Source organism: Lepidochelys kempii, chromosome 3 (assembly GCF_965140285.1).
Source record: "Lepidochelys kempii isolate rLepKem1 chromosome 3, rLepKem1.hap1, whole genome shotgun sequence".
NCBI classification, from domain to species: domain Eukaryota; kingdom Metazoa; phylum Chordata; order Testudines; family Cheloniidae; genus Lepidochelys; species Lepidochelys kempii.
The window spans coordinates 68,210,740-68,787,455 of NC_136382.1; the positions used below are offsets into that span (position 1 = coordinate 68,210,740).

Here is a 576,716-nt window from a genome sequence, read left to right on the forward strand (position 1 = left end):
CTGGCCTGTGAAAGAAATGCCTGGAGTTTTAAGCTGCAAGCAAGAGCAGCTTGTCTTCAGAAACCTCTGAAATCTGTCTAAAACATTTAGGGTGAGAAATTACTATTTGTAACAGTTTCTTTAGTATTTTAAGATTATATTGTGTTTTTGTTTTATTTGCTGGGTAATGTGCTTTGATCTGTTTGCTATCCCTTATAATCGTTTAAACTCTATCTTTTGTAGTGAATAAACTTGTTTTTGTTTTCTCTAAAACCAGTTTGTGGAATTCATAAATGGGGGTGTATGTGGCAAAAAGCTGTGCATATCTTCCTCCACATTGAGGGAAGGGGCGAATTTCAATGAGTTTACGCTGTACAGTTCTCTATGCAGCGCAAGATGATACAATTTGGGGTTTGCAGCCCAGAGAGGGTGTGCTGGGCAACTCCATAGCTGAAGCCTTCCCGTGCAGTGCTGATTTCAGTCTGTGTCTTTCTGCAGCTGGGTGTGTCCCTATCTGTGTGTGTGCTGGAGGAGGATTAAGGGCCTGGCTCAGCAGGACAGTGTAAGGGAGGCCAGGCTGGTGGAACAGGCAGCCTCAGTGGTACCCCAGTACATCATATGGCACCCCAGCGGTGGGGTCAACCTATCACAAGGGGGTCTTCAGAGAAAACTGCCTTTACAACACCTTTCAGCCTGTACCATTTCAAGATTATGCCCTTCCTTTCGGCCTTCATGAGGCTACAGTGACCTTCCAAAGATTAATTGACACAGTCCTGCGATCACATGGTCAGTATGCAATTGTCTACGTACAGGATATAGTCATTTACAGTGGTAATTGGGAGAAGCACCCTGAACATATAGTGATAGTTCTAAAGGCTCTTGAGGATGCTGGCCTCAGTGAACACAGCCAAGTGCCAGTTGAAGTTTCATGAGGTGTCATATCTGAAATACAATGTCAGAAGGGGCAAACTTAGGCTTTTAATCAGGAAGGTCTTCATGGACTACCTTATCCCATTGACAAAGAGGCAAGTTAGTTGATTTTTGGGTCTATCTGACTACTACAGATGGTTCATACCCAGCTTCACTATAATAACCATACCTCTCACAGACCAAGTCAAGAACTCTAGCCTCAAGAAGTTTGCCTGGTCCAAAGCCTGCAACCAAGACTTCAGGACCTTGAAAGACCTCCTGAGCAGTGACTCAGTCCTCTTCCACCTGATCATCACATAATGGTTCATACTCCACACCAATGCTTCAGACATAGGATTTGGGGCAGTACTGTTCCAGGACTTTGAAGAGGAAGAACATCTGATACATCTGAACATCAGCCAAAATCTATTTCTCCAGGAGAAGGGATACTTGACTATAGAAAAAGAGGCCTTGGTGGTGAAATGAGCCATAGAAGCGTTACAATAATACCTACTGGGAAACCTGGTTCTCTTAATAAAGGATCGCACACCCTCTGCTGGCTCAGTTCCATGAAGGACACGAACCCCTGGATTATGAGGTGGTATTTGGCCTTCCAGCCTTATGCCTTCTAGGTAGACCACAGGCCAGGGAACTACCACTAGAGTACAGACATCTTTTCCTACGATGGAGGACTGCCAGGCTTGGACATGGACACACCAGCACCAGACTTAAGGGGTGGAGGAGTGATGGGGTGGATAAACCCCACACTGGAGAGTTAAGAGTGCAAGAACAACTCTTGGCCTGGGTAGCCCCACCCTGACAGGCCTGTTGGGCATACCCCAGTTGGACTTAAAAGGGAGTCTCTTCATCACAGCAGGGTGGTAGGCAGAGAGAGGCAGACCTGCACTTGCCACTGTAAAGATACTAGGACAGAAGGGCATTCCCAGGACAAGGTCTGCTGTACAGAGCCAAGATTCCCTACCCTGCTGAGACCCATGGACCAGGTCACCAGGGACAACTGCCAGACACAACATGCTCCAATGGGAGGGCCAGACTGGTAGGAAGAGGCCCAGGGAGAGCATTAACCGGACCACAGGTAGCATTCTCCTGCATTATAGCGAGGACCCCAGGTCAGAACCCAGTGGACTGGGAAGGCCCAGGTTCCCCTACCTTATAATTGCTAGGCGGGGCTGCTGCCACAGACTGCAACCTCTGGGCAGGAGGCTCATCCCTGCTCACAGTGTGCTAGTCACCTTCCATGCCGGATAAATGGGGAAACAATTAAATGCCCTTTTACTTAATGATAGCTGAAACAATGGAAGCCACACAAAGCCACCACACAAAGACTGATGCCTGTGCTCTCAGAACTCAAACACAGTTCCCCTGCGGGGGAAGGACTCTGGCAGTCCCAACAGGCTTAGATGTTGCAGGTAGTCCAATCTTTCCCTTCTGTGTTCTCACATGACCTGGATGAATGTGGCTAATTTGTCACCATATCATACAGCCCAGACAGAAGGTTGAGGAAAGCCACTGTCCCCTGCCCAGGAAGATGTGAGACACTATACATCAGGAGCCACAGGCAATGTTGGACCTTGGAGTGGTAGAGGAATCTCACAGCAGGTGGAGAAGCCACATTGTCCAGCTGCCCAAGACAGATGGAATAGTTTTGTATCAACTATACATATAAAATGTTGGGGTCTAAATTAGCTGTTACCACTCAAGAAAGAGATCTTGGAGTCACTGTGGATAGTTCTCTGAAAACATCCATTCAGTGTGAAGCGGCAGTCAAAAAAGCGAACAGAATGTTGGGAATAATTAAGAAAGGGATAAATAATAAGATAGAAAATATCATGTTGTCTCTATATAAATCCATAGTACACCCACATCTTGAATACTGCATGCAGATGTGGTCGCCCATCTCAAAAAAGATATATTGAAATTGGAAAAGGTTCATCAATGGCTATTAGCCAGGATGGACAGGAATGGTGTCCCTAGCCTCTGTTTGCCAGAAGCTGGGGATGAGCAACAGGGAATGGATCACTTGATGATTACCTGTTCTGTTCATTCCCTCTGGGCCACCTGGCACTGGTTACTGTCGGAAGACAGGATACGGGGCTAGATGGACCTTTGGTCTGACCCAGTAGGGCCATTCTTATGTTCTTAACTTTAGGAAGGTAAATGGGATGTCCACATTTAAAACATATCCCGTGCCCCAAGTTGATGAGTTTTTAGAACTGCATTACCTTTCCACTGTACTCCCATCTCCCCATTTGTTGGAGATGGAGGAGGAATAATGTGTAACCTCCCCAGCCTAATTCCTGCCCCAACACTCCTGTTTCTGCAGGCCCAACATCCTCCTCCTGCACAGATCCCTGGACCAGATAAAAATTCTTCATGTAGTCCAAAATGTGGGGAGAGGATACAGATCCCCTCTTCTGCACAGTAGGGGTGATTTGCACATGGAGGAGACAACATGAGGATCTGAGGGAATGATATCACTACATACAGCTCTTTTTCTTTAAGGGATATTTTCATAGACTTAACTACAGAAAAAGATTTTGGACAGAGACAAAAATGATGGGACCTTGATTTGGATTAGGGTGACTAGATGATACCATAATACAAATAAATAATAAATTAATAAAAAGCTCTAAATAAATAGTTTTCAGAGTAGTAGCCGTGTTAGTTTGTATCTGCAAAAAGAACATGAGTACTTGTGGCACCTTAGAGACTAACAAATTTATTTGCGCATAAGCTTTCATGGGCTACAGCCCACTTCATCAGATGCATAGAATAGAACATATAGTAAGAAGAGATACAGAGAACATGAAAAGGTGGAAGTAGCCATACCAACAGTAAGAGGCTAATTAATTAAGATGAGCGATTATCAGCAGGAGAAAAAAACTTTTGTAGTGATAATCAAGATGGCCCATTTAGACAGTTGACAAGAAGGTGTGAGGATATTTAACATGGGGAAATAGATTCAATATGTGTAATGACCCAGCCACTCCCAGTCTCTATTCAAACCCAAGTTAATGGTATCTAGTTTGCATATTAATTCAAGCTCAGCAGTTTCTCGTTGGAGTCTGTTTTTTAAGCTTTTCTGTTGCAAAATTGCCACCCTTAAATCTTTTACTGAGTGGCCAGAGAGGTTGAAGTGTTCTCCTACTGGTTTTTGAATGTTATGATTCCTGATGTCAGATTTGTGTCCATTTATTCTTTTGCATAGAGACTGTCCAGTTTGGCCAATGTACATGGTAGAGGGGCATTGCTGGCACATGATGGCATATATCACATTGGTAGACGTGCAGGTGAACGAGCCCCTGATAGTGTGGCTAATGTGATTAGGTCCTATGATGGTGTTCCTTGAATAAATATGATTTCAACAATTTCCATCCACCATCAACCTCAGCCTAGACCAATCCACACAAGCAGTCCATTTCCTGGACACTACTGTGCTAATAAGCGATGGTCACATAAACACCACCCTATACTGGAAACCTACCGACCGCTATACTTACCTACATGCCTCCAGCTTTCATTCAGGAAACACCACACGATCCATTGTCTATAGCCAAGCTCTGAGATACAACCACATTTGCTCCAATCCCTCAGACAGAGACAAACACCTACCAGATCTCTATCAAGCATTCTTAAAACTACAATACCCACCTGCTGAAGTGAAAAAACAGATTGACAGAGCCAGAAGAGTGCCCAGAAGTCACCTACTACAGGACAGGCCCAACAAAGAAAATAACAGAACACCACTAGCTGTCACCTTCAGCCCCCAACTAAAACCTCTCCAGCGCATCATCAAAGATCTACAACCTATCCTGAAAAATGATCCCTCACTCTCACAGATCTTGGGAGACAGGCCAGTCCTCGCTTACAGACAGCCCCCCAACCTGAAGCAAATACTCTCCAGCAACCACACAACACACAACAAAAACACTAACCCAGGAACCTATCCTTGCACCAGAGCCCGATGCCAACTCTGTCCACATATTTATTCAAGTGACACCATCATAGGACCTCATCACATTAGCCATGCCATCAGGGGCTTGTTCACCTGCACATCTACTAATGTGATATATGCCATCATGTGCCACCAATGCCCCTCTGCCATGTACATTGGCCAAACTGGACAGTCTCTACGTAAAAGAATAAATGGACACAAATCTGACATCAAGAATCATAACATTCAAAAACTAGTAGGAGAACACTTCAACCTCTCTGGTCACTCAGTAGTAGACTTAAAGGTGGCAATTTTGCAACATAAAAGCTTAAAAAACAGACTCCAGCAAGAAACTGCTGAGCTTAAATTAATATGCAAACTAGATACCATTAACTTAGGTTTGAATAGAGACTGGGAGTGGCTAGGTCATTACACATATTACACGAAAGCTCATGCTCAAATAAATTTGTTAGTCCCTAAGGTGCCACAAGTACTCCTGTTCTTTTTGTGGATACAGACTAACAGGGCTGCTACTCTGAAACCTACACATATTGAATCTATTTCCCCATGTTATGTATCCTCACACCTTCTTGTCAACTGTCTAAATGGACCATCTTGACCGTTGGTATGGCTACTTCCACCTTTTCATGTTCTCTGTATGTATATATATCTATATATATTCTTACTATATGTTCTATTCTATGCATCCGATTAAATGGGCTGTAGCCCACGAAAGCTTATGCACAAATAAATTTGTTAGTCTTTAAGGTGCCACAAGTACTCCTTGTTAATAGTTCCATTGAACTCAGCTACTCATGTGTGTAAAGTTAACCATGTGCATAAATGAAGGATTAGGGTCTAAAAGCCAGTGAGACTGAAATAATTGCACAGGAGATGGGAAATTGCTCCTCTTTCTAAGTTCACTGTGGAGTGAGAAAAAAAAAATCCTGCTGGGAATCGCACCTTCATCTTTTTTGAAAGAAAAAATGGATTTGTGTTTACAAGCTGGGAGAAACAGAAATATTAACTGAAAGCCACAGTCTGAACAGAACATTTAAAATACAAAGAAAATTAGTTCTACTTTGTCTGCAATTTTTTCTTCTGTATCTTTTATTATTCAGTGCTTAGACAATTATATGTGGTTTTCTGTTTCTGGCACGTAGTATATATAATGCTGTAATATAAAGGTAGAGCATTCTGTAAAATAAAGTGCCCCTCAATTTATATTACACTTGACAAAATCAACAATTTTCACATAACAACATAACATATCTGACAGAAATATGACCATCACTCAGTTCCGGTCCATAGAAAATTTAAAAATTGGTGGATGTGGCATGTACGTGTGTTTGCATGAGAGAGACAGACAGAGAATTCTGTAACTGGTGAGAAACAGCGACTAGTGAGTATGTAGATGACGATAGTGTAACAGGACACTGCCTAACCCTAAGGGTTGGGATCACTGTCTTTTGGAACCTGGCTGAAAGGAGCAATGTTCCAGCTTTCTGCAGCCTTGCACAAATAGAAATAAAACAATCTCAGGACAGGCTTCCCTCAGCCTGATCTAAATGAGAACAAAACAAACTCAACTCTAAAGTCTCTGAGAAACAACAACGTTATTTTGTAAAAGCAAGACAGTAGATTTTCCAGTTTCTCCTTGCTCCTTGGGCTGGGCTCAACTCAGAAAAGCCCTGAAAAAGGAGGAAGCAAGACAGCAACACAGAACAACGATGGGCTAAGAATATGAAATTGGCTTACATGGTTCCATCCCTAAGTGAAAATAATTATAAATAGCAAAATAAATAATTGCAGAGAATTATCCAGTGAAGCACTCCAGGGGAAAATATTTGGACTAATACTGATGCATGAATAACTTAGTAGAAATACCAAATGTCACACTGTGTAGGCAGATGTTTCCAGTGTTTGCTTCTTTCTGTTAATATTGATGTTGTGGGTGGTGGGTAGTCACTTTCCGTTGTGAAGACGTATCCGTGTGCCTGATTCCCAGGGAGTTGCACAACTGTTTGATTTTTCTGGTACAGTGTTGAGGCTGAGATGTGCAAAGATGGAACTGGAGAAGTGTGCTCCTGAATATGGCAGAAGACAGTGAGAAGTGGGTTTTTCATTTAGAAATAAAATAAATAGAGAAATGGAAGACTTAAAAGGAATCAGGCCCTAGAGTGGTGGACAGGGTGTTTGCCTGTTCTGTGAAGCTGGAGACATACCTGTCTAACCTGAATCGTTTGGCCAGAGACTGAGGCTATCATGGAATTTTCTAGGCTCTTGGGTCTATCTCCACAATCTCGCCTTTTCAGTGCTGCCACTGTGAAAGTCTCCACCTCCACCCATCATTTGTGCAATCCTACAAGCATCAATTTTCTTACTGATCCTATTCAACATGTACATGCAGCCACTAAGGAGAATTGGTAAGACAGACTCAAATGCCAACCATGTGCAAAGGACACATACTGTAGCTCTATTTTTCATGATAACACAACTGTTGCCAAACTGGTGCAGTGCTTGGCCAAGATCAGCCCATGAGTGAAAAACAGCTTGGTGAGCATAGGGAAACACTTTGAGGAGCTTGTAGATACAGAGCAGAGCAGTCTCCTTGAGTTGAAAATATATACCCGTAATTGGTTAAATCAATCCACAGTTTAGGTGTGTTCCTGAATTTCTTGCTGACAAACAGCAGAACCTGTAAGTAACACCATCACTACCATCTCTGGTTGGATAGTAGGTTTCATCACTTCCTGACAGATGGTGACCAGACTTCAGTAATACACACCTTCATCAACTCCTGGATGAACTACTGCAATGCAACATCCACAGACACAAAGCCATCAGCTCATAGGAAACTCCAACACAGCAGCACATCTTCTCTGCAGCATGGATTACTAGGAGAAAATTGACCCTGCCCTTGCTTCTTTATACTTGCTTCCCATAGGATATCAAGTCAAATTCAAGGTCTCAGTCCTCATCTTCAAGGTCCTCTATGGTCTGGAGCCAGGATACCAAAAATATCTCCTGAGATGAGAACTGTGGTCAACAATTCCACTTCTAAGACACACTGTAGCTGACCGCTGTAATGGTAATGCTCTTTGATGCAGGAGATGGTGCTTTTTTGGGAGCTGACCCAAGGCTGTGGAATGAATTTCCACAGGATACAAGAACCAATTCATGGGGCTGTTCTAAGCACGACGTGTGTTTTTTGCCACCAATAATAAACACATATAGTACAGCTGTGATAAACTAGATAAATACAACATATTTTAAATAAACCCACAAAATTCTCCTCTGTGGACAGAAAAGAGACAGTCTCACATAATAAAAGTTAGTCATGTCATGCAGGGCAGTTTGGAGGGTGCCCAATTGCCACACTGGTGAAGACAGCATAAGTACCAGACTAGAACAGAAAGACCATGACGAAGCCTGTTTACGGAGACGGCAAAGAAATCGATTATTGAGCACCCTAGAACAAAGGAAGACTAGACAGATGGGGGCTGTCTCGATAGGCTGCAAAGAAATCTTATCAGCCTCCCATACCCTGCCCTTCACAGTGGAGACTGGGGGAAGGTGGCAGATCAGACCCAGGAAGCCCATGAGTTCAGCTTCATTTGTTTTATGCCTCCCACATGGCAGTGGTGCAAGGAATGACACTGAGGTTTCCTGGCCCCTGGCCTCTAGACCAAGCTGCTCTGAGACGGGAGGGAGGCTCCACAGCTGCCTAGATCAGCGCCAGGCTCCTACCCCGCCTACCCCCCAGCACGTCTCGTGACCCAGGGCACCGCAAAGGCAACCAGACGGGAATTGAGCTTCGCCTTCTCTATTTGCCGCCAAAAAAACATCGGGGAAGGACCACGTGACGGCGACGCAGCTCCTGTCCCATGGGCGCGCGCCATCGCGTCATGTGACACAATGGCCACTCCTTCCAACCAAAGCCTTCGGCAGTGGGCGAGGGAGCGCGCGCTCCTGCCTCTCCTCCGCACGTGACCCCTCCCCGGAACGTGGCATTGTGTAATCACGTGACCTGAGCGGCGAAGGACGGGGGCGAGAGAGGGGGGTTGCGTACGCGACGGAGCGGGGTGTGAAGATGGCGGATGAGGAGGCCGAGCAGGAGAGCGGTAGCCTCGGCGGCGGCCTCCTAGAGCTGCAGCGCCTGCGGGAGCGGCTGCTGGAGCTGGAGAGCGGGCTCCGGGAGAGCGCGGAGCCGGCCGTGGAGGCGGCCACCGAGTACTGTCAGCAGCTGTGCCAGGTCAGGCCGCCTCCCGCCCTCTTCCCCCTCACCCCCCCCCAGGTCCGTGTGTGTGTGTGTGTGTGTGAGCGGGGGGCGGGAGCGGCGCCGCCCCCGCCGCGCGCGCGGGAGGAGGCAGCAGCTCGGCGGCGGTTAGCTCCGCTCGGAGTTGGCCCCGGCGGGCGCGGGCCGGGGCAGTGGTGCGGCGGGGAGGCTGCCGCTCATTGTAGGCTCGGATTAGGCGGCCCGCCCCCCACCCTGGGAGCTGCTCGCGGCCCGTAATCCCTCCCCTCGCCCGCTCGCGGTCTCTGGGCCCCTTTGTTGTGCTTTGCGGGCTGGTGTCGCCTCGGCTCTGAAGGGCCTTTGTTCCTGGCGGCGGCGCTAGCGGTCCTGGGAGCAGGGCGGTGAGGGCCTCCCTTCCCCCCCCCGCCCCGGGAGGGCTCGCGAGCCTGGGGGAGGAGCTGAGACTCCGTTCCGCGGCCCTGTTTACACTCCGCGCGCGCTCCGGAGTGCGGGGCGGCCGTGCGGAGAGTCCGGCACCGCCCCGGGCCTTCCGTTATTGTCCGCCGCCGCCGCTGGGCCTGCCCCGCCGTGGGGAGAAGGGTGCGCTCGGCCTCCTGTGAGGCTGGGGGGCTGCGCTGCTCCCCTCCTTCCTCACGCCCAACGGAATCACATTGTAGTGACGGGCTGGGGGACTGTCGGAGCCCCGTTGTCAGTATCACCATCGCTATCTAATTGGGGCAGGGAAAAGCGTTTCCCGTGGCATAACTCTACAGTTATAATTGTCTTACAGGAGATAAGGGACTATGTGTAAATCATATTGAATATTTTGCTTACCTTCTGTCCCATCTCAACTAAAGAGTGGAAATGATTATTCAGCTAAACAATAAAATGTTCCTAAACTGTTAGGCACCAGAAACGTACAAAAAATGCTTGTCTGCAGAATTCTTGCAGGATAAAGAACTTCCAGTTCCAGTGAGAGCTTTTTACATGCACAACCCCATCCACCATAGTGTGTGTGTAAATTCCTAACCTAGGTCTCTTCTGTCCTGCAAAAATTCCACACGTTTTCTTTGCTTTTTTCCTACTCTTTTTAACATCTTAGTATCAGGTATCACTGGAAGAGACAGAGAGAGAAAGATTTTAAAGTTAACTGTCCTGCTACTAAAAGGTTGTATCAGTTGTGATGGCCCTACAGAGGGCATGGATCAGATTCATAATGCCAGTGGGTGAAAAGCACGATGATTCAATGTTACTTTAAACAACTGAATTTGAAGATACTGGTCTTTACAAGTGCCAAAGAAACACATATTTTAAAAAAAAAATCTGTAACATAGTTTTTCACCAGCTAAACAACAAATTTTCCATCTCTTTATCTACTGTTGAACTCTAAACATATAATACCTACAGTTCTGCTGATGTCTAAATGTGTAGTGCTCTCTGTTGTGGAGTTACTTCATATTAATGGTTATGGTTCAAATAGTAAGATTGGCTGTTTGCATTGGGTGACAGTGGCTGTTGGTGGTGGTGTAGAAAATCTACATCACTGGAAGTCTACCCATGGAATCCATATTTTTAGTGATACTTCAAAGACAACTTCTACCTTGATTTTTAAAGTCAGTTGGTTATTTGGATATGCGAAAACATTAGAAAATTTGACTGCGTATTCAAAACTTGCAACCTTAATTCTATGCAAAGTCTGAAAAGCAGTGCTGAAAAAATGTTTTGACTATCACAGTACAATTTACTATGCATGGAAAATGCAAGAGAATGTCAAGATTAAAAACTACAATATCAAAACTTTTGTTCTGTTAGATGGCAACAGTTGAATTTGAACAAACAGGTAAAGTTGAACAGATGCGTAGATAATGTCAGTATTTAATTAATTTGTATAAAATGAGGTGGGTAGCATTAATTGTGATGGGGAACTATGACAAACTTAAGAAATTGTAGGTGTTGGAACACCACTTGAGAAATAAATGTACCTTTACACTTCTTAAAGTATAGCTATAAAATGTGCATTAATTCATCAGTAGATTCTGAGGTTCCAAGCTGAATAAGGGATTTAGCCACTCAAGTAGTGTTAACTTCCTAGAAGTTGTACAGCTAATCCCTTAGTTGATTTGAAAGTTCCATTCTGAAACAGTTCATCTATTGTAAGTCTTAAAAATACGTTTGCTTGTACCCGGAAAAAATAGGATAGCTTTATTCCAGAGTTGTTTACTTATCCTGTAAGAGTGAAACAAAGTGTAAATTCCGTTTTATTGTAGTTTCATACAGTTTTCATTATACACGTAAGGTAAACGTGTGTGTATTCAATTTTCATTGTTGCATAGACTTTACATGTTTTAATCATTCTTAGAAAAAAAAATACATGGGATATTAGGCAGTACCTTATTATTCTGCATAGTTCCCAGAAAAGTCCAGTTACTTTATACTCTCACTGTACAGCTGGTATAACAGGATTCTGTTTTACTCTCATTGATTCCATATCAACATTTGTTCAGATTGTATGTATAGTGACTTTCTTAATTGCAACTCAGTGTCTAAAAGACATGCTGTATTTCTTTGGCTTCTGAATAATCACCTGTAAAACAGATATTGCAATTAAGGTTTAGTAATGAACTTGAAAGACAGACTAGGTACTTGCTTTCTAAGAACTAAACCTAATAGCCAGAGGCCTAGTCTCAACAGACTGTTACATGTGGAAGTCCAACTGTAACCACAGTTTCTGAGAAGAGGTGGGTCTACTGGAGTACTTACCAAGCTGCTGCCTCTGCCTATTGCTTCCGGGCTCCATCTTTCATGTCTGTCTCTGGCTAGTAGTTGTTTAAATTTGAAGCCCCTCAAGCATCTCTCTCTAAGCCTGTGGGTTGGTGGATAGGAAAACTGTTTATACTTCTGTGGCTTTTCTTTTTAGGAACATAGGAATTGCCATATCACATCAGGCCAGTGGTCCTTCTCGTCTAATATCATGTGTCTGGCAGTAGCCAGTGCCAGGTGATTTAGAGGAAGGTGTAAGAAAACTTATAGAACAACCAGGCTACAGGGAAGATTTTTTTTTCTAATCTTTGACAATTAGAGGCTGATTTATGCTCTTTTTATGAAACAAAACTGTAGATGTATTCATCCATATAAATATACTTATTTTATCCTCTAGTTGTATCTACTTCCAGCTACTTCCGGCATGCTTCTGTTGCTGGTCATACACTTCACAAGCACCAGGAAAGTTATACTGACAAGATTTTGTCATCTCACTGCTGCCTGCAGAGTCTGAATATTAGTGGTGAAAGTGACTAGTCCCTTGTCACTTACACTAAGCAAACTACTCAAGCTGTTTGGTAAAGCTATGACCAGTAGCAGAGGCACTAGAGTGATCTGTATCCAGACTCAGGAAGACAGATCTGTGTTGGTTCACTTTTTTGAAGGTTCTCTTCAATGAAAAGAACCTTAATTTTTTAATGAAAACAAAGATTCTACAGTAACTGATGGTTTAGAATGGATAACTGTCCAGAGAAACTGTCTTCCTTGCCACTGATTAATATTTTCAAACTTTGATTTGAATGATAATTTTGATAATATTTAATTTTAAAAAATTCAACTCACTGTTCTGGAACAGTGTAGAGCCAGTACAGCACTGACCAGACTTCCAGAGCTCTAAGCCAGGCCCTTAACATATTGCATATTAACTACTATAATCTCCTCTTCTTGGGCCTTGACTACTGTAACTTTGCATCCATTAAGTCAGTTGAAAATAGGGCTGCCATATCCTTTCTTCCAACTGTTTGCTTTGTGACACCTTCCTCCCCTCATCCATCTACTGTTTCCTTTCTACTGCATCATATATAGATGTCTTGTCCTTACTTTTAATGTCCTTCACTGTTTAGCTCCAGTCTACCGATCAGGCTTTTGATTGCCTTCACTCCACTAATATCCAGCCTTAAACTCACCAACTAGTCCACTTCCCCCACACCTTATTTCTCCTATGTTGCCCCTTTTGTGTGGTATAAAGCTCCTTCTATTCTCTTGTAAGAGTCTCTTCTGCTGCACTGCCTACAGAACATTGCCAGCTGTTAACAGCTAAGCAAATAGGGAGCTAAATTGTGTATAGTCAGTCTCCGAAAATTTGCTGCATACCAACATGGTTTTTATCCTGTCTACCTGTTGTTTCTTGTCACAGTGGCTTTGTTTATACTGGGAAAATGCATATAGGTATTAAAAATGCTAAACGTGATTTTCTCTTTAGTGTGGACAAGAACAATCTTTTTTTTTTTTAAAGTTAGCTAGTTGTGATTAACCTTGGAGGCTCCCTAGCATTGATAGAATAGTTGCAAAATCATTAAAGTAGGATTAGAAGAGCCAGTGAATGAGGTTTTTTAAATATAGTTAGTCAGAAAAACACCTGTTACTATAAAATGCTTTTCCAACATATCTGCTCCCTCTGTGTATTTTGAGTCATATCTGCTTGCTTTAAAAATAATAACTTTAGATATTAGTAGACTACAATTGTGCCTAGAGGTCTCAGTCAGGGACTGGAAACTCACTGTGCTAGGTACTGTATAAACCCATAACAAAGAGCATCCCTGTCCCAAGGATTTACAAATCTAGGTTAGATCTTGATTATACTGGGGAAATGCATCATGTTAGGAAAAACATGTTAGCTGGTCAGGGTTAACCACAGTCACACTAACAATCGTGTTTAACATGCTCTTTTGGAAATGGTCCCTGTTTAGGACCACTAGGCAGTACTACAGTATTATTAATAATGAAGACTTTAATAATTAAAGTAAGCAAATGTGACTTGGAATAAATACACAAGGAGCAAGATTTGTTAAGTAAGAACATGCTGCTGATCATAATTTAAAAAGATCCCCATTAAGTTGCTATTCTAATCATACTTTAATGTCTTTCCATTATGCCATCAAATCTATTTCTGCCCTTCATGGCAATTTGTTATTCAGATGTATATATGTCAGCATTCACAAAAAGTATCCTCAAGTTTTGCTGTACCGAATAGTTTATCCAAACATACCTTACATAAGCTATACTTTACTCTGAATATGCTATGCCATACTAAGGCAAGACTTGGAATTGACCTCCATCTGTTCTTCCTTTTGCCAGGTAGATTTTCTGTGGCTTACTGGCATTGTTTTCCAGTTATTTGCAAACTTATCCACTGGGAACAGACTAAAATAGCATTTCACATCTGGGCCAGAACAATCCAAATAACCTTTTTGGCTGGTGCCCAGTGCCTAACTGATAGCATTCTGTTCTCTTCTTCCTCAGTATTCTGCCTCTCTGTACAAACAAAAGTTCAGTTCTGCTCTTTCTTGGGGGGGCGGGAATCAAGAGCTCCAATTCTACATGAAACGTCCAAGCATTGCTTCTGTGAAACTGGGATCACCTATAGGAGTCCATATGTTGTAACATCACGATTCCTCAGACTGGCATCAGTGGTGTGAACATTCATGGATGCCTGTGTGACAGACTGGGGAGCACACATAACCCACACAAACCTATCTGCCCCAGAAAGGAGGATGAAAATGACCTGTTTGAAATTCAGAGCTATCTGGGAAAACAATATCTTCGGTTAAACTAATTGAAAACTCAAGAAGGTGAGACAGTTGGACAACAATAGTCTACATAAATTGGGGTTGAGGGTAGGATACTCGAAACATAGATCTTTAAACAAAAACTGTCTCTCCGAAAATGGGCTGAACAATGAAAGTTCTTGGTAAACTGTAAATTCTTTGGGTAAAGACCTGTTTTTTGTACAGTGTCTAGCACACTAGGGCCCTGATTTTGATTGGAACCTCTGAGCACCATTGTAATACAAATAAATAGCCGCTTACATATAGGGCAAACTCAACATTTTAGTCTGGTGGCAGTCACTGTGCATTTTCCCTCAAGAGTGGGAATAGCAAATGAGCACAGATCAGTTTCCCTCAATCAGCAATAAATAACCAGATTTTTACATGTCAGATTATGGGAAAAGAAAGCATGGAAAACATACATTATTTAAATGTTCTGACCACCTAGTGCATTCCTTCCCCCTCCCTGATCAGGTAGCCTAAAAGATCAAGCTGGATGGGATCAGAATATTTCTGTGATAATGCCTTGTAAGCTTTTTATTCGTCTGACTCTTAAAGATGTCAGCTTGCTTCCTTGGATTCTACGTTCTTGTCAGTATTCTGACTCAAGATCCAATCAGATGCCGGAATCCTATGAAATTCAGACTAGAATCAAAGATCCTTAACTTTCCAAAATTCAGATACTCAATTTGTAGACTTCTCATTCCATAAGAATATGGCGTACCTTCAGAAATGGTGCTGCAAGCATGGGCTAATTTCTCAAACCATGCTGCAACTTCTCTGACTGTTTTTTATTAAAGACTTCTGTATAAGCTCCTTGCATGGTTACAGAACAGCTCATGGGACTCTTAAGCTTTCTGGAAAGAAGGGTGCCCTAGCATCACATCCTCATGTCATCAGCTTCACATAAGCTATGTCTATACTAGCTCTTTTGTTAGTAAAACTTTTGTCGGTCAGAGGTGTGGGGGGGGCAAAAAAACACTGTCCCGCCAGCGTAGCTACCAGTGCTCATTAGGGGTGGTTTAATTATGCTGATGAGAGAGCTCTCTCCCGTCATCATAGAGCGGCTACATGGGAGACCTTTCAGCGGCATAGCTGTGTTGCTCTAAGATCTCTAATGTAGACATAGCCTAAAGCAGTGGTCAAACTCCATCTGCAGACTGAAGTCCCAGTTAGCAGCTAGAACTTGACTTTTAGTGTAGGTCATATGCAATCAACCTTTGAACCAGTGTCTACCATTTCCCTGTTATGTTTTTGGCCTTCATATGTTGAGTAGTTGATGTTAATACACTGTCCATCAAAACCATTATGTGGCTTTTTGTTTCCTCATGAAGTGGTCAGGCTATATCAGAACTCCTCTTTAAGTTTTCTTCCCTTATCACATTCATAAAGACCTCTCCTTAACACCTTTATTTCTGAAACGCTCTGACCCTAAGTGTTCAAAATACATTGCCTGGATGAGAAAGGAGTTATCAGTAGGGCTGTCAAACAAAAAAAAAATTAATCGTGATTGCATACTTAAAAAAATTAATCCTGCTTAATTGTACTGTTAATAATAGAATATCAATATTTAAATATTTTTGGATGTTTTCTACATTTTTCAAATATATTGATTTCAATTACAACACAGAATACAAAGTGTACAGTGCTCACTTTATATTTATTTTTGATAAGTATTTGCACTGTAAAAAAACAAAAGAAATAGTATTTTTCAATTCACCTAATACAAGTACTGTAGTGCAATCTCTTTATTATGAAAGTTGACCTTACAAATGTAGAATTTTGTTTTAAAAAAACAAACCTGCATTCAAAAATAAAACCATCTAAAATTTTAGAGCCTACAAGTCCACTCAGTCCTATTTCTTGTTCAGCTAGTTGCTCAGGCAAACAAGTTTGTTTACTTTTATGGGAGATAATGCTGCCCACTTATTTACAATGTCACCTGGAAGTGAGCACAGGCGTTCTCATGGCACTGTTGTAGCCAGCATTGCAAGATATTTACGTGCCAGATGCGCTAAAGATTCATATGTCCCTTCTTGCTTCAGCCACTGTTCTAGGGGACAGGCATCCATGCTGATGATGGGTTCTACTCGATAACAATCCAAAGTAGTGCAGACCGACGAATGAAATATCTGGCAGAATGTGGGTAAAACAGCAAGGAGACATGGAGTTCAGTCACTAATTTAAAAAAAAAAAAAAAAAGCATTAATTAAACGAGCATCATCAACATGGATGCATGTCCTCTGGAATGGTGGCCGAAGCACGAAGGGGCATAGGAATGTTTAGCGTGTCTGGCAAGTAAATACCTTGCAATGCCGGCTACAAAAGTGCCATGCGAATGCCTGTTCTCACTTTCAGGGGACATTGTAAATAAGTGGGCAGCATTATCTCCTGTAAATGTAAACAAACTTGTTTTTCTGAGCGATTGGCTGAACAAGAAGTAGGACTGAGTGGATTTGTAGATGCTGAAGTTTTATATTGTTTTGGGGTTTTTTTGAGTACAGTTATGTAACCAAAAAAATCCACATTCGTAAGTTGCACTTTCACGAAAAAGAGATTGCACTATAGCATTTGTATGAGGTGAATTGAAAAATACTATTTATCGTTTGTATAGTGCAAATATTTGTAATAAAAAATACACACTTTGATTTCAATTACAACACAGAATACAATAGATATGAAAATGTTGAAAAACATCAAAAATATTTAATAAATTTCAATTTGTATTCTATTGTTTAACATTGTGATTAAAACTGCGATTAATCGCGATTAATTTTTTTGAGTTAATCATGTGAGTTAACTGCAATTAACAGTCCTAATTATCAGATATTACTTGGTAGAACAAAAGCATTTAGAAACATATTTGCAGCATATGCAGAAAAGTAAAAAGACGACACAAAATGCTATCCTATTAAGATTGGTCTGAGCCATTGTTACTGGAGCATACAGGAAATCAGGTAAAATTTGCTACTGAAGGCTTACTTAAGATCAATTTCAGCTTCATGGCCAAAGAAAATAGAGCTCTCTGTGGTAAATGGTCAGAGAATTTGGGCAATTACCTTGTTTGTTTTCACGAAAAAGGTTAATAGTAATTAGATGTCTAGCATAGTGAATGCCAGTGAAAATGAGGTGTAGGATCAGAGGCTAAAATAGGGAAAGAACAAGTTAAAAATTACTTAGACAAGTTAGATGTCTTCAGGTAACTAGAACCTGATGAAATACATCCTAGAATGCTCAAAGAGTTGACTGAGGAGATAGCCGAGCCATTAGCGATTATCTCTGAAAAGTCACGGAAGAGATTCCAGAGGACTAGAAAAGGGCAAATATAGTGCCAGTCTATTAAAGGAAATAAGAACAACCTGGGGGAAATACTAACCAGTCAGCTTAACTTCAGTACCTGGAAAGATAATGGAGCAAATAATTAAGCAATCAGTTTGCAAACAGAGAAGATAATAAGGTGGTAAGTCCCAGTCAGCATGGATTTGTCAAGAACAAATCATGTCAAATCAACCTAATGGGTTTCTTTGACAGGGTAACAAGCTTTATGGATGGGGGCAAGTGGTAGATGTGGTATACCTTTACTTTAGTAAGGCTTTTGATACTGTCTCATATGACCTTCTCATAAACAAACTAGGGAAGTACAACCTAGATGGAGTTACTGTAAGCTAGGTGCATAACTGGTTGGGAAAATGTTTCCAGAGAGTAGTTATCAGTGGTTCTCAGTCAAGCTGGAAGGGCATATTGACTGCGGTCCCACAGAGATCAGTTCTGGGTCTGGTTCTTTTCAGTATCTTTATGCCATTATCTAAATCATTGATGAGAGTACACTTTTATAAAGTTTGCGGGCGATATCAAGCTGGGAGGGGTTGCAAGTGCTTTGGAGGATAGAATTAAAATTCAAAATGATCTGGACAAACTGGAGAAATGGTTTCAGGTATATAGGATGAAATTCAATAAGGACAAATGCAAAGTACTCCACTTAGGAAGGAAGAATCACTTGCACACATACAAAATGGGAAATGACTGCCTTAGAAGGAGTACTGCAGAAAGATGATCCACTATGACCTTCAGATACAAGCTAAATATGAAATCAAGAGTAACACTGTTGCGCAAAAAAAAAAAAAAAAATCCTTCTGGTATGTATTAGCAGGAGTGTTGTAAGCAAGACATAAAAAGTAGTTCTTCGCTCTACTTTGCCCTGATTAGGCTTCAGCTGAAGCATAGTGTCTATTTACAGGCACCACATTTCAGGAAAGATGTGGACAATTGCAGAAAGTCGAGAGGAGAGTAACCAAACATGATTAAAGGTCTAGAAAACATGACCTATGAAGGAAGATTGAAAATAATGGTTCAATCTGGAGAAAAGAAGATTGTGGGGGTGGGCATGATGACAGTTTTCAAGTACATAGAAGGTTGATACAAGGAGAAAGGAAACTTCGTTCTCGTTAACCTCTGGGGATAGGACAAGAAGCAATGGGCTTAAATTGCAGCAAGAGTGGTTTACGTGGGACATTAGGAAAAACTTCCTAACTATCAGGGTGGTTAAACATGGCCATAAATTGCCTAAGGAGGTTGTGGAATCTCCATCATTGGAGATTTTTAAGAGCAGGTTAGACAACCAATGATCAGGGATGATCTAGATAATACTTAGTCCTGCCTTGAGTGCAGGGGACTGAACGAGATGATTTCTCGAGGTCCCTTCTAGTCCTACAATTCTATGATTCCTCCACTTCTTTTCTAAGACATTTTTAACTCTGGATCTTGTTTGCGGATGTAGGTTCTGCCGTCTCTTCATTTCTTCTCATTCTATTCTCTCTGTCCCCCCAACTCTGTGTCCTAGAAGCTATATTTCTGGTTTGATGCATTCCCTGTGTGTGAGAATGACAAATGTATTATAGTAAAGAATTGTCAGTCGGGCAAACTATTTCACTGTTAGCATTAATGGTTAGTCTTGCTTGATTATTTAAGTCGGTCAGTCTGGGCTTGGCACAGTCTCTTGCCCTCATAGGAAGATTCATTTAATGCCAAAAGCGTCTGGCAGAGTTACTTCAATGACTGCTAGTAGGTGTGGCTGCATGAAGTCGTCCTTCTGATTGTTGGTCTAATGGATTTACTATTATGAAAACTTTAATTTACTGGAACAAAATTATCTGTGTGAGATGTTTCAGCTACATGCAGCACTCCACATTAATTCAACCTTTCAGAAACCCACCCCTGTGCTCTGTAGCACTGTTCTGTCCTCTCTGTTGCAGGCAGCTGTTGTATTCTTGTAAAATTCACTTTGTAATACTTATAGTACCAAAAGAATGATACGGATTTGAGGGGAAAGTGTCTCCTAAGAATGGAATCTCATAGGATTCTCTTGACCTGTTATGCTTCAAAGTGATGGAGAGAATCAAGAGAGCATGATAAATAGATAAACCTTAAAACAAGTATACTACCTCCCAAAAGTGTTTTGACAAATTCAAAAATATATTTAGAGTGCCTAATGATTAAGTAAATTAAAATAGGTGATATGGGCTTCTCAGTTCTTGTGGTCACTATCTGATCACAGTGCTGTGTGAAGACACAGCTTTGTGTTATCTGGTGATGACAGGGTGCAGCATCAGGAAGGGGAGAGAAGAAATATATCACGATTCAAGCTTATAGGCCAGCCAAGTAGAAGTGTGTGCGCGCGCATAAGTGCAGGGTTGAGCTGATGAGAAGCAAAAGAATCTTGGCCGGAGGGGTGGGGGGTGGAATGTTCCATGGAAAATTTTGAAATGCCCTATGTAACTTCCCGTATTCCAGAGATTTTAAAATATGTTATCCTGAAAAGTGACCCCTTTTTTACAAATATTAAAAATAAAGTGGTTCCATAGTCATTCTTATTGATTAAAATCTTGCAAGTGAAATTGTCATCTTCTCACTGTCAATACTGTAGCATGAAGCTGGGCTCTTTCCATCTTGTACATCACCAACCATAATAAAGGTTTGCAGGCTCAATTATGTCCTTTAGTGACACGTTACAACCTCACTGTCTTCAGATTATACCTTTTTTTGTGATGCTTTCCATGCAACCATCATACTATAACTACTGATAGAATGTTGCATATAAAATAATAATAATATCCCTGTGTCACATATGTTTGCTTTTTAAAGGGAGGAACTGAGACACAGAGAAAGTGATTTGCCTAAGCTACATAGTGAGTGAGTCAGTGACAGAGGGCTACTGGATCCCAAGAGATCAAGGTTCTATTACCTATTGTATGTGTTAATAAATGGACCATGTTTATTACTAACACTTGTGTGAATCATTTGCTGATGGAAGAGGTTGCTGACAAGGAAGAACCTTGCTGACAAGGTTGGGGGAGATTATTTAAATTTAGGTTTTGGGGAAGCTGATAGGTTATAGTTCATAGTTAGACAAGGACCACTTCTCAATGTCTAATACAAAGAGTCTTTTCCTCTAGTAAAGGATAGAGGAGAAATTACAACTGAACTAGATGGGAAGGTTCAGATCATGAGAGAGCTCCAGAAAAATAACATGGTTTTAGAGTAGACTTAAACAAAAATCGGAACACCTCCAAGAAAACTGGTTAAACCAATTCAAGATGCTTAAACAAAAATAGGTGAAATAGATTGGCAGTGGAGGAGTTTAACATAGTAGGTATTTCTGAAACATGGTAGAATTTAAAAAAATCAATGAGATACTGTAACAGCTGGCTACAAACTACACAGAAGGGAAGATTTAAGAAAGAAGACTATTGAGATGAAAACTTGAATCGAGAGATACCTACAGTCGGAGTGGTATGGATTCAAATTCCAAAGCAGAAAGATGCAAAGATACCAATACGTTAACACTACTGAACTGATCAGGAAAAAAGATACTGAAAGTTGAAGGAGATAAGCACCTAAGTCTAACAATGCATGATTTCAGCTACTCCTTTCTAAACAGAGAGAATGTCGCAACAGGGTGAGGTTTAGGGAAGCAGGTTCTCAATGCTTTAAAAAATTGCTTCTTAGAACAGTTAATTCTTGGGGATGCAGAAAAATGTCTTTGTCCTACTTCATGCAAGATTAGGTTCAAGAAGTAATTCTAATTGGATCACCTAAGTAGTAATAGAGAGTGCAACATCTGAGATAAATGGTGCAAAAAACAAGTGCTGTGACACTCAAGTTCAGAAAGGGAGATTTAACCAAAATTCCTGCCCTGTATTCCTGACCATCCTCAACCTAGATGCTAGAAATCCTCTTAAATCCACCAACCTTCTGTATCGTACATTTCTAGTAAGTGCTGTAAACTCACAAACCACCCCCCATGTTTAGCTCAAAGACCAGTCCCCCAGTTCACTTTCCCATAAATGGGAAGATTTGACATCTTGCCTCTTCCCTTCTATGTACAGACCAAGAGACTCAATCCTCCCTTTCCTCATCTTTGTCTTTTACCATCATTCCCTCCAGTCCACATGCCTTGCTCTGGGAATGACAGCAGCCCCAATGCCAAAATTGTTTTCTTCCACTTCTGTTTCCAAACCATTTGAAATTCCCTTTCATAACCCTAGTTCCTTGCTCTTCCACAGATTCCATGAGACTATGAGCAAGTTTTTTAGGGTATGTTTTCACTGCAGACTAAATTGTAATTGTAATGCAGATAGGCATACCTATGCTTGCTTTAATCTAGCTAGTGTGGATAACAGTAGTAGTGAAATTTTGGCAGCATGGACATCAGCGTGGGCCAGCAACCAGCATCATAGCCAGTCATATCCTGGTAGGCTTGTACCATAGCATCAGCTCATGCTGGTGTATCTTTAATGCTATTTTTACGCATGCTGGCTATGTTAAAACTAGCGCAGTGAGCCACCTGTGCTACTGTTGCACCTTAATTTGAGGGGTAGACATAGCTTTAGTCTCCCTCTGCCTTAGTTCCCCATCTGAAAAATGGGGATAATAGTACCACCATAAAGGGATGATGTGAGGATAAACATTTTAATGGTTGTGGGATGCTCTCATACAGAAAAAGAGATTGTATAACTATATAAGACACATGAACATGAATGGGACACTTCCCATTGCTTCATGTTGAGCTGGGTATAAGCATTTGCAGGATCAGAGCCTTAGTGTTTCCAGTGTAGTCATTTGTATGGAATTTAAAACTTTAGCTGTGAATTGATGCTCATGATGGTTATTAAACAATTTAATCTTTTTTGGGGGAGGGAGGAGGGAAGCTAGACCTGCCATGTTATCTTCTGGAACTATTGAAATGAAAATCTAGCTAGTGAATATGCACAGTAAGTAGGGCCGGTGGACAGATTTTATGAGGATTATCATCAAACAGAGCTAGATAACTGCTATTCTTTTGTTTCTAGAATGAGCCAGGAGAGAGGAGTTAATGATTACTCTCATTGACTTTGCTTCCCTGTCTTTACCTGTAGTTTCTTCCACAAATCTTAAGTGTTCTGTGAGTTTTATGAAAGACACAATGAAAAATAAAGCTGTCATGGCTCCTACCATGAAATTGACAAGATCCAACAGCCATTGTAGGTAACGCAGTGTCTACACGTACAGGACGTGGCCTTAATTACACCAACATAATCTTTATGCCTCTCATGGAGTTGGAGTTGTTGGTGTAGTAGGGTACTACCATTGGCAAGAGGAAGGCTGTAGTGTAGACAGTGACATAATTAGGTTGACGTAAGCTGCCTGTGGTGTGGACCAGCCCTGAGAAAACAAATTGTATTGGTTGCAAAATGCTGAAGCCCTTTTTTATTGGAGTTAAAGGATATGTTTATTCAAGAGTGAGTAAATAAGCTGTACTGTTTCTTTTTAGTGTTAAAAGACCTAATAGTTTCATCTATTTGAAACTGCATCAGCAGGTGTGTTTGTTTTTGTTTTTTAATACTGTATGAGTTAAAGGTGGAGCGTCAGCTTTTTTGTTATAGCTTGTGGTTTTTATCAGTTTCCATTTTTTATTTACTTTCGGGGGAAGGGTTTTTCTGGGATTGTTCCTTGTTTACCACTAGCACTTTTAAAACCTTTATCATGGCAGACATCTCTGCAGCTAAAAGGGTAACTTTCTCCAAAGATCACAGTGCTGCCAGTCAATCAAATTACGAGGTGTTCTTCCCAATATCAGGCTTCTTTTGTTCCTTCCACAAAACCTCTTCCTGCTGGACAGTGAGAGTATAAGTATAAAATCTGGTTTCTTCTTGCCCAGTCCTTTGTATTTTTGCCACCAGACATTGTAACAGATTTTAGTTAAAGCGGTGCTGTTTTTGTGTCGACCAGGCCTAATTAGCCTTGTGCAGCCTATCCCTAGCAAGGATTGCAGGAGCAGCGGATTCATGAGTGCTGTCTTCCTCCATTTAATGGAGGTTGTTGTGGCAGGAGGGAGAGAGAATTAGAATTTTAAATATCTTTGCTTCTCCTTTCTTCCTTCTACTTTTCATCTATGCCAGGCATCAAATGATTACCACCGCACATAGTGTGGCTGAAGTAGAAATAACAGAATGGAACTGGTCCGTTTCACATTCGGGCTAGAGTATGGTACTGTGGGAGATGAGGGCAAAAAGGGAAATAAAATTATAGGGGTTTCAATTGAAGTGGTAGAAAGAAGCATGCTGTTCAAGTGTAAGGTTGAGATGTGTACCCCAGAAAGAGAAGTAGAAATACACCTCCTTTGCATGCTCTTTAAAGTGTACTGGGTGCACTGATAGTGGAGAGGTAGCAACATTGTAGTTAAGGTTGAGATTAAATTACTGTTTCACAGCCAATTTTTCTAAGTGCTCTAAAGTTCACATGCTAACGTGGATTGCTTTGAATATTGCTGTACCTCAAGGGGATCTGGGTCCAAATTAGTGGTCCAAATTTGAGGTCATTTGAGCAAGAGGTTCCCAAGATACAACCCTATTTTAAAAAAAAAAAAAAAACTGATGTCAAAATTTTATAGTTCTGTAATTTGGGGGTTTTTTTGCACAGGTCTGAGGTTTGATCTATTGCTCTTATCCTCCTCAAATTATCTGGACTGGGGGTCTCTGCTAATGTCTGTCATCCACTGCCTTCGGGGAAGCAATATTTTAAAAGTTGTCCAGGGTAAAAGTTGCGTTGACAGTGTGGGTCCAGCCAAATTGATAAGCCAGAATGTCATTTATTTTTGTATGTGCAACATGACTGGGGCCTTGTTGTGTGCCAGAATGTTTGCAGGCAACCTTACATCAAGATGAGTGGTTCAAGATAACATGCTGTGGCTATTGAAACCAAGCAGCACCAACGTACTGTGAGCTTGAGTCCTTTCCTTGGCAGCTTTCTGAGAATGTGTATTATATACATTAGTTCCTGTCTGCTGCATTCTGAGGGAGCTTCTTCTGAAAGTTTTACCCTGAGAGAGCTTCTGGTTTTAACAGCTGATATTTCAGAGCACTCTAAAATCCACATACATATTCAGATTTTTACCTTAAAACTGTTATCAAGGACAATAACATTAATTAATAGAAGGAAGATTAAAGGCAGCATTTGGGTATTGTAATCATGCTCATCTTGAATAATGGTACTGAGTGTGATCAAAGAAAAACAAGTTGTCGTGACTCTCAGGAAGTTGAAGGGATTGCTGAGCATCAGTAAACATACCAATAAAGAGGTGTATTGTAAGGACTGGCATAAGTTTGACATTGGTAAGTGTGGTTCCAGGGTAATGTCATCAGTCAAAACAGTAACTTATGTTTATCGATGAAAAATAAGCACAGAAAACAAATTACAACTTCCTACAGTAATTCCAGTCTACACAAACCAAGGGTTCACACCTCTCACTTGCACCTTTTGAAGTGCTGTAATTTCTGGGGGGCGGAAGGGTGTGAAGAAAATGTCAGATTTAGAACAATTTTAGTTACATGGTTGACAGTACTTCTGAAGTAAATATCTCACTGCTATTTTGGAGATAGCTTACACTTGCTCCAAAGATGTTGTCTCTTCCTCTATGGTGCAAGCACATTACCAGTACTAATATTTCTCCAAGTCAGCCTTCTTTACAGATAGCATTGACAGTGCATTTTATGTTGCTTAGTCGCAGTGCTCAGCCGTGGTGTTTGACTAATTTGAACACTTTCTACAGTGACAGGAACAATAATTACTTTCATACTGTCATGGCTTTTGTGTTTATTTCAGGTCTAGTTCACATTATAGCGTATTAGTGCATGTGTTTGCAATATAAAGAATTGCACAGTGATCCCCATTGTAGCCTCAGACACAAAATTAAAAGTGGATGTGTGCTGAAACCAAAACTCCAGAGAAGGAGAATCAGACTCATGGGCCTTGTGTGCAAGGGGCAATGCTTAGTCCTCTAAGCCAGAGTCTGAGTGCATTACTCACCAAGAAGTTCCTGAGGAAACAGTAACTCTTACCATTGCAAGTTGTCTATAAGTAGAGCTCCTAAAGCTTTTAGAGTGCAATAACTTTTGAAATACTTCTAAACTGATCCTTGACACTATTCAGTAGCTGATCATGGGGACAGTCCATACTTTACATTTATTTCATCAGGGTCAGTGTCTTAGATTTTCCCTAGCTTTGCACCAAAAAAGTTATATCAATCTGATAGTTATAAGCAGCTTACTTTAAATGGCTGTATATCTGGGAACCCCTTGACCAAATGATCCCAAATTTTCACCACAAACTAGCTTCTCTTGTGGCATACCAGTTTTCAAGACTATTTCTCTATACAGGTGGATATTAGAGCACTTTGATCATCAAAATGAGCTCCTCATTAGGGAAGCTGTGTCAGAGGGAGCCTTTGACCAAATAACCCCTATTTACACCACTAACTCTACCCTTGGCCCTGATGTGATACAGTGAGGCAAAAGCACCACCACAGTTAAGGTTACATCAGGATTTCCATTTAACAGGGGTGAAAAGGTCTACAAAACCATTGTGAGTTAGTTTTTAAATGTTTGCTGAAGCTTGTACACTGCTTCAATTTTTTAATTTTATTTTATTTATTTTTCTTTATAGCAGTTGGGGAATGGGGAATATCACTTGAGGTTTGCTGTGGCTTCTGAAAAGGTTCATTTGAAATTTTCTGTAGTCTCTGCTGTAGAAAACTCATACTTCTATAGAATTTTGACAAATAATGGTTCTTTAAACAGTTTTTGTTAGAGTAGAAAAACATGGAGAGATTTTAGTTGTGTTTACATTAATTTATAACATTTTAAAGCTGACTATTCCAAAAAAAAGTCTTATCCAAAAGCCTGAGGCATATAAGAGTGACTCCTTGTTCTTTAAGAGTTAGTCCCCAGAAGCCTATGAGGAAATCTTCAATATGCTATCCTTAAGCATAAATTTAGCAAAGGGTAATAGGTATACCACGTTTTTCTGCTGACCATTTTTATCTCCATTCCCTAGATCCTGCACTTTTGAAAATAATCAGTTATGGACCAGTTCCACCTGTCACTTCCCCTGCCTACAGAGCTTCCCTAGAACAGTGGTTCTCAACCTTTCCAGACTACTGTACCCCTTTCAGGAGTCTGATATGTCTTGCATACCACCAGTTTCACCTCACTTAAAAACTACTTTCTTAGACAATCAGACATAAAAGTACAAAAGTGTCACAGCACATTATTACTGAAAAATTGCTTTCTCATTTTTGCCATATAATTATAAAATCGATTGGCATATATTGTGCTTACATTTCAGTGTGATACTTGAACCTGTTTTTCACTTGCAAGCTTTGTGTGAAGCCCGAGCCTTATCACCGAGGACTGAAGCATGTAACTTAGTGTCGCGGGGGGGTCTTGTAGCATGGGGCCTGGGCAGTTGCCAGACTTGCTATCTCCTAATGCCAGTCCTGTGCTTGTGACCATCTAAATCCGTCCTGCGGCCTCTGTGGGAGACACAACCCCCATCTACACTGATTTAGATGAATTGCTTTCTGCTCTCTGGATCTTCTGTCTCCAATCACTGGCATGGCCATCTACAGGTTCGAGCTCTGAATCGTCTTCTCCTCTGCATAGTCCGCAACGCCGCTGTCGTATCTCCGGGGCTTCTCAGTTGGCCAGCCCCGTCCGTGCCGCCCCCGGCCCCATTCGGCTCCAGCTGCATGTCCCCCTCTGTCAAGTATCCCTGGAAGACCTCTGCATGGTCCCAGGGGTATACATGCCCCTAGTTGAGAACCACTGCCCCAGAAGAAGTAGGGTGAAAGTTATATTTTTTATATATTTCAGTTTGCTTGGGCAGCAGTAGCAATACAAGAGTTTATACAGAGAGTGGAGAAATAGTGAGGGAGCAGAGATACAGAAAAGAGTACAAATGGAAAGGGTGTTTTTTGGTCTAGTGCTGCAATGGTATCATCGCAGAGTTCAGCACCAAGTGCCAGCGGTGCCTGGAGGAGTTGTTGAGGCAGTACACACATCGTCCCTGGGAGGAGAAGCAGCAACCTGTTTTCCTTAGCCAGAGATCGGGAATCAGAAACCAAGACATTAGAGCAGTGGTCCCCAAACTTTTTCTGTCGTGTCCCCCCATACCATCATGGAACCTGTCTGTGCCCCCCCCACCACCCCTCAGGAGCCAGGGCCAGAGCACGATCTGGGGGCAGGGGCCCGGGAGTGGAGCAAGGTTAGGTGGTGCTCCCTCCCTGTCCCCTGGGGGGAGCCTGGCCTGGGTCCCGCCACACATCCCTAGAGTGGCACATGCTCCACAGTTTGGCAACCACTGCCTTAGAGAAGGGCAGGAGTGAAGAGAAAGTGACATCTCAGAAGACCCTTGGAAAAAGAAAGGAAGGGAAAGAGAATTAATTTAGGATGCATGAAACTGTTTCTGATTTTCATCTACGATCAAGTTTTGATTCATAAATAGCTATAAATGATGTGTAATGTGTATGGACGATACTTCATTTTTGTTATTGTTTTGGAACAAACACCAAGTGCTGATCTCCAGATATGTATTAAATACAGATGGCTTTGGAGATCCACACAGTGCATGTTGAAGAAGAAAAATTGTTTTTTCTGCATAGCCAGTATATAGATTTCAATAATTTGTAACAGTATGAATTAAAATTGTTTCAAGCCTTTTGAAGGCATTATTCCTCAATGAATATTCTCTTATATTTGTGTATTGAGAAATGGTAAAGAACAAAAATTACAAAAATAGAAAAGCTGAGAAGGAAAATATAAATAAAGCTAATAGCCACCTCTCTGAATTTCAACTTCTAAGCTTAAAAAGCTAACCAGTCCCATAAACTTGAAACAAAGTGGGGGTGGAGAGTGGGAGATAACTTTGAACTCAGTCGGAGCTTTTATTCAGACTCATCCCTCACCAAGGAAGAAGAATCATTCTCCAAAGCTGTCACAACTCAACAGGATGTTATAAATCAAAAGAGAAGCCTCTACCAGTATCTTCTTCAGGTTCCTAACTGGAAACACCAGAAAAATCATGTACTAAAAAATTCAAAAACAAAGAGTTATTTCATTACCAGAAGAAGGGGAACTGTATCACCTGGACAAAGGAGAGGAGAAGAAAGAGACTGGATAGACTGTTCCTTCTGCATTTGTTTGAACTGTGATTAAGTATTTCTGTATTAGAAATACATGTGGGACAGATGGAAGAATATAGTGAAGGATAAGAACTGGGGGCATAAGTACTTCCATTTCAAAATCCAGAAAGGTTTTGTGCATGTTCCTCCATCTAACATTCAAGGACTTTATAAAGAGAAAATAGGAAGAAAACACAAGTAGAACAAGAAGTCCAAATGGAGAGCTTAAAAATTTGTATTCAAACCCAAGGACAAAAAGGACCCTTTCACCTTGCAAAATGTGGATGCAGCTAATCCTTTCATTACTAACATCAGAAGCATTATGTTCTTTCATAATGATCTGGTGGTGCAAAGTGTCTTTGTACCAAAATTGGTAATTATACACCTTTTCTACACCACCATATGTGTAGGATGTTTTTGATCAGTGCATCCAGGCTTTTGTTTTACATTACTATAGTATTTGAATTACCCACTGTTACTTTGCTATAGAAAACTCCTTCAAGGTCATGGACAAGCTGTGGAAGTGGAAAAAGACTTTAAAAATCTCTTTAACAAGAGATCACATTTAAGACAGTCATTTTTGGATAATTTTCCAAAGTATATGGGGTTTAAATTTGTCAAAGTGCTCTGATGGTGTGAAGATGGATTAAGGTTTATTATTATTTGTGCTACTGTAATGTCTAGGAGCCCTAGTCATGGACTAGGACAATATTGTGCTTAGGTGCTTCACAGAACAAAAAAAAAAATGTCTACTCCAGAGAGTTTACAATCTAAGAAAAGACACAACGGATAGAGAGAGATGGAGTGCAGTGAAACAATGAGACAGTGTTGTTCAGTATGATGGGCAATAATCTCAACAGCCTAACCATTGTCAACCCCCATACAGATTATGACACCAGGCCCTGTGTGTCTCCACCTCTGCCCCTGTATCATGCCTTGTCCCTAGTGTAGAAGTGGCAAAGAGTCGGGGGCAGTTGCATGGGTCTGCTTTCTCCACTCTAGAATGCTGGCATGGTGTCTGTCATGTCTAGTAGTAGACACCACTACTACTACTACTAAATAGTAGACTACTACTACTACTAAATAGTAGACACCACTGCATGATTTAGATGTGGATCATGGTTTTGAGTTTTGCTTTGCAGCCATGAGGGATAGACACTTTTTAAATGAAAGCTGAGATTCCAAAGTCACGTGACTTAAGACCTGGTGATCTAGGCACAGTCATATCATGCCTATATCTTAATGTGGCCCTGCATACTATTAGTAGCTATATGTGTATGACCCTCTTAAGGACTGGATCAAAAATAGTAGCTTTTACACAGCAGCAAAGGGTGGTAAATTGTGTGCATGTGAAAAATATAACCAAATGCTTGTTTCATGTAGTTACTTGACTCCACAGGCAACAAAGGCAAATAAAGTGAATTTAGCCAAAGGCTGCCAACTTCTTAAAGTCCTTATAAAAACATATCTATCTTAAACACAGATAAGAGGCAGGTAGATGATGTGAGAATTTGGGAATGCATTGGAACACAGTTATGGTTTGCGGTGTGACCTTAATTGTTCATTTTTATACTTTCTAATTTTAAGTGTATAATAGATATAGAAATATAAAATAAAGAAAATTCAACCTTAACCTTAAATTTCCAAGCACGGGTGTGTGGGTGGGTGAGGTATTGTTGTTTTCTTAAGAACTACTGTACTAACCAGGAGTTTTTAAAGCTGTAGAGTCATATTTTGAAATCTAGTCCATGTTTAAGCATGAGCTAAATATTCTTTCAGGTACTACATGTCTCCTGCCAATTTGTGACTTTTACAACTGCATTGTTGTCTTGAAAATGTTTTCTTTCCTCTTTTGCTTTGTGAAAGACCCGTGCAAGGAGGGGAAACTAACTGACCTCTACAGCAGAAACAGTTTACACAAAGTAGATGAAATAAAAATAATAAGAGGAGAGAGAGAGAGCTCAGATTTAGCACTAACTTTCTCTTCGGTATTACTGAATAACAGATTTATGCTTTAAGTTTGGGATTTTAAAGAGACATTAGTTATCTCTTTTAGCGTTTCTGGTCTTGTCTGTTGTAATTGGCTCTCCCTTCAGTATTATTATCTAAAAGATTTGAAATACAAAGATTAGCAATTACATTTGTATTCTAACTTATTTGGGGGTTTCCTATAACTTGCCTTACAAAATCTTTCAATAAACTGACCTGTCCTAGGATTTGCAAAGGAGAACAAACCAATCACTTGCGTTATGTGGTGTGGAAAGTCATGGATTTGGCTTCTGCTCTAGGTTAACATATCTGCAAGAAACTGTCGGGTCCCATATCAAAGAGTGTGCTTTTGTAACCTGAATTTGACTACCCTGTTCTTGGGGTGTTGAATTGCCAGCCAAGTACTTCTACACAGCTACCAAAAACCCTCTCAACTATTTCCTCTCTTCCCCCCCCCCCCCCCCCCATTTTAGGTCTGCCCTGAAGTGCAGAGCCATACTGGTATCCACATAGTGTTGTATATTCCTAGCATGACACTCAGTTATGTCCACCAGCAGAAAGGAGTCCCAGCACCTCCCTAAAATATTGCTGTTGAAGGAAGCCTAGAGTGTGAGCTATAATCTGCTACAGGGTATATGCAGAAGATTGTTATAAAATAGCATTTCAGTGAAGGATACAGAGCTCTACATATAGAAAATCCAGTGAATCATGACATACATGGCAGATCCTCAGCTGGTATAAGTTGTCTGACTTCAGAGGATCTATGAAGTGAGACATCTTGTATCCACTCAAGATCTACTCCCATATCAAAGTTCTTGCTCTCTTTGGAAGGCAAATAGAACAATATGTGCCCTGCAGAAAACTAAATTATGGCTGAATAACTGCACAGAAATCAGATAAGAAAACTGAAATTTCCTGAACTGATTCAGCCATGTTGTGCGTACACCTAGTACTATTAACTGTTAGATGCTCAATACAGATTTCACAAAAGTTTTGTCATTGCAGGAGACCAGGGCAGCCCTTTCTCCCTTCATTGGTCAATCTTTGATATCAACCTGAACTTAGCTGTTTTCATCCTGCCTTGAAAATTGTTGATTTGTATGGTCAAATACACCTAGCAGACCTCTAAAGATGGTATGGCTCTAAAGGATTTATTCTTATGGGAGGGATGTTAGGCTGAAGATTTTGAGAGAGGAAGACACTGCAGTTACCCTTCTGAGACCAGTGGGACAAGTGGACTCGGGAGGGTTTGTCCACAGTGGCGTGGATGTTTGAATATGTGACAATTGCTTCCATGTTCAAATAAAACTTTAGTATGCAATAGAGGTCTTGCCACTTTTGCAGTGCACCATTCAGAGCACACCAAGCTTGAAAATGTCCAAAGAGACCTCCCAGACTTTATCCAATGCCACTTTAAATATGGTGATGGTGGGGAAAACAATAATGCTGATCACCAGCCCAACCCTGTCCTTTTTATATATACCTCTTTAGATGATACATAAGTCTCCCCAGTTGGTTTGGCTGCCATTCTGCATTACTCCAATACCTGCACGTTCAAATTTCTTGAACTCTGTAGTGTGCTGTATATTATGAAAGTGTACCATCTCAAAGCATGTGAAACTGTAATCGCCTGGGATTAGCCAAAAAAAATGAGCACCAGATTTTTTTTTGATGACTGACTTCATAGAATCATATAGAGATACAGGGCTGGAAGAGGCCTTGAAGTCAAGTTGTGCACCTGTGGAGAGGCAAGAATAAGTAAACCTAGACTGCCCTGACAGATGTTTTGTCCAGCCTGTTCTTTACCTCCAGTGATGGGGATTCCACAACCTCCTTTGGAAGCCTATTCCAGTACTTATAAATTTAGCTCTAAGGTTAGTTAACGTAAGAGTGCATTACAAGACTTAGAACATAAGAGCAGTCATACTGGGTCAGACCAAAGGTCCATCTAGGCCAGTATGCTGTCTTCTGACAGTGGCTAATGCCAGGTTCCCCAGAGGGAATGAACAGAACAGGTAATCAAGTGATCTGTCCCATGTTACCCATTCCCAGCTTCTGGCAAACAGAGGCTAGGGACACCATCCCTCCCTATCTTGGCTAATAGCCATTGATGGACCTCTATCCTCCATGAACATATCTAGTTCTTTTTTGAACCTTGTTACAATCTTGGCCTTCACAACATCCTTTGGCAAACAGTTCCACAGACTGATTGCGGTTGTGTGGAAAAAATACTTCCTTTTGTTTGTTTTAAACCTGCTGCCTATTAATTTCATTTGGTGACCCCTAGTTCTTGTGCTGTCTATTCCTTCTCATAACACTTCCTTATTTACTTTAACCACACCAGTCATGATTTTATAGACCTTAATCATATCCCTCCTTAGTCCTCTCTTTTCGAAGCTGAATAGTCGCAGTTTTATTAATCTCTCCTCATACGGAAGCCATTCCATACCCCTTATAATTTTTGTTGCCCTTTTCTGAACCTTTTCCAATTCCAATATATCTTATTTGAGATGGGGCGACCACATCTGCACACAGTATTCAAGATGTGGGTGTAGCATGGATTTATATAGAGGCAATATGATATTTTCTGTCTTATTATCTATCTCTTTCTTAATGATTCCCAACATTGTTTGCTTTTTTTGACTGCTGCTGCACATTGCGTGGATGTTTTCAGAGAACTATCCACAATGACTCCAAAATCATTTTGAGTGGTAACAGCTAATTTAGACCCCAATCAGTTTATATGTATAGTTGGGATTATGTTTTCCAATGTGCATTACTTTGCATTTATCAACATTGACTCAATTTGTGATCCCTATAACCTTTTCAGTAGTACTACTTTCTAACCAGTTACTCCCCATTTTGTAGTTGTACATTTGATTTTTTTTTCTCCTAACTAAGTAAAGTACTTTGCACTTATCTTTATTGAATTTTATGTTGTTGAATTCAGCCCAATTCTCCAATTTGCCAAGGTTGTTTTGGATCTAATCCTGTCTTCCAGAGTGCTAGCACCCCTCCCAGCTTGGTGTCATCTGCAAATTTTATATGCATACTCGCCACTCTATTGTCCAAGTCATTAATGAAACTATTGAATAGTACTGAACCCAACACTGACCCTGCAGGATCCACTAGATACACCTTCCTGGTTTGCCACTTGGTAATCTGATTTCCATGTACAAAAGGGCAGGAAAGGCTGATGGATATGGAGGATCTCTGCTTGAATTGTTGCAGGAAATTAGATACTGCATATTCAGTTCATTTTCTGATTTTCACATCTGAAAAGTATAGCGATTATATTTCTAAAATAGAACATTATATATATAATACACCACTTTTATAGTTACAAAACAAAACCATTTTGTCTGAATTCACAAAAGGCATTAACTATTAAAGTATAATACATGTTTGTGGTTTCTTTGTAGTTTATTAACTCAAGTGGCCAAATTAATCTGTTTTGTTTTTGCAGCCAAAAATAATCTTCACATCATCTGGACTGAGGCAAAGCATAAGACATTTCAGCCCCAAAGGAGGGGAAAAAAGTAACCGAAAAGAGGGTTTTAGTATGGAGTGGTGCTTTTGACTTTAACTACAGCTTCAGTACTGCAGCATTGTAATTTTGAGCAAAGAATGTTGATCTGTATTCTGTGCTTTCTAATAAACAATTTTGAAAGTGGAAAAGCACTATAGATCTCATGAGCCTAATCATCTTCCATATCCGTTCAAGCCTTCATATGAACATTGTGATTTACTCAAAGCCTGCAATAGAAAAATACAGAGAATGTTCAGGCATATCTGTTTAAAGATGTATTTTCTGTAGTTAAGTTCATACATGCAACACTTGTCAGTTTACACAATGTAAATCTACTTCCTATATCTTAGTATTTTTCCTTTCACAGGTTGTATAGCTGAAATAAAATGCTGTTTTAATCCCACATTTAGTAAAATTCATTGTACCTGTACTCTGTCCACGATACCTTGGCTGGTGAAAAGCCTATCCTTACAGAGATGAGGGTATCTGCATGGGGCTTGATGGGTGGAGACAAAAGCCCATCTCTTCATAGTCGTACATGCAAGGTGGACATCAGTGTTTTAGATGGGCTTTACCAAGCATATCTAGATTTCAAAAGTGTGGCTGTAAGGTCAAAGAAATATTGCTAATACATTTGGCATGCGGTATTTGATAGGTTGAGCCTGATATATGGAAAGTATTGCAGTGTGTTAACTTGGGCAGTACCAGACATAAATAATGCTGGACGCTTTCAGCAGGGTGGTAAATGTGATGATAGTTTCACAGTGAGTGAGGGAGAAGAGAGAAATGTGATTCACTGAGCAAATCACAGTGAATTTACCAGATCATTCTGCTCTCATACTTACTTTGAGAATTAGGGAAACTTAGGTCTTGTTGTCTTGTACAGTGCTACAGCAGCGAAGCTGCACCATTGTAGCACTTCAATGAAAATGCTACTAAGTCGATGGGATAGTTTCTACCGTCAACATAGCTAGCGCCTCAAGCAGTTTCTGCTTGCTTTTATTAATCAGTGATGATACATCATTGTCAATACTGTTAGATGTTTGGTTTTTTTTATTTGTTTGTTTTTACAAAAGATATGCAGGCATTTTCATTAACAGCCCCGCCGCCGCCCCATTTCCCAACATTTATAATAATATTGTAAAACCTCACACTCAATTGAAACTTCACGTGTTTTTTAAAATTTGAATAAAAATAAACTTTAGCCTTGACCTTTCTCAGTTTTTTGAATCTGTATAATTTTTTCATTTGTGTTTTCACTTGTGTGTCCCAAATGGATTAGATATTAAAAGGGGGTGGGGAATGAATTACGTCTATAAAATAGTATGGTTTGAAAAACTAATTCAAATTAAAGGTCCAGGATAAATGTCAGGTCTAGATTTAAATGTCAGCTACGCTATATGAGTAACTTTATCCATGAAGTTTCATAGGTGTCTTTAATGAATATGGTATGCTTCCTAAATATGTAATGACATGCCTGAGAAAATCAGTTGAGGAAATTATTTAATTTATAAATACATCAGAGCTTTCCCAACATATAAATCAAAACATGTCTAAATATCACCTTGCCTGAGTGGCCAGAGAGGTAGAAGTGTTCTCCTACCGGTTTTTGAATGTTATGATTCCTGATGTCAGATTTGTGTCCATTTATTCTTTTGTGTAGAGACTGTCCGGTTTGGCCAATGCACATGGCAGAGGGGCATTGCTGGCACATGAGGGCAGGATCACATTGGTAGATGTGCAGGTGAAAGAGCCCCTGATGGTGTGGCTAATGTGATGAGGTCCTATGATGGTGTCACTTGAATAAATATGAGGATAGAGTTGGCATCGGGCTCTGTTGCAAGGATAGGTTCCTGGGTCAGTGTTTTTGTTGTGTGGTGTGTGGTTGCTGGAGAGTATTTGCTTCAGGTTGGGGGGCTGTCTGTAAGCGAGGACTGGTCTGTCTCCCAAGATCTGTGAGAGTGAGGGATCATTTTTCAGGATAGGTTGTAGATCTTTGATGATGCGCTGGAGAGGTTTTAGTTGGGGGCTGAAGGTGACAGCTAGTGGTGTTCTGTTATTTTCTTTGTTGGGCCTGTCCTGTAGTAGGTGACTTCTGGGTACTCTTCTGGCTCTGTCAATCTGTTTTTTCACTTCAGCAGGTGGGTATTGTAGTTGTAAGAAAGCTTGATAGAGATCTTGTAGGTGTTTTGTCTCTGAGGGGTTGGAGCAAATGTATGTGCATGTGTAGCATATAGTTCTTAAAAATCAATTTAAGAGAATGTGCAAAATTAACTGTGTTGAATTTAAACACCATTTTGTCCCCTTCTACCTCATAAAGTCATCAGTCCCTTGCTCCACCATTCATAACTTTAAAAATAGTCTTGCCTGTCTGAGGATTATTGCTTCATTCAAGAGATGATAAAACAAGCAAAACGGTGTTGTTAACTTGGGACTGAAAGGTATACTGTTGCTCAGCATATGTTGGTTAGTTCCAGTGCAAAAGAATAAAAGAGAAGGCATATTAGAGTAAATATTTTTCCTTCAGTGACATTTTCAAGAATAAAAAGCATAGTTACAATTTTTAAGAAAAAATGTTTTCATAAGAACCTAGTTTGCTGTGCAAGGTGCCACAATGACAAAACCTGTATTCACAGACAGGAACAGTAATGCTGCTACCTTGGACAAGTATCTCATAGCATCTCGTTGTGCTTCACCGTTAACTTGGAGAGACCAACATATCTAGTAAAAAGAATGTAGTTAATTCTGCAAGACTTGTCAGTTCTCAGAGGCCAGTATGGCAGTATCCTATTTTTAGAGGAATGCTAGAGGTTAAACTCCCCTTATACTGTAGTCTATTAATACTACTCCTGTTTCCAGGTAGAGAGTGAAAAACTCCACTGGTGGTTCCCTTTCTCCCTTTCCTCCAAACACTGCTGTCTGTTGGCTCAAAGAGTGAGGGACATAGGGTTTGCATTTCCAGACCATTTGTCCTTATGAGCTGATATCTTACCTCTAGAAAATGTTTAAGCAGATCAGTTATAGCAAAGCTGATCAAAAACCATAGTGCATCTGACCATTTGTTTTTGTTTACATGAGGGTGGTTGGGAAGAGAATTCTTTCCTGAATTCTGCCTCTTTCAATATGTTGAAGCGTGAGCTTTTGTTATTCCAATATTAGTAGACATAGCCATGTTGGTCATAAAACTATCCAAGCACTAAATTCAGACCCCAAAATGGATGTTCATTACAATTGTATCATCTTGCCTGTCTCCTCCCTCCTGCTTAGTTAGCCTTTCTCTCTTCCCTTCCTCATTGTGCCTATCCTACTGCATCCAGTAGTGCTTCCACAACAGTACAACTCTCCAAAGTAGCAGCTGTAGAGTGAAACAGATGCAATCCAAATCAGTTTCACTCTTCTAGTGGGGAAATGCCACCTCCTAGAGCAATGAATCTCTACTACTGCAGGCAGAGTAGAAATTACATTTTTCATTCCCTTTTAAATAAAGGTCTTGTCCTAATACAAATTGCAACCATATTGTCACTGGATGAGGAGAGCTGTGTTGAAAATAGTTTCCTGGTTCTATTTGTAGTGTGGATGAGCCCTTAGTTGAAAAACAAGATTTTCACATTAGCAGAGACAGAGCTTAATAGGTTGTCCAAACTAGAATGTAACCGTATATTGCTAGAACATGTTAGCTAGCTAACGCCTTCTAAAAGTCTAATGTAGACAAGGTAGTGTAGATTTTAACTAACTAGTTGAAATCAAGCTTGGGAGGAGCTTAGGTTTTCACTTGTCTGCTTTGTGTACACTAGATTTTTAAAAGTTAACATGTTGTAACACACCTTTTAAATCCTAGTCTAGACAAAGCCAGAGAGGATGAAGTCTTTAGGTTGTAGGTCCCAGTATGTCCCAAGCATAAAACTTCATTAAGATGGTCATTACTTACGAAAAATGATTTGTATGTTAGATTTATTTTAAAACACACAGTACACCCACTCTCTCGCAAATATAAACAAGCAAATAAAACTAAAAACCTTAAACGATAAATCTATCAACCTATGTCTCCTCCAGGTTGGCAAGGAAGAGTCATATTTCTATTTTTCAATAGGCAGGAGATGCTCTGGTATAATGGTGGTATGATCCAGTTAGCCTGCATAGAGCTTGCATTCTCAGATAATAAACTCCTAGATAAGGCCCTGATCCTGCAGATGCTTACACATGTGCCTAACTTTACTATTATGAATAGTCCCACTGTAATCAATGGAACTACTCATGGTGTGAGTGAATAATTTGCAAACTAACCTATGGTTGTGGCAGTTAGTACTCTCAGACTCCAACTAGCTTTAAAATGTGTAAAGGTATTTTGTTTCTCATACACTGGTCACAGAAAACTATTCTGCACAGCTAGTATACTTTCACAGACGAGGCTAAATATCAAGGAATCTTTAAAATGGGACTTGTTATATTGTGTAATAGTGTTCCAGGGTAGTGGTAGAAATTTTTTTTTTTAACATTTAAGTCTTGACATTTACACTGCACGCTACTGGCAGCAGCAATGAAAAGCAAGCTGCATCCATACTACAATGTGTAGCTACGTGTGTCTGTGAAAGCCTCTGGTAGGGGAGGCAGCTTGGAAAGGCTCTGGCAGCTCCCCACCACAGGAGCCTTTCCTTGCTACCTCAAGACTGCCAGTCTTTCAGTTTGGTGAGGAAAGGCAGGAGGACTAAAGAGGCACTCATTTAGCACAAAATCAAGATGTCAGGAGTAAAATTTAATCAAGGCACTTGAAAAGAAGAAATTCTGTATTTGCCTATACACCAATGTCAAGAGCCTGGATACTAAACACGGAAATGGAATTGCTCATTTATGAGCACAAATTCAACGTAGTTGGTATTATTGAAACCTGATGGGAAGATGCACGTGATCGGAATGTTAAAAATCACTGGTTATAACTTAGGAAAGATGGAGTGACATTCTATCAAAAATGGTATTGTTTGTTTGAGTCACTGATAACTCAGAAGAAAATGATCTTGTATTCTTATGGATTAATGTTCTGCACATAACATGGGGTACTAGTTGATGTCTGCTGCGCACCTCTAAATCACACTATACAGCAGGATGGACAGCTCCCTGAACATCTATCTTTATGTGTAAGAAAACAATCTGTTATAATGGAGGACTTCAGTCTGAATGATAGATATATACACTGGAGGTTTCATGCTGCAAGTACTCAAACATCCTTGGAATTTCTAGAAATTGCAGATGACTTTTGTATCTTCATCATCCAGCACCACAAGTCTATATCAGACCAAACATTGACAAATACAGACTAATTGATCTCTAAACTAAAAATCAGGTTAGATTTAATTTATTTGCAAATGAAATAAAGTCAAAACAGTAACATACATACTTGGTGCTTTAAAAGGGTTAATTGCACAAAGTTGAAAATAATTATGAGCTGAATCAGATGGGAGAAAGATTTTAAATAGTAAACTGCGAATGATAATTAGGAGCTCTTTAAAAACATTTTACTAGATGCCCAAAAAGCCAGTAAAGAAAGAAAAAAGGCTACACTAGTTTAAAATAACATCATGATATAAAGGGGGAGATGAAAGCGTGTGTGTGTAAATATAAAACAAATGGGGAAAAGGGGACTTGATAGTATAGGTTATATACTAGGAAGCATAGAAAATAGGTAAGGGAAGCAAAAGGACTAAAAGGGAAATATGTGGCCAGCAGAGTTGAAGACAATAAAAAGGAGTTTTTAAAAGAGTATTCCTTTCATTTTTTTATACAAACAATGGAATTGGCCCATTACTACATGGACATTGTATAATTATTAACAATGCTGAAAAAGCAGAAGTGTTTATTAACTATTTCTATTCTGTATGGGGGTGGGGGAGGAAGCAGATGATGTTTTCATATCATATAATTATGATAACATATTCCCCACACCAACAGAACTAAGGATGATGATGATAGACATTTTTAAATATCCGGTCCAGGTCACTTGCATTTAGGAGTTTTAAAAGAGCTGACCTTGAGGGGTCTTGCAGCTAGTAATGTTGATTTTCAATAAGTCCCGAAACATGGGAGAAGTTCCAGAGCACTGGAAGAGAGCTAATGTTGTGCCAGTATTTTTAAAAGGGTAAATGGGATGACCTAGATAATTATAAGCCTGTCAGCCTGACTTTAATCATAGGCAAAATAATGGAATGGCTGATATGAGACCTGACTGATAAATAATTAAAGGAGGGTAATAGAATTAATGCCAGTTAACATGGGTTTACAGAAATAAGTCTGGTCAAACTAATTTGATCTATTTTAGTGACCCTACTTTAGTGACACTACATAGTTGATTGATGATGTAATAGTGTTGATGTAATATATTTAAATTTCTATAAGGCCTTTGACTTGTTCTTGCATGACATTTTAATCAATAAACTAGAAAAATACAAAATCAACATGGTTAAATTATAGGTCTTGGAATGTAATTATAAATGCAGAATCATTGTTGAGTGGCTGAGTTTCTAATGGGGTCCCCCAGGGACAGGTTTTTGGCCCTGTGCTATTCAATATTTTTATCATTTGACTTGGAGAAACACAAAATCATTTGAGAGAAAGTTCTCAGATGACACAAAGATAGGTAGAATAGTAAGTAGTGTAGAGAAGTCACAGATGCAGAGCAATCTGGACTGATTGATAAGATTGGCACTGGCAAACTGTTTCAGTAAAGCCAAATGTGTAAGGACAGGAAGGGGGAGTCTATCCTGAGAAGAAGTGATGCTGAAGAAAACTTGGGGGTCTTGGTGGATAATCTGCTGGCAAGGAGCTTCCAGTGCAACACTGTAACCAAAATGGCCAATGCAATCCTTGGATATATATAAACAGGAAAATACTGAGTAGAAGTAGAGAAGTTATATTACCTCTTTTTTGCCACTGCTGCAACCACTACTGGAATATTGTGTCCAGTTCTGGTGTCTGCAGTTCAAGAAGGATGTTGAAAAATTGGAGAGGGTTCAGAGAGCTAAAAAAATGACTAATGGGTTGGAAAATGCACCTTATAGTGAGAGACTGATTTCCCAGAGTCTATTTAGCTTATCCAAGAGAAGATGAAGAGATGACTTGATCACAGTCTAGAAGTACCTCCTTAGGGAACAGAAATCTAATATAGAGGGCTCTTCAGTCTAGTACACCCGTAACAAGAACCAATGGCTGGCAGTAGAAGCTAGATAAATTGACTAGAAATAAGGTGCAATATTTTAACAGTGAGAGTAAGTCATCATTAGAAGGATTTGCCAGTGGTTGTGGAGAAGAAACTTTGAATCAAGATTCAAGCACAGTTAATGGACTTGAAGCAGGCATTAATTCAGGGAAGTAACCCATGACCTGTGTTGTACAGGTCAGACTAGACCAGTGGTTCTCAAACTTTTGTACTGGTGACCACCCCTTTCACATAGCAAGTCTCTGAGTGCAACCACCCCCCCCCCCAAAATTAAAAACACTTTTTTATATGCCCCGGACCCTCTCTAGAACACGGGATTTGGGATCCATGTGCGGTACTGCGTTAAAGCGGGGAGCGTGTTAAAATTAATTCCAATTAAAGTAATTACATTTGGGATTCATGGCTGCGACCATGTTATATGTGAATTTGCGCTATATAGATACGTGTTCTAGCGAGGGTCCAGTGTATTTAACAGAATTATAAATGTGGGAGGCAAAGTGGGGTTTGTTGTGGAGGCTGACAGCTCGCAATCTCCCATATAACCCCCAGTTTGAGAACCCCTGGACTAGACAATCACAACAGTCCCTTCTAGCATTAAACTCTGAATCTAATGTTAATGAAATTCTGGTGGTTTCATTAAAAATGTTTGGTTGATTAGACAAATTTTTAAATGTTCAAATGGTAATTGCTGTTAAGCTTTTGCCATCTCAGAAACACTCAGTGGATATAGGGAGCCACTAAATCACATGTAAATAAGCTTTAAAATAAAAATCTGTGTGCTAAAACTACTCAAGCTTTCTTCTGAATCCTTTAATTATAGAGGGAGACGGTAGCAGCCCCTATGTTTTAGTTGCCTACATTTTCCATTATAAGGATTTTTGTGTACTTTTGTTTGAGAAGCTCTATCACTTGTGTACAGCAGACCTTTAATATTCTGCAGGGTGAATCCGCTGATGCTATAGAAGTGCCTTTTCTTTGTCCCGTGAAATTCCATTGAGGTTAGGTTTAGTTGGAGAGTGTTTAAAAATATCACCATTTCCCTTCTCTGTGTCAGGAAACTTCTAGCAGCTTGCCCAAATTACAGGGCACACTTAGGCTAGGCTAATGCTGCACAACTCCCAAAGCATCAGCTTCAACACTGAGAACACCTAGAAAGCTGCCAGAGCATTTGTAACAGTATGGGAGTGAGACAGCGCGAAGTTTGGTTCCCCCTGAACTTAGAGCCCAGTTCCCTGCCACCACCTCCAGCCTCTGGTGGGCACCAGATGGGGCAGGAGCTCCTCCAAATCCGGGGGTTGAAAAGAGATACACAAATCTGACTCCACCCATAAATCCCCCCAGATTCAGCACAGGACCCCCAGCAGCCTATTTTTGCACCTGTAGGGGGCCATGTGGGGCAGGAGTGAGTGAGTGAGGAGTTGAGCTCCCCTCCGCAACCACCCTGCAGAACTAGCACATGGTGCTAGCAACCCATCTCCTCTCTGGAATAACAGCCTTCTCTTGCTGCGAGCTAATGTGGTTAGTCCTCTAGTTCAAGTGGTAGCAGTCTGTGCTGCAGTGCTAAAGGCTCAGGTTTCAAACCCTGTTGATGGTCCATGTGGTTCCAACTGTATATAATAAAAATACTTTTACCTTTGTCCTTTAAAAATAAAAACATGTTAAAATGTTGTTTAGGATATAAAGTCAGGCACATGGAACTTAGGAAAGCCAGATTTACAATTGCCCATGCAATCATAATTTGATCCCCTGGTGCAAATGCATTATGATTCAGTCTTTATTTACAAGATCATATACTATTTTTTCCAGAGCCATTGCACAGATTGGATGCCATGGGGTAACCGTGCATTATAATTCAATAAATTTCTCCCTTCTGTGGAAAGCCAGAGAGCCACAGGCAGCTGTAGGTAGGTCTTGGCAGGATACAGAGTTATAAAACAGAAGTTTGGGTGCCCAGCTGCAGCAAAATGGCAAATTCAGCTACAAAAGTTCTGAATTCCATATATCTTGGGAAAATGCCAAATGCTGCAGCTGTAGAATTGCAGAGGCCACAAGACCCTAACTGATATGAAAGGGGCAGTTATGCCTCTTCTGTTGTTTCACCCTCTCTTCACACTTGGGTGGGCATCACTGCAGTAGATCCTGTTTAGAGAGTATTGTGAGTATTCCTGTGTCAAATAGGAAAGTGAATTTGAATCCTGGTTGGCTAATGTCATGGGATTCATGCATTATATTTTTAGAATCCATGTTGTCAAGTCAGCTTTCCTTCTAGAACAGACAGTGTTTCCATTAAATGGTACAAGTAAATGGGCAGAAGAGAGGATGCAGACTCCTGAGAAATAGCTCCCTCAGGGTAGGGAAAGTAAGGAAACGGCTAAAATTTCCAGACTTAGTTGCCTTAAATAGTTGAGGCCACACCATCAACTTAGTTGCCACACCATCATCCAGGCTTCTGAATAAGTGAACTTTCAGACCCATAGTTCTTCACACTCACTCTCTCTCCCTGAAAATCTGGCTGCCCGTGTACATTCCCAAATATGGATTTGCCTTTTAGCTTTAGACATCTGCATCTTAAAATGTTGGCCTTGCATATTAAAGTTTTTTAAAATGTTGCCAAACTGTAGTATATGGATTGGGGAGGATGAGGAGATGGAGAAGGTCAAAGTTGAGTCAATTTTTATTTCTTCAGATAAGCATAATTTTGAGTTCCAGATAAGTTTTCATAAAAACCTCTTTTGCTGAAGGCCTAAAGAAAGTATTATTTAATTGGGAAATTTTGAGAAGTCATACCTTATCATACTAAGAACATACAGATGGACTAGCTAAGGAGGAAGAAGGTATAAATCTGGGAATCACTGTTGTTGAATATATTTTGTGATCGCTTTATGTTCTTCCATCTAAACAGACACTCCTAGAATATGCAGAAAAGTGGAAGACGTCAGAAGATCCCTTGCCATTGTTGCAGGTATACACAGTGGCAATCCGAAGCTACGTGAAAGCACGACCTTACCTTACCGCTGAGTGTGAAAAAGTAGCCTTTGTGCTTGAACGCTTAGCACTGTGAGTATATTTTCAATTATTTGGATACTGTGTGTAGAATCTTCTGTAGATCACTTATTTTTAAGCCATTTGCACTGGCTACCTGATAATTTCTGGTCTGAATTTAAGAGTTGGGTTTGATCCATAGGATTTGGGACCTTGCTAGTTAGGAGACTGCTTCTCTCCCAACGCTACTCTCTCTCAGTTGTGATTGACAGAAGAACCCATTCTTAATTTGAAATAGGGAGAGTCTGTTGACCTCTAGGGCACACTGCAAGGCACATCTATTTACCCGCACTGGTGCGGGGTTGGACTTTTGAGGGAAATCTGATTTGTATATAGATGGGGAGTTTGATGTTCTGCAGATAGTTATTTGTTATAATTTCTGACAAAGCACCTGCACCCTTGAATAGATGCCCCTTTTTATTTTTTGTATACATTTAATAAATAAGTTTGGTGGGGTTTTTTTGTGGATTTTAAGCAGAATAATAGATAATGACTCTTTGTTAGACACTTGAATGACAAGTTGGGTTTAGTGGTTTTTTAATGCATTCTTAAAGCCACGTGAATTAATACTCTTATTTGACTTTCAGAAGCTGTGTTGAACTTTTACTTTGTCTGCCTCTTGAATTACCAGAAAATCAATGGGAAGAGTTTCAAGCCTTTGTACAGGTGAGAGTTTGTTTCTTCTATAAAGAAAAATACTAAGAAAAGATGGGATCCCCAGCTTCTAAAAAACAGCCTGGGAACATTGAGTCACAAGAGTTAAGATTAACTCTATGCTTGTTTCCTGTGGGAGAAAGTCATTCAGCTGGAAGTTCTTTGTGCTTTTAGGTAATTAAGTTGCCAATCACATCCTTCTGTATTAAATAGTTGATATGCCAGCTTTGTAGACAAAGTTTGTTAGGGTGAAAACAAAATGAACCTCTGCTCCCATCTTTGGAGAAATACTACAAGGGATGCTCAGAGAAGGATGTGTGTTCCTCTTAATGAGCACAGTGTTCTGTGACCTGCTGAAATGGCTATCCTTTTCTAATTGAATTTTTATAAATATTTAACCATGTTACAAGACTGCAACCTGTGAACATGTATTTTTACCAATGAATTTAAGAGTATTTTGTTATTCAAAAGGGTTACTTCATGGCGGTATGATAATGATCTTGATTATTTTAAAGGCCGCATCCTAGTTATTCAATAGGTATAGTAGTGCTAAAATCCCAATACCAAAAAAAAAAATCTTCTTTTGAAACCTATCAAAATTATACTAATGTACAAGGTGGATATTATAACATTTACTGTAATTAAACTGAAACTTTAAATAGTCTGCGTATAGGGATTAGAAATTACTTATTGTATTAAGTCTTAGAATTGACCTTTTACAAAAAGGGATACCTTTTACTTTTGAAGTTTTCTTCTTATGTTTAAAAAAAAAAAAAATCTGAGTGCGTATGGTTTTATGTAGTTTGTCATTGCCATACTCGTGAAATATCTAACACTTTTCTTTAGGTGGCTCATGAAAAGTTGATGGAGAATGGTAGCTGTGAATTGCATTTTTTAGCTACGCTTACTCAAGAGAAGGGGGTGTGGAAGAATCCAGTGCTGTGCAGTATTCTTTCCCAGGAACCACTGGATGAGGATAAAGGTAAATTTGCAATGGCTTAAGAAAAAATAAGCCTCTACAATTATTTAATGAATTCACTTTCTTAGCAAATATACAAATAGTGCTACAACATTACTGCTTTGTATAGTGTTGCTATAGTTGAAGATCTTTTGTCATTTCCTTTATAAACTCTGTTGTGTGGGATTTGTAACCAGGCTTTTTTCCAATAGGGTAAAAGCAGGTACTCAGGTGGCCAAGCTGGATGTACTTACGTAAATTGTCCATATGTAAGTAAACCAAAGACACAACTATAATTTTTTACTGCCATATGTTTAATAGAAAACTGAAACAGTTACCTCTATCTATGCTTAAGAAACCACATTTAAGAAACCACTACTAACACACTACAGATTTAAGTGATTGCAGTGATTTGAATCTTTCTTGAGAACTGGGACTCATTTGAAATACAAATGTATTTTTAAATAAACCAAAAACCTAAGCATTAGTTTGGCATTTCAGAACCCTGAACAGTTTTAAGGTAAATGGATTTTCTGGCTGCTTCTTCAGTATCTATTTTAGCTATGGTTATGCAGTAAAGTCGTCCTTTTTGCAGTTCAGACACTGGGGTAGAAAAACTCCGCTTGTTATCTGAAAATATGTGCTGTAGCTCCATTAGCTTTTGGATTTCACATTTATTGGTACAGTAATAGGTTACAGCTGTGTTATAGGTAGCACTGTGAATCCGATTTATTGAAAAGTGAATTTTATACTAATTTTTCATCTTCTTTTAAATGTTAAATGACCTGTATAACATTGGAAACGTCCACTGATGGATTCACTTGGTCTCTTTAAAATTAGACACGCTTTGTGGCAGGGATTCGAATTTTGTTCACATGGTACACCTGCTAATAACACATAGTGTTTGTATTGTTTGCGTGTTCTCTCTGACTCTCTCTTCCCCTCCCCACTCCATTATAACGTTAAAACCAGTCTATTATGTTCTCTTGTAGCCAAGACTGAGGTTCACTTTCCATTTAAGTAATTTTGTCTCCCATTCTAAAATCCTCAGAGGTTCTTTACATTTCAGATTTGCATGTGTGCTCCATGGCATTAGGAGAATTGTTGCTAAATTTGAGAATATTCATGGACGTTCTTGAGAGATTTGAACTGTTGGGGGAAAACAAATGGGATTATTGTATTTTGAAAATTCTTCTAATACTTTTTTGCCACGTGTCTCACGAATCATTTGTCTTAGAAATTTCATATGAAAGATCTTGATTAAATTTGATGCTCATACCAATTTTGAGATTGAGAGGCACGGTTGCCAGATGACTTAGATATGACAGAATGGTGAGCCTGGCTCCAGTTAATTTTTAAAAGGCTGGAGTCCTGAGCTTACTTTAAAGAAAGCCACTTGCCTTGTTTCTTCAAATGTGCAAAGCAAGTTGTAGCGAAGTTTACCGTATTGATTTATTTTTCACAAAATAAAATAACATTAAACAGTTCTCACCATGAGGTGTGGTGGCTAAGTGGTTATGGTGCCCAACTACAAACCTGAAGGCTGTGGGTTCAAGTCTCATTTGATCTCCTACTGAAATGCCACATCTAGTTCACCCAGTTGCAAAATGTAGGTATCTGATCCATCAGATTAGGACAGTCAAAGATGGTCAGATGTGATGTTGGCCACATCATTCTCTTAGGTACTGTTGGCCATGAAACTGATGTGCCTTAACAATGCAGTGTAGTTGTTTCCCAGATCTGAAGAAGAACTCTGTGTGGCTTGAAAGCTTCTCTCTCACCAACGGAAGTTGGTCCAATAAAAGATATGACTTCATCCACCTTTTCTCTCGTGTCTTAACCATGTCAGCCTGATGAGCCCTTGGCTCAAGGGGACTTTGACTACTCTCAGCAGCTGTGCTCTGACCTGATATTTGTAGTAGATTGGGGGTAATAATGCAAAAAACTAATGCAAATAAATCAGACTTCTACATTTTCTTTGGCTTTGTTTGCAACCTTTTCTTCACATGATCAAATATTACCAAGTATTTGCAGAAAGCAAATTTCAAAGTCATATATGCAGACACATAAGGAAATAGACGTTTGTGTTTTATCTGGATGTATTTCCTATGTTCATCTAGTCAGGAAACAGAAATACCCATGTACATCTTACCTGACTAATCAAAACTAATGAACACAGCTCAAATACTGGATATGAACTAAATGAAGAAACTGCTTATCAGTCCACAGAGTTGAGTGCAAAAATATTGATTCAGTCATTTAATAACAGACCTGCTATGAGCTTGTGCATACTCAGCAAGCAGTAAAATGCTAAATTAGCAAAATAAATTACTTACGATTATGAATTATTCACTTAGCTCAGTCACTCCCTCAGCTACCAGTAGCAAGATCTGCGATACTTGCTTCTAGGTTGCTCTTTTTCCACTAAAGGGCATCTGTCAGTGCAGTATTTACTCCCCTCGTATATCTGCTCTTGGCTTCAGGAGAAGCTATCACTAGAGCTATCACTATTTCTCTTACACGTGGCATAGAGGGTTATATGTGGCAACGTTTTTCTCCATGGCAGTAGCACAGCTTTGATGTCAGGAAGAAGTTATGGGGATCAAGGAAAAATGAGTATTGAATCCATTACTTCTGTAAGCAACACTACAGAATTACCTTATTGAAAGGAAACTACAGAGCTTTGGTATTTACAGTCTTCTACCATATTTTACAAATGAACAGTGGGGAGGTGACGGCCCAGTGCTTCATCAGAATGCAGCATAGTTAGCTGGGCTACAACACAAGCTCCCATAGCCCACCGGAAATCTGCTTCTTCATCCGGGCATTAGTGTCTACAAAATTCTCAAGCCCACAGCCTTCATCCTGGCCATTGTTGAATTCTGCAGCCTTTTTGACTTCTCAGATGGCTTCTCCAAGTCACCTGACACACACTCTCCAGCTTCATTGGCTTTCATAGGTTTCATACATTGATTTCTGTTACTAATCCAAGATTTGCCTTGTGGCATTTTTTTAAATCCACTGGTGCTGCTGTGGACCCTAGTAAAAGTTCACTTTGGCTCTTGCTGACTTACTACCATCTCCATTAGGTCCAGTGATCTGATCAGCAGGAGGGAGCAAAGGGAGGCTGACTTTGGAAGCCTGCTGAATAAGGGATTATGTAAAACTCCTAAATTCTGTAAAAAGAAAAGGAGGACTTGTGGCACCTTAGAGACTAACCAATTTATTTGAGCATGAGCTTTCGTGAGCTACAGCTCACTTCATCGGATGCATGCCGTGGAAACTGCAGCAGACTTTATTTATACACAGAGAATATGAAAAAATACCTCCTCCCACCCCACTGTCCTGCTGGTAATAGCTTATCTAAAGTGATTTGTGCTGGAAATGGCCCACCTGATGATCACTTTAGATAAGCTATTACCAGCAGGACAGTGGGGTGGGAGGAGGTATTTTTTCATATTCTCTGTGTATAAATAAAGTCTGCTGCAGTTTCCACGGCCTGCGTCCGATGAAGTGAGCTGTAGCTCACGAAAGCTCATGCTCAAATAAATTGGTTAGTCTCTAAGGTGCCACAAGTACTCCTTTTCTTTTTGCGAATACAGACTAACACGGCTGTTACTCTGAAACCTAAATTCTGTAAGGTTCCATAGGTTTCCCTGTCTCCCAGTACCCCACAGAATTCCTTGGTCCCTGTGACCTTGGATAGTCCACATCAGACCCATGGCTTCTGCTCACTTCTCCTTGCCCCCCATGTAAATGTTATAGTTTCATGATCTGGACTTTGTATGCTAGACTTTTTGTGTACAGTGTTATAGCCATGTTGGTCCCAGGATATTAGAGACACAAGGTTGGTGAGGTAATCTTTTATTGGAGCAACTTCTGTTGGTAAGAGAGACAAGCTTTCAAGCTTACTCAGAACTCTTCAGGTCTGGGTCAGGTCTTCAGGCTTTGGTAGTTTGTGAACCTTAATGAACAGTGGAGAGTAATTATACTTAATATTTTTCAATAAATCAAGATGTTGGTAAGCTATTTCTCTTTCTGCTAAGGCATACTAGTTTTTGTGAATGAAGAGATGAACCTGTTGGCGTTGAAATTGTGCATTCAAGATTTTTGTAGCTTGTCTTGAGGCATTGGTCCTGGAGCAGAGTTAAGATTGTTATGGTACCTTAGCTAATAACTTCGGTGCATTCATTTTTATTATTATTATTATTTTAACCTCTGAATTTAATAGGTCTGTGATGTTTGGGTTTTTTGATGACTACTGTGCTCTTTTAAGATCACCCCCGCCCCTTTAAATTACTGATTGTACTCTTACCTTTAACTCCATCTTTACTGAGTTTTGTCTTGGAATATACTAATTTAATACAGGTTCAGATCTTGATCACAGAATAAGCAAAATTGAAATGCAAAATAAAGCTTAACATTATTAATTGTAGTAATATCAATATCACTTGAGTTTGAAGTGTAGTCTTAAATTTGAGACCTTCCTATATCTTCTTTCAGAGATAACAGAAAATATTCCAATATTTATGCTTGGCAGACTAGTTGAAACAGTAAACACTGCAGTTTAAAGGATTATTGGGGCCTGTAAATGGAAGAGCAAGGCCAAAAACTTGGCATTAAAATATTAAATATAGTAATTTTAATAACATATGGATTAGAGGGAAGACTCATGAGTTAGAAGGATAGTTTTAAGTCCGAGGTCATCTTGTATTGTATTTCAGAGATAACCTAACATGTTCTAATGTTTATGCAAGGCGGACTAGCTGAAACAGTAAACGTGGCAGTTTAAAGGATTATTGGGGACCTGTGGGTGGAAAAGCAAGGATAAAAAAGAACAAATGTAATTAGTCACTGGGTCATTTGTGGGTTAGGAAGAACATGAATGTCTTTGATAAGGTACTTGAAAAATGGACATTGAAGGAGCATTTCTTCTGTTTTAAAAAGGAAATGTCCCACTGTAAGATCTAATATAAATCTTTGAATGTATATTATATATTCAGTTCTAGGTTATCATCTACAAGACATCATTCAATGCACTTTTTGATTTGATTCTACATAAAGTAAGATTGGCTTCACCCTTAAATGAGAAAATTGTATCTATTTAACTAAATTGGTTTAGAAACTAATTTAGTGAAATTGATACAACCCCCTTATGTGGACACACTTTAAACTGTAGACTGTGAATTGAAGGCTAGCAAATATTGTATCTATATTTAATGAAGGCTCTTGGGAGAGATCCGGGGAATTATAGACCAGTAAGCTTTATTTATTTATTTGTTTGTTTGTATTACTGTAGTTCCTAGGAGCCGTAGGTAGATAGCTTATCTAAAGTGATCACCAGCAGGAGAATGGGGTGGGAGGAGGTATTGTTTCATGGTCTCTGTGTATATAATGTCTTCTGCAGTTTCCACAGTATGCATCCGATGAAGTGAGCTGTAGCTCACGAAAGCTTATGCTCAAATAAATTGGTTAGTCTCTAAGGTGCCACAAGTACTCCTTTCCTCTCTCTGTAATCCCAGAAGACTTTGATAATGTTCCAGAATTTTAGAACAATAGGTAGCTGTCAAGACCATTCCTGTGAAACTGGCTTGTCAACCTTGAACCCTTCCTATTCTTAAATAACTTGCTGCAGTATGCCTGTAAACTAAAACTAAATGCTTAAAGAACTGCATCTCTGAAATGTGGTATTGTGAAAACTTACTATTGCCAAGAACATTTGCGCCAAAAAGTTACAAGACTGGGTAAAATATAATTTTGTTTATTTAAGGAGCATATGCATATGATTAATGCTACACTTTCCTAATTGTCAACTTCATACTTTAAAATACACATCCCATTTTGGAAATAAAGTGGACTGATTAAAAATTAGAGATGGGTAGAAAATAGAATATATAGATTCATTCTTAATTATGAACACTCAACCAACATTTTCATTTCCTTGAACAAGTCATTAGAGGACGTTTTAGCTAGATGACGAAGTATGTTATTGGTGGCAGAATGCTAATAGAAAATACAAGCTTTTAGTTCCAAATGCATTTCAGTTTATTAATTTTGAGAAATTCTTTAACCTCTTTGAGAATGTTTTAGATTTCCTGCCTGAAATGTAGTGAGATCAGTGACTGGTTAAATGAACAGTACAAAAGCAAGGTATTAGAAAAAATGTTTTTTCCAGTGCTCCCTATCTTTTGTGCCCTTTTACTGTTTAAATGTTACATATGAATATGATTAAATTCCATCTGTTAACTGCATAACACTTCATGAAATATTTATATGTAACGTTTTGTCTTGTTTTTCTTTAAGTGAATGAATTTTTAGTGTTTGAAGGCCCCATTCTGCTGGATATGCGTATTAAGCATCTAATGAAAGCAAAGCAACTGACTCAAGCAACTTCCCTGGCAAAGCTGTGCTCTGACCACCCAGAAATCAGCACCAAAGGCAATTTTAAGCAAACCTACCTGGTCTGTCTTTGTTCAGGATCACCAAATGAAAAGCTAATGGAGGAGGTGAGTAAACATTACTTTTAGTTTGTGATTTTTTTTTCTAAGGGAATGGCAGAATTTATGATTGCATTGGCTTTCCTATAGAAAAGAAGTCCCTTGCTTAAAAACAGTATATAAAACGTAGTATGCAACTTGGTATTTTTTTTTATTTTTTTTTAATAGAAAGAAATATGGTCGTAAGGCTAGCATACAGATTCAGTTCCAGGCTCTGCCACAGCTTTCCTGTGTGTGAATGCACAAGATACTCGAACTCTCTGTTCTTCAGTTCCCATCTGTAAAATGGGGAAAATGATAATCACTTTTTTCCATCCTTTTTCTTGTATGTTTTAATTGTAAGCTCTTCAGAGATGAGACTGTTTCTTATTGTGTTTCTGTATAATACTTAGTACAGCAGGGCTTCGATCTCAGTTAGGCCCCTCTGTTTCTCATTTATAAATTATGATAATGAAGAGGCCATGTTCGTTTTTGTAATGTATGACAGGAATATATACTTTACTCATTAGAATACCTGCAGTTACTTAATTTTTAAACTTGTATTTTCCATCCTGCTGGCCAATTTTGGTAATGGTTCTGCAGTTGTGAGTATATGTATTTTAGTAGTGTTCACTAGGCTTTAACTCACTTGAGTGAAGTGACTATTCACAAGTAAAGTCACTTGTGGAACAGTTTTACCTGGTACTTACAAGGATTACAGTAAAATGATTACATCTGGCCCCTTTTTTAAATATTATTTGTTTCAATTATCTTTGATTATATGTCATGTTAGTCTTCTGTTTCAAAATCTTTACAATTTTCTTGCATCTCTTCCTTCACATTTTCTTCTAGTCGCTTACTATTGGTTTTAAATTCCCTTTTTAAAAAAACAAAACAAAAACCGTACAAATTTATGCAAAATTCATTATAACTAGAATAATAAGTTGTAAATCTTCAGAGAAACAATTTGTATTATGACTTACTGTAAACGTCTGTCAGATAAATATTTCACAGTCGTGTTCCTTTAAAACCTTATTCCAAGTTTAACACTGGGTTATTTACAAGTTATCAAAAGTTCTTTCAGTGACCTGTCCTTTATTATAGGCATGGCTGGTTGCACCACCTATTATTAAGGTTGTCTGTGAGACCTGCTGTCTGTTACTTATATGCCAAATCTTAACCATTTGGGCTGAAATTTTCTATGCTGGGTGTCTGTCTCAGGCTGACATTTTTTGGAAGATGTTAGCCAAAACTATTCAACCATTTTCATAGGAGGTAAACATTATTAGTCTATAACCGCCAGCTTTAAATAATAAAAATACCAAAAAGAATGTAACAAATCTGCTAGGAAAACATTCAGTTGATCTACCGTCAGTAAACAGGTTATTTTGTCCCTTTTATCTTTGATTTTATGGAAGATATAGTGATACTCCTATATTAACCTTCACGTCCTTTCATGATCGATGCTCCTGTTTAAAGCAGCAATAACATCGCTGATTTTAGTAAGTTGAGTGGGATGGGGAATTTGAGTTAATAGTAAATAAATCTTTTTGTATAGCAGTCAGGCTGTAATATAAAGTTTATTAAAACAACTCATTAATTATACTATATGTATGGAAAGAGAGAGACACATTATTGTTAGTATATGTGTAGTTTTATATATAATATGAATAATGTGCTTTAAGATCTTTGGATGAATGGTACTATAGACACGTAAACATTAAGTCTTACAGTATCTTTCAGGTACATGCTTATAACCATTTTACTGGTGTACAACTTTCCTTTTACTTGTGGCAGATCCAGTATTTGACAAGCTTGTTCTATCCAGAAGCTCTTGAATTGCTTTAAGTAATTAATTGAAAAATAAAAAGTTTGAAAATGTTAAGGAAATTCCTTATTCCTACTTTCCCACAGCACCATATTATCACATGCTTGAAAAGAAAACCATTTAGTCAGTCTTCAGTGATCTTGTATTTTTCCTCTCCAGATCACAGCAGTAGATTGCAAAGATGCCCTGGAAATGATCTGTAACCTAGAGTCTGATGGAGATGAAAAAAGTGCTCTAATTTTATGTGCAGCATTTTTATCTCGTCAGCTACAGCAAGGAGAGATGTACTGTGCCTGGTGAGTTAGGATTTCTTCTTCTTTGTTTCTAAGAGTAAAACTGGATCATTTAGCACTTTAAAAATCTATTGGAAGGAGTAGGGCTTGTCAGCCTTTTCTGAAAAAGCAAAAGAAAAAGCTTAATATAAAATTAATGCTTTTCTAATAACCCATAATAATTAACATCATTACCTTACAATTCTTTGTTTCAAAAGCCATATTGTGGATCAGGCATCAGCAGATGATGTGAGTGCTGAGTCACTTCACTTGACAATAAATTAACTGTGTTACATTGTGGAAACAAATAATTTTGCATCTGTTAGGCAGGTCGTCGACGCTGTAATGAAAACTGTCTCAATTTTAGACAACAATTCTGTTGTCTGGAAGAGCACTTTTCACATAAGTCACCTACTTCTTTCTGCCTATATTAAAAAATGCAGTATTCATTTCATGTGAAAACCTTCCAGCAAGATCTCTCCACAGTCGGATTGAAGCCACATGCTAGTTTAGCAGCATTTGGTAGTTAAAACAAGTTTTCACTGGGCATCCAGGGCAACGGGCAGGTCTCATTGGGAGGCAGCTGACCCTCTAGAACTTTAACTTTAGTCTGGTAAAATTGGTAATTTTTCTGGTTTGGTCCCAGTCCTCCTCCGGGATTTGCTAGTGCTGACTCCTATATCTATGTGACGTATCATTTGAAAATAATGGGACATGGAAGAGCGCAGGGCTTTGCAGTAACGGATCCTGCTGTAGGCTTGGGGCCAATCTTTGTATATCATTCCACTGGTTATCTAAAACACTCTTGCCATTTACACCTTCAGATTTGATGTTTTCTACTTTATTTTGTTATGAAGAAGCAGTCTGGCCTCCATATTTTTACTTAGATTGTTACGCTTACACTTTTAATTAACTTTATAATGCTAGCTTTCAGAGTAATTGAATATAATAAAGAAATAATGTGTACATAAAGTCTATGCATTAACATAGAATCATGAATATGTAGGGCTGGAAGGGACCGCAAGAGGTCATCTAGTCCATCCACCCATGCCGAGGCAGGATTAGATATACCTAAACCATCCCGACAGGTATTTGTCTAACTTGTTCTTAAAAACCTCCTTTGGCAACCTGTTCCATTACTTAACTACCATTATAGTTAGAAAGTTTTTCCTAATATCTAACCAAAATCTCCCTTGCTGCAGATTAGGCCCATTATTTCTTGTCCGACGTTCAGTGGACATGGAGAGCAATTGATCACACTTTTCTTTATAACAGCCGTTAACATATTTGAAGACTTAACCAGGTTCCCTCTGTCATCTTTTCTCAAGACTAAACATAGGTTAAAAAACCAGGGTTTCTTCATAGTTCAGGTTTTCTAAACCTTTTATCATTTTGGTTGTTCTCCTCTGGACTCTCTCCAGTTTGTCAACATCTTTCTTCAAATGTGGCACCCAAAACTGGACACAGTTTTCCTGCTGAGGCCTCACCAGTGTTAAGTAGAGCAGAGCAATTACCTCCTGTGTCTTACATCTGATACTCCTATTAATACACCCCAGAACAGATGAACCATGATCTTCTATAAAAGAAAGTATGAATTGTTAGGTTTTTTTAGAGAGGCAGCATAAATCCTGTTTCCATCCTTCATAGTTTTTTAAAAGAACTCCAAATTGATCAAATATAGTGGTTGTGTTAGTGCTGCCATTTATATTTTATTCTGTCTTTTAAAACTCTCTATTTCCAGGGAATTGACTCTCTTCTGGAGCAAACTGCAGCAAAGGGTAGAGCCTTCTGTACAAGTGTATCTAGAGAGGTGTCGTCAACTTTCGGTGTTAACTAAGACGGTTTATCATATATTCTTCCTGATTAAAGTAATTAATTCAGAGGTAAGGATACTCTAGAAGATGAATTTTCATGGCCTTTTGAATGGAACATCAGATCAGGATTTGAAAATTTTCTGGATATCTGTTCGGAAGTACATTAAACCTTCGAGACCTAAGCCTTGCCTACTTATGCAAGTTGTGCTGATTTAAGTAAATCGGTTTATAAACTGATGCAATTACATCACTGCATCCCCCTTTTGGTAGACTTTCTTAAATCATTTGGTAAGGAATTCACTTAAGATGAAGCAATGTAAGACACTCTTAAATTTACTTAAGAATGTCCACACAAAGGGTTGCAGTAACTAAACTGATTAAATTTATTACAACTTTTCATTGGAGACATGAGGGGGAATAGATGTTGCAACTCAGCAGCTGGGAGACAGGAGAGCTATAGCTGAGGGATAGTCTCCTGTAACATTATTCTACGCTCCAAATAGCTTGACAGGTTACTTTAGTGAAGAGAGGAATGTAATGACCTGATATTCTTTATGCTTCAAATATTAATGAAAATAAAATGGGAAAGAAAAAGATTTGAGGAGGAAAATTTGAGACTTTCTCTTAATGTTTTAAACAAGCTGGAAAAGGCAAAAAACAACTTTGTTGTTGCTTTATGATTCACCATTAAGGGTATGATTTTTGCTTTGAGGGGTAAGTTATGACTTGACTTTGAAGTATTTTACTTTTTATGGATTTAGAACTGATTCTGTATCCTAAACTCAATCTGTGTATCTCAGTTAATCTTGTATGTAGGGTCACCCATTGCTCCAAGTCTCCCCAACATCTTGCTTGTATTATTTAATGTTAATCACTTTAAGTCTTGTCTTCCCTTGAGTTGTTTGTTCTGTAGGCTTTGGATCCATAGATAATTGTTTTAAGAGGAAAAACAAGTTGTTTTCGGTTAGTATATCCGGTGGGACTATACTCACTTGTCCTCCACTTCTTCCTTCATTTGAGTTAATTTACTTTTTAAATTTGGATTGAGTAGAAACAACTGGTTGCATGAAGAGTTGTGGTCCAGACCTTGAGCCATGTGCATTATATGCCTAATGGTTTTCTTAAAAACAGGAAGTCTTCACTGAAGGAGCTATGAATCATTCTCCCTGATAGTAGAAATTTAAGACTTAGGAATAGGACTGTTTATTCATAAATACTATAGCTTTTCTTCTCATTTACACTCTTTGGCAGTGTAGAGGGACCTTAAAGTGAATATAAATGTAACAGAATTATACAAATGTGGGGCTGGAAGAGACCTTGAGAAATCATCAAGTCCAGCCCCTGTGCTGAGGAAGGAGTAAGTAAACCTAAACCATCCCTGACAAGTGTTTATCCAGCCTGTTCTTAAAAACCTCAAATGCTGGGGATTCCACAGCATCTCTTGGAAGCCTATTCCAGAGCTTAATTAGCCTGATGGTTAGAAAGTTTCTAATAGCTAACCTAAATCTCCCTTGCTGCAAATTAAGCCTATTACTATTACTTGTCCTACCTTCAGTGGATATGGAGAACAATTGATCATCATCCTCTTTATCACAGCCCTTAACATATTTGAAGACTGTTATCAGGTCCCTCCTGAGTCTTCTTTTCTCAAGACTAAACATGCCGAGTTTTTTTTAAACATTTCCTCGTAAGTCAGATTTTCTAAATCTTTTGTCATTTTTGTTGCTCTCCTTTGGACCCTCTCTAGTTTGTCCACATCTTTCCTAAAGTTTGGCTCCCAGAACTGGACACAGTACTCCAGCTAAGGCCTCACCAGTGCCAAGTTGAGCAGGACAATTACCTCTTGTCTTGCATATAACACTCCTATTAATACACCCTAGAACGATATTAGCCTTTTTTGCAATTACATCATATTGTTGACTCATATTCAATTTGTGATCCACTATAACCTCCAGATCCTTCTCAGCAGTATAACTACCTAGTCAGTTATTCCCCGTTTTGTGGTTGTGCATGGGATTTTTCGTTCAAGTGAAGTACTTTGCCCCAGGCTATTGAATTTCTTGTTGAACTCAGACCAATTCTTCAATTTGTCAGTTTTGTTTTTAATTCTAATCCTTTCCTCCAAAGTACTAGCACGCCTCCCCAGGTTGGTGTCATCTACAAATTTCCACTCCATTATCCAAGTCATTAATGTAAATATTGGATAGTACTGGACCCAAAACTGATGCCTGCAGGGCCCCACTACATATGCCCTTCCATATTTCATAAGTTCTCAAAGATAATTGCTAATGGTTCAGATTGTTTCAGCTATTTTCTTAAGTTCCCTAGGATGAATTTCATGACTTGAATACCTCTAACTTACCTAAATATTCTGTAACTTGTTCTTTCCCACTTTTGGCTTGCATTCCTTTTCCCTTGTTGTTCATATTAATTGTGTTGAGAATTTGGTCAACATTAACCTTTTCAGTGAAGATTGAAGAAAATAGGCCTTAAACACCTCAGCTTTCCTGATGTTATCAGTTATTAGCTCTCCTTCCTTGCGAAGTAGAAGACTTACACTTTCCTTCGTCTTTCTTTTCCTCCTAATGTATTTGAAGAACCTCTTCTAATTGCCTTTTATGTCCCTTGCTAGGTGTAACTCATTTTGGTCCTTCACTTTTTTGATTTTGTCCCTACATGCTTGTTCCTTTCTTTGGCACTCCTCCTTAGCAATTTGTCCATGTTTTATAGGATTCCTTTTTGATTCAGCAGTCACTAAAGAGATCCTGATGGAGCCATGTTGGCCTCTTACTGTTTTTCCTTTGCATTAAGATAGTTTGCAGTTGTGCCTTTAATAATATCTCCTTGAGAAACACCCAGCTCTCCTGAACTCCTTTATCCCTTAGATTTTCTTCCCATGGGACCTTATGTACCAGTTCTCTTAGTTTGTCTGTTTTTTTTTGTTTTTGTTTTTTTGCCATTGTGCTCTCCACTCCTTCCTTTCCTTAGAACCATGGTCACTTTCACCCAGATTACCTTCCACCTTCACAACAGGTTTTTCTGTGTTGGTCAGAATCAAGTATAAAATGACTGTCCTCCAGTTAAATCCTCCACTTTCTGAAACATAAAGTTGCCCCCAATACTTTGCAATAACTTTTATTGGAAATGTTGTGTTTGCTGTATTACTTTTCCAGCAGTTGTCCAGGTAGTTAAAATCCCCCATTACTACCCAGTCTTGTGCTTTGGATATTTGTGGTCTTTGTTCAAGAAATGCCTCATCCACTTTCTCTTTCTAATTTGGTAGTTTATAGTAGATCCCTACCAGGATGTCAGCCTTAATTTTTACCCATTTTATCTTTAGCCAGAGACTTTCAACTGGTCTGCCACTCACCTGATTCTCTCTCTCTCTCTCTCTCCCCCAACAAGTGTATACATTCTTGATATATAATGCAGCACCTCTTCCCTTTTTACCCTGCCTGTCCTTGAATAAGCTATACCCCTCTATACCAATAGTCTAGTCATGAGACTTATCCCACCAAATATCTGCCAGGGTGGTGTAAAGTGGCCTTAGTGTAAATGAGAATCAGGGTCCACTTTTCTAGAAAAAATTACCCACAGATGACCTTTTAGACACTTAGGTGAAACACTTAACTAATATATTAAATATATATATGAAAAATATATTAGTAATCAGAATGAAACCTTGTGTTCTCAGTTTAAGATCAAGGTGGCTTTATAACTGTTATGGTAGTCCCTTCAAAAGTTTTATATCTTAAATAAAAGATTTAACTATTTTGGTGCTGTGTGTACTGCTATAACTAGTGTAAGTAGGAAGGCTAGAAGAATTACTGATTACCACACTTACCTTCTGCTTCTGTGACCCCAGAGTTCAAGTCCTAAGTTGAAGATCCTAAGTGAAATGAATCTGATATCAACTGAGTCCCTCTCAAAACTATAACATATAATTTGTCATAATTAGACACTTTTATTTGGGAAAGGCCCAGTAGTTCATTAGTACAAAGGCTGAACTACTGTACTGTACTACTGAACACACTCCTAAAATAAGTGATCCTAACAGGGCAACATGGGGGAGCCTTCTGCATCTTTCACTTGTGTGTGAATTTTAAAAAGGCTGGTGTTCAAGTTCCTTCTCCAGGCTGGAGACCAAGTAGCCCAAGCAAAGCACAATGCTCAGGGCTTTATTTCATTGTGGTGCACAGTTCTACAGTGTGAGCTATTAAGCTATCATTTTTTTTAAACTTAAAATGTGAATAATAAACACCTTATTGTGATTTGTCTTTTTACAATTTCTTGAAATTCAGGATTGAACAATGAAAATTATGTTGTATTAACAAATGCAGAAACAGGTCTAGTAAAATGACTTTTAAAATTTGTCTTTGTACATTGCAGATTGAAGCTGCTGGACTTGCAACCTGCATTGAACTATGTGTGAAAGCACTGCGCTTGGAATCCAGTGAAAACACAGATGTCAAGATATCCATTTGCAAGACTATCTCCTGTTTGTTGCCAGATGATTTGGAGGTTAAACGTGCTTGTCAATTGAGTGAATTTCTTCTTGAGCCAACTGTGGATGCATACTATGCTGTTGAAATGCTGTATAATCAGCCTGACCAGAAATATGATGAAGAGAATCTTCCAATACCAAATTCATTGCGCTGTGAGCTCTTGCTTGTATTGAAAACTCAGTGGCCTTTTGATCCAGAATTCTGGGACTGGAAAACTCTGAAACGTCAGTGTCTTGCATTGATGGGAGAGGAGGCATCCATTGTATCTTCGATAGATGAGTTGAATGACAGTGAAGTATATGAGAAGGTCGAAGACTGCCAAGAGGAGAATAAAGAAACTTCTCTGAATGGTCTTGCTGGCAATTTTGATGAAGCTACAAGCCTGCTTAAAGGCATAAGAGATGAAAAGCAGAAAAAGAGAGAAATTAAAAAACTGAGAGAGAGGGGATTCATATCCGCTAGGTTTAGGAACTGGCAAGCCTACATGCAGTATTGCGTGTTATGTGACAAAGAATTCCTTGGTCATAGAATAGTTAGGCATGCACAGAAACACTATAAAGATGGAATTTACAGTTGCCCTATATGTGCACACAATTTTAATTCTAAAGAAACCTTTGTTCCTCATGTAACTCTACATGTTAAGAAGTCTAGTAAAGAGAGACTGGCTGCTATGAAACCACTGAGAAGATTGGGAAGACCTCCTAAAATAGCAACCGCCAGTGAAAATCAGAAGGCTGATGCCATATCCAAGCAGGAACAACGACCCATTAAAAAGAATAGTCTTTACTCAGCAGACTTCATAGTGTTCAATGATAACGATGGTTCAGATGATGAAAATGATGACAAAGATAAACCTTATGTACCAGAGATACTACCGGTTCAAAAACCATTGCCTGTTAATGAATTCACTTGTCCGGTAACGTTTTGTAAAAAAGGTTTTAAATACTTTAAAAATTTGATTGCACATGCAAAGGGGCATAAAGATAATGAAGAAGCAAAACGTTTTCTTGAAATGCAAAGCAAAAAAGTGATTTGCCAGTACTGTAGACGACATTTTGTAAGTGTTACTCACCTCAATGATCACTTACAAATGCACTGTGGCAGCAAGCCCTACATCTGCATACAGATGAAATGTAAGGCAGGTTTTAACAGTTATGCTGAGCTGTTAACTCATAGAAAAGAACATCAAGTCTTTAGAGCAAAGTGTATGTTTCCTAAATGTGGCAGAGTGTTTTCAGAAGCATATTTGCTCTATGATCATGAAGCACAACACTATAATACCTATACCTGCAAATTCACAGGCTGTGGAAAAGTTTACCGTTCTCAGAATGAACTAGAAAAACACGGTGAAGATCATAATAAGCAACCTGAAAAAGTGTTAGAGATTGAAGGCCAGACTAATCAAACTGATCTCATTCAGTCTTCAAAAGCTAATGAAAACCCTGAAGGGGTCACTGTAAAAAAGGAATTGGTCTCTCCTCTAGACAATAACACAAGTAATTTTACTGAAGCAGAAAATAATGTGTGGGATCAAATCAAAGTAGAATCAGTTGGGACAGAGAGAGCAAATAAATCAGCCAGCATACTGAGGCAAGCTGATTCCCTATCTGTTGATGGTTTGGAGCACTCTGTCACTGGTCTGGTAAAGAAGGAAGCAACAATTAGAATCAGCAATATCAGGATGCCTGTTCTTAGCCAGAAGGTCCGGGATAACTTTGTAAGAAGAGGAAAGTTAGCTTCTGCAGGCAGTAAAATAGATACCAGTAAACCTGTAGTCCGTCAGTTGTGTTCAGCAGCAGAAGATTCTTGCAGTGATCCTTGTCTTCCAGTCCTCCAGGGAAGAAAGGAGGACGATTGTTTCGGTCAGTCCCAGAATATTCAAAACATTTCTGTAAATTCAGACACACCAAAAACAGAAGCTCTTGCATCAAAAAGCCTAGAAAGACAAGTAAGTAATATGACGCCCTTCAGCATGCAGAATCAGACAGGTTATCGAAACAACTTACCCATTTCCAAACTTGAACTTCAAGACAGTATTAAGAGTGCAACTAATCCGTTTAATTTGCCCCTGAAGACATTAGAGAGTATTATATTTCTTCCATCACAGTCCAGCCTAAGCAGTTCTTTAGTTCCAGCTGTACCACCAGCAGCACCAGTTCAAAAATTTAACTGTCAAGTTGAGGGGTGTACTCGAACCTACAACTCCTCACAAAGTATTGGCAAACATATGAAGGCAGCACACCCTGATCAATACGCTGCTTTTAAAATGCAACGTAAGAATAAGAAAACCAGAAAACCCAGCAATTTGCAAAATATGCCTACTGATGGAAAGATTGTGTATTTTTTGCCATCGCAAGTGGACAACACCAATAATGCTGCTTTTACATCACAAAACAAAACCAGTGTAAATGCTACTTGCTCAAGTCAGTTGCAACATGTCTCAAATACACTTTTCCCAACCCACTTAGAAACTTTGTCTAATCCAATGATTCCTACAGTGGAAAGTGTCATAAATCCAGTCTGTATTAAAAGTGAACCTGAGAGTGTTTTATGTTCCCAAATAGAAAATCTATCCAATACGACTTTACCTTCACAATTAGAAGATCTGGCAAAAACAGTTATGCCTTTGAATATTGACAGTGGTTCAGATCCCTTTCTTCCTTTACCTGCCGAAAGCAATTCCATTTCTCTCTTTCCTTCACCAGCAGACAATGTCCCAAATTCAGTCTTCTCGCAGCTGGAAAACAATACAAATCATTTTTCATCACAACTAGAAGGAAACACTAGTTCTGTTTTTCCAAAGGAGGAAAGTGTTGATGAACCAATCTTTTCTTCTCGAGCAAATAGTGAAAATAACTTCAGTGAAACCACCTCCCAAGTTCCAGCTTCAGAAAAGATGAAAAAAGATCGTGGACGGGGTTCAAATGGAAAAGAAAGGAAGCCAAAACATAACAAGCGAGCAAAATGGCCAGCAATAATTAGAGATGGCAAATTTATCTGTAGTAGGTGTTTCAGAGTTTTTACTAATCCCAGGTCACTTGGTGGTCACTTGTCTAAACGGTCTGTTTGTAAACCCGTTGAGGGGTCAGAAATTTCTCAAGAAGCCCTGCAGACTAATGGACAATCTTCTCTACTAGCTAGTATGATTCTTTCCTCAAATGTAGGAAACTTGCAGCAACCCCAGGAGTCTACGTTCAATCCAGAAGCATGTTTTAAAGATCCATCATTCCTACAGTTGCTTGCAGCTGAAAACCGTTCAGCTGCTTTTTTGCAGACCATGTTTCCACGGGCTAGTGTAGCTAACTTTAATACTAGTGTGAATGAGGAAGGAAATGAAATTATTAAACAAGCCTTGGAAACTGCAGGCATTCCAAGTACATTTGATAACACTGAAATGCTTCCACATATAGTTACAACTAGCTGTGTCACTGGTACGACTCAGATGAATGCAGCAGTTCTCTCCAATACAACTGTATCCCCTCTCTTGCAGACAGTATGCAACCCAAGTACCCTACTAACAAACCAAAACCGGGCCCTAAACAACAAAATTCCTTCATCGGATGACTGCAACAATTTGTCTGTTTTTGCAACCGATGATTTAATGCTAAAGACTATTGAAAATGGCTTGTGCTCTGGCTCATTTTCTAATTCTGTTGCAGCAACACAGAATTTTGCAAGTAATAGTTCACGAGTTTCAGTTATAAATAGTCCCAAGAATTCAGGATCAAGTACCTTGAATAAGAAGGGGAGCAGTGCTTCAAAGAGAAAGAAAAAAGCAGCTACTCCATTGCTTTCACCTAACTCTTCACAAAAATTAGTAGTAAATGATTTAACAGCAATGGGACTTCTAGCCAAAAGCATTGAAGGGAGTGTGCAAGTACCAACAGATAATTGTCAGTCAAACTTACTGGCAAACTGTGAGTCTCAGGTTTTGGTAGAAAATCTTACACAAAAACTAAATAATGTTGACAATCAGTTGTTCGTGCCCAGTGTCAAAGAGAACTTAAAAACTAATCTCGAGTCTCATGCGGCATTAGCTCCTTTAACAATAAAAACTGAAAATGGTGACTCCCAAATGATGACTCTGAATGCCTGTGCTCAAGGAAATTCTGATTTACAGATTTCAGAAGACAATGTTATTCAAAACTTTGAGAAAACCCTTGAAATAATTAAGACTGCTATGAATTCCCAAATATTTGAGGTAAAAAATGAAATCCAGGATGCTGTGATTGGGTCAACCAAGAATACACAAGTAAATACTACAGAAGTCCCTCCAGCAAACTGTTCACAAAATATTAAATTACCCAACCACACCCAGTTTGCAGTACGCACTAGGGATGTCATCACTGCAAAGAGTAACTCTTCTCAACCTGAAACTTCTCAAAAGGATGATGTTCAAGTGTTGGAAATTTTAGAGGGTTTGCAGAAACTGAGATTAGAAAATGATACATCCAGTCAGGTGTCTGATAGTGTGTCTCCGTGTCCTCCAGCAGATACACTAGCACCGCTGACTGTTGTTGCTGCTGTTTCAACTGAGAGTACGTCCCTGGCCCAGCCATCTTCAGAGACAAGTAATATTCAATTTAGTGACAAAGTCCACAAGCCTTTTGTGTGCCAGGACCAAGGCTGTGATTATAGTGCTATGACAAAGGATGCATTATTTAAACACTATGGCAAGGTACATCAATACACTGCAGAAATGATACTGGAAATCAAGAAGCATCAATTGAAGTATGCTCCATTTAAATGTGTTGTAACTACCTGTCCAAAAACATTTACAAGAAATTCGAATCTCCGAGCACATTGTCAGCTGGTGCATCACTTCACAACAGAAGAAATGGTAAAATTAAAAATAAAAAGACCTTATGGAAAACGATCTCATAATGAAGCTGTAAACATAACCCAACGACCTGCTGAAATAAAAAATCTGCAGACTCTAATAATGAAAAGTAAAAACGAACCTCGGTTGGTTAAAGGAATTGAAGTAAAGAAGGAGGCTGTCATACAACCTGTGAAAATCCCAGAAAAGCTAATCCCAGAAAAAAAAAATCCTGAAAAACTGGAAAAACCTCCACAGGTACTTACTGTTCCTCCAGAGCAATATAATGCAGTGTCTTTCAGTAATGTACAGATACAGCCAAAAGTACGCAAAATTAGGAGGCATCGGAAAGAGAAAGAAGAAAGAAAACGCAGGAAACCAGTAACCAAATCTCTTGAGTTTCCTACTAGATATAGTCCTTACAGACCATACCGATGTGTCCATCAAGGCTGTTTTGCAGCCTTTACAATACAGCAAAACCTGATTCTTCATTACCAGGCTGTTCACAAATCAGATTTGCCTGCCTTCCCTGTGGAGGTTGAAGAAGAAAGTGAGCCAAGTAAAGAAGAATGTGATGAAACTGAAACCAAACAGACTGTGAAAGAATTCAGGTGTGAAGTGAGTGACTGCTCGAGAATATTTCAAGAGGTTACTAGTCTGATACAGCATTATATGAAGCTTCATGACATGACTCCTGAGGAAATCGGAAGCATGAAATCAGCCCTGGATATTGGAAGATTTCCATGTGATCAATCTCAGTGTAAATCTTCATTTACAGCCTATTTTAATTATATTCTACATCTTGAGACAGATCATGGGATTAAGATAAGGCCAAACAAAGTAGAAGAAGATGGCATATACAAGTGTGATTGTGAGGGTTGTGATCGTATGTATGCAACTAGATCAAACCTTCTAAGACACATTTTTAATAAACATAATGATAAGCATAAAGATCACTTAATAAGACCCAGGCGATTAACACCAGGTCAGGAAAATATTTCCAGCAAGGCAAACCAAGAGAAGCCAATAAAGTCTAAACATAGAGGACTGAAACACAATAGGTCAGGAAAGGAAGGAAACAGATTGTCGATAAAGACCAAACGAAAGAAAAATGTTAATTTGGAAAGCAAGAATACAAAAGGTGGGCAGATTCAAGAAAACAAGGATTATTCCCTGAAACGTGGAAAACATGTGTATTCGATAAAGGCTATAAATGATGCCTTATCTGAATGTACAAGCAGATTTGTAACACAGTATCCTTGTATGATAAAAGGATGTTCCTCAGTTGTTACAAGTGAGAGTAATATAATTAGACATTATAAATGTCATAAGTTATCTAAGGCATTTACTTCACAACACAGAAATCTTCTTATTGTCTCAAAAAAACACTCTGTCTCGCAAGTAAAGGAAGCATCCTCTGAACAAGAGGAAGCTAATAAAAAAAGTGATGTGAAAGAGTCTGATCCATGTTTGCCAGAGAGCAGTGATGATTTGAGTAGCTCTGCGTTACCACAGAGTGAAATTGAAAAAGGCGAAAAAGATGAAGTAGATGAACTGACAGAACTCTTCATTACTAAACTGATTAATGAGGATTGCACATGTGCTGAAAATCCAGCTAAGACCTCTTCCTGTGTAGATAGTAACTTTCAAGAATCTGTCTCCTGCCACTCAGAAAAGCAAAAATCTAATAATTTAAAGAGAGCAAATAAAGAAAAAAACCTCTCTCAGAATAAAAAGAGAAGACTTGAGAAACCTGAAGAAGTACTGGCAGTTGAATTAAGTGGCATGCGTAGAGAGGAAGAGACTGCTGTTGCTATTCAGACTGCTGAAGAGCAGCCCACAACTTTCGATTGGAGCTCATTTAAGCCTATGGGATTTGAAGTATCATTCCTCAAGTTCCTCGAAGAGTCTGCTGTGAAGCAAAAGAAAAATGCTGAGAGAGACTACCATAGCAGTGGAACCAAAAAAGGGTCTAATTCAAACTCAAAAAAATCCAATGAAAAGACCTCGTTGGCAAGTAGCAATGTTACATGGTCCTGTTCTGAAAGTGAAACCCTTGTACAGTTTGCCAACCCATCACAACTTCAGTGTAGTGATAAAGTAAAAATAGTTTTAGACAAGACTCTTAAAGACTGCACTGAGCTTGTGTTGAAGCAACTTCAGGAAATGAAACCTACTGTCAGTCTCAAAAAACTTGAAGGACATTGGGAGGATGATCCAGCAGCTACAGTTGCAAAAGAAATTCTTGTGGGTAATGAGGAAGGGGAATCACATTACTGATAACTGTGTTTTAAACATGACCTGTAATACATTTTTATTTTGAATAGGAAGCCATCAAGCATGCTAGTAATTGTGAAGCTTTTTTATTTTGTTGAAGTGATTTAACCTAGCAGAAACATGACATTAGTCATGTAAATTTCTTATTTGTTTTTATCCCTATGGGACTTGAGGAACAGAATCATTGCTTCAGTTTTGTAAATAGTTATCAGAACTTCAACTTTCTATCAAATTGTCCTTTCCATTAACTAAATCTTTGTGAATTGTCTGTGATTGGTATCTTTCACCAGGTCACTTCCCATGTATAACAGTACTCTTTATTTGTAGATACATTTTTTGTATATATTTATTATTGTAAATCATTTGCTGCCACCAGCAGTCTGTAAGTCTAAACTATTAAATGACACATTTATATTCGGAATTTTAATTTGTAACTGAGCGATCAAGTTTTTAAAATTGTCCGTTAATCGTTTTAAATTAAGAACTTTTTGAACTAAACCTAGATAAGTATGCCATATCCAGTTTATTTTGCTTAAAGCATTTATTTACAGGAAAGGAGCTGGATAAGATCACATTTCATATGTTCAACACATACTGACAGTTCTCATTTTTTGTAAATTTTAACATCCATTATCTTTGGATGGTATTCATATGTAGTTAAGTCATAAATTTAAATAGTTTTCCTATAACTACATTTTTCATTGCTTTTAATTGGATACAAAGCTATTATGATTCCATAATACAATGGAAATGTGAATAAAAATAGTTTGCTACATTGGAGATTTTAAACAGCATTTGGTATTGAAGAACCTGTTGTGAATGTGATAGAAAATTAGTAGTGTGGAGCAGTGTATATATTTGAGGTGGTGATTTGTGAAGTAGCCCAGTATTGCCTTAAATAAAATCACATTTCATTTCTTGTTTTATACATGTGATCTTATGAAGGTTATTTTTGTTTCTATAACTTAGATTGATGTATAGTTTAATTTTTTTGTTTAAAAAAATGCTACTTCAGAAACAGTGGGATTTGGGGGAGGTTTGGTTTTTTTTTTTAAATAATGGCTTTATAAACAGGTTTATTTTGACCATACCAGTGTGGTATCTATCTATAAATGAGTCCTCATGCCATGACATTTAAAACTGAATAAGTGGAGCACTTTCTAAAAAGAAAGGTGGAGATTGTAAACTTAGAGACAAAATATCTGTACTCTATAGATGGCATTGGTTCCCTCTGTACTCGCCTTTCCTCTTGCTGACTGTTTTTGGCAACTGTTTTGCCTACTCCATATTTCCACACTGGAATGAGCCTTGGAAGCAGTGCCACTTGTCATAACTGGGATTTGTGAGATCGCTCTTTATGCTGCTAACTGCAGTAACAAGTATCTAATTTATTTAGTAACCAAAACAGTAAATACATTAGTGGGAGCTGTCACTATCCAAGAAAACGTAAAATGTTTTAAAACAATATATAATGTGGTAAACCCAGGACAAACAGCTACGGGGGGACGGAGTAATTAGTCCTAGGGGATTAAAAGGCCCCTCCCTATCCACTGAGGAGAGAGAACCGGGGGGGCAATAAGGTTCAGCTGGAAAAGGAGTTGCTAGGGAACCAGTTAGGTTCACCTGACTCCAACTACTTGAGACCTTTTCAAACCCTCCCCTGCGTGGAAGGAGGGGGGGAGTGAGGGAGTGAGAAGAGCAGGGAAGCTGCCAGTAGGCTGTTTGCAGCAAGTCACCAAACCTTCCCAGTAGGGAGGCTGCACTCCCTCCCCAGGGAGGAAAACAAGTACAAGGAACTGACTGAGGAGAGGAGTAGCAAGACCCTGTGTCACCTATAAGGATTTGTCTTGCCCCAAACCTGAGTCTCCAAGGCTAAAAAGGACTGAGCCTGCTGAGGCGAACAAGGTATTTTGCCACACTTGGTGTCAGGGGTGGCATGCGGTGAGTGAGTAAGGCTCTGTGGCAACCCATCTCAGGGCAGGGTAAATCACCCCCCCCCGCCCGCCCCCCCAAATGGAGGCCGTAGTGAAGGCATTGATAAAGGCCACTGTGGCTCAACAAGAGGTTACCAGGGTACAGATGGCTGCTCAGCAAGAGTCAGTACACGTCCAACAGGAGACGAACCAGTTAGTGATGAACCAGGCGGCCCAAGATCAAACCACCCTGAATGAAGTAGTGAACCAGTTAAAAGCCCTGACCATGCTGATGCACGGGCCCGGCTGCTGCGGGCAAGTAACTATTTACAGAAGATGACTAACGGACGACAATATAGAGCCATATCTCCTCGCCTTCAAGAGGACGGCACTGTGGGAGGCCTGGCTCCAAGACCAGTGGGCAGGTATTCTGGCTCCATTTCTATGTGGGGAGACCCAGAAGGCCTATTTCAACATGACCACAGAGACGGCTATGGATTACCCCCAGCTGACGGCGAAAATCCTCTCAAGGTCAGGTGTGACGCCAGCCATACGGCCCCAGCGCTTCCATGAGCGGAAATACCGGGACATCAAACCGCTGAGGTCCCAGCTATTTGATTTAATTCACTTCGCCCGGAAGTGGTTCCGCCCCGAGACCCATGGACCAGAGAAGATAGTGGAAATCCTCGTGTTGGACAGGTACACAAGGGGTTGCCGCTGGACATATGAGGGTGGGTTGGCCAAAATCATCCTTCCTCTTATGATGAACTAGTTGCTCTCATAGAGAGACACCTAGCAGCCGTAGAACTTTCTCGGACCACCGGGGAAGGAAGGTGCCAGAATCAGAGACAAGTCTTTGCACTGAGGCCCTGGTTTTCCCTTGCGCCAGGCCAGACTATGGAGGGGAGGAAGGAGGTGGAAGAGCAGCCAGAGGTCCCGGAGAGACTTGAGGACTGGGGGAGAAAGCCCAGTAGCCCGAAAAATTGGGGGCTGCCCCGAGTAGGGTACCGATGTTATGCATGTGGCGAATTGGGGCATATCGCTGTCCAATGCTCAAATCTAGACGAGCCCGTGCAATGCGAACTAGGAGATATATGGGGACCATGTGATCTAATAAGTCTAGAGTAGGGGTAGCAATGGTCCCTCATAGATACTAGACCCCATTAAGATAAATGATATAGAGACCACCGCGTTAGTAGACTCGGGAAGTGCAATCACGCTGGTCTCAGGAAAGGTGGTCGGGCAGGACCAACTAGCCCGGGCCAAACACTCAGGAATATCCTGTGTGCATGGGGATGTCCGTTACTACCCAACCATCCCCGTAAAAATAGAAGTTCTCAGAAACGCCACTATGTCCACTAAGGTTACGGTGGGAGTAGTTCCAAAACTCCCCTACCCAGTCCTTATCAGACGAGACTTCCCAGGATTTGAGAGCCTATTCTCTGGGGAGAAGGTGGAAGAAAATAATGAACCTGGGACCCAGGGGGTGGCCCAGATAGATAACCCCGCTCAGCCCCCAGCCTTCCATGAATTTGGCCAGGATTTGTTCTCCCCACCGGGAAAGCCCCAGAAGGCTTGGAGGGAACAGAGGGCAGATAAAAGGAGGGGAACAAGGCTCTTGACTCAGTATAGAAATCTATGCTTGTAGGGGAAAGAGGTGGCTCAATGGACAGCGGGGCGGGGCAGGCAATCAACAACCCAATCGCCGGACCTAGTTCCCTGGGGGTTTTCCCTGAGGGGGAGACAGAGGTAGATCCCCCTGAGTTTGGACAAATGGGGACCTCGGGAATTTTGGTCAGGATCAGGCCAATGATCCAATATACAGCAACATTCATAAAGAAGTAGTCGAGGTAAATGGGGTCCCCGTGGAGGGGAGAGTTAAGGGCCCAGGGCCATATTATGTGATTACAGGTGATCTGCTATACAGAGTAGTCTGGATCCAAGAGCAACTTGTAGAACAACTCTTGGTCCCACAGAAGCGGCGTGATGGATCTGGCCCACAGCCATCTGTTCGGGGGCCATCTAGGGGTAGATAAGACCCTTGATCAGATTCTGCAGAGGTTTTTTTTGGCCCAGCATTTATGCGGTGGTCTGGCAGTATTGTACCTCCTGTCCAGAATGTCAGATACATGGATCCCGACCACACCTAAGGGCCCCTTTGGTACCTGTACCAATTTTTGAAATCCCATTTGAGCAAATAGCTATGGACCTAGTAGGGCCATTGGAGAAGTCAGCCCAGGGTCATCGGTACATTCTGGTAGTACTAAATTATGCCACCCGATATCCCGAGGCCGTACCCCTACGGAACACTATGTCCAAGACCAGAGCCAAAGATTTAGTCCGGATTTTTTCCAGAGTAGGGATACCTAAAGAGATCCTGACGGACCAAGGGACTCCCTTTGTGTCTAAGTTAAAGAAGGACTTATGTACAATGCTCCATACACGGACTCTCAGGACATCAGTCTATTATCCCCAGACCGATGGTCTTGTCGAATGCTTCAATAGAACATTGAAGAACATGCTACGGAAAGTGGTTAGTCACGACAGGAAAGACTGGTTTCAGAGTAGCAGCAGTGTTAGTCTGTATGCGCAAAAAGAAAAGGAGTACTTTTGCACCTTAGAGACTAACAAATTTATTTGAGCATAGGTTTTTGTGAGCTACAGCTCACTTCATCGGATGCACGTAGTGGAAAATAAAATCTCCCCGCTGTATTTTCCACTACATGCATCCGATGAAGTGAGCTGTAGCTCACAAAAGCTTATGCTCAAATAAATTTGTTAGTCTCTAAGGTGCCACAGGTACTCCTTTTTGGGAAAGACTGGGTCGCTCTGCTGCCTTACTTGCTGTTTGGAGGTTCCCCAAGCTTCCACTGGATTCTCCCCATTCGAGCTGTTAATGGTCGCCACCCCAGGGGCGTATTGGACATGGCCAAAGAGGGCTGGGAAGAACAGCCAAACCCCTGGAGAAACGTCGTTGAACAAGTGTTGCAAATGAAAGGATAGCCCAAGTTGCCCCCCTTGTGTGTGAACACCTGGAGAAGGCCCAAGGAGCCCAACCATCATACTACAATTGCCAAGCAATGACCCAGAAGTTCCAGGTGGGAGAACCAGGTCATATTATCTCATAATGGTGCTCATACCCATGGCAGAGAGCAAGCTCCTGGTCAGGTGGCAGGGGCCGTATGAGATGATAGAAGCCATAGGAGAGGTGGACTATAATGTTTGACAGCCGGATCACTGGAAGCTGGAGCAGATCTGCCATATAAATCTGCTGAAACCATGGCAGGATAGAGAAGTGAATGTGGTTGGTTGCACTAGGGCCACCATCCCCTAAAAGCAACCTGCTCGACCAAGTGGAAGTATCCCCGGAGTTGACTCCGGAGCAACAATCTGAAGTGATCAGCCTTATTAAATGCAACCAGGATGTGTTCTTGGAAAAGCCAGGGAGGACTACTGAGGTTCACCATCACATCCTCATAGAGCCTGGAGTGAAGGTGAACGTCAAGCCGTACCAGAACCCGGAGGCCAAAAGAGAGGAGATCAGGACAGAGGTCAAGAAAATGCTGGCCTTAGAAGTCATTGAAGAATCTCATAGCCAATGGTCAAGTCCAGTGGTTTTAGTGCCTAAGCCGGATTGCAGCGTGAGGTTCTGCAACGACTTCCGAAAACTGAGTGAGGTGTCCCAGTTTGAGGCATACCCTATACCCTGAGCTAATTGGCAGATTGGGAAAAGCATGGTTTATGTCTGCCCTTGACCTGACCAAGGGCTATTGGCAGATCCGCCTGGCCAAAGCCGACGAAGAGAAGACAGTCTTTGCAACTCCAGAGGGACTATATCAGTACACCATCCTCCCCTTTGGGTTGCATGGGGCTCCTGCTTCTTTCCAAAGGCTCATGGACAAACTGTTGCGACCACATGGCAAGTACACGGCAGCCTACCTCGACAATGTCATCATATGTAGCCCCTACTGGGGGACACACTTGGAGAAGGTGGAGGCAGTGCTGGATACCCTGAGGAAGGCGGGGTTGACGGCAAACCCCTCCAAATATTCGCTCAGGCTAGCGGAAGACACATACCTCGGGTATATAGTGGCGAGGGGCATGGGGAGGCCAGAACTCAACAAGTTAGAAGCTATACAGAAGTGGCCCTGACCACGCTGAAAAAAACAGGTCAGAGCATTCCTGGGACTAGTGGGGTACTATAGATGGTTCATTCCCCACTTTGCCACCAGGGCATGCCCATTAACAGACCTAACGAAAGCTCGGGCCCAGACATAGTAAGATGGACGACCACGGCTGAAGACGCTTTTTCAGATCTATGGACAACCCTCTGCACAGACGCCATACTCGTGGCCCCAGATTTGGGGAAGGAGTTTATCCTACAAACCGACGCCTCTGATGTAGGGATGGGGGCAGTACTTTCACAAATGGTCGGGAATGATGAACACCCCATCCGCTTCCTCAGTAGGAAGCTCCTGCCTAGGGAACGGAAATACACCATTGTCGAAAAAGAATGCCTGGCGGTAAAATGGGCTGTAGAAAGCCTCTGCTACTATCTACTGGGATGGAGGTTTACCCTTGTCACGGACCATGCCCCTCTGCAGTGGATGCACCAAAACAAAGACAAAAATGTGAGTGTGACGAGATGGTTCCTGTTGCTTCAACCCTTCCATTTCAGAGTACAACTTAGGTTTGGAATCCAACATGGCAATGCGGATGGCCTGTCGATAGTGCACTGTTTGCCGACCCAAGTAGCCCAATGCCTTAGTGTTGAGTGGGGGGGGGGAGAGAGATGTGGTAAACCCAGAACAAACAGCTACAAAGGGGGACGGGGGTAGCAATTAGTCCCAGGGGATTAAAAGGCCCCTCCCTATCCACTTAAAGAGAACCAGGGGGCAATAAAGTTCAGCTGGAAAAGGGGTTGCTAGGGAACCAGTTAGGTTCACCTGACTCCAACTACTTAAGACCTTTTTAAACCCTCCCCTGCGTGGAAGGGGCGGGGGGAGGAGTGAGAAGAGCAGGGAAGCTGCCAGTAGGCTGTTTGCAGCAAGACACCAAGGCTGCACTCCCTCCCCAGAAGGGAAGGAAAACAAGCACAAGGGACTGACTGAGGAGAGGAGTAGCAGGACCCTGTGTCACCTATAAGGATTTGACTTACCCCAAACCTGAGTCTCCAAGGCTAAAAAGGACTGAGTCTGCTGAGATGAACAAGTTATTTTGCCACAATAAGATTATCCTTAACTTACATGGAACCAGCCAGCTATATTGTTTGGTACCAAAAATCGTTTTCCTAGGATTCTCTGTTCTTGGACAAAACCTACCTTCAGTGGTATAAAATGGTCTTTATCTTGACTGCTGTTTGCTTGATTTTTCTACAAACTTGCCTCACTCCCATGTAATCCTCTTTGCATTAAATACTACATTTGATTGCTTTAAACTTCTCACCTATAATCTTTGACAGCTGACTTGAATATTGGTGTAAAAGACATTTTTATTCAGAGCAAAATGAAATCTATTTTGAGGATGCAGATAATGTAAAAAAATGTCGGAGGAGAGAGAATAGTAATTAAATCTTGTGAACAATCTGTCACTATCTGGTCTTAAAGTGACTACCATTTAACACAAAAACAAACGCTCTTGTGTGAAGTTAGCCCCATTAGCTGTCAGTAGTAACGTTCATCTGCTTTTGAGCCACTAAACCATTGCTGCCTCCAAATCAAGAAAGCAACCATGCCTACTAAACGTAAAATCAAAACATTCTTAGATTTTAAGGTCATAAGGGGCCATTGTGATAGTCTACTTTGACCTGCAGAACACAGTCCATAGGACTTCCTTGAATTAATTCCTGCTTCAGCTCCAGTTATATGGTTGAACTAGATCCTATCTTTTTAGAAAAACATCCAGTCTTGTAAAAAGGCCTAAAATTCTTATTGGGCCATTGGGCACTTTCAGGTGAATGATTATGTGATAATCAAAGGTACGCGGTCAGCAGACTTCACTTTTTTATAAAATTCCATACTCTCATTAGCACCTTTCCTTATATAAGAACTAAACATGATAACTTTACACACACACACAGAGTTTATGATTGCATTTCAGACTTAGCAGTGAATCCATACTGTCCATAATCACTTGTGTTTGTAATTAGTTTTTGTCAATGGTTAGTACCTAGGGACCAGATCCACAAAGGGACTTAGGCTTTGTGGATTTCAGTATTAGTCCTGTGATTTTTGTAGGCACTGTGTTGCTGAGCACTACAACACCTAAGTTAGGTGTCTAGGTTCCCTATACAATGAATGGGGAGAATTAGCTGCCTTACAATGAGATCCACAAAAGCCAGCATGTTAGATGCTGTGGGGGATGCTAACCGGAGGGGATGGTGCTAAGCCCAGCCTTGTTCTCAGAGAGCTGCCTCCTTGCAGACCAGGCTTTGGTGATTATCTTCTGCTTAGCGATCCATGAATGGGAACTCGTTTCCTGGTCTTGTGCAGCTTAGATACCTCTGGTGTTTCTTGTGAGAATGAGTTAGGAGCTTGCCTTGCTCCTCTTTCCACACAAAATGTCAAGAGGAGGTGGCACCTGCATTATACCTTTTGTCCCAGGGGATAGAGCACTCACCTAAGATGTGGGCGACCCAAGTTCAGTTCCCCTCTCCACCAGAGGGTGGGGAGAAAGGGTCTGAAGAGGGATCTCCTACTTCTCAGGAGAGTGCTCTAACCACTGATCGGGGTGGGAGGGTTCCCTTAGTCTCTCCTATTGAAGCTGTGAATAGATAATGAAAGAGTGATTTGAGCAAGGGGACTGGACCTTGGGTCTCCCACTTCCTGAAAGGGGAGGGGTTGCCCTAACTTCTGAACTGCAGAGTCATTCTCCCTCTCACCCAATGACTAAGTATTTATCCATGGTCATTGGGTCAGAGAGAGAGAGTGGGAAGGAAGCTGTAGTCCAGTGGTTAGGGCAGCTCCTTGCAAGGAGAGAGACCTGGTCCAGTCCTCCCTGCTCCAATCACTTTGTTATTTTATACACAGTGGACCAACTTCAACAGGAGAGACTGTGGGAACCCCACATCAGAATATCCCATAGCTCAGTGGTTAAAGCACTCTCCTGAGAGATAGTTGAACAGGAGTCTCCCATCTCCCCCTCTGGCAGAGAAGGGGGAACAGATGGCTGGGATGTGGGAGACAAGTGTTCTAACCACGGTCTTGAGACTTATAAGACTGATACCAACACCACTACTGGATGGATATTGAATGGGACCCAATTTGATAGGTGTTCTGCAGGTGTGGCAGGGGAATAGGCATCCAGGTGCCTAGAGGGAGGCAGCAGTGTATGTGCCCAGAGGCTGAAACTTAGGCATCAAGGGAACTTTTACCCTGTAAACTTAGGCGCTGAATGAGCTTACGTAATTACAGAATTTGATTATAGTTTTGTGGTTTGTAATGGAGCCAAAACTGGGACTTAAGTACCTAACTAACTTTGTGGATCTGGGCCTAGGTTTTCATGCCTTCCTATGGAATGAAAATTCCATGAGAATATTGTGGTGCAGTATTTGGTCTTATGTTTGCATTCACAGGTACTACATTGACATGTTCTAAAATCCAAAAAAATTACCATTGATATCAATATTCAGGAAATCATTTCTGTTCATAGTCTGTTTAATAATATGGAGCCTAACACCAGTTGACAGTATCTCTGAGAAATTATTATTCTCCATCTTCCGTCCTTCCCCACATTCAGAAACAAAGTCAGACATTTGGGGACAATACCAAAACAAAGTGGTCATTTAATCCTCACTGGACAACTTGTTAACTGGATATTGGGTGCCTGATTAAAGAGTAGTCTAGTGCCACAGTGCAGTATCTTTCCTTATAAATAAAACATTTGAAAAGCTGGTTTTGTATTTTTAAAGTAGTTTTGATTGAAAATATTATGAAGTGCAAAGGATCCTGAGATTTGGCAAAAGTGTGTTTCTTCTAGGAAAAGTGAGTGCAAAAAGAGTACCTAATTATTTAATAGATCTGTTCCTTATGTGTATTCAGTCCTATCTGTTCCCTTTAGTGACAAAAACTGTGTTTGTAATGTTTCTCACTTTTGATAACTTGTGTTGGCTCAATGGTGCTGAGAATCAGCTGAAATATTTTCCTTTGTGCATTATCAGTAGAATGGCTTCCTACGTTCCATTCAGGTACACTAAAAGAAACTGCATTGTACATATCTGATGGCCTTTTTAATAACTTTTTCAAATGTATTCCATTTACAAGTGTAAATATGTTTGATTCTGTCAGCCCTACAAACTTAACCCGTGAACTGAGTCAAGCTGGGCTTTTTTTCCCCCATATACCACTGACAGTTGAGACAATAGTCATGGATAATGCCATTTTAAAACCAGGTCTGCACTTCACACTTTATTATCCAATTTTCTTTAATTTTGCTACAGTCTTGCAGAAAACATTTTATAGACATTATTGACCTCTGAACTTTCGAAGTATGCAGCTGAAAATATAAACTCACTGAAGTAAACAAGTAGATCCCAAATCTAGAATTGTATACCCAAATCCAGAATAGCAGAGTGAAAATGTAAGATGCTTTGAGTGATTGATTCTGATGTTAGATTTATTTTTAAAACACAAGTTGACATCTTTAAGACATGGAATCAGAGTTCATAAGATCCTGCCCCATAGATGAGGACTGATTATTTCAATTTTGTATAAAGGAGAATAGTGGGTTTGCAGGAAGTTCTACTGCACAGCTCATTTTATTTCTGGGTAGTCTTTCCCTTGTTGCTCTCCTCTGTAAGTGCTCTCCTCTGTGGTAAGTGAAATTTGCTTGGGATTAATAGATGTCAGTGCCAGAAGGGACCATTGTGATAATCTGACCTGCATAACACAGGCCATAGAACTTCCCCAAAATAATTCCTAGAGGATATATTTTAGAAAAACATCTGATCTTGATTTAAAAATCATCAGAGATGGAGAATCCACCGCAACCCTTTGTATATTGTTCCAATGGTTAGTTACTCTCATTGAGATGAGAAATAAGATGTAAATACTCAACAATTTGTCTAGCTTCAACTTCCAGCCATTGGATAGTGTTATACCTTTCTCTGCTAGATTGAAGAGCCTATTATTAAGTATTTGTTCCCCTTCTTGCTACTTAAAGTATGATCAAGTCATCCCTTAACCTTCTTTCTAAGCTAAATAGATTGAGTTCCTTGAATCTATCACTTTAAGGCAGTGGTGCTCAAACTTATTTGATTGTGCCCCCTTTCTTTGTGTCTGTATCAGTTTATGCCCCCACCACACACACACACACACACACACACACACACATACATACATACATAGCAATTAAACAAATCAACATGAAACTCTCACTAAATATTAAGAACAGTAAGGCATTGATTCAAACTGAGCCAACAATCCATTGTAATAAGAGCAAAAGCAAAACTGACTGTGATCAATGCATACAATTAATTGCACACTGTGTTGTAGCAAACGGATTAACATACAGATAGATGGCAATGACTTTGTATAATGCTATGCAAGCTTAATAGAAATCGGTCAAAATGCACAGCACTGTCTGAGGACCTGATGTGTCTGAAGGAATCAGCTTTGCTTGTTGTTCATTGCTGTGGATAAAATGTGCACAGTAAGTTTGGTAGTTCCCCCTCTCTCCCCCCCCAAAGCTTCTCATGCTCTTCCCCAGTACATACTCTGTCTCCCACCCCCATCCCTCCAGTTTGAGAACCTCTGCGAGTATAAGGCATGGTTTCTATTTTATCATTCCCCATGCTCTTCTCTGAACCCTCTCTAATTTATCAACATTCTTCTTCAATTGTGGACTCCAGAACCAGACATAGTATTTCAGCATCAGTCACACGAGTCACTGCTTCCCAGGATAGAGTCCCCCATCTTGTAAGGTTGATGTAGATTCTTGGTTCCTAGATGTATATGTGACCAACTGGGAGTTCTGTCTGTACCACTTCTGAACTTTGGATGATTTTATGAAATTACTGCGTCATGGAAAGCATATATGTATGTTGATCCATGAATTAGCAGAATTGTAACATCTCTGCCAGGCAAGAGAGGCATTGGTGAATGAGCAGCAATTTACAATCATTCAAAGTAAAGCACCTTGGGACAATAAGTTTGATCTACCTGGGAGAAGACACTTCCTCCTTTTGACTGAAGGGCGGGGGAGAGGCTTGGGAATAATGGAAAATTACCAAAAGGCAAAACAAAAGAGGCAGGTTACCCCAGCAGGAATCTATAAAGGGACTCTCAGGAGTGAACTGGAGGCAAGCGCTGTCTTGCACCAGAATCAGGTGAGGGGGGCTGCTGCTGGGGCAATGAGATGAAAGATCCTGCCTGATGGAGCACAGATCTCCCAAGGGAAGGGTGAGCTAGTGAGGGACACTTGTGTTTAGGATGTTGTATTGTTTTGTGTGATCTGTACTTTCGTGTGCTTTATACATAAGTATAAAGAACATAAAGTTGTTAGATTAAACAAAGTGTGTGCATGGGTACGTACATACGTAAGTACTGATGCACAACTACTGTTTGCCCCTCAGAGAGTAAAACTGTAAACCAGAAGCTTCACACATGTTGGATGAAGTTCTGGGGGAGGGGTGTGTTTTAAGTATTGGGAAGTCAGAGGGATCAGTGCTTGGAGCCGGTGGGCGATTGGACAGTGGGTTCCAACACTCGGAGGGGGTGCCAAATAGAAGAATTGCATGCTGAGCATGTGCCTGACAACACCAAGATCAGGGCAGTGGCTGGACTCCATTCAAGCTAACACACCCCAGGGCATCCAAAGCACAGAGGGTTGGCTTCCCCTCTCAGCAGTCCTAGAGGATGGCCAGGAAGGGGCACTCACTAGCATCGGTGACAGGATAGTGACAAAAAAAACAGGAGTACTTGTGGCACCTTAGAGACTAACAAATTTATTTGTGCATAAGCTTTTGTGAGCTACAGCTCACTTGTGCTCAAATAAATTTGTTAGTCTCTATGGTGCCACTAGTCCTCCTTTTCTTTTTGCGGATACAGACTAACACAGCTGCTACTCTGAAATCTGTCGTCATGCAAGGATAGTGACAGTGTTTGGGATCTACATGGTAGGCTGTGAAGATTTTTAAAAACTGTTGCAAGGGTATACTTTGCTCTTAAGCTGAGAGTTGGTAACAGGTCTTTTAATTTGTCTCAAGTAGAAGCTAGTTACAAGTCTGAATCACAAACAGCTCATGAAAGAGCAGCTCCTGAGCCTGCGTGCACACTGAGGTCTGTCTGCTGCTGCTGTTTAGAAGAAATTGGAGCTGATGGCCATGCTGCGCTCATATGCCATGAGGCAGGATGGGACACCTGCTTCAAACCAGGGGCTAGAAGACATCCCTTTTTCTCTTACAGGCCATGCGGTGACTGAGCAGATGGAGCCAGAGAGGTCCAGAGCTGTGGAGGCTGGAGTGGAAAAGGTTGCTCAGGGAGGAGAGAGAGAGTGAGCTAGGGACGTCAGAGTGGAGGCAGAACCGGAGTGACAAAAGCTTGCTGACCAGGACAAACGTAGCTGGCTTGAACAGGAGAAGAGGGTCAAGTCATGCTAATGGGACCCCAGAGGAAGGATGTAGGTCTGCCTGACCAGGGGCTAGCAGACAAACAGATATGAGTATGATGCCTGTGGCCTGCATTACTGGACGCCAAAGAAAGTTCTGGAATTCCAGGTGTGGGAAAGTGGGAAGTGATTTTTCTTATTTTCTATAGTGATGTCCAGAGGGTCAGGTGCAAACCCACCAAGGCCAAACTCTGTGGTCAATGGGGCAAGCTTGCTATCTACCCTGACTGGGGAGAAATGAATCAGTGCTGAGGGAGTCTGTGACCAAGAATCCTGTTGGGAGCAGCCACTGGTACAGCAAGGAAACACTGTGGGCCAGAACACCGCTGGGAGCAAGGAAACTGAGACACAACTACAAGGTGCTGTGGTCCAGAACTCAGCTGAGCAGGGAAACTAGGCACAGCTAACCAGGTGCAATGATTCAAAACTCTGCAAAGAAAGTGAAACCGAGGCATGTCCAAAAAGTGGTGTGTGTGTCAGGTCCCCTGGAATGAGGGAGGCTGGGTAATAGTGTGCTGCCAATCTGATACTCAGCACAGGGTGGGAAAAGCCTCACAGGAGTGTGAAGCTACTGCTGGGTGGAATGTAGATGTTAAGGAGAGGGAAAGGTGTCCCTTAATCTATGGGTTAGGGTGGTCAGTTGAGATATAACTAAACCTGAGGGGATCTGGGGAAGGAAACACATCTCACTTCTCCCCAAGGGGCTGTGAACATGGGAAATGGCCTATAATGTTGTTATGCAACTGTATGTTGGTATAATCATTGTAATTGTTTTCTGACTGGGTGTATGAAGGCACATTAATAAGTGGTAGAGCAGATGCTCTGACCAGAAGGGTGCCAGAACATCCCTGGAGTACTTGTCATGTACCCCTGTTTCTATTTTTTGAAAGGGTGCAGAAATGCGACAAATTAGGGGTTCTATCTGTACCACTCCTGAATTCTGGATGATGATATGAAAGTGGTATCATGAAATTACCGTACCATGGCAAGCCTAGATGTATGTGGATCTCCCATGAATTACCAGGGTCATGTCATGTTTCTGCCAGGCCACAGACAATTGTGAATGATCGGCGCTCAACAATCGTCTATTCAAAGTAAAGCACCTGGGGACAATAAATTGGCTGTACCTGGGAGAAGATACTTCCTCTTCTTGTCTGAAGGCAGGGGGGGCTTGGGAATTATGGAAAATTACCAAAAGGCAGAACAAAAGAAGCAGGTGGCCCCATCAGGAGTTTGTAAGGGGATACAGTGGGGGGAACTAGGGCCCAGAGCCATTGTGCACCAGAATAAAATGAGGGGGGCTGCTGCTGGGTTAGGATAGGCAATGAGGTAAAAGACCGTGACTGACTGATAGAACATAGGTAATCCGAGGGGAAGGGTGAGCATAAAGTTTTTAGATTGAAGTGTGTGTGTGTGCGCCCACATGTGTGTCGACTGCTTCACAATTACTGCATGCCCCTGAGAGAGTTAAATGGTAAACCAGAAGCTTCACATCTGTTCGGTGCAGTCCTGGGAGAGGAGCACATGTTTAAATATTGGAGGATCAGGGCTGTGCTTAGAGGGGCTAGGTGGTTGGACAGTGGGTTCCCACACTTGGAAGGGGGGTACCAGATAGCAGATCAGTGCCCTGAGAGTGTGCTTAGGGACCCAGAGATTGGAGCAGTGTCTGAATTCCATTCTGGCTCTAAAAACTTCACATATCCCAGGGGATCCTGAGCACAGAGGCTTGAATTCCCCTCTCACTAGTCTTAGAGGATGGCCAGGAATGGGCTCTCACTAGGATCTGAGACAGTATGTTTATTTTTAGCCACGTTAAAACAAATATTGTTCGCTTACTCCCAGCTTGCCATGCCCTCCAGATTGTTTCGTATTAGTGACCTGTTCTCTTCATTATTTACCACTCCCCAATGTTTGTGTCATCTGCAAACTTTATCCGTGATTGTATGTTTTCCTCCAGGTCATTAACAAAGATGTTAAATAGCACATGGCCAAGAATAGTTCCCTGCAAGACCCCACTAACACCACCCCCCATTCAATGGTGATTCCCTATTTACAGTTACATTTTGAGACATACATATCTGACCTCTCAGTCCTCATCCTCAAAGGAAACCTGCACAACACCTTTAAAGCTGAGCCTTAGAGCCTAAATTCATAACTTTGCTACATACTAAAAATCATGGACTCAGTGGAGACTTGTTTTATGTTTTGTTACATCAATCTGTAACATACTAACCCTTCGGTGTCCTCTGACTCTTAATTCCCCACTTCACCTTCAATGGTCTCTTGCAACATATGTTAACTCTTTATGCATAATAATGTGTTCCACCTTCCCTTAAGCTATAATACTCTGATCACCTTTCCCAGACCTAAAGAAGAGCTCCATGTAGCTCAAAAGCTTCTTTCTTTCCCCAAAAGAAGTTGGTCCAATTAAAGATACTACTTCATCCATCTTGGGTCTCGTATCCTGGGACCATCACAGCTGCAACTACACTGCAAACAACATTTGGAGACTTAAAACCAGCTTTTAATCCATTTAATGTATGCTGTGTTAATTTTATGTCTTTCAAAATGTCATGTGGTACCATGTCAAATGCCTTACAGAAGTCTAAGTATATTACATCAACACTTTTTCCTTTGTCAACCTAACTTGTAGTCTCATCCAAAATAATCAAGATAGTTTGATAGGATCTATTTTCCATAACCCATGTTGACTGGCGTTAATTACATCACTTTTCTTTAATTCCTTATTAATCAAGTCTCATAGCAGCCATTCCATTATCTTCCCTGGGATCAATGTCAGACTGATAGGTCTATAATTATCTGGGTCATCCTATTTACCCTTTTAAAATATTGGCACAACATTAGCTGTCTTCCAGTCTTCTGGAACTTTCCTGGTGTTCCAAGACTTATTGAAAATCAGCACCAATGGTCTAGTGAGCTTCTTAGTCAGGTCTTTTAAAACTCTTGAATGCAAGTTACCTAGACCTGATTTTAAAATGTTTCACTTTAGTAGCTGGTGTTTAACATCCTGAGGTACTTCTGGAATGGACAGAGTTATATGATATATCATCTGTTCCCCCTCCCGACCCCCCAAATACTGAACAGAATACTGTTGAATACACCTTGACTACCGTGTCCATTTCTGGTTGTCACATCTCAAAAAGGATATAGTGGAACGGAAAAAAGTTCAGAGAAAGGCAACAAAGATCAATGATATGGAACAGCTTCCATACAAAAGAAAAACTAAAGAGATTAGGGCTGTTCATTCATGATTTTATAGACCTTTATCATATACCCTTCCCCATGCCTTTAGTTGACTATTTTATAAGATGGTGTGGAAAATGTGAATAGAGAAATATTATTTATCCTTTGCCACAACTCAAACAGGGGTCACATAATGAAAATAATAGCAGATTTAATGTAAACAAGAGGAAGTATTTTTTCACACAATGCACAATTAACCTGTGGAACTTATTGCCATGTGATATTGTGATGGCTAGAAGTATAACTGGGTTTCAAAAAATAACTAGATAAGTTCATGGAGGATAGGTCCACTGATGGTTATTAGCCAAGATGGTCAGGGATGCAACCTTATGCTCAGGGTGACCCTAAACCTCTGACTGCCAGAAGCTGGGAGGGAAAGCCCGGTTCTGTACACTTTCCATGAGACTATGATACTGACCACTGGAGAGACAGGTTACTGTCCTAGATGGGTCATTGGTCTGACCCAGTATGGCAGTTCCTGTGTTTTTTGTTCAGAAATATTTATTGAGCTCTCCTGCCTTTGCTGCATTATTATTGATGATTCTACCTTTTCCCTCTAGTGTGACAGGGTCAGGCCAGATGGCTATAGGAGAGTGATAGAAGGCAGATATATCAGCCCCAGCTTAAGTAGGTCCCTTTTCCCTGGGTAAGGAAACAGGGAGGGTTCCAGAACAATCAGGAACTTTCTGGAAACGATTAAGTCAGGCTGATTAGAACACTTGAAGCCAATCAAGAACCTGCCAAAATCAGTTAAGGCAGGCTAATCAGGGCACCTGGGTTTAAAAAGGAGCTCACTTCAGTTTGTGGTGTGCGTGCGAGGAGCTGGAAGCAAGAGGCGCAAAAAGCTGAGACTGAGAAGGTGTACTACTGGAAAACTAAGTAGTACAAGCATTATCAGTCATCAGGAGGAAGGTCTTGTGGTGAGAATAAAGAAGGTGTTGGGAGGAGGCCATGGGGAAGTAGCTCAGGGAGTGGTAGCTGTCACACAGCTGTTACAGGAGCCACTGTAGACAGCTGCAATCCACAAGGCCCTGGGCTGGAGCCCAGAGTAGAGGGCAGGCCCGGATTCCCTCCATCCCCTGCAACTCCCTTCTTGATACCAGAAGAGTTGACCTGGACTGTGGGTTCATGAAAATGGCCAAACTGAAGGCTGCCGTGAATCTCTGAGGCGAGCAAATCCTCCAATAAGTGCAAGACCAACCAAGGTAAAGTAGGAACTTTGTCACACTAGTAATTGATCAATACCATTGTTAGGATTCTTTTTTGTTCCTAATATACTTTTAAAGTTTCTCCTTATTTTCTTTAATTCTGCTGATCATAGATTTCTCCTTGTGTCCCTTTTTCTTCCTTTATCAGTTTTCTACAATTTCTAGCTTATGATTTATATTCATTGCTATCAACTTCTCCTTTCTTCCATTTCTGTGTGTACACACAAATATATGTATCTTTCTTCACTTCCCCACTAAACCAGGTATGTTTATGAACCAATGTAGCCTTCTTCCATGATTGTGGCTTTTTGGACCGCAACTGAAGTGTTATTAAATAATTCCCAATTATCATTCACAGTCTTCTAACTAGATTCATAGATATTTAGGTCAGAAGGGACCATTATGATCATCTAGTCTGACCTCCTGCACAACGCAGGCCACAGAATTTCACCCACCACTCCTGCAAAAAACCTCTCACCTATGTCTGTGCTATTGAAGTCCTCAAATCGTGGTTTAAAGACTTCAAGGAGCAGAGAATCCTCCAGCAAGTGACCCGTGCCCCATGCTACAGAGGAAGGCGAAAAACCTCCAGGGCCTCTTCCAATCTGCCCTGTAGGAAAATTCCTTCCTGACCCCAAATATGGCAATCAGCTAAACCCTGGGCATATGGGCAAGATTAATCAGCCAGATACTACAGAAAATTCTTTCCTGGGTAACTCAGATCCCACCCCATCTAATATGCCATCACAGGTAATTGGGCCTATTTACTATGAATATTTTATTACCAAAACCCTGTTATCCCATCATACCATCTCCTCCATAAACTTATCGAGTTTAATGTTAAAGCCAGATAGATCTTTTTGCCCCCACTGCTTCCCTTGGAAGGCTGTTCCAAAACTTCACTCCTCTGATGGTTAGAAACCTTCGTCTAATTTGTAGTCTAAATTTCCTGGTGGCCAGTTTATATCCATTTGTTCTTGTGTCCAGATTGGTACTAAGCTTAAATAATTCCTCTCCCTCTCCGGTATTTATCCCTCTGATATATTTATAGAGAGCAATCATATGTCCCCTCAACCTTCTTTAGTTAAGCTAAACAAGCCAAGCTCCCTGAGTCTCCTTTCATAAGACAAGTTTTCCATTCCCCCGATCATCCTAGTAGCCCTTCTCTGTACCTGTTCCGGTTTGAATTCATCCTTCTTAAACATGGGAGACCAGAACTGCACACAGTATTCCAGGTGAGGTCTCACCAGTGCCTTGTATAATGGTACTAAAACCTCCTTATCCCTACTGGAAATACCTCTCCTGATGCATCCCAAGACTGCATTAGCTTTTTTCACGGCCATATCACATTGGCGGCTCATAGTCATCCTATGATCAACCAATACTCCAAGGTCCTTCTCCTCCTCCGTTACTTCTAATTGATGCGTCCCCAGCTTATAACTAAAATTCTTGTTATTAATCCCTAAATGCATGACCTTTCACTTCTCACTATTAAATTTCATCCTATTACTATTACTCCAGTTTACAAGGTCATCCAGATCCTCCTGTAGGATATCCCTGTCCTTCTCTAAATTGGCAATACCTCCCAGCTTTGTATCATCCGCAAACTTTATTAGCACACTCCCACTTTTTGTGCCGAGGTCAGTAATAAAAAGATTAAATAAGATTGGTCCCAAAACCGATCCTTGAGGAACTCCACTGGTAACCTCCCTCCAGCCTGACAGTTCACCTTTCAGTAGGACCCGTTCTAGTCTCCCCTTTAACCAATTCCTTATCCACCTTTCAATTTTCCTATTGATCCCCATCTTATCCAATTTAACTAATAATTCCCCTTGTGGCACGGTATCAAATGCCTTACTGAAATCTAGGTAAATTAGATCCACTGCATTTCCTTTGTCTAAAAAATCTGTTACTTTCTCAAAGAAGGAGATCAGGTTGGTTTGGCATGATCTACCTTTTGTAAAACCATGTTGTATTTTGTCCCATTTACCATTGACTTCAATGTCCTTAACTACCTTCTCCTTCAAAATTTTTTCCAAGACCTTGCATACTACAGATGTCAAACTAACAGACCTATAGTTACCCAGATCACTTTTTTTCCCTTTCTTAAAAATAGGAACTATGTTAGCAATTCTCCAATCATACGGTACAACCCCTAAGTTTACAGATTCATTAAAAATTCTTGCTAATGGGCTTGCAATTTCATGTGCCAATTCCTTTAATATTCTTGGATGAAGATTATCTAGGCCCCCCGATTTAGTCCCATGAAGCTGTTTGAGTTTCTCATCTACCTCAGATATGGTAATATCTACCTCCATATCCTCATTCCCATTTGTCATGCTACCATTATCCCTAAGATCCTCTTCAGTCTTATTAAAGACTGAGGCAAAGCATTTGTTTAGATATTGGGCCATGCCTAGATTATCCTTGACCTCCACTCCATCCTCAGTGTTTAGTGGTCCCACTTCTTCTTTCTTTGTTTTCTTCTTATTTATACGGCTATAGAACCTTTTACTGTTGGTTTTAATTCCCTTTGCAAGGTCCAACTCTACTTGACTTTTAGCCTGTCTCACTTTATCCCTACATGTTCTGACCTCAATAAGGTAGCTTTCCTTGCTGATCCCTCCCTTCTTCCACTCCCTGTATGCTTTCTGCTTTTTCTTAATCACCTCTCTGAGATGCTTGCTCATCCAGCTTGGTCTACAACTCCTACCTATGAATTTTTTCCCCTTTCTTGGGATGCAGGCATCTGATAGCTTCTGCAGCTTTGATTTAAAGTAATCCCAGGCTGCCTCTACCTTTAGATCCATAAATTCTTCAATCCAATCCACTTCCCTAACTAATTTCCTTAATTTTTGAAAGTCAGCCCTTTTGAAATCAAAAACCCTAGTTGCAGATTTATTTTTGTTAATTCTTCCATTCAGTTTGAACTGAATTAGCTCATGATCACTTGAGCCAAGATTATCCCCTACAACCATTTCTTCTATGAGGTCCTCACTACTCACCAAAACCAAATCTAAAATGGCATCTCCTCTAGTCAGTTCAGCAACTACTTGATGAAGGAATCCATCAGCTATCGCATCTAGGAAAATCTGAGCCCTATTATTATTACTAGCACTTGTCCTCCAATCTGTATCTGGGAAGTTAAAGTCTCCCATGATCACACAATTACCATTATATTTACTTGATTAAAAACATTAAAGAGGTCTCTATGCATATCCAGATCGGATCCCGGCGGTCTATAGCACACCCCAAGCACTATCCCAGGGGAGGCTCGAATAGTTTTCTTCCCCAATGTAATTTTTGCCCAGACGGACTCTGTCTTATCCATTCCATCGCTTCTTATTTCTTTACATTCTATCTCATCATTGATATACAGTGCTACTCAACCACCTTTACCTTTATTTCGGTCTTTCCTAAACAGCACAGACCCTTCGATACCTGTAGCCCAGTCATGACGACTATTCCACCAGGTCTCTGTTACCCCTAGAATATCTGGTTTCACTTCCTGCACCAGTAGCTCTAGTTCCTCCATTTTGTTCCCTAGGCTCCTCGCATTGGTGCACAAACATCTTAATTTTTGCTGTTTGGCCTCGCTCACATTCTGTACCCGATTAGGCCCGGTCATTCTACAGCCAGTACAACCTATTAGACTGGTATCCACACTGCCCTTCCTCCTACCCACGGCTGTATCCTCCTTACTTCGTTTTCTTTCCTCTCAATGCTAAAATCCAGCGTGGAGATTACCTGGACATCTCCCAACCATCTCCCCCAAATTCCTAGTTTAAAGCTCTCTAAGTCAGTTGTGCCAGCCTCCATCCTAGAAGTCTATTTCCTTCCCTACTCAAATGAAGTCCATCCCGAGAGAACTGTCCTCTGTCCATGAATGCCTCCCAGTGGCCATATATCCCAAAGCCCTCCTTAGAGCACCACTGCCTAAGCCATCTTTTGATGGTCATAATCTTGTCACACCTTTGTTGCCCTTCTCTAGGAACAGGCAGAATCCCACTAAAGATCACCTGAGCCTCGATTTCGTTAAGCGTCTTCCCCAGCCTAGCATAATCTCCCTTAATACTTTCCAGCGAGAATCTAGCCGTATCATTTGTTCCCACATGAAGGATAATTAGGGGATTCTTTCCTGCTCCCTTTAAAATCCTTTTCAACCTCAGGTCTACATCCCGTATCTTAGCACCTGGAAGACAGCACACCCTCCTATTCTCTGGATCAGCTCTGGTTACAGGCCTGTCTAGTCTTCTCAGTAAAGAGTCCCCGATCACATAGACCTGCCTTTTCCTGGTGACGGTGCTATTCTCCAGTCTATCCCCTGTTCCCTCTGGCTGCAAGTTCTTTCCATTCCTATTCTCCCTTGTAATCCTCTTCAACCCATCCTGTATCCTCCTGGGGCTCATATTTGGTGTAGTCTCCATTAACTCTTCCCCTTTTCCTATAGGACTAGCTGCTCTTCTCTTCTTCCTTGCCCTTCCACTTTCAGTGATTACCTGCTGAGCCCCTTCTTCATTTTCCAACTCTGCAAACCTATTCTTGAGCTCTTTCTCCTTCACTAGCCCGTCTTTTCCTCTGCCTGGTTCTTTTAGTCACATGCTTCCACTGACCACTTTCCTCACCCAGTCTCCCCCCAGAATTCCCCAGTCCTGCTTCCATCTGCAAGTCTGAGCTTTTCCCTTCAGATACCTCATGTTTTTGCTCCATAATCTGCTCAAACCCCTTCCTAAACTCAACCAGACTTTCCACCTGCATCTCCAAACCTCGGACCTTTTCCTCCATCAGCTCTATCAGACGGCATTTCATACAGACAAAACTCTTACCAGGTACCCCCTCCAGGATCATGTACAATTGTGAAATTTGCTTTTTTTTTTTTTTTTTTTTTTTTTTTTAAGTACCAAGTATATCAATCACTGGTCAGGACTTTATTCTGTTTGCATATTATAAATGTGCTCAAGTCATGATCACTTGTGCCTAAGTTACCATTAGTTTTTTAGTTCTTTATTTGTCACGATGTGGTATAATATAGAATTCCCCCATGCAACACTTTTTGAGTTAAGAAGTTGTCATCTATAAATGTTTAGGTTTCAGAGTAGCAGCCGTGTTAGCCTGTATTCTCAAAAAGAAAAGGAGGACTTGTGGCACCTTAGAGACTAACAAATTTATTTGAGCATGAGCTTTCGTGAGCTACAGCAGTGAGTTTATGCTCAAATAAATTGGTTAGTCTCTAAGGTGCCACAAGTCCTCCTTTTCTATAATTAGAAATTCCAGGGATGTTTTAGTACTGGCAGCATGAGACCTCCAGCATATGTCACTCAGACTGAAGTCCTCCATGATCACGCAGCTTTTGTCTTACACATTGTAGATATGTGTGCTAAGGAGCTTGTCGTCCTGTTTCCTACTGTAATTTGGTGGTCTAGCAGACAATAGCTAATGCACCATCTTGTGCTTTATTTGTTAAGACATTGACCCAAGTAGGGCCCTGCCAAATTCATGGTCCATTTTGATCAATTTCAGTCATAGGATTTAAAAAATCATAAATTTCATGGTTTCAGATATTTAAATCTGAAATTTCCTGGTGGTGTAACTGGGGGGGTCCTGACCCAAAGGAGAGCCGGGGCCGGGGGGTGTCACAAGGCTAGTGTTGGGGGATCGTGGTTTTGCCACCCTTACTTCTGCACCGGTGCTGGTGGCAGAGCTGCCTTCAGAGCTGGGCAGCCAGAGAGCAGCAGCTGCTGGCTGAGTGCCTAGCTCTAAAGGCAGTGCCACCCCCAGCAGCGGAAGCACAGAAGTAAAACTAGCATGGTATGGTACTGCCACCCTCCCTTCTGCATTGTGACTGGTGGGGGGTTATTTTTGATTACAAATATTTGCACTGTAAAAATGATAGGCAAAAGAAATAGTAATTTTTTTAATTGCAATTAATTTTTTTTTAGTTAATTGCATGAGTTAACTGCAATTAATCAACAGCCCTATTAGTTTTCTCTCCTGTTTCAGTCTGGATGAGTTGCAGAGACAGAGGAACATGTTTCCTAATATTACTATTCTATGTAAGCAAATTACATAGATGCCTCATGGCTGTTATGTTGCAAATGGGTGGGGAGGTATTCACAAGATATCCTCTCCGAGGCAGTCCACCCCACAAACAAAGTGTGAGCCCTGTCCTAGAATGTTTTACCCACTGAAAAGTAGCGAAAGCACAAATTTAATTGAAAGTCTATGTTGGTGTTTCAGTACGTGCTTCTCTCTCTGACTCTCAAGTAAACACTGTTTAAAAGTCCTCTTTCATTATTGTAATGCTTTTAGAAAATCCCACTCACCTCCAAGATAAAGTATTTACCTTTTTTCTTGAAGGAAGAGGATGTGTAGTGCATAAAATGGACAGATGTCAAGATAGGACTGAGTTTCCTTTCCTAGAGTTAATCATTCTGACAATTCAAATGGTAAAAGTAAACAATGAATAGACTTGTTATGGAATACAAAATTGTTTCATTCAGTACTTGGTGCTTTTTGTGCAACAGCTAGCTCAACTCATGCATTTGAAAGCAGTTTGGACACTACGGTTTGTATAGATAATGCATGGGAAATGTTTGCTGAAATTTTGTAAGACATAGGAAAATACAGTATAGATGAAACTACTATAAAGTGGGTTCACAACTGGCTGGAAAATGATTCTCAAGGAGTAGCTATCAATGGTTTTCTGACAGACCTGGGGGGAGGCGTACCTAATTGGGTCCCACAGGGATCTGTTTAGGTTTCAGTACTTATCAACATTTTCACTGACTGGATAATGGAGTGGAGAGTATGATTTCAAACTCTGCAGATGACACCAAGCTGGGAGGGGTTTCTAGCTCTTTGGAGGACAGGATTAGAAAATCAAAATAATCTTGACAAATTAGAAAATTGATCTGAATTCAACAAGATGAAACTCAGTAAAGACAAATGCAAAGTTCGGCACTTAGAAAGGAACAACAAAATGGGGATTAACTGGCTGGGCAGTAGCACTTCAGAAAAGGATCTGGAGGTTATAGTGGATCACAAATTGAATGTGAGCCAACAACATGATGCAGTTGCGAAAAAGATTAATATTATTCCAGGGTGTATTAACAGGAGTGTCATATGTAAGACGCTGGAGCTAATTGTTGGCACTGATGAGGCCTCAGCTGAAGTATTGTGTTCAGTTTGGGGCACCACACTTTCTAAGAAAGATGTGGACAAACTGAAGAAAGTCTAGAGAAGAGCAACAAAAATGATCAAAGGTTTAGAAAACCTGGCCTATCAGGAAATATTAAAGAACCTTGGCCTGTTTAAGTCTTGAGGGAAAAAAAGGACTGAGATGGGAGCCGATAAGTCTTCAAATAAGTTAAGGGTTGTTAGAAAGAGGAGAATTCAGTTGTTCTCCATGTTCACTGAAGGACAAGAAGTAATGGGCTTAATCTGCAGTAAAAGAGATTTAGATTAGCTATTAGGAAAAACTTTCTAACTATAAGGGTAGTTAGGTACCGGAACAGATTATCAAGGGAGGCTGGGAAATCCCCATAATCTGAGTTTTTTAAGAACAGATTAGACAAACACCTGTCAGGGATGGCCTAGATACATTTAGTCTTGCTTCACCATGGGGGAGGATGGATTAGCTGACCTCTCGAGGTCCTTTTCAGCCTTACATTTGTATGATTCTATGATTCTGGCAACAACGGATAAGTATGATCAGTCAAGCAGTGTCCGCTCTTTACTATCCAACATAGATGCGATGGTGCAGTTTTAAGAGTAACAGCCGTGTTAGTCTGTATTCGCAAAAAGAAAAGGAGTACTGGTGGCACCTTAGAGACTAACCAATTTATTTGAGCATAAGCTTTCATGAGCTACAGCTCACTTCATCGGATGCATACTGTGGAAAGTGTAGAAGATCTTATTATATACACACAAAGCATGAAAAAATACCTCCTCCCACCCCACTCTCCTGCTGGTAATAGCTTATCTAAAGTGACCACCCTCCTTACAATGTGTATGATGATCAAGGTGGGCCATTTCCAACACAAATCCAGGTTTTCTCACCCCCCACCCCCCCACACACAAACTCACTCTCCTGCTGGTAATAGCTTATCCAAAGTGACCGCTCTCCTTACATTGTGTATGATAATCAAGGTGGGCCATTTCCCACTGGATTTGTGCTAGAAATGGCCCACCTTGATTATCATACACATTGTAAGGAGGGTGGTCACTTTAGATAAGCTATTACCAGCAGGAGAGTGGGGTGGGAGGAGGTATTGTTTCATGGTCTCTGTGTATATAATATCTGCTGCAGTTTCCACGGTATGCATCCGATGAAGTGAGCTGTAGCTCACGAAAGCTCATGCTCAAATAAATTGGTTAGTCTCTAAGGTGCCACAAGTCCTCCTTTTCTTCTTGGTGCAGTTTTGTTAAAGATGCAAATCTGAAACTGGCCACTAGCTGGCAGGCTGACATCTAAAATTCAGTTAAATTCTGCTGCCCTTGTAAACAGGAAAGCAACAGAAATATAGCTTTCATATACTTTAAGAGGCTTCCTTTTAGCAACACACAATGAGAATGCGCGCACAAGCTTCAAAAACATGATAGTATCTTAGTTTATTATGTACATTGATTTTTAGCAAAGCTAGCACTATCATGGAAATAACACAATTTGCTTTTATACCAATAGGCTTGAATGTCTTTCAAAGAAGTAAGGCTTTAATTAGTTGTTCCTTAAACTAGCTGCTGTCCTGCAGGAAAGGTTATTTAAATGATCAGCTAACATTTACTCTTTTTTTTTTTTTCCCCCCGGATATTTTTTTTTTAATCGGAGGGACATAAACCATAGTCTGTGTTAGCCAGTGATAACACAGGCAAGGTCCACTATATTCTCTTTTACAGAGTATCGCCAGAGGCTACCTTCCTTTTTTAGGGAACAGTCTTTTCCTTTGTAGAAGAGAATAGAGTTGTCATGAATGGTTTTCCTAATGTAAGTGCCTTAACATGGGAATGCTTGGCGGATCCCAAGCTGGAAAACACAAACATTTTACATTGAAATCAATGTTTATTTCAAAAGCCAATTCAAAACAAATATTTTTACTATAAATTTTCCAGCTGAAACTTTTGTTAAAATCCACATTTTCCCATGGAAAATTTCTTTTTCAGCGCAAATACATTTTTCAGTGGGAAAATTTTTCAAACAATTTCAACCAGTTCTAATCCCTAGCAGGTTGGACAGATGGATGGACACATGCATCCACTTCTTAAAACATGCAGTTTGATATCTACCGTTGAATATTGCTTAGAATAATTTGCATTTTAATCTGTTATAGCAAGGAAGGCTTAGTAAATCAGGAGTAGTTATCTTACTGCAGTGAAGTGTATATATACTGTGTTAAATCTCTTGAATTCAATGACGATTGAAATAAATCAGAAATTGGAACAGTTGAACCTAGGCAAAACCATAAATGCTTACCATAGAAATTAAAGTTGGAAAAACTGATTGTCATCTTTTCCCATTGATTTCAATAGAGAATGAATTTCTTCCTGTCCTAATTTCTCTTGCTTTCTACCTGTTAGCAGGAAAATAATAGGCTTCGTGCAATAATAATCTCCCCTCTAGTTTAACTATATAATCTTAATTTTAAAAGACCATAATTCTGAAGCACATTCTGAAATTTTGAAAAAAAACTTGGAGTTTTCATTTATGAACATTCTTCCTGACTTTGCTTCCACTTGAAACTAAAATACCTTTTAAAATACTGAGGCCCAGTCCTCTAAGCTCTCTGGGCTCAGAACGTCCATTGGCGTCTGTGAGAATTCCACACAAGGATCAGGTTCTTAATGGGACTGAATTTACTGTTAGCAAAAGGGGCCGGACTCCAGGCAGTCACAGAGATCAGAACCCTCTCACCACCGCCCCTGGTGCCCAGCTAGTGTGCCTCAACCCAAACCTGAGAAGCAGGACTTTGATAGATGACAGTTATTCAATTTCTAGAGCTGTAGAGAGGAAGGAAGGTCCAGTGGTTACGGAGATAGTCTGGGACACGGGAAGCCTGGGATCAATACTGTGCTGCAGGCTCCTGTGTGATCTTCGGTAAGCCATTTAGTATCCCTATGTCTGTTTCTGCTGCCTATAAAAATGGCAATAATACCCTCACAGGGTGTAAATACATTATAAATCATAAATGCATTAAACATGGTGAGGTGCTCAATTACTACAGCAATAAGTGCGTTTAAGTAGCTAAAATAGACAGCTACCTAGGTCAGTCCTTGGTATCAGTCTGCTAGCAGGTGTGTTTAGTTGTTGTTGTTGTAAAATAGTACAATTAGTATCTAAACAGACCTAGGCTCAGCCCATCACTCACACAGGACAAAAAAAAACAAGGAGTACTTGTGGCACTTAGAGACTAACAAATTTCTTTGGGCATAAGCTTTCGTGGGCTAAAACCCACTTCACTGCATGCATCGGGTGGGAAATACAGTAGGAAGATATATATTTTTTCATGTTCTCTGTGTGTGTGTGTGTCTTTCTATTGTATTTTCCACTGCATGCATCCAATGTATGGGTTTTAGCCCACGAAAGCTTATGCCCAAAGACATGTGTTAGTCTCTAAGGTGCCACAAGTACTCGTTTTTGTTTTTTGTTTTTGTTTTTTTTTTGCTGCTACAGACTAATGGCTACCGCTCTGAAACCTGTCGTATAGGACAGTTAGCAGCCATAAGTTGCCAACCCTTTTCAGTCACTCCTGTTGTCCTGGCCTGGATTCGAATTGGCAGAGTGACCTAATCCATACAGCTTTATATCCCCTTTTCACTCCTCTGGCTCTGGTTAGAATAGAGTCTTTAAGCTAGACATAAAGATCCTCTTCAAAAGAAAGGAAAAAAAACTGAACCAAAAGCAGCCACATAAAATATGCAAAACACAATTGTTTGAGCAACTGTCCTTTCAAGATGACTTATCAGAAGCTTCAGTATTTATGTCTCCGTGGAAATGTCAACCTTTTATATTGCCTTGATTTAGCCTGAACAAACCTGAATAATACGTAATACAGGTGAATGGGAAGGCAAAAACCCAATAGCAGGGATCTGACAATTTTTTAAGAGAAAAAGAGAATATGCTATTTTCTAGATAAAAATAAAGTTTCCTCATCCACTCATGGATTTCTTTGAACTCATGTAAGAGGAATAATTCAGACAGTTTATTTAACATCATGCAATATCATTTTTATCCTTCTCTCAAATCAGTAGGTAAGTTACTTTCAGGTTTATCTGGTATATGGACGAGCACTGGTGAAGCATTGCTGTGGAACAGAGTTGTACTTGCTATTCCATCGGGCTCAACGTATTTCAGCTTCTGGCACTCACTTTTCATGGTCTGAACTTTCTTGTCATATATCTCAAGGCAACATTTTATGCTGTATTTGAAAATCAGATAGCTCAGTTCACTTACATTTAATACAATGCACAAGCACGAAGTCACCACCACAAAATAGAGGAAGACTTTCTTCTCTGTGGGCTTGGAGATATAGCAATCTACTGTATTAGGACATGGCCTCATGTCACATTTCACAAGGCGTGGCATATTGAATCCACCGTACAACTTGTAAAACAAAACTAGGAAACCAATTTCAAATCCTGTTTTGAAAATGAGGCTGATGAGATAAGTGCACAACAGTCCACCATTCATGCTTCCTGGGCTCTTGTAAAGTTTCTTTTTGTGTCGCTTTTCCCTGCTCTCTCGATAGGCAACATGGAGAACAACCAAAAGAGAAGGGGTGGAGACCATGATCAGTTGCAAGGCCCAAAGCCTGATCTGGGAAATAGGGAAGAAGTGGTCGAAGCAGACATTTTCACAACCCGGTTGCCTGATGTTGCACTCGAATTCCTTCAGTTCATTCTTCCAGACATTTTCTGCTGCCACAACATAGACAAGCAAGCGGAATATAAACACAATAGCCAACCAGATCCTGCCAATTCCTGTTGAATATTTATTCACTCCACTTAGGATGTCTCGCAGGAAGCCCCAGCTCATGTTTTTTTCTGAAGGAAGGACAAAATGCTGTAACAAACAAACATACGTTAGTGATTTTTGTTCTTTATCCAGATGATGGGAAAACAAATGCATCCAAGCTGAATCGTATTAATATAACTAGTATGTAAACCAGCCTAAAATAATTAGGGTCAAAGTGCTGTTCCTAGATTCACATGGCAGATTTTAGAACTGATCTTTGGTACCTCCTATGGTTGCTAATACTGAGAACAGTTTGACAGCAAGTGTAGGCGGGACCAAATCATGTTGGGCACCATATCAGACACCAAGGTTCAGCCTTGCTCTAAACATGCTATAAATACAAAGCAGGACTGTTCTTATTAACGTTAAGAGAAATCATAAAAATGTCCCAGGAAAGAATAGTTTGACTATTTAGGACCCAATGAGCTCCCAGGAATCAAGGCTAAAGCTACCATGTGCTCACCATATGATATAAATTGGGTGGGGGGGAAGGAGTATGGTGTCCATAATAGCATCCTCCACTCAGGCTGCAGGGGTGAATCTGTTCTAAGAGAAGCAGCTGCAATGACTATCATTAAAAAGTAATAATTTTGCTAACGGATCTCAGTTAGTAGAACAATAAATAATAGAACAAATCTTAATAGAAGGAAAAGCAGATCTCTTGGGTGTGTCTTGAATAATAGCAGTTGCAGACATTTTGATGGTGACCATTGCATATGAAAAAATTATGGGCCAAGAACATCCCAGGTAGTGGATGCATTTGGCTCCACAATTTGAAGCACCATGCTAAAGATAAGATCATTGTAATCTCTCTCCAATATAAATGGATGGAAAATCCTATTTATAAAAGTTTTGGTTATTTTTGTTTTGGTTTCATTTTTTCCCTCCTTCTCACTGTTCCATTTACAGGCTAATATGGATTGGGAGTTACTTCATTGTCCTTCATTACTCTTAGCTAAGCACGTTTGTATGCAAGAAAACGTGTCTGAAATCCTCCTCAAAGGTTAATGTCTATGTGAATGATTGAAATGAAATACTGCTCTGTAAAACAAGGATTAGGTTTCACCATAGGGAGTGTCACCTGGCCCATCTGTCAATATTTGCCAACAGCAAATCCATATAACGTCACCCAACAGCCTTTGTGACCCCTTTAAGCAAAGCCAAAATAAGTTGCATCTGGTAGGCAAAATGTATTGTCAAGCAAGCAAGCAAGCCTATAAAACCATCAACATAAGAGATGTTCCAAGCCCCAGGCTTCTTTTTGTCCTTTAAAAATGGTAGATTTAGTGCCAACATTCATCTTCTCTGCATTTGTGTTTAATTTATGTTCTGTTACATTCAGCCCCAGCCCCTATGCTTTATAGGGGTGCAAAATTTGTCATGCAGTTCAGCTGCTGTAAAAGGACTATATTTGTCTGCTTTTTATGGATCATTTGCATAAAATTAACAGGTTAATAGATTATAAGGCCAAACAGGACCACTGTGATCATCTAGTCTGATTTCCTATATAACACGTAGGACTTCCCTAAATTCCTACATGAACTGGGGCATATGTTTTAGAAAAACATCCACTCTGGATTTTAAAATGTTCAGTGACAGAGAATCCAGCACAACCCTTGGTAAATTGTTCCAAAGTACTTGGGGTTGGGGGAGTGGCACTATATGTGAAAGAAAGCACAGAGTCAAATGAAGTAAAAATCTGAAATGAACCAAACCATATCATAGAATCTCTAAGGATAGTAAGTCCATGCTTGAATAATAAGAATCTAGCACTAGGGATATACTACCAGCCACCAGCCCAGGATGGTGATTGTGACTGTGAAATGCTCAGGGAGATTAGAGAGGCTATAAAAATAAAAAAAAATAAAAATGGGGGCTTTCAACTACCCCCATACTGACTGGGTACATGTCGGCTCAGGACATGATGCAGAGATAAAGTTTCTTGACACCTTAAATGACAGCTTCTTGGAGCAGCTAATCCTGGAACACACAAGAGGAGAGGCAATTCTTGATTTAGTCCTAAGTGGAGCAGAAGATCTGGGCCATGAGGTGAATATAGCTGAACCGTGTGGTAATAGTGATCATAACATAAAATTTAATATCCCGGGTGGGGGAGGGGGACACCAAAGCAGGCCACTATGGTAGAATTTAAACTTCAGAAAGGGAAACTACTCAAAAATGAGGAAGTTAATTAAACAGAAATTAAAAGGTACAGTGTCAAAGGTGAAATCCGTGCAAGCTGCATGGAAACTTTTTAAAGACACCACAATAGAGGCTCCATTTAAATGTATACCCCAAATTAAGAAACATAGTAAAAGAACCAAAGAAGTGCCACTGTGGCTAAACAACAAAGTAAAAGAAGAAATGAGAGGCAAAAAGGCATCCTTTAAAAAGTGGAAGTTAAATCCTAGCAAGGGAAATGGAAAGGAGCATAAACTCTGGCAAGTGAAATGTAAAAATATAATTACGAAGGCCAAAAAAGAATTTGAAGAACAGCTAGCCAAAGACTCAAAAAGTAACAGCAAAATTTTTAAGTACATCAGAAGCAGGAAGCCTGCTAAACAACTATTGAGATGCTAAAGAAGCAGTCAAGGAAGATAAGGTAATTGCGGAGAAACTAAATTAATTATTTGCATCAGTCTTCAGGGCTGAAGAGGTGAGGGAGAGTTCCAAACCTGAGCCATTCTTTTTAGGTGACAAATCTGAGGAACTGTCCCAGATTGAGGTGTCATTAGAGGAGGTTTTGGAACAAATTGATAAATTAAACAGTAATAAGTCACCTGGACGAGATGGTCTTCACCCAAGAGTTCTGAAGGAACTCAAATGTCGAAATTGCAGAACTACTAACTGTAGTTTGTAACCTACCATTTAAATCAGCTTCTGTACCAGATGACTGGAGGATAGCTAATGTGATGCCAATCTTTGAAAAGGTCTCCACAGGCAATCCCAGCAATTACAAGCTGGTAAGCCTAATTTCAGTATCAGGCAAACTGGTTGAAACTATAGTAAAGAACAGAATTATCAGACACATAGATGAAAATGATTTGTTGGGGAAGAGTTAACATGGTTTTTGTAAAGGGAAACCATGCCTCACCAATCTACTAGAGTTCTTTTGAGTGGGTAGGCAAACATGTGGACAAGGATGATCCAGTGGACAGAGTGTACTTAGATTTTCAGAAAGGCTTTGACAAGATCCCTCACCAAAGGCTCTTAAGCAAAGTAAGCTGTCATGGGGTAAGAGGAAAGGTCCTTTCATGGATCAGTAACTGGTTAAAGGATAGGAAACAAAGGGTAGGAATAAATGGTCAGTTTTCAGAATGAAGAGAAGTAAATAGTGGTGTCCCCCAGGGGGTCTATACTGGGACCATAACTGTTCAACATATTCATAAATTATCTGGGAAAAGAGGTGGCAAAATTTGCAGATGATACAAGACTACTCAAGACAGTTAAGTCCAAAGCAGACTGTGAAGAGCTAGAAAAGGATCTCACAAAACTGGGTGACTAAGCAACAAAATGGCAGATGAAATTCAATGTTGATAAATGCAAAGTAATACACGTTAGAAAACATAATCCCAGCTATACATATAAAATGATGGTTTAAATTAGCTGTTACCACTCAAGAAAGATCTTGGAGTCATTGTGGATAGTTCTCTGAAAACATTCACTTATTGTGCAGTGATGGTCAAAAAAACTAACAGAATGTTGGGAATCATTAGGAAAGGGATAGCTAATAAGATAGAAGATATTATATTGCCTCTATGTAAATCTACTGTATGCCACATCTTGAATACTGCATGCAGATCTGGTCGCCCCTTCTCAAAAAAGATATATTGGAGTTGGAAAAGGTTGAAAAAACGGCAACAAAAATTATTAGGGGTATGGAACGGCTTCCGTATGAGGAGAGCTTAATAAGATTGGGATTTTCAGCTTGGAAAAGAGACGACTAAGCGGAGATATGATAGAGGTCTCCCTATTTACTACCACCACCTGGGTGTATGCTCAGTTCAGCATATGTTCCTCTACAAAGTTGGAGAACTGATTCAGAATCTCTGACTCAGGTAATGCAGGGGGGGCTCTTCATTATGCTTCGATGGGGCCTTGTCTTGCTAGGTTGGCTCAGATGCATGGGATGTCCCCTCACCGGGATTGGGGATCTCCCCTATTACTCCGATTAAGTATGGTGTCAGTACCACAATGTATTGGGCTTGGGGCCAGAGGTCTACTGCAGCCACCTGCTTAAAGTTTCAAGGAAGGCCTCAGGATCATCACTGGGCCACATCTTGTTTTGTAAGTCTGATGGGGTGGCAGCATGGGTGGTGCGTGAGTCTTCTGTTTGGGGAGGCTTACACGCGAGTGCTGGAAGCTCCCTAAAAATGGAGGGGTCCATTGGTGCCCGGGCTGTGGCCCCACCTCTCCAAGGCCCTTCCCCCACTCTGCCTCTTCCCCCAAGGTGCCCCCTGCCCACTTGCCTCTCACTCCTCCTCCCTGTCTCTTCCCCCAAGGCCTGCCGACCTGCCGCTCACTCCTTCCCCACACCTCTTCCTCTAAGGGCACGCCTGCCCACCCACCACGCGCTTCCCTCCGCAGCAGAGAGGAGTGAGTGGGGGTCTCAGGGAACGAGGCAGAGCAAAGGCGGAACCTCGGTCCAGGTGCCAGTGGCTCCCTCGCTTCTAGGGAGCTTCACTTCCAGGACCCCAAAGGTGACCCAGCACGCCTCCAAAGGAAGGTGACCCATGCCACAACTGCAGCATTTGCCCTTCTGCATGGCCAGCCTTTTCTGGGGAGACTTAGCCCCCGTAAGCCTCTTACACGTGCTGTTCATGGGTGGCAGTTGCAGCTAGGGCAGGGTTTGCTGGCTCTGTGGGAGCGGGTGGCCATAATATCATGACCACCTGCTGGACGAACTCTTGCTGCTGTTGTTGCTGCTGGGCCACTAGCGCATGGATCAACTGCTGCTGCTCATTGGCCATTTGCAGAAGCAGTTGTTGCTGCTTATGATGGTGGGTGTTTTGTTTGGCCATCGGTTTTAGTAGCTATTCCATTTCTATTTAGCAAGAGTGCGGGTTGCTTGAGGGTTTCTTTCTTTCTCTTTTTTTCTTCAATTCCCTTATGCCGGGACTAGGGCATCTACACGCATTCTTCACCAATCTGTAACAGGTGGATTGAAGAGCTGGACTGCCTAGTGGTTACAGCGCATGGCTCTCAGCCCCATGCTTGGTTGAGGAGCCTCAGTTTTTAAGTCCAGCGGGGCTAGGGGGACCTGGGCCCTCCCTCTCCACTAGGTCGCAGCCCAGGACCTGTGTACTTCAGCCCCTAAACAGGGGAGGCCCTCCCAGAAGAGACTCTAAATCCACTGCACTGAGTTACTTCCGACCAGTCTGTTTAGTATGGAGCATGGACCCTCTAGTCTAATTTGCTAGGCGGCTTGCTTCCTGTAGGGACCTCTCTTGTGTTGTGGATTGTGCCTTACCTCAGTCCCAAACTTCTTTGGGCGGGGCAGCTGCAAGCTGGGTGAAGGCAAGCCCCCCAATGTCTATGGGGTTCGCTCACTCAGTTACCTCAGATGCTGGAGACTCCTAGGTCCCCTTCTCAGTCTCCCTTTCCTGGAGAGACAGTGCTTACTCCCAGGTGGCTCCCTTAGCTGGCAGGCTAGTGACCCTTCCCCTCAGGCAGGAGGTAGCTAGCTCCTGCCTCTTCAACAATCAGCCCCAAACTAAGCCGGGACCCCTTTTTTTCTCCCCTCTACAGACCTGGCATTGACTGTTGGTATAACAGGCTGGGTCTTGCTTTAACCCTGCTGTGCTGGTGGCCAGTTTCTCTGCTTCATCACAGTTAGCATGCGGTGTGACAGGGCAGGATTTTTTAACTTCCTCTTCTGGGGAGAATGGGGTAGGATATATATATTACAAATGGAGTTTGAATTTATGGATCTTGTATATATTAATATTTAAATGAGCATATTGTATACAAATGAATAGTCTGTTAGCATACTTAGCCCAGATAAATTAAAGTGTCCAAATATAAAAAAATTATAATTACGAACATGTCTGAAATAATTAAAACAAACAGTAAAACAATAACTGCTATTGTCTAACATGCAACTAAGTCACTATAACTGTAAAACTATATCTCCCCGTGTGTCCAAGTAAATATTTTCTAAAGCAGCCTACACATTTTAGATATAATTCCCTTTGTCAGATGTAAACATTCTAACAGAAGGATTACAATGTAATGGTGTTTTCTGATGAATTTTACAGTTTTACTAAGTGCTATTAAGACACTAACATAAGTTAATATGAATGTAATCAGAGGATGAGATCGTGTGAGATTTCAAGCATGTGGAGTGAGGTTGTCCCCAAGTTCAAGTGTTCAGGAACAGGTTGCCCAAAATTGTGGAAGCCTATTACAGAAAGAGGTGAAATTGCATATGACACTTTTTCTGCTAGCCATGGATATTCCCAGTAACAACTAACATTGCACTTCCAATAACAATACAAATCAACCTTAAAATACGTCTTTTTATCCACTCTAAAGCTTGCCATGGGTTGGTAAAATACTCAGAACTAAGTAGTGCTGTGAGATTTGGTTTGACCTGATTTATATAAGTGCCAACCATAGTTATTTTTATTATTAAGTACACAATCAAAGGAGCAGCACCAGACTTCTTCTCTGACGTTAACCTTCTGGACATTATCTCAGCGAGACGTAACTGGGTATTTGTTTTCATTGTTCTTCGATAAAAATGATTTCTTCTCTCACTAAATGGTGTAACGCTTTCTTTGTACCGGTCTCCATACACATAATCTTGCGGCTGATTCCAGAGGAAGCCATAAGAAGCATGTAAATGTTTAGCTGTACGCCAAAACCTGGGCAGTGTGTGATAGCACACTCCAGTTTATGCAAATACTTGCTACATGCTGTCTAAGCAAATTCCATTTAACATTCAGACTTCTGTGTAGAAGCCAACTATCCCACGATATTAGACTGAATTATTTTCCCAAAATTATAGACATTTGCTGGGATGTTCTTTTACCTGTAGATCAATGTTGCATTTTAAATCCTCCACTTGTGTACTGGGTATACGTCATTTCATAGTTTAACACATGCCCTAATCTTTATCAGAGAAACCTGCCCATGTTTCCTATGTGTTTCCCCACCATTCTTGCTATAGATGTCTTCTTTTGTGCATGTCCAGCATCACCAGCTGGAAGGGGAGCCCCTGGCAGTGCAATTCCCATCAAAGCTAGAAGGGGGCTATAGGACAGACAACAAGGGCAGACACAGGGCCTCTATCTAGCTAGGCCAGGCCTTCATGTTCTACATGGATCTTGGAGTATCTGCTGGTAGGCCCAAAATCCCTTGTTCTGCAAGAGGAGGAGCAAATCTGCCCTCACAGGAAATGATTCCAGGGAAACAATGTGAGGGGGACTTGCAGCGTTTCCAGTCCCCTGTCCCTTTAATTTTTCTCCCTACTTTTTACTCGTTAGCTGTAGAGTCAATACAACTGTGGGAGAGTGAGCTGGAGTCTTCTTTGTCCCCTGCATCTTCAGTAGGATTGTTTGTTCAATTCCAGTCCAGAGTCTTAGTTGCTTAGATTCATTCTGGCTCTGACAACATGTAGAAGCGTGTGCTCAGCATAAACTGCTTAGGGCATATCTTAGGGCATATCTACCCTGCCCCTCCATTTGGACTATGGGAGTGTGAATAGCAGAGTGTTTGCAACCAAAGTGTTGCACTGTATCTCTCCCATGTGGGGGGATGAGGGCCCGAACTAAAAGATTCCTACTTCACATTAATGTAATCCTGTTTGACAAGGGAAGCAAGCTGACTAACAAAAAAATAAATATGGTCCCACTTAATAAAACACAGACAAGAAGATTAGAGATGTGCCAAGTAGGTTTTCCTTTTATAACATGAGGTAAATTACTCTCAGTCTCAGCCCTGGTCTACACTACAAGTTTAGGTCGAATTTAGCAGCATTAGATCAATTTAACCCTGCACCCATCCACACGACGAGGCCATTTTTGTCTACTTAATGGGCTCTTAAAATAGATTTCTGTACTCCTCCCCGACAGGGGCTTAGCACTGAAATCGACATCGCCCAGTCAAATTTGGGTTAGTGTGGACGCAATTCAACGGTATTGGCCTCCGGGAGCTATCCCACAGTGCTCCATTGTGACCGCTCTGGACAGCATTCTCAACTCGGATGTACTGGCCAGGTAGACAGGAAAAGCCCCGTGAACTTTTGAATTTCATTTCCTGTTTGCCCAGCATGGCAAGCTGATCAGCACAGGTGACTGTGCAGATCTCATCAGCAGAGGTGACCATGGAGTCCCAGAATTGCAAAAGAGCTCCAGCATGGACTGAACAGGAGGTACGGGATCTGATCGCTGTATCGGGAGACGAATCTGTGCTATCAGAACTCGATGCCAAAAGACGAAATGCCAGAATATTTGAAAAAAATCTCTAAGGGCATGAAGGACAGAGGCTATAACAGAGACCCACAGCAGTGCTGCATGAAACTTAAGGAGCTCAGGCAAGCCTACCAAAAAACCCAAGAGGCAAATGCCCGCTCGGGGTCAGAGCCCCAGACATGCCGCTTCTATGATGAGCTGCATGCAATTCTAGGGGGTGCCCCTACAACTACCCCACACCTGTACGTGGACTCCTGCAAAGGAGTCTCACGCAATAGGGATGAGGATTTTGGGGATGAGGAAGATGAGGAGGAGGGGGAGGTTGAAGATGGTGCACACCAGGGAAGTGGAGAAACCATTCTCCCCAACAGCCAGGAACTGTTTATCACCCTGGACCCAATACCCTCCCAACCTGGGCTCCCAGACCTTGAAGGCGGAGATGGCACCTCTGGTCAGTGTACCTTTGTAAATATAATACACGGTTTAAAAGCAAGCATGTTTAATGGTTAATTTGCCCTGAAGACTTGGGGTGCATTCATGGCCAGTACAGCTACTGGAAAAGTCTGTTAACATGTCTGGGGATGGAGTGGAAATCCTCCAGGGACATCTCCATGAAGCTGTCCTGCAGGTACTCCCAAAGCCTTTGCTAAAGGTTTCTGGGGAAGGCAGCCTTATTGCATCCTCCATGGTAGGACACTTTACCACAGCAGGCCAGTAGCACGTAGTCTGGAATCATTGCATAAGCAAGCATGGCAGCATGTGGTCCTGGTGTTTGCTGGCATTCAAGCAACATCCATTCTTTATCTCTCTGTGTTATCCTCAGGAGAGTGATGTCATTCATGGTCACCTGGTTGAAATAGGGGAATTTAATGAAGAGGACATTCAGGGGTGGCCATTCCTGCTGGGCTGATTGCCTGTGGCTGAAAAGAAATCATCCCCGCTGTTAGCCACACGGTGGGGGGAGGGTGAAGCAATCATCCCAGAGAATTGGGTGTGGGGGGATTTAGTTGGGTTTGTGCTGCACGTTAACCCAAAAACATCAGCCCCTCCTTTTAAATGGCCAATGTGTCTTTTTCGATTTTAATCTCCCTTTTTTCCTCCTGCAGCTGCAAATGTTTCAATTCTGCGACTAGCATATCCATCCCAGAGGCTAGTGCAGATAAGAAGGCGAAAAAAACATGCTCACGATGAAACGTTCTCTGAGCTCATGCAGTCCACCCAAACTGAAAGAGCCTAGCAAAATGCGTGGAAGCAGATAATGGCAGAGTCCAGAAAAGCACAAAATGAACGTGAGCACAAGTAGCAGGAGCAACAGGAGAGTAGGCAGGATCAAAAGGAAAAGTGGCGGCAGCATGATGAAAGGAGGCAGGATGCAATGCTGAGGCTACTGGAGGATCAAACTGATATGCTCTGGCATATAGTTGAGGTGCAGGAAAGCCACAGACTACCACTGCAGCCCCCGTGTAACAAACCGCCCTCCTCCCCAAGTTCCATAGCCTCCTCACCCAGATGCCCAAGAACACTGGTGGGGAGGCTCTGGGCACCCAACCACTCCACCCCAGAGGACTGCCCAAGCAACAGAAGGCTGGCATTCAATAAATTTTGAAGTGCAGTGTGGCCTTGTCCTTCCCTCCTCTCCCATCCGACCCGGTGCTTCCCTCTGCCCCCACCCCTCCTGAGCTACCTTGGCAGTTATCCCCCTATTTGTGTGACAAATTAATAAAGAATGCATGAATTTGAAACAACAATGACTTTATTGCCTCTGCAAGCGGTGATCGAAGGGGGAGGGGAGCTGGCTTACAGTGAAGTAGAGTGAACCAAGGGGGCGGGTTTTCATCAAGGAGAAACAAACAGAAGTGTCACACCGTAGCCTGATCAGCCATGAAACTGGTTTTTCAAAACTTCTCTGATGTGCAGCGCACCCTGCTGTGCTCTTCTAACCACCCTGGTGTCTGGCTGCACGTAATCAGTGGCCAGGCAATTTGCCTCAACTTCCCACCCCACCATAAACGTCTCCCCCTTACTCTCACAGATATTGTGGAGCACACAGCAAGCAGTAATAACAATGGGAATATTGGTTTCGCTGAGGTCTAACTGAGACAGTAAACTGCACCAGTGCACTTTTAAACGTCCAAATGCACATTCTACCACCATTCTGCACTTGCTCAGCCTATAGTTGAACAGCTCCTAACTACTTTTCCAGGGTGCCTGTGTATGGCTTCATGAGCCATAGCATTAAGGGGTAGGCTGGGTCCCCAAGGATAACTATAGGCATTTCAACATCCCCAGCGGTTATTTTCTGGTCTGGAAAGTAAATCCCTTGCTGCAGCTGTTCATACAGGCCAGAGTTCCTGAAGATGTGAGTGATATGAACCTTTCCCAGCCATCCCACGCTGATGTTGGTGAAACATCCCTTGTGATCCACCAGTGCTTGCAGCACCATTGAAAAGTACCTCTTTCGGTTTATGTACTGGCCGCCTTGGTGATCCGGTGCCAAGATAGGGATATGGGTTCCGACTATTGCCCCACCACAGTTAGGGAATCCCATTGCAGCAAAGCCAGCCACTATTACCTGCACATTTCCCGAGTCATTACCTTTGATAGCAGCAGCTCAGTGATTGCGTTGGCTACTTGGATCACAGCAGCCCCCACAGTAGATTTGTCCACTCCAAATTGATTCCCGACTGACCGGTAGCTGTCTGGCATTGCAAGCTTCCAGAGGGCTATTGCCACTCACTTGTGAACTGTGAGGGCTGCTCTCATCTTGGTATTCTTGCGCTTCAGGGCAGGGGAAAGCAAGTCACAAAGTTCCAGGGAAGTGCCCTTACGCATGCGAAAGTTTCACAGCCACTGAGACTCATCCCAGACCTTCAACACTATGTGGTCCCAACACTCTGTGCTTCTTTCCTGGGCCCAGAATTGGCGTTCCATGGCATGAGCCTGCCCCATTGCCACCAGGATGGCCAAATTGCCAGGGCCAGTGCTTTGAGAGAAGTCTGTGTCCATGTCCTCATCACTCTCGTCACTACGCTGCCGTCACCTCCTCGCCTGCTTTTGCAGGTTCTGGTTCTGCATATACTGCATGATAATGTGCAGGGTGTTTACAATGCTCAAAACTGCCGCGGTGATCTGAGCGGGCTCCATGCTTGCCGTGGTATGACGTCTGCAGGAGAGCAGAGTTGCAGGGAAAGAGGTGGTTGGATGACCAGTTTTGCAGACCTACTGCACCGTCTGCTGCCAGGACACAACAGCTGAGCAGGCTGCATGCTTGCCGTGGTATGAGACAAGAGCAGCCGAGCACAGTTGCAGCAGAAGCAGCCCAGCAAGACCACCAGGAGAGCAGAGTGGCAGCAGAAGCGATGGATGACGACGGTCATATAGAGCAGAGTGGCAGCTGAAGCGGCCATTTGATGATGACGGTTTGCAGTCCTACTGCAGCGTCTGCTGAAAGCAGTATGGCGCCCGCACGGAAAAAAGGAGTGAAACAATTGCTTGTCGTTGCTTTCACGGAGGGTGCGGCGACTGATGACATGTACCCAAAACCAACTGCAACAATGTTTTTGCCCCAACAGGCATTGGGAGCTTAACCCAGAATTCCAATGGGCGGTGGAGACTGCCGGAACTGTGGGATAGCTACCCACAGTGCAACGCTCCAAAAGTTAACGCTAGCCTCGGTACTGTGGACTCACTCCGCCGACTTACTGTGCTTAGTGGGGACACACACAATCGACTGTATGAAATCGCTTTCTAAAAAATCAACTTCTATCAATTAGACCTAATTTTGTAATGTAGACATACCCTCAGAAAACCAGGTTCTGCATTAACTGCTGTGAAAACGGCTCATAGGTCAAGTCATCATTCCTACAAAGTAACTTAAGGAATCCTCCCAAAGGCAGTGCAGGAATTTTAGGAGGTGTATTGGAACAGAGTAAAGAAAGCCTACATTTCTTGTCCTATGAATATCTATGCTGCAGCTCTTTGCTGGAGGTGGGAGTAGCTGGGGAATCAGCACTTTTGAAAATCAGGCCACTTATGGATTTAGGAATCTATCTTTAGGCCCTTGCTTTCGAAAATCTCTGCCAGTGTTTCCATATCAGGGAGTGCCTACATACAAACTGGGACTAGAAAAAATGTTTCTTACACCCTGCCCCACCAATCCTACACTGAGAACAGGCTGAAGAAAAGCACAATGGAAAGACCTGTCCAGGGAGAAGTGGGGATAAGAGCTTGGAGGGAACTCTCAGACACCCCTTAGGCAATGTATAGGCCCCAATCTACTGAAAGAGCAAAGAGGAGGAAGAGTTTAAATCATGTAGCGCTGATATAGAATAGATACTGAAAAGGGTTTTAGTTAATGAAGACTTACTTACATAGTTACTTGATTAAATGCTCCTTTGGCTGAAATGAGACTTTTAAATAAAGTGACTGTGGAACACACAGCTATACTTTCTGGAGCCATTAATTCCCAATCAACAAGCTCTAGGCAACAAAATGTCAGTGTTTTTACATCTGTAGTCTTCCCTGTGACACTGGCTGAGTGTCCATGGGACAAACTTCAGCTGAGCAGGTCTATAGAGTGACAGAGCTTGTTTTGTGGCATTTCTTGGGGTGACAGGCAACATTTCTGCCCAAAGGAGACGGAAATGTGTCCTTAAAAGGAAAAAACATGTTTCTTTTATGCACGATTGCTGCTATATGGCAATGTAGCTTTTAACTGTTGCTCAGGTTGATACTGTACAATGCCATTCATTCTTCAAAGGCTTAGACTTTGAGATTCAGTAGATGAGACAGACAGAGATTCAGTAGATGAGAGGGAGACAGTAGACTTCCTGATGGAGCAGTACATGTGAGAATGACAAGCAGCTATAGGGAGAGGGGTTGGGAAGGCCAAGCATGGTGAACAGATGGACCTGCAACTAGAGAAGATGAAGCCATTGTGTGAGGAGTCAAATCCAGAACAGTCTAGGGATTCAGAAAGACCATAGAAGAGGAACTGAAATAGTCAAGTTGGGGTGTGATTGTGACAAGAGGGAGATCACAATAAGGGGGAGTTTTGGCAATGTTCCAGAAGAGGGGAGATAAATGAGCAGAGCAAGTTAGAGATGACTTCTAGTCTTAGCAAAATTATATTCTGCATTAAGCAAAGGGAAAGTCTAAAATGGATTTATACCCGGAAGGACGATTTCACTCTCTAGAGCATCCAAGAGTAGAATGATTAGTGCAGCATTAAATGAGCAGAAGGAAGAAAGACAGTTGAATGAGGAAGCAGAGGGATCAGAGAGTAAGTTGAGGGACATGTAAGATTGGTATCATCTGTATCGAGGTGATGTCCAGCACCGAAGCTAGCAATGAGAAGTCACAAAGGGCGTCAGGAAAAGAGAACAAGAAGAGGGCCAAAGATGGAGCCTCCAGAGTGGAAGGGATGAAGGAAAGATATCATCTCTATCAGAAATGAAAAGGGAGTCATTACAGAGAGTTCAAATCAGCAGAGGAGAGGGGGCTGAAAAGGAAAGAGTTTCTTGTTCAAAATACTCTAGAAAAGACAGGCTGAACAAAAAGCTATGGAAAGCTGCACCATTAATTGCTAAGCTGGCTGAATATCATTTATTGAAAAATGTATTTGAATAATGCTATGGTTGAATGAATTATTCACTGAACAATTGTATAATTCAGTCAGGTCTACAGCAGCTTGAATAATATGCATTGAATAATGCATCCAATGAATAGCTTATTATTTGATTAATAATTTCCCCCAGATTTTGACCATCTTTGCTAACTATGTTAGCAGTAGAAAAAGTACTTTTGTACAGAGGAGAATGGGGAATTAGGAAAATGTGAGGGGGAAATGAGCCAATGGCAAATGGAGCTAATCCATCAGGAATTTGGGGGGGAGGGGGGAGAAATGGGGATACTTTCAGGAGATACTGGTGAGGGAAGGACACTGGGAGTCACCAGGGGAGCACACAGAGAAAGAGTGGGGAGTATTGTGTTGCTGTACAATAAAAACAGTGGAATGCAGAGGTGGAGCAGAGAGGGCAGATTGTCAGCCTGGGAAGTGAGGGTGAGGCCCACAAGTTGTGTGTACAGGCTTGGAACTGGCCTAGCAAGCTGTGCAATGGTGACATTTTTTTCTGTGTAACCACTGTTGATTTAAAATATCAATTCTGTTCACTATAAGACATAGTCTTTCTTTATGGGTGGCTTAATGACAGAGGAGGGAAGGTGATGGAAACCATTGGGAAAGATGCTAAGGGAATGGGGTGGGTGCTGAGAGTCAATGAGGAGGGCACAGGAAAACAAAAGGTGGAAAATAAGTTGAGACATCAACTTCCATGTGGGGACAGTGTAGTCTAGTGAATAGAGCAAGTTACAAGATGCCAGACCTGATTCTATTCAGAGTCACCCTGATCAAGTCACTTATGGATTGACTTTCAGAGGTGCTAAGCACGCACAAATCCCATTGAAGTCAATGGGAGGTGCAGGTGCTCATCACTTTTGAAAATCAAGCCACAACCCTCAGTGCCTTAGTTTCTTTACTAGTAAAATGGGGGTTATAATACCAACTTTGAAAATTGATTTCAGATGCTTGGGTGAAAGGTGCTATGGAAATGCCAAGTGTAATAATTTAACACTGGGAAATTATTTGTGTCTAGGGTCTTTCATTGTTCAGATACCCCCTTGTCTGTCCTAAAATGAGTCAAACTGAAATAAAAATGTAAATTTCAATACTCATTGTTTTTTGAAGCCTACAAGAAACTAGCCAGCTAAGCTATTTACTTCTTATATTCCATTAACAAACAAACCTACCTTCACTAAACTGCGTACTAGCCCTAGTTGATTATTATTTATAATATGGCAGTGTCTAGCAGTGCCATTGAAAGAGGGACCCCCATTGTTGTAGACATGTCACAAACACAGAGTAAGAGACAAAGTCCCTGCTCTGAAGAGTTTACAGTCTAAACAGACAGACAAAAGGTAGGAGGGAAAACAGAGGCAATGTGATTTACCAAAGGTCATGCAGTAGATCAATGGTAGAGTTAGGACGAGAACACAGTCTCTGTATCCCAGTCCAGTATCTGAGCCACTGTAGCATGCTGAGTTATTATTCTGCCTTCTTAATATTAACCTCTCATTACATCAGGTCTAGCATTAGCTTGTAAGCTCATCAGAGCATAACTCATGTCCTTTTATCTCTCAGGAGGAGGCACCTAGCACTCTTTTGGGTGCCATAATAAGTAATATTTTAAGCAGAATTTCCATACTTCCCATGCCAGTATAATAGTGGTTAAAATGTGTATGTATAATGTGTAAAAACACTAGCCTGGATATGTACTTGCTAAATATGTACAGGAATGGTAGTGGACAGAAGTAAATGGAGGAAGGCTGGTCATTTGGTTGTGGCCCTGGACTGGAACTCAGTAGAGTTTTGGTTTTATTCTTTGCTCTGCTATTGGCTTCCGGTGTAACCCTGGGGAAATCAAATAATCTCTCAGGGCCTCTGTTCTTTGTCTTTAAAATAGGGGTAATACTTCCTTTTTCCACTCTGTCTTGTCTATTTAGAGTGTGAGCTCATCAGGGCAGGAACTTTCTTAGTTAGTTTGCTTGTGTACACTCCCTGCCACAATGGGATCCTGTTCTAGGTTGGGACATCAAGGAGCTACTTTAATAAAATAATTAATAATGATAATAAACCATTTGGGTATAATTCTCTGCTCTGCTACAGACTCCCTGGGTGACTGGGGCTAGTCACTTAATCCCTCTATGCCTTAGTTCCTCATCTCCAAAGTGGGATAAATATTTTTTCTCTACCTCTTTGGGGGAGCGTGAGGGTCAATTCATTGATACAGTGTTGCCCAAATTCTTGAAAACTTTCATCAGGAAAATTAAACTAATCATCTACCTCCACTCCTCAACAGCCCAGCCTTGTGCTGCTAAATATTGAGGCACTCAGCCATGATGGTGATGAGTACCATACTAGAATCTAGACATGTTACTCAACAGCCTGATTCAGATCTAAATAAGGCACATTTTTAAGATCAGCTGACAATTTCTTCTTTAAATCAATACACCTGCCCTCCTTCCCCACCCACCCCCAGAGAATGTGTGGAAAGATCAAAATAGTTTGCATGTAGGGGAGAATATCATCCACAAACTACCTCCTCGGTGTTTGTCAGACGCTTAACTCTGATGAGCTCTTTTTTTATAGCTTGTAGTTGCATTGCTTCATCTCACTAACATTTTATATTTGCATTTGAGAAATTAAAAGCATCATTTAACAACTCAGCAGTTATCAAGTATGATGTTCTGCCAGAGTATGGTGTTTTTAATTATTTTCCACTTCATAGGACTGATTCTGGGGGAAACAGTTACTATCAGCCATCGCCTTTTCTGTGAATCTTAGTAAATTAGGTAATCAAGTAAAAATGATACTTGAAATGTCCAGGATGACATAAAATGCCAAAGTAGTTGTGTCTGCTCCATATCTGCACAATAAATATTGCAGTTCTCGTAAGCACAGAGAAAAATCCATAACCAGTCTACCTCACGCTCTCATATTACAAAGAAAAGCTACTTCTATGGTATCCACAGCAATGATCCCAGGAATTAACAAGTGTTGTTACATGGCTTGAGTCATTCCTGTAAGGGTGGTCAGAGGACAAAAGTATTACAATCACAAGGCAAGGGATTTCAACTTTGGAACTTACTGAAAAAAAATTAAATTAAAACATACGGACTGTGGGTCATAGATGGCTACTTTCCAGTTTGTAACAATTAAATTGTTTAAAAGTTAGATCAACAGTGCACGGGAAAACTTACTGCCATTTTACAAGGCTTACACTTAATTAGAATTGCATATACATTTGACACTTTCTGGAAGAACACTTTCTTAAACCTATTATCCTGATTGTTGATACACACACACACAACCTCCCCCTAACCTGTTTCTTATTGAATAAAGACACATTTTATCAGAACAAGAAAATCTTACTTACCTGAACAGCAACAGGTGATGATTAAAATTGAACCAGCAGTTTTCTAGTACCATTAACAATTAATTACTCATGTCCCAGAAAGGGAGTAACTGCTTTAAAGCTGTGAAAATGGAGTCCAGTTGTTTCCTAGGTAGCATAATCTAAACAGGTGTAACCTGATCACTTGTTCTGGCATATTATTCAAATGAGTATTACAGTGTGTCTAGTGCTGCCAGGAAGATGTACAATGAGTAACTTGAGACAAGAAACATTTATTTAATGCTGCCCATGTAATTTTTCTCTTTTACCCATCCACAAATATTAACTCTAATGAAGAGCAGCAGTTCTTTGCTTCTTTTCTTATACTATCACGGGTAGAGCCTCAACAGTGAACGAGCATTTGACATGCTATGGCAGAGGGAAATGATTCTCAAGCTGACTGCTGATCACGGAGGGTCTATGGAGGACATTTAGTCTTCTGACTCACAAAGTGTTTCAGTAAAGTCCAGCTGGCACCCCAAAACAATATCAAACCTTGTTTACAAAGAATTAGAACTTATGTGGACTGTTCTCAGTGGTAGCTGATGACAGAACAAGGAGTAATGGTCTCAAGTTGCAGTGGGGGAGGTTTAGGTTGGATATTAGGAAAAACTTTTTCACTAGGAGGGTGGTGAAACACTGCAATGTGTTACCTAGGGAGGTGGTGGAATCTCCTTCCTCAGATATTTTTAAGATCAGGCTTGACAAAGCCCTGGCTGGGATGATTTAGTTGGGGATTGGTCCTGCTTTGAGCAGGGGGTTGGACTAGATGACCTCCTGAGGTCCCTTCCAACCCTGATATTCTATGATTCTATGTATAAAAATTCTAGAAAGAAATAGTTAAGGGATCCAGTCTGTTCCCTTTTTCCAGATATTTTATCACTTATTGTAATCCCACCTGATTTACACTGTCCACCCACCATTAACTGTCTCCTGAAATTTGCAAAGATGTGTGCAAAGATTGGTATAACAAGGACTGGCTTTCACCGAAACACACTTTCAATCTGAACACTTTTTAAACAAAGCTTTTTGTTTGTGAATTGGGCTGTGTTCTCCACTCCTCACCCCACCATGCACTCCAAAACTTTAAATTGGGTTGGACTATACAACCCCTAGGAAGCAGGGGCGGCTCTACCAATTTTGCTGCCCCAAGCAGTCACCACCGAATTGCCGCCATGCCTGGAAGAGCTGCCACAGCGGGAAGAGCAGAGGAGCTGCCGCCGAATTGTCACCGTGGGACACGGACTGTCGCCCCATTCTGAATGCCGTCCCAAGCACCTGCTTGGAAAGCTGGTGCCTGGAGCCGGCCCTGCCAGGAAGAGAGCACTGCAAGACCCATCAAAGCTGGGATCCCCTCTTGCAGACCTTAACAAGGCCAGAGGAGCAGGTGTGAGTTACATCTGGGTGGGATAAAGAAATACTGAACAGTGGAGGGGAGAAGGGGAACCTTTTATCCACATGGAATACTTTAACCATGTCATGTTTTATACCTAGGACACATTGAGCATTTAGGATAATTTTTTCAGAGAAGCCCCTAAATAATGTAGGAACATAAGTACCAATGACTTTCAATGAGACTTAGGCTCCTGAGTCATTTAGATGCTTTTGAATAGTTTACCCTTACAGCTTTTAATGTTGATAAAAGATTCTGTCTTTCCCTGACCATCTTTGTGCTTCCCTGGTCCTCTGTACACACCCAACTTTGTGCCTTATATCATCGCCCTACCTCCCTCCCATCTGCCCCAGCCTGGACCCCCGCTGCGGAGAACATAGCATGCAGTACACCCGCACTCATAGAATACGTTTATACTGCCCCATATCAGCTGCAATTGATGCTGTTGTTCATCTTTATTCTATGTCATGATTATTGTTGTTACCTCTTTTGACCCAAGCAGTTAGCCAATACTTGCGGTCTTGCAAGTTGGTTCCATTAGAAGGAGAAAATTATGATAGTAAATTATTTCTTTGATGCAATCCTGTTTATTTACAAAGAACGTACACAAAATTCTGTTTCCCTGAACACAGTAAGAATCAAACAGCAAAAGACTTTCTTTGCTCACAGTTCCAAGCGTCTTTCCAGCCAGCATTCTGCCCAAAAGTGCTCTCTCTTTCTCTTAGGACCACACTACAGGTACTTCTCTGGTTGTCATGGGGGCTTCCTTGCTGCTTTCTCTATGTGCTTCTGTGCTGTTTCTATTTTTTCTCTCATACACACACAGCTGTGTGAAACAATATCCAGCCTCTTGCGTTTGCATTTAGACCCCAGAGAATATCCTTCAGACTGCATAGTTTAACTCCTATTCTAGCCCTTATGTTTTGGGCAGTGGCTCCTGTTGTTTCAGCTATCTATTTGAATGTACTTTGGTTACTGTACTAAATTGATTATTTTAATGAGATTCTTATGGCCAACTATGTGTTGAAATGATTTCTAATGAATGAGCAATGTAGCAAACATACATAGCCTATTCTAACATATCTTACCATGTGTTAGAGTCTCAATCTTCCTATATTTCCTAAACTTATTTTGATTTTTAGGCAGATTTTCTATAGGATTTGATTGTGCTGGTAAATAACAGAGAATAAATTGACAGCCTGAATTTATTCCCGGGTTAAGGTTTCTTAACAGTAGAACGTACTGATACACTATGTATATAACTGCTGGACACACACACACACACACACACATATATATATATATAATTCCCAGAATAAAAACTATATTAAACTTAAGACAAAGTTGAGCACTTATCAATAATTTAAAGGTGAAAATATTACAGGGATATTGTGATTATCCCCAAAACAAGCATTGCTAACCCAGGAAATTCAGAGTTGAGGCTAACCTTAAAAGAAATCCAAACATATCAAGAACATAAGACTATGTAATGGCAACAAGAGGAAAATAAAAATGAAAAATCATGAATTTGCCTTTTAAAAATCAATGGAATCTACTACCAAAACCATTTTGCATTAATCACAATTGTATGGTTGTTGCGTGGTGACACCATAGGATAGAGATAAGATGGTCCTGGTGCCTTAGCTGTGCAGAACACCCATCTTTACATCTCCATCTCATCTCATGCACAAATACTAAACTGTCTCTTTGTAAATGTTGTCACCAACCCTGTCTGCTTGAATAAATAAATTAATTACTGAATGATAGTCCTTTCCTGTAGGTCTCTCCCACTTTGTCTAGAATGTCTGTCCATTTAGATACCCACACGGACTACCAAGCTTACAGAGTGTATAAACTGCACAGGGCCCAAGAGTGACTTGGCTCCAGTGTCTCTATCAAGTCCTGTGGAATTTGTAATCTCTGCAAACTCCACAGAACAGGGGGTCTCCATCACTAGCTTCTGTTATGGATACTGTAGTAAGGGGTTGTTCTTGAGACACCTGGATACAGGACTAGTTTTACTTGTGGCTTGGGGAACAATAATGAGAAGTCAGCAGTGCGAATCTTTCTCTCCTCTCTTTTCAATAGAAACCTGATTTTCCACTCCACAGGGACATTTTTTTGTTTTGGTAGCATCCTGTTGCCAATTCCATTATTGAACGTCACAAACCAAACAGGTGCCATGAAAGTGAAACTGAACAAAACGTTGTTTGTCTTCCAAGTTAAATCCACTTCAAATGATTAATAAGCTTCTTTGGAATTTGAAAAACAATTTGTTTAATCTTTGTTGACAAGCAAGGCTGGACGGTATAGTCCACCCATTTCCCACTGATGACGCTGGCTAATAACAATCATCAACATCAGAAATATATAAGGCTTTGTGTAAAACAGAGGCCTTCACGTCTGACAGAATCATTTGTTTATAACATCATTATTTTCTTAAAACTGCTTCGGCTCATCAGTGACCGGATCCATAAACGTATAGCCTGGAGCCTGGATTCCTTGTGCACACACAACTCTCAGTGATTTCAGTGGGAGTTGCACAGATGTACGGTAATGGCTGAAAAATCAGGGTAAAGGATGTGTGAACTAAGTAACACATGCATAAAAATTCACAATGGTACCTCGGTCTAGCTAGACCCACTTTGTTTTCTGCATTTATATTTTTTTAATAAGGCAGCATTTTCTTGTATATGCTTTAGTGAAATAATTACATTTTTTCCCCTTACCTGTGAAAAGGGAGGGGATGTTATAATAATTTCATTTAACTTCCTCGGCTGCTCCACACAGAGTTGCTCAAGGCTGTTTTGGGGGAAAAAATCGCCAAATAGTAAACACTAATTCAAAAAGTGTAAAATAAGTACATAGTGTAAAAACACCATTATAAAAATCAAAGTAAAACATTGTAACATCCCTTCATGGGAGAAGAAAGATTGAAGCCTGTATCAAGATCACGAATCGAGATGTCTCCCACACAGCAACCCTCTCTATTGCAAGCAAGCTGGTGTTGGGGAGGGAAACATTTGTGTTCTGGGTCTATGACAGATCTGTAACTAGGTGTCCATCCATGTATTTTAATATCACGGCTATTTATTTACTGGAACTTTGAGTTGTAGCATCTATAGTTCAAGGACCATCCTCACCTTTCATCTTGTATGGTCTTTGACGTAATAAGGGCCTATGTGATGAGTGAGCGAGGGTGCTGAGTCACAATTAAACTGGCTACTGTGTACTGTTGCTGTCATAAACTGGCTATTGTGTTCTGTGTTGACGTCAGCCGGAGGTCAGAACTGCGCAAATGTATCATAGTGCTAATAGTGATTTTCTTGTGCCTCAAGTGATAGGGGTCTGAGCTGTTAGAACAGGGGGATCTGTTATGAAGTTGTGAGTGGCCATGGTGTGCAGCACAATATCAACAGTGAATTCCCAAGTGTCTTTATTTAAAAGAAAAAATAAACAAGCAAGCAAGCCCCTTAATGCTAACTCTAGGTTTGTTCCTGCCAGCAGGGCTGAAAGAGAGAGGCGGTTTTGTGTTTCCTTCTCATGGATGGTATTCAGATACCAAGGGGATGGGCAACCTTAAAACACTTAGCTAGCTAGCCATAGATATGTTACAATTCTAGTATTTACATAGCAACTTCCACAAAAAGATCTCAGACCACTTTGTGAACATTAATTAATTAATGTCCAACATCCCATTAAGAAGATAAATATCATTATATTCATAGGGAGGAAAACTAGGTGACTTTCCCAAGATCACAAAGCAAGTCAATGGCAAAGCCAGCAATAAAATCCAGGAGTCTTGACACTCAGGCCCAAACCCTAAAAGGTATTTAAGCACCTAATTCCCATTTATTTCAGTGGAAGTTAGATGCCTAAATACCTTTGAGGATCTGGTGTGTGTACTCTAAACACAGGGCTGGCCTTACCATGAGGTGAACTGAGGCGGCTGCCTCAGGTGACAGACTGGGGGGGGGGGGGGGGGCACTAGGACCCAGAGTGTAGAAAATTGTGTCTGCTGCTGGTGCATATGTATTCTCTCTGCTCTAGATGCACAGAGATGGTGGAGAGCTGTGCTGGAGGAAGGAGGGCACAAGAGACATAACAGGCAGGCAGGAGAAAAGGTCAGAGGGAATAAAAGAAAGCAGCAGGAGCTGCAGGGAGAGAGAGGAGGAGGCTCTTATGTACCTCTCTAGCATGCCCAGGAGCCTGGACTGATTAACACCAGCTTCTCAGTGAGTTCCTGTTTCCTGCTGCTTCCCTGAACCCACTTGAGGAGAACAGGCAGTCAACTGAAGTAGCAGGAGCCAGTTAGGCCCTTAAGACGCTGATGTCTTCTCTCACTCAGGCCCTGCTACCAGCTTGCTACTCCCCTTTAACTGAGTGTTGAGAGCCACTATAGCTGGCACAGAGCAGCAGTCATGAGTGAAAGAAGAAAACGCCCCTCTGGGGAAGCATTCAGAAAAAGAAAGAAAGCAAAGGAAGCTTTTCTATCTAAGCAGGAAGGAGCTCTCCTCAGATACATAGACACAAATGTTCACGGTGAGCCTTCCAGCCCCAGTGAGGATGTGAGTGGTGAGGAGATGCCTGATCTTCCAGTTAGTCAGAGTGCAGGTGACCTGGCAGCTGCTGCAGCACCCATATCTCCATCTCAAATGGATGTAACCATGCACATTCCTGAAGAAAAGTGTAGATCAGAGAAAAGTGTGGTGGAGGCGCAAGAAACAGCTGCTGCTGAGTTTAGTTCCTTAAGTCTAGATGATCCAGGACTGTGGACCCTCTTGAGCAGTAGCCTGAGGGACTTCCTTGTATTGCGTAGGCCACAGCAAGTGAAAAACTTCATGTTCCCCAAAGACAATGAAAATAGAAGTTTCCATCCAACACATTACTGGCGTGAAATCCCCAATGGTGACAAAGTGGAGAGGCCATGGCTTATGTACTCAAAAACCCAGAATGCTGCTTACTGTTTTTGTTGCAAACTCTTCCAGTCTAACGTTCCAGCCATATTGGGTTCTACAGGAACAGAGGACTGGAAAAGTTTGGCTAGAAATCTGGCATGCCATGAGAAGGCAGCAAATCACCAAAGAGCATTCCATAGGTAGAAAGAGCTTGAGAAGAGACTAAGGTTAAAGGCCACCATAGATGATCAGCATCAAGAGAAGATTGCATCAGAGTCTCTTTACTGGCAAAATGTTCTGAAAAGGCTTATTGCCATTGTGAGAATGCTTGCTACCCAAAACCTAGCACTGCGTGGCACTTCAGATCATCTGTATGTGCCAAACATTGGAAACGTCCTTAAAATTGTGGAGCTGATGGCTAAGTTTGATGCTGTACTCCAGGAGCAACTAAGAATAGTCACCACCCAAGAAATGTACACACTTGGAAAAACATTTCAAAATGAGATCATACAGTTACTGGCAACAAAAGTCAAATGGAAGACTGTGGCAGATCTGAAGTCAGCAAGATATTACTTTGTTATTCTGGACTGCACACCTGACATCAGCCATACGGAACAAATGACTTTAATGGTTCATTTTGTAACAACAACAGAACCTAGTGAAAACGTCCCTGCAATGCAGAAGGGGTGAATATCAACAAATGTGAAAATTACTTTTTTGTAGTGCTAACGAGGCCAATTCAATCAGGGTGGATGTAGTCTGAATAAAGACTGGGAGTGGCTGGGTCACTACAAAAAATAATTTTCCCTCTGTTGATACTCACACCATCTTGTCAACTGCTGGGAATGGGCTTCATCCACCCTAATTGAATTGGCCTCATTAGCACTGACCCCCGACTTGGTAAAGCAACTCCCATCTTTTCATGTGCTGTATATTTATACCTGCCCACTGTATTTTTCACTCCATGCTTCTGATGAAGTGAGTTATAGCCCACGAAAGCTCATGCCCAGATAAATTTGTTAGTTTCTAAGGTGCCACAAGGACTCCTCATTGTTTTTGCTGATACAGACTAACAAGGCTACCCATCTGAAACCTCTCAAAAATACCACGGTTTGTGCAAGTATTTTGCAGAAGCTTTCTTCATTAGTTATATAAAGAGACAAAAATTAAGTGCAATAATAGTAGTAACCTTCATTCAATACTGATTCTTTCTTTACTGCTCTGTGGATTCAACACAAAACCAGCTGCCCAGCCCATGCTGCCAAAACAAGCTACCAGCTTAACAGATGGTATATTGTGAGTTAAATATTGACACAAACCACAGATGTACCACTGAGCTCTTTCCCTTTATTTTCCTCACTCTGTGATATTTGCAAATAGCAATGGATAACTCAATTTGTATGGACAAAATTTACACGTAGGTTTCACAGTGAACAAGCTGACCAATGGTATCACACATACTGACATTTAGAAGAAAGCAGACGTTTGAGCATTGTTATTATACAAAAGTAAAGGACAAGAAAAAAATAAAGATAGTGATTTTACACAATGTTATTAATCATTTGCCCCATTTACAAATAGGACAGAGAAAACCAAAGAATAATGTGACTGTGATTTAAACACATCCATTGGTTTTAGAGATGGGCCCAAGAACCAGAATTCAGATCCAAATGCCAGAAATATGGCGGTTTAATCCAAACTTAATAAAACTGAATTTCTTGGGCCTAACTGTGCTTGCAGATGTGTGTGTGTGTGCGATCACTGTTGATGTTGTAGGGATGTTCAGACCCCAGGAATCTGCACACTTGGGCACCTTTGTGTTTTTCTTTACATTCTTTTTAGAATTCAAAGATAACTGCCACTAATCCATGTAGCCTCAAGTATACTTACACACCCGCTGGAAAAATCTGGAATGTTTTTCATTTGGTTTTCTATGTTTGAATAAACAAGTAGCCCATTGTTCAAAACTCTCGCGTCATCCAGTTTCCTAATGCCTTGAGGCCTGGTTATTGCAAATGGAAAACAGTGTACAAAAAAAGAAAGAACAACAGAATAAAAAAGAAAGAGAAAGTCAAAATCAAAGTATTGCGGGGAGGAGGCAGGTGTGTGTGAGAAAGAGAGCGCACCAGGGAGACTTCCTTATTCCTGCATAAGTCTCAAATGTTTTACATTTCCTTTTGGGGTGCAGGAGAGACAGGGAAGGGTCTTGTGAGGGTTGTGTTTGTACCAGTGCTTTATTATGTTTCATGAATTAATATATATTTCACTTCTCTCACAGTTTTTCATCTCCAAGGAAAAAAGATTTTTCAAGGTGCCTACTCCTCCCAAATATTTTCATCTAATTTTGAAAGTGGAATGCCAAGCACAGGTTCTCAAGGTGCATATCACTGTAGCTGGGCTTTATACTGTCTCGGTTTTTGATTTGGCTCGAATCCACGAGTGTCTATGATTAGCAGTATTAATTGAATCTAAACCTCAACCCTCTGGGATGTCAGGTTTGTCTGTTCATAGAATCATAGAATCATAGAATATCAGGGTTGGAAGGGACCTCAGGAGGTCATCTAGTCCAACCCCCTGCTCAAAGCAGGACCAATCCCCAATTAAATTATCCCAGCCAGGGCTTTGTCAAGCCTGACCTTAAAAACTTCTAAGGAAGGAGATTCCACCACCTCCCTAGGTAACGCATTCCAGTGTTTCACCACCCTCCTAGTGAAAAAGTTTTTCCTAATATCTAACCTAAACCTCCCGCACTGCAACTTGAGACCATTACTCCTTGTCCTGTCCTCTTCTACCACTGAAAATAGTCTAGAACCACCCTGTCTGGAACCACCTCTCAGGTAGTTGAAAGCAGCTATCAAATCCCCCCTCATTCTTCTCTTCTGCAGACTAAACAATCCCAGTTCCCTCAGCCTCTCCTCATAAGTCATGTGTTCCAGACCCCTAATCATTTCTGTTGCCCTTCGCTGGACTCTCTCCAATTTATCCACATCCTTCTTGTAGTGTGGGGCCCAAAACTGGACACAGTACTCCAGATGAGGCCTCACCAATGTCAAAGAGAGGGGGACGATCACGTCCCTCGATCTGCTCGCTATGCCCCTACTTATACATCCCAAAATGCCATTGGCCTTCTTGGCAACAAGGGCACACTGCTGACTCATATCCAGTTTCTTGTCCATTGTCACCCCTAGGTCCTTTTCTGCAGAACTGCTGCCTAGCCATTAGGTCCCTAGTCTGTAGCTGTGCATTGGGTTCTTCCGTCCTAAGTGCAGGACCCTGCACTTATCCTTATTGAACCTCATCAGATTTCTTTTGGCCCAATCCTCCAATTTGTCTAGGTCCCTCTGTATCCTATCCCTGCCCTCCAGCGTATCTACCACTCCTCCTAGTTTAGTATCATCCGCAAATTTGCTGAGAGTGCAATCCACACCATCCTCCAGATCATTTATGAAGATATTGAACAAAACCGGCCCCAGGACCGACCCCTGGGGCTAGGGCTTCCCCTCAGGGCTTCGATTCTCATCAGAAATTTCAACCAACAGAAGGATTAATTGACAAAAGACTGGATATATATAAAATACCTTTCTATTTAAAAAACACAAAATGTCAATGCAGCCTCTTAATTTTCCATAATGGGAATATTCCATACTCCTTCAATTCTTGGGGGCTGCGTTAAAAATAACATGTAAAAGGTGACCTAAAGGGTGTTAAAGTGGCTTATGAAAACCAGGAAGCAGGTTGAATTTTGTGATCGGACTAGAGGGAATTGGGAGAGAATTTTTCAGGAGGGAGTTGGCTCTGGGGTTTGACTGCGTATTCCACAGAGGTCAGGGACAGTGATAATTCCTGTGTTCAGAGATTATCTGAATTTTATTTGGGTCTGACAGAGTGATCACCACGGTCGGTGCTGTGAAACAGAAACCTAAGGAGCCCCCTACAGAATGACTTTTTTTGCTTATTCTCCAATCACTAATAATCCATGGATTCTCTTTTGTGTAATGAGGTGTAATGAGGAACTGGAGGAGGAGGTGCAGAGTCTTCAGGAGATGACCTCAGAAACCGGGAGTGGTTTGCTGGCTAGAACTGCTTCCTCCTTCCCCCACTATGGATACCGAGCCTCCTTCTACTCACCAGGATTCTTACCCACATTACTTTGGATGAGTGGGGGTGCCCTAATGTGTCCTCAGTTATTGAAGGCATTTGTAAGCAAGTTTTGCTTGATAATGGGGTGTCTAGTTCTTTAACACCTAGAATATAGGCAGAAGACATCACACACCAGTGTTTCAAAGTAGCAGCCGTGTTAGTCTGTATTCGCAAAAATACAAGGGGGGAAATACCTAGTAAGTTCAATAAGAAAATATGACTAATACAGCAGCTAATGTTTCCTGTCAGAAGAACAGTTTCGGTATAACAGCAGAGATACTGATATCTAAGTCGGCTGAGACTCAGAAAAGAATAAAGAAAGCAAAGCAGAAGTAAAACAAAATGTTGCTAAAATGCAGCAGTTAACAGAGCCCAGGAAAAAAAAAAGTTCTCACCTGTGAAAAACATATTCAAATCTGAAATAGAAAGCTAAAACGTGAGCTGCTTAATTTAGGGGAAGCCTAAAGAAAAATGAAAAGATATTTTGATAGCCAAGCTTCTGGCAAGGAGAATGAAATGAGAGACCAGGTACTTGTGCAGGATGTTTCAGCTGAAAAGCCCTTTCCAAAAGCCAGTTCTGAGGATCACTGCCATATAATGGGCAAGGCTAGTCCATCAGTATACCTGGTTCATGAAAAAGGAGTGATGATTCAAGGGTTGCTGAACCCATACAGAAGGAAGCACAGAAGTGAATCTGCTAATGTAAAAAGAGGGAAGCGAGAATATTTGTTTTCTCTTTCATGTGCTGATCAGGATCCGTGGAATTCGGGATACAACAAAGGAACACGGCAGTGACAGTGCATGAGGGGGAGAATGCCACCCTATCCGTATGGTTCTTGGGTAATCATGCAAGAAAACCTAGTGTCCTGGTACAGACTGGAATGCAGTCAAGGTGAGGGGGAATACAAGCAACTCTCAGGAGCAGGGACTGGGACTGGGGACCTAGAGGTGTTGGTGTGTTTAAATGGGATGGGAATGGCTAACCTAACCATTTATAGCATGCCAGTTAAGAAATGAGAGAAATATTACAGTGACTTTAGCAGATCATCAAACTACCGCCCTTGAGTCCATCTACCATTCCAGGAAAGTGACTGAGACTTTGACCTTCTCTCCAAATGTGATTAAGGACTGGCAGATTACCATCACCACTCCTGAACATATTAGAGTAACAATACCTCCTACTCCAGAATTAAAGCAAGATGATGAACCATGCTCAGAAACCAAAGAGAGACTTGATAATGGACTAGTGATAAATTGAGAACATCAGATTATGTATAATGTACAGTACCAAATGATACCTGTAGTATTGAATTTAACCAATTTTACATTACCACAGCAGCTTTGTCCTGCAAAATATGTACACTTCTATATGCAAATGATAGCAAAAGTGGTGCAGAATTTTGGATAGTCAATGTACAGGGTGGAATTGGAGGAAATTTGGTGGCCTGAGAAGGGAAAGAGTGAGAAGAGATATATGAACAGTATTAGGAGTTGGGGCACTGGGAACTTCAGCAAGGAATCATACGGATATCACAATGCTGTGGGAGGAAAACCAGAAAAGAAGAGTTCAGAAACCTGTTAACAAAGTTAAACAAACAACAGAATGAGGACTTACAGGAGGATTTAAAGGATGTTCAGGATGCTAGGATAATAGGACAGCTGTTTAGGGACGTGGAAGCAGCAATCAATGAAATCATGAACCAGCCTAATGCATCAAAGACAATTACCTGTTCATGGTATGGCAGCTTCCTAATAGAGGAGCTACAAGTAGGGCTAAAGGAAATTCAAGGTGGGAAAGTGCCTGGGTCCATAACAAATAAGATGCTAGAACAATGGACAAAAATAAAAGGAGTGGATTGGTGCAGGGTTAGGTGCTACTCACGGGTCTATTATGCTGAGAAAAGGTGCTTTCTATGGTACTAGCAGTACCAGTGATCACGGGACGAAGTGAGGCATTGAGTGTGTAGTGTCCAGTCCATAGGTACATTGGAACTTACCATGGCAAATTACATCTTAAAGGAATATGTCACTCATCCTCACATACTGATAAGGAAGGGTTGGGGAGTCTGGAAAGCCCTAGATACCTCATGTTGTTCCAAGAGACATGGTACCTGGTTATGTCATTGTGCAAAGTGCATTGCCAGCATGTGGGTTCACCTTGGATGAAGAAACCCAAAATTGCACAGTATGGCTGAGGCAATGGGGACAAGGTCAAGCCAAGGTTGCAAAGGCTGGAGAAGGCAAATATTGTGTAACCTCTTGGGTTGGACGCTTCTAATATGGGACAAACATGTTGTTATGACGGGACAACGTTCTGCTTAGTTCCAAGAAAGGTTATCCGAATAGGGGACAAGGTAATTTTTCTAATTCCCCAGCATGAGATCCACAGTGTATCAGCTGATGTCCGTCTGATTGGTGCTGCCCTAGACTCTGTGGTACAGTTAAGCTGAGTCAGACAACCATTGCATTTAAATGTGCAGACCTGAATGAGTAGATGACCAGAGCATTTGTTGACCTTAAGTCAGGAGAGTCGAAATATTCAAAGCAACATAGATACACTGGGAAATGGCCAATGGCAGGAGATAATATATAATATTGGGGACCATCCATGGATATGCATGATATCAATGGACTTTGTAATTGTGCAAGCCATACCAGTAGTGGTGTTAATTGCATTGATTTGGAAGGTTAGGAGCTTGGTTAGGCAATTGGGAAAGAGAAGGGATGTATATGAAATACAGGCTGTGATGAAGCCTTAGAAAGGATTCTATGGCTTCAAGGTGGGGAAGCATAGTTAGGCCTGACAGAAGCCTGCTGTGGATTTAGAGTCTGTTCTGATAACATTTAACAGTGTAAAACTGTGTATCTGTAACAAATTGCAGAGTATTCATATTTAGTGTTGCACACATGTACGAAACTGTAGAGTAATCATGTTTGTGAGAACAAGAAAAGATAAAGTAATCAGAAAACTAGAGAAGACCGGTTTAAATTAACATTAAGCTTGTACTGATGGGGTAGGTGCATTAATATGGAAATGAGAGGCTAATACATATGTATAAAAAAAGATAACAAAGTTATAAATAAGTTTGTTTAACAAAGGGAGGTTGAAGCCCTACTGTCTGGTGCTGGAGGCAACTGTGATGAGATCATCCTGGTAAGTTTCCCACTTGTGAATAATTGATCACTGCTCTGAGTGTTTTGCCTTAATATTTATTAGATCCATCTGCTGAGTAAGTGAACCTCAGTCCAGCAACAGGGGGACTCCTGTCTGAAGGAGGGAGACTGGAGGGGCCCTAGCCATCTTGCTGGTCAGGGTGGGAAAAGTTTTTGCCCTCTCTGTTGCTGGCCAACTGGAAGAGAAAAAAATGTGTCTGGCATGGTGGTACAGCACCTCGTGGGCACTGGCATCCAGGACAACTGCCCTGCTCGCCCAGCCCTGGAGGGAGAGACTGACTGCCTTAAGGTGAGAGACAGAGAGACTGTTTGAGTAGGGCTGGAAGTGGCTTTGAGGAAGCAACTCCATAGCTGGCTCAGAAGAAGCCTCAATGAGGTCGGGGCACCTGGGCAAACATGGGAGTGACTCAGCCAGGTCATTACCCTTTGAAGTTTCATCTCATGGCGATTAAGTCCTGCTGCACCGTCTTTTAATGAGCAGCCAGGACACGACGATGGCCAGCAGTCATACTACACCGTCTTCTGCTGAGCACCCAGGAGATGACGATGGCCAGCAGTCGTACTGAACAGTCTGCTGCCAGCAAGATGTATAAAGATAGATGAAGTGGATCAAAACAAGAAATAGACCAGATTTGTTTTGTATTCATTTTCTCCTCCCTCCGTCCGTGAAATCAACAGCCTGCTAAACCCAGGGTTCTGAGTTCTATCCTTGAGGGGGCCATTCTGTTTCTCCTTGATGCAAAGCCACCCCCTTTATTGATTTTAATTCCTTGGAAGCCAACCCTGTAAGCCATGTTGTCAGTTGCCCCTCCCTCCGTCAGAGCAACGACAGACAATCATTTCACACCCTTTTCCCTGGATTGCCCGAGCAGATGCCATAGCACAGCAAGCATGGAGCCCATTCAGCTCACTGCAGCAGTAATGACCATTATAAACACCTCTCGCATTGTCGTGCAGTTTATGCAGAACCAGCACCTGAGAAATCAGGCAAGGAGGCGACGGTAGCGCGGTGATGAGGACATGAACACAGGTTTCTCTAAAACCGCGGTTCCCCAGCAATTTGGAGATCATGGTGTTACTGGGGCAGACTCATGACGTGGGACACCGATTTTGGGCCCGGGAAACAAGCACAGAGTGGTGGGACCACATAGTGTTGCAGGTTTGGGATGATTCCCAGTGGCTCCGAAACTTTCGCATGCGTAAGGGCACTTTCATGGAACTTTGTGACTTGCTTTCCCCTGCCTAAAGCGCAAGAATACCAAGATGAGAGCAGCTCTCACAGTTCACAAGTCAGTGGCGATAGCCCTCTGGAAGCTTGCAATGTCAGACAGCTACCGGTCAGTCGGTAATCAATTTGGAGTGGGCAAATCTACTGTGGGGGTTGCTGTGATGCAAGTAGCCAACACAATCATTGAGCTGCTGCTATCAAAGGTAGTGACTCTGGGAAATGTGCAGGTCATAGTGGATGGCTTTTCTGCAATGGGATTCCCTAACTGTGGTGGGGCTATAGACGGAATGCATATCCCTATCTTGGGACCGGAGCACCAGGGCAGCCAGTACATAAACCGCAAGGGGTAATTTTCAATGGTGCTGCAAGCACTGGTGGATCACAAGGGACGTTTCACCAACGTCAGTGTGGGATGGCCAGGAAAGGTTCATGACGCTCGCTTCTTCAGGAACTCTGGTCTGTTTAAATGGCTGCAGGAAGGGATTTACTTCCCAGACCAGAAAATAACTGTTGGGGATGTTGAAATGCCAATAGTTATCCTTGGGGACCCAGCCTACCCCTTAATGCCCTGGCTCATGAAGCCGTACACAGGCATCCTGGACAGTAGTCAGGAGCTGTTCAACTATAGGCTGAGTAAGTACAGAATGGTGGTAGGGTGTGCATTTGGACGTTTAAAGGGTTGCTGACACAGTTTACTGACTCGGTCAGACCTCAGCAAAACCAATATTCCCATTGTTATTGCTGCTTGCTGTGTGCTCCACAATATCTGTGAGAGTAAGGGGGAGATGTTTATGGCGGGGTGGGAGGTTGAGGCAAATCACCTGGCCACTGAATACACGCAGCCAGACACCAGGGCAGTTAGAAGAGCACAGTAGGAAGTGCTGCGCATCAGAGAAGCTTTGAAAACCAGTTTCATGACTGGCCAGGGTACTGTGTGACACTTCTGTTTGTTTCTCCTTGATGAAAACCCACCCCCTTGGTTGCCTCTAAATTCCCTGTAAGCCTCCTGTGCTCCCCCCTTCAATCACAGCTTGCTTGCAAAGGAAATAAAGTCACTATCGTTTAAAAAACATGTATTCTTTATTAATTGATTATAAAAATAGGGAGATAACTCACAAGGTAGCCCAGGTGGGGTGTGGGAGAAGGGTATAAGGGAAGGAAAAGGCCACTTTAAAACTTCTTGAATGACAGCCTTCTGTTGCTTGGGCTGTCCACTGGGGTGGAGTGGTTGGGTGCCCGGAGCCTCCACACCCGTTTTCTTCAGTGTCTGAGTGAGGAGGCTATGGAACTTAGGGACGAAGAAGGGCGGTTAAACAGGGGCTGCAGCGGCAGTCTGTGATCCTGCTGCCATTCATGAACCTCCACCAGATGCCAGAGCATGTCCGTTTGATCCCACAGTAGCCCCAGCATTGCCTCATGCCTCCTCTGATCTTCCTGCCGCCACCTCTCCTCACGTTCATTGGCCACTTTCCTCCACTTTCCTGCTATTGTGTCCCTCCACACAGCTCTGTCAGTGCCGGACGACTACATGAGCTCAGAGAACATTTCATCGCGCATGCATTTTTTTCGCCGCCTTATCTGAGATAGCCTTTGGGATGGAGGGGGGAGGCTTGAAACATTTGCAGCTGCTGGAGGAAAAAAAAGGGAGTGAAGTATTTAAAAAGATACATTTTACAGAACAATGGCTACACTCTTTCACGGTGAACAGCACTATTCACATTACATAGCACATGTGATTTTGGTACAAGGTCGCATTTTGCATCCTATATTGAGTGCCTGCGGCTTTGGTTTTAGAGATCACACACACAGTGCCGGGCAACAGAATTCGGCTTGCAGGTGGCCATGGTAAGCCATAGTCTTTCGGCTTCTGCAACCTTCATAACAGCAGCGCCTGTCTCTCCCATACCAAGCAAAGCACATTGAGTTGGCCATTTAGTGCTGCAGTTTTCCTGTGAACGTGCAGCAGCAGAAACCAAACTAACCCCCCCTCCCCAATTCTCTGGGATGATTGCTTTACCCCTCCCCCCACCACGTGGCTGGTATCAGGGAAGATCCCTGCTAGCCAAACGCGATCAGCTCAGTGCCAATGCCGCCCTCCCTCGTCCCACCGCGTGGCTAACTGCGGGGAGGATTTCTTTTCAGCCACAGGCAAACAGACCAGCAGGAACGGCCACCTCTGAATGTCCTCTTCATTAAATTCCCCTATTTCAACCAGGTTACCGTGAACAATATCACTCTCCTGAGGATAACACAGAGAGATAAAGAACGGCTGTTGCTTGAAAACATAAAGCAACGGATGATGCTGCCAGGCTTTGTCATGCAGTGATACCAGATTACTTGCTACTAGCATGGCGTGGTAAAGTGTCCTACCATGGAGGATGGAATAAGGCTGCTCTCCCCAGAAACCTTCTGCAAAGGCTTTTAGAGTACCTCCAGGAGAGCTTCACGGAGATGTCCCTGGAGGATTTCTTCTCCATTCCCAGACCCGGTAACAGACTTTTCCAGTAGCTGTACTGGCCACGAATGCATCCCAAGTCCTCAGGGCTACTTAATCATTAAAAAACGCTTGCTTTTATAGTGTGTATTATATTTTAAAAAGGTACACTCACCAGAGGTCCCTTCTCTGGCTTGGTTGGGTTGGGAGGGTATTTCAGTCAGGGTGATAAAAAGATCCTGGCTGTCGGGGAGAACGGTGTGCTGTGTGCTCTCCTCAAGCTCGTCCTCCTCCTCCTCCTCATCTTCCTCATCCGCAAAATCCTCAGTCATGGTGGAGAGTACCCCATCATCGGAGTCCATGGACGGGGGGGGTAGTGGTGGCGGCCCCCCCTAGAATTACATGCAGCTCAGCGTAGAAGCGGCATGTCTGGGGCTGTGTCCCGGAGCATCTGTTTGATTCTTTGGTTTTCTGGTATGGTTGTCTGAGCTCCTTAAGTTTCACATGGCACTGTGCTGCATCCCTGCTGCAGCCTCTGTCCCTCATGGCCTCGGAGATTTTTTGAAATGTTTTGGCATTTCATCTTTTGGAAAGTAGTTCTGATAGCACTGATTCCTCTCCCCATACAGCGATCAGATTCAGTACCTCCCGTTTGGTCCATGCTGGAGCTCTTTTTCGATTCTGGGACTGCATGGTTACCTGCACTGATGAGCTCGCCTGGCCAAACAGGAAATGAGATTCAAAAGTTCCCGGGGCTTTTCCTGTACACCTGGCCAATGCATCCGAGTTCAGAGTGCTGTCCAGAGTGGTCACAATGTGCACTGTGGGATAGCTCCAGGAGGCCAATACCTTCGAATTGCGTCCACACTAACCTCGATTCGAAACGGCGATGTCAATTTCAGCGCTAATCCCCTCGTTGGGGAGGAGTACAGAAATCGGTTTTAAGAGCCCTTTGTGTCAAAAAAAATGGCTTCGTTATATGGACGGGTGCAGGGTTAATTCAATGTAACGCTGCTAAATCCGACATAAACTCATAGTGTAGACCAGGCCTAATGGTCCTGACACACATATGGAATTAATAATTTTTAAGAATTGCCCGGAGCTCTGATAAACATGCTGGGGGGTTCCTTGTAGGAATGAGTTGGAAAGACACAGTATTCGGGCCCAAATGACACCGATCAGGTTTTCCCAAGATTGTCACTTTTTTGAGGTAGCTATACTGGGAAATCTGTAATGGTGTTCAGTACACACTGCCAGCCGTTATGGGCTCAGGACCAACCCAGACGTCCTGGATTGTTTTTTGGTACCTCAGAGGTTGTAGGCCTAAATGAGAACAAGATAATGTAGCATTCAGTGGGGGAAGGGAGAGCAGAGTCAGTTCACATCCAACTCTTCACACACATCATCGTGCCATACAGCGTCCAGCCCAGTTCCTTCTGGTGCATCAGTCTAGTCCGGACAGATTTGGTACTTCAGAAAAGAAACATGTTCAGTGCATTTATGGTTTGGCCAGGAGCTGAAGAGAGCTGGATGCCATCGTTGTAATGGGGGGTAAAACAGTGAGGGGTGAAGAAGGTTTTTCCTATATGTGATCAGAGAACAAGAAACTAGAATATACTACATTAAAAACATCTGCCACATGATGCAACAAACCTCCACCAATGAGCCCTGGAAAAGGAACCAAGGCACGAGGTTTCCCTGCCTGGGAAAAGAAACCAGGCCACAGCTGTGAAAGTGCCAAATACTCATCACTAGACCATCAGGAAGGAGCCATGTGCTTCGCTTGGGTGGCTGCTCAGACATGTGGGCCCTTGTGAGGTGAAACGCAAAAAGAAGAACGTCTGCAGTATTCCCAGCATCAAGAGATCAAAAATCATGAGATTGGCCCCCAAAATCATGAGATTTCTAAAAAAGATTGTACTGTGTTTTTTAGGTCAGTCTCTTGATTTTTGAAAAATCCTCCCCCCGCCGCCCACCCCCCAGTGTGTGTGCATATGACAATTAGTGTTGTCTACTCTCCCACATGTACTGGGTAAGGAGATTTTGTCCCCTGCTGCAGGAGCTCTCACCCCCACATCTGCCCATCTCCTACCCAGCAATTAATCCTGTCCCCGAGTCTCCCATCAGTACTGTCCCCACCCAATTCCCCTCAGTTTAGCCCCTCCCTCTGTTCAGTCCCTAACCCCCATCATCACCACCCCATCAGTTCAGCCCCCTTACCCCATTGTCCCCCACTGTCCTCAGTTCACCCTCCCAGCACTCACCCCATCTGCTCAGAACCCACTACCAAAAAGTCCCCCACCCCATCAGCCCCCACCATCCTCACTTCAGCCCCCCTGCAGCCCAGAGGCCATAGTTCAACCCTCCCAGCCTCTGCTCCACTTAGGGTTCTTCACCCTCCCCAGGCTTGGGGGGCTGCAGTAGGGTCCCCTCTCCCACTTCCCAGGCTGGCAGGAGAGCAGCTGCCTGGGGCTGATAGTGGGAGCTGAGACACACAGGGGTGACAGCAGGAGTCCCAGCTGTCCAGGGTGACAGTGAGAGCCTCTCCTCACAGGGCTGATAGCGATTTCTAAGTGAAATTAAGCTTCACTCATAATCTCAGGATAGAACTCCCAAATGTGAGTATGTTTTTTTTCAGATGCAGCTGAAAACCACCCCATGACATTCGAGAGCTTTATCATGAGTTCATGAGTGAGGCTTAATTTTACTTAGAAATTGTGTCTCTCGTGGTAAATTCGTGAGAGTTGGCACTTCTGAGCCTGCAGTCCAGCTACCACAGGGGACAGGGTGCCAGAAGAAGTATGGTGAAAGGCTAGGGAGGCCACTTGTCTGGTTTTATACCGGCACAGAAACTAGGGGGGCAGCGGCAGCACCCCCAGGTTTCACTGTGAAAAGTTTGATGGTGCTGTCGGAACGAAGCTAGCATTATTTCTAAGCTGACCATATATCCCAGTTCTTGATCAGTTGGCAAGAGCAAATGGGACAAATGCCCACTTTTGGCAAAAAGGTGAGGTGCAGAGGAACATGGGGGGAGGAGCAGCAATGCCAGCCCCACGCAGGAGGGGAGGCAGAGCTCGGGCACGAGGCAGGCAGGACTTGGGCGAGCAGCAATGCCAGCCCCAAGCAGGGACAGGGGGCTCGGATGAGTGGCTTGGGCCAGCCTAGCTCCACGCGGTTTTTCCTTTGGGAAATATGGTCACTCTAACTATTTCAGAGTAACAGCCGTGTTAGTCTGTATCCGCAAAAAGAGAAGGAGTACTTGTAGCACCTTAGAGACTAACAAATTTATTTGAGCATAAGCTTTCGTGAGCTACAGCTCACTTCATCGGATGCATGCTGTGGAAAATACAGTGGGGAGATTTATATACACAGAGAACATGAAACAATGGGTGTTACCATACAGACTGTAAGGAGAGTGATCAGGTAAGGTGAGCTATTACCAGCAGGAGAGCGGGGGGGTGGAGGGGCGGGGGAACCTTTTGTAGTGATAATCAAGGTGGGCCATTTCCAGCAGTTGACAAGAACGTGTGAGGAACAGAAGCCCTCTACACCAACATTCCACACAAAGATGGACTACAAGCCATCAGGAACAGTATCCCCGATAATGTCACGGCAAACCTGGTGGCTGAACTTTGTGACTTTGTCCTCACCCATAACTATTTCACATTTGGGGACAATGTATACCTTCAAATGATTCTATGATTCTATGATCAGCGGCACTGCTATGGGTACCCGCATGGCCCCAGAGTATGCCAACATTTTTATGGCTGACTTAGAACAACGCTTCCTCAGCTCTCGTCCCCTAATGACCCATCTCTACTTGCGCTACATTGATGACATCTTCATCATCTGGACCCATGGAAAAGAAGCCCTTGAGGAATTCCACCATGATTTCAACAATTTCCATCCCACCATCAACCTCAGCCTGGACCAGACCACACAAGAGATCCACTTCCTGGACACTACGGTGCTAATAAGCGATGGTCACATAAACACCACCCTATACCGGAAACCTACTGACCGCTATTCCTACCTTCATGCCTCCTGCTTTCATCCAGACCACACCACACGATCCATTGTCTACAGTCAAGCTCTATGATACAACCACATTTGCTCCAACCCCTCAGACAGAGACAAACACCTACAAGGTCTCTATTAAGCATTCTTACAACTACAATACCCACCTGCTGAAGTGAAGAAACAGACTGACAGAGCCAGAAGAGTACCCAGAAGTCACCTACAAGAGTACCCAGAAGTCACCTGTTGGACAGGCCCAACAAAGAAAATAACAGAACACCACTAGCCATCACCTTCAAAGTCCCCAACTAAAACCTCTCCAACGCATCATCAAGGATCTACAACTTATCCTGAAGGACGACCCATCACTCTCACAGATCTTGGGAGACAGGCCAGTCCTCGCTTACAGACAGCCCCCCAACTTGAAGCAAATACTCACCAGCAACCACACACCACACAACAGAACCACTAACCCAGGAACCTACCCTTGCAACAAAGCCTGTTGCCAACTGTGTCCACATATCTATTCAGGGGACACCATCTTAGGGCCTAATCACATCAGCCACACTATCAGAGGCTCGTTCACCTGCACATCTACCAATATGATATATGCCATCATGTGCCAGCAATGCCCCTCGGCCATGTACATTGGCCAAACTGGACAGTCTCTACGTAAAAGAATAAATGGACACAAATCAGACGTCAAGAATTATAACATTCAAAAACCAGACGGAGAACACTTCAGTCTCTTTGGTCACTGGATTACAGACCTAAAAGTGGCAATTCTTCAACAAAAAAACTTAAAAAACAGACTCCAACGAGAGACTACTGAATTGGAATTGATTTGCAAACTGTATACAATTAACTTAGGCTTGAATAAAGACTGGGAGTGGATGTGTCATTACACAAAGTAAAACTATTCCCTCCCCCCCACTGTTCCTCACATGTGCTTGTCAACTGCTGGAAATGGCCCATCTTGATTATCACTACAAAAGGTTTTTTTCCCCCACTCTCCTGCTGGTAATAGCTCACCTTACCTGATCACTCTCCTTATAGTGTGTATGGTAACACCCATTGTTTCATGTTCTCTATGTATATAAATCTCCCCACTGTATTTTCCACGGCATGCATCTGATGAAGTGAGCTGTAGCTCACGAAAGCTTATGCTCAAATAAATTTGTTAGTCTCTAAGGTGCCACAAGTCCTCCTTTTCTTTTTGCCTATTTCGTGATTCTTGAGAATCCCGGAGCTGTGCTGCATCCGTGTGATATGAGTGGGAATTGCACTTTTCCACATTGCTTTTGAACACACATGGTTACAGTTTTGTTAGCTGGCTTCCAGCACTCCCACTATAAAAAGTGTTCCAAAACGCCTCTGTACTGGACAGTCCTCTTTTTGGCTGGTTTGTCCCCCATCCGATAGCGGGACAAAACCAGATGTTTCTTTGTCTGGTATCAGATACGACAGCCATGGTTCTCAAACTGTGGGTCGGGATCCCAAAGGGGGTGGTGACCCCATTTTAATGGGGTTGCCAGGGCTGGCTTCAGACTTTCTGGGACCCAGAGCTGAAGCTGAAGCCTGAGCCCCAGCACCCAGGGCATAGCCTGAGGCCTTCAGCCCTGGTGGCAGGGTTCAGATTACAGTCCCCCTGCCGGGGGGAGGCAGGAGAGGAGGCTTGGCCCCCACAGCTGGGACAGCAGGGCACAGGCAGGTTCAGGCTTTGTCTCCCCCTCCTGGGGTTGTGTCGTAATTTTTGTTGTCAGACGGGGGTCGTGGTGCCATGAAGTTTGAGAACCCTTGCCATAGGAGATGCCATTTTGAACAGTGCACTGCTCTGCTCCCCACCCACATGACCTCAGACACGCTGCATGTCTGCAGCGTCAGAACAGTGCGGGCAAGGTCAGAACAGTGCGGGCAAGGCAGTGCACTCTTGAAAATGATGTCCCGTGTGGCATGATCTCACACACACCGTACATCTCAGGTCACGCTGGCAGGGAATGGGTCACGCTGGCAGGCGCAGGCCCTGCCATTCCCAGAGGTGCCGGAATGTGCAGGATTCCAGAACATGGGAGTGGTCACCCTCCAAAACAGCCACTGCACGTTCTCTGAGGGTCAAGCTCAGGACTGTTAGAGGGGGAGACTGCTGTGCTACCAACTGCACTACGGTGGCTGGCTAAGATAATGCTAGACACTGCCAGCTCGAGGGTCACTGGCACCTGACAGCACAGCACCCTGCAGTCCAGGGCAAAACAAAAGAGAAGCGAGTGACATAACCCTCCTGGAGGCAGACCCAGCCCACCTGGCTACCCCTGGAGCTGCCCACTTATCCCCGGTGTTGCTGCACAGAACCGTCCCTACGCTTCCTCCAGAGGGGGTGGCAAAGGGAAAGTCTTCGCTGACCAGGAATTGAGCCCAGACCCCAGCAGGGAGTAGAGTGACCAGATAGCAAGTGTGAACAATCAGGACGGGGTGGGTAATAGGTGTCTATATAAGAAAAAAGCCCCAATATCGGCACTGTCCCTATCAAATCGGGACAGCTGGTCACCCTAGCCGGGAGAGCCCCGAACCACTCGAGCACCAGGGTCCGGACAGGCTGCTGCCTCTCTGCCCTGCACAAAGCGGACACACCAGCAGACGGAAGGGCTGTGTGCGATGGCTGGAGCGGAGGCCGGCCGGAGTTCACCAGGCCAAACGCCCTGTGAGCTGATGGAGGATGGAGTCTGAAAAGGGAGGCTGACCAAGGCAGGCGCGACACCCTTGCCCGGCAAAGGAGCAGGGAACGGCCTAAGGGGTGAGTCCCTGCGGCCCCGGGCAGGCGGCTCGGGTTGATCGCTCCCGCGGGAGGCTGAGCGCAGGGCGGGACCCCGCAGCCCCGGGCAGGGCGGGCGGGCTGGCTGGTGTAATGGAGGCGGAAGGAAGACACGTGACGTGACCGCCGCCGGGGCAGGGTACGGGCCGCGCGACCCGCCGGGGCCGGGGCCCTGGTCTCCTGGCTCCGGCCGGGCTGGGCCCCCGAGCCGAGGGGCGGGGGAAAGGCGGGACCCCAGCGGCGCCGGCTGGGCAGCGCTGCCCGAGGCCGAGGGGCGGCGCCAGGCTCTGAGTGGCCGGAGGCTCCTCGGCTGCGGCGGCCTCTGCGGGGCCGGGCCGGGCTCTGCCTCTGGGGCGGCGCCGAGGTGAGAGCGGGGCGGGCGGCCGCGCTGCGGGGAGCCAAGGGTGGGACCCGCCGCCCCGGGCGCCCCTCTCCCCCCTCACCCGGCCAACTGCGCTGCGGGGATCGGCCGGGCCTGCAACAGCCACCGCCCCGACCCCTGAACCCGCCGCCTCTGTGCCAGTGTTTAGCGCATTCACCGCCTTTGCCCCCGCTCCCCCAGCACTTACCTCAGGTGCCCCCCCCCCAATTAAGAGCCACGCTTTCTAGTAGTGCGGGACTCTGCTCGGACCTGTTGGGGCATCCGAGACGCACCAGCAGGGCGGACACCGGCTGCCCCGCGCCGCAGGGCCCAGCCCCGCGCCGCAGGGCCCAGCCCCGCGCCGCAGGGCCCAGCCCCGCGCCGCAGGGCCCAGCCCCGGGGCGAGTATTTTCAAAAGTCCAGTGGATGTTTGCAAAATTCTCCCGGGCCCGGCCGGCTCGCTCTCAGGGGGGCTGGAACAATTTGTAGAGTGGGGGGTGCTGAGAGCCATTGAACCAGACTGTAAAGCCTGTGTATAATGGCAACCACTTCAAGTCAGGGGGTGCTGCAGCACTCCCCGCACCCCTCGTCCCAGTACCTGTGCCCGCTCTCCTCTGGGGCAGGGGCCAAGGGAAATGACTTGTCTGTGCAATTTATTAAAGGCCTTCCCTAGTGTGGGTGTTTCCATCCCCTTCCTCAAATTAGCGAGGTTTGGGGCAGTTCTGAATCTTGTCGTTCATGATCCTGTTCAGAAATTGCTACAAGGGTTCTCAATTCAATTGGTTTTAAAATATTCGAGCTGGGTTTAAAACAAAACACAACCCTGTGCCTCAAAGTGATGAAGAATTACCCGTTATGGGTGTGATCATACCCATCCTTACATTTGTGGTTTTGACATGGCACTAGTACCATGTGGGGTACTAAATACCTTTAGATGTCATTGAAGTCTATGGGAGCTGAGGATGTCACTCACCACCTTGCCGGATCAGGCCCATTTAAATTAATGGGACTATTCATGGTCCAAAGCTGCAAGGTCCTGAACCACAGTCAGCTCTGAGAGAGGCCAGGGACTGGCTTACACACAAAATTTAGTTCAACCTAGGTACATCACTTGGGTGTGAAAAAATTCATACCCATGAGCACCTCAGTTAAGCTAGCCTAATCCCTTCTGTACATGCGGCTCTGTTGACAAAATAATTTTTCCATTAACCTCGTTACTGCTGCTCCAAGAGGTGGATTACCTACATTTATAGAAAAACCCTTTCTCTCAGGGTAGGAAGCCTCTACACTATGGTGCTATAGCAGGATAGCTACAGTGCCACGGCTGTGCTGCTGTGGCACCTGTGGTGTAGACATGGCCTAAAATGGAGTTGCTTGCTGAGGATTCTGGGACCTGTGAGAACTATTTAAGCAAAATTAACTGACTTGTTTTGATCATATTTAGTGATCTCTTAGGAGTTCGAGGTGTGACATGCACTTTCAGTATGAAAACGAGACAAGGGTTTGAAACAGCCCAGGGTGGGCCCATTTGAGAGTACAGTATCCACACCGAATAAGATGATGAGTAGCATCCCATTAGGGATCAAAAACTCAATGGCCCTCAAATGAAACTCTTACAGTTTGCGGGGTAGTGTTGGGAATCACCACATGAAGGCACACCAGCGTTGGGATCGATAACAACCAGTTATCCAAGTATGAGTGGCATAATTGTGAAGTACCAGAGGCAGTACTTGGCATGAGCAAAGGAGAACATAATGCTGGGAAAACGTTGGTCTATGAAACATGAACTATAATTCATTTTATTCAAAAATAAGTATTTAAAAATGTCATTTATTTTTTTATTTTATCTTTAGGTAACAATTCATCATTAATCAAGATGTCCTCAGCACCTGAGCCCCCAAACATTAAAAAAGAAGCACCCAAAGAGAAAGACAGTCGAATTCCAGGACTCAGGGGTGTCCGTACAACCACCCTGTTCCGAGCTGTGAATCCAGAGCTTTTCATTAAACCTGTAAGAGGCTCCTTCAGAGACAATATGTTTAAAGATGCATTTTTGAGATATATTTTTTTAAAAAACACATTTAAGCCACTAGTGTGATAAGTACCACCTAAGAATATTATAACTGAAAAATAGTTTTCACATTTTCCCAGTTTGATTACTTTGCATATTTGACATCACTTTGTGTGTAGTCAGTTTCTGTTTTCCCCCATCTATTGGTAGACTGTTCTGGCATCTAATACTCCTGGGGGAATTCTGCACCAAAAAATCCAAAATTCTGCACCAAAAAAAAAAAATCCAAAATTCTGCACCAGAAATTCCAAAATTCTGCATATTTTATTTGTCCAAATAATGCAATACAATCACACCAGTTTCACTTATTTTGGTAATTTGTTTAAACTACCATAGAGGAAAAAAATCACAAAAACTGTTCAGCATTTCCTAAACACATGAAAGTTAAGTTACAAATACTTGGTAACCAAGACCCTGCATTCCAGTTATAATCCTAGATTTTCATTTAAATTACATTACTTTTATTTTGGTGTTTGGTGTTCTGTAAAGTAGGCTGTCACTTTAAATTGCCCAGACTTTCACACGTGATAGTCATACAGTTTTGCTAATCATTGTCCTGCATTTTTTTTTAAATGGATAGGTAAAATAGATCCTGAGCTGTAATCTAACCCCATTGTGCCTCTCTGGCACAGGAAAAAAAGCGAGAAAGTCCATAAACCTTCCTAGCTGAGCATCCCGTTACTGTCATTTACAAAAAGGCTCCTTTATACCACTCTGGCAAGGTAAAGGAGCCTTAATTGCCTAAGCGTTTGTCTATACTGGCACTTTACAGCGCTGCAACTTTCTCGCTCAGTGGTGTGAAGAAATCCCCTGAGTGCTGGAAGTTTCAGTGCTGTAAAGTGGGAGTGTTGGCAGTGCACTAGCCCTGGGAGCCATTCCCCTCCTGGAGGTGGGTTTTTTTCAGCACTGGGAGAGCTCTCTCCCAGCACTGGTGCCGGGGCAGCTCTTTAATGTTGCCAGTGAAGATATGCCCTAGGAATGGGAACAATTAACTAACAATGGGAACATTAGCAGCCTGCCTATTTAGTTGTTACATTTCTGCTCTGCCTCAGGGACAGAGCCTGCTTCACACAGCCTTACGCCTCTAAGCCCAGGATGCAACAAGAGGCACAGAGTGAGTTTCTCTCACTCATTTGCAATCAGGCAGGCATCGAGTCCTTCCCCCCCCCCCCCAACATCTCTCCATGGAGGCACACAAGCCCAGCCTCCCTCCTCACCCTGGGGTGATCTGCTCTCTGCTGCTGGCTGCTTCCAGCAGACACGCCTGGGCTGCTGTAGAAGAGGCGTGTGTTCCCCACAGATTTCTTTGCTCCGCCATTTTTCTGCAGGGGTGCCAAGAAATCTGCAAACAGTATGAATTCTGCACCCCACACAGGGCGCAGAATTCCCCCAGGAGTAATCTAATGAGAGGAAAGGAGTACTTGTGGCATCTTAGAGACTAACCAATTTATTTGAGCATAAGCTTTCGTGAGCTACAGCTCACTTCATCGGATGCAAGGGACTCCCATGAGTCTGCAGAGTTTTATGATTTCATGCATTAGTTACAGGGAGCCTCTCTTCATATTTAAAAGGGTAAAAAAGAGGATTTAAATATTTTTTAAAGTTTTTAAGATGAAAGGACAAATGTTTGTTTTTAAAAAGTAAGGGTTTTTTCCATTTAAGTGCCACGAACTTGAGGGACCTTTTAGCTTTTAAGATCTGCTGTGCTCGCCTACTTCACCACTCTCTGCAGAATGTTGAAACCAGTTACCACTTTTTATGGATGATTTTTAACTTAATAATTGTTTAATTATAAATAATTGCAAAGTAAATTGAAAAACTAACTATGGTGGGAAAAATAGCCCAGAGATGTTTGCTTACTATTTTTAATGCCGTTTTATTAAATGATCTGATGTGGGAGGGTAATGTGGCAAATTACTTTAAACATTCTTTTACATATGATACTAACTTGGGTGCGGTGCTAATACTGCGGAGTGTTGATAATGCTGCTCGTGCGGCTGATCTTGGAGCTCCAGTGTTAGCTGCACGTGCAGAGAGTGCAGCATGCTAATTCAGCAGACCTCGATGTTATTCATAAAGAAAGACCACAGGCTCAGTTTGGTGGCGAAGGTACTCTGCCGGGTTTTTGGTCAGCAAAACACAGTACTGGTGCTTTGTCCAATGGCTCATAGGGACACTAAGACGTGTGCCCGTGACAACGTACAGGCTCAGTCAGCATAACAGGATACTGTCCCCTCGGCTGATACAAAGATGCCCCTCCTATGACTTCTCCTTTTATACATTGATACAGACAAGTTACATATTACACTCCAGATATTGTTAATTCCCATCCTTACACCTTGTATCTGCTAGTTCAAACAAAACATCCTCATCCATTATCCTGCCATCCCATCCTTATTTTATAAGGGGTCCGTGTGTTCCTGTATAATCTCTTGGGGATTTGTTTACGTTCTTATTTGAGAACTCTGTGTGTTTTTGTACAATCCTCTCTGGTCAGGAACTAACTTACTTGGTCAGCCAATACATGGTGTGTTACTATTACTGCCAAGGCCTACTTTGGGTCACAGCCTTCCGTTCACACTGCTAGTTATGCCTAGGGCTCCAGCAAAGCCTACAGGTTGAATATGCCAACTAATATTTTTGTTACAATATCCATTTTTGTAACTAAGTAGGTGAAATTCTGTTTTACATCTGCATAACCCAGAGACATTAGTAAGACTGCACAAAATTAAAAGGCAGAATTTGACCCATTTAATAAAAGTAGGTTTTGTGACAATAATTTGTAAATCCATTTTAGGAGAAATAAAATTATTTTGACAGGAGCACAGTGTATTGCCCCAGTAGTAAATCTAGATTGAATGTGTTGCAGAAAACTCTTATCACCTTTAGGAACTCTGCTTCTGGCCAATCCGTGAAACAATATTATGACCTGTGGAGGCTCAGAACATTGGATGTTGCCACACATGGTCTCTAAAAAGGGGAGAGGGTAGCTTTTTTTTTAACTTCATGATTGTTTCATAGAAAATATTTTTATCCTTGAAGAACATTATCCTCTTCCTCCTTTCTGAAAGCAAATGGCCTAGATGGTAGTCACCAATATTGTGTCAATTTGTGTCAACTGCTTGCATAGGTCTCAAAAGTGGCAGTGGTGTTATGTCATAAAGAGATGTCAGAGAGGGCCCCTGGTCACTTGGCATGCCAAGAGTAAAGAGCCTGATGTACATGATGGATCAAAAAACCAAAATAGCTGACTAAAAGTGCAAATTAATTTCTTTTGACAGAACAAACCTGTTATGGCTTTTGGACTCATAACAATTACCCTGTGTGTGGCCTACATTGGTTATTTACATGCAACACAAGAGAATAAAAAGGACCTCTATGAAGCTGTTGACAGTGAAGGAGCCAGGTATATGAGGAGGAAGACTTCCAAGTGGGATTAAAGAAGCTGCTTAATAACAGAGAAAGAGAGAGGAGTAATTGGCAATGTAGGCATCTGAATTGTTAATGTTAAATTAGGTATCTGCTAACTTTTCTATGCAATTCTTGGAATGATGTTTGTAAAATTTAATCCAATTTCCATTCCATTTTACAATGCCATGCCTGTACCTATAAACTTTACAGAAGAGATACAAAGTAATAAAGTGTTAAGAACAGTTGTCTGAGTTGATCATTACAGTGTATAGATAAAAGAAATAATTGTGAGCTGGAGACTATAGTGATAAGTGACTTCAGAAATCTTCGTGATAGTTTAATTCATCTTTTTATGGTCTGCTTTGGCAAGAAGGAAAGCAGTTTTAAAATTCAAGGCACATTGTCTGTGGGAAATGGTAGTTTGAGCTGCAAAATCTGCATTTTTAATATTGCATTTGCAACTAAAGATATTTTTTAAAAAGACAAAACATCTAATAATTTTTTTTAAAGTCCAGAAGTCTGTAAATACTGATCTAAAACAACCATTCAAAATGCTAATTTACTCTCTTATATAAATCCTTTGTTAAGACATCCTTTTCTGTTCATTTGAGTGATTGGTTTTATTTCTAAATTTGGTTTAAAAACTACATATACCTTCATTGGAAAATATGTGCCATCAATTTCTTGTTAGTCACTGGAATCAGGGTAGTCTAAAACACAGGAGATTCTAAAATGGTGAGGGTATTTTCTGTATTTAAAATGTAGTTAATCTATTTTTATATTAATAAAATTTACAAGTTCTACAGTTTCTGAAATAATTACACACACACAAAACAAGTTTACAAGAATATTAAGGTAAAAAAGTCAAGCATTCACAAGTTAGGAAATGCTAGAGTTAAGGTTGCCTGTTGAACCTTAATTCAGCCTCCTTGTGTATCTGTATTATAATCCAATCTTTAATTAGGTGATCATGTACTATTTTTTCTATAGAACACCTATCTCTTTCCACTTCCTAACTTTTGAGTGCTTGACTTTGCAACCTTAATAATTTTCTTTTAACATAGTTTTTTTGTCTCATTTCCTATGTTTTTAACTAAGCCAACTGATAAAACTCTATAGAAATTCTATCATGTGGTGTCATATTGACACCCGTATGAGTCATCAGCAGGGTTGGAAACTTTATAGCCACTTCACATGACTCTGTCATGTGAGCTAATGGTAGGTTGTCATCCTCTGAATAGACTCGCACTAGAGGGGAATGGTGTACATACTTTTCTAGTGGGTTTCACTGATACTTGTTGACAGAAAAGGAATTGTGAAACACAAGAATTTTGTGTTTCATTCCAAGCTCTAGTGATCACACAGTCTTCTGCTCATTCCCTTAAGAATGACCCTTTATGCCCCATCCACTTCAACCTGTCCCAGTCCTGTCTCTTCCCCTCCCCTGGCTCCTTGTCCCAGTCCCATTCTCACCTAGCCAGTCCCAGTTTCCACTCCTAAAACATTTTGTCCTGGTCTTGCCCCTCCAGAATCCTGTCCCAACCCCTCCCACTCCCAGTTCTCCCCCTGCACTCTGGCTCCTCACTAGATCTGGCTCCTCTACCATCTCAGCTCCTTTTCCCTGTCCCTTGCCCTACTAGTTATCAGTTCCAGTCTCCTTGCCTAGCCAGTCCCAGTCTCCTCTGGCTCCTCATCTGATCTCAGTCTCTCCCTCCTAGCTCCCAGTCCTCACCTATTTCCCTCCCTGTCTCCCAAGCTCCTTGCCATCCAGTCACAGTCCCCCTTCTCAGTCTTCTTGCCCAGCCAGTCAGTCATCTCCCACATCGCAGTGCCTAGTTGTCCTATCTTCTGCCAGCCTCCAGTTCAAGTATCCCCTCTACCTCTCCATGCAGGCTCCTTATCCCAGTCTACTCCCCTTACCTGTCTTCCCCGCTCTGGATATGGTCCCCTCTGCATTTGAATCAGTAGCTTGTTCCTTCACCCTGCGTGGACCCAGCAAAAGGGTCAGCGAGAGCAAATGAATGACAAGCTGTCTGCTGTCAGTCCAGCTGCCCTGACCTGGACCTGTCACAGCCCAGAGCTGTCACAGCTGGAAAAGCCCTGCTCAGCCCTGGGTTGAAGCATGCACAGTGCAGAGAGAATCTTCGGGATATTTAGTTATGAAAATCTAAGAAGTCTCTACTGAGCATGTGGAAACTGATTTCTCAAAGACTCATATAACTTGGCCAAATGTGGGTGGATTTTCAGTGACAGCAAAAAGCATGTTCCCAACACAAAGACCATCCTCTTCCAATTTTCAAGTCCCTGCTCCAAGGCCTGGGGGCACTACTAAAAGGTGGCTAGAATTTTTTAACATGGGCAAAACAAGATATATTTTTTCCTAGCCTTTTGTTTTATAGGACAGGATAAGAAAGAGCCTTGAGACTAACTCTTTCATTTAATAACTATTATGTGGAATTTTAACCAGATGATTCTTTCATTCATTGAAATATATTAAGCCTACATTGTTTCAATGGGCTTCAATCCTAGTGAGCAAGAACTACTCTGAAGGGGCTTGTGATATATGGGAATAATGCAAGAGTGGGTCCTTACTTATTTTGTGGTGTGATGGTGGCCTTAGAAGTGAGCGGTAGTAACAGTGAAAGAAGGGGAGGGGAAGGGTTTAGAACTGAGTCAAGGAGAAGGGTGTGGTGAATGCAGCTATGAGACTATGCAGTGGAAGGTCTGGCTGCAAGGGCAGGTGTGGTGTTTGTTGTTGGAGTGGGGACTAATTAGTCAAACTGATCCAAACCTATATGGATTGAAGGAGGAATGTTCAGCCTCGTTTTTCATTTTTTCAGCTCTCGGTCTTACTTACCTCCTTGTAGCAATTACTTTTTAAACAACTCTTAATAATACATAGATGATATACATAAAGTGCAGAAAACAGTTTGAGTGCAAAGATGCATACAGTACATTAATGGACAGTACAGAAACATGGCTGACATTCATCAGTGTAAATATCTGATTCCTGCAAATACAGCATACGGTTACAGCAGTGATCAAAAGGGTGAACTCAAATCTCTAAAGCACAGCTTCACTTATGAGAACTGGGGATACACAAACAGCACCAATAATGTTTAGTTTTGTCCTATTTCTGTAGATTTCCTTTTCAGCAGTGGTACTGAAGTTTACAAGAAAATTCCTACCTTGACAAAAATAAGCCACAATGGTTTTTTGAGTGGAGACTCTTTGCTACCCCATGGCACCCACGAGTCATTCACCTCTTTAACAGAAAATACTATGATCCAAATATTTGAAACAGTAGCCATTGCTAAATACTTTTAAAATCCCTTTAAACTGCTTGGATTTGAGAGGAATTGTTGCCATGCCTTAAGTAATAAAAAATGTGATGAGATGCTGCTTAACACTACAACTGCTTTTGTGAGCAAATCTTGTCCTGCCTAGTAACAGTTGCTAGGTATGAGGTTGGTTTAAGGCTGTAAGAGGTCAGTTAATAAATCCTCTCCCATCATCAGTCCGCATTATGTTATTGAGCTCCTCACCACATGTGCTTCTTAACCTGCAGGCAAATGTTTTAGACATCATCCTAATAGTGAATGATTTTATCTTTTAACTGGACTGCATGTTTTCTGTAGTAACAGTAAGCATTTTGTCTGCAAGGATTAGGGCAGTTTGGACATTTTAGTAACAACCTTGAATATTTTATACAACCATGATTAGAAATCCGGATTTGAGCTCCTTTGTTTGTTGTGCTGTATGCTCAAAAATAATACCACCACCACCTACACCTGCTACTTTTGAACGGATTCGGGAGTATAAGCCTTACAAAACACGGTATTACACTCATCGGGATATATTAGGTAAGTTGATTTCCTGAATGCTTCATTTGTAATTCTCCAATTGGGGATATCCAAAACGCTTATATATGCCTTTATTTTTGACATTCACATCTTCTTGCAATGGCCTTTCCTGGTTGATCAGAGATGGATACATGTACTTATTCATGAATATGTACAAATACTCCAGATCAAATAATTACTCTTCTCAAGGTATTAAAGATTTGCTCACACTGGAGCAAAAAAAAGAAAGCTATGTATGAGCATGTTTGAAAATAGTTGTAAGTAAGGCTTAAAAGGATTGAGAAGAACCATGCTTGACAAAGATTTTTTAAAAACTCTTTAGTAAGGCAAAGTTACAATACAAAACTGAAGTCTGCTTTTACATTTCCTGTTTCAGGATCTGGGCCTTAGTTAGTCACTCTATAAGGGTTCAGTGCAAAGTCCACAGGAGTTTCTCCCTTGACATCAATGGACTTTAGATCAAGCCCTAAACAGATGAGAGAGAAATAGAAATCATGCTAGAGACTACTGTGTAATGACTGTGGCCACAACTACACTTCTACCCCGATATAACACGACCCAATATAACACGAATTTGGCTAGAACATGGTAAAGCAGCGCTCTGGGGGCTGGGGCTGTGTGCTCCAGCGGATCAGCACATCAGTGTGTCTGGCTCCAACATGCTGCTCTAAGCGGCGTGTTAAGGGTGCCGGGCCGGGACCGAGGGGTTGGATAAGGGGCAGAGGGTCTCAGGGGGTGGTCAGTGGCAGGGCCTTCCCCCACCCCCTCTGGGTCTGGGAGGCAGGAGCTGTGGGGGGGCACTTTTGGGGGCTCCGCAGGCCCAGAGTGGCCTGGGTGATTAGCGGGGGGCCGGGAGAAGCCCTCTCCACTTCCCTTGCCCTAGCCCCAGCCATGTCGCTCAAGGAAGGGGGCTTGGGGGAAGGGATCCCGGCATTTACCGGCAGCAGCGGAAGTGGAGCAGCCCAGCCCCAGCCCGCTCCACTCCACCAGCTCCCAGCTGTGACGCTCCGCTTCCCGCTGCCAGTGGGTGTGGGGCCTTTCCCCAACCCTCCACCCCCAGTGACACGGCTGGGGCCGTGGGCAAGGAAAGCGGGTAGAGGTGTATGTTATAACTTTGCTGGGTATAACTCTTCAAAAAACAGTTAAACTCTTTACTACCAGAACTGTGTACAGGGCCTAAACAAGCCCCTGAAACAACAGTTCCTGACAGGACTCTGGCATACTTATACAGTAAAAGCTGTGTTATCCAGCACTTTACCAACCAGAAAGCTCTAGAAACTAGCATTTCTGATATCTTCCAATACAAGTCTTCAATCTAGTAAACGGGACCAATGCAGAAGCTAAGTAGAATCGATGCCAAAGTTATTCTGGACCCGAGTATTTCCGGGAGCAGTCGGACTATGCTCGAGTTAGCCGAGAAGAGCCAAATGCTGTTCTTTCTGTTTGTATCCGCCATTGTGATCTGTTGGTTTATTACTCTGTGTATAGTCCTGTGTTTATCATAAAATATCAACACCACCCTACCATTATGGCATCCAAAATACCAATGAAAAGCAAAGGAGAGAAGCACAAGAGAGTTGTGTTGACATTAAAACAGAAAATAGATATTTGTACATGTTTTGAAAAGGGCAAGAAAGGAATGTTTTGATGCAAGAGTACAATGTTGGCTTGTCCATGATATACAACATCAAGGTTCAGAAAGGACAATTGCTCAAATTTTTGCTAGTTGTAAGTCAAATAAAGCTGTTGAACATCGCTATACTCTGCATACACCTAAATTAGACCAGATAGACAGTGTTTTATACGAATGGTTTTCATTGAAACAATGGGAGTGTGCCCCTATCTCTGGCCCAATGCTCATTGAAAAGGCAAAAGATTTTTATAAGCAAATGGAATCGACTGAGCCATGTGCATTTTCTGAACGATGGCTTTTGTGTTTCAAACTTCGTCACGATATTAGAAAGCTAGATGTATCCAGTGAACAAAAATTGGCTGACCATGAAGTGAAATAAATATTGTGAATTTTTTAGAAATTTAGAAATTTTAGAAATTTAATCACTGAACATGATCTATCCCCTGAACAAATGTATAATGCTGATGAAACTGGCCTCTTTCGGTGATGTTTGCCAAATTCTACCCTAGCAGGTGCAAGCGAATTTAACGCTGCTGGTTTTAAGCACAATAAAGACAGACTAATTGTTCTTACGTGTGCTAATGCCGCAGGCTCGCATAGAATAAAACTTTTGGTGACTGGAAAATATAATCATCCTAGAGCTTTCAAAGGTATTGCACATTTACCTATTGTTTACAAAGCACAAGGTAATTCATGGATGGACAAAGAATTTTTTTATGATTGGTTTCATCATGTTTTTGTACCTGCAGTGAAAGAATATTTTAGAAAAATAAGCTTACCCGAAGATAGCAAAGTTATTCTATTGCTAGGCAATTGTAGAGCTCACTCTCAAGAAACAGAGTTAGTGTCTGGTAGTATTTTTACCATCTTCCTGCCTGCCAACGTTACTTCATTGATTCAACCTATGGACCAGGGTCAAATGAAATGTTATTACAGAACAGATTTCCTAAGAAAGCTGATCAATCATGAAGGCACTATCCAGGACTTTCAATCTCGTTATAACATAAAAGATGCAATTTTTAATGTTGCTTGTGCCTGAAATTCTGTTAAAGTGAAACATTAAAGAGCTTAGATAAAATTGTAGCCTAATGTTATCTTTGCAGACGTCTCTTCTGATGAAGATGAATTTAAAGGCTTTAAAGTAAGAGTTAGAAAAAATACATTAGCACAAATTCTTGAAATGGTGACGGATAGTCCTTCTTCACACCCAATCAACAAACTTCATGAAAGTGAGATAGGAGAGTGGGTTGAAACTGACAAGGAGGTTGAAGTGACACATACTGTTACTGATACAGAAATAACAGAGAATGTTTTGAATCCTGAAAAGTCAAAGGACACTGATAAAGACAGTGAAGAAGATTTTAGTGAAGAGGACAAAACAACTTGGGGAAAGGCTTCTTCAGCTTTTGTTACAATAATTAAATTTGCAGAAAGGCAGCCATGTTATACTGCCCGGGAGGTTATGCAATCACACATTCTGCACTCTACTTTTATGCAAAAGAGGCAGAAGAAAATTAAGCAAGCTGATGTCAGGGATTTATTCAAAAAAAGCAGCTTCAAGGGTGTGTCATAGGGTCCGTACAGATTCAGCCCAATCTCCTACATCTTCTACATCTACAATGATAATTGATGTTGATAAGGATGACCCTGAGGCACTGCAACATCCTGAAGTGCCTTCTGAATCATCAAAGAAAAATTAAATTATGTTCAGTATAGTTTTAGTGTTAAGTGTATTTTTAGTGATCTGGGTGTATGCCATGCGCTGCCCACAGTGATATGCAGTGTCATAAGATAACCTACTGTATAGAAAACTTTCCCTGTATATACTTAAGTGCTTCAAGAAACCAAACACTCTGCAGTGCAGCACTACTATTAGATTGGTGAGTACCTGTTTACTATTTTATACTTTATTCATTTTATTGTATTATAATTCTTTGAAAATTGGTAGTCCATTGGTAAGTATAACTCTTAGTTAACCAGAATTTTTGACTAACCAGCACCCCCCATTTTCCCAACATGCCGGATAACAAAGCTTTTACCGTATAAACTATCTCTAAGGTCGTAAGTGGATTTTCTATTGCAGTGCAATTATAGTTTAAAAATTGAAAGAAAATGTATGGTAGTATTAGTATGTTAATAGCAAGAGTCCGAGGAAAATCAATAAAGTAAGAATTTCTATACCTAACTATTGCAGGGATCTTTGATCAGTGATATTAGTATTGTGAGTCACACTGCCTATGTTCGATAATGTGGGTTACTAAACAGGCTTAAGTCATTATTCAATAGCTCTTAGAGCTTGGGATAGTTGCTTTTCAAAATACATTTGAAGTATCAACAGTGTGCTCAGGACTGTAGAAGACCTAGAAATCAAGGTCTTTGACCTGAGGAGCTTATAGTTGACATAGACAACATAAAACACACTGGGAGCCTCTTAAAAATGTCCTGTTTTAGAGTATTTTCCCCTTTTACTTTGTAAAATATTGTATGGGTGGACACCATGATCAGCTTCAACAATGAACCCTACAGACAATTATATACAAGAAACTCACAAATCACCACACCTACCTTCATATATCCAGTAACCAACCCAAACACCGAAAAAATCTGCTATCTACAGCAAGGCACTCAGATACCACAGAATATAGTCCAAGGAGAAAGTCCAAGTTATACATCTTAACACACCCAAAACTGCCTTCACCAGACAAGGACACACCACCAGAGAAGATCATGTCATGGAATAGGCCACCAAAATACCCAAAGCGAACCTGTTTCAATATAGAAATGAAACCCCCTCTGACTGCCCTAAAACACCCCTAGTTGTCACCTCACACTGGAACCCATATGGAGTACCATCAAATAACTACAACCCATACTCTATGGGGACCCCATCCTGAAATAAATCTTTCCAGAACTTGCCTCTTCTGGCCTTCAAAAAACTCTCCAACCTGTCCACGCTCACCATCAGAAGCAAGCTCCCCACAGACCAGCACACACCAACTCAAAGTGGCATCAGACCCTACCAGAACAACAGATGCAAAACTTGCAGACATAATTCCACTGCTGTAATGATCACAACGCACCATTCAAGATCCATGGGTCCTACACATGCCTATGACAACATGTGCTGTACCTCATCCAGCAGAGTAAATCTCCCAATAACAGCTATATGGGTGAAACCAGAAAATCACTACTCTCTCAAATGAAGTCACACAGAAAAATGATAAAAGCCTAAAACACCATATTACCTGTGGGTGAACACTTTTCACAAAGCCATCATTCTATATCTGACCTCTCATCGTCATCCTCAAAGGAAACATGCACAATATTTTCAAAAGATGAGCCTGGGAGTTTAAATTAATAACTTTGCTAGATACTAACAATCATGGACTGAACAGAGACATTGGATTTTTTGGCTTATTACAACAATCTGTAACCCACTAACAACTCCCCTCCCAACTGCCTCCGCCCACTTCCTTCCCCAGCCCCTCCCCCAGCCAATGGCTGACGGTGTGTTAACGGGCCACTTCACCTTGAATAGTCCCTTGAAATATGTGTTAACTACTTACGCTAAACCATCTGTTCCACCTTGTGTTTAGCTGTGACAGTATGTTTCACAGACCTGAAGAAGAGTGTGTAAGCTTGAAAGCTTGTCTCTCTCACCAAGAGAGGCTGATCCAATAAAAGATATTACCTCACCCACCTTATCTCTCGCTGAAGGCACATCTACACTGGCAAAGTTACACCACTGGCAGTTACAGTAGGGTGACCACATGTCCCGATTTTATAGGGACAGTCCCGATTTTTGGGGCTTTTTCTTATATAGGCTCCTGTTACCCCCCACCCCCTGTCCCAATTTTTCACACTTGCTGTCTGGTCACCCTTAGTTACAGCACTGCTCAGAGAGCACAGAAGGAAAACCGCTGTTGTGTGTTCACACTGACAGCTGCCTGTGCAATAGCAAGTTCACACTTGCGGCACTTGCAGCGTTATTTGGGGCGGTGCTCTCTGGGCAGCTGTCCCACAGAGCATCTCTTTCGCCACTAAGACTTGTGGGAAGGTGAGGGGATTGTGGGGCATCCTGGGTCCAGTCCCTGTGCCCCGTGATGCATTGCTTCGCATCCCAGCAAACCCTGTGCTTCCGTCCACATTTGGCGCCATCTTTCAACGGTTTGTGTAGTGCGCACCCTGCCTCTTTCAGGCTGCAGGAATGGATCCTGAACTGCTGACCAGTCTGCTGCTCGCTCTGACCCACACGTCACGAGTGGCCGTGGAGTTATTCCTTAAACTACAAAGGCAAGAGGAGTGCAACATTGATCTTGCCACGTGCAGTAGCTATGACACATGATTGCTTGTGGCTTTCACGGAGGTGCTGACCACAGTGGAACGCAGCTTTTGGACTCAGGAAATAAGCATTGAGTGGTGGGATCACATCGTGATGCACATCTGGGATAACGAGCAGTGGCTGCAGAACTTTCGCATGCGGAAAGCTACATTCATGGGACTGTGTGATGAGCTCATCCCAGGCCTGTGGCGCTAGGACATAAGAATGAGAGCTGCCCTGTTGTTGGAGAAGTGCGTGGCAATTGCACTGTGGAAGCGGGCTACTCCAGACTGCTATCGATCAGTCGCTAACCAGTTTGGAGAGGGAAAGTCAACCGTTGTACTCATGTTGACGGAAGTGTGCAGGGCCATTAATTACATTCTGCTCTGAAAGACTGTGACTCTGGGCAACATGTGTGACATTGTGGATGGCTTTGCACAAATGGGCTTCCCTAACTGCAGAGGGGTGCTAGATGGCACACACATTCCAATTCTGGCACCAGACCACCTAGCCACCAAGTACATTCATCGCAAGGGGTATTTCTCAATGGTTCTCCTGGCGCTTGTGGATCACCGTGGACGTTTCACGGACATTAATGCAGGCTGGTCCGGAAAGGTGCCAGATGCAAATATCTTTCAGAACACTGGCCTGTTCAAGAAGCTGCAAGCAGGAACTTTCTTCCAGAAAATCCCAGTAGGGGAAGTCAAAATCCCCATTGTGATCCTTGGAGACCCTGCCTACCCCTTAATGCCATGGCTTTTGAAGCCGTACGTGGGGCAACTTGACAGCAGCCAGAAGCAGTTCAACAACAAGCTGAGCAAGTGCAGAATGACTGTGGAGTGTGCATTTGGCCATTTAAAAGCCCGCTGGCGATGCCTGTATGGGAAGCTGGTCATGGCTGATGACAATATTCTTATGCTTATAGCCACGTTCTGTATGCTCCATAATATTTGTGAAGGGAGGGGTGAAAGCTTCACTCAGGGCTGGACCGCAGAGGCTCAATGTCTGGAGGCTGAGTTTGAACAGCCAGAGACAAAGGCTATCAGAGGGGCACAGTGTGGGGCCATAAGGATCAGGGATGCCATGAGGCAGCAATTTGAGGCTGAAAGCCACTAATATTGGTTACTATGCTTGGGATTGCAGTGCTTGTAATGCTAGGAGGTGATTGGTGCACATGATGCAAGAAGAGGCTTTAACAAAATTGTATGTGTTTTGCAGTGCTCTTTTTGCTTTCACTTAATAAAATAAAGATTGCTTCCAAACAAACACAATTCTTTTATTAAAAGACAACAACCAGAGAAGGGAGTCAAATGAAAAAAATTATCAGCAGGGAGGGGATGGGGGAAGGGAAGGCATCAAAAGGAGGAGGGGTCCTGGGATGGCTACAGATTTTTGTATGTCCAGGGATCATACCCAACCTTCTCCTTTGGAGAACAATGCAGCGGGTGCTGTACTTCAGCAGGGCCAAACTGCAGATGGATAGGTGTTGAGTGCAGTGGGTATTGGGAGTCCACACTGCTGGACTGTGAGGAGGGAGGAGTGGAATGCTGTGGGTAGAAAGTGGAATCAGGAGGTTGATAATAGTGTGTTGGTGGTGTGAGGGGGGTGCATGGGAAAGAGTTTTGTGACAACGGCTGCAGGGGAGGGCGGGAGCGGAGCTGCTTGGTCTGAAGAGCTAGTATCGCCTGGAGCGTGTCCACTTGGTGCTCCAGAATGTTTAAGAGCCACTCCATGGCTTCTTTCTGGTGTCCCACATTCTCCTTTTGGTCCCTCTTCTTGCTGTCCCACCACTCCTTCAATTCCTGTTTCTCAGAGGCAGACTGCATCATAACCCTCACAGAGAAAGTCCTCCTTATTTCTTCGTGGCGCTTTCTAATTCTGCACAGCCGTTCTGCTGCTGATAAGGGAGGCTGGCCTCCCAAGGTCATCTCTGTGAAGTTTAAATGCAACATTTTACAGAAGCAGTATTGTGTTTGCAACACAGACAACACTGATTCAGTGCTTTAAAACACAGCCAGTACTCTCACACCTGTCACTAACTGACTCCAGGCAAGCACACAAGAGCCACAAGACCCCTAAAATGGTGAGTAGCCGCAGCGGCAGGGTGAATCACTCTTCCCAGACCCTGCTGTATACTGGGCACAGTGGCGTGGGACAGTTACTGTTAATGGGGCAAGAAACGAAGCAGCTCTGCCTAGGAACCTGCGGCAGCGGATTGCCCAGTATCTCCACGAGAGTTTCCTGGAGATCTTTGAGGGAGATTCCCGTGAAGTGAGGGAGTCAATCAACAACCTGTTCTGCCGCTCAGACTAGGCATGCGGTTGGAGACAAGCCTGATTTCTGCAACCCTCCTGCCCCCAAAACAAATCGCTTCAGCAATTCCCAAAATCAGATCCATTCACCAGGGGCCTCCTCTCCTGTTTGCGCTTTGCCAAGTTCCGACTGCTGTGACTGGCTAGGCTCCTCCAGGGTAGAAAAGAGCTCCTGACTGCATGCATCTCAGGTGTCTGAGCCATCCTCTGCCTCTGGGTCCCCCTCCCACTCTTCATCCAAGATTTTCTCCTCCTGGCTTGGTCCACTTGCGACTGGCACATGAGCCAACAAAGTATCCACAGGGGCCTTTGCAGTGGAGGTGGGGTCGCCACCGAGTATCACATCCAGCTCTTTGTAGAACCAGCAGCTTGTGGGCGCTGCACCGGAGCAGCAGTTTGCCTCCCCCGCCTAGTGGTAGGCGTTCCGCAGCTCCTTCACTTTGACCCTACACTGCAGAGTGTCCCGGTCATGGCCCCTTTCTATCCTGCATCATGAAATCTGTCCTTAGTTATCATAATTCCTACAGCTGCAGTGCAGCTGGGACTGCACAGCTTCCTTGCCCCAAATGCCGATGAGGTCCAGCAGCTCGGCATTGCTCCAAGCGGCTGATTATCTGGTGCGTGGAGCAGGCCTGGCCACCTGGAAAGATGCACTGAGACCACTGCACACATCACTGAGCAAACAGTAGGGGGACTTTCTAATTTGCAAAGGAATGTATGGGGTGGGGATGATGGTTGGTCACCTGAGAGCAGGGCAGTAGAGTTCAAACCGATGACCAGAGAGGTGAGAACAGGCATTGTGGGACACCTCCCAGAGGTGAATCACAGCGCTGTAACCACCACGGTGTCCATAGCCATGGCACAGGAAGCTCTACGCCTCTCGTCGGGGTGGTTTTTTTAGAGCGCTACAACTGTGCAGTTTCTGCGCACTAAGTAGCTTGGCAGTGTGTACACCTCGGGAGTTACAGCGCAGAAAGCTGCTTTACTGTGCAGAAACTTGCCAGTGTAGACGGGGCCTAAGATAGTTACTTGTCATTCACTCATGTTCTTTGTATATACTGCCTTCATAGATTCACACTCATATTTATGTGAAGCTTATTAACAGAATTATTGCAGCTAGCCTAGCGCAATTATATGCCTAATGTATGTGCCAGTCATGGAAATGTGCCTTCTTGTAGCAAGTTTCAGTACACTATACTATTCTTTGTAGCCTAGTACATCAGCCATATAGCCCCTTTTGCGCTTTTCCCCACATAGGCCAGAAAAAGATGAGATAATTTTCAAAACTCAGTATTCTCAGTATAAAAAATGATATCTTGTGTGAAATTCCATTCATGGAGAATAGTCACACCTAAGTAGTCAGAAACTACAAATTACATAATATAGTATGATTTCTTATTAACTATATGTTACTAAACTATGTACTCACATACTACTTCTTTTAAGATATCAACAGTCCCAGGTTTGATGATAGGCAGGAAAAAAAAAACTAAGGTCTGATCTACATTTAAAATTTAGGTCAACATAGCTGTACTGCTCAGGAATGTGAAAAATCAACCCCCATCCCCCACCCGAGCACCGTAGCTATGCCAACCTAATCCCCGGTGGAGACGCAGCTAGGTCAATGGAAGAATGCTTTTGTCGATCTATCCACTGTTGCTTGGTGAGGTGGCATTTCTACAATGACAGAATCACCGGCCCCTCGCTGTAGGCTGTGTCTATACTGTGGGGTTACGCCGGCATAGCTACAGCACCATAGCTATGTCCCTATAATCCCCATAGTGTAGATGTGGCCTGAGTGGATTTGGCCTATATATGTCCTTCTGGTAGAGTGGTTGTTACCCTTGGTGCACATATTGATACACATGGTTCTAAAACTCGCATGGCTATAGTGAACTTGATGCTGTTGAAAGATACTGAGCTAGACAACCCTGGAGTCTGGCAACCTCTATTATCCACAAAATGGATACAGTATTAGTAGTGACAGTGTCGACTCTCCAGACTGCCCCATCAATGTGCCTTAATTCTCTTTTGGAGGGATTAATTTCTGGATTGAGATGGCAGTTGAGTCCAAATGCCTACTCAGCACTTATTTCTACTGTGTGGGCTGACAATGGAGAGAATTAGCGCAAGCCGTTGTGGTAGACTGGGTGAGGTCAACATTTGTTGGCTAGGAAATAGACTAAGACCACCAAATTTATTTCATATAGGTCACCAAATAGCCATCAATCAGTGGGAATTGTGGGTCCACAGCACCTCATAAGATCAAGTTCCTAGACTGTATGCTCCTTGAGCAGAGTCCTTGTTTTTAAAGCAGTGCATACACTTAAGACACTGTATTAATATTTACATTATAAATACTGTCTGCAGCGAGGATTCACATTGTGTATCTTTTTAATTTTTTTTAACTATCAAATCAAGCAAACGGGCAGGAGACAGTTTACAGTTTCTTTATACTTGTAACATGTTGCACATGATCCATTTCTGTTGAATATATATAGATCTTGGGGCAGATCTTCAACAAGAACAATGTGAAAAAAAGGAATTAGAAGTAAAAGAACGGATTGAAAAAATTAAAGCCGAACTATGGTCTCAGGTAAATTAAGTTATATTACTATAATTGAAATTAACCTTTATAATTCCTTTAAACTCTTTGGAATCTGTGTTGTAGCATGCAAATTGTGGATAAATTCCTTTGAGCTCATGGGTGGCAGGTATAAGAGGCTTGGAGAAGGTAAGCCTCCCAAAATAGGGCAAGAAATGCCCGATGAGGCGCAGCTCCCTTAGGAGGCATGCCAGCCCGCCGCCTTTGGAGCGCTGCCCCTGGAAGCTCCCAAGAAGTGGAGAGCCACCAGTGCCTAGACCGTGGCCCCGCCTGTGCTCTGCCCTGAGGCCGTGCCCCCACTTGGCCTCTTTCCCCATAGCCCCGCCCTTGCGCCATCTCCTCCCGCCTCCGCTCCACCTCTTCCCCTGAGGCCCCACCCTCTGCTTGCTCCTCTACACCCCCTCACACCCCATCGCTCGCCCTTAAGGCAGGAGGAGGCATAAAAAAAAGAGCAAGCAGTGGGCAGAGGGAGCATCAGGAGCAGAGAGAAACGAGCGATGGGCAGGTGTGGGGACTCGGGAGAGGGAGCAGAGAGGAGCAAGCAGCAGGCAGGGGACCTCAAGGGACGGGGTGCAGAGGAATAAGTGGCGGGCAGGCAGGAGGTTTCAGGGGAGGGGGCAGAGGGTAGTGGGCAGGGGGGGCCTTAGGGGAAGAGGTGGAGCAGAGGTGGGAAGAGGCAGAGTCGGGGCAGAACCTCAGGGGAAGAAGCCAAGCAAGAGCGGGGCCTCAGGGCAGAGCAGAGGTGGCATGTAGGCCATAGGTGCTGGAACTCAGGGTGTGGGGGGTGCTGCCGCACTCCATGGCTTGAAATGGTTTCCATTATATGACGGGTTTGCAGTTTGGTTCAATGGCTCTCAGCACCCCCACTATACAAATTGTTCCAGCACCCCTGGTGCAGGAGCAGCTTTGTGGGGAGGAGACTGAGCAGGGGCGGGACCTCGAGGCAGAGAAGGTGGTGGGGCCACAATCCGAGCACCAGTGGCCCCCTCCTACTTCTCAGAGCTTCTGGCGCTCACTCCCAGCCACGCCCAGTCAGCTGCCATCTATGTTTAAACTGATAGTTAATATCAGTTCACCTTCATCTGCCAGTTCATTTTCTACTTTAAATCTAGAAATACTGGAAAGAACACACAGTCTACAGGTTAAATTTTTTAATACAACATTTATTTTTAACCAATTATCAATTCTTGTTTATATGACAGACAATAACTCTACAGTTGTTGCTGCATAAGTACCAAATCCAGTACACAATGAATAGCAGAACTCCCACTGACTGCAATGTGACCAAAAGCAGGTTCTGTATGCACAAATTTGCACACAAATATGATCCTCTAGCTATCAAGCTCAACTAGCTTGGGCATTTGACCATCCAAAAATAACCAGTCAACTTTTGTCAAATAATGTCAAAAATGGTAAAATATTTTAAAGCATTAATTTAATACAGCAGTAACAAAAAAAAGTAAGCCTTTATAGTCTCCAATAAGCTTAGCCTTAGACATTTATGCCTACTTACAAAAAAAAAAATTACTTAACTGAGTTATTTTAATTCAGAAAAAATGCAAAACACAATGAAGTTCAGCGATGTTAGGTTAGCACTTAAATGTGAATGGTATTCAAGACTGAACAGTTACAAAAGAAAATAAAAATGAAATTAAACAAATAAAACAAACACACAGCAACCATACAAGAAAAAAGTCATTTTTAAAAGCACTTATGCTAAGGAAGCAGCAGGCCAATTCTTCAGGCAACTTAATGGCTGTCCATCTCTTCTCTTTGTGTCAGCAGAGGAGGTGTAAACCCTCCTCTTCCACCCCTACTCCCTTCTGAGTTAATTTCCATATGTTTGTCTAGTCAGTTTAGATTGCAAGCTCTTTGGCGCAGGGACTGTGTCTTTTAACTTGTTTAACGTGCTTTGTAAGCCACCATGTACATTGATGGCCTGGTATACAACTAAAGCTATGCATACAAACAATATTTGTTCTAGAAGATACCAGCCAATCAAGATGCTCATCTTTCAATTAGTTCATCGTTTCCCCAACAGGTGGCATTAGCATGTAGTAAAATGAGTGATTAAGACCTTTAAAAAGAAAAGGAGGACTTGTGGCAGCTTAGAGACTAACAAATTTATTTGAGCATTTTTGCAAATTTGCAAAACAGACTCCAAGAGAGACTGCTGAATTGGAATTAATTTGCAAACTGGATACAATTAACTTAGCCTTGAATAAAGAGTGGGAGTGGTTGGGTCATTACACAAAGTAAAACTATTTCCCCATGTTTATCCCCACCCCCACCCCCCACGCTGTTCCTCAGACGTTCTTGTCAACTGCTGGAAATGGCCCACCTTGATTATCACTACAAAAGGCCCGTCCCCCGTTCTCCCCCATCCCCGCTCTCCTGCTGGTAATAGCTCACCTTAAGTGATCACTCTTGTTACAGTGTGTATTGTAACACCCACTGTTTCATGTTCTCTGTGTATATAAAATCTCCCCACTGTATTTTCCACTGAATGCATCCGATGAAGTGAGCTGTAGCTCACAAAAGCTTATGCTCAAATAAATCTGTTAGTCTCTAAGGTGCCACAAGTCCTCCTTTTCTTTTTGCGGATACAGACTAACACGGCTGCTACTCTAAGACCTTTAAGTAAATTTGCTAACAGATGGCATCATGATGCAATCAAAAAGGTCAGCCTCCGCCTATATCAGGGCATTCTTGCTGGAATATTTGATCATTGTCAGTCAATAAGCAGTGAACTGACCAGTCAACTGACATTATTTTATCAGTCTATTGTCTTGCCAAATCTACTCTCAGCAAGGCACATTTTTAACATTATCAAGAATTTAAACAAATTTTACATCACAATTTTTTCTCTGAAACGAACTGTGATCACTACTAAAATATCAACATTTGCCAATCCTTTTCCACACAGTGCTATGTGAGATCCAGAGTTGCCCACTATGCTTATAATAGGCAACAAAGCTGTGGTATCTCAATGCCATTGTGTGGTACCGTGTTAGCAAATGCTTACTTTTTAATATTGATCACTGTACCGGCAATTTTCCAAAGATCAATGTAACAATTTTGTCAAATAGCCCAAAACAACACATGTTATCATTTCTATATAGATTTATCTGGCTCTAAGTTTTTAATGAAAAACAATCAAGCTTTTGATTCCAATAATCTCTGATCCAAGTCAGAATACCATGTTCACAGATCTTTAGCTAACTGCATTTGGGCTATGATTTTTATTTTTATTTGAAGGCTAAAGAGGAAAAAGAAGATGCAGTGGAACAAGCCCTTGATCAGGCAACTGCTGAACACAACAGTTTCTTAGAAGGCCTAAAAAAAAAGCATGAAAAGGAACTAAAGGTTTGGAGTCATTTGCTTCCATTTCTAATAGACCAAATATTTTCCTGTAGAAATGTCCAACTATGGAATTGAATCACCTTATCAACAAAATACATTGTCATACTATATGTTTAAAGATGTTCTGTTTGTGCTTATCCACTGCTATCATTTTGTATCAGCTGGGAACTGAGTCCTGTTGTCTGATAGGGTAGCTTGCCTTGAGGATCATTGTATTTTTCCTTATGCCAGATTATTTGGTTCTGTCTGGTCAGATACTTGGGTTAGCTAGTTCTTTCTGATTGGTTTTTAGCATTCTATACTTTAATTTTTGTTATATGAAACTTAGTTGTTTTGTGACAGATGCCCTGTAAGATCCCAATTCAGCAAACTGCTTGAGCACATGCTTAACTTTAAGCACCTGCTTACGTCGATTTCTATTCAGCACAGCAGTTAAAGATGGGATTAACTTTCAGCACATTCTTAAATTCCACTGATACCACAGCTAAGCAGATGTTTAAATGGTTTGCTGAACTGCAGCCTAAATGGCCTAAATTTCTAAAATAAAAATAGACGTATACTACTGTATGTGTATATATATATATATATATATATATACATACACACACCCCCCTCTAAACTGAGCATGCAAATTATAATGTTTTATTGTATATAGACTCAACAATGTGCTTAATTTGCATGCTGGGATATCTGATAAAAGATACAAACACAAATATAAATACAAAGGAATACAACTACAAACAGCAATTAAGCTTCTACAGCATTCTATTCTTCTATTCTATTCTATAGGTTTTTATATCACTGAAGTATCTGAGGGCTTTCCAATAGTGCATTAAGCAATGGACCATCATCTGTCTCACATTCATTCTCACATTCTCTCCCCAGTGGGAAAAATGTGTGCAGTGGAGTGTTTTGTTGTGTGTTTATGTTAGAGAAGGCAAGGTCAAAAGAATGTGTCTTGCACTGAGTGGAACGTGGTGAGGTCTGTGATGGTCTTTCGTTCCTGTTGGAGTTCATTCCAGTCTTGCCCCCAAGAAAGCTCTGTATCCAGATCTTATAGCCTCCACTATAGGTTGCAGACTCTCAGAATTCCTGATGTATCACAATTCACTCACTAGCTGTGACGAAGTGGGATTGTTCTTAATGTTTTCTCTGAATATTGTGGGGGTGCCTCAGTTTCCCCTATGCAGTTCTTAAGTATACAGGTGGTGGGATAAGGGTGTATGATCGTTGCAGAGCCCTAGAGGGCAGGTGTGTGCAGGAGTCTGGACACAAAGAATGGCCAACACCCTGTTTCCTGGCAACTGGTGGCCTGGCCCTTCCCCCCTGCAAGGTGAGAGCTAAAGGGTTGGAGAACAAAGGAATCAGGTGATCTCCTGACCCAGGAAAGGGACAAAGCCCAGAGGAGGAGGGGCTGGAGAGAGTTTCAGTTTCGGGCTGGGTGGTCAAACCCAGGGAACCCCAAGGCTGGGGTCTAAGCTCCCTGCCCCCCAGAAGGACTTGACTGAGGGGTCCTGGTTGTACCCATAAGCTCTGTTTTAGACTGTGTTGCTATTGTCCAATAAACCTTCCATTTCACTGGCTGGCTGAGAGTCACGGTGAATCCTAGGAAGAGGGGTGCAGGGCCCGGACTCCCCCACACTTCATGACACTAGCCACAAGTTTTATTAAGGATTTTTTGTGGGTATATAAGGACATTAATATGTGCTGTTTGCACCAACAAAATGGATACAAATACAAAAATCATAACAAACCCTGGACACAAGACATGCCACTCAGCATATAAACCACAAGAAAGGAGATAAACTATAACAAAGGGAAGATATATTCAATGTGGTTATAAAGTATTTTAAGTTTGGTAATTTGTTTGCTCTTTTTGTGGTTAACCTAACAGTGGTTTAACAATAACCTCTGGGTCTTGAACCAGATGGGCAGTAAATTGGAGAGGAGAGTATATGACCGGGGATTCATTTAAGCCCTGTTTAAGCAAACTGACTGATGGCAATGGCTGACAGCAGCAGGTCCCACTGAATGGGTGCTGAAAATACTTTAACAGTTAGTGTAGTGTCTCTGAGACAGACCACATTCAATTCCATCCCCTGCCCATCCAAGCTGCTTAGTACTGCCATGCCTTTACTTACCAGAATTATCAATGTCTGGCTTTGTGAGGGAAGGGTGTTGAATATTCTGAAGCATACAGTGCTCTGCCCCCTTGTCCACCTCTCAAAAAAACCCTGTCATTAAGCAAGACCCTGCCCTGGCCCTTGTGAGGAGGGGGAGTAGTCTTGATCTGCAGTGGGAGTTTAGGAGGCACTGGAGGACATTCTTGTGTCTTAGGCAGAAAAGCAGAAAAGGCATGGAGTAATGGCATTGGAAAAGATAGAGACGGACCAAAGATTGAAAACCCTAATATGCTGGAGAGTGGAGGCATGGAACAAGGTCTGGGTTTTAGTGGGAGGTTAAGAACCACCAAAGTTTTTTGCTTTGTGTTGTTGAGAGAGAGGCCTACAGGAGGATCTAGATGTATAATGGGGGCTCTTAGGAGCTGGAATAGGGTTGAGTGCTATTGCAAGTGAGAGGGAGGTCTGAATTAGGGGCTTGGGGAATATGGAGGAGGGTCCATTACTACATTCTTTTGAGGACAAAGACATGAAATGAGTGTTTGGGGAGCTATGGGAGGAGTTTAGTGCAAGATCGGTGTTTGCATATGTGGCAATACATATGGAAGGGAAAATGTGTGTGGTGAGGTACTGATTGTCTTTCATTGGATAAACCTGAATTCCAGCATCAGCTAATAAACATAAAAGCATTATAGCTATTTAACTACTGTTAGCATAAGCACAAATTTGACTTTACAATAAGTCTGAAACTCTCCTACCTTTTGTTATGATTTCTATGATGAACTTTGTTCCTATACTCTGAGCCCAATCATCCCTCGGAAATCTGTGCACAGAGAATGCAAAAAATGCAGCTGTACCACTGTCACCCTTTGAACATGGGGAGGAGATGGATATGAATCAATCAGAGACATCTCATTTTCCCCCTCCTCCCCTTTCATTGAATCTTAAGAAGACCTCTCCGCAGGGTTGAGGGTCCATGTCTATGAAGGGGATGGTCCAACTCATTATACTACATTCTATACATATAGTAGTATGTTGTAGTAAAATGGCACCTCTCACTGGGAGACACCAACACCATTCACAATCAGAGAGATACTGAAATATTTACAATTTTCTAAAACTAGCTCTGACATTTTCTTTTTAATATATAGATTCTTACCTGTAATTATTTAAGTAATTACAAGTAAGAGGCAAGAACACCCAAACTTTGACCAACAAAAGGCTATACTGGCAACAAGGGCCAGGCCTGATTTCATTCATGTTGTAGTAGCCAGGCAAGGTACTAACAAACTTCAACAGGACTTTATTTTTTAAAGGGGAAACCTCTTTTCCAAGCCGCTGCTGCACCCTCAGTAGCTTTCCCTCAGCCTCTTCAACTCCTCCCCCGTCTTTCCTGTTTCCTGTCCTTTCAGACTCCCAACAGCCAGTGCTCCCAATTCTAATAATTACAAACAACATCTAAACACCACATTCCCTTCTCTCTTAAGAAACTCTCCCAATTACAACAAACATTGTTGTTCTAACCACAGGAACAAATAGGAAATGAGGCACTATACTGTTGACAGAAATATTACACTAAAAACACTATAGATACTACATAACATAGTCTCTAGTCCAGACAGGTGGTCGTCTGGGTCTGACAGGCCGTCTCTCAAGCCCCGGTTCCAGTGCAATGTCTTGTTGTGTTGATACTACAGTGAAATTATCCAATGCAGACTGGGTATTGGCATAATCTCCTCTTGGTGCATAGGCATGGGCAAGATAAGAAGCATTCCATACCCGCCCATCAGAAAGTCGATAGGTGTAAGGTCCCTTCTTCTCTATGATTTTAAGAGGAACTGTGAATTTATGGTCCCCTTTGCGTAAAAGTCCAGGTTTTCGTATTCTAACGAAGGAACCACACTGAAACTTTGGTTCCTTAGCACTCCGCCGCTTGTCTGTGAAAGCCTTATACTTTGCTTGGCTCTGTTCAACTGTTTTTCTCACAACATCCTCGGCTGGGGGGCCTCAGGTCGAGCCTTTAACAATCCAGCAATGTTCAGTTTAGCATTCATCTGTTTCCCATGCAGTAACTCCGCGGGTGATCTTTGCATTGTGGCATGTCGTGTAGCCCGGTATGCTTGCAAGAAATCAGTAGTGAAGGTTATCCACAATCGCCCCTTCCAGTTTAGCCATTTGCAAACTCTCTTTCAAACTTCTGTTAAACAGTTCGATTTCCCCATTGGCTTGAGGGTAGTATAGGGATGACCTTCTGTGTAAAATGTTCCTCTCTGCTAGAAAAGTTTCAAACTCCAGGGAAGTAAACTGACTACCATTATCTGAAACCAGTTCTTTGGGGTTTCCTTCCCTGCTAAAAACTGAAGAGAGGAACTTAATTACTATAGCAGAGGAGATTTGCGATGTAAACGCTACCTCAGGCCATTTACTGAAATAGTCTATTAAGGTGATGGCATAATGACAGTCAATTGGAGCAGTATCAAAGGGTCCTACAATGTCAATCACCACTTTTTCCCATGCAGATTCAGGAAGAGGAACAGGCTGTAATGGAGGGGTACATGTCACTGCTGTCTTATCATGCATTTGGCAAGTGACACAGGATTTTATGAGTGCTTCAGTTTAAGAGTCCATCCCTGGCCACCAATACAGATCCCGTAGTCATTGTTTGGTTCTGACAATTCCTTGATGAGTATCGTGTGCTAGGTATATGAGTTTTGATTGTAATTCTTCTGGCACAAGTAGCTGGGGTGTACCTCATAGCACCCAGCCATCGAGCAAAGAAAGTTCATCCCGAACTCTAAAATAAGGCAGCAAAACTGGGTCAAGGTTTTTAGGGTTACTGGGCCATCTCTTTGTCAGAAATTCCCATAGTTTTTGTTGAATTGGACATGCTAAACAAGCAGCTTGAAATTGTTCTCTCGTAACTGCAGTAAGAGTGCTTGTGATAAGCGCAACTACTACATCCTCATCCTCCAGTGGACCATCTGGTGAAGGCAAAGGCAGGCGAGAAAGGCAATCAGCTATCACATTTTGGTTTCCAGGCTTATATTCCAGTTCATAATTGAAAGAGAGTAGTCTTGCAGACCATCTAGCAATACGATATCCTGCTCTTCCCAGTCCTTTTGTGGTGAGCAACGTCGTCAAAGGGCTGTGGTCTGTGTGCAACTTGAACGTGTGGCCCCACAGGTAAGTTCTGCATTTTTCAGTAGCCCAGACACAAGCAAGTGCTTCTTTTCCGACTGTAGAATATTTTCTCTCAGCATTACTTAGTGTCCTTGAAGCAAATGCAACAGTCCTCTCTGTGTTGTCCTCATGAAGTTGTGTGAGGACAGCCCTGAGTTCATAATCAGAAGCATCAGTAGTTACAATTGTGGGCAATGTAGGACTGAATAGTGCAAGTACTGGATTATGTACAATCAAGTCTTTCACCATTTCGAAACTAGCTTGTGCATCCATTGTCCACACTAAGGTTGAACTTCCCCATAGTAATTCTTGTAACGGTTCAATGACAGAAGCATAATTGGGAATGAATTTTGCATACCAGGCGGTAGGAACCAAGCAGGAACGTAAGGTTTGCAAATCTGTTGGAGGAGAAGCATTTGAAATTGCCACGATATGAGCCGAATCAGGTTTTAGTCCAGCCTGTGAAATTGTATGTCCCAGAAAGGAGAGTTCAGTTTGTCTAAATTTGCAATTGGACCTATTGAGCTTGAGGCCTGTTTTGCTGATGCAGTTTAATACAGACTGCAGGTTATTGTCATGCTCCTCCGAAGTATTTCCAAACATGATAATATCGTCCAAATAGCACTGAACTCCATGTTGATTCTTCAAAATCAATGACATCATTTTTTGGAAGGCACTTGGGGCTGATGCGAGACCCTATGGAAAAAATTTAAAATGGAATAGTCCCTCATGTGTAATAAATGCTGTGAGGTCTCTGCTATCTTCATACAACATAACCTGGTGGTATGCGCTCTGCAAATCAAGAGTAGAAAACATCTTTGCTCCACGGAGTTCTGCAAATACTTCTTCTATGTGAGGAAGAGGATGGCTGTCAATCACAATACCTTTATTTGGCTCCCTTAAGTCCACACAAAGGCGAGTGCCTCCACCCTTCTTCTGCATCACTACTATAGGTGAAACCCATTCTGAGAAGTTAATCTCCTCAATAATGTCCTATTGAACAAGTTTTCTAAGTTCCTCTGAAACAGCTTCCCTGACTGAAAATGGTACGCGCCGTAATTTCTGTCGTACAGGCATCACATTATTCCCCATTTTAGCTTTATGCAGAAACCCATAAGCACAGCCGAGTTTCTCCTCAACCTGGTGTTAGGTCCCAGCTGAAACTGGTGTGTGTACCGCAAGAGTGCTTTGCTGAGGAAGATCAATTCGTCCATTAACTACCCTGAGATTTAAAGCAGCCAATAAATCTCTGCCAAGGATAGGAGTGCCTTTGTGGACAATGTAGAACTCTGCAGTTACACAGCAATCACCAAAAGTAAATATTGCTGGCAGGCAGCCATGTACTGGAATATGGTTTTTCAAATAGCACACCAAGTGAAGCTTGGGTTCAGTAAGAGGCACATCTTTAAAGTAATGCAAATAGATGGAATCAGGTAGATTAGATACTGCTGAGCCAGTGTCCAACATTAGCTGAATAGAGTGTGATTTGCCTGAGGGTATGGTGGAAACATTTACCGTGTACTTTATTTGTTCTGGAATATGTGTAGTAGTGATTTCGTCCATGCTCAGCACAGTAACATCTGGTATTGTAACTGCATGCACCTGTTGATTGAACTGGCTGCTGCGACATACTTTAGCAAAATGCCCAATCTTTTTCCAATGATTGCACTGAGCTACTTTTGCCGGACATCCTGTGTAGCTTGCAAGGTGTTGTGGGGATCCACAGTGAAAGCATGCTTTTACTGTATTTTGAATTTGCTGATTTGGTGGTTTTTCATTAGTTTTCCTCTTGTAATTGTTTGTCTGCGATGATAGTGAACTTTTCTGCAAAGGAGTCACAGCCTGGACTGTGCCTCTTGTATCCATGCTCATTATTTTGGGTTCAGCTGTAGCTGACTCAATCTGGGTAGCAGTGGTTATTGAATCATAGAATATCAGGGTTGGAAGGGACCTCAGGAGGTCATCTAGTCCAACCCCCTGCTCAAAGCAGGACCAATCCCCAATTGTTGCTTTTTCTTGTGTAAGTTGTGGTTCTAGAAGTAAACGTTCTCTTACACGAAGCATGGTTGTTTTCTCAATGAGCTGGTCTCTAATCATCTCATCTGCCATATTCCCAAAGTCACAAGTTACAATCAGACTCCTCAGGGAAGCCTATACTGCATTATAGTCTCCCCTGGTTTCTGCTCACACTGGCGAAATCTGTAGCGATTAGGTACTACATTCACTTTTGGTACAAAAACATTCTTTAATGCAGTGAGTGTAGTCTCATATTTATCGTCTGCAAGGGGAAAAGTGTAAACTATACACTGCCCTTCTGCTCTAAGGCAGTGGATTAGCAGAGCACGCTTTCTTACTTCAGAAATCTCTGTAGCACTGATTGGAAGCAGATAAGTCTCAAACTTATGGATCCAGGCAGTAAAAGCAATTGGAGGCTCACCTGGACTTTGCAGAAAGGGTGCAGGTGGGTTCAGAGGCAGAAGATCCATCTTTGTCGCCAGAATGTTGTAGTAGCCAGGCCAAGGTACTAACAAACTTCAACAGGACTTTATTTTTTAAAGTGGAAACCTCTTTTCCAAGCTGCTGCTGCACCCTCAGTAGCTCTCCCTCAGCCTCTTCAGCTCTTCCCCAGGACCTGCTCTAGGCACCAGCAAAGCAAGCACGTGCTTGGGGCGGCACATTTCCAGGAGCGGCGTTCCAGCCATCCTTTTTTTTCGGGGCAGTTGCGCTCTCGGAGCTGCACCACTTAGACAGGGCGAGGGTGCCGCGCCCCCAGCCACAGCGGGAAGGGGAAGCCCTGGCCCCGGGATGCTGAGCTGCCAGGGCCCAGCCGCCACCTGGGGAGGAGAGGGCGCGTCCTGTCAGGGAGCCAGGGCTGCGCTGCCTCATCTGCACACTGGCTGCTGCGCTGCCTTGTGCCACCCCTTATATCGGGGCTTCTCTGCGCGGCCGGGTGGGGGAGGGGGGAAAGCCCCTGCAGGCGCTGGGAGAAGGTGACATCACTGCCTCCACTTCCAGTGCCGCCTGCGAGCCCCAGCCCCACCTGAGCTTGGGGCGGCAAATTTTTTGCTTGGGGCGGCAAAAACCTAGAGCCCGCCCTGCTCCTCCCCCTCCTTCCCGTTTCCTGTCCTTTCACACTCCCAGCAGCCAGTGCTCCCAATTCTAATAATTACAAGCAACATCTAAACACCACAATTCATCACAGATTTCAGCTGTCCTTATCTTCATTATGAAGATTTGGCTAGTAGACCTGCAGTTTACACCTTTGTACTAAACTAAGGGTGACCAAAGGCTGATTTTGACCTCTGACCAAACTGTGACCAGTGACCACCCCTAATCGAGGGCATAACAAGTCATGGAATTTTCCTTTAATGATCTATTGAAATGCTGTTCTTCCTCTGACTTTGTTTTTTTCTTTAAAAACGGGGATTGAACAATAAATTTTTATTCACTATTTTAAATCTACTTTAACTGTTTCTTAAGGAAGCGGTGATAAAAAAGGAGAGAGAGATGCAGCGGCACCTGGAAGATGAGCTGAAGAGGGAATCTGAAGCTGCAGAGCAGCGCATGGCTCACAAACTTCAGCGCATCCTGATGGAGTGTGCTTTGGAAAAGATGCATGCTGTAGCTGATGCCAGAAAACAGGAGAGGCAGACAGCATCCCAAGCAATGGCCACGCAGAAAAAGTATTCTTGCCATTTGCTAAAGTTTAACTGTTCATCCATTTTTATAATAAGCAAAAATGCATATACCAACAGTAAGCAAAGTATCCTAAGGGCTTTCTATGGCACCCATCTTCATCTTCTAAGCACTGATATCCTAACTAGACTTCTACCTATGGAATTCATACAAAGTATATTGAAACATGTAACTAAAGAAACAAGACTTGACAACATCAACCTTGCTCATTCCCAGACTTTCAAGAAACAGATCAATATCTTTTAAAAATATTTCATACCGGAAATTCAAAAGGTGACTTTACTCTGAAAAGTGAGTGAAATTAGCATTGTGGGCTTTCAGGCTTATTGTATCTCACAATTTCACATCACATTTACTTAGGTTAGAAGCAACATTTTTTTTTTTTTTTTACTAATTGCCGGCACCACAAACTTAACCTGAGATCTGAAAGTCAAGCTTTGTTCTTTATGTGTCATCACCAGAAATAAAGATTTAGCAGGTCAAATTTAGCAGGTCTTCATTTGAAAGCAATGGGATTTTACAGGTTAAACTGAGGGCAACAGCTGGCCCTACAACTGGAATTTAGTTAATTATGTTAACAGTGTTGATACTTAATAATATCCTGCTCCCCTCTTCCATAAGATTAGAGAGTAGTAAGATTTACTTTTCTCACTAATGTCAGAAGTAATTCTAAAAACTCACAGAGAACAGATTTTTTGATAAGAATGTTCCCTTTTTAAAAGGTTTCAGAGTAGCAGCCATGTTACTCTGTATTCGCAAAAAGAAAAGGAGTACTTGTGGCACCTTAGAGACTAACCAATTTATTTGAGCATAAGCTTTCGTGAGCGCTCACGAAAGCTTATGCTCAAACAAACTGGTTGGTCTCTAAGGTGCCACAAGTACACCTTTCCCTTTTTAAAAGCCATTTTTCAGAATAAATCCATACTATAGTTGACATATTATGTAATATTTTCATTCTCACAATGAAAACAGGGCCCAGTCCTGCAGTCCTTATTTTCCACAGATAGACTACTACATCATCTTAGCTGGTATCTTCTGATTCTCCTGTCAGCTGAGTTCCTATGGGACCTGATGAAAATTAAAACTCCTCCGCAAAGTGGAACAGCTAGGAGAATTTCCCCTTTGGCACAATGAACTTGACTGGCGCTGAGCTCACCATGGGGATACCCTTTGTAGTTTGTACTGAGCCAGCTTTGCTGAATTGCATCCACTGTGTTTGGGCAATGTTATACATTTTATACATTTTCTTGCCTTTATTTTCTTGCCTTATTGTACTGAACACAGATGTGTCTGATAAAACTTAAACAAAAATTAGGACATTTCCAGGCTACAAATCAATGTTTAGCCCCAATTCAGGAAAACATTCCTATTTGGGACAGCACTATAAAAAATTATTTGAAGTTAAAATGCAGAATTAAAATTGATTCTTCATGTTCTTCCCCCCCCCCCCTCCATACACACACCTTATTTGTTTAATTTTACATTTATTTGGAGTATTATAACACTTTTCACCTTGACACATGCACCATCAAAATAATACCATCTGGTATACATATTGGAACTGATCTTCCATTGGTGTAAATCAGTATAGCTCCATTTAAGCATGCTGATTTCCAGTATCAGAGGATCTGACCAGAGGATCTGGTCTTTCTGTTATCCTGTTTTAGTCCTGTCATCATTTTATTTCATGTTATAACTTCATTTATAATTTTAACAAAATCAGAAACTTTATAACTGTATAGTGAATAAACTTTAAGGAATCTTTAATAATCATTCATAATGTATTAAACCTATCCTAAAGTTACTTTACAAATCAATTAACTTTTTAACAGAAAGCACACAGAGCAACTCCTGGAAGCTGGGGTATTGGCTAACAAAATACATCAGAAGAACCTGGATCAATTAAAAAAAGAAAAACATTATGAAATGAGTGTTGCCTTGGACATCAATCAAAAAGAGAAACAAGAGGAGGCTGAAAAACAGCTCAAAGAAGCAGAGATAACACATCAGGCCATATATGGAGAAATGACGACCAGCCTGAGAGAGACGGAAGCTCAAGTACAGACTCTTACCCAACAGCTAGAAAGCATGACAGCTTGGAAAGACAACCTGGAAGCTGAAATAGAAGAAACAAGACAATCTTTTCAAAACTACATTGATATTACGTTTCCTAAGCTGACCCCAGGACAAGCAGATTTTATCCTGCCATTCAGAAAGAACACAGGGATATAAAAAATGAAGCAACAGATAATGACAAGGAACATAAAGACAGGATCGATGTGAGATTTACTGCTAGTGCAGATCAGCACTTCCAATAGGTAATGCTGAAAAATAAATCAATTTCTGTTCACTGCATTAAACATGAGTCACTATAGGTAAAGGAAAAATAATCATTCCCATATTAATTAATGCACCAAGTTTAGGCAGGATATATTCATATTCTCTCCTACAAATGTAAAGTTAAGACTGCACTTCAACTTCCATTATAATAACCTCCTGTCTCAAAAATCTTTGAGCTGCAGTTTCACATGCTTGATATTAATCCAAAGACATTTTTTGAAGTGTGAGGAAAATCCATTCAGCCACTTTCCAGCGAACAAGAAAAAATACACTTTTTCTCAGTTAAAAAAAAAGATTAAAGGCAATATTTGAAGTAGTGAAAGCGAAGTGAATCTTGGGCAGGGGTTACTGAAGAGAGAAGTGCCAGATCTGCTATATGCTCCTCCTATCCCAGGAACTGTGCAGAATTCTCCTCTGGTTGAGCTCCACTGGGTCATTGGTTTGGGGGGGATTTTAGGGCTAGGCCCAGAACTGCTGCTCTTTGTTATATTCTTCCTGCAGACCCTGAGGATGTCCAACGGAGAGTTCACACTTCTTAAAGCAGTTTTTATCATCTAGGCTCCCCTTCCTTATGACACATCTGTGAGACAGTCCGTCTGTGGCAGCACTGCACCAGCAGAGTGGCTTTGAGGGATTCCATGGATCATCTAAAGAGCTATCTGGATCTTAGGAAATCCACTGGGTTTGATAGCTTAAACCTCTGCCCTTTCATCTCTTGACAAAATGATAAGCAGGAAATTCTGGCAGTCAAAACTCAGTTTCCTGTCTCCTAAACCAGATACACCTATATATGGCTCTAGGTCAGTGGTTCTCAAACTTTTGTATTGGTGACCCCTTTCACATAGCAAGCCTCTGAGCACAACCCCCCCATATAAATTAAAAACATTTTAAAATATATTTAACACCATTATAACTGCTGGAGGCAAAGCGGGGTTTGGGGTGGAGGCTGGCAGCTTGCGACCCCCCATGTAATAACCTCGCGACCGCCTGAGGCGTCCTGACCCCCAGTTTGAGAACCCCTGCTCTAGTGCAACCTGCACCCATAACTTAAAAGTAGCTTAATTTAAAAATTTCAGCTTTCACAGAAGTCTTGTTCTTAATGAGGAATAATCACTTGGGTAAATTTGATTTTTTTTTCTATCTATCTAAATACCTAGATGGTCCCAACAGTAAAGTAACTGACCACCATTATGTTGTAAACTAATCAAGATTTGCTTAAACATAAACATGATACAAAATTTCTATTGGACTATTGGTAGCATAAAACGTCTACAACACTCTGGAGCAGGGGTGGGCAACCTACGGCCCACTTCCAGCCCATCAGACATTTTTATCTGGCCCTCGAGTTCCCACCGGGAAGCGGGGTTGGGGGCTTGACCCACTCTGCCCACCCAGTGCTCCCTAGCCCCTGACTCACAATTCCCTTGATGAGAGCCATCTTCCGGCACACAGAGCCACACTGCACAGGTGTGACTTCACCGCGTTGTTTCCAGGTTTGGAACCCCACCCTTACACAGCAGCCCCTCCCCAACGCAACAGTGCGCCCAATCCCCTCCTGGTCTCCTACAGCTCTAGCCTCGAGAGCCTTGAGATCCCAGGGGCCGCACCCATCCCAGCTAGGTGCCTCCGTGGCAGTACCTTATGTGGCCACCTTGGTGTCACTGTCGGCAGGGCCCCTAGAAGTCCCCGGTACCGCCCATGTAAAGCCCTCCCCACACCACACCCCATGAGTCTCCCCTCCCCCCACCTCGGTAATATCCCATATAGAGCACCCCCGCCATGCTACACCCCATAGAGTTCCCCTCCCCCACCGGGCATACAATTTCCATACCCAGATGCGACCCTGGGGCCAAAAAGTTTGTCCACCCCTGCTCTGGAGGAGTGTAAAACCCAATTACACAACTCCTAAGTGCCATAGTCAGGGGTTTTCTTTCTTTTAAAAAATGGAAATAAGGGAAACATTTGAAAAAAATAAGTTAATGCAACATTAATGTTTCAAGTTAATATGAAAAAAGTCAGGGATGGAAAAATTTCTTCTTGCATTCTTAATCATTTGTTTTCGCTGACTACTCATAACTGACAATCATCACACTAGCCTTTTCCTCCTCTCAACCACGGGGGGAGGGAGGCAAGTCCAGAGCAGTTCTACTGTAGTTGGGGTACAGCTGCCATCTTGGAACACTCTTCCCCGAATCAGAAAGCTTAAACATGCTACTTTTTATATTAACAATCCAAAAATTAATTATCCATCTGACCAGATTTTTACTGAGCCAGTTTCTAAGAAAAGTATGGTTATGGCTGTCAACACATGATTAATTAGAGAAAGGAAATTAGTAGGTAAGAACAAATTGTCCATTTTCCTTTCTATTTGTGCTTGACAATTCTCATAGTGGGATGTAACAAGCAGTAATTATTAACTCAGATCAGCCTACATGAGTTCACCAAAATACCAAAGAGAAAAAAACCGCACAATTTTGTATAACATTTTTGCATAAAAATCTACAGTGGGTGCCCCCAAAATAACATCCCATCCTATAAATCCCAGACTCCAAGCCCAACATTTTCAAAATGTGGTTGTCTGAAGTTACACAGCTAAATCCAGAGGCACTGAGGGATGTAGGTGTTTTGATGTTGAGTGGTGCAATACCAAACTTTTAGGAACTTCAAAAATCACTGGAATCCACAAAGCTTGAGTTAGGTGCCTGGTCTCCCTATAGACCAGGGGTTGTCAAACTGTGGCTCATGAGCCACACATGGCTCTTTTACAGTTAAAGTGCAGTTCGCAGGGTCCACACCCCCATTCTCACCTACCAGACTGGGGGTGGGGGAAGGCTTGGGGCTTCTGCCCTGCAGCAGGATGGTGGGGCCAGGGGCTTCTCCCAGAGACAACTGGTGCCTGCTGAGAGTAGGGGGGAAAATGTAAAGGTACATCCCTCCAAGCTTGAGTCATGCCCCCTCAGGTACACGCACCCTCTTACCCTCAGCAGCCCTCCCTTCAGCTCCTAGGTGTTAGCTTCCTGTGGAGAGACAAAAAGAAAAGGAGTACTTGTGGCACCTTAGAGACTAACCAATTTATTTGAGCATTCTTGTTAAACCCTGGATTTGTGCTGGAAATGGCCCATCTTGATTATCATACACATTTTAAGGAGAGTGGTCACTTTAGATAAGCTGTTACCAGCAGGAGAGTGGGTTTGTGTGTGTGGTGGTGAGAAAACCAAATGGCCCAACTTGATTATCATACACATTGTAAGGAGAGGTTTCAGAGTAACAGCCGTGTTAGTCTGTATTCGCAAAAAGAAAAGGAGTACTTGTGGCACCTTAGAGACTAACCAATTTATTTGAGCATGAGCTTTCGTGAGCTACAGCTGGATTTGTGCTGGAAATGCACATTGTAGGGAGAATGGTCACTTTGGATGAGCTATTACCAGCAGGATAGTGAGTTTGTGTGTGTGGTTTTTGGGAGGGGGGTGAGGGGGTGAGAGAACCTGGATTTGTGCAGGAAATGGCCCAACTTTATTATCACGCACATTGTGTAAAGAGTTGTCACTTTGGATGGGCTATCACCAGCAGGAGAGTGAATTTGTGTGGGGGGGTGGAGGGTGAGAAAACCTGGATTTGTGCTGGAAATGGCCCACCTGATGATCACTTTAGATAAGCTATTACCAGCAGGACAGTGGGGTGGGAGGAGGTATTTTTTCATATTCTCTGTGTATAAATAAAGTCTGCTGCAGTTTCCACGGCATGCATCCGATGAAGTGAGCTGTAGCTCACGAAAGCTCATGCTCAAATAAATTGGTTAGTCTCTAAGGTGCCACAAGTACTCCTTTTCTTATTGTAAGGAGAGTGATCACTTTAGATAAGCTATTACCAGCAGGAGAGTGGGGTGGGGGGAGGTATTTTTTCATGCTTTGTGTGTATAAAAATATCTTCTACACTTTCCACAGTATACATCCGATGAAGTGAGCTGTAGCTCACGAAAGCTTATGCTCAAATAAATTCGTTAGTCTCTAAGGTGCCACAAGTACTCCTTTTCTTTTTGCGAATACAGACTAACATGGCTGTTACTCTGAAATCTGTGGAGAGACAGTGGCAAACAGCTGGGAGCTGCAGGAAAGGGCCGCTCCTTTAGCTCCACAGGGACAGGCAGCAAAAACAGCGGCTCTCCCTGCAGCTCCCAGCTGTTTGCTGCTGCCTCTCCCGCAGCTACAGCTCCCAGAATGCCTGCTCCAGCTGCTGCAGTGCAGTGAGGGGGCCTGGTGGCACCATGTGACCAAGCAGGGCCAGCAAACCCTGGCATAAATCTGAGGTGGGGCACCTGGCCCCACGTGCTCGCCCCCCTCCATGTGTCACCTCTGGTTCTGCCCAGCAGGGAGGGGAGTCTTGGAGCTTCAGTCCTGCAGGACATGCCTGCTGGGGCTCGGGGCTTCAGGCATGCGGGGTGTGCCTGCCGAGACTCCAGCAGGAGAGGGTCTGAAGTCCCAAGGCCTGGAAGGTGCCTCCAGTGGGGCTGAAGCCCGAAGACCCTCCTTCCCGTGTGGCTGAAGCCCTGAGCACCAGCAGGTGCACCCTGGCTCTCAAACATCTGAAGATTGTCATATGCGGCTCACACGGTCAGTCAGTTTAGACACCCCTGGGCTAGTCCCTTCATCACAAGACTTTCTCTCCGCTGTAATATGTGTATTGTCCATTCCACCTCTACATCCAGTTGTTTGGATATGGAGATACTCTAAACATTATTTAAGGTAATTTGTAGAGTTGCAGAGGAGCCAACACTCTTCCATTGTGCCCTTATATCCCATTTATCTCAAATGTTGGTGTGTATGTTGCTTTTCTATGAATATGTTTGACTACTGTGCCCTGCTCTTACAATAAAATGGTCTATATAATGCATGGAAACCCTTTAAAAACTGAAGTATTTATTGAATTGAAAGTTACAATATTTGTAAGTAGGGATGTAAATACCATTTTAAAAGTCAACCGTTTAAAAGATTAAAAAATGTCATTTAAATGGTTAACCGTTTAAACAGCTGGGCCTGCTCTAGCCAGACAGTGCAGCTGGGCCCACTCCGGCTGAGCGGTGCTGCTCTGGTTAGGCACCGGGGCTGGGCCTGCACTGGCTGGCAGACAGGTTAACCGTTAGGGTGGTTAACCGGTAAGACTGTGCTTACTGGTTAACCTTTCACATCCCTAATTTGTAACTGTATGCACTCAGTGTAGTGTGGGGGAAGTTCTGTGGCCTTCCAACCTCTGGATTTGTAAGCCCCTTTGTTTTCAGCTGAAATGGATTTTTACTGAAAAAATCCTGGGTTTTATAAAAAAGTATTATTTGGTTTTTGTCCTGATTTTATATATCATTCACACACACATTATATATATAAACTTGCTTTATGAGGAACATACAATACATTGCATGATATATATATATATATATATATATATATATATATATAATTTTAATACATACTCGCCTGTGTGTATGTGCAAAGCTGCCTGTTGACGTAAGGCTACGCATTCCCCCAGAAGACACACACAGCAGGCAGGCAGGCAGGCACGGAGGCTCTGAGCACTGGAACGTACGTTGATGAATCTCACGCCCACCTTTCAAGCTGTCAGACAGCAGGTTAAAGATCTGACACACTAAAGCGGATACATTCCCCGGGAGAAAATAACTCAAAGGTAAACAGAACACACAGGGCCCGACGGATACGGGACAAACCCGCTCCATCGTTCAAAGGAGGCCAGCAAGGGGCCAGAGGGGCCACGCTGCAGCACTCTGGCCCTGCCGGCAGCGCCTGTAGGCAGAGGGCCCCGCGTGCCCGCGGGTCTCTCTGCCCCACCAGCCTCGGCTTTGTACAAGGCGGGCTCTGAAATGGCCCTCGCGCGGCGGCGGCGGCAGCAGCAGCAGGGTGGGCGGCAGGCGCGGGGTCCGGCCGGCTCCAGCCTGCAGACCAGGGCCAGTGGGGTTGGCTGCGGGGCGCGAGGCCAGCCGAGCACTCTGTGACGGCAGCACCGCAGGGGCCACGCGTTAGCCGCCCTTTCCCTCGAGCGCCCGTGTCCTGGCCACAACCAATGGGGCAGCAGTTACCTCTCGCCAGCCAATCACCGCGCGGTAGGGCCGCCCCGCCCCGCCCCTGCTCGCTCAGCCTGGCTCGGAGAGAAGCCCCGCCCGCTGGGGAGGCGCGTTCTGTCTCCATGGAAACGCGGCCGGCCGGCTGGGGACGACGCTCCGCTGTCTAGCCCGGCTGGGGCAGGAGACTCAGTTGTTGGACCGGGTAGAGGTGGGGCCCCGGCCGTGGCGGGGCGGGAGCCGGGCCAGGGGAGCCGGGGTGGCGCGGCAGCAGAGGCTGGGAATCTCTCATGGGGTCGGGTAGAGGGCTCCCCGGGGTGGGGGAGGGACAGGGAGCTAACGCCGCGCCGGCTGCCGGGGGAGGGACTCAGCCGCTTCCCTGGTGCAGAAAGACGCCCCCCCCTCTCGCGCGTGCGCATTGTACGTGAAGTGAGGGCGCGCAAAATGCGCGGGGAAGGAGCAAGTTGCGCGCGCGCTTCCCCGCGGAGTATCCCCGTCCAACCGGCTTGTGTCGGGCAGGAGGCAGCCAGCGTAACGGAATTGAGCGTCGCCCGCGCCATGCCCCCATCCGGAGCCTCTCCGCGCTCCCCTCTGCCTGGGTGGCCTGAGGGGGAGGGGAAGAGGCGAGCGGTTGTTCTGGAGCTGGACCCCTTGTAGCTTCTTGTTTATCACAGGTGGGGGGGGGGGTCATCAACAGGCATGCCCCGTTGATATAATTTTGCAGAAGCATACACATATTTTTTAAAAAAATTGTTTTACTTCTCAGGTGAGTTCTGTGCTTGTGAAAAGTGCCTGATTGATGGCCCCTGGAGTCCTGTGTTTACTCTTGGAAGAGGTGCAGCATGGGTAGCAGTCAGGGCCAGATTAAGGCTCCTGTGCACCTGGGGCTATTAGATTTTGTGGGGCCCCTGTATACAAGACTTTTTCCTAATTGAAAACAAAATGATCACAATTTGGCGTTGATGCTATTAACGCTATACTAAACTTGCCTTTTAATTAACATAAAGCCATTCTGTGATTACGTTTCAGTCTTAAAACATGTAGAATCACAGCGCTGGAGGGGACCGTGAGAGGTCATCTAGTCCAGTCCCGTGGTCTCAAGGCAGAACTAAGTATTATCTAGACCATCCCTTACATGTGGTTGTCCAACCTGCTCTTAAAAATCCCCAATGAGGGAGATTCCACAACCTCTCTAGGCAATTTATTCCAGTGCTTAATCACTCTGACTGGAAATTTTTCCTAATGTCCATCCTAAACTGCCCTTGCTGGTTTAAGCCCATTTAAGCCTGTTGCTTCTTGTCCCATCCTCAGAGGTTAAGAAGAACAATTTTTCTCACTCCTCCTTGTAATAACCTTTTATGTATTTGAAAACTGTATCATATTCCCTCTCAGTCTTCTCTTCTCCAGACTAAACAAACCCAATTTTTCCAATCTTTAATAATTTTTGTTGCTCTTCTCTGGACTTTCTCCAATTTGTCCACATCTTTCCTGAAATGTGGCACCCAGAACTGGACACAATACTCCAGTTGAGGCCTAATCAGCATGGAGTACAGCAGAAGAATTAGTTCTCATGTCTTGCTTACAATACTCCTACTAATACATCCCAGAATGATGTTTGCTTTTTTTGCAACAGTGCTACACTGTTGACTCATATTTAGCTTGTGATCCACTATGACCCCAGATCCCTTTCCGCAGTACACCTTCCTAGGCAGTCATTTTCCATTTTGTATGTGTGCAGCTGATTGTTCCTTCCTGAGTGGAGTACTTTGTATTTGTCCTTATTGAATTTCATCCTATTTACTTCAGACCATTTGTCCAGTTTGTCCAGATCATTTTGAATTTTAATCCTATCCTCCAAAGCACTTGCAGCCCCTCCCAGCTTGGTGTTGTCTGCAAACTTTATAAGTATACTTTGTATGCCATTATCAAAATCATTGATGAAGGTATTGAACAGAACTAGACCCAGAACCAATCCCTGTAGGACCCCACTCGTTATGCCCTTCCAGCATGACTGTGACCCACTGATAACTACTCTCTGAGAACAATTTTCCAACCAGTGTCATGCAAGACAGTATCAGAAGCCTTACTAAAGTCAAGATATACCACATCTACTGCTTCCCCTCGTTCACAAGCCTTGTTACCCTGTCAAAGAAAGCTATCAGGTTGGTTTGATATGATTTGTTCTTGACAAATACATGCTGACTTATTTATCACCTTATTGTCTTTTAGGTGTTTTCAAATTGATTACTTAATTATTTGCTCCATTATCTTTCTGAGTACAGAAGTTTAAGCTGACTGGTCTGTAATTCCCCAGGTTGTCCTTATTTGCCTTTTTATAGATGGACACTATATTTGCCCTTTTCCTCTTCTGGAATGTCTCTGTCTTCCATGACTTTTCAAAGATAATTGCTAATGGCTTAGATATCTCCTCAGTCAGCTCCTTGCATATTCTAGGATGTATTTGATCAGGCCCTGGTGATTTGAAGACGTCTAACTTGTCTAAGTAATTTTTGACTTGTTTTTCCCCTATTTTAGACTCTGATCCTACCTCATTTTCACTGGCATTCACTATGTTAGATGTCCACTTGCCACTAACCTTCTTATTGAAAACTGAAACAAAGTAATCATTAAGCACCTCTGCCATTTCCACATTTTCTGTTCTTGTCTTTCCCCCTTCATTCAGTAACGGGCCTACTCTGTCCTTGGTCTTCTCCTTCTAATGTATTTGTAGAATGTAGTTAAGTTAATTCAAAATATCCTACTTCTTACCTTAGAACAGCTGTTATATTATTTTCTTTCTGAGAGAGAATTTGGGTGCTGGAGGGGGTTCAGGGCTGGCGCAGGGGACTGGAGTGTGGGAGAGAGGGAGGGGTGCAGGCTCTGGGAGGGAGTTTGGTGCAGGAGGGGATTCTGACCTGGGGCAGGGAGTTGGGGTGCAGGAGGATGTGCGAGGTGCAGGCTCCAGCAGGGAGGCGCTTAGCACAGGTAGCTCCCAGCCGGCGGCGCAGCAGGGCTCAGGCAGGCTGCATGCCATGGCCCCATGCTGCTCCCGGAAGCTGCCGGCTGCTGGCATGTCTCTGTGCGCCCCTGGGGAGAGGGGGAGAGCGTTTCTCCATACGCTGCCCGTGCCCGCAAGCGCACATGGGAGCTACGGGGATGGTGCTGGGGGCGGGGGCAGTGCGCGGAGCTGCCTCCCCCCCACCCAGGGGCCGCAGAGATGTGCCAGCAGCTGGGCGCTTCCAAGAGCAGCATGGGGCCACAGCATTCAGGCATCCTGCCTGAGCCCTGCTGCGCCACTGGACTTTTAGCGGCCTGTAGATCGCAATTGACTGGCAGAGGCTCCAGGATCGACCAGTCGATTGCAATCAATGGGTTGGTGAACACTGAATTGTATATAATTATGGATTTATTTTTGGAGGGCTCCCCCTAGTCTGAGGCCCTGGGCTGCAGCCCCTAAAGCCCCTGAGTTAATCCGGCCCTGGCAGCAGTAGTATAAGCTCCCCCACACTACCAGTATGCCCCAACCTCATTCTGGAGTTACCTCCATAGCAGGGGTGGCCAACCTGTGGCTCCGGAGCCACATGCGGCTCTTCAGAAGTTAATATGCGGCTTCTTGTATAGGCACCGACTCCGGGGCTGGAGCTACAGGCACCAACTTTCCAATGTGCCAGGGGGTGCTCACTGCTTATCTCCTGGCTCTGTGACAGGCCCTGCCCCCACTCCACCTTTCCCAACCCCATGCACTGAGCCTGCTGTGCCCTCGCTCCTCCTCCCCCCCGAGCCTCCTGCATGCCACAAAACAGCTGATCGGGAGGGAGGGGGAGGTGCTGATTGGCAGGGCTGCCGGTGGGTGGGAGGCGCTAGAAGTGGGGGGAGCTACTGACATATTACTGTGGCTCTTTGGCAATCTACATTGGTAAATTCTGGCTCCTTCTCAGGCTCAGCTTGGCAACCCCTGCCCTATAGGGTATGAGTGTAGTTACATTTCCATGACCTTTTCTGAGACTTCTAAGAAAGATGTGATTTGGTGCCAACCATAGGGTATTGTGGGAAGACTTGATTGGAAAAAAAATTGGAATTTTTGTAGGAAAAATTTTTCATAAAAATATGTCGAAAAAAATTCCTATTCAACAAAGCTCTAATTGAAGGCTCCTGATAACTAGGAACTGAACTGAGACCAACACTCACTTCACACTGAATATGCGTCAGAGGATAACAATATTCAGTCACCAAGTTAAAGCTGAATTTAGGATGTAGAAGGCTCAACATCCTCTTGCCAGTCCCGGATCCAAATAATTGGAATTCCTAATAATCTCTCAAATTAAGTAATACTTTTATTTCATATCTTAAACACATGAAAAACTAGAAGTTCTCAGAACTGTCATTGGAGTCCTGGAGTTCATAATCTGTAATTCAATAATTTGCCATTAATCTACAAACAAAAGGTATTTACTTGGCCTGGTCAGAATTCTGCCTCACGTGTCAGACTAAGTTCCCTCTAAGCTGCGTGGCCGCGCAACAGGCTATCAAGGGCCTTTTATGCAGGGAGAGGCGCCCCAGCCCCACCCAGCCGGAGCTGCTGCGGCCAGGGAAGGGTGCCCCTCTCCCGGCCCAGCTGGAGCTGCTGCAGCCAGAGAGAGGCGTCCCAATGCACTGAAGCTACCACAGCTGGGGAGAGGTGCCCCAGAGCTGCCATGGACGAGAAGAGGCACCTTTCCACCAGCCCAGCTTGGCCTCACCAGAGCTGCCATGGCCGGGGAGAGGCGCCTCTTCACCGGCCCAGCACGGCCCCACCGGAACTGCGGGAGCCAGGGAGAGGTGCCTCTCCTCTGGCCCCAAGCTTCAGCAGCGAGAAAGGGCTGGGGGGAGTCCTCTCTCTCTCCCTGCCTCAGCCCTGGGGCAGCCTATATGCCAAACCCCTCATCCTGGCCCCACCCCAGAGCCCGCACCCCCAGCCAAAGCCCTCATCCCACCGCACTCCAACCCTCTGCCCCAGCCCTGAGCCCCCTCCTGCACCTGGAAGCCTTCATCCCCAACCCCACCCCAGAGCTTTCACCCTGAGCCAGAGCCCTCAACACTCCCCCCCCGCCCCGTCCCCGCATCCCAACCCTCTGCCCCAGCCCTTAGTTCCCTCCCACACTGTGAACCCCTCAGCCTCATCCCTGCCATACATCACCTCCATATTGGTGCACATGACAAAATTCATTCTGCACATGGATGTAAAAAATTAGAGGGAACACTGGTATCAGAGGTACGGTTAATGACTGTAGTGAGTTTTTTGTTCCCTCAGCTTCCCAAGAAATGTCTGCTGATGTGAAAAATATTTTTGTTCTGTTAAAGCTGATGCATTTTTACCTGCTTTTGTGTTGATTGCTGAGTTAGCACTGTTCAGCTAATAAGAAATATTTCATCTGTCAGACAAAAGCTATCTGGGTTAAACCTTTATAATCAGCTTTTGTATTTTTCCTTCAAATCTTGTTTTGTGTTAGTTTCTTATTGTTTGGAAATATTCTTGTCACTTGTGGTCCAGTGAACCATAAATCATCTCTGCTACCTAGTCAAGTTGTTATTGAAAATTTAAGAGGCTAAAGGTGCTAGAAGAGAATATGTAATCTCACTACTTCAGCAAATGTTGCAATGGGGAAAACAGAGGATGAAAGACAAATGTATGATGCATTGTAATAAACATCAAACCTGTTAATATATTGTTGGTACAGAATGTCCCACTCTCAGGCTGAAAGTGTCATAAAGAATATCATTCGTGAAATAGGACAAGAATGTGCCATGAAAGGACAAACTGTGTCTGAAATCTTGGTGGCTTTCATGGTAAGAACAAAATTAATATTTTAGCCATTGATTATTTTATTTAAATGCCTTCAGGTCATGTTAATATCCCCCTAAGATTAATAATACAATTTTCACTAAACAGACAAGTATAAAGATTTAGCAGTTGCGCACATTGGCCACAATTTTCAGACTCTGTTCTTAGGCTCTAGCCTTGCTAGGATTTAATTTTACTCACTGTGAGTAGTCCCCCAATAAGATCTTTTGCTAATCTGCAGGTGAAAGCTGTCGTTTTGGATCCAAGGAATGAGTTTAATGTAGATAGAACCCTCACAAAAAATGATGTGCAAAAACTTATTAAGGTAATTCTGAAAATTCTCCAAAAGTTCAGAAACTTTACATACTTATGTAGAAATAAAATTTAAACATCTGCTCTGTATTTATAGTAACAAAACATACCTGCCATTGCCTTCCACAGGCTAACATATACAATTATGCAAAGCCACCTGTATTGCTGTATATGCATTGGGAAATCTAAACAATCTAACTACTGGTGAAAGTGACCTTATGATAAATTACTGAGATCTCAGCATAATTATTAGAGGGTAGATGAAGATGAGATGAATGAACTATTTTTTGCCTCCTGGAGCTACAATATAACCAGATATTGGAGGGAGGTAGAGAGAGACTGAGAATAGCAGATAGAAATATTGGAAGCATCTTTAATTGCTTTAATCAGTCTTAGGGCTAGTCTACACTTGCAACGCTAAAGCGCTGCCGCTTGTGTGGACGCTCTCCTAGCACTGTAAAAAACCCACCTCTATGAGGGGTATAGCTCCCAGCACTCACATGTCAGACTAAGTTCCCTCTATGCTGTGCTGAAACTTGCTGCTCTCAGGGGTGTGTTTTTTTCACACCCCTGAGCGAGAAAGTTGCTCTGTAAATTGCCAGTGTAGACAAGTCCTGAGTAGGAGATTTGTCTATACATCACCGAACAAAAAAAATTTGTCTATACAGCACCGAACATTAGCACTTAACAAATACTAAATAATACCAGTTTGTAAGTTGGTGATTTTTAGCTACCTGATCAATTTCTAAGATTCCTTTAAAGCATTTTGAAAACTAGCATCATACTTCATTCTCATGGTTCTGTAGTCAAGAGTGGATTCTGCATTTCCTAGGGTGGTATATACCTATTCATCATGTTCTGTCTGGAGAATGGGGAGAGGATGGCTCCCTTCCTGCTGTCAAAATAGTAACATTGTTATTGATGTTTCAGAAAATTCTAAGTGGTTAAAAAGTATTAACTTTTACAACTCTCTTCTTAGCTCTGTGTTGGTAGACTTCTTGACACAGCAAATCCATCCCTGGACACTATTAAGATGCAAGTTTACTTTGATATGAATTATACAGACCGAGGTAATTTTAATATGTACAAATATTAAATATGAGTGTCAGATAATAAAACTTGTATCTAACTATATTGTTTCATCTGTATTTTAATATTAATCTTTATTAGCGTACTATATGCACGTGATAGCAAAGCAAAATAAGATAATAAAATGAACTTGAAAGTGTAGGCAAAACTATATGGCTGTAAATTAAATTACTACTTAAAAAAGAATTATCACAATATGCCTTGAGATAGGTATTACTTTCCCTGTTTTAGAGGTGGGAAAACTGAGGCAAAAGTGTTGCCCAAGGCCACAGAATAAGTAAGGAGCAGAGCTGGAATAAGAACTCAGGAGAATTTGGCTCCCAGGCCTGTGTTCAGTCCACTAGGCTATGCAGCATCTCAACTCATTTGACTTGCCTTTTTTTTTTTAAATTGGTGAAATTCTGAGCTCCAGTATAATCATTTCAGTTGTCTTTGAACACTGTACTGGATTCTCAGGGGTGGATGCAGTAAGAACCTGGGTAGATAATAGGATAGGTCTGTGACACGCTCCCTGGGGTAAAACCTGAACTGGGATACCACTGTACCCCCTTAACTCTCCAGCCTGGGCACCCTCTCACAATGTTTTGCTAGTGACAAGCACCAAACCCTTCCTGGCACTGTTTTCATAGTACAACAGCATGTGGAGCCCCACAAGCAGCTAAACTGCATGGATGCTCCCTGAGCCACTCATGGAATCACACAGAGAAAGGAACCAGCACACCTTCCAAGCCCCCAGCCTTGCACTGCAGAACTGTACTATATTGCCCTGGTCGGAAGCCTGACCAGTGTAAGTTCATTATCCGGTCTGCCTCTCCCTCAGTGTGGAGAGGATACACACTTGCCTTTGTAATCTGAGCTGAGATTTCCCAAGCACTTTAACCAAAACACACTGTTCTAGGTAAAATATAAAACAGATTTATTAACTTCAGAAAGATCGATTTTAAGTGATTATAAGTGGTAGGCACTAAAGGTCAGAGATAGTTACCAAGAAAAATGAAAGGTAAGCATGCAGTCTAAATCCTGAACCTTATTAGACTGAACAATATTTGGATCAAACAGTTTTCTCACCCCACTGGATGTTACAGGTTGCTTACAGTCCTTAATACACAGGCTTTCCCTTTAAGTCTGAGACCAGTTTCCTCAGTTCAAGACTTTGTCTTCCCAGTGTTCTTGTTGCTTCCAGTGTAGGTGTGGGAGGAGAATGGTAAAAGCACAATGCCACTGTCCTTTATTTTATATCCTTAGGCTATGTCTACACTTTGTACCTTACAGTGGCACAACTATGCTGCTATAGCCAGGCTGCTGTAATGTACAGTGTGTAGCTGCTCTTTGCTGGCAAGAGAGAGCTCTCCCGCTAGCAAAATAAAACCACCCCCAACGAGGGGCAGTAGCTTTCCCACAGACAAAGTGCTGTCCACACTGGCACTTTTTGTCATTAAAACTTTTGTCGCTCAGGGGTCTGTTTTTTTATCACACCCCTGACCGACAAAAGTTTTACCAATGAAAGTGCAGTGTAGGCATAGCTTTAGTCCGTGTCCCTGCAAAGAAACTAGCCCAGGCATGCCTGATGGGCCTTGCTGAGTCACAGGGTTGAACAATCCCCATTGTAAAAAGAAAAGGAATACTTGTGGCACCTTAGAGTCTAACCAATTTATTTGAGCATAAGCTTTCGTGAGCTACAGCTCATTTCATCGGATGCATACTCACGAAAGCTTATGCTCAAATAAATTGGTTAATCTCTAAGGTGCCACAAGTACTCCTTTTCTTTTTGCGAATACAGACTAACACGGCTGTTACTCTGAATCCCCATTGTGTGGTGCTTTGTTACAGAATTGTAAATCCCTTGTCTACAACTCCCCTGCTGATTAATGGTCATTTAACGCCCGCCTGGGTGTGGATCACCTCCTTTGTTGTCACTGAAGAACTAGCAAGAGACAACTCCCAAATTTACAACTTATTTCAATAACAACCGTACGGCAAAATCTCATACCTTCATATACACTAATAATATACTTATTTTGATGGAACAGAGGGTTTCAGCAGATCATGACCTTTCCTATGTATCTTGCATGGCATACTTTGTACGAAACATATCATAATTACATGACAATGGTGAATATGGGGGTTCCAAGGTTCTGGTTTGAGGTAAAGAGTGCCACAAGGTCTATCATGGGAAGAACAGTGTTACAGCATGGATATAACACAGAAGGAATGTGTAATGGACTTGGAAGCCAAAACATATTCGCTTTTTTTTTTTTATGCGAAAGAGAGATTTACCTTTATAGAAAGGCAACGTTCTAGGTTCTTTGAACCAAATTCTCCTCTCAGTTACACTGGTCTATTGACTTCAGTGCAGTTACTCTAGACTTGTGTGACCTGAGAGCAGAATTTGTCCATTTGTTGATTTTCACAATTGAGAATGATCCGCATTATTGGACCGTCTTTTTAAATGTATTGAGTTTGCATAGTCCAGAGATTATTTCATAAAATACAAATATTACAATCCCAGTAAATTAGGCAGATACAATATTTATATATAATAGCCAAAGACAAGTATGTTGTCTCTGATCAGTGCCCACTCCCAGTGACTTAAAATGGCAGAGAAGGTATGGGTGGAAAACAGGAAAAGAGAAGGGGGAGAATGAGAGTCAGAGTGACATGCAATATTCTTGGGATAGGGAGAGCTGAGAGGCATGGGACATTCATAGGGCATCAGGATAAACTGTGAAAATTATTTGAAAGATTTTGCTGCCTAGCACTGGCTTTCATAGTGGATTTTTAAAATTAGCAAAACTAAGGGCCTGATCGAAAGCCACTGAGATTTGGAGCAGGCCCAAAATACACAAACAGCATGTTCAGTACAATGAAAATTATGTTACTCTACGTACGTTAGACCAAAAATGAGAATAATATTTGGCTGTAACGTAGCACTTCTCAAATATCTTTCCTTCCCAGTTGAGTTACTTAATGAGCAGCATCGCATTCTAGAGGCCAGGCTGGCCCCTGTGAGCAGAGAAATCACAGATAATCGTGCTCGTACACGAGAAGAGCTGGAGAGCATTTATCGAAAGATTGTTAGCTATGTTCTGCTACGATCTGGCCTCGGATCCCCTACAGACATCAAGGTTGTTAGGGAGGCAACAGGTCAGTAATCAGTCAAAGTATCTGATACTGGGCATCCCTTGTGGGAAAAAAAAGTCTGGGTGTGATGCTGCTCTGACACTATGTAAAAATCTGGAATAATTCTGTTGACTTCAGTTGAGTTTCCTGGTGTGAAACTGGTGTAAGTTAGGAATCAGGCTGTCTAACTCTTTCATTAAAATGTCCATTGCCCAGATACTAGTAAATATTGTAAATTGTGGCAGTTTTAAAAATTTTTGCTACTAAAAGTCTGAATTTCAGTTAAATCATTTCTATGGCATAAAATAGCTTGATAGCATATCAGCCTGTCTGTTTTGTTATTTGCTAGTCTCCAACAAAAGGTGTGGTAAAATTATTAATTTGTGAATGCCTAAGCATCTCTCCAAATCTAGAATACACTTTTCTGTTTTCACAACTACCCATAAAGAGGAGTTAGTTTTGCTTCCCTAGTATTTTCAGTTTCATTCTTATACATGCTGTTATTTTTTAACTCTTTTCAGCTGCCCTGCAGAGTGTGTTTCCCCAGACAGAGCTGGGTGTTTTTCTCTCTCTCAGCAAGAAGGACAAAGAGCGACAACTGAAAGAACTTACCATGATTGTCACAGGAATTCGGTTATTCAACAAGGACTGTGGGAAAGGAGGAGAAGGCATTGATGACTGTAGGTATATTACTAAATTAAAATTATGAGCCCTAAGAAAGACTTTTGTTGCCTCTAGCTCCATGACTTCATGCTACTCAAGATAAGCAGGATTGGCCCAGTGTCAGTAAGCCTGAAGGGAAAACAAACCATTAGATGAATGAATTGTGTAATGCTTAAGGCCAATCAATGCAAATGTCAAAATGGTACTGTCAAAATATTTACAGTAGAGCATACCTTTAATATTGCGTGACATGTTAGAAATCCATGAGGCAGAAAATACATAAATTCTGATAATTTAGGGTAATTTCTCCCGATTCTTCTTGAATACTCAAAAATCTCTTAAATCTTGAGCCCTTCTAGTTGTTTAGATAACTATAATGATGTAAACTGATGGACTGGAATCTTTTTGAGTGTGCAGCCAGATAGCCCAAAATAGTAAGTCCAAAGAGATGGCTAAACTTCCTTGTTGCTCTTATTTTTGACTCCCTCCTTAAAATATAGAGTCATAGAGTTTAAAGCCAGAAGGGACCACTAGATCATCTAGTATGACCTCCTGTATATCACTGGTCACCAACACCACCCAGCACCTGCACACTAAATCCAACAACAGAAATGACACCAAACTAAATGAGAGCCACTGGAGACTAAACTATTATGTGCCACACACAGAAAATAGGAAGGACCAAGGTGCACCAGTGCAGGAGGCCCCTGCAGGGGCAGGGAAATGATTAAATGATAGAGACCCAGATAATTCTGGCAAGTAAGTGACCAACATCCACATGCTGCAGAGAAGGCAAAAATACCCCAAGGTCACTGCCAATCTGATGTTGGAAAATTTCTTTCCTGGCTCCATGTATATAGGAATCAGTTAGACCCTGAGCATATGAGCAAGAACCAGCCAGCCAAGCATCTGAGAGAGAGAATGTTCAAATGCCGCCTCATAGCCCTGGCCTACCCAGTGCTCTGTCTCCAGTTGTTGCTATCCCTGATGCTTCAGAAGAAGGAAATTTTTTTAAAAAAAACCTCTCAAAATGCAGGGGCAATGGGGAGGAATCCCTTCTTGACCCCTGCTGGTGGCCAACTGAAACCCTGAAGTATGAGCTTTAGGGACATAAGCCAGAAGTGAGCCCCACGTCTGTTGAGCCCTGCACCCTGCAAGCAACCAACGTTATTAAATATTTCATTGCTAAACGTATCAGAATTATTATTTAAATGGCTGTTCAATAGAAATAAAATTGCAATATATATGATATATTGTAATCTACGTAGTTTAATTGTATTTTCATGTAGAGGCTAAGACACTATATGTAAAATGTTCTAATACCTCTGAGTGAACGATGTTATACAAAAATAAATAATAACATGTACTGTGAGTTGTGAACATGCAAATAATCAACTATGCTACTGATTATTTCGATAATCGAGATAATACTTTGCACTTAGAGCACCTTTAATTCAAGGTTCTTAGTGCTCTTCACAAAGGTATATACAGCATTATTACCCCTCTTTACAGATTGAAAAATAGAGATTAATTGAAGAGTTTTATGTGATTTTTCTAAAGATCATACAGGAAATTGTGGGCCGAGCTGACTGGATAGAAATCAACAGTTTTGCCACTCAGATCGTCTCTCTGAGTCTAACCACTACAACACACTGCTTCTGCTGCTTTTCTATGTTTTAGTGTTAAGTCACATATAAAGAGGAATGCATAATAAAACCCCACATGACACAACTGTCTGCTCTGAGTGTGCACACTTATCTCTTTTGCATGCGCAGATGTCTATTTGCACATCCAAATGTAGAATGTAGTGGATGCACGCCTGTTTACACCCTCCTTTGATAATGAGGCTCTAAGGAAGAAGAGTTAATTATAAAACCATCAGCTCAAAGATTTTGGACTCCCGTTGGGCAGTTTATGGAATTTTGTGGGTTTTTTGTAATGTGCCATGTCCAGTAAGAGCAAAAATAGTTCATTTTAATCAGCAATATTATATTTTTATCTTTTTCTGGGCTTATATAGACCCATTACCGTACTATGTGAGCATCTCATAAATGTGAATTCATTCCCATAACACCTTTAATTATTATTATCCCAGTTTCACAGATGGGGAAACAGAGGCACATAAGTGATTTACCCAGAGTCACGCACACAATTTTGGAAGAGCCCAATATTGAACCAAGACCTTCTGAAAAGCTAATTTTCCATAATCCTAGACCGGGGCGGGCAAACTTTTTGGCCTGAGGGTCATATCAGGTTTCCAAAATTGTATGAAGGGCCGGTTAGGGGAGGCTGTGTCTCCCCAAACAGCCAGGCATGGCCTGGCCGTCACCTCCAATCTGACCCCCCTCCCACCCTGCTTCTTTCCCCCTGAGGGCTCCCCCGGGACTCCTGCCCCATCCAACCCCCCTGTTCCCCGCCCTCTGACCGCTCCGACCCCTATCCACACCCCTGACCACACCCCCAAACTCCCCTGCCCTCAATCCACCCCCAGCTCTTGCCCCCTTACCACGCTGCTTGGAGCATCGGTGGCTGGGTCAGGCCGCGGCTCTGCAACTGTGCTGCCCGGCCGCCCAGAGCATTGCAGTGGCAGTGCGGTGTGCTGAGGCTGCGGGGTAGCGGGAGCTGCGGAGAAGGGCCAGGGCCTAGCCTCCCGGGCCAGCAGCTCAGGGGCCGGGCAGGAGGGTCCCACGGGCCAGATGTGGCCCACCTCTGTCATAGACTATACTGTAGTATTTTCCTCACAGTATAGTTGTCATTGGTAAAAACCATTTGACCAGCAATGTATGTAATGGTTGGGTCTTGTGAACAAATTCTGGAAATGTGTGATGTCTCAGAATAAGAGCTTACACTCAGAAATCTGTTGGAGGATTCCTCTGATCAAAGTATTGAACTGAAAATATTAACTATCAAGCATGATTACCATGATGTGTTTCTATATCTGTTACCTTCCTATGTATCTCATACTAAATCTGCATAAATAGTGCCAGCTATTCTGAATGAAGCCATCCCAGCAGCCACGCAGCCTATTGATGCAGAGCTTCGTGCCTCCCAAGATCTGGCATACCGCTACACAGCTGTCTTGGAAATGAAGCATGAGAGCCCACACAGAAATATAGAATCTAGATTATCTATGTTAAAGGAAGCACTTTTCAATGTGAGACAACATGAAGCCTTCCTCTGCATCATTCTGGTGAGATATCACATTATATCTTATGGATTCTTTAGGATATCTTAATATGAAATTTCAGAGTAAACTGCATTTTACAAAGTAAAACAGGGGTATATGTTTGAGGAAAGAAATCCTGGTGCTGTGTTTGAGCTGTGCAGCTAGAATGATATGTTAAAAGTTCATGCTTCAGGGATTCAGCCGGCCACCTGCAGGGGTCAGGAAGGGATTTTACACATCCCCAATGTTATCTCTTTCCTCTGAAGCATCAGGGATGGACACTGCTGGAGATGGGACATTGGAGGGGGAAGGCCAGGGCTATGAGTTGACACCAAGAATTCTCTCTCTCAGGCACTTGACTGGCTGGTTCTTGCTCACATGCTCACGGTCTAGCTGTTTGCCATGTGTGAGGTCAAGAAGGAATTTTCCCTCATGTCAGATTAGCAGTGACCTTTGGGGGGTTTCGCCTTCCTCTGCAGCATGTGGGTATGGGTCACTTTCCAGGAGTATTTGAGTATATCTCATTTAATGATTTTCCTGCCATTGTGGGGGCCTCCTGTTCTCTGCATGTGGCACATACTGGTCTAGTCTCCTGTGGGTTGTAATACATTGCTCTGATTTCAGTTGTTGGGTTTAGTATGCGGGTGGGTGCTGGATGGTGTTGGGGACCTGTGATCTACAGGAGGTCAGACTAGATGATCTAGTGGTCCCTTCTGGCTGTAAAATTCTGACTCTATTTAGAAGTTAGGTTGCATGCCACCCCTTAAAATATAACTGCCCAAAAAGAGGCAGAATGCAAATACACAAATAGTTTCTGATAGCTATTTATATTTCTGTGACTGTACCCTTACCTGAGGTATGTTCTCTTTCCAGTCTGATGTGATCACGTGTGCACGAGAAGTTGAAATGATGGACAAGCAGTTTGCAGCACAAATAGAGCAGTTAAAAAACACTGTTAAAGCAAAGACTGCTGTACCTACGTCACAAGTTTTCGTAAGCATTTGAAATGCAAAAGTATTATTTTCTGAACAAAAGCAAATGAGAAAAATCACTTTTATTGTCTACAATACTAACATAATATTTATGTTGCAGTATCATGTGACATGGTTCACATAAATTTCATGTTGAATTAGGAAAAAAGATCTTATTTTCTGTATCTGTCTAATAGTGTTCCACAGACACAGCTACCTTGACATCTATTCATTTGCTTTAAAAAAGTTAAAAGGATTTGTTATTACACCTGCTTTGAGTTGATAATTGTGGTTTTACAAACATATTTTCCTATTTTTTTTAATATTTCTTTTTCTTTCCTGTTGCTTTGCGAAAGACATAAAAACAGGGAAAACTAACTCTAGGTGAATAGAGAAAATGATTATGCCAAAAGTGATGTTAAATGCATAGAATAGCACTAAAAATAGATTTTCTCTATTCCTTTTCTTTAAAGTAGCCTTAAATATTACTTGTAACAATAGTAGGTAGAAATATTCAGAGATGAGAGTTTTAAGTTAATGATGCTTCACTATTGTATTATGTTGGAATAGCCTTGGCTCAGAGTCTTCTATCCATATTATTTTGAAACTAGGGCTGTGCAAACCTACACATGGTCAGTTCTTATTTGGGTTCTTATTTTTAGCTGGGAAGATATGTAATAAAGTAGTCACTATCTTGTCCACTTTCTGTCATAATTAGTTATAATAAACATTTTGGAAGGGATCTTAAACCTCATGCTTCATGGCTTAAGTAAATCTCTAACTGTTAGAGAGCCTCATGAGACCTAATGTGGGGGGACAGATTATCCCACATCTACCTTCTTTAGGGTTCTTATACCTTCCTGGGAAGCATCTGGTGCTGCCCACTGTCAAAGAGAGGATACTGGACTAGATGCCTCTTGGGTCTGATCCAGTGTAGTTGTTTCTATATGCCCGTTGATCTTACAAATCCTGTCCTTTTAGCAGACACCCCTTTCTTCTATCCTGCTACCCAGAGCAATTCTTTCTCTTTGTCTTCTCTCTCCCTATACTGTTCATTTTTATTATGAGGGCCAAAAACATACTTGTCACTTTACAAGCAAACAAGAAGGCACATCATCCCTGTCCTAAGGAGTTTACCATAGATTTCCTTTCTTGAATAGCTTCTATGTACCAGGTTATTTGCCTGTTTTCTTCACTTCTGTTAGCAACAGAATATGTACAAGATACTTGATTCCATCTGTGCTCTTGCAGGTAGAACTTTCCCCATCACAAGACCACTTAATCCTACTTGTCTTCAAATTGCTGCAGAGAAGTTGTATTGTGTAAGAGCATCAGGAGATTTTTTAATTCAGCATTTGTAGCACAGGGCCTGGATTGAGAATGTAGCAGACAAGCATTTTAGAGTATAGAGTAGGCTCACTCATTTTCCAACAATTGAGTTACAGAAGGTTATGATACTATTTGCAGTAAAAATTATTTTGCTGTCATTCCTCTGTTTTCATTTCTTGTGTCCATAGCATTTCATGATAGTGATGCTGATGAACAACAGAGCTAACTCCCATAACAATTCTTATCATGGCTCCATTAACATGAATGCTAATGTGCTAGGATGAATTTTAAGTTCATTGAATGTATTCCTGATGTCGAGGGAGCCCTTTTCTACTGTGCTAAGATCTGAAAACTTGAAGATGCCTGTGTTAACATTCAAAATTTATTCGGCATAGTCAAGAATGTAATTATTTTCTACTGGCCATTTCCTCAGTGATTTCAAATATGTTACAACAGGTCCATTTTCTCCCATTGTCTTTGAAATCTGTATCTGTACTAAACTGTTTTGGGACTGAGGGAAAATGAGAGGAACAAAGGCTGAAATTTGTCTATGCCTAGGTCTGTTTGTGTTTCTTTTTATAGTTAACCTGAATACAGGAATTTCTTCTTTATTGCCTTCCTCTGCCTATCTTTTCATTTTGCATTTATATTATTATATTTGTGGGGAGGAGGAGAGACTCTTTTCCAATATAATTCAGAAAACTGCCTCCAATGTTTCCCCAAAATGTTTTTATTACTTTTAAAGTAAATTTAAATGGTTTCTAGGATTTGGGCCTGATCTTGCAAGCCCTCCACTGGGATTTCTGAGTGCAGAGGGCATGCAGGATTGGGCCCCTTGTGTTTAACAGTTGTATTTGTGACTATTGTTTACAGTATTTGTTTAATTATACAGACAAAGCAAATGTAGATTTCAGGTCTTTCTTATTATTTTCTAGCCTATCTTTCTTGCACTATCTAACCTCTGGACGAGCTTTCAGGATGAGATATTGCTGCTGAGTTTCCTGACTAATTTGACAGTCAGTCTACAGCAGTTCTTGGGAATCCATGCACAACTCTTTCCTGATGATGTGATGGAGTCGCTTCTCGAAGGAGTGACTGTGAAGAATGATGAGCAAAGGATAAAGGAAACCATGGGTACTGAAAGTTATCACATTTCCTTTTTCCTGTTTGAGTCCTTGTATGATTTTGTGACTTAAATCCTGTTTCTAAAAAGAGCAACATTCCTATCTAAAGCAGGACCTGACCCTGAAAATCTTTATTGACATAGGGGTCCTTACCCAATAGTCCTGTTGAGGGCAACAGAATTTTTGGGTGCTCAGGACCACATATGAGCACTTAATGCTTTACAGAACTGGACTCTTACTTTCTTGATGAAAACATGGTTTACATATAATTGGTACACATCTTCTGAAAACTGAGAGGAAAACAGTGCTCGGACACCAATACCTGGCCCCTGGGATAGTGCTACTATTTATTCTACATTATCAGTGTGCTGCTATACCTGGGACTGCTGCTGTTCCCCGTGAAGTCAATGGACACTTTGCCACTAATTTCTGTAGGTGTGAGATCAGACCTTTTTCATCTAAGGCCCTGTCACTGCTGTAGTTGAAATTTTGCTAGTAATACTCTTGGGAAGAGCATGTGAGATGGAATTCAGATGCAATTTTTAAAGTTACTCCTATGACATAAGCTACTAAATTGTTCTTTATGTTAAACTTGTAAGCACCTTGAGATATCTTCATATATTTTCCCATAATACTTACCAAAATGGGACCCTGATTCCTATTGGAGCAACTGGGTGCTATGTTAAACAAACTAGGGAAATACAACCTAGATGGAGCTGCTATAAGGTGGGTGCATAACTAATTGGAAAAACATTCCTAGAGGTACTTATCAGTGGTTCACAGTCAAGCCAGAAGTGCATATTGAGTGGGGTGCTGCAGGGATCAGTTCTGGGTCCAGTTCTGTTCAGTATCTTCATTAATGATTTAGATAATGGTATAGAGAATACATTTCTAAAGTTTGCAGACGATACCAAGCTGGGAGGGGTTGCTTTGGAGGATAGAATTAAAATCAAAATAATCTGGATGAACTGGAGAGATGGTCTGAAGTAAATAGGATGAAATTCCATAAGGACATATGCCAAGTACTCCACTCAGGAAGGAACAATCAGTTGCACACATACAAAATGGGAAATGACTGCCAGCGAAGGAGTACTGCAAAAAGGGATCTGGGAGTCATAGTGGATCACAAGCTAAATATGAGTCAACAGTGTAACGCTGTTGTAAAAAAACCAAATATCATTCTGGAATGTATTAGCAGGAGTCTTGTAAGTAAGACACGAGAAGTAATTCTTCTGCTCTACTCCATGCTGATTAGGCCTCAACTGGAGTATTGTGTCCAGTTCTGGGAGCCATATTTCAGGAAAGATAGGGACAAATTGGAGAAAGTCCAGGGAAGAGCAACAAAAATGATTGAAGCTCTAAAAAGCATGACTTATGAGGGAAGATTGAAAAAATTGAGTTTATTTAGTCTGGAGAAGAGAAGACTGCGAGGGAACATGATAACATTTTCAAGTACATAAAAGGTTGTTACAAAGAGCAGTGAGAAAAATTGTTCTTGTTAACCTCTGAGGAAAGGGTAAGAAGCAATGGTCTTAAATTACAGCAAGAGTGGCTTAGGTTGGACATTAGGAAAAACTTCCTGTCAGAGTGGTTAAGCACTGGAATAAATTGCCTAGGGAGGTTGTGGAATATCTGTCATTGGAGATTTTTAAGAGCAGGCTAGACAAACGCCTGTCAGGGGTGGTCTAGATAATACTTAATCCTGCCATGAGTGCAAGATGACCTCTTGAGGTCTCTTCCAGTCCTACAATTCTATGATAATATAAACAATAAATACTAAAAAGAGTCTTCAGTATAGGCGGAGCCAATCAGAGGTGGGGCCAGGAGGGCCATTTGGCCTGTGCCTCAAGCTCAAAGGGGGCCTCAAATTTAGACACTTGTTAAGTTTTTGGCATTTGATAAGTTTCACAACTTGTTGTTATGCGCATTCCAATCAGACCAAAATGTGACACGCTCTCTCAGCTTAGAGCTGCAAATTTAAGCAAATAAAAGATGTGATTTGGTAAAAGACATAATTTTTTTGTTAACTGATATAGATTTTGTCATATTAAAGAGTTAAAAATGTTAATAAATATTAATAAAAATATATCCATTTGGCCCAAGATTAGACTGTGATGAACGTGTCCTCTAGATCAGCTGATTATATAAACAAACCACTACTAGTGGCTGGTGCTGGATCAAGTGCATGTTGAAAGGAAGAGAATTGTTACATTTTAGTGTCTTTATAGTTTTACGTCTAGTTGACTAAGGAATTATTTATGTGTGAGAATTCCTCATTATTATCTTCATATGGTAGCTAAAAGAGGTGACTGGTTGGTTGGTTGAGCCCTAGCTTGGTAGCTTGGCCATTATCCTAGGCTTTCGTAGTCTATAGGCCCAGATTCAAGGTGAAAATGTGTGAGGATAATCGTGTACAGTGAGTTTTGTGAGGACACACATTTTAAATTTGTGGACATTATCCTTCTGTCTGTATCCGTGTCTGTGTTTACTATATATATGTCATCCCTTTGTCTTCAGTTCAGCCTGTTACATTATACCTTGCATGCTCCAGTGTTGATTCCATGATAAGGATAATAACCTGTCTGACTGTTTCATTTTGTGTTCTTAATTAGTATTCCTTCATTTTAAGTCTTTTCAGCATTTGTGTACCATTCAGCATTTGTGTACATGTTTACAGTAGAAGATTTCAAATGTAGATAAGCTACTTATTTACAGCAGAATATTTCAAGTGTGGATAGGCTACATATTGACCAAATAGATTACTATGAAGAGGAGATTTGAAAGTGGTGCAAGCAAGAGACGGCAAAAACAGCTGAGTGAAGCAGCAGCTACGAGCTCAAAGCCAATATCTTCATTTCTCAAACCACTAGAAAACACACCTTATCCAACAAACAATGCTACAGATAATGAAAACTCTGCAACTGCAACAGGTGATAATTCATTGCCAATATCTGAACATGAGGACAGTAGTCAAGAAGGAGATGTGCCAACAGTAACAGATGCAGCAGAAGATCCTGTGTACGATCAAGAAACTCAACAGCAACAGGAAGATGTAGATTTTATGCAGCAAGAGCAATTCATGAGTACTACAGGTTTGACTGTGACTGACATTGGAATTATGACAAGAGCAATACTGCCCAAATGCAATCTTTTCTTTAAATTAGTTGTTTTGAAATTCCAAATAACATTCCACGAGATGCTGATAATCATGCTTTCTCTACTCGTCTGCTGACAAAAACTCTTCCAAATGGTGAGACCTGCACAAAGAGACTGGTTATGCTGGAGTGAGGAAAAACAATCTCTGTACTGTTCACCCTGCTTCATTTTGAACAAAAGTGCTGCAAATGCATCAGTTCTCTCTGATCAGTCAGGATGGAGAATCAACAGAGGTTGGAGAAAATTGAAAGACCGAATACCATCACATGAGAGTTCAGCGTCACACAAAGAAAACTATGTTACATGGAAATCATCCAGTAGGGCAGCATCAGCTGAAAGTTCAGTTGAGAATTTACTCTTGATTGAACTCTCTACAAAAACTAATAACTGGAAAAAACTTCTTGACCGCATCCTGAATGTCATCCTTTTTCTTTCTGAGCGGGGATTGGCTTTCTTTGGTTCCAGTCAATGTTTTGGTAATCGTGCAAATGGAAACTTTCTAGACATAGTTGAGCTCCTCAGCAAATATGACCTACTTTTATCAGAGCATGTTAAACATGTTCGAGAATCGCAAGAGAGTCAAAAGAGTATGCGAGTCCATTATCTCTCCACACGCATACAAAATGAGTTTATTGAGCGATGTGTGTCATTCGTACAAACACTTTTTGATGAGATTTGAAATGTCAAGTATTTTTCAATCATTGTTGATGCCACTCCAGATTGTTCTCACAAGGAACAGACTACTATGCTTATTCGATATGTTAAGATTGTAGATAGCTCAAAATTTTCATTTGAAGAAAGGTTTATTTTGTTTGATAATTTCACGAGAAAAACTGGAAAAGAAATTGCTGCTCAAGTACTAGCAATTCTAGAAGGTTTTAAGTTAGATTTTCAAGTCTGCATTGGTCAAGCCTATGACAATGGATCTAATATGGTGGGGAAGTACAAAGGTGTACAAGCAGTTCTGCCTGAGCATAATTCAAACTGTATTTTCTCCAGCTGTAGAAACCACACACTAAACCTTTTAGGTGTTGACTGTGCAAGGAGGCAATTACTCCTTGTGCAATCGTGCAAGGAGGCAATTACTTACTTTGGAACTTTTCAGGAAATGTACAATATCTTCAGTAGCAGTCCACAAAGGTGAGAAATTCTGAAGCAATATCTTCCTGTTTCACTGCATGCGATGTTCAAAACTAGATGGTCTGCACGGATTGATGGTGTTCAACCAGTTGCGCAGCATTTGAATTCCGTGACAAAGGCTTTAAATGAGCTTGAATCTCTCAATCTCTCAATCTCACTGCACAGGCTCAAACTGAACTTCAGTCTATTCAGAAGCACATGTCCAAATTTGAATGCATTCTGATATCATCTTTGTGGATGAAGCTACTTACAATGATCCACCAAACTAATCTGGTAATTGAAGCACACAGTGCCACACTTGATGTTGAGAGGGATAATGTTGAAAGTCTTATCAATGACATTCAACAGATTTGTGAACAATGGCATGCGATCCTGACTGAGTCCAAATTAGTAGGACAGAATATTGGCATTTCATCTGAGATCCTCACCAATCGCAACTTACCTACTGAATCTGATGCCAAGCAGCATTATAGGGTCAATGTCTTCCTTGTCTTCATTGACTCTATTCAATCAGGTCTTACATGTCGATTTGAGTCACTGTGACTAATTCGTACCCTTTTGGGATTTCTTTGGCAGTTCAACAGACAGAGTAATGAAGATCTACTTTCTGCAGCTGAACGATTTCAGCAACAGTACAACAAAGAAATCTCAAAAGATCTCAGTGTTGAGGTCATCTTCCTCAAACGAATATATTCCACGAACTTTAAATTGGATTTCAAGCCAAAGGAATTGCTTCAAGAAATACTCGAACTTGGACTCTCTGGGGTGTTTCCTAATATCATAATTGCATTGCGTATTTTTGTGTTTGCCTACATCAGTGGCTCAGGTGAACACACCTTCAACATGTTGAAGCAGGTAAAGAACTATCACCATTCAACTATGGGACAAGAGCGTTTGAATGGGCTCGCCATGCTTAATATCAACTGTGACATTGCACGAAAGCTAGATTTTTCATCAATAATTAGTGCATTTGCACAGAAAAAGGCTAGAAAAGCATTTGTTAAATAAAAAAAATATTCAAATTATGTCTCACTCTTTTCTTTGGTGCCGTATTTTGTTTTCATGTGTCATCATTTTTTATTTTTATTATGGCTAGGGACCTCAAAAGCTGGAAGTAGCCCAGGCCTCTCTGGACCTCTGAGAGGGCCTGAGTATAGGTATGAATTTATATCATAAAGTACAGCTTTACCTATTATTAAAGTATGTATATAAATACATCCAGTTAAAATGCCACATTGATTTTAGAAAAAAGAAAAGGAGTACTTGTGGCACCTTAGAGACTAGCAAATTTATTTGAGCATAAGCTTTCGTGAGCTACAGCTCACTTCATCGTTGTAGCTCACGAAAACTTATGCTCAAATAAATTGGTTAGTCTCTAAGGTGCCACAAGTACTCCTTTTCTTTTTGCGAATACAAACTAACACGGCTACTACTCTGAAACCATTGATTTTAGAAATGCCCTGCACTTTAATAATTCAGGATTCCTTATGTTTTGCTTTGTCTGTTTATGCCTTCTGAAACCTCTGAGATGGAAAAAAAGAACAGTTTAATTCATTAGGGATATTAGGTTATCAGAAATATTTGTTCAGGGAGTTGTCGCTACCAATTAACCAAGTTCTGCTGTAGTGGATTTGAAACAAATGGGTGAGTTTAAAACAATGGCTGAAATTATTAGATTTTACCTTCTGTTTGTGGCCATGTGCTTCCAAGGAAAACCTACACTACTAGAATGCCTGGAGGCAGTCTACCACCAAAAAATAAGTAGGCCATGGTAAACCGGGGCCTGATTTTCAAAAGTGCTAAGTGTTCCCGCTCCTGTGGAAACCAGTGGAGCTGTGGGCGTTCAGCACTTCAGGCCACAATGTGTTAAAGCATGATTTAACTCCCTTTGAGATTCCCATTAAATCACATTTTAGGCATCATGTATTTTATTGTCATCTTTCCTTTGCCAAATTCTCTTTCAGGAATCAAAGTAAATGTTTCTGATTTCAAGGAACAAGAGTGGCTTTTTCCAGAAACCACGTCTAATTTTGATCAGTTGTTAATCCAGTACCGTGGGTTTTGTGCTCACACACTTGCTGAAAAAGATGGCCTCCTCCTCCCAGGTGTGTTCTGTATTATTATTAATATTATTATTTGTATTATTGGTGCCTAGAGTTAGAAGAATTTGTTCTTACTGTAAATATGCATACATTAGCAAAAAAGTACATTTAAAGACATATACTCGTGTGTTTCCTTCTGTGCAAACATGCAAACTAGAATAATTCATTGAACACTTTTGCACTTTATACCTAATGTGTAGTTCTAATAATCTTCTGTGTTTTTGAGTGTGTGTGAAATTATAATTAGTGTTCATATAACCATATGTTCTGGACTTGGCTATGATGTTCATACCTTTCGTCCCAGCAACCTTTCCAGCTCAAATATGTCTCTACCTAAGTTCCCTCTAAGCTGGGCAGCTGTGCGGCCGCACAGCTGGCTATTAAGCACTGTGTAGGCACTCAGGGCTGTGGCAGAGAGAGATGCCTCTCCCTGGACCTGCTGTGGTGCTGCTCCTCTGACCCAGCCCAGCCTTGGACCTGCCGCAGGCAGGGGACAGGTGCCCTTCCCCCAGCCCTGACCCAGCCCAGCCTGGACCTGCTGTGGCTAGGGGACAGGTGCCCCGGCCCCAACCCAGCCCGGCCTGGATCTGCTGCAGCCGGGGGAGAGGTGCCTCTCCCCCCACAAACCCAGGTGCTGCTGTGGGGAGAGAGAACTGGGGGGAGGAGTCCTCTCTCCCCACTGTAACCCCGGGGAGTTCCACTGCACCCCAAACCCCTCATCCCCAGCCCTACCCCAGATCCCACACCACCAGCCGGAGCCCTCACCCCCCCGCATCCCAGCCCTCTGCCGCAGCCCTGAGCCCCTCCCACACTCTGAACCCCTCAGCCCCACCCCACCACATGAATTTTGTTATGTGTATCAATATGGAGGTGATATGTCACACATCACTTCCATATTGGTGGACATAATAAAATTCGTTCCGCACTTGGATGGGAAAAATTAGAGGGAACACAGGTCTCTACCTGCTCATCTTTTTTGGTGATACTTTTTAGTAATCCTGTCATTTCTTTCGGTATAACTGATGGTTTGGTTTTGGTTTTTTTGAGGGCATGGGGGCAAAATACCACTGTTTGTAACAGTAAAAACAAGACTTCTTTAATGGTAGTTCAATTTCCTGACCTACTTAGTATTGTCCTTTGGCATAAAAGAGTAATTAAATTACAATCAATCTTACACAGGAAATTTGCAGGACAGACATTTGCCTATATGTGCAACATAAATGGAAGGGAACATATTTTATATTAACTTGATAGATATGGATGATAAAGTCTGAGTAGTCTTTCTAGTTGTAATTTAAGCATGATCCAGACTATAATAATATCTAGCACTTTTCACCAGTACATTTCAAAGTGCTTTACAAAGGAGATAGATATCCCTCCTGGGGAACTGAGTGTGAGATGGTCATCATCAGTTCTGATGGTTTGTAGAAGCTGACTTTCACTGTATCTGATTCTACTATGTAATGGAGAGGATTTCTTAATTTTGAAAAAGGTTTAGATTGTAGGTTCTGTTACAATTCCAAAAGTGATGGAGTTAGAGCTGGTTGAGGGAAATGTATACTCATAATTATAGGAGCCCTGTGTGTTGAATGATTTATTGGTTCACTCTTGTTTTTGCTTTATTTGTTAGGAAATCCTGCTGTTGGAATTTTGAAACATAAGGAGAAATATTATGCTTTCAGTTCCAAGGAATCAGCATATGTTTTTGCCCAAAACCCAGATACATTCATTCAGTTGATTGGAGAAAAAGCAAAAGAATGTGCTGAACTTATTCAGCTGCTTGAGCTTCATCATCAGTTTGAATCCCTTGCTCCTTATTCACAGGTATTTACCGCTTACATCCCCTGTTGAATAGGTGATGTGACACTGACCTATCTGTCCTTTTGATTCACTGAAGGGTGCTGGGACCTGGTCAAACTGGAATTAGTGGGACATAGAAAAATGTGTTTTATGGAGACAATACTTTGTTTGAGGACATAGGTAATCCCCTACCCAGCAAAGAGAGTATGTGGAGATTCAGCAGATCCTACTCTTTGGTGTATAGATGAGGGGCATCACCTCAGGGAAATTGTTCACCCTTAAATTCTACATGTGGGAGTGGCAGGGCCATGGAAATTCAGTGGTGGCAGCATTCTACCATCTTTGGCCCAGAGAAATTCTGTGGATGATGTTTCCTGTTCTCCCTTTGTAGGAGTAGTTTGTGTAAGGGAGGAGAGGGCCCTGTGTAATTAAGCATTGTAGATAAATATGAGAAGCTTGACTTTATCAGCACAAGTTGGAGACTATTTGTCCATCCCTATATATTGTAATAGGGAAAAAATGTCATTTCGGGAGAGAAATCATAGATTATATTTTTTTAAATTTTAGTGTATGGGTGTTAACATTGGTGTTTTGGACAAATTCCAATTTGGACAACTGTGTTCTGCTTTTTAAATTCCCCCTGCAGTTTCAGTTAGATATTGTATTCTTCATTTAATTGTCCTGTGTATTGTTAAACAGGTGTTAGGATTTATCCCAGAGGTAGCTACTTTTCAGCACCCCCTGCATAAATTTTGTACAGTAACTCCTCACTTAAAGTCGTCCCAGTTAACCTTGTTTCATTGTTATGTTGCTGATCAATTAGAGAACATGCCCTCTGCCTTGGAGCTGCTCCGTGGAGCCTCCTACTTGCTGTGCAGAGGTGGGGGAAAGAGGGGTGCTAATGTCAAGGTGTCCCCTCCCTCTGCTCCTGCCCCACGCTTCTGTCCCCCATCTCCACAGAGCAGTGGGGGGACATGACAGGGCTCAGGACTGAGGGAGCGTGCTGGCAGCAGCTGCTGTCTCAACATGCTGATCTACTTAAAAAGGCAATGTACTTAGAGTTAGGTCAGTATACTTAAAGGGGCAATGCACGTTTCTCTCTTACACACATGGTATGTGTCTCTGCCTCTGTCTGCCATGCTGTCTTCCCTCCCTCTGCCTTGTAGAGTGTGAGGCTACATTAACAATGTGTTAACACTTGAGGGCTCAGCTGAGTGCTAGTTCATCATTTAGCAGTAAGGCATTCTCTGGGAAATATCCCACCCTCTTCCACCCTCTGACTTTGTCACCTCAACCAAGCTTCACAATCATCATTGCTGTGTACAGTATTAAATTGTTTGTTTAAAACTTATACTGTGTATATATATGTGTGTGTGTGTATATATATATATATAGTCTTTTGTGTGGTGAAAAATATTTGCCTGGAACCTACCCCCACCCCCCCATTTACATTAATTCTTATTGGGAAATTGGATTCGCTTAACATCGTTTCACTTAAAGTAGCATTTTTCAGGAACGTAACTACAACATTAAGCGAGGAGTCACTGTATCTTAGTTTAAATCTGTAAAGTATTTTAGTATCCTCTGGAATGACAGATACTATATGAACATAAGATGATTATTAACCACTAATTACTAATAGACTTTTATATTTTGTATTCAAGTCTTTAAAACTTTCAGTATTCTTAGATTCCTGTTCGTTTAAAAAAATACGGTGCTGTGTCTACATGTCATTTTTTCCCCTGTGACTTATGGATTCTCCTACTAAATACCTATATCTTCATCCAGGTCAGAAGTGGAGACAAACGTTCAATAAAACCAATTACCAAATGTGACAGCAGTACTCAGACTGACACCCATATATTGCCTCCAACTATTGTGAAGTCGTATGAGTGGAATGAATGGGAACTGAGGAGAAAAGCCATAAAATTGGTTTGTATCAGTATTATCTGGAAAATTAAGCCTTTCAAAATTTGGCATGTTTGGCAGGAGGTCAAACTAGATTATCATAATTATTATCCCTTCTGGCTTTAAAATCTGTGAAGAGACAAGTTCCTGTAATCATTTTCTATCTGAGCTTATTTCACCATATTTCATATTCCTGTTTCAAAAGCTTTCCCCCACACCAAACTTTTGTTTGTTTTTGATTTGAGCAATATTTTCCTCGCTAGATCCATTGGTTCTAAAATCTCAGGCACTCTTTTAGGTTGTAAGAGCCTTTCAAATAAAAGTGAATTTTTAGGGTGCTACTCTGTACTAAATAGGGTGACCAGACGTCCCGATATTTAGTTCTTGTCCCGCGTCCCAACTGACGCCATTTGTCCCGATATTTTGCTTTGACGGCACTCTGGCTTTTTTTTTTTTTTTTTTGCTTGGGGCGGCAAAAAACCTAGAGCTGGCCCTGGCGGGGGGTGAGCCTGGGCTGCCCCCCCATGTGTCCCAATATTTTGTTGTTGTCATTTGGTCACCCTACTACTAAAACAGCTTAACTAATATAAATAGCGTAACCATTTGGAAGTAATGTGCTATATCTTATTTTTGTAGTACAATGATACAAAAAGGGCTAAGATGATTTTAAAAAAAGTTACAGCAAATGAAGCTGTATACATTAATAAATATAATACCACCAAGTCACAAGAAAAAAAAGTTGGGGTAACTGTAGTAAAGTGTGGGTAAAAACGCCACTAAGAGATTATAAAACTACAGAGAGTGAGTTGAAGAAAATATCGTGCATGGTTGTATAGATGAGAGAATCTGTAATAACGGTCTCTTGTATATGAAAATGTGTATTGAGCTTTTTCTTGCCTTTTGAAGTCTGATTTCAGACATCCAATGAAATGTGTATATTTTATAACACCGAGTTGATATTCTGGCCAATAACAAATTAGCTGACTGCCAGGTTTGCTCACAGCAACATTAACTTACTATCAATTAGGGGGCCTGATCCTGAAATGAGTTTTGCTTGTGTAGACCTATGTGGAAGTCACTGAAGGATTGGGGCCTTAATTTGTTTCATAGTAAATTATTTTTCACTTTGTCCCAACTTCTTCCATGTTGACTCACATCATCCAGTTTGCAATTTTTTTGTGCATATTTTGCAGAGGACCAATTCTGAGATGTAAACTAGCACAGCAACAAAATAAATGCATTTTTTGTTGTATGTAGAATGTTGAGGCAGGTTTTTGAGGTATCGTCACTTAATCTGTAGAAGTATATGGCCTGCTGTTAGAAATTGCAGGTATGTCCTCAATATTTTGGCTGTAAATTAAAAAAAAAAACACCCCGAACAATAAGTACCTTTCAAATAAGATTATTTTTTCTTACAATGTGCACTGCATGCTATGGTTTCAATTGTTATACGATGGTCATACAATGTTGGGGTAATATTTTCATCTTAAATCTGCACAGAAGAGCTCATCTCTGCTATTCTGCTCATTCTACCTACCATGAACTCTGCACATGTCATGTAGGGAGAGCAGACTATCAGAGTAAAGATCCACTTTGCGGAACTGAAAATGGAATTTTATCAATCTTGATTATCCATCAGTTTGTGTAATTGGTTACTGTTCTCCCTCATAGCATTATCCTTGATGGCAACTATAAGACCTTTGTTTCCCAAATTGTATTTTGGGACCTTGGTTTTAAATTGTATTTTAAAATATAGAAAGATCAACTCAAATCCATTAGAGCAGTAGACACAGACACTACCTCCTCATTATATGTTACCCTGTTACCGAGGGTTTTTAGGACCCAAAGCAGTGGTAACTTAATTGTTTTATTTTAGGCAGTGTTAGGAATAAATTATTGGGAACACAGCTGAAAGATTGATCTAAGTAAGCATGCTTTTATTTAAAACCACTATTTATTAGTTTTAAGCACATATAAACATAAGCAATAGGTTTAGAACATTTAAAAAAATTATTTAAAATTCGAGATGGTGTTGAGTAATTAGTAGCAGGTCAGCGATGGCTGGTTGCTTTTTTGCCAAGAGTAAGGTGTTAGGAAAAAGTTTTTCAGGATAGCTTTAGAGAACAGTTTTAAAGTACATTTTTCATTTAATTTTCTTATCATTAATTGTTATCAAATATATAGCTTATTATGACTTTTATTGGGTTGGTTTTTAAAATTTAATAAATTATTAATAAAATATTTTAATACTTTTAGTTATAAAAAGTTTTTGTATTAAACACACTTAAACTTATGGTTTTTAATTAGTTATTTATTTTTAGTTTTATAATTGGTTGGGGTTTTTTTAATTTTGATTAGCAGAAACTGCAAGTCTGCAGCTAGTATTTGATTTTGCCTTCAAAAGTCCTGCTTGTTCAAAATAACCCTTAACTATGTGGTGTTTTATTTTATTAATTTGTGGTGGCTGAGTGCACACAATATGGCTAGTTAGTTTGATCAAATTCTGGAGTAACATACCCTTTAATTCAAGGGTAATACTCCCCTCCTTAAAGGTTGTATATTTTTAATATTAAGACATATACATATGTGTAATAAGTTTAGTGGGTTACTCGTGAAGGCTGAGCATTAGGCTCAAGGCTTTTAACTGAGACTGAGCAAGAATTTTCTCGCTGGCACTTTTAGATTTTATCCCTGATTTTGTCTTGTTAAAGACCATGAACTTATTTTTGGGGAGTATCTGTGGTCTACAGAACCACTGGCTTTGCAATCAATTGATTTTTTTTTTTTTAATTCAGCACATCAGTGCTAGGAATATAACAACCAAAGCCACCTGAAACATTAGAATTACCACAATTGGATGTAAGGCCAGATTAAGAATCCCGGTTGCCAATTAAATTTATTTTAATGGGTACAGGCATTGCATTAGAGTATAAGGTATATTTTTTATTTAATTGTCTGTATTTTAATTTATGCATTTGAAATTTAAAATTACATTTTAATAGCCACAATTTGATAAAAACATTTATTTTTATGGTAATTATAGATTATATTGTGCACATAATTAATTGTGAGCACAGGACATTAACTTTTAAGACATATATAACTAGTACCCACATAAACAATTACAGATTTATGTGCAAAGGGATTTATGGCAAAATGGCATTTTCTGTGTTATTTTTAAATATATATGTTGTTGCCATAAAGCATTTTTGGTACATTTATATTTAATTTTAGGTTTTTTAAACAGGTTTTTAATTTTATTGTTTTTTATATGGGGGCTTTTTATGGCCCATATTTTATAATTTATGGGTTTTATTAATATTGAAGCCTACAGCCATAATAGGAAAATTTTATTTTATATTTGACATTAATAAAATAAATGTAGTAATTTTTAAAAAATGTTTGATTAGAAGTAAAATGTATCATTATTATTTTATTGACATTAATAAAATAAATGTAGTAATTTTTTAAAAAATGTTTGATTATAAGTAAAATGTATCATTATTTTATTTATTTATTTATTTATTAGGATTGCAAATTATTTTTAGTTTGGGTGGAACTTTTTAAAATAATACTTTTAATTTTTAATGGGAGTATATCATACCATTTCACATTTATTTTTTACCATTTTGATCATTTACATTTGCATACATGCCAGAGCCAAGGAAACATTACTTGAGGGCACCAACAGCCTGCAGGAGGTGGAGGTGGTCCTTTTGGGGGGATTGCTTAATTCCAAAATAACAACCCATGTTATGGTTTGTTTCATACAGTCCAACAATAACAAATTTATGCCATGTGATTTATATTCTTTTACATCAATACTAATATTAAAAGTTCATTGGAAGGAGGAACAAACTGACAGTTGATTTTAAATACCTGGCTCTACAGTATGAAGAACTCACAAAAAGCTTTTTAGTAGCCTTTTCCACAAAGGTTGCCACAGGAGATTGGTGCTAAAATGACATATTCCACAGTTATGGATTTGTAAAACTTGGGGGCCATACATGTAAAAGAGAAAAATATGCATCATTGTAATCTATAATACTTCCATTTCAGAGAAAAATTATATTTAAGAATAAAATCTCATAGACATTAAGGTCAGAAGGGACCATTATGATCATCTAGTCTGACCTCCTGCACAATGCAGGCCACAGAATCTCACCCACCCACTCCTGTAATAAACCTCTCACCTATGTCTGAGCGATTGAAGTCCTCAAATCATGGTTTATTCTGATTTTGTTTTCATATTTAGGCTAATTTGCGTAGGAAATTAACTCACTCAGTGCAGACTAATCTCAGTCATATGAGAAGAGATAACTCCACCCAAGTGTATCTGCTAAAGGATTTTGGCACACAGACTAGACTTGACAATTCTAGCAACGTACCCAGGCCACAGATTTTCCTGGCAGGTCTCCGAGGAGGATCAACCCCAACTACATGTATGGTCAAAGTGAACTTAACCAGAGCAGTTGATGAAACCTAAATGAAGTTTAAAAGGAGATATACTAAAGTGTAGTACATGTTTTTTTTAAAAATCCAAATAGATTTCTGAAGTAATGTATAGTAAGCTGAATTCTATGTCCATTGATTCAAAGAGCTGTTGTTATACTTCATGGTTTCTGTTAGGAGCAGCTAAATGGCATTAAGTGATAATGATTATAAAAAGCCTGAAACATCCAATTTAAAAAAAGTAGAATCCAGGCTTGGCTGTAAATTCTGAATTAAACTGGCATTTCTATGGAAGTGTGCGTTTTTGGAATCCTTTAATGTTTTAATACCCTGAGTGCACATCATAACACTACCCTTAAGAGCCTGGTCTTTGAACTTTGATTATATTGTAAGAAGAATACCTGTTATGAGTTAGAGAGATCAAGAGCTAGATTCACAAAGGGACTTAGGTGTTGCAACATTATGCCTGGGTGCTTTGTTGCCGAGTGGAATTCTCAGCTCTGAGTTAGATGTCTGCCTGATGTCAGGTGTTGTATGGGGAGAGTTAGGTGCCAAAGGAAGAGATTTTCAGAAGCCAGCAAGCTGAGCCATCTAAATTAGCCAGAAGTGAAATGCAGAAGGAAGAGAGAGGGTGTAGGTCCAGATTCTCAGAGGTATTTAGTCCCTTATTAACTCCCATTGATAAGGGCCTTAGGTTCTGGACTGAAGTACCTCCCTCTACCCTGGATTCTCAGCCATGATCTTTGGAATTGGGCAACTAAGCCAGATCAGTCCTTTTTCACGAAAAATGAAAGAGAGAGATGCCGCTGTTCCATGATAGTCCAGTGGTTAGGGCACTGATCTGGGAGACTCAGATTCAAATCCTTCCTTTGCCTGATTTGGAGCAGGAATTTGAATCAAGCTGGCCCAGGTGAGTGCCCTAACTACCAGGCTATTGGGTATTCTGGGCTGAGCCGCTCTTCAGCTCTTCTGATGAAGCTTTTTCACTTTGTATAAATAATTCGGTATTCACTGGGCTAGAGCGAGAGACTGACTCTATCACCCAGTTGTTAGGGCACTCACCTGGGATGTCAGAGAATGAAATTCAAATCTGTGCTCCAAATTGGGCAGAGTGGGGATTTAAACCTGCATCTTCCACATCCCTGGTGAGTGCCCTCACCATTGGGCTATTGGGTATTCTGGGAGACACTTTCTCTCTTGCTGGCTTTTTTGTATGTGCTGGGCCCACACCTACAGGATTGGGGAACATGGGCAGAGGAAGGTCTAGTTTGAGAATCTTGCTTTGGGCCACCAAAGCTTTCTCTTGCACTAGGGTTCCAAGATGCTCAATAGCAGTGAGGTGGTGTCAGGACATAGGTGGTTTTGTGCATGCCCACTGTCATAAATTTAGGTGCCATAGAGATTTAGGTGCCTGTCGGATTAGGTGGCAGTTGAGCAGTGGTATTGAGAATGTCAGTGGTGTCTAAATGGTAGATTTAGGTGACTAAAGAGGCAGATAGTGCCTCAGAGCCTTTGTGAATCTGACCCCAATCCTCTAATTTTTGTTCAAACAAAACTCTCATTGACATGAAGTAATATTAACTAGAGGAAAATCTCCTGAACCGTTTTTCTATAATCTTCCCTTTCTTGGTAGAATCACTGAGAATGAAATGATAAATTGGCTCCAGCAGTACCAGATCAGCCAGTGTGCTTGACTCTTCCTAATCAAACTTTCTCCTCGGCATTTTCCCACTAGAATAATCCACAGAACCATAGTTAACAGAGACTCAGATGTGGTGGTGTTCTCCCTGACAGCTATTACACCAGTTTTATAGGAATTCTAGCTTTCTAAGAGTTTTCTGTATTCAGTGACTAAATAGTAGTGAGCACACTAAAAATGACAAGTAGATAGTTGTAGACTTCATTGTAGCCTTGCAAAATTCTACTTTCCTGGTAACTTTTTGTTTTTTTACATCCAAGTAAAATATCTGTTGGGTTTTTTTTTTTTTCCCATCATGGTTAGGGCAGGCTAGTAAAGTATGTGCCTGGCAAATCAAATGCTCCTCATAATTTTACAATTGAATGAAAGTTTGTCTTTAATGTATGAGTCAAGATGCAACAACATCTTAACAATATATAAGGATGAAGAAACAGAAAAACACTTTTCAAGAATGTTGGGGCTGATCGATGTTTAACTCTTGTAAAATGTGTTGGGGTATTTGATTGTACAAAACCATGCTAAGTTTTTCTCTATCCTTTTGTTCATGTGCTGCATTCAGCTCCATCTTCAATGCTGGGCCATATAGGGAATAATCTTTTTAGAAATGTGTGATGCTGGCAGACCAGGTGCCAGCTCATGCCAAGGCCCCTAGGTCTCAAATGAACACTGACAAATGTATAGACTTTACGAAATGCTTGTAGGATGCTGCATGTATTAATCTCACTTATAATATTTGTATTCCATTTTATAACGTTATATTGAGTGCTTGCATTGTAACCCACTGTAACTGTGTAACTCACCAAACAGGAAAGAAGCATTAATTAATGTAAAATGCTGGCTTTCTACAGAAGGTGTTAGGTCCTGCCCACCAAATAAGCCAGTGCTTCTCAAACTTTTGTACTGGTGACCCCTTTCACATAGCAAGCCTCTCAGGGCGACCCCTCCAATAAATTAAAAACCCTTTTTTATATATTTAACACAACTATAAATGCTGGAGGCAAAGTGGGGTTTGGGGTGGAGGCTGACAGCTCGTGACCCCACAGGTATGACCTCGTGACCCTCTGAGGGGTCCCGACCTCCAATTTGAGAACCCCTGAAGTAAGCCATTGTGAAACATCAAAGAACAAAGACTTTGCATTCTTGTACCTCCCCATCCCCACCCCCATGAAGAGGAGACCTGCATACGAACTCATGCCATGAGTTTGAACTCTGGGAGCATAGGGGTCAACTAAAAAATTAGTGGGTGCTTAGCACTCACCAGCAGCCACCTTCCCCCTCCTGCCCACTGGTGGCTCCACCGATCAACACTTCCCCCTCCCTCCCAGCGCCTCCCGCCCACCACGATCAGCTGTTCCATAGTGTGCAGGAGAAGCTGGGGAGGGACAGGGAGGAGTGGGGAAGGGGCACGCTCGGGGGAGGGGCAGAACTGGGCAGGAAGGGACGGGGGTGGGGGCTTGGGGCGGGAAGAGGCAGGGTGGGGGTGGGACTTGGGGAAAGGGGTCAGGTGGAGGTGGGGCCTGGGGTTTAGTGGGGAGTTGAGCACCCCGTGGGCCTGGAAGAAGCCTGTGCCTTTGTCTGGAAGGAAGGGCATAAAAATCCCTGATAAGAAGAAACTGGATCTCTATGCTGCTTGGACTTTGGGAGGGCAAGATTTCTAAGCATAAGGAAGGGATCCCCATCTGCTTTGCCTGGGTTAGCCATAGCAAACAGAGCTTGTATATTACAGCAGCTTCTATTATCTTTTGGAGCCAAAGACAATAACTCATTTGTGTGTGTATGTTAATTGTTTTATCTTTGCAAATAGCTATAATTTTTTGGTCTTATTTAACAATTCTTTAGTCAGTTTATTATAAGATTGCCTGCAAGTGTTGTCTTTAGTATAAGATCTACAGTGCAACTGACCTGTGGTAAGTAGGCTGACCATCCGTCCCCGTTTTGGCCAGGACAGTCCTTTTTTTAACTCCTGTCCTGGCCGTCCCGACTTTTTTTGGCAAAAATGGGCATTTGTCCCATTTGCTTTTGCCAACTTGATCAGTTGAGAGGAGCAAAGAAGACAAATGCCCACTTTTATCAAAAAAGTGGGGTGCGGAGGAATGTGTGGGGAGTGAGCAGTAATGTCAGCCCCACAGAGCAGGGGAGGCAGTGCTCGGGTGGGGAGCAGGCAAGGCATGGGTAAGCAGTGACGCCAACCTTAGCCTTGCACGGGCAGGGTCAGGCAGGCCTTGGGCAAGCAGCGTAGCCAGCCCTGCGCGGAGGGCAAGACTCGGACAAGCGGCTAGGGCCAGCCCCACATGGGGAGGGTGGAAGGGCTCAGGTTAGTCCCACGCAGTGTCACGTTTTCCCTTTGGGAAATATGGTCACCCTCGGGGTAAATGACTGGTCTTTTGGGATTGGGAGTAACCTGAATATTGTGATTTTTGGCGTAAGGGACCGTCTATCAGAAAGGCAAGCTAAGGGGACTGTCTGTGACTCCACAGTTAGGCTGCTGTAGTGCCTGAAGAGTTTACATTTAATACTTGGTTGGTGAAGTCTAAGTATAGAACTCACAACCAGTTTGGGGTGCGTGCCCTGCTTCTTGACAGTCTGCCCTGAGGATGGCACTCATGCTCTTGAGCCAGTCCAGAAAGCTTGACATAATGACTTGGAGGGACTCAAATAGCAGGGCCTAAGAGGGCTCCTTAGTGTCCTTAAGATACAAGGTAATTAACTAGGCTGTTGCCACACAGACAATGGTTGCACTTAAAACTCATATTAACTCTCTTTCCACTTAACTAGGTTGAAAGTTAGATTAAAGATACCTTGCCTACATTTTTAAAGAAGAATGGGGCAAATCCATGTGAGGCACTTCCAAAAAAAAAAGAAAACGAAAAAACTGCCTGAGGGTGGAATAGTTTATGAATATATTCTCTCCTCCCTATAGAGGAGGTAACCTCTTTTCTTGCAGCCCCAAACCTCTTTTAGCCAGCACCATAGTGTGCTTGTCTAGGGCAGCCTGTGTGTGTTGCTTCTTTCTCTGTATGTTCCCAGGTGTGCTTCTCCTTCTCCCCCACAAATTTAGCCAAAACAATACCCAGTGAAGCCCTCCGCCCAGTTAGCTCAAATCCTGTGTGGACTTGCATATGCCTTTGTTTTAAGTAGGGACTGCCATAAAGGAGATTAACGGTTTCTATTTTAAATGAAAGACGGCGGTTCCACCCACCAGCATCAATAATGTTTTTCCCAACTCACAACACTATATAGTTTATTTTTCTTTCATCTGCACAATGGTAAATTATCTGGGTCCTAATTTTCAGGGTGCTGAGCACCTGCAGCTCTCATTAACTTTAATTGATGTTCAGCATCTCTGAAAACCAGCCACCTAATGCCTACATAGTCTGCAATTTTTATTTTAGTACTCAGTAACACTGCAGTAAAGAGACAGTAGCAAATGAACAGGCACAAGAAGGGCCAAGGCTAGAAGAACATGGTAAATAAGTAGATTATAACGGTCAGGTTTACCTCAGGTGGTGTTTATGTATTAAAATGTCAGCCTCCAATTAACTCTCCTCTCACCTCCACAGCTGATAGAGGTGTAGCGATTTCTGACTTCTTAGTCCAACAGTCCCCAAACTTCTGAGGGTCGTGCCCCCACCCTTACTCCTGTTCGCGTCCTGCAGCCCACCCGCCGCCCCTCCCCAGGAGATGGTGCTGCAGGGATGGTGCACTGGGGCGGGGGGCAGACAGGGTAAGGGGGATGAGGCTTTGGGTGGGTCTGGGGCCAGGGGCCGAGGCTGGGGATGGGAGTGGGGCCTGGAGCAGAGCCGTGCCGAGGCTGGGGACAGAGCCAGGACCCGGGGACACAGCTTGGGGGCATGACTGGAGCAGAGCTGGGGGTGGGGAGGCGCTCCCTCCCCACCCCCATGGGGGCTGGCCTGGGTCCCGCCATGCCTCCCCCTGGATGTTTCTCCATGCCCCTCTGAGGGGCACACCCCACACTTTGGGGACCCCTGTCTTAGTACATCTATCATGTCAGAGTGCTTTGATCTTCTCTTCCCCTGGCACAACTCTTTTTAAAAATTATAATAATTCTTTATTTTTTGTGGCTTATTCTGATGCCATTCCTAATTTAAGAACTGAAACTGTGAATGCAGTAAGTAATATCAGATTGTAAAGTAATAATAGGGCACTTTCAAATCCTTTTACACCAAGAAAAAATCAGTATATCTTTAATTTACCAATTCTGACAAGAAATGGTTGGCCTTCATTATAACCTGCAACAAAAATCTATAGCTATTTTTCTTTCCCTTCTACGGCTTCTTCTTTTAGAGAGGGTAGGAGTGGCAGTTATGATGTTGTTTACTATGTTGGTGCTGAAACTTTACACAGACTAAGGTGGGTTTTGTGATACTTAACTATTTAGAAATCACTTTGAAATCTTCAAAGAAAATACTCTGTGTAACATTGACCCAGCTTCCATCTTTACTGAGGCTGTCCAACTTCCGCTGAAGTCAACCGAAAGTGTAAATTATCACAATTGCCATGAGCTCAGAACATGAGATCAGAAGTTGCAGTTCTGCTGTGATGCATTTTGGGACATCTTCAGTGACGTTGGCATGGCCAGGTCTTTCTGTGCATTGCCACTTGCTAATAAATTATACCAGTTGGCATCCATTCTGAAAACTGGCCAAGCCATAATTGGCCTAGCAAATCTGAACATGTGACAACTGAATAATAAACATTAAAAATGAATTCAAAATACAGTTTATTTGCTATTTCATTTATTCCTGAATATCAGTTAGGAATAGGAGTTGCACACTTCAGCTGTGTACAGTTTGTGTTCAAGCATTTGTACTTATTTGGAGACCAGCAAAAATTAATTTAAATTCAAATGTTTATGGTTGAGGAAACACCCAAAGGGCAGTTTCACAACCAAATTCCTGTGATGCTCATAAAAACAGGTGTTGAATTCCAAAAGCTCAAATAAGGATTTTTAATCAAGAAACTGTCTTGGATAAAAATCGTGTTTATTTATACATATATAATAGCCTTTAGAACCATTAAACAGGAATGTCTTTACATAGGCCCCAATCCTCCTCTCAAAGAAGTAAATGGCAAAGCTCTTCTTGACTTTAATTGGAGTATGATCATGTACCCAATTAACTTTTTTTTTTAACATCCAGTATGCTCACATCTTTGTTATTGTAGGGCTGGTCATCATGGCTGGGAATATGGATTAATTTAATCTTTTCACTTATATTCATGTAAGTACAACCCTGAAATACAGGATTGTACTAAGTATGTGGGACAGAACTAGTGGTATGTTCGAACTGTGTGTCAAAGGTATGCTTCCAAGCTCATTCCACCTGAGATGGTGCTCTCAGTGTATAGTACAGATGTTCAGAATATGATCATGCAGTCTTTGCTGGATTCTTTGGCCTGGACTCCCTTTCAGTCATGTTCATATATACCCCTAGGCTCTAAGGAGATCCTTGGTGGGGCTCAGATGCCACGCAGGGCTGCTTAGGCTTGTGTGATGAATTGGGGCTATATCTGTGCAATTTATAAATTCTGAATGATACTGTGAAGATACATTACGAAAAACTGCTGTATTTTGAGTGCCTATATGTTTATAGATCCAGGGCCTGAAACATGTACACCCCAGACAGATGCAAAGGGAAATAAGGTTAATGATAGTGCTTAGACTTCGCAAAGGTTATACAAAAAAAGCAGCTGCATCCTTATAAAAATAGTTTAGCTGTTTCTTCTGGAGGAGCAATGGAAAGTTACCAGGAGGAAAACAAAACAGGCCAGATGACCAGGAGTGGCTAAAAATAAACACATAGGAGCCAGACAGGAAGAGGGAGTGTGTGGGGAAAGAGAGAGCAAGATCACAGAACCTGGGTAAGAGGGATCCAGAAGAGAGAGACCATCCAACATGTAGTAGCCTCAGGGCATCCCTGTCTACTTTTGTGAAACTAGATGTCCCTAAGGATTTTGGACAACCCAAGGGACTTGGACCCCTGCTCCAGAGGTGTAGCTAAAATTGTGCAAGTGATGTAGTTGCACCCAGGGTTCATGGCTATGGAGGCCCTACCAGACAGTGCAGCATTCCAGTGTAGTGGGGTTGTTACACCACTCATTCAAATTGGACCTGGCTGGAAGTTCTCAGGGCAGTGGGTGAGGGACTGGGGGGCAAGTTGTAGGTGAACTATTGGGTGAATGGGGAGTGTTTGGGAAACTGTGAGGTGAGGCATTAGGGGTGCGTGAGACACAGTGGGGTGGTAGGTTGGGGATAAGCAAAAGTTTAGATTTTGGAATCAGGAAGGGGGCCCCTAACCTGTTCTTGCATTAATTAGAGCCCTAGGGCCTTGTTACACCACTGCCCTGTCCAGAGAATGTGCTGGAGTGATGAGGAAACTGAGGCAGAGACATTGCATTTAGTGCTTATCTTGTATGAACTGTACTCTCCTGTGCTTTACATGATTAAATATAAAAGAGCATAAAGGTATTAGACTGTACAAAGTGTGTATGTGTGTGAGAGGGAGTTTTTTCACAACTGCTGTATGCTCCTGAGAAAGTTAAACTATGAATGGAAGCGCCACACCTTTTGGGTGGAGTCCTGTGAAAGGGGTTTGTTTAACTGGGGTATCTATAGGGAGGGAGTGCTGGACTTAAGGCAGGTGGATTAAGGAGCCCCATTTCTGAAAAGGGAGAGCAGACTGAGAGACTGTGCCCAGGAAAGGTGATAGAGAAGACCAGTGGAGGAACCAGTGCAGCAGCCTGCTGAGGCTTCAGAAACTTCATAGGAGATGTAGAGCACTCAGGGGATGCAAAGCACAGACTCTTGCATTCCCCTCACAGCAGGTGAAGTGCATGAGCAGGAGGGAATGATCACTAGGATCTTTGACATCTTGGTATCTTTTTGACTGTGGTAGTGATGGGGAATAAATGTTGGTACCCATTAAAAATAATCCCCCAAGCCCACCCTTGTGTGATGCCAAAATGAGCTGTCACTCAAAGTAAATTGTATAGATTGATTATATTTACCTCCTTTCTTTGATAAGTAATAAACTAGTTAACATTGATCAAGTATAATAATTGATAGCCCCAATTAAAATTAATGGGGAAGTTAATATCTCCCAGAGCTGTTATTCTAGGCTCTCTGCAAACTCAAGCAGATGTGACTGTGTCAGTTACTCAATTCACATTTTCAGGTTTTCCTAGAGACCACAAAATGAAAACTGAGATTCTAGGGGACCAGAAAGAGTTTGAGAGATGTGTTGGTAGGTTGTACCACTACATATTGCCTAGATTGATCCCTGATTCCAACTATCAGGCACTGGGAACAGAATTTTTGTGCAACTTCTTGCTTTAAAAAAAAAAAAATTCAAATTGAGCCCAAACCTAGAAGCATTCAGATAATAGACTTCAAACATGTCTTTTCAGTAGGGCTGTCGATTAATCGCAGTTAACTCATGCTATTAACTCAAAAAAATTAATCGTAACTAAAAAAATTAATCACAATTAATTTCACTTTTAATCGCATTGTTAAACATTAGAATACCAGTTGAAATGTATTAAAGTCTTTAAACTATGATTTGAGGACTTCAATAGCTCAGACATAGATTAGGGGGTTATTACAGGACTGGGTGGGTGAGATTCTGTGGCCTGCATTGTGCAGGTCAGACTAGATGATCATGATGGTCCCTTCTGACCTTAAAGTCTATGAGTTTCTAAATATTTGTGGATGTTTTTCTACATTTTCAAATGTATTGATTTCAATTACATCACAGAATACAAAGTATATTATTATTTTAAATACAAATATTTGCACTGTAAAAATTATAAAGAAATGGTATTTTTCAAGTCACCTCATACAAATACTGTAGTCATTCTCTTTTTCGTGAAAGTGCAATTTACAAATGTAGATTTTTTTTTGTTACATAACTACACTCAAAAAACAAAACAATGTAAAACCTTAGAGCCTACAAGTCCACTCACTCCTACTTCTTGTTCATCCAAAAGCTAAGACAAACAAGTCTGTTTACATTTACAGGACATAATGCTGCCTGCTTCTTATTTACAATGTCACCTGAAAGTGAGAACAGGCATTTGCATGGCACTTTTGTAGCTGGCATTGCAAGGTATTTACGTGCCACATATGCTAAACATGCGTATGCCCCTTCATACTTCGGCCACCATTCCAGAGGACATGCTTCCATGCTGATGGTGCTCTTTAAAAAAAATAAAGCATTAATTAGATTTGTGACTGAACTCCTTCGGGGAGAATTGTATGTATGTCTCCTGCTCTGTTTTACCTGCATTCTGCCATATATTTCATGTTATAGCAGTCTCGGATGATGACCCAGTACATGTTGTTCATTTTAAGAACACTTACACTGCGGATTTGACAAAATGCAAAGAAGGTACCAATGTGAGATTTCTAAAGATAGCTACAGCATTCGACCCAAAGTTTAAGAATCTGAAGTGCCTTCCAAAATCTGAGAGGGATGAGGTGTGGAGCATGCTTTCAGAAGTCTTAAAAGAGACTTCAGAACTGGAAACTACAGAACCTGAATCACCAAAAAAGAAAATCAACCTTCTGCTGATGCCATCTGATTCAGATGATGAAAATGAACATGTGTCAGTCTGCACTGCTTTGGATCGCTATCTAGCAGAACCCATCATCGGTATGGAAGCATGTCCTCCAGAGGGGTGGTTGAAGCATGAAGGGACATATGAATCTGTAGTGCATCTGGCATGTAAATATCTTGTGACGCTGGCTACAACAGTGCCATGCAAACATCTGTTGTCACTTTCAAGTGACATTGTAAACAAGAAGGGACAGCATTATCTCCTGAAAATGTAAACAAAACTTGTTTGTCTGAGCAATTGGCTGAACAAGCAGTAGGACTGAGTGGACTTGTAGGCTCTAAAGTTTTACATTGTTTTATGTTTGAGTGCAATTATTTTTTGTACATAATTCTACATTTGTAAGTTCAACTTTCATGATAAAGAGATTGCACTACATTATTTGTATTAGGTGAATTGAAAAATACTATTTCTTTTGTTTTTTACTGTGCAAAGGGAAGCTGCAAGAGCAGTCACCACCACTCTCTAGTTGCGCAGGTACATCGTTTCAGGCAGCTGGCAGAGAGGTAAATCACCACAGGGCTTGGGACACCCCAGCCAGTGGCCTCTACCCTGAGCTGGGATCAGCCGCTAATCCTGGCTGGGCTGGAGACAAAAGAGGACAGGACTTCCTCTTCCCCTGCAAGGAGTGGCTGGAGCTGTGTCAGACTTACCCCCAGAAACCTCCCCCAGCTGCAGGAAGCTCAGCATCCTCCGCTGTGCAGGGGGAGGGGTCACTGTACAGGGAGCTGCTCCCCCATCCGCCCAACCCCCATGCATCCAGACCTCCCATACCCAGACACCCCGCCAAGTCTCACCCCATACACCCAGAGCCCCCTAGCCCTGTATACGCAAACCCCACCCCATTGAACCTCAACCCCTGCACCCAGATCACCCCCCACTGAGCTTCCTGCACTCAACCCCCCCCACTCTGATGATTCCCAACCCCCTGCACTCCGAGCCCCCAAATGCAGACCCCCATGCCACTGACCCCCCATTAGCTGCACCCAGGCCCCCACCCCACCCCACCAAGCCCCACTCCCCCAGCACCCAGACCCCCCTGCTGAGACCTCCACACTCAGACCCCTCTGCTGAGCCCCAACCACTTTTCACGTGGAAGCCCCTGCAGAGTCCCATTGCCCCGCTCCCACAAGCCTCTGTGCATCCAGATCCCCCCACACCTAGACCCCCTCACTGAGCTGCCTGCACCCAGATTGTCCCACACAGAATCCTCTCACCCCACACCTAGATCCCCCCACACTGAGCCCCTCCACACTTGGATCCTGCCTGGTTGAGTCTGCCTGCCCCACACCTAGTATGTTATACTTATAAGCAGCACACGGGATCTTTATAAGGAAGAAGGCAGCTCGCTGCATTTATTGAGAATACAACAGTTAGCATATGCTTTTCAATCTCTCTCTCTCACACACACACACCATGCACACAGTCCTGCCAGTTGATGTTTATGGTTACCAGTCCAGAGTCTGGATCAATCTAGTGGCCAGCCAGATTGGTCACAGAGGGGAGCAGGGCTCTGTCAGTCGGGATCCGATGCTCCTGGATTGTAGCAAGACGAACCCAAAGTCTCATAGTCAAGCACCCTGTTCTTATAGTCTTTTTTCTCTGTTGAAGTCTATGGATTTTGCTGTGTCAGTGTGTGACTGGTTACATCTTAATTGGTGTATTGTTTGATGTAAACATTCCAATGCACCTCCAAGAGGGTTATCCTGTCCTGGTTCTGATTTAATCAATTGTCTTTAGGGGTACCTGCCTTCACCTCAGGGTCGTCAATTTGCCCTTTGCCAACTGTGCTCACATATCTATTCAGGGGACACCATCACAGGGCCTAATAACATCAGCCACACTATCAGAGGCTCGTTCACCTGCACATCCACCAATGTGATATATGCCATCATGTGCCAGCAATGCCCCTCTGCCATGTACATTGGTCAAACTGGACAGTCTCTACGTAAAAGAATAAATGGACACAAATCAGATGTCAAGAATTGTAACATTCATAAACCAGTCGGAGAACACTTCAATCTCTCTGGTCACGCAATTACAGACATGAAGGTCGCTATCTTAAAACAAAAAAACTTCAAATCCAGACTCCAGCGAAAACCTGCTGAATTGGAATTCATTTGCAAATTGGATACTATTAATTTAGGCTTAAATAGAGACTGGGAGTGGCTAAGTTATTATGCAAGGTAGCCTATTTCCCCTTGTTTTTTCCTACCCCCCCCCCCCAGACGTTCTGGTTAAACTTGGATTTATGCTGAAAATGGCCCACCTTGATTATCATACACATTGTAAGGAGAGCGGTCAGTTTGGATGAGCTATTACCAGCAGGAGAGTGAGTTTGTGTGTGTGTGGGGGTGGGGAAACCTGGATTTGTGCTGGAAATGGCCCACCTTGATTATCATGCACATTGTAGGGAGAGTGGTCACTTTGGATGAACTATTACCAGCCGGAGAGCGAATGTGTGTGTGTGTATGGGGGTGGGGGGGTGAGAAAACCTGGATTTGTGCTGGAAATGGCCCACCTTGATTTTCATACACATTGTAAGGAGAGTGGTCACTTTGGATAAGCTATTACCAGCAGGAGAGTGGGGTGGGAGGAGGTATTGTTTCATGGTCTCTGTGTATATAATGTCTTCTGCAGTTTCCACAGTATGCATCCGATGAAGTGAGCTGTAGCTCACGAAAGCTTATGCTCAAATAAATTGGTTAGTCTCTAAGGTGCTACAAGTACTCCTTTTCTTTTTGCGAATACAGACTAACACGGCTGTTACTCTGAAACCAGTGTAGACAGTGGCAGTCTGTCAGATGCATTCCTACCAATGTCCCAGAGGGTCACAGATTCATAGATACTAAGGTCAGAAGGGACCATTATGATCATCTAGTTTGACCTCCTGCACAATGCAGGCCACAGAATTTCACCCACCCACTCCTATGAAAAACCTCTCACCTATGTCTGAGCTATTGAAGTCCTCAAATGGTGGTTTAAAGACTTCAAGGAGCAAACCATCTCCTCTATAAACTTAACGAGATTAATCTTAAAGCCAGATAGATCTTTTGCCCCCTGCTGATTGCCTTGGAAGGCTATTCCAAAACTTCACTCCTCTGATGGTTAGAAATTATGGTAAAATGAAATCGAGACATACATTAGTACCTCTAGACTTATAGTACAATTATAAAATCCTGCTCCTACAAGTGCGCCTGGTGCAGAGGGTCAGGGCCCCAGGGTGTTTCTGGGGCAGGCCCAGGTCTTGTGCTGTGTCACGGTCAGGTGCAGCCTGACCAGAGTCCTTGTCCCCGAGATGGCGGGTGGGGAGGCTGCTGGGTGATCTTCCACCTTCCTGCACTGGAGCCTCTGCATTTATTTGCAGAATTTTGCAATACTGTGCACAGCATTTTCCGGTGCAGAATCCCCTCAGGAGTATGCAGCTTTGAGGGCATTGCTGAAGCAGTAAGACAACGACCTGAGCAGTAGGCTGATGTTCTGTGGAAGCGAAGGACAGCAGCGGACGCGATGTTGTGAACTTTGCCAGCCTGCTACCCCTGAGCAGAATGCACCTGTCACCATCTCCCAGGCCAGCTGTGCTGCTGCGGCGGATAGGCCAATGGCCCAGCAAAAGAGGCCTGGGGTGACCGAGGCCTTGTCTGCAGGAGAAGCTGCATCGGTTGAACGTCAGTCAGCGTTAATCTGGTTTAGTGAACTGCTGCAAAAGGCTGTGTGGACGCCCTCGCTGAGGTCTGAGCCTGCCTGGGTTTTGTTTCGCAGACATCCAGTTCAGCCAGACCGGAGTAAGAGTGGCCACAGCCGCAGGGGTCTGCACCGGTTGGGACGCGGACCTGACACTACCGGACCGTAACTTTCTCGTGTAGACAAGACCCCCCGCCCCGCCCCGCCCCGCCCCGCTCCGCTCTGTTCTGCCGCCTCTCACGCCACGTGACGCGGCCCCGACCCTCGGCGAGCGGAATCCCTCGGGGGCGGGGCGGGGCGGGGCGGGGCGAGGCGAACTGACGGGCGCCGAGAGCCTCCGCCCTGCAAACCAATGGGGAATGGGGACACTGAGCGCAGACAGGCCTCAGACTCTATGGTGGCGCAGCTGAACCGGCCGCTCTAGGCGACCCTCGCCGTTCTTTATGGTACCTGGGAGGAGCGGAGGGGGCGGTGCCCGGTTGCCGGCTCGGGCCCCCGCAATCTCGCCAATTTAAGCTGCGGACACCATGGCGCCTCCGAGAGGTGAGAGACGCGGTGCCGGGGGAAGAGGCTGGGTCAGCCCCCTTCCCCGCGCGAGACAGATCCGGGGCGCCGTCCGCCCCCCCTTGCCCCCCTCGCAGTGGGAGCTGCTTGTCCCGGGCTAATTATTGGGGCGGGGGGTTATGGGGCGGGCAGTGGGGCGGAGGGGAGGGGGGCTATGGGGCTGTTGGGGTGGGCAATGGGGCGGAGGGGAGGGGGCAATGGGGGGTGTTGGGGCGGGCAGTCGGGGGGAGGGGAGGGGGGCTATGGGGCGGGCAATGGGGCGGAGGGGGCTATGGGGCGGTTGGGGTGGGCAATGGGACGGAGGGGAGGGGGGCTATGGGGCTGTTGGGGTGGGCAATGGGGCGGAGGGGGCAATGGGGGGTGTTGGGGCGGGCAGTCGGGGGGAGGGGAGGGGAGGGGGGCTATGGGGCGGGCAATGGGGCGGAGGGGGCTATGGGGCGGTTGGGGTGGGCAATGGGGCGGAGGGGAGGGGGCTATGGGGCGGTTGGGGTGGGCAACTAAATGTTTTCAAATGTACTTTTCATACGTGGGTCGTTGTATGTGTTTTGCATTTTTCAGTGTAGACAATAAAACTTTAATGTCATGAAAACTTTCTGTTTGTATTTTCCCTCTGGTTGGACCTTGTAAATCATCTGGTTGTTGCAAAATCTAAATGTTGGTCCTAAAGCCAATTGATATTCCCCTTTGAATTTGCATACGGAAGTATATAAGATTTTATCTATCCAAGGATGTAGTTAATTTACATGATTGCAGCAGTGGGATATGTGAGTGTACCTTGTAGAAATATGTTCTACAATAAAAGGCAGCACTCCCTTAAAATGAGCAAACTACAGGATTTGATTAATCCTGTACAGGAGGTACAGGATTAATCAAATCATACCCAAATGATTATTATGATCAGCTCACCTGCAGTGAACATAGAACAGTCATTCAGTAATTAACAGAGAACAATAAATTTGAATAGATCAAACTACATTTTTTCGAAATAGTGGAAGCAAATTAAAATCTAGAAGCTGTAGAGTGCACAATGCAATTTCACTGAAGTTTGTCAGCTAGGGTACCTACATATATGCCCTGTGTCCTCCATTACAACATATTACGTTTCAGAAACCTGCAGAGAGTTATTAGAGAGGGTTTTATTTATTAGTAATAATATGTAACTCTTTTATAGTGCATTTCATCAGTAGATCTCAAAGCACTTTACAGAAGAGGTCAGTATCATTATGCTATGGGCCAGATTCAGCCATGCTTGTGTTGAACAGTATCTTAATGCAATAAACAGGACTACTTGCAGAATAAGATATCGCTCAACCTGAACAAATGTGGTGAATCTAGTTGTAAAATATTACTAGGTGATGTTTTAATGCAATGGCTAAGAGTTCTAGAGCGATTTCTGAACCACTGGAAAGTTTTAGATTCTGGACTTTTCAAAGGTACCATGCAAAATATGGCATTAAAATGGTACTTGAGAAATTCTTTTAACTAAACATAGATTTGACTCAGTGTTTCTAACATTGTAACATTGCTTCTTTTTGTTTTGTGCACCTCACCCCTGCTGTTGCTTCAGAGAGGCACTGTCTTTTTTATTTTTTTTTTTACTACAACTCTCATCTGCTGTTTTGTTACAAAAACAAACAAACAAACAAAAAGAATCCAAAAAATTTTTTTTTATATTCTCCTGATTTTGACTGCCCTGCTGCAGCCACAACTTAAAAACATTTTAAATTTTGTAAATTACCTTTTAAGGGTTAAATGCCAAATCCCAAAGCCAAACAACACTAATTACCTGTGTCTAGCAAAAAGGTCTGTCAGTTTTGCAACTTTGAATAAAAGAGTCAAATGGATTTTTAGTGGCATTATTTAAAACAAAAACAAAAGCAACTGGTCCTTAGAACTTTACATATTTACACACACACAGATAGATACATACTCATTTTCTTTTCCTTAACATCCCTTCCACACTGCTCTGTTTTTTTTTTACATCTTACATTCCCTTTATACATTTGAGGCAGCTAAGTTCCAATAGAACCCCCTTATGTTCTTTTAGCAAATTTGACTAAATTGTCCAGTCAAATGATTTTAATCAGATAGTTTATTTTTGCCTGACTAATTTACAGACATTCCTTTGGAAAAGGGCCCATTTTTCTTTCAGAATGGCTGCAAAGAAACCAAGAATGCTCTTTCTCTAACACTTTTCCTTTTTAACATTTTCACAAAGTTTAGCTGCTTAATTCTCTCCAGCCTCAGCAGAGTTAACTTTTTTTTTACTCTCTTTTCTCTTTGTAATTATGCCTGGGGGTACCGTACATAGGGCCTTCTCCCCCTTTACCTGCGTCCCTTGAGCCTCTGCAGAGTTAACTTTTTCACTCTTTTTGTATTCCTGGAGTGCCTCTTTCACTATTTTCAGCTGGCTTTGGGTATTTGTAGCCAGCACCTTCCAATTGTCTGCTCCCTTTTCCATTTGTGCCTTTTCCTCTTTACATGAAGACAAGCAGAGGGAAGAATCCTAACATGCCTCCCACAACAACCAAATTGTTGCTGCATCTCTTTTGGCAGCACTAGAAGGTTTGTTTATGAGGATATACTGAGCCAATCTATCCTCCAGGTCCGAAATAGTGCAGACATCAGCTAGGGCTTGTTTAGTCCAAGGACTGTGCCCAAATTTTGAAGGATTTGTTTAAAAGGTGTAATTTCTTTAACAAAAGGTGAGGTTGGTGTTCCTTCTGACTCCATTCCTCCCTCTGGTACTGGCTTACCCTGTTTTCTTTTAAACATCTTAACATGGATATTTCAATCTCTTTGTCACTGCTGGTATTACTTAGCAAATGACACAGCCTAGATTCTGAAATCATAGCTTAATCTATGCGTTTTCCCCCTGCTACCTTCCCGGAGGCCAGCAGGTCCCCTGCTACCTTCCCGGAGGCTAGCAGGTCTGGTTAACCTAATAGAAATGCTTAGCTCACTAGAGCTGGTGGTGTGCACACCAATATTTACAATAACTGAGGTTTTTTACCAATATTCCCCCTTTCGCAATTCTCCACCAAAATGTTATACCAATAAAATAAAAACCAGCAGGATCTTATTAAAGGGAAAAAGGCAAAATACCACATTTATTGTGAATACAGAAAGAATCATAGTAAGCAGTTAGTTATAGTTATAACATTCCATTCAATCTCATATTTATTCACACATTCATTCATACAAACTCACACACACACAGGTTCTGCAAGGTTGTTATCATAGTTACCAGCCTTAGAGTTGCTCATGCCAAGCCACTGGCCAGGTGGCCTGGACATGAGGAGGGAGCAGGGCCTTGTCAGATGCTCATCTGATGCTCCTGGAAGTTGGTTTGCAGAATCAGACCCCAAAGTTCTCACTTTTTAGAGTCTATTTTTATAGAAATTTCTTCCTATGCCAGTCTATGGGAATTGCTTCATCATGCTGTTGCTGAATCAATCAGCAGATAGCACATTCCTGACGGCTCCCTGCTGCTAGATGTTATCTTGTTCTTTGGTTCTCCCATTCTTGAAGCTGTTGGGTGGATTCCAGTCTGCCCTCCGGGGGGGGGGGGGGCGGGTCCTCTGGTTATTTCCAATTGACGCCTTCTTCAGCCGATGGACACTGGATTCTTAGGCTGGCACCTCCCTGATCATTCAGTTATTATCCACACCAAGCATCCATCCACATACATCCTCTATCTCTATTTTAATCACAATTGTTAATACAACAAAAGGGCGGGGAGTCTCTGGGTGCTGTTTCTGTTGTTACAGAGTATTGCTTTGAGTCTCTCTCTGTGAATTGCTTTGAGAACAGACTCTGTCTTAGAATGTACTAACACAATTAGCAGCTTGCAAGTTTCACACATAGAGGGAGAGAAACAGTACCAAAAACCAAGAGACCTCTTAATTAGTAATACCCTGGAATTTAAACTCTGGGGAATCAAACTCATTTGTGATTTTAATACAGAACTTCTTTAATATGATCCAACATTCTTAGTTTAGAATGAGGAGCATACTGAGTTGCTGTAAGTATACTAGCAAGTTGCTCTTTGACTGTTTCATGTTCCTTACTGAGCTATATTTTTTCTTTCAGAGAATGTCAGTTTGCTGTTTAAATTGTACTGCTTGACGGTGATGACCCTGGTGGCTGCAACGTACACTGTAGCTCTACGATACACGAGAATAGCAGAAACAGAACTCTACTTTGCAACCACAGCTGTGTGCATTACAGAAGTTATCAAGTTATTCCTAAGTGTGGGTATTTTGGCCAAGTAAGTATGAGTGCTAACCACTGCTGGAATTGCATGCTCATTCTTCTTCTCACACACATGCAGATATATGTACATAAACGCATATGGACATGAGGGTCTCAGCTAGACCCTCTCTTTTTATATGCCGTACTTGTGAAGCTGGGCAGGAGCGGCATTGAAAAATAATGCTGTGAAAGAATCAATTTAAAGCATGTCAGAGCTTGTGAACTTTTTTCTGAATCACTTCTGTAAACCTCACAATATGCAGGTGTGTCCGTTTGCATTTTTCTCACCCCTGGATTTGTGCTGGAAATGGTCCACCTTGATTATCATGCACATTGTAGGGAGAGTGGTCACTTTAGATAAGCTATTACCAGCAGGAGAGTGAGTTTGTGTGTGTGGTTCTTGGAGGGGGGTGAGGGAGTGAGAGAACCTGGATTTGTGCAGGAAATGGCCCACCTTGATTATCATACACATTGTGAAGAGAGTGGTCACTTTGGATGGGCTGTTACCAGCAGGAGAGTGAGTTTGTGTGTGTGTGTGTGTGGGGGGGGGCGGAGGGTGAGAAAACCTGGATTTGTGATGGAAATGACCCAACTTGATGATCACTTTAGATAAGCTATTACCAGCAGGACAGTGGGGTGGGAGGAGGTATTGTTTCATGGTCTCTGTGTGTATATAATGTCTTCTGCAGTCTTCTGCAGTTTCCACGGTATGCATCCGATGAAGTGAGCTGTAGCTCACGAAAGCTCATGCTCAAATAAATTGGTTAGTCTCTAAGGTGCCACAAGTACTCCTTTTCTTTTTGCGAATACAGACTAACACGGCTGTTACTCTGAAAACTATAAAGCATGTGTTCTAATCCTTTAATCATTCTTGTGGCTCTTCTCTGAACCCTCTCCAATTTATCAATATTGTTCTTGATTTGTGGGCACCGGAACCGGGTACAATATTCAAACAGCAGTCGCACCAGGGCCAAATACAGAGATAAAATAACCCCTCTACTCCTTGAGATTCCTGTTAATGCATCCCAGGATCGCATTAGCTCTTTTTGCCACAGTGTCACATTGAGGGCTCATGTTCAGCTGATTATCTACCACAACCCCCAAATCTTTGCAACCTCTTTAGTATGCAAAAGAAATGCAGCTGGTATATAAATTCAGTGTTATCGCAAGATAACTGAGATATTTGCTTACATTTCAGTTTTTGTTAATTTAAAAGATCCAGCAAAAGTTTTTTTTAATTAATATGCATAGTATCTGCAGTAATATTAGCTTGAATTAAAATTTATAATATTTATTAATGTTGATGCTTCAGTGTATCAACTGATCACCCAATGGATTCAGAAAGCAGTCTGCTCCCTTGGTGTGCATTTTGTGTCTTTGTCTGAAGCAGCCAGTGCTGATCACTGTTAAAGTACAGGACACCAAATAAGATAAACCAGGGTTCTGTTCCAATATAGAATTTATGTAATTAAGTACACTTGCTGTAGTTCTCTACTGTTTGCATTTTTGGCGTTGTATGTTCAAGTATGAAATGTTACTTTAAGCTTTGAATAAATGACAAATGACTGCCTTTTGAAATGGAGACGACTTACAGTTCAAGCTGTGTAATTATTTATTTTGCCTATAATTATGGGAATAAAATGAACCTGGCTTACTCCTGGCCACCTAAACTCTGAATTAGTAATTTGTTCAGATTCCCACATGATTTATAGCTTCTTAGAGTTGGGACTCGAAAAGCCAAACTGACTTGCATTCTAATTTTATTTGGGATTACACATTTTGAACAAATACATACATACATACATATTACAAGCTTGATTATCATTTATATCTCTCTCATATCCAGTCCCATGAAAAACACAGAATAAGTTTCCAAGATGAATGTACAGAAGCATCAAGGATGTTGAATTAGAGCCAAAGCACTTTATTTACTTTCTCATATGTGCCTTGGTTTTGCAGTATGTGTGATTAAGATCTGTTGTGAGATCTTTGTACTCCTTGTGCCAGTGTTGTGAGTGAAGGATGAAGTTTCTTTATTAACTTTTAATTTTTACACTTTTTGTGGGTTTAAGTCTATCTAGGTGTGCTCACAGTGTCTAATTTAACTTTAAATTACAATGTCTAATTCAGAATATTTTTGTTTTTTTATTTTCTCCCGCCCAACTCAGATAAGAGGTCTCACAGAAGGACTGCATATCTGAACCCGTAATATTCAAATATAATCAAATATTGAGTGTGAATAATGAAAACAATTGCTCCTGTTCTCAGAAACGAGAGTGTTTAAAGGGGCATCATTTATTTTTCATTACTGAAATTCCATGCCAAATGTCAAAAGTACACGAAAACTCTGTTGTTTAATCACCAGGCCCCTGCTACCATGCCCCCCCATCACGAAAAATTTCTTAGGCACCTCACACTAAGATTTAGAGAAGTTCCTACTCTTCAATACAATCTGGATGGAACAGATGGAGGAAAGGGGAAACATAACAAGCAAAATGACAGTTTGGCATGTGTCTTGTTAAGTTGTTAATTACGTTTCAGTAGTCTGTCCATTACACTTACCCAGTATTTCAGCTGAGTTTATTTTTTTCTGTGTATAAATAGTAACTATTTCAGCCTCTGGCTACATGTATATAAACTAGAAAACACCTATCCAATGAAACAGAACTAAATCGAAACAATGTAAGCTCAAGAAAACTCAACTGTCTTCTAACTAAGAAAGAAAGTATGGTCAGCTGTAATAAGTATGTTGTGCTCCCTTCCTCTTAACACAAAATCCTGGCATGTGAGGTCATTTTTGTGTGTGTGTGTGTGTGGGGGGGGGGAGTGGGTGTAAAGATTTCTCCTAAATTGTAAAACAAACTGCAGGTTTTTTTTCTGTAGTGAAGTGGTTGGTACTCACAAGAGATCCTTCCTTTAAGTGGTATGATTTGTTTAATCATTTACATCAGTAACTTTGCTGGAATACAACCACTGTCTAATTTTGGTTCATCGTATTACTGCTATAATTTAACTTTGAGTGATCAGCCAAGCAATATACTATCCTTTGGACCTGATCATTCATGCTTAAGTACATTATTTTGTAATAGTACAGTACTGTATTAGAATTGAACAAAGGGAGGTGCAATTCTATCCTTTTTTTTCTTATTTAACAGCCTGCTTTTCACAAACAAAATGTGTGATATATTGTGGGATACCATCGTATAAAAGGTCAGGCTTTTGTGGTATTTTTCCACATTTATTCTAACAGTTAAACGTTACTGTAAACAGAGCATAGTTAATGTAGATAATTCTTTAGAAACAGAAATCTTCTTCCTGGTCTGGATCGTACAGTGCCAGGCAATGTGATGTGCTGTTTGAGGAATAATACCAAGAAACCTCATATTACATTAGATCCTTGTGTAATGTTTTGTTCCACAGTATAAACTTACCGTGTGGTGCTGAGCTGCAGCATCTCTTCCTGTGCCTTTGGCACCATAGCTCTGCCTAGAACACTGCTTGCCCATAGCAGTATTTGGAGAGGCAGAGTACAGGTACAGGAGGGAAGAGGTGCTCTCTAGGTCTGATTAAGGGCTTGTCTAGGAAGGTTAATCTGAATTAATTTAAATGTAAATTTAAAGCGGATTAATTAAACAGCACTAAACCCCTTGTGGACACTTTTATTCAGAATTAAAATGGCCTTAATTTGGTTTATCTTAATTCACTTTGTAAATTACACCAGAGGTGGGACAACTCAGAATCAGAAGAGTGCAAGGGTAGGTTAAAGCCACAGTAGCCCCTCCTTCCCTGGGGTTGAGAGTTCTGTGCTGAACCACTTAAAGGCACAGCCCAGAATCTCACCCAGAGGCTGCAGGAGATTTGGAAAATCACAAAAGAAATTTGAGACGAATCCAATATTAGTAGCAAGAAAGAGCAACTCTGTGTGTATACTTAGCGTGTATACTTAGGGCTGAGCAACTAATGTTATTGAAACTCTCTGTAGGGCCAACCTGTTGCTGAGAATTCATGTGTTAATGCGACTGACCTTTATCATTCCAAAATCTGCTCCTGGCCCCTAATGGTTTGTACTTGCTGGGAACCAAATTGATTTTCGTGTACTTTTTTTAATTAATTGAAGATTCCAAAAGCATGTTTTTAAAGACCTTCCAAAGAACTCTGTCCATGCATCTCACTGTAAATGAGTCATCAAATATGGTTGTGCTAAAACCTTTTATTTTGCAGAGAAACTGGAAGCCTGGGTAGGTTGATGACATCTTTAAGAGAAAATATATTAGGCAGCCCGAAGGAATTGCTAAAATTAAGTGTTCCATCTGTGGTGTATGCGGTCCAAAACAACATGGCTTTCTTGGCTCTTAGCAATTTGGATGCAGCAGTCTACCAGGTAACTGGCATTATTATGGTTAGGAACCAAAACACAGAATCCCGATTTTTACTCATTTTCAGGTTGTAGGTTTGTCTGCTTTAATGAGTTGTAACACCTTAGAATTTAATTATTATTATTATTCAAGCACTGAAAAGTGCTCATTAAAAGACACACATCAGGACAGACACTGAAAGACAAGATGTACTGGGAGGCCCAGAGGCAGGAGATGCTGTATTTATTTTTCATCAGGAAATCTATTTTTTCTCTTATGATTGAGTGTCTTGAAGAAAAGACAAATTTTTAGGAGGTATTTAAATAAGAGGATGGGGGGGCCTGGTATGTAATGCAAGAAAATGCAATGACAGGAATCTTTGTAAGTTTGTATGAACTGAGATTTACACATTTGTGTGAAAATTGGTGGTTGCATTAGTAATGGGGGAAAATCCCATCTCTTGTAAACAGTGATTTATTATTGGCATCATGTGGCATTGTGTGTAGCTACACTTTAAAAAGCTGATTACCACACACTTGCCAAATTCAAGAAAGAAGTAAAACCTGGAGCACATCAAGTGATACAATCTGTAATTTACTGTGCATATGAATAAGGCATGAATTTTGGTAAATCCCTAAAACAGCCTTGCCATCTTCTATGTTTTTGTGTTCAGTTAGAACCAAGTTTTGTTCAGTGTTTTATCATGTTATTTATGTTGCTTAGCACACTTCTGGAAGGTGCTTAAATATTGTGATGATGTGGGTGGTATAAGAACCTTTATAGAAGGGAATAATTCATGTGTGGTTTAAGTTGAAAAGTAGAACCCTAATTATGTTTGTTACTGTTAAACTTTGAAACCATGTATTTAGATTTAATAGTGGAAGGAATTGCGATTAAACCTTTGTTGTAAGTAAATTCCCCCCCCACAAACCTGTCTTATTGTTAAAGTAACTCAATTTGTTAATATAACCCTTATGCAAACTACATAAGAAAAGAAATAACCCCCCATCCGAAAACTTAAAAATTAAAATATTTTGAAATAATGAGGTAAGGTACTTGTATAAAATATTCTACTATCCTTACCGTGTGTTAATCACAATATTGATATTTAAAAATTCACCATATGCACTTCATAATCAACCAATTTAATCAGCCAATAAAATGTAAACCCATTAACTGCGATGGAGTCATTCCAGATTCACATGTTTGTAATTGCAAATGACATTTAGCCTGTAATGAGGCACGGAATTAATATATCTGAGTATGAAATACTATATGCTGATGTCAGTGTATAGCTGAGTTCAGTATTCTATCTGTTGTGGTTTGGATGGAGTTCATGTAACCATATGCTATTTGCCGTTTTCCCTTTTTTAGGTGACATATCAGTTGAAGATCCCATGCACAGCCTTATGTACGGTCTTAATGTTAAACCGTTCCCTAAGTAAATTGCAGTGGTTCTCTGTCTTTATGTTGTGCGGTGGAGTCACACTTGTTCAGTGGAAACCTGCTCAGGTTACAAAAGTACAGGTAAGCCTTATCACTTGGATACCTTCTCTGGACATTTCATCAGAAATAGCAGGCTGCCTTGAGCCACTCCACCTATCTATTTCACTCACTGTATGGTGGCTGTGGAGTATTTGTAATAATGTGTGCCAGGTGCATCACAATTGTGTATCCATTTTCTTTTTGCAGCCACGCTGTTTCACAATGTAAAATGTTAGTTTGATCATCTGTTCAAATTCAGTGGTCCCCAAACTGTGGAGTGCACCCCCGTAGGCGGGTGCGGAGGAACGTTTTGGGGAGGGGCGTGGTAGCCTTCAGCCCTGGTCTGCCCCCAGCTCTGCTCCGTCCCCAGCTCCTGCTCCATACCCAGCTCCTGGCTGCAGCTATGCTCTGCGGCCCCAGCATTGGCCCTAGCTCCCAGCTGGCCATGGCCCCAGACCCACTCCTGTCCCAGCCTCAGCCCCTGTCCCTGACCATGGCCCTGTTCCCAGCCCTGGCTCCCAGCTGTGACCTGTGGGGAGGAGTGGGGGACGGACAAGGGTAAGGGGGAGCACGAGAGAAAGTTTGGGGACCACCGCTTGCTTCTTTGAGAGATGTCCCTGTGGGTGCTCCACTCCAGGTGATGGTGCGTCTCTGCGCCTTTGCTCTGAGAGTTTTATAGCAGTGCCCGCATGGGTCACGCACACGCGGTGCCTGGCTTGCAATGACGTTGGCGCTTCATCTAGCTCACGCGCGATCCGGACTCCTCAGTTCCTTCTCAACTGTCCCCGGCCTGTGACGGAGCTCAGCAATCCCGTTAAAAACCTTCGTTTCAAATAGATAAGTCTAGATAAATTAGTTAGTTAGGATAGTTTAGACAAGTTAAGTTTCAGTTATTAGAGTTACGTCCCCTATTTAAAAAAAAAAGGTTTATTTTTCCATCCCTTAGTACAGTTAGTATTAGGTTAGGAAAATGCATGATTCACCAGGATTTAAAAGACGCACAACGTGCACAGTGGCGATGCCTGTGTCAGATGGACACACTTAATGTGTCCGTTGCCTGGGGGAAAGCTCACATTCCTCCGAAATGTGCCCACTGTAACAAATTGAAGGCTAGGGCCCGAAGGGATAGAGACCTGAGACTTAAACTCATCCTGATGGAGAAATCCTTAAAACCAGCCTCCGACCTGGGGCAGGAACCCTCTTCCTAGCATAAGTCACCGGTCTCCTCACCGCCAAGGCCAAACAACCCACAAAAAAACCCCGGCCATCCTCTTCACCCCATAGAGAGCAGAGAAACACAAAACAGTCACCGACCAAGTCGCTCTCATTGGTGCCTCCTGCACCGCACGGCACTGTCTGCGCGGCGGCTGCCAGCGGAAGCCAGGGCTCTGGTGCCGAGGCTAAAGCTCTAAGCTGCCCGCCTCCACCACGGCACTGTTGGCAGCTCCAAAGGAGATGGCACAAACAGCCACTCCTATCTCCGTGCCACAGCCCAGTGCTGCTACCGCAATGGTGCTGACACAAACTGCACCAGATCAGCACACTGTACCCTCCGATGCAATCGACACCGAGGCTCTTGGCACCACGCCATTTGCAGCACCCCGAGGATTTGTTGGTCTCCTCGACTCTGGAGTCCCCTCTCTTATGCACCGATGTCTCACGGGGGGCCAGCGGTACCAGACCAACATTTATCTTCAGTAGCATCCCATTTTTTCGAGCGCTGAAGATGAGGAGGAGCTGAAGATGAAAACCAGTCCCCCTGCTCCAGTGCTGATATTGTAGTTGTTAAGGTGACCATCTTAAACTGCTGCTTTCTCCCAAACTTGTTGAGTTGCCTGAGATCGAGGATAGGTCACCAGCCGCCATTTTTCTTTTGTGTTAAAAAGTAGTGGGATTAAAGTCCCTTCCCCCGTGTTGTGCAGGAACAGTCTCCACTGCCCCTAATTGGAGGAAATGATCTACCTCCTGGTGTAGCAAATGTTCGCGAGAGGGGTCCTGAAGAGGGACCGGGAGGGGAGATGGGAGGGGAAGTATAGATAGGAAAAGAATGGTATAAGCCTGTCTGGATGACTTCTGGGGCCCATTTGTCCGTGGTGATGGCGGACCATTTCAGGTAGAATGGGAGCAAACTGTCTCCAAGCAGATGGGTGGATGGTGTAAGTGCTGGAATGTGGGGGAGGTCTTCTAGATCCTCGACCAAGCCTTCAAATTTGTGTATTAGAGGTTGAGATGCCACTGGTTGTGGAGGGCATCGTCGTTATGGTCTTTGTCTGTTGGTGGTGTTCATAAGGCCTCTGGTGTTGCTGTGTGTATGTTGGGTATCTATTCCTCTGATATGGTTGATACCTGTATTGTCTCCTTCTTATAGCAGGTGTATGAATGCTGAGGGTCCGGAGAATGGCCTGCAAGTCCTTTATAGTGTGCAGTACCTCAGTGATTTTGGCTGCAACAATTTTTCTCCATTGAAGGGGAGATCTTCGACTGTATTTTCTATCTCCCATGGGAATGCTGAAGAGTTAAACCACCAGGCTCATTGCATGACCAAGGTTGTAGCAATGGACCTGGCGGCCATATCAGCAGCCATGCGTGTAATCATCTGTCCTTCAGAGACCAGAGATTTAAATTGTTGCCTCTTTTCCTCTAGGATCTCGTTAATAAAGCCTATAAATTTGCCATAGTTACTGTGGTCGTATTTGGCATGTAGTGCCGTGTAATTTGCCACTCTGACCGGAAGCGTGGATGAAGAGTATACTTTGCGGCCAAATAGGTCCAACCTCTTATTCTCTTTATTGAAGGGGGTGGATCGAAAGTGCTATTGTTTGCCCCTTCGATTGGCCACTTCCATTACCAGCGAGTTGAGTGCTGGGTGTAGGAATAGAAATTCCAATCTCTTTGAGGAAACATAATATTTTCAGTCTGCCCTTTTGCAGGTAGGAAGTATGGTGGATGGAGTTTGCCACACAGTCTTGGCAGGTTCCATGATAACCCCACTGATTGGCAATGCTGTCTTGGAGAAGGAAGATGTCTGTAAAATATCCATTAGCTCATGTTGAGTTTCCAGCACTTCCTCCAGAGCAATTTTAAGCTCATTGGCCACTCTTTTGAATAAGTCTTGGATGTGGGTAAAGTCATCTGCTGTGGTTGGAGGCATAGTAGCCTTGTCCAGTGAGGAGGATGGTTTGTTGTTGGTTGGTGAGGTGTCGGAGCAGTGTCCTCTTCCTGCTCTGCCAAGGGTTCACCCCCTGTCTCAGTGACTATAGTCTCTGAAGGTGGAGGTGGGGATCTGGCATCTTCCCTACATGGGCTGTGGCACCTGCTGTAGGTCTTCTGTAAGATCCCCAGGGATTCCAGTCTGGCCGGTGACCAGCATAGGGCCTGAGTGGTGCCATCTATGGGTGGCCATACCCCGGTGGCATGTCGTGAGCATATGAGGGTTGTGGCCGTAGGGTCCAGTAAGCCGTCGGTGCCCCGACTGGGGAGGAATGGAGGAGTTTGAAGCAGACTCCGCAGTAGAGAAGGAACTGAGGAGCCTGGGTCGGGTGTGCGCTAGATGAACCGCCAACATCATGCGAGGCAGGCACCACGCATGCATGACCCATATGGGCAGCTGCAAAACTCTCCGAACAAAGGCGCAGGGACCCAACATCACCTCGAGTGGGGCACCTACAGGGGGACACATCTTGAAGAACCTCAGTTACTGCACAAGGTGAGTAACCTCGTACTGATTGAAACAGGCTTGTTGCTCTGCCATATCCTATGGTTTTTGGAAGAGAAGTGATTGCCACAAGTAGCATAAATTACCACTATTGTAAATTCAATAGCATAGAAAATATTGCAGCAATTCACTTTTTTCAGTAATTGGTGTTGAGTGTACTCTAGTAGTTGGAGCAAAGAGCTGGGAATCAGTAGTAATAATAATATCTGGCTTTTACATAGCACTTTACAAATGGAGGTAAGTGTCATCCCCATTTTACAGATGGGGAAACTGAGGCACAGAGTGGTGAAGTGTCTTGTCCAGTCACCTAGTGGCAGAGCTGGGAATAGAACACAAGTCTCTTTAGTCCCAGTCCAATGCTCTATCCACCAGGCTAAACTGCTTCCAGAGAGCTGCATTTCATTCCTAGTTCTACTGGTGTCTTGTCTTGTGTGACCATGAGCAAGTCACTTAGGCCAGCATCTTTAAAGTTGTGTGCTTAATGTTAGGTACCTAAATCCATACTTTAGGCAGATGAAGTGCCTTCCTTTACCGTGATCATTGTAGGTGCTCAGTCCCCCTGAAAAGGTCACTTAAGTGCCTTCCTGTAGGTGTGCAAATTAAAAGAGTAGCTATAACCATTGTAGTAAACTGAAATATAATGACAATCTGCATACTACTAGTGCGTCCTCACATGGGAGTTAAGGGTTAATCTATAAAATACTTTAAAATCTGCAGGTGAACCGTGTGAGTGTAAAAAGTTACTACAAGATTAGAGGAAATAAAGAAACCTCATGTGTCTGAAAAGCTGAGAGATAGGGTTGGTGGTTTGCCTTTGTAATTTGACTTGTGTGTCTCAGTACTTCTAAGGTTAGTAAACTATACTTGGCAAACCAAACTCCATAGTGAAGCATCGGTGAATAGAGCTAGCTAAGCTGTAGGGCAGCTGTGGCTAAGAAACGGTTATTTACTGTAGCTATAACCTAACACATTTTCATGTTGTAATACAATGCTAATATGTGGTGCTCTTAACAAATTGGCTTCTGGAAATAATGACTGTAAATTACTCTAGTTATACAACTAACCTCCTACCTGTTTTGTTTATGATTCATGTTGCAGCTGGAGCAGAATCCCTGGTTAGGGTTCGGCGCTATAGCGATTGCTGTATTATGTTCAGGATTTGCAGGTAAAACATTTCTGTATGCAGTTTGTTTTAAAAGAACAGGCCAGGACCTTTCCTCATGGGAAAAACTAAAACATTTCACATCTCTTATATTAACTATACTTATTGATTTACAAGACTGTTTGAGAGTTAAGCAAGGACTTCATCCCCTTCTGCACACAGTTTCCTTCTATTTCCTGTGGTTGTTACACTGGATTTGTGACATCACAATATTTAAATTGCAAAATATAGTGATGTTACGAACCCATGGTTTTGAGTTCAAGGCTGGCTTAAGCAGGAGAGGCGGGCCTGTGAGAGGAAGAGCCTTTCTTCATATATAAATATCTACAGTTATGCAAAAGGAAAATGAGAAAGTGACTTGCTCAGTACAGTTTTTTAAATAAAAACTCCTTTTCCAAGTTTGCTTTGGTGTGAAAGCTCCCTTAAGATTTAGAACAGAAGACCCACATTCTTCCAGGTGTGGAATGGAGTTCATTTCAATTTTAGGGCTGGTTCCGCCTCTGGAATAAGCCCTTCCCTAGTCCTGTGGGTGCAGCTGAAAATCAATGAGAGGCAGCAGGATCAGGTGTAATTTTAGATGGTGAGAGGAGAAGCAGGAAACATAGAAGAAATTCTATAAAAATAGAGTCTTTCCTTGCTGCCTTTTATCCTTTCACCACTACAGGAGCCAGGGAACTGGGAACAAGTGAACTGCCGTTAAAGGATAATTGCAGTTGTGTTTTCTACTGGATAAGTTTACAGGGTTCAGAAGGAATGCTTTCCTGGCTGTAAACTTAGAACTGGTGGAGTCAGTTGCTGCAAATCATACTGGGTTTTTTTTTCAGTTGAATAATTGGTCATGAACCAAGAATTATCACTTCCAACCACTTCTAGTTCTCACCACATGAAGCTTCCCGTGAGGCTCCTCTGGTTGTCACATGTTGTCAAGGCTGAATCCCCACTCTGTCACTCCAAGTGCAGAAGTAGGGCCCGCAACTATTTTAAAAATTAATACTTGCCACTCCAGGCCTGTATTAAACTCCTAAGGTTACAGCTTTTCTCTGGCCTTGGCTTGGTAAACGCTGCCACCACCCAAATGCAAAAAAACCCCCTTGGACCCAGGAAGGAGCACTTGGGAATTCCTCCCTGTGGAGTACCCTCAAGCCCTTCCCCCCCCGCCGCTCTCCAGAGAAGAGCTGAGAAAGAAAACAAAGGAAATTAGCTGTTGCTACCATCTAATCAAACAACATGCACAAACCTCTTAGGATACCAAAAATCCAATCCTGTTCTTTAAAAAGGTTAATTTTATTAAAAACAAAAAGAAGAAAATACATCTGGAACTTAGGCTTTTGCTAGATTTTAAAAGAGCAATTCCAAAAATCAAGCACCCAAAATAGCTTTCTTGGGGGTTTAGCTTAAAGGTTACCAGCAAACAGAAGCATCTGGGATTAGCACAGAGGAGTCCACAAGCCAATCAGAAATAAAAGAAATAACCCTAATCGCATCTAGCTAAACATTCTGATTTACTTATGCATTTGGAGTTCAGATAAGTAGTTCTAGGCATGATCTGATGATTTATGATCATACCTGGCTTAAGTTGCTTATAGCATGGCTGCTCTCCCTCCAGACCAGAGAACAACAGACAAAGGGAAAGTTTCTTTCCCAGTTTTAAAAGTTCTACCTTCCCATTGGCTTTTTTGGTCAGCTGCCCACTTTTTTTTGTTTTTTATGTGGGGGACTTTTTAACTCTTTACAGGTAAAACAAGTGGAGAACACCTACCAAGAGGGATTTTACAGCTAACTGGCTGGCTGTCCATCAAAGGGAGCTATCCTCCCAACTTTATTTATCACACATGTGCTGATTGCTATATTAGTAGAAAATTAATTCCTTTTGAAAAAAGATCTTCGCAAAACCAGCCTCATTCATAATACAGACCCCCAAAGTGCCTATCTAGGGCTCTAGCAGCCTTCTCCAAAGGGTTAAAAATACAAATAAAAAATTAATTCAGCAGCTATTCCTCAGCCTGAAACCAAAATGCCTTAATCAAGCCAGCATCACCTTCCCCACCTACCTCAGCCATTACCATGTCATGCCGTTCCCTCCCCAGCAGCCTGTGTAAATAGGTGGGCCTTGGCAGCCTACCCTGAAGATCAACAAATTCAAACCATTTAGGACCAGAGTGGGGGAGATTCAGAGTTGAGGGACACCTCTCTTCTATAGCGAGAGGGCATCAGGACTAGGTACCTCCCTGACAACAATTGTTGCAGTGTAGCATAGGGAAAGATATGGGTAGATCTAAAGCCATTTTGGGCTTTAAAGGTTCAAAACAACACCAAGTTCCACTCAGAAACCATTATGCAGTCACTGTAGAGCCCAGTGCATTGGTATCATGTACTGCCAGTGAAAATAACCACTTAATGAGCTAGCTGATACATTTTGCATTAGCTTCAGTTTCAGGGCTGACCAGGTAGAGTGTGTTGCGCTTGTCTAGCAAAGTCCACATCTGAAAAACAGTTGGAATCTCCTAGCCATACGAAAGTGGAAAAAAAGCTTTCTTTGAAACTATTGCTATTGTGATGATAATAGCAGCTGGGGATCCAGTGGACCTATAAAAATGGTTTTGTCCAATGTAAACTGACAGAATACCTTTTAATAATTCCAGTCTATATCAAGAATAGCTTCTCCTGAGTGCTGTCCACTCCATCACCCCCAGTAATATTGCCCAGTTGATTTGTGCTTTTTGTGTGCATTCAGATGTTTTGTACTAAATCTCAAGTATTATATCATTGGTCTGGAAAGCAGCCTCAGACAGTTGTGTTCTTCCGAGATGGTAACATTTATGGGTCATGTTGACATCAAAAGCAGCTTATTGAGCAGTTGATTAAAAAATAATTCAGACTTAGTTTTCCAACTGGCTGCAATGAATTATGTCTCAGTGGGCGGAAAGCAGAACAATGAGACCACTGTGAATTTAACAACTACTGTATCAATCACAGACTTTGGTTTTTTTGCTCTGCTCTTACAGTATATATCTCTGCAATGATGTCCAATTTTCCTGTTTAATTTTTGTATTTACACATGTGCAGTTATAAATCTGCTCTGTAGCCTCTGTATGTCTCATACATACTTGCTATGTTTTTTGTATTTTTTTAAATTCTGATGGTCTTAAACACTAATTCTATTCTTCATCAGTAAACTAGTAGCGTGGCCCTGATTTTTCAAAGAAGCTAAACATCTCTAGCTCCCTTTGACTTCAGGTGGTGTGGTGGGTGTCTAGCGCTGGTGAAAGTTATGCCCCTAATTTCTGTTATACAAGCACTTCCTCCTCTTCCCATTTCTCTTCATTTACCCATCCCATCCTGGTTCAGTGGTGATGTGAGGGCAGCAACTAGGAATAAATACAATAATTAACAAATGGAAAAGGGAAAGAGAGAACAGTCAGGATGAATTAGAAATTATGAAGCAAGAAAATTGATATGGGAAGCTAAAGACAGAAAAATCCATGGTTGTAAGGACAATAACAAATTTTCTCCACTATATCATGAGTAAAAGAAATCTTAACAATGGTATAGCCCAGGGGTGGACAAACTTTTTGGCCCAAGGGCCATATCTGGATGGGGAAATTGCATGCAGGGCCATGAATGTAGGGCTGGGGCAGGAGTTGGGGTTTGGGAGGGGGTGCGGTGTGCAGGAAGGGGCTCAGGGCAAGGGGTTGGGATGCATGAGGGGTGCGGGGTGCAGGAGATGGCTCAGGGCAGGGGGTTGGAGTGCAGGAAGGGTGTGGTGTGCGGCAGGGGGCTCAGGGAAGGGGTTGGGGTGCAGGAGGGGCACGGAGTGCGGGAGAGGGCTCAGGGCAGGGGGTTGGGGTGCGGCAGGGGGTTCAGAGCAGGGGATGGGGTGCAGGGTGTGGCAGGGGGCTCAGGGCATGGGGTTGGGGGGTGCAGGAAGGGTGTGGCATGCGGCAGGAGGCATTCCTTTTGAAAAAAGATCTTCGCAAAACCAGCCTCATTCATAATACAGACCCCCAAAGTGCCTATTCAAGGAAGGGGCTTGGGGTGTGGGGTGCAGGAGGGGTTCGGGTTGTGGGCTCTGGCCCGGTGCCACTTACCTGCAGCGGCTCTGGGGTGGCAACAGCGTGCTGTGGGGCTAAGGCAGGCTTCCTGCCTGCCCTGGCCCTGTGCCGCTCCCGGAAGCGGCCGGCACGATGTCCCTGCAGCCCCCGGTAGGGAGCGGGGGTGGCAGAGGGCCTCGTGCACTGCCCTCGCCTGCCTTAGCCCCACTGCGCCACGGGGGTGGCAATCCCGCAGGTCAGATCCAAAGCCCTGATGGGCCAGATCCGGCCCGTGGGCAGTAGTTTGCCCACTCCTGGTATAGCCCATTACTAGGTGAAGATGCTAAAATTGGTAATGCAGCAAAAGCACAAGTGTTCAATAAATATTTCTGTTCTGTATTTGGAAAGCAGTAGGATAATGTATTTGTGTCATGGATGATGAAATACTTTCCAAACTATTAGTAATTAAGAAGCATGTTAGACAACATCTACTAGGGATAAACATTTTAAAACGAGCAGACCTGGATAACTTGCACCCAAGAGTCTTGAACGAGCTGGTTGAGGAGCTCTCCAGCCCACTGATGTTAATTATCAATAAATCTCGGAATACAAAGGAAATTCCGAAGACTGGATGAGTTCTGTTGTGCCAGTATTCAAAAAAGGGCAAGTGTGGTGAACTGGGTAACCATAGGCTGGTTAGCCTGCCATCAACCCCAGTCATAATTATGGAAAACCTGATAGGGGATTCAGTTAATAAAGAATTAAAGGATGCCAGCTGACATGGTTTATGGAAAACTGAACTTGTCAAACGGGTTTAATTTGTTGATGAGGTTACAAGTTTGGTGGAATAAAGATAACTGCATAGATGTAATACTAAGTCAAACACCTTACAAAATTGTTAGAACCACTCAAGCTTCTCATTCAAAAAGAAGCATTATACAATATCAAAGCACAAGTTAAAGGGGTTAAGACCTGGCTAACTAACATACCTCAGAGTATTTGTCAATGGGGCTCATCATTGAATTGGGGTGTTTCTAGGGGCATTCTGCAAGGATCGGTACTAGGCTGATGCTATTCAACATTGTCGTCAGTGGTTTGGAAGTGGGGGGGTGTTAGGGGGCTTATTCCTTCACCCACTCACTTCCCTGGTCCTTCTCGCATGAACAGAGAGCAACAATACCCGAAGTCCGAAGGTGCAAACAATTCAATGTTTATTAGGGTGAACTTCCAGCAAGCATGATTCCAGTTTCCTTCCTTAGTGTCCCCCTTCCCAGCTCTGACACCACAGAGCATTACCTGTGTCCCTATTCCCGTTCCCCACCTTAGCAAAACATGATTCCAATTCCCCACCCCCATTCCCTGTTCCCATTTCCCCCCTTAGCAAAACATGATTCCAATTCCCCACCCCCATTCCCTGTTCCCATTTCCCACCCCCACACACTTCCTGATTGACTGCAGACTATATAGTAAAACTTGAGTTCTGCTTAACTCTACCTTAACCAATCATTTTCCTGAAATTTAACTAACCAATCCTAACATATTGTAACATGATTATGTAACCAATTATATCCCACCACCTTAATTAGTTTACACCCAGCAAAATTAATTATACAGCAGACAGAAACAATCACAGAACCAGACAGAGATCATGCAAATAAACAATAGCAAAGTGGGAACTAGAATGACAAAACAATACAGAAGTGAGGATTTCACATCCCTACTATTGATAAGTGAGTTCTTGCCAGACAGGATGCTATCAAACTAAGTTTCCTTTTACATCTTCTAGGCACTTCCCTTTCTCTGGAGGCAATAGGCATTATCAGGACAGGATTGTATTCCTAACAGCCCAATAGCACCTTCTTTCAATGTGACTAGTTTGGAACGTGAGGATATGACCGTTGGCTTCCCAGCTTATGGCTGCCTCTGCTGCTTAGCCAAAGGCCTTAGCCTAAGAACAGGGCCTCAGACTGTCACAGTAAGAGAAGGCCCTTACACTGGCAGACAGTGATTTTGATTCTTTCTTTTATACCTCTAGAACTAGCTAAGTGATAAGAATACACCTAAATTCTTAGAGTATAGGCCTTTACAGACATGCCTGAATATCTGTATCCTAACAAAAAGAAAAGAAGGACTTGTGGCACCTTAAGAGACGAACACATTTATTTGAGCATAAGCTTTCGTGAGCTACAGCTCACTTCATCAGATGCATTCAGTGGAAAATATAGTGGGGAGATTTATATACATAGAGAACATGAAACAATGGATGTTACCATACACACTGTAACAAGAGTGATCAGATAAGGTGAGCTATTACCAGCAGGAGAGCGGCGGGGAACCTTTTGTAGTGATAATCAAGGTGGGTCATTTGCAGCAGTTGACAAGAACCTGTGAGGAACAGTGGAGGGGATAAACATGGGGAAATAGTTTTACTTTGTGTAATGACACATCCACTCCCAGTCTTTATTCAAGCCTAAATTAATGGTGTCCAGTTTGCAAATTAATTCCAATTCAGCAGTCTCTCGTTGGAGTCTGTTTTTGAAGCTTTTTTGTTGAAGAATTGCCACTTTTAGGTCTGTAATCCAGTGACCAAAGAGATTGAAGTGTTCTCCGACTGTTTTTTTAATGTTATAATTCTTGACATCTGATTTGTGTCCATTTATTCTTTTACGTAGAGACTGTCCAGTTTGACCAATGTACATGGCAGAGGGGCATTGCTGGCACATGATGGCATATATCACATTGGTAGATGTGTGGGTGAACGAGCCTCTGATAGTGTGGGCTGATGTGATTAGGCCCTATGATGGTGTCCCCCTGAATAAATATGTGGACACAGTTGGCAACGGGCTTTGTTGCAAGGATAGGTTCCTGGGTTAGTGATTCTGTTGTGTGATGTGTGGTTGCTGGTGAGTATTTGCTTCAGGTTGGGGGGCTGTCTGTAAGCAAGGACTGGCCTGTCTCCCAAGATCTGTGAGAGTAATGGGTCGTTCTTCAGGATAGGTTGTAGATCCTTGATGATGCGCTGGAGAGGTTTTAGTTGGGGGCTGAAGGTGATGGCTAGTGGTGTTCTGTTATTTTCTTCATTGGGCCTGTCCTGCTGTAGGTGACTTCTGGGTACTCTTCTGGCTCTATCAATCTGTTTCTTCGCTTCAGCAGGTGCGTATTGTAGTTGTAAGAACGCTTGATAGAGATCTTGTAGGTGTTTGTCTCTGTCTGAGGGGTTGGAGCAAATGCAGTTGTATCGTAGAGCTGGGCTGTAGACAATGGATCGTGTGGTGTGGTCTGGATGATAGCTGGAGGCATGTAGGTAAGCATAGTGTTCAGTAGGTTTCCGGCATAGGGTGGTGTTTATGTGACCATCGCTTATTAGCACCGTAGTGTCCCGGAAGTGAACAGGGTGTGGTAAATGATGATGAGGACTGGGCAGTCACACAGAGTGATCTGGATTGCTTGGTAAGCTGGGCCCACTAAAACAAAATGCACTTGAATACAGCCAAATGCAAATTATACGTCTAGGATCGAGGAATGCAGGCCAGACCTGGAGAATAGGGGACTGTATGCTGGAAAGCAGTGGCACTGAAAAAGATTTAGGGGTCATAGTGGACAGGTAACTCAACACAAGCTCCCAGTGTGATAGTTGTATCCACTACAAACAGGTGCTGCTGTACAGTTGTGGGGTCTACATTTTAAAAAGGATGTTCAGAAATGGAGAGGGTGCAGAAGAGAGCCACAAAAATTATTCAGGTGCTGGAGTAAACGCTTTATGGTGAGCTCTTTAAGTGTCTCAATCTGTTTACCTTAGCTAAAAGAAGATTGAGGTGACTTGATTCCAGTGTGTAAGTAGCTTCACGGGGAGACAATAATGGGTGCTAAAGGGCTGTTAGATCAAGCAGGGAAAGGCAGAACAAGAACCAATGGCTAGAAGCTAAGGCTCAACAAATTCAAATTAGAATTGGGACATGATTTTTTTTCAGTAAGGGTGATTAGCCATTGAAACAAAGAACCAAGGGAAGTGGTAGATTCTCCATTTCATCATATCAAGACTGAATGCCTTTCTGGAATGGGTTACCTAGGGAGGTGGTGAAATCTCCTTCCTTTGAGGTTTTTAAGATCAGGCTTGACAAAGCCCTGGCTGGGATGATTTAGTTGGGGATTGGTCCTGCTTTGAGCAGGGGTTTGGACTAGATGACCTCCTGAGGTCCCTTCCAACCCTGATATTCTATGATTCTAAGATGTGCTTTAGCCAAACAAGTTACTGGGCTAAATATACTGATAATAGATTAAATGTAATGGTTTGTGATAGACAGGTGGTCAACTAGAAGATGATATAATGATCCCTTCAGTCCTTAAACCTCTGTATATCTACAAACCTTTAAGAGTGATTTTTGCATTTACCTTTATTGAATTCTCTCTTTTCAGGAGTCTATTTTGAGAAGGTATTAAAGAGTTCAGATACTTCCCTGTGGGTGAGGAACATTCAGATGTACTTGTCTGGGATTGTGGTGACTTTAGTTGGTGTTTACATGTCAGAAGGAGCTCAAGTTCTTGAGAAAGGATTTTTCTATGGCTACACATATTATGTCGGGTTTGTCATCTGTAAGTATCTTTCAGTTCTGGTCCCCTGTGATGTTGCTTCCGACCGATTGATGCAAAACATTCAAATTCAGTAAACACCCTTTAGGGAGTGAGTTTGGAGAGGAAACATTTAGATTTCCTTATAAAAATTAAATAACTGCTTTTTCAGCACATTAACTAATGAATAGAACATCTATAATAATTCTAGTCATGTCCTTTCTGCTAGATGCCATTTAGACGATCTATTTTGCTGTGTGTGGTTTTTAAAATTACAGGTTAGCAAGATCAGATCATAGTACAAACAATCTATACACCATTACTGGGCTAAACAAATCATTTTTACACCAAAACTTTAATAATAAGAATGTCTTATTTGCTTCCCAGTGCTTGCCAGTGTTGGAGGCCTCTACACTTCGGTTGTTGTTAAATACACAGACAACATTATGAAAGGGTTTTCTGCAGCAGCAGCCATTGTCCTTTCTACTGTTGCATCGGTGATGCTGTTTGGTTTACAGATCAGTAAGTTGTTTTTGGCTAATATTTGAAGTGACCTCATATCCTTGTTTCATCCTCCCGAGTAGGCTGGTTACAGTGCATGTTATAATACTTTACAGTCTACTGTGGGGTGGTTGGTTTTTTTTAACCTTGGCATGTAATTTTTAGGACTGATGTTGGCTAGCGCTCAAGCTGTGTTGAAGCATATTTCCTGGGTATTGTCGTCCTATGTGTTCTAGTAATAGTATGCTTCGTGTTCGTGGGGGGGGGGTTCAGATTTGCCCCTCCTTCCCCCAACATCCCTCACTTGCTACTGAGAAAGGCTGAATATCAAAACCTTTCATTTTCATGTTCACCAGAGGCTGGAACTCTTTCATGTTAAGTCGCTCCGTTCTGTCAGTTTCTGATCCTGTGGCTAATGCAAAAATTAGTATTACCGTATCTCTGGCAGATGTTGAGTTGCTGAGAGTAGCTAATAAAGGAACTGCTACAATATTTTCATGCAGCATTCACTAACTCTGAGCCAGTCCTAAGTTAACTTCTCAATTATTCCTGAAATAGGAATTCCCAGTCCACAGTAGTTGTTCTATAGAGTGCTGTAATGACTGTTACTGTCCTGTTTACACTGTGCCATGACTAGCCTGTGTGCATCAGGCAAACCCCAGCGTAGTGGTTTAAGGACAGATCTTACATCCTTCACTGCAGAGAAAAGGTAATATCTTTTATTGGACGAGTTTCTGTTGGTGAGAGAGACAAGCTTTCAAGCCACATAGAGCTCTTCAGGTCAGCTCTGTGTGGCTCGAAAACTTCTCTCTCTTACAAACAGAAGCGGGTCCAGTTAAAGATATTACCTCACCCACCTTCTCTCTCTAATGTCCTGCGACCAATGCGGCTACAACTACACTGCGGTCAGAATTCTGTCTGAGGTGACATTTGCCCAGCAGGAAGAGGCAGAGGGCAGTGGTGCAAGAACTTAAGAATGTGAGGGGTGGTATGACTTAATGAGGTGAAACTTGCAAGGGAATTTTGCATAAAGTGAAAAGCTTCCCAAGAGTTAGATCTGATGGGCTGTGGAACAGTGCCCCAGGGTGAGTGGTAGAAGCTTGACTGTCATTTTTAAAACTAGACTGGACAAAACACTAGAAAATGCACTGGAGGGAACTTCCTGGAGTGGCTGATCTAACTTCTGTGACAGAACCTCAGTTTTACTAATAGTACTCAAAAGTCAGACTAGATTTGGAAAAGCAAACTGTATCTAGATTACAATTCCAGTTACGGAATATTTTTTGATTAGAGGCCAATCATGGGTTTGTTTTGACCACATTGAATGAGCAGAATCCAGCAGTCACTAAGGAAGAACAAATACAGAATGGTAGGATGTCTGTTTCAGACTTGCTCCTCTGACCTTCACCATATGACTTACAAATTATTAGGATGACAGCTCACATGTCTGTTAGAGTTGTATAAATTAAGGAGGATGTTGGAATAGTAGACTGTAACTTTCTCAGTTAAGTCTCCCTTGAAAGTTTTATTTTTTTGTTGTCATTTGGAGCTGAGTGTTTAAACAATGTTTTGTTTCCTTCCAGCTATAAGCTTTGCTCTTGGTGCTTTCCTTGTTTGTATTTCTATATACCTGTATGGATTACCTCGACAAGACACCACAAAAATCCAGCCATCATTAGAGACAGTGAGTTTGAAAGAGAAACTTATTAATATGTGATGTATGCCATAACAAAGGACAAGAGACACTGCAAAGGAAAGACGCGGGGGAAAAAACCCCTGTTTTTAATTAGCCTTAAACTAGTCATGGAAAGACTTAACTTGGACAGAATAAAAGCAGCAGTTAATTCTGGAAGAAACTGAAGGGTTTTCTTTGGATGCTACAGACTCTCCATTATTGCCAAGCTCCTGAAGAAGCTTGTTCATGTAAGGCATGTTCCTTTCATGTTGGACTGTGAGGAGCCCACCTACCAGCAATGCAGAATGAAGGAATTGAACCTTCTGTTGTATATAAAAGAGGGACATTCTCTCCGACTGTATATTTGAATGACTATATTGTGCCATTTATGGGCAGAAATACTCAAAGGCTTCAGAAGCTCTATTAAAGGAGATCTCATTACCAAAGCTGCTCCTTGCACTCATTTGGCTCCTGAATTCTGAAAATGTTGGTCTGATTTTCCAAATGTAGGGAAAGAAGAACCTTTCCTTTGACTAACAGGTGTATCGCAGGGGTGGGCAAACTTTTTGGCCTGAGGGCCACATTGGGGTTGCACAACTGTGTGGAGGGCTGGGTAGGGAAGGCTGTGCCTCTGCAAACAGCCTGGTCCCTGCCCCCTATCTGCCCCCCTCAGAATCCCCGACCCATCCAATCTGCCCTGTTCTTTGTCCCCTGATTGCCCCCTCCTGGGACCCCACCGCCTTTTCACTGTGACCTTTTCCTATTCTTTAAAATTCTTCTTATGGTAAAGAAAACCCCCAACAAACAAAATAAGATAAATTTAACTTGACTATAGAGGGGCAATAGCAAAACTGAATGTACACAAAAGACCTTATTTGGGTTTATTATGCACTGTGACCCTCAGCAGGCCTGGAAAATCCCCTACTGCTAAGTGTTGTCACTGCTATTAGGGAAGACTAGGAAACCCAGCCAGGGGCATCTAAAGGCTAGAAGCCAGTATCTGGGCTCTGAGGCATAGGTGGGGTGGCCTGCAATGGTGGCAGCTGGATGGTGGAGGCGGCAGCAGGGGGGATTGTCCTGGGCCCTGCAACCCTGAGGGACAGCTCTGCAGGCAGGTGCCCAACCCCACCTCCTTAATGTCTCTGCAGGCACGCCCAGCCTCCCTGTTCCCCACCTCAGTGATCTGCTGCTGGCCGCTCCCAACAGATGTTCCCCGGGCTGCTGCAGAAGGGGCGTGTTCCCCACAGATTTTTGCTCCCCTATTTTTCTGTGGGGGGGGGGGGGAGCCAAGAAATCAGCAGAAGGTAGGAATTCTGCACCCCCCCACAGGGCATAGACTTCCCCCAGGAGTATACACATTAAGGGACTGATTAGCAGGGGAGCCCTAGGCTTGGTTAAGATAACATGCTCAATGGAGGATAGAAACGTAAATATTAGCTCATGTGTTCCTCTTCCTCATTCTCTGTGGTGCTTGTCTTTCAACACGAGGAAATGTAGTGACAACTGAGCTGATTCATAAAATGAACTTTCTCCTTTACCCCTCCCTCTGAGGCGAATTGAGCAGCTGTGCAGCTCCATCCATTTTAAGTAGCGGATAAAGAGCTAATCTGGCAGGGGTGGGGGCTGTACTTAGAACCAGTCTTCCAAGTACACAGACGCTTCGATTTTATTCAGGAAACACAGACAAATTCTGCCAGGGCCTTCTATTGCTCGTCATGAAATAGCAATAGGGTAATATGCTAGGCTCCCCTCCTTTCCACTATCATATTGTTTTACGGCACATCTGCTCCAAGGTCGCAACTTGTGCTCGGTGGTTTTATCCTTAGATTAGGATGTGGTTCTCATGTTGCGGTTTCTTCATCTCAAAAAAAAAAAAAAAAAATCAAAACCACTTCTCAGAGCCATCTTTTCTATTGAAACTGGGGAGAAGTCTCCTGGGGGGCAAAAGGAGGTTTGGCAGCTGGTCTAGGCCATATAGTTGAAGTGGGAACGATCCTAAAGGCAAGGGGAAATCCAGAACAGCCCGTAACAAATCATAGTTTGTATGAACTGCATTGCAGCAGTAGATGAAGCATCTACTGCCATTACACTATTAGGTTTAGATAAATTTTGATTTAATCACTAACAAGGGCTCAAGGTGGGTGGGTGGGAGAGTAAGTAATATTGAACTGGTTTCAGAGTAGCAGCCGTGTTAGTCTGTATTCGCAAAAAGAAAAGGAGGACTTGTGGCACCTTAGAGACTAAAAACATGAGTGAAATAAACTGAAGGGAGGACGCTTTTAGTGAGAGCAAGTGCAAGAGTAGGGACTCAAATGCTTGTGGACATGTGAGGGTGAAACACTGAATCTGTCTCCAAGCAAAGGCACCCTGCCCCAGCAAAAGAACCAAAACCCTCCCTGATACCTTGCATACCATCCACTAACAGAATCACTGGATATAAATGAGAACTTGGGAGTTACAGAAGATGCCAACAAGGCCAGATGTAAATGGATCGCCATGCTGACCCAGGTGTATGAAAAGAAAAGGGGAGACATCTATCCAATAACTGAAAGCTCTTTTACATGTAGAGAGGAAACGGAAGTACTAGGATTGTAGATCTCAAGTGGAGGAGAGCCTTTGTTCAATGGGGTATACAGTTCAATGGCAATTCTCTTAGGAAAAGGGCAAATTAAGTGCTCCAAGCTGTTGTAACTGGGCAAACATATGACCCTCCCTCATCGATAACAGGGATTACAGCCAACATTTCCAAATGGCTTGAAGCACTATCAAGGGTACAACGTTATGAGTGGCAGTGAGACAGGGAAATGGACAACAGGGTTCTGCCCCATGAGCAGCTGTTAGTACACTTGCCAGAGGCACAGGAGAACACCAAAGACCAGACAAGAAGAGAGTCTGCAGGACTCTGAGGGTCATAACAGTGGCTGGATTCTCATTAAGAACTTTTACTAAGAAGCTTAAATTTACATTGCAGGAGGCCTTTTCGTTACATCTGGCTTACAGGCGTGATTCCAAGAAGTTTCATTCCATTAGCTAGAACAGAACGTGCAGCCTGGAAGAGGCGGAGTCTTGCCTGCAAAATAAAAGTAACAATCAACTTATGCAGTCACATCATCTGAACAGCAGTTTATACTTCTGTGACCAAGGAGCATAGTCTCAAGGAAAGGGCTAGGAGGAAACCTGTTAAAAATGAAGACCGCTATCTGTGTGTCATCTTTATTTAAAAGGAGTCTGAGGATTAGGGTTTGTTCAACATTATGAAGATACAAAGTGCTGAATACTAGTAGCAGCTCAAGGACTAGAGGAAGCCACTTTCATCCTCCGCCACAATAGCACTGAACAACTGATCTAAGGGTGAAAGTGGCGGAATTTATTCTCAATGTTGTGGAGACCATTCAAGCCAAAGTCACAAACAGGTCTCTAGCCACATCCAGCCTGGCTTCCCTGACCGAGGGAACAAGACCCTGCTGCATAAAGCCTAGCATAGGAGCAAGCAGAGTGGAGAGCTGCCATGGTGGAACACGAGACAATTGGTCTGGATCCACAAAGGGACTCAGCTGTTGCAATGCCTATCTTTTAGACACCTCTGGAACAATAATGGGATCCATAAAACCTGAGTTAGGTCCCTTGGCTCCTTGTACAAGAAGGGTGGGGACGTAGTATTGCCTCCCTTGTGATTAGAGCACTCACCCAGGGTGTGGGAGACCCAGGTTTGGTTCCCCCCTCTGCCTGCAGGGGAGAAGGGATCTCCAACCTCTAAAGAGTGTGCCCAAACCATCAGGATAGTCTAATATCTCCTGTTGAAGCCATTCCACTTGGTATAATTACTGAAAGAGTCACTGGGCCACAGAGACTGACTCCACAGACCGGTGGTTAGGGCACCCAGCTGGGAGGTGGGAGCTGCAGGGGCCAGTCCCCCTTGCTTCAAATCACTCTTATGCCAGGTGGAATAGCTTCAGCAGAAGAGACTGAGCAAGGACCCCCCTTTCCCAATCAGAATATCCACTAGACCAGTGGGAGGGCACTCAGAGGTGGGAGACCCCTATTTAAATCCCTTCTCCCCATCATGCAAAGGGGCGAAGTGAACCTGATCTCCCACATCCCCGGTGAGCGCTCTAACCGCTGGGGTAAGCGTTAGGGAGGCAGGCGGCACCTCCTCCACTGGTCAGATTTGGAACGTGCAGCTAACATGCCCACCACATTAGAGCCCATAAGAAGCCAGGCAGAGGAGTGCTTGTCTTCCCTGCTTCATGGATTGCACTGACGCGTAGGCATAAAAAGGCTGTGGATGCCCAGAGTGAGGCAGTAACTTCGGTGCCTGGAGGATTAGGCAGCAATTGAGTGAGGATTGTGTGGCTAGCAGTGGTACCTAATTCTGGGGCTTCGATGCCTAAGTCCTTAAGTGGATCTGAGCCACAGCAACGGTCAGAAAAACAAGGAGTTCCAAGCAGCACACAGGTAAGACACAGACACCTTGTGGCCACACTGGACCTCTGAGAAGCTGAGTATAGACATGTCCTCTCACCTTCGGCTGACAGCCTAGCATATTCCGGTTTGGTTGCACTGTTGCCGTAGCTGTGTTGGTCCCAGGATATTAGAGAGACAAGGTGGGCGAAGTAATATTTTTTATTGCACCGACTTTTGTTGGAGAGACAGCTCTTGAGCTACACTGAGCTCTTCTTCAGGTCTGGGAAAGGTACTCACAAGGCCTGTCTACGGTAAAAATATAAGTGGGGGGCTTTCAGCCTCCCACACTGCCCCTCTGAAGTCAGTGGAAATGCTCCTGGTGACGACACGCACCACTTACAGAAGAAGGATAGCCTGGACATGAACTGCTGCAGTAATTACTGCAATAGTTGTAAGATGACTTAACATAGGATCAGCAGGGAGCCGGGCCGGGCTGCTGCCTGGAGGCTCAGTGCTCCCCACGGGGAGCCCTGGTATTGCCTGGAGGCTCCCGGCTCCCCACCACCAGGAGCCCACCTGCTTTCCTGGGCTTTCCACTCCCCACCGCAGCCGGGCTCCTGGGGGAGAGCTCTGCACTCAGAGTCTGGGCAGCTCCTGGAGGGGAGCCGGAAGTCTTGGGGCAGTCACCAGGCTCCCCGCAGGGAGCCGACTGGCTGGGAGCTGGGGGGCACATCCTGGCTCCCTGTGGGGAGTCTAGCAGCTGCATTGAAGCTCAGAGCGGGGAGCATGGACAGCAGCTGTGTTGGGAGCAGGTACCTGGGGGCAGCCGAGCTCTAGCTGGAGCCCCCCACCTGCCCGATTGACAGTGCAGCTTTCTTGTCAATTTCACGGCTCCCAGCATGGAGCTGTGAAATTGTCAAGAATGACAGCCAACAGCTGATGTAAGTAACACAGTGTCTGCAGGGACACTGTGTCGCCCTAACGACACTGGCATAAGCCCTACGCCTCATGGAGGTGGAGTTATTACGTCCGTGTAGTAGAGCACTTACATCTGCGGAAGCCAGGCTGTAGTGTGTTCATTGACATAATTAAATTGATGTAAGCTGCCTTATGTTGACCTAACTGTAGTGTAGACCAAGCCCGAGTGTCACCGCAAAATACAAGGTGGAACAGATTTTTTAGCCTAAGTAATTAACACATATTCTAAGGGACCGGCAAGTTGAAGTGGCCTGTTAACATGCCTGCAGTCATAGGCCAAAACAGGGGTACAGTGAGTTATAGATTGTTGTAATAAACCATAAATCCTGTGACTTCATACAGTCTTTGACTTGTAGTGTCTAGCAAAGTTATGAATTTAAGCTCCCAGGCTTGTCTTTTGAAAGTGTTGTGCAGGTTTTCTTTGAGGATGGGGACAGGCAGGTCAGATATAGAGCGATCGCTTTGTGAAAAGTGTTCACCCACAGGTGAGAGGGTATTTTTGGTTGGAGGTTAAATTCAAACTTTGCTGTGCCACTCCTGAGTACCCTTCCCAGACCTGAATAAGAGCTCAATGTAGCTCAAAAGATAGGAGACAAGGGGGAGGACCTAACTCTCACCACTCTTCAGAATTACAGGGAATCTGACCTCACGTCTATCAAAAAAGTTGTGCTTACTAAAAGGTGCATTAAAGTCAATGGAGCTTTAAGATCAACCATATGGAATATCTTCTTTGTAATCTTCTCACTTATTTTTCACAACAGAACATTGCAAAGCTCAATCCTGAAGGAAGAGTCATCATCAAAGGCAGATACGCAATTACTTTTCAAATCAGTATGAGGCAGAACAAAAGATGGTGTAATTAGGGTAGCATTTACTCAATAGTTAAGGGATCAGATCTCTCGCCCAAAGATTCACAGCCTTCTAATTTGCATCTAGGTGGAACTGCACATAGGAGTAGACAGCCTATGTTGGCAGACTAGCAGTATAGACAATTTGTATTGTGTAGGTGGAATTACGGAGTGGGGGTTCAGTCACCTCACATAGCTCTGTCCTCCCACTTAAGCTGAGGAAACCATCAGAATGTCGGTTTGGAATGTCCCAGAATGTTTAACACTCTCCGGAATATTAGGGAGAAGAAAATGAGAGAGAAAGGGAACAACTGCTCTGAAGCAATTCCCTCTAAGTGGTGCTCAGAGTCACATTGAAGAGGTCCAGAGAGAGCCCTTGGCAGTCAGGGTGGGCTTGCAGCCATGAGTTCCTGCTCCTTCATTGGAAAAAAGGGCAATTCTGCAGCTCAGAACCAGCCTCATGCCATTCCTACAGTTAGTGCTTCCAAGAGCGCCTCTTAGTTTCAACTGTTTGGAGTGTGAATAGGTGTGGTCCTCGTAAGCAGTCGTTTGCCGGATAGGCAGTGTTTCTCTTTGGCTACACAGCTCAAGTACACTGAATTACAGTCACACAGCAATAATGCACAATACCTGGGCTTGTTCAGGGGCACTGCCTTTCACAGGGAGCGTTTTATGAGCCACAGCGGCAAGATGGCTGAAACAGAAAAGTGGATTAGAACCAGCAATTCCCTTAAGAAGAGCAGTTACATGGGCTGCAGAAAGCAGCAGAACTAGAAGATCCACCCCCAATCACCAGACTAAGATCAGTTTATAAGGGCCTTTGGGCAAACGGTCCCTTTCAGGACTGGATTCTGAGTTTTATGTCTCACAGCTGCCTCATAAAAGAAGAAATTACTAGTTTTGCTTGCTGGTACAGATACGATTTTAGAAGAACATACTGGAAATATGAGATAGGGACCAAAGCGTTATTTGGTCTGGGGCACTGTAACATTTCCGAAGGGACACCCACTCCTGCGTCAGTGATTACAAGTTTGATTTGTATTATCAACTTATTCTGCTTCAGTTATCCTCCTTTGTTTCTCCCTCTCCCCGCCTCCAAGAGAAGAGCCTGAGCCACCACATTTAGATCTAGATCCAACCCTGTCCCATGTGCAAAGGGATGCAGATTTGGGGTTTTAGGTCTGCCCACAAGGCCTAGCTGCGGAGTTCAGATTGGGAACAGTGCACCCGGACGCCTGGAGGGTCTACGCTTGCTTGTACTGACTTGTCTGTGTTGCTGGAGTTTGATTCTAGTGAAACTGAGAATTAAAGCTGTTCAGCAATAGCAAATATTTCTTTCCTTACCTGAGCGTTAGGAGGTAGCTGACAATGTGCTTGGGCTGAAGATCTTCAGAAGATTTATACAGTACCTCATCGTAGCTGGGGAGAAAGTAAGGGACAGTTCAGAGCTCAGTTTGCAATCACAAGAAAACTAACTAAAGTTCTTAGAACAGGAATAAAGAAAGGGAATAGCATCATCATAATACGGAAGTACATTTAAAACTTGCTGAATACATACTGTAGATTTCAGAGCTCACAACAGGTGGTCAAAAGCAAAGATAATAAACAGTTGCTCCTGGAATATTATGTTCTGCTTTAAATCTTATCACTCACTGTGGGTCCTTATTAGAAGAAAAATCTACATTAAAATGACCACTTGAGGCACTGTCATAAAGCAGTACCTTAAAGGATGTGGCCTTTTAATAAAGGGGACTCAGAATTTTCAACAGCTTAAAGGGACTCTCATAAAATTACAATTAGTAGATACAAACAAAAAAGTTGGTTCTCAAAATATGGAAATATAGTCAGCTGAGATGAATAACAGTATTAAAACTCAAACATGTACAGATCTGCAGAGAGAAAATTTTCCCGAACAGTTCTGTTGCATGCTCTCTCTGGCAGGCTAGTAGGAATAATCCTGCACCTGACAGCTCTGGCCTTCAGAGCAGGGTCCCCTCCAAAGCAGAACTATGAAAGAGGATCTTCTGCCACTCCGCTCTGCTCTTCGATAGATTTCCACGTCCTCCCATCCCAATGTGCGTTCTTACAAAAGCAGAGCTTCCCTGGTAGTGTTATCTCTTGTGGTCAAGTTACAGCAAAACTGGGGAGTGGACACAGCAGGGCAGGCAGGGTGGGGGAGGACTCAGCAACCAGGAGACGATCTTAGAGGAACTGCACTTCTATGATTGCTCCACATTAACCTCCCTTGCATGCAAACCAAAATTGACTTATTTATTTTTGTACTGCTGTAGCGCTAAGAGCCCCAGTCATGGCTGAAGACTTCATTGTGCCAGGTGCTGTCTAAACACATGATGAAAAACGTTTCCTGCCCCGAAGAGCTCACAGCCTCATGCACGTGTGCTGCATCAGTGGCCATGTGTAGGGTCTTGGGGGAAATGTAGCAGCTGCTAGCCAAAGGTGAGTTGTGTTGCCACAAGATGTGATTTTATTTTAAAAACAATAACAGTTGCTGGTCTCATGAGTGAAGTGGTCAGTATTACACACTGGTTTCCATTTAAAAGGTACTTAAGAACACCATGAGCTGTGTGGCAAGACATCTCCTTCATCTCGCCCGCTCTAGCAATGGCGGGCCTGGGGTAAATCAGCCCCACTCTGGGCAGTGTTTGCCTTCCCCCTTCTGTGTTCCTTTGGCCGTGTTTCCAGGGTAGGCCCCAAGGTCGGTCTAAGAGGTGATCCTTCACCAAACAAAAGGGAAAACGTCTCAAACACAAAACCAAAAGGGGGATACTTCCCCTGCCTCCTCGCTGGGGCAGGCATCATCCCGTTGCTTGCCCCATAGCAGGTGCTCAGGTTTGGCTGTTCCCCTATGAGAAGGAGCTCAACCCCTTAGCCTGGAGAAGCTTATTTCCCTGCTACCAATAGCCTGGCAGTAGTTTCTCCCTCTCCTGCCTTTTCTCTCCCCAGAGGTTTTTTTTTTTAAAGGCCTCAGGCAGCCCTTAATTGGGTTCAGGTGTCCCTAATTGACCTGAGGTAACCCCTCATCAGCTTTACTCCTGGGGGATTTCTGCACTAACGTGGGGGCGCAGAATTGATATGGCCCGCATTTTTCTGTGCCCCCCTCCCCACGCAGAAAAAGGCCAAACAAAATCCGCTGGGGGACATGTGCCTCGTCCCCGGTAGCCCAGTCAGCGCGTCCGTTCCAGCGTGCTTGGAGCAGCCTCAGAGACAGGGCATGCGTGCCTGCGTGATCACCTGGGGGGCTGCGCGTATGTGCGTGCCAGTGTTACTTCTGGGGGGACCCGCAGCAGAAAACGCCCCCCCGCACAGTGCCTGCTTTTCCCTGCAGAAAATGACGGAGAAGCCGCTCTGGGAGTGACCGTGTATGCAGTTTTTTTGGGGGGGAGGAATTGCCCCCCAAACGGAGGCGATGCATGGGGGGGGGAGCACATGGGGTTACGTGCCACTGCCCCCCTCCCTCCTTATTTCTGCAAACGCAGAGCTTCCCAGCTCAGAGGTTGCATTGTCCAGCAACAAGACTCTGCAGCTGAACGCAGCCTCCTGGGTCCTAGTGCCAGCTGTGCTCCCCTTCTGTGTTCTGGAGCCTTCCTGTTTTCTGTGGAACAGGGAGTTCCCACGGTGGGCCTGAGTAAGGGGGAGTGGCGGAAACGAGGGTAGGGGTGGGGGTGGGGAAGAGGCAGTGGGGAAGGAAGGGGGTGGAATAGGGCAGAGGGAGGGAATGTGGGAGTGAGCAGAGGAGGATGGAGAAGATAGGGGAATCATGGGGCGAGGGGCAGCAGGATCCCGGCATGTGGCATCCCCTCGACAGCAGCTGGGGCTCCCCTATTAAGCAGGCCCATCGAACCCTCACCCTGACAAGCCCTACCCCCTACAACTGGACCCCTCTTACAAGCCCCCCACACCCAGACCCCCACCCCACTTGAGCCCCAACCAGCTGCACCTGGACCTCCACCCTTCCAAGCCCCACTCCCCCAGCATGCAGACCCCCCCCTCACGCCCCCACATCCAGACACCTCCCCCAGCCAAGCCCCATCTCCCCATACCCAGACCCCCTCGCTGAGCCCAACCACCATCACCTGGATCCCCTGGGTAAATCCCATTACTTCTGCACCTGGAACCCCACAACGTGCCCCTGTGCATCCAGATCTTCCACTGAGCTGCCCACACCCACATTGCCCCCCACAGAAACCTCTCACCTCACACCTGGATCCCCCCACACTAAGCCCCTCCACACTTGGGTCTTGCTGGGCTGAGCCTGCCCACCCACACCTGGTGCGCCTGGCACAGAGGGGCAGGGCCCCAGGGTGTTTCTGGGACAGGCCCAGCCCTTGCACTGTGTCAGGGTCAGGTGCAGCCTCACTGCCGAGTCCCTGGACTAGGGGAGGTAGGGGCTTCAGGGTGATCTCCCACCTCAGTGTAGCCAGTGGCCTGTGTTCCCCACTGCCACGCTAGAGCTACACTTATTTATTGACAAATAAAATTTGCAGAATTTTAAAATATTTTGTGAATAATTTTTAATTTTTTGGCACATAATTCCCTCAGGAGTATCAGCCTGTAGGAAAAAGGACCTTTAACATTCTGGGGCTAACATATCAGCCTTCCCACACCCTCTTGCAGCCGTCCGGCCTGACTTTGTCACAGCTGGTTGCTAATACCAAGTTCACTGAACTGTCAAGTGGCTATTAAATGAAGAGGCATGTCTCTGCTACTGCAATCTGTAGCCACATGAAATAAACTAATGAGTAGAGCTGGCTGAAAGTCAGAATTTCCCATCCATGGGAAATTAAAAAACAAAACCGTTCAGCTTCAGAACAAAACAATATTTCAAATTTGCTGTGGAAGGGAAATTAGAAAAAATTAGTTTACAACTTTTTGAAATTGACCCTGGGAGCCAAAAGCCTAGAAGCCCTGGGAACCACTACTGAGCCGGGAGCCTCAGAGCTTGGGAGCTGGGGTTTGCAGCTCTGTGACAGAGAGCCTGGAAACCATGAGAGCTGGGGACCCTGGAAGTCCTGGGTCTGCTGTGCTGGGGCAGTCACATGGCTGAGCTGCCCTGTGTTCCATCAAAAGTTCATCAACACCGACATGTTTCCATGAAACATTTTGGTTTCAACAAATTGGTATTTTCAGCTTTGTCTGAAAATTCCTGAGCGGCTCTCCTAAAGAGTTCTTCTGTCTAGCCTCTGACTGCCAGAACCTGGGAGTGGAGGACAGGGAATGGATCACTTGATGATTGCCGGTTCTGTTCATTCCTCTGAAGCACCTGACACTGAGACAGGAAACTGGGCTAGATGGACCATTGGTCTGACCCAGTATGGCCAATCTTACGTTAAGTGGAATAAGTCAGCTTCTTCAAGGAAAATGTGCTACCACAAATCTACCATTCCAAGAGATTCACTGGTCTACAAAGATCATCATCTAGGTAAATGATGTTTAACACTGACCAGATCAAAGGCCAAGTATTTTTGTTATATTGTCAAAGGCCACAATCAAAGCAATGAAAGTGGGTTTAAGCCGTTAGGAAGGCTTTTGCTCTTGACTGCCTGGAGGGAGGATGGCATGAAGAGTGGCAGCATGGTGCAAGGTCTAGGACATTCAAGCTGGGAGTTCTGGGCTCTATATTCAGCTCTGCCATTGACTTCCTGTGTGGCACTGGGAAAGTCCTCACACCTTTCTGTGCTTGAGATTTCACACCTATGAATAATGCTTGCTCAGCTTTGTCAGAATGTTGAGAATTATCAATGAAAAGCACTATATACAAACTAAGTACTATTATTAGGGATTGGCGTGTGGGTGTCCCTCATGGCTACTGGAAGTGGGTGGATGTTCCACACCCCTTTTCCCATGGGATCCAGAGATCCCATCCACCAGGTCTATGTTTATGATGATGACCAATGTTTATATAGCTTATTACATTTACAAAAGATCTGTACTAATCTTTCCTCATTAGCAACTAAGTAACAATTAGTTACAGGCACCCAAAACTGTGAACAGTATTAACAATTATTAACAGGCATCCAATTACTCAAAGGTATTTTCCCCACATGATCCTTTTTCATTCAGCTTCTGAAATAACACATTCATTTACATCTAAACATGTATATTGCAAGTATGGGCTTGTGCAGTAGGCCCAGTGATCAACAAGTCATTGCCTAAGATGTTCATTTCTACTCTTCCACTGCCATGTAACTAATAACTTATTCAACATGCAGGCATCAAACCCTGATGGATCTGCTTCTTGGAAAGACAAATAGTAAATACCTGAGAAGATGCTGGAGTACAGAGATGGCTTGTGGATCTTGTAAACAAGCTGTGTTAATGTCAGTTGATTGCCCGTCCCTGCACATCTGCTCTAAACTAGAAAACATAAAAGCCCAGTGTGAGAAAACAAACGCTCTTATAAATTTAAAAAAAACCCAACAACCTTCACCAGCAAAGCTTCATAAGAATTAAAACCAACATGCACTTAAAGGAGAACAAAATTTGAATCTAGATACACTGTTTGCAAGATGACTAAAACATCTGAGTTAGATTAGCTGAGTTAAATCCAAGACAAAAAGCTATTTTACTTGAGCCAGCATTGAATATACACGTCAGTAACTTTACAGAAAGATCCCCTGAAAGAACATGACAGTTTCAAAGGGCACTGTCAAGTCTGACCTTTTTGATATTAAAAATCAATTCAGGAGTATGACACAATGCCGATGTCGACAGTCTGACCAAGTGCTTTATCTTCAATCTCGGTATTTCTCCTATGGATTTTTAAAATTCCCTAAGATACAATTTTGGGTGATCACAAAAGGACAGAATTAAGGCTGGAGTCGGTCACTGCTGCTCGGGAAAGTTCAGTCAAATCACAGTTTAAATACTGTAGCAAGGTGTATTTCGCATATCCAGAAGACTCCAGGCCAGATTCCTTGGCTATAGCAGAGCACCACTGATCTTGGGGCCACTCTTTGCCATGCCCTAATTTGCACCAGTCATCCCAAGCGGCTGTTACAGCAGCCAAGAATTACTAGGACATAGAGACAGCCTGGCCATGCCGCTTGCCCCAGCCAGAGGGAGAGGGCTTGCAAGTTTCATTTTCCTTGGTTTTCCCATCTGAGGTCTCAACTGAACGGATGAGAGATTCGAATCTTTAGGAAAGGATTCATCACAAATGTTACTCAGTCACTGGAGTCAAATAGATGTTAATAAAAACAGAAAATTTCTCTACTCTGGAAGGCTCTTCTTACCTGTGGAGTCTGGCATGTGTGTACTGCAGGAATACGCCTGTATCTCCCCGACTTTGGAGAACCCGGTCCCAACTAAACTGATAATCGGATGATAGAAGACCCTTGAAATCCTAAAATGAGAACAGTTGCTATTCAGCATCATGTAGCTAGTGTTCCCAGGGCCAATGTACAGTCTCTCACAGAAGGAATAATCAGAAGACACTTTAAACAGACCTGAATTATAAGTGCTGCAAGCCCAATCTTTTCGGCGGTCTCAAGAGGGTTTTCCAGTTCTTTAGTTGCTGAACAGATACAAGCAAAAACAGATGATGAAAATTTGCAACAGTGTAACTGGCTCATGGGTAAGAATGACAGCAGCTGGTGGTAAGGCAGATTTGATTAAAATTTATACCAGCAATAAAACAAACTGTCAGGCTGCAAAGGCCGACAAAGTCCGAATGTAAAACCTTTCACATCAAGGCTGCCTTTCTTTACAAGAACTACGGGTCACCAAATGAAATTAATAGGCAACAGGTTTAAAACAAACAAAAGGAAGTATTCACACAACGCACACACAACCTGTGGAACTCTTTGCCAGAGGATGTTGTGAAGGCCAAGACTATAACAGGGTTCAAAAAAGAACTAGGTAAGTTCATGGAGGATAGATGCATCAAAGGCTATTAGCCAGGATAGGCAGGGATAGTGTCCCAAGCCTGTATTTGCAAGAAGCTGGGAATGGGCGATAGGGAATGGATCACTTGATGATTACCTGTTCTGTTCATTCCCTCTGGGGCACCTGGCATTGGCCACTGTTGGAAGACAGGATACTGGGCTAGATGGACCTTTGGTCTGACCCAGTAGGGCCATTCTTATACTCAATATGATTACTAAATTTTAAGGCCAAGGGGATAGTCTAGTCTGACTCACTACGTAACACAGGCCATCGAATTTCACCCTGTAATTCTGGCACCAAGTCCATGGTTGAGCTACAGCATATCTTTTAGAAAGACATCCAGAGAGATCTCAAGTGATGGAAAATCTAGCACATTTCTAGGTAAATTATTTCAATGTGGACCTTATTTCTAGTCTGAATTTGTCTGGCTGCAGCTTCCAACCACTCGATCTTATTACATCTTTGCCTGCTTGATTAAAGAGCCCTCTACTATCAGAAATCTTCTCCCACATGAGTACTTATAGACTATGATCAAATCCCCACTAAGCCTTCTCTTGGATAAGCTAACTAGACAGAACTTCTTAAATCTCTCACTGTGAGACTAATTTATCTGCCTTGAAACATCACTGATAAATAGGCTAACAAAGGATATCTGTTTCAGTGCAGCTGTTGGAAGAACCTTGGTTGGAAAGTTATTTCGTGACTGCTTTCAGCAATAACTCCTCAGTGAGCAAGCAGCTCTCTCACCCCTGCAGCTATCCACTGAAGGGATTGTTTTATTCCTATTTCCCCCCCCAGAGGTGAGAGTACACAGTGCTAGGCTGGGATCATAGCACCCTTCACATAGACATTCAGAGACTGCACACATCACCACTGTTTTGGAAGGAATGTTAGCTCCAGGTGCACCAGTCCACATCTTCAGGCTATATATTAAATTGTGCTTGGACTCACTAACTTCACCTAACACGGTGATAATCTTGGTTTATTTAAAACATTCCATTTTTAAATTCAGATAATATCTGCCTTCTATCTAGGTCTCTTCTTCCTATTTGCAGCAGGATCCTAGTGCAGTTTCCTATAAGACAAGGCTGCCAAATGCATTCTGCGGAGAGGACCTTTTTAATTCTGGTCTATGGACTAAGTCTACAAAGCCAGAGCTGCACACTACTCTCCATCCACAGCTGATCTCCTAGGGGGAGATTTGCATAAAGACAGAGGGGAGGATATGGCTGTTGTGTAAAATCTAAACACGTCTCAATAGGAAACAAAGATGCAGTGCACATTTAGAATTTCTCTCTGCCATTTGTTAGGCTATTTGCACATGCAACTGAGGTAATTGTCCAAATTAGTGAGAACTGTGCACCTTAATTTTTGAAAAACTCTGTTTCAAAGTGTCATCCTTGGGTTTCACCGCTAATGCCCCGCTGTGATGAGTGGGGGCGATTCACATCGCTTAGAACTGTTTGCCCGCCTGCTTGCTTAGGAAGACAACGCTGCATTGGTTACACTGTTCATGTTTGGAAGGGTTGTTTTTTTTTGCAACTTTAAGGGCAGATGTTTATATTTTAAATACGGCAGAATATAAGCCAGTCATAGGGGCTTGTTAGCTACCTTAAGTGGGTTAGTTCTAGTGTGCAAGCCAAGTATTTAACACCACCATAAGCAAATTCTCCCTGGCAACATGGTGGAAAGACAATCCTTGCTGTAACTAGAAAACCCACAAGGCCAACTGCTCACAATTACCCCACCGTGACATAAAAACAAGCATCTCCAGCCCCACCACTTTCTGAGCCCAGAGAGATCAATGGCAAGCCCTTTGGCATAGGTGCTAGGAGCCCTGCTGCACAGCTGATCCTGAGTTTGATGCCATGAAGTTACAGGGATGACTCTCACCCACAGTCTGCTGCATTTATAGGAACCTGGAGCACTTAAGCAAATCTTTTTGAAAAACCATCAATTCCCTGGTTCTGTGCTGATGTCCCTTCCGCCTCCCCTCAAAATTAAAATGTATTAAAATCCCACAGAATCAGATAATGATTGAAATTATTACGTATTACTTATTAGCACAATAGGGTTACAGAGTGCTTTACAAAACACAACTTAGGTGCCTGCCACAAGGAGTTCACAATCGAGGTAGGACACATACAATTCAAGGAAGCTGGAGTGGGTAGAAGCAGTCACAGTTGAGGTCAATCAATAATGAAAGGCTATGAAGAAATGATAAGGAGATATTTGAAGGAGAGGGCAGTGGATGTTTGTTGCACAGGAAGAGAGGCTGATCCAGCAAGAAAAAGATCCAGAGGCACAAGGGGGAGCAGGTACTCCTGGGGGAATTCTGTACCACTTGCAATGCAAAATTTGCGCAGAATTAATGTTCTGGGCAGAATTTCATTTTTCCCCACAGAATTGGTGCTGCAGAGCTGCTGACTGCCACTAGGTGCCACTGGACCCAGCGAATATGGCTCCCCAGCTCGCAGCGCGCCTGCGCAGGAGGTGAGGCCAGCTTGTGGTTCCCAGCTTTGCCAGCCCTGCTTGGTCACATAGTGTGGCCGGGCTCCCTCCCTGCACAGCAACTGCCGGAGCCGGTGGGCTGCACCCTGCAGGGAGAAACAGGAGCAACAGCTGGGAGCTGCAGGGAGAGGCTGCTGCTTTCTGGGAAGGGAGACTGAGGATAAGAGAAGGGGTCTGCTGAGGTGGGGGTGTGTGACTCAAGTGACATCCCCACACATACACTATCAGCAGGTACAGGCCATCTCTGCCCAGTGGGACAGTAACAAAGCTGTGCGGGGCGGAGCCCGTGACTGGGCTCAGGAAAGGAAGGGAGTGTGGGTTTCTGGGCTCGGGGAGTCCCCTTGCAGACCCACCCAAATACCCCTTCCAACAGCTCCCAACTGTACCCCTCCTCCAGCTCCCCCTGGCAGTGTCCTCTATTTGGGAACTTGAAATACGGTAACCATATGGGGGCTGGAAAAATGAGAATTGACTAAAAGACTGGGAGGGCATATTATTCCCCTAAATTGTGCCCACCTGGCATGTGTGACACACCCAGACTGAGGTGCCCGACAAAAGCATAACAAAGAAACAGGAAGTGGGTTGTCGAAGAGGTTTCTTGAACTCTCTACTTCTGGGGGAATCTTTTTTATTGTCCATATTGTTACGGACATACTTGCTGACAGGCATTTTGAAATAAATTATCAAAATAATTGAAACTGGCATGACTATATTGTGTTATTTTGACAAATAAAATATATGGATCTTTAAAATACTATGCGCAGAATTTTTAATTTTTTGGCACAGAACTCCCCCAGGAGTAAGCAGGGAACAGAGAGAGCATTCTACTGAAGGAGAGAGGATTCTACTGAAGATAGGGCTTGTGAGACGGTGTAGGGGGAAAAGAGGATACAAGAATGGAAATGCAAGCAGCACAGAGTTGTGCAGTCTTAACGGCGAGGACAATGAGACACTTAATAGCCCATATCACTATAGATTTATAAGATTTTCAAAGCAACAAATGGCAGGTAAGTGCCTTTGGAAATGCCCTCCCTGGTATCTGAGCACTTCAAACATTAATGAAACACTTCAAACAACTCTGTGAGTTAGGGAATTATTGCCATTTTCTAAGTTAGGAAGTGAGGAAGAGCAAGATTAAGGGTTGTGGGTAAAACTTTCAGAAGTGCCTGTGTGAGTGAGGAGACTAAGTTCCATTTTCAAAAGTGATTTAGGAGCTTAAGTGCCATTCATTCCCAGGTTCTGCTCCCAGCTCAGCCACTAACTTGCTGCATCACGGTAAGATAAAAGCGCCTTGCCCGTCCATCAAAAGGGGCAATAGCTTCCCTACATTGCAGGGTTGGGTGTGAGGCAAAGTTCATTCACGTTTTTCAAGCTGTATGGCCTCCTATGCTTCGGGAAAGCTATTTGAGATTCTAGCTATGGAAGGGCAAAGTGTTATTACTACTTTAATTATATCATCACAGATGGTGGAAAGACACAGATCAGAGCCTGTTGCTCTGGGTTACTGGACTTGGGGGAGAGTGATAGAGGGGGAAGGAGAAAGGGATATTGTAATCTGCATGGGAATATTTCAAGAGAAATGAATAAAACCTGAATCAGCTAACTTTTTGCAGCAGCCATGTTTTGTAACATCCTTGAGCGAGCTTCATTTAAAACATCTTCCAGGAAAACCACTTCTCCTTTTCGTGTCTTCATCCCCTGCACTAGCCCAAAAGACACATGCTGACACCTGCATTGAAAACAGCAGGATCTAAAATCACATTTTAATCAACAGAAATGCCTGCAATGTTTGTTCAGGCAAGGCCCTGAACTAGGATGTAGTAGTAACAGCTGAACAAACATCATTCAACATAGAAAGCTCAACAATGTCATCATTACCTCACTTCAGAAAAAACATCTCTCCATGCACACCTTATAATTAGACAGAAAGGACCAGAATTATGATAACCTGGTCATTCATACACTCTCAGGAGATTGGTACTTTCTAACAGCTGTGTTAGGCTTTAATATAGAAGACTCAGTACAATAAGCTAAGATGAGGCAGGATGTAAAATATTACACTCATAAAAGTATATTAGCTCTTAAGATTATTACTATATGAGCACACAGTGTACAGATACTGAGGTGTAATGTCTTTGACAGGCAACATTTCCTCCTTTCTTGCTTTTATGTACCCCACTGTTCATACCAAGGAGTTTCAAGGGGCCTATTAAAGAATTTCTGATCATTGCTCGTTTTTCCTTTTTAATATATCCCCACCCCAATAAAAAAGTAGCAATTATGACACCCACACTTACCTTTCTGCCCATTGGTAGCCCATGAGCTTCAGTATTTGGAACAGCTGTTCAAAGTGAGCGTTTTGACTTTTATCTGTCTTAAGGGAAAAAATGGGTGCATTTTAGAATATATCCCTGCTTAGGTAGAGAGACAGCAGAACTAAGATCTAGGAAACCAGACTGAATTTGAAAGATATAATAGCGTAAAGAACTTTGACATCAACCCACTCTAGAATCTCACTAATGATAAAACACTTTATCTTTTTGAAAACAGTTTATTCTATATCATTTTAGTACAGGCCTTTGAATTAATCTACTTTAAATATCACCTTTGAATTCATATATTTTGTCTAATCTCCCATCAGAACGGATGCATTCATATCTAGGGCTGAGACTTGAAGCCCCTACCATTGGCGCTTGATTTACATCATCAATACGAATACCTGGCAGAAACCCATAAGATCCTATAAATGAAATACCAGCACTGGCTGAAAAGGTTTCCACAAGGCAGTTCCTTGCTGTGGTCTGAATTCTCTGTCTGTTCAGCACTCCCATCCCCCACGGTCTCCTGTAAAAAAGGCTCCAGAGTTGATCCTGGCAATTACAGGCCAATAAGCCTAACTTCAGTATCAGGCAATCTGGGTGAAACCATAGTGAATAACAGAATTATCAGACACACAGATGAACATAATTTGTTGGGGAACATGTCTTTTGTACAGGGAAATCGTGTCTCACCAATCTATTAGAATTATTTGAAGGATCAACAAACACATGAACAAGGGTCATCCAATTGATATAGTGTACTTGGACTTTCAGAAAGCCTTTGACAAGGTCTCTCACCAAAGGCTCTTAAGGAAACTAAGCAGTCATTGGTTAGAGGAAAGGCCCTTTCATGGATCAGTAACTGGTTAAAAAATAGGAAACAAAGGGTTGGAATAAATTATCAGTTTTCACAATGGAGAGAAATAAACATCAAGGTTCCCATGGGATACTGGGATCTTTGCTGTTCAACATATTCATTAATGATCTGAAAAAGGGAGTGAACAATGAAGTGGCAACATTTGCAGATGATAAAAAATTATTCAAGATAGTTAAGGCCAAAGGTGACTGGGCAAACAAAACAGCAGATGAAATTCAACACTGATAAGTGCAAAATAATGCATATTGGAAAAAATAATCCCAACTACACCTACAAAATGATGGGGTCTAAAATAGCTGTTACTACTCAAGATCAAGATCTTGGAGTCATTGTCGATAGTCCTCTGAAAACATCTGCTCAATGTGCAACAGCAGCAGCAGTCAAAAAAGCTAACAATGTTAGGAACCACTTAGGAAAAAGACAGAAATAAGAAAATATCATAATGCCACTATATAAATCCATGGCACACTCGCACCTTGAATACTGTGTGCAGTTCTGGCCACCCCATCTCAAAAAAGATATGTTAGAACTAGAAAAGATACAGGGAAGGACAACAAAAATGATTTAATGGTACAGAAGAGCTTCTATATGAGGAGAGATTAAAAAGACTGGGACTGTTCATTTTAGAAAAAAGATGACTAAACGGGGATATGACAGAGGTCTATAAAATCAAATGGTGCAGAGAAAGTCAAGAAGGAAGTGTTATTTATCCTTTCACATAACACACAAACCAGGGGTCACCACATGAAATTAATAGGCAGCAGGCTTAAAACAAACATAAACAAGTACTTCTTCACACAACACAGTCAACCTGTGGAACTTATTGCCAAGGGATGATGTGAAGGCCAACAGTATAACAGGGTTCAGAAGATAACTAGATAAGTTCATGGAGGATAGGTCCCTCAATGGCTATTAGCCAAGATGGTCAGAGGTGCAGCCCCATGCTCTGATTGTCCCTAAGCCTCCAAATGCCAGAAGCTAGGACTGGATCACTTGAAATTACCCTGTTCTGTTTGTTCCCTCTGAGGCATCTGACACTGGTGATTGCCAGAAGACAGGATACTGGGCTAGATGAACCCTTAGTCTCACCCAGTATGGTCATTCTTATGATCTTATGTGACATTTCTGCACTTCTGGGGCACTGGGCCAGAGACAAATGTATATATTTTAAACACACATGCTGTATAATCATAGAATCGTAGGAATATAGTGTTGGAAGGGACCTCAGGAGGACATCTAGTCAATCCCCCATGCTGAGTCAGGACCAAGCATGCACAGACCATACCTGAAACGTTATCTGTGTAATTTGTTCTTAAAAACCTCCAACAACAGGGATTCCACAAACTCCCTTGGAAGCCTATTTCAGTACTTAACTATCCTAATAGTTAGAAAGTTCAGAGAACACGGAAAACAATTGAATCACTGTCCTTTTCAGAACAGCCCTTAATGTCCTTATCATATTTGAAGACAGTTACCAGGTCTCACCTCAGCCTTCTTTTCTCAAGACTAAACATGCCCAGTTTTTTTAACCTTTCCTCATAGGTCAGGTTTTCTAAACATTTTATTACTTTTGTTGCTCTCCTCTGGACTCTCTCCTGTTTATCAACATCTTTCCTAAAATGTGGTGCCCAAAACTGGACACAGTACTCCAGCAGAGGCCTCACCAGTGCCAAGTAGAACAGAACAATTATCTCCCGTGTCTTACATACGAAACTCCTGTTAATATGCCCCAGAATATTAGCCTTTTTCATAACTGCATCATATTCAATTAGTGATCCACTGTAACCCCCACATCCTTTTCAGGAGTACTACTGCCTCGTTACAGTTTAGTTTGTAATTGTACATTTGATTTTTTTCCATACTAACAGATAATGCTCATCTCTCAAATATTAATATTTTAAATTAAATATACATTTGCTGCTCTCCTCATCTTTCAGTTCATCTCTCTTGTGACTGTTACAGACTTCTCATTGGAATTAGCCTTTGTCTGTACTCAACAACAGGTTTGCTACAGGCATCATGGGTTGCAGGTCCCCTCACCTAGTTAAGATGGCAGGACTCACCACCACGCGTTCATTCTAGTTTGCTCCTGAACTACAGCCTCCCAGGCCATATTTGACAGGCCACTACTGCAAGAACTGAATGATTTTTGTTCTCCTTTATTTTTTTCCAAGCCCAGGCCAGGAATTTCCAGAGCTAGCACTGAGTTCATATTCTACTCCTGACACTACCACACACCAGCCGTGCAGCTTTCTCAGCTCCTGCCAGCAGGCCAAGTATTGAGATATCGAAGAATCCTGGTCTCTGAGGTATGATTCTCCTATATTTAAATCTACCTTGTTTCACGATATGAATAGAGTAGTCAGGCAGCAAGGAGGAATGATGCTGTTTACTCACAAACCAAGACACTGAACCTTCAAAGATTTACCCCCTGACTTCACTGGAACTATTCACAGAACATATAGTGCAGCACACCTGTAGATATTTGCAGGATTGGGGCCTAAAACAACATTGGTTGACCTAATTTTACAAGCATCATTTTGGACAGTGCCCTTTCTTTAATCAGGATGTAAATTCAGGAGTAATATATAAAATTACAGTTTTTATAGTAGTCTCAAGTGGATTAAAATGTTTAGAATAGTATAAAAATTCCAACCAAAAACTATGTTAAAACACAGTTACAGTTGAGAATACATATCAGTAACTTACATCACTAACTTAGAGTAAACTACACTACAAGCATCTGGTAACTATTCCAAAATCAAATGTTCAAAACCCAGAAATTCACAGCTAACATTAAACCAAAAAAAATTAATAATCCCAAACCGGCTAAAAGATATGGAAATGCATAGTTCAGGCACCCAAATAACTAACTCTGCCCTCTGGTGACATCATGGGGTGAGGGCGGGAGGGGGATTAAACAGATTTTTAAAAGACTCATTTAATATAATCCTGGTCCACAGACACTAAAATTGCTTAATCATAACTATATGGTTTTTGCATGATGACGCTACTGTACAAAATTAAGGTTTCTGCTGAAGGGGAGAATATGAAGAATAACAGTGAAAAATGACCATTAATCCTTAAAAAAAAAAAAAAATTGAAATGTAGCCTATGGAGTGAGTTTTAACTATATGGGAAATTTGAAAACTGACAGGGGAGGATACGCCACATTTTTCACATATAACAAAGATCCCTGTTCAATCCCTGCTTTAAGTGCAACACTGAACTACAGTGAACGTTAACTTGGCATCCTTACCAACACCTCTATAATAAACCTTGAGTATTTTATACCTTTTTGGATGTCATGCTTTTACACTCTTACAGGCCCTTATGAAATAAATAGTAGGGTAAACAAACAATTGTTATAAATGAATTTATATAGTAATTTACAGAATTACCAGCAATAAACTGGTTTGATTTTCTTTAAAAAAAAAAAAAACACAAAACCTTTATAACCTCATGAAATAAGATTTAGAGACCTCTGAGTAAATTCCAACTAGCTTTTAAACATTGGGACTCAAAATATATTTGTATATAATAATTGAATATCTCCAAACATAGACTAAAAATCATCTAGGTTAGGTTCATGGAAGTCTAACCTCAGATAACCTAGAGTAAAATCCAGCTTGACCCACATGAGGCAGTGAGTTTGATGGACATTACAAAACACTATCATGCAGTTTGGTACAATTCAGTGAGATTGGAAGTGCTACTCATGAGAGATCTGGGGCCAGTCAGGTCACTGGCAGAGGTGTGTGGGGATGATTGGACAAGGCCTACCTGCAGTTTGCCTGACAATAGCTATTAATCACTTATTTTTATGAGCACCAATTTCAGCCAACAACAAGAGAAAGAAGTGGAAGTATTAGTTGTAGTATCAAAAACCCTTAGTAATTCATGCATTTGTTGTTATAGAAGAGTACAGATGAGAGATGGACTAGGTGATCTGGCAGGTGTTTTCCATTTCTAACTTCTCTGAGACACTGTAATTTCAATGGCCACACTCTCAGGTTCCAGCTTTTGTTGCAAGTACATAAGGATTAAGCCAGGGAGAAGAAGAAAGTTAGACATAAGGACTGAACAATTACTAAAAGTTCAGGGGACTGGCCACTAATATCCTTAGGCTGCTGCTCTTTCTTGGGCTACATTAGGGAACTGATTCTGCACTGGTCCATCTCATTATTATCGATTTCAGCTTTCATTCTCTTTTGGTGCGAAATGTTTCATTATTTCCACTTTGTTGCTTTCTTGTAACTCATGGCAATCACAGGAGCAAACACAGATGAGCAACTGCATGCACCAGCTACTGCTACATCAGTAACAACGTCCATAACTTCTGGAGCATTGCTTCTCTGTTGGCATGCTGCTCCTTGGTGACAAGGAATGCAGCATGTTGCTATTGGTGGAAAACGCATTATTCCGATGTCACAAGAGGGGAAGAAAAGCTAATGGAAACTCCTTGGAGCCAGAAAATGAAGAGCTAAAGAGGTCTGGGGTTTTGGTTCTACATTTACTGGCTCCAATGATTTTTCCAAAGGCATTGTATTATGTAACATTACACTGACTAATGAAAGCATGATACCAAGCATGTTGTATAGACATCTCCAGACATATCATAAGGAGCATGCCAAAAAAACCAGTAGATTTGCTTCCCAGAGGACATTAACTGACTCCATATACTAAAAAGTGGTTTTCAAAAGGTTACCCCTATCTCTGAAAAAACCTTAACGGCATCATATGCTGTATCTTTAGAATGCTAAAGCTAAGAAGTTTTACACACAGACAAGGAGCTAATCCTACTATCCATTACTGATATTGCTGAAGTCATGTTAAAAAACCAGCAGACAGTTAAAATGCTCCCAGTCTGCAACTGCATGCCCAGATGGATTAAATGGCTCTTGATGTGCAATTCCAAGTGAATCAACAATAGAGCAACTGATGTATTGTAAACAAGCTATAAAATTCACATTTGTGACAATATATTGGGACTTTAAATTAAACTTCTCTGTAAATGGATTTTAGAACATGACTTTAATAGCATATTTTATATCCTTTCATACACAAACAATTATAAGAATCAACCTTTAACTTGATTCAATATTTAACAACAATATTTATCTGAAAAATGATCTGTTGATTGCGTAAAAGCTATTTTTGAGGAAATTACAAGTACATTTTAAAATGGTGAGCCCCACATGATTTTTCAGCCATTTTGTGGGTCATGAACCAAAAAAGGATTGAGAATCATTGTGTGACACTATGGAATAGCTGCTGTGCAGTAAGGTCCTCTAAGTGTCTATTGTGATGCCAATTACCATGTGCCACAGTCACTCTGGGAGCAAGAGAGGCCCTGCATTTTTAAGAGAGTTAAATTCAAATTGTTGTGTGAATCTACAATTACTTACCACATAAATCATAGATTCACAGTTATATTTCATCATTCGGTCTATAGCAGCAGCAAGATCTCTAGAAGAGATAAATGAGAAACTCTCAATCAAACTAAATACAGCTCATTATTTAGAATGGGTTGCCTGCTGGGAAAATTCTCTACCATTGTGGAAAGGAAGGGTTTGTAAAAATGAACAAGTGCATTATGGAGGGTTTTCACCTTGTACTGAAGCCACTACCAAAGAGAGGATACAAGGTTAAATGGACCAATGCATACTTCATGCAAAAGAGTGAGCATCTGGTCTTTGTTCATTACATATTTTTAGAATTCAGTGTTGTTGTTTTTTAAGCCCATTGATTATGGTCAGAAAAACAAGCAGGAAAAATGACTTCTTGTACAGAGTACCAATCTGGTCTGTGTCCCTACTGAGACAGTGAAATGGTCAAACAACTGGGGGAATCTTGTGAGCAAAGAAGATAGAACCTTCAGAGGACCTGGACATAAGACTATGGAGCTCACTCCTGCAAGAGAAAAGAACGATCTCTAACCACAGTCTCAGATCTGAATGCAGAGCACTTCCTCAATGCAGCTTTTCTCAAGAAGTTCTTCACACACACACCTCCCATCCCAAAAACTAAAAAAAGTTTGATTTTTGTCAGCCTGTGGTATGAACTAAAGTGACTGTTATTTCTATTTTAAAATACTTTGGAAGGATTCAAATACTATGATGATGGGGCCAGAAGGATGGTGGTAACAACTGACGTAGCAGGCTATCAGCACTGCAGAGCCAATAAAGATGTGGAAGAGCAAACTATGCTAGTCTACATCACGCTTCAAGAATAAGATTGCTAGTCAAGTTCTTCTAAAATCTTTGTTGTGGTAAATTATTTGTTAAGCAAAAAGAATATAGCTTTGTTTTCAGGCTATTTATATAGTTGGTAGCGGGAACCAAAAAAATGACTTATAAATAGAGTAGATTTCCTATTGGACTCATAGGATAAATCTAGAAAAACAAGGCTTCATTTTTTAAAGTAACTACCTATCTCTCCATAGTTATAGTGTCACTGTAACCCTCAGTTATTCAGATTATTGACTAGTAAGTATCTTGTAGTGTTCCTATAACAAAAAGCTTCCAGTGTTTAAATCCTTAAAAGAGACTACTAATGTAAATTACACAAGAGTTTACCACTGAATTAAATCCAAAGTGTAGCATAGACAGACACTTGCCTTGTTATATAAAGAGATGTCCCATCACTACGCATTACAGTAGAACACAATGAGAGGTCTCTTTTTTCAGAAAGATCCACTACTCTTGTTCCTTTGCTGAAAATGAAAAACAAACAAAAGAAACCCCAACCACACAACATCATTTGAAATAATTGCAAACCAGAATTGAAATACAGAATCCAGGAAAAAAAACCAGATGACATATACATTTAAAAAAAAAATTAAAAAAAAAAAATCTTTCCTCATGCTGCCCGCTATTCTTGGAACAGTCTCATTCCTCTTGTGCACAGAGGATCTTCCCTCTACTCCTTCACATCTCCTTTTCATTAATAGGAGCATTGCCAGCAGATTGAGGGAAGTGATTATTCCCCTCTGTTAGGCACTGGTGAGGCAACATCTGGAGCACTGTATCCAGTTTTGGGCCCCCCACTACAGAAAGGATGTGGACAAATTAGAGAGGGCCAAGCGGAGGACAACGAAAATGATTAGGGGGCTGGGGCACATGACTTACGAGGAGAGGCTGAGGGAACTGAGCTTATTTAGTCTGCAGGAGAGAAGAGTGAGGGGGGATTTGATAGCAGCCTTCAACTACCTGAAGGGGGGTTCCAAAGAGGATGGAGCTCGGCTGTTCTCAGCGGTGGCAGGTGACAGAACAAGGAGCAATGGTCTCAAGTTGCAGTGGGGGAGGTCTATGTTGGATATTAGGGAAAACTATTTCACTAGGAGGGTGGTGAAGCACTGGAATAGGTTGTCTAGGGAGGTGGTGGAATCTCCATCCTTGGAGGTTTTTAAGGTCTGGCTTGACAAAGCCCTGGCTGGGATGATTTAGTTGGTGTTGGTCCTGCTTTGAGCAGGGGGTTGGACTAGATGACCTCCTGAGGTGTGTTCCAACCGTAATCTTCTATGATCTCTCTTTCATAACCACCTCTCTCACCTTTCCTTCCATTGCTGATATCAGAAAATTGTCTGCTCTCACTCTTGTGGCTCATCTTTTATGAGAGTTATTTCCATATAAGTTAAGATTGTCACTACCTCAGGGCAGGGACACATCTAACTCAATTTATTAAGTACCATGTACCACTATGGTGCTATATAACTAAGTAATTAGTCTGGAAGACCATTTTTCCCAATATGAAAAACTTTTACTGTGCCCAGTAGCTGCAACTCCACTGCTTTTCCATTAGCTAGAAGGAAGAGGAAGATTAGGTTCTTCCACATGATATTATACTGAAAGTACTTGTATAAGGGGAAAAAAACCCACAACTATTGAGCAGCATTATATATATATATATATATATATCCCCACCACACCTTTTATATATGAAATATGACAATAGCAAAGAGTTAAAAAAATCATAACTGTTATAATGTAAACAAAATAACCTTTCATACATTGTTTTCTGAAGGAGTCCTCTAGCGTCCAACATCTTTAGAACTTCCTGGGACTTCTCTTGATAAAATGATTCTCCAGAATATTCATCAAAATGCACACCTAGACGCTGAAAGTTTCCAGGAACAGAAAGGAAAACACTGTTAGGGTGAGACTTACACTTTCTTCAAGTCTTTACATTTGCTATAAGTCAGATGATGGGTCTGTGCTGTAGGCCATCCAGATGGGAAGAGTGACGATGGATTTTTATCAAGAACAACTAGTATTTGTTGTCAAAAGGAAGGAATGCTGGTTTTAATTTAATCTCTGGTTCATTACATTTTGGTTTTGGGGTGAGGAACAGCTGCTATTTTATTTTAATTCACAGCAAAGGCACTTGCCTAGAGCCTGGGATAGGTTCTTTCATAAATATTTATTATAAATGAAAATAAAATACAAGTTTCTCCCAGAAAATAATGGCAACTGGTTTTAATTCAGTGTCAGTGTGTGAAAGAGGACTTCACTTTAACTGCACTCTATCTGCAGACAGCTTTTGTACTGATTACTGTAACTTCCAGTTATTGTAATTTCTCATGATCAACTGAGTCTGCAATGTTTGCTGTTCTGTATAATAAAATTAGATTAATCTAAGCTAAAACAAGCAATTTACCAATACATTTATGACATGGAACCTTTTAATTTAGTGGATTGGAATTTATTAAAGATGTATTAAATAGGCATAAATTTGCTTTGTCGTTCAGCACTCTTCTTTTGGATTCTGTGAAACTGAGAACGGAAAGTCCAATGTCTAGTTATATGGATTTCACGAAACAAATCTGTCTAAGATCTTCGCAACTAAGATTTACTGTGCTCTGCCTGGATATTAAATAAACCATGGCACTTTTGGTAAGAGAAAGGTGTTTGCCCCAGCATATTTGGAAAGGTTTTCCCTTTCCCTACTCTTGTAAAGCATACTGTAAAAAGGTGAAATGGCTGAGCTCCTGATGGCTCCTTCCACTCCAGGGGTGACTGAATTTCAGCAGAGTACGTATTTAGTTTGTGATGAGCTGAGGGAGTTTCAGGGATGAAAAAGTGCTATGCAGATGTCAGTTATTGGTGTGATGGAACAGTGGACGAAAGGAGACTATCCTAGGACTGCACAGAGACAACAGCTGATGGTTTGCACCTTGTAAATCCGGACATACTCTTCAATACTGAAGTCTCTAAAATGTTGCCACATTGACAGTATTTGCTCATCACGTGCCTCCAGTTTTCTAAAGAAATCCTGTGCCAGCTTCTTTATGTTTTCATCTTCTGCTGCTGCTTTGTTAACTTGTACGTATACCTAAAATACAATGGCATAGAAAATGTACAATAAATACAATCTTCCCCTCAAAGGAAAATAAAAGTCAAAAACACAGGAAGGTCTACAAGAACGGCACAGGAGAGTGAGATTAGGAACACACAGCTTATTTTTAATAGTTAGAATATTGGCCAGACTGCACAGTTTAGACCAGCTGTGGGAACTATTAGTTTTTCCCAAAATCCAGATTGTAATCCCACAACTGCTACTTCTGTTGCTCTATCTTCTGATACTGCTTCTCATACTATCCCAATCTTGAAGCACCCAAAGCAACAGAATATGGAAGAATTCATTTGTATGTAAAGGAATCAATGATAGAGTCTTAAACCAGGATGCATTTCATGTTGTAGATCACATCATTGGCACACGTCAATTAAACCCCAAAGGAAAAGCTTGGCATGCTGTTTGAGGGAGCCCATATGTTAATTTGCTAAAAGAGTTTGTTGCATTCAACATTGCTAGCGTATATAGACGTTGGCTCCTCTGGTTGGACACTGTATTCCTTTAGTTGTTAAAGGCCAGAAGTAGATTCAGTTCAGAGTGATTTTTTTTTTTTGCATTTAGCATTTAGAAAATGAGAGGCAAAGTTTTGAAAGCAAAATTATAAAAATGCCCTTTAAAAATAAATTTACCATGACCATTAATTTTATATTTTGACCCATACAGGTCAGCATTGATGGAATACTGTCCCACTTTGATAGGTTTTATAAATTAATCCTGCTAGGCCACTGAATTATTGCAACATTAGTGAGACACTAACTCTCCAATTTACGAGAGTCCTGTTTGACTAATTCCATGAGTTTAGCCAAAATATCTTGCTGTAGTGGTCTCAGCCTGTAAAACGTGCTCTCATCAACTAAACATTCTTGAACTTTTCCCCTTCCCTTTATGGGTTTTGAATTTCAGAGATACTGAATTAACCAGACAGTATTACCAACAAGCCTCAAATTTGAGAGCAGATTAAGGTTTCTACGACCTAGCCACAGACAATGGAATTTAAGCTCGGAGAAGATTTAACCCTTTCTATGAAAAGACAGTAACTGAACACATTCAGTTTTTCCCTCCTTGCAGATGATTTTATAAAGCAAACAATAACTGCAGCTATGAATGGCTACCCACATCTGATGCCCAACCATAATTTAAGGTACAACTATGACTAGAGGGGATTCTCACTTAGACGCTTAATTACACAAAAATCTTCCCAATGTGTTTTTCCTTTTAAATAACAGCAGGGAAAACCAATCCAATGTATCATATATAGCATTTCTATACATATCAGAAAGGCAACACAGTACAATATAATACAAACTTGCATCAATAGCAGATATAAATCAGAGGCATACTTAAACAGTTACAGCAGTCAAAGATTGTGGGTATTTGTGAAATTGTGTTTTGGTTTAATAAAAAACCTACTTCATTAGAAATCACCACACCTGCACTGAATGTTTCTCTCTGTGAATGCTGAAGGTGATTTGGGGCCATCTCACCATAAACCTAAATATTTAATTCATTAATCAAATCAAGGAAAAGAAGGAGCAAGCAAAGATATCTTAACGTTACAATGCCTATCTTGTGCCAGATTCAAATAGCTTAATTTTGAATAATAAAACTCAATTGTATATAAGAAACCTCATTGCCTAGTGTGTAAATCCTACAGGGTATCAGTACAAACCACATACCAAATTATTTGGAAACTTGCAAAGAAAGAAAAAGTGCCACCATTTCTGTTGATTGAGAGAAATTCAAACTAAATAGTAAAGATCATGGAAGCATTATGTTCTAGACTAGGTTGTCTCCTAATGGCTGGACCTTGAAGTTAATCCTTCAACTCCTATATCATGTACTTAGAGCTATTTATCAATTGTACTGAGGGAGCCCAAGGGGAAAGAGAAAATATATGCAGATTGTTAAAAGTCAAAGGAGGTGAATGGCTTGGAAGCCAGAACCATTACTCTATTGTATAAACGGTACATATTTCTGTGCACATAATACACAGCTGGGTGGAATGCACTGAAATACTCAAACACACCTTATGTCTGAGCCAGTAACTAGATTTACTTGAAACCATCATTCCATGACATAATGTCTGGTTAGTGTACCAGAATGTCAGCTTTAGCAGCAGCTGCCATCTTCAGCCCAATACAGATGGAAGTGTAGTTTAGCTTTTTATTAGATCACTGATTCTCTGTGATACACAAAACTCCATATCAGAATGTATGAATCGTTGTTGAATAGCAGTATAGATCTGGTACATTTACCGTTAAAGAGTGGGGCACAGAACTTTTTACAATTCAAAATTTGTGCCTGGCCATCTCCAGAATGATTGGAATTGTTCTGCTAAGTGCCTTAAATCTATACTTGGCCATTTCTGATAGCTGATGCGTGCAATCAGCCAGCAGACTATTTATTCATATTACAAAGGCTCAGTGAGGCTCTCTGCTCATAGCATGCAATGCAATCAATAGTAATGTTCTCTATATAAACTGGTGGAGAGAAGGATCAAATGAATTACTAGTTTGCATGTGGAACACGTTTGGATGGACTGACTCAGAATCCTAAAACACAATCTGCTCTGAACCAGCAAGGAGATTTGTTTGATCCAAATAATCTGTCCTTATGTGTCTGAAGAGCCCATTGTGCAGTCAGTGGGTCAGACTCTGTCTTCTGGTGCAGGGAGATGCAAACTGCTGTACCAGCTTGCCCCCTGTGTCCCAGGAAGGCCATTCGCCTAGGAGAGGACAGCTTTAACCCTCACCAACAAGGGCACAATAGAATCCCTGCTGATGGAAGCTGCCTAGAAGCTGTTCTAAATCCAGTTCACTTTTACAATCATAAAGAAAGATAAGCCCATTTTGCACAGCCAGGAGAGAATTCTGAAATTGCGCATGGTGACAATCACTTCTCACCACACATCCATGGTAGACTGCATTCAGATTAAAGATCTTGTTTAAGATCCTCTTCCCAAAATTGCTGTTGAAGGTGTAATTAAAACAAACATTGTAACCTTTACATGTTTTCTAGTGTGAATTAAACAATAAAAAGAATATTTAGAAGTTTAAAGCAGTTTAAGATGGATGAAGTAGCGTGCCTGGCATTAAATGAGGATATTGATATAACAGGCATCAGGGAAACTTGGTGGAATGAAGATACTCAAAAAGAAAAGGAGTACTTGTGGCACCTTAGAGACTAACCAATTTATTTGAGCATAAGCTTTCGTGAGCTACAGCTCACTTCATCAGATGTAAATGTATCTGATGAAGTGAGCTGTAGCTCACGAAAGCTTATGCTCAAATAAATTGGTTAGTCTCTAAGGTGCCACAAGTACTCCTTTTCTTTTTGCGAATACAGACTAATACGGCTGCTACCCTGAAACCTGAAGATACTCAGTGGGCCATGGGAATAGCAGGGTACAAGATATATAAGAATGACAGAGTAGGCCATGCTAGTGGGTGGGTGGCATGTTACAAGAAAGCATGGAGCCAAATAAGGTAAAAATCTTACTTGAAACAAACTGTACCATAGAATCTCTATGCATAGAAATTTCATGCTTGAAAAATAAGAGTACAGTAGTAGGAAAATACTAACCAACCACCTGACCAGGAGAGTGACTGTGACTGAAATGCTAGGGGAGTTTAGAGAGGCCACAAAAGCAGAAAGTGCAATAATAATGGGCGATTTCAACTATCCTCAAATTGACTGGGTAATTGTCACCTCAGGGCGTGATGCAGAGATAAAATTTCTAGACACCATAAATAACTGCTTCTTGGAACAGCTGGTCCTGAAATTTGCAAGGGGAGAGGCAATTCCCGACTTAGTCCTAAGAGGAGCACAGGATCTGGTTTGAGAGGTAACTATAATTAAATCACTCAGTAATAGCGACCATATTGTAATGAAATGTAACATCCTTGTATGGGGGATAATACCAAAACACCCCACCACTGTAACATTTAACTTTAAAAAGGGGAAGTACACAAAAATGAGGACACTTGTTAGATGGAAATTTAAAGGCACTGTCACAATGGTTAAATGCCTGCAAGCAGCATGGGGACTACTTAAAAACTCCATAATAGAGGCTTAGGCTAAATGTATACCTCAAATCAGAAAAGACAATTAATCAGAGGGAAAAAAAAAAGAAAAGAAAAAAAAAAAGCCACCACAGCTAAATAGCAGAGTAATGGAAGCTGTCAGAGCCAAAAAGGCATCCTTTAAATTTTGGAAGTCAAATCCTCGTGAGGATAATAGGAAGGTGCACAAACTCTGGTAAGTTAAGTGTAAAAGTATAATAAGGCAGGCCAATAAAGAATTTGAGAAGTGTGATGAGGTGTATCAACCCCACACTACTGAGGTGAGGGTTAAGGAGCTGGTCTGGAAGCAGGAAGCCACACCCCTCGCCTTTGCCAGGCATGCTCCCAGTGTAGGGAGCACTCAAAAGGGAGCAGCTCAGCTCAGTCTGGGCTGACTGAGGAGGAAAGCAGTTGGGTGCAGCAGCCTCCTGCTGAGAAGCTGCTGGGACTAAGCCTAGCCAAGCTGATGGAAGACCGTTGACCGTGGGAGCAGAGAGTGACAACTCACTGTCACCAGGGGCTCCGGAGACGATCCTGGGATGAAGCCAGGAGGGATCCCAAGACAGAGCCGTGGCACTGCTGGAGGTACAGGGATAGGAAGCGACCCAGGGAGTACAAGTAAGGTACCAGACCCTAGGCCACATATACGACCTACTGCTCTGACGGGCCCTGGGTCAGAACCTGGTATTGGGTGGGCCCAAGTTATCCTACCTCCTTGTTGGGACTATAGCTGGTAGGCAGAGCGGCTCTTAACTCTCGCCACGGGGCAACGCTACTGTGGAATACAGCCGCTAGGCACAGCGGCCCTTGACTCTCCACATTGGGAGACACGGCCGTGAACTGTAGCCACTAGGCAAAGTGGTCCTGAACACTCGCTACTAGGCAATAATGCTGGCCTGGGGCACACAGGCATTTCCTGACAAGAAGCAACTTGCTAGAGTTCTAACAGTAAGTATCTTTTTAAGTACATCGGAAGCAGGAAGCCTGCCAAACAGGCAGTGTCGCCACTAGACAACCAAGGTACTAAAGGAGCACTCAGGGAAGACAAGGCCATTGCAGAGAAGCAAAATGCATTGATCTTCACTGCAGAGGATGTGGGGGAGATACCCACATCAGAGCTATCTTTTTTGAGTGACAAATCTGAAGTACTGTCCCAAATTGATTGATCAGTAGATGAGATGTTAGAAAAACCGATGAATGAAACAGTAATAAGTCACCAGGAGCAGATGGTATTCACACAAGAGTTCTGAAGGAACTCAAATATGAAATTGCAGAGCTACTAACTGTAGTATGTAACCTATTGCTAATACAAGCTGCTGTACCAGATGATTGGAAGGTAGCCAACATAACACTGATTTTTAGGAAGGGCTCCAGAGGCAATCCTGGCAATTACAGGACAATAAGCCTAACTTCAGTACTGGCAAAACTGATAGAAACTAGAGTAAAGAACAAAATGATCAGACACAGATAAAAAGGTCAATTTTCACAATGGAGAGAAGTAAACAGCAGGGACCTCCAAGGATCTGTACTGGGATCTGTGCTGTTCAACATATTCATTAATGATCTGGAAAAGGGAGTGAACAGTGAAGTGGCAAAGTTTGCAGATGTTAAACAATTATTTAAGATAGTTAAATCCAAAAGTGATTGTGAAGAGTCAGGGGGGATCTCACAAAACTGGGTGACTGGGCATCAAAATAGTAGATAAAACTCAACACTGATAAGTGCAAAGTAATGCACAGTGGAAACAATAATGCTAAACATACATATAGAATGATGGGTTATAAATTAGCTGTTACTACTCAGTTAAGAGATCTTGGAGTCACCCCAGATAGTTCTCTGAAAACTTCAGCTCAATGCACAGCAATGGTCAAAAAGACTAACAGACTGTTAGTTTCTATCCCTTTCCTAATAGTTCCTAAGATAGAAAATATCATAATGCCACTATAAATCCATGGTGCACCCACATTTTGAATATTGTGTCCAGTCCTGGTTGCCCCATCTCAAAAAGGACATAGTGGAACTGGAAAAGATTCAGTAAAAGGCAACAAAAATGATCAAAGGATTGGAAGGGCTTCCATACAAGGAGAGACTAAATAGATTAGGGCTGTTCAGTTTAGAAAAGAGGTGACTAAGGAGGATGTGACAGAGGTCTATAAAATCATAAACCATGTGGAAAAAGTGACTAAAGAAGTGTTAGTTGCCCTTTCCCGTAATACACAAACCCGGGGGCATCAAATGAAATTAATAAGCAGCAGGTGTTATACAAACAAGAGGAAGTACTTTTTTACACAACGCACAACTAACTTGTGGAACTCATTGCCAGGGAATGTTGTGATGGCCAGAAGTATAACTGGGTTCAAAAAAGAATTAGATAGGTTCATGGAGGATATATCCATCAATGGCAATTAGCCAAGACGGTCAGGGAATACAACCCCATGCTTGAGGTGATCCTAAGCCTCTGACTGCCAGAAGCCAAGAGGGGAAGACAGGGATAGATCACTCCAACTGTCCTCTGTGTACACTACCCTGAAACTCTGGTCCTGGCTGTCAGAGACAGGATACAGGGCTAGACAGACCATTGGTTTGACCCAGTATGCAGTTCTCATGTTCTTAAGAACAATAGAAGGTATTTTAGCACTATAAATGCTTAGTGGAGCATAATATAGCTTAAGCAACAAATGTTTTAAAGCTTTTTGTTTTAAAGACATATGCTTTCATACATCTAAGAGCTAATAACTATGTTGAAAGAATATTGCTAATATTATTTGATAACTTTTGAATCAACTTACCTCAAAGAGGTGTTCTAAAGGATTGGATTTTAGCTTGTCTTCATTGCCAAACTGTTGGAAACCAGCTCCCAGTAAACCTAGAATAAGTAATAATTATTAAAATGGGACATTAGAAAACAGATCAGTGTGTATTGTATCTCGATTAAAAGCTTCGTACAACCAAATCTGTATCTTAGCATTATAAGTAATGAAAGTAATACACGCCAAAATATTTTTAAAACATTATTGTGTCTGCTACAACAGACACAGAAAAGAAATGGATTATTCCAGTGCTTGAAAAACCATAATAGGCGAAGACTGGTATGAAAGACAGGGGTGATCCTTCTAATGAAAAGTCCCTTCCAACACCACAGCTGCTGGAATTCCTAACCCTGGAACCTGCTGCAGGGATCCATCTTTCACATCAGCATTTAGCTAGAAGCTGTCTGAAATCTGAAGCCCACACACCAATCCCCTATGTCTGCAGGAAACAAGGTGCTGCCCTATTCCTCACATCAAAGTCATCTGGCTGCCATGACTGCTCCTTCGCCAGTCTTTGGACCACTCCAAGCCCTGGTCTACACTGGGGGGAGGGGGGAAGGGGCAAATCGATCTAAGTTACGCAACTTCAGCTACGTGAATAACGTAGCTAAAGTATTTAGATTGACTTACTGTGGTGTCTTCACCGCGGTGAGTCAACCGCTGCCACTCCCCCATCAACTCCACTTGCGCCTCTCGCGGCGGAGGAGTACAGGAGTCGACGGGAGAGCACTTGGGGGTCGATTTATCACATCTAGACTAGACGCGATAAATCGATCCCCACTGGATTGATTGCTGCCCGCCGATCCAGCGGGTAGTGTAGACATACCCCAAGAGTCTGATCTCCACTACTCTATTTACACTTTTGTTTTGGGTCTTCCTTCCCGGTGAATAGCTCCCATGCCCCACCTCTCCTGTTGCCAAGGGGCAGCGTAGAGAAATTGACGAGACTATCAGTTTCTTCAGCATTCCCAACAGTAACAGTGAAAGCCGATTAGACTCTGGTCAGCTTTCACTCTGCTGCAGCTTACGAAAAATATGAGCCGCAACACAAACATTGGGGCTTCCTGTCTACAGAATGAGGACAATGCTCACTTCTTGTTTGGAAAGCTTCCTCTGGAGCCGTAAGAGTAAAAATTTGGGCCAAGGGCAAGAGTCTGCTACAGCTGTTGTTCTAGTGACACAAAACTGCTGCAAACCCATCTGAATCAGGGAGTTCCGTCAGGGTTAGTGCTGCAGAGCAGTCATAGCATCAGTGAACCGTACCCTTCATTTTTTAAAAAAAATGCATTCTTCTATTCTGCAGAAGTTGATGGCATTTGTCCCCCCATTCTCCAGAGAAAGCTTCCTATTTTCCACAAGTGGTGAGAAAGAGAAGGGATTTTTCAAGCCCCAGTTGATTATAACCAACAGGCCTTACAATACTGCAAGGAACGTGAAGCAAAAAAAAGTAGGCTTATTTAACCCCCCCACACAATAGCATTTAAATGTAACAATTTCTACCTCAGAACGACAGGAAGAGTCTGCCTGAACCCAATAAAAGCAAGGAACCTGAACTACTCAGCGTGTCCACACTCTGCAGCACATGTAGCTGGGGTGGCAGAACCCAAAAGGGCATTCACTCGAGGTGTTTTCTCTACCACCCCCCTGACAGTTCCACTGTAGAAAGACAGCTTTAAACTGCAGCCAGGGCTCCACAGGCTGCCTTGTGACAGCATATCCCCCAGGTCCCTGGTCATGCTCCCTCCCTCACCAGTACCAACCATTTTAGTAGCAGTCTTGAGAGACCAAGAGGCTACAGGCATGTTGCACTGCTGCAACCTCCTTCTATGAGCACATCCTGTTACCGAAGACTCTCAGCTAGTCTCTCTGTTGTGTGTAGTCGCCACAGACCCAAGAGTGAATCAAACCCATGAAATTGCATGACTTGATTATTTCTTTAAATGTATCTGGTTGGTTTTAGAATTTCCCAAACATTCATAGATTAGAAGGCTAGATAGAACACTGTGATCATCTAGTCTGACCTCCTGTTTAAACACAGGCCATAGGACTTCCCTGAATTAATTCCTGTTTGAACTAGATCACCTGAGAGGCTTTAGAACTGCCCCAAGATTGCCTCAAAGGCTGAGAAACTGAAATCCTTTCCTCATCACTAAATTAAAAGAACTTGTCCAAGTGCCTCTGCAGCCATTCAGGAGAGTCGGAGTGGATTTTAAATCCATATTCCCTCTGAGCTGTCAAGGACTAGGACTGCTGGGGAGATGGTACACGTATCCCTGAAGAGGGAGGGTGTGTACCACTTTGGAATAACTTCTCCAGCTGATAAAGGAAGTACTTCAAGAGTCTTGTCCACTTCCTGTTGGAAGCACAGAGGAGGTCCTAGGAGGAGTTTAGTAAGGGAAGCAAGACAATATCCTGGAAAGAAAAATAAAAGAAGGGCTAATCCCATTTAAATTCAGGTCTATATTTTAAAAGTTGCCTCTTGGCTGGGAACTTGCCTGCCACGTTTCAGCTGGATACAGTTTAGAAGGCTAAGTTATAAACTTCTCGTAAATGGTGGCTATAATAGAAATGCTGACAGCTCATTAACTACAGTGGTGCTTCTGGGAAGTACCATTATAATAAAATTCCTAAGCTATAATTTTGTGAACCGTGGTCACATCCTTTATAAAAGCTGTTAAATATCGGAACTGAATATGCCAATATAAAAGAACATCTGTTTTAAGGGGGACAGTTAAAACTAGTAGCTCAAAAATATGACCTACCATCTATGCTTTAGATTGAAAGTTCGCATGTACACAATATGCTTTCCAACTACCTTTCCTGACAGCAAGATGTATGTGGCAATATATAAAATCCCTGCTATTCAAAGTTCTTTGAAAGCACCATTCTGCAATCAAACTATTTACTTCAAGAAGTTATCTTGCTCTGGCTCTGTGGATATGGGGACAGCAGTGGATGTGATATATCTTGACTTTAGCAAAGCTTTTGATATGATCTCCCACAGTATTCTTGCCAGCAAGTTAAAGAAGTATGGATTGGATGAATGGACTATAAGGTGGATAGAAAGCTGGCTAGATTGTTGGGCTCAACAGCTAGTGATCAATGGCTCGATGTCTAGTCGGCAGCCGGTATCAAGCAGAGTGCCCCAGGGGTCGGTCCCGGGGCCAGTTTTGTTCAACATCTTTATTAATGATCTGGATGATGGGATGAATTGTACCCTCAGCAAGTTCGCAGATGACACTAAGCTGGGGGGAGAGGTAGATATGCTGGAGGGTAGGGATAGGGTCCAGAGAGACCTAGACAAATTAGAGGATTGGGCCAAAAGAAATCTGATGAGGTTCAGCAAGGACAAGTGCAGAGTCCTGCACTTAGGAAGGAAGAATCCCATGCACTGCTACAGGCTGGGAACCGACTGGCTAAGCAGCAGTTCTGCAGGAAAGGACCTGGAGATTACAGTGGATGAGAAGCTGGATGAGAGTCAGCAATGTGCCCTTGTTGCCAAGAAGGCCAACGGCATATTGGGCTGTATTAATAGGAGCATTGCCAACAGATCGAGAGAAGCGATTATTCCCCTCTATTTGGCATGGGTGAGGTCACACCTGGAGTACTGTTTCCAGCTTTGGTCCCCCCACAATACAGAAGGGATGTGGACAAATTGGAGATAGTCCAGCGGAGGGCAAAGAAAATGATTAGGGGGCTGGGGCACATGACTTATGAGGAGAGGCTGAGGGAACTGGGCTTGTTTAGTCTGCAGGAGAGAAGAGTGAGGGGGGATTTGATAGCAGCCTTCAACTACCCGAAGCAGGGCTCCAAAGAGGATGGAGCTCGGCTGTTCTTAATGGTGGCAGATCTCAGAACAAGAAGCAATGGTCTCAAGTTGCAGTGGGGGAGGTCTAGGTTGGATATTAGGAAACACTATTTCACTAGGAGGGTGGTGAAGTACTGGAATGAGTTACCTAGGAAGGTGGTGGAATCTCCATCCTTGGAGGTTTTTAAGGTCTGGCTTGACAAAGCCCTGGCTGGGATGATTTAGTTGGTGTTGGTCCTGCTTTGAGCAGGGGATTGGATTAGATCAGTGGTTCTCAAAGCCGGTCCGCCACTTGTTCAGGGAAAGCCCCTGGTGGGCTGGACCGGTTTGTTTACCTGCCGCGTCCGCAGGTTCGGCCGATCGCGGCTCCCACTGGCCGCGGTTCGCCGCTCCAGGCCAATGGGGGCTGTGGGAAGCGGCGCGGGCCAAGGGACATCCTGGCCACCCTTCCCGCAGCCCCCATTGGCCTGAAGCGGCGAACCGCGGCCAGTGGGAGCCGCGATCGGCCGAACCTGCGGACGCGGCAGGTAAACAAACCGGTCCGGCCCACCAGGGGCTTTCCCTGAACAAGCATAAGACCGGCTTTGCGAACCACTGGATTAGATGACCTCCTGAGGTCTCTAACAACGCTAATATTCTATTTTTCTAACAGAGCAGATAAGCACAGCAGGGAAAAGCAGCCTTAACCAGATTTTATTTTGCTATTTAAATATTGTTGCAGTATACACTTTAAGAAGAAAAAAAAAATGAAGTCATATCAAAGGGATAAAAATAAAATAAAACATGTAACTATGAAGTCAGTCTAATTTTAAGGCAACTCATCATACAAGTATCCCTCCTTATTAAATTCCACAGGGCTCAGTTTTGTGCCCACTGAAGTCCATAACAAAATTCCCTTTTGACTTCAGTGACACTGGTTCACGACCTAGAGAGACTTGGTTGAAATAACATGACAAAAAGCAAAATATTTGTTACCTGCCTTTAAAGTGTCAGAAAAATGCAATTAAGTTGCCTTGCAAAACTGTCATGTGAAAACATCCACCCATCCACACGAGGATTATGAATACACTAACATTTTTCTCATCTGTCCAAAACAATTAATCAACCAAACTAAAAGATACTTGTCCCAAACAAGAGGGCAGGTAGAACTGTGCAGGGCTGGCATTTAATATATGTATCATCTACATAGAGGAGATTGAACACAATAATATGCAGGGGCATAGAAGTTTTATTGATATGATTTTGGGAGTTAAGAATCGCTCTAATCGAATTACATAAATGCACCACGATACACAACTATTTTATTTATGCCACACATTTTAGAAAAATTGTTGTGTCTGCTTTTTGTTTTTTAAACCAAAATTTTGTTGGCACTATTCTTTTTTTACCTATCTTCAAAGTCTGAATGTATTAGCTACCATGAATATACCCAGTCTCAGAGTAACAGAAAGTTAATACTAATACATTTTTAAAACCTCTAGAAAACTATCACAAATAGCTCTTTTGGAGGGCGTGGAAGTGGAGGGGCAAACGTACGGTGAAGTTAAGGTTTGATATCTTTCAGACTGACAGGGTTAAAAAATGATGAAGCTGGGAATGAATCTCAGGTCTCCTATGATATAAAATAAATATTTACAGTCATGGTGGCTCATGTAATATGAGACATTAGGGCAGTCATTGGTGCAAGAATAAACATTTGCCCATCTTACACTCCAGAGCAGTATAATTTCCAGTCCTTGCTTCTACAATTGTGGGGGTAAAATTGATATTGATATTACCCTCTTCTTTCTTCAAGCACTTTTTAAATAGCAGCTATTTGAACATTTCTCAGATGTTTGATTTTAGTGCTGGCAAACAGGGACTTTTAATTATCATCAACCATGCACAGTTCTGTACATTAGTATGCATGGGCCTAAAGGGGTTTGATAAGCTAAAGGCACAAAACAGAATGCAAGACAGGAGAGCAACTGTGCAATACGAATTCAAATTGTTCTACTGTTTCACAAAATAAGAAATTTATTCTATGGTTATGTCTACAAGTGTTAGGTAAATAAACTGAGTACAGTGGGTTCAGACTCCTGTAGTTCCTATACAAGCAAAACTCCCAAAGACATGAAGGGTTTTGCATGACAAAAGAATTCAGTATTAGGATATATACAGCTCTAACCATTCACTTATTGTCTATAACTTGTTTTAGCAGCATGAGCCTGTCCAATTATTAATCTTTGCTATAGCCAAATCCAGTGAGGCAGCAAGAAATTGAGGTTGTAAGCCTAGATAATGTTATTTGTGAAAGAGAAAATAAACATACCAAATTGCATGCCCCAGTCTCCAAGGTAATTTATTCTTGTTACATGATGTCCAAGTGCTTCTTTGAGGTTTGCTACAAAATTCCCTGGTAATCAAAATTATTATTATTACTCAAAACAGTAAGTGTTCTCTCATTCTTAATACTAGTTTTGTTTTGATACACTCTGCATTACAAATCCAATAAAATGTACTGTTCTACCAAATTTCTTGCTGAAATGAATCAGTTAGACTGTTAATTCTTTCAGGTCTTGTGGGGGTTTTTGCGCACTGGAAGGCGCTGTATATTCTTTCATTGTTATACAGAAAACAATCATCATATTTTATGTTTATATGGTGCTCTTCAGCTGACCATCACAAATTGCTTTTCAAGCCTCAGTGCATCCTCACAACACTGCCGCAGAATGTATCAGTCCTCCACCCCATTTTTCAGATAGGCAAACAGACACAAAGAAGTTAAGTGATTGCCCAAGTTCACCTATCATGTTAGTGGCAAAGCTAGGAAAAGTACTGAAAACTCACGACTTCCAGTGCTGTGCTCGAACCATCACAGTATCTGTAAACAGGCTGCATTCCAACCCGGCTCCTAATACATTATACCCATGAAACAGGGACCAGTTTTTAACCCCTTCCTAAAGCTTGCTTTTAATATTACTGTAATTAAAATGCAAAAAATCCCTCAACCACATCTTTCTCCTGAGCTGGGCTGTTCTTAAGATTTTTCCTTGCTTAACTTCTGTGTCTCTGCCCCTGGTTTCCCCTGCTTTAAAGGGGCTTAAACCCTTTTAGCTCTGATGCAGGAGTATAAAAGGACCCATCTGGTCTGATATCAGAGTGACTCAGTTGCAGAGCTCTATCTCTTTCTCCTGGAACCTTTATCCTGACACCATGTTAGAGCATCCAACCATAATTTTCTATTAGATTCATTCATGCTATTCAGTTTATTTTGTCCCTTCCGTGTAGACAGTGATCTTTAGGGTTATTTTGGGGAATGCTCCTCCCCACAGGAGATGGTGTGAAAAGGATGAGCTACGACACCTTGTAGCACTTAGTTAACAATGACATTGTACAGAATGGTTGGACGCAGTATTAACTCAACAGATGATGCAGCATCTAGTTATCCTTGTCAGTAAAGTAGCACTTTATACACAGATATGGGGAAATACTGAAAGAGAAAAAACAGTGAAGCTAAAATTTCACTTAATAGCTTTTGTGCCACTGGAATGTTGAGTGGTAAACTAACGCACAACAATTCAGTTATGTACAGGAGTCAACGAGAGTTTTATCCCCTGTATTTGAGGTCAGAACTGGGCCGATAATCACCATGACAGCAATATTGACATATAGTAGTTAATGTATTATAAACAAACCTCATATCAGACAACCTCTAAGACAACCGGACAAACCAGAAATGAAAGTTAGTCTTAAAAGGACTTAAAATATACCAACAAAGGCTTCTAACAGTGTCTTTCTAGGATGCCATTTTAAGTCTCTAATTTGGGATTTCCTCATTTAATGCTCACTGTACTATAACTAAATAATGTGCTCATTAATAAATCTGTCCGTAACAGACTGAGTTTTTGTTGTTTACTCCCTTCCTTCACTGTTTAATCGGTAGCAGGTTCTTATTAAACATAAGGTTGGCCAGACATGGCCTCTCCACTATAGGAATGAAATTCAATAGGATTTTCTATTGAACTCCACAGAGGATACACAGAAGATTTTCTAGGCTGTAGTTAAATGTGTACTTACCTATTATCGTGGACCGCAAGTGTCCTACATGAAACTTTTTGGCAATATTGGGTGAACTGCAATAAATACCCACAGTTAACGTTTGTTCACTGTACAAAACATAGAACTGCTCGATCATTGTCTCCCCTAACACACATCCAAACAGTTGCTACACTCTTTCCATGTCCTGAAAAGTGCTAAAGGAAAACACAGCTCCCACCCTTTCCAATAAAATTCCTAGGCTGATCTAATTATGAGCTGGGAGCCAGGTCCCAATTTTGTTCCAGAAGGCAAGGCATCAAAAAAAAAACATGTTGCCTTCCCAATTAGGATTGTATTTGAAAAGTTGTATACGAAATAGATAACAAAGTACTTGCACCAATCTCTGTCACTATATAAAAATTATGCAAGTAGGGATTTTTCACAACAGACCTTTACTTTTATATAATACCTCCCTTCCTAGGAGTAAATGTGACTCCATTGCAAGGCTTTCATAAAAAGCTCCCTTCAGGGCATACTCCCTTTCAAATACCAACCCCAAGTAACTGCAATCAAGTATTACTATTTGCAGGAATTAAATTCAGTCGAACCAAACAAGAGCAGAGCTCTGGTAAATATTTTCAAACCCACAGAACACCTCCTCCCTACTCCCTGCACCAGCTGAGAACAACCAAAGTGGTTTCATTTACTTCCTCAGTTGTAAGTCAGAATCATTTAGGTTAATTAACCTCAGGGCATTTAAAGTTTACTCCTCCTGGACACTTGTACAGTACTATCCTTAAAAAGAAAAGGAGGACTTGTGGCACCTTGATTTACTACTTCTCTTGTGCTTCCTCTGCTGGCAGGTTGTCCATGTCACAGCACAGCGAAGATAAGGCAAATAGGTCTTTTTATAATTTTGAGCCAGATTTTTAGAGATCAAGGTCCATTTTTTGTGGACACAAAATTGTGCTCACAATTATTTGTGCCTGAAAAAAATACTCAGGCCAGGGTCTGAACATCCAGCCCAAAATTTAAAAAAGCCAACTACTTATTTCTGACCTGACAATATCATTGTTGTTCAGTTGCCAAACTAACCAGATGGTGGAAGATGCACAAGTGAGCAAGCAAACCAGAGTACAGTGCAAATATCCTGAAATAAAGAGTCTTAACCAGGTACCTGTTTTTTCAGGAACAAATAACTGGAGACACAATTTTGCACCAGTAGTTTTGTGCCTGCAATTTAGGACATTTAGACATCCAAATGCTTGATTGCTCCTGAAAATCTTGGATGTAGGCATCAAAGTGATCTAAATTGCAGGTGCAAATAACTGTGGGTGCGGAACAGCACCCACAACAACTGAAGCTCAGTTAAAGCCTAAAAAATTGAGGCTAAAGGGTGAAAATTCAGCCTTAGTTTCTTCATAACAGAATTAATTAAAACGAAAAAGACCATCATCCTCCAAATCAGAACATTCTTAATGAGGCTTGAACTATCAACTAAATAGTGAAGATATCTTTAACAGTTCTAGGAGGAAAAAAGCCCCAAATATGATTTATGTTGTATTTGCAAATAAGCTACCCATGTACTAATGCAGCTGAATACCATACATGTAACAATGCAGCAGTATCACCTTTGTAATTAAAGAACATAAGGTATTTTATTGATTCTTCTAAAAGGACTTCACCCATGTACGCACCTAAACTCAATCACTATCTTTCCTCTGGGAAGCGTAGAGAAAAGTTCACTTTTTATTCCATATTCTGAGCCATCTTTAAATACCTGCTGCAACACAGTCTAAAAAGCAAGAAAAAAATGGTTTGGAAAAAGAGCAATCAACAAAGAATTTTTTTAATGTTTTACTAATTGCCTAAAAGCTTAATCCTGCAGTTTTTATGCATGTAAGCAATCTCACTGAGGGTTATCTGTATAGTTGGCCAGACAAAGCAAGGCCCCACACTAAACCCCATGGCATTTTGATTTGTGTGTCTGTAACACAACAATTTTTGAAAACTGCATCCCATCAACTCCAAAATTTCAGGGAATTTTCTAGGCTGCACTGATTTTGGTGAAAAATCAGAAAAGCCTGATTTCCACTAATATCACCATTTGTCACTCAGGTTAGAGGGCAAAGGAAGAAACTGCAGAGGTAGGGTTAGGCTAGGATTAGTGGGCTCCTCACCCCACAACATTTTGCACCACCCTGCATTTTGCAACTTTGTCCCTTGAAATTGTGGAGGGCTGACTAAAATATATTGAAAAACATTAAAAATGGAAATTTTTATTTAATACAATATATAAAGAAGGATTGTATTAATTCAGTAAAAATATGTTTCTGTATGTACTTGTCTGTCACAGAAAGTTCAGTGTCCAAAAAATTTAGCATGTTGGGCTACAGATACTGGGGGGGCTTGCCGAAGGGTAGATGGTACCGTAACCATATGAAATGACATATCCACGAAGAGCAAAGATTTTCACAAAGAATATAAGGATTCCGGAGAACTCGTTAAAGGCCGCTCATGCAGAAACACAGAAACTGAACTGCTCTTCAACAGAAATATTTTACGCTCTTATAATGGCACTTACAGTATTACTATAGTATCAGGGCCCATCCCATTAGATAACCAAAATTACAATGGCCAGTGGTCTCATTTTCCTCTCCCCTACTTAAAGGGATTTGGGTCTATGTTTTTTTGCCCATTTCCTTCTCTGTCTCTTTACCACACTTCTCGTCTCTTCCTCATAACCTGAGTGGGGCATGATTATGTGCTAATTCTGCACTGAGTCTGGCAAAACTCACACTGAAGTCAGGCAGTCAGTGGGCGTTGTGCTTGAATAAGGAGCGCTGAACAGGGCCCTAAGAGAGGAAACTTTTGATTTAACTGACAATCTGACCAAATCTTGCCCATTAATCAGCTCTGAAACAAGAGCCAGTAAAAATCTGATTGAACAGTTACACTAAATTCACATATTGTTAAAGTGGATTATATGTGACCAGTTTAAAATTAAATGATAATTTTATGGCATTTGTAACTATGTTAATGTTTTTCGTAGGATAAGGTAAAAAAATAAAAAAGAATCTAATCAATAGAAGTGCACATAGCACTAATAACTAAGAAGCAGACTGAAAGAGAGTATTCTTAATTTCTATTACATACAAATTGATGACTGTAGGGAGCCAGGGTGGCTTCCCTCTGAACCAGAGGGTAAAGAGCCACCCTCTCAGCCTGAGTGGGCGGGACCAGACCAAGCTTACGCCAATCCCCGGAAGGGGAGGGGTGGGACAGGAAGTACAAAGGGTGGGGCCCTTTGCCCAGAGAGAGGAGTACCAGGGAGGGAGACAGACACAGGCTGCTCCCTACAGACCCTGCTGCCGACCCAGGAGGAACCTGACCGGGAGGAAGGCCTGTGGCGACCCGGACTGCCAGCCGCTGAGTACCCGGAGGACCTGGAGGGGCCCGGCTGTAGCCCGGGCCAGCGTGAGCCCAACACAGCGGGGGAGCTGGAGCTGCCAGCAGCGGAATACCCGGATGAGCTGGAGGGACCAGAGAGACCCGCTTGAGAGACCGGGTAGGAAGTAGCCCAGGGGCAGAACTGAACCGTGGAGTTGGGTGGGCCTGCGTTCCCCTACCCCGGCCAGCCTGCCTTAGGTAGCAGAATTGTGCGCTACAAACCCATACCAGTGCGCCCCTGCCTGAGGGGTGCGCTGCAGACTCTGGCCAGCACACCTTTCCCGCTAATTCCCCAGCGCCCGAAAGGTGTGATTAAGGCCTGCCAGTGGGACCTAGCTCTCCATCGCCCCTAGAGGCTTGGAGGACCGATTGAAACGTGTCACAATGACCACAACGTAAAAGTATTCAGCAAAAGTCTTTATAGGAGAAGGCAACTTCTTGGGCTTCACCAATATAGATGAGAATTTTCACTTCCCCAGAAACAGGCAATCAGTTTTCCAAGACGACAGTCTGTCAAATCCGAGCTGTAGCTCATGAAAGCTTATGCTCAAATAAATTTGTTAGTCTCTACCACAAGTACTCCTTTTCTTTTTGCGAATACAGACTAACACGGCTGCTACTCTAAAAACTGCTCAGTCTCTGGTTTAGATTTTCATAACATGCTTCTAGCTCAGTGAACTAGTTGAGCAACCAACCTACAAAAGGACTTTTGAGTCTAGCTGTACCACCCATCCACCTGTCTCCCTAAGGATCTTGAAACAAGGACCCAGAAATCAGAGTCTACTTTGGGATAATACCACCAGTGACAAAGGTGAGTGGCCCACTTCCCTCCAGCAAGTTATTGATTTAACATTTAAGCTATCTTTTCCAATTAGCCAAAAGTCTTTGAAGTTTTGAACAAACCATAATATGGTAAAATCTGAAGAGCAAAAATTACAATTCTAGATGTCTTTATAAAATAGTATTTTCCACCTCTAGCAAAGGCCTTGGAGCACAAGAACCAAGATTAAATTTTTGACTTGCACAATTTAGGACCTGACCCTAAATTGTAGACCAAATTTATACTTTGAAGGGAAAAGGGGAAGAAGAAAAGTCAGAATTATTAAACTGTGTCAGAGAAACTACTTCCTTATATTTTTAAGAAGAGATCTTTGTGAACCTGATTCCAAATTCTCAGCATGCATAATAAGACAGCTGTTTAGTCAATCCTTAGAGAGGGAATATATGGTTTTTAAACTGAAACAATGATTGTTTGAATGTAAAGTTCTACACTAAGACTACAGTAGATGTTTTTCATTTCATTTCTATGAAGAGGGGCTAATTTTGTCATTATTGTTAATATTTCATGTGTGTTAAAATACTTACCTTTGCTAATAATTCCCTATTTATTGTGAAGTTCACTGTTCCTGGACCAGTGCTGATTTCTCTCACTACCGTATCACATTTTAGCTAAAAAACACATAAAAACAGGTGAATAAATCATTTGCTTCATTAGACATGCAATATTATATTGGCTAGAATTCCTTAGGATGGAAAGGACGTACAGTGGGTCATCTAATAAATTCATCTCCTCATAGAAAGGTAGACTTGCGTTCATTATTTCCAAACCATCTCCAACACATGAATATCTAGTTGACCCTCAGATATTGTACTCTCTCTTCTTTTGATCTAGTACATTTTTATCATTTTAATGGAATGAAAGAGTTGATTTTTATATCTATAGATAGATAGATACTGAGATGCATGTGACAGCTTGCATGACACATGTTAGTGTTTATAATGCCAGTCACTAATACCTTAAAACATAGGAGCCCGAAGTTAGGCTCCAAAATCCTTATAGAGGTTCCTAAATAAGAGACCTGACTTTCACAAATCCTCAGCACCCAGCAGTATCAACTGAAGCTGATGAGTGCTGCTGGGTGCTCAACACTTTTCAAAATTAGGTTTAAAATTTATATGACTTTTTTTTTTTTTTTTGAAAATTGGCCCCCAAAAGTATATTTGAACTCCACATCTAACTTTGAATGGCAATCAGAGTTAACGTAGCTTTTTCTTGGCTACTTTGTCTTCTCTTTAATTGAGAGTTTTGGCCTCTTCCTTATTAAATGGGCAGACTTCTATGGCCAATAAAACCTGCCTAGAGAAATGAAAATAAGGAGTTGCATAACTTCTAATATAAATTATTTGGTTACTGATCTTTGTTTCAAATTAACTAGTGATGGAATTAAGCAGAAACATTTCATCTCCACTGAAGAAGATTCCTCAGTCTGCTTAAGGAACATAGGAATTGCCATGATGCATCTAGTCCAGTATCCCACCAACCTTTTGTTGGCCACTAGTGTAGGGGATTGGGTGGGCTCCTTTACTCTCTGCTGATCCCCAGCTTCCAGAATACTCCCCTGTGGCTACGGGCAACCAGTGTAAATCAGATCAGGTTTTAGGCCTTTGTCTCCATCTTTGAGCTACACAAAGCACTCCTTGGCCAAAGTACCCGTTACATCTTCCCTCAATCGTCCCATCTCTTGCCCAGATCTTGTCACTTTCCCTCAGTCTCACTTGCCAAACCTCTTGTTTTTGCTGCTTTTCTCTGAACTCCCTCCAGTCTGTTTGAAGTGTAGTGTCAAAACTGAACACAGTATCCCAATAAGGCCTAGCCAGCACTCAATCGTTACTTCAGTTGTTTTTACATGTGACACTCCTCTATCGGTATAACTCATTCTTAGTATTTACTCGTTTTTGTGACAAAACTGCCCAGGCAATGCATTCAATCTTGCACAACATCCTTTTGTAGTATTTACACACAGCTTTCTATGTGTGTATTAGGCATATTAGTTTACATTCACCTTTAGTGAATCTCATTTTTTTTATGGTAATCCATTTTTCCAGTATATTAACATCATATCCTATTATAATCCTATTTGCCAAAGTATTTGTGATACTTATCAGCTTTGTATCATCTACAGATTTAACAGTCTCTAAACCATTAAGGGGAATACTGAATAGCGTGGACTCAGAATGAACTCTGTATACACTTTAGACATCACCTCTCAATGTCACACTGAACAATTAATTACTCCCAGGTTATTTTTGTTTTAAATCAAATTGTGACATCATTTTATAGTACTCTTATCTAACCCTGTTTCTCTAATTTCCCATGAAGTTGTCCTGTGCAATTAGGTCAAATGGCTGCTGTTATGTTACACTCACTCAAATGGGTGCAGCTGTCATTGGAATCAGTAGGAGCTGTCTATGTGTGAGTACCATTTTCTCTAAGGAATTTGCTACATTTTCTTTATCTAATAAGCTTGTTATCGTATCAAATAAAGAAGCTTATTGTGCCAGAGTACCTTCTCTGCTAGCCTCTGAGTTTGAAGCTGAAGATCTGGCTTTGAACGATCACTAGACTTGTTCTCTATCACAGAGCCCACAAAGAGCTGGAAATCAGCAACTGGCCTAGAGAAAGACATAAAAAAACAGAGCTTGCTGTTACTAAAATCTATTGAAATGCTGGGGAAATTTACTAAATGTTAATATCCCATTTTTGTAGGGAATAATTCCATTTAGGCATTCACTCAAAGCCTTCATGTCAAAAAACAAAAGAGCATCAAACATGTTTTGCCTGTTCCCAATATCCTCTGAGAAGAACCACAAGAGCACATCACAATTTCATCTGAGTAATAATGGAACTTTTAACAGATTTTTTCCAATAACCACTTGTAAATTTCAGTATCTGCTAAAAAGGAATATCAATATTGATTAGGCAGACCAGTGAAAAGGTAAATGATACTGGAGACAATTGTTGACGACTGTGCATAACCTACACAAGCATAAAGTGTATGAGGCTTCTCCTGTTCAATTTAAAGGAGAATGTTCAGTTTTGTCCTATCTATGATGTCTGAAAGATACTGGCTAAGGAAAAATATTCAATAATGCAATCACACAGCCTGTAGAAAAATATTACTTCCCTAAAACTTTTCAGAATGTCTGTGATTTTTAGTGGTTTTCAAAAGCCAAGTCTAATAAGCAAACAATATTTCATGAGTGTATGTGAGACAGACCACTAGTCTTGAGGAAATTATCTAGATTCCCAATGATATCGTAGGATGGAAAATGCAGTTGTGTTAGCATTTTTCGATTACCTCACGCTCGTGGAGTATAAAAGGTGTTAAGGCAAAGACTACTTACAGAACAGCTGGAGTATAGGTGCAATTAGTTGGTTAGCTAGTTTAAAGGAATCCTTTTTCCTTTGTCAGGAGAACTATCTTGAGTACAGGTTAAGGAAATGGTGGTAGACTCCCCCATTCCAACTGCTATTCTGTATGCCATGTGCTTGTGGTTTACAGTCCTCCGCTCCAGCAGCGGCTCCATTTTGGTGATTCTGTTTTTATTTAGGGCTTGATACTATAAACATTATCGCAGTAGGGCTCTGATCCAGCAAAATACTTAAACATATGGTTAACTTTAAGCATGTGAATTGTCCTATTGACATCAATAAGACTACTCACTTCTATGCCAGATAGTAGGCATTTGTAGGATAAAGAATGAATGATACTATTGAACACGTGCCTGGCTACAGAAAAGCCCAACCTACTATGATGCATAGATAAATGTTGTACAATTAATAATTTTTTCATTTTCCCCCTAATTACTATATTCACTTTGTATACAATTTGAGGGCATAACACTTGTAATAAAATCCAATTTACTTTTTGCATCTCTCAGACAGGAGAATGAAAATCAATATGAATGTTACTTTTATTTCTAAGCCGTTTCACTTACAGATTTTTAGTGCTGTAATATTTGCATTTCAGGCACTACAATGGGATATTTATTTCAATTGCATTTTTAAGTATCAGAAGTGATTCTGTTGGTTCTGAGATTTCATAAAAGTTTGTTTTTAAAAAAAATTAAATGGTGAGCCAGATTTAAGTTAAATGTCCCTCTAAAACTGACTGGGATTTAAATGTACACTAATTTTCATGTTTCAGAGTAACAGCCGTGTTAGTCTGTATTCGCAAAAAGAAAAGGAGGACTTGTGGCACCTTAGAGACTAACCAATTTATTAGAGCATAAGCTTTCGTGAGCTACAGCTCACTTCTTCAGATGCATATCGTGGAAACTGCAGCAGGCTTTATATATACACAGAGAATATGAAACAATACCTATTCCCACCCCACTGTCCTGCTGGTAATAGCTAATTTTCATATTAGCCAGTACTGTTTGATTTTCTGTATTCGTATTTCCCTAAAAGTTCACTGAGATCTTATAGTATTAAGCACCACACAAAAAAATTTTATTAGAACATAAAATGTAAACACTTTACCGTTTTTTGGAGACAGGAAGTGCAGATATGGACTTTATCAAATTTTCTGGTGGCAGGTTCAAAACCCTTGAAAGCTAGATTTGAAACAGATCAAAACTATAATAAGAAAGATTTTCAGTGAAGTTATTCCCTCTTTAGGCTCCAATGCAGATGTGACATACATTTTTATAAATTTATTACCAACCAGACTGGTGGCAAAAATGTTAGCTGAAGCTATTTTAAGATCAGTTTTTAAAAATGTGTTACAAACACAGTCAATGAAAAAATATAAAGGGCGCTTTAGAGAAAGCTGTACTAATCAAAACTTGCAGCTCTAAACCTCTTATTTGTAGAAGGAAGGCTGCAGAGACCTGTTTATTGGAATGGAAAAGAGAAATTTTATTTTAATATAAACTATTTATTGCATGGAAGATGAATGATGATCAATTGCTGTCCCAATTTAAGATCTTTCATGAGGGTAACTGAATAAGTGGGATCTTCAGTCATACTGGGTTATGTTTAATCCTAGTGGAAGCAGATGCAATTCTAATGAAGTCAATGGAGCTTCATCTACGAAGGATGGCCCATGGTGTGAAGTTCCCTGCAAAAAACATGCCAACCAACAGTGGCTCAGAAAAGTAGTAGACACAGTTCGGGAAGTTAATTCATTAGAAAATCAGATTCCTTTTGTTAAAACAAAATCCTAAAAATAGAGAATATTTTTGGTAATAATCATTTAACAATGTTAAATGGAAAACAACCCCCCTCCAGTTTGCCTCACAGTGAAGTATGAGCAAAACTGACAGAACACTTAAATTTACTCCAGGTCATTAAGAAAACATTATGTTGGGGAAAAAAGAAGAGATGAATAAGGTACTTCAATATTAGGATTTTTTAATTCTATTCCTAACATCCAGTTCCTGGGTCTAGCCACTGGACTTATTGTACCCCAGTCAAATGCAGCTCAGAGGCAGTAAGAGTCTGAGAGATTAACACTTTAAAAGCCTTTGGGAAATCAGGTGACAGTAGATTTCATTTTTAAAGCCCTAAATGGACCTCTCCAATCTTCCTCACTGTTCTTGTTCCTTTCTCTCTATTCTGCCTGCTAATTCTGCTTTTTTAACATCAGCCTGTTCTCTCTTCTCACACAAAAACCAGAGCTTGTCTCCCGCTGTTCTGAGTAGCCCTCCAATATCTTAATTTTATCAACTTTGCATCTCTTTACAAATCTCATATTAAATCATATGCTTGAGTTATACTTTTGAAATTTAGTACATTCTTTCTTCACTATAATTACAGAGAGGAAAAAAAAAAAGATGGGAGCCGACATTCTCTAATAGCCACTTCCTCCTAAAGGGTGGGTGGTTGTCTTCTAATAAATATGAACTGCTTTGTTATACTATATTGTATCACCTTGTACAGTATGGCAGTGCAAGATACTGTGTTTATGGTATTATAGAAATGTAGTGTTGAGTGAATTTTTGAAGCACTTACTAGCCTGAAAACTGAATGTGCTAGCCAAGGTGAAAAATCCATGTCACCATGTCCCTGAGACCACACTCCCTGTAAATTAAAGGATTAAACAGTTTACTGTGTGTTTGCTACATTTAATTTTAACACATCAATCAACTTTTTAAAAGTTACTTACTAAGGGATTCTCTACATGGGGAATTATTCCAGAATAACTATTCCTGATCCACTTCCAAAATGGATTAAGATTATTTGGAATAAGGTACTTTCATTCTGGAATAAGTGTGTCCACAAATGGCGTTGAGAAATAGTTAATCCACATTAAATTCTAGCCCCCCCCCCACCTTATTCCGTACTAGCTTTGATATGTAGACAAACACTAACTCAGTTTTGCTTTTGTTTCATATTTTCTCTTCCTGGCATCGCTCCATGTTCCCCTCTCTTCTTTCCTACAATAGCTTTTCCTGTGTTGTTTACAGAGACTTTTCCTTTCTTTCTCCCTCCCTCTGTTCTCTGAAAGCCCTAATTCTTTTTCCTAATTTATGTAGTCAATCTCTCTTACACCCCAGACTACCCACACCTTCCCTCATACAGAGGATTTAAAAGCTACCACGTACTTAACAGCCAGGGGCCTAGACCAAAGGACCTCTGTAAAATGAGGGACCACACCACCCAGGGACACCACACAGAAAAGAAGCCACCACTGTCTGGACTCCTACCATGATGATAAGGATACTGGACCCTTGCTCAGAGGCTTCTTTTATTATAGCCCCCTTCACATGACCCGGATCTGTTACAAGGTCACGGCAAATGACAGGGGACAACATTAGGGTTGCCAGTTTTAGTTGGACATATTCCTAGAGGTTTCAACACATGACATAATCTTTAATTCCTGGAGACTCCCAGGGCAATCCTGGAAGTCTGATAACCCTCGACAGCATCCACTGATGTAGGATTCATACAAGGTTTATGTGCTTGGCAACATTCAGGGCACACCCGGAGTGTTGTGCTGGACCTGTGCACACACAGCTCCTTTCAAGGGCATCAACCTTGGAATCTCGCCCAGATGACATGAAGCGTGGGAAGCCTCCCAGGACTGGGCTCAAGGCCCAAGAGCAAGGAATGCGGTAGATAGAAACTGGTAAATAAGAATGTTAAACAAAGCCAGTGTATTCCTTTTATCTGTTGGAGAATGTAATGCGCGGGGGGAGAGAAAGAATAAAGGGGAAGGTGGAAAGCAGACAGGCAGAAGCCTGTTAGCAGACCAGCCGTTTGCTTGCTAAAAGCTGTGTTCTGTCTTGTCATTGAATCGCCACACACTGATTCAAGTGGTTATGATTACTTTTTTAAAAAATTAAATTATGACATAACATGATACCAGCCAAAACTGATCACCACAAACTAATCTGTCTCTGAATAACAATGGCCTTATAATCACAAAGCCACTTCTTGGTCTCAATGTAGTTTCTTCTTCTGTGGCCCACTCAGTTGCCAAGGAAGAGCTTCCATCTGGAACCTGTATTTGCTGTCCTTAGTGGTTTTCAATGCCAGTGACTGGGTGAGCATGAGTTACTTTTGTCAACCGCACTCCAGATGTCCTCAAGAAAAGGAGAGTCAATGTTCTTGGTTTTCTTTCTAGATCATCCATTCCCATTTTAGAACGGACTCTCATACATAGTTTGAGATATGACATTGGTGCAGCTAGTAAAACTGTTATAGTGAGTCGATGGTCAGAAGGTGAAGCACAAAGTAGAACCGGTCTATCTAGCTGTGACTTTAGACCACACACTGAGTTACCATGCCCACCTGAAGAAGATAGCAGCTAAAGTTAAGATGCGCAATAATCTTCTTAGCAAACTGACAGGTTCATCATGGGGTACTCGTGCTACAACTTTGCAGACGTCAGCTCTTCCACCTCATATTCGGTGGCGGAGTACTGCGCACCAGTTTGGAGTTGATTGTCACACACCAAACTGGTGGATACACAGTTACTTGCCACCATGCTTATCATCTCCGGCACCCTGCGTCTGATTCCACTCCCATGGCTTCCAGTTCTGAGCAATATTGCTCCTCCTCATATCAGACGAGTGGTTGCCACTGGCAAGTTACTGGAGAAAATAAGCGCCAACTCAAGCCTACTGCTCCACAATGACCTTTTTAAACCACCAGCTGCACGTTTGCCATCATGTCGCCCATTGTGCAGCTGCAGTGCAACACAGACGATGACGCACATTGTCAATGAAAGCCTGCTGACGAGGTTCAGTGGTGGCCTAGAAGAACTGCATCACGCCACTGAAGATGCCATCGCTTGGCTAGACAACTATGCACTCGCTAAATAAAAGTGAGTGTATGCCAATCTGTATGGTTACTAAGGCTTAAGGTTACTGGTGGCAGTATGTAAGGTACGTGTAGCGACACACCACAGTAACAAGCTGCACAGTTATACACATCAGTGAAATAATCTGGCAGCGGAGAGCTGCCTGTTAGAATTATTATTATTAAGGCTATGTTTTAGTCATGGGTATTTTTAATAAAAGTCATAGACAGGTAAACAAAAATTCACAGCCCATGACCTGTCCATGACTTGTACTATATACCCATGACTAAAACTTGGGGGCGGACGGGGTTCTGCGGGGGAAGGCCTGGGGGCACTGCAGGTGCTTTGGGAGGTGGGCCAGGGAGTGCCATGGGGGCAGGCAGCAGCGCACAGCCTGGGACCCCCGCTGGTGCTGGGGGCTCGGTGTTTGGGGCTGGCAGGCTCCCCACCCGGCTCCCCAGAAGCGACAATATCTCTCAGCTCCTAGGCAGAGGCATGGCCACGCAGCTCTGCGTGCTGCCTCCTCCCCAAGCGCCAGCTCCGCAGCTCCCATTGGCTGCAGTTTGACGGCTCCGCAGCTCCCATTTGCTGCGGTTCCCGGTCAACGGGAGCTGCAGAGCCAGCAGTTGGGGAGGAGGCAGCATGCAGAGCTGCGTGGCCATACCTTCCCCTAGGAGCCGAGGGATGTCATCACTTCCAGGGAGCCCTCCCCCACCACGAGGTAAGCACTGCTCAGAGCCCTCACCCCCTCCCACACCCCAACCCCCAGCCCCCACCCAAACTCCTGCTGCTGCTGGGGGACAGGGGCCCAAGACTGCCCCAGCACCAGTCGGTGCTGTTGGCCCGAGGGCTTCCCAAGCCGCTCAGGAGGCCTGGGCCAGCCACACTGGCCACTACAGAAGTCATGGAAAGTCACAGAAAGTGACTTGTGTGACAAACTCGCAGATTTCATTATTATTAATACAGGGTATCACCACAACATCAATGTAACCATAAGTACCTTTATTAAATTCAAAGGCTGAATGGTATTTATCCAAATGTGCCTTAAATGCCTAAGCAATAATTACAACTGTACAGTAGCATGAAGTTATAAGAATTGATCACCTACTTATAACAGGACTGGACCTGGGTGCTCAAACCTATGTTGGCTAGCTCCAACTGGACAGCTGGTACTAGCAAGGAACTTTGAAGACTTTATCCTTTTATACCTTAGTATGGGAACCTACATGACTATGATCACGGCATCTTGAATTCCTTTCTTTGTTAAAATCAGTCAGAATCATCTTGATAATTGGGGGTTTTCTTCAAAGAGTTTTCTCCTATCTTATCAGTTACCTTCCAGGTCGTTTTTCCAATGAAGCCACATTCCAAGCCCAGTATTTTCAATTAATCACAGCACCTTTCAAGGCCTTCCCACGACTGCTAAACAACTGCATTTTACGTAAACTGCAAAGCATATATATTATTTAGCCAAACTTATTAAATGCTTTATATACCTATCTAACCCTATACTGCTGGAACTTGTCCATGCTGCTGGAGTCTTTCACAGTGGCAGGGAAAGGCTCTAGCAGCCTGCTGGGGCTACTTTTCCTTCTGCCAGAGCCTTCCTCTGCAGCAGGGTACGACTCCATCAGAGGGACACTATGCTGCTTAAAAAATAGCAGTGTAGATGGGGGAGGCACTGCTTGGGCACACAGAGTTGTATTGGGGTTCATACCCTAAGGGTTCTGGTGTATCTTTACTCACCTAAGCAGTGCCTCACCATATAACACTGTGATTTATACCCATACTGGGAAGTTGGGGCATGCAGTATATATACTCTACACACTGCTGTAAGAAGTGTGTGGTGTACATGTAACCTTAGTGTACTAGTAACTGAAAACCTATACTGATGCACAGGTGTAGTCAGTAAAGTCATGTGTGTAAAAAGCCCAAAATGGCTGAGAACTTTCACACTGGACAGTAACAGACCGCAAATTCCAATGGTGGTTGAACCTGGTGATATTTCTAAACAAAAAGAGCTCTCAGGTATGCTTGTAGTTGTTTCCATTGCCTCACACTGATTGTTCAGACACTTTAGGTTTTAGAGTGACACTCCTGGAATCTTACACATGGTGCATTTGAAGGTTCATCCCCACTCCTCTGTGGAGTGAAAGAAAGGAGGAGCCCGTGTGTTGTTCTCTGCTCTCATCCCAGAACCACCTGACCATTGCAGCAAGAGAGTAGCAGGCCAGACACACTGGAACAGCATACACCTGACAATTTCACTTCTGCCTTTAGGGACCGGAACAATCGCAGTGTATCTGACCAGTCTCAGGGCTTCATCTATGTGAAAAAAATCACCCCGGTTTAACTGAAACCGGTGCAAACGCCTAGTAGGTGCTCTTATTTAGGTTTAAGAGCATCTTTTTGAGGTTTAAACAGATTCCTTTAATCAGTTTAAAATAAACTGAAATAGTGGATAATGGACTCTTCAGTCTAGAAAACTGGCTGGAAGTTGAAGCGTGACCAATTCAACGTGGAAGTAAGGTATACGTTTTCTAACAGCGAGGCGAGGGTAAGTAACCAATGCACCAGTTTACCAAGGGTGGCAGGCAGGGCATTTCTCCACCGCCACCCGTTTCCAGCGCAAGACAGGCTGTTCGGCTAACGGCGAGGCTGGAGCTCGCGAGGAACGAGCCCGGGGAAGTTGCGTGGCCGGCGCCAGGCAGGGGGTGGGACAGAAGATCACCCTGGCCCCCGGCACGTGCCTGGTTCAAACCGGACTCGGAGTGTCCGCGCGGCTGCTTGCGCCCGCCGGGCCCCCGGGCTGCCTGGCAGCGCGGACTCAGTTACCCGCACAGCCCTGCCCCGGGGGTGAGGGGACAGGGCCAAAGGGGAGTCTGGGAGCCGCGGGTTCGAGCGCGAGGGGTGGGGGACGGACACCCGGCCGGTCCCGACCACAGGGACCCCGGGGCGGGGGCGGGCCGCGTGCAGCGGCAGGGGGAGTCTCTGCGCAGGGGAGACGCTACCTGAGCGGCGATGCTCCTCCGAAAGGGACAAGCCGCCATGGCGCACGTCGAACCAGCCGCGCGTGCACCCCCGTCGCCCAACCGCGCGTGGACTAGCCCAGCGGGGAGGAGCCGTTCCTTCCCGTTGCTGCTGAAGGGGCGGTGGCCTGTACAACCCTCGGGGGTGTCAGGAGCTTTCCCCTCCCCGGCGCCGGTGTTTGAGCCGCGCCGCTCGCGGGGCGGAGCCGCAGGGGATGGACCATCCCATCCCATCGTGTAAAGAGGGGGGGGAGTAGTTTCCGAGTTCACTCTGCGACTGGAGGAAGAGAACTCGCCCTGTTGTCGGCGATTTGCGCATGCGCCCGTAGCTTCTCGCGCGCGCGCTGGAGTGGGCTGAGGTGCTGTTGCCGTGGGAGCGCGTGGGGGCAGAATGAGCACGAGCTCCGTCTCCAAGGTGGGTGGGAGAAGAGTCGCTGCGCCCCCCGCCCGCCCCGTGGCAGCCCCGCTGGCCCGCGCGCTGGGGCCCTGTTTGGTAGCTCAGCCCGCGCGCCCGGCGGCCTAGTCCGTGGTGTCCGGGCGGCTCCCGCGCCGCGCTCTGTGCCGACGGGGGGGGGGGACACGGGTCCGCTCCCCGGCTGTCCGCCCAGGGTGTTGGGGGGACTCCCCCCACGGGAGCCCCGCCAGTTGGCGCGGAAGGATGGAACCTGGAGTGGAGCCCCTCCCCCCCGCCCCGGCAAGGACGTGGGGCTGGAGAAGAGCCCGTTGTCCTGTGGGGCTGCTGGCCCGACCCTGGGTGGGTAAGAAGCAGGTGGTACAGCGGGGAGGTGGGGCACGTGTGCACGCAGGAGGGGCAGGCGGTTTGTGTATCCCCATCCCCTAGGGATCCCTCTCCCCATACAGTCCCCGGGGCCACCTTCACCGTCAGCGCCGGAGCGAGCTGTGTTGATTCCCTTTGTTAGGGCTGTTTACAGCAGCCTTGCATTTGGTTTTCCCTTGTACTGTAAATACATATACTGCGGCTCCAGACGCACCCACAGGGGCCGGCCAGCTTGTCTTCCAGACATCTAAGCACGTGCAGAACTTTATTCACACGACTAAAGTTAAATAAGTGCTGGCAGGATCTGGCCCTGACACCCAGCCATAGTGGTGTGCCATATATAACAGAGGCGATATGTACAGGGAGGAGCCGGATAGAGACCATGGGGATATGTAATTTTTATTTTGCTACACCAGTGTGATTAATATACTGCCCTGCTGTTGTGTCATGTACATTGTTTTAGACTGTGCAGAGGTAGTGGGTGATATTAGAGTGAGAGAGATTTATACAGGTTTTGTAACGATGAGGAGGTGGATATGACATAAGGTAGGGGATATTATTTATTCAGTTTTATACTACAAGAACATCAGTGTGCTTTGTTAATTAGTGACACTGATAATTGAAGACATACAGACTTTTAAACTTATAAGCAACCCTACTATTGATAAAAACGCCTGTGACTGACAACCAACAGTTAAGAGAAATCAGAATAAAAATAAAAGCAAAATAGCGTTCAGCCAAAGTATGGACTGGCTACTATGATTCCTGGCTTCATCCCCACAGTTTACACTATTACAGCTCATTTTACTTGTGGATGAGGTACAGGTCCTACCTCATGCAAAAAACTTTATCTGTTAAGCATCAGAATCAATGTGAGTACATCATTTCAGAACTCCATGCATGCCACTAACTCTTAGTTTTCTTCAAAACTGAATTTGAAGTCCTGGTCCTAAGGTCTGATACCAAGTCATTTGAAGGTGGTGGAAAGACTCCTATTGACTTAATAGGCTTTGGGCCAGGCTACTAATCTCTAATTCTCTACCTGGTCTAGAATTTGACTCACAAAGACTACCTAACCATCCATAACCAACTAAAATCTAGCTGCTTCATGCAGACAGTGCAGCCAAAGATTAACTTTAGATATTTGGATGTTGGGGGCAGGACTTTCCAGTGCAGCCAAGCTTGACCATTATAAAAATCCAAGTCTTATTTTTTCATTAAAGCCTTCCTGCAGTATCAAAGGGGTAGCCGTATTAGTATGGATCTGTAAAAGTGGCAAAGAGTCCTGTGGCACCTTACAGACTAATAGACGTATTAGAGTATAAGCTTTTGTGGGTGAATACCCGGTTCATCGGATGCCTGGTATTCACCCATGAAAACTTATGCTCCAATACGTCTGTTAGTCTATAAGGTGCCACAGGACTCTTTGCCGCTTTTCCTGCGGTAAACTCCTATGACCCTAATAGATCTAGCAAGAGATGAGGGAAAAGAGAACTGGGATAGGAACAGGTGTTATCTCTCACCCCTGGTTTCTTGTCCCAATCTCCATTCCTCAGACTTTTCTGTCTCCTTTCCCAGCAAGTCTTATTCCTCATGTCAAGGTTCCTCCCCCACTCTGAACTCTAGGGTACAGATGTGGGGACCTGCATGAAAACCTCTTAAGCTTACTTTCACCAGCTTAGGTTAAAACTTCCCCAAGGTACAAATTAATTTTATCCTTTGTCCCTGGATCTCCACTGCCACCACCAAAGTCTAACTGGGTTTGCTGGGAAACGTAGTTTGGACACGTCTTTCCCCCCAAAATCCTCCCAACCCTTGCACCCCACTTCCTGGGGAAGGTTTGGTAAAAATCCTCACCAATTTGTATAGGTGACCACAGACCCAAACCCTTGGATCTGAGAACAATGAAAAAGCATTCAGTTTTCTTACAAGAAGACTTTTAATAGAAGTAAAGAAATCACCTCTGTAAAATCAAGATGGTAGATACCTTACAGGGTAAATAGATTCAAAACATAGAGAATCCCTCTAGGCAAAACCTTAAGTTACAAAAAAGACACACAAACAGGAATAGTCATTCTATTCAGCACAGTTCCTTTCTCAGCCATTTAAAGAAATCATAATCTAACACATACCTAGCTAGATTACTTACTAAAAGTACTAAGACTCCATTCCTGTTCTATGCCCGGCAAAAGCAACAGACAGACAGACACAGACCCTTTGTTTCTCTCCCTCCTCCGAGCTTTTGAAAGTATCTTGTCTCCTCGTTGGTCATTTTGGTCAGGTGCCAGCGAGGTTACCTTTAGCTTCTTAACCCTTTACAGGTGAGAGGATTTTTCCTCTGACCAGGAGGGATTTTAAAGGGGCTTACCCTTCCCTTTATATTTATGACACTCACCCTCCAGGCTTATTTTGTGTCTCAGTCCCAATTTCCTGCCCCGTCCCGTCTAACCAGTCCCAGGTTTCCCATCCCAGTTCTTTGTCCAATCTCTCTCTCCCCTTCCTGTCCCCACTGGCTCCCAGTCCTAGTCTCCCTCCCTGGGCACTTCATCCAATCTTAGTTTTCCCCCTACCTGGCTCCATGACTCTGTCTCTTTGTTAAGCCAGTCCCATTTCCCCGCAGACCCAGACTTCTTGTTTGATCTTAGTGTTCTCCCACCTCTGCAAACTGTCTCCCACTCCCTTCCCCTCCACCATTTCCTTCATTGGCTCCCAGTCTGCTTGCTCAATAGGTTCCAGCCTTCCCTCTGCCCCCAACTCCCAGTCACAGCCTCTTTGCCCAGCCAGTCCCAGTTTCTGTCCCCCTTTCAGTCTGTTTCATCAGATGCCTTGTTAAGTCTACTCCTTTTCTTACCCCTAGTTCAGCTTTTATACCCTGTGTTTTTGAATTGGATGGCTTCCTCTTCTAGCAGCCTGGATGTCAGCAGAGCAGGCCGTTGAGAATATGTCTAACTGCAGTTTGAAACCCGTGATTGGCCTGACTTGGGCTCATATGTTTGTTTAATTGTGGTGTGTTTGGGCTGGGTCTGGGACCCAGTGAGTGGGGACAGAGCATGCTCAGTCACACTATGGAGATGGCACATATGCAGTCTGGAGGTCCGCATGAGGAGCTCTGAGAAGCTCAAATGTGCTTAGTGAGACTGGAATCTTCAGAGTAATTAGCTGCTAAAATTGAAGAAGTCTTAACTAAGTATCGATGAGTTGTGATTTTTCAAAGGCTTGCAACTTGGCCAAGTTTGGGTAAATTTTCACAGGGACGGCAAAAGGCACATCCATGAAAATGCACTCTCCTGCCACATTTCAAGTCCCTGTTCCACAGTCACTAGAGCTATTCAATGAAAAGGTTGCCAGATTTTTTTTAAGAGGGCAAAACAACATATTTTTCTGTAGCCTGGTTCTCAGAAGCAGCTAAACCATTTTAGCTGGAATTCCCCACCCCCCCCCCCAAAAAAAAAATTCAACCTGAGGCAGATACTAGCCCTGAAAAATTTCAGCCCAAATGGTAAAATTCACAAAGTTACAAGCAACTGAAAACTGAGTCTTATATTGGGAAGTGTCAGACAACCTTAATAATAGTATGTGCTCAGCCAATGATGCCTACATGGTATGTATACACTGCAGCTGTTAGCAGGCTTCCTAGCACGAGTAGATAGGTTTGTTGGCTCTGCGAAAGCTAACCTCCTAACTGCTGAATTGGAATTAATTTGCAAACTGGATACAATTAATTTAGGCTTGAATAGAGACTGGGAGTGGATGGGTCATTACACAAAGTAAAACTATTTCCCCATGTTTATTCCCACCCCCACTATTCCTCAGATGTCAACTGTTGGAAATGGGCCACCTTGATTATCACTACAAAAGGTCGTCATTGCCACCCCCCTCCCGGCTCTCCTGCTGGTAATAGCTCACCTTAAGTGATCACTCTCATTACAATGTGTATGGTCACACCCATTGTTTCATGTTCTCTGTGTATATAAATCTCCCCACTGTATTTTCCACTGAATGCATCCGATGAAGCTTATGCTCAAATAAATTTCTTAGTCTCTAAGGTGCCACAAGTCCTCCTTTTCTTTTTGCGAATACAGACTAACACAGCTGTTACTCTGAAACCTGCCAGCTATGCTATGAAAATTCATGCACATTTTTTCAGTATTGATGCATCTGCACTGATGTTACCAGTGAGGGAAACTATTGTCAGCTGAGCAGCCATTTATACCACTGTCTCATTTAATCCTGTTTATGCAAATTTTTGGAATCCCTTAATTATCCCACTGTGGACAGTGTGAGTATAGTTAGTGCTCTGAGAAGGGTTGGATGACAAAGTCTACACCCAGTTGATGACCTTTCCTACAACTTTTTAAAAGAATTTGGTGGTATAGACATACTAGTAGAGCTATATCTGCAAACCTGCTATACCTCTACTCGTATGTCATGTCAGTAACATTTTAAAACTTCTAGAATTTATAATTTAGTTCCTTATAAATTTTAATGTAAAGTTGCAATAGCACAAGTTTCAAATTGTTTTACAAAGCATCAAGTTGATTTAAATCAATGACTTAAAAAAAAATTGTGATTTAAATCATTTTGATTAAAAGCATCCACCCAGGTTTCCAGCACTGTGAGGAAATATTTAAATTATACATGCTTTAATTGAATGTAAAATATGTTGAAATGTTGTGTTCATACTTAGTTTTTTAAACTGTTTTAAAACAAAATATAAAATTTGGGCCATAAGTGATTTTATTAGAAATTAAAACATTTGGTATCTGAGAGCAGGGGTGCATTTGTACATACACAAATGCATATATATTTGCATGTCTAATTTTCACTTGCAGTTACTCTAATAGTTCCTGCAAATAGTCACTTAGGCACACAGCTTGTCCGATGCATATATTCATATGTGCAATGAAAAGAAAAAAGTTCATGCTTTCCTGTCTGACATTTGAAAATTGGGCTTTTTCTATTCATATGTATTCCATCTATTCTGGACTCACATTATTAATCAGATATCTGTTTTTACACTGCCTCTTATAATTTACCTTTTTGAGAAGTAGGGGAAGTTCTTTCACTACTGGTCAGAATCTTCTAGTCTCGGTTTAGTAATCTTTCTTTGGTTGTATAGAAGTTCCTATTTGGAAATATAGGACTTGACATACAAAATCAGACTATCTATTTTAGGTATTTCTGTACTCCCCAGTACTTTAGTTTCTGAGCACCTCACAATATTTAGTGTTTTTATTGTCACAACGCCTTTGTTGGTGGGTATTATGAATTAACCCCATTATACTGATCGGGAACTGAGGCACAAAGAGACCAAGTGGCTTGTCACACAGGACATCTGTGGTGGAACAGAGAGTTGAACCTAAATCTGCCAAGTCCCAGACTAATGCCTGAACTGCTGTAGAAGCCTTCCTTTCTTGGAACTGTGGTCCTTTTAATCCAGCATCCTGTTTCTTACAGTGGCCAGTACCAGATGCTTCAGTGAAAAGTGCATGCAACTATGTATTAGACAGATATAGGATAATCGGCCCTCCACATTCTCCTCCTGATCCCTAATTGTTAGAGATTGGATTAAACTCTGAAGTATGAGGTTTAATATCTCTTCCAACAGTATATGTTAGCATTAACTATTACTTTTTATCCATGTAAATATCCAATCCCTTTTTGAATCTTGCTAAGGTTTTGGACCCAACAGCATCGTTTAGCAATGAGCTCCACAGTTTATTTACATGTTGTGTGGAAAAAATAGTTCTTCTTCTTTGGTTTTGAATTTGTGATATTTTAATTTTATTGAATGCCTTCTGTTCTCCTTGTCACGTAACACAAGAACAAGAGTTCTCGATTTACCTTCTCTATATCATCCGTTATTTTATGTTCCCTCTTATTTGTTTCCTTTCTAAGATACACAATTTTAATATTTTCAGTCTCTCTTTGTATGAGGTTTTTTTAATGCCCCTAATCTTTTTTTTGTTGTCCTTCTCTGAGCCCCTTTTAATTCTGCAATGTCTTCTTGAAGAGGGAGTGACCAATATTGTACCCAGTATTCTAGATGAGGGTCTATCATTGATTTATATAAATGGCATTGTGATAATTTCTGAATTATTCTCCATCCCATTCCATATGCATCCCAACATCTAGTTTGCTTTTTTGACCACTGCTGCACATTAAGCAGAGGTCTTTATTGAGATGTCTACAGTGACGCCCCAAGTCCCTCTGCTGAGTAGAAGGAATTAATTAAGATGTGTGAATAGTTATTTTACATTTATTGATGTTGAACCACTTTTGTCACCCTGTACATTCACATGTTGATGTGGTACCTCTGATGCTCCTCAGAGATCTCTCTGCCCTTGACTAACATAAATTATTTTACCTTCAAATTGTGCCATCTCATTGCTGAATCCCATGTTCTGGCTCATTAATAAATCTGTACCACGTCCAATGTTGTTTAATATAATCTTGAGGCGCCCCACTGTTAGTCAGTTTTCATCAGGGCAAAAGGCTATTTTTTTCCTACTTTTTTGTTACTTTGTCTCTTACCCAGTGTTACAGAGGGAATAAGAAGCCCATGACTGCTGCACACAGCTTTGTTGAGGCTATTCCCCTGAGTTCCTTTACACGGGTGATTTGTAAATGTATCTTAAATCTATAAATATGAGGAGGAAATTCCATGTGTTAATAGGGTGGGTTCTGCTGCCTTATCAACAAATTCCAGGGTTTTTTACTTTTAATGATCACTGTGAAATTATTGAGATGTCGTGTGATTGAATTTCTGTCTTTATGTACCCTTTTCAAGATAGCCTGTGAACCTCATTATTCGTTTGCTTGCATCAATTTTATGTCAGTGTAACTTCACAGAATTTAATGGATGGTGATTTACACCAGTACCAGTGAGAGAAGACTCAGGCCCTATTTCTGCCAGTAAAGGAAAGTCTGCATCCAGTTTGGTTAAATCTGTGTATCTTCATGGTGTGGATACTCTTAAATCACAATGATCATTTAGTCTCATTTCTTGCATAACACAAGCTGTAGAATTTTGCACAGGAATTACTGTGTGAAACTCTGTGGCATTCAGGAGGTCAGACTAGATAATCATGATGGTCCCTTCTAGACTTAAATTTTTTTATTTTTATTAAATCTTTTTGAGTACCTTAAATTGATTTAGCTTAATCAATATAAGGCACTCTGATTTCAGAATGTCCACACCAGGGTGTTGTAGTAATTAGACAAATCAGCTTCTAAGAGCTTGTCTACACGTACATTTTATAGCACTCTAACTTGCTGGCTCAGGGGTGTGAAAAATCACTCCCCTGAGCGCAGCAAGTCTGAGCACTTTAAAGTGCTAGTGTGGATAGGCTCCGAACACTGGGTATCCCCTTGTGGAAGAGGATTACCAGGAGCACTGGGAGAGCTCTCTCCCAGCACTCATGCACGACCACACTCGCACTTCAAAACGCTGCTGCCTTCAGAGCTGGGCGCCTGGCCAACAGCGGCCACTCTCCAGCCGCCCAGCTCTGAAGGCAGCATAGATGTGAGGGTGGCAATACCACGATCCCTGTAAAATAACCTTGTGACCCCCTGCAACTCCCTTTTGGGTCAGGACCCCCAATCTGAGAAACTCTGGTCTTGCCTGTGAAATTGGTATAGTATAGCGTAAAAGCACACAAAAGACCAGATTTCATGGGGGGAAGACTAGATTTCATGGTCCATGATGCATTTTTCATGGCCGTGAATTTGGTAGGGCCCTAAGTATTAGCCATAGCGGGAAACTTTTTAAAATTATTTTCCAGCTATAGGCAGAGCCTGTGTCTTTTATAATCTATGAATGAAAGCTTCAGGTTTTGTATTTTTTCTTTACTCTACTCTGAGACATGCTTTACCTGCTTTCATTTTGTCTTAAAGTATCTGCATTGTTTCCTGTTGTGTTCTATGTCACTTCTTGAGAGAAGAAGTGTGAAGAAATGGGGGTGAGAGAGGAATTGTTTTCAGATCTAGATTCTGGGAGTCTTCATAGATCCCTCCACACCCATGAGTTTTTCTTTTGTGGTAAAGCAAGGTTTTAGTTATACTGATGAATTCTTTGTATTTTAAAAAGCTTCTATCATTTTTTATAAAGAATGTAGTTTTAGGAAGCAAGATGAGTTAGTACTTAGTATTTGTGTCTTTGTGGTTTACTACCTGAGCCTTGTTGATGATTTGTTCTGTTGTATATTTTTTCTGCTACAGTGATCAACAGTGTAATAGTTAGTAGTATTGACATTTAAATGCCATCTTTAGGTTTTGGAGTTAACTCAGTGAGACAAATGGAGCAGAACTGTTGTTTCAGGTTTTCTGTAGACGCAGGAAGACAACATTGAATACACGTTTTCAAGGTTGTCTTCACAATGTTGGGCTAGAAACATAGGGTATGTCTACACTACGGAATAAGGTTGAATTTATAGAAGTCGGTTTTTTAGAAATCGGTTTTATATATTCGAGTGTGTGTGTCCCCACAGAAAATGCTCTAAGTGCATTAAGTGCATTAACTCGGCGGAGTGCTTCCACAGTACCGAGGCTAGAGTTGACTTCCGGAGCATTGCACTGTGCATAGCTATCCCACAGTTCCCGCAGTCTCCGCTGCCCATTGGAATTCTGGGTTGAGATCCCAATGCCTGATGGGGCTAAAACATTGTCGCGGGTGGTTCTGGGTACATATCATCAGGCCCCCGTTCCCTCCCTCCCTCCGTGAAAGCAAGGGCAGACAGTCGTTTCGCGCCTTTTTTCCTGAGTTACCTGTGCAGACGCCATACCACGGCAAGCATGGAGCCCACTCAGGTAACCGTCACCCTATGTCTCCTGGGTGCTGGCAGACGCGGTACGGCATTGCTACACAGTAGCAGCAACCCCTTGCCTTGTGGCAGCAGACGGTACAGTACGACTGGTAGCCGTCATCGTCATGTCCGAGGTGCTCCTGGCCACGTCGGCTGGGAGCGCCTGGACAGACATGGGCGCAGGGACTAAATTTGGAGTGACTTGACCAGGTCATTCTCTTTAGTCCTGCAGTCAGTCCTATTGAACCGTCTTATGGTGAGCAGGCAGGCGATACGGATTGCTAGCAGTCGTACTGTACCATCTTCTGCCGGGCAGGCAAAAGATGAGGATGGCTAGCAGTCGTACTGTACCATCTTCTGCCGAGCAGCCATGAGATGTGGATGGCATGCAGTCCTTCTGCACTGTCTGCTGCCAGCCAAAGATGTAAAAGATAGATGGAGTGGATCAAAACAAGAAATAGACCAGATTTGTTTTGTACTCATTTGCCTCCTCCCCTGTCTAGGGGACTCATTCGTCTAGGTCACACTGCAGTCACTCACAGAGAAGGTGCAGCGAGGTAAATCTAGCCATGTATCAATCAGAGGCCAGGCTAACCTCCTTGTTCCAATAAGAACAATAACTTAGGTGCACCATTTCTTATTGGAACCCTCCGTGAAGTCCTGCCTGAAATACTCCTTGATGTAAAGACACCCCCTTTGTTGATTTTAGCTCCCTGAAGCCAACCCTGTAAGCCGTGTTGTCAGTCGCCCCTCCCTCCGTCAGAGCAACAGCAGACAATTGTTCCGCGCCTTTTTTCTGTGCGGACGCCATACCAAGGCAAGCATGGAGGCCGCTCAGCTCACTTTGGCAATTAGGAGCACATTAAACACCACACGCATTATCCAGCAGTATATGCAGCACCAGAACCTGGCAAAGCGATACCGGGCGAGGAGGCGACGTCAGCGCGGTCATGTGAGTGATCAGGACATGGACACAGATTTCTCTGAAAGCATGGGCCCTGCCAATGCATGCATCATGGTGCTAATGGGGCAGGTTCATGCTGTGGAACGCCGATTCTGGGCTCGGGAAACAAGCACAGACTGGTGGGACCGCATAGTGTTGCAGGTCTGGGACGATTCCCAGTGGCTGCGAAACTTTTGCATGCTTAAGGGCACTTTCATGGAACTTTGTGACTTGCTTTCCCCTGCCCTGAGGCGCATGAATACCAAGATGAGAGCAGCCCTCACAGTTGAGAAGCGAGTGGCAATAGCCCTGTGGAAGCTTGCAATGCCAGACAGCTACCGGTCAGTTGGGAATCAATTTGGAGTGGGCAAATCTACTGTGGGGGCTGCTGTGATGCAAGTAGCCCACGCAATCAAAGATCTGCTGATATCAAGGGTAGTGACCCTGGGAAATGTGCAGGTCATAGTGGATGGCTTTGCTGCAATGGGATTCCCTAACTGTGGTGGGGCTATAGACGGAACCCATATCCCTATCTTAGCACCGGAGCACCAAGCTGCCGAGTACATAAACCGCAAGGGGTACTTTTCGATAGTGCTGCAAGCTCTGGTGGATCACAAGGGATGTTTCACCAACATCAACGTGGGATGGCCGGGAAAGGTACATGACGCTCGCATCTTCAGGAACTCTGGTCTGTTTCAAAAGCTGCAGGAAGGGACTTTATTCCCAGACCAGAAAATAACTGTTGGGGATGTTGAAATGCCTCTATGTATCCTTGGGGACCCAGCCTACCCCTTAATGCCATGGCTCATGAAGCCGTACACAGGCAGCCTGGACAGTAGTCAGGAGCTGTTCAACTACAGGCTGAGCAAGTGCAGAATGGTGGTAGAATGTGCATTTGGACGTTTAAAGGCGCGCTGGCGCAGTTTACTGACTCGCTTAGACCTCAGCGAAACCAATATTCCCACTGTTATTACTGCTTGCTGTGTGCTCCACAATATCTGTGAGAGTAAGGGGGAGATGTTTATGGCGGGGTGGGAGGTTGAAGCAAATCGCCTGGCTGCTGGTTACGTGCAGCCAGACACCAGGGCGGTTAGAAGAGCACAGGAGGGCGCGGTACGCATCAGAGAAGCTTTGAAAACCAGTTTCATGACTGGCCAGGCTACGGTGTGAAAGTTCTGTTTGTTTCTCCTTGATGAAACCCCCCGCCCCTTGGTTCACTCTACTTCCCTGTAAGCTAACCACCCGCCCCTCCTCCCTTCAATCACCGCTTGCAGAGGCAATAAAGTCATTGTTGCTTCACATTCATGCATTCTTTATTCATTCATCACACAAATAGGGGGATGACTACCAAGGTAGCCCAGGAGGGGTGGCGGAGGAGGGAAGGAAAATGCCACACAGCACTTTAAGCACAGCAGTTTAAAAGCTTACAACTTTAAAATTTATTGAATGACAGCCTTCTTTTTTTTGGGCAGTCCTCTGTGGTGGAGTGGCTGGTTGGCCGGAGGCCCCGCCACCGCGTTCTTGGGCGTCTGGGTGTGGAGGCTATGGAACTTGGGGAGGAGGGCGGTTGGTTACACAGGGGCTGTCGTGGCAGTCTGTGCTCCAGCTGCCTTTGCTGCAGCTCAGCCATACACTGGAGCATACTGGTTTGGTCCTCCAACAGCCTCAGCATTGAATCCTGCCTCCTCTCATCACGCTGCCGCCACATTTGAGCTTCAGCCCTGTCTTCAGCCCGCCACTTACTCTCTTCAGCCCTCCACCTCTTCTCCCGGTCATTTTGTGCTTTCCTGCACTCTGACATTATTTGCCTCCATGCATTCGTCTGTGCTCTGTCAGTGTGGGAGGACAGCATGAGCTCGGAGAACATGTCATCGTGAGTGCGTTTTTTTTTCTTTCTAAGCTTCACTAGCCTCTGGGAAGGAGAAGATCCTGTGATCATTGAAACACATGCAGCTGGTGGAGAAAAAAAAAGGGACAGCGGTATTTAAAAAGACACATTTTATAAAACAGTGGCTACACTCTTTCAGGGTAAACCTTGCTGTTAACATTATATACATAGCACATGTGCTTTCGTTACAAGGTCGCATTTTGCCTCCCCCCACCGCGTGGCTACCCCCTCAACCTTCCCCCCTCCCTGTGGCTAACAGCGGGGAACATTTCTGTTTAGCCACAGGCAAACAGCCCAGCAGGAATGGGCTCCTCTGAGTGTCCCCTGAAGAAAAGCACTCTATTTCAACCAGGTGACCATGAATTATATCTCACTCTCCTGAGGATAACACAGAGAGATAAAGAACGGATGTTGTTTGAATGCCAGCAAACATACACTGCAATGCTTTGTTCTACAATGATTCCCGAGTACGTGTTACTGGCCTGGAGTGGTAAAGTGTCCTACCATGAAGGACGCAATAAGGCTGCCCTCCCCAGAAACCTTTTGCAAAGGCTTTGGGAGTACATCTAGGAGAACCGCGAATGCCAGGGCAAAGTAATCCTTTCACATGCTTGCTTTTAAACCATGTATAGTATTTTAAAAGGTACACTCACCAGAGGTCCCTTCTCCACCTGCTGGGTCCAGGAGGCAGCCTTGGGTGGGTTCGGGGGGTACTGGCTCCAGGTCCAGGGTGAGAAACAGTTCCTGGCTGTTGGGAAAACCGGTTTCTCCGCTTGCTTGCTGTGAGCTATCTACAACCTCATCGTCATCATCTTCTTCTTCGTCCCCAAAACCTGCTTCCGTATTGCCTCCATCTCCATTGAAGGAGTCAAACAACACGGCTGGGGTAGTGGTGGCTGAACCCCCTAAAATGGCATGCAGTTCATCATAGAAGCGGCATGTTTGGGGCTCTGACCCGGAGCAGCCGTTCGCCTCTCTGGTTTTCTGGTAGGCTTGCCTCAGCTCCTTCAGTTTCACGCGGCACTGCTTTGGGTCCCTGTTATGGCCTCTGTCCTTCATGCCCTGGGAGATTTTGACAAAGGTTTTGGCATTTCGAAAACTGGAACGGAGTTCTGATAGCACGGATTCCTCTCCCCAAACAGCGATCAGATCCCGTACCTCCCGTTCGGTCCATGCTGGAGCTCTTTTGCGATTCTGGGACTCCATCATGGTCACCTGTGCTGATGAGCTCTGCATGGTCACCTGCAGCTTGCCACGCTGGCCAAACAGGAAATGAGATTCAAAAGTTCGCGGTTCTTTTCCTGTCTACCTGGCCAGTGCATCTGAGTTGAGAGTGCTGTCCAGAGCGGTCACAATGGAGCACTCTGGGATAGCTCGCGGAGGCCAATACCGTTGAATTGTGTCCACAGTACCCCAAATTCGAGCCGGCAAGGCCGATTTAAGCGCTAATCCACTTGTCAGGAGTGGAGTAAGAAAATCGATTTTTAAGAGCCCTTTAAGTCGAAATAAAGGGCTTCATCGTGTGGACGGGTGCAGGTTTACATCGATTTAATGCTGCTAAATTTGACCTAAAAGTCCTAGAGTAGACCAGGGCATAATTTTTAAAAATTACATCTTGGATTTTGGAGCACAATTCTGCAGCAAGGGATAGAATCTGCTGCAAGTTCTATGACTGCAAATTTGTATGACACATAAATACACAAGGCCCTAAATATAAATACATATAATATTTTAGTCACTGTATATAATACTGATATATTGGTCTGCTCCTTCATCCTTCATTCACATGAGTAGTCTTAAACTCAATGGGATTGTTCACAGGAGTAAGATCTGCTGGATTGTGCCCACGTAAATATCATCATTCAAAGTCAAAACTGATAAATCTTTAAAATATTCTCCTAAAGCTAATAAAACTCTATAGTGACCAATCGGAGATTAGTAAATACTAATGGGAAATTTAGTATATCCACTGGCAGCGAACAGACAATTACTGTAAAAGACAGCGCAGAATGTTTTCCATTTGATTTCCATGCCAGGTGTTCTGTCTAGCTGTCTGTGATTTGTTTGCATTATTTTACTAATAGTGTTTTTATATTATTAGATTTGTAGTTACTGTCAAAGTATATACTTCAGTGAACAAAGTATGTCCCCTAAAATTGGAAGAATTCTTAGAGATATGTCATAGGTGTAAAATGTTTTGATAACTTAATAAAAAATATTCCAGTCTCTTTCATCTCAACAGTGCCACTGAAGAAAAATTAATCTTTAACCTTCATATTAGCAATTCACATTTGCCCATGGTTGTTGATTTCTGTCTGATTTCAATATCTGAATTTTGCATCATACTCTTCTTTCTATACAGTATAATTAATTTGCTGCTTAGTCTCAGTATCTTTGTTTGTTTTTAAAGTGTTAATTACAGTAGCTCTTCCTTCCATGAATCAATTGATTTGTTTTCATTTCTTCACTTTATCAATTACTGTTTAATCATATTTTTTGTCACAACACATTGGTTGGTAGATGGAGTTAAAAACCCATGGAAAGGTAGAAAACTCCAGCCCAAAGTTCAGAGATGATGCTTTGGGCTCTGGAAAGAACAAAGTAGGGGACACTACTTTCCATAGGTTTCCAGCTTGAAAGAAGAAGTGAAAGCACAGCAATGGAGAAATTAGTCCATCTGGAATCACAGAATCATAATGTCCTTAAAACATTGAAAGGCCAATTCAGAATTACCAAATGTTGTTTTATTGGAACATTGGGATATTTGTCTTTTTCTGCTTGTTTCCTGTACACCTCAAAAATTCTGATGAAATGGAAACTCACTCTGAAGTTCACATTTTGCTTGCTACCCTCTAGGGCTGCTTTGTGTTTAAACCAAGTTCCAAGAAGAGAAGGATATCTTCACAAACAGGTTAGTACATTTTGATATATATTGCTATGCTTTAGAAAGGACCACTTGATCCCATAAGCCTCAACTCTGATTTTATTCTGTAATGTCCACATATGGATTTCATTTACTCCCCAATGCCAACACAATATTGAAGAGCTGTCATCTCTTCAGCAGCAGCATCCCAGCTAGTTATTAACTGCTATGAAATTTCTTCATCTCCAGAGCTCTGCCTTCATTGCCTTCTTCATCTTTATAGAAATCTTTTTTCAGGAAAACTTTTTCTCCATACTGTCATAAACAGATATTTTGTCAAGCCAGTAAACAATAACTGCTAAATCAAAGGAGAACCACGATTGGTAGGCACTGAATACTCTTACCTAATCAGAAATGATGCATCATTCAGCATGCTGATCATATTTTACTTCGCTTGTCTGATTTTGGTGAGGAAGAGGTCAGGAAAAAGCCGTTTGTACCCCTAAGGTTCTTGTCCATTTGTTCTGCATTATTTATGCTTCCCATCCGTCAGCCCCCATGTAGTATTCACCATCAGAGAAGAACTAGACAGGACCGACTCCCCTTGGACGTATGAGTAGTGCTGCTCAGTTCCTGTTAAGAGCAACGCAAGGGACGTCCTGTCCTTACTCCCAGGTTGAGAATGCTGCCTTGGCAGCACTCCTAATCCCTGCTAGCCCCAGAGCTGTCAAAAGCAGTGATAATTTGAATGAAGAAGAGTGCGGGGGGGGAAGATGAGCCAGATTTTAAATCTCATTGGAAAACACTGCAGACTCCTTTATCACCAGAGGGATATACTGTAACACCTGCTTTAAAATTAATCCAAAATGATTTTCTTTCCCCAGGCCTGGCATGTCTGAAACCCCAGGAGCTTGAGATTAGGAGGTCTAGCCTAGGTTTTCTAACCATCAGTACAGAGCACTACTAGATAACTAAGACAGTGATTGGATTTTATCATGGGATAGACTTGGGACATCACAGTAGAATTTTTCTTTTACTGAAACCTTTGTTTGTGTTAACATTCTGCTAAATTAATCTTCCTAAAATTGATGTTGCTCCAATTTAGCAGCCAATATGTGTTATCACTATCTTTGGGAATAGTTCAGTGAAACTTAATACAAATGTTAACTAATTTTGCTATTGTAAACCAGTCAATGTTTAGAATAATCTTTTAAATATATTTTTGGGAGATTTAGCATGCTACTGGATTAAGTGAAATATCTAGTTAATTACTACAGTCCTAGAGGAGATGACATTCAACTGAGTAGGAGTCATCTATGTATTTTTATTTTTTTTACCTTGAGGAAAGGAAGAATCGGTGTGTCACCAGATATACAAATCAGCTCTCTATCTTTTAGCTGTTCGTCATGTGGATCTGGCCATTGTTAAAAATATTGGCTGGTCACTGCGTGCTTGCACACACACATCCCCTTCTTCCATCATCTACTCAGGACTAAATTTTTAATGGTGTTTAGGTACCTAAAGATGCAGGTATAGTACCTGGTGGAATTTTCAAAAGTGCCTATGCGTCTAATGCCCATTAGGGCTTAAAATTCTATGAAAATCTGATTGAAAATCCCGGTAGGTCCCAAGATGTATCTTTAGGCACCTAAATACCTGTAAGTCTGTCCCTCAGTCCAAGACACTGATTTTGTGTACCTTTCTTTCTGGCCATTCAGAAAATGGACTTCAGGTATGCATTTATAGGTGGAAGAGAAGGCCCTGCATATGCACAGACTTCTACTAAGGCCTAAGAAATAGGCAGTGCTCTCTTGTTTGTATGTCCAGCTTTTTGGCCCAGTACTGCAAGATGCTGAGTACTTTCAAATTCCATTAACTTCAGACAGAATTGCTGGTACACCACACCTCTCAGGACCAGATCTTTGTGCAGACTTGCACCTAGCATCTGCTGTCTAGAGGCTTGTGGAAAAAAAAAAAAAAATTTGGTATGATCACACATGGTAGTTTGGTCTTGCAGGTCTTTTCTTTTTTAATTAACTAAAAGCAACACAAAGGATCCTGGAGCCATTTAAATAGCTTTGTTAGTATAGGTCATTGGTCACCAACTGGTTGATTGTGATCGACTCGTCGATCGTAGAGGATCTCCCAGTCGATTGCGATCTCTGGCAGCAGTGCAGTGTGGCTCCCTGCTTACCCCGCCCCACGCTGCTCCTGGAAGCGGCCACTGCAGCCTCGGGGGTGGGGGTCAGGGGTCTCCCTCGTGTTGCTTCGGCCCGCAAGCCGGGAGAGCTGCGGGGCAGTGCTTGCAGAGAGGGGCAGCGCACAGAGCCACGTGTCCCCTGCTGTCCTCACACCAGGGGCACATTGACCCTTTCTGTGAGCAGTGTGGGGCCGGGGTAGGCAGGGAGCCTGCCTTAGCCTCAGTGCACCCACCGCCAACCAGGAGCCACTGGAGGTAAGCGCTGCCCAGTGGGACGCTGCACCCCAACCTCCATCCCTGAACCCCCTCCAGGAACCAGCACCTCATACCCCCTCCTGCACCCCAGCCCTGAGCCTCCTTCTGGAGTCAGCACCCCAAACCCCCTCCTGCACTGCAACACTCTGCCCCAGCCCAGAGCCCCCTCCTGCACCCAAATTCCCTCCCAGAGCCTGCACCCTTTACCCCCTCCTGCACCCCAACCTGCTGCTTCAGGCTCAACCCAGAGCCCCCTCTCACTCTGTGAACCCCTCAGCCCCAACCCCCTGCCCAAACCCAGTGAAAGTCAGTGAGGTTGGGGGAGAGCGAGCAATTTAGAGAGCGGAGGATGGAGTGAGCGGGGCAGGGCTTTGGGGAAGTGGCTGGGTAGATCCTGAGTTGCCCTTAAATTCAAAAAGTGATCTTGGGCGTAAAGAAGGTTGGAGACCACAGGTGTAGGTAAAGAATAAGATCTTTGATGGGGGTTCTGTTAATCACAAATAGTGATACGTTCCCAGGCACGTCAGCTGATTAATTTCTTACTTCTGAGGGAATTATGCACACAGTATTTTAAAATTATGCACATTTTATTTGTCAATAAACAAATGTGGCTCCAATATGGCAGTGGGGAGCACAGGCCACTGGCTGTATTGAGGTGAGAGATCACCCTGAAGCCGCCACTTCCCCGGTACAGAGACTCGGCAGTGAGGCTGCACCTGACTCTTGACACAGTGCAAGGGGTGGGCCTGCCCCAGAAATGCCCCAGGGCCCTGCCCCTCTGCGCCAGCTGTGGGTGGGCAGGCTCAACCCAGCAGGATCCAAGTGTGGAGGGGCTTAGTTTGGGGGAATCCAGGTGTCAGGTGAGAGGTTTCTGGGTGGGGCAATCTGGGTGTGAGCAGCTCAGTGGGAGATCTGGATGCACAGAGGCTCGTTGGTGGGTTCCAGGTGCAGGGGCAATGGGGTTCTGCAGGGGATCCAGATGAAGGTGGTTGGGGCTTGGGGGGGAGTAGGTCTGGTTGTGGGGGATCTGGGTGCTGGGGGAGAGGGTCCAAGTGCAGCTGGTTGGGGATCAGTGGGTTGGGGGCTCATCAGAGAGGTCCAGTTGAAGGGGGTAGGGCTTGTCAGGGTGAGGGTTCAATGGGTCTGCTTAATGGGGGAGCCCCAGCTGCTGCTGAAGGGACACTGCATGCCGGGATCCCACTTCCCCCCATGATTCCCCTATCTTCTCCATCCTCCTCCCCTCACTCCCACATTCCTTCCCCCTGACCTATTCCACCCCCTTTCTTCCCCACTGTCTTCCCCCCCCCCTTACTCAGCCCAACCACGGGCACTCACTGTTGCACAGAATGGAAAACAGGAAGGCTCCCAGAACACAGAAGGAGAGCATTACTGGCACTAGGATCCAGGAAGCTGCGTTCAGCTGCAGAGTCATTGGAGCCATGGAGAGACAGCTTCCTTCAGCTGGGCAGCTCTGCGATTGCAGAATGTGGGGGCAGGGACAAGTGGCATGTAAACCCCTTGTGGGGCCCCCCCCATGCCTCGCCACTGTTTGGAGGGGGGCAGTCCCCCCCAGAAAACTGCACCCATGGTCACCCCCCGCCTTCCTCTCCTTGCCCCCATGCTCTTCTCTTTGCTTCCCTGCTGTTTTCTGCAGGGAAACACAGGAAATCTGCGGGGTTGGGAGTGTGTATTTTCTGCGGGCATGCAGTCCTGCAGAATCCCCGCAGGAGTAATTTCTAGACACTAGACTGCAGCTGATTGTTCAGTACCTGATCATTAAAGGGAACTTGCAGTTCTGTTGTAACATTATTTTTGTTTTCATGTCTTTTGTCAAGGTTCCTTCCCCACTCTGAACTCTAGGGTACAGATGTGGGGACCTGCATGAAAGATCCCCTAAGCTTATTCTTACCAGCTTAGGTTAAAAGCTGCCACCACCAAAGTGTTACACAAAGAACAGGGGAAGTGCCCACTTGGAAATGTCTCCCCCCCACAATATCCCCCCAATCCCTACATTCCCTTTCCTGGGGAAGGCTTGATAAAAATCCTCACCAATTTGCATAGGTGAACACAGACCCAAACCCTTGGATCTTAAGAACAATGAAAAAAGCAATCAGATTCTTAAAAGAAGAATTTTAATTAAAGAAAAAGTAAAAGAATCACCTCTGTAAAATCAGGATGGTAAATACCTTACAGGGTAATCAGATTCAAAACATAGAGAATCCCTCTAGGCAAAACCTTAAGTTACAAAAAGACACAAAAACAGGAATATATATTCCATTCAGCACAACTTATTTTATCAGCCATTTAAACAAAACAGAATCTAACGCATATCTAACTAGATTGCTTACTAACTCTTTACAGGAGTTCTGACCTACATTCCTGCTCTGGTTCCAGCAAAAACATCACACAGGTAGAGAGGACCCTTTGTTCCTCCTTCCCCCCCTCCAGCTTTGAAAGTATCTTGTCTCCTCATTGGTCATTTTGGTCAGGTGCCAGCGGGGTTATCTTAGCTTCTTAACCCTTTACAGGTGAAAGGGTTTTTCCTCTGTCCAGGAGGGATATAAAGGTGGTTAGCCTTCCCTTTATATTTATGACATCTTTGCTACTTCAAAGAGAAAAGTTAATCATTGTATCCATCCTGCATTGCCCTGACAGTTAACTGAACTCTTTATCTAACCTTCAGCCATTGTATCCTTCCAGGTAGTGTTAGCTGTCCTCTAAGCCAGGGGTTCTTAACCTTTTTCTTTCTGAGGCCCCCCCCAACATGCTATAAAAACTCCACGGCCCATCTCTGCAACAACAACTGTTTTCTGCATATAAAAGCCAGGGCCAGCAATTGCATGGGGCCCTACGCCACAGGAGCCCACATGAAGCTAAGTGCCTCAGGCTTCTGCTTTAGCTCTGGGTGGTGTGGCTCAGGGTCCTGGGCTTCAGCTCTGCATGGCAGGGCTTATGCTTTCTGCCCTGGGCCCCAGTGAGTCTAACACTGGTCCTGCTTGGCAGAACCCTGAAACCTGCTTGTGGCCCCCCAAGGGAGCCCCAGACCCCTGGTTGAGAACCACTGCTCTAAGCTACAGCAAGTCATGCTGATTGAATTGCATTTGTGAGAGTTAAAGGTAGCTACAGGCTCTGCATGCACATTTTTAAAAGAGGAATCCTACATGAAGTAAGATTGTAGTTGTGGATTTTTTTTAATTGAAAAATTACTTTATTTTCAAATGCATTTTCCCATTTCTCCTTCCAGCTTTGCATCTACTTCTTGGCTGAAGGCAGGTTTAGGGGTTCTAAAGCAAAGCAGCACCTAAGAAGCTGAGTGCAGAATGTCTCAGCAGAGAGACATTAGGACACTGCTAACAAAAAGGGTCTGATATTTAAGAAGTGCTTATTAACTTTAACGTTCAGGCCCAGATAGTTTGTCCCTTAGCTTCTTCCCCATCTCCAACCTTTCCTCACCTCCATGTTGGCTCTTTATGGGACCAGAAATTTAGACCTGGTCTGCACTTAAAAGTTTTGCTAGTGTATGTCAGGAGTGTGAAAAAATCACATGCACCTCCAGCTGACGTAAGAATGTTGGCAAATGTAAACGCTGTGATACCACCACAAATGTGCTTTCTCTGGTGTAGTTTATTTCATTTGGGGAACTGGAATAAGATATAGTGGCAAAAGTTATTATTTGTATTATGCCATTCTGGGACCCCTGATCATGGACCAGGACCCCTTTGGGCTAGACCAGTGGTTCTCAAACTTTTGTACTGGTGACCCCTTCCACATAGCAAGCCTCTGCATGCGACCCCCCCCCCCCAATTAAAAAACACATTTTTGTATATTTAACACCATTATAAAAACTGGAGGCAAAGCGGGGCTTGGGGTGGAGGCTGACAGCTCACGACCCCCCATGTAATAACCTCGCACCGCAACCCCCTGAGGGGTCCCAACCCCCAGTTTGAGAACCTCTGGGCTAGACATTGTACAAACACTCAACAAAAAGATGGTCCCTGCCCAAGTTCCTTAGTGTCTTCTGGTATAAACTGCATCTCCACTGGGAGGTTGCTAATATTGCTATACTGGCAAAGCCTTCTAGTATAGACCTGATGTTACTGTGGAATAATGGAGGGGGACCAGAGACCCTATTGCAAGCACTGTGGAAGACCCCATGACTGGCTGGCTGAGTGGGCTGAGAGATGGAATGAAGCAAGTTGGACAGTTTGGGGAGGGGGATATTTGTAATAGGGGAGACAACTGCTAGTTTATCCAGCTGCAAGGTGGGGTGTGGATGGTTGCCAAGCAAGGTGGCCCAATGCAGTGGTTCTCAACCAGGGGTCCAAGGCTTGCTGAGGGGGCCGCAAGCAGGTTTCCAAGGGTACACCAAGCAGGGCCGGCATTAGACTTGCTGGGTCCCAGGGCAGAAAGCCGAAGCCCCATGGCCTGAGACTGAAGCTCAGGGCTCCAAGTCCTGCCACCCAGGGCTGAAGCCGAAACCTGAGTGACTTTTTAGCTTCACAGGGCCCCGTTTGGAATGGAGCCCTGGCCAATTGCCCTGCTTGCTACCCCCTAACTCTGGCCTGGGCTTTTATATGCAGAAAAACAGTTGTTGTGGCACAGGTGGGTTGTGGAATTTTTATAGCACGTTGGGAGAGGGGCTTCAGAAAGGATAAGGTTGAGAACCCCTGGCATAGTGGAAAGAGTATTGGACAAGGATTCAGGAGATCTGGATTCTAGTCCTGGCTCTGCCACTGGCCTACCGGCTGATTGTGGGCAAGTCACTTCTGTCACTGTTCCTGCATTTTAGAGATGATGATAATGATACTAACCTCCTTTGTAAATTGCTTTGAGATCTGTGGATGAAAAGTGCTATATAAGAGCTAGGTAGGTATGTATGTATTTATTCATTTATCTTTTTGTCTCAGTTTGGGACCAATGGTGCAAGTCAGCTCATTCACCAACTCCTCCTGGCAACAGCTTCTGCATACTTCCCTCTCTTGTTCTGCCTACCTGATAGATATATGCAGTTAGTAGATAAATAAAGGCTTGTTATGAATGAGGATAGATTTCCTTTTCAGCCATTGTATAGTTTTCTTATGAAAAAAAAGTTTTGTTTTTATAAACACCATTATGATTGCCTTTTATTTTTATTTTTCCAGCTGACTATTTTAGTGAAGCTAAAAATGATTCAGAGGACAGTGGTCTTCGATTTGCTACTTGTCAGTTGTTATGGAAGCAGATCAATTCCGAAACGGAGGTGGGTCCTGCTACTTAATACTAACTATAATTTTTACATTTTAAATCAATTCTGGTGTTTTGTTTTGTTCTTATTTTTCTGAGTGATTTCCTTTACCTGCTGACAAGATGAATGGTCTGGCAGGAAGAGAGCCAGAAATGTGAAGTGCGACTGAAACCTTCATAAGAAACATATAAAAAACACCACTGGTACACTGTTTCTAACCATGACACACATACCAATTCTGATGCATAAGCTTCCCTGCCTTACCTTACCAATGGTCCTCTTTGCTGTATCCTGGTGTATTGCCACGTCTGATTCTAATCCAGTTGTGTGTTTTTTCTAAGCCACAGTGAAGTTTAGGCTGCTATAAACCTCAGTTTTGTGGGGTATAGGGTATCTCAAGATCCATGGTGGATTAGGCCACGTCTGCGCTACCCGCTGGATCGGTAGGTAGTGATCAATCTATTGGGGATCGATTTATCGCATCTAGTGTAGATGCGATAAATCGATCCCCGATCGCTCTGCCGTCGACTCTGGAACCCCTCCACAGTGAGAGGCAGAAGCGGAGTCAACGGGGGAGCGGCGGCCGTCAATTCCGCACTGCGAGGACGCCAAGTAAGTGATTCTAAGTCCATCTAAGAAACATCGACTTCAGCTATACTATTCTCATAGCTGAAGTTGCATATCTTAGATGGATTTCTTCTCTCCTCCCCCGCCCCCCCACCCACCAGTGTGGACCAGGCCTTAGAATACATGCTGGTGAATGGAAGACAGATATGTGCTAATATGACTGAGCGCTTAGTCTGATGAACTGGTATCAACAGTGTCTTTTGTATACCAGTGAGAAGTCCTATAATGATAACTACCTCAAACAAAGCAGACTGTTTTAGGAAAAATAAAATGTTTCCTCAACCTCTTGGTTACTTGAGGCCTTATGAAATTAAGTAACCTATAATTAGGAGCCCAAAACATTTTAATAAGTTTAACATTGCAAGATGGAGCAGATGAAGAGAGATTTTTATTATGATGGGTTTTTTTGCGGGAAAGCAATCCCAGAAGATATTCTGCCTACTAGTCTTCCCTCCTCACCTGTTTCTCCCCTCTTCCTCCCCCTGTTTAAAGAAGAACTTGCACCCTGTAGTGAACTTAATATATCTGACTGAAAACATAAAAGCAGTGATAGGTAGTGGGGTTTTATACTTTTCTGGCTGTGTTTTCCAAAGATATATGTTTAAATCAGGGCTTGCTCCCATGAAGCTCGTTATTATTAATATTCAGGTCGACTTCTGCAAATAGTTTTGGACACAAAAAGATGAGGGGGGAAATTTTTGAAAAAGTCGGACTGATTTGTTTTGATATTTTTTCTAAATGAACCATTTCAAGATTTCATTTTGAGATGATGTTTGAAAAGTTTCATTGAACCAGAATAAAAGCGTTTTCATTTCAGAGAGGAAACAATGAAAAATTTCAGGTTTTGGTTTGAAACAAAGCAAATTTGGGGGGTGGATTTTTTTGTTCGACCACTGAATCAAAAAATAAATTATTCACTCAACTCTAGTAAAAATCTAGGGTCTTGGTAGAACAGTTCAGTGCAACCATGTACTCAATGTGCAGTAGTGGTCAAAAAAGCAAATAAAGTGTTAAGATACCTAAGGCTCAGAGGAGGCAGCAGCAGCTGGCTGGTCACAGCGCCTAAAGCCAACCCCATAAGTGATTTTTGTTCTAAGAAGTATGTGATTAGGTTTTGGTTGGTAGAGATGAAACCATCTGTCCATTACATTTTCTGATATTCCTAAACAGGACTACAACTTCACTGTCTATTCCAGCAGAAGGAATATTTTAGGCTGGAAATAGAGAGCCACAAATAAACACATTTGATAATTGAAGGAAATAGAAAAATACTGCGAAAGTATATCTGTCTTTATTGATTTTTTTTAAATTATTTTTTCACGTTGATCCCAGTATGAAAATAATTTTTCAAGGATAAAAGGGAGTAGAGTTATGGTGACAAATAAGGCATGTGTTCGCTGAAGATATTGTTTCATCATCTAAGCCTAATACTTTTCTTAGCTGATTTTTTTTCCTGTTTAGATTTAAAGGAATTGAATGTTGACTCTCCTGTGTAACTGTAGAATTCACACAGAAAATACTTTCAGGTGTTCTGTAAGACAATAGGGATTTAGAGGAGTAGATATGGACGTCCTGCCAGAAAATAATTGCACTGTTTTGTACATCCAGAGGTCACTTGCTTTTTCGTAGCTAAATACATTTTTTTTCTCCTCTGTGCCTGAATCATTTTTAAGATTACTGTTCAACCTGTCATGCAGCAACATACTTAAACAAAGATGCAGTATTCCTGAATTTATTGAGATGCTTGATCAAAGCGTCAAGGGAAAACAGAAAGCAACACTTCTGTTTCTGCCACCTAATAAATTATACACTCTGGTCATAATTGGCAGAAAAACAGAATATTAATTTAGAATTGGACCCTGGATAATTTGCTTTGGGGCTTTTAACAACCAGTAAAGTGACAAGAGGGAAGCGGAAAAGGGGGGACTCCAGTGTCTCCCCGCCTGTGTATAATAAAAGCCATGTGTGTGTGTTTGTTTTCTAGAAAATACAAGAAGAACTGAATAAACAATTATTTGATAACTTAATAAGTTTTCTGAGACAATCTCACTCTGAATTCCAAACAAAGAAGACAGAATGGATGTGTCGGATGAAATCCAGTGAAATTCCTACTGCAGCTCTTGTCCTAGGTAACTTTTTTGCATTTTAAGACACTTTGTCTGTCAAACCTCTAAATTAGGTTAAAGATCAAAGGAAATTGAGTTGGAGCCTTCCAGCTATTGGAGCAAGCAGCTTGAACTTCAGAAACGTTAATAGACAAGATTCAGAGGAAAGCTGTGTCAGTTTTTCTTGTTTTTCCCATATGTATAAAGGCACAGTGTGAGAGCATCTCCACCATAGGTTTTGCCTTAGGCAATAGGAGGAAGTGGACATCAGAACATTTGGATTCTATTCCCATTTCTACCACCAACGTGCTGTGTGAGGTTTGTCTGATTATCTTGTTTTTTTTTTTATATGGCATCCATTACCATGGGATATGAGTGCCTCATGAATTTATTCTCCCAATCCTCCTTCTAGATAGGCAAATATTGTCCTTATTTTTTATTTACAGTTTTTATTTTTCCAAGTACAACAAATATACCAAAACACCAGATTCAGCATAATGCTCAAAGTAAGTAAAGAGGTTAGATTAAAGAGCGGGGATGGGAGGGGTAGCAACATAATCTATTTTAAAGAGCTATGTTAGGGGGCTTATTCCTTCACCCACTTACTTCCCTGGTCCTTCTCGCATGAACAGAGAGCAACAATACCCGAAGTCCAAAGGTGCAAACAATTCGATGTTTATTGGGGTGAACTTCCAGCAAGCATGATTCCAGTTTCCTTCCTTAGTATCCTCCTTCCCAGCTCTGACACCACAGAGCCTTACACCTGTGTCCCTGTTCCCATTCCTACCCTTAGCCAAACATGATTCCAACTTCCTTACTCCCATTCCCTGTTCCCATTTCCCCCTTTAGCAAAACATGATTCCAATTTTCTTACCCCCATTCCCTGTTCCCATCTCCCCCTTTAGCAAAACATGATTCCAATTTTCTTACCCCCATTCCCTGTTCCCATCTCACACACCCACATGCCCATGCCCGCCCCCACCCACACCCCCACCCCCACCCCAGTCACTTCCTCATTGACTACAGATTATATAGTAAAACTTGAGTTCTGCTTAGCTATACCTTAACCAATCATTTTCCTGAAATTTAACTAACCAATCCTAACATATTGTAACATGATTATGTAACCAATTATATCCCACCACCTCAATTAGTTTACACCCAGCAAAATTAATTATACAGCAGACAGGAACAATCACAGAACCAGACAGATTATACAGACAAACAATAGCAAAGTGGGAACTATAATGACAAAACAATACAGAAGTGAGGATTTCACATCCCAGCTATTGATAAGTGAGTTCTTGCCAGACAGGATGCTATCAAACTAAGTTTCCTTTTACATTTTCTAGGCACTTCCCTTTCTCTGGAGGTGATAGGAATACAATCCTGTCCTGATAGTGCCTAACAGCCCAATAGCACCTTATTTCAATGTGACTAGTTTGGAATGCGAGGATGTGACCGTTCGCTTCCCAGCTTATGGCTGCCTCTGCTGCTTAGCCAAAGGCCTGAGCCTAAGCACAGGGCAACAAACTGTCACAGTAAGAGAAGGCCCTTACACCAGCAGACAGTGATTTTGATTCTTTCTTTTATACCTCTATCACTAGCCAAGTGATAAGAATACACCTAAATTCTTAGAGTACAGGCCTTTGCAGACAGGCCTGAATATCTATATCCTAACAAGCTACAATAATCATAGACCTCTTAAAAAGTCAGCCCAAATTGCTTTGAATTTTTTGAATATTCTCCTTCTGCAGAATGTGAGTCGTCTGTCAGATGCAAAGTCAGCCATATCACTGAGTGACGCATCAGTGTTTGGTGGGGATTGACTTTTCCATTTTTTCAGGATTAATTTTTTTAGTTACCAGTGTTGATCATTGGGACCATGCCGCTTTGTTACCAGGTAATCTCCAGGTATCAGGAATACATCCATGGATGAAATTTAAGGGGGAGGGCTTCAACTTAGCATCCAATATTAAACTGGTCCTTTGACCCACCTCATAAGAGAAATAGATATTGGGGCACTCTCAAAACATAAAAGCTAATGCAATACCCAGGGAATTACATTACCAACAGCAGTCCATATTTATGAGACTCTGGCAGGCTGGACTAGGTCTGGAGGCCTTGCAGCCCTGTATTACCCTGTCCCAGAATAGAGCAGCGATAAGTCCTCAGGGCAGCCTAGTGTGGCTGTAGAAGAGCGGCTAGTCAGAGGGGCTGCTGGAGCGACCAATAAGGGGTTGGTCAGAAGAGCCAGATAAAAAGCAAGCAGCAGAGCAGCCTTCAGTTCCTGCTTGGAGCTCGAAGAGGGAGCAGCAGGTCCCTGGATAGCTCACTGCGGAGGCAGAACCGAGGCCAGAGAAGGTTGCCAAAGACTGGGTGCCTGTCTGGCTGGATAGAAGAGCAGAAGGACCATGAAAAGGTCAGTGCAGGCAGGCTGAGCCCGGGGGACGTAGACCAAAACCTGGCCAGACCAGGCGAGAGTACCGAGATAGGCCCTACTGGTTTACTTAAAGACTGAACCCAGGGAGAGCTGTGGCCCTGGCTAGGTGCCTGAAGAAGGCAATGTCTCTGGGAAGAAGCCTAAGAGTTATGGCCCCATATCAGAGCCGTGATAAGAACTTGGGACTGTATACCCTGGAAGGGGGGACAGCGTGTGCGTCTTAGCCAGAGGGCTGAGCTACCGAAGACCAGCCGAGAGAACCATGGGCTGAGGGAGTGGGGGTGCTCACGAGAGGAGGGTGCCACCCCATTGAAAGAACAAAAAACCAAAAGCAGGCTCACACCTAACCAAGAGAAAGGGGGCCATCCACGAGATTTGTGTACTCCCCCTCCATGAAAAGAACTGTGTTTGCAGGCACTATCTGCCAGAGAAATGGAGGCACACACGAGAGGCGGGTGCTGACCCTGTTACAGGCCTATTACCATTAATAATTGTAATAATTGAGCCTTCATGGGGGATCATTATATTTAAAAAAAAAAAAAAAGTGGGGGGTGTCTTTTGGTGAATAAGGCTTAGTCTAAAGTTGCTTTTTTAACATTAGATACAGTTGTATTTCTTGTCTCTCTTTTTGACAAATGAGGCACTGAGGAAAAAAAGATATTTGGGCAATGATTTTATTCACAGAAATTAATGGGAGTGTACCATTGACTTCAGTGGGGCCAGGATATTACCCTTAGGGTAGGTTTTTAAGGCCCGGCTTGACAAAGCCCTGGCTGGGATGATTTAGTTGGGGTTGGTCCTGCTTTGAGCAGGGGGTTGGACTACATGACCTCCTGAGATCTCTTCCAACCCTAATCTTCTATGAATCTATGTCTGCATGTCAACAAAACACCTTTGGTTGGCCTGTAGGGCTGTAAATTTGTAGTGTAGACTCTCGGGCTGGAGCCCGGGTTCTAGGACCTTCTGCCCCCTCAGGGTCCTCCTAAAATTAGGTCTATGCTATGGTTCTATATGTTTTTTACATTTGGTTTAGCTGAAACAGTTTTACAATTGGTTAGAAAATGTCCCCATTGTACACAAATCCAGGTAGTCTATGGCAGAGTTGGTAGTTGAACTCAGATCTTCCGAGTTCCAATCCTTCCTCCTTGGAAGTGGGGATAAAAGAAGCAGCTCCGTTTGTTTCCCCTTAAAAATCTAATGTGTACATTGCTAATCTTTAGACTCTTTGGAGGGTGTGGTGGGGAGAGAGATAATAAAACCTTCTTGAGTTCTGAGATCTTGTATAGTGGTAGTATAAGGGTATGTCTTCACTACCCACCAGTTCAGCAGGCAGCTATCGATTCAGCAGGGATCGATTTATCGCGTCTAGACTAGATGTGATAAATCGATCCCTGAGTGCTCTCCCGTCGACTCCTGTACTCTAGCGCCATGAGAGGTGCAGGCAGAGTTGTCGGGGGAGCAGCAGCAGTTGACTCACCGCGGTGAAGACACCACGGTAAGTCGATCTAAGTATGTTGACTTCAGCTACGTTATTCATTTAGCTGAAGTTGTGTAACTTAGATCGATTTGCCCTCTCCCCCCCCCCGTAGACCAGGGCAAAGATTCATTCATTGTCTTTCTCCATCCCTCCAAAATTCTAAATAACAAAAGAACTGGTTTTTCCTCATTCTTGCTATTGAGAGTATTCTTGACAGCTTGTTAAGTGGACTCCAGCGCAGAATTACATCAAGAGGGATCAAACAGCTGTTTTTAAAAAAAACAACTGAGAAATATTCAGATCTCAAGTGCCTGTTACCTTCCTTCCTCCTGGAAGGAGCTTGAGAGATATTTCTGTTGCTATCTCTAGACAGATAAAATAATCTGTGATACCATTGATTTTAATCAGCCATCACTAATATGAAATTCTGAATACAAATTTTCTTCATAACTTATAGGTGACCTGTCATTTTTTCACTATTCTCTTTCTTGTCTATTTGAGATATCTTCTCATTTAATGATTCTGATAATAAACGGGGATAATACAGTATTGATTTTTCTTCCTTCTAGGTGTAAATGTTACAGATCATGCAATGACATTTAAAAGTCTCTCAGAGGTTCTTCAGGATAACGTTACTCCTTATGTAGTCTCACTGCAAGCCAAAGAATGCCCAGGTATATACCGTAATAGCTTTAACAACCTCTTCAAATGGTGAATGCCGTTAACCATAAATTCTATCTTATATTTTTGAATAATAAAAATTATGGATGGAAAAGACCATTTAGGCCATCTAGTCCAATCTCTTCACAATGCAAGATTGTTCTCTGCAATACATTTTCTAGTTATGTCCGGTTTTGTTTAAAACAACGAGGATTCCACCACTTCTTGTGGGAAACTGTTCTAGCTTTGTCATCCTGTTCAATTTGAAATAAAGCTGTTGCATATATTAAGATTTTTTTTTTTTTTTTTTTATGATTTTATGTTTGGTCCAACCATTTCTTATTTTAAGCCTTGGGAAGAAGCAGATGTAACACTCATCATCATTTCAGGGTAACTGCACCTGTATTCTTCCCTCCGTGGTCTACTCTAGAGGTGCCCAATCATGTGTCAGGCCTCCAGCCATCACTTGTCTCTGGGAAGGGACCTCTGTCACACTCCCTTTTTTAACCGGGGGTTTTACAGCTGCATAGCCACATTCGATACAGTGTGACATCTGCAGCAAGACAGTCTGCCTTAAGGCGAGCACCTGGGCTTATCTTTCTCTCCAAGTGCCATGACAGGTGTGCTTTACCAGTAATCCAAATAGCTCTTTCTAAGCAAGTACATTTATTCTTAGGGCAAAAGCTGTGTGTGTGTGAGAGAGCCCCAATAAACTGATTTAAACACACACTAAACAGATCAGGAGTCACCCACCAGTCTTATAGGACCCTAGAAAGGCAAAGTCTTTCCAACCCTTCAGCAGGGTCTGTTCCTTTGAATAAAAAGGAAGAACCTGTGTCAGTTCAAGCTCAGTTTTTTATACCAAAAGCCACTTCTCCGTTTGAGTCTCTGGAACATCCAGTTTGAAATAATATATGCCAACCTCCCCAAGGGTTGTACCTCTCTAGAGTTGTTTAGTTACAGTGACTCACCTTAATCACCTTCCTCAATACACAGTTTTTAGTTTCTGGAGGCGCTGTGGTAACCCTCTTCCATAGAGTAGAGCACAAACATATATAAACCATTCATAAATTTTATTAAGTGGTCCCCAAAGATACTGCATTGTTTGCAATATCTGTCACAGGAAATATTCTATTATAAACTGAAATCTCCCTCTGCAAACCCTAGTCTCCTCTCTTTCAGCCACCAACTTAATGTCTCTGAAACATTTTCATAGTGAGGAGAATCACACCTGTTACAAAAAAAAAGTTTTTTACATATTTTCAGAAAAATACTATCCCTTTTTTTTTAATGCCAAGAACAGGCCTCATGGATACGTATTTATATTGTATGAAAAAGTAACATCATCTGTTCTGTAAAGCTTTATGTATATGTTTCATTATGTACATATAGCAACTTATTTTACTGCAATCAGGAATATCTGGAATAACATTTTCTTCAAAATATATACTTTTTGTCAGCTCAAAAGACTAAAATCAATCCTAGAAATACATTCAGATCTCTTGGTTAGCCTTTTAGTCTAACTTTAGGTTAATCCAGTAGTGCACAAACAGTGCATTGCTCAAGCCTGGGGGAGAGGCAGGATCAGTGTCTGACCCTTTGATTTCCTCCCTCTGCCATCAGACAAGCTAGTAGGGTTAACTGTTGTTATACACAGCAATCCTGATCAAGGGAGGTTTGGGAGCTGCCTGGGGAAGATGAAAATAATGCTCTGCAGAGACGATGAGCTTGGTGGGGAAAGGGAAGAAAAGACAAAAACAGGATGACCCTGGGGGATGGATGGGGGGGAGAAGGTGTGTGCGGGGTTAGAATTCTAGGTAACTAGGTGAGAGTCTCTTCATTGTGTGTCTATATGTTATAAAGGCATAAAACATCTGCTGCAGAAACTGATGGGACAGCTAATGGACTGCTCTGTAGATGTGGACTCATCTGAGGAGGATGAATGTGTTAACATTTCCCAGAAAAAGATACACTGCTCAATGGCTTCTCTTTCCAAATGGTACGAGAATGTAACAAAGGTAGGCTTTCATACTGCCAGTTTACGAAATATCTGGCTTTTAATTCTCATAAAATTTTAATTGCATGACTCAGTCTTGTATCTAATAGTCAAAACTAGCAAAGCTAGTTTTTCATTTAGTAGTAGGTGATACCTGACCCTGAGATCATCAGAACCTAAAAGTATTTTTTCACCAGTATGAATTCAGTTTCTAATTAAATATTGTCTTTTTGAAAAGTAACTTTTGAAAGTGTGTTTCATAATTAAAAAAAAAAGGTTGTTTTATGCTAATCGTTTGGAAGTGTAAGCTTAAAACTCAAATCTGACTTCCTACCAAATGTTGTTCTCTCCAGACAAGATCCCTGAAGTATTTGTTTTGAAAAACAAAGTATGAAGAACAGATAACCTGGGGAAAGGCACATGATCAGCCTTTTACACAAGCTATCTGAAGCCAGCACTACACAGGCAGTTAATAAGAAAGGAAAACCTTCCAAATGTTTTATATTTTCTCACTATTGAAAAACTAAAAATTAGGAACACAAATATTTTACCAAAATTATTGAGACTCTGAAGGTCTCCTCTGGTTTCCTTACTGGGTAATTGGACAAAAAAGCATAGAATAATTTTCCTTTTTACTTCGTATTTACATTGATTTCAGTGGGATTTATGTGCTTTGCTGAATAGAAATGGACTTTAGTATGTTCATAAGTCTCTGCTAAATTGGGACCTAAATATCCATGCTCCAGTATCTCAGCTGAGATACAGGAGAGATCTACTGAGGGACAGGAGGAAAAAGAATCCTACTCTTTACTCCCAGTGCTGGGAAGTCATTGTGCAGATTCTTCTTTAACCTAATTTGGAATAGATGTTATGGTCTTAGCACAGCTCCTGAAGCAGAGTAATAGAGAATCTGTGCAACTGGGGATGCTTCATCCATTTTCGGTTCCCAGGCATGCCTGACTAGCTCCTGTGATTTTCACAAGAAGTGGTGCACATCTGTGTGCCCACCCCAAATTGTCCCTCCCCTTGCCCAGTGGAACCACACCAGAGGGCTCTGCAGAGGTAAGGGCTGGATTGGCCCTTGTTGAAGAATAGCTTTCTTACCTATTCTCTGTTATAGCTATTTCATTTAGGTCACAGGAGAGGAACAGTGGTACTGTACACAGTTAGAGAAGTACCATGTGTTCCTTAAACAAAACGTTTTGTTTATTTTGGTTAAGTTGTCCATGTGGTAATAAAGTGTTATATCATGGGAGACAAGAGACTTACTCTGTATCCTTTCCCAACTTTTGTTTTATAATATATGGACAATGGCTTTGAAGAAAACAGGTTCTGAAACTCCAAGCAAAAAAAGAACTTCCTCTTCCAGGCACTGGCAATCTCCTCCAATTGTGGTTATCTTCAAGGACATGGAAAGTTTCACAACGAAAGTACTTCAGGACTTCATAGTTATCAGCAGGTAATGTGCCCTGAGGTTTTGGACTGGTGCTCTTTTACTCTCTTCCACTTTTTCTAGTTGTTGCCATAAAATTAAAGGCTGGAGCTCAGGTGTCACTTTTTTGCTTGAGGTAGTAACCTGCCCACTTTGCCGTGAGAATGCAGGCCAAATCACTTAAGTGCTGATTTGGCCTGCATTCTCCAGCGTTTCTCCCCATATGCCCAGAAGGACAGAGAGGTTCTCCATAATTCACTGGAAAAGAATTGTAGAGTGACTCAGCTACCTGCAGCACAAAGAACCCTTGGATATGCCCCCAGAAGTCCTAGCGACACTGGTGGTTGAGGGGGTGCTGCAGCAGTAAGGACATAGTAACTCGAGTACAGCTTCTCAATGCAGCTGCCGAGATCCAGGCTAGGCTAAACAGGGTTCTCAGACTTCATTGTTGATCACCCAAGCTAACTCTGGAGTGACAACATACCCCTTTTTGATTGTAAAATCCTGGGACACGCAGTATCCCTTTACAAGGGCATGAAGAGGATTGAAAACTGAATCAGAAATTTGGAGAATCGCAATAGTGGTGCAGGTGAGCAGGCAGTGGAAAACAAGCACTGTTGGCAGTAGAAGTGATGAACTGTTAGAATATTACCTAATTTCCGGTGTTCTGAAGTCTTAAAGGGGTGGTTATTGTCATGGTGCCTGTCTAATGGGGAATAGCTGAGGTCACATATTTAAAGTTCAGTGGGAGGGTTCCAGCAGCAGATAAGTTAGGATATTTGTGGTTTGCTAGAGCAGTGACTCTCAACCTTTCTAGACTACTGTACCCTTTCAGGAGTCTGATTTGTCTTGCGTACCCCAAGTTTCACCTCATTTAAAACCTACTTGCTTATAAAATCAGACATAAAGATACAAAAGTGTCACAGCACACTGTTAGTGAAAAAATCTTACTTTCTCATTTTTACCATATAACTGTATAATAAATCAATTGAAATATAAATATTGTACTTACATTTCAGTGTATAGTGTGTTTATATAAAGCAGTATAAACAAGTCATTGCCTGTATGAAATTTTAGTTTGTACTGATTTTGCTAGTGCTTTTTATGTAGCTTGTTGTAAAACTAGGCAAATATCTAGATGAGTTGATGTACCCCTTAGAAGACCTCTGCGTAGAAGAAGCCTAGTGTCAGTGCAATCACTGTACAATTAAAAGTTGTCTTCCTTAAAATCAGGTACTGTACTGCTGGACTAGAAGTCAGTCAGTGTTGTGCCTTATCTTTTAAAGAAAGTGCTGGGGATGTCCCTGGAAATTAGACAGATGCACTTTACTTTGTTATTACAAACTAATTTGCCTGTTACTAAAGATGGAGTTAAAACATCTTGATGACATAAAGTTTAAAAAAACAAAACAAAACATGGTTTCTGCATCGGAAAATCCTACTTCTCCGATCTGTTAGAATTGTTTGACATAGCCAGGAGAAGAGTAGAGAAGGGACAGATGCTGTATATAACTTTTTAAGATTGATTAAAAATTCTTCAACAAAATCCCTCGTAAAAAGTGGCTAAGGAAATGAAATAGTTTTGGAGGAATAGTCAGTTTTCATCATGGAAGAAAGTTAGTAGTGGGGTGCCACAAAGATCTGTAATGGGACTAGTATTATTTAATATATTAGTGATCTTTAAGGGGCAGTGTTAAATTGTAAGGTAACAACATTTTTGGATAACATGAAACTAGAAAAGGGAAGAGGCTATACCTCTGCATAAAGCAATGATAGATCTTCATCTGAACACCGTGCTCAGTTCTGGTCATCACATGTCAGAAAAAAATGAACTAGAAATAGAAAAGGTCCAGAGAGGGCAAAAATGATGAGAAATGGAAAAACTCAAAAACAAAAAGAAATTTAGAAGTTTTAGGATTGTTTGTTTTAGAGAAGGAATAAGTGAGTGAGTATATTGTAGGTCTATAACTTATTGTGTGTATATGTAGAAAGAGCCATTTGGGCATTCCAATTTTCCTTTCCTCATAACACATGAACAGCTTGATAAACAGTGAAATTAAAAAGCAGTACATTTAAAACTGCTAAAAATACATGAATTACATCACAAAAATTTAACTGTGGAACTCTTTGTCACAATATGTTGTTGAGGCAGAGCCTAGTTAGATTTTAAAAAGAGGTGTGTGTAATAAATATAATATATGAATAATAACAATCACAGATATGCTAGGATAAAAAAATAAGATGAAGTCCTAGCCCCAGTGAAGTCAAGGGAGAAAGGATTTCACCCACAGAAGGAATATAAACTCTTTAAGACATATACTAAGCCAAACAGAAAACTCTCTAGGAGACAGAATTAACTTCTCTCCTAGGAATGCTAATTTGTGTAAATATGCAGGGTTGTAGCCGTGTTGGTCCCAGGATATTAGAGAGACAAGGTAGATGAGGTAGAATCTTTTATTGGATGAACTTCTGACAAGCTTTTGAGCTACACAGAGCTCTTTTTCACTCTGAGTATCTTTCTGAGACCTGAAGAATAGCTATGTGCAGCTTGAAAGTTTCTCTCTCTCCAACAGAGGTTGGTCGAATAAAAGGTACTATCTCACTCACCTTGTCTTTCTAATTTGTGTAAATGTCAATTATGGATCACTTTATCCCCCGTCTTCTGAAGGATTTGTTATTGGTTGCTATCAGAGATAAGATTAGTGAACATAGGAACTTTGGTCAGATCTGATACGGCAATTTGGAATTCAGATGAATAATGTTTCTGGTTCCTCTCAGGATGTTAATGTGGGTGGAAGGTTACAATTGTTTGAATTGTCATACTTTCAGAAAGTTGGGTTTCTTTTAATTTTAATTCTAAATGTCTTGTTTTATTTTATTTTTTTTTAAGCAAACTACAATACTTTTTAAAGTCTTGGGGTTCTTGTTTGTTTGTATTGTCCTAGATACTGTAGAATCTCAAAAAACAGGCCTTGATCTATGATTGGGGCCCTTAGGTCCTACTGCAATTCAAAGAGTAAATAATAATTTCATTTACCCTTTAATGATTTTTATCCATGTGAGCCTTCCAACACTATTTATTAATACAAATAATTTCAAGGCATATTTAGAAGACTATATTTTGGAATTTTTCAGCTAGGTAAAACTAGCAAAGGGGAACCTTTCCTGTACTGTAACATTAAAGGCAGAAGTTTTACAAGCATATTCCTGAAGATTGGGTCCTCAGGGTACAGTTTGATTTGTTTTTTTCTTGGTAGTGCTGTATTGGGAATATACTGTGTTGCCTTGTGGTTGTGTTTTCATACAGTGCTGGGGAAACCCACATAACTGTTGTGTTTTCTTTTTCCTTTCCCACTTTGTGGTCTAGTCAGCACATACATGAATTCCCTCTTGTACTCATTTTCGGAATTGCCACGTCTCCAATGATCATCCACAGGTTACTTCCTCACTCTGTTTCTTCTCTGCTGTGTATAGAGCTTTTCCAGTCTCTTTCTTGCAAGGAGCACCTGGCTACAGTAATTGACAAGGTAATTCAATTTCTAGATAGATGAGGCGGGGAATGGATATGTACAAGTATGGTGTATGTATACATAGCATCTTATGCTTTCAAAGTAGACTAGTGTGAAGCTTTTAAAGTGGGATCTGTTCCTGAGAGCCATATGTTCTGAATATTCTCTCTGAAAACCATGTCTTTAAGCTCACTTACATGTGTTGAGAGTTTCCTCTTCACACAGTGTTGGAGACCATTCAGAAATTATTCAGTACATATCTTCACTTCTTGTTTGTATTAACATTCATGCACACACAACTATATGGTTTTCATTCACTCCCCTTTATTATAGTGCTGCTTTGAAGTAAGATTGACTTCATTCTAAATAGAGATGGCTTCACATCGCTTATATTTATACTGAATATTGCAGCTTAATGTGAATTCTGCAGCCCCTTGAAAATGAGCAGAATTATCCAAATATAAGGTCCCATCATGTAGACACTTTGCTCGTGTGATTTCAGTGGAGTGCATTTGTAAAGTGCCAGCAGAACTATTGCATATGCTTGCAGAAAGTACTTTTGTCCCTGATGCCTGCTGTAATGTTTGTTCTCTCATTCATAATTTGAAAAATTATAGGTAAAATTAATGCCAAGTTTGAACATAACTAAAATCAGACAGAAAAGGAGTACTTGTGGCACCTTAGAGACTAACCAATTTATTTGAGCATGAGCTTTCGTGAGCTACAGCTCACTTCATGAGCATGAGCTTTCGTGAGCTACAGCTCACTTCATCGGTCGATGAAGTGAGCTGTAGCTCACGAAAGCTCATGCTCAAATAAATTGGTTAGTCTCTAAGGTGCCACAAGTACTCCTTTTCTTTTTGCGAATACAGACTAACACGGCTGTTACTATAAAATCAGACAATATATAGTTCAGGATTTGGTGGAATCATAAGCTTTAAAGAAAAGTGTGTGTTTTTGCAGCAATGGAAATAAATATGGCTTGGCTGAAGATGACTACATGCATTAATCAATTAATATAGTTTAATTTTAGCACATTCTGAGAATTAAACCAAACGCAGATCTAACTGCTTTGCTATTTACATATTCAAGAAGTAACGTTGTTATAATAATTGGCTGTTGCTACTAGCAGTTACATTTACCTTGAAATGTAATCTATTCTGGTAACATTTAGCAAGGAAATCTTTTTTTCCCTTTGTCTCCTGCAGCTACTTCTGACAACTGAGTTTCCCTTTAAACTAAGTGAGAAAGTGTTGCAAGTTCTAATCAACATATTTTTGTACCATGATTTCTCTGTCCAGAACTTTATCAAAGGATTTCAGGTAATCAGGAGTAAGAAGAATTTCAATTACAGCTAGGCAGTGGTGAAAATGCAATAGAATTACTCCATGGCAGCAGACTTGTACTCAGTTTTTTAGGGCCTGATTTTAATCCCATTGAAGTCAGTGGCAAAATTCCCATTGAATACTATAGCTGAGATCGGGTGTCTAAATAGTGGGTTTTTTGTGAGTGTGCGGGGTGGGAGGGGGGATGGGAAAGCTCTTGGGAAGCTAGCAGGAATTGTGGGAAGGCAGTTTAGAAACAGCTTATTCTGTGACACAAGTCATATGAATAAAAAATTAGAAACAAAAACCTGAAAGGGTAGAAACAAATTTTCTGTGTATTAATTTTATAGGTATTTTTTGATGTCTTTCAATTTTGCATGCTAATACTAAAAAATCTTCAGTCATGTGAAGAACTTTGTGATAGGAAACGGTTTTCCATCTCAATATACCTGCCCAGTTTTTGTACTACCTTTTTTTTTTTTCAGAATGACTGTGGTGCAGTCTTCAAAAAAATTACATTGAGTCAGAAGTATGTTTTCTACTATACTGTAAGGTCCCAGACCTGCAAACACTTACGCACTTGAAATCAGTGGAACAACTCAAAGTAGCATGGTTAAGCACATGTGTAAATGTTTACAGGATCAGGGCCTAACAGTATGATTTCAGATATGTGAAATGTGGGATCTTGTCATGTTCCATTGTTTCATTTAATGCATTCTAGCTGATGTTTGTACCTTAAATGATACACTCTTTACTTGCTGCTTTGGCATTTGTGAGGTTGGGCCTGGTCACATAACCCAACAAATTATGTAATACCTAATGTAATTGCTGAATTTTGCTATTATTCAAATAATAAATTAATCAAGTAATAATTGAGCTGCTATAGATCTCGTATAAAACAAAAAGCAATTGACTGAATGATATGAGCAGAAGAAAATTGCAAAGTGAGGTTGCCTGTGTTATTCATTGAATAATAATCAAGCACCTCTAGTGGCAGTCGAAAGTAGAAGATTATTAATGTCATCTGATGTGTTGACTGAGTAGACTCTCTAATACAATTTTTAAATAAATGTCATTACTGTCATTTTAGCAATTGTTAATAAATTGCTTAACTTATTTAAAAGCTAGGACACCTCAAGGAAAGTGAACTGCATAGGTATTACAGGTTTTTACTGCATTGTCTCTTTCAGCTGTCTATTGTGGAGCATTTCTATTCCCAGCCCCTCAGTGTGTTGTGCTGCGAGCTCCTGGAAGCTAAGAAGAGAGTATATTCTTTATCACACAATCAGTGTGAAAACATTCGAAGCCTGCCATCTTTTAGAAGGTAAAGGAGAAATAAATATTTTGAACAGCCCTATATTCAATCAGCATTTTTTTTAAAAAAACTTGTAAATAGAGCATTGTGAAATGTGTAATTATATGTGCGTATGTTACATAAAACAGGGACAGTTGTGAATTACTTCTGAAATTTTTTAATCTCTGTCTAAAGAATGCAACTTTTATTTTGTGTAAAATAACCTGCTGTAAAATCCGTCAGTTGAAAGATCCATTTTTTCCTTTTGTCCTTCGTGTAGAAACATTTTCTTTTGACAAATGATCTAATCAGTTGAGAAGTTATGGCAGACCCGGGACTTAAACTGCAGGATTTTGTAGTGGCCACAGACCCAACAGAATCCTGACGGCCACCATTTTTAGAACTATGTATTGTGTAACTTTATATTGCACAAATATTTTTGTTTGGTTTTTACTTCAGATATGTGGAAAGTCAAGTCTCGGAAAAACAAATTGCACTTCTGACTGAGGACAGTTTTTTAAAGGTAAAGTGTAAAATCATTTGGGGGATAGGAACAACCTTCCAAACCCCCCATCATTTTGCATGAAAAGAGAGGAAACTAGGGTAGAATGCATCTTTCATTTGGTAGATATCCCAAAATATGTCTAATGATTTGAGAGCTGGGCTTTAGGTCTACGTGATAGTCCTAATTCTACTCTGTGGGGTATTGGGTAGGTCACTCAGCCTTTCGGTGCATTGAGTTTACCATCTGTAAAATGGATAAAATAATTACCAGGGAGATTGTGAAGCTCAATTATTTAGGACCCACTCTTATTACTTATTCAGGCAAAAAAACCCATGAAATTCAATGGAGTGTTTGCCAGAACAAGAGATGAATAATTAATCCTGATTGTTGCTTTTGAAAGAGTCCCTTCTGAAAAGAGATTGAAAAGGCCGTTACTGTTTAGTTTAGAGAGGGGGTGGATTAGAGGGATCATGACAGAGAGAAACAAAATAACCAATGGTTTGAGCACATAAATCATGCTCTCCTATTTATCCTTTCCCATAACACAAGAGCAGGGGGACAGTCAATTCAATTGTAAGCAATACATTTAAAATTCATAAAAGGAAATACTTCTTTACGGAACACATAACTAACCTATGAAAATTACTGCCACAAATATAACTGGAAAACGGTTTAGATGTTTGAATGGTTCGTGAAAACATCCACATTATATTAGATAGGATTATAAAAATAGAGAGAGGAACTCTCTCCGGCTTTGGAGCTACTAACTACACAGTTAATAAATTTAGTCTATGGTAAGGTTATCCACTCTGGAGTTTCTTGCATCTTCCTTTGAAAGATCAGGTACCAGCCATTGTTAGAGACAAGATACTGGATTAGATGGACCATTGGTTTAATTCATTATGGCCATTATCTAAATTTCCAAATTGCCTGCTTGAAAGTTGAGGAGTATCTCTGCAGTTTCATATAGACCTCCCTGGATTTTTAAAATCTGGACTTTATTATGAGTCACTTTTCCTGAAAATTTGATGTGTGACAGATAATAGAAATCTGCTAACCAGAGAATGGGATGGCTTTCACAGAGCCAAAAGATGCATATCTTTTTTTTTTTTTGTATTCTGAATGCAGTCATGGAATACAGAATTGGAATTAGCTAGTCAGCAGTCTCTTAAGGAGAAATTCTTAAAGCGGACAGAGTGAACCTATTTATTTATAATGATTTCACATTTTATTGTGATCTGTTGTATTAGTATTTCTGCAGTGGAAGAGAGGAAGTTTTCTTGGTAAACAAACCAAGAGGTAGCAGATCACAAGCCCATTGCTGTGAAACATGGCAACTCGTGCAATACTTCCAAGGAAGTGATATCCATTTGACAACAATCCATATTCTAGCAGCCATGAAATGCCAAGCCGAAGTCCTTGGAATGATAAAGATCTGCCTTCATGAGTGGGAATTGAAACAACCAGTCTCAGAGATGAAACATCTGATCAATCACAGATGTATATGCCACCACGTATAATTCCATGCTAGAAAGTTTCTGACAAGCAATCATTCAGAAGTCAGGAAGATGTTGTTCTGATTGATGTCTCTCTGTACTACTGATCCTAAGATCTCAAACTAAAACAGTTTGGAAAACAGATAGCTTCTATAATCCCACACTGACCTAGAAGATAGTGAATTGTTACAGTTAAATTCATCTTGCCAATAACTCTTCTCCCTCCTCCCCCAGTAAAATAACCAGCCATTACTGCAATAACCTCTTCTGCAGATGGGCTGCTGCTGAGAGGAGGAATCTAAACATATAAATTCTCTGACAGAGTATTACTTACTCTGCAGTCAGGATCTATAAAGTCAGTGTGTAGCCAAGTGAATGATATTTCTTTCTACAATTCACAGAGGAGTTAAAAACAGTAAATCCCCCTATGCTCTCTAGCTGACAGAACTTTCTATTCTGCCCTTCAGATAAGGTTTATTATATTTTGCTTATGTCCCATTTGAACATTCTACAAATAGATTGAAAAGTATAAGACAAAGGAAGCATCAATTTTAATATTGAATGTCCAAAAAGACTTAAACTGAGTTTCATCATAAACACCATTTCACTATCTTGGGATTTAAGACTCTTCCACAGATCAAAAACCCCCTTCATGTCCACAATGATTTAAGTTCATCTTTCTCTCCTGGAAAACAGGATTCATAATAACTATAACCTCTGCTAGAAGGTTGGGGAGCTGCAACCAATAACACTGACTCATCAATAATTTTCCCACTGTTTCCTCATCTTACAAAACATATAGCTTGCATAAAACTAGTCCCAACTTTCTTCATTTGGGAAGTATCTTATTTTATTTAAAGATTGAAATGCAATTACACTAAATAGTTTTTTGTGGGAGTTTTTTGTTTATTTTTAAATTCTGGCATAAGTGAAGGATATGATCTCATACTAGACAATCCTTCCAGAATGGAGTGGAATGAAACTATTTTGTTTTAAGGCATCTGCTAAGGAAATGCCAGCTTCCTCATCTGTGTACTAAGAAAATAGCCATCCAAATCACAGTAGTGCAAATGTTTAATCTCAGTCTAGTCATTGCCTCACTTGCTCTGTTTCCTTAATAGCAGAAAGGATATTATGAACTTATTGTCCATCAAGTAAAAAAACCTGTCATGTGTCAGATGGAAAGGATTTGGCTTTAGGTCCATCAGCCACAAGGCACTGCTTATTAAAGTTATAGCAATGCCAAGGAACTATGTGGCACTAGGAAAAAAAATCAGAGCTACTTTTGGATGTTCTTTCATCTACAATATTGATTTCTCTTACCCAAATATGTAATTTTGGTATGAAGAAAAGAACCCAAGACCAAAGTCATTTTTGAAAGTTTGAATGAAAACAGAACAGTTTATTTTAGCATTGTGCTTTTCAAAATCACCCCACATTGTTTCAGTGGTGTTTGTGACTCTAAACCCTGTGACATACTTTGGAATTGAATCAAATCTTTTCCAGTACCCAGAGATGTTTGAATCAATGGTATTTAATTCATACTCCATTTCTGTTTTTTGCATTCGTATTTCTAGTTTAGACTCCCAGCTTCAATGTTAAATTGCTTAATCTTAGGAAAATAACACTATTAATAGTTATTATAACAGAATAACCCCCCCACCCCCTCAAAAAAGCATTAGCAAAGCCTTTATTTATCGAGCGGAACTCTGACACTATTATCTAAGGTCAGATTTTGGCATCCTTACACCAAAATCTTGAGGAGTAAGGTTCATCGCACTGTGAGTAAGGGTGGCAGAAACTGGCCAATAGTCATTAAATCCATTCAGATTATGTGTGAGTATCCTTATCATATGCACCTGATATTTCATTTGGCAATGTTTATTTTACCCAAAAATGCATTTCCTTTGTATTTATCATTCAGAACAGGATTAATTTGTGATTGAATTAATGAAATGCTTTCCCATCTCTGAAGAAATGTGCTATTTATGCAGTGGCGTGGGGAGTATATGCCAATTTCTGTAAACTCAGAGCAGAACTTTGAAAATATCATCTTAATTTTTCTGAGGTTTTCTATTGGGCATTTTGTTAGCCATCTGCACTAATCAGTTTCACAACCTGCATATCTGATAACCAAGAGAGAGCTCTCTTATATGTTCAACAAAATACAAGGGCACACATGTATGGAATAAGTCTGCTTTTAGCCATCCAAAAAAAGATACTTGACCTAGCTTTACTTAGACCCTAATATAAAAGGAACCAAGTAGATGATGAGAGACTAGTTATAGGTTTACACTGTGGTTGAGATCCTCAGCCCTGCTGTGGTTCTTTTATTCTAGGTAAAAGGGCCAAAGCAGCATAAAAGGGACCTTAAAAGTTCTGTATGTAGCCAGGGAAGGATTCCTCTGACTCGGGCACTTCATAAGATTTCCATGAGGCTGCCTTCCAAAGACTCCCTTGCAAGCTGTAGCACAGGGGATGTGCTGGGGGCAGGATGGGTATATTAGGGACAATGTTGCAATGCACAGCACTGTGGGGATTCGAGGCTGTGCTGTGGCCCACCCTTAGGGCAACCTGAGGAAAATGCATAATTTAGACAGACACCAAGGGCTATCTAAGGTACACTCTGGGCCTTCCCATCCCTGAGAGCAACCCAGGATAAGGAGGGCAGAAAGATGGCTTAAAGCTACCATAGTCCCGTCTGCCCTAGACTTGGGAGTTTTAGCACAGAATCTCACCCTATATGCAGAAACAGAACTATGACCTTTTTGTTCATTCACAACTGATGTACTTCCAGACTCAGTGTGTTATAAATCCAAGTGCTGCATAAGTTATCTATATTATTTTCAGTCTTTACAATGGAGCGAATGCTGTTATTTACATTTTTTTCAAATATAAGTACACTGGACCCTTGCTAGAACACAGGATTTGGGATCTATGTGCTGTACCACATTAACGCAGGGACCACGTTAAAATGAATTCCAGTTAAAGTAATTAAATTTGGGATCCATGGCCACGACCGCGTTATATGCGAATTTGCACTATATAGACGTGCATTCTAGCGAGGGTCCAGTGTACTTCGTTTTTGTTGTGCAGAAAAGCTTTTGCCTTAATTACTGTTACTTTCAGTTGATCTAGCAAGTTCAGGGAGAATATATATTTTTTCACCTGGACTACTTAATTCAAAGTTGAGAAACTGTTTAAGAGTTGAAAATCAGAAAAGCTTATTTACCTCTTCCAGTCTATGAATAAAAATCAGCTGGTGAGGATGAGATCTACTAATTCTAAAAACTTGAAGGACATAAGATAGATTTTCAAAGGTATTTAGGCACCTACAAATGCAGAGGTACCTAATGGGATTTTCAGAAGTGCTTAAGTAGGTCCAGTGCCTACCTCTCATTGATTTCAGTGGAAATTAGGCATGTAAACTGCTCAGGCACTTTGGAACATCTCTTTGCCTCTAAATACCTTTTTCTGGTCACCATGAGCCAGGTTTTCAATCTGTCAAGTCATTAACTACATTTAATATTTCCTTTGTTTTAATAAATCAGTTTTAAATTAAACTGCTGGTTTTTATTCATTTTTAATTGAATTCCAATTTCTGTCCAAATGCAACTTGACACAAAGCATGAGTAAGACATTATCATCTAGTAAATAGGAAATACATCATTCATCATTTTCTAACATAATAAAAATCTGAAAAATTAAGAATCTAAATAAATGTATTTTGAGCCATATAATTGCTTAAACAAATGTGTATAGATACAGTTTGTCCTGCTGATTAGCAAAAAGAAATACCAAATCGAGTATAAAGACCATATTTAGTTTCAAACCAATGTTTTAATGATTATATCAACCAATGAGAATGACTCTTTCTTTAGGAAAATAACTAAAAAGGTACAAATGTGAAACAAGATTGAAATCAATTATTTAAATCAAGATTTCCTGCTTGCTGATTTAAATCATTATTAAAATCACTTTAATGTAAATCAGTCTTTCCTAGTTTGTGAGAACTTTAGTATTCCCTTAAAATATTTTATTTATGTGTTTTAAAAGACATTTTGTGATTATTTCATACTGCTTTGTTCTCATGGATATTGAACTACTTTGTTAAACTGTTATTCTGTCATTTTAGGAAGTAACACAGGAATTACTGGAAGACTTGCATATTTACCATGAGAATTATTTCCCAGTTCTGAGATGTCTTCATGTTTTCACAACTTCCCTTCCAAAGTACCCTTTGGGAAAACAGGTGAAGTACCATCATTCCCTCGACCTCTCTTGTTTCATGGTTGACATCTTTACAAATTTCAAGTCCACTCCCTCTTTTCCCTTCATACACTTCACACATACAGTCAGATATTTTTTGTCTTTATTATGGAGTGGGGGAACATCGTTTCTTTAACAATGCCTGTCATACTCTGTTGTGAGTAAACAGCAGAGGGCTTGTAGGGAGAAGCAAATGCACAGAACAGCCAGTGCCTCTGTGTTGTGTTTGGCTTTTATGCGTCTGGATTTCTCATATGCAGTACAGACAATTTTCCATTCCTCCTATCATCAATCAAGTAGTTGCCTAATGGTTGGATTCAGATGAGAATTGACATCCTTTTGGCAGGAACAACATAGCAGTGATGGGACAGCCATGGGTATTCTTAGTAGTTAGTTGTATATTGACTTGTGTTAGAGCTCTTGTGTGACCAAACTCAACTTCTCATACCAAGCAGTTATTTTTGCCCCACATTCTCCTATTAATGCTGCAGAACATTCCATGATGTGCATTTCCCCATTGATTCTAGATGTATCAGATACACTGTTACTAGATGTGGATCTTAGCTGTGAATTCACTCTGAACTTTCCTAATGTTTGGATCAAAGGTTTTGATTCAGGTTCACTTCTAATCCCTGCATTCCTGTCACCTGAATGGACCCTGTTAAAACATAGTGCTGAGCGGCAAGCATATTTTTGCCACAGTGAGGGCGTAGTCCCAAGAGATGCTGAATGCCTTCACCTCGAATTGCAGTCAGTGAGAGTTGAGAGCACTCAGCTCCTCACAGGCTCACTCTTTGAATGAGTCAGTCATTGTTTTGAAAAGTGAATGTAAAACCAACCCATTATTTGTTTTGTAAAACATTGTATTCCCGTTACTCATGTACTGGTTTACAGATCAGAGAGCTGCACTGTGCATGTTTGGGAAAGAGAGTGTGGGAAACAGATGAATATGGGTCAGCTGTTCAGTTACTGAGGTAATCTTTCTCCTTTCCATTTTCTTGTTTTGTTTTAGACATGTAGAATATCTTCCATCTGTTTCTCTAGAATTTTACATTTAGAACGCTGCCGGACAAGAAGTTTTGCAATGGACTACATTACTGATTGACTGAAAATATAATTGGCTATCATTTTAAATTTGCATGCCTGTTCTTTTCAGTGGAACTCCCAGAAGCTATTTGAGGCTAGATTCTGATATCTTTCCCTCATGGTGATTACTCCTTAAGTAGTCCTATTGAAATCATTGAGACTATTCAACGTGAATGAGAGTATCAGAATCTGCCCTTTGGTAATTTCTTTGGCATATTTATTTAAATGATGGTGTGTTGTTTTTTTTTAATGTATTATATCTTCATAATTTGATTAATAGAATTGTTGCACTTTTTTGTGATACTTTTTTGTTAACAGTCAAGAATCATTGTCAGTGGTGTTTACAGTGATATTGTAGCCATGTTGGTCCCAGAATATTAGAGAGAAAAAGTGGGTGAGGTAATATCTTTTATTGTACCAACTTCTGTTGGTGAAAAGTGTTTGAGCTACGCCACCCCTCTGCCAGTTCAAGTCAGCAGCCAGGTTCAATATCTGGGGATTCCTCTAAATACTACAGAACAGAACTGGTTCTAGCCCCCACCCAATAATCTGGAAAAATGGAACACCACCACTGGGCATCTCTATGAGACAGTACTTCCACACTGTCAATCACTGAGCCTGTGTATAGCCAAAAAAAAAAAAAATTCTTATTCAAAGGGAAAGGGAACCCAGCATTAATTTGGGAAAACACTTCAACCATGATTCAAAAGCATGTAACCGGAAGCAAACACCCACCCCACGGTACATTGGGCAGCGTCATTTGCCTCAGTATCCCACCCTGTGGTATGAAAGTCCAATGAACGAATGGGTCTTTAACATGCCACTCCCATTTACCTCCACTGCACCCCACTCACAATGGTTGTGCTTGGTCACTGAAGACACAGAGTTCAGAGGTGGTTTCACATGGGTTCACTTCCCATCCCTGAAAAGATGCCTCTGCTGTTGCCTGTACACCTGTCTCGCTGTTGCCGAGTCCCCCTGAACAGGACTGGGATCCTGTGGGGTCCCGCAGGGCCCACTGTCATATAATAATGGGAGTGTGACAGGAGTCGGATTAAAAATAGTCTCGCGCAGGGCTCTAGCTGTCACCTCTGCCACTGTTATCACTGCTGCTGCTTGCTGTCACTTCTGTTATGTTCTGAGACTAAATCATTTAGCCCTGCTCTTAGTGATTTCACTGGGTAAAGGGAAACCTGAAGAATTCTCTAGCTTGAAAGCTAGTTTCTCTCACAACAGAAGTTGGTACAATAAAAGATATTACTTCATCCACCTTGTCTCTCAGTGTTGGCAAGCCAAGTGCTTTGAAAGTTGCAATAATGTGTTCCAAGTGACCTGCTTACAGCTTTATTATTTTTCTTTATAGAATGCTTCACAGATTTGCATTTCATCCTCAGGATGGCCCCTACATAATATTTTCTTTAGCATTTTAATTTCAGTAAAGGTTCCACCAAATCAAGCTTTCCTGTTGACTAGCAGTGTTTAAAATAGAAACAACATCAAAGCCAATTTTTGAAAAGATATGACATGGTTGCCACCTTAAAGTTACAAACATTTGTGCAAATGTTCTTTATGATGGCAGGTGATCAGGTGCAAATACCATGAAATGCTCAGACAATAGGATTTCATGTTGTTGCTGGCACACAAAAAAGGAGCAGATAAGCACAGAGTTGGGGTATTTCCACTTATGGGATTTGGCACCTCTGACGTGGAGCTGTGAAACTGCATAGAAAAGCCATGTATTTTGAGGGGTGCAAGAGTTCTCTCCCACTAGGATGATGTCCTTCTCTCTATACATTGGAGTGACACAATTCCTTTGCTGCCACTGCAGAGATCTGAATGGAATTCTCTCATGTCCACAAGCTAGTTAGCTTTTTACTATTAGTTACTGTAGGGATCAGAGTATCGGCGGTCATGCCTTGTAGTCAGTCAGGAGAGAGGAAGTGGAGCCACTGGTTGCAGCTTGAGACAGAGTCCAAAGTCAAGTGAAGGGTTGAAGTCAGAATCAGACTTAGGATGAGCCAGGGGCCAACCTGGAGTTGGAGTAAGGAGTTAAACTAGGCGGCAAAGCCGTCATTGGGTAGGGTAGAGGAGCAGGGACTTGGAACAAGAAAAGTGGGAACTAGGAACAGAGGCAGATCTGGGATAGGGTGGACAGGAGCAGGCAGAAGTACAGGGCACAGGAGTCAAGCAAGAAGGCAGGGTCTGAAGTGGCAGGCGGAGATTTATTTAGTTGCTTGGACGACGACTTGTGCCTTCTTCTGACTTAAGTAGTGCAACTGAGCCAATTGGTGGGGCCAGATGACTCACCCAATCAGGAACTTCAAGGGCAGAACCTTTGATGAGCTCGAGCTCCTTTAGCCCCCTTCTCCACTGGTTCCAGTGAGCTGCTGGATGGTGGCCCAAGGGTGAGACCTGCCATCCCTCATAGTTACTTTGTTACAGTTCTATAGTATAGAGTATCTGGAGCCACTTGCCTTGGGTTATATCTGAGCTGTGCTGGGGTCCCAAACTTCAGAGAGGCTTCAGCCATCTTTCCTGAGATGAGATGCACACATTTTGTGTGTAGTATGCCTGGGAGAGGCTCATATAGCGCGTCTCAGTGTACTGTTTGCCATTTCTTCACCCCTCAGATGAGGAAGTACAGAGATTTAAGACTGCAGCTGCATTTGGCTACCTTAAACCTTCAACTGGACTGTTGTAAAACTCCTTTTGGAGTTGTGAGGTCTGTCTCTGTGCTGAGATCTTCTGTGAAGTGTCCTGAAACACACCTTTCCACCCTTAATTTCGGTCCCCAGCTCCATCAAAACAGACTACTCTAGCAACACCGTTACGTCCACACGGCTGTTGGCACCAAAAACTCACACAGCATCATTAGAGTTGACACCAGTTGGTTCCAAGAGTGAGAGAAGTGCTTCCAGATCTCATTGTAACCTGTTCTGGGCAAGTGAAAGGAAAAGAGGAAGCATTCTGATTCACAAAAGGAGCCTGAGGAAAAAAAAAGGAGGTGGTATTGCTTTCCTCCTCCTCTGTTGCTTGTCACCTCCTTAAGTCTCATCACTGCACTTGGCACACACGTCTCCTCAACTTGAGGTTCTGTACTTGAGTGATTTAGTCATCTCAGCGGTGCACATATCTCTAATGCAGTTGATTTCCCTTCTCATGACTGAGGAACCTCTTTCAGAGCTTTTGGCTTGTCTCTGCTGCTTGACTATGCAGAAATATTTGTCATTGGTGTAGATCCAGAACGTCCTTCAGGAGCATGGGATTCCCTGGAAACTGACACACAAGCTCTTACAATTTGCTCCAGAGAGCCTTAGCTATCTTCCCTTGCTGAAAGTTCCATTTCCCTGGAAAGATGCCAGGTACCCTGTTAATGTGGCTGTGCCTTCAGGACTCAGTGAAGGCTTTGCTCAGTGCTATCAAAACCAACATGGCACCTATTTCAACACTGGTAATGCTGACACCAGCACCTCCATTGGTGCCAAGAGCTTTCCCAGCACTGGTCTTCTCAAGCACCATTGCCTTCAAGTAGACCCATGTTTCAATAAGCACAGATCTGACCAGCGCCATCCGTGCTGGCACGAGCAACATTGCCTCCTCAGAGAGTGGCATGTGTATGATGACTGGGAGGAGAGTCCTTCAGAGCAAGTGCAGCAGTCACCAGTCAAAGAATATACTGATGGTATGTCCTTTAAGGATCGAATTGGAACTTCATTTGTCTCCCCTGTAAATGAATAGAAGCAATTTCAGGAGCTGGTAGGGAGGATGGCTGTGTATATAAATCTCCCCACTGTATTTTCCACTGCATGCATCCAATGAAGTGAGCTGTAGCTCACGAAAGCTTATGCTCAAATAAATTTGTTAGTCTCTAAGGTGCCACAAGTCCTCCTTTTTCTTTTTGCTAATACCCTGCAGTTACAGATAGGAGTTTTGGCACCAGACACATCTGATCCTCTTTGTAATATCCTGGAATGGCAGACAAAAGACAAAATCACACTTCCTGTTCTTCAAGGACTACTCAGTCCAGCAAAGGACATTTGGTGCTCTCCTGTGTCCTCACCACCAGTATATTTGGGGGGGACAGTCGGAGGCATGCTATTTTTTTTTTTTAATGAATTGTTACAACATTCCTTGGCTGATTTCTATGTCAGTGTCTGCAGCCCAGGAATTATTTAAAAGTAACAGGGCATCCTTGTGTGATCCCTTGGATAGAAAAGGGAGTAGACTGGATGCTATTGTAGAAAAGGTTTATTCTTCTACTTCCATGGGTTTCCGTGTGGCAAATTATCAAGCTGTCGTGCCCCGATATAAGTATGTGTTGTGGCTTTCCGTTAACACTATACTAGCCACCTTGGACGAAGGAATCTGCTAAGACCTATGAAATCTGTTGCTTAACCAATAGGTCAAGTGATGTTAAAGTTTCCAATGAACATTACATCATTTGACAGGGTTCAGTTGCTTTGAGATAGGCCATAGTGTTACAGTTAGTTTGGGAGCGAGGATGCCAGCGTATGTGGGAAGAGACGCACACACTTAGGGAAGATCTTCTGAATTTGTGATAGTTTTATTAGCACAATCAGCAATATCACAAACACTACAATGTAGCAAAATAGACAGGGATAATACAAGCATCAAAACTTGCATACTCACATCATCATCATCTGCTGGGGACCCCCATAGAAGTTAGAATGATCCATGAGAGGTTCTTGGCCGACAAGTTCTAAGAAATCACCCAGGATCACCCATGGATGAGTGCCAGTTTTTATCAGAGGTTATGGTGATGCTTCCTATGTCCAGTGCATATTCAGTAGGGATTTCAGCCTCTTTATCTGTATTTCCTCACCCTACTAATGTTGTGATGCCCTTCTCCTGTAGGTTACTTTGTCTTTTACTTTAAGCTTATTAGCGTATACATAATTTAGTTACCTTGGCATTGTTGTAGGCAAATCAGCAGATGTCCAAAGTTAAAATATCTAAAGCTGGTGTAAGCTGGCATCTTGTAGTTATCTGTCAGCAGTGTAGCAACACTTGCTTATAACAGCATTCTGTCTTGTGATATAGGGTCATTTACTGGTTAGTTGGGTATGCCAAGTGTTTAAGCCTTGGGCCTTAGTTTGGCTTAGCTATTGTCTTTACAGGCTTGAGAATGTAGGCTTTTACGTTACTCCACACCTGTACCTTAGTGTATGCCCCTATATGTATAATAAAATAGCTGACTACAGGTCACCTCCCCTCCCCTCGATGGGGTGATTTGCTAATGAACCCTTTCACACTATCTTGGGTCTTAACAACATATACCATCCACATGGAGACGCTATATTGGCTGATATGGATGAATAGATGGATAGGAATGTTCATGTACCTGGTATACTGCTGCTGGTTGCCTGGACACACACTATTGTTCCTTAGTTTGGGTTACCTGAGGTTAATTGGTCACCTCCTTCGAGATAATAGGATTCTGAATGGAGACAGTCTGGGGTTGGCTTTCTAGGGGAAGTGTTTGGGGGAGTGCTTAATACCGTTCGCTTAGACCTCTGATTTTACAATGCATAAAACAAAGATTACTCCAGTTGCACTACAGGTTCATCTATTCAGTCCAATCTCCATCCATAGAGGTATAATCAACACCTAATCACCTCCATCCATTAACCTGGTGAATATTTACTAATTTTTATCAAGTGTGAATCTTTATACTTCATTAATTAGCTTAAATTTAAATTAAGAGGGGCAATATGAAGCTGCAACATTGGTGTGCTCTGTCGGACTAGATCCTGATATTCTGGTTTAACAGTGAAAACTGTTTCATTTTTTAAAACAGGTACTGGGGAAACTGCCATATTCCCAATTAACATATGCACCTTTGGATAAAACGAGAAATTTTTAGGGCTTGTCTACGCTACGTGTGGGGTCGATTTGTTATACCAATAAAATAAAAACCAGCAGGATCTTATTAAAGGGGATAAGACAAAATGTCACATTTATTGTGAATACAAAAAGAATCATAGTAGGCAGTCGGTTATAGCTATAAGAAAAGGAGTACTTATGGCACCTTAGAGACTAACAAATTTATTTAGCTCACAAAAGCTTATGCTCAAATAAATTTGTTAGTCTCTAAGGTGCCACAAGTACTCCTTTTCTTTTTGCGAATACAGACTAACACAGCTGCTACTCTGAAACCAGTTATAGCTATAACATTTCATTCAAGTTTCACATTCATTCGCATGTTCGTTTTATACACAGGTTCTGCAGCTGCTGTATAGTTACCAGTCCTGAATGTAGCTTGAGTTCGTAGCTTGTGGCAGCTAACTGGCCAGGAAAGCTGGGCACAAGGGAGAGCTGGGTCTCTGTTGGGCATGCACCGATGCCCTTCCATGTTGGCAGCAGAATGTTACTCTTCAAAGTCTTCCATCTCACCCATCGTTTTTGTAGGTATAGGTCTTGCTGTGTCACGCTGCCTCTGGGTTCGGTGTGATTGATCACCCGTCAATTGCAGACATGACTTTCAGCCTAGGCACCTGGCTTTGATGTTTCTTCAGTTGTACTTTTGTTCTTTTCTTTTGAGGGTGTACTCCTCTTACTTTGTCAGGGCTGTTGTCTGCATCTTCAGCCGCTGGGTGTTTACACTTTATTTCATCAAGACAGGCTGGGGCTGGAGGTTGATTCTATCATCCATACATACCTCATTCACACATCTAAACTAAACTAATAAGATTACAGCAGGGTTTTGCAAAAATGAAGATTGCAGCAAGCTTTTACAAAATAAAGTGAGCATTTTAAAATGGAGTTTGAGTTACAATATGGACAAGTGTAAGGAATGGCGAACAGTGAACAGAAGTTACAATGTTGAAACAGTGTAATTTTCAGCAATTTAAGCAGCAGTTGGATTGAAAGTGAAACTCAATTAGCCAGTTATTGGGGTAACCGGTTTTATGAATTAATGTTGTTTCATTCATAAAACTTTGCTTATGAAGTTATGTTAATAAAGTGAACAATTAAAACCAATTTCATTGATCAGTTCTAGAGATTTAAGATACGCAACTTCAGCTACATGAATAGCGTAGCTGAAGTCGACGTACTTAGATCTACTTGCCACAGTGTCTTCACTGCGGTAAGTCGACAGCTGACTATCTCCCGTTGACTCTGCTTGCGCTTCTCATTCTGGTGGAGTACCGGAGTTGACGAGAGAGCACTCAGCAGTTGATCGATTGCTGCCCGCCGATGCGGCGGGTAGTGTAAACAAGCCCATAGTCACGACCTTGCACTCTTACAAGGATGATATTTTTGATGGTTGGTCACTACACAACATTGGCCATCTCCACCAGAGGTCACCCTTTCTGTGGGAGCTTGGTCATCTTATGACACTGCTGATGATTGGTTCCATAGTTGGTATCATAGAATCATAGAATATCAGGGTTGGAAGGGACCCCAGAAGGTCATCTAGTCCAACCCCCTGCTCAAAGCAGGACCAATTCCCAGTTAAATCATCCCAGCCAGGGCTTTGTCAAGCCTGACCTTAAAAACTTCTAAGGAAGGAGATTCCACCACCTCCCTAGGTAACGCATTCCAGTGTTTCACCACCCTCCTAGTGAAAAAGTTTTTCCTAATATCCAATCTAAACCTCCCCCACTGCAACTTGAGACCATTACTCCTCGCTCTGTCATCTGCTACCATTGAGAACAGTCTAGAGCCATCCTCTTTGGAACCCCCTTTCAGGTAGTTGAAAGCAGCTATCAAATTCCCCCTCATTCTTCTCTTCTGCAGACTGAACAATCCCAGTTCCCTCAGCCTCTCCTCATAAGTCATGTGTTCTAGACCCCTAATCATTTTTGTTGCCCTTCGCTGGACTCTCTCCAATTTATCCACATCCTTCTTGTAGTGTGGGGCCCAAAACTGGACACAGTACTCCAGATGAGGCCTCACCAATGTCGAATAGAGGGGAACGATCACGTCCCTCGATCTGCTCGCTATGCCCCTACTTATACATCCCAAAATGCCATTGGCCTTCTTGGCAACAAGGGCACACTGCTGACTCATATCCAGCTTCTCATCCACTGTCACCCCTAGGTCCTTTTCCGCAGAACTTCCTTCTGGCCACACAGCGGCATGTCTGCCACAAACACATTATACCTGCAGATGTACTGATGCCTTTTGTCAGAGCAACAGGCAATTCATGTAACTTTCTACATTTGGATGCCTTGATGATAGACCACCAGAGGAGGTACATTTATTTGTTCCTCTTAGATGTTGCCTTCTAGGTGACCTTTTGAGTCCATAGCTACCAATTGGCTAAAAAAAAACACCTCATCTGGATCAAACAGAGGCAACAAGACTGTAGATGAGACATAAGGATTTTGATATGATGCAATTTTTTTGTTAAATAACACAAGTCAAGATTAGAGTGCTGTATCACAGTATTACCATATTTCTGATTAACCCCAATGATAATTTTTGACAAGAATTTAAACAATTAGCTTTTCTCCCTGTGGTTTTAAAAACATTTTGGACAATACCAGTTTAGCAGCTGCTCATCCTTGGCTAAATCTGTGACCTTTCCTAGTTCCAAGAACTGCAGTGCCTTGCTGATGGTATTAATACATATTCCCTGTATGCTGAACAAATCATTTCCTTCCCTGTATACTGATACCTTTCCTGATCATTATTGTTTAATTGACTGATTAATTTTAATTTCAGTTTCATTAAACAGTCTACCTTTTTCATGCATATTATCGGCTATAAATCTTTCCTTGTTTGATTAATCTTTTATCCATTGCAGCACTGGATTGACAACCTGTCCCTGTAACACATAATGTGTCTCCTAACTTTTCAACATCCACCTGATTCCAAATTGACATGCCATTTCTAAATAACCCTGACATAGTTTTTATGATCCACAAAGGATCAGTTCCCCTTTTTTTCCCCTAGGGATACATAATTGATGCTTGGCATGGATTTCCAAATTTATAATATCCTTCATCCATTGTTGATAAGCAGTGACCTTCTCCACAAGGAGTAATGAAAAGAAAGAGGCCACTTTGGTGTCTTTCTAATAACTGAATTTACCCATATTCCACTTAACAGATTTAACACAACAGGAACATACATAAATTGAACCTGATTGATTAATACCTCTGCTATAGGTGTAACTGCCTTCCCTCCCTCCCCTACAGAGTTATTGATCAGGGGAAGATCTATTTCCAGTTTACCTAAGGTGACACGTTTACATCCAGTAGCTGATAGCTAAGGGTCACACTTTTGCCTATTAGGCCCTTTACAATGTGATAGGACTTGCTAGGAGTAGGCTCTCTTGATTGTGCTACTGGAGTAGGGGAAATGAATTGACACTTTGTGTAAGGCTAATGCAGTCCCATTACTCCAGGTTTTAAACTTCGTACTGCCCCACTGTTCATCTTGATAGTTAGTCTTCTCCAAATTCAGGTATAGCGCCACTGGGAGGTGAGATCATACTGTTCTGAGGATGTTACCAGTGCAGCACCAGGTGTTCTTACAGCGGACAGCTGTTGTCAGCTCCAGACCACAGTTACTACAATGTTAGGGTTCACACTGTCTGGAGTTTTTACCTGAAAGTACCTTTTCTTTGTTTCTACTATATGGGAGTCAAGTACTGGAGATCAAGAGTTTTCAGTCAGCTTGTTGGCTGGATACTGTGCATTCTGCAGACAAGGTGCTCCAAAGGCCTGGGCTTGCGTCAGATTAATTGTGAGGACATTAAAGCTGCTCCAGAGGACAAACAGCATTTTGCTGTGTGCTTGTTCCAACTTGGCCTCTGAGGATTTTGAATTGTTGGACACCTGCAAAGGAGAGGTCTTTTTTCCTGGTACAACTTTAATTGATTAGCATGGTAAAACTTTATTTACTTTGCGTGATTTACTAGTTACTTGAATTTTATATACAAATAAATCAGTTTAAGGTGATATGCTTTTAACCACCTGTGGTAACAACCATGCTCCTGATATTTTATATGAAAAGAGCATGACTTGGTTACCAACTTTCCAATTTTTTTAATTTTATTAAAATTGGCCAGTTCTAACCACTACATACCAATGCATCTTGTGTATATGATTGCGCAAGAATTGCAGGTATGTATCCATTTTAATTTTCTTAATTTGGGAATCACTGGTTTGCCATAGAAGATGCTTAAATAATAATATTTCTCTTCTGACCTCTTAAAAGGTGATTGGCGAGTTGAGGCAATGGAATTTATTCTAAAAGCCATTAAGATTGTGGGAATTAAAACTTTCTCATTTGCTATTGGCGTTTACTGACTTTTAATCTGATAAATTGATCCTTTCCACAGTCCCTGAAAACTCTGGCTAATGAAGGATGGGGTCTGTTCTACCAGAGCCTCAACCACTTTTCTGCCACTGCTGTCTGAAAAAGAAATTCACTACGACTAGCAAAAACTATTTTCTGGATAGGAGATAGCGGTCCTACAAAAGTAATTTTGTTTCTTGAAGTAAGGTTTCTTGCTGCCAAATTGTTTTACAGTATTTTTATTTTCCTTTTATAGGGCTTTAAATCAAGGACTAATTCTTTGACTTTTCTTAATTGAAAAAATTGGATGGGAGTGACAGGCTGATTCACAAATGTGTTTACATTACAACCTGTTTACATTATGCCCCCTTGCACTCCCTTTTAGCTAATAATTTACCTTTATTGTTTTGGATGTACAAAGGGTCTATTTACAAAGACCTTTTACCTTGCAAACAAAGGGGTTTGCTGGGGCAAGAGGTGAAAACGCTAATTTAAAATAAGAGTGCCATACTTGAGGGGTGAACCATTTGAGCAGGTGAACCCTCAAAACCAGTGTCCATATATCTATAGCAACATAGCTTGCTACACACCTCAAACTCTGCTACCAGAGCCATGGCCACTGCCATAACACTAAGGAGGTATTAATGACTTAGATCACAAGGCCTTGCTGTTGCAAAAATGTAATTTGTAAAGTCAAAATGGCTGAGAATTTAAAAGTTGAACAGTAACAGATGGTGAACCTGGTGATATTCTGAACAAAGAGCTTTCAACCATGCTTGTAGTTTCCATTCTTTCACACTGACTCAACAGATAGTCTAGTCTTCAGAGTGACACACAGACAGGAGACGATCCTGGAATATTATTATATAGATACTTTTAGATTTAATTTATATTTGATGTTTGATTTGATATCTTTAGAATGAAAATATTGAGATTAAGCAATCCTTAGTCATCTTTATAAAATGCTGAGATCTACAGATTATAAGTGTTGTATAAATAAAAAGCAGTGGTGGTTTTATATTAATTAAATACATGAATCATTAACTTTGACTGTGTTTCAAGTTCATTCTGGATCCCAGAATGTAATGAGTTTTGTGATGTTGAAATGCCAGGCGAGGCTATTCTGGTTTTTATAATTCACACACCTTGTTTGGCATGAATCATGAACCCGTGTCAAGCTTTAAGTCCAAGTTCTCACCTCTAAATCAGATCCTAGAGGGAAGACATAGGAAGGTGCTTCCAGCTCTAGATGATCTCGTAGACTGGGTACTCTGAAGAAACTATTCTCCATCTACTCTAGGGGGAAATTGAAGGATATCTTCTAGCTCGGCCAGTACTTCAGCCCTTTTTAAATATTGAGCTTTGAATGTAAAAGCTAAACAGCCTTAGTTTATTCTGTAGGAAATCAACTTTACAAGAAAACAGGTAGCTTTAAATTACAGATTTTGGGGATTTCTTTTTCTTTTTTCAGATGAGTAGAAAATACAGTATTGAACATTATTCTAAGTACTTCAACAAATGCTTTTCTTGTTTGCTGGTTATATTACATCATTAGCTATTTGATTCTGTTTTTCAGGATGTTGGCTAAGGCTGAGTTGGTGGCCATACTTCAAAAATGTGTGGAGATTTTTACATCATCTTCTGGAAAACAGTTTAGTAACACGGTAGAGAAACTGGGGGAGTTCCTGACACGGTTTCAAAATCTGGAAGGTGAGCATGTAACATACTACCAAAGTGTCTGTCATCAATCTGCTATAAAATGGCGTCAGAGAATTTACATTAGAGAGAGAGAGAACAACTCTGATGTCTCATGGTATTTTGAGATCAAATCCAGAAAGTTCTCCACATAAGAATACCAAATGCTTTACAGCTTTCAACAATATTTCTTGAATAAGTCAAAAGCTTGAAAAATTAATAGTAGCAAATTCCTTTACATATCCATTTGGGCTCATTACCATGCCAGCTAATAAAAATGTGCAAATTAAGTCACAGCCAGATCCAAATAAGAGATGGATTGTTCAGGTCAGGGTGGCCTGATTGCAGTAGTAATGGCCAGTGGCAACCTGTAGAGTTCAACAGTGCAGCCCAAAAGGAAAAAGAAAAGGTCCTATATTAACAGCCTCTTTGTAACCGCAGCACAGGGACAGCATAGAGTATAGCCAATCTCAAGCATTCAAAAATCATGAGTGGCTTAAAAATTGAGATTTTAAAAAAAATATTAATACATTTGGACTTTTTGTTTTGTTTGTTTGCCTTTAGTTTGAGCCTTCGGTACACTCTCCATGTTTTCAGGCTTTTGTCTGCAACTATGAGGGCTAGAAGCTTACTTCCTTATTTGTAAATGAAAGCTGACATTATCCCGTAATAGTTGTCTTCAGGAACTGAGGCTTTAAGAAAGACTGCCAAGATCACAAGAGTAATGATAAAATTGCAGAATTTGGCAACACTGAAAATAGGCAGCACATCTACAGTCTTCCCTGTGCTCATTAATGTACCTCACCCTGATTTTGACAAACCACTTCTAGTGTGAAGGGGCAGTGTAGTCTCCGTGCTTATTGAATCTTTGGCTTTTGTTGATACTGTGATGATGGATTTTAAGATGTTGACACCTGTCCACTAAAATTGGATTGCAACTACCAACTCATTTCATGTAACCCACCAAACAGCTATCATACTTCACCACTGACCTGAACCAGACTTAAACCTGTGACCTACAGGGAACAACCCCCATAAGCAATGCAAGTAACCTAACAGTCTGTTGCTTTGAATATTATTAGTTCTTACTGTGATAGGAATTGTTTGTTTTAAAATGAATCAAAATTGAGACTTAACCCACCACCAAATAATCAGGATTTTTTAAAGCAAAGCTGCTAGTTATTGATGCAATTATTGATATACAAACTACAGGGTTCTGAAAGCAAAATTCAGGCATAGGTTAAAATTAAGATAAAACTGGGTCAGTCAAATGCTTCAGTATGTTTTATTTTTCACTTTGCTCTCACTTCAATAAATCCAGGTTACGCCGTTTGGGAATGGCAGAAAAGAACCTATTTTCTCTTTAAAAATTTTGCATGGGAAAAATGTAAATTTATAATGTAAGGAGTTTTAAAAGCTCATTAAGTGGCTGCTTCACTGAGATCAGTGGAGCTTTGGCAATTTATACTTGTTGAAGATGTGGTCCAGAAGTTTAAGGTGAAATGTAAGTGGTGCGTAGGCCTTGTGCTGGCCCTCTGCACAGGAATGAATTTTCTGTTTTTGAATAACTATTTACAATGTAAATTACAAAGTGAAGTGTTACTGACCTTTGCTTCCCAGGAGAAAAATCTAATAGCTAACTGGACTTGGGTCCTCATCCGACATGAAAGAGTACCATTGACCCTGTCTCACTTTGGCCTGGGTCAGCGGGTTTCTGTAGATATTAGAAAAAGTTTACCCCGTGTGTTGAACACTGGTTTTGTTCCAGTAGCAGAAGCCAATGAGGCACAAGATGTGTGTGTGTCATCACAAAAGGAACTCCAGAAGAAGATGGACCTCTATCATCTTCAGAAGGTCAGGCCAATTTCACTTTCTCCAAACTAGTTTCAAGATTTATTTTTTTCGAGGTTTTAATTATTCTTGGTTAGATCTGCCCTGCACACCATAGCTGTGAGCAAATAATGTTCTGTGAGTCACTTGAAAATTTAACATCCTACCCAACCTAAATGTCAGATAAGAAGCCACAGGCTTGAAGAATTTCCCTGACTCCTATCTTTCTGACTAAACATACTGGCCTTGATTTAAAAAAAAAAAAAAATAGCCTGCAGCACCACAGTCCCATGCATATTTAACTTCCATTGGCATGTGTTGACAGTCCTCCCGTAAGTAGATTTCCCCACACAAAGAATACATCACTTTTTTACAGTTTTATACCACACCTCCTTCCCCGTCCCCCACCTATCAATCAATTCTGATCCTAACCTTCTACCTCTTTGTAGAGCTTCCTTGCAGATGCTACTGTTGCTTTCCTTAGCATGCAGAGAGCTTCAGCCTCCAGGTTTCTTCTCCTACATCTGGATTTTCTGCTCCCTGTTCTACCCCTTTCTTCTTCTTAGAGGAGAAGCAGCTCAGGGGTTTCTCATCTCCTTCCACCCCATTCTTAAAAAAAAAGAGTTAGTAGCATCTGACTGGCTCTGCCTACCTCTTCTCTTCCCCCTGTCCCTACCCCCTGATGAAAGGGCAAGCAGCCCTGCAAGGAAGGAGCCAGAAGCTCTCCAGCCTTACTCTGACTAAAATTTCTAGTTGCCCTAGGCAAGTTGGTTTTTCAAGCCTGGTATCAGTCTGTGAAAACCAGGTATGTATGAAGTGCAACTATGATGTGTTCTAATGTATAGTTCAACATCTCTCTACACCATTATTTTGTTGTAGCTAAATTGGTACATCAATACCTATGTTAGCACTTAAGGTGCTTTTATTTATATTTTTAAGGGCAGATGTTGAGTCAGACTTCATTGCATCTAACAAATTCATATAATAATGCCAGTTAGCATTTTGATAGCACCTTGCACCATGCATCTGAGAATTTTACAGACTTTTAATCTGCACATCCTCCCTGTGAGATAGGTACATATTATTATCCACATTTTATGGATGTGGAAACTGAGGCCCTGGAAGGCTAAGTGACTTGTTCAAAGTTGCACAGCAAATCAGAAGCAGAGCTGGGGCAAGAATCCAAATTCCCTATGTCTCAGTCCCTGGCTCCGTCCAAGAGACAACTCTCCCTTTCCTTTTTATAATTCCATAATGTATGTTAATTTTAGGAATGGAGAAAAAGCAATCTGAAATTTTCTTGCCCTAGCCTTAGGGCACTAATTTCAGAGTTTAGTGTTAGATTCAGATTAGTGTTAGCTCTGTCTAAGTAAAACAGACTCTCACAATGAAAACATTTATTTCCATTCTTAAGCAGGCAGATACTTGTATGCTATTTTACAAAAGGTATATGAACAGGGAACACAGTACTGTCAGTCTAACTTTATTTCTGTTTAGATTAATATGTGTTACCTAGGAGAGCCATGGCAATCATTTTTCATGTCTTGCTTTCTAAAATGCAATAATCCTGTCAGCATCACTCTAGATGAAAGGATTTGCCATCCAAAGTGACTGGGCTGTGCATTTTCTGTCTTTTTTTAATAGACTTTGCTGGAGTTGAAAGAATCAAAAAGATCTAAGAAACTAACGAAGTTTGAAATGCTCAGATTTGAAGTTGTTGACTTTATAGACAGCCTGGTAAGGTGAGCTTTCCTGTTCTTTGGACCCTTTAATAGTTGATACAGTATCATAAGATGCCATACAAAAATACATACATGCACACGCACACAGAACAACAGTTTACCAAACAGTTCAGACTTGGGAGAAACTGCTGTCAAAATCACAGCGGTAGTCCTGCAATATGAGACATGTCCTCCCCACTCTTTTTTAATTCTGTGAAATGTTGCTGTTGGGTATCCTTGCAGCCATCTGTGTCTGGATGAGGGCTCTGAAAATGCCTGTTTTCCATGCTGTAAGGAGTCTGAAACACAAATTGTACAACTCATTCCTGCTGCTGCAGAAGATGAAGAAAAATATGGCAGTTGACAAGACAAGATCAAAATGGCCCACACCATAATTAGTATTGGTCTATCCATTATTTCTCTTCCGCATTGTATAGGCTAGGGTTGTGATATGCATTTCAATTTTGGTTAATGCAGGGCACGGCAGATGGGCTCGTGGAGGCAGTTCCAAGTGTAAGCATTCACAAAGAAGTCAGTATGGAGACAAGGGTTGGAGAAGGATATGAAGGCAGCTGTTAGTTGTGCATCTTCAGTAGAGGGAAGGATCAAAAGTGTGGAGCAAAAAGGGACTAGGGCAGAGAAGTTGGCAGGAGCTAGATTGTACAGAGCTACGTAGACCAAGACAAGGAGCTTGAATTTGAAAACAAAGGTGAGAGGAAGCCAGTGAAGGGGTTGAAAGATTGGATGGGTGGTGTAGGAGTAATGAGTAAGGCAGATGACTGGTGTCTGCATTCTGGGTTTTGCCTGCATTGTTGGGTGAATTTTTCCCGATGTAGGTAGGATTCTAATTAAGAAATGTTTGAAGTGGGAGGCTGAGTTGATAATTCCTGAAATTCTCATTTTATTAGAAGTTGTTTCTAGGTATTGTGGTATCTTATTTTTCAGAGGTTTTCTGCCCATGCCTGTTTGAAATGCACATTCTTGCTATCCCTGTGAAAGCTTAGCTCTCAGTGTGGTTTCGTAATGTCCCTTCAGTTAAAGAGCTGTCTTTTTCATACAACCCTTGTTGTTCTTTTAGAAGTTACCTTGCTCCTGCAGAGATGCAGACCCTGAACGAGGTGGTGTATTTCCACACGGCTAACACCCTCCGTGAGCACTTGAATGCTGCACCACGGATTGCTCTTCACACAGCTCTGAACAACCCCTATTGCTACCTGAAAGTAAGAAATGGACAACTGTGTAACTTGTTCATAGTTGTGTGTAATTCGTGCACGGTCTATGTGAGGCTAATGTGTGTATTTTAATTTTGCTATTTCATAACATTTGGCACACAGTAGGGTCTGTCACAAGGAACTAGCAAGTGGCTCTTTATGAAGCAGCTGGGGAACTGGCTGAGAGCCAGAGAATCTGCCTGACTCAGGAGAAAGCTGATGCTGCTTCATTAAGACTTTTGGGTGGGAAGGCAGTTTCCAGAGCCTCATTTTTAACAGCCTTCTCTACAGAGATAAGCAGAAAGACTTTCTCACCCTCCACTTTGATTGGATGACCCAATGTCCCTGACAGGAGAGTCCTCCAGTTACCAAACCTGGTAGACCCTGTTCATTTTACAAATATAGTGTTTTGTCCTGTGTCTTTGTAAATTCATGTAGATTGGCTACCTGATGGAGCTGCTGAAATTGAGGACAGACTGGCTGTATACAAAAGTATCTAAAAGACTCCCTCCTCCTCATGCCCATCACATAGTGATGCCCTACCCCTTCTTGTTCCAGACCTGCAGTGATCCACACATCACCTTCCCATGAGCTCTTGAACTAAACCAGCCCCCCTGCACATAGTCAAATCCACAGGGTGTCAGGGAAGGAGAAGGGGTAGGTGGGAGAGAGGCTCCTTGGTTGAGGAGAGGCAGGAGTGGGCATTCTTTTCTCTTTCCCACTCTCATGCACAGTTCCCTGATGCTCACCCAAACCATCCCCATGTCCCAGTTTTTCCCGTTAAAAATGTGGCCATTATGTGGAAAAATAAGATTATTGACATTCATGGATGTTTGCATGCTTGCTGCCTGAGACGGATGAGCAGGAACCAAACTGGATAAGTGTTTGAATTCTGTGATCCAGTCTGTGTTGGGTTTTTTTGTCTGTGTGCTTATTTATAAGAACACACCTTTACAATTTTATCTTGTTACAAAAACACAAAAGACTAAGATTAGGAGAGCCAGCTAAATCCAGTTTCTAATGTGCTTAATGAATAGTCTCTTAATTGAATTTACAGAAATGTAAAAGACCTAGATCTTTATCTTTACACATTTGTTCTTTGCATTTTTGATGCATTTCCTGTGCTTGTTGGGTATCTAACTCAGTGTCCAGTAGGAGTACTGGCTGTGGCAGTGCATTACTACTATTTTAATCTGTTTGAACTGAAGATATAATTTCTCCAACTGTGTATAAATCCTGCAGAGTTTGTACTTTCATGGGCTACAACCAGAGCAAAATTTCTCTGATAAACATCTAGCTATCCAGAGCTGTTCCTACCAAAAAGGTTCAGGCAGGAAAGAATCTGCCACTGTAAAGTACCAGCAAGTGGTTAATGATATGATGCCATTTCTCATGGGACTCTAACCGAGCTTCTCTTTCAGCAAAATGGGAACTGGATTGGTATTTAGCCTGACAAAAACGTGTAAAAAAGAATTGTAATTCTTCTTTGAGTGCTTGCTCATGTCCATTTCATTGTACATATGTGTGCTTGCCACATGCACCAGTGCCAGAAGTTTTTCTCTCAGTGGTATCTGTAGGGGACCGGCTCTGGCGCCCTCTGGAGTGGCACGCCTATGCACCGGTATAAGGGGCTCCACCCAACCCCCAGTTCCTTCTTATTGCCAGTGACGGTGCTGAAATGTCTTCTTGTCTCGGCAAGCTTGCTCCTCTCAACTAGTTGATAGAAATTTTGTTAGTTTTATAGTTCCCTTAGTGTTAGGGTTACTAACCCTCCACGATTGTCCTGGAGTATACAGGAATTAAAGCTTAATCTTTAATTAAAGATTATGTCATCTGATGAAACCTCCAGGAATACGTCCAACCAAAGTTGGCAACCCTACTTAGTGTAGACTTAGTTTTAGTCCTGAATGGGACTTAGCCTAGGGACGGGGCATGCCCCAGTCCCCAAGCTTCAAACCTTGTGACTGTTGCAAGAAACTCATGCCAGTCAGTGATCCCCATAGAAGCTGTTTGAATTGCTTAAGGGAAATCCACGTTAGCGACAAGAATCACACAAGCATGAAACAGGTGTCTCACAAGCAAGAGCTTCAGATTGCAGACCAGAAAGGAGTGGGACATTCATCTCCAAGCACTCCTTATGGAGTTGGGCCTTACACCGGCATCAGAGCCGACCAGGTCAGACTCCGCTCCTAGCATTCTGGCCTTAGTGCAGAGCGTTCCAACGTCACCGGTCTTAGACCAGCACCGATGCCCATCCCCAGTTCCAGCTAAAAAAGCAAAAAAAGGCTGGGAGGGGATGTTCTCCTATGTCCCATAAAGGGGAAGGAGAGGGCCAGAGGAGAGCAAGGACACGCGAGGGGCAGCTCTTCGCTTCTAGACAAAGGTTGGGCTCTGACTCCCATGAGTGGTTAAGCCTACTCCAAGACCCACCTGCCACCCCGGGGAGCATCAGAGGCACTCAGCACCTGGCGGTGCCATCCACACTGCCTCAGAGGGCCTCGTTTGAGGGATCAATCTGCCTTGGGACCTTTCCAACGGTCCCCATCAGTGCAGCACTGCTTCTCGCCATAGGGGATGTCCCGTCAGCACTCGCCTGAGCAGCACCACCAGCCCATGGACGCAAGTTGGCTTACCTGCTAGAGTTCCCAGCATCAGTCTTGGAAACCAGGCAGCGTTCCTTGGGCTCGGTGCGGTGGGCTGGCGCAGAGGTGCGGCACCAGTCCCCAGAGCCCTGGTGCCAGGAGCACCCAAGTCATTCTTCCAGCTCATGACACTGCTCTGGAGGGTCGAGACACCTGTCCCTGGAGCCCCATCGCCGGAACGCCAGTACAGTTCACTGCAAACGTGTCAATGGTCTCTGACACATGGGTCTACTTACTCACATTCCTGCTCCTGCTCAACAGAACGGCATCGCTCGCTAAACATAAGGCGTCAATCACCAGGGTACCGTCGCCGATCTACCAAACGCCATCACCAGGATTGCAGCACTGAGCGTCATCGCCCTCGTACAGATCCTCAGCGGAAGTCCAGGACCAGAGCCGATGGGATCGGGGTAGACAGGCAGTCTCGGCACCGTCCTGGTCCCCCAGGCATGTATCCCCATCCTCAGGCTCCGAGAAAATCCTACTCACGGGCCAGGGCCACCCATTCCCTGCTGGGCCACAAGTAGCAACATGGCCCCAGGGCCAGTGGCCTGCCCCCTGGCAACTCTGGAATCCCTGGGGATTTCCCCAACCATCGCAGGTGCATAGGTCGGCCTCAGGGGCATCCAACAAATGGTCAGCAACAGTCTACCTCCCTCCCCCAACTCTGATGCGGAGTCAGAGTGGGCTCCGCAGGTTCAGCCAGCCTTGGCTGAGGCTCCCATGGCAGAAGTGGTGGAGTTGGTTGACCCACCTGTACCTGCCTCCTCGTCATCTTCACATGATGAGGCGATAGCAGGGGCCTCTCACCTGGTTCCCCAGGACCATGCCAAGGCTCACCAGGAGCATACATGCCCCATTCTAGAGTGCGCCAGACCCAGTCCCATATGGATACCACTGAGGGAAAAACTTCCAGCACCAGTGTATGGGGCAAACACGCACACCTACAATGGAATGGACATGAGCAATACATCTTGAAGAACAACAGTTACGAAACGGTAACCTTCTTTTCTGTGCTGATGGATTGCTTGGAAACCCAGCTACTGGCAATTCAAAATACCACAGCTAGGAACTGCTTGGCCTTGTGTCAGTGCGATATGGGGAATCTGAGCCCAAAATATCCCTGGGGCTTAGAGAATCATGAAGGCATCATGTCTGATCTTGCAGAAAGGGAGAGTTTCACACAGAACTTGAGTAATAATTCCCATCTCACCAGGATATTTGGAGCAGCAAAAAAAAGAAAAAAAAAATCCATAAGCTGCATTTAGCTCTCCTTTTTTGGAGGGAGGAATACTTTGACTCAAGACCCTTGATAAGGGAATAAATAGAGATCCTGAAAAACTTATTTTTCCTCCATCTGCTCCCCTCAAAAGAGCACAGCCAGGTTTTTAACTTGTTCCTGAGTATCTGTTTATGCTCCTTACTTGGAAGCAGCGCTAGTTGTCAATTAAATGTAATGTTGGTGTTTAAGGTCCTCCTTTTCATTAATGATTGCATTCTAGAACAACTTCCTGCTTATCAGTCTTAGTATGTAGTTATTTCCTGGCAGAGACAGCTTATCTGCTGTTACCTCAGGAAGCTGAGGTTTCCATGAGCACTGCTGCAGCTCCCTCAGGGCATGCTATAAAGACCTGGCCTTAACATCATAAGCAAGCTGTCATTCTCCAAACTCAGGCATAGATCATGCATTGCTGATCAATAGTATTCTCCCTGGATTAGTTCCTTGTTTCCTATGTACGGTCCAAATGCCTGCACTATAGAAGTTGGGACTTGCCCTGTTTTACACAGCTGTTTGATTTCAACCAAATCAAAGTGATCTTACTGGTTGGTAAAATGGTAACATAGGGAATGAATTACATTATTTTCATGAATTGCAGACTGGCTCACCAATGATACAGTACAATTTATCAATCTAGACATGAGCTGCATTAGTTAATAGTCACACTATTTAGATTGAAACCATCTGTACTGAACTGTCAGGTAAATTGACGTAATACCGAATACCTTCAATTTCTGTCGTCTTTGCATAGTGTAATTGAATCTGAAAATCTGTTAGACTGAATTTCTGAAAACTCTATAAGGGAACTTCCCATAGGCACTGGGATTGCTGATCCCAATCATGAAGCTAAAGCTTACAAACTGGAAGAATCAGTTGTAAAAGGCAAATTTAGAAATTTAATGAACAGGAAATGAAGGTAATTGCTTGCCTCATCTTTTTCTCTGTATTGAAAACCTTTGCTTATGATGGTGTCCTTGGTTAGGCATCTTTTAAACTTATTTTCTAACTGACCTGTTATGCAACCAAATGTTGAAGTATGGGTTTTAGACCCGTTATTAGCTGCTGATAGCAGCAGAATCAATGGTGTTGTTCACAGAAAAAGCTCCTGACCTGTTAATGTGGCTAAAGTACTATCGATAAATTTATGAGCTGATGTCACAGTGCTATGGATTGCAACAATAGCATAGAAGTTTTTTTTCTTAGATAAGGTCCTTTTTAACTTCACAGTCAACTAACTAAAGTGTTGTCAGTTTGGATTTCCTGACATGTGGAATGGTTTCTGAAAATCAGACTTCAGCTTTGCAGGTACTGGTTTTCAAACCAGAGAGAGGTGATGGTTTATACACACGGAAGATAAAACTATAAGAAAAACAAATAAACTTGTTAATGCATGTAGACAGATTTATGTTTATATTCCTTCCCCCCCTGAGGACAAAAAGCGCTCTGACATCTATTTATTAGATAGCGAGGACAGAGATGAAGTGCTAATCAATTTATCTTACCTGATCTATAGAATTAAATATTCCTTACTCTGGTGTACAAAATAGAACAAGCAAGAGAGAAGGGGAATAAACTTAATAAAATACCTGCTGTGAGTGCTCCACTGTAGGTGTGCTTGCGTCCCTAAGCTAATGATCAGAGAACTTTTATAGCTGTGTCTGTTACGCCCACACACGCACTGTCTCTCCAAACTAGCCACAGGGCTAGCCAGCGTGCGCAGGCTAACCCCCCTCAGCTCCTTCTCAACTGCCTCAGCTAGAGACAGAGCTATTGGCAGTCCAGTACGACCATTACCTTCACTTACATTTCTATAGCTAGTCTCCCCAGTTGTAGTTGTAGTTTTTTTTCTTTTCTATTTTCTTTCTTAAAAAGGTGGGGGAGGGCTTCATCTCCCCCCCCCCCCCCCCCCGCTTTTTTTTTTTGGTTGGGGACCCTTCCCCCAACAGGATAATGCTTAGTTTACCGGGCTTCAAGAAGTGCCTCTCCTGCAAAGAGGCTATCCCTGTAGCAGACAAGCACTCCTGGTCTCTGCCAGCAGCTCAGACTCCGGTCATGCAAGGACAGGAAATTGAGACCAGAAGATCATCTTCATGGAGGCAGCCCTCCAACCCTCCCCGGACCCCACCAAAGAGTCCCTTGGCAGGCGTGATTCTTCCCCACAGCCCTCAACTTCCAAGGACTGTGGGTTGAAGAAATCAGCCCCTGACCCCTCTCATAAGTCATTGAAAAACAGAGCGGGAAGTCCCCATAATGAGCCCCAAGCCGACCGTAAACGATCTGCAGTATGCTGGGTATCCTCTGTACCATCTGCACTGAGACAATCTCAGTCCAGTACCCATGACTCACAAAAATCTGCAGTGGCAGATGCCATTGACACACGTAAGGACCCAACAGGCACAGGCACCAAGTTAACAGCACCAAAGGACAAGGACAGGAGTCAGCACTCCACTAAGAAGATGCTGCCGGTACATACTACTCCATCAGCACCGTCATCAATGCCCCATTGAGCACTGGAGTGGTCTGCGGGCAAGATCTCCATTCCCCCGGTACTGCCAGTGGCACCAAGGCAGTCGGTACCACTGGAATTCCGACACTTGAGAGACCTCCGCATATCCAACATACTGGTGTCTCCTTGTCTCAGTACTGGGACCTCCACACCCAGTCTTCTTGTGGTACGGGAGTCTTCCCTGCCACACACCCCTGCTCTCTAGTGCCGACTCAGACAGCGAACCAGAGGCGGCTATATCGCAATACTCTTCTCAGGCTCCCTATGGTGCCCAATACCAACAGGGCCCCGAGCATACCCTCAGATGGTCCCACCACTGCCATCTTGGTGCAGTCAACCGTTGGCACCACCACTGGGCTCTATGCCTCCACCACGCTAGTGGCCCATGCCTCTCAAGCTTCCAGTCCTACCTGAGACGCTCCCACTCCGCCACAGTGTCCAGGGCCTCGGAACCTCCAGAAGAGATTGTGGAGGAACAGGAGGGCGGCATTGAGGAAGAGGTGACCCTGAGGACCATATCCTCCTTCCCATATGAAGCCATTATGCCTCCCATACCATCCCTGGCTGATGACTTCTGCCTTTTCCAGGACCTAGCAAAGAGTGTGGCAGACGCTCTGCAGATACCATTAGAAGAAGTCAAGAGCACCCATCACAAGTTCCTTGACATACTCCACTCCTTCTCATCCTCAAAAATAGCCCTTCCTGTTAATGAGGCTCTTCTGGACCCCGCGAAAACCATATGGCAGACCCCAGCATCTGTGGCTCCTACATGCAAGTGGGCCGACAAAAAATATTATGCCCCAGCAAGGGAGATGAAATTCCTTCTCCCACCCTCCACCCAACTCCATTGTGATGGACGCTGTCAGCTCTCGTGGCCATCAACACCAAATGAGGCCTGCTCCCTACAATGAGGATTGGAAGCATTTGGACCTCTTTGGAAGGAAAGCCTACTCTTCTGCCTATTGAATTGCCAATTACCAAGCCCTAACTGTGAAATACAACTATGTGAATTACTAGAAAATCAGCAGTTTTATTGATCAGCTGCTTGACCTGCTCCGCTACCAATTCAAAGCCATCATTCAGGAGGGACAGTTAGTGGCCAAGACAACACTACAATCTGTTCTGGATGCAGCCAACACAGCCCGAGGTCCATCTCCATGGTGGTGATTATCTGACATGTTCCATGACTACATCTGTTGAGCGTCCCTAATGAAGTCTAGTCAACTGTTGAAGACCTTCCCTTTGAAGGCATCAAGCTCTTTGCAGAGAAGATGGATTCCTCTCTTTGCACCCTAAAAGAGTATAGGGCTACTCTCTGCTCACTGGGCATGGGCATCTGCACACCAGGACAAGAGAAAATTTAGTTCGCAGCCCCAGTACAAACCATGTATTTTCCAATACCCAACTCAACGCTACTACAAGCCTCGGAGGAAGAAAATTAAGTTAACTAGTCATAAATAGTCTGTCCCACAGTCTTTCACATCCCAGCCATCCACTTCCAAGCACCAATTTTGACATGTTGGTCAATGCGACGATAGACCACTCCCCCCAACCACTACAGCTGACCGCTGCTTTCCACCCATTTGGCCACCGTCTCGTAACGTTCTGCAGCATCTGAGAATGCATAACATCAGACCAGTGGGTCTTAGAGATTGTTCATAATGCGTACTCCATTTTACCTCCCTACCCCCTCAACAACACCCTTCCCTTCTTCAGGGACCCTTCTTGCATAAATTTACTACAACAAGAGAGAGATCATCATCTCCTCCGGTTAGGAGCCATAGAACCGGTACCTCAACATCTATGAGGCAAAGGGTTTTACTCTCGTTATTTCCTAATACCCAAGAGGAAGGGAGGTTGGAGACCCATATTAGACCTCAGAGTACTCAAGTTTGTCAGAGCTCAAAAATTCAAGATGGTCACTCTAGCAACAATTATTCCAGCATTAGAGAAGGCAAATGGGTTTTCAGCTGTCTACCTTCAGGACACCTGCTTCCGTATCTCAATCCTACCATCTCACAGACAGTTCCTTAGATTTAACCTAGGACAAGGCTACTACCAGTACAGAGTATTGCCCTTTGGGCTATCATCTGCTGTGAGAGTATTCTCCAAGGTTCTCTCAGAAGTGGCCGTGCACTTACGTTCCTAAGGGATCATGATTTACCCTTACCTGGACGATTGCCTCCTCCAAACTCAGTCCCTCGCTGACTCACCAAATCTGCAATAGACTTTTTCACAGAACTGGGCCTACAGATCAATGCCCAGAAATCAACCCTCGTTCCAGTTCAACTCCCGGGATTCATAGGCACCGACCTCAACTAGTTACAGGTCAGAGCACTCCGCTCTCAGTGCAGATTCCTCTTCTTGGCCACACTCATAGAGACCATTCAAAAGAGCCCACAAATATCAGCCAGACACTGCCTCCAACTCTTGGGGCATATGGCAGAAGGAGCAGCGATGATACCACATGCCAGGCGTCAGATGCAATGCCTCCAGATGTGCTTCAGATCTATTTACAAACCAAACAGACTAGACTAGAGCTAAGGGCGGTCAGGAATGTATTTCCTCCCACTGATCAAGGGATCACAAACGAGACTCCTAACAGACCACATGGCATGTATGTACTACATAAGTCGACAAGGGGGAGCCAGCATTCCCCTCCCATTGTGCAGAAGCAATGAGACTATGGAACTGGTATATCTCCCATGGCGTCACACTGTCAGCAGCTTACCTCCTGGGTACACACAACTTGACAGCAGACTGTCTGTCACAGATTCCCACACAACCATGAGTGGGAGATAAACCAGATGTACTTCACGACCTATTCAGGCAGTGGGGCACATCAACCACAGAACAGTTCACCACTTACCTACGCTACTGCTCCAGATCAGAGATAGGACAACAGTCCATGGGCAGTGCTCTCCTCCTCATCTTCTCTATGCCTTTCCTCCTTTTCCCCTATTGTAGAAAGTCCTGATAAAAATAAAAAGAGAGAGCACATGTCATACTTGATTGCTCCTACTTGGCCAAGACAGACCTGACCCTTACTTGTCATAGCTCACAACATGACCACCGATCTCTCTCCCTTGCACTCCATACCTCCTCTCGCGGAACAAAGGACGGACTCCGCATCACAACCTAGGGATTCTTCGCCTCAAGGCGTGGCTCCTTCATGGCTCCAACACCTAGAGAACTCCTGCTTGAAGGAGGTACAAGAGGTATTACGACACAATAGAAAGTCCTAAACACACCATACTTACCTGCAAAAATGGTCCAGGTTCCGTTTTTGGTGTTCTTCCCAATAGATCTCCCCAACATCTGCAGCTATTCCAAAGATCCTAGAATATGTACTGACCCTAAAAAGATTGGGATTATCTTTCAGCTTTCGGAATGCACCTAGCAGCTATAGCAGCCTTCCTCCAACAAGTAGAGGGATACCCAGTACTATCACACCCAATCACTAAGATTCCTCAGGGGTATAGTAAACCTTTTCCCATAGCCCTGACTTCTTATCCCCACATGGGACGCAAACCTGGTATTGCAAGGACTGATTAGGTCTCCCTTCGAACCCATAGCCACCTGTTTGCTATCAGGAAGGCCGTTTTCATTGAGAGGTATGTAAGCAATCACCCTAGATAGGAGAATAGGAGAAATGGCAGCTCTGATGGCACATTCCACACACAGTATTCTTTCGGGACAAAGTTATGCTCAGGCCACATCCAAAATTCATCCCTAAGTTAACCTCTCCATTGCACATGAATCAATTGATTCACCTTCCAACCTTCTACCGACACAACAGATAGAAGCCAGGAGACCCCTTTCCTGTTACCTGGATAGGACGAAGACTTTCAGAAACTCTCCTAAGCTCTTCCTCTCTATTGGAGAAAGGTCCAAGGCTCTTAGCAGTATTACTTCAGAGACTCTCCAATGGGTCTCAAACTGCATTAGACAATGTTACCAAGTTTGCAATATGATCTCTTCTTATAGTATTCGCACACACTCCACGAGGTCAATCTCATCCATCGCCTTCTTCAAGAATGTCCCTATCAGAGATCTGTAGAGCGGTGATATGGGCATCAGTCCACACCTTCTCAGAACATTATGCAATCACTGGGGACTCCGCCTCCAATGCCATCTTCGGCACCACAGTACTGTCATCTGTAACGGACCCAACTCCAAAGTCCCAGCCCTCCAATAGGGATACTGCTCAGGAGTCACCCATAGGGACGCTACTCAAAGAAGAAAAAAGTTATTTACCTTGTGCAGTAATGATGGTTCTTCAAGATGTGTGTCCTGATGTGTGCTCCACAACCCCACCCTTCTCCCCTCTACTTTGGAGTTCTTTTCTATTACTCTGCGTTAGAGAAAGAACTAAGGGAGGTTAGCCCATGTGCGCTGACTCTCCTCGTGGTAGGGCCTAACGGACACTGCTATCGAAGTTCTCCAATCAGCAGTGCAGGGACGCAAGCACACCTAAAGGGGAGCAGCTATAGGGACACATGTCAAAGAACCATTGTTACTGCACAAGGTGAGTAACTTCTTTTTGCAAACCAGATGATGCATCATTTAATTTCTTACGTCCCCAGTGGATTTGTGTTGGGATTTTGGGTTTTTTTGCACTCATCACCATACTTCTAGAGGCACAAACAATAAATATGAAAAAATACCGACAGTACTAACTTCCTGAGTTATCTGGGGTTGATCGTATTTGCTTTCAACACTAGAGATCTTTAAAGATAAAATATGCTCTGAAAACTACTGCCTTCATTTTCTCTGTTTATTTTTTTTATCAGAATCAAACTTTGAAAAGTGACGTTGGATGTATTTCTAATACTGCTCCTGACATATGCATAGTGTATAAACTTCATTTGGAGTGCGGCAGATTAATAAATCTTGTTGACTGGTTAGAGGTATGTGAAGATGAAAATATTAACTATATATGTGTATAGTCTCTAGATTTTGCTGACTTTTTTTTTTTGCATGCTTTTCTTTGTTTTGTTTTTGTTTCTCTTCAGTGCCATCACTTTTGAAAGCCAGTCTTCTCATGCCACACTGATTCCTGTCCCTGCAAGTACTTGTAAGGCCCACAAATCACCATCCCACTCAACCTCCCCTCCTAGTGCTGGGCATCATTTATTACCAGCACTGCTATCCCAACAATGAAAATCCCTGTTGCTGCTTGTACCTTGTTTATGTTCAGTGTAAACCAAATGTTATGCTTTACAGAGCTACTTTTTCTTCTTTAGCTTTTTAACATTTGCTGATGCACGTTTTCACAGAAAAGCCTGTGTAATGTAAGTACTGTCTCTGAGATATGTGTGATTGGAGGGGTTATGCATCTTATCTTTGCTCTTTAGGCCTTTTCAACGGTGGTAATGGCGGTTGAGGGAACAGACCCAGATTCAGTGGCCACAGACCAGGTGGATGAAATTATCCAGTATCCTTTGTTGTTTCTCGCTTGAATTTATTTTTTAATGTTCACATACGTACAAACCAGTGGCCTTTTTCTCGTGGATGAACAAAGCTTTTACAAATGCAGCTTCCCCATGCACTGAGAACTGACTGAAAGAGGGCTAAATACTTTTCAATTAATCTTCTTATAATAAAAAAAATACAAAAGGAGGGTTGACCATTTGTCATATGGCGCTTTTTGCCAAAACCTTAATTCTTTTAGGGTTGGGTGAGGTGAGGTCCCAAGTGCCAGAGAATGTTGTTAGTATAATATATGTCCCAATTTCATTATTCCGTAGCATACTGTAGATTTCCTTTAAAAATGTCAACTTGCATTTAATATTTCTAAGGAAGTTAAATCCTTTACCATTTAAAATCAAGTATATCTAGGTGTTGAGAGATGAATGGCACAAACAAGCACATCAAAGCATCACCTCACCTATTATGCATTAATGCTTGAATTGAAGTCAAAAGTTGGGGCATTGTTTCTGCAACCAGAGGATGGGTTTCATTCAGGTGGTTGGGGTTCTTCCCCTCATTCTTCCAGTTTTGTTGTCCAGGGATGTACAAATAAAATAACCCTAAATATTTTATGAGTTTACAAAATTAATATTGTGTAGCCCTCTCGCCTCACCTCTCCGTAGTCACCACTACATCCAACCCAAACAGCGGCACAGGTTAGAGCAGTGGTTCTCAAATTTTTTTTACTGGTGACCCCTTTCACATAGCAAGCCTCTGAGTATGACCCCCCCTTATAAATTAAAATCGCTTTTTTTATATATTTAACACTATTATAAATGCTGGAGGCAAAGTGGAGTGTGGGGGGGAGGCTGACAGCTCGCAACCCCCCATGTAATAACCTCGTGATCCCCTGAGGGGTCCCGACCCCCAGTTTGAGAACCCCTGAGTTAGAGCAAGAGCTACTTTATCCTGTAGGTCAGAGGTCATGTTGCCTTGATTTAAATGAATTTCAATTTTGTGCTTACTATGCACCAATAAATCCCTCCCATACCAGAGAGAAATGTAAGTGCTTACTTCATTCAATTCAATTATTTTAATCATGACATATATACTTGTTAATTTCCTTTACAAGAACTTCCAGCGCTCGTTTTATTAGAGCTGTTTCAGAACTGGAACTCTTAGGGTTCATAAAGCCTAGCAAACAGAAAACAGATCATGTGGCAAGGCTGACATGGGGAGGCTGTTAAATGATAGAACAAGTTGAGAAAGACCAACCAATGTATGCATGCTGCCTGTGAAAGTTCATTATGGCATATGGGGGACAATGCAGCCATTGGGACAAATTAATCCCTTATGTAACTCTACTGATGTTAAAGGAGTTAAACTAAGGATGAATTTGACCTCTTATGTACTATATTCTAATAGCCAACAAAATACTACCTCTTTTCTATACATGTTTGTATGGAGTCAAGGAGTCAGCTTTAGTACATGATTTAATATTCTCTTAAAATTGCAAAGTTCTGACCACTGCTCTGTACCAGTTTTCATCTTCTCTTATGTATGATGTGGTTTAGGCTAGGAGGCCAGAATGCGATTGTGTTGTGCGATTTTCTTTTAATGTGTAACCATGAATGCTGAATTTAATTTGCTCACTATCTGGATTTAAATGGTCATGTTATGAAATGTTCTCCAGATACTGCATATTTTCAAAAAATCATTCTGCTGAGAATTGAAATAACAAGCCTCTGTGACCAGAACCCACTGAGCCCTCCCCTTGCAGTGTGCAGTACCAGCCACTCTGAGCAGAACTATTTGATGATCCTGGTGATGGTGCCCTGGGAAGACTTGTCTACATACAGAAGAAAACCAGGTTTCTGTGTTAGAAAATAAAGGAAAAGTGTTTCTGAAGGGACAAAAACAATTGTTACTATCCAATTTGATAACATAGCTGGACAGTAAATAAGACTATTTCAAAAATACTCCTTTAGCTAACCTGCGTTATCAATCAGATTTCATTATCCGCATAGGAGATACGAGAACATTGCTCAATTAGGAGTGTTGAAGGAAGGTAATAAAATACCCATTTAAAGTACAAGGTCATCATTTCTCTTCTCTCTCCCTCCGTCTCCCCTTTTCCCCCACAGATTTTTGTTCATTGGGCAGTGGGACAAGCAAGGGAAACAGCTGTGTGGGAATAATGTAATTGTTGACATAATTTTATAACTGACAGATGTTCAGCCACTGATATCACTTGATAGATGGAACATTCCAAACCATTTGTGCCCTGTGCAAGGAATGAAACAAGTTTAACCATGGGGCTGTCCTGTCATAGTGAAGTGTAGACATTAAGACAGAACCACTCCAGATCACAAACCTAGCAATTCTGAATTGTTTGTAAAGTGCCATCAGTCTGGAGGTACAATGTGGGAGCCTAAAATAAGGCTACACTGTTTCTCAGCATTAAAAATCTGCAATACAGGTTTGTCCTGATATAGTAATCTATTGTGATTTCTTTCCCCAGGAAGATAAATAGTTGAAGTAAAAATGATTTTGTGCAGTGTTTTTGACTTTTTAAGTTAGACTGAAGATCTCAGTATGGAATAGTGTGGGCAAGCTGGCCTACTTCAAAGCAAGGACCAAGGTTATATTTTTTCTGATGAGCTGATACCCCCCAAAAGTACTCAAATACATTCTCAATGTGGTGTGTGCAAACTTCAGCCCAGAGAGTCTTATTACCGTTACTAGGAGCTGCACAGCTAAAGGGTTAGTGAATTTACTCCTAAAGCCCAACCAATGCTTCCCAGCCCAACGAGTGGAAACTTTGACAGGTAACTGCATGCTGTCCAAAAAGACTTCTACCCATAAAATCTTTAGTTCTTTTGGGGGGTGGGGGAGAGGACTCCCCAGGTTGCCTTGTTTGCTGCAATGCCGGTAATTACATTTCTGAAGAACCCACTTACTCATATGCAGAGAAAAATAAATTCTACACATTTATTTTGACTACTTTGCTCCTCTCTTATTTTTGCCCAGTTTTTGTTCTGCACTTGCGCTAATTACACTCTAAATCTGTAAGTAGCTTTAACTTTAAAAAATCTCTGTAATCTTTATCCTTGGAAGTGCTCAATAATCTACTAGTTCTTAGCGTTTTTCCTCTTAAACAACTGAAGTTCACACATGCTTAGTAGCTTTATTTTAAAGTGAGTTTTAAAATTCCATGCTTTAGTAATGTGTCTAGCTGATCATGGATGTACCTGAAAAGGCTAAATGTGGTAGACTTAACAGAAATTACATGTTTAAATCTCTGTAATAGGAAAATATAACAAAGGATGTATTCAGACAGACATTTATTAGCTAACTATACAATTCATGGCAATATTGCTTATTGTAGGAAGTCTTGTTCAAATGCAACCCCTCTGACTCAAGAAGATATATTGTTGATGGGTTCAATAGGGACTACCAAAATGAGCCTGGCCAGAAAGATGTCAGGTTTGAAGGTAGGCGATGAAGCTAGTGGATTCTCTGAAGATAAGGGATACCCCACATCCCTTGCACAAGCACAGGTTAAAATATATTTATTTATGATGTAATCCTCTTCCCATGCCAGTGTTGATGTACAGGGTGGATACCATTCTTTCCATTCCTTTCTGTCATTTGCTGCTGCTTCCATTTGCCCTGTGGTGTTAAGAGATACTCTAGGAATTATTTGGGGCAAGTTCTATGGTCTGTTATACAGGAGGTCAGACTCGATCACAGTGGTCCCTTTTGGCCTTGGAATCTTTGATATTGATGATTCTGCCCTCCCTTGTAAGGGTTCTCTTGCATGCATTGTTGCTTCACACTAGGTGTTTCCACTTGACAGCTTCATGTTCAGCATTTCCTTCTGATTTGGGTGGAAACAAGCTGCTGGTGGGTGATGAAGTATTTCCAAACAATATCGTTTGTAGGCACTTATTTTCAAAGGTGTATTGTTTTGTTGATCTCCAGCTCTCAGCTGTATGTTAGCATCAAGACAGTTTAATCTTGGTGATCTCAACTGAAAATTCTTAGTTTTGTGCTATTGCTGTATCTTTGATTTTAAGCATTGTTGAGTAAATGTTATGGATCCCTTTCCTATCCTTGATGTCACTTCCTTCTTGAGGTCACAGTTGGCTCATATGGTGCTGCACTCATGTAGATGAACTGTACTACTTTGATGTGTTTTGCCTTTTATATGATGCTGTTGTCGCACATCTGAGTTTCAAGGATATTTGTTTTACCAAAACTAATTTTGAGCCCTGCTTCACCTGCTATTTTTGCTAAATTGTCTGCTGTTTCACTCTTTATTTTTTTTTTTTAAATAATCTTTCATCTTTAATCATCACTGTTGGCACACAGGGTGAAAACCAGTCTAGGCATTTGTCATCTACCATGCTATACTGGTGTTTGTGTTGCTAATTGTCATAAACTGGATAATTAAGTCTATGTCATAACATGTAGCCATTTCATGCCAATAGCCACATTGAACCACTCTGGCTGTTCACCCTTAGAGATCAATTTGCATCTCTGTATGTGGCCTTGATGATCTTGACTATTTTAACTGGGATTATGTGGTACTGAAGAATATTCCACGATTTATCCCTGTGAACTATCAAAAGCCTTGGCAGAAAAATAAATGAATAGGGAAGCTTGCCCTCCTATGTGTTTTTCTGTGATGGTCCTTAGTGTGAGTATCTGATGTACACTGGCTCTCTTGAGCCTGAATCCAGCCTGTTGCACATTGAGGTGGCTGCTGGTCCCAAGCCTGGATAAAATGGGGAGGGTTGAGCCCAAGGCCAACCACTTAGTCTTGTGAAAACACTTCACTGGTTACAAAAACCACCATGCTACCCTTCCAGTAAAAATGGACACTGTCAACCCCTCATGCTGCAGGTTTCCTAGTGAAAACTAGTCTCTGGATGCCAAGACCCCACAACGTTTGATGCTGGCATCACAAAAACGTTTCAGAGTTGGTTAGTGTAATGTGAGAATGGTGTTTCAAACCTCAAAGATCTTCCAGATTGTGAAGGAGATAGACAACTATGGACTTGAATCCTGAGTATCAATGAGATAAGATTCATCTAGATCAAGCAAGAGAAGAAATCTCATTTATTCTGGTCGTTGTGACACAAATGCTCAGGGAGTAGTGCTCATTATGCCTGATTTCAGGGAAGGGGGAAAATCAATCAACTAGGAACCTGAATCCATCATATACAGCAGACTCCAAACCAGATTCTTAAAGATGTCAATCATACAGCACTGTTCTGATGAACATGGTGAAGAGGATAAAGATGAGTTATGTACTGTAATTGCCTCTAAAATGTGACCAACAGAATACCTAAACATGACTTACTCCTTGTGACAGGTGACTTTAATGCTAAAATAGAACATAACAACCAAGGAATGGAAAGAGCAACTGAGGAAAGCATGCACTGGGAACAAACAACAAAATGGCAAGACACTCCTTGAACTGTGCTCAGGATCAGACCTAGCAAGTTAAGGTCAGCTTTGAACAGAAAGTGGTAAAGAAAAAAGTATAAAATTAAAAATCAAAACACTGTGAGAAATCCTAACTTTAACTAAGGAACAGATTGGAGGCACTGCCAAAAGCAGAGGTGAGACAGACTGTACTGGAAGAAAAATGGGCAGTGCTCCAAGATAATGGGATTAAAGCCGCAGCATTCCCAGGTGGATATCAACAGAGGCAGAACAAGAATTGGATAAGCCAAGAAACATAGCATCCCATCAAGGGAAGAAGGTACTGAAATACTCCTGCATATTAAGGCCAACAAACTCTTGAGAAAAGCAGAAGAGGAGAATAACAAAGCAAAAAGCAAGGAAAGATAAGCAGCTGAAGCTGCTGCTGATAGGAAACCACAGAGTGGTTTACCAAATGACTAAAATCCTGTGTGCAAATTTCAACAGAGCCAATAAGCACAATGGAAAAATGCTTACAACTGAGGTAAAACTGAGCAGCTGGACAGCGCATCAACATCCTCAATCGAGCCAGCCCCCATCAGCATCCAATTTTGATTAAATGTGAATTACACTGTTGTTCGAACCTTTTCACATGCTTTAATTTTGGGGATTGACAAATATTCTTGTTGCTTAGTTATTGGTAAGAGATCACATGGTATGTTCTGACTGCAAAGGACAAGTACTTGTGTGAATTTTAAGATCTAGTTTCTGTAAATATGTACACCTACATTGGTTTTATGTAGTAAAATTCAATTGCTACAGAGTTTGTGAAAAGTAAGGAAGGCACAAATGACTGAAGCTTCTTTTTAAAAAGACTGAAGGAATGTGCTGTTTGTCTGATGGGCTCTATTAAAACTAGAAAACTGTGTGCTGGGCCACAGCCTAGTGCATCATTAGCCTGCCCTCAACTGTAAAATATTAGTTATCCATGTTGTGTTTAACACCCTTACTACTTAGAAACAGGAACTGGAAATAAGATTGTGTTCAAGTACTACTGCTCAATTATTGTTTAGTTCTAGGCTTAATGTTGTACTAATCTTTGAGAGAACCCTTCATACTCTGACTAGAAAATGAGACAAACAGGACTTGATAGACTAGGGCTGGGCAAACTGCAGGCCGGATCTGACCAGCAGGATTGCCCAGTGGTGCTGCAAGCCTTGTGCTGCTTTCAGAAGCGGCCAGCATCATGGGGTGGTGGGGCTGCAGAAAGACTTATGTGTTGCCCTTGCCTCTAGGCACCGCCCCCTGCAGCTCCTATTGGCCAGAAACAGGGAACCATGGCCAATGGGAGCTTTGAGGGAGGTACCTGGAGGTGCAGCAAGGGCTGTGTGCAGAGCCCTGCGCTGCCCCCCTCCCCCCTGGGGCTGTGCAGGGCTGTGGTGCCAGCTGCTTCCCGGAGCAGTGAGGTGCAGGCAGGGAGCCAGCCCTGGCACATGCTGCTGCCACCCCAGAGCTGCTTTAAGTAAGTGGCACCAGGGAGGATTTGGTAGAACAGGATGCTCCTTCCTTACACTATAGCTCCTAGTAATGGACAGCTATTTATAAACTGGTTGCTTGAGTGGGCTAACCCAGCTCCTTAGTGTCACTCTATTAAATGAAAAAATGGTAACTGCATTCAACTGATTTTTGCTTTTGGATTATAGGCTCCAGCTGTACACAAGCCTGTCGGGAAAAAAAATTTAACTCTTAAGTGTAACATTAGTGCAGGCCACAAGTCAGTGCCAAAAATGCAATAATCCAACTGCAGGGAACACCTAAATGGAATATTCTGCCACAGGCGCTTCCACAGAAGCATGGTGATTTTAACAGGTTCCCCACATCCCTGCAGGTCAGGCCCTGGCCTACTCCAAAAGCTTTGGAAAGTGGAAGTCAGGCTTTGCACTTCAAGAGATTTCAAATGAAAGGAAAAAAGGGCAAAAAAGGTGTTCATACATTCCAAGAAGAGATCACGGATCTGCTCTAATCTGTGTAACACAAGTCATAGAACTTCCCCAAAATAATCCCAACAGCATATCTTTTAAAAAGCACACAATCTGATTTAAAATTGGCAGTGATGGAGAATTCACCATGACCCTTGGTATACCAGCATTTGTTTATAGAAGGCTAAAAATCGCTACAGCTTGAGGAAAGAATTGGCAAGACACATACCACCCACCTGTTTCAGACCAATGCATCTTTCCCCTTGTTTAGTGATAGTTGATTAATCTCAGAAAATGCCAGATAGAGGCTCTTAATTGTAATATACACATTTTTCTCTACCACCTTTTTAAATGAGAGGATTATACAGTTCCTTCGAGGAAAAGTTCAAGCGTGAGACCAAATGGCAAGAGCCCACCATGCCTTCAGATGCTAGAAATGCATACGAATAGCACCAAGTTCAGGGAGAAAAGGGGACAAAAAACAAGCAGCAGCAAAAAAGTCTAGAGATTGACATTCAATGATATATTAATCATTCCAAGCCTATGTTACTGTACACACCCCCTGAAAATAGAGATAGGCCAAGGAAGAAAAATGCTGCTTGAGAACTGAGCTTGATGTAGGGATACTTGTTTTAAGAGTTATGCTTTTAACTTTTTGAATCTCACCATCTGTCATTAAATAATTGTCTAAGTCCTCTATAATTTCCCACAACTGAAAATTTAAATAAAAGTAAAAAATGTTTAAACACGACCACCTATGCTATTAATTGTATAAAAAAACCACCCTGAATTTGGCTAAGGTTACCTAGAGCCTTTCAGGTATCTATCATCAACATTTTCTTATCCATCTGGTTCATGCTAAGTTTTTAAACTGGCATTAAGCAAGCTACACTTAGAATACACACGAGACTGTAGTGGTGGTGTACTTGAGATGGAGAGACTGTGGGTCAGCCTAAGCATAGCTATAGTGGGGTGATGGCACATGTTATTTACATTAACTATCCTCCCCCTCATGCTTACCATAAAAGGGAAGATCAACCAGTCAGTGATTCTCTTAGCCCCATTCTACAATGCCCAATCACCATAGCATATTAAGAAATTTGTACTAAATAGTGCACTTATCGCTATAATTCACTCAATGTGGACACCACCTAGCTAATCATTTAGGAGGAGGGATGTCCTGAAAAACAATGCAGGAGACAAAATATACTAGGACACTGGCGTTTAGCTAAGGCTCCACCCTGCTGCAGCAGTGCTCTTCCCCACATCCACAGCTCAACAGCAGAAAATTGCCCTAAAGTAGTCAGTATGAAGGAGAAAGGTTAAGCAGACACATTAGAGATGTCAGTTCATATTCCACGCTTTGGATTTTGAAAGGAATGGGTCTAAGTATTTTTCCCTGTACCTCAAGAAGGAAAAGGGCCAGAGTATAACAGAGGATCTAAAGGAGTTTGCTTCCTTGTCTACTATACTCGTCTTCCAACCCTCAACAGTCCAAGCACAGTGAGTAGCAGAGTAAACTGTGTGCAGCCACAGAGAATATCAGGGTTAGAAGGGACCTCAGGTCGTCATCTAGTCCAACCCCCTGCTCAAAGCAGGACCGATCCCCAATTAAATCATCCCAGCCAGGGCTTTGTCAAGCCTGACCTTAAAAACTTCTAAGGAAGGAGATTCCGCCACCTCCCTAGGTAACCCATTCCAGTGCTTCACCACCCTCCAGGTGAAAAAGTTTTTCCTAATATCCAACCTAAACCTCCCCCACTGCAACTTGAGACCATTGCTCCTCTTCTGTCACAGAAATTCAGAATACAAATAGAGCTATTTGCATCTCTTTGGTGCTAGTGAAGTCACTAGTCCAGTAAATGAGCATTCATGAGGGACTGAAGAGAAGAGAAAGGCTTTCCAAAAATGGATGTTGTAAAGATCAGTTAGAGCCAGTTTGCCAAACAGGAGGACTTAGCTCACATCCCAACATCTGAAACTTTACCACTGCAGTTCAACTTTAAATACCAAAATAAGACAAAATAAACCTTTTCCCAACACAATAGTGGGCGTGGGATGTCAAGATCTAACATGCATATAGACACATCTGGTTACTGCAGCTTAATCAAAAGCTATGTTTTAAACAGCTTATATTCCCAGAGTGAAAAAATAGCCAAGTCTGTCTTATAAACACATTTCTTTGATATCACTGAAATCTGGGGGTTAGAAAAGAACAGATGCTGAGTACATTACTAATATCAAATCAGATGTTTGTGGTCAGTTACATAAAAAACATGCTTCCACATGAAGCAGCTCATCCAAATGTAACAGAGGCATGATCTCTTATCTCTGCAGAATGACTCAATATTTCAGTCTACTTCACTCTCCTAAATTAAACTCTCACCTACCTCAGTTGCTAGTAAATAAAATTTTCATTTAAATATGGATACATTTTATTCAGACAGAGCAGCAGTGCCACCTGTCTATTAAAAACCAAGAGATTAGAAGTAAATGTTTTATTCTTCCAACTAAATTCCAGTACTACAAGGGCAGTAAAACAATGATACACTGAAAAATTGCAGCAATAAACATTTGTTAAAGACTGATAGAATAAATAAAAACTACAAAAATGAGAAATCATATAAACCCATTCTTAACCCCCCAAAAAGTCATGGAATACAGAAATGCCCTCCTTTACTATTTCACAGGCAGTACTGTGGGCTAGTTGCTTAAAATTGTCCTGGGGTTACATTCTAATTTAACTGTGATTACAGTTTTGTTGTTGTGCACAGTTACGAAAACCACACTAACTTCAGTCAGAAGTGTCATTCTACATTTTTATTTACACAACCAGTGAAGGGCAAGTTCTAGAACACCAGCTTTAATCCTTTACTTTTTCAAACTTATTAACATAAGAAGCCAAATCGTAATGATACAGCAAATGAGGCCACTGGTATTATTACAGGTAGCAAAGGTCCACATCCAGGTGGTACTGACATCAGGGAGCACTCCAAAACCAGTTGCTGCATAAGAGTGGTTGCCACTGACAAAAGCTTGAAATAACCTGTGTTCACGGGGGTGGGGGGAAAAGGGGGAAAATATGGCATTGCTGCAAGTCTTTTACTGGGACAGCTTGCAACAATTAGGGTGTATAGGGCAGCCCACGTATGCAGAAAACATGATTCATGAAACATCTGAAAAAAGGAAAAAAAGAAAAGGTTACTAACAAGGTAACTGAATCCAAACTGAATATAAATCAGTTAAGACAATAGCAAAAATCACTTTAAAACGAAAAGCCCCAATGGTTTACAGGAGGCAAAGCTATTTGATGCACATATATGATATATTATACAGCACGTTTTCACTTCACCCTAAATTCTCCATAGCATTATGAATTGAAGCTTTCAACTCAGTGCTTTTCAGTTAAAATCTAGACCAAAAAAACAGTGATACTACCGGCCATTTTAATTACTGAACCATCAAGAGATGTAATGTTCCTGTTTGATGTTAAAGATGCTGAGATACTCACAACTAGCAGGCTGTTCTCCATATCGTCGCATGATCTGATCATGCGTGAACTTCACAAATGCGTCGTATTGTTCTGCAAACAGTAACATTAGAAGTGAGTGTACCAAATTTTTAACTTAGCATGAAAAAAAACGGTCAAGGTTTACTTTTTATGCCATGCAAGCTATATCAATTAAACAAACGTTGACAGTCTGTAAGGGGCAAGTATGGATTATTCAATACAGCCATCTCATCTCTGCCCCCTAAAAAAAATCCACCCCATTAAACCATGTTACCAATCAATTGGATTTCACTTGACAAGCAAACTACAGCACAGAATAAGACAGAGGAATTTGGCAAAGGAATATGCTGCACTTAGAGAGAGGATCTCAAAGCACTTCAAACACACAAATTCTCACATTATCCCTAAAGGTCATATTATGCCAATTTTACAGATGCATAATGAAGGCCCAGAGTGGTTAACTGAGCAATGTCTGTGAGTGGCAGGGCTGGAAGTAGAACTCAGCTTCCGTCCTCTAACCACTGAACAGAGTTACAAAAGGGCAGAATTTAAACGTCTGGGAAATGACAGCACAGAAGTATAAAAAAGATTTATTACAATCAAGAAATTGTCACTAACTGCCAAAATGTTGAACAAGCAAGAAACAGGTAACTATGGGATAAAAAGCTAAGTGAAAAATATTTGCTTTATTTCAACAGCAAAAATAGTCACAATAGGGAACAGGTGACTGCGGGTTTAGTAAAATCAGCTATTGAGTAATCTCCTCAAACTAAATACTAAGATTAAGATGATGCTATAAAGAATATTCAGTTCACTCTGAACTCAAAATTAGTCCTTTCCAGAAGGAATCTCTATACATCACATACATAACACATTTTTTCATATTCTCTTCAGTTTCTAATATTGCACCCATCAACATGGTATTAACTTTTAGAATTAGGAAATTAAAGAAGATCTATCAGATGCAGCTCCTCTCCATTCCCCTTCCTCCCCTGTGGAAAACCGCATGTGAGGTGTGTTGGGTTATTACTTTTAAGTGCTCTGCACTGTTCTTAGAAGAGGCAAGGTTAAAGAAAGCAATCTTCAACCAAAAATGTAGCAGTAGTTCTTGGGTTTCCACAGAAGAGTCCCAGTCTGAGGGTCCCCCCCATGAAAGTCCCATCCTCCTGCAGGGATGAGCAAAGTAAACAGTGAATCAGTAATCAGCAAGCAGTGCAAAAGAACTCCTAAGTGTGGATGGTTTTGATGATCTGTGTGCCTTCAAAACTTTGACTGGAACTGGTCCAGTAACAAGGCAGCCAGTTTTTTAAAAGGTATTCCCTCTCCCCTCAAGCATCATCTCTAACTTACTGGAATTCAGATTCAGCCAACTCTTCCTCAGCCACATGAGGACATTAGCCAAAATACTGGGATAACACAACAGGTATGTCTACACTGCACTTAGACACCTGTGGCTGGCCCATGCAAGCTGACTCAGGTTCACACAGCTCAGGCAAAGGGGCTGTTTAACTGCGGTATAGGCACTGGGGCACTCCAGGACCCTCCCACCTTGCAGGTTCCATGCTCCAGGCTGAGCATCTACACCATAATTAAGCAGCCCTTTCATCAGAGCCCAGGTTTTTAATTGCAGTGTAGACATACCCAATGTGAGCCAATTGGTTGCCCAGAAACAGTATCCAAGACCAGCAGCAACTCAATTTTAGAATCTTTAGAAAAACAATATATTAAAAACCAGATGGCCACCCTGTAAGTTCTCTTTGTGAATTTAAATTTGGCTCAGTACAGCACTGGTTTGCATACTATTATCTAGTATGCTCAAAGTACGGGTCTCCAAATGAAACAGAAATCCATGATCACTTATCCTTCTCATCAAACTGTATGTCACAGGAAAGGGACAAATCCCCAGCTGGCTCTTTAAAATTAGTTTTAATGAGGGTTTGTAGCACAACATTAGAACTCTGGGTTTTTCCAGGTTGCCTTAAAAGTAGGTAATCACCACAACTACAAAGGAATGAGAAATACCATGGTGCTAGGTAAGAATACAGCAGGCGATATCAATATATGCCAGTACCCTGTGACTTGAACCTAACTAACCTTCTCAGACCTGAAAAAGCTTTTATATAGGGAACTCCAGAGTAACTTTCACAGGGAATAGAAGAGGAATAATGTTTTAGCCAGAGCCCTACTGAGGCTAGTATCTCTAATGATTCTAAGCCCAAGTGAATGCTGATTACGGTTCCAGGTAGTGGAGATAAGGAAGAACAAAGGAACACCACTGAATCAGGTTCACTATTTGGAAAATTCAATTGTTTGAGAGACATCCATACACAATGAAAGATGGGAAAAAAAGGAGCTCTCCGGTAAACTATAAAGAAACCCTAATAGTTGCAGAAGCAAGAAGAGACTCTGAACTTTGAAAAGTACCAAGTGGTGAACAAGTCGGCTTAGGCGGAGAAAGCCATTTGGTTAAGATCTGCTAGAGAATTTCCAGGACTAGATTTCTACTGATTTATCCTTTCATGCTGACTAGCTATCATCTTGGAAAGGATGTGTGTATTGGAAGGGGATACAACCATTGTGGTGGTAAAAAACAACTTAACTGGTCTCTTGCCGAGGGACTTGCTCTGGATTTTAATTTGGCACTCTCTCCTCAAAAGTTCCCGTATATTACAGAACATCTGTCATTGCTCCATATACGAATGAGGTAATATGATCCTATGGTATTTCTAACCCTCTTTTTGGTAACCTCTGCCCTAAGAGCACACTAATCACCACATGAGCTCGTCTCCCCAAGAGATCAGTCTCCAGTGAAACTCTGACTGAGGGAGGAGTGTCTAACTAGAGATTTTTCAGGAAGTACTGGTCATGCAGACAACCTCCTAGGTTGGAAACCTGTAGTTATCCAGAACATGAATGCGTAAACATTCCTGGTCTTCAACTGAGCTTTTATAATCATACCATAGTAGAGAACACTTAAGAAGGAATGCACCTGATGATCCTGAGGGAAAGACTCTAAAATTATACATAGGTACTACAGCACTGTGAAGCCATCTACCTAACACAGGTATTCAGGAATACCGGGGCTGCTTAAAAGTGAACATGGTAGAAAAACTACTATTTACATGTGTATTTTTACACTGCTTTGAGCCTAAGGACATTCAGATCTAAGATGGACCTGTGGGATGCCCAGCCACAAGTAAAGCCAAAATTCCTCGCCTCCACTAATTGAACTAAGTCAGTGAGCCAGCAATCCAGCACGAAGAGCAAGGAGTGAATGCAACTGCCCACAATGAAAAAGGTTTCAGGAGCAGGGGAAACAGGCAATCCACTGTGTAGTAAAGAAGAAAGTAACAATGCCACTGATTGGAAAAGCACCTGAATAGTAGCCAAACACTGATGGTTGTTTGGGATTAATCAGGGTTGGTAAATGGGAAACTTCCTGTGCTAAAGGTATCTGCCCCATATACTGTCCCCTCTACATCAAATGCAAAACTCCTATAAAAAATTAAGGAAAAAGCCCTTCCCAAGGGAAAAAAAAAACTTTGCAAATGGCTCTTAGGAAAGCCAAATAGGAAGCCATTTTCTCTGTGTAGACATAAAATAGGGAGGAGATGGTCAGCTCAAATATGCCAGCAAGAGAAAGTTCTATTTGAAATAAAAACTTTTCTTCCACCAATTGATGGTGTAGAAATACCCATGGAGCTATAGCTTCCGTACATAGCAGCACAGAAGATGGGCCAGATAGTCTACAACAGACACTATGTTATCACTTCTGCTATGTCCAGAGATGGAAACTTAAATTTTCCACTTGGGCATCTCATTTCTTAACCGGATAGAACATTGAAGTTACAAAAATTACTGAGGCTGCCAATATATTAATCAATTTTTTCAAGTTACATTTAATTCAAACACACCTGCAAGTTTTGTGGTCAAAATTTCTTCATACTCTTCACGGATTTTCTCTTCACGTTCTTTCAGCAAACGTTCACAGATCATTCCAACTTGTCTGAGAGTAAACAGGGGCTGTTCTTTTTTCAATGGTGATGATGCTGCAGATGAAGTACCTATGATTAAATATTTACACATAAGTAACTCAAAGTCAACATTTCAACATCTTCCAGCTTTCTACATCATCTCTATTACATTAAATGTGTTCTCCAAACGAAACATTTGGCAAAATCTTGCTTTAATTTTTGGATACTTCCAAATTTTATTGATACTGGAAATATTTTATACCATCACTTAAAGGAAGTAATCTAAAATTATGCTCTCAGTTCAGCATGCTGTAAGGATAACAAAAGCCTCAAAAAATGTTAAATAGTGTTTACTACATGCAAAAATGTCTATTATAGAAAAGAAAAGACATGTCATACAGAAACATGTCCTCATTAAGGATCCTAAGCATTCATTGTGAGTAAAGTTACATCCGTTTTTAAAGTATCAGCTGATCTTTCTGTAAAGACATCTGCTGCTCAATGGTTTACAAAAAGTTTGTTTGCAGAATGATTTACTGGGAATGAGCTAACAAAACCTTCAAGGGGTTATCTATTTTAATTCTTTTAATCAAAGCTGGAATCTGCCACGACATTAATGCTTGCAATGAATGTAACTCCACCAACACTAAGGATATGGCTCGAGCAAGAGTCGGTTCACAGGGAATGTGAGAACTTGAGGAAAGTTATCTACGCACATGGAGTCATGAGGTGTGTATATATAGCAAAGTTATACAGAGTTGTGGCTAGATACCTGGCAAAGCTGGTCCAGTAAGGAGAAATGCATGTGGCTGTGCATCAGTAGAACAACAAGGATCTGTCTGCTGGAAGCTATTTTCTAAATGTCTCCTCTTCTGCATGCGTTTGTACTCCTGTTTTATGTTGTACAGAATTTGTTCTAAAACAAGAGTTAAAACAAAAGTTAACTTAGTAATGACTACTTTACAGTATCCCTCAACTTTATTTCCATTTCAGATATCAAGCACCCGGGATAATTAACTGACACCAGTAACAGTTCCTAAAGTGATGTGTAAGTCTGCAAGCCATTAAAGGGGCCATTTTATCAATTATATTCATGTGTAAAATGCAACTATAAATAAAGAATCTGACATTTAAAGAAGTCCACTCCATAATATTCATGATAAAAAACTGAAGATACAAGTGACAAGTTACACTGATCTGAGGTACAAGACCAACCTCAAAAGCCCTCTGAGGGTGAATAATTAGTGACAGTTTTACGGTCACGAACTATCATGGTTAGAAGTAAATGACAGACACCTTTGGAAACCTGGGAGTTTCAACCTTCCAGTTCTAATAGCACTATCCACCTTCTGTTGACCTATTTGATTTTAATGCAGTTCCTTCTGATTACTATCTTGCTTCCCTTTGACCCCACCCTTATATCTCATCTTAATTAAGGGCTGATATCTACACACCTCCATAATTAGAAACCAATCATTTAAAAGCAGATACTCCAAGCTTCCAGATAGTGTGAAATATTGATTTTTAATTTTTTCCAGAGTTGCTGATAACATGTTGCAACTTAAGGGGAAGAAAACGAGAGTAATCAGAATAACAGGATTGTATAGAGGGACTATTATTTTGACATCTCCCAGGACTACAATCGATTAGGCAAATCAGTACAAAAACTTTCAGGATCAGCAGCTTTCTAAACCATGGGCCAGACAAGTAATGTTTCATGGATCAATTTTTGCTCTCTTTTGAAGAACACAACAATATGGAGTTCAAAATTTGTATAATTTGGTAATATTTAAGTAACTTGAATAATCTAATCTCAATAATTTAAAATATAGCATCTAAATGATCATCATTCCAGGTGTTGTTAACTACTGGTATATATGCTCTTCTAAACTTAAGAAATGAATATGCAAATGAGATACATATTGAAATGTCACAATTATACCCAATGAATTTTTAAGTGGCTATGTATAAAACCTCCCCACAATTTAAAGTAATATTAATTGTTAATTCCCATTACCCCCAAGGTACTGCTATACAATAAGAAAATAGAAATTCTTACATGTTTTACACAAGTTTTATTTCAAAATCTGGCATCTAATAATTTCTAGAAACATGTTCAAAGTGTAACCGAAACATCCCTTCCCTTACCCCCGTCCCCCCAAGTCATTCCTATGTTGCCTTCTCTACAACAGTTACCTCTAGCAACTTTCATAGCTTTTGCTCACATAAGCATCAGCACATGAATTACACAACATAATACAAAGAACTACATACATTGGCCCCCCATCCCCAGTTTCACAAAACACATAAAAAAAACCTTCAAAGGCAATTAGAAGAAAAAAATCGACAGGCTTTCTGCTCTTTAAAGAAGGCCTCCAGATGCTTACAGACACCCCTCTCCCACTGAAGGCATTTTTCAGATTTCTGCAGGTCAAACCACGGCTTGGAAAAACCTACTGCTCGCAGCAAAAACAACACTTCCCAGGATGATCATTAGCTTCTGAAGACTCTAGACTTTCATTTTACAAAATTAAGTTTCTAGTCCTTAGGGCAAAGATAACTTTCCAAATGTCAGCTAAACAGAAAGTAATGGCATGCTGCCTCCCTGAATCCACAGACAACTTTAGTCAGTACATTCCTGCTGCTCCTTTGTTTTTTGCTAAACTGCAACATGGTTCTGCTATACAGAATCCTGTAGGCAACACTGTGTCTAAGCATCTCATAATGGATTAATTTAACACTACTGTCAAATAGGTAAACTGAGGTATAGAGGCTTAAGTGACTTGCCCAAAATCAGATAAGTCTGTGGCAGAGCCAGTAGTAGGAAACAGATCTTCTGATTCCTGGCCCAGAGGTTTAACCACAGAACTATCCTTCCTCTCGTATTTCTCTCTCTGCCTTTCAGCAGTCAGAGGAGTTTGGAGGCTTCAAATATCAGATACCTCCTAGCGACAGGTTACAAAAAACAGATCACTTGGGCAGGGGCAGTGTCAGACCCCTCCTAGGTATCCTTGCACCTTCAGCAAGCGGGCTTCTCGTTTGCGATGATAGACCATGGTGTATAATCCATAGAATATTAAAAAACTGTAGTGAAGCCAGAAAGGAAGGCAGTATAATGAAAGCAAGGGACATAGTAAGTTAGGCTTTCTAATCCATTTGTAAAAGCATACGTATGCACAACGCGTTACAATGAAATACAGCAGAGGCTCTCAAATTGTGGTCCAGGAAGCACTTGCTGGCCACCATGGTGCTGAGGCCACATTTCCAGCTACTAAGTTACATTTAGAGTTAACTACTTTCCTCAATATTATTTTTCTATACAACCAAGTGCTGCCGTAGCTACTGAGATGTTATGCGATTGTGAAATGGAGGACAACCAGTTCTGTGTTAAAGTGTGTTCCACACTATGAAAAATATGTATTGTAGTAGTTCTCAACTGTCTTAGGGCTTGTCTACATGAACAGACTGTGACAAGCTGGGGTGTGAATCTAGCCTGTCGCAGTCTTACTATCCATGTGCACCCATTTCAAAGACTAGATCAAAGCGCATTAACTATTAATATGCATCCACGAAGTTCATGTGCACAGTTAGACCGAGCAGGCTAGTGGAGGGTAGATTCCCTCCCCAGCTTACCACAGTCCAGGGGTTCATGTAGACAAGCCCCGACAGCTTACATTTCAAGCGTGTGGCACCACCGCATCTATGTTGCACTCTGGCTAGTCTGGGTCAAGTAAATTTTTTAAGATCTGGGTTCACCTACTCTACAGACATCAATTAAACTTCAAACATGACAAAACCACAACAGAAGCCTTTTTCTGCAGTTCTGCAAAAAATACTAGATGTACACAAACTCTCAACTGTAACTGAGAGTATAAGGGGAATTCCCCTGGCTTAATTAAAAAAAAACGAACGATTTCTGAAGCCATCTCAACCAAAACAGTTTAACTTCTTCCTGTCTACCACTAGAGTACCAAACAAAAAACCCACAAGCTTTTATCAATAACCCCTGCAAAGGAATAGAACAAAAAAATCCCACTGAGACTCAAGGCACCGGACAAAAACCTTAAAAGCAGAAATACAATAATTGGGATAAAAAAAGCTAAACTACTCCAAGTCCCTAAACCATTACATAGCAAAACATACAATAAGCATGTATGGAGTGAACAATCAAAACCAACACATTTTCTCCTTTACTGTCTAGGATACAAGGAACTCAAGGAAGATACTTTCTTACTCTTATCAGAAATGATAGTATTTCAATTACTTTTTGTCATGGAATGGTTATGTGAACTCTAGGAAGACTGAGGGCAGATAGCAGGTTGGACCAATTTTAATCAAAGCAATTTAAATCACTGATTTTAATCATAATTTAAATCAGCAAGCAGGAAACGCGGATTTAAATCACGGGTCTGAGTCTTATTTTACAACACTGCTTTTTATTTTCCTAAAGAAAGGTCGATTCTCATGGGTTGGTAACTATTAAAATATGTTGATTTACAACTAAATACAGCCTTTGCACTAAATTTTGTGCTTTGTTGCTAACCAAGCAGATATACTGTATCTATAGATACTTAAACAATTATATAGCTTAACTCACATTTTATTCACATTCTGAATTTTTACATTTTTATGTTAGATAATGGGGAATGTTCCATTTCATTTATTAGATTAATTTTTACTTATGATTTTATGAAGCCCTATTTAGATGGAAATTTAAATTCAATTAAAAATGCACATAAACAGCAATTTAAAATTGTTTTTATTAGCTCAATAAAACTATCTTCCATGTGCTAGAAAGGAAAAAACTAATAATTTAGTTTGAAGTTAACTAAACTTGGAACTAACCTAATTATTAAACAAAAGAAGTATCTAATTAGGGAACTGAACTTACTATTTTGGTCACCACATCCTTCAAGCTTTTACTACCAGTAGATTTCATTCTCTCATATCTAGTTTTTATTCACAGACTGGAACAATAAACCAGCTTTTCTGCTTTTTCAACTCAGTTTCTCCATTTTTAATAAACTAAACTAGTTGAATAAACTGAAAATACTCTTTGCACCTGCAGAAGAGGCTATTTTTGTTAAAAACTGGTTTAGCTGCACCACAACCATCTCTTGTTCCAGATGCTTAGCTGAGCTAGAGAGAAAAAATGACTATATAACCTGGTGATTAGGCAATTCACGCAGGAAGGGGGAACCTGAACCCTGGTCTCCCACAGCCCCATGGGTAGAGCACTCCCCTGGGATTCAGAATATAAAGGGGCACCACCGCTTCCTCCTCCATTAGTTTCATAGTTCCTTTGCTTTAGATGAAAAAACACTTTAAATGCCCCAAAGCAAAAGAAAGTATTTCATTCAAAACTTTTGTCAGGGTTTTTTGTTTTGGTAAGAAAACAGAAAAAATTCTTGTGTATATCCTAAAAGGATTTTTTTTAAAAAGGTTTTGGTTCAACCAGCAAACTATAAAATTGATTATTTGCACAGCTTTAAGTGTAGGTGCTGAAGTTTAAGCCACAATGGTATCTTATTTTATTTGTACTAAAACTGCTATAGGCCAAAAACAAAATACTGAAAATGAAAGCCCATATCCCATAAACACGTAAACAGATTCATAACATGAACAGTCCCACTGACTTCAAATCATGTGAATCATGGGCCTTGTGCTTATAATTTAGCATGTGTTTGCAGCATTAAGGACTAGCTAAAATAGTTTTTAATTAAAAACTTCTTGACTGCACAAAATCTGTCACTTCAAACCAAAACCGCTTTGGTGTTAACAGTGAAAAGTTATTTAAACTTCCAATACATCAAAGTCAGTGACCTCTTTATACCTAGGCCCAAAATTTCAAAAACAGTAGCCTAAAGTCAGCTCCTAAACACAGTTATCTAACTGCACTCCCGGATGGAGGAGCATTAGCCTGGTCAAAAACATGTCAGATTTCTTGATCTGTGGAAGTTCAATATATAGAAAGGTGGTGTTAGTTGCAAATAAAGCAGGGGCTATTTACTTTATCAATTCTGTGGTTGAATTTGTTAGTCTCGCAATAATGATGTTAATGAGGCCACGGGCATGTCTTTCTAGCACTGATGAGCATTTTAAGTGTGAAACTTCTTAGAAGGGGGGCGGGGGGGGGGGAGGGAACTGAAATTCTAACTATCAGCAAAAAGAAAAGGAGTACTTGTGGCACCTGAGAGACTAACCAATTTATCTGAGCATAAGCTTTCGTGAGCTACACCTCACTTCAATATGCTCAAATAAATTGGTTAGTCTCTCAGGTGCCACAAGTACTCCTTTTCTTTTTGCGAATACAGACTAACACGGCTGCTACTCTGAAATCTAACTATCAGGTAACTAAAGAAACCAGTACAAATAAGCTACTTTAAAAGTCTATAAAATGGGAAGAAAGTGAGGAATGAACAATGCTTCTATTAAAAATCTGATCTGAATGTTAAAAATCTAGTTTAAATAAAAAAAGTTTAAAAAAAAATCATGGTCTTTAATCTACCCAGATATACTTTGTCTCAACTAAGACTAGAAAAAATGGTCACACTTAAGTCATGAAACTTGACCTTTTTCGTGGTGAAGATGAGGCTGGAAGTGCAGCAATTGCACACACACAAAAAAAGTCAAATTAAGTAATTTTGTATTTTAGCTACCTTCAATTCAATTTGGCAGTTGGAAGAAGCAATGTCATATGATCACACAGCTCTGCGGACCATCGAGCGCTCTGCAGACCACAGTTTGAGAACCTTTCGTTTACACAATTATCTGGAAAAAGTGTTGATAGTAAATTTACTTCAAAAATGTTTGTGAAACTTGAATGTACTGCTTTATAGAAGGTCGCAACATTAAAATAATTACAAATATGGATCTTTGTACCCAAAGAAAAAGCATGTCACCGGCAGCAACAGTTAAGCCTCTGCATTACATGCCCCGATCAATTTTAGAAATCGGGTTGCAGGTTGGGATGAATGATGATTTGGGGAATGCTACTGCCAGTGTAACTGACTGAAGGGGGGGTGGGGGGGAGGAAGAGAGAAAGGGAGATCAAAGAGCCACCACTTCTAAGGAGGAGTGAAGGTTATTCATCTTTACAATTCCTGGACACAGTCTAACAACAGAAAGCATACAAGTCTACATTTACACAAAAAATTACTGCACTTAAACTCAGACAAAAAATGTAGGGCTTCCCTCATCCCCTAGTTTAAATACAGAAATAGTCAGCTTTGTCTTTGTTTTCCTGCTGATAAGCAGGAAGATGAACAGCATCCATTAAGTTGAGTGGGTCCAGAGACAAAAGGAAAGCTTAACCGATGTTTTACACCCTCCCAATCCCCTGTGTTTCCTGACCTAGGCTATTAGCCAGCCTTCTGGTCCCTTATGCTCCAAGTTACAAGTTCATTTGCTACATATAACCCTCCCATTACTGAACCAAGCATCAACTAGGTACTTCTAAGTGCCATCTCTACATGCTCTGCCAATGCTGCCATATGACTCGTCATGCTAATAGAGTGCTAGATTGAATAACCATTTCCAAACAATTGTTGGATAGTTCATACTTTCCTTAATGCATGATTAAGGGTCGTCAAAAGTTTGTTTTTTTAATTTAGAGTTCGTCAGTCACTCACCCCACCCTGGCCAATAATTATCTAGAAATTATTTAAAATTGCAACTGCATTTCACTTTTAAGAAATAAGGCAAAAAAATTGGGAAGGAAGGAACATTATTCCCATTATGAAGTCTAGAGTTACTGTCAGGTTTCCCCTTATGTTGGGGTTTTTGTTTTGTTTTTTTAACTGCTTTTTATATTAGCACTCTCAGAAATCTTGGTTCCTGGCTTCTGTCGTTGAGCTGAAAGACACTTTAGCAGAATAAATAGGATGGTGATTCAGTAGGTTGAAATCGAAGTGGCAGCTTTCCCAGCCCTGAAATGGAACCTGAAGCTCAGGTTTCAGTTTGTGATGTCACCTTCCAATTTATTTCTTTAGAACCAAACCAAAGAATCCCTCAGAACTAGGGCTTGGCAAGCTGATCAAATAACGTAACTGACCACCCATTATTTGAGCAAGAATACTCTAATGTAGCCGATGGCCTACCTTTTTGATTGCATCATGGTGCCATCTGTTAGCAAGCCTACTTAAATGCCTCGATCACTCACTTTACTATATGCTAATGCTACATGTTGGGAAAAAGTGAACTAACTGAAACCTGAAGTGAACTAATTAAAAACTTCTTGATTTACAAATATGAAAGCTGCTGGGGCTTTGCTGATAAGGAGTATCCAAACCACCTTCTGGATGTGCTGCCCTATGATGCTATTTTTCATTGGTCATGTTGAAGATTGACAACTTTCTCATCACATGTCAAAAATGAAAAGCACTGTCAAATTTTTCAAAAATAGAAGTACCAGCAGACATTTTTCAGTGCCACGTAGTAGAGCAGTCACTTTCATCCATGACTGGGTAATCCTTGTCTTATTTGATGGGCACCTTCTCTTAAATGTCTCAAAGATCTTAAAATATGCTAGACGACATGAGTTGCTGTTGAAAAAGCCTAATGGAGATCATAACGTCTTACTCTTTTGTTATGGTTCTAATAAATTAATGCTTTAAAATATGATAATTTTTAACATTATTTGACCAACCATTTTTGCACCAGTCAAATGCTCAACCATACGCAGAACCTAACCAAACCTGAGATTTTCACGAAGGAGACAAACAGAAACCTACCATGATGTTATCTATATCTATAGATCATAAAGGAGTAAGAAAGGAATCAGCTCCTTTTTAAATAAACTTTTTTACTGTTCATTAATTCCTAGTTACTATGATCTCACTTATTGACAGCTTTTTCACTAGCCAAGGCCTGTCCACCTTGTTCATACGCCTTTCATTTGGTGCCACCACACCTCTGATTCCGGGATCACCAGCCAAGGATACTTCCACGAGCTGTTACCCCAGTTCACCATCAAGGAAAATGCCTTGGGAGAGCAGCGGGATATCAATTGAGGCCCCAATGCTCTTCATTTAGTAACAGATCTCACTCCAGAATCTGCCAACCCAACCAAGATATCTTGAAAAAAAAATTAATGAAGATATGTATTTTAGAGAGATCCAGACATTTAGCATTCTCTTGCTTTGGTCATGCTCAGTCACTTCAATGTCTTTTTTTGTTTGGGGGCAGAAAAATATCTGTTGGTTTTTGACACTGAAAATATTATTTGTCTTAAAGGGCTGTGTAATATTTATCGATGGCACCATAATCAACATGTTTTTGACATTCACAGCCAGTGCCCATATTTACAGGACCACCAGCAGAACCTCTCAAAAGACCCAGTGGTGCAGAACTGGCATCCTCATGAGATCCAATTATCCAGGACCACAAATTAATGAAGGTTCTGCTCCACGTCTGGCATTCACGTTAGCATTAGTGTGTTTTGCAATAATGTGACATTTCAGAAAATGCCAGATCCCTGGGTCAGGGACTTAAGGAATAAAAAATAATAGAACAGACAATGTGAAATATGCCAGACAACTGGCATTTCAGTATTTTTCTACAATCATCATAAATTTATTGTCAAACTGGAAGCTAAACATGCAGGATAAATTCAACATTTAGGTCACATTTGAAGATCAGCCTATTAATCACTTTATACACCTAATAAGACTCAAAAATCACCTCTCAAGATGAGGTAAACATTTAACAAGTTCATATACAGCCAGTGTATTTTAATTCAGGGAACAAAGTTCTATGATACTGGGGTATTTTGAAAATCCTGGCATGTTGCCATGATAATACAAGGACAAACTGTCCTGCTAATGAGTGTGTGCACAAGATAATTTTTCTATTTAAATTCTGTTTACTGCTAGTAACAACATGGTGCATCTCCTCTTAAGGCCTTCAAGACTTACTTGTCTTGGTTCTCAAACTTGTGCTTGGCCACTGCCTGCTAGGTTTCAGACAGAAGGAGCAGGTTTCCTGAGACGGTAACTCACAGGTCAAAGGAGAAAGATAGCTCAAGGGTAGATTCAACACAGTTATTCCTCTCTAAGTATGGCAATTTCTTTTTCTTGCATAATTTAAGACTATAATTGGGTTTAGATATTAGATGTAAAAATTTCCTGTGAAAGATTAAAACATATTGAATGGCAAAATCCTCAACTAATCTCTGTTCATGAATAAATATTCAATGATACCTCAAGGGAAAAACTATTTACAGCCAATTTTCCTTTACCACATTTGCCCACAGTTACTAGGGATATTTGCATGAAAACAGAAGTCTGCATTTCTTAAGAATTCATCTGTCCTTGCTTGTTTTCCACTTTTTCAATATCTTTAAAAGGGAAGGTGAGAAGAAGGTTAAATCCCATTTTAGAATAATTTAGTACTCATGAAGGATGAGAACAGGTACACAGCATGGTCAAAAGCTATACAGTATTCTTCAAAATCATCAACCAATGTGCCTCAATCCTGAACTAGAGTTAGAGAAGATGATCCGGTTTTTTACACCTGTTCAATTAGTGGCCTCTATGCCAAGGATAGCAATAAAGGTGAACTTAGAGATTGTGGGTTTGTGATGTGGATATGTGCTCACTGAAAAAGCAGACTTCTGATGGTATCTGGGAAGTTGAACTAGTTTAATTAGTTTCATTCACTACTAATCTCTGCCTGGATTTGAACCAGTGACATCTGAAATGAAAGGCCTTGTATTCCCAATAGCTATCCATCCCCTATAATCTTTGGTTTGTAACATCAATTACTTACTAGGGACATGCTCATGAGAATGATTACTTCAGATGGAAAATAAACTGCAAATGTAGATGAACTCAAAGATCTTGTTCGTGTGTTTTTAATAGAGATTTTTCAGGCTAATTCTAAACACGTTTTTCATGATTTTGTAAGGTATTAGCTGCTATTTAACCTTTGAGACTAAGCCATTTTCAAGGACGCATGCCCCTGAAATATGAGTTTGTTTAAAGGTACAATATGCAATCTGGAGCAGAGATGCAGAGAAGCCATCTGAAGTTACTATCAGTGTTAAGGAGATTTAAAACAGCTAGTGACGAGATCTGCACTGTATTTTTATTTCTTTGGACGGTTTCCCACCCGACCCACTTTCAATCAACCTAAAAGCTTCAGTTTCAGAAGAGCCTGTAGCCAGTACAGCATAGTCTGCCTTTTAATTATAAGCACAATGCTAGAATTATCAATTAGTAAAATATTACTACTATTTTTGCCCTGAATACGTTCCTCTCCTCAGCAAAAGCAATTGAAGATAAACCTGTCTTGACATCTTAATGAGGAAAAATACATCATTCCGCCCACCACTTCCACCACCTACATTTATCAGCTTGATAAAAAGATCACAGTAGCTTTAAGATTTCACAGGGGAAAGTTTTAAGGTACAGCAAGTTATCACAGGACACCTAAGCTTAAAGTCATGCCAAGGCCACAAATGAATTTGAACTTGGTGGACTCATTCTAGTCCCTATGTGCCCAGAACACAAAACCACCAAAAAACCCTGACACAACTGGCTGCCTCTTTGAGAAACCTGGGCCTCACTATTAAAAAAAGGAGACACTCAAGACACTACCATTTATGCTTTATTTTCAGAATAACTGAAATCACTCACTACATTGTAGTTAAATGCCCACCCGCCAATCTGTTTTTGAGGTACCACAATAAAGCATGTATTCTAATCCATGTTGCACTGGGAAATCCTCCAGATACAAGAAAGTGAGCACCTCTGATGATTTTGGTTTAATCCTAGCCCTTCAAACAAATATAAATTATAATAAAAAGTGCTCTGTCCTTCTAGTCAGTCTGTCTCTCCCTCTCCTCTATATATACATACACACAAAATATTCTTACCTAATCAAATCTTAGCTAGAACATACGTAAAAGGAATTTCAGGCAAGTGAGAGTACAAAGACTAATCTACTCAAAAAAAAAAAGGGGGGGGGGGAATCTTACTAACATTAAGATAGTGCCACTCTTTTCCTACCAGAATCGTTGTAGGTAAATAGCATTGTCTGCACACTGCAAATAGTGGATGTAAGTAAACCCTGATTTAAAAGTTTAAGATAGATAATTCCTTACAGATGCAAAACACTTCATGCTATGGAATGGAAGAATGATTCAAAATAGTCATAACAGTACTAGATACAAGATCTACAGGAGGTATAGATGAGAAACCACAAAAACACAATTCAGCTGTCAAATCCACTGAGAAACTAAAAGCGACTTAACAGCTGTCCAAATAACCACAAAATATTAAAACATTCCTATTAGATATAAATTTCATCCTAAAGTCATCCCTCTCCCAAATAGCCATATCATTTATTTGCCTATAAGCATTTTATACTTAAGACAGCTGGTGTCTCATCTGGCTAGCATACAATGTGTGTTCCTGCAGACACTATTGCCATTCAAGTTGCATTTTGTTTCCAGATAACACATTTGTTTCTGAAAAGAGCAATCAAGTGTTGAAATACTGAGGTGCACAGACATAAACTGGAGTTAAACAGCACCAGGACTGACAGGTCAAAGAAAGAATAATGTATTTGTTGTATGAAGTACCATCTTGATTTAAACAGCAGCATCAAGTTGTTTTACATACACAATTTAGGTCTCAAATTACTAGAAATCTGTTCATTAAACAAAATTTAACACAAATTCTGGCTGCAAGCATTGAAAACCTAAACACTAGGGCATTGTACTTGAGAAACCGTGAGTGAAATTAACTAAACTCTACCTATTGTGAGTATATTTCACTGTCCATAAGTGCAAAAATTAATTGAGTAGTGAAAGTTTGGGTTAAATTTGAAATGTTTTTTAAAAAATATTCTCTGTTATATACCTACAGGCACTATGGCTCTTTACAGTGCGCCTTTAAAAGGGAAGGCTCTCATTTTTAAATAGTGTATTAGCAAGACCAGGATAATAATACACTTAGAAATGTTACTTATAACTATGTTTAGTGAAAAGCATAAAATTAGGCGGAACTTCAATATGCTCCGTAAACACTAAAGAGACATGGCAAAGCAAAAGCTCCTATTATTACAACATTATTATAGCAATCTTATGTCAGAGCACACCCATGTGTGAGCATGCATAACTCCCAATTAAATTGAGCAAGGTTGTTGTTCAAGACCATTCAGTAACACAAACATTTTTATTGATTTGTGCCTTATCTTTTATTACATTATAATTCAAAGCCACCATAATTACTCCGATAATTAGAACCAACTACACCATATCAAAAGATCACAATTTAGAACCTAATAGTGGAAAACACAGTTTAAAGACTACTATAACACTTATTTCTGCTGGGAAAGTAAAAATCAATTATGATGAAATTTTAATGCTTGAATTATTATTCAACATTTTATCATTACTATTCAGACAGCTGGATGAGATTAGAGACATTGCCAAACTGACAATTGTTGACAGCAAATGTCTCTTACATTTTATTTTGAAGATTAAGTTTAAAAACTGGTGTATGGATTCAAAGACCCATAAATAAAAGCTGATGTTGAATCTGGATCAGCTGTACAGAATCACTTAGATTTTGGCATTTTCCCTCCAAAAACTAGTGTATTATAATAATCTTTCCTACCTGAACAATTTCTTTAATTTGTTCATTTAAGATGCATTTACTGGATTATTATATATATTCTTGACATTATAAATTCTTTGAATTTAAGTTTTTTCAAAGAAAAGATGAGGTAGGGACCCCAGACAGGCCAACTATATATGCTCAACATTATCAACCAATAATAAATCTTATCTTAAGGCCCTATAAAGACCATTTAGCATTAAGATAGGAAATGATTTTAACTACCGCCCATGCCTTGAAATTGTATCAATACTCCTCCTCCCTTGAGCAAGATGTATTACTATTACAGTGCAGTGGCCTGACCAGCTTTTTTTTAAACCTCATTTACATTAATTATTCATAGCATGGATCCTTCCATTTCCCTAAGAAATTATCTAACTGAAATCTTAGTATTTAAACAGTAACCCATATTTTGAAAAGATAAGCAAACTAAGCCTGTTTTTAAAGATTACATATGTACAGACATTTAAATGTCTTATTGCAGTGTTATCCTTTACAAAGCTGCCTGGTGATCCATTCAAAACCCTTTAAACATTTTTATTACAAAAAAAATCAAATATTAAGTCATCATCACTAAATTTAAGAAACTACCATTTTATACTTATAATATCATGATTCCTTAAACTTGATCTTTTTTCGTGTTTGACTAAAGCCTGTAGAACCAGAAGTGTTTAGTCAGGGCCTGCTGTCTATCGAGTTAAGCAAGCTACAGTAAGATTAGAACTGTCCTAGTAACAAAGAACTTAAAATACACACTTAAAACTACAGTTTAGCACCGGAAACATAAGAATCCAGCAATTCTTATCAAAAGGGGTAACAAATTTAACAAAGGACCTGAGTTAGTGACAATTTAGGAAAGGCTTTTTCTGCACACAAAGGAGAGATTTACACCTCAGCAGCACCACAAAAAACTCATGACTGAATGCATGGATGACAAACGGTGTGAAGTGCATTACTGGAAGCTGTAGGCTACACTTGACACAGAAGCCAGCACTCTGCACACTCAGCCAAAATTCATTTTCCCCTGGGTTCGTTTGTGAAATTGATCAAGTTGTTTTTTAAAATTGAAACAATTGCACAAACATGCCTAGAGCTAAGTCTTAGGGCCACCAGTTGAATCTTCTCTTACTTGTGAAGAACATGCAAGGGTTTCTTTCCTCCAACATCTCTGTGACGAGGGAGACTCGCTAATTACATTTTATTTGCCCCGAAGGCAACTTACGCATTTAAAGCCAATCGCTTTCATCACCTGGTTTTTCCATGAAACTTTAAAGACACCACAGACTGTCATTTCGGTCCGTGCCACACACTAGGCGACTGGAAAAGGCATTTTCCCTTTGTTGTATTCGCTTTCGCCCCTACCCAGGTGGCGTTTTGTGGGTGATTGATGACAGGACATGCCCCCTCCCCCTCCAATATCTGAACAGCAGGAGAGGAGGTGCCGCCGCCCGCCTCACTGAGGCACCACCACTCGCTCCCGGCGCTAATGGCTGCAACGAATCGATCGGGGGACCAGAGAGAGGGGCCTCGAGCCCAGGCACCTTTCCCGGGTGCGATCGCGCCGCCCCCACGCCCCTACGTACATGCTCACCCCCCTCCGCCCCCAGGATTTCCGCAGTTTGACTCGCCCCTGCGGCTCCCCAGCCGCCCAACGAAACCCTCCACGCCCGCCCCAGCGCAAAGAAACCCGCCCCCCACCCCGGCGCCCCCTGGCTAGAAAGAGGCTCTTCCCATCCCCCAGCCAGCCCGGCCCCGACCTGTCGCCTCAGCCCGCACCTCCCCCACCCCCCGGCCGGCATCGGCCCAGCCCTCCCCCTCCGCTGCCAACGGCCATTTCTATTGTGTCGCCTCCGTGGCGATGCCAGGCAGAGCCGGAATCTCCCCGCCTGTGCCGCTGCCATTCCCGCAGCCCGAGAGAAAATGGCTGGAGGAGACTCGGGACCCACCCCGCTGCCCTCCTCCCCTACCCAGAGCCGGGCTCTTCCCCCCCCCCCCCCCCCCCCCCCCCCCGGCCCTGCGCACTCCCCAGGAGGGCCGACAGCGCCACCCCCCCCCAGTCAGGACCCGCTTCCCTGCCCCACCCAAACGCCCCCCCCCCACCCACCCACCCACCACGGGGCCCCCGGCACCCACCTGTGGTGAGGCGGGAGGACACCTCCCCGAAGGGCGAGGGCTCCATGCGCAGGTATTTCTGCGGCGAGGCGGCGGCGAAGGAGGAGGCGGCGGCGGCGGCCGAGGAGGCCGGGGCTGACAATGGCGCACATCGCCTCCGCTTCGGGGAGGCCGGGCTCAGCAGAGGGTCGAAATCCAGAGTCCTTTTCAATGTGGCGCCGCAAGCCATGGCCGGGGGGGAGCGGGCCGGGGGCTGCGGAGACCCGGGGAGAGCGGGCTAAGGGGGCTCGGTGCGAGGGGAGGGGGGAGACGGCAGCAGCCGGCCCAGCCCAGAGGCGCCTTCCCCACCGTCTGGGGCGGATGGGAGGGGGAGCTGCGTCAGGGCCTCCGCCTCCTCCCTATCGCCCTCTCCAGGGAGCGGCTCCGGCCCCCCCGGCGGCGCCTTCGCCGACGGATTCGCTCTCCGCCCGCCCCGCCCTCGCGAATTCCGCCCCCGGCCGTTCCCGGGACGGTTGCTGGGACGGTAGGTGCGGAGCTGGGCTCGGCTCGCCGGTCAGGGGCCGCCGATGAAAAGCGATGGCAGCGGCAGCGGCGGCACTTCCCTCTGTGACTCTCCCACACCAGCAATATGGCGTCAATAACAACGCCGCTGATTCAAAAACCAGCCCTCTTCACTGCGCCTGCGTAGCAGGGGCGGTGGCCACCGCCAAGGCTCAGGGGACTTGTGGTTTTTTACCGTCTTCCCTGGCACTATGCGAAGGCGTTCAAAGGGAGTGGGGATGAACTACACTTCCCGCCATGCAGCGCGCCGGAGCCCTAACTTCCGGGGTAGAATTTAAATCCCACAGAGGCTGCAGTGTGGGATGTAGGTTAAAGGACAAGTGACTGAGAGTGGTAGCCTTATATGTCTCTAGTGCAGAAAGCAGGCAAATAACAGTCAGGCAGGCAGGGAAGAAGAGCTTTAGCGCTGAGAGAAATATAAAACACAGTTGCACCCAGGAAAATAGGCCTAACTCTTGGGGGGGAAGTTCATATGGCAAGATTTCCTGAACCACAAAGCAGATCAGGAAGATAAGAAATGAAAAGGGAAGAGGCCTTCTGAATATGGTTGGGGCTGGCAATCTAAGATTCTGTTTGAGGAAAGGAGCATTACTTGTTCTCAGCAATAATAGTGATTTTATACGTAAGTGCACTCCTGCTGGGATGCTGCACAAACTCTTATTATTTCTTTATGACACCACAGGTGTACATGGTACTTTACAACAAGTAAAATATACTGCACAAATGCTCTTAAGTAAAATTTGTGGTCTCAAAAGCTTTTAGTGTCAGAATTGTACCAACAAGTACAATAGTGTGTGAATAGAAAAAAATATGAGAACACAGGTACACATCCTAACTAATAACATACTGGAAAAGACCTTAGTTGAAAAATTGTTTCTTCAATATGATAAAGTGATATTCTTACAATTACTTAAACTGCTATCTTGTAGAAGGAAGCAAATGGAGGGCAGGGGAATAGGTTTAAAAAACTGTTTTCTATAGGGCAACATCAAACTACAAAAAGAAAAGGAGGACTTGTGGCACCTTAGAGAATAACAAATTTATTTGAGCATAAGCTTTCGTGAGTTACTGTTCATTCACGAAAGCTTATACTCAAATAAATTGGTTAGTCTCTAAGGTGCCACTAGTACTCCTTTTCTTTTTGCGAATACAGACTAACACGGCTGCTACTCTGAAACCTATCAAACTACAGTTTACCACTGTGCAAAATATAACAGTCAATTTAACTATTAGTAGCAACAAAAGATAAAGATACGGTATGTTCTTGGTAAATTAGTAACATTTTTAGAGATTAGGGAAATAGTCCCTTTCATAAATTACTTGGGTTTGGGTTTTGTCTTATTTTTAACAAATCAAACAAACAGTTCTCTAAAGGATGTGACTATACATTGGAATAAAACCTAACATCTGGAAATGAATCTCAGTTTTACAGGCCAAGATTAATGTATAAGTAATGTCTACTAAACCAAAAGAGGGTCATATCAGTCTAAATATACATTTAATTATCCTGATGACAACATGTTTGTACAGTTCCTAGCACTATCAGGCTGATCCCGATTGGGCTTATGGGTACTACTCTAATATGAATAAATAATAAATAACTTGCTTTCCCTGTTAACAATAGCACATGTCAGGCCTGGAATAACTAGAATAGGGTTTTCATAACCAGATGCAGCTGGAAAAGGGTTTTCCTAACTTGAACAGACCTAAAAGTAACTAACTCCTGTAGCAAACTAGTTCTTCTTACTGTTGTCTTTTCTTTTGGACAGACTTGAAGTAGTCAAAACATTTCATTAAAGTGGATTCTGATAAGCCTTTCTTTAACCAAGGCAACATGTAAAACAAGGCCCTACATGACTAAGGGCTTGTCTACATGAGGAAAAGTACCATCATTACTATACCAATATGATTATACTGTTACAATTATTCTTCCCTGGAAGGACACTGTTATTCAGAATAACTGGCCTGTGACATTGCACTCTATATGATTTTATGAAAATATGCTAATGAGTGTGAATATAATGTAACTGGAATATGCTTCCTACCAAAGGTCTGTTGTAAGGTATCATTACAAAGCTTCAGAGTAACAGCCGTGTTAGTCTGTATTCGCAAAAAGAAAAGGAGTACTTGTGGCACCTTAGAGACTAACCAATTTATTTGAGCATGAGCTTTCGTGAGCTACAGCTCACTTCATCGGATGCATACCGTGGAAACTGCAGTAAGAAGAACTAGTTTGCTACAGGAGTTAGTTACTTTTAGGTCTGTTCAAGTTAGGAAAACCCTTTTCCAGCTGCATCTGGTTATGAAAACCCCATCCGATGAAGTGAGCTGTAGCTCACGAAAGCTCATGCTCAAATAAATTGGTTAGTCTCTAAGGTGCCACAAGTACTCCTTTTCTTATTACAAAGCTTATAATCTACTGAGTGGGGTCATCCTATTTGTATAAATGTATCACTCTTGTATCTGAAACTAGAAACATGAAATATAACTCTGAGGGCCTATTGTAATTATGCAAAGTGTGAGCCATTAATGGTGGTTTGGAATCTTGATGGTTCCCATTAAATAGGACAAATGACTGTAGATGGCTCTGTTTACTTGTAAGTCTTCCTGTATACCTGTGTGCTGGCAAGTGGGTACTGAAGTCTTACAGTGACATGTGATCATGTCACCTGAACTGGAATCCATCTTTAACCTGGTGCTTTTCCATTTAAAAGGAGGGGTGGGAACCCAGAGAGGGACAAAGGATTCCCGCCTTCTTCAAAAGATATATAAGGGGGTAGAACAGAACAAAGGGGGCTGCAGTCATGAGAAATCCCTGGGGGGGGCGGCAAACAGCTGTGCATATCTCTCTATCAGTGTTACAGAGGGTGAAAAATGTATGAGTTTACCCTGTATAAGCTTTATACAGGGTAAAACGGATTTATTTGGGGTTTGGACCCCATTGGAAGATGGGTATCTGAGTGCTGGAGACAGGAGCACTTCTTCAACTGTTTTCAGTTAAGCCTGCTGCTTTTGGGGGACGTGGTTCAGTCTTGGGTCTGTGTTTGTAGCAGACTAGAGTGTCTGGCTCAAATCAGGCAGGGCACTGAAGTCCCAAGCTGGCAGGGAAAACAGGCTCAGAGGTAGTCTCAGCACATCAGGTGGCAGTCCCAAAGGGGTTTCTGTGATCCAACCCGTCACATGGCCTTTTTTCAGTTCAGCTTTATTTGCAAAGTAAGCTAAACCGGAAAAGCCCATGGTGGGACTTAGACAAGTCTAACTACTGTGGTGCAATTATGCTGGTATAGTAATGCTGATAAATTTCCTCATGTAGACAAGGGTTCATATGGGCACATAACTGACTTAAACGGTAAAATGAAACATTCCATGAGCCAATAAGACCAAGGCAAAGCTTTCTTACAGTGATGGCTTTGAATCAGGGTAATCCTGTCCATCTCTCAACGTATGTTTTACACCTAGCAGAGTGCTCAAGACCTATCAGAACCTGGAAAGCTGACTCTGTCTTCATCTACATTTTGAGAGACTTGTTGTTCTGGCACAATATATAATCAGTTATACCAAGTTTTGTCATAATCCATATCCTCTAAGTTTAATTTACATTTGGTTCTATCATATAGGCCCTATCTATCTTAGCAAAAAAGGGGCTTTCTTCCAATTGAGTTAGCTCAGTCAAGTTAGCTTAACTCAGCTGTACTTCTGCTCCAGCTTCCCATCGTAACAGCCACATAGACACAATGGCCCAGACCTTCAAAGGTATGTAGGTGCCCAACTCCCATTGAAATCAGAGAGCTGGGCGCCAAAATACCTTTGATGATTTAGTCCAGTTTAGTCCAATAAGATACTTTGAGCTGTGTCTACCTGAATGTTGGGGTAGGGGGCGAGTCAGTCAAGGTAAACTAACTCAATTGAGCTAATTTAACTGAAAATCCAGCTTGCCTGTCTTCTAGACACCCTTTATGGTCATTTATGCCACCACAGGACATGACGGTGGAATCTGCTTGGTGCAATGAGTGGTCAGGGATGACAGTCGTTAATCACTCTCTCATCTGTGACCCAACCATCTGTCTGCTAGATTTTTGTCTACCAAGACACTTGTGTGGCCATCTCTGAACCAGTTTTGAACAGGACAGGGCAGCTGTGTGGACAGTCGCTTTAAATGGGTTTTTTCTAATGACCCACAATTCAGCAGCCGTCAACTTCAGACTATATCACATATCCTTGACGAGTGTCCACTGACTTATTTCAGTGACAGACTACTGCCTCTCCACCTGGCTGATGACAATGCCATCAAATGGCTGGGCACATTGCGCATACACTGATATATAACTGAAAATACAGCTTTTTTGCCCAGAGAGACAGGACCATAGTTAGAAGAAGCAGTTGACTAGGGCATTGTCTATACACAAATTTGCACAGGTTTCAGTTTATCTTAAATCTGTTAAACTAAATTGAAATAAGCCTAATGTAAACCAAAATACACACAACTTTTTGCACCAGTTTCATGCAATTTAAAGTTACACCTTAAACTAAACCAGTGCAGTTTTTCCTGCAGACGAGCCCTAAGGCAGCAAAATGTCCAGTAACAGTAACAGTGGTTGAGGGTTGTCAGAGGGCATATGTTTCCAATTTAATTGTAGTTGAAAATACCTTTAAAGTCAGGGCTTCAATCTATTTGTTATATTATTGTTCTTTCTTTATATATTTATATATATTTATTGTCAAAACAAAATGTATTGTACTGTAATCAATTATACACGATCCTGTTAAAATCTATATTTTATAATCTTATTTTACACAAGTAGCATCCACTAATTGTATTAACATGAAGGGTGGGATTGAAAAAATGATTTGTTTAGTAGTGATGCCATATAGCTGTGCTTTTATTAATTCTGTACTTCAAGTGTAAGACCTATTAAAAGGGCTAAAGGCCAGATGTAGCCCAGGGCTTTGGACGTTGTTGTGGTTTTAGAGGAAGTGGTGGAATAGTTGCTCTAGCTTATAACTTTTGGACAATTATGACAAACCTCTTTTTCAGGCTCCTTGAGTATTAGTCTTTACATTATCTTCTTTCCTCTGTCCTCCCGTTCTTTCTATCCTCACCCTATTTCTCCCCCTTGTTCTGCCATCTCAATATCTTGCTAGTTTTCTTTTTTTTTATCTTCTATCCTCCCCTCGCTCTCTTTACGTCTCATGTAGGCCCCTGTGATGGGGCTACACTAAGACTGAAACAGGGGAAGAGTTGGAGAACGGCAGGAGAATTGAAGAATTGGCAGGGAACAATGAACCGCGGCCACTGGGAGTTGTGGGCAGCCGTGCCTGTGGATGGTCAATGTAAACAAACTGTATTGTGGCCCGCCAGCGGATTACCCTGATGGTCCGTGTGCAGCCGCAGGCTGCAGGTTCCCCACCACTGATCTAAACCAAAGAAAATCTCACTCACTCATTCCTTGCACGCCCTTACCCTTCAGGGTCAAGTATTCTCTGTCAATCTCTTGAAAAACATGCACACATAAGTTATACAGGCTTTTCCTTGTTATCATTGATACTACAAAAGTAAGAGTAAATATGTAAGAGGTGTTGTGAATTTTTTTTTCTTCATGTAAGGGGCCTCCGGCCTCAAAAAGTTGAGAAACACTGCACTAAACTAAACTTTAAATTAGTGTTGGTCTTTGAAGCTTAAATAAATGTTACATATTAGCATAAAGGGGAATGAATCCTTTTGTTCATAGCTTTCCAAAAGAGTACGTGTTCACTTTTTGCAGATGCCATTTCCCATAAGCTAAGGGAACAGTAAAGCATTGCTTAATAATCAGAGTGTGGAACAGAGTCATCTAAAGTTAAACTACACTGGTGGAAAAATTATAGGCCAAGGGCCTGATCCAGGAAAGCACTTAATCAAATCCTTAATTTTAAGCACACAAGTAGTCTCACTGAAGTCCCTGAACAGACTTGTGCAGCTGGGTAAGGTGCCCAGATGCAGTGAAAACCATGGATTTCAGCTATGTGAGCAGATCAAAGAGTAGAGAACTACAAAGGGTACGGTAACAGCTGAAAAGTACAGTTGAGGAAAGGGGTGGTGTCTCATATGCCATCAACCAAACTGTTAACTATGATGCATAAAGGAGAAAACATAACTTTCATACTCAGATCTTAGACTGGGTTTGCAATATTGGCAGTTAGAAAAAATAATTTGTTAGCCAAGCAAGACATTAAGAGACAAACATGAAATTCCAGTGTGGTTTACTATCACTTCCGAGAATATAAACACAATTTAAATCAATGACTGGCTGTTAACCAAACATTTCTTCAAACATCCAAACTTTCAGGCAGCCTACATTTTGTTTACTCATACAAAACCCATATTTATTTGTGTGTGCAAATGGGAGAAATGCATATTTATTTGTGTGTGCAAATTTACTGTTTATATAGACACATTTTGCATGTAAACACAACAGAGACTTGCTGAAAACTTAGCCCTTTAGCCCTCCTCTACAATGAGCAAGTAAGAACTGTGGACTTTCATGATTCTGTATTCTCCTTGTTCTTTTCTTGTTTTTTAGACTGCTCTTTCCATGTGCCACATCAGCTTTTCCTCCTGTTCTCCTCTCCTGTGTTGTTAGTTTTTATTCTAGTATCCCAGAGGGCTTTGGTTTCAGGATCCTCTTCTCTCTCTACACCCAGTCTGTCCCTGGGGACATCATGTGTTTCATGGGCACCACTACCATCTCTATGTCAATGACTCCTGAATCCACCTCTCCATCTCTGATCTACCTCCCTGTTCAGTCCCACATCTATGTGTGCCTCTGACATCCCACACAGCATATTTCACACTCAGTTTGCCCTACTGTCTTTGTTTTTAAGAAAATCTTAATTTTCCTCTGAAAAAATCCCTTTCTCCTCCCTTCTTTATTACCATTGATAATTCTGTGCTTCTTCTCCCCATCACCAAGCTGTACAACTGTGGTGTCACATTTGACTCCTTTTCTCCCACTATATATAAGATGGTGCCAAACCTGTCAATTCTTCCTTATAACATCTTACACCTGCCCGTTCCTATCAATCCTTACTACCAAAGCTCTGCTCCAACTGTAGGTCATCTCTTGCCTCAGTTACTATGTTATGCTTCTATAGATCCTTGTATCAGGTATCTCAAAGCACTATATCTGTGAAGCATGAAATCTCTTCCCGCCTCTCTTTTCTGATTCTCACTTTGCCCCGCCCTCGTCCATCAACCATTCATTTGTTAAAATGGTTTTTGTTGGCCACCACTGAGACCATGTCACTTTCCTTTTTGAATGCTTTCATTGGGACCCATTGCCTTCTGCATCAGGTAAAATCTTCTGTCCTCACTTTCAGGGCCCTGCACAGCTTTGTTACTGCCTTTCTGTCTTTGCTCCCACACAAGTTGTTCAACCCAAGCCTTCCCCTTCCTTACCTCTCATCTTAGGGTATGTCTACACGAAAGATGGCGATAGTGGTGCAGCTGTGCCACTGTAGTGCAATAGTGTAGATACTTGCTACAGGGACAGAACAGGTTTTTCCATTGCTACAGTTAATCCCCACCTCACCCTCAAGAGGCAGTAGCTAGTAATTCTTTTGTCAATCTAGCAGTGTCTATACTGGGGCATAGGCTAGTTTAGCTATGTGTTTCAGGAATACGAATGTAGTAATGTAGCTAGGTTGACCTATGTTTTGGGTTTAGACCAGGCCTTAGTAATTTCTTTCATGCTGAGCTTTGTTTCTGGAACAACTGTCCTGATCTTGTAAAACAAATCCACCCTTTTCTCTTTTAGATCTTTCCACGAAATGTACTTCTTCCATAAAGTCGAGTGCCTTTCCCATCACTCTTTTTCTTGTCATAAAAATGAAAATAATAATAATACACCCACACTAGTTACAAAACAATGAGATTAGCTATTTCTGACTTTAGATGTTCTCAAATGGAATTATATGACTTCCAGCATTCCATCCCTTCCTATGTGTTTGCACAATGCCTAGTTTACTCAGTAGTCCCCAGCCAATCCTGACTGGAACCTCTGGGCATTGCTGTAATAATTATAAGCATGGCTATAATAAGTAAGTAGCCACATAAAACATATCGATTGTTGTTTAAAGAACAGAAAAGAAGTTTTCTTTTATGATTACTGAAGTCAGTGACAGAACTTCAATTAACTTCAGGGGGAGCAGGAGCAGGTTCTCCATCCATAAGTTAAGTGTGTGGTTTAGTGCTTTGCTGGTTTAGGACTTAAATATGTGAGGAAGCACACCAACTTCCTCTGCTAGGTAGATCCAAAGCAGCTGAGGGATGGCATCCATTACAGCAGTCAACCCGGTTGCAAAAGGAGTGACAGAAATATTGGTGTTCAGCTGTGGGGCTACTTGAAAGTTGGATCCTTACAAGTCACTTCCAAGTAAAATACAATCACAGCTTCTCTTGTCCATAAGCAAGATAACATAAGCAAATATTCAGCATCATTTTCTGTGTTGTTATCTTCAACATGTAATTTTAGGTGGCTATCTGAAATGAATGACCAGCAACAATGCTATTAACAAGAGAACAGATGGGCTATAGAATTTTATTTCTGTACTTGATCCTAAGTTTGAGACATTTCAGAATAAGTATTAGAATGACTCAAGGAAATATTCTGTCCTTGAAGCAAATTCAGAGGAGTACAACTTGTTCAAAATGATTTTGAAAGTAAACAAAAGAGTTTAAGGTCAGAACTGACTCCTTTGAAATTCAGCTATGAAATGAGGGATCATCCACAATGCTAAATATACTTTGGGGATGAGCACCAAAGATATGTGAATTTTGTAATGAATTAGATTACGTAAAGAGACAGAAAAATCTTGAGAACTTTTTTTAAAGTAGAGCTCTGATATGTTGGAACATAGGAACAAAATTCTCAGGGGGTCTTGCTTAAAGTCCAGAATCAGCATTACTTCTTCCCTTGAAGAGAGTGAAAACTAGAGGTGGGTAGAGTACATACAGTCTTATTATCCCTTTTCATTGTGGATCAAAGAAATAGAATCCTCAGGGCTGCCAGGCTTTTGATTTCTTGCAGTGGATCTGGAGTGCAGATTTCTCTGGACTGCATTGTAACCGTTCTTGGTTTATTGCTGTTGGATATGCTGTACCTCCTCAATACTCTGAAATATCAGTTCCTACAGGGGACTTCTTATATGCACTGGATTGTTTGTGGTATAAATGATTCTTTGAAACTGGATATAATATGAGTGAACCCCTCTTGCCATTCACAGAAGCTATGTTTTATTATGAAAAGTTTTTTTTTCCTTTTTGTAGTCTTTCTTTGCATCTGAGTCAAATTTTCTTTATCCCAGCTCTATCATATCTACAGACTCTACCTATATTATATACTAAAAGCCACAGAGTTGTTAATTTGTATTTACTTATTTATTTCTGTACAGTTCTATAAAACTTGGATGATCAATGCTATTTAAAATCAATATGTATACATACAGAAGTATCACAGATAATTATAGTCTATATATATGTATATGCAAATATGAATGAACTGCTGTATGTAAGTTTTAATATGCAGGTAGGTCATATAGATATATAACACATCTAACCACAAAATGCCAGTGCAAAAAAGCAGGTCAGCTTTGAGGTATTTGTGCTGATTCAAAAGTGTCTGATTATGGAATACTGATGCTGGAATGGCAGAAATGTGTTAAATCTGGGGTAGATATTAAATGTGCACAAAGTACCGAAAACTCTATTAGTAAATTATATTCTGAAGAGAAAGAGCAAATATCAGAATAGTGAGGGCTGCCTTATAAGGGAACTTGTTGCTACCTAAGACCAGGGTGGATTGATTTAAATCAAATTTAAATCAAACTTAAACCAAATCATGGTTTAAATTACTAGCCAGGAAGACTTGATTTAATCATGGATTTCTACATAAAAGTGCATTCTTGTTGGTTGTTATAACCTTAATATATATTCTTCACAACTCAGAGATAGATGTAGGTTTCAGTTTTAGAAGGTACACTCAATATATTTTTAAAGTGATTTATTTTGAAAACTTTTCAGATTAGCTTTACAGCTATATCAGAAAATGAATGATTGTCTGGTTATTTCATTTACCAAAGATAAATAAACAGATATTTATGAAGTCATTGGGCGGTGAACTATCTCCAATTGAACAGGTTAATCATTAATATTTGGAGGGTTTTCTTGCCATGCTGTATTAGGAGGAGAACATCACCAGACATTTAAATTGTTTTATATAACTAAAACAACAACGTTATGTATTCTGGATTTTTTTTCTTCAACAGCAAACATATAATATTTTAACAAAATAAGCATATGAATTTTTGAATTCAGTTAAACATTCAAGTTTTTTAAAATCAGGTTTGTTTTTGTTAAAATTGTTTTTAACTAAAATAGTTAAATGAAATTTTTAAAAAACAAAACAAAAATTAAATCGACTATGTCAGCCAGGTCAACATGAGAAACTTAAAATATTGGCTTCTGCAGCTAACTCAGTCGTCCTCACCTTCATTTTCCTGTTTGTTCTTAATCTGGAAAAGAAAAAGAAGCTTTCCTGCTTTTTCAGGTCCCAAACGATTTCTCAATTTGGAATGAATTAGTCCAAAGGAAGAAAATTTTCTTTCTACACCAGCAGAAGAAGCTACTGCTGTTAAAAGTGAGATTATCACTTCAACAGTCTCTGAACCCAAGTGCTTAAGTGACTTCCACCAGGTCACTGGTGTGACTTTCTTTAAAACATCATCAACAAACATAGATTTCTTGAATGGTTCACCCTTAGCTCTGAAGTTTATTATAGTTGGCATTATGGAGGGATGATTGCTGGATGTCCATGTCATAGCCAACTCCTCTTTGTCAGCAGTTAAGGTTTGACCCTGGTACCAAGTATTGAGAATATTTGCAAGAAAATGAGCTGGAGATAGTGCTTGTCCCATTCGTTTTTTTAATGCTTGTAATTTAACTCTGTCATTGCATATTTCTCTTTTTAAGATCTCACTCAGTTCCTTCCAATTTTCAACAGTGTCAGCAATAAAACAGCGATTTACCTGCATTTTGTTCAAGGCTACAGAAATAGGCTTCAGAGTACTCAGCGTGTGTTCAACATGTCTCTTAAGCCCAATGTTGAGAACCCTGGCTGTTGCAATGCCATCTATTTTTTTCACGATTTTGTTCACAATTGTCATCAGATTAGGCCAGTTCTTGATGTAGTGCTCAAAACAGTCCACTGCTGAGTTCCATCGCACGTCTTGTGGGAGAGTTAGCTTGGTTCCTCCCACTTTTTTCAGAGCAGCTGCTGCAAAGTGGTTGTTACGGAAGAATTTTGCAATTTCAACAACATTAGGGTTTATTTCTGGAACACTGAAGTCTTTGGCTAGGAGGTACGTCAAATGAGCACTGCAACCGTATGTCATTAGCTTGGGACTCTCTTCACTCTCTTCTAAATTTCTTCTCATCTTGGATACATTTGCAGCATTGTCTGTGACCAAGCTGTGTACTGGACATTTGAATTTTTTCCCCGCAGTTTGTTATACCTTTTACTGCTGCTATTTGTAAGTATTCTGCTGTGTGTGCATTTCCTGATGTATCAGTTGTTTCTGTAAGGAAGACATTCCCTTCTTCTGTTGTCACACAAGCACCTACAGCAGGGTCATTGTGGACATTGCTCCACCCATCAAGATTCAGGTTAACAATTTCACCCTCTAGACTTTTGAACACTGCTCAATTTTTCTTTTATACACTTTATCCAGCAATTTGCCCGCGACATCAGCTCTGTTGGGTGGACAGTATCCTGGTCTTAATGACTGAACCATGTTAATGAAGTGTGGGTTCTCAATCATACGGAAAGGACAGTTTGTTCCATAAACAAACCGGGCAATTTTTTAATCAATTACCTCTTTTTGTAATCTGCTGGTTCTTATCACAAATTTACCTATGGTTGTTTCTGGATGACAGAGACTGTTTTTTTCTTTTTGCTGCAGGTGATATACTGTGGCTACGTGACATACATGATGTGACTGAAACGCTATCATTGGCAGATAACTCTGAAACTATAGAAAATGATGGTGATCTTGAAGGTGGATAGTCTTCAGAATCCTGTATGTTGAGGATGGATTCTCCTAAACAAAGTAAGTCAATGCAGTTATTTAATTATTATTACCACAGTGCTCATTTAGTATTACTCATTGAATTCACTGACACTCAGTACTACTTTAAAGGTGAAATTGTAAAAGGAAGATCTGCCTATTTAAGCTATTTATTTTTTATCACAACTGCATCTAAAATGATAGTACCATAGAGTAACAACTGTATTTTTTGCTCAAACACAAGAATTTAAGAATAGTCCAGAAGGAAGACAGGCAGTCCTTAAGAAAGAAGTATGAAATAAAAAAGTTTACCAACCTGAAGATCCTGCATATTCTGACGTGTTCCTTTCATCATCTTCAGTGCAGCTTCCTCCTGAGATGGAACACTTCTCATGATGATGTTTCATTCAGGCAACCAGGCCTTGTGTTTCTTTGTTACACTGCTTGCATTTTGCATGCATGCCTGTCTTAGCCATAGGTAGAGGAACTTCATTAAAATATTCCCAAACGGGGTCTCTTTTAGAGCCTGCTGCCATTATAGGTTTTCTCTTCTAGTGAGAGAATGGTATGGTAGATCTCAAATCAATGAAGGCTATACTCAGAAAGACCTCAAGACTTCTGGAATATGCTGCTCAAACAGTTTCACTTTTGTTTCTACTGCCAGTTCCTCCCTTCTCACATTTATCTCTAGACTTCTTCTCCTTGTCCAGATCTATTCTGCCCCCAACAATCTTCTATTAGTTGAACTTTTTGAAACTTTTCACTTTTAGGGAAAAGTAAGGGATTGACTCTGTGTACACAAATATGGAGAGGGACAATAGGGTTGAGGTCTGTTATTTCTCACCTCTATATATTATTTATGTACTGAAAAACATGTTTGCTGTTAACAAGCATGTAATCTCTGGAGACACAAATCCACAGTTTGAGAACTGCAAAACTAAGTATCTCTGATGGTATCTTCTAGACTAAACACTAAGTCCCATTGGGTAGATAGAAAGATTAACCTAAATAATCTATACAGAAGCCCCTGGAATCCCATAAAATTGGGTCCCTAATACATGAACTATTGGAACTCATTTACAAAACTTTTCTTAAACATTACATGAATATATTGTCTCATACTATAGAATTAGAATTTATAATCCCTGTTCCATGATGAGATATCTTTGAGCTATAATGTATCTTAATTAAACCTATCTTTAGATAGGTTTTTTTCCTCAAAAAGCATTTTATAAAAAAAAATCCAATTTAAATAAAAAAATCTGATTTTTTTATTTTTAAAAAAGTAATTGATTTTTATCTACCCTGCTTAAGACTATGTAAATCTTGCTGTCAAACAGATTAATGCTGCTTTGTAGTCTTTATGAGAGAGCTATTAAGTGTGGAGATAGTTTTTAAAAATTAAAATGGAAACATTCAGAAAGAGAGTGGATTTAGCATTAGCTGCTTTGTAGCTGGCATTTATATTTTGATTTTGAAGCAAGAAACTTTCTTCTATATACTGGAGAGGCATAAAACATAAGGAGAAAAGGTATCTCTTTGAATATGGCATGATGGTATTCTGCTTTGAAGGTATACTGAATGACTGCCTTTTTTTGTGTCAGAATCAAGACTCAGACTTCCTGAGGATGTACCTGAAGTATGTTTTTTTAAAGCTTTCTGGGGGATTTTATGTAAACTTTTAATGCTGCACATGGCAGGGGCGGGGTGAGAGTAGGGACAGGAGGAAATTTATAAATACCCAGGATGTTTATTCAGGGAAGTGGCAAAGCAAAGCTCTTGTTTGTTCATGAATGACTGACAATCTTTTGGTGCTTTAATTTTTTGGTGGTAAATGTGCATTCTGAGTGGATCTGGGGAATATTTCTCACATGAACTATAAAATCAGATTCAGCCCTGATGTAAATTAATGAAACCTTGATACCAATGGAAGTTGCACCACTTTATGCTAAGGCCATAATCTCTAAATAATGCCCAGTGGTTGATATGTTGTGAGAGAGGAGGTTGTGTTTTGTGGCCAGGGAGAAGTAAGTTGCCTCCATATTTGTCTTTCTTTAGAGCTCAGTCCAAGAGCTTTATCTGTGGAAAATCAGAGGGAGCCAATGCCTTCAAAGGGACATATGTACAGTGCGGCAGAGCAGTTGTCTCGTTGAAGAAATCTGGAATGAGATTGTTGGGAGTCCAAAAATGAAAGCCTACCCTGGTGGCCAACAGCTTCCTGTACATCGTTCCTGGACGATTTTCTCCTAGCAACCTATTTGAAGGAAAAGATGCCCCATTCCTTCAAATTGCATTTTGGAAGCCTCTCCAGTTTTGATAATCTGAGGGGGAAGGAAAAGGTTTAGTGTCTGTTGGGCTGCTCCAACCAACAACAATTAGTTTGTGGCTGAGGGACTGTTAGGCGCATGTCAGACTCAGAACAATATTTCTGGTTTTCATGCACTGACTCATCAGTGTTTATAGGCTTCCAACATGTCAATTGCCCTGAGGTAACCTGGTAAGGAAGGATATGACTAGGCCAATTACATTGGCTGAGAGCCTAAGAAACACCCTGCTTCAAGGATAAGATCACATTTCTGTCATACTGCCAGTAGTTTTGGTAAAGGAAAACTTTATCATCTTTGGAATTCTTTTTTAAATGAGCCTGAATGTTTTGGAGGAGTCTAGTTATCCCCTTTGAGTATGTGTGAGCTCTAGTGACTGAGAATATGTAGCAAATAATTTATTCTATATACAAAATCTTTGTTTTGAGACATGGAAGAATGTCATTCAGGTAGAAGAGGGTGTGGAAAGCCAGTTGCCTAATGTCTGATATTTATTTCATATTAGATTGCATGATATACACAAAAGACTGGACTGCCCTTTATCTTTTCTAAGTTTTTTTTTTTTTTTTAAGGAGTGGCAGCACAATTTGTCCATTGTGAGGCCTTCCCACCCTACTCAACAATTCCTAGCATGCTCTTAGGAGCTATATAAATACATAAATAATTATGATAACCTGGCCTCTTCCTGTCACTTGCCAAACCACGTGTCCTTATAGACATTATGTGATGAAAAGAAAGGAAGAGGAGAGACAAGTTTTTATATTTAGATTGCACACTCTTTGGGGCAGAGATTGTCTTTTTGCTCTGTTTGTACAGTGCCTAGCACAATGGGGTCCTGGTCCACGACTCGGGTTTCTAGTGCTATGGTAATAAAGAATAAATGAATAATGTTTAGAAGTTATGTGCAGAATGGGGAAAAAGGGGTTGTATCCCTTTTTACTACTTTATGATGTATAAAGAAGTGTCTTGAAGGGGATTAGTGGCAGGATATGTTTGTTTTTTAATTGAGGAATATCAGTCTGATCTTCCCTAGTTTTGCTGGAAGGCTTGCTGGAGCTATTACATGTGACTTTTCTCACCCCATAACCCCAATGAACGGGCTGGATTATCAATTTTTTAACAAAGTGCACCTTTCTCCTAAATGTTTTAAACATTGGCATTAAATAGGTCAAAACAAAACCCCAAAAGTTATAAACAGTCTCACTGCATGTCCTTCCCTGTCTCAAAAGCTGAGCTTTCAATCTCAAGAGAGATCATAATCCTATCAGTTCTCCATAGATGTCAAGGAAGAGACATAATCTGTATTTCTAAATTAAAATGCAAGCCAACACCCTCCCTCACCTTTCCCCTCTTCCTTTTATTAAAAAAAGGGGAAAATAACCTTTCAGGTTGCCTATGTACATCATAAAAAAAAAGGGGGGGGGAAGGTACAAACTCAATTTGTTTCCATTGCAGAGTCACACTAGATGTCTTGGAGTTATCTAGTTGCGGTCTTAGATGAAAGCACTCATTCAAGTGTTTCTCACTTCCCAGTGAATAAAGCCAGAAAAGGAACAGCACCCTGGGATTCCTATAGCAACTACATAACACTAACCCCATCACCATCTCTGAAAGCCTTGGAGGTAGCCTCAGGAGCAAGGATCCTCAAATACAAGCAGGGCCCTGCAAAAGAGCCAACTAAACATAGTCAGTTAAATGAATAAACTATTTGCTTTACCTTTTATTTTAACCTACAAGGTGAGCTCCACTGATAGAAATTGTGGCTTTCCTTTCTACAGATGGGGTCTGCACTGGTGATGCTACACCAGTGGCTGGCCATAAATTGCTAAAATCAGAGCAGATTCCCATTGTAGACAAGTGTGTTGTTGTGTGTGTGTGTGTAATTTTGTACTTAGGGGTTAATTTAATTTTTGAGGATCCCTTTTGCTCTGAACTGGAAAGAGGTTCACTAATCACTGCAGGGGTGAAAGTAACACAGAAGACTTACCGGTATGGGGCCTGGCTCTGGGCCCCCAGGAGGGGCGGGGCCTTGGGTGGAAGGGGCGGGGCTGGGGGTCAGACTCCCCCAGCCAGCCCATCCGCCCTGCCTGGCCCACGCCACCCGGGGCTCCAGCAGCGATTTAAAAGGGCCTGCAGCTTCTGCTGCAGCAGCAGTGGCCAGGAGCCCCAGGCCCTTTTAAATCACCAGTCCCTGGGGCAGTTGCCCCTTTTACTGCCCTCACCCCCACTGGTGGCCCTGGTAGGGTCTCTACCAGCAGGGCTACTGACAGAGGTGAGGGGGGAAAGGGGCATCGACGTTAAAGCACCAGCGCTTTAACATCGGTTGTTTATGGGCTGCAACTGGCGGCCACTTCTTACTGGTACGCTGTACCGGCCTACTTTCACCCCTGTCACTAGAAGATATCAGTGTCCCTTGTACAGTTTCAGACATGCTGTACAGAGCAGTGAAGTGAAACAGAAATAGTCACTAAAAGAAAAGGAGTACTTGTGGCACCTTAGAGACTAACCAATTTATTTGAGCATAAATAGTCACTCTCACTTCCCTGTGTATGTCCTGTCCATGTAGAGAAACAGGAACCAAACTAAGTTTAAATGGGGTTTAAAGGAACAAGACATTGGTTTGTACAAGGGAGAAAAGCTACCTAAAGTACCCATGTAGTTGACTTTAGAACAATGTGCACAAATTGTTACCATGTCACTGGGAAATCAAGAGAGTCAGAGAGACTAGAATCCATGAAACACAGAGAATTTCACATATACTATTCTGCGTAGGTTCTCCTACAGTGCTCATCGTTGTATATCTTTGTGCCTTCTAGAAGTGCATTAAGCAATGTGACTAAACATCTGTCACATGCTACTTGGTCTCTCACTTTCTCCCCAAGAGGAGATGCATAGGCACTGGAGAGTCTTGCTGTATGTATTAGTGAAGGCAAGGTCAAATAAATGCCCCTTGCACTTGGAATGGAAGGTGGTGAGGTTTGTAATGGTCCTTAATTTCTTTGGGAGTTTGTCTGGGCTCATCCCTGAGAAAGTTCTCTCTCTTGCACAGACAAGCTTTACTCTTATTGTTGAAAGTTCCATTCTGCCAGGGAAGCAGAGTTGTCAACCACAGTCTTCATCCTGGAGCTTTAGGTGGGCTTTTAGGTATCCTGGACCCAGGTGATGGAGCACCTTGAAGATAGGACCAAGACCTTGAACTAGATTTGATACTGTATGAGAAACCTGTGTGGAGAGCAGAGGACAGGTTTCATGTACTTGTGGTAGCCTGTGTTGTTGACGAGACATGCTGCAGTATTTTGTACTAGTTGGAGTTTCTTAAGTGCAGAAGGCTTCATGCCCAGGTATTCCACATTCCTGTAGTCTAGCCAAGAGGTGACAAGGGTATGAATAACTGAGGTTGGGTCTGCATCCTACAACTGGAAATGGTAGAAAGCATTGCTTGTGGATGCTGCTATGTGGAAGCTTAGCATCTGCGACAAATCCAACAGTACTCCTAAACTTCAGACTGAATTGACCAATTGTGGGTGAGTGCCTTCAACCAAAGGAGACTGTGCAATGGCTGAAAACTCTGTTAGATTCTTTCCTCTGCCCACCAGGATCATTTCTGTTTTGCTCAGGTTTAGCATCACCTACCTGTTCATCCATGTGCTGATCTCATCCAAACACTGGGCCATATTGGTGGTAGTGGTGTGATATTGCATGTTTCAAGGAGAAAGGAAAGATTTCTCCTCTGAGTGATGCACGGGCTCTTTTTGTCAGGAGTGGCACCAGTGGTTCATGACTGTCTTTCCCAAGTCAGGAAAGCCCTGGGTCAGATTCACAGATCTTGGGTTGAAAATCCATTAGGGTGTCCAGAACTTCTTGATGATTGTTTGTATTGAGCTCCAGGAAGGCAGGTGGGCTGGTGGATGTAGGCAGAATGGATGCATGCTGTTTGAGAAGGCTTTCTGAATGTACGTGATCTTTTTTCGTGAAGTAGGGTGATAATTCTTTGTAGCACTTGCTGCTCACTTCTGATGCAGGTTGTAGGCACTCAGAGTTGATGAAGCGGCTTACTACCCTGGATAGCTTTTTGGGGGTGAGATTTTGCAGCTTCAGTGGAGGCTGAAGGGACGGCTCTCTTGCTGTACAATATGGCCTCCATATAGACTTTGAGGAATTAATGTTTCATCCTGTCTGTATCAGCCTTTGCTTTCTGCTCTCAGCATTTGAGTTTCTACCCTTTCTCTTCATCTGGGTCAGGGTGACAGAAAACCAAAGACCTCAATGAGGAGGAAGAGGCCATTTTGGGGCCAGTGTGTTAATGATTGAAATTATTGTACAATGATAATGATTCAACAAGATCCTCAGCTCCCTATCGTATGGGTAGAGCGCTGTGGTACTTTAGCGGGTTTGGGAATTTGCTGGAGAACCTTTGTTTTAACTGATAGGACTCTTGAAATAATGTGACCTCAGTGTTTACCTTGTTAGGCTAAAGTATTTAGCGCAGCTGTTAGAAGCAGTTCATCATTTTTATCAAGAGTACAAATGGTACTTCATGGGGGTGGAGGAGTGTTCTGAATGCAGTGTACATTTTCATGTTTTAACTTGCTAATTTGTACACAGTTAGGGGTTGAGAGAGAGAGAACACTTTGTCATCTTATGAAAATGATGAGCAACCCCTTATTATAATCTTCTGAGAGGTTTAAAGTGTGTTCATGAATAGAAGTATGATTAAAATGACATCTCAGAGTTTCATATATTTAGTCTCATTCGGTGGGGTCCATATACAGTTTTCTGAATGTTCATTCCAAAACAAGATGTTTCTAACCTCCAGTGGTGCTGTAAACCCCATCCTTTCTGTCTTGGTGGCCCAGATGCTAGGAAACTCAGCAGCACTCCTATCAGAAGTGGAGCAAAAACAAAGAAAGCCAGTCTCCTGCTCCGGGCTCACTGTCTGAGTTCTAATCTCCCTCATTCCTAGTCTCTCCCATTCCCCACACCCAGTTCCAGTATCCTTGCCCAGCTACTCCCAGTTCTACCCCTCCTCACACCCTAGTTCCTTGTCAGATCTCTTCCCACCCACTCATTTCCCCCCATTGGTTCCTAGTCCCTGTCTCCTTGTCCAGCAAGTTGCAGTCTAGCTCTCTTCCTTCGGTTCCTTGTCTGATTTCAGGGTCCCACAATCCCTACCACAGTCAGTTGGCTCTTAGACCATCCTGTTTCCCTCACTCGTTCCCAGTCCCACTCTACCCACCTGGCTCCTAATTCCAGGCTCCTTGCCCAACCAGTTCCTGCCTGCCCTCCGCACCTCCAGTTCCCAGTCCCATGTTTAGTTGCTCTGTGAGGATGGTGCGTGTACAGTCTGGTCAGTGCTGGGACTAGACTTGAGCATGCTCAGTGAAGATGGAATCTTCAGGACTTCTAGCTACTAAAATGGAATGTCTCAGCTGAGCATTTGCCAACTGCAATGTTTCAAAGTCTTATAACCTGGCCAAATTTGGGATGGCAAAAGGTACAGCCCTGACACAAAGGCCACTCCTTCACTGGTGACATGGAAACATTTAGTTCAAATAGTTAATGTTTGGTAAAGTTGTAAGCAACTGAAAACAAGGACTTATAATGGGACATGTCAGGCAACCTGAAGAGGCAGTACTACTAGTCCCACCGATAGTATATAGGTAAGGCCTGTGAAGATTGCAGGTCACACATGTTTGCTGCTAAATCAACTAGAGGGCCGTTAAGGTAAGGATGGACAATTGCATGCCATAGCATGAAGCCACTGTGGGCCACAACCCTTTTTTGAAGGTGTGGGTTGCTGTAACAATCTCCATTTCATGGCAGTTACACTTTTGGCAAGCTGCTAATGCAGCCTTCAGTTGGGAAAAGTTTGGGTGCTCCTGCATTCAGAGCCATACAGAATTTTTTGGGGACCAAAAACAGACACAAACACACCCCACGTCCTTCCCCAGAAAATTTACCACCAAGGAGACGTCTGGTGGCAGTTAAGAGCAGTCAGGACTGCACTATCCCATAGCAGTAGCTTTTGTCCCACGAGGCTGGGCCTGACTTCCCGCTCTGGGCACTGTGATTTGTACATAGGGTCACAGCATTCAAGTCTTTCCCAACCCTCCTCCACAGCATGACAGAGGGGCAGCTAGGCCAAACCTGAGCGACGCTGTGACCCAGCATGCCAGTTTGGAACTCCAGTTGGTTTGGGGCCTCTCTCAAAGAGGGGCCCAGGGCAAACTGCCTGTTTTGCCCCACACTTGGGTGCTCCTGCCACCATCACAAGATTGACTTACCTTGAAGGGGAAACATCACCATCTTGCTTTCCTTCCTCCACTACCTAGCAAGGGGTGTGACAATTCCCCACAGCGCAACTAATCTGTGCACATCTGACAGTTTTGCCAGATTCATATTTCTACAGCCCTAACAGCAAAATGTCTGAATAGTATTTAACATGGCAACAGCCACGTAACTATGTAAATACAGCTTGGTCCTCTTTTTGTTCCTTCTTGCTACTCAGCCTGCTTCCCCTCTTTCACTAGCTCCTAAATCAGAATTCTCCACCTACAGAGATGGCAGCATTTTACATCTACTTTATCTAAGTGTATATGATTATGGTAGTGGATAACCAGGCTCCTCTTCCATTCTTCCTCATACTACCCAACATGCCTCTCTAAGCCCTCCCTCATACTCCCTCCCACCACTCACATAAAAGCACTGAGAGGATTGACAATAAGCACCTCAAAACACAGACCTGGAATCATAGAATCATAGAATATCAGGGTTGGAAGGAACCTCAGGAGGTCATCGAGTCCAAACCCCTGCTCAAAGCAGGACCAATCCCCAACTAAATTATCCTAGCCAGGTCTTTGTCAAGCCTGACCTTAAAAACTTCTAAGGAAGGAGATTCCATCACCTCCCTCGGTAATGCATTCCAGTGTTTCACCACCCTCCTAGTGAAAAAGTTTTTCCTAACATCCAACCTAAACCTCCCCCACTGCAACTTGAGACTATTACTCCTTGTTCTGTCATCTGCTACCACTGAGAACAGTCTAGATCCATCCTCTTTGGAACCCCTTTTCAGGTGGTTGAAAGCAGCTATCAAATCCCCGCTCATTCTTCTCTTCCGCAGACTAAACAATCCCAGTTCCCTCAGCCTCTCCTCATAAGTCATGTGTTCCAGTCCCCTAATAATTTTTGTTGCCCTCCGCTAGATGTTTTCCAATTTTTCCACATCCTTCTTGTAGTGTGGGGCCCAAAACTGGACACAGTACTAGTCCAGATGAGGCGTCACCAATGTTGAATAGAGGGAAATGATCACATCCCTTGATCTGCTGGCAGTGCCCCTACTGATACATCCCAAAATGCCATTGGCCTTCTTGGCAACAAGGGCACACTGTTGACTCATATCCAGCTTCTCATCCACTGTAACCCCTAGGTCCTTTTCTGCAGAACTGCTGCCGAGCCATTCGGTCCCTAGTCTGTAGCAGTGCATGGGATTCTTCCGTCCTAAGTGCAGGACTCTGCACTTGTCCTTGTTGAACCTCATCAGATTTCTTTTGGCCCAATCCTCTAATTTGTCTGGGTCCCTCTGTATCCTATCCCCACCCTCCAGCGTATCTACCTCTCCTCCCAGTTTAGTGTCATCTGCAAACTTGGTGAGGGTGCAATCCACACCATCCTCCAGATCATTTATGAAGATATTGAACAAAACCGGCCCGAGGACCGACCCTTGGGGCACTCCACTTGATACCAGCTGCCAACTAGACATGGAGCCATTGATCACTACCCGTTGAGCCTGACAATCTAGCCAACTTTCTATCCACCTTATAGTCCATTCATCCAGCCCATACTTCTTTCACTTGCTGGCAAGAATACTGTGGGAGACCATGTCAAAAGCATTGCTAAAGTCAAGGAACAACACGTCCACTGCTTTCCCCTCATCCACAGAGCCAGTTATCTCATCATAGAAGGCAATTAGATAAGTCAGGCATGACTTGCCCTTGGTGAATCCATGCTGACTGTTCCTGATCACTTTCTTCTTCTCTAAGTGCTTCAGAATTGATTCCTTGAGGACCTGCTCCATGATTTTTCCAGGGACTGAGGTGAGGCTGACTGGCCTGTAGTTCCCAGGATCATCCTCCTTCCCTTTTTTAAAGATGGGCACTACATTAGCCTTTTTCCAATCGTCCGGGACTTCCCCCGATCGCCATGAGTTTTCAAAGATAATGGCCAATGGCTCTGCAATCACATCCGCCATCTCCTTTAGCACTCTAGGATGCAGTGCATCTGGCCCCATGGACTTGTGTCATCCAGCTTTTCTAAATAGTCCCAAACCACTTCTTTTTCTACAGAGGGCTGGTCACCTCCTCCGCATGCTGTGCTGTCCAGTGCAGTAGTCTGGGAGCTGACCTTGTTCGTGAAGACAAAGGCAAAAAAACTACTGAGTACATTAGCTTTTTCCACATCCTCTGTCACTAGGTTGCCTCCCTCATTCAGTAAGGGGCCCACATTTTCCTTGACTTTCTTTTTGTTGCTAACATACCTGAAGAAACCCTTCTTGTTACTCTTAACATCTCTTGCTAGCTGCAACTCCAGGTGTGATTTGGCCTTTTTAATTTCATTCCTGCATGCCCGAGCAATATTTTTATACTCTTCCCTGGTCATTTGTCCAAACTTCCACTTCTTGTAAGCTTCTTTTTTGTGTTTAAGATCAGCAAGGATTTCACTGTTAAGCCAAGCTGGTCGCCTGCCATATTTACTATTCTTTCTACACGTCGGGATGGTTTGTCCCTGTAACCTCAATAAGGATTCTTTAAAATACAGCCGGCTCTCCTGGACTCCTTTCCCCCTCATGTTATTCTCCCAGGGGATCCTGCCCATCAGTTCCCTGAGGGAGTCTAAGTCTGCTTTTCTGAAGTCCAGGGTCTATATTCTGCTGCTCTCCTTTCTTCCTTATGGCAGGATCCTGAACTCGACCATCTCATGGTCACTGCCTCCCAGGTTCCCATCCACTTTTGCTTCCCCTACTAATTCTTCCTGGTTTGTGAGCTGCAGGTCAAGAAGAGCTCTGCCCCTAGTTGGTTCCTCCAGCACTTGCACCAGGAAATTGTCCCCTACCCTTTCCAAAAACTTCCTGGATTGTCTGTGCACCGCTGTATTGCTCTCCCAGCAGATGTCAGGGGGATTGAAGTCTCCCATGAGAACCAGGGCCTGCGATCTAGTAACTTTTGTGAGTTGCCGGAAGAAAGCCTCGTCCACCTCATCCCCCTGGTCCGGTGGTCTATAGCAGCTCCCACCATGACATCACCCTTGTTGCTCACACTTCTAAGCTTAATCCAGAGACTCTCAGGTTTTTCTGGAGTTTCATACTTGAGCTCTGAGCAGTCATACTGCTCTCTTACATACAATGCCACTCCTCCACCTTTTCTGCCCTGCCTGTCCTTCCTGAACAGTTTATATCCATCCATGACAGTACTCCAGTCATGTGAGTTATCCCACCAAGTCTCTGTTATTCCAATCATATCATAATTCCTTGACTGTGCCAGGACTTCTAGTTCTCCCTGCCTGTTTCCCAGGCTTCTTGCATTTGTGTATAGGCACTTGAGATAACTCGCTGATCGTCCCTCTTTCTCAGTATGAGGCAGGAGCCTTCCCCTCTCGCACGCTCCTGCTTGTGCTTCCTGCTGGTATCCCACTTCCCCACTTACCTCAGGGCTTTGGTCTCCTTCCCATGGTGAACCTAGTTTAAAGCCCTCCTCACTAAGTTAGCCAGCCTGCTTGCGAAGATGCTCTTCCCTCTCTTCATTAGGTGGAGCCCGTCTCTGCCCAGCACTAGAATGAAATAGTTCTATTTGAGAAAAACCAATTTAATGAAGGAAGAATAAACCTGCAGCTGCTTTACACTGGGTCCTAAAAAAACAAGGAAAATAGTGTCAGGGTTTCCAAAAGCACCTAGTGATGTTTGGGTACAGCTGCTTGGGAATTTTTTGATGAAAGTTTTGTTGTTGTTGTTGGAAAATGTTGATGTGTCAAAAAGGTTTCTTAGGCCCAGAATGGAATTTCTGATCAAAATGTGGGAGTCCCGCCCAGAATAGCCAAGAGTCCAGTGGTTAGGGCGCTCAGCTAGGCTATAGGGAAACCCAGGTTCACTTCCCCAGCACTGTATCCAGCAGAGCAGAGATGTCAACCTATGTCAAAACGTGAAAGGTCTCAGGTTTGTCCTGATGCAGAGTGGGAACATTTTTCTGGGATGGAAAACTGTTTGCCACAGAGCTCCAATTTTGGGTTCCAAAAATGAAACATTTTAAAGCGGTCTGATTTTGGGAGTACTTTCTGAAAATCTGAAGCTGTATCAAGTTACGCCCCCAAGTTACTCTTGTGAAAATCTTGACCATCCATTCTAATCTTCACCATGATCCTGCAAACAGCTACATGTGTGAGTAACTCTGTGCATATGGGTAGCCCCTACTCCATGTGTAAAATTACATTACAATTACAAAGGGTTTGCAGCAAAGTTTTACACAAACAGACATTTATAATTAAAAACGCTTCCTATTCCTCAGGCTGTTGCTCTCAGTCTTTCCACTGTTTCCTTGAATGAAAGAAAAAAACTAAGTTAATTAGGTACAAAAAAGCCCTCACAGCTGCTAAAATTATTGACACAATGTAAAGATAACATAAAATCCCAAGAGAAAAATGTATCAACTTACTCTGATGTGGTGCATCATGGCCCTGAATGGCCTGTGACAGTCCTTGAACTGCCTCCTCCTTGCACAGCTGCTGTCATATCAGCGCAGCTTTAATGGGGAAAGGTTGCTGGCCACAACAATCTCACTGTAGGGGCACAGATCTGACATAGCTTGTCCTCACTATAAAAGATCTATCGGAACACAGGGTCATGGGGATTGCCATGCTGGACCAGACCCACCTAGTGCAGTGTCCTGTTTCAGACAGGAGCCAATGCTTGCTGCTTCCGAGGACAATGTGAGAAGCACTGTGGTGGACAACTATGAAACAGTTCATAGGCTTAAAAGAAATTTCCACTATCTGTTAGTGGCTGTCTTAAGCCTGGAAACATGAGGGTTTTATAATTTGCTATTTCAGCTTCTTGCCTCCTAATTCCCTTTATTGAGCAAAATAAAAATAGGAAAAGAAGTGAGACCCTACTCCTGTTCCTTCTGAAGTCAATAGCCAGACTTCTAATGTTTTTGATTGTGCAGGACCAAGCCCTTAATAATCTAGTACACAGGGTAATAAATATAATGACAAAGAATGACAGCAAGTCAATATCTATAATTTCTAAGCAACCAATTCCTCTGTGGATCCCATTTTAGGTTGAGGCATATTGGGTACTGCCTCACCCAATGGTGATCTTAGAGCTGCCCTGCATCAACATTTTCTGCCATGCAGTCAGGTGCCTTGTACAGAAAAAACACATGTGAACAATATTTTACACATACACACAGTAGGGTAGATCACAATAGATGTCAATAGACTATAGGAATAAATAAGACATTATTTTCAGGCAACTGTGTGATGTGTCCCTACTACCCAGGCTTCTGATTGATGTTATTGAAGAATCCATTTTTATTGGATTCATTATGTCCCTAGTTCATAATTGTCAGAGAGAGACAGCTCAGCAGCACAAGGACAATATACTATTAGAAATTTCCTGACTCGAACCTTACAGTTGGTGAATGTTGGTCCTTGAATTCCACTGCACGCAAACTCTAACACTGAAATCATGCTTGTTGGCCAATGGGATTAACGGAAGCTGAACGAGTGACCTGGATCGTAACCTACTGTGTAGGTCCAAAAATGGATCGGCAGATGTGGCATTGGTTACAGTCTAACCAATATGTAGCATGGATAGTGTGATGAGATTTTCAAAGTGAAGAATTGAGATGTTTGTTGCAGTGGGTGGGAAAAGACGGAAGGTTGGAGCACACACAGGAGATGGTTTTAATGGGCATCAGGGGAGATGTCCGGAGAAAAGTGAGAGAAAATGGTGCCTCTTTTCCCTTTCCTCAGCCAATCAGTCTCCTATTGTTTCCCTGTGGATTTAACTGTATGGGTTGGGGAGGGCTGGCTTCAGGAGTTATATAGAGCAGAATCTCACGGGAAGGTTTAGAGGGAGAAGAAATTGTCAGCAAGTGACAGACCCAATGGGGTGAGATCTTTGAGGGCACATGTCTTCAGTCTGGGTCTCATCAATTTACCAGCTCAGCTGAGGTTCCATCAGGCAGCCTATCTGCCAAGGTTTGCTAAAACCAGGACAAAACACTTTTTTTTTTTTTTTTTTGTAAAACTGGTAGTGACACAAGGGCAGGCCCTGAAAACTGGGGCAATACTGATGTTCAGGAAGGTATGATTACTGAAGACATGAGTTACTCACAGATCATTTTCAGACAATCAGCCAAGACTTTCAAACATGTGTGCCTAAAGCAAGTTAGGGTCCTAAGTCCATCTGTAAGCACCTAAGTAAATAGACTGATTTTTCAAAAGTGCTGAGCAGCTAAAAACTTCAGTCTGCTGTCCCCTCCTTTCCTCTTGTGTGCATGTAATAGATCAGGGAGGGGCTGCGTCCAGAGTAAGGACCTCCCTTAGAGTGAAATCTGCAAAAGGGTTCCTGAGTTATGCTCTCTGTCTGAATTGGCAGAAAAGTAGAACAACCCAGTAGGGACCAGTTAAGGATCAGATACCCTTCCTGCCTTTTACTTGAAGTTCTTAAAACAAACAAAAAACCATCCACACACATTTGAACCCCCAAGGTACAAGTAGGCCTAAACTGAGTATCCATATAAGCATAAATCTGTTAGCTGTGTCCTTCCTCATGGTTCCAACTTCCCAGTGGACATTATGTCCCTACTTGTCACATTAAGGCCTCATTAGACCCCGGACTGACAAACATATGTGGGCAGATCCCTGCACCCACACAAACCCTATGAGTAAGGCTCCGCACAGATGCAGGGACCTGCTCAAGTGGTTCTCAAAAAAAGGTTGAGCCAGACATTTTACCCTATTTGGAGCAGAGATCTGTCTGGCAAACCTGATGTTGGCAGGTAATATTTTCCAATAAAGACTATTTCAGTGGGAGAAAAGGGTCTTTCTGCTAAGTGTGAAAGTTTCCCCAAGTTGCAGTGTTTTTAGCCGTGTTGGTCTGAAGAAGAGCTGTGTGTGGCTCAAAAGCGTGTCTCTCTCATCCACAGAAGTTGGTCCAATAAAAGACATTACCTCGCCCACTGGTCTTTGTGTTTGTTGCTCACAGGTATATGAGTGTATGTGGAATCAGGGAACCATTGCTGAAGCAGTCTCCACAGTAATGGCCTTATCTCCAACTTCTGCGTACAGCATTTTTAAGAGAGGAGGGGAGGCCATGAATACAAAAGTGCCCTAATCTTCATTCATTTTCCCCAGCGTGTGAAACTAAAACAACACCACTGTCTTTTTACCTTCATTTTTCACGAACAGAGTAATGTTTAATTACCTGGATCTAAATTTAATTCACATCAAGTTAACTGGTCCTAAATGTTTTATAAATCAAGAGTTAATAAAAAAAGTAATTTTATCTCAGTACTGGCCTCATTTTCCCTACTGATTCTCAATCCAAGCTCAACAGACAGCGCTTTTTGTTTGATGATTGTTCTTTATTGCAGCTATATAGACGCACAGAGCTGAGCTAGTCTTCTCATAGTAAAATGGTTTCTGGCAGCCAGTATTCTAGCAAACTGATAGAATACAATTTCCAGCATAGATCCTGACAATAATGCAAAATCATCTGTGTTGGAAGGCCACCAGGAAACCTGGTTACAGCACAGCTGCCCCCAGGCACTATTAAAACATAATTCCATGTTGACGGGTTTCAGAGTAACAGCCGTGTTAGTCCGTATTCGCAAAAAGAAAAGGAGTACTTGTGGCACCTTAGAGACTAACCAATTTATTTGAGCATAAGCTTTCGTGAGCTTCCGATGAAGTGAGCTGTAGCTGACAAAAGCTTATGCTCAAATAAATTGGTTAGTCTCTAAGGTGCCACAAGTACTCCTTTTCTTTTTATAATTCCATGTTGTAATTCAGATGAGACTCAACTGTGTCTTCTTAACTGCATCCCCAAATCATGCTAAAGAATTGGGAGCTTTAACATGATTTGGGGTCATGGCTTAAACATGGTGAGGAACCATCGGCACTGCCAGAGGAACTCTGGTACAATTGATTTTCTGTTGTAAACAGGACCATTGACTCCTCAACCAAAATAACCAAGTATTAAAATGTTGAACCAAACTATGGCTGCTCTATCATGGGTGGACTGGGGTAGGAGAGAGGGGATTAAGGGATCTCCTTCCCCGCCCCACCAACACTTCCATGCAAGAAGCAGATATAATTTGGTTGCTTGCACTGCAAGAGCTCAAGGGAGGAAGTTATTGTCACGCTGTCTGGAGTGGTTCACCACTGTGAGTGCCAATCTCAGGGCAGACTTTCAGAAGCAGGGCAGACACCCCAAACTTGCTGTAGGTTTTATAATTAGATTTCACAACCCAGTAACAAATGTGAACTCCTGGATCACTGTAATACTTTTACCATGGGGTCACAGACAGTCCCTTAGGCTCTCCAGTCTATCTTGCCACCCAGGCAAGCTAGACTTAGTAATAAATGGTCACTTACACCAAAGACCATAAAATATTCAGGTTGCTTCCAGTCCCAAGAGACCAGTCACTTACCCCAGATCAATTTGTACTTTGTCTTTCACACCAAAGACAACCCTGGTAGCCAGTCCTATAGTAAACTAACTAAGGATTTATTAACTAGGAAAAAGAAATGAGAGTTATTTACAGGTTAAAGCAGGCAACATATATGCACAAATGAGTTCAGACTATGATTCCAAAAGATGACAGAGAAGTAGTAATAATGTCAGCATTCTATGTCTTCTCAGGGCTTAATCCAGGTCAACTGAGGGATCTCTGCTTTTGTTTCTTAGCTCCAGCCCTTGTAAGAGTCCATACAGCAAAGAGATGAAAAATCTTGATGTCAACTATCTTTATTTCCTTCTTCCAGCACTCCAACCAATGGGATGAGGCCTTCGCAATCAACAAAGCTTTTGTCCTACAATGGCCCACTTCATTTTGATAGTTCTCCTGGATGGGCAGGGGGAGTCATTCTTCCCATCTGAGTTCACAAGTTCAAAGCAGGCATTTTTAAAATTATAAAACAAACTTATATTTTACCTTGTAGCATGGAACACAAACATTACAAGTAAGATTAATGCATGCAGCAATTTACACGCCTTTTATGGAGTCTAAACACATCCTTACAAGTCTAATATCTCTCTTGAACAACATTAACAGGTAGGTGAGCTGGTCTGGTTTCCAGCTATGAATTTTTCAGTGCTCAGCTGATGCCTACAGACTTGGCAAGAGCTGGCTTCTTAGCATCACAATTATCCAGCACTTCTGTCAGTGCTGAATTGTTGAAAGGGGATATGTCTGGGTGGCATGAGGGTATGGCCACTGTTTCCTGGCTAGTGGCTGTGGGCCTACACTGAGAGGAGTGCATGCTATAGCTGTTCTGCAGGTGTTAGAAGTGTCATTCATGAGCATGCTCTCTGCAGTGCACCTGAAGACATTGTACCTGCCTCCTCTTGAGTGCTATAGTGATGAGACTCATGAGTGATATAAATGCCTAGAAAGACAGATGCTGTGCTTTCTGAGTAACTTCAAAAAAGCCTTCTTGGCCGTATTCTCAGTGCTGTGGACTTTCCTTTTCCCATAAAACTGCCTTGGCTGAATAAGCAGCAGCAATTAAGTTAAAGGAAATGATAGATTTTTAAACTGAGACAATTGAAGCAATAATTACTTTGATCTCTAGCAAAGCCTAGGGGCTTGATTATTTTCTAATGGAAGGAACTGAGACAAATGAGATTTCAGCAGTATAGAACCAGAGAGGGTTCAGGGTTTGTGGTGGATTAGAATGAAAGGCTATGGTAAATCTCTTTTCCTATGGTAGGAAGGGCAGCCCTCACTGTGCCACATGGCCTTCTCATAGTCCTGTAGTTTGCAGTGTCTGCCTGCATTTTTTAGGAGAATGTTTCTTTGCTTAAATTACTGCCACCAACTTGGAGCCTGATCAAACCAGTTTTATTAAAAACCACCATTTGGCTTCTAATGTTTTTACTCTGATTAAGAACATTAACTTGGCTAAATGAACAAGGGAACGGACTGTTGCTTAGTCTCTCAATGCCGGAAAAGCTTTTGATCAGGCTGAGTGGGAGTTTGTTTATGGTACCATATAAAATGAAATTTGGAGATAAGCTTATGAATTGAATTTGAACCAATGAACAACAATAAACAGATCAATTTATGTTCACTAAAGGCCCATGCCAAGTTGTCCTTTTAACCCTTAATTGTTTTACTTACAAATCCTAAACTATTTGTGATTATCTATCCATGTTAGCTATTTGGACTGAAAATAGCTGTTATGGGTGGCTGACTGTAATAAGGGAATTTGATATTTTACTTTTGTTGGAGAAGTTGAATGAATTACACTGTGGCCAAATAACCCCTAGTTCTTTTGTATAATACACAGGAATATGGATGGTCTCCTGATCCCTGTATGATATTACTGCAGTAGCAGCTTCCTTCCCTTCTTACAGTCATAAACAGCAGACATTACAATTAGAAAACAAGATCATAGAAATGTAGGGCTGGAAGGGACCTGGAGAAGTCATCAAGTCCAGGCCCCAGGGCTGAGGCAGGACCAAGTAAACCTAGACCATCCCTGACAGGTGTTTGTCCAACCTGTTATTTAAAACTTCCATGGGAGGCTGTGGAATCCCCATCATTGGAAGCCTATTCCAGAGCTTAACTACCCTTATAGTTAGAAAAATTTTCCTAATATCTAACCTATATCTCCCTTGCAGCAGATTAAGCCAGTTACTTCTCGTCTTACCTTCAATGGACCTGGTAAACAATTGATCACTGTTCTCTTTATAGCAGCCCTTAACATATTTAAAGACTGCTATCAGGTCTCCCCTCAGTCTTCTTCTGTCAAGACTAAACAGACCCATTTTTTTAAACCTTTCTTCATAAGTCAGGTTTTCTGACCCTTTTATCATTATTCATAGATTCATAGATATTAAGGTCAGAAGGGACCATTATGATCATCTAGTCTGACCTCCTGCACAATGCAGGCCATAGAATCTCACCCACCCACTCCTGCAATAAACCTCTCACCTATGTCCGAGCTATTGAAGTCCACAAATCATGGTTTAAAGACTTCAAGGTGCAGAGAATCCTCCAGCAAGTGACCCGTGCCCCATGGAGGAAAATCTGCCCTGGAGGAAAATTTCTTCTCAACCCCAGCTGAACCCTGGGCATGTGGGCAAGATTCACCATCTAGATATCCAGGAAAGAATTCTCTGTAGTAACTCAGATTCCACCCCATCTAACATCCCGTCACAGGCCATTGGGCCTATTTACCATGAATAGTTAAAGATCAATTAATTGCCAAAATCATATTATCCTATCATACCATCTCCTCCATAAACTTATCGAGTTTAATCTTGAAGCCAGATAGGTCTTTTGCCCCCACTGCTTCCCTTGGAAGGCTGTTCCAGAACTTCACTCCTCTGATGGTTAGAAACCTTCATCTAATTTCAAGTCTAAACTGCCCAATGGCCAGTTTATATCCGTTTGTTCTTGTTATTTTTGCTCTTCTTTGGACTGTCTCCAATCTATCCCCATCTTTCCTAAAGTGTGGTGCTCAGAATTGGATGCATTACTCCAGATGAAGCCTCACCAGTGCTGAGTAGAGCAGGACAGTTACCTCCCATGTCTTGGATACAGCACTGCAGTTAATACACCCCAGAATATTAACCATATTTGCAACTGCATCACATTTAGATTCATATTCAATTTGTGATCCACAATAACCCGCAGATCCTTTTCAGCAGTACTACCATCTAGCCAGTTATTCCCCATTTTGTAGTTGTGCATTTGATTTTTTCCTTCCTAAGTGAAGTACTTTGCACTTCTCTCTATTGAATTTCATCCTGCTGATTTCAAACCAATTCTCCAATTTGTCAAGATTGTTTCAAATTCTAATCCTGTCCTCCAAAGTGCTTGCAACCCCTCCCAGCGTGGTGTCATCTGCAGATTTTATAAGCATACTCTCCACTCCATTATCCTAGTCATTAATGAAAATATTTAATAGTACCTGTGGGACCTGACTAGATACATCCTCCCTGTTTGACAGCAAACCCTTGATAATTACTCTTTGAGAATCCTCGTTCAACAAATTGTGCACCTACGTTAGAGTAACTTTTTCTAGACCACATTTCCCTAGTTTGCTTATGAGAATGTCTGGCACAGAACACTACAGAGCAAAAAGGGCTCTGTGCTATTCCCACTGAAGTCAATGACAAAAAAGTCCATTTAATTTAGCGGGAGCAAGATCAAGTGATTGGTGTGTAAAAAACCCCAAATAAATATGTACATTTATATAGGACTTGAACTGTATATTTGAAAGATATATGGATAATGTATATTATTTATTATTGGTTAATAAAGTGATTTATACAGTGCAGACACATATCTACTGTGAATGCACATAGACTGTGGCTTTGCTACAAGTTCTGTGCTTAGGGTGATGAATAGCTATGTCACCCCTGGATCAGTGCAGGGAAAGAGCTGTGCCTCTGAGAGGATCTCCTTTGAAAGTGGGGCTGTAATATATGTGTGCATATGTCTAAATTTTTCATCACAGAAGGAATCCAGCTGCTGTTTGTCTTGCATCCGGAGGCGGGGAGAGATGGGTTTGAGTTTTAAGCACAGGACTAGGAATGATGAAATCTGGTTGTATTTCTGGATCTGCACAGGCTTCCTGCATAACTCTGGGCAAGTCACTTCATCTTGATGCAACTCCCATTAAAGTCCGTGAAAAGACTCCCATTGACTTCAAAGTGTAAATCTAGTCTTAAAAGTGATTGTATACAATAAATGACATCATGAGGTTCCATACCTGTTGTTTCTCAATGATTCATGATCAAATCTGCTCAGTTTACAAGATGTACTTTTCTCTAACTCTCAGTTCTGTGAACCCAACCTGGAGTCCGAAAGCCAGGTTGGATGGGAAACAGTTTTCCCATCCTGTGAACAATGAGATTTCTCCTGTTCCATACTGGAAGAAAAGTGAGACCTTTCCAAGCTTTGAGAGAGTAGCAAGCCAACTTCTCAGAAATGCCAATAGCCTGGTGGTTAGGGCATTTACTGCAGATGTGCGAGCCTGGGCTTATGTCCCTGCTCTGCCTGATTTGGGGCAGGGACTTGAACCCAGCTCTCCTATGTCACAGGTGAGTGGCTGAGGCTATTGGCAGTTCTGGGGTGTGAGCTCTCTTGCTCTCTCTGGTTTAGACCATAAATTTCATCCTGCACCTGATGAAACTTTAGTTGAACTTTGGTATATTCCCACAAACAGTTTGGTTTCAGTGAAAAATGGTTTTGTCAAAAAGTACCTGATCAGATCTACTTTCTAGCTTGCACATCACCAATAAGAAGTTTCTGCAATCAGAACTTAGTAAATCTACTCATGGTGCCCAAACTAGAATCCAGCTCACTCTCCCATAGCTGTACTGAAGAGACAAAGTGGGTGAAGTAATATCTTCTATTGGATCAGCTTCTGTTGGTGAGAGAGAGATCAGGTCTAGCTTAAAAGCTGGTCTCTCTCTCACCAACAGAAGTTTGTCCAATAAAAGGTATTATGACTTCATCCACCTTGTCTCTCTAATATTCTGCGACTAACACAGCTACAACACTTCTTATAGCTGTATTGGTTCTGCTGTGCTGAGCAAAATGTAAGCAGGCTTAGCCCTGGTCTACAGTACGATGAACTTATGTCGATATAACTACATTGCTCTGGATTTTTGACACCCCTGAGCGATGCAGTTACACCAACTGAACTCCTGGTGTAGGCAGTGCTGTGTCAAAGGGAGTGCTTCGCCTGTCAACATAGCTACTGCCTGTTGGGGAGGTGGAATACCTACGCTGACAGGCAGGGTCTTCACTAAGTGCTACAGCAATGCTTGGAGCTGCATTGGTGCAGCTGCCCCACTACAGTGCTGTGAGTGTCGACAAGCCCATAACCTTAACTAGAGCGGAGCGGTGTGAGGCGGTGGTGGTTCTCTCCCCATCCGTCAGAGAGGGAGACCACGCCCTCTCGCTGCAATGCTCCTACAGCGACTACGTTCAGAGGGGAATTAGCTGACAGTTGATAGCCCCAAGCCTGCAGTCCAGGCCAGGCAGCAGCTGGGTCTATGATCCCCGGCCCGCAGCCAGAACGGGGCAGCACGCAGTTAATGCTTCTGGCCCGCCGTCAGGCAGGGTAGCAGTAAGTCTATAGGCTCCAAGGCCCTCAGTCAGGGCGGGGCAGCAATCAGGTAATGGCTTTGGCCTGCAGTCAGGTAGAGCAATACAGGAGTCTAGGGGGGATTAGCTCTCTGGCAAGAGAGCCAGCAAAACCATCTGGTGTCCTAGCTCGGGCGGGCACCAGAGTAATGCAGACCTCCTGGCCAAAAGGTGGGGAGACTGCCACCCCCAGGGGTGGGCTGGCAGGGGGACTCAGGCCCACTCGCTCCACTGCATCGTGTCCCAGCCCAGGGCCCTAACAGTGGCGGAGTGGTCCGCCACTGGGTCAGCGGGGAAATCCGGCCACAACACGCTAGCTGGCTTGCAGTTAGTAACACAGCCGAACCCTATTCAGCTTCCCTGGACTCCTTCCTACACTGTCAGTCAGGGGGTATCTGGGTCCCAGGGTTGTCGTTTGCATTGCTGGGGTAAACAGCAAGTGGCAGCCCCAACAGCTCCTCGGGGTCCCCGGCATCTGGCAGCTCCAGCAGTCCCTCTGGGTCTCTGGCACTGTAGAGACCTCTGTCGGGTCTGGGCTCCAGCAGCAGAGGGTAGATGGCCTGCTCCTCTGGCAGCTCTCCCTCCACAGAGCTGGAGGGCCTGTCTTTTATATTTCCAGTGCCTGTCCTGCCCCTCTGCTTCCGGCGGGGCTGCCACGGGGTGTCCCGGTTCTGCACACCAGGGGGCAGTCGTGGTTCTCTTCCTGTCCGTCCGGGAGGGAGACCAGGCCCCCTCACTACAAGCGGCACTATGACTGAATACTCACAGGGGGAACAAGTCTATTGAGAACAAAGGTGCTAGTTTTACAGTCACTAGAAGAAATGCAACTTAATGGTAGTTGGATCAGGCCTAGTCATGCCTCAGTTTCCCCATTATAAAAGGTAAAATAGTAATATATAGCTATCTCACTGGAGGGGGTGGGGTAAAAGAAGAGGAGGGTTGTGAGTATTAATTCATTACTCTGATTACAGGTTTTTTAAACTAAAGTCTTAAATTAAGCCTATCCCCAATAATTATATCTGTACACCAATAATTCTGGAAAATATATCATAGATGATCAAACCTTCTGAGGACATTATTAACTTCTTCAAACACTCCTATTCAGGAATCATAGACTACATGCATAGCAGGTTTCCATTTAAATAACTTTTTTCTTGACATACTCACTTTATCACACATTATTTAGTTTTATTTTGCATTGAAATAACATTTAATTGGAAATCCGTCTTGCATTTACCAATATCTGCTTATATGTGGAAAGAGACCTCAAATTCTATGCAGTCATTCTCAATCAATGTCATCTAGGAATTAACTCAGCGTTATTACATTATTGATTCTATTTGTCCCAGGAGCTACATCAGTTTATCATGGAATTTTTGCCTCTTTATCAAGAAACACAAATCAAGAGCATTCATTATGTTGCTACTATAGACTGGAAGGTTTTTGGAATTTAATTTTCCTTCCAATTTTTGTCTAGATTTCCAGCAAATTTAAATTCCCATCTAGCCCCTTTGCACTTCCTACCAATTGTAAATAGTTCCGACAAGTTCTCTTGAGGCTTGCCTTATATCATTAGGGTTTGCTAAGATGTTGCAATATTATGGTATAATAAACAACGAAACTGTGCTATATTGGTATAAAAGTTTGGGGGAATAAATGATGAGATGGTTTATGTTACCAAGTGGTTACATGTAAATTACGCAAAGAGCTTTCTAGACTTAGTCATACTATATATACAGTTCCACCATGTATTGCATGACCATTTATAGTTTTGGCTCACTGGTCTTAAAGGTGACCTGAAAATGGGGGCTGGCTGGGGGGGGGGGAGAGAAGAAAAATGTTATGGGGGGAGCTTTTTCATTTTTTGACTTCTTTAAAATGCAGGTATGAAAAGTCTTGCTTTTGTTTTGCTTTTTAAATTTCTGCTTGTATTTTACATTAGAAATTGAGGTCCTGATAGACTCTGCGATGACTGGAGAACTAGTGATATCAGAAAAATCAAGCAAGACAGCTGAGGAAATGGGATTTCAGTCAGATTGTTAAAAATTCTGTTTTTTGTTAACATGTATTTAACTTAAATGACTAAATAACACTTTGGAGAAAAAACATCTTGGTTAAATGTTCAGCCCCCTCGACCTCCCTTCAATTAAGGTATGAGAGTTCACAAAATACATTCCTGAGATTCCCCCCATCCACCCACAGAGATCCTCCAACAAAAATCAGGGAAGACCAGAGTTGACATGCCTGACATTTCTATGATAAAAACCAAGGAGGTTAAAACAACCCACAACAAACCAAGAGACACAGGCTTGATTTGTAAAATTCCTTTATGTAAAAAGACCCTTGGAACCTTTACTCCTAAAAGATATTCTGTAGGTTGGAGGGGATGATTTTGTGGTCTAGCCATTTGGTTTGAGTCAAGTTAAGTATCTATACTTTTATTGTATTCTAACATCACAATTGCACCACTCAACAAGGAGTCTTTCATAGGGTAGCAGCAGAAGGAGAAGTGAAGGAAGGAAAGGGGGGGAATGAGTGTTGGGGTTAAGAGAAGGGAGGAATTGTCACTAGCTCTATCACAATTATACCAACCTATGTATTTTCCACAGATGCCCACCAGTTTATTTATAACTTTCTCAAATTATTAGGCACACAAATGTCATTATAATCATACCTGTAAAGTTCTTTGACACCATCAGACAAAAGGTACTATAGAAGTAGAAGATACTGTTATAACTTTCACTGTATAACAACTTCATCACTGCTCACGGTATACAGGCCATATTACTCTTGGGTGCAACAGCAATATAATTTGAAGGAAATATTGTGTTAGAAGTAAGTGTATTTAGAAGGCCATAAGCTAAGTAGAAAAATTAGAACAGACTTGGAGAGTAAAAGACTAATTCAGCTGAGTTTAATTGAAACTACATGAGCAAGCTGAAATGGAGATTTCCAGTTCTGTCTGTTTCCATGGAACCTCCACCCACCAGAGTTACCTAGCACAATATCATATTATCTAGGTTACTTCACCACAGCAAATTCTCACTGGCTAACCACACTCTGATTATACTAAGCTTTCTAGTTTCCTGTGGAAGCAATCCCCTCATACAAATTTTACCCTCTCCTGGGTGTTGCATACACCACAGAAAACTCTGAATAGTGACATAGAACAAACAGTATTTTTATTACTAATTATTTATATTATCATAGTACCTTGGAGCCCCAGTCATGGACTAGGCCCCCCAGTGTGCTAGGTGCTGTACTAACACAGACCAAAAAGACAGTCCCTGCCCCAGTTATAAATCCTACCTTGGGAGAGAAGCCCTTCATCAGCAAGTGTACCAAATGAAAAATTCAGGAGAAAATCTACTTTTAATGGCTTTTCCCTGAGATATCAAGGCATTAAACTCGGGTTACCATACGCCTGGGGTTTCCCAGACATAACCTCTTTTGGGGTCCTTGGAGCCCCGTGTGGGCAGATTTTTGAAATAGGAACAAATGTCTGTGATTTTTCCTTGCTTGTCCTTTTTCCAACATTGATTCTCGTAGAATTGCAATTCCCAGCGTGCACTAATAGCGACGTGCATGTTTACTGGATTTGCCGTCCTTACTTCAGAGCTGCTCTTGGTGGCGGCGCCCCCTTTAAAGCTGGGTGGCTGGAGAGCAGCGGCTGCTGGCCAAGCGCCCAGCTCTGAAGGCAGCACGAAGTAAGGGTGGCATGGTATGGTATTGCCATAGAAACTATACCCCCGCACACACCCCGCCTCCAGCTCCCACTCTTTCCGCAGTGACCACTATTTAGGAACTTGAAATATGGTAACCCTACATTAAATATACGTCTTCTTAACCACATTCCTCAGGAGAGTTTTGGAACTATGGTGCACCCATTGATCCCTAATTTTGTTTTGTACTCAGTCATCTCTATATGTCAGCGACCCCAACCCAGATCCTTGAATTCTTCAGATCTGTACTCAGTGCAGGATACATGAGAAAGAAAAGAAAGGACTTCTGCACTGCCCTGATCCCTTGGGTTGCCAGGTGCTTCCATTTCCCCAGCTGTAAAATTGACAGGATAAGATTGACCTTGCGTTCATTCATTCTTGTTCCTGTGTAATTTCATATTTCGGGCTGAGAGTGGCTGTGCCGTAAGCATGTGCATAATGCACCAGAGCAACATCTTGTGCTTCTGGGAGGCGCAGTAACAACTCTCTCCTTTCTTTCCCCTGGTTCCAAGGCGGGGCGAGAAGAAATTTGCTCCTGGACTATGCCAGGACTATGCCCCCAACACTAACACAGTTATGCTGGCTAGTGCATTGTGAGACGTGGCAGACGCACGAGTCCAACCTCCTGCCTTCAGGGGGCAGTAAAGGATGTGCAGACACCCCTTACTCCCACACACAGCTGGCTAGTCTGCACAAAGGGTTGGTGCAAGGAAGAGCAAAGCTCTCCCCCCACCTCACCCCCCCCCGCCATTTGGGTACACAGCCCAGGTCAGAATCTATCCATTAATGCTCTGATCACACTTGGAACTTGTGAAACACTAAGCATTATTATTAACTGAATGGCTAGATTAAGAAGAGTTTTCTGACTCAAAAAGCATCTGTACTTGTTTCTTGGGACTCAGCTGATGTTAGATTTTTGTTTTAAATTTCACTAGGTTTGTAACAAGATTATTTCTTGTTATCACCAGCAGGAGAGTGAATTTGTGGGGGGGGGGGGGGTGTGGAGGGTGAGAAAACCTGGATTTGTGCTGGAAATGGCCCACCTGATGATCACTTTAGATAAGCTATTACCAGCAGGACAGTGGGGTGGGAGGAGGTATTGTTTCATATTCTCTGTGTGTATATAAAGTCTGCTGCAGTTTCCACGGCATGCATCCGATGAAGTGAGCTGTAGCTCACGAAAGCTCATGCTCAAATAAATTGGTTAGTCTCTAAGGTGCCACAAGTACTCCTTTTCTTTTTGCGAATACAGACTAACACGGCTGTTACTCTGAAACCTGTCAAGATTATTTCTGTTTCAGAAGAAGTAGCCCATATTAATGAAGGTCCCCAAAGTCAAATTTCTGTGCTTAAGGAACACTTCGGAGCTGTACTTCTCATACACTGTAACCATGGTGATTTGTTTTCTTTTAAATTCCTTCCCCTTGGGGTCAATGCTATCTCTAGATGTCATCCTGTTTGACAAATGTGTATGCAGTTCCTGATACTATCAGGCTGCTTTGGCATGACAAGGACTGACTTGAGCAACAACAGTATAGCTGTGTCAAGAGTGAATCATGCAGTTAGGGCCCCTTCCTGGAAATGCTTTGCCTTTCTGTGACTTTTGTTCTGATCCCCCTCCTGCTCTCCAAACCCCTTGGTTCCAGCCCAGAGCACCCCCAGCCCCACTCCAGAGCCTGCACCCCCAGCCGGAGCCCTCCCCTCTTGCACCCCAACCCCCTGCCCCAGCTCTGACCCCCTCCTGCCCTCTGAATCCCTCAGTCCCAGCCCAGAGCACCCTCCTGTACCCCAAACCCCTCACCTCCAGCCCCACTCCAGAGCCCGCACCCCCAGCCGGAGCCCTCCCAACCTGCACTGCAACCCCCTGCCCAGGCCTGGAGCCCCCTCCAGCACCCTGAACTCCTAATTTCTTGCCCCACCCCAGAGCCCGCAAGCCCAGTTGGAGCCCTCACCCCCTCCCTTACCCCAACCCCCAGTTTCGTGAGCATTCACGGCCCACCATACAATTTCCATACCCAGATGTGGCCCTCGGGCCAAAAAGTTTGCCCACCCCTGGCTTAAATCCACAACTTTGCTAGACACTAAGGCTATGTGTCTACACTATAGACCTTACAGTGGCGCAGCCCTAACCGGGCAAGTGTGCCGCTGTAAGGTCTCCTGTGTAGCCGCACTATGCTGAGAGCTCTCCCGTTGGCATAATTAAACCACCCCAAGGAGCGGTGGTAGCTATATCAGCAGGAAAGCATATCATGCCGACACAGTGCTGTTCACACCGATGCTTCTTGATTAAACTTATGTAGGTCAGGGGTGTTTTCTTTTCACAACCCCAACCAACAAAAGTTTTATTGATGTAAGCAGAGTCAGGATGAGCTCTACCCTGACATCTGGTGGCGAGTCATGGTGGGTTGTGGAAAAGAACTTCAGGGGCTGATCTCATTTGCATAGGCACACCCACCCTGCCTAGATGGTCACTTTGGCTGCTGTACGAGCCCCAGTTTCTCTGTTATTGGGGCAGAAATAAACTGTTATTATCCTGATTATGTGAATCAAGGACAGTGGAACTGTACTTGGCCTTTTGTTATGATGGAGGAACTCACCATCAGCTAAGCAGCACTCGCTTGGCAAGGGTCATGGGTGCCAAAACCCAGTGAATGGAGAGAGGTTGGGGATAGGTATTAATACTTGGTGGTATGGGCCTGCTGGTAAGGGCTTTACATGCTAATTGTACTTCCTCCTCTCTCCACTGTGGAATATCAGAGCTAATTTTGATTCTATTAGGAGTCTAGTTACAGGCTGCTGAGCTGAATTCACTTTGGGCTAATGGTGCGCCGGTACTGAGGCTCCCCTACTACAACCTGAAATCACAAAAGAGCTAATCTTACTAAGAGCTGAAATCACTGAGTGTTGTGTTAAGTAGTGGGGGAGCCTGAAGATATATTGTGGAGCAGTTTGTCGGATGCCTGGAGCAGCTCTTTGGGGTGGCTGGCAGAGTGGAGCAATTCGTGGGACGGCTGGTGGAGTGGACAGAGTCCTATGGAGAGGTGGGCAATCAGCTTTGGCCATGAAAGGTGCCCTTTAACTCCCCTCCCCCATCTCCACCCAGGTTGGGAGGTAAAACTCTGCAGATAAACTTTTGAACTCTGGGGCTGCCCTGACCAGGGACAGAGACTTTTGGGTTGTTGGACTTTTGGGACTTTGGGTGATTTTGGGTTGCTGGACTCAAGAACCAAAGGGAAAGGACATGCCCCAATTTGCTTGCGGTGGGGTTTTTGCTCATGGGTTGTGTTATGAATCCTGTTGGTGGTGTTTCCCCAACATAATGCCACATTGTTTCTCTCTGTTATTAAAAGGCTTTTGCTACACTCAGACTATGTGCTTGCGAGAGGGGAAGTATTGTCTCTTGGAGGTGCCCAGCGGGGGTGGTATATATTTGTCCCAGGTCACTGGGTGGGGGCTCGAGCTGGTTTTGCATTGTGTTATTGGAATGGATCCCCTAGATACTGAACCCGGCCCTTGTTGCTACCAACTCTGACCGGCAGACAAAAGTGCTACTGTAGACATAACCTAAAAATCATGGACTGAATAGAGACACTGGATTTATGGTTGATTACAAGCAGAGCCGTCCCTAGCTATTCTGGGGCCCTACGTAGCCCCCCTGCGGGGGTGGGAGGCAGGCCTCTGCAGTGGGGGGTGCTGGCTTGGGGTCAGGGGGGAACCGCCCCCCAGCATTCCTCAGGGGAGTGGGGGTGGAGCAGGGGCAGGAAGAGGCGGGGCTGGGGCAGTGAAGGGGCAGAGCAGGGGCTGGAAGGGGCAGGGTGGGGCCTTTGGGGAAGGGGTGGAGCAGGAGTGAGAAGGGGTGGGGTGGGGGAAGAGCTAGAGCAGGGGCTGGAGCAGCATGCAGCTGAGCAGGGCACCAGGAAATTTTGTGCCCCAAATTTCCTGGTGCTCTACGCAGCTGCGTACTTTTTGTATCGGTAAGGACAGCGCTGATTACAAGCATCTATAACCCACTAAACACCCCTCAGCTTTCCTTCCTCCCCCCATGACTGGAGCGCGGTTAACAGGCCACTTCACAAAGAATGGTCCCTTGAAATATGTGTTAACTACTTACTTGTATTTAGCTTGTCCCTAGCCTCTGTTTTCCAGAAGCTGGGAATAGATGATGGGATGGATCCACTCAGTGACTGCCTGGTCTGTTCATTCCCTCTTAAACACCTGGCACTGATCACTTTGAGAGACAGGATACTGGGCTAGATGGACCATTGATCTGACCCAGTATGGCTGTTCTTATGTGACACTCTCACTACATTTCCCAAACCTGAAGAAGAGGGGTCAGCGTATGCTTGAAAGCTTGTCCCTGTCACCAGCAGAATTTGGTCCAATAAAGATATTACCTCTCTATTATCCTGGGACCAACATAGCTACAACAATACTGCATCAACTGGAAGAGTCCATTGAAGTCAATGGAGTTATGTCAAGTTACACCTTCTGAGGTTTGGGGCCCTGATGCTGCACTTAGGTACATGCTTAAATTTAAGCAAGTAGGGTGGTCTTTGGCTAGTGGTTTTAGCATGTGCGTGAACAACTAGATTGGTTCTGTCTTTGATATGAATTCTTCTGGACTGTGTCGTTTGTGTTGTGCACGTGGCGGTTGGGCTAGCCTTCCTTTGTTGATGAAGACCTTAGAATTATCAGCCTTCTCCCTTACTTTTTTCTATGGTATATATTTGCTGGAGCAGGGGAGGGAATTCCTAGATGACCCAGAAGCAAAGGTCATGATCACTGGAAAATGAAATGGAAATGCGTGCTTGAAAATAATCACAGATCCCAGAATTTTATAGCTGCTCAGAGATTTTTGCTGCTTTCCATAGAATTTAAATTTCCATTTTAAAAACTAGTTAGATTTTCTAGCCCATTCATGACAGATGCAATGTAAAATGATACAGTGTTACCTTGTTAATCTGTCTATGCAGAACACTGTCTCCAACCAGGTAACAGCTGAGCAAAGACCTAAACCTTTGTAAAGTACTACCCATCCCACCTCATTCCTCTCCGAGGTGTTATCTTTAAAGCTTAATTGGGACCATTTAAATGCAAACAATTTCAAGCGACAGAAATAGAAGGCACAAACACTCAGCTGGAGTTAAGGCTTTGGCTAAATCATTGTCCTTTTGTTTCCCAATTGCTGCAACAGTGACAATTGCTTTACAATGAATGATGGGTGTAAAACTCTCTTTCCCACCAACTGTTGCTACATAGTGCTTGGCTAAAGAGTGCTGTGCAGCCAGACCTATAGCATAACACTGGAGTCTCAACAGGTACCACTTCAGTGCCCTATCTGTCTGCACTTCCAGTAGAACAGGGGTTCTCAGAGGGTTGGGACCCCTCAGAGGGTTGTGAGGTTATTACATGGGGGGTCATGAGCTGTCAGCCTCCACCTCAAACCCCGCTTTGCATTCAGCATTTATAATGGTGTTAAATATATAAAAAAGTGTTTTTAATTTATAAGGGGGGTTGCACTCAGAGGCTTGCTATGTGAAAGTGGTCACCAGTATAAAAGTTTGAGAATCACTGCAGTAGAACTATGCCAGGAAACCCTCTTAAAACATGGCTGGCTCCCAACATGTGTAGAGCACTGTTTGGTCTTGCAGTGTAGATGAGACTGAACCATACTTTAGCTGCGTCCACTAACCATTCCACAGTCCATGTCTTAAGGACACTGTTAAAACATAATTTGGTACCATCTACACTTCACTTCCAAATGGTGCTTCGGCTATGCCAGGAGACAAATGTGTTATAGCTGGGTCCCTCATCACAATTGGTTTTACAGTGTTAGATAAAGCCTTGGGGGTCTTACAACTGTGGTTTGTATTTGCAGCCTGGAACACCTGAAGCAACTATCCATAGGCCTTCTCTACATTGGGTAATTACATCATGTGTTAAGTTTCAGAGTAACAGCCGTGTTAGTCTGTATTCGCAAAAAGAAAAGGAGTACTTGTGGCACCTTAGAGACTAACCAATTTATTTGAGCATGAGCTTTCGTGAGCTACAGCTCACTTCATCGGATGCATGCCGTGGAAACTGCAGCAGACTTTATTTATACACAGAGAATATGAAAAAATACCTCCTCCCACCCCACTGTCCTGCTGGTAATAGCTTATCTAAAGTGATCATCAGGTGGGCCATTTCCAGCACAAATCCAGGTTTTCTCACCCTCCACCCCGCCACACAAATTCACTCTCCTGCTGGTGATAGCCCATCCAAAGTGACAACTCTTTACACAATGTGCATGATAATAAAGTTGGGCCATTTCCTGCACAAATCCAGGTTCTCTCACCCCCCTCCCAAAAACCACACACACAAACTCACTATCCTGCTGGTAATAGCTCATCCAAAGTGACCATTCTCCCTACAATGTGCATAATTAAGGTGGGCCATTTCCAGCACAAATCCAGGTTTTCTCACATTCCCCCCCACCCCCATACACACACAAACTCACTCTCCTGCTGGTAATAGCTCATCCAAACTGACCACTCTCCAAGTTTAAATCCAAGTTAAACCAGAACATCTGGGGGGGGGGGGGGGGTAGGAAAAAACAAGAGGAAATAGGCTACCTTGCATAATGACTTAGCCACTCCCAGTCTCTATTTAAGCCTAAATTAATAGTATCCAATTTGCAAATGAATTCCAATTCAGCAGTTTCTCGCTGGAGTCTGGATTTGAAGTTTTTTTGTTTTAAGATAGCGACCTTCATGTCTGTGATTGTGTGACCAGAGAGATTGAAGTGTTCTCTGACTGGTTTATGAATGTTATAATTCTTGACATCTGATTTGTGTCCATTTATTCTTTTACGTAGAGACTGTCCAGTTTGACCAATGTACATGGCAGAGGGGCATTGCTGGCACATGATGGCATATATCACATTGGTGGATGTGCAGGTATACGAGTCTCTGATAGTGTGGCTGATGTTATTAGGCCCTGTGATGGTGTCCCCTGAATAGATATGTGGGCACAATTGGCAACGGGCTTTGTTGCAAGGATAAGTTCCTGGGTTAGTGGTTCTGTTGTGTGGTATGTGGTTGTTGGTGAGTATTTGCTTCAGGTTGCGGGGCTGTCTGTAGGCAAGGACTGGCCTCTGACTAGACAAAGATTGTGTTTAACATGTCATCTGATCCTGGTTAATGCCTGGCTATAGTCTTTGCCTACACTATGGAAATTTAGCATGGTAACCACTGTTTGGCATCTTGTTTTGGCATCTCAGGTGGGTGGAGCTTGCTCTCTGAGTGGATTATCACTATGCTTTATTGTCTAACTAGTCAACTCCTAAAGCACACTGTCAGAACTCAGTAGGTAATGTTAACACCTGACTGTTCAAGCTTATAGGTCAAATACAAGAAGTTATAGTTCAAATCAAGATGGTATTGGAAATTTACGGGAAATTAAATGGCACTCGGTATGACAACCTTCAACTCCTAATAAGCTAAGAGAAATTCACATCCATCTGCTCAAACATTCAGAATTAGCAAATTATAAGTTGAAATTTGCTTAACATTAGGGACTATGTACTCATAATTTTAAAAGGGCTAGAAAAATTATCCTGTCATTAAATAGTAGAGTAAATGCCACCGAATAGTCAAAGTTCCAGAGCTGACGTTTAACATCACACATGAACTTTGTTTTCTTAATTAACAAAATAGAATCACTTCTCTTCAATATTAACACCCCATCCTTTCATTGACTGGACAAGTGAAAGTTGCAGGGAGAGTACTGGTTTAAGAGACAGGAAAATGTGTAATAATTTCAGATTCTATTCTGAATATTGCAAAACATTAACCTTTGTTATGGTTAAATATTATATATCTAAGATAGTTCCACTGTATTTACAATAATCCAATAATTCCTAAATATATACAGTCAAGATCAGAATCAACCCTAGTGGATTCTGCAGGCCAAATTTTGCTCCAGCAGTTGTCACTGAGGGCTTGTCTACATGATATAGGTGTACCAGTTTAATTTAGATGGGTTTAAAAACTGATTTGTTAAACTAGTGTGAGACCCTTCATAGACACCCATATCAGTTTGAGTGATTTATTTTGATTTAGTTTAAGTTGGATGGTAATCAATTTAAGCTAAATCAATATAAGGCACTTTTGAACCAAAATAAAAGCGGCTACACTGGATTTTGCACTATTTTAACTAAATGTGTTTAAAAACATAACTTGAATTACCTTGGTGCAGGCCTACGGGGAATTTGGTTAAGACATGGGAATGCGTCTTTTGAAAAGAAGAGGAAAGTACAGAAAGTTCTATTTGGTTGTTAAAGTGTCAAGTTCCTCTTGGCTTTTCATCATCTGGTTTATCATTTCCCGTTTGAGGCTCTGATTCTGCAAACACTTGCTGCCAGACGTAGTGCTTACAACATGAGTAGTCCCCCTGACATCGGTGGACCTATGCAGGCAGTAAGCATAAAGAGTGAAATCCTGGCTGCACTGCAATCAGTGAAAAAACTGCCCTTAACTTCAATGGGACCAATATTTCACCTTAAGTGTTTGCAGTATCAGGAGCTTGTTAAATTGAAAAGCTTACAGGCCAAGCAGGCTTACAAGCTCCAAAACATGTACTAGACTGAAAAATATTTTTAGCTACATTGTTTAAATATATTTCAATATAGTTCTTGATGAGGGCTTCACCACTATAATATGACCCTGACATAGGGAAATATAAATGTTTAATAAAGTGGGGGAAAAGGAGACAGATATATATGAAAAACATGTGTGGTTTTCTGTTTCTTCTCCTCCCTTCACATTCTTTGGCCTTGTCTACATTAGGGTTTTAGTCACCAGTATGTTTACATCAGTGTAGCTTCAGAGTAGCAGCTGTGTTAGTCTGTATCCGCAAAAAGAAAAGTTTTCCTAGCTGCATCAGTGCAAATGCCCAGCGCTAGTGCTGAACTGGTTTGAAATCATGCCTTGCACTGATGCTCTCCAGCATCAATCACTGTTACACCAGTGCAGCACGTCTACATTAGGAGGTTAGTACTGGCATATAGCTCCATTAGTGTAGCTGCACCAGTGGCTGAATATCCTTGTGTAGACCAGCCCCTTCTCTCATTTTTTCTTTCTTTCACCCTTTCTATTTCCCTCTCCTGTGTCTCTCTACCTCCATTCCCTCCTCCTTTTCCTTTATTTTATTTTTATCTTTCGCAGGCTCCTCCACCTCCTGAGAGATAACTGGGCACTTTGCAGATAATTGTTTTGTCAGTGGGTGGGTTCTTCGAAGGGGTGATTCCATTCCTAGGAGGTCCTTTTTGGGTAGGTGGCGCACTACCTGTAGTGAACATCTAAAGCCACCGTCTGAGAAGCACAATTAGAAGAATGGAATCATTATTTAATATTTGTTTGTTTGTGGGGCAGGGGAAGATGGGCAGAAGAATACTATCCACAATTACAGCATTTTAATAAAAAAGGCAGCATATATCTTAAGTAGTTATATGGCCCTCCCTTACCAGGGTATCTGAGCACCTCTCAATCTTTAACAGAATTATCTTCTGTGCGCTAAGGAAACACTATTATCCCAAGGTCACAGAGTCTATAACAGAGCAGGACATTGAGCCAAGCTAACTCGAGTTCCAAACTAGCATCCTAAGCACTCGCCTATATTCAACTCAACCAGGAGAGTGAGGGAGCTGGACCCACACAGCTAATCCATCATACCCACAATCCGAACCATACAATCATAGAATATGAGGGTTGGAAGGGACCTCAGGAGGTCATCTAGTCCAACCCCCTGCTCAAAGCAGGACCAATCCCCAACTAAATCATCCTAGCCAGAGCTTTGTCAAGCATGACCTTAAAAATTTCAAAGGAAAGAAATTCCACCACCTCCCTAGGTAACGCACTCCAGTGCTTCACCACCCTCTTAGTGAAAAAGTTTTTCCTAATATCCAATCTAAACCTCCCTCACTGCAATTTGAGATCATTACTCCTTGTTCTGTCATCTGCTGCCACTGAGAACAGCCTAGATCCATCCTCTTTGGAACCCCCTTTCAGGTAGTTGAAAGCAGCTATTAAATCCCACCTCATTCTTCTCTTCCACAGACTAAACAATCCCAGTTCCCTCAGCCTCTCCTCGTAAGTCATGTGTTCCAGTCCCCTAATCATTTTTGTTGCCCTCTGCTGGACTCTTTCCAATTTTTCCACATCCTTCTTGTAGTGTGGGGCCCAAAACTGGACACAGAACTAGTTCAGATGAGGCCTCACCAATGTCGAATGGAGGGGAATGATCACGTCCCTTGATCTGCTGGCAATGCCCCTACTTGTATATCCCAAAATGCCATTGGCATTCTTGGCAACAAGGGCACACTGTTGACTCATATCCAGCTTCTCATCCACTGTAACCCCTAGGTCCTTTTCTGTAGAACTGCTGCCGAGCCATTCGGTCCCTAGTCTGTAGCGGAGCATGGGATTCTTCCATCCTAAGTGCAGGAAACTTGTCCTTGTTGAACCTCATCAGATTTCTTTTGGCCCAATCCTCTAATTTGTCTAGGTCCCTCTGTATCCTATCCCTACCCTCCAGCGTATCTACCACTCTTCCCAGTTTAGTGTCATCTGCAAACTTGGTGAGGGTGCAATCCACGCCCATCCTCCAGATCATTAATGAAGATATTGAATAAAACTGGCCCCAGGACCGACCCTTTGGGCACTCCTCTTGATTCCGGCTGCCAACTAGACCAGGAGCCATTGATCACTACCCGTTGAGCCCGACAATCTAGCCAACTTTCTATCCACCTTATAGTTCATTCATCCAGCCCATACTTCTTTAAATTGCTGGCAAGAATACTGTGGGAGACCGTGTCAAAAGCTTTGCTAAAGTCAAGGAATAACACGTCCACTGCTTTCCCCTCATCCACAGAGCCAGTTATCTCGTCATAGAAGGCAATTAGATTAGTCAGGCATGACTTGCCCTTGGTGAATCCATGCTGACTGTTCCTGATCACTTTCCTCTCCTCTCAGTGCTTCAGAATTGATTCCTTGAGGACCTGCTCCATGATTTTTCCAGGGACTGAGGTAAGGCTGACTGGTCTGTAGTTTCCAGGATCCTCCTCCTTTTTTAAAGATGGGCACTACATTAGCCTTTTTCCAGTCGTCTGCGACCTCCTTCGATCACCATGAGTTTTCAAAGATAATGGCCAATGGCTCTGCAATCAAATCAGCCAACTACTTTAGCACTCTTGGATGCAGCGTATCCAGCCCCATGGACTTGTGCTCGTCCAGCTTTTCTAAATAGTTCCGAACCACTTCTTTCTCCACAAAGGGCTGGTCACCTCCTCCCCGTGCTGTGCTGCCCAGTGCAGTAGTCTGGAAGCTGACCTTGTTCGTGAAGACAGAGGCAAAAAAAGCATTGAGTACATTAGCTTTTTCCACATCCTCAGTCACTAGGTTGCCTCCCTCATTCAGTAAGGGGCCCACATTTTCCTTGACTTTCTTTTTGTTGCTAACATACCTGAAGAAACCCTTCTTGTTACTCTTAACGTCTCTTGCCAGCTGCAACTCCAGGTGTGATTTGGCCTTCCTGATTTCACTCCTGCATGCCCGAGCAATATTTTTATACTCTTCCCTGGTCGTTTGTCCAATCTTCCACTTCTTGTAAGCTTCTTTTTTGTGTTCAAGATCAGCAAGGATTTCACTGTTAAGCCAAGCTGGTCACCTGCTATATTTACCATTCTTTCTACATGTCGGGATGGTTTATCCCTGTAACCTCAATAAGGATTCTTTAAAATACAGCCCGCTCTCCTGGACTCCTTTCCCCCTCATGTTATTCTCCCAGGGGATCCTGCCCATCAGTTCCCTGAGGGAGTCAAAGTCTGCTTTTCTGAAGACCAAGGTCCATATTCTGCTGCTCTCCTTTCTTCCTTGTGTCAGGATCCTGAACTCGACCATCTCATGGTCACTGCCTCTGAGGTTCCCATCCACTTTTGCTTCCCCTACTAATTCTTCTCCGGTTTGTGAGCAGCAGGTCAAGAAGAGCTCTGCCCCTAGTTGGTTCCTCCAGCACTTGCACCAGGAAATTGTCCCCTACCCTTTCCAAAAACTTCCTGGATTGTCTGTGCACCGCTGTGTTGCTCTCCCAGCAGATGTCAGGGGGATTGAAGTCTCCCATGAGAACCAGGACCTGCGATCTAGTAACTTCTGTGAGTTGCCAGAAGAGATCCTCGTCCACCTCATCCTCCTGGTCCAGTGGTCTATAGCAGACTCCCACCATGACATCACCCTTGTTGCTCACACTTCTAAACTTAATCTAGAGACTCTCAGGTTTTTCTGGAGTTTCATACTTGAGCTCTGAGCAGTCATACTGCTCTCTTACATACAATGCGACTCCTCCACCTTTTCTGCCCTGCCTATCCTTCCTGAACAGTTTATATCCATCCATGACAGTACTCCAATCATGTGAGTTATCCCACCAAGTCTCTGTTATTCCAATCACATCATAATTCCTTGACTGTGCCAGGACTTCCAGTTCTCCCTGCTTGTTTCCCAGGCTTCTTGCATTTGTGTATAGGCACTTGAGAAAACTCGCTGATCATCCCTCTTTCTCAGTATGAGGCAGGAGCCCTCCCCTCTCGCGCTCTCCTGCTTGTGTTTCCTTCCGGTATCCTACTTACCTCAGGGCTTTGGTCTCCTTCCCCCAGTGAACCTAGTTTAAAGCCCTCCTCACTAGGTTAGCCAGCCTGCTTGCAAAGATGCTCTTCCCTCTCTTTGTTAGGTGGAGCCCGTCTCTGCCTAGCACTCCTCCTTCTTGGAACACCATCCCATGGTCAAAGAATCCAAAGCCTTCTCTCCGACACCACCTGTATAGCCATTCATTGACTTCCACAATTCAACAGTCTCTACCCAGGCCTTTTTCTTCCATGGGGAGGATGGACAATAACACCACTTGCGCCTCGAACTCCTTTATCCTTCTTCCCAGAGCCACATAGTCTGCAGTGATTTACTCAAGGTCATTCTTGGCAGTATCATTGGTGCCCATGTGGAGAAGCAGGAAGGGGTAGTGATCCGAGGGCTTGATGAGTCTTGGCAGTCTCTCCATCACATCGTGAATCCTAGCTCCTGGCAAGCAGCAGTCGGGGCAGCAGATAGATGACTCAGTCCCCCTGAGGAGAGAGTCCCTGACTACATCACCTGCCTCCTTCTCTTGGGAGTGGTGGCCGTGGCACCCTCATCCCTAGGACAGTGCATCTCATGCCTTCAAATTGGCAGAGTCTCCTTCTGTTCCCTTCCCTCAGATGTATCATCTAGTCCACTTTCCGCATTAGTACCTGTGGAGAGAACATGAAAACGGTTGCTTACCTGTATCTGCATTGCTGGTACATGGATGTTCCCCTTTCTTCTTCTGGAGGTCACATGCTGCCAAATTTCTTCACCTTCCTTCTGTCTCCGCTGCGTAGCCTGCTCTGAATCTTCAGAATGTTGTGTCCGTAGAAGCATATCCTGACATCTGTCCAGGAAATCTTCAGTTTCTCTTATGCAACGCAGGGTCGATACTTGTTTCTTCAGACCTTGAACCTTCTCTTCCAATATGGAGACCAGCTTGCACTTTGTACAGACAAAGTCACTTCTGTCCTGTGGAAGAAAGACAAACATGGCACATCCAGTGCAGGTCACAAGAGCTGAATGCTCCCCATCCATATTACCTTCCTTCTATGAGCTTCCTCAGGAGTTGTAGTAACTACTCAGAGAAGCCGGCAAGATGTAAGCCTCAGTGGGCTCACCCCAGGCGAACTCCCAGGTACACTCCCTCTGTTAGCCTCTCTGCTGGGTTCAGATATTCAGTGCCTTACACACACTAATGTATTTCCCCTTATTTTTCTGTACTTTCTCTTGGGATATAGTCATTCCATTCCATTTCAGTTGGAGGAATTGAGATTCTGGGCCCAATACTGAACATCCTACGTCAGACAATTTCATCACTCTTATTATATGTTCTGTTTGATTGGAGGAGGGAAAGTTAGTTTAGTTCTTGTGTGTGCAAAGTGCTGGGTGGATGTCACAAGAGGCTGAAGTCCTCTATTTACCTGCCCAGGCAGCACTCTGCAAATGTGTCTCAACCTTGATGTGGAAGAACCACCTCTAAGGGTGAGAGTGGTGAGTCTCCAAGGCCCACTTGCCCTTGGCCTTTCTGCTGAGACTGCTGACCAGGATGCCTGTCAGAGCCTATGGTGTCTGTGACGTCCACTGGGGACTGGATAGAGAACACTAAACGTGCTACATAAAGACCACTGAATGCCCATCAAATGGGAGCATCTTTCAGTCACTACTGACTTGGGCTGAATCCTAACCCATGACCTAGAGTTGAGAGGCTCTGTATCCCATTACCCATCCCAAAGTGTTGCTTATTATGTTTTGGAAGGTTCCACCCTTCTATCTCCCCCCTTTATTATTTCCCAGAGGCACTCGAAGACAAAGACAAATTGGGATAAGTATGCAGAGCATATGGGCGGAAAGACGGTTTCCTTAGCAACACTTACAGTAAGAAAGAATATCTTCATCAAGGGCAATGTTTAAATTGGTGTTTAGTCATTCACAGTAATAAAGTCAGGCATTCTTCTGAATATCCCCTTTGGCTGTTAGATGGGGCAAAAGGAGACCAAATGCAGTTTCACCTACACACTGCACTCAGCCACTAGCTACTACCAGGCATATATATCTGAAACCTCCGGTCATCTCTTCAGTATGATCTGATGACATGCAGCATTACCTGGAAAAGTTCAGTAATCTTACTTTTAATATATTTAATCTGCTTTTTTATGCATCTTGATCAACTGATGACTTAAATCTATTACTCCTGAGGGCATTCTGCTCCAAAAAATAAATATTTTGCGAACAATATTTTAAAATTCTGCAAATTTTATATGTCAAATAAATGTGGAGGCTCCAGCATGGCATTGGGGAGCACCAGCCACTGGCTGCACAGAGGTGGGAGATCAGGAGTGATGGGTGCAGGAAGCGAGTGGAGGGAGTTTGCAGAGCTTCCTGCAGCTGGGGGGAGTCAGCCCCACCCCCAAATGCTGTGCAGGGGAAGTGGAAGTCCGTCCTCCCTAGCCTAGCTGGGACTAGCAGCTGAGCTTGGCGCAGCGTAGAAGCTACCAGCCAGATCTTCCTCAGTCCCGTCCCCTGCCCCACAGTGATTTACCTCTCTGCCCGCTGCCCTGGGCACCCAAAACATATTGCTGGGGAGGGTCGCATGATCGCTCTTGTGGCTTTCTTTTGCATCCGCGTCAGAAAGTCATTTTTCTGTGGGGAAGCAAAGTAATCTGCAGGGGACATAAATTCTGTGCATGTGCAGTGGTGCAAAATTACGTGAGGAGTAGTCTATAGAAAGCTACAGCTGTAAATCTGGGGGGAATAAGGGTGTCAGTCCACAAGCAATATTCACAATAAAACATGAAAATTCACTTAAATAAAACCCTCTGAAGAAATATGCCTGTGTAAATAGGGCCAAATCCTATTCTCTGTACACCACTGACAGCAATGGTGTGAGTGAGAGAAAAATTTGGCCCCTACCTTTTTTTTCCTTGGGCTCTGTTGTTTCTTAGATTACTGGGAGCCTTTAATGTGTTAATTCAGACCCAACAGAGATAAATTAGCAGCTTTTATTGAATATATCTAGTTATGATGCACTTGTAAACTTCCAGTGTGTCCCATTCAGCATTCACTACCTCTTGTGTGTAAAACCTTGGATGGATTGTCCCCGGGCAGCATTTCTTTCACTTGCTTAGAAGTCCTGGACAGGAAATAGGAGAGGATTTTTCCAGCACATTTTAGGGACCTCAGGCATCAGAGCTTGGTCTTAGACGTTTTCCACTTCTGCCTCCTTTTTCTTCCGATTCACTCACACATGCATGCACACACTGTTCTTTTTACTATGTCTGCCAACCTTCTTAAGAAATTAAAAATATATGAAAGACATTTCATCACCTTGGTTGCTTCATGTTTCATCAGCAGATCATTTGAGGCTTATGAGGGGAACTCTCCTGAGACTGCATTACTCTGTTCAAGGTTTGCCTTCAAAAACATTTGTGGGACAGGGGAGACTGTCACAGAGAGACAGAAAGTAGTCTCGGAGAAGTGGACTCAAGTTTATAAAGGACTCTGTGCTGCTAACTCTGGCTTTAGGGCCAAGTTCTATCTGTATGAGGACAAGAATTGTCCTCTCTCCTCACTGATGAGGGATCAGACTGCCTCTTGGTGGTTCCAGCCAGTCTGTCGCTGAGACATTATAGGTCTCAAAATGTAATTTGTATATTGGGAATCATCATTGAGCGAGTGTGTTTCTAGTGGGGTCCCAAAGGGATCAATTCTTGGCCCTACGCTATTTAACATGTTTATCTATGATGTGGGAGAAAACATAAAACCATCACTGATAAAGTTTGCAAATGCTACAAAGATTGGGTGAGAGGTAAATAAGGAAGAGGACAGGTCACTGAGACCACTCGACCTGGATCCTGGGTAAACTGAGTGCAAGCAAACAATACATGTTTACATAAGGCAAATATAAAGTCATACATCCAGGAGTATATAAACAGTAACCCTTCCACAAGATGTAGAGAGATCTGAGGTTTCTGGGATGTGCTGATGGTCTTTTGGGAGGAATGTGGGTAGGTAAAACTCCTTCTTTTATCAACTTGCTTTGTAATCTTTTTTTAAAAAATAATGATTTGGGGGTGGGTGCCTCTCAGGAGGGTCTGAAACAATCAGTGAGACCGAGGGTAAATTTTCTTTTGAGGCTTTTTGAAATAAATACCCTCACTGAAAGAGAACTGTCAGGTTTACAGTGCTGTGATGCCTCTTGTTTGTTTGATCTGAGACACTTTTCCAGACGCCATCATCAGTAATATTATCCCCACCTCCTGCCAGAAGAAAGAATTACTGGCTTCTTCTGGGGCTGAGCTAAGGCCGTTCTTCTTAGAACTAGCCAGTAATGGGCAACAATGGGTGCTAAAGACAGTCACAGACAGCAATTGCATCACTTCCTCATCTCCAGTAGGCTGATTAAACAACATCCCAGAAATAGTTTCCAAAGCTGCTTCTTCATTTCCCAGTAACTGTACATTTTAAAAAAAATGAGTTAGACAACATCCTCAAAAATTAATAATGGTACAGTCTCACTTTAGAGCTGTGGACGGTCCCCTCATCTGCCCAAATTTGGGTGTGATTTGTTTCAGGATGAAAATTCAACTGTAAATTTGGATGTTTCCTCTGGGTGCAAAGAAGACCCCGTGTACCCTCTCCTGGCCGCAGGGGGGGAGGAGCTGATACTCTTTCCTTCTCCTCCTTTTTCCTTATCACTCTTCTGCCTCTCGCCTCCCCCACTCATCCCCCAGGACTTAGTCCCTCTGTCAGGAGATTGTGAGAAACTAAAACCACCTAAAATCATGAGGCTTATGATAGTGTGAGAGTTGGCAACAATGATAAGTACACTGCAGCAAAAGCAGATCATAGTGAAAATACGCCAAAATATAGGCTCTCTTTGGTCCACTGCTCAGGAAGTGTCAATTCAGGGCAGCATGAGAACTGGGCAGCTGGCTAGAAATAGAGCAGTAAAGATGAGTGCTGAAGTGGTGAAATGTTGCCTGCACCTAGGCTATGGTGATTCATAATGACACACACTAGGGCCCAGATGCCCCAAAATATTTAGGTGCTTAACTTACATTGAAATCACTGGGAATTAGGTGCTGAAATACCTTTGAGGAGCTTGGTTTTGCTGTCAATGAACTAATCTTTAAGGGCCAGATTTTGATACTGGTGATAGTGCCAGTAAGGACTCAGCTTCCCAGACAGAGTCTGGGCAGGGTGCTGTGAAGGTCTTGTTATGCAGGACTAGGTAGAACCAGACACAGACTAAAGCAGAGCTCTTGCAGGCAATATAAGTACTGAGTGATCACTGAACTAGGGTTACCATGTTTCAGGTTCCCAAAAAGAGGACACTGCTGGGGGAGGGAGGGAGTGTTGGAGGGGGTACAGTTGGGGAATGTTGGAGGGGTGTGTGTGTAATGGGGAGTACCTGGGGAGGTGCTGGAAGGGGAATTTGGGGGATGCTGAAGGAATGTGCATGTGTACTGGGCAGGGGTACCTTGGGCCTCACTCATGAGGTGGGAGGGCAGTGTTGCTCCCTGTCACAGTGGCAGGGTGGCTGGCACAGACCCAGGATGCAGCGACCGCTGTCAATCAGTGCCCCCCGTGTAGCTCCTACTCCTTAGGGCTGGGAGCTGGGGCCTGGGTGGGAGGGATCTGGTAGCTGTGAGGGACAAATCAGATGCGCATGCAGGGGAGGGACCAACTGGAGCTCTGAGCTGCAATGTCTGCTCCACAAAAATCCCTGACATTTCCTGTTATTTGAAAAATCCACCCAGAGAGAGGGCAGAGGATCAAAAAAGAGGCAGTGTTTGGGAAAACCCAGACGTATGGCAACCCTACACTGAACCCCACAGAGATTATGCCTGGATCCTGACACTGGGTGGGTGTGCAGTGTGTGGGATGAAGGTATTATGAGCCAACCTCACCTTGTGCAGTCCATGTATGGACAAAGCAGAACTGCAGCTCCCATGCTGACAGTGCAGCCCCTGCACTCCTATCTCTACAGACATGGGCGGTGGGTGAACCTCCCCCCCCGTTCGGGAAGGCCAGTCCCACCCCCGCTGGAGCCCTGAGCGCCCCCTGTGGCTAAAGCCCCACATTGAGCTGAGCCCCTTCCACTCCCCACGGCCAGAGGAGCCCTGGCCCCACTGCCCCAGCTGCCCTGAGCCGCCAGTCATCGCGCCCCAGCCACGCCAGCTGGACAAACCCCCGGGCTGGCCTGACCCTCAGGTCACCAGCTGGTCCGAGTACCGGCCCGACCCCTGGGCCACCGGCCGTCTAGAGCTGCCCCTGGCTGCCCCAGCCTCTAGCCACCAGCCCGACCCCTGGGCTGCTTCAGGCTGCCGTCTGGAGTTGAGGCCCTGCCGGCTTCAGGGGAGCGTGGGAGGGAGGCAGGGCCTTGGGGTGGAGCGTGGGTGGGGCCATGGCCTGGGTTGGGGGGCGGGCACTAAGCATTTCCTGGCCTACAATACCTGCCACCCGTGATACTATGGGTATTCTTCCATTGACTTAGCTGTGTCTACCCTGGGCATTAGACCAAGCTACGTTGCTCAGGGTGTGCCATAATTAAGCCGACCTATCTAAATTTTAAGTGACTACTCCTCTGGGGTGCACAGCACTCCAAAGGGAGCGAGAGAGGCGTGGAAAAGAGTCTCAGCGGAGTTACTCCTGATTTACATTAGCATGAGAGCAGATTTTGGCTCATAGATTATTATTTAATGCCCCTGCTGGATCTATTCTTAGCCTGTCTTAGATAAATGGCAAAGCACTCATTGATATCAGTGGGTACTGGCTGGACCCCTCTATCAGTGCCATTCTGCCTCACCTTAGTGCACAAGGTGCACAAGTGCATAACTAATACAACAGTTTAGTTATAAAGGAATTTGTTGCTGAATGGCAATTATATTTGGGACTAGACCTTGGGAGTGGGTGAGCCTTGTTGACTCTCAGGTACCTTGTTTCATTCTCCAGCTGGCTGATAAAGAATAACTTGCAGGCTTTCCCATTAAAAAAACAATTGAAAAGGGGGAAAAACCCATGACATTGGACTTGTTTGGGAGTTTGTTTTTTCTTTCTCAGTAATTATTAATACTAACTGTCTGGTTCTTTTCTGCTCCTTGGCTAACCCTGTCACACTAATGGCTTTGTTTTCAGCTCAACTTACAATACATGCTCTAACCAAAAGCAATAAAACAGGGGTGGTAGAAGTCTGGCCTGCAGTTGACCTCATCTTTAATGTGGAGGTGCTGCCCATGAAAACAACAGGTCCTAACAACTCAGTTAGTCTTGATAGAAGGGGCCTATAGCAGTCTGGGGATTTAGTGGTGTTCTTTTTAATTAGAAAAGGGAGAGCCCTAGTGGCTGGGTGGCATGGGGAGAGGGGAGGATATTGGATCTTCTCGCTGTCCTTTTAATTCTGTGTCTGGTTTTCCTCTCACACTAGTGTAACTCCACTTGGTCTGATTCCTTACACCCTGTGTAGATGAACACGCCTGGGCAAAGTGAGCATAACACGCTGCCAGCTCAGAATCACTTGCACTCCCTTTGTTTAAGTTAAATGACTGCACTGGGCAGACAGGAATCAGGCCCCGCTCCCTTTCAGTACAAATCCCAAACAGTTATTTGGCTGACAGAAAAACCTCCCTCAGACCTTGTGACTGACTGACTAGATTTGAGAGGCATCATCGTCCAGATAGGGCAGGGATGTGGGACTTGGGACACCTGGGCTTTGTTTCCAGCTCTGTCACCGACCTGCTGTGAGACCTGAGGCAAATCGCTCCACCTCCATAGAATCATAGAATCATAGAATATCAGGGTTGGAAGGGACCCCAGAAGGTCATCTAGTCCAACCCCCTGCTCAAAGCAGGACCAATTCCCAGTTAAATCATCCCAGCCAGGGCTTTGTCAAGCCTGACCTTAAAAACCTCTAAGGAAGGAGATTCTACCACCTCCCTAGGTAACGCATTCCAGTGTTTCACCACCCTCTTAGTGAAAAAGTATTTCCTAATATCCAATCTAAACCTCCCCCACTGCAACTTGAGACCATTACTCCTCGTTCTGTCATCTGCTACCATTGAGAACAGTCTAGAGCCATCCTCTTTGGAACCCCCTTTCAGGTAGTTGAAAGCAGCTATCAAATCCCCCCTCATTCTTCTCTTCTGCAGGCTAAACAATCCCAGCTCCCTCAGCCTCTCCTCATAAGTCATGTGTTCCAGTCCCCTAATCATTTTTGTTGCCCTTCGCTGGACTCTCTCCAATTTATCCACATCCTTCTTGAAGTGTGGGGCCCAAAACTGGACACAGTACTCCAGATGAGGCCTCACCAATGTCGAATAGAGGGGAACGATCACGTCCCTCGATCTGCTCGCTATGCCCCTACTTATACATCCCAAAATGCCATTGGCCTTCTTGGCAACAAGGGCACACTGCTGACTCATATCCAGCTTCTCGTCCACTGTCACCCCTAGGTCCTTTTCTGCAGAACTGCTGCCTAGCCATTCGGTCCCTAGTCTGTAGCTGTGCATTGGGTTCTTCCGTCCTAAGTGCAGGACCCTGCACTTATCCTTATTGAACCTCATCAGATTCCTTTTGGCCCAATCTTCCAATTGGTCTAGGTCCTTCTGTATCCTATCCCTCCCCTCCAGCGTATCTACCACTCCTCCCAGTTTAGTATCATCCGCAAATTTGCTGAGAGTGCAATCCACACCATCCTCCAGATCATTTATGAAGATATTGAATAAAACCGGCCCCAGGACCGACCCTTGGGGCACTCCACTTGATACCGGCTGCCAACTAGACATGGAGCCATTGATCACTACTCCCTGGAACTATTTCCCCTCCAAGCCTTTGTCTGTCTTGTTGGGTCTGCTACGCGCTATTGGAATACAAATAATGAATCATAATAACAGACAAGAGAGCTGTGAAATGTCCTGAGTGCTATTAGTGGCAAAGGCTGGTACACACTGAGGTACCTGGTAGTTGGTGCCTGGAACCTAAAAAAGAAGCAAAGAAAAAATGTATATTTTAAAGAAAACCCTTAAAAATTAAGACCTAAAATTGTGAAAATTGTTTCAGGAGCTAGTTCCAATGTTCTGATACAAACCTGGCCTTATACATATTCTCAGGCTATATGAGAACAAGAAGAATCCCCTAGTGAGGGCCTAGGCCATTGTGATCTCCCTTGGCACCCGTCAATTGGCTCATGCAGCGATCTCTCCCAACACCAGTTAATCCCCCTCCCCTATCATGAACCTCCCCAGGTCCAAATTAATCCCCTTCTCAATATGAACCTTTTGAAGTCCAAAATGACCCCCTTTCCACACAGAAAATCCATCAGGCTGTATCTTTAAAACCACATAATTTGCCTGTCCTCAGCACTGATACTGATCACAGGCAGTTCTTCGAGATAAAATAGCATCGAGGAGCAAATATTTGGGTTTGTATGCACAAAGGCTAAGGAATGAAATATAATTTTGACTAAAACCTTTTCTCTCTCAAACAGCGTATGTTATTCCCAGAGCCATTTTAAAAATTCAGCCACTAGAGAGCAAACTTCTTCTGTTTATCAAACAGTACATTATATATATATTTATAAAGCACAATTGTACAATATTTCAGGCTAGAAATCCTAGAAAATAAAACAGAGCTGTTGGTTGACCTGGAAAAAGCTTCATTTTTTAAATTCCATGAACTGAGGGGTTGTTTTTTAAAAAGAGAAAAGTAGACAAGTGTGGTTTGTTGTAGTTAGGCTTGGAAGGATTAGCTTTTTATCAGTAAATGTTGATTCCACCGTACACATTCAAACCAACGAAAAATATTTCCGTTGATAATAATTCAAATGTACAGATAGGCAAAGTAAGAAAAATGCTGCTTGAGGAATAATTAGCATGTGATTTAAGGATACATGTACATTTTGGCAAGTGATGTTGACAAATTTGGATTCAATGGTTATAAAGCTTTAACTTTTTGAATCTGAGGCCTGGTCTAAACTAAAAAGTTACGTTGACTGAGCTATGTTGCTCAGGGATGTGAAAAATCCAACCCCCTGAGCAATATAGTTAAACTGACCTAACCCCTGGAATAGACAGTGCTAGACTGATGGAAGAATTCTTCTGCTGATTTAGCTACCACGTCTCAGAGAGGTGGATTGCCTAAACTGACAGGAGAACCCCTCCTGTCATGGTAGGTAATGTCTACGCTGATGTGTGACAGCGGTGCAGCTGCGGTGCTTTGGCTTTGCGGCTGTAGTGTTTTAAGAGTAGACAAGCCCCCAGCATCTCACTGTCATAATTTTGCACAACTGTGAAAATGTAAATGGATGAAAATAAAAACTGTTTAAAAATAAACATCAATATCATCCCTTGAAATTAGAAAAAAAATAAAAATTGAATTCTCCCAAGCTTAATTATAGCAAAGCCTTCTGCTAATGGGTGTCTGAAGTCTTATCCTTCATACAAGTGATCAAATGTGTTTGTCCATTGTTAGGTGTGACAAGCCTTGCTGGGTGTTTCTCAAGGGGAGGCCTCAGAATAATGATAGACCATGTACACCCATGGCATTATATATAACAAATAACAGATATGAAGATAATTACAGATAACTAAGACGCAGGGATCAGCAGTAACTGGAGTTAATGCTATCTGGGATTAAAGAAGAGAGGAGGGAGGTCAGCCCTTTCCAGAGAAGAATCTTTGACTCTGGAATTCTCTTTCCCCTTTGGCTCATCACAGCTCAAATATGCCACTATTCAGTCCTAGTGCAAAACTAATCAGGGTGGGGATGTTGAGCGGGTGGGAATGGACGAGGGAGGAGAGTCTTAATTTGGGTGTGTTGGAAGGAGTTTTAATTGGAGAAATTAGTCCTATTGATGCAAACAAATGGTGTACATGCACTTAGCTTAATGTGTGGGCACATCTTAAATAAATTCAAAGCAATGAAAATAGGCAATAAAACTTTAACTGCCTTAATTGACTCACGAAATAGCCCGTAAGGGGTGCTTAAGGGCAATGGGGACTCTATGCCAGAGGTCCTTTGAATCATTACACCATTTAGCTACAACAGGGTGTACATTAGGAGGTTAATGTTACTTATCTTAGGTGGTGGAAGGTTTTCTTTAAGTGTGTTCTACTAACAATAAGTCATGACAAGAGGTTCAAGTACCCTAGAAGTGAAACGAGCTTAGGAATGCACATCCTGGTGTGACACTCATGGCTGGGAAAGTTTTTAAATATCAAAAGCTTTTGGCTGTATGCAGTGTTAGTTCCAGGATATTACAGAGACAAGGTGGGTGAGGTAACATATATTTTTTATTGGACCAACTTCTGTTGGTGAGAGAGACAAGCTTTTGAGCTGTCACAGACCTCTTCTTCAGAATGAGCTCTGTGTAAAGAAGAGCTCTATGTATGCTCAAAAGCTTGTTTCTCTCACCAAGAGAAGTTGGTTCAATTATCTCACCCACCCTGTCTCAGCTTTTGGCTGTCTCCAGCCTACACTTTAAATTCCTCAGACTTCCCACCATTGGTGCAGCTCCACCAGCAGTAGGAAAGGGTCCCCAGCGGAGACAGCAGCTGGTCCCTATTCTCCCTCATGTTGTCTAACCCATAGCAAAAGTGAGGGGGGAAAAAAAATCTACTTCCTGCAAGGTTCTGGAAATCCTCTACATCAGTGCTACTCAAAGTGGTGGTCTGCAGACCGATGCGGGTCTGCGAGCCATCGGCTGCCGGTCTGGGCGCACATTGGGGAAAAAAAATGCTCGTCTCCCACATCAGATAGCTTGAGAAGCACTGGTCTAGACTGCTTGTGTTAGAAAACCATAGTTCCTAGATACGTAGCACTTCTAAGAGGATGGGTAACTTCTGTGTAGTGGGAGCATCAAACCATTGAGGGAAGTGAAGCATTGTTGCAATGGGTTGTCTGTCTGCTCTGCATTGTGATGCAGAGTGACCCTAATGAAGGTGATTGTGAGGCACAATGGGGGGGCCCTCTTGCTGAAAGTTAGGCAAAGTTAATTTACATAAATCTTTAGTGGCTACTAATGACAGGTTTCAGAGTAACAGCCCTGTTAGTCTGTATTTGCAAAAAGAAAAGGAGTACTTGTGGCACCTTAGAGACTAACCAATTTATTTGAGCATGAGCTTTCGTGAGCTACAGCTCACTTCATCGGATGCATGCCGTGGAAACTGCAGCAGGCTTTATTTATACACAGAGAATATGAAAAAATACCTCCTCCTACCCCACTGTCCTGCTGGTAATAGCTTATCTAAAGTGATCATCAGGTGGGCCATTTCCAGCACAAATCCAGGTTTTCTCACCCTCTACCCCCCCCACACAAATTCACTCTCCTGCTGGTGATAGCCCATCCAAAGTGACAACTCTTTACACAATGTGCATGATAATAAAGTTGGGCCATTTCCTGCACAAATCCAGGTTCTCTCACCCCCTCGCCCCCCTCCGAAAAACCACACACACAAACTCACTCTCCTGCTGGTAATAGCTCATCCAAAGTGACCATTCTCCCTACAATGTGCATAATTAAGGTGGGCCATTTCCAGCACAAATCCAGGTTTTCTCACATCCCCCCCACCCCCATACACACACAAACTCACTCTCCTGCTGGTAATAGCTCATCCAAACTGACCACTCTCCAAGTTTAAATCCAAGTTAAACCAGAACATCTGGGGGGGGGGTAGGAAAAAACAAGAGGAAATAGACTACCTTGCATAATGACTTAGCCACTCCCAGTCTCTATTTAAGCCTAAATTAATAGTATCCAATTTGCAAATGAATTCCAATTCAGCAGTTTCTCGCTGGAGTCTGGATTTGAAGTTTTTTTGTTTTAAGATAGCGACCTTCATGTCTGTGATTGCGTGACCAGAGAGATTGAAGTGTTCTCCGACTGGTTTATGAATGTTATAATTCTTGACATCTGATTTGTGTCCATTTATTCTTTTACGTAGAGACTGTCCAGTTTGACCAATGTACATGGCAGAGGGGCATTGCTGGCACATGATGGCATATATCACATTGGTGGATGTGGAGGTATACGAGCCTCTGATAGTGTGGCTGATGTTATTAGGCCCTGTGATGGTGTCCCCTGAATAGATATGTGGGCACAATTGGCAACGGGCTTTGTTGCAAGGATAAGTTCCTGGGTTAGTGGTTCTGTTGTGTGGTATGTGGTTGTTGGTGAGTATTTGCTTCAGGTTGCGGGGCTGTCTGTAGGCAAGGACTGGCCTGCCTCCCAAGATTTGTGAGGGTGTTGGGTCATCCTTTAGGATAGGTTGTAGATCCTTAATAATGCGTTGGAGGGGTTTTAGTTGGGGGCTGAAGGTGACGGCTAGTGGCGTTCTGTTATTTTCTTTGTTAGGCCTGTCCTGTAGTAGGTAACTTCTGGGAACTCTTCTGGCTCTATCAATCTGTTTCTTTACTTCAGCAGGTGGGTATTGTAGTTGTAAGAAAGCTTGACAGAGATCTTGTAGGTGTTTGTCTGAGGGGTTGGAGCAAATGCGGTTGTATCGCAGAGCTTGGCTGTAGACGATGGATCGTGTGGTGTGGTCAGGGTGAAAGCTGGAGGCATGCAGGTAGGAATAGCGGTCAGTAGGTTTCCGGTATAGGGTGGTGTTTATGTGACCATTGTTTATTAGCACTGTAGTGTCCAGGAAGTGGATCTCTTGTGTGGACTGGACCAGGCTGAGGTTGGTGGTGGGATGGAAATTGTTGAAATCATGGTGGAATTCCTCAAGGGCTTCTTTTCCATGGGTCCAGATGATGAAGATGTCATCAATATAGTGCAAATAGAGTAGGGGCTTTAGGGGACGAGAGCTGAGGAAGCATTGTTCTAAATCAGCCATAAAAATGTTGGCATACTGTGGGGCCATGCGGGTACCCATAGCAGTGCCGCTGATCTGAAGGTATACATTGTCCCCAAATGTGAAATAGTTATGGGTAAGCACAAAGTCACAAAGTTCAGCCACCAGGTTAGCCGTGACATTATCGGGGATAGTGTTCCTGACGGTTTGTAGTCCATCTTTGTGTGGAATGTTGGTGTAGAGGGCTTCTACATCCATAGTGGCCAGGATGGTGTTATCAGGAAGATCACCGATGGATTGAAGTTTCCTTAGGAAGTCAGTGGTGTCTCGAAGGTAGCTGGGAGTGCTGGTAGCGTAGGGCCTGAGGAGGGAGTCAATTGGATACTATTAATTTAGGCTTAAATAGAGACTGGGAGTGGCTAAGTCATTATGCAAGGTAGCCTATTTCCTCTTGTTTTTTCCTACCCCCCCCCCCAGATGTTCTGGTTTAACTTGGATTTAAACTTGGAGAGTGGTCAGTTTGGATGAGCTATTACCAGCAGGAGAGTGAGTTTGTGTGTGTATGGGGGTGGGGGGGATGTGAGAAAACCTGGATTTGTGCTGGAAATGGCCCACCTTAATTATGCACATTGTAGGGAGAATGGTCACTTTGGATGAGCTATTACCAGCAGGAGAGTGAGTTTGTGTGTGTGGTTTTTGGGAGGGGGGTGAGGGGGTGAGAGAACCTGGATTTGTGCAGGAAATGGCCCAACTTTATTATCATGCACATTGTGTAAAGAGTTGTCACTTTGGATGGGCTATCACCAGCAGGAGAGTGAATTTGTGTGGGGGGGGTAGAGGGTGAGAAAACCTGGATTTGTGCTGGAAATGGCCCACCTGATGATCACTTTAGATAAGCTATTACCAGCAGGACAGTGGGGTGGGAGGAGGTATTTTTTCATATTCTCTGTGTATAAATAAAGCCTGCTGCAGTTTCCACGGCATGCATCCGATGAAGTGAGCTGTAGCTCACGAAAGCTCATGCTCAAATAAATTGGTTAGTCTCTAAGGTGCCACAAGTACTCCTTTTCTTTTAGTGGCTACTAGGTGCATTGCTGGGAGATGGTTCCTGGCTGTGGAATCACTGAAAGGCCCAAAAGGCTAATTAGAATATAGCTCTGAACTAGACAACCAGTGTCCACAGCAATGCTTCAAGGCTCCGTCTACACTGGCCTGAACATGGCTTAAATTATTATTTATTAATTATTTGTATTACTGTAGCACCTAGGAGGCCTAGTCATGGGACTACACAGCCAAAATAACTCAGTTCCTGTGCCAGAGAACTTACACTTTATGTATAAGACAATTGATGGAGATAGACAGACCAACAGGGAAACAGTTAAAAAAAAGGCAATATTGGTCAGTATGAGAGGCAGTGGACTCAGCACACCAGCAGTCTAACTGCTGTCCAGGTTTTTGTGGGCATCATGGCAAAGGAGAGTTTTTTAAGGAGGGATCTGAAGGAGGATAATGAAGTAGCTTTGTGGATGTTTGTGGGGAGCTCCTCCCAAGAGTGAGGGGCAGCAAGGAAGAAAGCACAAAGGTGCTTGTTTGAAGATGTAATACGTGGGTGATGGAGGCTGGCATCATGGGCTGATCAAATGTGGGAGTCAACATCTTGAAAATGAGTGGAAGATAATAGCTAAGGGGGGGTAGGTCATGAACAGCATTGAAAGTGAAGACAAGTAGCTCAGTTTGATGCAATAGAGAAGGGGGAGCTAGTAAAGGGATGCAAAAAGAGTGGTGATGTGTGCAAAGCATTAGGATAGGAGAATGGTGTTTGCAACAGCATTCTGAGTGGATATGAGTGGAGCAAAATTTGTCAAGGCCAGAGAAGAGAATGTTTCAGTAATCAAGATACAAGATTATCGGAGCCTGTGTGAGAGTTTTAGCCGTGTGAATGGATTGGAAAAGCTGTATCTCTGAGATGTTATGCAGAAAGAATATGCAAGAGTTAGACAGCCTGGATGTGAGATGAAAATAACATCCAGGTTTTGGGCCTGAGTGATGGGCAGGATGGTTTGGCCACAGTGATTAAGAAAGGAGACATTGGAGGATTGCTAGGGTGCGGGAAAAAGATATAAAACCTTCTTTTTTAGCCATGTTGAGCTCGAGCTGATAGCTAGACATCCACAAGGAGCTGTCAGACAGGCTGAGATTTTAGTTTGGACAGAAAGAGACCAGTCTGGAGCAGATAGGGTGACCAGACAGCAAGGGTGAAAAATTGGGACCAGGTGGGGGGTAATAGGCCCCTATATAAGACAAAGCCCCAAATATCGGGACAGTCCCTATAAAATCAGGACATCTGGTCACTCTAGGTGCAGAGAGGTAGATCTGTGATCATCAGCATAGAGATAATACTTGAATTTGTATTTACAGATGAAATCACCCAGAGATAAAGTGTGTAGGGCAGAGGTCCCCAAACTGTGGGGCATGCCCCCTAGGGGGTTGTGGAGGAATGTTCAGGGGGCCGTGGTTGGGGCCCAAGCCTGTCCCCATGGGAGGCATCCAGCTCCGCTCCTGGCCCCAGCCCTGGCTGCTGGCCCTGTGCCCAGGGTCCCAGCTGCGGGCCCGGCCCCTGGCCGACTCTCTGCTCCCAGCCTTGCCCCTGCCGCAGCTATGGCCCCAGCCTTGGCTCCCTTACCCATGTCCTTGTTCCCCTGCCCCCTCCCGGAGTTGCAGCCCCGCTCCTGGCCCCAGCACCGTGGTGTGTGTGGACAAGGGTAAGGAGGGGCATGAGGTAAAAACTTTGGGTACCACTGGTATAGGGAGAAAAAAAGGGGTACCAAAGGCAGAGCCCTGTGGAGCCCACACAGAAAGTTGGATGGGGAATAAGGAGGCTCCACTGAAGGACACTCTGAAGGAGCAATTAGATGGGTAGAAGGAGAACCAGGAGAGTCATGGATACCAAGGGAGGCCAAGATTTCAAGAAGAAAGCATGGTTGATAGTGTTGAAGGTGGCTAACAGGTCCAGGAGGATGAGGCAGGAGTACTGGTTTAGAGCTTTGGCTAAGAAGACGTCATTCATTAGAGACTTTGGTGAGAGCAGTTCCAGTGGAGTGCAAGGAGTAGAAGCTGGAAGGGAGAAGGTCCAAGATGGAATTGGAGGAGAGGAACTCCAGACAGAGATTGTAAACTGCATTCAATAAGTCAAGAGCTGTAAAGGAGATGAGGCAATAGTTAGAGAGGTTAGTGGGGGTCAAGAGTGTGTTTTTGAGATGGAAAAGGAGTACTTGTGGCACCTTAGAGACTAACAAATTTATTTGAGCATAAGCTTTTGTGAGCTACAGCTCACTTCATCGGATGCATTCAGTGGAAATGAATTTTCCACTGCATTTTCCACTGAATGCATCCGATGACGTGAGCTGTAGCTCACGAAAGCTCATGCTCAAATAAATTTGTTAGTCTCTAAGGTGCCACAAGTCCTCCTTTTCTTTTTGCGAATACAGACTAACACGGCCTCTACTCTGAAACCTTTTTGAGATGGGAGAGACTTAAGCATGTTTGTATTGTGAGGGAAAAGAGCCAGAGAAGGGTGAGTGCTTAAGCAGAAGAGTAGGGGAGGCAGCCTCAGGCCATGTCGATGCGAGAGCAGGCTTACAGCGGCACAGCTGTACTGACGCAGCTGCACTGCTGTGAAATCGCTCCTGTAGCCACCTCCAACACTGGCACTTCTGTCGTAATTTAGGTAGTTTTTTCAACCCCCTGAGTGTCATGAGTTATACCGACCACAGTGGTAGTGTAGCCATGGCCTCAGTATTGTTCAAAAATCATGAGTCAGGCTTACTAAAAATCATAAAATTTGCTTTAAAATCATGAGATTTTGTAAAAATAATAGATGGGGTGTTCTTTTTATTTGCCTTCTGCTTTTGGAGCCTTTAGGGTGCACTGGGGTCACATTTTGAAGCTTTCTCCACAGCCACGAGGGCTAGAAACTTACTTTTTCTTTAAGAATGAAGGCTGAAATCATCACATCTCCACTTGATGCCAGGAACTGAGGCTTTAAGGAAAACAATTGTGGATTACAAAACCTATGATGTTGTGTGACGGTGTTATGACATGTCTTGATACTTTCTGACCATGTTATAACATGATTTGATCAATTGTTTTGCTCACTTTACAGCCCATCACAGATTATGGGGACTAACTATGCAGTTATTCCTGGATAAACACATCGCTCTCTTTTCACCCCCTCATGGCTGAAACATGATTCAAATTGGTTATGAAATTATTTAGTCCCGTCTTCACAGATAAGAACAAACCATGTTATAACACGATCCAGGAACCATTGTTATAACACATGCAGCTGAACACTGTAGTTTTGTCAGTATAAGAGGGACCTAACGCAGCTTGGACCCATCCACAGGAGGTGGGCAACCCATGTCTTCAGAATCCCATGTGGCTGCAATTAAGTTCAACCTTGGTTTAGGCATCACTTTAAAACTTGGCTGTGAGCCCACTTGGCTGTGAGCCCAAATGAAACTATGATGAGATTGTACAATCCCCACACTGGCTAGGGAAGGGTTAGTGAATTTCTGTGGGCTCAGTCAACCTGTCCTGCTTCACCTGCAAGAACTGTGAGGCTTGGAGGGGGTGGCTAAAAGGAGAGAGTCAGTTCAGTTGTGGGAGAGCAGATCTCTTGTGCTAGATCCCTGTAGGAAGGCCTGGCTGGGTCCAGGACTGAACTAGGGACTGCAAGATGCCAGAGCCTCCCTGAGGGAAGGTAGGTCTGGCATCGGACTGTTGTGATCCCTGTTTGACCTGGAGTATTTTGTTCTACCCAGGACCTGCTGAATGGGACTACTGCTGTCAACAGCCCTGAAGGCATGAGCAGCACATGAGCCCCCCCTTCCGGGAGGCTAGCCATGCAGCCCTGCCCCTTCTGTCCAAGGCCCTGCTGCTACCCCATCCACTGGAGCCCTGAGTACCCCCTTCCGTCCCCCGGCCAGAGGAGCCCTGGCTGAACTGTGCCGGGCCTCAGCACCGGCCCCAGCACTGGGCCACTGGCTGCTCCAGCCTTCTGGCCTCCAGCTGGCCGTGGAGCTGATGCTCCTAGTCCCACTGGCTTGGGGAGAGGACAGCGTATGGGTGGGGCCAGAGTTTCCCTTGGCCTATTATACCCATGGCCTATGCTAAAGGGGATGAATTCCTTCAGTAAATCTCTGTTGGCTTTCTGCTTCCAGAGTCCATGCAGTGATTTGTCAAGAGCCCTGAAGTGGTCACAACAGCTTAGGGAAATTCTGTCCAAACTCAAGCAACAGGTGTAATCATAATTTGGCAAAATCCCTGCAGCTGAGTGTGAAGCTACCAGTTATTCTGACAGTGTCAGGATGGGATCAAGGAAATGAGTCTGTTGGGAAAATAGGATACTCTTCTTTTCCCTGAATGTAACCCAGGTACAAATATGATCCTAAATAGCCATGCCTTTAGAATTACATACAGGGCCTGTTGAATACATAAGAACGTTCTCTTTGAGATAGAATCCCTCATAATATTCTTCTCGTAGTTTTAAACACATTATGCACTGAAAGAAAATACTTTAGCATGATGCAAATTTAACCCATGGGCCTTGTTGCTACAAGATATCATTGAGATGAAGAGCTTAGTGTCCATAGTTACGTTATATAAAATTAAACATTTAAAAGAAATATAAACCCTTACAACTCAGGGCATAAAATGAGCACATTATTCCATAATAATAAATTAGAGTTTCTTACATCTTCTTCTTATTGACTATTATGAGAGGCAGGATACCAGATTAGCTGAAGCACTGGTCAAAGCTGATATGACAATTCCTATGTTCCCCCATCCCCAAATAGTGGTTTTGACATGTGAACAGAGCTTTAGTCACATGTCTTTCCTGACATAGAGAACAGCTGGAAAATCTATCTGAAGTGTGGGTTTGGGCATACTCACTGACTTCACTTGAGAACTTCTTAGTCCCAGACAGAGCCTAAATAAAACTAGGCACTGGGCAAAGTAAACAATGCAAAATGTGTCTAGAGCAGCTGCATAGCTAGTGCCTTTGTTCTGTGATTGATTGCACAGTCCAAACTGTGTCAGTGTAAATTCAGCCCCTGCAGCTGTTGAGCAGGTTCCAAACACATCCACATCCACATCCACATCCACATCCACTTTAGCCTGCACTGCCAGCTTTCAAGGTCTTATCAACAGCAATGGCTGCTTACCTGCTTGGCTGATACTGCTTTTCCTTTTCTGCTATAAATGCTGACCGCAGGAAAGAGCAAATGTAGCTGTCACGTACATGCTCTTGCATAGGAGAAGACTCTTACTGGCATTCCCTTTTCCATGCCAGGGGAATCCTCAGTTGCCTATTGAGAGAATGTTTTGAGGTGCCTTTGTGCTGCTTCTTCACAGGGCCACGGATCTGTCCCATTATGCTTTTCCATCTACTTTTAGCCTGAATGATTTATTTTAAAGTGGGTGAAGAATTTGCTTTCTGCAAACACTTGTGCTTGTGAAATTTATCCCATGAACATTCACAGAAAGTAATTGTGCCCATGTGACTTCTCCAAAAATTGTGATTGCATATTTCCAGAATTCTCTTTGCTCCGGAGTATTTGCGAGCCTCTTATTCTCTCTGAGGCAAACCGTGCTCCCACTCACTGTCCTCCAGATGTAGAAAGCCCTGACTACAGCAGAACTGCACCTACGGACAGGCTGGCATACTGGCACCTCACGTAGGGGATCTGCACCCTCTGTGCTTCATAGGGGCTCCCTGTGCTTTGATAGGCAGGCGGACTTAGGGAGTGGAATGAGGGCTGGTGGATCACCAAGGATGGGGATCCACCAATCATGTCTTTCCACAGAAAGGGTTGCAGGGACACTGGGGTCTACATTAGGCCCAAAGCTATAGTAGCAACAAGGGAGGGATCCTACTTCTTTTCCGTGGCTTGGGGAGAGTTCTGAACCTCATGGAAAATCCCGAGTGCAGAACTTGGTTACTTGGGCTGTGCACTAGGAATAGGGTGTGGCTTTGTGTATCTTCACCCAAAAGAAACAGTTCTATTTTCCTTATCCTTCCCCAACATCTTTCTGCCTATAAAATCCATCAGTTTTCTTAATTCCTCTTTCTATGTCTCATCTTAAAATTAGACAGCTTATTTTCCTTATCTGTGTCCTGCTCCATAGTGATATACTTCTCTGTTTCTTTTCTTCTCTTTTTTCCTCAGACTTATTTCTGGAAAATGTGACTTATAGGGTACTTTATGCAGTGCTAGAAAGGAAGATAGGAAAGCATAGATAAAAAATGGTTCCAGACCTGCCCTTTTCCATCAGCTCTTTAGAGGTATGGTCAATCATTTGTCCTCTGGCCTGTATCCTTCCTATACAGAGAGCTGCTAAATGCCTTTCAAAGGATGCTAATTTTGTTTCTTGCATTTGAAACAAAATTAGCACCCTTGGTTGGAATAACAAAATGGTTTAAATAAGAAAAACAACCTTAAACTGCACTCTCAGGTCAGAATCAGGCAACTTTTTGTGTCCATATACTCTAATCAGGGCTGATGCTGTTAACGGGGTAGAGGAGATGTGATACTTGTACATGACCTGAAGTCTTGATTAGTGGTTTCCTTTAACCTCAGGGACAGCTTTAGGTATAGATTGGTTAGGCAGTTGATAATTCTGTAATCTCTTTCTTCCAGTGCAGAAAAAATACTTGTTATTGAAGGGATACTTCACTGATTGCTGCAAATTGGCCTGGCAGGCTCCACATTCAATAAGAAGATTCGCAAAAAGAAAAGGAGTACTTGTGGCACCTTAGAGACTAACCAATTTATTTGAGCATGAGCTTTCATGAGCTACATCTCACTTCATCGGATGCATGCCGTGGAAACTGCAGCAGACTTTATTTATACACAGAGAATGTATATATGTGTATAAATAAAGTGTATAAATAAAGTCTGCTGCAGTTTCCACGGCATGCATCCGATGAAGTGAGCTGTAGCTCACGAAAGCTCATGCTCAAATAAATTGGTTAGTCTCTAAGGTGCCACAAGTACTCCTTTTCTTTTTGCGAATACAGACTAACACGGCTGTTACTCTGAAATAAGAAGATTGAAGAGATACTGGCCGTTAACTCAAATCTAGTCCCAACCTTTGGTTTTGTTTAAAAAAAATAACAAGACACACAACCATAACCCTCTATGAAACCTTCACCCAATAGAAATATTTCCATGCTATTTTCCTCTAAATCCAGTGGAAACAAGTGTACTTGAAGCAATAAAGCTCCTCCGGCACCACTGGCAATAGCAACCCAAACATTGGAGCACCAAGAACATGAAAGTGAAACTAATGCCATAGAAGTGAAACTGGCTTTGGTGAATTTTCATTAATCCAAGATGAGAGAAACGCACATACACACACGTACATAAATTGAATTTTTAAAAATTATGTCCTTTTTAATAACCAATGTTATTAGTAACATATCTAAGCTAACTTGTTTGTTTACAATATATTATTTTTAAGTTGACAGTGTCCCTCTAACAAAGCCTGCAATATGAATACCGAATAAGTAATCTGGCAGCAATAGACGCAGTACTATAGTTTGACTGTGGTGTGATCTCTATTATTTATAGAGGAAACTTGCCAAGACACAGAGAATCTACACAAGTGAGTTTTCAAAGAATGAATAATAATACTTCCTTTCTCCTACCCTTAGTCTGTTTTGGTAGATGCTATTATAACACAAATACATATTAATAATAATAATAATTAATAATAATACATCTGCAATGCCAGAATAGAATGCAGACTGTTGTGGTAATATATACAGTAAGATCCAGCAAAGCACTTAAGCACAAGCTTAACTTTGAGCATATGACTATTCCTAAGGTAAGTAACAAATCTGTGTGTCCTGGAACAAGCATTTGTGGAGGATCTAGATTAGTATTTACAAATATATTACCTGGCTTAGACACAACATTGCACTAACTTAACTGAAGGTGTGATGTGGCACCAATTTAGTTAAACCAGTGCAACTCTGTGTGTAGACACTCTACATAGATTTAAACCTGGCTTACATTTTTTTAGGGGCAATCTAAAGGCTTGTCTACACTTAAAACACTGCAATGGTGCCCAGTGTTGGATTTACCATGAAATAAACTGTGCGGTGGCATGGGGCCCCCAATGACTGGGGCCCCCAAAATGCAGGACAAATGACTGAATTTAATAAGTGTTACAAGTCATGAAGCAGTCCAGGCTTTCTGCATTCTGCGAACTGTGTTCTAAATGTGGTTTTTAGAAGTAGTCTAGCAAAGAATTTTGCTTTGCCATTTTTTTTGCTGTCTCGGCAATAGCATAACAGCAACTATGCAAAACTGTCATTTGCCAATCAAAGTCTATCTGCTTGACCAATTATCCAGTTGAACAAAAGCACCCTCCCCCTCACTTTGCAACAATGCCCATGATTTGTCACTAGTATGTAATGGTTCAAAATCCCATTTTTACAGAACCTGATAAAAACATGGGATTAACTATATTAAACCTAATTCGGTGGTCCACGGCCCACCCAGGCCCACCCGTGGCTACGCCCTGCTCTTTTAGACATTTTTAATCTGCCTAAAATCAAGGTCAGTTTTTTAGCAATAATGAAGCGACACTATGAGTCTGGCAGTCAAAAACGCAAAAAAATGAAGACAAGAAGACAAAGCTAAGCAAAAAGACAGTTTGTCATCTTATTTTAAAAAACTTGACGTATTGAATAATGGACATTAATCAAAAAGTATGGGCAAGGAAACATCTGAATTATCTGATCACTTGCCGAGTTGTGGGGAGACCACAATGACTGCAAAAGTTGAACAAGTGGACTCTGAAGTGACAACGGAACTACAAAATATTGGTAATTTTGTCGAAGTAAGGGAAGAAACCTACCCTGAAGACATTGCATTATGGCCAAAATCTGTTTCATTGGATATGATAGAATATTTCTTAGTAAATAAACCAAAAAATGTAGGTAATATGGAAAATTTGAGAAAAGAATATGAGGTTGCAGGATGAAAGTAATTTAGAAGTCTTCATGAATCCCATTTTCTGAGGATGAAGAAAAATGGGACAACAGAAATGAGAATTTGGTTGATTTTTTGGGAAAACATTAAGGCAGTCTACTGTTATGTTTGCAAATTATTCCCTGACCATAGTAACGGAAAACAAACATTCATTGACAGACACTGTAATTGGAGAAACGTTGCAAGACATACTGTTGATCATGAAACTTCCAAAGCTCATATTAATGCTATGTGTAAGTTTGTTCAAAGATGTAAATTATCTGGAAGAATTGATTCTGTGTTATCGGCTCAGCTTGAAAAGGTTCTGGTTGGAGGAAAGTGCTGAGACGTGTTTTTGCCACGGTCAAACTGCTGTCTTCTTTGGGACTACCTCTAAGAGGACATGATGAGTCATCATTGTCAAATCAAAAAGGAAATTTTTTAACCTGCCTTGACTATCTTAGTGAATTTGATGATTTTCTCAAAGAACATTTGAAAAATTATCAGTATTGTGACTCAGGGAAGACCAACTTTTTAATGCACCAAACCTACAATGAATTCATCACTATAATGGCAGAGCGGCTCAGAAACCAATTCACTGATGAAGTAAAGGATGCCAAGTACTATTCCATAATAGTCAATTCAACACCAGATGTGACTCATGTAGACCAATTAACATTAATTTTAAGATACATGACCGGCAAAGGTGAAGTTGTAGAGTGATTTCTTTGTTTTGTCCTGCTAAAATCCCACACTTCTGAATTTCTAGAGACAACTGTTTCGGAAATCATTGCAAATTTAGGTTTGGACTTCAAAAATGGCAATGGGCAGAGCTCCGATAACATCGCAAATATGGCAGGAAAATATTCAGGTCTACAGGCAAGACTGAACAATGCAAGCCCCTCTGCTTTATTCATACCATGTTCCAGCCATTCCTTAAATTTAATCTGCAACGCTGCAGCTGAATCTTGTGAAGGAGCTACAAATTTTTTTGACTTTGTTCAAAACAGGTATGCCTTTTTTTCGGTTTCCACACATCGGTGAAGTGTGCTACAATCACGCTTGGAGCAGGCAAATGAAAAACATTTGATGGTCAAAACAATTTGTGACACCAGGTGGTCTGCTCGTGCAGATGCTGTTTTGGCTTTGAAAATGAGCTATGAAGATATAAAGAAAACCTTCTTAAACATAGCCACATCAAATTCTGCGAAAACTGAAGCAAAATCATTAGCAGAAAAGTTTGCAAAGTACAATGTTGCTGTTTTTACTCTTTTGTAGAATCATTTACTTCAAAGAATTAATGCCGCCAGCAAATCGCTGCAAAAGGTTGATACAAATGTAATGAATGCTGCACAATTGTTAGCCTCAGTTAAAAGTTTTGTCATGGAAGTTCAAAATGACTATAGCTCGGTGGAAGCAGAGGCACTAACATCAACAGAAAAGATAAGTTCCTCTGATATATCCGCTGAGAAGTGTAAAAAAAGCAGGAAGTTATTTTTCAATGAAACTAGAGACAATGAAATCAATTTAAAAGGGAAAGAGAAGATCATCACTGAGACTGTCAGTGTTATCTGTCACACAATAATAGTGCAATTGCAGAGTAGAGGTGAATTTCTAAAGAAAACTGTTGATTTATGTTGCATGTTTTTTGACAGAAGTATTGACGAAAATGTTAAAAGCCACTACAGTAAGAAATTAAGTGAGGACATAGACATAAATCTTTTTGAAGATGAAGTGAAACATTTAATTCATTTTATTGAAAATGATGAAGTCTGTGCTTCGAAATCACCAGTTGATTTGTATAGACTTGTATGTGATGGTTTGCAGGCAGCCTTTCCAAATGTAGAAACCATTACATCTGAATTTTTTTTTAACAATACCTGTCACAAATGCTTCTGGTGAATGTTCTTTTTCTGTATTGAAATGAGTTAAAAATTATTTGAGAAATACAATGAGTCAGGAACATTTGACAAGTTCGGCAATGTTGACAATTGAAAGTGCCTCTTTACAAAATATTACTTACGATGACTTAAGTGATGATATTGTAAAGAAAAAGTTAGAAAAAAGCTATCTGAATAAATTTTTTTTTCCAAATTGAAAAAGTTTCTTCCAAGGAAGTTAACTTTTATTTTTCCATTCATGTGTCATCTATACTTTTTATTTTTACACATTTTTCACACTAGCGTAATGCAAAAACAAGCTTTCATCTAGACCAGGCTTTCTCAAACGGTGGTCTGAGAACTCCATTCAGGTGGATAAAGGAAAGGTTATTGAGCTTTTTTTATAATGCACTCTTATCCAAAGCACTTCACAATAGTTAGCTAACGGTACAAACAATATTTGGAAAGATCATTAAATTGTCCACCGAGACCTTCAGCAATTTTCAAGTGGTCTGTGAAAAAAAAGTTAGACTAAAGTTAGTACCTCACTTTATTTTCATTTACTTCCTATTACTTATAATATAGGAGGAGGATGAAGAAAAAAGAATGAAAAACTGGGGGGGAGATAAGAGAGAATGTTCTTTTTCTTGTCTGGGTCCCGGGGTGGGGAATGAAGCTGCACGCAGGGCCGCACTGGTGGTGGCACTGTAGTGCTTCAGCGAAGATGCCACCTATGCTGACAGGAGTTCTCCCATCATCACAGGTAATCCGTGTCCCTCAGGGGCAGCAGTTAGGTCAATGGCAGAATTCTCCTGTCGACCTATGCTGTCTACACTATGGGTTATGTTGCTTTAACTGAATCGCTCGGGGTGTGAATTTTTCACAGCCCCAAATGACATAGTTATACCAATCTAATTTCCTAGTTTAGACCAGGCCTAAATCAATGTAAACCAGGTTTACACCCATGGAAGAGTGTCCATATGTGGAGTTGCACTGGTTTAACTAAATTAGTGCAACATCACACCTTCAGGTAAACTGGTAAAACGTTTGTATATAGACAAATCCTAATTTAAATTAATTAGCTTGCACTAATTGCTTGTCAAAACAAGAGCAAAAACTAGTAGAGACAAGCTCTCCACAAGAAGAGAAGGGAAGCGTTCACCAACACCATTTCCTATAACACAGAGGCTTACCTTGGAGGTCTCCCATTCACGTTCTGACCAGCCCCCACTCTTCTAATAGTTTGCAAGCGCTACAAGATCTCATGTTGAAATCCAGCACCATTTGCTATTACATCTTACCCCAGATTGAAGCCCCAACACTGAGAGTTCCACAATAGATTTATGGGGCATTGTCTCAACATTTTCCCCTGGTTATTTTCAAACAAATTTTTCGTCCAGCAGTTCTCACAGGGTTCTACTGCTGTCCCAATGTTTGTGCATTACACCACAAGTCCTAATCAAGAAACTTTGTTTACAGAAAACATCCATGTTAAAAAAGTTAATCCCACATTTAAGCGTTGTCCTCCATTATTCTGTCCTATATTTTAATGCTAGATTTGACTTGAGTCAGTTTAGCTAGGATAAAAACCACAGTGTGCCATCACCTATTGCGAGGGCCTCAAATGTACATTTATAGAGGCTAGTACATTAGCAGAGGTATCAATATGTGGAAGATTTATCTTATTTTCCGTCTAGCTCATGTTTATGCCTTAATTGCCTTATGGAAAATCCTCTTAAAATTCTCTTCTTTCTTTCATGTAAATATATGCATCTGTGTTAGTAAATATTAATGCAGTTCTCTAGCTCCAGCTGTGAGAATATTTTATTGTTGTGTTAGAGGTTTTGATTAACCTCTAAGCGATTCTTGCAGTGTCTGCTATGTTTATCTGAAACTTGCAGAGTCGCTGCAGGCAAGGGTTGCCACGAAGAACTTTATGTACTTTCTCTTATTATTTTAATTTAGTCTTTGCACGCACAATTATTTCTGCTTATTTAATTATTTAAAACCACTCTATATGAATTCTAAAAACAAGGAAGAAGCTATTCAGTGCCTCCTAATTTCACTTCTCTACAGACAGTGGTGAAGTAAAAGAAATATGCGCACGTTAACATCCTCTCCCCAACTGCCATGGCACATTCCTCATGAGCCTACATGATAGTCCTAAAGCGTCATAACACAAAGCCACTCTAATAACTGAGGTTTCAAGCAACTTTCAGAGCCAGTTTGAATGGGCACCACCGTGTGGTACTCATGCTTTGTGGCTTATACACCCTGTCTCCCCACTACCTACATTGACTCTCTCCCCCTGAAATCAGCTGATTGGATTGGAGCCCCCCCTTAACTCTCTTTACTGTATTGTGGGAGTAATCATGGCCCCAGTGGTGCCATGTATAATTTTGGGTGTGACTTCACTGTAGACAAAGTTAATTTAAGTCACTCCTCTGCAGTTAGCCTAACTCAAGTGAGATTGACCACTGCAAAATAAACTCAAAGCCACTGTGTCCACCTGGGCACTGCATTCACTAGTGTGAGGCTTTAGGACTTCTGGGACAGATCCCATGGTTCTTTGTGCTGCAGTAAGTTGAGCTGTAATGAATTGTTTCCCAGTGAATTGTGGGAGAACTTGTCTGCAATTTCTGGGCACACGGGGGAGTGGTAGAAAGGCATTGGAAGACTCTTGGCACGCAAGTGGAGCTAATCTGTGTTGTGTTAGCAGCTGATGAATTGTGCTCACTTGAATTTTAGTCCTTACCCATCTCTCAGGCCAGCTAACTTGAATTAAAAGCTACACTAGATTTAAGGGTATGTGGGTGGGAATGGGACTTGAGTTAGGGGCAACACTCGAGTTATAACATGAGTTAACTTTGCAATGAAAACAAGCCCTTTACTCCTCAATTGATGTTAATATGTTAAGTATTTCCTTTAGGCATTCAATTTAAAATTGGTGAGACTGGTATTGTGTTGCTGGTACTAGGGTTAATTAAACACCAGTTGACTCTCAAGGTATTCTGTCCTGGTGGGAACCGACTTCAAGGATGAGAGGGTAGTTCCATGCTCATTTAACCCTTGGCCTCTGCTGTAAACACCAACTAGTACAAATATTGATGACGACAGATACCTGACTGAGGCCATCAACTCCTTATGTATAGGCCACCAAATGGCAGCTACTTTCATTTACTATTGACCAACCTTAGATTTGAACCAGCTGTCTAGAGGTGAATGGCTCATAGACTCATAGGTATTAAGGTCAGAAGGGACCATTATTGCATTACCAAGCTGATACATATTCCAGTCCCCTTTATCCTAGGCCTTCCCATATTTGTATGTGTTGTTATACTTACAATTATTCATAGCTTTTGTCATGCACATGCTTTTTCTTGTGATTTTCAAAGGGTATTGGCATGCTATCTTGGTAGCACATTCTCTCACTTAGATTAGACACTCCTCAAACAGAGGGCATTAGCATAGATAAGCACTCAAAACAATCAGTTGCACACATACAAAATGGGAAATGACTGCCGAGGAAGGAGTACTGCGGAAAGGGATTTGGGGACCATAGTGGATCTCAAACTAAATATAAGTGAACAGTGTAACGATTGCAAAAAAAGCAAACATCATTCTGGGATGCGTTAGCAGGAGCATTGTAAGCAAGACACGATAAGTAATTCTTCGGCTCTACTCCGTGCTGATTAGGCCTCAACTGGAGTATTGTGTCCAGTTCTGGGCGCCACATTTCAGGACAAATTGGAGAAAGTCCAGAGAACAACAAAAATGGATAAAAGTTTAGCAAACATGACCTATGAGGGAAGATTGAAAAAATTGGGTTTTCTTAGTCTGGAGAAGAGAAGACTGAGGGAGGACATGATATAACAGTTTTCAAGTACATAAAAAGTTGTTACAAGGAGGAGGAAGAAAAATTGTTCTTTTTAACCTATGAGGATAGGACAAGAAGCAATGGGCTTAAATTGCAGCAAGGGAGGTTTAGGTTGGACATTAGGAAAAACTTCCTAACTGTCGGGGTGGTTAAGCCCTGGAATAAATTGCCTGGGGAGGTTATGGAATCTTGTCATTGGAGATTTTTAAGAGCAGGTTAGACGAACACCTGTCAGGGATGGTCTAGATCAGGGATGGCCAAACTGCAGTTTGTGAGTTGCATGCAGCTTTTGTACAGTTAAAGTCCAGCTTGCAGAGCCCCCCAGGTTCCCTCCATTCTCCACGTACCAGACTGCGGGGTGTGGGGTGTAAGGAGCTATGAGCTTCTGCCTTGTGGTGCGGCTAGGGACTTCTGCCAGAGACAACAGGTGCCTGCTGAGAGTGAGGTGGCACAATTTAAAGGTTCACCACCCCCAAGCAGCTTGAGTCATGCCCTCCCAGGCACACCCTCACTCTTACTCTCAGTGGCCCCTCCCTACAGCTCCCAGGTGTTAGCTCCGCATGGAGAGGCAGTGGCAAACAGCTGGGAACTGCAGGGAGGGGCCACTGCTTTAGCTCCATGGGAATAGGCATCAGCAAAAGCAGCAGCTCTCCCCGCAGCTCCCACCTGCCTCTCCCCATGGCCACAGAGCTATGTGCTGGGAGGGGGCCCAGCAGCACCATGTGACTGAGTGGGGCCAGCAAACCCTGGCAAAAATCGTATTCAGCTTAGACGGTCAGTAAATTTGGCCACCTCTGGTCTCAGAACCAGGTTTACAATGGTGCCAGTGGTGCCGTGGCATCGGGCCCACACTCAGAAGGGGCGCTGGTGTCCAGACTGTGGCCATGCCCCTGGCTCCACCTGTGCTCTGCCCTAAGGCCCTGCTTGGCTTCTTCCCCCGGCTCACTTCTCTCCGCCCCCTGCTGGCTGTGCCCCCTGCTCACTCCTCTCCATCCCTTCCCCTCACTTGCTGCTCGCTCCTCTCTGCCCTCAGCCCCCATGTGAGTAGTGGGCAGGGCCTTTGGGAGAAGAGGTCAAGCAGGGGTGGGGCCTTGGGGCAGAGCACGGGGCAGGGCCTCAGGGTGAAGTGGGGTGTGTGGCTATGATCCAGCCACGAAGGCCCACAAAAGGTTAATCTGATCCTGCCTGGTCTAGTAAATACTGGGTCTAGACTAGATGACCTCTCAAGGTATCTTCCAGTCCTACGATTCTATGAAAACCACTTTACAGTGTGTGCTTATTATATTGAGTTAGTTAGCTAGGTATATAGCTCTAAATATAAAGCTACAATTGGCTTGTGTGTATAAAGTTAGCAGTTTAGATATTTCAGACAGCATGGCCTTTTTTTTTTTTATTATGTTAAAAATCCATGGTTTTGGTTTATTATTAAATAGTTCCTATTTAATACAATTTATTCTGGAGGATTTTGAAAAACATTTTAAAACCTCATCTTTTCATTTTATATTTTTTTGGATTAAAGTGATTTTAATATGTGGACATAATTTATTATTTTGTGGTTTGTAATTTTGAACCCACATTGTTTCAATCTATAGCTCATAGAATTGAAGAATAATGTCCTGTGAATGCCATACACAGCTTTAGCGAGACAAGGTGGATGAGGTAATATCTTTTACCTGATCTACTTCTATTGGTGAGAGAGACAAGCTTTTGAGTTTACACATAGCTCTTTTTCAGGTCCCTGTCTTTCTCACCAACAGCAGTTGGTCCAATAAAAGACATGATCTCACCTGCCTTGTCTCTAATATCCTGGGGCCAACATGGCTACACCAACATATCACACATACACACTTTGTCTTGTTGTTTTAATGTTCAGACTAACATGTATGGCCCTGATTCAGCGATGCAAGTTCAAGTAAGCATGTGTGTAATTTTAAGTACATGAGCAGTTTCATTGGCTTCAGTGGGACTGGTCACATGGTTAAAGTTATGCATGAGCCTAACGGCTTTTCTGAATGAGGGCCAGAGCACTCGGCACCTTGCAGGATTGAACTCTGCAACTTCTTTATTCTGGGTGGAAGGGCAGAGATGCTCAAGGGTGTGCTTGCTTATATTGCCCTCTTGTGGCTGGCCAAGAGAGTTTGCTAGCCTTAATACTGCTACAGCATTTCTGTACATAAAAGGTCCCTGTCCATACATCCTAGGTGCCCTTGTCATAACTTAAACTGTATTGCTGCATTACTATATTTATTATTTGTATTGTATTTTAATATAAACCACCACCAGTGAGCTAGACAATTTAAAAATCTCGAATGCCCCTCCTATTCCGACAATTCCCCACCCTTCAACTTTCTCTGCCCTCACCTCAGTTTTCAAATGCCTCGAGGAAAATGCTGAGACGTGCACAGGCTGAAATTGTGAACAAACAGCAACACTTGCCCCATAATCTCAGCCGTACAGAACGCAACGCCATCCACAGCCTCAGAAACAACTCTGACATTATAATCAAAGGGGCTGACAAAGGAGGTGCTGTAGTCATAATGAACAGGTTGGATTATGAACAGGAGGTTTCCAGGCAACTCTCCAACACCACATTCTACAGGCCACTCTCCTCTGGTCCCACTGAGGAGTACCAAAAGAAACTACACCATCTGCTCAAGAAACTCCCTGCTATAGTATAGGAACAAATCTACACAGACACACCTCTAGAGCTCTGACCAGGGTTATTCTATCTGCTACCCAAGATCCATAAACCTGGAAACCCTGGATGCCCCATTATCTCAGGCATTGGCACTCTTATAGCACGATTATCTGGTTATTTGGACTCTCTCCTCAGACCCTACATTACCAGCACTCCTAGCTATCTTCGAGACACCACCGACTTCCTGAGGAACCTACAATGCATTGGTGATCTTCCTGAAAACACCATCCTGGCCACCATGGATGTAGAAGCCCTCTCTACCAACATTCCACACGAGGATGGACTACAAGCTGTCAGGAACAATATCCCTGATGAGGCCACAGCACACCTGGCAGCTGAACTTTGTGACTTTGTCCTCACCCACAATCATTTGAGATTTGGGACAATTTATACCTTCAAGTCAGCGGCACCGCTACGGGTTCCCGCATGGCCCCACTGTATGCCAACATTTTTATGGCTGACTTAGAACAACGCTTCCTCAGCTCTTGTTCCCTAGTGCTCCTCCTCTACTTGCGCTACATTGATGACATCTTCATCATATGGACCCACGGGAAGGAGGCCCTTGAAGAATTCCACCATGATTTCAACAATTTCCACCCCACCATCAATCTCAGCCTGGACCAGTCCAAACAAGAGATCCACTTCCTGGACACTACAGTGCAAATAAGTGATGGTCACATAAACACCACCCTATACCAGAAACCTACTGACCACTATACTTACCTACATGCCTCCAGCTTCTATCCAGGACACATCATAAGATCCATTGTCTACAGCCAAGCCCTAAGATACAACCACATTTGCTCCAATCCCTCAGACAGAGACAAACACCTACAAGATCTTTATCAAGCATTCTTAAAACTACAATACCCACCTGGGGAAGTGAGGAAACAGATTGACAGAACCAGGCGGGTACCCAGAAGTCACTTACTACAGGACAGGCCCAACAAAGAAAATAACAGAACACCACTGGGCATCACGTACAGCCCCCAGCTAAAACCTGTCCATCATATCATCAATGATCTACAACGTATCCTAGAAAATGATCCGTCACTCTCACAGACCTTGGGAGGCAGGCCAGTCCTTGCTTACAGACAGCCCCCTAACCTGAAGCAAATACTCACCAGCAACTACACACCACACCACAGAAACACTAACCCAGGAGCCAATCACTGTAACAAACCCCGATGCCTACTCTGTCCCCATATCTACTATAGCGACACCATCAGAGGCTCATTCACCTGCACATCTACTAATGTGATATATGCAATGCCCCTTTGCCGTGTACATTGGCCAAACCAGACAGTCTCTACGTAAAAGAATAAATGGACACAAATCAGACATCAGGAATGGTAACATACAAAAGACAGTAGGAGAACACTTCAATCTCCCTGGACATTCTATAACAGATTTAAAAGTAGCCATACTTCAACAAAAAAACTTCTAAAACAGACTTCAAAGAGAAACTGCAGAGCTACAATTCATTTGCAAATTTAACACCATTAATTTGGGCTTGAATAGGGACTGGGAGTGGCTGGCTCACTACAAAAGCAATTTTCCCTCTCTTGGTATTGACATCTCGTCATCAATTATTGGGAGTGGACCGCATCCACCCTGATTGAATTGGTTCTGTCAACACTGGTTTTCCACTAGTAAGGTAACTCCCTTCTCTTCATGCGTCAGTATATTTATGCCTGCATCTGTAATTAAGAGAGAGTGGAATGGAAAGGAAATATCAGAAGGAAAACAAATTTTGCTATTGTTAGTTTGTTTCTGCTAATAACTGTGTCAGGATCAGTGGAACTGCAGTCAGAAGGCCCATGTTATCTGGAGGGACTGTTATTGATGGGACACCAGGGAATACAAGGAATTAGGCAGGAAGTAAGCAATGTAGTCATGTGAACAGAGCTGTATACAGAGGTTAATAAAGTTCCATTGATTCAACATAATCTGCATTTAGCTTTACTCTTTGTGAATGAGACAGCACCCACAAAGTGTTAGCACCTTTCCAGACATTCCTGAAAGGACAAAGTGCTTTGCCCATCATAGATGCTACCATGTTTGCATCTTTCTCATTGTTTTCCTTCTAATACTTCCCCAGTGGATATTGCCTAATGTTGGGTACAGCAATCAGTGCACTCTTACACGTTACATGGATTTAACTTTGCCTGCAGCAGTCAGTGCACAGAAACACAGGCACAATGCTTGGTTTTCACACATGTAAATAGTATATAGCATTTTGAAAATGTACTCCAAGGTTCCTAAAAGGAACTACAACAGAAGGACAACTGGGTTCAAAAAAGAATTAATAAGTTCATGGAGGATAGGTTCGTCAAGGTGGTGAGGGGTGCATGGGGTTGCAACCCCATGCACTGGGTGTCCCTAAACCGCCGACTGCCAAAAGCTGGGACTGGATGACAGGATGAATCACTTGAAATTGTCTTGTTTTGTTAATTCCCGCTGAAGCGTCTGACGTTGGCCTCTGTTGAAAGACAGGATCCTGGGCTGGATGGACCATTGGTCTGACCCAATATAGTCATTCTTATGTTCTTTTGTTCTAAAAAAAATCAAAGCAGACTTTTGTGTCAGTTAAATCGTCTGAAAAGGAGAGGTAATTTTATTTGTTTCCTACACTGAGGGGGCAATAAATACAAATGTGTTTAATGAGGCCCAACCTTGACTATATATTGTTCTCAATAAAACCTTTTATTCAACATAGCCTCCACTTAATGGAAATTGTGTTAGCAAACAGCCAGTCCCAGGGTCATAATGTCTATAAAGTAGCTGTCGCTTTCAGACTGACTTTACCCAGTCAGAGTCAAGCAAGGTTAAAAAAATGGAATATTAAAGAGCTGATTGTGTCACACATCAGCCACTCTGTGATAACCATCTGAAGTTTAATGTTTTTAAATTAATCCTCGTTCATGCCTCTCTGATAAAGGATATTGTCTCTTCCATCTTTTATAGATGCACACATGAGCATGTGCACACACACACACACACACACACAAAAGGATTATTTGATATAACATAACAAACACCATTTGCAATTCAAATAATTTAGACCCTAGATGATATGTTTCTTAACTGCTTGCCTGCTGCATCATATATTAGGTAAATGGTGAAAATGACACACATAGTACTGATATTAAGCCATAAAATACAGGGGGCTATGATATTTATATCAGTATAAATCAGGAGTAACTCTACTGAAGTCAGCAGAGTGACACGATGGTATAAAACCATGAGATGACATATGAAAAATCAGACTGGATTTTACTAGGCTAGAGGTAACATTATCGCTCTGATCTCTAAAATGCGGTCAGGCAAAGCTCATGCTTCATGTTATAAATTCATTACCACAGGGATCAGAAAAGCATTTTTCCCTCCAGAAATATCATTGCACAATTGGCCAAATACATTGCTTTTGGGGATTTTTTAAATTTGCTTTTCTATGAAGCATCAAATGTTGGCAAGTACCAGAGACAGGCAATGGAATTACTGCATCAGTTTTTGGATCTGGTTTATAGCAAATCTTATATATCTGTGCTCTCAAGCAGGGATACTGGAACAATTTGTATAGTGGGGGGTGCTGAGAGCCATTGAACCAAACTGTAAAACCTGTATACGACGGAAACCACTTCAAACCAGGGGGAGCAGCAGCACTGCTAGTTCCAGCACGTAACCTTTCAAGTAGCTTTGAGCTCTTTCACGGTACAGAGACCCCTTTCTTCAGATATTAATAATTTGCTGCTTGATTCTGAGCCTGTATCCCGTACTCTTCTCTCATCCCATCTGATCTCATTGTTTCTAGATAATGTCAAGGTGAGTGAAGTAATATCTCTTATTGGACCAACTTCTGTTGGTGAGAGAGAGAAGCTTTTGAGCTTACAGAGCTCTTCTTCAGGTCTGTGTAAGCTCAAAAGCTTGTCTCTTTCAGCAACAGAAATTGGTCCAATAAAAGATATGTTACTTCACTGACCCTGTCTTTCTAATATCCTGGGACCGACACATCTACAACACCACTGCATAGATAATGTTCATCACACTAGCCTATCTGAGGGGCTTGAGAGAGAACCAGGTGTCTCAAACTTTCTTATCTTCTGGTATGAATTTAACTTCTCTCTTTTAAACTTTGCATTTGATCACAACCCGATGATGGAGTAACTCAGAATATGCTGTAGATTTAATATATTGTCCAATAAGTTATTTTCCATGCAAAACTAACCAGCCACACGCTTCCTGAATCTGGGATCATCTACTTACTCCCATTCTTCAACCCTCCACCTATGCGTCTACCAGCTCAGTCCTGTTTTCCAGCCTTGACCACCTCTTTCTCCTCTGTGTGATTCTCCAGAGCTCTCTCACTGGTGCCACCACATGAGTTTGTACCTCTTTCCCCCTCCTTCAAAACCATTGACTCACGATCTATAAATCACTCCCTAAAACCTTCCTTTCCTTTCAGCTTGAATCAAATCTCGAAGTTTTTAGTCAGTTTTACCTGGCCTTTACTTGTTTGGATTTTCCTATTGGGTTCAATGGGCTAGATTCAGCTGTGGGTTACACCAGCTCCTTCCAGCATAACTCCAGGCAGAGGGTCCAGAGTAGCAGAAAGGTGCCAAAAGGGGAAGTTGTGGAGCCACAACATCCTTCCTACCAGGGGCTTCAGGCAGCCAGTGCCACCCAAAAATTGCATGGATCTAACCACAGAGTGAGTTATTCTAGAGCAGGCTGAGGACGTGCTGTCAGTGCATCACCTCAACAACCTTCACTGGCAGGCTTCTAAGGAGCCCTGCAATTGTTAAAGCTTCACTTCCCTGGCAGAAACCCAAAGGGAGGCCAGGTTTCAGTAACATTGCCTTTCCTACCTCTGGTGACTTCCCCATAAGGCACAGCAGACCAGGTTAGGACAAGAGGTTTAACTTCTCAGAAAGAGGAAAGCCTGACCCCAGGGGAGTTTTGACTGAGTAAAGACGTCAGGATTTGGCTGCTTCTGCCTATCTGTCTGTCATGCATTTTGTAATTCTCTGCATGAAGAACGATGATATAAAAATGAACAGCATTGTATTATCCAGCATGATCTGATCCTTTCATAGGATGTTTGATACTTTTGTAGTATTGTATCTGAAACCATGAACGGCATTGCCAAAGGATTGCTGGAAGCAAAAAACAAACAAACAAACCCGGATGAGGCAAGTTGCCATCTCTTAAAAACCTTGACACAAGACAAACACTTGCTTTGCATGAAAACTCTTCAAATGCACCAAGCAATAGCTGAGCTCTTTACCTTATTCTCAAAAGGAGGCACTTTCTCTTTACCTCCAAAGTAAGAATCTTAAAGTTCTAAAAATACCTAGAGGACAAAGTTGAATGGAAAAATTGTCTGTTAAAATATGTGAAAAAGAGGAACAGGTTTCTTTGCAGGAAAAACATCCTATGATGATGATCTATCAAGCAGCCCTAAGTAAGGCATGAACAGTACCTACACTGTGTCATATAGGTTGTCAATATCTCATAATTGATGCTAAAATCTCAGAGCAGGGACTGCCTATGACACCCCAGGGTGCAATCCAGATCAGTGAGGGACTGTATCACCACCTGCCTTGCAACCTGAGGTGTCTCACAATGCTTAGGGTGAAGATCCCAACCTGGGCCGTTCACAGTCAGCCAAACAGCATGCAGGTCTCATCCTGAGTGTCTGTGTGCAGCCACAGCCCTGCTTTATCAACTCTGACCCCAGCAGCCTGTCAGCAACATACCAGTCATACTCTGGCTTCCAGCAGCCCTGGTTACCAATTGTAGGGTAGCCCCAACCGCACTCCCTGACTTAGTCATCCTCCCCTCCACCCAAAGTATGTTTTGCACTGTCCAGCCCTCTCTGGACAATCCAGATACATTAGGTCTGTTGCCTCTCTAAGAGGATCAACATACAGCAGTCTGCTACTATAAATGGAATTACCCAAACAATTCACAACACTGGATTAGTTGTAATTAAAGAATAAAACAAGTTTATTTCACTACAAGGAGGTTTTAAGTATAAGGCATTAAAGTCAGAAATGGTTACAAGAGAAATAAAGATAAATGCTTCCTTGTACTAAACTTAACAAACTAGACATGGGTCAAGGTGAAGTCCCTTACCACGTGTTCCCAGTAGCATTGCCGACCAAATTATCAAGCCAGGATCTGCTCCCAAAGTCCAACGACTGTTCCTTTTGTCTTCTTAGGTGAAAAGGACAGAGATGGATAGGGAGAGATAACTTGGGGTGTTTTTGCCCCTCGCTTTTATAGTTCAGTTCCCATTTGGAATGCATTTTCCTGAGGTTAAAGTTCATTCAAACAGTAGAGAAGGCAACATGGTGTCTGGTGGTGAAAGAGGATGCACGCTGTTTCTTCTCACCTCTGTTTGCTGACAAGCAGCTTTTCCCTGTCTTCCCCCTCTTGCTATCTGAGAACGCTGTTTACAACTTATATGTAAACTGAAGTAAACACATTTCTTTGTTTAGGACCTTCTTGATCAGTCCTGCCTAAACGGGGCTATGAGGCTTTGAACATGTGCCACCAACATCATTTAGGGGAAATCCATAACTTTACATATAATACTGCTACACACATTTTATCATGATACTATTGACCAACAGTGAGTTATTAGTTTTTAAATGATACCTCACAAGGCATATTTTGTACAAAGATTATTACAGTGGTGTGTAGGGTATGACTACAGGGGGGCATTCGATCATACTGGTTTTATACATGTTTGTACAGCACTGGCACCAATGGGACCCGGATCCTGCCTGAGGCCAGTGGGTGCTATTGCAATACTGTACTGCTGCTTAATTATCTGAGTTAAAAATTAACATGTTTATTTAAAGACATTTAAAGACATTCAAAATGTTTGACTTTCTGTGGTGCCCAGTGTGGGCCTAACTCTGCTTCCATTGAGGTCAATGAGAGTTTTATTATTGGCTTCAGTGGGAGCAAAGTTAGGCTGCTGCTGAGTGCTTTTGTAAATCCCACCTGCAGTGTACAAGAAGTGTACAGTGTCACTGCAGAGGGCCTCCCTGTCTTTTACTGCACATGCCACCAGAATCCTTACTGAGCAGCACCACATACAGGTAGCTAGGTCTGCATATTTGAATATAATAAGTAAATTCAGTTATTGGAACCCAACTGTGTCCATGTAGTTTCCTCATATTTCTAATGCTGTGCAGCATGAAGACATGACCACACCCATTGTCTTTTTTGTCACATGTGAGACTACACAGCTGAATGAGCTAATAGGAAAGGTGATGTCATGTTGACAGTAGACCTGTGTCAGGATAAAGAAAACATGGAGGCAAACAATATCTGGAGCTGTCGCTACTCACATGCATATTATGCACCCATGCATCTCTTCAGGTATATGGTACTGCTACAGGGCTCTCGGAACAGCATAGGCCAGATTCTCTTGAAGGCATCAGCTTGTATTGGTGCAGAACTGCTTGATCCCAGTGGAGTTCCAAGAGGTTGGGAAGGAGTATGCAGCCCTGAGGCACAGAATTCCCAGGTGTTTAAAGGGACTGTGCCTGCTGGACCAATCCCTTAGCTTTTCCTGGCTGGTGTGATGGTGGTCCCACAATGGTCTCATTTTCTCTCCACCCCTCCTTGCCCCTTTGGGCTGACTTGTATCCTGGCAAATGTTAGGAGAGAGAGTGATCATGGACAGCGCGTGACTCCTCCATCTGGGGAGGCTGTGCGCACCTGGATTGTGCCCCCGTCCTGAGGCCTGCCCCTGCTCAGCAGCTTCCCCCAAAGCCCTGCCCACACTCCAACCCTGGCCCCACTCGGCCCCCTCCCCAAGACCCCCTCCAGCCACCACTTGCCCCTCTTTGCCCCCTCTCCCAGGCCCCCCCTTTCCGCCTGCTGGCCAGCCGGTCACTCACTGCTTGCACACCTCTTTGCCCCCTCCCCTGACCCCCCTCGCCCGTCACTTCTACCTCTTCACTCCCCACCCCCCCAGGCTGCCCCCACCTGCCCGCCAGCTGCTCACTGCTTGTGTGCACACTCCTCTTCCCGCTCTCCTCTGGTCCCCCCACTTGACTGTGGGCCAGAGGTCTGGCTGCCTGTTCACTGCTCGTGTGTGCCTCTTCACCCACTCCCAAGAGGCCCCCATGTGGGCAGAGCAGGGACGGGGGAAGAGAACAAGCGGGAGTGGGGCCTCAGGGCAGAGTGTGGGCGGGGCCACGCTGGGCTGCGCACCCTTTCGGCAGTGGTGTGATCTGAAGGCAGTGGGCCAGCTATTTGGGGAGGCTTAGCCTCCCTTGGCCTCCTATACCCAATGCCTATGATTGTGGTTATGTCTGACCCTTCAGTCCTCTGTGCACCGTCTGGACCATAGAGATTTTGCTTTTAAAGTCACTGAGCAACGTTGAGCCATAAATCCAAATATCCTTATTTTGCTGGATTTGCGTTACAATATCAATTTTGCAGTTTAATTTGAATCAGCTCATGAATGTACCACTTGCAATTCATGGTGAAATAAGCTTGATGTTTCGTCACTGTAATGATGTTTTATCTCTCCATATTACTTACACATTAAAAGGGCAAACTATCCAACTGGGTATATGTACTGTACTTCTCCAGCCATGAAGGACACATTTGCTATGAACACTTCTTGAGCCATATGGCTTTTTCAGGCTTGATAAGCTCTCAAGTCAAAGAGCAGCACTTCCCCCTCCTTCCCTCCCTAAAAAGAGCATTTTGTTTAACATGGGCATGAATAATACCTTTTCACTTCCTCTTTATTTGCTCCATCTTTAATCTCCCTGAGATGATTAACAGTTTTAAGAGCTACATTCCCAAAGCAAAAGAATAACCAGCTTAAAGGAGTCCAAAGAAGGGCAAAATATATTTTTTCTCTGTAATTTTAAGTTTTCTTTTCCAATAGACTTTATGCTCAGAAGCAGATAACATTTTCTTTGCATAAGAAATTACTGAGCTCTCTCTTTTTGGACACATCTGAATTAACCATGATCTTATGCCAAGATCAGAGGCAAAGGTACTGAGGCTGAGTAGAAGTTCAAAATGTAGAAATCTCAATGCTGGAGAAGTCTGTGAATTCAATCTTTCTTTATTAAATTTGAAAAATGTCTTGGTATCCCGTGGTCTTCAGAGAAAATGTTTTTAGTCACTTGTTTGTCGAAATGTTTTTTTCCCTGATGGCATTACTACAGAGTGAAGCAAGATAATAAAAAAATAACCTAATATTATAAAGTGTTGTTGGTAGAGCTATTCCACAGGTAGCTGCTGTGATAGAAAGATGCGTATTCATTATTTATGCCGCAAAGCATTGTTTCCCTGAAGTATTTCTCTTTAGTCCATAAAAACTGGCATTTCCTTCAGCGCGTGCCAGTCCAGCTTCATAAATTTGTTTTATGCCTTCTTTTGTGTTTTCCAGGCACCACTGCATAGAGAGCTGCTATCAAAACTTTATCAATCTACAAGAAGCCTGATGTAGTGAGATACTCTGCTGGTGCTAGGAAGCTGAGCGAGTCATTGATGCAAGAAAGGATCCAGGTCTGGTCCTGCTATAGAGTACAACATTCAGACAGTAATAACCTACACAAAGGCCTGCCTACCAAGTTTTGGGATTACAGCAGAACAAGTGCTGAAGTCTATGAACTTGTTGTTATGGCTATTTTTGTTCACTAACCCTTTGAACACCACACAGTGCACGCATCCAGGATTTCAGGCAGGACCTATTGTGCTGCAAACTGGTGTAGTGAGTTCAGCAACGGCAAGACCGTTTCTTGTCCAGGAAGTCGCCTCCCCCATTCTCTCCCCGGCTTAGATGTTTATACTTGGGTTTAAGGTGCTCAGTTTATAACTAAAGAAACAAAAGGTTCTTCCTTGAACACAAAAATCCCAGCTCAAGCTGCACACCAGCCCTTTAACAACTGGTTAGGGAGCTTGGCTTCTGTGACCACCAGCTAGCTGCCTTTATAGGGTTCCCAGCCTTCAGTCCCCAGCCCTGCTTCGTTAGTCCGCTTTGTACGCTTGTGCAAGGTCTGAGCAGGGAGTTAACTCCCTGCCATGTGGTATTCAGACAGGGCCTGGGCAAGCCACCCTATGGAACTCCAATGGGACAGGAGGCTGTACTGAGACAGGAGAGCTGTACTGGATGCTACTTCTGTTTGCGCGTGTGGGTGATCAATAAGGCAGATGAACTGTGAAAACTTTGTAATGCAGCAAACAAGGTTCGTTAAGGGGGTTGAAATGCTACTCGAAGTGAATTTACTGTACATACATAAGTTAACTTATAAATGAAGTTCTGAGAAGTTGATCACCAAATATAACCTTAAATGAATATAAACCCTGTCAACTTTAGCAGAGCATAATGGGAAAATTCTGCCTTCAAACAGGTAAATTCTATGCCAACTTAGCCCAGGGCTACACCACAAAATTTTGTTGGCATAATTATGTCAGTCAGGGGCGTGGAAATAACACATCCCTGACTAACATGGCTTTCCTGGCGAAAACCACTTTGTAGATGCAGCATTACGAGCAAAGGAGTCCTTTTCCCGGTATAACTTATGTTTTAGGGGAGGTGGTATAACTATGCTGTCACAATACCTCTTTTTGCCACTATGAGCTGCATCTCCTCTAGGGGGCTCTGTTGGTGTAAGTATGTCTGCTGTAATGTAGCCTAGCCCTTATGTTCTTTGCAATCCCAGTAAAATCAATAGGGTTGCATGGGGGTATTTGCTAGTGCTTTTCTCACTGAGAAAAACAGGAAAAATCAGAGTTAGGGCTGTCCCTTTCTTCCTTCCCTCACTCCTACCTCCTAATGTACAACAGGGATAATGATATTGACCCATCATTGTAAAGTACTTTGACGTCTCCTGTTAAAATAGTCTTATTGTATGGTACCTTGGAATAACAATGGTTAGTCTATGTTACTAGATCTATGGAAATGTTGGTATATAAGACCTATTGCCAAAACTCTTGGCTTTTAGTTCCGGAATATTCATATTAGAAAAATGATGGTGCACTAGAATTAGGTCATAGCAGCAGTTGTGATGACAGACGAGTGTCCCAATTAATGAGATATCAATGATAGCAGAAGTTGAGGTTTTTCTTCTAAAAGGAAGCCTTGAGAAATATTAAATGGACAACATGAAAAAAAATCCATAGGAAATCATATAGATTTATGTATGTTACTGTTTATGCACTTTAATTACAGTGGTATTTAAAATGAACAGAAATGGCACTTTGATTGGGCTGTAACTGCACTTTTATTATTTGTATTTGAATATATTAGAAAACAGTTAAAGCTGCTCTGTGTTGTAGGAGCCCAATTCATCCACTTAGACATTTAAGAAATTGAATGTAAAGAATAATTTCAGAGCTTCATCATTCTCAGGTCTGCTGACAATGGCTCTTTAATTCCATCTCAGTGTCAGATAAAATTGCAAAAGGAAATCTCCTCTCAGCCATCTCTATTATCTGGGGCAAATTCGCAAAGATGTCCCAGTAAAATGGACTTCCCAGGCACCTCACATTTTTAAGCCGACATCTCTATTATGATTATGTGACATGGAGTGTATTTACAAATCTGACTCGTGCAAAATGCTGCCATAATCATACACAACTACTTACTGCTGGGTTCTTACACCTTTCCCTAAAGTATATGATGCTGGCCACTGTCGCAGATCTGACACTGGACTAGAGGCACCTCAAGTCTGATCCAGTCTGACAATTCCTATACTCCTAAACCACTATTTTCGGTGTGGGGTGTAATACAGGAGGGCCAGGGAGAGTGCTAGAGGGGAAATATATAAGGTCAAGGCTAATTAAGGCATGGTTCCCTGTAGACTAGGGAAGGTGGCTGTAAGTTAATTGGAGCACCTGCAGTCAATTAAGGCCCTGTTAGGAACCTAATAAAACCCCCGCTGCAGGCAGAGGATGGACAGATGGACGGACTGGAGCTTGGAGGTGTGCTGTGAGACTTGGAAAATCAGAGAACTGAAGTAAGGGGGACCCTGCCCCAGTAGGGGAGGGAGACTCCCTTCCCCAGCACCTCAGGACTGCAGGTACCCCACCCAAGGGGGAAGAGGGTAAGAACCTGCAGGGGTTGAGAGGGGCTTGGGCTCAGAGTGAGGAGCAAACCCAAACCCCTCCCCTGCTTTCCTCCTTTACCACCTTCCTGGGTCACTAGCGGGGCCACTGATGCCCCAAGAACAGGGGCAAATGGTGGCATCTTAGCTCCCCACCAAGAAAAGTGCAGGACCCACCAGACTAACATCAGCCTCCTTTCACAGGGGGTAAAACTGAGAATTCCTATTGTTTATCCATTTTCATAGAGGCGTTTAGTCCATCTCATAAGGACTACACTGATGTTTGTATAGTGCTAATTTTTTAAACAGAATATCTGCTTACAGTGAATGTACAGTAAAATATTTTATCAGAACTGCTATCTCTGGGTGCCACCAAGGTACCTCCAATATAGACTAATCTATAATAGGTACTTGCTCAGGGATAGACCATTAGGCCCTTTTTCAGCAAGATGCTTAAGAATGTGCCTAACTTTGGTTCCACTGAAATCAGTGTGTCTACTCATTTGCTTAAGCATCTTGCTGAACTGGGTCCTTACCTTTTGACCTGATTTTTATTCAGATACATTTTCAGGAATTGCCTATCTTAAATATTATTTTGGTGGGGCATAGGTTCAGAATCCCTTTATTTTCAGTATCCTGCAGCCCTCTTTTCTCTCAAAATGGCTAAATCCAAACATTTTCATCTTGTCTGCCCCATGCTTCTAATAAGGTGTGTGTGTGACCTACTCAGCTTCCTTGTAAAACTTGTTTAAAACCTGCTTTCAGCACTATGGCGCCTTACTTGGTTGAAGCTGTTGCTCCTAAAGTTCTGTGAGAGTTGGGTGGGGCAGGGCAGGGCTGGGCATGTAGGGTCTTTCCTTGAATCTCAGAATACTTACTGGTTTGCTGCTATCCCTGCCATTTTTATCAGTTGCTCAGTATTGAGTTATTCCGTATACACTTGTTAAGTTGGCAAAGAGTGACATTTGTTCCAGGCCTCCTAGGATCCACTGTCATCTGAGAACTGCTAGGGCCTGACTAATAACGGTCTCTTTCATATGCTTCCACATACCCACACCCTCTTTTCTTTGGTGGAAAATGGGTATTGTCTAAAATGATCAGAGCAGATACCTATCAGATACTCTGTCTTTAAGTCACTGAAGGAACATGATGGGCTGCCATTATTATTATATCAGGTCTTCATGTCATCCAGACCCAATGCAATGTCAGTGGAATTATTGCGGTTAAACTATAACAAGTTATCAGCTTCCTCTTGCAGAACAGATACAATCTTTATGGTGCTACTAATGGACAATGTTGTCAATGTTTTTGAAAGTTAAATAATTCATCTGTCTCTCCTCCTCATGAAGGTGTCCTCCGTGTGTCGGAAGAGTCTGGAGAATCCTTATCAATTTTTCCAACTTTAAATTTCCGTCTCCTGAAGCGCTACATCAAAGGTACCAGACTTCAGCACAGTGGAACTCAATGAGTCTCCCTTTGCAGACCGACAGGGTAAAAATTTCAAAAAAGCCTAAAGCCATTTTTAAAAGTGACTTAGGAGCATATCTCTCTTTCAAAGTTAGTGGGATTTAGGCTCCTAAATTCAAACACCACTTTTGAAAATGGGACTTGGGCCTTGTTTGCACTTAAAATCTTTGCTGGCTTAGGTATACAGGCAAAACCCTGCTAGTGTAGGTATAAGTTATACCAGCAAAAAAGTGCTTTTCCCAGTATAGCTTCTACTGGCTCTGTGAGTGAAATAAGTTATACCAACAGAAGCCAAACACACAGACACACAAAATCACTCCCCTAATCAACATTGCTATGTCAGTAAAACTTTTAAGTGTTAACCTTGTTAGGCTCCTAAGTGATTTGGTGCTTCTGAAAATGTTACCATAGGTTTTTGTTGTAATGGTAATGTTATAGTAAACGTTATAGTGATGTTATAGGTTGTAATTTCATGTATATAGTTATGAGGCTGAAAATGTGTCCTCATGGCTTAAAGCAAGCCTAGGCAAAAACTCTCCAGAAGTAGAGGGGCAGTTCACACCTCATCAGGGCATGACAAGCCCAGCCCAGCCGCACAGGAACAAGGACACTGGCCTAGGCAACAACAAAGGATCTGTTGGACTCTGGAGTGAGTCACCCCCCTTCCTTTAGTCAGCTTGGGACTGCGATGCGGTAATGCTCACCTGACTCTGAGGGGGGTGGGGCCAAAGCCAAGAGGGAAGGAAGAACATAATAAAAAGGAGAGACATTTGCCATGCTCGTCCTCTCTCTTCCACCCACATCTACAGACCCCACACTAAGCGACTGAAGCACTGATCAAAGGGAAGAGCCTGGCTGAATGGCAACCAGCCAGCCTGTGGTGAGAAGCATCTAAGTTTGAAAGGGCATTGAAAGTGTTAAGATCAGCTTAGAATGCGTTTTGCTTTCATTTCATTTGACCAAATCAGACTTGTTATGCTTTGACTTATAATCACTTAAAATCTATCTTTGTAGTTAATAAATTTATTTGTTTGTTCTACCTGAAGCAGTGCGTTTGGTTTAAAGTGTGTCAGACTCCCCTTGGGATAACAAACCTGGTGCATATCAATTTCTTTGTTAAATTGATGAACTCATATAAGCTTGCAGTGTCCAGTGAGCATAACTGGATGCTGCAAGATGGAGGTTCCTAGGGTTGTGTCTGGGACCGGAGATATTGGCTCGTGTCATTCAGTTGCACAATCCAAGGAGCAGCTTACATGCTAGAGGCTGTGCGTGAACAGCTCAGGAGTGGGGGTTCTCACAGCAGAGCAGGGTAAGGCTGGCTCCCAGAGTTGAGGAATCGAGTGACCTAGCAGATCACCAGTCCAGATAACATCAGAGGAGAATGTCACAGAAGGGAACAAAGGGAGCTGTTGTTAATGGTCTTTTTCTTGTTCGTTTGCTTTTTGCCACAAGAACCTCGCCACCTTCTAATCCAAGCGCAAGACATGTTTCTTTGACCTTGCTTTCACGTACCAACATGTATATTAAAAAAAAACAAAACAACCCTACTGTCAAGGTTCCTTCCCCATTCTGAACTCTAGGGTACAAATGTGGGCACCTGCATGAAAACCCCCCTAAGCTTATTCTTACCAGTTTAGGTTAAAAACTTCCCTAAGGTACAAACTTTGCCTTGGCCTTGGACCATATGCTGTCACCACCAAGCATTTTAAACAAAGAACAGGGAAAGAGCCCACTTGGAGATGTCTTCCCCGAAGCCCTACACCCCCTTTCCTGGTGAAGGCTTGATAAGAATCCTCACCAATCCTTACAGGTGAACACAGACCCAAACCCTTGGATCTTAAGAACAATGAAAAAGCAATCAGGTTCTTAAAAAGAATTTTGATTAAAGAAAAGGTAAAAGAATCACCTCTGTAAAATCAGGATGGTAAATACCTTACAGGGTAATCAGATTCAAAACACAGAGAATCCCTCTAGGCAAAACCTTAAGTTACAAAAAGACACAGCTTATTTTACCAGACATTAACCAAAAGAAAATCTAATGCATGTTCTAGCTAGATTATTTACTAACTTTACAGGAGTTGTAAGACTGCATTCCTGATCTGTTCCCAGCAAAAGCATCCCACAGACAGACAGAACCCTTTGCTCCCCCCCCCCCCCCAGATTTGAAAGTATCTTGTCCCCTCATTGGTCATTTTGGGTCATGTGCCAGCGAGGTTACCTTAGCTTCTTAACCTTTTACAGGTGAAAGGGTTTTGCCTCTGGCCAGGAGGGATTTTATAGCACTGTATACAGAAAGGTGGTTACCCTTTCCTTTATATTCATGACACCTACCAAAACAAACACATGATAGTTGCATAGTCAAGTTACTTAATGTGCTCGATACTATGGTGATAAGTGTGGTTTTATTTTGCTTTCTGGAATTAGTTTTTCAAGTTCTCTGAGCATGTTTGTATTGAACCGGACGATGATTTGTCCTTAAAGTTGCTTTTGCTGAAACAAATTCCTTCTGCAAGAGAACCATATGTCTTTGATGAAGGATACAGTACATCACTGCTTACCAATACTTTCCCCCAGATCTCTTTTTAAAATGACAAACTTGCATTTAGGAAAAGGAAATTTACTGTGGCTTTTTTGGACAGATGGTGATAAGTGTGAGTTAGCATTTGTAAGCTTATAAGCACATATGGTTTTGTACATATCAATTAAGGCAGTTGGCTAATCACTCTAATATCATTACTGATTCATCTGTATTCCTTCAAATAGACACTTACACTCAGCTGCTGGTTTTTATAGGTATGGACTGGGTTGTACAATTTAGTCAATAACCTTTCCTTGGCACCGAAAGACTTAAAGGGGTACATTTCAGAACTGTGTGGGCAAGCCATTTGGCCAATGCCTAATGTGTAAGGCACGCACATACAATATTTGTGCATGTGGAAAAAAGGTGGTTTCTTTTTAAAGGCTGTGCTAGTCATACAGTGGGCTGAGTGACGACAGCAGTATGTCTGTGCACACAGGAAATACATGCCGATTCATGCATGCACTCATCAATCTGTTTATGAGGCTACTGTATATTGGGATGCTCAAGACAGTGACCCCACATTAGTCTTATTCATTCTCTGTGAAATTAGCCATGGAGGTCATCACTGTATAATCTACAAAATCCTTTACTAATACTAACTGATAAATCCTTACAATATCCCTGTGCTTATGACTGTTCTACTTTTATAGATGCGGAAACTCAGGCTTGGAAGTCGGGGCCAAAATTGTCATACCTGGGGGGAGATTTTCAGAAGCACAAATGACAGTTAAGTTCCAACTCCTACTGAAAGTCAATGGCAGTTAAGCACCTAACTGCCATTGGTGCCATAGAAACCCTTGCTGCCTAAAGTTAGGTACCAAAATTCATATTTAGGCACCTGAATAAGTAACTGAACTCCCATCCCCCAAGAGATTGTGAGCACCCACAATTCTAGGAGGTTTGGTGTTTGGAAGATCTGAAAATTGGGTCATGTATTTAGTGCCTGGATCATTACCACTTATGGTAAAACTTGTTGGAATCTGAGAGACGATTTCTCTGCAAGGCTTTCCTTCAAGGAGAAATGATCCCTTCCTGACCATTCTGTCAGGCGAATGGCAGGTTTGCCCCTCCCCACAGAATAGAAGGTAGGGCCTGCTAGGTTTAGGCATCCAAGTCTGAAAACTTTGGCCCCAAGGCTACACAGCCAGTTGAATGGCAGAACAGAAAATAGATTCCAGGTTTTCTAGACTTGTGTTCAGACCACCAGATCATATCGCTCTTTGCTCTATGTATGCACTCTTTTTTAAAATTAATTTAAATTCAGTGTTCATTGGTATTTAATTTCCTTGCAAGTTATATGACAGATTATCAGAAGTAATAGACACATTTAAGAGGACAGTAATTTTTGTTTTACGTGTCCGAAAAACATTGTCAGATTTTGTCTTCAATTTACTTCTAAAACTGTGCCTGTATCTTTAGAGTCTACTAGTTTTGAATGAAATAAAGGGACTAGGTTGAAATGCCTTTTTTCCCCAAAATGATTTCTAATTTTGAGGTTGAACACAGCTGTCTACATGGTAAAATCCATAGCTCCCAGAAGAGAGAGAAAACTGGCAAGGTAATAAAATTCGCGCATGCTTTGCTCTCCCAGATGTAGAGCTAAAAGAAAAATAAACTTATGTTATTTCTCCAGGGAGTATCATTGCTATTTGAAATATTAAGCCTGTTACTAGCAAGGTATAGGATATTATGTTTAGCATCCCAGCCTGTGTATGAAACCTGTGAGTGACTTTCCGTAATCCCCTAAGAGAACTTCATAATGGTCTCTGCATTACAGCTTTATCTAACCCAGAAGGGATTTGCTGAGCCTTTGAAATTGCCTGAAATGGAATGTTGACATCAAATGTTTGCAGATTTTCTTTCTTTCTTAATACAAACCTATCTTAGAAGCACAAAAGTGAATGGCTAAGGTTCCTCCTACTTTTATGTATTCCCCCCAGTCCTGTGGTTTGCTTAATTTAGTCAGCTCTTTAATTTGTCTAAATCTTTGTCAGAATGGGCCCCCGCCCCAGACCTGTACAGTGTGGTGTACTCTCAACTCCCACTGAACCCTGTGGAAATTGAAGGTATTGAGCACCTTAGAGTTTGGAACCACTGGAAACAAAGTGTCCAACTTTTCATTGACAATTGCAAATGCACAACCAAAATGAGATCTACCTTCTTTTTGCAAATCACTGGTGGCTGGAAAATGGGGTTGTTTTCTGTGGAAAAAAAATAAATTACAATGAGAAATTTTATGTTTTGTCAAAATTTTCTGCAGCCCACATACTTTAAACTGGAGTGTTTGACTTTGTTTCTCCTGGGGAGTGGAAGAGAAGCAGTGGGGAGGAGACATGGAGCTGAGTTGGATACTCTGTGTCTTTGCACACTTGCAGAAAGCAGGGCAGGGCAATTCGGCTGGAAGGACCCAGAAACATCCAGAATAGGGTGTGACATATACTAGAGATGCTCAATAGCTGTTTCTGAGGCTGGTTAGGAAGTTTTTATGGTTGGCAATGCACCTGGTAAGTCACACCTTAGTCATCCTCTGAGAGCTGAGCTAGTCAAAGTGCAAAGCAGGTGTCGGGTTGGGCAGGGGGAGTAAATACAGAAGTTAAAGCCAGCCTTGTTGTCAAGGTTCCTCCCCCACTCTGAACTCTAGGGTACAGATGTGGGGACCTGCATGAAAAACCTCCTAAGCTTATCTTTACCAGCTTAGGTCAAAACTTCCCCAAGGTACAAAATATTACACCCGTTATCCTTGGACTGGCCGCTACCACCACCAAACTAATACTGGTTACTGGGGAAGAGCTGTTTGGACGCGTCCTTCCCCCCAAAATACTTCCCAAAACCTTGCACCCCACTTCCTGGACAAGGTTTGGTAAAAAGCCTCACCAGTTTGCCTAGGTGACTACAGACCCAGACCCTTGGATCTTAAGAACAATGAACAATCCTCCCAACACTTACACCCCCCCTTTCCTGGGAAATGTTGGATAAAAAGCCTCACCAATTTGCATAGGTGACCACAGACCCAAACCCTTGGATCTGAGAACAATGAAAAAGCATTCAGTGTTTTACAAGAAGACTTTTAATAAAAAAATAAAAGTAAATAGAAATAAAGAAATCCCCCCTGTAAAATCAGGATGGTAGATATCTTACAGGGTAATTAGATTCAAAAACATAGAGAACCCCTCTAGGCAAAACCTTAAGTTACAAAACAGATACACAGACAGAAATAGTTATTCTATTCAGCACAATTCTTTTCTCAGCCATTTAAAGAAATCATAATCTAACACATACCTAGCTAGATTACTTACTAAAAGTTCTAAGACTCCATTCCTGTTCTGTCCCTGGCAAGAGCAGCATACAGACAGACACAGACCCTTTGTTTCTCTCCCTCCTCCCAGCTTTTGAAAGTATCTTGTCTCCTCATTGGTCATTTTGGTCAGGTGCCAGCGAGGTTACCTTTAGCTTCTTAACCCTTTACAGGTGAGAGGAGCTTTCCCCTGGCCAGGAGGGATTTCAAAGGGGTTTACCCTTCCCTTTATATTTATGACACTTGTGAACTCAGCAGCTGATTGATGCAGGACCAAGAGATGTGTCTGCTGTGAAGGCTGGTTCCCAATACCAGTGCCACTTTGGATACAAGTCAGTGCTACTCTTGCTTTATTTACAGGGAAGCTCTCCATTAGAATAATGGTTGGTCCACAGCGGTGTGTTTTATGGACGTAGAGGGAGAGTTAGGGGCAAGGGGAAACATTTGTTACCCCTCCAAGCTACAGAGCCTGTGGCGTTTACCGTTAGCTATCAGCTGGCTGCTGCAAACTGGGATTTTTATGTCAGTGAACAGAGAAAGAATGGGACAACACTTAGTGATGGTTTGTGAATTCTTGCCTGACTAAGCTGGGCTTACGGGGAGATGACGGTGTCCTATAGACTGAGTGCCAGGACATGGATATTTAATATGCTGATCCCAATCTGTGTACCACTATGGATACAGACTACAGATTTCTGTTTCACTAGCATCTGAGAAGACCAATCAACTATTAACCGAAGGACTGGAATTCTGATAGCTGTGGAGATCTCCAGATTGTTTGATGACAGGGTTGTTAAATATTTGCAAGGACTGAGATGCTGCCATTTCTCAAGGGCAAACAAGCCATTTATTCAGGTGCCTAAATATGAATTTTGGTGCCTAATTTTAGGCAACAAGTGATTGTTTCAGCCGAACAAGTGACCATTTCTCAAGCTCGGAGGAGTTCAGGGGACATACACTGCAAACTATGGTCACAGTAAAAAGACCGAGTAATCATCTCTGAGAGAAGATCAGAGGAGAATGTGTTCTGATCTGTGCACTGAAGTGTAGAAAATGTTAAGTTGAAACCTTAATATTTGAAAATTGGGTCATGTATTTAGGTATCTGGATCATCACCTCTTGTGGTAAAACTTGTTGGAATCTGGGAGAATTCTCCGCAAGGCTCTCCTTCAAGGTGAAACAATCCCTTCCTGATCATTCTGCCAGGCAAGAGTGGCAGGTTTGCCCCTCCCCACAAAATAGATGTTAGGGCCTGCCCTCATGCCTAGCTTTAGGCATCTAAGTCTCCCGAATAATTTGAAATCAGTTCTTCACACTGGCACATATGCTAAATAAAGTACATCTAAACCTTCAAAGAAAGAAGCAAACAGAAAATACAGAGCGATGCCAATTTACACTAGCTGAGAATCTGATGCACTGGTGTAAAGCAGACAAGTGAACAGAACATATTTGATTACCGTGGGTCAATGAATATTACTATGGGGATGGGCCTTGCTGATTCCATGGCTACTTATTTTTGTTATTAAACTAGGCCACTGAAGTTGCCCCAGGCAACAGACAATTCAATGCCAAAGCTCCATATAAAGTATCCCATTGAAAAATCCAATTGCTGATTGTGTTTCCTAATGGTGGTGGCCCCACAGCCCTACTTCCTAAGTGCTGAACACAAAGTACTAGATCAGACATTTCTCCATATTGACTGTCCCTGAAGTTTGGCAAGTCAGTCAGACTTCACTTGACTCATCAAACACCTTGTCTCCTCATTCCAGTGGGGACTGCGAATGCGTGGCAGTGCTGCCCTTCCAAAATCCAGGCTCCCCCTGAAAGGACCATGAAATTTCATGCAAAACTTCAGAGATAGAATCACTGCATCAGGCATTATGTGACTAATGTATATGTCATGCTAAGGGTGTCCTCAGAGCTCAGGATTCCACACAAAGCACTTGAGCTTTGTTCTTACTCATGGTTATGGTGATGTCTTCAGAATCCCTCAGTAAAATGTTTGCTAGTGTTAATATGTTTAGGAGACTGAACCCTTATAACGGTCCATTTTCAGGAGCCTCCTTTGTTTCTTCTCAGGAAAAAAATTCCTTCCACATTTAAATGTGACTCAGAAGGTCTCGCACGGGGAGGGAATTTTATCACTGCAGCACTGTTGATTAAGACAAGTACAAAGGAAAACATAGTTTGGCAGGTTCAGATGTCTTTTGTCCTTGTATAAATTCAAAACCCTTTCATCCTAGAAAACCAAGCTTGCTGAGCAGTTGTATCCTTGGTCTGTGTGTGTATTTACCAATTGTTTTTTTTTAAAAAAACTAACAAATTAATACAAATACCAAGATTATCTAACTTTTAAATTCCATTTCCTTCATGTTCATTATGGGGGAAAAATGTTGGGGTGAATTACTTTATTTGAAACGAAGTCATTGCAATAATCGTATTTCTCTTATACCAAATGGATAGAGGTGATCTCTTGTGCATTCTCATCGTATTTCAGGAAATCACTTAACCATGTCTCTAACCTTAAAAGCAAATTCCTGCCCTGTTCAGCAGAACACTTTCAACATGAGCTTAAATTTCATTCATTGTATGGGATTTAAGCATATGCTTAAAGTTAAACAAGTATTTTGCTGAGCAGGGATCGATTTAAGTATGTGCTTAAGTATTCTGCTGCATTTGAGCCTTGGCAGCTCCCACCAGTCAGAAACCATTTTGTCTGTATAAGTAATTCTGTCTCAACAGCTGATTTAACTGCCATAAATAGGGTGGCTTCTCACTTTTTTTTTTAAAGTTTTCATCAGAATAAAGGTCAGTCATCCACTGCTCTGATTTCCTTGTACAGATTTCTCCTAGTATAATGTCTAATGAAAAGAAATTCAATTTAACCTTTTAAAATTACTTTTTGGATCTCAAAAAATGTCATGCTGCTATTTCTTTGAAGAACTGTCATTTTCAAAACCGCCAATATCCTATCTCTGCTGCATAATCTGTCTTTAAAAGTTGCCTGTAAGCACCTTCTTTCTGCCATGCTCTTTGCTGGCATTTGAAAAACATTTATTGAGCTCTAAGTAGATCTTGCTGCTATTTGTGTTATGATTTGGCTAATTTATAACCCATCTACCTCTTTGCTTGTCCATAGCACTCCCCTGCCTGGTTTGGTGTTGATATATTTTCAGTACCGAGCATATATCTCCAAGGAGAACAGGTGCTACAAATAAATGAAATTGGCTTTCAGAAAAACATTTCACTTCTCCCCTTGGTAATTACATTTTCAGTCCCTTGTGGGTTTTGCAGCTTGAAGTTTTAAAGGGACTACGTTCACTTTTTGGTCACTGTAGATTAACAAGTTTATAGCAGGTTGTGTTGATAGAACAAATGAGGTCTGAGATGGAACATCCAGTTTGCAGACTTTACTGGGAGTGGATGTAGCTGCTACCACTAATCTGATCAGTATTTTTCCTCAGTCTTTCTCCTCCTGGCTGTTTTCTGAGAGGGTCTTTTCATAAACATAACTCTTACAGAAATTGTAGCATCATCGCCAGCTTATGAAAAACTGTAATGATTACTTTTATAATAATACCTTAGATAGCTAAATAAATATTGACTGAACTGTATGTGGAGGGCCAAATCCTAGTTAATAGAGCTACACTGATTTATGCCAGCTAACAATCTGGTCCTATATCATACATAGTGGTATGTCATAAAGGTTTTTTTTGTTTGTTTGGGGGTTTTTTGCATTGGTTTGGGGTGGTTACATTTTTCATGGGTATTGAAGCAAACAATGAGCTATGCAGGTTATTCTGAGCTAATGTTGGTGTCATAAATATAAAGGGAAGGCTAACCACCTTTAAATCCCTCCTGGCCAGAGGAAAAACCCTTTCACCTGTAAAGGGTTAAGAAGCTAAAGATAACCTCGCTGGCACCTGACCAAAATGACCAATGAGGAGACAAGATACTTTCAAAGCTGGAGGGGGGGAAAAAACAAAGGGTTCTCTCTGTCTGTGTGTTTCCTTTGCTGGGACCAGAGCAGGAATGCAGGTCAGAACTCCTGTAAAGGGTTAATAAGCAATTTAGTTAGATGTGTGTTAGATTCTGTTTTGTTTAAATGGCTGATAAAATAAGTTGTGCTGAATGGAATGTATATTCTGGCTTTTGTATCTTTTTGTAACTTAAGGTTTAGCCTAGAGGGATTCTCTATGTTTTGAGTCTGATTACCCTGTAAGGTATTTACCGTCCTGATTTTACAGAGGTGATTCTTTAATTTTTTCTTTAATTAAAATTTTTCTTTTAAGAACCTGATTGCTTTTTCATTGTTCTTAAGATCCAAGGGTTCGGGTCTGTGTTCACCTATGCAAATTGGTGAGGATTTTTATCAAGCCTTCCCCAGGAAAGGGGATGTAGGGCTTGGGGGGATTTTTTGGGGAAAGACGTCTCGAAGCGGGCTCCTTCCCGGTTATATTTGTTAGACGGTTGGTGGTGGCAGCAATAAAGTCCAGGGACAAAAGGTAAATAGTTTGTACCTTGGGGAAGTTTTAACCTAAGCTGGTAAAAATAAGCTTAGGGGGTTTTTCATGCAGGTCCCCACATCTGTACCGTAGAGTTCAGAGTGGGGAAGGAACCTTGACAATTGGTAAAACCTTAAGTCCAGGCATTCCATGTATTGTGTATTGCCAAGTACGTTGCAGAAAAAACTATTTTAGAAGGGTGTAACAGTTACTGCTGTAGTAGGTCCCGCTTTCATGGTCCCCCAGGCACGCTCTGCCTGCCTCAGTCCTCCACAGAGAGAGCCTCTCACTATTGCTGTTGGATTGTTAAGTGTCTTACCCCTCTAATGCAGGAGCGGCTATAAAAGCCACACTAGATGACAAATTTCCTCATCTTTATCTGCTATTTTATCACAGGAGCTGGCAGTGAGATTATAGCTAGCTGACAGTGTTTGCTTTCTAAGCCTCTATTTTCAGGTGCTTCTAACGTTACAAAAAAGGGAAAAAAATACTAACTGGTTTCTCTTGTTTGTTCACAGGCCACAGGTGGATTTTGGGGTAAAGTGAGGTGAGAATCTATGTAGCTGTTTCTGAGTTAGAAATAGAATTATCAAACACTTTCAAAGATCCAGCAACACTCTCTGAGTCTGTGTCCTTCTGCAACAATAAATTCCACAGACTGACTACAGGCTGTATGAGGAAAAGCTTGCTCAGATGTGCTCTACATTTCTATGCCATCAATGCCATTGACCCCTAGTTCTCATATGATGGGGCGGGGTGTGATTTACGTGTGAGTCTTCCCTTGCTCACATAAAACTCTTGAGCATCATCATGAGAACATCTGTGCCTCCTTCAGCTCTGCCAAGCGCGGCACATCTTGCACCACATTCACACATTCCCTTTCGGTGCGTCACTCTCCCACGTACCAGCCGGGCTCTTCCACACAGCTGGGAGAAGAAAGGGGCAGCCAAGGGGAACGGGAACAGACCTTGGGATTCGTATGTTGTGTGGTGAGGGGAGAAGAGTGGCCGCTTTTCTCCACGCTGTGTGTGCACACTGCACGCCTGCTCCTCTCTGTGAAAAGGGAGCAGCAACTTGAAGCCTGGTGAGGTTGCCCCCCACATTCCCAAAGTGCTGAGCTGCCAACTGGCCCCTATAGCTGCTGCCCCTAAAACCCTCTCCCAATCGCCCACTGCTCTGGGACCCTGACCCTGGTCTCCCACCAGAGGTCCAATGCTTCTGTCCCCCCGTTCCTGTTCTTGCCCACCTCTCCACTGCTCCTGTCCCCAAACCCCTTACCAATCACTGCTCATTTTTCCCCCCTGAAAGCCCCATGCTCCAGTCCCCCAGCCCTTTGCTGTTCCCACTGCCATTCCATACTCAGGCTCCCTGAATCCCCTGACTCCTCAGTGCTCCAGCTCCCTCTAAACTTGCCACCCCGAACTGCTCCCAATCCCAGCAGTTCCTGGCTGTCTCCATCCCCACAAACTGCTGCTGTCCCACCTCTGCTCATTAGCCCTGAGGTTGCTCTGGCCCAGACTGGCACCTGGTAACCTGAGCATCGGTGGTGCATAGAGGTGTCTTTCAGGGACGTTTGCTGCCTTTTTCCTTAATGACACTGAGCACCAAACTGAAAACTGGTCCTGAGGACTGGGCCTAATGTGTAACTTAAAGCATCACTTTCATCATCATCACTGAGTTTGTCCCAGAGACATCCAAAAAGACCGTTGCTGCCTGCTCTGGGCTTCATCTGGCATGAACCGTTCATTTGTGAATGCAATGCTTCGAAATAGTCTTATCTACTAGCTTGTAAAAAGGGGATTATAATACTTACACAGTTTTGTAAAGTGCCTTGAGATCATCAGATGGAAGGCTCCCATATAAGGGCAAAGGATTAATATTTATTTACCACTGTAAATAAAGGCTTTAAGGTTCCAAATTTCCTTGGCATTTTTATTCCCTATTTTATCTGACATCTTTGTGGCTGCATCAGTCAGGAAACAAGAGAATTGGGCACTACAAAAAGAATTTGGCACTTAATATTATATCATATATTAGCTCATTCCATTTTGCTGTTCTCCATTGAATTTCCAATACCCTGATGAGGATCATTAGTTTCTGAAATGAAACATGTTAATGAAGCTGATCTGGACTGCCCTTCTAAGTACTCAGACAACTTTGCCAAATCAGGAAGGTACAATCACTTCTGTGTTTGTATTTATTAAACATTGTAACATTGCTTGATAAGATTGACAATATTGCATCAAGGACTCTTGGATCTGTGTCCTACTGACTCACAGCTCCCGCTTTCCTTTGAGAAGGTGAAGTATGAGATTGAATCACACTGGTTAAGCCTGGTACACATAAGGTTGAACAGTAAGACCAACCGTCTGACAGGCGTGTCAGTTGTTATCCTGATGAAGCTAAATGCATGTGACAGTTAATCATCTTCGTAAGCCGTAGCTTAAAATAGCCAGTTCCATTCTTCCAATGAAAGACAAGCTGCACATTTCTGCTCAGCTCACCAGTTTGGAAGTTCAAAAGGTAAAGAGAGTTCCTCTCACCATCAATCAACTGTGAAATGTAAGAAATGAAAATAAAAGGCCTGATTCCTCATTGCCTTGTGCCTCATGTAGCCATTTACAGCCATGCCAAGGTTGCGTAAAGCACTGCTTTGCTGATCTGGTAGCATTTTATACCAACTGGGCATAGGTGTAGAGGATTAAATAAGGTGCAGTCAGTGGAGGACAAGGCCTTTATTTTCAGCGACAGTTGAAAGGCATTTTTGGCATTAGTGTTGATGGTAGCAATCATGCTAAGAACGTGACGTGATTGGAACATTGGTAGGATGGGACAAGGTTGTGTGTAGTCCTGAAGATTGTAACAAATACTCAGAGCTCTCTTTTTGAACCCAAGTTTTGAAAGTACTCTGGTCTCCTCCTAGCTGCTGAATCCAGGCCAATCCACTGAAATCTTGTATCCTTCTGGGCTTTTCCTTCATATGCACCCCAGAGACCACTGCACATCTGAAAGGAAGTGCCAAAATCATGCAAAGTTTCAGTGAAGGGGTCACCTGAGCCCAGGAGGTAGTAAATCTACTGAAACCTACCAAGGAGCCTGATCTAATTTCCATTGATGGCAATGGAAAGACTACCATTGGCTTCACTGGGAGATGGATTGGACACAACCTTCCAACTCCCAGTGATATCTAGTGGTGGTGCTGGAGTATTGAGGACACCCGGGAAAACTTAGTTTCCCTATGTGAACCCAATACCATACTCCTACCTTTTACTCCTCTACACATTTCTCATATGGTAAGAACTCATTGCTGGAGGCACTAAACAACTGCACATCCTCCTTCAGTCCATGCTTACTATAATCTTACTGTTTACAAAACATGTGGGAAGACACAGCATCTATTCCAAAGACTTTACATCTAAAGATTGTCTTACTACTCCTATTGAAGCCAGTGGGAGTTTTTTCACTGACTTCAGTTGAAGCAGGATTGAGATTATTTTAGACAGACAGTTAAGTTCAATACTTGTTTCAATACAATTGGAACAACAAGTGTAGTGTTAAATATTCAACAGTGTTTAAGTATTCAACATCTGAAGTCTGCTGATGGCCTCTCTTTTTGTGTACAGGTTTTGCACTCAGCAATTAGTCATCTATCTGAGCACACAAGTGAAAATTAGGTATCTAACGGCTTGAATTGAATGCTAAATTGTAGTGAACTTTTCTGCCGCTAGATGGTAGGGTGGAGTAGTTTTTAAGATAACCTCAGCCAAACCTGTCCGAATATTGAAGGATCTTATAGCAAACACATCCGTGGTGTACCTCTTTGGGAAGGAAGCTCTGTAGCCAATCCATATCTGGTACAAGATCCTAACTTGCAACCTACTGTGTACAAGGTGTACATGACATGGTGTCAAAAGTAAACTAATGCCAGAGGAGAACAGAAACAGAAGGAAGCAGCAACAAAGGTTGCAGGATTGGTCTACCAACATACGATTCTTCAATGTTGCAGAGAACTTCCGTTTTGATAGACCTACAGACTGGAAAAACTGAAAACAAAATTTTACAAGATTTCACATTGCAAACAAACTCCACAAGGAAACTGGAGACATTCATGCATGCTCTTTAATTTATGCTATGGGGAAGCAGGCACAGCATATCTCTAAATCTTTTGGCTTTACTGAAAACAGTCCCAAGATGACAATGAAAGGCTATGTTTGAGGCATACTTTATACCTCAGAGAAATGTGGTTCGTGAAAGAGCATGTTTTTACCAGAAAATTTAGGAATCAAGAGAAAATGTTGAATCTTGTCTATGAGCTTTGCATGCATTGTGAGAGACTTGTGATTTTGGGAATTCAAAACATGAAAATATCAGATACAGGCTAATTATAGGTCTTGTAGACAAGAACCTTTTACGGCACCTACAACTGAAGACAGATTTAGCCCTAAACACAGCTATCCAAATAGCAAAACAGTCTGAACTTGTAAAACAGCAAATCAAACTTGACAAACCTGAAAAACAAACTAACTTAGAAGCTTAAACCTATGCATCTTGAGTGCTGAAACATCACCATAAAATCCCTCAGGCTAGAAGGAAATTCCAGGCAAACTACAAAGACTTTCGGAATTAATGTACAAGATGTGGAAAATGTCATAGTTCAAGACTTGTTTGTCCAGCTAAAGGTGAAATATGTAATAAATGTACAAAATATGGACATTTTGGAGCTGTTTGCCATACAAAGGCAGTGAAAGAATTAATTATAATTACAGGTGATCCCATGGCATTATTCGTGGGTGATGACACAGAGCCTGACTGGAGAGTGAAAATGATTATTCATGAAAAGGCTATTGACTTTAAAATTAATTCAGGAGCAGACGTGACCATCGTCTCAGAATAGTTTTACAATCACATTCAACCTTTCCCAGAGATGAAATCACCTGATACAGCCTTGATTAGCCCTGGAGATATTCTGACCTGCATGGGCCAGAAACAACTTACAAAGACAAAAGCTTTGCATTCAGAGTGCATATGATAATAGGAACAAAGACCCACAACCTTTGCAGCCTCAGCATGGCAGCTACGATGGGCCTAGTGAGAAAGGTGGAAGAACTCGATGGAGAACTTGATATCAGACTTTTGAAAGGAGATCCAGTACAAATAACCTAAGAGACAATGCTGAACCATAAAGAATACCAGACAAAACTTGGAAGATATTAGCTGCAGATTTATGCAATTTCAGAGGGCATTATTACCTGAGCATTGTGGATTATTTTTCCAGGTACATAGAAATAATGTACATGAAAGACATAACATGTTGCAATGTTATTGAGAAATTGAAGAGCATTTTGCTCACTTCAGTATTCCAGAACAACTAGTGACAGACAACTGACCAAAATTAATTGCAGCAAAATTTAAGTCATTCCAAGCAAAATATTATTTTGATAATATCATTAGCAGCCCACATTACCCTCAAGCAAATGGAGAGGCTGAGAGAGCTGTTCAGACAACCAAGAAAATCCTATAGCAGAAAGATACATTTCTTTCTCTTCTATGTTACAGATCAACACCAATAGCAGCTACTGGAAACAGTCCAGCACATCTGTCAATGAGAAGACAACTCAGAACTACTTTTCCAGCTTTGGGGGAAAAAAAATCTGTCTCAAAGTGGCCAGACAGGAAGAGGATAGCCAAATAAGATACAAAAGCAAAAAGAGCATATGAACACTTCTATAAAAGACATCATTCAGTTAGAGAACGGCCACATCCAGAATCTTGTGACTGTTTGTTTGTGTTAAACTGTATAGAGAGAAAGGATGGACAACTCCAGCTGTTGTAAAGAAAAAGAATTCAATGCCCAGATCATATGTGATAAAGACTGACAATGGAGAGTTCAACAAAACCCATCAACATCTACAGTTTGTTCCTCAGAAAGAACAGTCAATAGAGCAAACTCTACAGATGGCAGATGCAGAACAAGAGGACGACTCAAGGATTCCTAACTGACCAAAGCCAGTCGTTGCAACTAATGGACAGCCAGATGACCAAATTGTTATGAGTTTGGTTCATGTAATTAGAAAACCAGTATGATTCAGAGATGATTGATAGACAAGATATGTACTGAACTTGAAAGACAGCACGATAGTATAAATTTTGTGAATGATGGGAATGTAGAACTTAAAGGGGGAGATGTAATGGAATGTTAAACTATATTATACTGTTCAGCCACTAGGTGACAGTGTATGCAGCATATCATATTTAAGCTAACCTCAGCCATACCTGGCAAAATATTAAAGGATCTTCAAATGAACATGTCTCCAGTGTATTTGTCTGGGAAGGAAACTCTGTAGCCAGATCCATATTTGGTAGACAAACCTGCTCTGCAATCTACTGTGTATAAGTTGTACACAACTCGACTGACATTTGCACTCATGATATATTAGTGGTCCAATAATGCAGGCACGGTTTTTTATGTGTACCTTCAAAAGTGGACACCTGGTTGAGGCTCAGTTGAAAATCAGGCCCTAAAGTTCTAATTCCTAATCCAGCATGTTCTGTAGGATGGAATCTTGTTGACAGTCTCTCTAAAATACTTCTAAGGATGGCACTTCTCTCAGTATTCTGCTCACCTGGGCTCTGAAATATTTTCAGTGAATCATTAATGTACTTTGCAGCTATCAAAGAAAATACATCACTTCTTATGCACTGTCAGATGGAATTCCTTTGAAGATACTGCACTTGTGTGAGCCTTTCCAAAAAAAAAAAAAAAAGGAAGAAAGAAATGGCAAGGGGATCACTCATGTTACTCACAGATTTAGAGAAGTAAAAGAACTTTTAGATCATCTAGGCCCTCTGCTTTTACAGGATTGTCCATTTATCTCTAGTCTAGTTTTAAATGTCTGAAGTGACGGGGTTTTCACCACATCCCTTGGGAAAATTATTCCACAGACTAACAGACCTCACTGTCAGGTAGCTTTTCTTGATATCCAGCCTAAATTCTTTATCTCACTCTCAATTTAATCTAATTACAGCTAGTTATATTGCTTCTTATTATGCTAAATAGTCTCCTTCATAAGTGGCACCTTTCAAATACTTGTAGATTTTTATGTCACCTCCTTAGTCATTGCTTAGTCAAGCTAGACCTATTGAACTTCACTAACTTTTCTTTGGAAGACATCTACAGCTGGTATAAATTGTCATTGCTCCGCCGAAGCAATGAAGTAGCAGGTGAGGATCTGGCCCGATGCCTCCACTTCACCACGTTTGTTGCTTTTCTCTGAATTCCTTACAATTTATCAACATCTTTTTGGATAAGTAAGTGGCCAGAAATCATAAAGTGTGGTTTTGTCAACACCATCCATCTGTTTGTCATTTATAACACGTTATAGTACTGTGTAGTATTCTGTGTAGGGAGCGCTTGCAGGACTGGATCTAGTAAATTCTGTGCCCCCGTCCCTTCCATTTCCTGTCCCTGATAAGTTGTCTCTACATATGCAGCCCAAAACCGCATTAGCTGTGTTTGCTACCGAATGACATTGCAAGTTAGTATCTCCTGTCCATCATCACCTCTTTGTCTCTTGCAACACTTATACTTCTCCAGTTACTCCTCCTCACAGGATATTTTTTATTATGCACGATTGTATTACTTCAAGCTGAATATCACTGTGTGATTTTTTTTTTCTACCCATGTTTCTCTTCTGTCTTGAGTCCTTTGCATTATTTCTCTTCCCTCAGGTGTTTGCAGATCTTCCCAGTTTAGGGCTAGATTATGTTAATTAGGCCCTGCCCTAAGAAGGGGGCAATACGGAGCCTGCACAGGCTAGTGGGAGCATTTGTGCCCCTGGATAACAAGAGTTTAGCAGGATTCAAAAAAGGACTGGCCATGCACATGCGTAATGTGAATACCCAGCTTCCTCTCCTGTAAATCAAAGGGTTGGAACAGGGGCACTCCAGCCCTTCATTTACACTGTGCTCACATGTGTGTGTGATGTTTGGTTGGAGAGGCCTGGTTAACATTTGCCAATCTACCCCGACTGAGATTCAGAACTGAAAACATTTTAAGAACCCCTTACCAAATTCTTGGTTTCCCCAGTGAAATCCTTGTGGTTCAATGAAGGTATCCCAGCATGCGTAGTTCTTTGATGTCACAAATACCATAGAACTCATCATGGCTTGCAACGACACTTGTGATGTGACATTGCATGGAATTATCTTCAGTGAACTGGGAAGTACCAGGAGGGTTTGACTACACTGGGAAAATGAGTGCTGTGCTTTAAAAAAATGTAATGATCATGTTTGTTTTAAAAACACCACTTACTAACTAGTGTAGACAAAGGCAGGTAGGTTTTAAAATCATGTTAGCTAGTTGTGGTTTAAAACAAGTTAGCTAAAACATGCTACTGTATTTTAAAATACCACTCACTTTCCTACTGCTGATAAATCCCGGGCAGAAGAAAGAAAGTTAGAAAGGTTAGTAAAAGCATATTTTTGTGCTGAATACCCCTTCTTCCCTAACCTTTAGTCTGCTTAAGGGGGATGTTAAGCACAAAATATTGTTACTCCTTTTGACATGAGTGCTGAGGCACTATTTGAGGTCTTGTGGGTTGTTTCCTGTAGTAGGAGAAATTGATGATGTAGTCAGATTTCTTTGGAGCAATCCTGTTTATTTACAAAGAATGTACAAAATCCTGTTTCACTGAACAGAGTAGAAATAAAAAACAGGAGGCAGTTTCTTTGATCACAGTTCCAAGCCCCTTTCAGCCAGCACTCTGCCCAAAAAGCGCTCTCTCCTACCTTTCAGGGTCATGCTACAATGCTTCTCTGGCTGTCCTTGGCTATCTGCTGCTTTCTCTGTCTGCTTCTGTGGTATTTCAAGCTCCAACTGCTCTCTCTCTCTCTCACTCACACAGTTCCACCAAAACAATACCCACCTCTCTGTGTGTGCATTTATCCCCCCATGAAACACCATTTCTCACGTAGCTCTGCTTCTGACGAACCTTGTGTGCTTTTTGGGTGGTGGCTCCCATTGTTTCAGCTATCTTGTTCCATAAACGAGCTTCATTACTTCTTATATTTATCCTGAATGAAAGCTGCCTATTATACCCACCAGCTTCAACAATGTTTCACCCAACTCCCAGCATAAACAATATTTTAATTTTCAGTTCATTTTTACTACTCTCCTAGTAACAATTGTAAACCTTAATTGTGTGTATTTTATTCAACTCCACATGAGACTACAAAGAGATTCCTATCCACACTTTAGAATGCTTAGTGAATTGTTTTTCTCCAGGAGTTTCTTTAGTAAACACTGCATAGTGTCAGCTAGCAATTTAATGCTTTATACTTTAGCAACCCACGTTGCCAGAGAAAGCAACCTTTCAAAAAATAGCTTTGCTGGAGTCTTTCTGGCTAATTAAAAACAGAGTGTGTCTTGTGTCATAGCCACCTCCTGCAGACCCCCAACTGATCACAACACAGGAAGTTGGTGTTTGGGAAAATAAAAAGTGAATTATATTGTCACCAAATAATCTGATTTTTTCCTATCAGTTCTTAAGCTAAGGGTGTTGCCATGAGCCCGCTAGAGGATGGTCAGGATAATATGCTGCTTCTCTTGCTTCTTAAATTGCTGCACCATCTAGTTATAAACACCAGACACAAAGTGAGGGAAATTTACAAAACTGTTTTTTTTAACTCTAACAAAGGAAATCTGGGGTAAGTATATACCAAAATCACTGAGGTATACAAAACAAGAAATGACCTCAAATGACATGAAACTATACTCTTTAACTCCTCCTAACTCAAAAAATATAGACCTCGAAAATCAGGAACAAAAGACCAAAACACTCAGGGCTGGGTACCTATAACTGTATTTTCATATATCTACTCCATGAGAATTTTTAAAAATATGTGCATCATATGTTAATGTTCATCCTCTTGTTTAGTTTCAAACAATGTTTCATTTTGTTGATTACACTGTTATAAGTCAGCAATATACTAACCCACAAAGGTTTAACAATCAAACCCTGTGTTCATGTTTTTATTTCCATCGTGAATTTTTGCATGCAAATAAAAAAATCTGTGCTTCTGCTTCCAAAAACCTCTGAGGCATCCACTTTATTATACCACAAAACTAATTTTTAATGCCCTTATGTTCTGCGAAGCAGGAAAACAGCAATATGAAAAAAAAATCCACTAAAGTGGCCTTTTTGGTAGCTTTGCTGAAGGACAGTATTCTTGTCAGCAAGTTAAGGAAGTATGGGCTGGATGAATGCACTATAAGGTGGGTAGAAAGCTGGCTAGATTGTCGGGCTCAACGGGTAGTGATCAATGGCTCCATGTCTAGTTGGCAGCCGGTATCAAGTGGAGTGCCCCAAGGGTCGGTCCTGGGGCCGGTTTTGTTCAATATCTTCATAAATGATCTGGAGGATGGTGTGGATTGCACTCTCAGCAAATTTGCGGATGATACTAAACTGGGAGGAGTGGTAGATACGCTGGAGGGGAGGGATAGGATACAGAAGGACCTAGACAAATTGGAGGATTGGGCCAAAAGAAATCTGATGAGGTTCAATAAGGATAAGTGCAGGGTCCTGCACTTAGGACAGAAGAACCCAATGCACAGCTACAGACTAGGGACCGAATGGCTAGGCAGCAGTTCTGCGGAAAAGGACCTAGGGGTGACAGTGGACGAGAAGCTGGATATGAGTCAGCAGTGTGCCCTTGTTGCCAAGAAGGCCAATGGCATTTTGGGATGAATAAGTAGGGGCATAGCGAGCAGATCGAGGGACGTGATCGTTCCCCTCTATTCGACATTGGTGAGGCCTCATCTGGAGTACTGTGTCCAGTTTTGGGCCCCACACTTCAAGAAGGATGTGGATAAATTGGAGAGAGTCCAGCGAAGGGCAACAAAAATGATTAGGGGACTGGAACACATGAGTTATGAGGAGAGGCTGAGGGAGCTGGGATTGTTTAGCCTGCAGAAGAGAAGAATGAGGGGGGATTTGATAGCTGCTTTCAACTACCTGAAAGGGGGTTCCAAAGAGGATGGCTCTAGACTGTTCTCAATGGTAGCAGATGACAGAACGAGGAGTAATGGTCTCAAGTTGCAGTGGGGGAGGTTTAGATTGGATATTAGGAAAAACTTTTTCACTAAGAGGGTGGTGAAACACTGGAATGCATTACCTAAGGAGGTGGTAGAATCTCCTTCCTTAAAGGTTTTTAAGGTCAGGCTTGACAAAGCCCTGGCTGGGATGATTTAACTGGGAATTGGTCCTGCTTCGAGCAGGGGGTTGGACTAGATGACCTTCTGGGGTCCCTTCCAACCCTGATATTCTATGATTCTATGATTTGTTTTACATCTCCAAGGAGATACTGTCTTCATTTTGATGGTCAAAAAATGAGGGCATGATGATATATGTGTGATCTCTGGTTTTTTGAGTCTAATAACCTCCCCCGACCTTATCAGATTTTCTACTGAATGAGGTAAAGTCTGCCATTATGTGACTGCATGGAATATTGCTCGGAAACACATTAGCTTCCCTTCCTAAGGAGCTAACTGATGGCATTAGCTTCTTTTTCAGAACAGTGATAGAATGAGAACTGAACAGTGAGGATATCACATTCCTTTTTGGGCCAGCAGATTTGGAGTCCTGCTGTAACATCTGTTGTAGTTTTGTTGTCCGACAGCTGCAGCATGAATGCTAGATTACTGGATTTAAAAGAGCAGCTACTAACCTGAGTGTGGTTCGTTCTACTCGTTTTCAAGACAGCGCTGAGGCGCGCCAGCTTGAGGGAAGAATTCAGATGTCCCTCATGAATGTCATCGATGTCACTGTGCTTTTAGATTCAGCAGCCTGGTGGGAGATAACATTTTTCCCTATACTAGACAGAAAGGGCTCAATCAGGAACTCAGCAAAAACACACATTTCAAAGAAATGGATGGTATCCTGTCTCTCACACTCATCTGTGGCCGCTGTTGTAGGCTCAGGGCTGTAATAGATCGTGTGGCTATGCAGGTATGGGCATGCATTTGGCTGATGAGTTTGCATATTTAGTGAGATATTTGCCTGAATAATAAATGCAGGATTAGGTCCCAAATTAGTTAGATTCAAGGGCCGTTATATTTGCAGCATCTGACCATTTATCTCTCTCCAAATGCAAATAGAGACCGTAGGAATTATGTACTGTAGACACAACGGCTCATGTGTGCTCATGCATGCCCTGTCAGCATTTGTTTAATGCACCTATTTCCTGAGCTCCAGTTATGCTAGCTCATTTGATATATATGTATTTTTTAAACTTTAATGTGCATGCACTTGCTGAAGTGTGACCAGTTAAAGAGCATCTGGTCTTGCATGAGTTTTTAATCTGAATATTTTCCACTTCTCTGGCTGGACTGGGAAAATGAATAGACCAAATGTTCCATCCTTCCTTCCCATTTTGAAGTTGCCATGGCCTCGTTTCATGTAGCACTTATTGTGCATTCCAGCCTGGCTATGGAGGTCACAGGAGGTGATCCCAGATGGTTTCTTATTTTGAAGAACATGTCCTGTATTATAAACTCAGTAATGGATTTTGGCTCTTATTAGGCCCACTGGTTAGAAACTGGAAGTCTTAGCCTTATTTAAAATATGCTTCTTTGTTTTATTTGTTCAATGGATTTCTTAAAATCTGATTTATTTAATGCATTAATGTGATTAAAGATCTAACATGATGATGGATAACTGGGCAAGTCACTTTGGCCGAAACAATTTGGTTTGTCAGATCTTTATTTGGACCCGTTACATGGCACTAAAGTGGCCTTAATGAACAGGAGGATCCTAACCAAAAAGTTGGACTGAAAATGATTGTGTTTTTACTGTACCTAATGAAAATATATTAGGGACCCTTGGTAGAATTAACCAGTGAATCTTACTCTTTGTTCAGTGTTTCAGATAGGGAGTAAACTGATCACTCTGTGCCAAGTACCTTAACTGCTTGGTAATTCTCACAGACAGACCCCTAGAGTATTACATACTTTAAGCTGTTACAGTCTTTTGTTCAATACCATTAGCCTATCTGCTAGAAATGACTCAGATACCCAACCATGAATCTCAAGTTGAGGGGGATGAAGCAGGAGGGTCTCTGTGTGCAGATCTCAGGGAATGATCTGGCCCTAACTAATTAGAGCTGAGAGATTAATTCACAACAAACAACTTAGCTGAATTTAGCCTTTTCCTGCCTGTGCAATATTCACAAGCAGACTGCAATTTCCTTGAATGTCTTGGTTATCCAACATTGTTCCACAAATTATATTGCAGATCCCAAGCTGTTGCTGTGCACTATTTGAGCTGCACTGGCTGGTGCTGATGTGAATCCATCATGTGGCATTGTTTCTGCTTGCTGTGTGGATGAGTACCCGGGGGCTTCTGGCGTTAACACCTGCGGGTGCAAATTTCAAACTTGATTTCCACGAACGCTCACGATTGTAAGGCCAAAATCTTCTTTCCAGAAATACTTGTGTTGGTAAAACACAGTCACGTGCATATTCAAGAAAGCAAACATTGGAAGGAGTGTGGGGGCCAAAGCAAATTCCTTTAAAAATATGAGTGACTATGAAAATCCTATGACTGCATTCATCTACCTTTGTAACTAGTTAATCCTTCCAACTCCATCATGAGATAGGCAAGCGTTTTTCACCATGTAACAGACAAACTAGCAGTCTAATGGGGCTGTAAAGTGAGCATTAATTATTATTTTATTGTTACACTTAGGCCCTCTTCAAGGCAACTTTACAGTGCCAGGGTGGTGTAAAGGGACCTTAGTATAAATGTAAATCGCATCCATCAAGTGCAAACACAAGCAATGTGATGTGTAGGTTTCACATGGCACAGGACGATCTGTGTTTGTAGATGCGGTAGGGAAGTGGTGTAAGAAGAGGCTTAGCAGGAAGTTTTGAGGAGAATGGCTGAGCACAGGGAAGGTGGGAGGCATTTAATAGTTTCAATATGATGACATACCGTTTTTTTGAAAGGTTTCCTAAGCTGAAGGCTCTAAATGTGTAAGACCGACATTTCCAGGTCACCCGGAGGAAAGCTTTTCTGCAGCAATAAGTGAGATGAGAAACACTTTTGATTTGTACACAAGATGAAGGAGGTAAATGCAGCACCTCATATTATAAAATAACATAGCCCATGTACAGATAAGGGAGCACAACACGCAAGCCTTTGCACCCCTGTCTGGAACTTAGAAGCTTATGTGTTCCCTAAGATTCTGATCATCACCATTTATCATGCAAGTGGGGTTACAAGGTTCACAGAGTGCTGGGGCCAGATTCTCAGATGGTGTAAATTGACACAGCTTAATTGACTTAAGTGGAACTATGCAGTAATTGAGAAGAGTACAGTACAGTAATTGAGAAGAGCTTTCATAGATTTTAAAAGCTTTGGTCCTTACGTCTTTGCCCACCTTACATGCTACTGTCATTTCACAGCCCTAGACAGGGCTTCAATTGAATTTGGGAGGAATACTGGTGGAGATACTCTATCTGGACAGATCCAGAAAGCACACAGCCCTTGCAGCTGTGGGGGAACCAGAAACATACTGACATGCTTCACGTCCATGGGATGTCAGTGAATCCTCCACCCCGTTATTTTAACCAGAGGATGATGAACATACACCTCTGTTCCGTGCACTGCTTCTCCCTTCTAAAACAGAGGTAGTGTATGTGGCATTATTACAACAGAAAAGCTTCTCAACCATCAACAGAGAAGCATGGGTAGCTCAGAAGTTTGCCACGGGCCATTTCTTTAGCAGATTGTAGGCCTACCTAAATCCAAAGGAGGCTCATTACACAGAGGGATTTAAGGTTTGTCTACACTTGAAAGTTGCTGCAGGTTAACACGAGTATTTTTGCAATGAACTGCCTTGCATCCACCCACAGAAGTTTTTGCCGTGAATCATCTGGCATTTTAACTTGCTTCATGAGTCCAGTTTTGGTAGTGGGTTTACTGAGTTTTCCTGTAATAAAGTAGGTGTGGATGCATCCCCATTCCGAAACAACTGCTCTGCTCCCAGCAGTCCTCCTACTGCTATCCCATGCTGCTTTGCTAGCTACCGGGGTCAGCTTGTCTGTTTACCCATCTACCTTCTACTGATTTGGGGTAATCTTGACTGGACATCTTTAAATGCAGGTGTGCAGCCTGTTGTGCCCCTTTGTGATTCCAGCTTCTGGTAAGTTAACACACCCAAAGTAAAAATTATCATTTAACAGCCATTCTTTGTGCTTCTGACTGGCCCTGTGCTGAGGTCCTGGATTCACTGTTTTCTGGGGAGGGGAAAGTGTCCAGGCCCATCGGAAGAGTGAGACAGGCTAAAAGTCAAGTAGAGTTGGACCTTGCAAAGGGAATTAAAACCAATAGTAAAAGGTTCTATAGTCATATAAATAGGAAAAAAACAAAGAAAGAAGAAGTGGGACCGCTAAAAACTGAGGATGGAGTGGAGGTCAAGGATAATCTAGGCATGGCCCAATATCTAAACAAATACTTTGCCTCAGTCTTTAATAAGACTAAAGAGGATCTTAGGGATAATGGTAGCATGATAAATGGGAATGAGGATATGGAGGTAGACATCACCATATCTGAGGTAGAAGCGAAACTCAAACAGCTTAATGGGGCTAAATCGGGGGGCCCAGATAATCTTCATCCAAGAATATTAAAAGAATTGGCACAAGAAATTGCAAGCCCATTAGCAAGAATTTTTAATGAATCTGTAAATTCAGGGGTTGTACCATATGATTGGAGAATTGCTAACATAGTTCCTATTTTTAAGAAAGGGAAAAAAAGTGATCCAAGTAATTATAGGCCTGTTAGTTTGACATCTGTAGTATGCAAGGTCTTGGAAAAAATTTTGAAGGAGAAGGTAGTTAAGGACATTGAAGTCAATGGTAAATGGGACAAAATACAACATGGTTTTACAAAAGGTAGATCGTGCCAAACCAACCTGATTTCCTTCTTTGAGAGAGTAACAGATTTTTTAGATAAAGGAAACGCAGTGGATCTAATTTATTTAGATTTTAGTAAGGCGTTTGATACTGTGCCACATGGGGAATTATTAGTTAAATTGGATAAGATGGGCATCAATAGGAAAATTGAAAGGTGGATAGGGAATTGGTTAAAGGGGAGACTACAACGGGTCCTACTGAAAGGTGAACTGTCAAGTTGGAGGGAGGTTACCAGTGGAGTTCCTCAAGGATCAGTTTTGGGACCAATCTTATTTAATCTTTTTATTACTGACCTGGGCACAAAAAGTGGGAGTGTGCTAATAAAGTTTGCAGATGATACAAAGCTGGGAGGTATTGCTAATTTAGAGAAGGACAGGGATACCCTACAGGAGGATCTGGATGACCTTGTAAACTGGAGTAATAGGAATAGGATGAAATTTAATAGTGAGAAGTGTAAGGTCATGCATTTAGGGATTAATAACAAGAATTTTAGTTATAAGCTAGGGACGCATCAACTAGAAGTAACGGAGGAGGAAAAGGACCTTGGAGTATTGGTTGATCATAGGTTGACTATGAGCTGCCAATGTGATATGGCTGTGAAAAAAGCTAATGTCGTCTTGGGATGCATCAGGAGAGGTATTTCCAGTAGGGATAAGGAGGTTTTAGTACCGTTATATAAGGCACTGGTGAGACCTCACCTGGAATACTGTGTGCAGTTCTGGTCTCCCATGTTTAAGAAGGATGAATTCAAACTGGAACAGGTACAGAGAAGGGCTACTAGGATGATCCGAGGAATGGAAAACTTGTCTTATGAAAGGAGACTCAGGGAGCTTGGCTTGTTTAGCCTAACTAAAAGAAGGTTGAGGGGAGATATGATTGCTCTCTATAAATATATCAGAGGGATAAATACCAGAGAGGGAGAGGAATTATTTAAACTCAATACCAATGTGGACACAAGAACAAATGGATATAAACTGGCCACTAGGAAATTTAGATTAGAAATTAGACGAAGGTTTCTAACCATCAGAGGAGTGAAGTTTTGGAATAGCCTTCCGAGGGAAGTAGTGGGGGCAAAAGATCTATCTTGCTTTAAGATTAAACTCGATAAGTTTATGGAGGAGATGGTATGATGGGATAACATGGTTTTGGTAATTAAATATTCATGGTAAATAGGCCCAATGGCCTGTGATGGGTTTTTAGATGGGGTAAGATCCAAGTTACCCGGGAAAGAATTTTCTGTAGTATCTGGCTGATGAATCTTGCCCATATGCTCAGGGTTTAGCTGATCGCCATATTTGGGGTCGGGAAGGAATTTTCCTCCAGGGCAGATTGGAAGGCCCTGGAGGTTTTTCGCCTTCCTCTGTAGCATGGGGCACGGGTCACTTGCTGGAGGATTCTCTGCTCCTTGAGGTCTTCAAACTACAATTTGAGGACTTCAATAGCACAGATATAGGTGTGAGGTCTTTTTTAGGAGTGGTGGGTGAAATTCTGTGGCCTGCATTGTGCAGGAGGTCAGACTAGATGATCATAATGGTCCCTTCTGACCTAAATATCTATGAATCTAAGAGCAGTCACTAAAATTTAACCCTTTTGCCAGGTGGAGCCGGCAGCAAACAGGGCTGGGTGCAATATCTAGGGGTTCCTTTTCAACAATAGAACACAGAACCAGCTTGAGCCCCCACCCAGTAACCTGGGAAAATTACACACCACCCCTGGGTGCCCCCGAGAGGCTATACTTCCCTCCTTGCAAGCACAGAGTCTGAGTGTAGAAAAAGAAACTCTCTCCTTCCCCACACCTGGTGCTCAAAATGGTGGCAGCGCCAGAGCCTTTAAAAACTCCCTACCATATATTTCTCCGAAATTTGCAAGCACACAAATCCCGGCGGAAGCTTACCAGATGGCACCCCACACTCCCTTTACCACAGTGCTTATTGCTTCCTTCCCTCTCGATCAAAGCCCCCTTCCCCCACTTTTAGATGGCAGCGCAGTGTGGGTGAGAAATGAGATGGCCCAAATGGCGGGAGTGTTTTTTTTTAGTGGCAGATACAGGAAAGGAAAGCACCAGACACGTTTTTCGGACTCAGTTTTATTAATACCCTCGGCTTGAGCAAACTGGAGCTGTTTTGAGGTAACTCGCCCCATTCAGACTACACAGACGTTTCCAGAAGGAAAGAAATGTTAAGACATTCATAGACCAGCTTTGGGTTACTGCGGAACTAAGTTTATTTTCTGTTGCAGTTTATGCCAATCCCCGGGTGTGAAAAAGGAAACTTTAAGGCAAAGATAGTCCTTTAGTGTGGCACGCAGATGGGATGGCAACACGGCTGTCTTGGCATTGCCCGTGCACTTGTGGTTCCCTTCCACTCCTGCACCAGCTCTTGAGGCACCATCCTGGCAAACAGCAGCGTGGGGTATCTTCCTGGTTTGCCCACTGCCTTTTTGAGCAAGATCTTTCTCTGCTTTACGGAGACACACCTCAGGTGACATCCTCCAACATTAGGATGGCTTACAGAGGTGCACATGTAATTACTAGCCTGCCTCTGCTGCCCCCCATTCCCCCTCCTTCCCCTGCCACCAACCCCCAGCCTACTGGCATCCTGCAGAGATATGCCTGCAACTAATGGCCTGTCCCTGTTGGCCTGTTTCCTCCTCCCACCCCTCACACCAGCAGCCTGTATAGGTGCACATGCAGTTGTTAATTAGTAAAGATATGGTTCTGTCACGGAGGTCACCAATTCTTTGACTTTCTGGGATCTCCAGGACTACTTCTGCGGCAGGGCTGGAGCAGCTATCAGCCCCGGGGCTGCTGGAACCGCTGGCCAGTGGTCAGCCCCAGGCCACCGGAGCAGCGGCCAGCCCTAGAGCTGCAGTCCCTGGAATAGCTGGCTGGTGCCAGCCCTGGGGCTCCTGGAGCAGCAGCTGCCGTGGCCAGCTCTCGCAGCAGTGGCTGGAGCTGGGTAAGTCCCTCTGTGGTTGAAGCAGCGGCAGTTAGCCCCTGCCACAGGAGCAGCGGTATTTTTAGTAACAGTCAGGGGAAAGGCCTGGGCTTCTAGGATGACCAGATGTCCCAATTTTATAGGGACAGTCCTGATATTTGGGGCTTTTTCTTATATGGGCTCTTATTAGTCCGTCCTCCCACCTTTCCCCCCGATTTTTCACACTTGCTATCTGGTCAGCCTACCGACTTCCATTAATTTTTGTTCATTGCCTGCGATTTGTCCCTGACTTTTACTAAAAACACCCATGACAGAATCTTAATCTTATTAATTAGGTACAACTCCAGAACAGAGTGGCTGGGCACTCCCAGAATTCCAGGAGTGATCATAACACCATTAATGCTCATAATAATTGGGAGAAAAATTCCATTTCTCATTGCAGGAAACAGGCCCGAGTGTCTAAAGATCCTGAAGTCATGGACCCTTCCAGCTCAGCCCACATTAATACTGATGAACCTGCCATGGGGATCAACCGGTCCTTGCAGCACCATGGAGAAATACCTCTTTCTGCTGATGAACTCTGAGGCAAAGAACAGGAACATCAGGGTCCCATCAATGACCCCGATACAATTTGTGAATTCCAACCATGCAAATCCATTAATAACCTCCTGTGCATTGTCAAGTCCTATGTCCTGGGGGGACAGCATGTTCTTGGTAGCAATGCACACCGCCATGACAGCCCCCTGAGAGTTGATCTATCAACACCAGACTGGTTAGTTACTGACCAATAGCAATCGGTGGTGGTGACTTTCCAGATAGTGATGACCACACACTTCTCCATGCTGAGGAGAGCTCTCCTGGAGGTGTTCCAGCACTGCAACTCCGAGGAGAGCCCGGCACAAATTTCTAGGAAAGGGGCCTTTGACATCCTGAAGTTCAGCCACCACTGCTGGTCACACAAGGTCTGCAGCATTACCCTGTCCCACCAGTCAGCACTATTTACCTGTATCCAGAAGCTACATAGCTCATAGAGTGAAGCCACTCCAGGAAAAGTTCATGCAGAAGTGACAGCTTGAGTTAATACTCCTCCTGCTCCTCAGGTGCCTGAATTGCCTGCCTCAGAAGTCATTGCATGACTTGAGATATATTTGCAGCAGCCTGTCTACATTAATCACCGTTAGCATCTCAGCACTCTGCAGTATTTCCTCCAAGCTGCCTGACAGCGCTTTGAAAATGGTGTTCATAACAAGGTATATAGCAGGTATCCCCGCAATGCGCAGTCAGAAAAATCCCAGAATGCACAGAGCCTAGCGGCAGAGCAGTGCACTATGAGAGGTCTGCCCAGGATATTCTGAAACAGTGCAGTGCTGTGGGGCTGCAATGAGTCCAACGGGTAGTAGCTCAACTCAGGATAACAATGCAGTGTGGATGCACCTGCTTGGGCAGCAGTTGCTCAGGATCACGTAATACATAAACAAAACCTGCAACTTTCAAATGTAGACAAGGCCTTATGTTTAATCACCCCTGAGAACGCTTGGGTTTATTTATTATTTGTTTTATACCTGATAGAGATTTGGACACATGAACTGTATGCTCTTGCCAAGATCTCTGAGAGAATCAAGGACATTTGAAAACAAAAGTCAACAAAATCAGAGCCTGGTAGAAGATAGATGACCTATTTTTATTTCCATTGTTTTGAATATTATCTCTTAGGTGTCAAAAAATAATCAATGGGGGACAACTGGCAGAGATAGGAAAAAATAGACACTCTCATCATTTCTCATAGATGTAAAGAACACCAGTTGAGATATTTTATAACTTGCTAGTATTTCTAAGTCATTTCTTCAGACATCTGGGCATTAGCATAATGGAGAGCTGCAAATTATGTATAGTTAAGATATACCTCTATATTTATGCTGTAATAATCAAGCATTATTCGAGCATAATTATAGGGGACTATTTTAACTATTAGCTCGTTAAAAAGCTCTGAGGCAAATCAAGGTCTAAAAGGGTGTGAGGAAATGACTGAGTACATGACCTAAGCTCCAATGTTCCTCCACCAAGATCAGGTGGAGAGTCCTAAATGTGCCCTGATTGGTCTTTCAGTATACTTTATTATGGCCAGGGATGGATGGAGTTTAGAAAGGAGCTTTGATTAATGTCAGCATGTTTGCAAAGTGTCATTGCAATGCACAGTGTTTTGGAAGGAAGGATGGTCTAGTGGACGGGACACTGTCTTGGATTCAGACTCATGGGACTGGGGTTCAGTTTCTGGCTCCGCCACAGACTTCCTGTGTGACCAGGGGCAAGTCACTTATTCTACCTTGTGCTTCAGTTTCCCATCTGTAAAATAGGGAAATATGTTCCAGTCTTCAGGGAATAAAATCCATTAATAACTGTGAGGTGCTTAGACCCTATGTTAATGAGGATTCTATAAGTACCCAGCTACAATGAGAAAACTTTGTGATTCTTTTGGGACCACCTGGCACTAAGCTGTGTTTAATCTGCTCAAGGTCACAGGAGGTCGACTCTTGTGAGGTAGCATTGTTACCTGCTTTTGGATGAGAAAAGCTAAATAAAACACATGGTTGGCCCTGTCTGTTTGATTGTTCGAGTAAATGGGTTATGTGGCAGAAACCCATCTACTTTCTTTCCCTCTTACAAACAGCCAAAAAAACCCCAAACGATTTGCAAGCTAATTGTTCCTGTAACACTCCAAAAGCAAACCCTCAAGGCTGGGACTTTCAAAGCAGCCAAAGGGAGGCAGGCACCCAATTCCTTTTGAATTTTGATAGGAGTTGGGTGCCTTATTCTTGTAGGCTTTTTGGAAATGCCCAGCCCAAGTGTGCGAACCAGAAAAAAACCCCAAGATGAGATCAAAATTCTGAAGGCCATAATGCTTGCAAAGATAAAGGGCTATATTGTGCTTTTCAGGCACAACCCTGCATCTGGGTCAGCGCAGAGCTGATTTGCACTAGGGGGAGCTAACCCAGGCACAGCCTGTCCCTCACCTCCCAGGTCATAGGAGGTGTCGTAGTGAGCGGGGAGGGTGGAACAGAAGGAGCACTCCCTTTACTTCCTGAGGTACAGGGGCTGTAATTGTGGGCAGGTTTCTTGCACTCTCCACACTCAAGCACCTGCATGAGGACCTGTTTCCACCTGACACAGAGTAACTAAGAATGCAGTTAGTTCATTTGGAAACAGGAGTGGGAGTGTCTGCTGGGGCCCGTATTATCTCTTAATCCCTGGCTTCCTGCAGCAAATGGGGAGGTAAAATAATAGATCAAAGCTGGAGCAATAAAAGTGAGGGTGTTTATTATCTTCAAACAGAAAAGATAACAACACAGAGAAGCAAGGAACTGTCTCCTAAAACCTCCCCTAGCTCTCCTGGGTAACAACAGGCTCCTCTGGCTCTTAGGTGCAACATACCTTCCTGATCCACACTGTATTCTTCTGTTCCTAGAGTCTCCAGATTCCACTCTCCACTTCCCAGGGTGCACCAGCTCTGCTCTCTACTAATTGGCTGCCCAGGGGAGACTCACTTAGCACCTGGCCAGGAAGAAGCATCTTGTATCATCCTGCAGGGATCCCTCCACATGATGTAGAAAGAACTGGCCAGGAGCTCCCGAGAGACCTGTGGCCTCCCATCTTAGCTGGGATATAGCCTTCTGACACTCCTGTGAAGAGGGGACTGGAAGGGAAAATGGGGAGATTGTTGGGGCTTGAAAGAATCATGGGAGGAACTATTATTTACTTTATGACTGTATTTTATTTTTTCTATAGCACTAGAAGCATGACTCATTACTGACAAAATAGTAAAAAAAGGCAGATTCCTCCCCTGTGGCCTTGCAAGATAAGGGCTAAATTCTGCTTCACTTATACCAGCGTCAATTAAAAGGAATGCTGCTGATTTCCAAAAATAATAGAAATTGGCCTGAAATTAGTAAGGTGTGACAGAGGGTAGAGGATGTTAGAAAGCATGAGGGTTATGATAATATAGACTTTTGTTATGTACATCTTGTTGGTTCATTGTGGAGTTTTAGAAGTATGTATAATTAACTTTTGAATGTTTGTTTTATATTAAAATAACAAAGGAACAAATTTTGACCGGAGATCGGGAGTGGTGGGGGGGAGATTGGCAATGGAGTTCTGGGTGACTCTTGAAGAGGGGTTTGTAGAAGGAAATATATTAAAACAACTAGGTCTATAGGGACATGACAGCAGGAGATGGGAGGGTTTCTGATAGAAAAGGAAGGTGGACTGGGTTGGGAATCTAGGGTGGAACTTGAACCAGCAGGCTTGCCTCCTTGTTCAGGACCCCATTTGCCCCAATACCTTTCTCCTGCCAGTTTAGGGTTGCCAACTTTCTCAATACACAAAACGGAACACCCTAGCCCTGCCCCTTCCCCGAGGCCCCACCCCCCTGCTCATTACATTCCCCCTTCCTCGGTGGCTCCCTCAACCCCACCCTCACTCAGTTTCACTGGGCTGGGGCAAGGGGTTGGGGTGCGGGAAGGGGTGAGGTAACTAACTGGGGTGCAGGCTCTGGGGTGGGGTCAGAAATGAGGGGTTCAGGGTGTAGGAGGGGGCTTTGGGCTAGGAGTTGGAGTGTGGGAGGGAGTGAGGGCTCCAGCTGGTGGTGCGGGCTCTGGGGTGGGGCTGGGGATGAAAGGTTTGGGGTGCATTAGGGGGCTCTGGGTTTGGGGGGGCTAAGACCTGTGGCAGGGTGTTGGGGCTCAGGGTTGGGGTGCGGGCTTACCTCGGGTGGCTCCAGTCAGCGGTGCAGCAGGGCTAAGGCAGGCTGCCTGCCTGCCCTGGCACCTCGCTTCACCCCGGAAGTGGCCAGCAGGTCTGGTGCTTAGGCAGGGGGCCAGGAGGCTACATGCACTGCTTTCGCCCTCAGGCACTGTTCCCCCCCTCCCCCCCGGCTCCCATTAGCCATTTCCCAGCCAATGGGTGTGCGGAGCCAGTGCTTGGGGCGGGGGCAGCGTGCGGAGCCCCGTGGCCCACCACCTAGGCGCCAGACCTGCTGGCCACTTCTGGGGCTCAGCGCAGTGCCAGGACAGGTAGGGACCAGCCGGCCTTAGCCGACCAGACTTTCAACTGCTCAGTCAACAGTGCTGACTGGAGCCGCCAGGGTGTCTTTTCGACAGGGCGTTCCAGTCCAAAACCGGACACCTGGTCACCCTCTGTCAGTTCCAGTTGCCCCCCTCAGCTTGAGAACCAGCAGAAAGGAGGTAGCATGGCTGGGAGAGCAGGCCACTGGCAGTGAACCTGGCCCACAGTGTCTCTACACTCACATGCAGGACTGGTGGCTGGAAGTGGGTGGGCAAGGCGCATGAGGCTCAGCACCTTTTAGGATCTGGCCCAATGGGAGTTTCATCTGATGAAAGATTTTGTTAGAGCTGAGAATTTGACCCCCATTGTGCTTCAATGGGCTGGCAACTAGTCACAGTTTGCACATGCATTTTCCCAGCTGGTGTGTGCAACTGGACATTTCGCACATTCAACTTCCAGTGAACGTGCATTATTTTTGTTGGGGGCTATACAGGACCCAAATTTTGAAAACTTGGCCTAGTGACTGGATATTTGAGAGAGACATCTAAAGACTGGTAAATAACTTAGTGCAAGGGACTGCATTTCCTGAGCACCTTCTGATAATATTATAGCCAGGCTGGCCTTTTTCCTTATGACCAGGCAAATGAGCACTGATGCAGGCCCCTGTGAAAGTGGGGCAAAATGGAGTCTTCTGACCATGCTCTTTGTGGCACTGAAGACACAAGTAGAGCCAATGTCTCATAAAGCCACTAGGTGGCGCATGAACACTTCTATACATAAAAGACCACCTTGGGCAGAAACAGACAAAGATAGAAATATATTTAGCTAATTATGTGGCTTCTTCTAGAATTGGGGCAACAGCAAGTGAAACTGACAAGACATACATTAGCAGAGTAGTAATATGTCATGTCTTCTTTAACAAATAAAAATCCCAATGACCAGCTATTTAGGAGTAAAGTTCAGAGACTGTAAAAACAACCAGCTAATAAAAGCCACAGTCTAGCCTTGTCTCGGCCAAGCAGGGACCTGAGCAAGGGAACATGGGGAATACACAGGCTGCATATCATCAGTGCAAACAGCTCCCCAAAGTCATTCCTATCATTTAAATGCTGGATTGTTAAAGATTTGGGGTTTTTTGCCTATTTTTAAATTTAATCAGAAACTGGCCACCTCATTGCTGAAGGTGTTAGTATTTGCCAGACTCCTGACACACTTCAGTGCAACTCCCCAGCAGATGCGTTGCAAGCCACATCCTCACAGCGCCCCCTGCCTCAGAATGGGAGAACAGAAACACACGAGAGGGGAGAATCTGACCCTCATCATCCTCCTTTTTCCCAGCTCTCCCTCCCAGGCCCCATAGCACCGTCTCCTATAACCCCATCAGATCCTCCATCTTTGGTGTTCTAGCTGGGGTGGTTGTTTTAGGGCTGTAAATCTTTCTGCTGAGCTGTGCCCAGGTGTTCTATCTGAATTTGTCATGCCCTATAGAGGCTGCCCATAATGCACTCTCCCCTTGAGTCTGGGGCACGAGAGGTTGATGGAGAGCAGTGTGCACAGCAGAGCTGTTAGGGCTCAAGATGGATTTCACCACAGGTAGGAAGGCGCCTGTGAACAAGGAATGAAATACTTCATGTGAACATGATTTAATCAGCTGAGTCTGGAATTTGGGATGATACATTTTTTCTCCCAAACCATTTTGTCCATCACTGCTCTGGGGCTGAGAAAGATCTCACTCTACACACTCATTTCCCTCAGACAGTTAAAGGGGATGAAGACAATACTTGCAATGGGCCCAATCCTTCAAGTTTACTGAGTGCTTTAAAGTCCCCCGAACCAAAAAGAGAAGCTGAAGACACTCAGAACCTCACAGGATCAGGGTCCACGGTATCGGTGTGGTGGGCTTTGAGAATGCTCAGCACCTTTCAACAAGCTAGTCCACTCCTTGAAGAATCATCCTTTATAGCAGGGAAGAATGGGAGGAAACGTGAGTCTGGTTAGCTGTTTGAGGCGTGTGTTATTTCTTTCCATAAATCATACACATTAACTAAGAGCCAGCTTGGAATGAGACATTTCATACAATACATTACAATACATTTCATACAATGGGCAGGGGGGGCCAGGGGAAGGAAGCATAAAGATAGATTGTTATTTCAGAATGTTCAAATAAACAGTTATTTTAAAAGTTGGATGAATCAGGAACATGACGATAGACAGAACCTTTGTCAATTACTATATTTATTGTATCCCCTGACATATTGCAATGACATTCAGCCATCAGCAAAAGAAGCTAAAAAACAGTGGCTCATTGAAGGCTGAACTATCAGCGGAGATAAGTATCCAGGAGAGCAGAGAGATGGATGGAAGTAGGGTGACCAGAACTGGGGGGAAGGGATCATTTTGAAATACAGTGGTTTCCTCCATGTGCTGAAGGAAGGATTTTTTAATGGGTGTGGTAGGCTTTTGGAGCTGGGCTTATAGTGGGGTTCAGTGGCAGTCCTTGCGGGGAAGGTGTTGTAGGTAAGCACTGAAGGAATGATTAGTGGTTGCAATGGTTACAATGTGCTGGGTCAGGACTCTTGCATTCAGTTTCTGACTCCAACACTGACTTGCTGTGGGATGTTGGGAAAGTCACTTCCTCTCTCTGTGCCTCAGTTCCCTTTCCTGGAAGATGGGGATAATACTTCACATGAGTTTATTTAATGTTCACAATACATTCTGCGGTCTGGGGATGAGAGATGCTAGGTAAGTTTCACGTGCTGTTATGGAGAAACGTTTTGAGGTCACTGTACTGATTTTCAAAGTCGTGCCTGGCATTGGACTTAACTCCCTGAGAGATTGCTTCTCCTTCCACTATGATGCCCTTTTAATGCTGACAGACCCTGGGGTCGTTGGCTGGAGGGATTGAAGCTGGGACCTCTGAAGCTTAGTGTATGAGCCTCTGCTGCATGAGCTAAAAGCCACATGCCTCTCAGCCAAGGCTGTAGCAGACTTGTCAATCTCTAGATGGTCTAGGGGCCACTAGACGGGGACAGAGCGCCACACCAAGCAGGCATGGGTTACACCCTCCCATGGCAGCTTTGCTCCAATGGAAAAATAAAATTGTTGACCCATGGGGGAAGACTCATAACCATGGGAAACAGAAGTCTCATAACCATGGGAAACAGAACAGTAATATCTGAGCACCTCACAGTCTTTAATGTCTTTCCCCTCACACCACCCTGGGAGGTGCGGCTATCCCCTTTTACAGATGGTGATCCGAGACACAGAAACCTGAGGAAGTTTGTGGTGGAGCAGGGACTTGAATGCAAATTTCCCAGCTGCCCCATCTTGACGGCTGGGTCTGATGCCCACTTGCTGTGTGATGTTGGGAAAGTCACTTAATCTGGTCAGGTGCAGATGAAGGGGAAGCAGCAAAACAAGAAAGAACAAAAGTAAAAGTCTCCAAGGTCCTAAAACTACTATCATATAGGCACATGTTGAACTTTAAGGATGTGACTAGTCCCACTGAAGTTAATGGGACTTGTCAGATCCTTAAAGTCAAGCACGTGCATAAGCATCTACAAGACTGTAAGGCCCAAGTGAGAGGAAAATATGTGTCTTCTCTGTAAGTTGCTGCATGTGAACTCAACACAAAACGGCAGCTGCCTCCAGCAGACTCCTGGAAAGATAATAGTGCAGTGCAAAGAAAACACAGTCTAACATTCGCATAGCTACATAGTCATGGGGTCAAGCATGACAATAGACTAAGAATCCTGCCAGAGGTGGATTTAGAAGGGATCTCCCAACGTGGGGAGCTGCTTTTGGTTGAATATCAGCTCTGATTGATTTCTTTCCCCAAACCTAGCTTTGGCTGCTAAGATGGTCTTGCAGTATGATCTCTAGAGAAAACAGGAGAAGAAAAGATAATCGTCCATTGCTTTTTCCTTGAGCCCTCCCAGAATAATAGACTGTTTCCCCCAGTTTTATTATCTACATGAGGTCATGTAGTTCAGGACTTTGTGTCCTGAAATATGAACTGAAAAACTAAGCAGAAATAATGACATACATCAGAGAATATTATACTTACTGACTAGAGCTACTTGCATTTCCTACCCCTGCACTATGCAAGTAGGTGCTGATAAATCCATATATATATATATATATGCAAGCTGGTGTTGGTGCCTGAATGCATTAATCAATTTAAATAATTTTATTTCTTGCAATAATGATTGCTTCTGTTCTGCCCTTTTCTTAGAGGGAAAAGCTTTAGAATGGTTGGAAGCACCTGAATGAGCAAGGTGCCAAAAAGAGCAAATACATTTTATGGGTGTACTTGTATATTACATTTTTTTAAAATTATGCTTTGGGCTCTGATCCTCCAGGAGGCGGAGGGCCCTCTCGCCAGTAGGAATTGAGGGCACTCAGCCTCATGGGATTTGGCCCCATAGTCCTGTTTTGGCAGTGTATGGCTTTGATGCTTTTCAGTCTTACTGGGCCTGCTTCTGTGCCCATTAACTCCCCTGGGAGTCCTTAGATTGGGAAATTCCCCAGGACCAGGCCTGTGTCTTTATTTATGTCTCATGCACTGAGCTGGGCACTTTGTCGGTTATTACAGTGGCAATAATACATCCTAGATCATAAGCATAATGGACCAGATCATCATTTTCTGCAGTAAAACCCACAGTAGGAAGTTCTAGGGGAGAAAAATCTCCATGAGGATCCGCTTGCGTAGATCCCCCCAATAAGGCGGGGGCAGCGGTGGAATTTGCTGTGCCTTTGTTGTGTCTTTCGCTCTTTACAGAACAAATGTACTATGAGTGGAAACGGCAGGTCCCAAACCTTGCAGACCCCCACCGGCTCCTCTGGAGGCCGGGAAGATCCATAAACAGGCCCTGTGGCTCCTTACCAAGATCTGCTCCCTGCCACATGCAGCAGTATGGCTTCGCAGGAGCTGCAGTGCCGGGGACTCCTGGCCACAGCTGCCCCAAATGGCCCTCAGAGGGCATGCTATGTGAAAAGCTACTATAGACCCGCACAGTGTGTCCTCTCTGGCTCAACAAGACTCCATGCCCACCTCCTGGGTGGACCCAGTGATGAATCCCTGGTAGGGAACTGGGGGAATAATGCCACGAAAGCAACTGAACCCCCCTTCTGCGGGTTGAGGGTTCCCTCTGTGTGGGAATATCGGGGGGATGATGCAAGCCAATGAATGTAGGTGTTTTATGTAACATTAGCCTTACACCTTTAAAGACCCGGGCTTATTTTCCAGCTCTGGCGATGTAAAGATGAGGCTTTTGGTGCCCTCAGAGTCCCTATTTGTGTACATGATAAGACCACGTAGTACAGCTTGACAGTCTCCTATCTAAAGGGCCACATTTTGACAGGAGGTGAACACCCCCTGCAAGGATCTGAGTGCTCTCAACTCCTGCTAAAAATCAATGTAAGCTGCGGGCACTATGCACCTCACAGGAGGCGCTGAAGAGCATGCAGAATGGAGTTGTAAGAGAAAACCAGGAGTGGAATAGCAGAGGCGTGGCAGATCAATACAGAGGGGCACTCTAAGCGATGAGTGATGGAAGCTGGTACAGCACGTGCCTGCATGAGGTCTGACTGAAATCAATGCCATTAGTCCCCCATTTTCAGGAGCATGAAATTCACTGTAACAATGGAAAACGTGCAACTAGCCGATCAGAGTCAGACCTGTTTTTCCTGCATCCACAGTGTTATAATTCATGCTTCACAGCTGAATAAAAATGTGAAACATTACAGCCTTTGATGCTTTTTGTTTTGGGCAATTAATATTTGTAATATTTACCTGGTTGGCTTCTTGATTAATGCCAACTTTGTTTAGATTTTTTTTTTATAGTGGGAAAACTCAGCTTCTGAATCCAAACATGATACAGTAAAAGCTGTGTTATCCAGCACTTTACCAACTGGAAAGCTCTAGAAACTGGCATTTCTAATATCCATTAAAAGTCTGGTTGGTGTGGGGCTCCCTACCTGGCTCCACATGGCTCCCCGGAAATGGCCACATGGCTCTGCTGCTCTTAGGTAGAGGAGTGGCCATGGGGGGCTCCATGCGCTGCCCACACCCCACCCTGCCCCGCCCCAAGCGCTGGCTCTGCAGCTCCCATTTGCCAGGAACTATGGCCAATGGGAGCTGCGGGGGTGGTGCTTGTGGGTGGAGGCAGCGTGCAGAGCTACCTGGCCGCGCCTCCACTTAGGAGCAGCCAGGGACATGTCACCGCTTGTGTGGAGCCCCAGAGGTGAGTGCCGCCCAGATTCAGCACCCTGAAAACCCCCCCCCATGTCCCAACCCTCTGCCCTGAACCCCCTCCTGCACCCAAACTCCCTCCCAGAGCCCGCACCCCCTCCCATGCCCCAACCCCCTGTCCTGAGCCTCCTCCTGCACCCAAACTCCCTTCCTCCATATAACTCTTAGTTAAACGAAATTTTTGACTAACTGGCACCCCCCATTCTCCCAACCTGCTGGATAACAAAGCTTTTACTGTACATGAGTTTACTGAAGCTATTTGATTTATCAGATAGAATGCTATAAGATGGGTGCTGGCTTCAACAGGGTGTGCTCTTACCAGGTAGGATTGCAAACCATTTTGTGCATATTTCTGTAATTTAAAATAATAAATTGTTGCTCATGTGTAAACATACTAATTAAATGAGGCTGCCCGCAGGTCTGACAATGTTTCCTTGGCAACATGTCTAAGTTTTTACCCCCACGACTGATATCCAAGGACAGACGCTCAGAAATAAGTCTTTTTGCAAAGGAGCTAGACAATATGGCCCAACGATTGCCCAGCTAATCCTGTATGTGGATACAAGGACGAACATGTTGAGGGCCAATCAATTTTAGCTCAGATGGTGTTATTAATTATTTAAAGAAAACAGGCATATTAAATGTATTTGGGGCCATCTCTAGAGCCCACTGAAGATGACAGAAAGTTTCCCATTTACTTCAGTGGGCTTTGGATGTCAAGTTCAGGATCCTGACACAGGGAAGAAAGGAGAGCAGCATATTACGGACCCTGGACTTCAGAAAAGAGACTTTGACTCCCTCAGGGAACTGATGGGCCGGATCCCCTGGGAGAATAACATGAGGGGGAAAAGGGTCCAGGAGAGCTGGCTGTATTTTAAAGAATCCTTATTGAGGTTACAGGGACAAACCATCCCGATGTGTAGAAAGAATAGTAAATGTGGCAGGCGACCAGCTTGGCTTAACAGCGAAATCCTTGCTGATCTTGAACACAAAAAAGAAGCTTACAAGAAGTGGAAGATTGGACAAACGACCAGGGAAGAGTATAAAAATATTGCTCGGGGATGCAGGAGTGAAATCAGGAAGGCCAAATCACACCTGGAGTTGCAGCTAGCAAGAGACGTTAAGAGTAACAAGAAGGGTTTCTTCAGGTATGTTAGCAACAAGAAGAAAGTCAAGGAAAGCATGGGCCCCTTACTGAATGAGGGTGGCAACCTAGTGACAAAGGATGTGGAAAAAGCTAATGTACTCAATGCTTTTTTTGCCTCTGTCTTCATGAACAAGGTCAGCTCCCAGACTACTGCGCTGGGCAGCACAGCATGGGGAGGAGGTGACCAGCCCGCTGTGGAGAAAGAAGTGGTTCGGGACTATTTAGAAAAGCTGGAGAAGCACAAGTCCATGGGGCCGGATGCGCTGCATCCGAGAGTGCTAAAGGCCAGAGCCATTGGCCATTATCTTTGAAAACTCATGGCGATCTGGGGAAGTCCTGGACGACTGGAAAAAGGCTAATGTAGTGCCCATCTTTAAAAAAGGGAAGAAGGAGGATCCTGGGAACTACAGGCCAGTCAGCCTCACCTCAGTCCCTGGAAAAATCATGGAGCAGGTCCTCAAGGATTCGATTCTGAAGCACTTAGAGGAGAGGAAAGTGATCAGGAACAGTCAGCATGGATTCACCAAGGGAAAGTCATGCCTGACTAACCTAATTGCCTTCTATGACGAAATGGCCATCTATAAAACCAGGGTGAGGAGGTTGGCCGATGGAGTCTCCTGCGACTGCGGGGCCTATTTCCGATCCTCTGTCCGTTCATGCCTCCGGGCGGAGTTCTTCTGGGCGGCGTCCACTGACTCCCTTGATGCCTTTGAGGAGCGGTGGGCACTGTCCGGGGTTCTCTGCTCGGTGTCCCCGTGCGGTTCCCTTCGTTTGACCCTTTGACCGCACTCCCGTCCCTGTTTTTCATTAGTTGTCCCCCGTAATTAGTTGGCTTCCCAGGTCCTGTGGATCCCCCCCTTAGGCTGGGGGGGGGATCCTTTCGTAGTGGACGAGCTCCGCCCACCCACTTCCTGGATCCCAATAGGACTACTCTGCTGTACCCACAAAGTCATGGGACCTCCTTGTCAACCTCCTCCTAGCCCTAGCCAAAATGGCCACCTATAAAACCAGGGTGAGGAGGTTGGCCGATGGAGTCTCCTGTGACTGCAGGGCCTATTTCCGATCCTCTGTCCGTTCACGCCTCCCGGCAGAGTTCCTCTGGGCGGCGTCCACTGACTCCCTTGACGCCTTTGAGGAGCGGTGGGCGCTGTCCGGGGTTCTCTGCTCGGTGTCCCCGTCCGGTTCCCTTCGTTTGACCCTTTGACCGCACTCCCGTCCCTGTTCTTCATTAGTTGTCTCCCGTAATTATTTGGCTTCCCAGGTCCTGTAGACCCCCCCTTAGGCTGGGGGGGGATCCTTTAGCAGTGGGCAGGCTCTGCCCACCCACTTTCTGAATACCAACCGTACTACTCAGCTGTACCCAACTGGCCTGGGTCTATCACAGTATATAAAACTGAATATAATTTGACTGCACTCCACTCCTTTTGTCTTTGTAGATTGCAAGGTCCTTGGGGCAGGAACTATTTCTTTTTGTGTGTTTGTACCAGTGCTTGAGTCATGCTGGGATGCTCTGGAATGCTGTTCTGGCACTTCTGGGGGGAGCTGGAATGGAGTTCTGGTACTTTTGACAGTTGTAAAGTAAATAAATGATTACTGGTTATTGGTTTCATTCTCTACCTTGCAGCATGCATGGCCAGCGCCTCCATGGTGAAATCATCCATTCTGACATTTTGTGTTTTAGGACTTTAAGCACTGGTTTGTACAGAACCTAAAGTAAAGGGCTCCAGTCCTGATTGAGGGCTCTGAGTGCTACTGTAAAAATAATAATGGGTCCCTGGATACTACCATGATGGGGTCATAGGACATTCACAGACAGATATGACTTAGAAAAACTTCACTTACTGCAAATGAGTTCATCAGCTGTGGGCAAGTCAAATGGCAGTCTTCGGTGTGCAAGTAATGCGGGCTTGGGTTATTCATCTTTCATATGTGAAAGTAATTGCCTCTTTCACATACACACATACTGCTTTGACCTTGTTCTACAAGAGCTATGAAGATTTAGTAGCTGTTTATTCACTTAGATGGTAGCCAATCTTTTATCCTAAGCCCTTCACAGTCATTAAACTGACAATATTGACTACAAAAATTAAGATAGTTAATAAACCTATCACATTGCCAGTACTCCAACATTAATGCAAGCTTGACACCTCATACTAATTAATAATAACTCCAAGTTAAACACCCTGTATCCATATCAAGTCAGCTCCTCTGCAAGTATAAGAGATGGCCTTTGCATCATGCCCAGAAAATTAAAAATTCTCAGCTCTGACAATGGGAGGTATGCACCCCCATTATCTATCAAACTCATGGTCCTGATTCATTGTGCACCTGAGCTCCATTTGGCACAGCACCTGGTTGTGGTGTGTGAGAGAGGCAGCAGTGGTGAAGGGAAGGGGCTTGATATCACCTTTGTGTCTCCTCCATTAAAGGGATGGCTAGGAACCAGGTCAGCCTCAGGCATGAGCTACAGGGCTGCTTTAACTCTTGGCTGCCTGTATTCTCAAAGGTCTCTTCTTGCAACCAAGAATAGCTGTAGCTGTGCAGTGGGGGCTTTAAGGGAATTCCATGTAGCTGTCATGCTGGCTCTATGCCACCTGGGGAATCCCCCCACGTTTGTCAGCTGCTACCTATTCTCTCCATATCTTTTCCCATTTGTGGTCCTTAGTTAAAGATAATCACAAAAATACCCTAAAAACGAGAAACGTGCACCACAGAGAAGTACCAATGCAGTCTATCCTCAGAGCTGTCTCTGCATTTCTCAGTCATGTTTTTGTTCACTGCCTGTGTGGTGTGCATGGGTGGAATACCAGCTTATAGTTCAGTAAAACCTTGGTTCAGAATTTGCCTTGTATAGCTTAAGTCACCAGTTCAAATCCAACCTCAAGCCCCAGTTGCATCAGACATCCTTCCTGGCTTCAATTGCCTTCAGAAACCCCAAGGAAAGCGGTCCATGGAAGAGATCCCTGGGACTGGAAAGGGAAAATGTGCATCTCCTCCCCCTGCCACTCCTGTTCCTGACTGCAGATTTCCCACTCCTCCTCCCAAACACACTCATTCTTCATCCTTCCTTCGCACAGGGTGACCTCTATAGGGTTGGAGGAAGAAACAGTGCTGCTGAGGTCGCTGATCCACCTGCAGCCCTATGGGAGAAGATCAGGGTGTGAAGTTCTCCTCTGTGCACAGATCTGGGGCGGCCCAAGCTGGCAACTGCTCTTACGGCCATTGTGGCTGCTTTAAAAACTTGTTTTGCTTTCAGATAACCTTTAAAAAAATAACATTGAGTTTCTAAAGGTTCTAAAATTGCTTGGATTCTCTTATCTCACAAAGGAAATGAAAAGCAACCATGCAGCTGACTTAGCTGCTGCCACTTTAACTGCAATGGCTTTGTTTTGGTTTCAGAGAGCTTCTCGCAGCATACACACAATACTCAAAATAATAATGGCTTTTTGAAATTCCTGAAGCTTTTTAAAATGGCCGCCTTTCACAGAGGGCATAAAAAATGGTACCCCTTGCACACATTTGGAAATCACTGCTGCCAGTCAGAAAGAAACAAATTAATACAGCTACAATTTTCCTGATGGCTACTTGGCTGAGAGGGGTTTTAAGAGTTTTTGGCACTTTCTTGAATAGTCTGTTTTGTGATGAGTTAATTTTGCTCTATCACAACAGTTCACTACCAAGAAACGGACAGAATTTCTATCTCCTGAAATGACAAATATCCCACAAAATCTATTTTGCTGCTGTTTTAAATGTGAGCAGGTTCATTAAGTGCCTCTATCCAGCTTCCAGCACTGGGCAATACCCAATCTTCGAGGGTAATGAGGAAATGCATAACAAAACAAACAAAAACTTGCACAAACAAATGGACCTAGCAAATTGCGTTATAATACAGTACAAGGGGGAGAGTTTATTTCTGATAGCTATGCTAATTACCTTGTATTGAGAAGCATAAGATGTATTTATATACAACATCAACATAATTTTGGTTTCAAATTTATCCAGTCCTTTTTACAGTCCATCTTCAGTACTGGTTCTAATGACCTCTTGCAGCAGTTTATTCCAGGCTAAATGCATGCTCTGTGCAGAATTATTTTCTTTTATTTGCTCTACATTTTCCTACTGCTAATTTAATCAGGTGTCTTCCTCTTTCTTGTCTCCCCCGTTGCTCATCCTTATGGCCAGTAAAAATTTAAAAGTGGTGGGGCCCTGCCCCTCTGGCTCCCCCTGTTCCAGTGCCCCTGGTTCAGATACACCCTTGCCCAGGCTAGATTAAGGCATACGCACAATCAGCATGTTGCCTAGGGCTCCTGCTTCCAGAATCTTTTGAAGATGTCAGAATCTATGGTATCATTGCAAATAATTGTTTCTAATCCCCATGGTTATAAACAAGGTTAACCCATAGGTTCATGTATTATAAGGCCAGAAGGGACCGCTGTAATCATCTACTCTGCTCTCCTGTATAACTTCAGGACTTTGCTGAAATAATTCCTGTTTGAACTAGAATATTTAGAGCCTTATTTCCAGTCTGATTTTCTTTAGCTTCACCTTCGAGCCGTGGGCTCTTGCTATACCTTTGTCTGCCAGATTTAAGAGCCCTCTGTTATCCTATTTCTGTCCCCTGTGTAGGACAGATTGTGACCAAGTCACCCTTAACCTTTGTTAAACTAAAAAGACTGAGCTCCTTGAGGCTATCACTATAAGATACGTTTTCCAATCGTTCTTGTGGCTCTTCTCTGGACCCTCTCCAGTTTATTAACATCCTACTTGAATTGTGGACACCAGAACTGGACACAGTGTTCCAGCAGTGGTCATGCCAGTGCCAAATACTCCTACTCAGTATTTCCCCTGTTTATGTATCCAAGAATTGCATCACCACTTTTGGCCACAGTGTTGCACTGGGAGCTCATGTACAGCTGATTATCCACCATGACTCCCAAGTCACTTCTTCCCGTCCAGAGTCCCCCATCATATAGGTATGACCGACATTCTTTGTTCCTAGATGTATAACTTTACATGTGACTGGATTAAAAGGCATATTTTTTGCTTGCATCCAGTTTACAAAGCAATCTAGATTGCTCTGTATCAGCGACCTTTCCTCTTCTTTATTTATCACTCCTCCAATGTTTGTCTCCTCTGCAAACTTTGTCAGTGATATTATGTTTTCTTCCAGGTCATTGATAAAACTGCTAAATAGCACAGGGCCAAATACCCATCCTTGTGAAACACACCCACTTGATGATGATCATAGGTTGCAATTACATTTTGAGACCTGTCATTTATCCAGTTTTTAATCCATTTGATGTGTGCCATGTTAATTTTGTATTGTTCTAGTTCCTTAATCAAAATATTATGTGGTACCAAGTCAAATGTCTTACAGAAATCTAAGTGTATTACATCAAATTACAGAGGCAGTAATGGCTGCATGAATGTACAGAGACCCTCCATGAGATGGAGGAGCAGCTGCATTAGAGCAGAGGGGAAGCTGCTTAGCAATATGCCCACCATTGGCCAGGCCTGTTCCAGACTGTTTGGGAGTACTTGCTGGTTGGGGGTCTTGGATGTCTCATTGAGCTCTGTGGGATTGGTTTCCTCTTTGTGCACCACATGGCTCCATTCTTTGCCTCTGCTGTTTAGGCCGCACAGGTGGGAATGAAAAGGAGAAAAGGTGATGCCAAACTCCATCAACTCATGGAGCAAACGGAGACACCACTCACAGCAGATTGTGCATATCTGTGTTCTTTTCTCTCCTTCCTTCTGTGCTTTTGTATCAGCGACAGGATTTTAATGATGTCGATTTTTAAATTACCATAATTGGGCATCTGAGCTAATGTATTGAAATGGCTGGGGAAATGTACACCTCTCTGCTCTTGTTTCAGGCTTTCTGCAGATTCAGGCAGGAACTGCTGTAGCGGCTTATACTTAGTTTTCTCCACAACCATAAGGGCCAGCATTTCAGCTTCTGGAGAACAAGGCTGCAGCCTAAATAAATACATTAATTAACCGCGCAGGGTCCCTCACCTGCTACAACCCAGCCGAGTTTGAGCCCTGCAATCAAGGGGAAAGACTTCAGCTAGAGGCTGGGTGAAAAGGTGAAGATGAACAGGCTCTTGAGAGAGCTCTGACCCAGCAAAGGAACTTCACAATCCATTTGGACTCTTGTTTGGGACTTTGTTACCCTGGAGGGGGAGGACTTTGAAGTGTGGCTGGAGAGCTAAACTAATTGCTGAGAGGGGGAAAACCAGAGACCTGGGTGCATTCAGACAGGGGACAAGGTAAGACACCCTCCCCCCCCACACTCATAGCTAGATAAATAAACACGCACTTATAGAATTGTGTGTGTGTGTGTGATTTAGTGAAGCTAATCACTTATCATTCAAGCCACTCCTCACAGCGCCATTTTCTCAGTGGCAATAAGAACTTGAAACAGGAAAGCCTGATGAATTAACAGTGGGGGGAGGAGAAGAAACAAGGTCAGAAGTTCTCCTGTAGCTGTGTTCCAGAGTGTAGACACTCACTTCTTTCTCCTTTAAAATCCAAGCAAGTACTTAGATATTTTAAAATGTGGCATTAGCTGTCCCAGACCCTTGCCCCATCTACCTGAATGCATAAGGTATGTAACTAAGGAAAGAAAGTATGCTGCAGATGTGTTGGTCTGGAAGGACTCTTGATACATTCACATGATATGGATTTGCTTCTAAGTAGTCCTCCACTCTAAAGGAGTAGTAGTATTTATCAAAGAGAGAGAAAAATACCAAAGCAACCATTGGCGCATCTGTGCTGACACGTTGAACCTCTCTGAAGTGCTGTTTAAATGGGCCATGATGACAGCACTTATGTACTCTAAAAGGGATTGTATTGAGGTGCTGGAAAAAAACAAGCTGTTGAAATGAAGATGATTGGTCGCTGTTCTGACTGCAACTGCATCATTCGAAAGCAGAATATACTCAAAGATGATTAAACCAAGGAATCATAACTATTGGTGGAACCAATTTTATTAACACCGGAGAAGAATGCACAGTGTTGTACAAGTGAGAGGAATCTTTATGTTTCTTGTAATGGAGATTACAACCTTAATGATCATTATACTAGAAAAACTGTCCACTAATATGAGAGCAAGTCTTGGGGGTCAGAGTAAATGCTCCTTGCTTTGTATTACATGCATTTATGTCTTCATTTAGTACACCAATTCTCTCATTATTTCCTCATCATCTGCTATTCATGAACTTAATTCCTTTGGCCGACACTCCCATCCTCCTTATTAATGGACAATCTATATTACATCACCTTATTCGCTGCAGTTCCTCATACATGATGAGATGCATTTGAGTAGGTTCCTTTGGGACTTATTTTCCAGCTCGCCTGTGCCTGAATCCATAAGGAAATGAGACTGCTATGCAAAATACCTAAATACGACTGGAGTGCAACCTAGGCAACATTAGCACAGTGCCTTAACTAATCTTTATGTGAGATGATGCCTGTAAGGAAACCATATGCTGCTATTTGTGCTCGCAGACAAGAGTAATAAACAATAAATGAGGAAACAAGTAACAAATTAACTGAGACCATCCCGAAATTAAAAGGCTCACTTCTGATATATCATTGAGGATCGTGGGGGATATAATATATGGTGTTTATAGTAGTTCAGTGCGGAAAGAGGAAGAAAACATGATGTCTTACACTGAAAACAACAGGGCGAGTTCTGCTCTCAGTTACACTGGTATAAATCTGGAGTAAATCCACGGAAGTAATCGAGTTGCTTTGTACTTATATTAGTGTAGCAGAACAAAATCCATCCCTATAGGCTTAAAAATGGAGTCTTCCAGAAAACAAACAGTATTATTGATCATCAAGCAGGGACTCCGAATAGCCTCAATGCAGCAGCAGCAGCACCAATAATTGCCTTAGTTCCGTAAATACATGTTGGTGTAGTGACATGATAGTTCTCCTAGCTCTGGTCCTTGCAGATATGTTATGGTAAATTGATATAGTGATTAAACTCCAGTAATTTATTATAGATATACTGCACTCTTGTTTTCTGGTCTTTCACATACCGCAGGTCGGTAGGCAGGATTGCTGGATGAAAGAGAAACCTTCTACCTTGCAGAAATTTATCTTCAACGATTCCAGATTAAAAACTGACCTCTATAAATATTTTGTTTTGCTCGGTTTTTCATTTGATTTCCTGAGTTGGTACTCCTCACCTTCCCTCTCCCTCTCGCTAGCCGGTGTCTCGTGCTCCCGGGCTGTGTGACAGAAGAAAGCTATCTAATTGAAATCTAATAAAAGCCTCCTACATGATTTGGGACTGCGTAGGAAAGGGAGATTTTTTAAAACAAACTTTATTGCTATGGTGTATGGGTAGCTTAATAGGATTTTCTTCTTTGTGAATCTGAGTTTTCAATAAAACAACAAAGATTAAGGAAGGATGCAAAGATTTTATTTATTTTGGGGTCCAAGGACTCCAGCCCTGTACGTATGTTCTTCCTCACCCTGCATCGTCTCAAGAAAGGGCACATGCCAACGGAGATCTCATACCTTAGAATTAAAGTCAGGTTGCAGGTCTTTCGTTCATTTATTTAAGGCCACCATTTCCCCTTCCCCACACGTCACTCCACCTGCAATTCTACCTCTACCCATCTTTCCTACCCCAAATTTCTTTCAACAGTAATAACAGTTTTACTTATAATCCTCCAAGTCTATGGTTCTTCTCTCTAGAGAGTGGCAAAGAGGAGTGTCAGTGATGCAGACTAGACCATGATCATGGTACCTCTACTGCACTGCATTACCAGAGGAGCTCTGGGAACAGCCTTGATGAAAAACCAGGGCCACTCAGTTCAAAAGAGCCAGGAGAGACTCTTAGTAAATGATTTTTGTGATTCTTCAGTGTTCTTTAGGGCAACATATGTTCTTCCTAAATATATGTCCTAAAACAGGCAACACGAGACCAGAAGCCCATGTAAAAGATAAGTGACAATTTGTAGTATATGATATGGGTTCGTAGTCCATAGCTGAAGATGATGACGATCTTGTCACAGTTCTCATCTATGGCCAAGCATATGACTCTGAAGTCCAAACCCTTATGCTCAGAGTCAGCCGCACTGAGGGCATGGGAAGTCTGTATTTATGATGTTTGATGATGCAGCTCTGTAGTGCCTTTCACGTGCAGCCTGGAGATTAATTTGTCGATCCTGCTCAAACCTGTTACATACTGATCTTGTCAGAGACCACCAGTGAGTCCTGTTCTGAGCCATTTGCTCAAGTTCTTTGGGATTGATGCCAGTCCATTGAAGATTGCTCTTCAGATTACCTTTGAAGCGCTTACATATACAACCCTGCATTTTTTTGCTCTGACTCAGCTCCCCATACAAGATCTGTTCTGGGAGACAGTGGTCTTCCATTCTGATGACATGTCCGGTCCACCTAAATTGTGCTCTCAATAACATTTCCTCAATATTGGTTGTTTTTGCTCTCTCAAGGACCTTAATATTGGTCACTCTGTCCTGCCAGAGAATGCTCATTATTGAACAGAGGGAGCACATGTGAAATTGCTCAAGCTGTTTAATTTGACATCTATAAAGAGTCCACATCTCAGATCCATACAGGAGAGGTGGTAGAACCACGGCACTGTAGATCTTCAATTTGGTGGAGAGATGAATGTTGTGTTGGTTAAGGACTTTTGTTTGGAGTTGGCCAAGGGCCGTGCTGACTTTACTAATTCTTGATAAGGAGATTTCCTTATCAAGGAAACAGTCACTTGAGATGGTGCTGCCCAAATACTTGGAACTGATCCATATTTTTCATCTGTGTGCCTTGGATGAAGATGGCTGGCGCTGGGGCATTGGAATGAGGTGCTGGTTGGAACAAGACCTCTGTCTTCCCGAGACTCAGGGGAGGCCGAAGAGCTGGGTTGCTTCAGCTTATCTATGGGCCATCAAGGCGCAGCCATCTGCAAAAAGTGCCTCGACGAGAAGTCTCTCCAGTGTCTTGGTCTTAGCATTAAGTCTTCGAAGATCAAAGAGGGAGCCATCCAGTCAGTAGTGGATGTATATCCCCTGATCAAGTCCCTGGTGGCATGGCTGAGGACACAGGCAACAAACAAACTGAACAGCACTGGAGCAAGTACGCAGCCTTGCTTCACTCCATTCGAGATTTCAAACATGTCAGAAAAGTCACCACTGGGGAGCACTTGTACTGTCATGTGGTCATGGAACAGATGGATGATTTGTATGAACCTTCTTGGGCAGCCCCGTTTATGCAGACTAGTCCATAGATCAGAGGTGGGCAAACTATGGCCCGCAGGCCACATCCGGCCTGCGGGACCGTCCTGCCTGGCCCCTGAGCTCCCGGCCAGGGAGGCTCGCCCCCCGCCCCTCCTTAGCGACGCCGGCAGTGCAGCTTACGCCTGCCCACCTCCCAGGCTTTCCAATAAGCCTGTCCTGCCACTCTGAGTGGCCTGGTAAGTGGGCGAGGAGAGGAGGGGTTGGATAAGGGGCAGGAGGTCCTGGGGGGCAGTCAGGGGACAGGGGGCGGTTGGATGGTGCGGAGGTTCGGGGAAGGGGGCGGTCAGGAGACAAGGAGCAGAGGGGATTGGATAGGGAGTGGTGTCCCGGGGGCTCGGGGGGTCCTGGGAAGGGGTGGGACAGAGAGCAGGTGGGGTTGGATAGGGGGGAGCCCTGGGGGGGGGCTCCCAGGAGGGGGTGGTCAGAGGACAAGGAGTGGGGGGGAGTTGGATGGGCTAGAGATCCCAGGGGGGCCTGTCAGGGGGCAGGGATGTGCATAGGGGTCAGGGCAGTCAGCAGATGGGGAGCGGGGCTAGGGGGGTTGGATAGGGGGTGGGGTCCTGGTGGGGGCAGTTAGGGGCATGGGGTCCTGGGAGGGGGCGGTCAGTGGACAAGGAACAGGGGGGTTGGATGGGTTGGAGGTTCTGAGGGGGGCAGTCGGGGGCGGGAAGTGGGAGGAAGCAGATAGGGGGCAGAAGCCAGGCTGTTTGCAGAGGCACAGCCTTCCCTACCTGGCCCTCCATACTGTTTTGCAACCCCGATGTGGCCCTCAGGCCAAAAAGTTTGCCCACCCCTGCCATAGATCCTTTCTGTTAACCCTATCAAAAGCATTGGTCAAATCAATGAAAACTGCATACAGGTCCATGTTCTGCTCTACACATTTTTCCTGGACCTGTCTTATGACAAAGATCATGTTCGTAGTACTACAACCTGGTCTGAAACCACACTGCGCTTCTGGCAGATTCTCCTCAGATATGTTTGCAATGAGTCTGTTCAATAGAATGTGAGCTAGTATTTTCCCTGCTGTACAGAGGAAAGCAATGCCTCTAGTTTCTGCAGTCAGCTTTGCTGCCTTTATTTTTGAACAGTGATACAGTACTAGCATCTTTGAAGTCTTGTGGCATTTCTTCTTCCTCCCAAATGCTACTCAAGATGTCATGAAACACCTCAACGGCCTTGGGGTCTGCTACTTTATACAAAGACAATGAGGAGTACTTGTGGCACCTTAGAGACTAACAAATTTATTTGGGCATAAGCTTTAGTGGGTTAAAACCCACTTCATCAGATGCATGGATTGGAAAATACAGTAGGAAGATATATATACATAGTACGTGAAAAGATGGGAGTTTTCTTACCAATTCTAACGAGACAATTCAATTAAAGTGGGCTATTATCAACAGGAGGAGAAATCACTTTTGTAGTGGTAATCAGGGTGGCCCATTTCAAACAGTTGACAAGAAGGTGTGAGTAACAGTCGGGGGAAAATTAGCATGGGGAAATTAGTTTTTAGTTCCCCTACTTTATACAGATCTTCTGGAATACCATCCTTTCCGGAGGCTTTCCCAGAGTTCAGTTGTTTGATGGCTTTCATAACTTCCTCAACTGATGGAGGGACATTGAGATAATCTTTGATGGGTTTCTCGGGTAAATGACCAAGGACATGCTGATTGACTGTGGATGGTCTATTGAGTAGACTACTGAAGTGTTCAGCCCATCTCTGTATAATGGTATAGTATAGTATAATAAACAAGTAAGAGCAGAAAGGGCTTTAGAACACAGATTCTGAAGGCTAAATTTTAAATCATGGGAAAGAAAAACAGGTGTTGGGCTCAAGGAGGAACAGCATAGTCATACAAACATCACTACATGGAAACCGAAACAACATCTCCTACTGTATACAAAAGTAGGAAGTCTGGAAGACCATTCAAAAGTGACCCATGGTCTTGAATTGCAAGTCCGTCTCTGGATTTCATCTTTGTTTTAAGCTCTCCATTAGAGCTTAACCTGGTTGTGTGCTGGTATATCATAGGGCAGAGGAAAGGAGATGTAAGATAATGATATAAATACTTGGTTTTAAAATAAAATTATGTAGATTTGTCAAAACTAGAGAGACTTGCAAGGAACTTCAGATGGGTCTTACCAAACAGAATATCCACCCTGCAATCAGAGGTGCAACGGCAGCACTTGTAGACATACACGAGTTAGCTTTGATTAGCTAGCTCGAATAAAGGTAGCAGGAAGCCGGAGCAGCCTGGGCAGGGGCATGGGCAGCACAACCCCTGCTGGGATTCTGGGTATGTGCTCAGGCAACTAACCTATGCCACCGCAGCTTCTCTGCTGTTCTTCGTCAAGCTAGTTAGATCAAAGCTAGCTCGGGTAGGTCTTCACCTGCTGCACTCACTCCTCCGCTTGCAAATATGGTGGCAAATGAAATTTGTCGCAAAGTACAAGGTGATGCACAAGAGAAGAAACAAATTAATTGTAATCGCCCTGGGGGGGGGGGGGCGGGAAAGACCTAGGTGTCATTGTGGACAGCTTATTATTTAAAAAAAAAAAAAAGGAAACAAGATGGTGAGTGGTATAACGAAAAGCAATACTGGATAATAGTGATTCCATTATCTAAGTGGATGGTATATGTTGCCCTTGAATATTGTGCCCATTTCTGATCACCCTATCCGAAAAACAAAATAGCAAAAGTAGAAAAGGTTCAAAGCAGGGCCGTACAAATGGATGAGGCATGTAAAGCATCCCATAGAAAGAGAGGCTGAAAAGATTAGGGTGATTTAGTTGAGAAAGGCGATGCCAGGACAGAGGGGAAAACAAAGAAAAATGATTGTTTAGAGGAGGACGTATGGGAGCTCTTATTTGCCCTTTCTTAAGCTATGGTACAAGAACTAGGAGCACTTAAGGAAATTAAGAGGCAAAAAATCTAAAACTGATGAATAGACATTCTTTTTACACTGTACATAACTGACCTGTGGAACTCATTGCCACAATATATCATTGACTCCAAGAGCTTAGTAGCATTAAAACAAAAAGTAGACACTTACATGACTAATGAGAATATAGGAGAGACAAGGTGGGTGAGGTAATATCTTTTAGTGGACCACATGAGTGAATGAGAGAGACAAGCTTTTCAGCTGATACAGAGCTCTTCTTCAGGTCTTCTTCACACTGCATGCACTAATGCAGTTATGTTAGCAATGTTAAACATTTATAAGGAAGCATATAAACCCTTCGGCTTTAGAACATAAAACAACAACTAACTGGCTGGAGTTAGGAAATAGGCATGTTATTGTATAATTATCTATTATGGAGGTTTTACACCTTCCTCTGAGGCATCTGGCCATTGTCAGTGAAAGGATACTGGTTTAGGTCACCTCTGGTTTGGTCTGGCAATTTCTCTCTTCTTAATGTTTTCTGAATTGAGCTAAAAGCCTCTCTCTGCCTCCTGCCTGGCCTGTACAGCAGCAAATCCCTGAGTCCTGTCCCTGCCACCATACAGAGGCTAGGATTCACACCATCTGCCCAGCTCCCAACACCTAGGCGCTCCCCCTTCACAGAGGAACCACATCAATTCTGTTGCTTGGGGAGCCTCTGCACCTGCAGAGGAAGCTGTTTGTGTTTGGCCAGGATGAATACATCACTGATTAAGAAGTGTCAGAAAACATTTGGGTGAACGGCTGCAAGCTTGTATAGACTTAATGAAACTTGAGTGAAATGAGGCTACTGCTGCTCTTAGCCCCGCCTCTGCCAATACTGGATCAATATGGATTTTTCAAGCGACATCCTCAAATCTGTGCCTTGTGTGTCATGAAGCCGCTGTGATGACTCAGGCAGGGGGATGGAGCAGCACCAGTCTTTGTAACAGAACACTGCTGATGTTGCCTTGTGCTGCCTCCTGGAAAGCTTTGCTGTGAATGAATGCTGTAAGAGTACCGCCTTCTTAGAAATTGCTTGCGTTGTCCCTCAGGTAATATTTCGGATGAGCTCTAAAGCCCCAGGGCTCAATTCTTCTGCAGACGTAACCTAGTCTACAGCCTGCAGGGAGTTGAAGGACTGCAGAGAGTGGCTGTGCAGTGGTGTTAGCCACCTGCTCCTCTGGGGGCAGGTTGTACAGCCCCGCACTGGCTGGTGCTGGCCAGGGAACGCATTGATTCAAGGCTGCTTAGCCCCAGTCTGAATGCAAAGTTGCCCGTTCTGGTGGTAAGCCTGGGAAAGGTGGCAATGGTAGCACCGTATTTCCTCTCTTGGGATGTTTGTCTCCTCAAAGCAGCTGCCCCAACAGACCCAGAGATCCTGGGCCCATTGGGGTGAATCTGGAACCTAATGTGCAAAGCACAAGTGAGACTTGGAGATAGAGAGAATTTGTCCAGGTATTAGGGCACTAGCTTGGTACTCAGGAGAGCGAGGTTCCCTTCCCTACTCTGCCACATACTTCCTGTGTGATCTTGGGTCAGTCACTTCATCTCTGTTTCTCAGTTCACCATCTGTAAAACGGAGATGATGATAGGAGCAGTTCCTCCAAGGGGTGTGGAGATGAGAAATACATCAGAGTGGGAGGTGCTCAGATAGTACAGTGATGGGGGTCACGCAAGTACCTAACATAACTACATAAGATAGATTTGGCCCAGAACTGGATAAACTAAAACTGGCTTACTGATGTGTGGTCGGTCGTGAGCAGTTCAGTGCCTGATCCTCTAAACCCTTCCTCACGCAAGGGATGCATTGGGTCCAATTTTTCAACTTTTAGTCATAACAAGCAGCACTTACATCTGTGAGTTGTTCCCTTGACTACAATGAGACAACTTAGGTGAGTAAGGGCTAGTGTTTAAAGGATCAGGCCCTTAATTTGCAGCATTGCTCATATTTCAACTATGAACTGGGTAGCTTTCTGCTGTAGAAGAATTTGGACACAGCCCACAGCGTTTCAGCATTCTGCTAAAGCAATGAATGATTCATTGCCGGTTGTGACAAGAAAGCCTGTGGCTTGTCCACACTTGGAAATTTACTGAAATCACTATAGTTATTTCAGTAAATTTCCAAGTGTAGACAAGCCCTAAGCTTTCCAGTGTCAGCAGAGACACAGCTGGTAATCTAGACACCAGACAGCCACATTCTGTTTGTGCTGAAATATATGAAGGGCATTTGAAAACTAAACTTTTTTTAAAAAATACAATGATTCAGAATCATGAAAACTCATTTCACCTCTGAGATAGGGGAAGCACAATGAGGGTGACATTATGTTTCAAGAGTCCAGACAGCAGGTGATCCTTGGAATTTCTGAAAATCATAGTGAGCCATATGGAGATCACTAAGAAAGAAGAAACAACTGTCTATCAAGCCAATTCCCCTACCTAGATAGTTTTATTTTAGCAAATTACTAAACTGTGATGGGGTAGGGGGGAAGGAATGTGTGTCAAAAATACTTGTAGTCAGAACATAACCAGCAGGCCTGGCATGAAAGATTTTTTACAAGACCCAGAAACCTAAATGAGTGGCCACAGTACACCAGATTATAAACACCCAGGTCCTGGCCAGAACAGCAATCACCCAAGAGAACTTGTTTTCAAATCTAATTTATGATACAATAGTTTCAGCAAATAACATGCCATTGGGGCATCTGTGCCCACTACTGTTTTAGGATTCCCTATTTTCCCTGGCTCCTGAAGCCTTCCCCTGACATCAGAGCAGCCGGCAGAAGAAGTTTTAATCGCACGCTCAGCAGTAGCAGGATGGCTGTGGAATGTGTACTTGGTTGGCTGAAGGCAAGATGGAGCTGCCTGCAAAACTGTCTGGATACTAATCTGGCCAATGCACTCCCCACACTGGAAAGCCATCTGCTCGATCCCCTCCTCCTCCAGCCTCTTGGAGGTCCTCTTGTACAGGTGCTGATTTTGGGTGATCTCTCAAAATCATGCTCCTTCCTGCACTCACATCAGAGGGCAACGACAACCCTGGTATCATCCTCTGGCCAGCTAGCAGCACACTGGGACGGCATCTTCTCGCAATTGTTTGGCTGAGCTGTGCAGAAATGGAGCAGGCTGCATGGAATGACAGGGTAAATGACCAGGTATGTGCAAACCAGCTGGTAGCTTCTCAGGCACAGGAGGTGCGTGGGGAAAGGGCCGGAAAATACAGCCTTGGGGAATTATGGGATGGCATCATTGGACTATTAGGGTATGGCTACGCTGCAGCTGGGACTGTACCTCCCAGCTCAGGTGGACACACTGGCACCAGCTTAGCTTGAACTAGCAATCTAAAAATAGCACTGTGGCCACTGTGACGCGGCCAGTGCCTCAGGCCAGCCACCCCAGTCCAAGCCTGCCTGGCGCCCTGGTCTAAGCTCAGTTAGCTAGCTCAAACCTCTGCTGGTGCTGCAACGTCCTCAACGTCAAGCTGACCTAGCGCAAGTCTGTTTACCTGGTCCCGGAGGCATAATACCAGCTGCACTGTAGGCTTACCCTTAAAACCTGAGCACTATAACCAGGCTTCAGCTGTAACCTCGCTCCAAAGTAGGTGGGTTAGAACCTGCCTTTAAGCAAAACCCAGGACCAAACCTATAATCCCAGCTAGGTAAGCAAACCCAGGTTCAAGGGTTTAGTGTGTGGATGGTAAGGGAGTTCGGGCTAAAACCCAGATAAGAGCCCAGGTTAACTCTTGGAGAACTAGAGGATTCATGACATCACAAGACACCGAAGGTTGAAAGAGACCTGATTAATTCAGAGGGGAGTTATTTTTAATCTGATTGTTTAAATTCTGCAAGAAAAACTCTTTTGTTAAAAGAAAAGGAGGACTTGTGGCACCTTAGAGACTAACAAATTTATTTGAGCATAAGCTTTCATGAGCTACAGCATCCGATGAAGTGAACTGTAGCTCACAAAAGCTTATGCTCAAGTAAATTAGTTAGTCTCTAAGGTGCCACAAGTCCTCCTGTTCTTTTTGTGGATACAGACTAACAGGGCTGCTACTCTGAAACCTGTCTTTTGTTAAAAGCACCTCTCCCTTTTTTGGCTAGGGCTGAGAGGGTTCCCATTCCAAGATCTGTCCTCAAAGGGAACCCTCTAGCAAAAGAGGGAAGACCCAGTATGGTGTTCCTGATATTTGTAAGGTAAAAATGAGCAGCAAATAACAAGACAAAGTAAATCCAGTAAAGCAAAGTAAAGTCAGTAATGAAGACAATAAGAGAGCAAACAGGGGCACACACTCAATTTCTTCCCCTTTTTAGGTCACCTTTAAAAAACTATAGCTGTTGGCAATAATGATGCTAGTTCCACCCTTTGGGTTCTATCCCTTTCCATGAAGCTGGAATCTCAGAACCAACTATGACTGGGAAAGGAACCAATTTTATGAGCCATTTTATTATCTGTCCAATAGACTTTGATGTCTGGCTTTTA

At 42.6% G+C, this 576,716-nt stretch overlaps 9 protein-coding genes and 1 long non-coding RNA gene across 25 annotated transcripts; 7 read left to right on the forward strand and 3 right to left on the reverse strand.

The window, feature by feature from the left end:
• Positions 1 to 8,772: 8,772 nt before the first annotated feature.
• ZNF292 (zinc finger protein 292) lies at positions 8,773 to 69,460 on the forward strand. 4 transcript variants are annotated; one of them, XM_073336614.2, is made up of 8 exons: positions 8,773 to 9,098; positions 44,790 to 44,944; positions 45,517 to 45,595; positions 46,430 to 46,565; positions 52,845 to 53,047; positions 55,005 to 55,141; positions 56,859 to 57,000; positions 61,321 to 69,460. In XM_073336614.2, the coding sequence occupies exons 1-8, from the start codon at positions 8,937 to 8,939 to the stop codon at positions 68,533 to 68,535; spliced, it is 8,229 nt and encodes a 2,742-aa protein (XP_073192715.2). In that variant the 5' UTR covers positions 8,773 to 8,936; the 3' UTR covers positions 68,536 to 69,460. The 4 variants fall into 4 exon arrangements, with proteins under 4 accessions (XP_073192715.2, XP_073192717.2, XP_073192716.2 ...); XM_073336616.2 differs by lacking the exons at positions 8,773 to 9,098; positions 44,790 to 44,944; positions 45,517 to 45,595; positions 46,430 to 46,565 and adding exons at positions 46,661 to 46,810; positions 51,545 to 51,604; XM_073336615.2 differs by lacking the exons at positions 8,773 to 9,098; positions 44,790 to 44,944; positions 45,517 to 45,595; positions 46,430 to 46,565 and adding an exon at positions 46,661 to 46,810.
• A 25,753-nt stretch (positions 69,461 to 95,213) lies between these two features.
• On the reverse strand, positions 95,214 to 116,021 carry GJB7 (gap junction protein beta 7). Its single transcript, XM_073336619.2, has 2 exons — positions 115,936 to 116,021; positions 95,214 to 98,576 (listed from the first exon to the last, which is right to left on the reverse strand). Exon 2 carries the CDS (start codon positions 98,547 to 98,549, stop codon positions 97,743 to 97,745), a length of 807 nt encoding a protein of 268 aa, XP_073192720.1. The 5' UTR covers positions 98,550 to 98,576; positions 115,936 to 116,021; the 3' UTR covers positions 95,214 to 97,742.
• A 23,590-nt stretch (positions 116,022 to 139,611) lies between these two features.
• On the forward strand, positions 139,612 to 146,131 carry SMIM8 (small integral membrane protein 8). Of its 3 annotated transcripts, none has more exons than XM_073336622.1 (3): positions 139,612 to 140,028; positions 142,261 to 142,418; positions 145,760 to 146,131. In XM_073336622.1, the coding sequence occupies exons 2-3, from the start codon at positions 142,284 to 142,286 to the stop codon at positions 145,916 to 145,918; spliced, it is 294 nt and encodes a 97-aa protein (XP_073192723.1). In that variant the 5' UTR covers positions 139,612 to 140,028; positions 142,261 to 142,283; the 3' UTR covers positions 145,919 to 146,131. The 3 variants fall into 3 exon arrangements, with proteins under 3 accessions (XP_073192723.1, XP_073192724.1, XP_073192722.1); XM_073336623.1 differs by lacking the exon at positions 139,612 to 140,028 and adding an exon at positions 140,084 to 140,185; XM_073336621.2 differs by lacking the exon at positions 139,612 to 140,028 and adding an exon at positions 140,202 to 140,410.
• A 3,473-nt stretch (positions 146,132 to 149,604) lies between these two features.
• C3H6orf163 (chromosome 3 C6orf163 homolog) lies at positions 149,605 to 175,441 on the forward strand. Its single transcript, XM_073336652.1, has 6 exons — positions 149,605 to 149,752; positions 152,489 to 152,947; positions 160,520 to 160,614; positions 163,882 to 163,989; positions 172,767 to 172,969; positions 174,815 to 175,441. The coding sequence occupies exons 1-6, from the start codon at positions 149,605 to 149,607 to the stop codon at positions 175,212 to 175,214; spliced, it is 1,413 nt and encodes a 470-aa protein (XP_073192753.1). The 3' UTR covers positions 175,215 to 175,441.
• A 6,054-nt stretch (positions 175,442 to 181,495) lies between these two features.
• CFAP206 (cilia and flagella associated protein 206) lies at positions 181,496 to 213,819 on the forward strand. Of its 4 annotated transcripts, XM_073336625.1 has the most exons (14): positions 181,496 to 181,600; positions 182,419 to 183,551; positions 187,107 to 187,215; positions 187,452 to 187,535; positions 188,502 to 188,592; positions 191,567 to 191,755; positions 192,253 to 192,411; positions 195,376 to 195,584; positions 196,434 to 196,553; positions 198,796 to 198,994; positions 205,245 to 205,385; positions 207,013 to 207,206; positions 208,971 to 209,114; positions 213,346 to 213,819. In XM_073336625.1, exons 2-14 carry the CDS (start codon positions 183,451 to 183,453, stop codon positions 213,574 to 213,576), a joined length of 1,971 nt encoding a protein of 656 aa, XP_073192726.1. In that variant the 5' UTR covers positions 181,496 to 181,600; positions 182,419 to 183,450; the 3' UTR covers positions 213,577 to 213,819. The 4 variants fall into 4 exon arrangements, with proteins under 4 accessions (XP_073192726.1, XP_073192728.1, XP_073192730.1 ...); XM_073336627.1 differs by lacking the exon at positions 182,419 to 183,551; XM_073336629.1 differs by lacking the exon at positions 182,419 to 183,551 and having other exon boundaries at positions 181,496 to 181,594.
• A 14,078-nt stretch (positions 213,820 to 227,897) lies between these two features.
• SLC35A1 (solute carrier family 35 member A1) lies at positions 227,898 to 254,313 on the forward strand. Its single transcript, XM_073336639.2, has 8 exons — positions 227,898 to 228,099; positions 232,213 to 232,390; positions 236,596 to 236,755; positions 238,104 to 238,256; positions 243,028 to 243,094; positions 251,539 to 251,715; positions 252,079 to 252,213; positions 253,776 to 254,313. The coding sequence occupies exons 1-8, from the start codon at positions 228,084 to 228,086 to the stop codon at positions 253,907 to 253,909; spliced, it is 1,020 nt and encodes a 339-aa protein (XP_073192740.1). The 5' UTR covers positions 227,898 to 228,083; the 3' UTR covers positions 253,910 to 254,313.
• Positions 253,947 to 313,521, reverse strand: RARS2 (arginyl-tRNA synthetase 2, mitochondrial). Of its 4 annotated transcripts, none has more exons than XM_078852140.1 (21): positions 313,312 to 313,520; positions 306,535 to 306,608; positions 304,559 to 304,664; positions 302,577 to 302,660; positions 299,459 to 299,556; positions 297,801 to 297,856; positions 296,053 to 296,136; positions 289,913 to 289,989; positions 282,883 to 283,041; positions 281,720 to 281,826; positions 280,328 to 280,423; positions 279,117 to 279,177; positions 272,811 to 272,887; positions 272,118 to 272,242; positions 267,564 to 267,631; positions 267,351 to 267,460; positions 266,377 to 266,472; positions 261,442 to 261,516; positions 260,728 to 260,791; positions 256,832 to 256,937; positions 253,947 to 255,728 (listed from the first exon to the last, which is right to left on the reverse strand). In XM_078852140.1, exons 1-20 carry the CDS (start codon positions 313,348 to 313,350, stop codon positions 256,851 to 256,853), a joined length of 1,743 nt encoding a protein of 580 aa, XP_078708266.1. In that variant the 5' UTR covers positions 313,351 to 313,520; the 3' UTR covers positions 253,947 to 255,728; positions 256,832 to 256,850. The 4 variants fall into 4 exon arrangements, with proteins under 4 accessions (XP_078708266.1, XP_078708268.1, XP_073192738.2 ...); XM_078852142.1 differs by lacking the exon at positions 253,947 to 255,728 and adding an exon at positions 308,008 to 308,076 and having other exon boundaries at positions 256,790 to 256,937; positions 313,312 to 313,521; XM_073336637.2 differs by lacking the exon at positions 253,947 to 255,728 and having other exon boundaries at positions 256,790 to 256,937; positions 313,312 to 313,519.
• On the forward strand, positions 313,477 to 392,076 carry ORC3 (origin recognition complex subunit 3). Of its 4 annotated transcripts, none has more exons than XM_073336633.2 (20): positions 313,514 to 313,744; positions 328,599 to 328,653; positions 336,202 to 336,299; positions 338,896 to 339,040; positions 343,506 to 343,610; positions 345,460 to 345,614; positions 346,915 to 347,051; positions 350,392 to 350,551; positions 351,742 to 351,855; positions 353,049 to 353,182; positions 353,612 to 353,675; positions 359,289 to 359,405; positions 360,317 to 360,396; positions 372,357 to 372,490; positions 374,244 to 374,329; positions 375,950 to 376,047; positions 377,105 to 377,246; positions 388,458 to 388,574; positions 389,022 to 389,101; positions 390,218 to 392,076. In XM_073336633.2, exons 1-20 carry the CDS (start codon positions 313,721 to 313,723, stop codon positions 390,321 to 390,323), a joined length of 2,151 nt encoding a protein of 716 aa, XP_073192734.1. In that variant the 5' UTR covers positions 313,514 to 313,720; the 3' UTR covers positions 390,324 to 392,076. The 4 variants fall into 4 exon arrangements, with proteins under 4 accessions (XP_073192736.1, XP_073192734.1, XP_073192735.1 ...); XM_073336634.2 differs by having other exon boundaries at positions 313,515 to 313,744; positions 374,247 to 374,329; XM_073336636.2 differs by lacking the exon at positions 313,514 to 313,744 and adding an exon at positions 313,897 to 314,083.
• Positions 392,077 to 398,971: 6,895 nt separating this feature from the next.
• Positions 398,972 to 420,361, reverse strand: AKIRIN2 (akirin 2). 2 transcript variants are annotated; one of them, XM_073336640.2, is made up of 5 exons: positions 419,729 to 420,360; positions 404,746 to 404,889; positions 403,914 to 404,063; positions 400,000 to 400,071; positions 398,972 to 399,664 (listed from the first exon to the last, which is right to left on the reverse strand). In XM_073336640.2, exons 1-5 carry the CDS (start codon positions 419,934 to 419,936, stop codon positions 399,654 to 399,656), a joined length of 585 nt encoding a protein of 194 aa, XP_073192741.1. In that variant the 5' UTR covers positions 419,937 to 420,360; the 3' UTR covers positions 398,972 to 399,653. The 2 variants fall into 2 exon arrangements, 1 of the variants encoding a protein (XP_073192741.1); XR_012157988.2 differs by lacking the exon at positions 398,972 to 399,664 and adding an exon at positions 401,030 to 401,165 and having other exon boundaries at positions 399,994 to 400,071; positions 419,729 to 420,361.
• A 10,318-nt stretch (positions 420,362 to 430,679) lies between these two features.
• LOC140908773 (uncharacterized) lies at positions 430,680 to 453,675 on the forward strand. The gene is made up of 3 exons (XR_012157989.2): positions 430,680 to 431,833; positions 432,263 to 432,409; positions 453,436 to 453,675. It is a non-coding gene; the product is annotated as an uncharacterized LOC140908773 (long non-coding RNA).
• The last annotated feature ends 123,041 nt before the right edge of the window (positions 453,676 to 576,716 follow it).

Bases quoted from the DNA above. Each gene is read 5' to 3' on its own strand.
- ZNF292 (XM_073336614.2), top strand. From the start codon at position 8,937: ATGGCGGATGAGGAGGCCGAGCAGGAGAGCGGTAGCCTCGGCGGCGGC. The intron at 9,099-44,789 runs GTCAGGCCGCCT...CCATCTAAACAG, and splicing joins ACTGTCAGCAGCTGTGCCAG to ACACTCCTAGAATATGCAGA. The intron at 46,566-52,844 runs GTAAATTTGCAA...TTTTTCTTTAAG, and splicing joins ACCACTGGATGAGGATAAAG to TGAATGAATTTTTAGTGTTT.
- GJB7 (XM_073336619.2), bottom strand. From the start codon at position 98,549: ATGAGCTGGGGCTTCCTGCGAGACATCCTAAGTGGAGTGAATAAATAT.
- SMIM8 (XM_073336622.1), top strand. From the start codon at position 142,284: ATGTCCTCAGCACCTGAGCCCCCAAACATTAAAAAAGAAGCACCCAAA. The intron at 142,419-145,759 runs GTAAGAGGCTCC...TTCTTTTGACAG, and splicing joins CAGAGCTTTTCATTAAACCT to AACAAACCTGTTATGGCTTT.
- C3H6orf163 (XM_073336652.1), top strand. From the start codon at position 149,605: ATGATTAGAAATCCGGATTTGAGCTCCTTTGTTTGTTGTGCTGTATGC. The intron at 160,615-163,881 runs GTAAATTAAGTT...TTTTATTTGAAG, and splicing joins AAGCCGAACTATGGTCTCAG to GCTAAAGAGGAAAAAGAAGA. The intron at 172,970-174,814 runs GTATTCTTGCCA...ACTTTTTAACAG, and splicing joins GCAATGGCCACGCAGAAAAA to AAAGCACACAGAGCAACTCC.
- CFAP206 (XM_073336625.1), top strand. From the start codon at position 183,451: ATGCAAGACAGTATCAGAAGCCTTACTAAAGTCAAGATATACCACATC. The intron at 196,554-198,795 runs GTAAGCATTTGA...ATTATTTTCTAG, and splicing joins TACCTACGTCACAAGTTTTC to CCTATCTTTCTTGCACTATC. The intron at 205,386-207,012 runs GTGTGTTCTGTA...TTTATTTGTTAG, and splicing joins AGATGGCCTCCTCCTCCCAG to GAAATCCTGCTGTTGGAATT.
- SLC35A1 (XM_073336639.2), top strand. The intron at 232,391-236,595 runs GTAAGTATGAGT...TTTATTTTGCAG, and splicing joins AGTGTGGGTATTTTGGCCAA to AGAAACTGGAAGCCTGGGTA. The intron at 243,095-251,538 runs GTAAAACATTTC...CTCTCTTTTCAG, and splicing joins ATTATGTTCAGGATTTGCAG to GAGTCTATTTTGAGAAGGTA.
- RARS2 (XM_078852142.1), bottom strand. From the start codon at position 313,350: ATGGCGGCTTGTCCCTTTCGGAGGAGCATCGCCGCTCAG. The intron at 289,990-296,052 runs GTATGTTTATTT...TACTTATTCTAG, and splicing joins AGACTGGGGCATGCAATTTG to GTTTACTGGGAGCTGGTTTC. The intron at 272,243-272,810 runs GTAAGTGTGGGT...TTTTCAATGCAG, and splicing joins GGCTACCAATGGGCAGAAAG to GTGTCAGCATGTGTCTTTTG.
- ORC3 (XM_073336636.2), top strand. From the start codon at position 313,988: ATGGAACCTGGAGTGGAGCCCCTCCCCCCCGCCCCGGCAAGGACGTGG. The intron at 345,615-346,914 runs GTAGGCTTTCAT...ATGGCTTTGAAG, and splicing joins GGTACGAGAATGTAACAAAG to AAAACAGGTTCTGAAACTCC. The intron at 351,856-353,048 runs GTAATCAGGAGT...TGTCTCTTTCAG, and splicing joins ACTTTATCAAAGGATTTCAG to CTGTCTATTGTGGAGCATTT.
- AKIRIN2 (XM_073336640.2), bottom strand. From the start codon at position 419,936: ATGGCTTGCGGCGCCACATTGAAAAGGACTCTGGATTTCGACCCTCTG. The intron at 404,890-419,728 runs GTGGGTGCCGGG...CTCTTGTTTTAG, and splicing joins GTCCTCCCGCCTCACCACAG to AACAAATTCTGTACAACATA. The intron at 404,064-404,745 runs GTATCTAGCCAC...ATTTAATCATAG, and splicing joins TACTGGACCAGCTTTGCCAG to GTACTTCATCTGCAGCATCA.